General features: G+C 45.2%; 2 protein-coding genes across 27 annotated transcripts; one reads left to right on the top strand and one right to left on the bottom strand.

Annotated features, from left to right (window-relative positions):
* Nucleotides 1-46,108: 46,108 nt before the first annotated feature.
* Nucleotides 46,109-356,738, bottom strand: LOC310888937 (SET-binding protein-like). Of its 20 annotated transcripts, XM_083852587.1 has the most exons (8): nucleotides 342,841-343,436; nucleotides 342,635-342,735; nucleotides 340,245-340,905; nucleotides 301,251-301,334; nucleotides 230,794-230,865; nucleotides 139,893-143,355; nucleotides 54,282-54,449; nucleotides 46,112-48,380 (listed from the first exon to the last, which is right to left on the bottom strand). In XM_083852587.1, the coding sequence occupies exons 3-8, from the start codon at nucleotides 340,734-340,736 to the stop codon at nucleotides 47,824-47,826; spliced, it is 4,836 nt and encodes a 1,611-aa protein (XP_083708713.1). In that variant the 5' UTR covers nucleotides 340,737-340,905; nucleotides 342,635-342,735; nucleotides 342,841-343,436; the 3' UTR covers nucleotides 46,112-47,823. The 20 variants fall into 20 exon arrangements, 19 of the variants coding, with proteins under 19 accessions (XP_083708707.1, XP_083708704.1, XP_083708708.1 ...); XM_083852581.1 differs by lacking the exons at nucleotides 340,245-340,905; nucleotides 342,635-342,735; nucleotides 342,841-343,436 and adding exons at nucleotides 325,715-331,036; nucleotides 331,306-331,405 and having other exon boundaries at nucleotides 46,109-48,380; XM_083852578.1 differs by lacking the exons at nucleotides 340,245-340,905; nucleotides 342,635-342,735; nucleotides 342,841-343,436 and adding exons at nucleotides 315,189-315,465; nucleotides 316,891-322,611 and having other exon boundaries at nucleotides 46,109-48,380.
* Nucleotides 183,130-200,020, top strand: LOC310888940 (uncharacterized protein). Of its 7 annotated transcripts, none has more exons than XM_083852601.1 (3): nucleotides 183,130-195,383; nucleotides 197,227-197,307; nucleotides 198,466-200,020. In XM_083852601.1, exon 1 carries the CDS (start codon nucleotides 186,757-186,759, stop codon nucleotides 188,233-188,235), a length of 1,479 nt encoding a protein of 492 aa, XP_083708727.1. In that variant the 5' UTR covers nucleotides 183,130-186,756; the 3' UTR covers nucleotides 188,236-195,383; nucleotides 197,227-197,307; nucleotides 198,466-200,020. The 7 variants fall into 7 exon arrangements, with proteins under 7 accessions (XP_083708727.1, XP_083708725.1, XP_083708726.1 ...); XM_083852599.1 differs by having other exon boundaries at nucleotides 183,130-194,734; nucleotides 195,271-195,383; nucleotides 197,227-200,020; XM_083852600.1 differs by lacking the exons at nucleotides 197,227-197,307; nucleotides 198,466-200,020 and having other exon boundaries at nucleotides 183,130-188,495; nucleotides 192,630-192,715; nucleotides 194,596-196,791.
* Nucleotides 356,739-576,716: the final 219,978 nt, after the last annotated feature.

Consider the following 576,716-nt stretch of genomic DNA (forward strand, 5'->3'; position numbering starts at 1 on the left):
TGGTGTTTAGCTGCCAGCCGGGTTAAACCACAACATCTAGTTACTATGCCATCCGGGGCAGTATTGTTGGGTATAAAAGTGCAACAATGGTTGCTCAGTATCACACACACACACTTCCTTTCTCTGCAAGCATCATATGTAATGCTATTCTGTCCCAAGCCATTTTGCTGGTGGCATCTAGTTGTTCAGCGATTCCTCTTATCGTATCCCTTGTATAATTTATGAATCTCTGCTGACTATAATAATTATAATTAATCCAATCCACATTCTTATTGATTGTTACCCACCAGAACAGTGACTCAAACCCTGCAGCAATTTGATTCCTGGCTTCCTGTTCATCGGGAACTCCTCTAGGCACCCCAATAGAATCTATGCATGCTCTGTCATCGAATGATACTCCTAAGCTTCTTTTACTTCTTCTGGGTGTTTGTGATGTTTCTCTTTCAAATGCCAGGGCGAAGGGTATAGCTAATTGAACAAGTACACAAGTGCCTCCCCAATTAGATGGTAGGGTGGACCGTAAGATCTTCCCTCCACAGTACCACCAGAGATCTGCCCTGGGGATCTCAAGTCTTGAGCAGTTTCCCATCAAGTCCTCGGTAGCATTCAAGGTCCTCGTGCACAAGGCAAATTCTCCCAGATGCCGAGTAGCACTCACACCCTACCGTGAGAGGCAAGCTGTATGGTTACCTATAGCTGTGGAGAATACAGGGGGAACCCTGATATTGCTATCATGCAAGGAAGGGAACAGCAAAGAGAGAGACTTACAGGCCTCATTTCCCCAGGCAGTCTTTTCTTGGTACAATGCAATCATACATCGCATCCCCTGGGAATCCGTGGTCCACCCCAATGGGAAGGGCACTATCTGGGCAATCAGTCGTCCCGAGGCACAAGCATAGCAATTGCTATGGTTGAGACTCTGGACAGTATATTTGACCCATTCTATCCAGGCATTCACATCCCCATACCCTGTTTCAATCTCAAATGTTTGAACTGCCGCATTTCAAAGAGGGCCTCCTGTTTTCTCTCCTGTTTTCTCCTTGAGTTTCTCCCTTTCTCTGATGGCAATAGAGGATCGTTTCCATTTAGCTATTCTCCATCTGGCTGTTGGATCTCTCCCAGTTATTTGTTCTCTCTGCTCAATTGTCGTTGGGCATTTAAATCTCCACAAGCTAATACCTCACAAGCATCAAACGTGACGGACTGTGGTACATAACCCTCTGTCACATTCACCCATATTTTGATGGGGTATCCCGTCTTACTATTATCTGGTCATGCCTTTTCCAAGTTGCCAATTGACCAAGGCCTTCTCTGAGGCCTACAATCACTAAAAACAAAATTAATAGTTGATTTTTCCCTGTCATTATTTTTAAACCTTAGTTTTCCAAATAATTATCAATACAAAGAATAAGATATATGTACACTACTACTAGAACAAAAACCCCTTGGGAGCACTTTGATTCGCTGTAGGCCAGTCCGTTCTCTCAATCGCAAGTCACACTCATTAGTTACCTGTGAAAATAAAAGGTTAGTTTACAATTGTATGCTCTTATCCCACTCAGAGTCCACTATGAGATTTTTCTCTTCGATTTCAGCTTCCAACAAGTCTTCTGTAGGAACAGCTTCCCAGGTACTAGGGTCGACGGATGCCTTCACTCGAGTATAGTGAGTCCAATCTTTTTCTGCAGTTCCTATGGCTGTTTCAGTGGTTAGTAGTACTTGGAATTGTCCTTCCCATTCAGGCTGGGGTTGATACTTTCCAGGCCCGAATCAGGACCCAATTTCCCACGGTTCCTGAGAGATGACAAAGAAGAGGACAACCCCAGAATACAGTTCTTAAGAAAACTCTCTTGTTTCGAATTGTGGTATCTCATCCCTTCTGCCCAGATAGGGTAATCCGAACAGCATCTCATACGGTGAAATTCCTATATCATTTCTTGGTGCTGTTTGAACCTGTAGGAGTGCTAAAGGTAAGCATTTTACCCAAGGAAGTTGGGTTTCTAACACTAATTTAGTTAATTGCTTCTTTAATGTCTGGTTCATTCGCTTTGCCTTCCCAGAAGAGGAGGGGTGCCAGGGGGTGTGAAAATCCCACTCAATCTCTAAGGCCTGCATTAACCCTTGCAGTACTTGTGAAGTGAAATGACTTCCTTGATCTGAATCAATGTTTTCAGCTATCCCATATCTAGGGACTATTTGCTCCAGTGATACCTTAGCCACCGTGTTTGCAGTGGCAGATACGGAGGGGAAGGCTTACACCCATCCAGTCACGTGGTCAATTAGGACAAACAAGTACTTAAGTCTCCCTGCTTTAGGTAACTCAGTAAAGTCTACCTGTCTACTTTGGAAAGGTCGAATCCCTGGCTCCCGTCCCCCTCTAGGTGAGTTACACATGACCTTTTTAATTGCCTTTTGACATACGGTACATCCTCTGCATATTTGCTTCACTAAAGTGTATATTCCTACACAGACATACTTTCTTAGTACAACATCATACATTGCTTGCACCTCCCAATGACTCTGTTGATGTAAAACGCTTAATATTTGCCTCATTGGTGCTTTATTCAGCATTTCTCTCCCATCAGGGAGTATCCATTTTCCCTCAGACTTCGTGGCTCCTGATTCCTTAAAGAAATCTCTCTTAAAACTTTTTAGTTCTTTCTTAGTTTTCAACAATTCCCTGAATCCTCTCTGGATTTATTCTCCGTTTTCTCTCAGACATTAGATGCCTTAAATACCTGACTTCTCTTTCTACATACTGTAATTTATTTTTCAATACTCCCAAGCCCTGCTTTCCCAGAAAGTTGAATAGCTTGTTAGTAGCTTCTTTCACAACTGTTTTCTCCTGTCCTGACAATAAACGATCATCCACATTTTGTAACAGTACTTCCTCCTCGGGAGGTTGGAATTGCTCCAAAATCTGTTCTAGAACTTTGCCCAAATTAATCGGTGGCCCTGTAAACCCCTGAGGTAAAACTGTCCATATGTATTGTTGCTTCCGCCCCCACTTCAGAGTCTTCCAGTCAGAGGTGAATATATCTTTGCTCTCAGGGCCTAAGAGCACTCCATTAATAACACTGTTATTCCAGTCTAACAATTTACTATTTGAATGCCCAATTTCATCATCAAATCCCTTCCCAACAAGTTCGTCCCTGCCTTGGGTACATACAATAATTGCCCAGTGATCGTTTTATCCCCTAGTCTCAGCTTGGTATCCCCCAAAGGTGGCACTGTTATCCCAGCCCCTTCTACCCCCATCACTTGTTAGGGTTTCATTAGTTAATTTAATCCCTGATACTTTACAGGCCAGTAATGACCTAGCTGCCCCTGTGTATTGTGTTTGATGGCAAGGTTCGGGAGGGGGCTGCAGTGATAGCCCCCACGAGGAGAATCCAGAAACCACCCCGTGGCAGATAATGGACAATTTCATCTGGCCCCAGAGGGGCCCACCGCTGCCCAGAGCCAAGCCATGAGCAACACAGTCCGTGCCTCTGTGAGAGCACATCCACGAAAACAAACAAACAAAAACCTGCTGCTCAACAGCAGGTGGGAGACCGAGGAGCAAGAAACCTCCCCGCAGACACCAAAGTCAGCACAAAAGGAGGGGGTGGAGGTGCTCCAGGCGCCAGAGCTGAAGTCCCCTGCGGCTTGTGGAGACGCCCCTGGTGGAGCAGGCTGCCCCCCCCCCGCCCCCACCCCCCCGCTTTTCGATACTTGGGAAACTGACCAAACACCACAGCAAATATACCAAAACTTCTAGACTGTTACTTAGATAATGCCTACATCCTCTTTCCCTACTCATTCAACTTTCCCAACTCATTCAAAAAAACAGCTCTGTCAAACATTACATACCACACCTTTAACACCTTCAATAACCCTTTTTAACACTTCTTCTTATCTTTCTCCAGCCTGTACTTTCACCAAAGTCTCAGTCATTAGCCTCCTTCTTCCACTCCGGATATTCCTACCTGAAGTGGCCAGCCTGCCCACACTTAAAACATCCCATCAAAGCCTGTCCCTGCTAAGATTCAGGCCGCAACACAGGTAGCCTTCCTTGCCTGCCATTCCTTCATCTCTCTTCCTCTCTTTTCCATCCTGGCCCTGACTCCCCCTGAAGATTTTCTTTCTCTTTCTCCAACCCTCTGCCTCACTACCTGCTACACTGTCAATACCATTAGTTTCACTCTCTGCTTTTCCTTCTCATCTCCCCTCTTAAAACACACGTTCAGAGCCTCCCGCAGGAGGGCCCCCCAGTGACTGTTCACTACATCCCCCCACCTTCTGGAGTATTTTCTGTGTATCTTGCCAGGCTTTAATCACAAAATGAACTTTCAAGAGCCCTTGGGATACCGGGTCCTCAGGATTCATCCCCAGGTACTTTCTCATTCTGACCCCAAGTCTCTCATATGATTTCTGTGTTGCACACAATTATTCTTCCAGCCAGGATCGGCAAGTGGTTATTTCTGCCCTGCCGGTACTACCCCTGGTCCTGGAGGATGAGCTCTTTCCCATTTTTGTATAGCAGCTCTCCTCCTGATCATTCCCATTTCTTTCCCTGTAAACTACATATTTATATACATAATTCCCCCCCCAAGAGTATAGGTTAGGTCCTAGGAAACTCCTAACCTCTCTGCTGGTAAGGAGGGGGGGAAGTTCACTTAAGCGGATACACAGTTAGTGCTAGTGCTGTTAGTATCAGGGAAGGCAAAATTCTCAGTACCTCTTCTACCTTGTTCTAATTCTTGCCAGAGCCTAGAGTAAGCTCTTCTCTAGGGACAGTGTTAATTGCAGTCCCTGTCTCCTTTCCTGGAGCGACTGCTGCTGCCACCGGTGCAATATTAGGATTATAGGGAGCATAACTTGGCTCCTCCTCCAAAAAAAAGGAATCTTATTGTTTACACATAAATTTCAAGCCTGAATTTTCATCAGGCCCGTATTTTGGCCAAAATACTGCTGTTTCCTTAATTGGTTCTTTTGTCCAGACTAATACACAATATTTAACCGTTTTTTTTTTATCATCTCCTCTAATTTTGAGATTATTTTTCCAATTTCTTATCATTCTTCAGGAAGAACTTTCGGTAGGCACTCCCCCAGGGATATCTCCCTGTCCCCTGGAACTCATATTTCCCATTTTTCCTAGCCCTTGTCAGTGTGCTGCTACAGAAATTTCCCTCCTGCAGGGTACCACACACTAACGTTCCGATTCTGGAAAATGGGGGTGTACTGCTAAGCACTTTACCGTGCAAGGGGTACCGCACACCTATGAGTTTACCAGATTCCCTGGTGTACTTCCAAGCACTTCCCCGTGCAAGGATTACTGTACACCAAATTTCCCTGGTGTACTGTCAAGCACTTCCCCGTGCAAGGACTACCGCACACCAAATTTCCCTGGTGTACTGCCAAGCACTTCCCCGTGCAAGGACTACCGCACACCAAATTTCCCTGGTGTACTGCCAAGCACTTCCCCGTGCAAGGACTACCGCACACCAAATTTCCCTGGTGTATTGCCAAGCACTTCCCTGTGCAAGGGCTTACCATACACCAAATTTCCCGACTCTTCCTTTCTCTCCCTTATCTCACGCTTCGTCCGTCTCCGGCTGTGCCCCTCGCGGAGCTACGGAACCACGGATCAGGACTCCACACTCGCTTCGTACAAAAGTACGTCTCAATCACACATCACACATCACACAGAGTCTCACCCGACCCCCAAGGCAATATTTCATATTTCTTACCTTGGTCTGTGCACAGAGTTACCGGATCAATTCTTAAACCCGGAGTGCCTACCTTCTTCCCTTCCCCACTACTTCATGGATCCTGCCTCTTTAATCAGTCTCGGGCCCTCTGTCAGCTCTCCGCAGAACCGCCACCGTCGATGCACAGGACCGCTGAAATCAGCGGGGCATGCCTTCCTGCTGCTGCGGAGGTGGGGCTCCCCAGTAAGTGACTGGATCCCGGACGAGCCCCCAAATTGTGAGAAACACTCCGTAGCCAATAACATAGGCTCAGGTGAGGATCTCAGTGAAGTAGTAATTTATTCGCGATTGCAATGGCAGGCGCCCCACAAGCAGGAGAGCGCCCCTACTAGTTCCAAAACACAGTTTATATACTTTTTGATGACAGGACCCTCCCCTGTTTCCCCACTGGAGTGGGTAATCCAGGTTCACAATCTACCTGATGCTTCACAGACAATGCCTGGCCTTCAGTTGCTGGCCTGTTTCTGAGATGATAATGTTGCATTTTACGAGGTCACCTGCTGAGCTTTCTTATCACTGTAAGCATATCTCAATACCACACTCCTTCCTTCTAAACAATGTAACACTGCAAAAACAACATTTCTATTCCCACAGAAGCAACCGCCGGATGGCTGGAAACATATCCTGTGCCCCATGCCACCGCCCGGAACACTATCCTGGGCCTTGAAAAGCAAATCCTATGGCGACATGGCACCCCAGAGAGAATTGAGTCAGACAACGGGACTCATTTCCGAAACAACCTTATAGACACTTGGGCCAAAGAACATGGTATTGAGTGGGTGTATCACATCCCCTATCATGCACCAGCCTCTGGGAAAATTGAGCGATACAATGGACTGTTAAAGACTACACTGAAAGCAATGGGTGCTGGGACATTCAAAAATTGGGATGCACATTTGGCAAAGGCCACCTGGTTAGTCAATACCAGGGGATCTGCCAACCGAGCTGGACCTGCCCAATCAAACCTGTTACGCACTGTAGAAGGGGATAAAGGTCCTGTAGTACACATAAGAAACATGCTGGGTAAAACAGTCTGGGCTACTCCTGCCTCAGGCAAAGGCAAACCCATTTGTGGGATTGCTTTTGCTCAGGGACCTGTATGCACTTGGTGGGTAATGCAAAAGAATGGGGAGGTCCGGTGTGTACCTCAAGGGGATTTCATACTGGGTGAGAATAGCCCATGAGTTGAATTGTAGTATGTTAATTATTATATAATACTGTATGTCATCCCTACCATGATTGCTATATATCATAGATGAAAATGGTGATTAATTACAAGGTATTGGAAAGAGTGTAACCTGAGCATGACATAAATGGTATGGAATAAGGGGTGGATATCTGTCCTGGTTCCAGTTAGGATAGAGTTAATTTTTCCTCATAGTAGCTGGTAGGGTGCTATGTTTTGGATTAGGATGAGAAGAGTGCTGATAACATGCTGATGTTTTAATTGTTGCAGAGCAGTGTTTACACCAGGCCAAGGACTTTTCGGCTTCTCGCTCTGTCCTGCCAGCGAGCAGGCTGGGGGTGCAGCAGGAGCTGGGAGGGGACAGACCCAGAACAGCTGACCCAAAGTGGCCAAAGGGGTATTCCATACCATCTGACGTCATGCTAAACAATATATAGGGGTGGCTGGCCGGGGTGGGGGGCCGGCTGCTCGGGGATAGGCTGGGCATCGGTCAGCGGATGGTGAGCAATTGCATTGTGCATCACTTGTTTCTTACACATTATTATTATTAATACTATTATCATTATCACTATTATTATTATTGTTATTATTTTATTCCTGTCTTAATAAACTGCCTTTATCTCAACCCACAGGCTTCACTTTCCCGTTTCTCTCCCCCATCCCAGAGAGGGAGGGGGGAGGGTGAGCGAACGGCTGTGTGGTGTTTAGCTGCCAGCCGGGTTAAACCACAACAAGTACAAAATCTTTGACATGGCAAGGGAATCCTGAATTCCTTCTTGGTAGATTTCTAGATGGGGGGGGGATAAAAATGTATTTTTTGCACAGAGTTACATTGTTTAGAGGGAAGGAATGTGGTACTGAGATATGTTTGCAGTGATAAGAAAGCTTAACAGATGACCTTGTAAAATGCAGACAACCAGAATCCTTAGAGCAATTAGGCGGAAATCACTGTGTAAGAAACATTACCACCTCAAAGAGTATAAAAGTCAAAAGAAATTTGACTTATAACAGGCCGGCGACTGAAAGCCATGTATTGTCTGTGAATCACCGGGTAGATAGTGAACCTGGATTACCCAGTCAATGGAAAACAGGGGAGGGTCCCGGTCGTCCAGGAAAAAAGTATATAAACTGTTATGGAACTTGTAGTGTGTTCTGTTATTATATTAACTGTTTTACATCAACAGAGTCATTGGGAATTGAAAGCAATGCGTGATGTTGTGCTAACAAAGCATGTCTGTGTAGGAATATACACTTTAGTGAAGCAAATATGCAGAGGATGTACCGTATGTCAAAAGGCAATTAAAAAGGTCATGTGTAACTCACCTAGAGGGGGACGGGAGCCAGGGATTCGACCTTTCCAAAGTAGACAGGTAGACTTTACTGAGTTACCTAAAGCAGGGAGACTTAAGTACTTGTTTGTCCTAATTGACCACGTGACTGGATGGGTGTAAGCCTTCCCCTCCGTATCTGCCACTGCAAACACGGTGGCTAAGGTATCACTGGAGCAAATAGTCCCTAGATATGGGATAGCTGAAAACATTGATTCAGATCAAGGAAGTCATTTCACTTCACAAGTACTGCAAGGGTTAATGCAGGCCTTAGAGATTGAGTGGGATTTTCACACCCCCTGGCACCCCTCCTCTTCTGGGAAGGCAAAGCGAATGAACCAGACATTAAAGAAGCAATTAACTAAATTAGTGTTAGAAACCCAACTTCCTTGGGTAAAATGCTTACCTTTAGCACTCCTACAGGTTCAAACAGCACCAAGAAATGATATAGGAATTTCACCGTATGAGATGCTGTTCGGATTACCCTATCTGGGCAGAAGGGATGAGATACCACAATTCGAAACAAGAGAGTTTTCTTAAGAACTGTATTCTGGGGTTGTCCTCTTCTTTGTCATCTCTCAGGAACCGTGGGAAATTGGGTCCTGATTCGGGCCTGGAAAGTATCAACCCCAGCCTGAATGGGAAGGACAATTCCAAGTACTACTAACCACTGAAACAGCCATAGGAACTGCAGAAAAAGATTGGACTCACTATACTCGAGTGAAGGCATCCGTCGACCCTAGTACCTGGGAAGCTGTTCCTACAGAAGACTTGTTGGAAGCTGAAATCGAAGAGAAAAATCTCATAGTGGACTCTGAGTGGGATAAGAGCATACAATTGTAAACTAACCTTTTATTTTCACAGGTAACTAATGAGTGTGACTTGCGATTGAGAGAACGGACTGGCCTACAGCGAATCAAAGTGCCCCCAAGGGGTTTTTGTTCTAGTAGTAGTGTACATATATCTTATTCTTTGTATTGATAATTATTTGGAAACCTAAGGTTTAAAAATAATGACAGGGAAAAATCAACTATTAATTTTGTTTTTAGTGATTGTAGGCCTCAGAGAAGGCCTTGGTCAATTGGCAACTTGGAAAAGGCATGACCAGATAATAGTAAGATGGGATACCCCATAAAAATATGGGTGAATGTGACAGAGGGTTATGTACCGCAATCCGTCACGTTTGATGCTTGTGAGGTGTTAGCTTGTGGAGATTTAAATGCCCAACGACAACTGAGCAGAGGGAACAAATAACTGGGAGAGACCCAACAGCCAGATTGAGAATAGCTGTATGGAAGCGATCCTCTATTGCCATCAGAGAAAGGGAGAAACTCAAGGAGAAAACAGGAGAGAAAACAGGAGGCCCTCTTTGAAATGCGGCAGTTCAAACATTTGAGATTGAAACAGGGTATGGGGATGTGAATGCCTGGATAGAATGGGTCAAATATACTGTCCAGAGTCTCAACCATAGCAATTGCTATGCTTGTGCCTCGGGATGACTGATTGCCCAGATAGTGCCCTGCCCATTGGGGTGGACCGAGGACTCCCGAGGGATGCGATGTATGATTGCACTGTACCAAGAAAAGACTGCCTGGGGAAATGAGGCCTGTAAGTCTCTCTCTTTACTATTCCCTTCCTTGCATGATAGCAATATCAGGGCTCCCCCTGTATTCTCCACAGCTATAGGTAACCATACAGCTTGCCTCTCACGGCAGGGTGTGAGTGCTACTCGGCATCTGGGAGAATTTGCCTTGTGCACGAGGACCTTGAATGCTACCGAGGACTTGATGGGAAACTGCTCCAGACTTGAGATCCCCAGGGCAGATCTCTGGTGGTACTGTGGAGGGAAGATCTTACGGTCCATCCTGCCATCTAACTGGGGAGGCACTTGTGCACTTGTTCAATTAGCTATACCCTTCACCCTGGCATTTGAAAGAGAAACATCACAAATACCCAGAAGAAGTAAAAGAAGCTTAGGAGTATCATTCGATGACAGAGCATGCATAGATTCTATTGGGGTGCCTAGAGGAGTTCCCGATGAACATAAAGCCAGGAATGAAATTGCTGCAGGGTTTGAGTCGCTGTTCTGGTGGGTAACAATTAATAAAAATGTGGATTGGATTAATTATATCTATTATAATCAGCAGAGATTCATAAACTATACAAGAGATGCGATAAGAGGAATTGCTGAACAACTAGATGCCACCAGCAAAATGGCTTGGGAAAACAGAATAGCATTAGATATGATTCTTGCGGAGAAAGGTGGTGTGTGCGTGATGCTGGGCAACCGTTGTTGTACTTTTATCCCTAACAATACTGCCCCGGATGGCACAGTAACTAGAGCATTGCAAGGGCTTACCACCCTTGCCAATGAATTGGCAGAAAACTCAGGAGCAGACACTTCCATCACAGGATGGTTGGAATCTTGGTTTGGTAAATGGAAAGGGATGGTAGTGTCCATATTTACATCCTTGATTGTAGTAGCAGGAGTTTTGACAGCCATTGGTTGTTGCATTATCCCCTGTGTAAGGCGACTTGTCCAGCGGTTAATTGAAACTGCACTTTTGAAACAAATGACCATGGATCCACCACCCTACTCAGATAAGATGATGATATTAGAGGAAATGGAAAGCAAAGAAAGTGAAGAAGAGGAAGACATCTACCAAATTACACCTTAGAGAAAAATTTTGCAAAAATCAACAAATTATAAAAAGAGAAAAGGGGGGAATTGTGGGAATGGAAATGTTGTTTTTGCAGTGTTACATTGTATAGAAGGAAGGAATGTGGTATTGAAATATGCTTACAGTGATAAGAAAGCTTAACAGAAAACCTTGTAAAATGCAGACAGCCGGACTCCTTAGAGCAATTAGGTGAAAATCACGGTGTCAAGTCAAATCAGATAAGTGATGAAACATTACCACTTCAAACAGTAAAAAAGTCAAAAGAAATTTGACATTTAACAGGCCAGCAACTGAAGGCCAGGCATTGTCTGTGAAGCATCAGGTAGATTGTGAACCTGGATTACCCACTCCAGTGGGGAAACAGGGGAGGGTCCTGTCATCAAAAAGTATATAAACTGTGTTTTTGGAACTAGTAGGCGCGCTCTCCTGCTTGTGGGGCGCCCGCCATTGCAATCGCGAATAAATTACTACTTCACTGAGATCCTCGCCTGAGCCTAAGTTATTGGCTACGGAGTGTTTCTCACACACTCTTTTGGGGAAACAAAGAAGAACATAGTAACTGGCACCTCCTATACATGTAACGTGCAACTGCAATGTAGTTTACCCAAAACTGAACTTTTAGAGCTTGCCATTGGAGAAATCGTGATTTCCAGAGGCACTAAACATGATGTCCAAAGCAATTTGATTCAAAAAGGAAGCAACGGTTAAGTGCATTGTGCTTGCAAATCCATATAAAGGTCTAAGAGATGTTCATGGCAGGAATCTTCTTGAGAAAAGACCTATCATGGATGAGAGAGGGATATCTATGGTAAAATCCTTGATGCAAGAAAAGCAGGATTTTCATTTGTAGCTGGAGACGGGGTAATGCTCCAGTTAGAACTGGATATAAATTTCTTGGAGAAATTCAATGGAAATGCATCATGCATCATAGTTCGATGAAATGGTGGCAGTATCAAAAGAGTTCATCAGCATCAGCTGGGAGTTCGACATCATGGCTAAAGTTGATTTTTAAATTTAACAAATTCTCTGTCAGGGAAGTACCTTCAGCAGTGTTTTAATTTTCTCTCTAACAATGAGGAAAAAAAAAAAGGTAATCAGCACTCCTGTTTCTCCCAAAAGTTTCTTTTTAAATCTTTACAGAAGTGTATCAGAATGGGATTGGAAGACGCATAAAGCAGCCCTGCGATACTGACTCAAAAGGCACACCTGTCCTTTGCTTCAATGAAAAAAAAAATGATAGTAGCCAATGCGCTGAATTTTCTTAGTACTGGTTTGCATGTTTATGATTACAACAACAATAGTTACTGTAGATGATTTTTGAACTCATTCACATTAACCTACAAAATGAGTTGTCATTACTTCTAATTTACCCATCTAGTCAATCAAGGGAAACCAGCTGATGTGATCTTTTTGGATTTCAGTAAAGCTTTTGACACGGTTTCCCATAGGATCCTACCGGACAAAATGTCCAGCATACAACTAAAAAAAACATCATGCGATGGGTGAGCAATTGGCTGACGGGCAGGGCTCAAAGGGTTGTGGTAAATGGGGCCATATCTGGCTGGCAGACAGTCACTAGCAGGGTCCTCCAAGGCTCCATTTTAGGGCCAGTCCTCTTAAATGTTTTTATAAACAATTTGGATGTAGGACTAGAAGGTGTTTTGAGCAAATTTGCTGACGACACCAAACTTGGAGTTGTAGACTCGGATGAGGGTGGAAAGGCCTTGCAGAGAGATCTGGACAGATTGGAGAGCTGGGAGATCACCAACCGCATGAAGTTTAAGAAGAGCAAGTGCCGGGTCCTGCACCCGGGACCTGCAACCTGGTCCTGCACCAGGCAACCCTGGCTATACGTACAGACTGGGCGACGAGACGCTGGAGAGCAGCCCCGCAGAGAGGGATCTAGGGGTTGTGATTGACAGCAAGTTGAATATGAGCCAGCAGTGTGTCCTGGCAGCCAGGAGGGCCAACCGTATCCTGGGATGCATCAAGCACGGCATCGCTAGTCGGTCGAGGGAAGTGATTGTCCCTCTCTACTCTGCGCTGGTGCGGCCTCACCTTGAGTACTGTGTGCAGTTCTGGGCACCACAGTACAAAAAGGACATAAAACTGTTGGAGAGTGTCCAGAGGAGGGCAACAAAGATGGTGAAGGGCCTAGAGGGGAAGACATATGAGGAGCGGCTGAGGGCACTGGGCCTGTTCAGCCTGGAGAAGAGGAGGCTGAGGGGAGACCTCATCATGGTCTACAGCTTCCTCAAGAGGGAGAGTGAAGGGGCAGGCACCAATCTATTCTCTTCAGTCACCAGTGATAAGACCTGCGGGAACGGTGTCAAGGTGCGACAGGGGAGGTTTAGGCTAGACATCAGGAAGAGGTTCTTCACCGAGAAGGTGGTCGCACACTGGAACAGGCTCCCCAGGGAAGTAGTCACTGCACCAAGCCTGTCTGAATTTAAGAAGAGATTGGACTGTGCACTTAGTCATATGGTCTGAATTTTTGGGTAGACCTGTGTGGTGCCAAGAGTTGGATTTGATGATCATTATGGGTCCCTTCCAGCTCGGGATATTCTATGATTCTATCATTCTATGATTTTCTAGTTGGTTCACTTGGTTAAGTAACTAGAAGTACATGATGAGATGGAAACCACATAGCATACTTGAACTTGTTCTACTGTAAAACTGTTTCGGTTTTTCATACACTGTCTGAGAAATACATAAATCTTTCCTTTCTCTCAAGCTCCCTTAGATGTTTGCTAACCTCTTTTATTGGTATTTTAAAGGATCACTACGGTAGGCCTGCTACATTTCTGAACTCTGATTTTCTATCAGATCTAAATAATTCCAGTGCAATGGACAGCATATATGTACAATATGATCTAGCTATCTGCATAGGGAGCCTGGTGAGATGACCCCAGGCTATACATCTTGAGCTGGCTCTGAAATCAGAAATGATGTAATTATGTATTTAATTATGTCACCTAAGAGACACAATCATGCAGTCTGGCTGTATTGTTGTTATCTAAACTAATATCTCTACAGCAAGGTGGATTTGGGTTGACACTGGCTTTGAGATACTTCAACACTTATCGTTCAGCAAACCTACATATATAACTTGGAAGCTGACTTCAGAGTTGTTTTATTTTTTCCTTAGTTTATATCTAACACTAAACTGAAACTAGGAGGGTCGTGATATAAATATATTCTTATGGCATGCCATTGTTCCCCAGTACTCTTATTTTCACTTCTTACCTTTTATCTACATTTATTCCACAAGTCCAGTCTTACCAACATCTCTTGCCCTTTCTTTCCATTCCTCTTACCAGCTCTAATTATTTGTTTAAATTACTTCTCTTTAATATTTGTGAAATATGCTGCAAAAGAAGAGCAATCAGTTGTTCCCTGTGGCGTAGTGACCACACGGACATCAGGGTTCTTTAAGGTTCCATAACTTCTATTTCTTTATTGAGGGCATAACTTCAACTCTTTTATTGACGACAGGCTCCCTTCTTATACCATTTGCCCCACAGCAGTCCTTCTCCACTAACTATTCATTGGTCAACAACTTTACCCAGCAACCCCAAACACCCAGCAACTTCCATGCCTTAACGGCTGGAGAACAAGCAACCCGAGACAGCAAGGTGTCTCCTGAATCACCCTTCTTTGTTCCTTCTAAACTCTTTACATTCCTGATGGCCTCATCGTTAAGAGCCCGATGTTATCACCAACCATGGGGCTTGTCGACTCCCATGGCGATATTCCCACAGCTCCCTTGCTCTGGCCCACAAGGTGAGTTTAAGCTGCGCAAAGAAAGGTGTTTATCTGCTATAGCTGATGCCCAAATTATCTCATTTGGTTCCTCTCTTCCATTTCTATAAGCAGGTTGGATTGGTAGTAGCATTTTTATAGGCAGAAACATAATGCTATTTGGGGGAATAATTTATGACCTTTGAGAATACTTTCTTCCTTTCTCGTTTTTTGAAGGAAAAAATGAGGGATTGTCCTGGTTTCAGTAAGGATAGAGTTAATTTTCCTCCTAGTAGCTGGTAGGGTGCTATGTTTTATGTTTTTTTATGCTAATAAGTCATGGATAATAGCTGTCATGAGTAAAATTGATCTGCATGGAAGAGTTGGTGTTTCTCATGGAAATAAGTTCACGTCATTCTCTGCTGCTCCAAGTACTGATAGCTCCTCTTTTATGTGTTCTGTTTGTGCTGTGGTATATGTTGTCTGTAAATTTGGTTTAGTTTTCTTGTTTGGTCTTGATCTTTTTTCAGTAACAGTATTTCCTTTGTTTTTAGATTTTTGGGTGCTCAATTTATGCCTTATCTTATTCTAAGTACGTAGCATATATTTTCAATATATGTTTTACGTAAAATATTAGTGTTATTAATATATACTATAGAAAATTCATTTAAAAGTCAGTGATTTTGCTGGTCCTTAAAAGGGAAAATAATTAGCCCCCATTTATTATTAGAGAGGTATTTTGCTAAACCACCAGCAGTAGTACCAATACCACTAGTCTTGATTTCTCCTTAACTCTAGGTACTCTTCAAGTAAAGAGAAAAGTTGGCCTAGGAGATCTATAGAATGGAAAGAAGCTCCTCTGGATGTTGATTTAGAGTCTCAGTGATCTGGATTTTTTATTGTTTTCACTGACTGTAGAAGTCAACTGGTCTACAGCCTCAGTCCAACATCCCCCCCCAAAAGCAGGACAGTCATGCACAGTATTTCACAATCCTGAGCTGCTTTCCAACACAAATAACTCTGACACTTTGCTGCCTTCTACAGTCTAGACATATGCACCCACTGCTGCAATTATTCATTAGTTTCCAGCGGAAAACAGTAACTTTTACAACATAAACCTAATCCGCTACCTAGTTTCTGTCTATAAAGTTTGCTGTTTACACTGTGTAAGACAGAGAGGAAAAAAAAAAAAAAAAAAAAAGACTTGCTGGACCTCTCACATGTGTGAAGCACACTTAAATCCTTGGAAAAGCCCTGAGAAGAGGGAGCACCAGTAAACCAGTACTTCTGCATGGAGGTTTCATCTGCCTTTCATTTTTACAGACATTTTGTTTGTTTGGCCAAGTTCAAAACAGGTTATAAACCCAGATCATTAAATGAGCCCACCCTGATAGCTGTGGGCTGCACATAGACTTCTTCAGTCACACCGTATTTTTCTGCCAGTTTTGTTTGTTATATTTTTGGCTAAGATGAGAAAGCAAGAAGCGTGATGGTTCATAGGAATCATATACTGGGTTTTCATGAGGGGGCCTCCCATCACTTTTTGGACTTAGAAGTAGCTTTTGCTTAAGGTGGAAACTGGATTTAAGGATTAAAACAATCTTCTTAGAGATTCAAGCCTTCTTAACCATGGCAGTAAAAACTGTTCCCTCTGGTGAAGAGAACACACATACATAAACATGCAATCACACATGTATACAAGATAGAAAACAGACACTACAAAGAAATTGAATTTATCTGCCCAAAATCTCACAGAAACGTCACCCTAAAGACCTGCTTTATCCAGAAATACCTTTGGGTGGAACGAACTGACTTATGACAGTGCACTGTGAGCTAATCTGTATATCATAGTTCACATTGCTGGCAATTTATGACTTGACAATCATAAATTCTGCTCAGTCATATCTACTGAGTCCTGTCAATGCATATATATACTTGGGGAGGAAGATTTCAAAGGCTTGTGTGATACAGATAGGAAATATACAGTTCAAATGTAAACCAGGCCAGGTATTAGACAGCCTTGCCCCAAGAATTTCAAAGAGTTTTTGCAAACGAATAGAGATGACTGCAAATTTCTCTGCAAAAATTAATAGCTGTGTCACTTATAACAATTTCATATGTTGGTGTTACACCTGTAACCATTGATTTCAGTTTCTTTTCTAATGTAAAGGGTAATATCAATTTCAGTGAGTAAAAGCTCTCCAAGTCAAGGGATAAGACATTTTCTTGCAGAGTATGTTGATATGTAAGTACTTAGAAAAATATCGTGTAAATGTGCAGTCAAATAGAATATATGAGTCTAGGACATCTTCCTCAGTAGGTAAAAGTGGTGATTATCATTTGATTGTTTCCTATGTAATCAATTTCTTAGAAATAAATAGTTGGGAAGAGAAGGGTAATTTTTTTACAAGCTTGTATGACACTTTTTTTTTTTTTTAATGTTAATGTGTTAATGCAAGAGCCACCAAAAGCAGAAATGAAACAATTTACAATGAGGGTATATCTCTTAACTAGTAGTATTTGCTATCATATTTGCTAGCTCACCTCAGCTATCAGTTGTGGCTAGTTCAGTATGTGTTTTGCCACTGCAGTAAATATTCTTAGCTGTTATTTAAAGAAATGGCCACAGCCTCTGTGTTTGTTTAGATTTTATGGCCCATTTATTGTTTCTCATTTTCCTAGCTGAGGATAATTATTTTTAAATTAATCATACATAAATAGTCTATATCATCTCTAAAACTGAGTATTAAAAAAACATATATAATGGCAAATGTGTGCATGCTGAATTGCAAATCGCATACTCTGATTATTTAGTCATACTGACCTTATGTTAGTTTTTTTGCCTGGTATTTGTTAGATGTGTTGCCATAAAGAAAGAAAAGGTGTGCAAGGTACCTATCCAACATTTTATTTGTCCCTGTAGAAAAGGCCAGTGGAAAAAAACAACAACAACAACAACAAACTGGCAACTTGCCTTGGCATCAACAATCTGTAAATTCCTTTTTTTTTTTTTGGCTCCCTAGGTAATTTAATTTCAGCCAAAATGAGCATTCTCTGTGTTGACAAATAGTCTGGCTGCATTTCTCCAACAAAAGTAGCTTTGTAGGAGATTTGGCCTCATGGAACTCCTGTTTCCAATGAAGTGGCTAGAAGTACAAGAAAAAAAATCTTTATGATTAATTGCCACTTTTTCAGCTATTGGTTCAATTAAGAGCAAGGCAATGGGTAGTTTCACAGCACTGATATAGTTTTCAATAGGTGATTCATAATTCTAGGAAGTCTGAATATGCATTTTTATAGGAAAGATTTTCCTTGGTGAGGACCAAGGAAACAAGGTTTCCTGACTTATTTCTTGGGTCATTTATTAATATATGCATTGCCTTTGTTTCGTAACTGTGCCGTTTCCCTAAAATATCATAGGGTAACAAGCTATATACATAGAGACGTGGATCATATCCAGTTCCTATGCTTTGATCTAATGTCTCAAAGAAGTTGTTAATGTCCACTAAACAGATTCTCTCTTATAAAGTGCCTGATTTCCTGTTTCATTATTATAAGCATAGAATTAAGGGTAAAAAAGTCATCACAAAAAGACTGCATAGTACATTGTCATGCCTTAAACAGAACTAAATCCATTATGTTGTTCATATAGATATTTGCCTAATTTCTTTATGAATACTTTCACAACATCCATAGGTAATATAAATCAACAATAAATCACCTAGTACTATTAGACTTACAAAAAACCTCCTGCAATTTCAGCCCATAATTACTCTTCCCACACCTAGGAAACAGGAACAGCATCTCTTACTCTGTTTCCTCCTCTAAACACAGCATTTTTATGTGTTTGAAAAAGGATATGATGTCTACTAAGGAGTTGGACCAGTCATTGTCCAGTCTTTTTTTTTTTCATAGCTAATGTTTTTCAAAACAGTTGTTACATATATATTTTTTTTGCGGAATCATATCCCATTTCTTCAGGTCATTACATCATTTTTTTACAGAAGAAGCATGAATTCTAAACCTCAGGTAGACACTTCAACCCTCCATTTCTCATTAGCCTCAGATCACTTGCAAGTTTAATATGCATTCCTTTTATTTTATTATTCAGATCAATGTCATAATACTGTGCATACCCATGCAGAACTTCATTCTGTCCTGTTTGTCAATAAATCATTGATAATTTTTGGTTTTGCACTCACATCACTGAAATTTTGTTTGGACTGTATATTCTTAGTAGCCTTAAAAATGTGTCATGTTATTATCAGAAGTACAATCACACCCCATTCCTATGATATCCTAGTGTATCTTAGCTGGTAAGTGTAGGTACAATCTAAGTCTCACACATAGAGACAACCTTTGGAAGATAAGAAATATCCCTTCATTTCATCCAAGAATTTGCATCATGGACACAATTATAGACTGACATGGCTGTTTCAAAGATGTCTTGCATGATTTTTACAGGAACATTTTCCTACTCTCATATAGTGAAATGTATAGCAAAGTTAGCATTAAGATTATGTTTTAACACTCTTTCACTTTGCTGTTGATATATTTATAAAAGCATCTTTTTATTTTCTTTTACTGCTGTAGTGCGTTTACATGGCAAGGTTTTGGTAGCAGGGGGCCATAGGGGTGGCTTCTGTGAGAAGAATCTAGAAGCTGCCCCATGTTAGGTAAGGGCCCCACTGCTGACCAGAGCTGAGCCAATAAGTGATGTTGTTTTGCACCTCTGTGAGAGCATATTTAAGACAGGGAAAAAAAAACGCTGCACCACACACAGCAGCTGGGAGAGTGAGAGGAGTGAGAAACAGCCTTGCAGGCACCAAGGTCAGTGAAGAAGGAGGGGGAGAGGTGCTCCAGGCGCCGGAGCACAAGTCCCCTGTGGCCTGTGGGGAGGACCATGGTGAAGTAGGCTGTCCCCCTGCAGTCCATGCAGTACCACAGTGGAGCAGGGTTCTACGCTGCAGCCCGTGGAGGAGACCACAGTGGAGCAGGTGGACCTGCACCGACGGAGGCTGCGGCCTGTGGAAGACCCCTGCCGGAGCAGATTCTGGGCCGGACCTGTAGCCCATGGAGAGGAGCCCACGCAGGAGCAGGTGACCTGGCAGGAGCTGCTGCTTGTGGGGAATCCAGGTTGGAGCAGTTTGCTCCTGAGGGATGGACCCCATGGTACGGACCCATATCTGGAGCAGTTCTTGAAGAGCTGCTGCCTGTGGGAAGCCCACGCAGGATCAGTTCAGCTAGGACTGCATCCTGTGGGAGGGACCCCACAGTGCAGGGGCAGAGTGACTGAGAAGGAGCGGTGGAGACGGTGCTATAGACTGACCACAGCCCCCATTCTCCCGTTCCCCTGCGCCGCTCAGGGGGAGGAGGTGGAAGAGGGTGGATGGGGGGAAGGTGTTTTTAGTTCTTCTTTGTTTCTCACTTCTCTAGCTTGTCAGTAATAGGCAAGAAATCTTACTATCTCCCTATGCTGAGTCTGTTTTGCCCATTATGATAATTGTTGAGTGATCTCCCTGTCCTTATCTCAAACCTTGAGCTCTTTGTGTCATATTTTCTCCCCGTTCCTCTTTGAGGAGGGGGAGTGAGAGAGCGGTTGTGGTGGAGCTCGGCCGCCCACCCAAGTAAAACCACCACTAGCCAAATTGAATTCCAGCTGGGCTTTGGTCTCCCTGCACAACTTGACAACAATTCCATAGTCCTCCTGTGCTGCCTGCCCTTTCCTTCAGAGTTCATAAGCTCTCTTTTTTCTTCCTGAGTTCCTGAAGAAGCTCTCTGTTTCACCCTAATGTCTATTTTGAATATCTTTAATGATATATGAATGGATGTCTTTCACGAAGCCGCAAAGAACCAAATTTGGGTAAACTGATGGCATGGGGGTGGAGGGTTTGACTGAGAATCACAGAATCACAGAACTGTAGGGGTTGGAAGGGACCTCAAGAGATCATTGGGTCTAACCCCCCTGCCAAAGCAGGCTCCTTAGAGCAGGCTGCCCAGGTAGGCGTCCAGACGGGCCTTGAATATCTCCAGAGAAGGAGACTCCACAACCTCCCTGGGCAGCCTGTTCCAGTGCTCCGTCACCCTCACCGTGAAGAAGTTCTTTTGCATGTTGGTGAGGAACTTCCTGCGATCCATTTTGTGGCCATTACCCCTTGTCCTGCCCCCACAAACCACTGAAAAGAGGTTGGCCAAATCCCACTCTCCCACAGTTAAGATATTTGTAAACATTGATAAGATCCCCTCTCAGTGTTCTCTTATCAAGGCTGAACAGACCCAGGTCTCTCAGCCTTTCTTCATAGGGAAGATGCTCCAGGCCGCATATCATCTTTGTTGCCCTCCACTGGACTCTTTCCAGGAGATCCCTGTCCTTTTTGTACCGGGGAGCCCAGAACTGGACACAGTACTCCAGTTGAGGCCTGACCAGGGCAGAGTAGAGGGGGAGGATCACCTCCCTTGACCTGCTGGCCATGCTCCTTTATTAAAATGACGCCAGGATCCCATTGGCCTTCTTGGCCACCAGGGCACACTGCTGGCTCATGGTCAACCTGTCGTCCACCAGGACCCCCAGGTCCTTCTCCGCAGAGTTCCTCTCCAGCAGGTCATCCCCCAGCCTGTACTGATACATGTGGTTGTTCCTTCCCAGGTGCAGGACTCTACACTTGCTCTTGTTAAACCTCATTTGGTTACTTCCTGTCCAGCTCTCCAGCCTGTCCAGGTCTCGCTGAATGGCAGCACAGCCTTCTGGCGTGTCGGCCACTCCTCCCAGCTTTGTATGATCAGTGTACTTGCTGAGGGTGGACACTATTCCCTCATCAAGGTCATCGATGAAGATGCTGAACAAGACCAGACCCAGCACCGATCCCTGGGGAACACCGCTAGTCACAGGTCTCCAGCTGGACTCCGTGCCGCTGATCACCACCCTCTGAGCTCGGCCAGTCAGCCAGTTCTCAACCCACCTTACTGTCCACTCCTCTATCCCACACTTTCTCAGCTTTGCTATCAGGATGTCGTGGGAGACAGTATCAAAAGCCCTGCTAAAGTCAAGGTAGATGACATCCACTGCTCTCCCCCCATCTACCCAGCTGGTGATGCCATCATAGAAGGCAACAGGGTTGGTCGAGCACGACTTCCCCTTGGTGAATCCATGCTGACTACTCCTCACAACCTTCTCTTCCAGTTGCTTGGAGATGGCATCCAGAACAAGCTGTTCCAACACCTTTCCAGGGACAGAGGTGAGACTGACTGGCCTGTAGTTTCCCGGATCCTCCTTCTTGCCCTTCCTGAAGACCGGAGTGACATTGGCTATCCTCCAGTCTTCGGGCACCTCTCCTGTTCTCCAAGACCTTTCGAAGATGATAGAGAGTGGTTTGGCGATCACCTCTGCCAACTCCCTTAGCACATGCGGATGCATCCCATCGGGGCCCATGGATTTGTGTGCGTTGATCCTACTCAGACACTCCCGAACCACTCCCTCGTCAACCAGGGGGGAGATCTCCACTTCCCAGACTCTTTCTCCTCCCTCCAGGGTCCAGGAGTCCCAGGGGGGAGTCCTTGAAGCAAAGACCGAAGCAAAGAAAGCATTCAGCAACTCTGCCTTCTCAGCATCCCCCGTTGCCAGGACACCCCCCTCGTTCAGCAGGGGACCCACATTATCCCTAGTCTTCCTTTTACTGTTTACGTACTTAATAAAACCCTTCTTATTATCCTTTATCTCTTTTGCAAGCTTCACCTCCAGGTGGGCTTTAGCCTTCCTCATCACGTCCCTGCAGGCCCTGACAACACTCCTATACTCCTCCCAAGAGGACAGGCCCTTTTCCCACATTTCATAGACCTTCCTCTTCCTTTTGATCTTGTTGATGAGCTCCTTGCTCATCCACGCAGGTTTCCTGCCCCCCTTCCCCGATTTCCTACTCTTCGGGATGCACCGATCCTGAGCTTGGAAGAAATGCTGTTTAAATGTTGCCCAGCTCTCACAAGCACCCTTGCCTTCTAGCAATCTAGCCCATGAGATACCCTCAAGCAGGTCCCGGAAGAGGTCGAAGTTGGCTCTCCAAAAGTCCAGGGCAGCAATGCTACTTTTTGCCTTACTTCTTCCACCAAGTTCCATCTTGAACTCCACCATCTCATGGTTGCTGCATCCCAAGCTGCCTCCAACCTTCACATCCCTAACAAGCCCATCCCTGTTGGTAAGAACAAGGTCCAGAAGCACCCCCCGCCTCATCGGCTCCTCCACCACCTGCGTCAGAAAATTATCTTCAACACATTGAAAGAACCGTTTGGACTGTGTGTGCCTGGCCGACTTGCTTTCCCAACAGATATCTAGATAATTGAAGTCCCCCATGAGAACCAGCACCCGTGATCGCGAGGCTACTTCCAGCTGCTTGTAGAAGGCCTCGTCGACCTCCTCCTCCTGATCTGGTGACCTGTAGTACACCCCCACAACAGTGTCCCCCATACCAGCCTACCCCTTAATTCTCACCCACAAGCTCTCCACTCGTTCTTCACCCTCCCCCAGGTGGAGCTGGGTACATTCTACTTGCTCCCTCACATAAAGGGCAACTCCTCCCCCTCGCTTCCCCAGCCTGTCTTCCCTAAAAAGGACATAGCCCTCCATGACAGCGTTCCAGTCATGCGAGCTGTCCCACCACGTCTCTGTGATTGCAATGAGATCGTGGCCTCCAAACCGTACACAGATCTCGAGCTCATCCTGTTTATTTCCCATGCTTCGCACATTAGTATACAGGCATAAAGAAGAAGAACCACAGAGAAATTGAACCACAGAGCAGGAGAGAAGGAAAAAGAGGATAAGAAAGATAAAAGTCGCTAAGCTCAAATGTGAACAGAATTCCTTTGGGAGGAAAAAAAAAAACAACACACAAAGAACACACCAAAAAAAACCTTCTAAAAATGCAATTTGATGGTAATCTGCAAGAGACCTTTTCATGTAACAATGTTTTCTTTTCCATTTTACTTTTATTTATGTTAGAAAGCATAATATAAAAAACCTCTGTTCTTTCAGTCTTTAATGATCCATTTTTATGCATTTGCTGTTTGCCAAAGTAAAGGAAATAAAGATCCTTAAGATCCTTTCTAGCTCAGCAGTGAATATGTGTCCCAACAGGAGGCAGGTTACCACATGTGCCTTGAAGATCTCTGCTGTTTAATTCATCAGAGATTCATAAACTGACCCGGGAGGGAAGGGGGGGATAGTGATAATTAAACAAAAAACAATAAAAAAGAAAAATATTTAAGCTCATCAAGTAGAGAAGTGAAAGCAAAGCATCACATAAGGATCTCATAACACCAAAAACTTAAATGGCAAGATAACAGAGAAGAGGCAACATAGACAAGGATAAAACAATTAGCACGGTGGAGGGGAAAATAAAGATGGTTGATCATGGGTTCTACCTCTGCTCCTACCACTCAGAGAAGAGATACAAGGTTGATTGTGACTTGGTCATTGAAAATATTAGCCTAATACTAATCATTAAAAAAAAATCTTCATATTCTGACCATTTCATGCACTTACATTTGTCCTATCTCAAAAAGACATTAAAACTGTAAAAGATACGGTGGCAAAAAGGATAATCAGATGACGAAATGTATGAACTTATCAGACTATGAAGCATGAAATGACATTGAAGAAACTAATGTTTTAGCTTGGAAAAAAAAGACAACTGAAGGAAGGATATGACAGAGATCTATAAAATTATAAACATAATGGAGAAAGCAAGCATATATGAAACTATTACTTAACATCTTAGTGCTATTTCTCACTATTACTTAAAATTTGAGTGCCCTCTCACAAAACAGAAGATCCAGGAAATGTTTAAAGCCAACACACAAAAAAGAAAACATTATCGAATGATTTGCAGTTTTAAGTATGGAAATCATTGCTACAGGGTTGCAGAAACCCAAGTCATAAAACTGAAACTATTCAGAGACTTTCAGCTTGGTGTTTCCATAGGGGACAGGTCCTTTGGTAGCTATTAAACAAACTGGTCACAATGCTCAAAACGTCCCTTAGTAAGTTGAATGGGTTTGTTTGTTTGTTTGTTTGTTTTGGGGGCGGTCCTACAATTTTTCCTTGTGTGTTTTCAAGAAGGCACTGCTGGATAATCAGTGGTTCCCTCAGTATCCAGATACAGCATGTGGATTTATAAACTGCTTTTCTCAGATTGTACATTTCTTAATACAGTACCTGTTCAGTTTCCAGCAGTAAACTGATTTTTCCAGCAATACAAAATTTCAGAAGAGAGTAAGCAACAGGGAATTCCCAAAGGGTTCTAACTTATGAAACTGTTTTCAGTTTAAACAGGTTTCCTCTAACTAACCCCTTTAATTAGGTACTTGCTTATTTGGGCTGGGGAACCAGAAGTGGCCAAGTCTGTATACCATCACATCTTTCACTTTTGGGATGTTAATACCTATCAGACCTCATCCAAGCTAGTCATCAAGGCAGAGATGTGGAGTTGATTCACTTCTCTGAACAAATCACTGAAAAAAGCTATCTGATGGCAGGAAGCCTAAACAGCATTTTACTTCAGCAAGAATACTGCATGACACCTTAATCACTTCCGAATCCTTCACATTCCTGTTTCCAAGGGAACAATTGTTTACTTCATATGCTTTTCTTGGTTATGGTTTCCTTTTGTTCTGTGCTTTTTCCATGTTATTCTTTGCCTATTCATACAACAATTTCCCTCTCAGCTGCTTTGAGAAGCCTACTCTTGGCCCTTGTCTCCCTGATGGTGGTTGTGTCTGGTTCTCACCTTGGGTGGGTGGTGTGGAGCAGCAGCCATGGCCAGCGAATGATGGCATAAGACTTTTCTTTTACATGCTGTCTGGCTCTTCTATACCTTTGTGTTCGCCTCTGCCACTGAGAAGTCAGTTTAACAGTAAATGAAGCATATTTCTAAAACACCACACATTAGCTGCATAGTTAATGTTGCAAATCCACTTTCATCATACATCTGGAAGAAATCAGTGCTATTAACTTCTTATTTTCCCCAAGCATTAAAATTACACGAGACCAAATTAACATGAAATTCCTCTTCAAAAGACTCTGTAATAAATGAATGAAATAAATAAAATGAAGTTAAAAATTTCCCCTCAACAACATTTTCACTGTTTACAAAGGTCAGTCCTCACCCACAGCATGTATAGGTAATTAACTACTGGAATACCTTGCCTAGAATGAAGGAGATTTTCCTCTGCTTTCAGTTATTTTGTCAAGATTTTGACAGCAGAATTTAGAGCTTGATGTAAGAATTACTGAGTAACCCTCTACAGCCCATGGTCTGCAGGAAGCAGATGAACCCTGTCTTTATGCTTGACCTTGAAATTTATGACCATAGAACAGTTAAAAAAAAATAATTTTTGTCTAGTGCAACTTCTCCATTTTGTTCTGAGGAATTTATTATCCGGAATAAGGATTCTGAAACATTTAGTATGGAGCAGACCACAAACAAGTACATAAATTTCTATACAGGCATACCTTTTGCATCTATACCTTTTGCACTATGAACCTGCTAGCCACTTCTTTCTCTCTCAGTCCCTAGGATGTCTCTGTGCCAAATACTGTGAAAGCTTCCAGCAGCAAATATCATTACAAAGCAGTAGTAAGTGTAGTGTTCCTTACAACAACCTTAGAAATTGGAAACAAGCAGAATACCAATCAGCATTCAATAAGCCACCACTCGATGGAGGAGACATGAGTGCTCCTCAGACATTAGATTTTCACCGACTGCAGTATAGAAAGTTCAAAAATGTCAAACATCATAAGATCATACCTTATGTCCTGGTTCCAGTTAGGACAGAGTTAAGTAGCTCATAGTAGCTGGTAGGGTGCTATGTTTTGGATTAGGATGAGAAGAGCGCTGATAACATGCTGATGTTTTAATTGTTGCAGAGCAGTGTTTACACCAGGCCAAGGACTTTTCGGCTTCTTGCTCTGTCCTGCCAGCGAGCAGGCTGGGGGTGCAGCAGGAGCTGGGAGGGGACAGACCCAGGACAGCTGACCCAAACTGGCCAAAGGGGTATTCCATACCATCTGACGTCATGCTAAACAATATATAGGGGTGGCTGGCCGGGGTGGGGGGGCCGGCTGCTCGGGAATAGGCTGGGCATCGGTCAGCGGGTGGTGAGCAATTGCATTGTGCATCACTTGTTTTCTTACACATTATTATTGTTAATACTATTACCATTATCACTATTATTATTATTATTGTTATTATTATTTTCCTGTCTTAATAAACTGTCTTTATCTCAACTCACAGGCTTCACTTTCCCGTTTCTCTCCCCCATCCCAGAGAGGGAGGGGGGAGGGTGAGCGAACGGCTGTGTGGTGTTTAGCTGCCAGCCGGGTTAAACCACAACAGTCCTTTTGGCGCCCAACGTGGGGCCCGAAGGGTTGAGATATCGACAAATCTGACCAGAGTGTGTTAAACTAAAATTGGTATAAGTATTGGACCTGCTTAATAGTTGCTAGTCACGATATTGATTGTCTTAATCTCCAGTCTGCTGTACCTGTATTCCAAATTGAGTTTTATGGTGCGTTACTTTCTGTATGTGCTCCCTGTTGCACTGTTTATCCTTTCCGGGCCCTGGTTTAAGATTGTTATGGTACTGTGCGGTGTAGCAATGGCTTATGAAATGATGAAATATCTGGTCACGACTTTAACCTGGTATTTGTACTCAGCACTGACGTCGACTCTATACTTTGGAACCCATATCTCAGAAACTATTAGCAATTACACCTATTGCCTGTTTTCGTTAGGGAGCCAATCTGTGAAGGGGACAGGGGAAGACATGTTTCCCTACCTGTTCACTCTCCCTTTCTCCTTCACCACCACCCTCTTATCCCCCGAGCTAGTTACGGTGGCTCTCCGAGATGTTGAATATCCTTGGGATACTCAGACCAGCCTGCTCTTGTTGTTATGTCTCCTGAATGCGCTTCAGATTTTGTGGAGGGTTAAACAACTACTTAGGAATCTCATCCGGAGATCTGTCTTGAGGCGGGATAGTTGCGAGTGGCAGGGAGTGTGGGAGGATATGGGCAGGTTTCTAGAGCAGTGGGCACCTCCAGTGTTTTGGACATTCACCCCTGAACAACTGCAAAATCCTAAAAAGCTGGCAGAATGCTTGAAAAAAAGGTGTCATGACTCTGGCAGTTCCAAAGTGACACAAATCACTGTAGCGTGCTGGGGTCTGGCTTGTGCCTATCGAGCTGCAATTGATGCTACTAGCAACCTAGCTCCAGCTCCTGCAGCCGTTCCAGCTCCAGCTCCTGCAGCCACTCCAGCTCCAGCTCCTGCAGCCGCTCCAGTTCCAGCTCCTGCAGCCGCTCCAGCTCCAGCTCCTGCAGCCGCTCCAGCTCCTGCAGCCGCTCCAGCTCCAGCTCCTGCAGCCGCTCCAGCTCCAGCTCCTGCAGCCACTCCAGCTCCAGCTCCTGCAGCCGCTCCAGCTCCAGCTCCTGCAGCCGCTCCAGCTCCTGCAGCCGCTCCAGCTCCAGCTCCTGCAGCCGCTCCGGCTCCAGCTCCTGCAGCCGCTCCAGCTCCAGCTCCTGCAGCCGTTCCGGCTCCTGCAGCCGCTCCAGCTCCAGCTCCTGCAGCCGCTCCAGCTCCAGCTCCTGCAGCCGTTCCAGTTCCAGCTCCTGCAGCCGCTCCAGCTCCTGCAGCCGCTCCAGCTCCAGCTCCTGCAGCCGCTCCAGCTCCAGCCCCTGCAGCCGCTCCAGCTCCTGCAGCTGCCCCAGCTCGTGCAGCTGCTCCCACTCCTGTGGCTGGGTCAGAGAAACGAGCTGTAGCAGTGCAAGTTGACCCCGCAGAGGGTATTCCAACCCCTGTGGCAGACCCTGTGGCTGGGTCAGAGAAACGAGCTGTAGCAGTGCAAGTTGACCCCGCAGAGGGTATTCCAACCCCTGTGGCAGACCCTGTGTCTGGGTCAGAGAAACGAGCTGTAGCAGTGCAAGTTGCCCCTGTAGACAAGGTGAAAAAATGGTATAGAGGCTCAGGTCGTTTAAAACGCAGACAGTCTTCTGCTAAGTCTGGGCGTAGTGAAGACGAGGCTGGGCCATCAAAGGTGCAAGAGACTGAAGATGAGGATGAGGATGGCGAAAAATCAACAGTAACTACCCGGACTCCATACCAGCCATCAAAGGTGCAGGAGACTGAAGATGAGGATGAGGATGTCGGAAAATCAACAGTAACTACCCGGACTCTACACCGGCCATCAAAGGTGCAGAAGACTGAAGATGAGGATGAGGATGTCGAAAAATCAACAGTAATTACCCGGACAGAAATTACCAGCGTGAGCTACGAGATGTGCGAAAAGATTTTGGTCGCTGTATAGGCGAGCAGCTTGTCACCTGGCTGCTCCGGTGCTGGGACACGGGAGCCAATTATGTGGAATTGGAGGGCAAGGAAGCCAGGCGGCTGGGATCCCTTGCTAGGGACGCATGCATTGACAAAGCAATTGGAGATGGAGCACAATCTCGCAGCCTCTGGAGGCGTCTCCTGTCAGCTGTGAAGGAAAGGTATCCCTTCAAGGAAGAACTTGTATGTTTACCAAGCAAATGGACCACCATGGAGAAGGGAATTCAGTACCTGAGGGAATTGGCCGTACGGGAAGTAATTTATAAGGACCTAGACGACGCACAAACATCCGCAGATCCAGATGCAGTCCGGTGTACACTACCCATGTGGCGGAAGTTTGTACAGAGTGCCCCATCATCATATGCCAACTCATTGGCAATACTAGCCTGGAAAACGGAGGAGAATCCCACAGTGAATGAAGTGACTAAAATACTCCGGCAGTACGAAGGAAATCTCTCCTCTTCCCTAAAGGCCTGTGTCTCAGCTGTGGAGAAACTCTCTGAAGAGGTCCACCAACTTAAAGAGAATTTATCTTCCCCTCCACCTGAACGAACCAGTGTCCACCAGCTAAAAGAGAATGCTTTAGAGAAACTTTCTGAAAAGATCCACCAACTTGAAGAAAGATTATCTTCCCCTTCACCTGAACGAACCAGTGTCCACCAGCTAAAAGAGAATGCTTTGGAGAAACTTTCTGAAAAGATCCACCAACTTGAAGAAAGATTATCTTCCCCTTCACCTGAACGAACCAGTGTCCACCAGCTAAAAGAGAATACCTTGGAGAAACTTTCTGAAAAGATCCACCAACTTGAAGAGAGATTATTTTCCTCCCCACCTGTACAAACCAGTGTCTCAGCTATTAGGGGTAAACGTTCATCTATGCAAGGAAGACAATATGGTGGGCACACACACCGCGCCACCCTGTGGTTTTACCTACGTGACCATGGAGAGGACATGAGAAAATGGGATGGAAAATCTACTGCGACCCTAGAGGCACGGGTACGTGAATTGCAAAGGAAAACAATTGGGAAAAAGGAGTTCTCTGAAAGGTTTGCTGCTCCAACTTCCAGCAGGCAGTCCTTTAAACACAGAAACGAAGATTCTGACCAGGACTAGAGGGGCCCTGCCTCCAGCCAGGGGGAGGAAAGGGACAATCGAGTTTATTGGACTGTGTGGATTCGATGGCCTGGCACGTCAGACGCACAGAAGTATAAGGCTTTGGTAGACACCGGTGCACAATGTACTCTAATGCCATCAAGCTATAAAGGGCCAGAGCCCATCTGTATTTATGGTGTGACGGGGGGATCCCAGCAGTTAACTGTATTGGAGGCTGAAGTAAGTCTAACCGGTAATGAGTGGCAAAAGCACCGTATTGTGACTGGCCCAGATGCTCCGTGCATCCTTGGCATAGACTATCTTAGAAGAGGATATTTCAAGGACCCAAAAGGGTTCCGCTGGGCTTTTGGCATAGCTGCCTTGGAGACAGAGGACATTAAACAGTTGTCTACCTTGCCTGGTCTCTCAGAGGACCCTTCTGTTGTGGGGTTGCTGAGGGTTGAAGAACAGCAAGTGCCGATCGCTACCACAACTGTGCACCGGCGGCAATATCGCACCAACCGAGACTCCCTGAGTCCCATCCATAAGCTAATTCGTCAACTGGAGAGCCAAGGAGTGATCAGCAAGACTCATTCACCTTTTAATAGTCCCATATGGCCAGTGCGAAAGTCTAATGGTGAGTGGAGACTAACAGTGGACTATCGTGGCCTGAACGAAGTCACGCCACCACTGAGTGCTGCAGTGCCGGACATGCTAGAACTCCAGTATGAACTGGAATCAAAGGCAGCCAAGTGGTATGCCACAATTGATATCGCTAATGCATTTTTCTCCATCCCTCTAGCAGCACAGTGCAGGCCACAGTTTGCTTTCACTTGGAGGGGAGTCCAATATACTTGGAATCGGCTGCCCCAGGGGTGGAAACACAGCCCTACCATTTGCCATGGACTGATCCAGTCTGCGCTGGAGCAGGGGGAAGCTCCTGAACACCTGCAGTACATCGATGACATCATTGTGTGGGGTGACACTGCAGAAGAAGTTTTCGAGAAAGGGAAGAAAATAGTCCAAATCCTTCTGAAGGCCGGTTTTGCCATAAAACAGAATAAAGTTAAAGGACCTGCACGAGAGATCCAGTTTTTAGGAATTAAATGGCAAGATGGACGTCGTCAAATCCCAATGGATGTGATCAACAAGATAACAGCTATGTCTCCACCAACTAGCAAAAAAGAAACACAAACTTTCCTAGGTGTCGTGGGGTTTTGGAGAATGCATATTCCAAATTACAGTCTGATTGTAAACCCGCTCTACCAAGTAACCCGTAAGAAGAATGCTTTTGAATGGGGCCCTGAGCAACGACAAGCCTTTGAACAAATTAAGCAGGAAATAGTTCATGCAGTAGCCCTCGGGCCAGTCCGAACAGGACCAGATGTAAAGAATGTGCTCTACACCGCAGCCGGAGAGAATGGTCCCACCTGGAGCCTCTGGCAGAAAGAACCTGGGGAAACTCGAGGTCGACCCCTGGGGTTTTGTAGTCGGGGATACAGAGGATCTGAAGCCCGCTATACTCCAACTGAAAAGGAGATCTTGGCAGCATATGAAGGAGTTCGATCTGCTTCGGAAGAGGTCGGTACTGAAGCGCAGCTCCTCCTGGCACCCCGACTGCCGGTACTAGGCTGGATGTTCAAAAGAAGGGTCCCCTCTACACATCATGCAACTGATGCTACATGGAGCAAGTGGGTTGCACTGATTACTCAGCGGGCTCGAATAGGAAACCCCAGTCGCCCAGGAATCTTGGAAGTGATTATGGACTGGCCAGAAGGCAAATACTTTGGGATATCACCAGAGGAGGAGGTGGTTCGTGCTGAAGAAGCCCCCCTGTACAACAAGCTACCGGAAAATGAGAAGAAATATGCCGTGTTCACTGACGGGTCCTGTCGTATTGTGGGAAAGCATCGGAGATGGAAAGCTGCTGTATGGAGTCCTACACGACGAGTTGCAGAAGCTGCTGAGGGAGAAGGTGAATCGAGTCAGTTTGCAGAAGTGAAAGCCATTCAGCTGGCTTTAGATATTGCTGAACGAGAAAAGTGGCCAGTTCTCTATCTCTATACTGATTCATGGATGGTAGCAAATGCCCTGTGGGGGTGGTTACAGCAATGGAAGCAGAACAACTGGCAGCGCAGGGGCAAGCCCATCTGGGCTGCGGCATTGTGGCAAGATATTGCTGCCCGGGTAGAGAACCTGGTTGTAAAGGTACGCCATGTAGATGCTCATGTGCCCAAGAATCGGGCTACTGAAGAACACCAAAACAACCAGCAGGTGGATCAGGCTGCTAAGATTGAAGTGGCTCAGGTGGACCTGGACTGGCAACATAAAGGTGAATTATTTATAGCCCGATGGGCCCATGACACCTCAGGCCATCAAGGTAGAGATGCAACCTACAGATGGGCTCGTGATCGAGGGGTGGACCTGACCATGGACACTATAGCACAGGTTATTCATGACTGTGAAACATGTGCTGCAATCAAGCAAGCCAAACGGTCAAAACCTCTTTGGTATGGAGGACGATGGCTGAAATATAAATATGGAGAGGCCTGGCAGATTGATTACATCACACTCCCTCAAACCCGCAACGGCAAGCGCCACGTACTTACAATGGTGGAAGCAACCACCGGATGGCTGGAAACATATCCTGTGCCCCATGCCACCGCCCGGAACACTATCCTGGGCCTTGAAAAGCAAGTCTTATGGCGACATGGCACCCCAGAGAGAATTGAGTCAGACAACGGGACTCATTTCCGAAACAACCTTATAGACACTTGGGCCAAAGAACATGGTATTGAGTGGGTGTATCACATCCCCTATCATGCACCAGCCTCTGGAAAAGTTGAACGATACAATGGACTGTTGAAGACTACACTGAAAGCAATGGGTGCTGGGACATTCAAAAATTGGGATACACATTTGGCAAAGGCCACCTGGTTAGTCAATACCAGGGGATCTGCCAACCGAGCTGGACCTGCCCAATCAAACCTGTTACGCACTGTAGAAGGGGATAAAGTTCCTGTAGTGCACGTAAGAAACATGCTGGGTAAAACAGTCTGGGCTACTCCTGCCTCAGGAAAAGGCAAACCCATTCGTGGAATTGCTTTTGCTCAGGGACCTGGATGCACTTGGTGGGTAATGCAAAAGAATGGGGAGGTCCGGTGTGTACCTCAAGGGGATTTGATACTGGGTGAGAATAGCCCATGAGTTGAATTGTAGTATGTTAATTATTATATAATAATGTATGTCATCACTACCATGATTGCTATATATCATAGATGAAAATGGTGATTAATTAGAATGTATTGGACAGAGTGTAACCTGAGCATGACATAAATGGTATGGAATAAGGGGTGGATATCTGTCCTGGTTCCAGTTAGGACAGAGTTAAGTAGCTCATAGTAGCTGGTAGGGTGCTATGTTTTGGATTAGGATGAGAAGAGCGCTGATAACATGCTGATGTTTTAATTGTTGCAGAGCAGTGTTTACACCAGGCCAAGGACTTTTCGGCTTCTTGCTCTGTCCTGCCAGCGAGCAGGCTGGGGGTGCAGCAGGAGCTGGGAGGGGACAGACCCAGGACAGCTGACCCAAACTGGCCAAAGGGGTATTCCATACCATCTGACGTCATGCTAAACAATATATAGGGGTGGCTGGCCGGGGTGGGGGGGCCGGCTGCTCGGGAATAGGCTGGGCATCGGTCAGCGGGTGGTGAGCAATTGCATTGTGCATCACTTGTTTTCTTACACATTATTATTGTTAATACTATTACCATTATCACTATTATTATTATTATTGTTATTATTATTTTCCTGTCTTAATAAACTGTCTTTATCTCAACTCACAGGCTTCACTTTCCCGTTTCTCTCCCCCATCCCAGAGAGGGAGGGGGGAGGGTGAGCGAACGGCTGTGTGGTGTTTAGCTGCCAGCCGGGTTAAACCACAACACCTTAGTTCACCAGTAATTTCAGGGCTGCAAGTTATTTGGTCCATGTATGAAAACATCCAATTGTAGCAGTCAACTGCATTAATCTCTATTAGCTGTGGATTTAACCCATTATCACTGATTTTCAGCCTTCTCCTTAAGTCAGTTAAAGGAAGAGCTTAGATACATGGGAGCATTAAATCCTGCTGCTTCCTGTCCAAAGGAAAGAGTACCAGTCTTTGTTAAGGCTGACCTCTGCTCTGCAATAGCTCAGCTGCCATAGCCCAGTGGCAAAGAAGTGGCTCTGAAGTATGAGAAGCATCAAAGGAAAAAATCATTCATCTCAACCAGAAAACAAACAAACAGCAACAACAAGAATAAAATGCAATGCAAAAAACAATGTCAGATTTCCATCTGGGGAAGCAAAACCATTTTAAAAAAAGGGACTGGATAAGAAATAAAACTTTATCTAATCCTAATGTTGTTAACACTAAACTGTGATCCTGTGACACTGTTCATCAGCTGCTTTCTGAGTTTGTACAACTCCACACTGTGGAAATGAGGCACAAGCTTCCCACTGGCAAAGACCAGCTTCAGGGCCAGTAAGGCACAGAAATGCAGTTTTCCTGTAACCAGATGGAGGTGTGAATATACTGGAGTTTACACTAGCAAGTGCGTTGCGAACATGGCTCAGGAAGTCTATTTAGAAACAGCCATTAATAAAAATAGCTCAGGAAAATAAAACACAGCAATTTGATGCGAACCATGTGCTGGCCCTGGCATGCACTGCTACTCGCCAGTGTGGAGTCCAAGGCTAGAGTTGCCGAACTGTGTGAGGCTCTTCAGCGCTCAGTATGGGGCTCTCACTCAGGTCTGAGCAGTCGGCGCTTCACGGCTGCTGCCTGGAGGAAAACCAGACAATGCAGAGGAAAGATTCAAAGAGACAGCCAGAGACACGCACAGGGGTGGAAGGAGCAATGCTGATGGAGCTGGGTGGAGCAAGGGCAGCAGCAGAATTGCAACGCCCCATCTCCAGGACAAGGGGAGCTGCTCCAGCCCCACTCTCTCCACCGTTGAACCTGTGTTGTGGTTTAACCCGCTGGCAGCTAAACACCACACAGCCGTTCGCTCACCCTCCCCCCTCCCTCTCTGGGATGGGGGAGAGAAACGGGAAAGTGAAGCCTGTGAGTTGAGATAAAGACAGTTTATTGAGACAGGAAAATAATAATAACAATAATAATAATAATAATGTGTATGAAACAAGTGATGCACAATGCAATTGCTTACCACCCGTTGACCGATGTCCAGCCTATCTCTGAGCAGCCGGCCCCCCACCCTGGCCAGCCACCCCTATATATTGTTTAGCATGACGTCAGATGGTATGGAATACCCCTTTGGCCAGTTTGGGTCAGCTGTCCTGGGTCTGTCCCCTCCCAGCTCCTGCTGCACCCCTAGCCTGCTTGCTGGCAGGACAGAGCGAGAAGCTGAAAAGTCCTTGGCTTGGTGTAAACACTGCTCTGCAACAATTAAAACATCAGCATGTTATCAGCGCTCTTCTCATCCTAATCCAAAACATAGCACCCTACCAGCTACTAGGAGGAAAATTAACTCTGTCCTAACTGGAACCAGGACAATATCCATCCATTTATATATAATATTTGTGTGAGTTTGTGTATGCGTATACATACCACATTTACATCTGTAAGTATATGAAAAAAAAAAGAAGAAAAAGAAAAAAAATAAATGTATCAAGTGGGAAGTCAGCTAAAATGTCTTAGTCAGTTTTTTACAGTGAGAGTTTTTGCTGATTATAGAAAACTCCTAGCAGTTGCTGTTTTATAAAAATGCAGTAATTCTGCTCTCATGAGACTGGAGCAAAGGTCTGGTAGGATGAGGAGCTGGTGTTGTGTTTCTGCTAACTTATGAAAACTTCTTCCAGTCTCTGCAATGCTGATTAACTCTGTCCTAACTGGAACCAGGACTTTCCCCTTCAGTGTTTGGATCCATTGTAGACCGAGCAAAAATGTCATGCTTCACCTCCAGTGATTCCCCCACAGCATCCTTGCCCAGTCTATGATCTGAACATTAAAGCAGTCAGACAGGACAGCTACAGTATTTGGGACACCCTTATCGGTGAAGATATAAATAAATGACCGATCCAGAACTACATAGCTAGTATCTTCAGAAACACACCCAGTGTGGATAGGCTTGGGAACTATTTATAGAGAGCTGAAGAAAAAGGTTTTCATTTTATTTTTTGAGGTACTGAAGGATGGGCAGAAACATATGGCTGCAGTAAAGAAGGACAAAGAAACCCTTGTCCTGGTTTAAAGTGACAGATGGAGTCCGAAGTCAGTCACGGACTATGCAAACTCAGTGGACATTGTATATACCATAGATGAAAATGGTGATTAATTAGAATGTATTGGAAAGGGTGTAACCTGAGGATGACATAAATGGTATGGAATAAGGGGTGGATATATGTCCTGTTAATTTTCCTCCTAGTAGCTGGTAGGGTGCTATGTTTTGGATTAGGATGAGAAGAGCGCTGATAACATGCTGATGTTTTAATTGTTGCAGAGCAGTGCTTACACCAAGCCAAGGACTTTTCAGCTTCTCGCTCTGTTCTGCCAGCGGGCAGGCTGGGGGTGCAGCGGGAGCTGGGAGGGGACAGACCCAGGACAGCTGACCCAAACTGGCCAAAGGGGTATTCCATCCCATCTGACGTCATGCTAAACAATATGTAGGGGTGGCTGGCCGGGGTGGGGGGACCGGCTGCTCGGGGATAGGCTGGGCATCGGTCAGCGGGTGGTGAGCAATTGCATTGTGCATCACTTGTTTCATACACATTATTAGTAGTAGTACTATTATCATTATTATTATTATTATTATTTTCCTGTCTTAATAAACTGTCTTTATCTCAACTCACAGGCTTCACTTTCCCGTTTCTCTCCCCCATCCCAGAGAGGGAGGGGGGAGGGTGAGCGAACAGCTGTGTGGTGCTTAGCTGCCGGCCAGGTTAAACCACAACAATCATCTATTTAATTTTAAAGTGTTTAAATCGTATTGATGTCAGTGGGACTAAGCCAAAGGTTAAATGCAAGTTCTTGTTTATATTATGTCTTAAATTTCCAAAAGTGTGTGCTGATGTGATTTTCTAAATTGAGAGGACAGTAATTCAGACCACGGAGAGACTATGCCCTTTTGATTCTCTCTCTTTTTTTTTTCTTTTTTTTTTTTTTCAGGAAGATAAAGCAATGTAATTCTTTGCTGATAGGATCTTGTCCCTCAGGGTCACCCGGGCCCTTCTGGAGATAACATTCTGGTGAACCACCATTTGAAAACAAAGGAAAACAAAAACCTTCTCACAGTATCCTGAGCAAAGGCCTAATAGCTGGCTTCAGGACAAATGCTTCATGTCGATTTTATTCACAGTGTGACAGAAGTCAGCAAGAGCCACATTTTTGAAAATTTGTCTCTAAGAGGCCCTTCCACTATCTCCATGGCTGCTTTTTTAAATATTCAGACCACACAGAGCTATGTATTCTACATCGAAATTGGAGTACCCAACAGCACAGGCCAGCTTGAAGGATTTGGGACTCATTTTCTCAAAGTTTGCCACTTCTTACAAGTGGCATTGCACAATGGCTTGTTCTTGGGCACAAAGCAGCTTGTATCCCCATGAGAAAGTAATTTGCTGAGACTCATTGCAGGTGAAAGTATTTGACCCTCAGATACTTGGGTTAGATGTGGAATCAGCATTAAATTGCCTATGGAAAGCTGTGGGATCAACAGCACATAAATATTATTATATCTTTGAAGTAAATAAAGCTGCCTTTCTTGTCAGACCTTTGTTGTCATTTGCTAATCCTTGACCAGGATTTTGGGAAACTTTTAAGTATCAATATCCAAGCAAAGACAGTTTTATTTCTTGCAATAACAATCTATTTATCTGCACTTTAAAGAGAGGGAATCAAGGACTAATGGTCACTAAGTATGCCCTGATGGTAGCTGTTTAATGAGGATAAATAATGAGTGCTGTGTCAGCTTAAAAAGCAGTAATAAAGTCCCAGTAAGCAAGCCCGTTGCCTCCTCTGTCTTCTCTTGAAAACTCCCTTTTTATGCTCTTTCCATGACCTAAATCTTCATATCCTCCAGCCTCTCCACCTCCCTCCTTCCAATGATTGTCCTTTTGTGTTTCTGTGCTCATTGCTTCCCCTTCAGGTATGCTGCTTTTTTTTTCTCTCTTCCGGAAAACTAAGAAGTGCCTTTCTTTGTCATTATCTTCATTACAGCTCTGCCACATCATCATTTGCTTCCTTCAGAGATCACTTTTCACCCCTTTTCTAATTGTGCTTTTGTATAATGCTCACCTGCAGATGCTCTTCTTGTGCTCTCTTCCTTGCCTTTACCTTGCAGAGGCTTTCACAGTTTGTCCTTTTTTATTAATTCTCTGCTTGAAATACTTGTTCTTTCAGTATATAAAGAGATTATTGGGTGAGGCAACATTAAAAGGTATTTGAGGTCACAAATATTATTGTGGCAAGCTAAATCAGGGAGATGCTGCAGGGAATCTTGTTCCTATTGTGTTGATGACAAAACTTCTATTGATTTAATTGGAGTATTATTTACCAATAACATCTGTTGCGAGTTTAGGAACTGTCAGATATGAGCATGGGTGGGAGTAGAATGGAGAAAGACATTTTCTTGTCTTTACAAAGATACTCAAGGCCAATCAAATAATTATACCTCTCAATTTTCCCTTCTTCTGGAACAGGTTATCTGGAAAATGATGGAGAGATGACAGGGTCCCTGTTCTGAACTTTGCATTGCTGGCTGGGGAGGGATTTTAGAAGGGGATAAATCCCTCCAAGCAAACAGATAGCATAAAAACCACATCTGTTTCAAGCACTACAGAAGAAACACTGTGCTTCCTCCAAGCTTGATTTATGCAGGGCTGATGTACTCCATGATACCTAGGGCTTGGAGAAATTTTTAATAATTTTTTTGAAGCACAGAAGGGTGCCAAGAAGAACTAGATCTCAATACTTAAATATCTTCCTGCTTCATCCTTTTCCCAAGGACTTTCCACTTCTTTTCCCCACTTCTTTCAACCACAGCTCTTATAAAACCATAGTGGTCTGACTACTGCTGCTGCTGAACAACTTTTCGAAACGTTTGATTTTTAGTACATTTTCAATATGACATTTCTTACAGGCAACAAAAAACAGTAGTTTATATTACATCATATTACTAGAGGCACTCCAAAGCCACTTCGGGATGAATAGTTTCCATGAAGAAAATGAAAACAGATCTTTTTCTCTTGCAAACTGCTTTAACACATTTGACATGGATAGTGCTGATCTGCATAAGAGAATGTGAACCACTGGGTCCTGCTCTGTGTTACAGAGAAAGTTAATTGTTGTAATGAAATGACTTACAATGGCACTAACATTCTGTTCAACTGCTTTTACAGCTCCTGTGGTGCTTTCATGCCAGTTGTTCCTGTAGCTCACAGTAAAAATGCATAGATAGTTTGATACACCACACTTCACTGTGATTTCTGTACTTCCTATTAGCTTGGAACCCTCTATGTTACTGCAGTAATGATGCAGTTCATTACTTACTAATAGAAGGCCAAACATATTTTTTAGTTTATCTATGCTTTCCTTTGCTTTCCAGAACTTGCTGGATGATATGTACTTGTGGTGGTTTTACTTGGGTGGGCGGCCGAGCTCCACCACAACCGCTCTCTCACTCCCCCTCCTCAAAGAGGAATGGGGAGAAAATACGATGAAAAGGGCTCAAGGATTGAGATAAGGATGAGGAGATCTCGCAGTAATTATTGTGACGGGCAAAACAGACTCAGCATAGGGAGATAGTAAGATTTATTGCCTATTACTAACAAGCTAGAGAAGTGAGAAACAAAGGAAAGAAACCAAAAGCACCTTCCCCCCATCCACCCTCTTCCACCTCCTCCCCCCGAGTGGCGCAGGGGAACGGGGAATGGGGGTTATGGTCAGTCTATAACGCTTCTTTGCCGCCGCTCCTTCTCGGTCACTCTTGTCCCTTGCGCTGTGGGGTCCCTCCCACAGGATGCAGTCCTTGCTGAACTGATCCGGCGTGGGCTTCCCACAGGCAGCAGCTCTTCAAGAACTGCTCCAGATATGGGTCCGTACCACGGGGTCCATCCCTCAGGAGCAAACTGCTCCAACCTGGATTCCCCACAAGCAGCAGCTCCTGCCGGGTCACCTGCTCCTGCATGGGCTCCTCTCCACGGGCTACAGGTCCAGCCCGGAATCTGCTCCGGCAGGGGTCTTCCACAGGCCGCAGCCTCCGTCGGTGCAGGTCCACCTGCTCCACCGTGGTCTCCTCCACGGGCTGCAACGTGGAACCCTGCTCCACCCTGGTACTCCATGGACTGCAGGGGGACAGCCTACTTCACCACGGTCCTCACCACAGGCCGCAGGGGACTTGTGCTCCGGTGCCTGGAGCACCTCTCCCCCTCCTTCTTCACTGACCTTGGTGCCTGCAAGGCTGTTTCTCACTCCTTTCACTCTCCCAGATGCTGTGTGGTGCAGCATTTCTTTTCCCTGTCTTAAATATGCTCTCACAGAGGCGCAAAACAACATCGCTTATTGGCTCGGCTCCGGTCAGCAGCGGGGCCCTTACCTAACATGGGGCAGCTTCTAGATCCTTCTCACAGAAGCCACCCCTATGGCCCCCTGCTACCAAAACCTTGCCACGTAAACCCACTACAGTACTGAAGAACCTTGCACAGGATCCTGTCATCCATCCCCTCAAAGTCACTGGAAAACTCTACTTTGTAACAGAAGAGTTGTTCTAAAATTATGTGCATGCTCCATATTACAGAATAGCAAATAACGCTGTCATGAGCTCACCCAATTTGCATACAAGCTGCAAGCATCTCCACCAATTAAACTTCCCTTCACACAACGTAAGTTTGACAGATGAGATAGCCATGGAGTCTGGTGGGAAATGACACCATGGGGGAGATCGAGGCTTGTCTCTGCCAGCTGAGGCTGAGGGAAGGTCACCTTGGTCATCCTACTTGTCCTGGAGGACATGAACAACCTCCACTATCAAGAGTGAATTAAGATCATACTTTGACCCTAGGGATACTACTCATGTCCTTATCCATACCTTGCGGGTAGAATGAGAAATTCCTTCCGAAGTTCAAACTCCAATAATATGGAGGATGACCAAAGAAGGTTTGAACAGAGCTTCACTAATTCTGTGAGCAAAGGATGCTCAGAAAAATAAAAGGAGGATAACCAAGAAAGAACATTGTTTCTAATGACAGTTATTTCTGACACACTTGGTGTTTTCATTATTTTTTATTATTTCAGGCAGAGATTAATAATGAAAGTATTAAAGTAAATTGGGAAAGCACTGGACTCAAGCAAAATATAGACATGAGAATAATACTTCAGTAAACAAAAGCAACAACCTACCAAAGCCTGTGATTTTCCTAAGCTTTTTTCCTAAGGTTTTCAATGTTTTTTGTTTGTTTGTTTGTTTGTTTTTCCTCAGAGGAAAGAGGAGACAATACTGGAGTAATTACCAGGGATGAAACAGCCAGGATAAACAGAGAGATCCTAGCAAGAGCCTGATTTTACCTTGAGAAACCCAACAAGGCTGTTGAACAAGGACTCCTTCCAGCCCAGGAGGAGACCAGAGAGGAGTATGGTGCTCTGACACTGTACATGGTGTCAGCAGTCTGGTGAAAAGAAGAGATCAGAGGCATGAACACATGAAAAACTGACAAACGAAGGCCCTCATCCCTTGCCACACACACACAATGACAGAAACCGAACAACGCCCTCTCTCCCAGCAGATGCTCTCCCTGCCTTCTCCATCATCCCTGCAAGGTGATACCATGAAAGCACAGCAGTGCTCACTGGCAGTGGGAGGTAAATCTCAGAAAAGAGCTGGTGGGAGGGGAGATCAGTCCTCAGATACTACAGCAGCAAGCACAAAACTTGACAGTTCACAGATGCTTCTGAGGAAGTCTTACCACAGGCCTTTTACAAAAATGTGGTTACAGAGACCAGTGGCTTATACATCACAGAGCCCAATAAAAACAGTGAGTGAAAATGTCAGTGCTTTTGCAAACTGTTGTCAAATGCTGGGGCTGTGCATATGTTAAAGATACAAAGAAGAGAAAGAAAAAAGACCCATTAAAATGAGATCTTTGGAGCAGCTCTACATGAAGTTGGACATAACCTTGGGGGGAAGCAATAGCTGTATAAGCAGCAGAGGGGTTGTCCTAGTGGTTAGATGAGTTTGTTCCATCAAGACAACCCATCCCAAAAAACTGAAGGGCATACATAACATGAGAGGACACTGTCACCTATCCCACCTGAGCATCACTGCCTTCTCCAGGGAGTGGGATTTGCTTTCCATGCAAAGGTTGATGAGCCACTGGGGAAGGTGGTGGACCCTGGGACTCCTCACCCTGCAGGAGTCTGGAGGCGATGCTCCATTTGCTTCAGGAGTGGGAGTCCCACCTGTGTGGCAGGTACCACTGTACTGGTGGTGCCTGGGGACATGGTTTGGACCATAGATGTTTCTGCTCATTTGGTGATACACACAGCCTCAATGTGGGAAGCTCCCTTTTGTCCATGGGGCCCATGGCACAGTCCATTTTTAACTTTTAAGGATATTCTGGGAAAAAGGAAAGGAAAAAAAAAAGAAGAAGAGAAAAAGAAACAGAACCAAAGCATGTTTTTCTTCATTACCATAAAGAGGGCTTGTGAATGCATGGTATTAGTATCCCAAAAACTATTAAACTCCTTAGTGATGGGAAACAGATGGAAAATAAGACAAAAGAATTCACAACTCATGTTAGACTGAATTGAATTCCTTTAATTTCACAGAATGAATAACATATGAATAGGATTAACTTTTTTTTTCCTTTTTTAATTTTTTTTTTTAGTTAAGTGCTCTATACTGTGCTAACCTGATTTGGTAGCAAAAAGACTGATCTTTGTTTTAGAAAAAAATGTTTAAAAACCAACATCTAAGATCATGAAGGAGCATGACATTAAAGCATGCCAGATGTATCTAAGCCTCAAAGAACATCAAGTCCATATCCATTTTTAAATGTACAAAAATGCTTCATGAATAAAAACTGTTACAAAAAGAACATTTCAAACAATGTACAAGTTTTTTTCTTGCCTTTATATTCAATAAAATACAAATACATTTTTTGCTCTAAAATATGTTTACATACAATCAAAGTAGAACATGCAAATTACACTTTAAAAAAGGCTTTTAAAAACCACTTATGAATACAAACTAAAAATTAGCTAGCACGACTTATAGAACAATCTTGTGCCCCATTCGTTTGATTTTTTTTTAAATACAGTATATACATATTTAACACTTCATGTGCATTTATTATTTAAGAAATAGCTTAAAAAATAAAAAGAAAAGTAAAACAAACCAACATGGGATTGAACTGCTTCCCCATGTTGTCCAATTGGCAGCTCTTTTCATGTTTTTACATTTTTTTCTTTTTCTTTTTTTTCTATGTAGTGGTTTATACAACCTACTCAGGCATCTTAAGCAGATCTCAAATATGTGTCCTTTGTTGAAATGTGCTTCTAATTGTCTCAGAACTGCTGCACCACAGTTTTTGGATGATATGGAAGGAAGAGGCATTGCAAGGGCATGATGTTTGTTTTCTCAATTCAGAAAACCATCTTATTTTTGTTTTTATTTTTTTTCCTGTGATTATTTTTTTCTTTCAGGATACTATTTAAATGCACTTAAGTCCTTAATCAGGGCATGTGAAATTAAGAGTTGGGGAAATCCTTGTGTATGGAACAGTGATTACTGCTTATTCATCGTATTGCTGTAGTGCTTAGAAACCCCAGTGATGAACCAGCACCTCATCAGACCAGACTGCCCAAAAAATGTGAGAACACAAACCTAATATTCTACATGGATGGTCTAAAGCATTGCTGTCAAGTGGAGAGGCATGGGCCATGCTGTAGGATACCGTAGTAGCTGATGATGATGATGATGATGATACTACTATCATTTTTTTTTTCACAGTTACCCAAAAACGTGCAAGGTACTTCACAGAAAATTTAATAATGAAGGGCTCAAGAAACTGACAGTATGAAGTTCTTGGAGACACAAGTGATCATTTATTTGTTTTTCCTCTTTCTCCGCAAATTTGTCCCCTTTCTTTTTACACCTGGCTGAAGAATATAGGACCCATGGAGAGGATGCAAACCTGTGGCCTCACTTCATATGGCTGACAGCCATGTGATTTTGTTTTGTGTTTTTATTGAAGCATGCTAAGACATGTTAATCTGTGACACGATGGACATGTTTGAAAAGTATTTTTGGTCTTAATAAGCAAAAGGGCTTTCGTCCCAGTTTTATACAGTCCTTGGAAATGTGTGGAGAGAATTTAGAGAGTTCCTCAGTAAATCTTCCTAGTGGTAGAGAAAGAAAAAAAAAAATCAGAAAGCTCATTACTGGAATATCGTTGGGTAATAAACTGCAGGAGTGGGATTTTAGCCTTAAGCCCTAAAACTAAATCCTTTATGATCTGCATGTAGTACATCGCCTTATAATATTATTCTGTCAGCAACTTGCTTATCACATTTGTAGACTATGCAATATGCAGAACACAAATTCTGAGTGCCATCTAACAGTATTTTCAGCCTGCTTTCACACAAGTTAACAAGCTAATCTTCCTGCCATCCAGGACTGGCTGCACCAGGCTGGTGTTCGGACAAACAGCCCTGGCAGTACTGCAGTGCTGTGCTCTCCCAGCATCTTCTCACTGAGAAAAACAAACCTTGGGCATCCAGGGTAGAGCCCATCCTAACTGGACAGCTTGCAGTTACCAAGTCTTGAATGCTACCCTTAGTTTTTTAGGACTAAAAGTGCCTTTTTATTTTCTTCGCCATATGCAAAATGCTCAGTGAAGGGTATATGGGGTTGTGCTTTCCAAGTGGAGGCTTTGCCTCTAGCAGCATCTTGGCTAGTACATTTCATAGAATCATAGAATCATTTAGGTGCCCTTACTGGCACTCTGTAAGACCTGATGCATCTTGAAACCTCAACAGGCGTTCAGTGACAGAATCTGGTCCTTTCAGACATTTGTTCCGCTTGCTACATGTTGAAATGTCCTTCAAGGCTAATAAAGAGATCACTGAAGATGAAACTAAGGATAGATGGCTTAGTTTCAGCTTATAGGCTACCTGGAATACAAAACCTTTTTTTTTTTTTCTTGCATTTTAAGAGACGCTTTCAACTACTTGCAGGCCCAAGGGAAAGATGGAAAACCAAAGGTTTCTGAATCAACTAAAACGCCGTCCAATGCTTTTTAAGGAAGAAAGGAGGAGCTGGAGGAGGCATAAGCATTTTTTTTTCCTGCAGGCCTACGGCTTCAGTCGATAACACTGCACTGATTCAAGAGAAATGAAAGGCAAAGCTGGTTGTAACAGAAGCAGCAACCAATCAGTTTATTTCTAAGCTGCATTAATTGGAAAACAAAAAGCACAAATGAGTATGATGAATGATGCAAAAAAAAATCAGAAACAAAATTCTGCGATCCATCTTATCAGTTTTAAGGAGATAGGATCTCAACATTTGTTCCAGCCTTAAAAAAATAAATTAAAAAAAAAACACATAAAAAACCTTCTCCCAGCCCCCCAACCCCAGTCCAAACCCCAAATGCATTCAGTTTTAATAAGCTAAGGTGCTATCACAGAAGAAAAATCTGTCTCTAAGAATAATGAGCTGTATGTTTCCACTGTCCCTTTAACACCATGGTCTTGATATGATTTTTGTAAAAAAGTAACAGAATAAAAATGCTTTCTTTTTTTTTGGTGGGGACTTTTTTCTTTTTTGTTGTCTTTTTTTTTTTTTTTTTACTGTCATGCTATGTCATGGGAATAACAGTTGGCTTATGAATCATTGAATAATTCCACTCCCCACTCCCTTACTGGAATTTTCCCTCCTCCCCCCCCCCCCCCAATTTTAATATCCATCTTGCCATGTCAGGTGTTGGGTGTACTGAAGGACTTTAAAAAGAAATAAAATAAAGTTGAATGTACCTATTTCCCTATTTCAAATTTCAACAACCAACTTTTTTTTATTATTTTTTTATTGCATTGTTACTGCAGTGGAACAGCTTCATGTTCAGTCTTTGAGTTAAACATTTTGATTGGGCTGTGGAAATGGAGCTCAGGTATTTTACCCAATTTAGATCAATGGTTAACGTACAACTCGAATGAGAAATGTACAATTTGAACTGACCATTTAAAGAGACGATTTGTCACACACAGTTTGCATCCATGCAGACTGAGAGCTTTATAATTACATTATGTACAAAAAAAAATTTCTTTTTAGTTTATTAAGGCAACCACAACTTGGAGAACATGTCCAAAGTGGCATTAATACAATTGCAGTGTTGATACCCTTTGAACATTTTATTTTTATTTTCAGATAAGAACACTTATTCCTTTTCTTTTTTAAGAAATAATTGCCAAGAAAGAACCTATTTTCCATAGGGTTTTGTCCTCTATTTTTTTAAAACAATCTACTTTATCTATTTTCTTTAAAAGAACATATCAAGGCATTGCTACCCAATGCAAATAATTTGGATCCTGGGTTTCCCATAATTTCACTGGGAATTGCAGGTGGTAAGAACTGGTAGGGTTGGGCCCTGTCTTTTTACTCTATTTTTTCTGTCCTACTTTTTTCTTTTCACTTTTTATTCTTTTTTTTTTTTTTGGTGATTTTGTCCATGTTTACTGTAACTCTATTCCCCAGAAGTGTCTTGCTGTTCTCTACTCATATGTACCAAGCATCAAAACAACTTGGTTGATGGATGACCCCTTTTTCACATGCCATTGCAAATGCCAAGTTGCTTCATAGAAACATGCTCTTATAACTGAATATCCATGTACACCTTATTTGAAATGCTGTGATATTCCGTCGTTCCTTGGGATAGCACTCAGAATGAGAGTGTGCACATGTAAGGCTCTACTTTTCTATTGTCTATATTGCAGCTAGTTGTAACTAGGCAAGTAAATGAGAAAAAAAAAAAATATATAGTTCTATCAGGAGTCAGGCATTTGGGGTTATGCTGCCCCAAAACCTGGTAGGTATATAAAACTGAAAAAAAAAAAGAAAAATTAAAACAGATTATAACCAAGATCACAGTTGAGAAAATTACACTATTTTTTTGTTCTTTTTTTTTCTCTTTTTTTTTCTTTTTTCTTTTTTTTCCTTATTTTTTACAGTGATTTCTACTATGGTATGGTTACTCTTAGTTTCACCTGGCCCGCCAAACAGAATCAGAGTCGAGCATGCAGCTCTAGTGACAACGTTCAGCTCTCTGTGAGGGCAACCTCCCGCCTTCGGGTACGGTGTGAGCACAGCAATGCCGAGATGCTGATTAGTTTTGGAAACTCTGCAAAGTAGACAGTCTCCCCAACTTTGACACCCCCCACCCCCCTCGCCCCCACCTTTCCAGCCCCTCACCATTTCCCCCTCTTTCCTGAGGGGCCGGGACTGAAGCGATAAAGAGGAAGATGTGAACCCCAGCTGGCACAGCTCTCCATGATGGGTTTCGGTTGCCCGAGGGACAAGTCCAGTGCTGCCGTGGGGGCAAAGCAGACTGCGTGCCTCCAGTCCGCCAGTCCCGGCGTGCCCTGCTACCGGCACCCGACATCCGACGGGGTGTGCTGGCCTTACGGGAGGCCTTTGTTTTCACTTCCTCTGCCTTTCCGGTGCCGCTTCACTTTTACATCCTCCTCCTCCTCCTGCGGGGACTTGCTTTTCCTTTTCCCAACCCGTGGCGTCTGGGGCGGAGGGAGAGAGGGTGGCGGGGGTTGAGGAGGGAGAGGAGGTGGCAGGGGTGGCATCTCTCGAGCCATGTGTATGACAGCCTCGATGGTGGCCATGATCGTGTCTTGGGTGGCTGCTTGCTCCAATATCAACGGATTCAGTGTTGGTCTCTGACTTCTTTTGCTGGGAAGGTCAATGCATTTTTCCAGAATGGGCATTTGGTCTCTGGAGTCTTCATCAAAGGAGAGGGTTTGCTTCCGGGGACGCCCCCTCCGCTTCTTGACGAAGTTATTGCCTGTCTTTGATTGTCTCTGCAGCCGCTTGGCTTTCAGGATCTTGTTCACGTGATCCAGATTCTTCTTTGTGGACAGGATCTTGGTGTAGTTGCACATCTTGCGCACCTCACACTGGATTGCTTCAATTTCACGGCGCTTGAACCTTTTTTTCAGTGGTGGGCTGGCTGTTGGGAGACAAGGACAGAAACAGGGCTGGGTCAAACAACAGTGAATGGAAACCCTCCTTTGTCTGCTTTCAGTATCACGAAGACTAGGGGTTTTCAAGACTGAGAGGCTGAATATGACTACTGAAGAAGCAGTGGCTGTGAGAAAGGACTTTGCATAGACAAGCAATTAAAAAAAATAAAAGAATAATTATTACAGTCCCAGAAGAATTGCTGTTACCTCCTTTTTTACTGTTCTAGATGAAAACACAACTTTGTTAAGTTGTCCTCAGTGATCCATCTCCAGTTCTCTTCTCTTCTAAAGCAGCAAAACTTTCCTACATCAGTGCTTTACTGTGGGTTTGCTTCAGTCTCATTCCTAAGCCTCTAATGGGAGGGAAGAAAGGGCTGCTTAGCATAGGTGTCACATTGGTCCACCGTAACTATTAAACTTTGTATACCCCAAACACATACCCCTGATGTCTTCACATTGGTCTTTAATGCTTGCCATGGATGTCAGATAGTATGAAAAGTGTTTGTTACGGAAAATAGTGGGCACTTGAAAGTTCTGTGGCTCACTTCACCTGTGGTAAATTTGTTAGTCCCACTTGGATTTCTTTACTATCATCTCCGCAGAAACTAGCTGAAACTATCAGTCGTATAATTGACATTAATGGCCCCTGAAGTAAGCTTACTCCTGCCTGGTTCAGATCACTTACTTTAGATCTGAATGAAGTCCAAAGTAGTTAAGTGTCTTGCCAAGGTCACGTTGTGCGTCACTGTCAGAGCTGGAAAGAACCCAGCATTTCTTGGCTCCTGGGCCTTTGCTTAGGACACGAGACCTTGCTTGTTTTTTTTTGTCTTAAATTGTTTCATTGTCCTTTAACAAATGTGGCATTTGTTCAGAGTTCAAGATTTGCACGTGGATTATAAGTAACTATCCCTTTGTGAGTGAAACTGTATTGCAATAACTGGTGCTCCCTTTCACTCCTAACATACCCGTTCTGCGCTGCTGGAAAAGAAATGATTGAGTTTGTGATTTCTTTTTAGTAAAGAATAAAACATCCCACTAAATTAACCTCAGCCCACATCTACTTGCAAACTTAATTTACACCTGACTATCAAGCAGTCATTTGGGTTTGAAATCTTTGAAGTTTCCAAAGTGGCCAAGATTTTGAGAAAAGTTCATTTGGGGGTTATCATTCCCTTCATGGCTAACAGGGCAATCTTTTAGCAGTAGTTTAAAATGAAGTTGCTGTTGTAGCATTTTCTGTAGATAATCAGGAGCTGTCAAGTGGCAGAATCTTCCCTTGCTCACTATGACAGATTTAGCATACAAACATCACTTACAGTCCTCCCCTCTTGGACAACATAAATTATTGGCTCTTATACCACCACGTTGCTTGGATTCAGCAAAGAGCTTGCATAAACAAATCCAAGTTACAATGCAAGAAGTAGAAGTGAGTCATAAACAAAACACAGAAATATGCTCTCTTATAAATAAAGACCTGGATGGCCAACTTCCCAAAGTCTGGTTTTCATTAATTACAAAACAAAATACATTTTCCATATGTAACTCACTCCCCACACAAAAAAAAAAAGAAAAAGAAAACCCACTTACAGTTTGTGGTTCACAAAGGACAAAAGAAAAGAGAAATGCACTCATTTTGGTAGCAAAGGAAAAGAGAAAGGAAAGGAAATGTCCAAACTACTAGGGAAAATCTAATTAGTTGCACAAAATTCCTCTCAAGTAGGTCACCCCTAAAAAGGGTGGGTATAAGAGCCCTAAGCGCAAGTGGCCATGAGCTCTTTCTCAGTCATCTGATCAAAAAAAATAGATCCCTGTCACACAAAGCCATTACTCTGTGGCCTCACTGATGACCAACATATAAAGTCCCAATATTTTCAGTCCTAAGCATTCAAATCTTTTGGGTTTCTCCCAGATTCTGAGAGTAGCTTCAGGTAAGAGGATTTAAGAAATCAAACTCTTTGCACAGCCTTCATATTTGCTGTCCACGTTTTGCCTTTTATCACTATTGCCAGGGCCCATTTTCAAGACTTTTTGAAAACACCTATGTTCAAGATGCATTTTTTTTTCTCCCAGACAGTAAAGTTGAAATTTTTCAGTTGGTGATGGAAATCTTGTAGATGGGAATTTTAGTGAAAATACAGGAAAAATTGCAAGGTCCATGGTGAAATCTGGAGATTTGGCATTACTCTCATCTTTAATTGGAAAGACAGCAAGACAAAGGGCAGGAAATTCATTTGAAAAGAAGAATCTGCAAGATTTTATGTCTCTACTGAGATCTATTAGTATCTGTTATTTCTGCATCTAGTATTAATACCCCATTGCCGTCAATGGAGATCTGCTCCATACAGTCAGGAGAGGATGCATTCCTACTCTTCTATTTTTAAAATGGGAGTTTAATGCCTTTTGAGATGACCATGGACATCCTTCTGATCTCCAGATACTGAATAAGTAGGGTGCAGGTCTCCTGGTGGTCCTGCCAGCCCTGATGGGTGTTTTAGTCACCCAAGACATCCAGGACACCCAGGCTTAGAGATGGAATGGAGCTCAATGGCGTGTAGACAGGGACTGAGTGGAACAAAGGCAGGCATTTGCTTTCTGCCAAACTGCCTAGTTTTCTAAAATCAACTGATACACAGGCAGTTAGTGGCAGATACCTACACTTACATGTAAATCTGTGAGCTGAATACCCAATGTCTTCCTTCATGTTGTTGAGATGACTTTCTTGCCATCCTAAAACTTTGAAAGCTGACAGACCCTTTCCTTTTGGACTGAAACTCATTCTCTCTTAATTAAAAAAAAAAAAAAAAAAAGTTGTTCTGTGCTGGTTTACTGTAGTAATTTTTCTTTCATAAATGCTTTGGGGTGTTTATGACTTTCCCAGGAAACTTGTCTTGTTAGAAGCTACTAATAATGCTTTTGCTTTTCTCCCTAGCAAGCCGCTGAACTTGCATGCTTTAGAAAATATTTGAATTGTGTTACATAGTCTGCCAATAGTCAGAATACACGTCTTGAATAAGTAATATCCTTTCAAGTCAGGCTTTTTAAAGGCGATATTAGGAAACACAATATTATTTTGACTGTTGAGAGTCAGGGACATCTGATTCTACATTTGGAGAAGGGAGGCTATGTGGAAAGGAGTCTGATGGGTCTGCAGGGGGAAGATTTGATGAGATGTGCATATGACAAAATATCAGGGAGATCTGCCAAAATAAACCACCATTGAAGTGAGAGCCATTAGGTGTTACCAACTCATCTGGAAGCTCTTGGTGAGCAATCTTTGATATAAAATATTTTACTATATTGCCATGTGATATACTGCTCTGCTGAAAACCAAAGCTAAGTACTAATCTTTTCCATTTTATCCAGACAGACCCCTGCCCAACCCTGGACCCAAGTTGGTCTGCATTGTTTTTAGGCTTTGTTGTTTTCTTCCTGCACATAATTTACTGTTTGCACATGGAAACTTTGCTCTGGGAGGAAGACTTTCCCCTATCTCTATTAGGTGAAATTCATCTTAAAAGGGATGAAGAGGAGGTTGGGAATAGTAACACAGTGCCTGTGTATGACATAGGAAGAAGGCAATATGTCTCTGAAGAGATGATACAACATGATGGCAACCTCCAGGCGATGGAGTACCAGGAAGAGGACTTTGCTGCTTGGGCATAGTTATCTCCCTTCACCTTTCCAGGCTGCAGGGCCACATGCTGCCTCTGTGAAGCCCTGAAGCTATTGGGCACAGTCTAGCCCAAAGTGATCAGAAGCTAGAAATACTTGATGCAAAAGGCTGGCAGAAGAAGGAAAGTGCCCTGATTTTTCCCTTACTCCATGGGGAGGACCCATTACGGAGGAAATCCTTCTTTCAGAGAGATCACTAGAGAGCGATAGGAGAGAGAAGCAGTTTGGCCTCCCGAGACACAGATAATTCAGATAAGCACCAGCATTTCTGGACTTCTGTCTGAAAATGGATGTCTGAGGCTTTCCACATGCTATCAGAGACAGGCACACTGCAGTGTCCCCTGTAAATACTCTGTCTCAAATGCAGGCTATGAAAACAAACTGCAAAGTTACACATTGCTTCTGCACATTGCTGCTGCTTTCTGTCCAATCAAACTTTTATACTTTTCCTCCATCCCTTCCCTACTTTCCAGAAACAAACAACCTACCTAGCTGCATCAAACAAGCGAGAAGCAGTGTTGGCATTAAAAACAAACAAACAAACAAACACCTTTGCACATTTAAAATAAGGCACACCGAGGCCCTGCATTTCTCCCCTCCCCGTGGTATGCAGATGCAGAGTGGCTCTGTCTCATAGTCAGAGACAAATCAAAATGAGTGCTGGCCAAGCTGGGAAGTCACAGAGGACTGATATAGCTGGAAATAGCTTCTGAGGCAATAAGAGAAATCTCTACCAAAAATATATGTTTCCGAAGGTAGCTTAAAGGAGGCTGAACAACCCACTCCACCACAGTGGTGTTGAACAAGGATATATCAGACGTCTTGGAAGTTCTCCATTTCTCCTCTGACTTTATTCTGGATGGCTTTGGTATGTCTGCAGCACTAAAGATCAATCTTACAGCCTGTCGTTTTGCATCCCTTCAGAGTTGCCTGAGGCCACTTGCAAGAACACGGCACAGAGAAGACTGTTTGCTCAACAGCTGGGCTCAATTTGTTGACTTCATTTGAATGGAGGAATTTTCAAAGAGCTTTCCATTAATTACAGGAAACCCATAGCACTGTCCTATTTTCCCATTAACACAGTTTCTTTCAGTTTTCACTAAATTATTTCAACATCTGGCCTACAGATGAACCGATAATTTAATTAGACTTCTGAAAATGGAAAGAATGAACTATGCAGTTAAGCATACACTTTCATCTTGAAACTGATCATAAAATATTTGAGTGCTTTCATTCTCCATTGCATTAAAAATCTATCCTTAGTTTATATATAGGAAAGTATTAAAGGCTAAACAGAGACTCTTGATTTTTTTTTTACATAAAAAATTATCTTTATAGAGGCCACTTTACAGCATGGTTCCCTTGTTTTCACTATTTATTCAGGAAACTAGAGGAAAATCAAAAAGAGCGCACTGAAACAGCACCTTCAATTGCATAATTAGATATGTTATCATTCCATAACTCAATGATACAAATACCTTTTTGTGAATGTGGAATCAGAGGTTTGACAAGACTAAGAAACTCCTAATAGCTGCATGTAGGGTAATGTACTGTGGGCATTCACTGGAAATTAAGACACAATGCAAGATTAACTTCTCTATCCATGCCCCCCCAAAAGGCATGATGATGACTGAATGACTTGGCTCAATTTTTGACTGTATAAAGCTATCACCTTCCAATCTGATTCCAAATAGAAGCACAAAATATAAGGTGACTGAAAAAAATGCTACTACTGCTTATTTATTCCCATATATTTTAAATTACTGTTCATTGCCCCAGACAATTTCACATTTGCAAGACAGAATATTATGCTAAAATCACTGAAGTATGCAGAAAGAAATATTAGCTTCTCCTTAGCTATTCGCTGTGTATTCAGCATATTCATACTACAGGGATGGGAACATTCAAATAAATGAACAACAGGGCTAAGAAAGCAACCCAAGAGCCTTGCTTCAGAGTCCCCTGTTAGACCATACGGGCTGGTGCTACTTGTATCCTCATTATTGCACAAGTGGTGGTATGTGAATAAAAGAGATTTGATATGCCAAGATATGATGATGATAAGAAAGTGTTAGAAAAAATTGCAGCCTGATTATCACATCAGATATGCATATTTGCAACTACTACTCAAATCAAGAAGTACAAGCACATAGTGTTCAGTGCAGGGAGGAAGAAGGTGAAGAAGAAATAGAGAGAATGGAGAGAAACAACTTTACCTGCTTCAGATGCTGCTGCTGCTGAAGGTAGGAGAGATAATACTGGAGTCGGCGTTGCAATACTGTCAACAGCTGCTGGTTTCCTTCTGGTCATCATGTTACAGGCAGAACTTTCCATTTTACTGTGAAGTGAAGTCTGGTCTGCTTTTAAGGGGGGTCCTACAATTCCTGGGGAAGGAAACAAAATTTGGATGAACATTGACGAATGAATTGAATCAGACTGGGGAATATCTGGAGATGAGTACTCAGCTGCTGTCTTTGCTACAGCAATATATTTTCATATTTCCCTGTACATATGGTCTTGATACTAGCAAGGATCAAGACTTTTATTAATTTCTAATACTTTCGCTTCAGAAGGTGCTATCAGTGATCTCTATAAACAGTGGGAAACCAGAATAATAATTCCACATCGTTACTCTTTCTTCTGCAAGCAAATACACATACGTATACATGTTTAAAGACAGACACGCTTCATATCTCTATTCAGTGAGATTGTCTATTTGTCATTCTCTATGTAGTATATTCTCCACACAGATTTATGTACTTCTCTTCTGTAATGACTTGACTCAATGTGTGTTTCGTCCGAGTAAGGAGCAGGCATCAGGAACAGCTTCAGCATATAATTCCCTGTCTAAAGCACATTACACTTCTACATATTTTTAGGAATCCCCTTACTAATAAAAATCTACCTTACAACTCATCAAAGAGGTGGGAGTTAAAAAAAGAGTACTTTCTCATACATTTTTCTACCAACAGATTCTGATGGCATCAGAGTTACTCATATAGCAATTATAAAATGGAATAAATGAATGGTACAAATATACCAAAGAGGTCAAAAGCTCCAAGAAAATAAAAGCTATGCAAGCAAGGCTGGTAGATTCCTCCCTTAGCAATGTTTCTCAAACTCTCTTACAATTTGAACCCTTTTTTTGTTTGTTTGTTTGTAAATGCATAAAATTTAAACTGCCAGTTCTGAAATCTTACATATTAGATATCTTCCTGACTAATACATCTGAATGTATATTGTTGTGGTTTAACCCGGCCAGCAGCTAAGCACCACATACCCGTTCGCTCACCCTCCCCCTCTTTCTCTGGGATGGGGGAGAGAAACAGGAAAATGGAGCCTGTGGGTTGAGATAGAGACAGTTTACTAAGACAGGGAAAAAAAAATAATGATAATAGTACTACTACTAATAATGTGTATGAAACAAGTGATGCACAATGCAATTGCTCACCACCCGCTGACCGATGCCCAGCCTATTCCCGAGCAGCCGGCCCCCCCACCCCGGCCAGCCACCCCTATATATTGTTTAGCATGACGTCAGATGGGATGGAATACCCCTTTGGCCAGTTTGGGTCAGCTGTTCTGGGTCTGTCCCCTCCCAGCTCCCGCTGCACCCCCAGCCTGCCCGCTGGCAGGACAGAGCGAGAAGCTGAAAAGTCCTTGGCTTGGTGCAAGCACTGCTCTGCAACAATCAAAACATCAGCATGTTATCAGCGCTCTTCTCATCCTAACCCAAAACATAGCACCCTACCAGCTACTAGGAGGAAAATTAACAGGACATACATCCACCCCTTATTCCATACTATTTATGTCATGCTCAGGTTACACCCTTTCCAATACATTCTAATTAATCACCATTTTCATCTATGGTATATACAATGTCCACTGAGTTTGCATAGTCCGTGACTGACTTCGGGCTCCATCTGTCACTGCAGTCTTTCAGGGCAGAAGAGACGGTTTGTGATGTTGGATCGTCAAATGTTGAAGCCCGTTCTCGTTCCATCACATCTCTGTGCTTGTCCATTTCTATCAAAATTCATTCGTTATTATCTGCATGGCTGTTACTGTGATACCATTAATAGGACATTGACATATAGCAATCATGGTAGTGATGACATACAGTATTATATAATAATTAACATACTACAATTCAACTCATGGGCTATTCTCACCCAGTATTAAATCCCCTTGAGGAACACACCGGACCTCCCCATCCTTTTACATTACCCACCAAGTGCATCCAGGTCCCTGAGCAAAAGCAATCCCACGAATGGGTTTGCCTTTTCCTGAGGCAGGAGTAGCCCAGACTGTTTTACCCAGCATGTTTCTTACGTGCACTACAGGAACTTTATCCCCTTCTACAGTGCGTAACAGGTTTGATTGGGCAGGTCCAGCTCGGTTGGCAGATCCCCTAGTATTGACTAACCAGGTGGCCTTTGCCAAATGTGCATCCCAATTTTTGAATGTCCCAGCACCCATTGCTTTCAGTGTAGTCTTCAACAGTCCATTGTATCGCTCAACTTTCCCAGAGGCTGGTGCATGGTGGGGGATGTGATACACCCACTCAATACCATGTTCTTTGGCCCAAGTGTCTATAAGGTTGTTTCGGAAATGAGTCCCATTGTCTGACTCAATTCTCTCTGGGGTGCCATGTCGCCATAGGACTTGCTTTTCAAGGCCCAGGATAGTGTTCCGGGCGGTGGCATGGGGCACAGGATATGTTTCCAGCCATCCGGTGGTTGCTTCCACCATTGTAAGTGCGTGGTGCTTGCCGTTGCGGGTTTGAGGGAGTGTGATGTAATCAATCTGCCAGGCCTCTCCATATTTATATTTCAGCCATCGTCCTCCATACCATAGAGGCTTTGACCGTTTGGCTTCCTTGATTGCAGCACATGTTTCACAATCATGAATAACCTGTGCTATAGTGTTCATGGTCAGGTCCACCCCTCGATCACGAGCCCATCTGTAGGTTGCATCTCTACCTTGATGGCCTGAGGTGTCATGGGCCCATCGGGCTATAAATAATTCACCTTTATGTTGCCAGTCTGGGTCCACCTGAGCCACTTCAGTCTTAGCAGCCTGATCCACCTGCTGGTTGTTTTGATGCTCTTCAGTAGCCCGATTCTTGGGCACATGAGCATCTACGTGGTGTACCTTTACATCCAGTTTCTCTACCCGGGCAGCAATTATCTTGCCACAATGCAGCAGCCCAGATGGGCTTGCCCCTGCGCTGCCAGTTGTTCTGCTTCCATTGCTGTAACCACCCCCACAGGGCATTTGCTACCATCCATGAATCAGTATAGAGATAGAGAACTGGACACTTTTCTCGTTCAGCAATATCTAAAGCCAGCTGGATGGCTTTCACTTCTGCTAACTGACTCGATTCACCTTCTCCCTCAGCAGCTTCTGCAACTCGTCGTGTAGGACTCCATACAGCAGCTTTCCATCTCCGATGCTTCCCCAAAATACGACAGGACCCGTCAGTGAACACGGCATATTTCTTCTCATTTTCCGGTAGCTTGTTGTACAGTGGGGCTTCTTCAGCACGGGCCACCTCCTCCTCTGATGATATCCCAAAGTATTTGCCTTCTGACCAGTCCACAATCACTTCCAGGATTCCTGGGCGACTGGGGTTTCCTATTCGAGCCCGCTGAGTAATCAGTGCAACCCACTTGTTCCATGTAGCATCAGTTGCATGATGTGTAGAGGGGACCCTTCCTTTGAACATCCACCCTAGTACCGGCAGTCGGGGTGCCAGGAGGAGCTGCGCTTCAGTACCGACCTCTTCCGAAGCAGATCGAACTCCTTCATATGCTGCCAATATCTCCTTTTCAGTTGGAGTCTAGCGGGCCTCAGATCCTCTGTATCCCTGACTCCAAAACCCCAGGGGTCGACCTCGAGTTTCCCCAGGTTCTTTCTGCCAGAGGCTCCAGGTGGGACCATTCTCCCTGGCTGCGGTGTAGAGCACATTCTTTACATCTGGTCCTGTTCGGACTGGCCCGAGGGCTACTGCATGAACTATTTCCTGCTTAATTTGTTCAAAGGCTTGTCGTTGCTCAGGGCCCCATTCAAAAGCATTCTTCTTACGGGTTACTTGGTAGAGCGGGTTTACAATCAGACTGTAATTTGGAATGTGCATTCTCCAAAACCCCACGACACCTAGGAAAGTTTGTGTTTCTTTTTTTCTAGTTGGTGGAGACATAGCTGTTATTTTGTTGATCACATCCATTGGGATTTGACGACGTCCATCTTGCCATTTTATTCCTAAAAACTGGATCTCTCATGCAGGTCCTTTAACTTTATTCTGTTTTATGGCAAAACCGGCCTTCAGAAGGATTTGGACTATTTTCTTCCCTTTCTCGAAAACTTCCTCTGCTGTGTCACCCCACACAATGATGTCATCAATGTACTGCAGGTGTTCAGGAGCTTCCCCCTGCTCCAGCGCAGACTGGATCAGTCCATGGCAAATGGTAGGGCTGTGTTTCCACCCCTGGGGCAGCCGATTCCAAGTATATTGGACTCCCCTCCAAGTGAAAGCAAACTGTGGCCTGCACTGTGCTGCTAGAGGGATGGAGAAAAATGCATTAGCGATATCAATTGTGGCGTACCACTTGGCTGCCTTTGATTCCAGTTCATACTGGAGTTCTAGCATGTCCGGCACTGCAGCACTCAGTGGTGGCGTGACTTCGTTCAGGCCACGATAGTCCACTGTTAGTCTCCACTCACCATTAGACTTTCGCACTGGCCATATGGGACTATTAAAAGGTGAATGAGTCTTGCTGATCACTCCTTGGCTCTCCAGTTGACGAATTAGCTTATGGATGGGACTCAGGGAGTCTCGGTTGGTGCGATATTGCCGCCGGTGCACAGTTGTGGTAGCGATCGGCACTTGCTGTTCTTCAACCCTCAGCAACCCCACAACAGAAGGGTCCTCTGAGAGACCAGGCAAGGTAGACAACTGTTTAATGTCCTCTGTCTCCAAGGCAGCTATGCCAAAAGCCCAGCGGAACCCTTTCGGGTCCTTGAAATATCCTCTTCTAAGATAGTCTATGCCAAGGAAGCATGGAGCATGCGGGCCAGTCACAATACGGTGCTTTTGCCACTCATTCCCAGTTAGACTCACTTCAGCCTCCAATACAGTTAACTGCTGGGATCCCCCCGTCACACCATAAATACAGATGGGCTCTGGCCCTTTATAGCTTGATGGCATTACAGTACACTGTGCACCGGTGTCTACTAAAGCCTTATACTTCTGTGCGTCTGACGTGCCAGGCCATCGAATCCACACAGTCCAATAAACTCGATTGTCCCTTTCCTCCCCCTGGCTGGAGGCAGGGCCCCTCTAGTCCTGGTCAGAATCTTCGTTTCTGTGCTTAAAGGACTGCCTGCTGGAAGTTGGAGCAGCAAACTTTTCAGAGAACCCCTTTTTCCCAATTGTTTTCTTTTGCAACTCACGTACCCGTGCCTCTAGGGTCGCAGTAGATTTTCCATCCCATTTTCTCATGTCCTCTCCATGGTCACGTAGGTAAAACCACAGGGCGGCGCGGGGTGTGTGCCCACCATATCGTCTTCCTTGCACGGATGGACGCTTACCCCTGATATCTGAGACACTGGTTTGTACAGGTGGGGAGGAAAATAATCTCTCTTCCAGTTGGTGGACCTCTTCAGAAAGTTTCTCCACAGCCGAGATGCAGGCCTGTAGGAAAGAGGAGAAACTTTCTTCGTACTGCCAGAGTTGTTTAGTCAATTCATCCACTGTGGGTTCCTCATGCTCTTTCCAGGCCATTACTGCCAATGAGCTGGCATATGATGATGGTGCACTCCGTACAAACTCCCTCCACATGGGTCGTGTACACTTGACTTCATCTGGATCTGTGGATATTTGTTCATTATCTAGGTCCCTCAAGGCTCCATTTTAGGGCCAGTCCCCTTCAGTGTCTTTCTAAATGATTTGGATGTAGGACTAGAAGGTGTTTTGAGCAAATTTGCCGACGACACTAAACTTGGAGGAGTTGTGAACTCGGATGAGGGTGGAAAGGCCTTGCAGAGAGATCTGGACAGATTGGACAGCTGGGCGATCACCAACCACATGAAGTTTAACAAAGGCAAGTGTCGGGTCCTGCACCTGGGATGGGGCAACCCTGCCTATACGTACAGACTGGGCGATGAGATGCTGGGGAGCAGCCCCGCAGAGAGGGATCTGGGGGTTGTGGTTGACAGCAAGTTGAATATGAGCCAGCAGTGTGCCCTGGCAGCCAGGAGGGCCAATCGTATCCTGGGGTGCATCAAGCACGGCATTGCTAGTCGGTCGAGGGAGGTGATTGTCCAGCTCTACTCTGCGCTGGTGCGGCCTCACCTCGAGTACTGTGTGCCGTTCTGGGCACCACAGTACAAAAAGGACATTAAGCTGTTGGAGAGTGTCCAGAGGAGGGTGACGAAGATGGTGAAGGGCCTAGAGGGGAAGACATATGAGGAGCGGCTGAGGTCACTGGGCCTGTTCAGCCTGGAGAAGAGGAGGCTGAGGGGGGACCTCATCGCGGTCTACAACTTCCTTGCGAAGGGGAGTGGAGAGGGAGGTGACCTATTCACTGTAAACACCAGTGATAGGACCCGCAGGAATGGTGTTAAGCTGAGGCAGGGGAAGTTTAGGCTGGGCATCAGGAGGTTCTTCACCAAGAGGGTGGTCGCACACTGGAACGGGTTCCCCAGGGAAGTAGTCACTGCACCAAGCCTGTCTGAATTTAAGAAGAGATTGGACTGTGCACTTAGTCACATGGTCAAAACTTTGGGCAGACCTGTGCAGTGCCAAGAGTTGGACTCAATGATCCCTTATGGGTCCCTTCCAACTCGGGATATTCTATGATTCTATGAGGTCCCTATAAATCACCTCCCGCACAGCTAATTCCCTCAGGTACTGGATTCCCTTCTCCATGGTGGTCCACTTGCCTGGTAGACATACAAGTTTTCCTTGAAGGGATACCTTTCCTTCACAGCTGACAGGAGATGCCTCCAAGAGGCTGTAAGGTGGTGCTCCATCTCCAATTGCTTTGTCAATGCCTGCATCTCTAGCAAGGGATCCCAGCCACCTGGCTTCCCTGCCCTCTAATTCCACACAATTGGCTCCGATGTCCCAGCACCGGAGCAGCCAGGTGACAAGCTGCTCACCTATGCAGCGACCAAAATCTTTTCGCACATCTCGTAGCTCATGCTGGTATAGGTTTCGGGTAGTTACTGTTGCTTTTTTGACATCTTTATCTTCATCCTCCTGTTCCTTTGATGGCCCGGCCTCGTCTTCTCCATACCTAGTCTTAGCAGGAGTTTTTCTGCGTTCTAAGCGATCTGACTCTCTAAACCATTTTTTCACCTTGTCTACAGGGGCAACTTGCACTGCTACAGCTCGTTTCTCTGACCCAGCCACAGGGTCTGCCACAGGGGTTGGAATGTCCACTGGGCCCGTCACAGGAGCTGGAATGACTGCTGGGCCCATCACAGGAGCTGGAATGACTGCTGGGCCTGTCACAGGAGCTGAAACAACCGGTGGGCCCAGCACAGGTGTTGGAACAACTGCTGGGCCTGTCACAGGAGTTGGAGTGGCCGCAGAGGCTGGAGTGGCCGCAGGGTCCATTGTAGGGGTCGGAGTGGCTGCAGGGGTTGGAGTGGCCGCAGGGTCTGTCACTAGGTTTATAGTGGCATCGACTGCAGCTCGATAGGCATAGGCCAGACCCCAGCACGCTACAGTGATTTGTGTCACTTTGGAACTGCCAGAGTCCTGGCACCCTTTTTTCAAGCATTCTACCAGTTTTTTAGGATTATGTAGTTGTTCAGGGGAGAATTTCCAAAGCACTGGAGGTGCCCACTGCGCTAGATGCCTGCCCATATCCTCCCACACTCCCTGCCACTCGCAACTATCCCGCCTCAGGACAGATCTCCGGATAAGATTCCTAAGTAGTTGTTTAACCTTAAACAAAACCTGAAGCGCATTCAGGAGACATAACAATAACACCATGCTGGTCTGAGTATCCCAAGGATATTCAGCTATTTTGGAGAACCACCGTAACTAGCTCAGAGGAAAAGAGGGTGGTGAAGGAGAAAGGGAGAGTGAACAGGTAGGAAAAAATAGCTTCCCCTGTCCCCTCCACAGATTGGCTCCCTGACGGCAATAGGTGTAATTGCTAATAGTTTCCGAGATATGGTTTCCAAAGTACAGAGTCGATGACAGTGCTGAGTACAAATACCAGGTTAGAGTCGTGACCAGATATTTCATCATTTCATAAGCCATTGTTACACCGCACAGTACCATAACAATCTTAAACCAGGGCCCGGAAAGGATAAACAGTGCAACAGGGAGCACATACAGAAAGTAACGTGCTATAAAACTCAATTTGGAAAACAGGTACAGCAGACTGATATCAAAGCAATCAACATCGTGACTAGCAACTATTAAGCAGGTCCAATACTTATACCAATTTTAGTTTAACACACTCTGGTCAAATCTGTCGATATCTCAACCCTTCGAGCCCCACATTGGGCGGCAAAAGGACTGTTGTGGTTTAACCCGGCTGGCAGCTAAACACCACACAGCCGTTCGCTCACTCTCCCCCTCCCTCTCTGGGATGGGGGAGAGAAACGGGAAAGTGAAGCCTGTGAGTTGAGATAAAGACAGTTTATTAAGACAGGAAAATAATAATAATAATAATAATAGTACTATTACTAATAATGTGTATGAAACAAGTGATGCACAATACAATTGCTCACCACCCGTTGACCGATGCCCAGCCTATCCCCAAGCAGCCAGCCCCCCCACCCTGGCCAGCCACCCCTATATATTGTTTAGCATGAGGTCAGATAGTATGGAATACCCCTTTGGCCAGTTTGGGTCAGCTGTCCTGGGTCTGTCCCCTCCCAGCTCCTGCTGCACCCCCAGCCTGCTCGCTGGCAGGACAGAGCGAGAAGCCGAAAAGTCCTTGGCTTGGTGCAAGCACTGCTCTGCAACAATTAAAACATCATCATGTTATCAGCACTCTTCCCATCCTAACCCAAAACATAGCACCCTACCAGCTACTAGGAGGAAAATTAACTCTATCCTTACTGAAACCAGGACAATATCCATCCATTTATATATAATATTTGTGTGAGTTTGTGTATGCGTATACATACCACATTTACATCTGTAAGTATATGAAAAAAAAAAGAAGAAAAAGAAAAAAAATAAATGTATCAAGTGGGAAGTCAGCTAAAATGTCTTAGTCAGTTTTTTACAGTGAGAGTTTTTGCTGATTATAGAAAACTCCTAGCAGTTGCTGTTTTATAAAAATGCAGTAATTCTGCTCTCATGAGACTGGAGCAAAGGTCTGGTAGGATGAGGAGCTGGTGTTGTGTTTCTGCTAACTTATGAAATCTTCTTCCAGTCTCTGCAATGCTGGGTGTCAACATTTTCTGGACAGACACTCATTTTTCAAAGAGAGTCTTTAAATCACTTCTTTTTCTAAATCTCAGCCTGTACACGGACCAAAGGGAAAAAAACATTAGATTTTGGCGACTAAATGACATGACAATTCATAAAGTCAGAGAAGTGCTGAGGCCAGAAGGGACCTCTGGAGATCATCTAATCCAATCCCCTTCTTAAGCAGGCTCAGTTACAGCAGTTTGTCCAGGACCATGTCCAGTCAGATTTTGAATATCTCCAAGAATGGAGACTCCACTGCCTCTTTGGGCAAAGATCGACATCAGGTTGGTCAGGCATGAGTTCTGCTCCATAAATCTAAGTTGTCTTATATCCTTCATATGCTTGGAAATGGTTTCCAGGATTATTTGTTCCATCAGCTTCCCAGGGATCAAGATGAGGCTGACCAGCCTGTAGCTCACTGGATGTTTTTTCTTGTACTTATTGGAGTGACACTTTATTTCTTCCAGTCCTCAGGATCCTCTCCTGATTACCACCATCTTTCAAAAACAATTGAGAGTTCCCTCACAATAACACTGGCCAGATCTGTGAGCACCTTTGGGTGTATCCTGTCAGGTCCCATGGAATTATGTATGTTTATTTAACTGTTCCCTAACTTGATCCTCCTCCACCAGGAATAGGATTTCTTTCCTCACAAATCTCAGGGGCCAGGGATTCCTTAAGGCTGCTCTTACCAAGGTGACCAAGAAGACCAAGGTGAAGATGACATTGAGTACCTTGGTCTTTTCCATGTCCTTTGCCACAAGTGTCCCCATTTCATTCAGCTCTGTTCCCACATTTTCCCTAGTCTTCTTTTTTTCTGCTGATGTACCTGCAGAAACATTTTGTGTTGTCCTTCTGCACTCACTAGATTAAACTCCACATAGGCTTTGGCTTTCATGAACCCATCCCTTCATGCTCAGACATTTTCTCTATAGTCCTCCAGATCACCTGTCCCTGTTTTCCCCTCTTTTTTTTTTGCTTCCTTTTCAAGTCTGACATTAGTCAGTAGCTCCTTGCTCATTCATGCAAGTCTCCTGATGCCTTTGCTTGATTTGATGCTCATTGTGGTGGATCATTCTTGAGTTTGGAGGAGGTGATTCTTGAAAATCAACCAGCTCTCCTGGATCTCAGTTTTCTCCAGGGCCATATCCCATGATCTGATAAGATTTCTCCAAGAAGATTGTGGTCCTCCCTTTTGCCTTGTTCCTTCTGTCACACTGAGGTGAACATATGATTTCTCTCTATCTAAGAAAAGCCTTATCTCCTTTCTGATCTGGTGTTCTATAGCAAACACCCACTGCAACATTGTCCACATTTGTCTGCTCATGAATCCTGACCCATAAGCTCTGAACTGGTTCATCACACATCCTTAGGCATTGCTCCATGCCTTGCTGCTGCTTTCTTATATCACCCTGCAACCTTTTATTGACAGCTTGGTCCACCACTTCCTCACTTGATTGTGGGTCACCATTTCTTTTCCCTGACATTTGTAGTTTAAAGCACTCTGCACCAGCTTGACCGGGCTGTTGAAAAATATGCTTTTACTCCATTTACTCAGGCGGACCTCTTCTCTTCTTTGTGGTTCTCTAACCTCAAAGAGGGTCCTATGGTCATGAAAAAACAAATCCCTGTTTCCAACACCAGCTACACAACGAGTTTCTGACATGCAGAATTTGTCCAGTCTTCTTCAAGCACTTTCATCTCACTTGCAGGATTGAGGAGAAAACAACCTGCATCCCCATGGCCTTGATCACAGCCTCCAGAGACACTTACCCATGCCTGACATGCTCCTAGACTCCACAACAGTACTTCTGGTACCCATGTGGAAGAGCAGCAGTATTATCAGTCCAAGGGCTGGACAAGCCTTGGATATCTCTTCACAATGTCCCTGATCCAAGCTCCAGGCAAAGAGAAAACCTCCCTGGACAGCAGGTCAGGTCAGAAGACTAGTGCCTTCATCCTCTGCAGCAGGTGGCAACCACTGCTCTCCTTGGTTGCACCTGGATAGCATCTGGTAGAGCTCCTCACAGAGTTCCCAGAAGTCACCTAATGACCTTGGAAGAAGGTCTCAGAAGATCAAGAAGATCTCGAAGCAGAGCCCAGAAAATGCTGTTCAATCTTCTGTGTCTGTTTGGCTGCCTCTGCTGGCTGCACCCAGCCTCGCCAGGCACCAACTAACATTTCCTTGCATTTGCAGTCAGAGCTGCTATGAGTGTCCCTACCTTTGGCCTTACATGTGAAATGAGAAATATCAGGAAACCTACAGGTGGTCCCAGAAACTGTGGAAGAGATCTCCATCAGACTCAGACACAGAAACAGTGCACTGGTGAGGGGAGGCTGAGAGATGAGGGGCTACAGAGTGGGCAAGTCTGGGAGAGGAGTCCAGATGAAAAACCTGCGGACTTAATGCAGCAGAATGGGTCTTAAAGCAGAAGCAGTCAGGACAGAGAAAGAATCACAGTCAGAGGTCATGGCTTGGTAAAGATATACTGAGGAGTTTTTGCGTACTAAGTCACACATTCTTCCAGAGCCCCGAATCGAGTATTAAGCATCTCAAATTGTATCCATTCAACTTCAATCTCTCTCTGCTCAGCTTCTCTATTGCAAATGAGAACAATAATATACCCGTCATCTCAAGAGCAGTGCTGCAAAAATAAGATTATCGACATTCATGAAACATTCATCTATTCATAGCAAGACTTAGAAATGTGGAATAAATGAGACATGAGGTCACACACTGAATAATGAGAGGAAAATCCAACTACCAAACAGCTGTTCATTAGGTGAGTGCCATACACTGAATAAAGTAATGTCCCATAGAAAAACCGAGGTATTTGACCAGGTAATTATGCCTGTGGGATCCCAAGATTATGGAACTGTGCATATGCAAAACTAAGGTTCCACCACTCCTTAGTGCTTGAGTTTGAGGCTTAACATCATTTTTTCATGAATACAGTTTGTGGGCAAAAGATGTGCATATGTAGATGTATGTATCCATACACGTACACATATGCATGTGCATATGGTACATAATAATGCTAACAACCTCATAAATTCAACATCTAGTTCTAATTAAACTGAAGGGCCTATATAAAGAGCCATATGAAAACATGCAGCTGTAACCTGTTGACCTCTATTGATAAAAAAAAGTCTCTGTGAAGCTGTGCTTCAACATATCAAGGGACAGTCATTCATTTTTCAAAGGTAATCCCTCACAAACTACTTAGCCTCTCAAATCTCTACCTGCACACAGTGTTTGCATTAGGGACCTTTATGGATTCCCACTCCTTGGATGGAGAGGCCGACTTCCTGTTGCCGTGGTTACTTGGATCTTGGTTCAAGGTTAAACTACTCCCAAATCAAAATCAGTGGCAGGCACAGCTTCTAACAGCCAGGTTATTGACTACCCTAGGATGCTTAAAGGTCGAAGACCAAAGTGCTGCTTACTGCCTTTGGGGTGAGTCAATATTTTCAATATTTTTATTCTGTTTCTTCTGAAGAAGACGTTTCTGCTCAATTACCACCTATCTGGGTTTAGCAAGGTCATACAAATCATTGAGGAAAATCCCCCCTCTGCAGAAAAGATATAAATGTAATGAATTACTTCAAAGTCTACGTGGCCTAATTGCAGCTCACTGCTGGTGAATCATGGGTTCAGCCATCTGTCTTTTGTTTTATGCACTTGGTTTCTTCAGCCTGTATCACTCACCTCACTGAAATTCACCTCCAAATTCAGGAATGGGAATAATTTATGGATTTGGAACAGCCAATAAGGAAGAATCATCGTGTTTCTTTCCCAGATACCAAAATGCAAACTGAGAATTGGAGGCACCGTTGGAAAGCCATGTGGTTTCTCACAAGGCTATGATTCATGCTGCAGAATGGGAGGTCTATACCTCAAGCAGACCAACCCACTGACGTGGCATCATCACCTTTCATTGGACAATTTCTTCCCATTTGGGATGCCCTGTTTAGGAGGCCTGACTATGAGATCCCCCCCAATTCAATCTATAATTGAATCAAGCAAAAATAAATCTTCCATAACACCGTCATATATGTCTGTGGGGGGCTCAGTTTAAAATTCACCCCCCTACCTAACACAATAATGGCATGATTATAAATAAATAATGACGATGATCATAAATAAAAGGGTGGACCAGGAGTAGCATTATTCTAGTTCAAGGCAGTCTGGCAGAAAGGCTGTGTATGAGGCAAAACAATACTGATGTAAAACAGGCCCTGTTCTTAAAGATTTATGGGTCCCCTGATACTCTGGATAAAAAAAATGGCATTCTTCATTCAATGGCTAAGCAACTTATGAGCTCTGGCTGATAATTAATACATTAATTTTAAAGGCCTAGTCGTTGTTATTAAGTTGCAAGTTGTTGTTACATTGCAAGTAATGTAGTCTAGCTCTATTGTGCTAGGCTCTGTACAAATGGATTAATTAACCATCCTTGCTTTACTGTTAGATCACGCTCACTCTGCTTATTGCATTCATCTGTTTTCTCTCATTTTCTACTTATATAGAAAGGTTCTTGGCCAATGTCCATCTTTTCTTCTTTTATTTGTGTGCAGAACCTAGTACAATGTGCAGCCAGGCTGGAACTATAAGTGCCAGTTCAAAAGAAATAATAAATATTAATTTGCCATTGGAAAACAGAGAAAATGAGCTGATAAAATTGATCTCTGTGTAGCTTCTGCTAGGGAAGATTTTTCTTTAGAGAGTTCCTTGCATTGAACTTTACACTCCCCACAGATTTCTGGAAATCCAGGGCTGTATTTAAATTGCTTATGCATCTGACTACTGTTATCTGAAAACTCTTAAATTTTTTCTCTCGGTCTCTTTGCACAATGTAGATACACAGTGCAGTTGTACAGGAATGCACATCTAAACAGTAAGTTAGTCATGTTATTTGCATTTTGATAACTGCTCAATTTTGAATAAAGAACCAGAAGAGGCCTCGTATCTGGGTGAATCTTTTCTTAAGGCTGATTTTAAATAAATCAGTCAAAAGTTTGGCATTGCATCATATTCCAGAAGGGAGAACTGAATTACTATGTGATAAATGTAGCTAAGGAAAGTAATTATTCTTCTTAAAGTAATGTTATTACCTTTCTAACTTATGGAATTCATTTTCCTGGCTTCTATTTGACATGTATTATCGTTTAAAAATAACTGTACTTTCAATGTACAGTACTGCTTTATGGCTTCAGGTCCTTTTATCTTCCTTCTTTTTCCACCACCACATTAGAAACTTCAAATTCCACCTCTTCTATGAAGGATTTTCTATTCTACAAGATGTGTTCCCCTGAACAAAACCAAGTTCCTGTAGAATTAAAAAAAAATTTACTCTCATTGCCAACAGGCAAAAATTTAAGACACGGAGACTGCCTTATGTCATTCCAGCTATTTTCTTATTTCTTTATTATTATTTATTTATTATTATTATTTTTTTTTTTTTTAAATCAGGATATCTTTAGAGAAAGAGAGAGGAAGACCAAGAAAGCCATCATTAGATAGATCTTCTGATCTTTATCTGCAGTAGGACAGTCAGAAGAGCTAATGCTATGATGATAGCTTTGAAATCTCTTAGGAATTGGATAAAGAGAAGCGATAGTGATGAACTCCCAGATAATAAACAGAGTGCTTATTTCTGCAGAATGATCAATTTCCAGATGTCCTGAGGCTTGTCTGATACAGCTGATTTGCTCATTCTCCTTCACTTCACTAATAAAGCTCAAGTTCAACATCAGATTAGAGAAGAGCCAGATTTCTTAAAGGGGCAGGGGGATGGCTGGCATCATGGCACGCAAATGGCACACTAATCTCTGCCTCCTCCCATAACCACCAAGCTGTCTTAAACAGCTGCCTTCCTCTGCTGAAATCATACACTTTATCTGCTTTGGGTTAGTACAGTAATACAGACAATTAATTTATCTTGTTAGTGGAAATTTAATGCAATGATCTAAAAGAACTCTTACATATTGTGATAAACTTTAGTGCCTCCAGGGCGCTTCTCTTCCATAGGACTCATTTCACATCCCATCCATTATGTAAATGAGATGTGGAAATAGTTTAGTTCCCCTAATGTATCTGTACACTGATGAATTGCACAAAGTCAGCCCTACTGAAACTAATGAGGTTAAATGCATCTTGCCATTCCTTTCTACTTGGGTGAATCTCTGCACCTGAGTTCAAGAGGCACGGTGCAAGCCTTCCTCTTCACTTCTTTAGGAAGATAATCGTGTTTCCTGCCAGGGTGCATAGTGGCAACTGCTGTCTACCTGAGGCCTCGCGAAGCGTCCCTTAAGCAAGCAGAGCAGCTGCTATTGCTATATGCAGCTGTGGGGTTGTCTGTAGAGGCTTCAACTCATCTTCCAGGTTTGGGAGGTGGGTCCCAGGACTGAGGGAAGCTGCAATGGCATTCAACGTTTGAAAAAGATGTAGCTGTTGTCATTAGTCATGCAAGAACTAAACCCAAGGAGGAAAGGCTAAGAAAGGCTAAGAAAGCCTTATTTTGCTCATCGTCAGGATGAGTCACAAATCCCCTTTGCCCTTCCAGCTAAGAGGATGGCCTGTTTCAAACCTACATTAGGCTTCCTAGGAGACAGAGTCTTGAGCATTGCCCATTGCCTTTTCTGTTTGTTTTTTTTTTTCCTCCCTTCCTCTCATACTTGTACAAAGAATACCTACAAATCCTCCATCTCATTCTCTTCCATCCTCATCTGCAGGTTGCCAGCAGGAAAACAGAGTCAACAGACTGCAGAATAAAGGATGTGCAGCCTTGGTCATGGAAGATGAAGCGATGTGCGCTTGCAAGTTCAGTCCTTCAAGGACTGAACAATGAAAATAGTTTAAATGAAGTTGGTGGAAGTAGTTCTGATGCCAAGAGAGTGCAGGACAGTGGTCCAAGGGGGCTGTGAGTGTGCTCATGCTTGGTCTCCTCCAGGCCCTCTGCATGCCCTTCCCAGCAGCTCAGTCCTTCAAGCAGGGTAGGACTGGGGGCTGAAAACTCTCAGGTTTAAATTCCTCCTGCTCAAAAGGAGAGGCTCAAATATGGCTGGTGCATCCCTGGGCCAGCAGTGTAAGCTCTATACTGGCACCTGGTTGTATTTGAAATACCCTGAGGTATTTGAAACATCCAAGGGTGGCTGGCAGATATGATAAAGGGCTTCAGGCAAGACCTCTGCCCTTCTGCAAGAGCAGCTGGAGGCCAGGCAGGATATCCTAGGCATCTCAAATGACAGTTGACAACTACATATGGGCAAATGAATTGAGCCCTGAGCCTTCATCTTTGCTTGTCCCAAAGGCTCTTGTGGGTAGGGAAATATCTCATCATTGCAAATATCCCCTTGTCACCAATGAAGGGGCAGCACAAACATGCCCTGTCAACTCCTTCCTGAATGGGAAGTAAAATGGCTGCAATGCAAGGCATAAAGGTATGTGTGCTATAAATTAAAAAACATGGCAATTTCCCATGTTTCGTTAGGATGGATTTGTTACCCGGTGAGAAAATTAGATATTTTTTTTTTCTGTCCCATGACAAGGGTCTTTTACTTGACATGGCAAAGAAGAGATTACAATTTTTTTTCTTTCTCTTAGTAAGCAGAGCATTAAAAAATAATCCAACAACCCTGCAGTTCAAAACTGCAGGTGGGAGAAAACCATGGGAACTTACAGGACACAGCTCTGTTATTTCTTGCACATACAGAAGGAATCAATGAAATAAATATAGCCTATCCAGTAGATACAAGTACAAGTCACCCCAAGTGCTTAATTCGCTTCATCTGTCTGAAGCTAGCACATAGCAAAGAGGGCAAAATGTCTCAGACTGATTAGACAACTAAGCTTAACATTTCCTTTCCCTTCTTGTTTATCCATTCTTCATTGTTTATTTAGTGATGCGAAAAGGCTCTGGAAGTCAAACTGTCGAGACAGCTTATACACATGTATCACTTAAATCCAGCTCAGCCTCTCAAAAAAGCCTCTAAAGGCAGCCTAAGTTATGGTTAGGTCTTAAGCCGGGCTCCTCCACAGGAATTTCACTCCTCCCCACAAACATAAGAGCCATTTCACCTAGAGATGTGAATCCTCAGAAATGGGGGGAAAAAAGGCAAAATGTCAATGATGCATCAGTAAAATATCACCATTAATGTAGATTAACTGTTTCAATAAAGAAAAAAAATGTTTAGCAACTGCTGGGCATTTCCAGGGATTGCTGTGCTATTTCTGTATGGCTCTGCGGCTGTTTCTCATTCCAGAGGTTAAAAAAAAAAAAAGTCTTCCATTTTTTTAAATTATCTGGAACCACTTGGCATGTGACTTCTGAAGTGTTTAGCACAGTCTTACAAAAACGTCATGAAAATTTATCAGCCTAGGCCCCAAATCTACTTGCCTGCCTTGTATCATCAGTCATCATGCTAATGAAAATACTAATGACATTTCAATTGTGTTTCAAGAGAAATGAGCTGCTTCAACTGAACAGGAATTAGAAAAAAAAAAAAATTTGCATGAAGAGTATATCACTTTCCCTTTTTATTATTATGAATTAGATGAAGGACTTGGCTTCACCCAAGTCTGGGGTCCCACTGTAGCAGTCACAGTACACATAAAAAGTGAGAAACAGACCACATTGCTAAACAGAGAAAGGTCTCCAAGCTTTCCTCTCCTGGTCTCCAACCCAATTCCCTAGGGCAGCCACCACCTGAGGGTTATTGCTAGGGTGAGTGCAAGCAGAGCATTTCTCTGGGGCATGGGGGCTGGAGAAACAAGGAGGTTCAGCTCCCCAGGTGGGACCACATAGCCTTGTATTGCCAGGAAGGAGACAGAAAGAGACCCCCAGCAGATGAAGGTGTCAGTAGGTGGTGCTGATGCCCAAGGGCTGCAAGCCCTGATTTCACTGCAGCAATGCACCTGGACTGTGTGCAGTATCTGTGCCGTTGCACTATAATTCATCGCTGGAACACATGCTGCCCTATCTCAACACGAGAGCTGTTCTTCCTTCCTGCCATCCCACTTTGTGAGTGTTAAATCAGTGCACAGAAATACCTCCCGGACAAAACTCTTCAGAAAACTTCGGCGAGGAAAGCCTGTAACTTTTGTCTCCCGTATGGAACTGGAAAAAAATATGACTTGTGGCTCGTTCTGTTCAAATGGTCCTTTCTCTTTTAAGCAAACAAACAAATGAACAGCAAATGGCCTATTCCCACCTGGCATTAGTGCAATGGTACGTTTGAGACTTTAAAAATGTAAAAGTCAAACCATTCAAAATGATGGGTCCTGTAGCAAATGTAACATCATCCCAAGGGTACCTATGTAGTGTATGGTATTGCTGCACATGGTATTAACTTTTATGCCTGTTTCTATATGTGCAGTGTGGCTCATTGATAGTTGCTCTGGGAACCACTATGTTTACATAAATTTTAATTTCCTGTATTTTGTTTGTTCTCTTTATCATCTTTCTAAAACAAAATTTTCCTTGTGAATTTTAGTGCTCAACCAATTATCCACAGATGGAGGCGAAGGAGAAATGACATCCTCTGATTTTTCCATGTGGCCCTGGCAATATGCCTCCACGTTGGTTTGGACCCATTAGACGCCATGGAGCTCCAGCAGCGGCACTGTTTCTACTAGAGCGGACTTCTTCTGATAGGTCGTGGTGATTTTGGTCTGTTGTCACCTGGGACCTGGCCAAAACCTTCCTGTTAAGTTCACATGGACCGTATTTACTGTATCATAACTCATTTTCCGGGTTTTGTTTTCCTCTTAAGTGCATGCAGCTTGTGAACTGAATGAATCTGGTGCCAGGCTTCATAGAACCCCACCTGAGTTATATGCCTCCAGATTCTGGTGCGAAAGCCCCTTGCTACCTGCTCTGATAACTAAATCAAGGTGTTTACAATTGCTTGAAATGTATCTTTTGTTCAAGCTCGCAAAACTAGTGCTTCAATCGGACGAGATCTTACCGTACCTTGTTACGAAACATTACTATAAAAGATTGAAACCTTAGAGATGCCAGCTGCACAGAAAAAACCCACAATAGTCCAGCTACGGATTAATGCAGTGATCTTCATGAACAGTTAATTAAAATTCAGTGTTGACAGGACCAAGGCTTGCTACTATTTTTTAGGGAAACAAAGAATAACAGATAAAGCTAAATTATAATAGGTTGGTGCAGCAAATCCAAGAAAAATATGGCAGATCTCAGCATCTGTGATAGGAATCCTACCTCTTCTTGACTAATAAAGTCTTTTGCTAATTTTAACCAGAGCCGAATCTGAAAAACCTGCAGTCGCATGTGACTCAGAGAGCCCCAAGAGAACGGAAGGTGGGGGGGAGATATGTGTGTGTGTATGTCTGTGTGTATAATCTAACAGTGCCCAGAGCTTTTGCGATCCTGGACCATTTAAATCGCACAGACCAGATTCATTAAAAACCCTGGCTACATTCCAGCAGTTAAAATTGAAGCAGCATATTTATTGCATTTTGCTCAAATAAATCTGGAAACGTGTGAATCTCACCCTTAGAGAGATGGGGAGAAGAAGTAAACAATCTCGGGCTCGGGCTTGGGAGCAGGGTATGAGGAAGAACAAAGATGCAGGAGGGTCATTGTCTCAGGGAGCTGCAGGATGCTGGTTGAGTTGGAGGTTTTGGGGAGGCTCCGCTGCCATTTTCTAGCCTGGCCTCAGATCTTCTGTTTAGTTTTCTCTATTTTATTTACACCCATGCCCAGACACACATGCGTATATTTTAAAGAGCTTCTTAGCTTATGCAACTCCACTCTGCTCTTCTCTGCGGTTTTCCAGATGCTGTTCCTGATGCTGGCACCTCACCCCAATTGCAGCTGCATTCATCTGGGATTCAATTACAGCCTGTCTTGCAAAGGCAGATTGTTTTTTTTAAAAGATAACATATTTTGGGAAGGGATTTTTTTTCCTCCCCAAAAGCCATTTTTATTAAGAAAGGAGAAGCGTGACTTGCAGCTTGATCTTGCCAGGTGCTGAATGCCTCCAGACAGGTCCCCAACATCCTCAGTATCGTTTTACTTCATCTCATTTTAGCATACAGCGCCCTGCAGGGGTAGATTCTGCCAGATTAAAGTGCTGGCAGAGCAGGATCCAAGCCTGCTGCTCCCCGGTGAAAGCTTTCTATCACAAACAGCACATCGATAACAGTTTTTTTCATGACTGATTTTGCAAACCGTAATCAGCTTAAAACCGGCAAACCTAATTACTGATATATTTTTTGGCCATCCCTCCCCCACCCCCTGAAAATATTGGGAAGGGAGGGTAGAGAGGCATTATTATCATTATTTCTCCAAGGTATTCTCTGCACCGTGGCCCTTTCTCTTCCTGAGGAAGCCCTCCCTAGGTGATGCTGTGCAGGGAGGAGCCCTGCAGCTTGGCTGGGTGGGATGCAGGAGACATGGAGGTGAAGGGGGAGTCACTGCTGATCCCTGGCTGCTCAGTGTGGCTGCACTACGAGCAAGGCAGCAGGGGAGGGACTTGTTTGCAGACTTCAATGGACTCAGAGAAAAAGGCTTTGGGATTATGAGCCGAGCCTGGGAGCACAAGGGCTGTAGGAAACCTGTATGACAGGTTTTAAGCCTCCAGTCCTTGTTTTCCCTTAACCACATTTTCCTATTCAATTATTGGTTGCACTAATGAACCCCAATTAGCAATGTTATTGCTTCCATCCAGCTTTGGATGGGGCTCAAATAGGCTGAACACAGGATGCAGACACTGTTGCTTCTTGAGAAATCAAACAGAACGAAGCCAGACATCACCTATTTCTGATATTAGGCAACAAAATTAGCAGCCTGACTTTTGGGGATGCCAGTTGCCATGGTGTCTGGTGAAATCTTCAGGAGCAAATGACAGGAGGGACTTTGGCATCCCAGGGAATAAAAAGTGGAGTTTTGTTGACTAATAGCGTGCAGCCCCTTTGGTGAGTGTTGCTCTACACGCTCCCACCCCAGCTTCCCCTATCTGTAATAGGAGCAGAACACTTCTTATCTCAGCTATGGGGCTGGCAAAAGCAGTAAGTAATATGCAGGTGAAAAAAAATTGCTCATTGTAAAGAAACAGTGTTTATTAAATGAAAGCATGCTGAGGCCGTTTGCTCTTTTTGGATCAGACAGGGAGACAATAATAGCCTTATTTATTACTCATGTACAGCTCTAGTTTTCCTCAGTCCTTCTATACATGATTTATCTGCATGCCATCAAATCCGACTGCCCTTTACAGAGACCTACTGAAGCCTGTTAGTTGAAGTGGAAGCAACGCAAAGGAAGAAAACAGATCTGGGAAATACAAGTCTGCATGACTTTGATAGAGGAATGTCTTCGAATTAATAAAAACTGAACAGGTAAGGCAGGCAGAGCAGCAAGGAGAGTGATGCAGGTGTGGTGCAGCAGCAGCCAGCCTCGATACGCATCCTCTGTGCCACTGAAGGGCAGAGTGCTGCTCTTTCACAGGTGTCTCCCTGCCTATTTGACATATTTAGCTGCAGTGGGGAAGCAGTCATGGAGAAACCACGCTGCTCTAAGGGTGGAAGAGGCCCAAGGTGGCTTGCAGCTGGGAGCAGCTCTGCACAGCTTCTCCAAGCTCAGCCGGGGAGACCTTTCTGCCCCAGGAGTGGGCAGCGAGGTGACAGAAAAGCAGGTTGGTTTTGCTTTGCAAAACTTCAGCTCGAGATGTGGGTTTGGGAAACAGCATCCAGCAGCAATTCAGAACGAGCTCCTGTTTCATCTGATTCTGAGAGTTTAGTAAGAGGTTCACATGTGTCTCACAGTGCCTTTGCTCGAGCAGTACAAAACATTTTTATATATAATAATAAATTTGGCTACTCAGAACCCCTGGGAGTGAGAAACATGATCCCTACTTCCTAGTGAATGAAACTAAGCAATCCCATTGATTTTGTATCATGATTTCACTTGAGTTTTAGTGGGGAGGCATGCACTGTATCTAAAGGCAGGTTTTCTGTATTATAACAGTAGAATTTCTATGGACATTTGAGATAAAAACAGAAGGTTTAATTCCCACAATATTTTCCTTTTGTAATTAGTGAATCTGAAGATGCAAAGTGTAATTGAAAGTCTGTTCAGCTGGTCACAGGAGAGCATCCCCACCATAGCAATGGGATGCTGACATGAGATTATAGCACAGACACTGGAGAACAAATGTTGGAATCAGAACATCCACCTGGTCTTTTTTTTTTTTTGTAAAAATAATATTAACCAAAAAAAAGAAAAGAAAAGAAAAAACCCAACCCTAAACCAAAAAAACAGAACACAGGAAACAAGTCCCTGCTTGTGTTGATGGGGAGGAATTTAGGGTAGGTAAGGAAACCTTGTCTAAATATTGGCCCATCTGACTTCTGGAATGTGTTTAATAAAGACATTTTTCATGATGGCACAGTCCAATATCCACTAAAGCCATGACTGGATTTCTATTGACTGCAGTGTACTTTGGATTGGGCCTTAAATTAATAAAATAAAATAAACATCTACATTGTCAGCTTGATGCATGTACATTTAGTTGAAAGGTTTCCATGAAATGGAGAGTTGTGAAGCTAACTCCCCAGGCATGACATCAAAGATGTGGCAGAAGAAGCATATTTATTAAAGCTAAGCAGGACTTCAGAGAGTGCAGTTTAAAAATAAATGCAAGGGTCTCGAAACACAGTGCCACTTCTCTGCTAATTCGCTCCTCCGTCATCACATATATTTTCCTTTAAGGAAAAACAAAATCTCACAGACCACTTGTATGGCATGTTAGTTGCTGTCTGCAAATAGAAACAGGCGTGTTGCAGGCCTCCGAAAAATGCCATTTGTAACTGTAAGGCCAACTGACCCTCAACTGCAGTGGCACTTTGTGGCCCCCACATGAAAACAATCCTCTATTGATTCCCCAGCCTCCAGCTTGAAGCACACTTTGTTTTTGAGAGGCTTCCAGTTGCAGGCAAGACACTGTCATTGCTAATTCTCCCTGCCCCCAGGCTGCTTGGTATTTCTGCTGCTCGCTTGAAGTGTTATCAAAATAATGACCATAATAACCACCACTGCCATGTTTCCCAGGGCAAATTTCAGTGAATCAAAGGCCATCGAGGAAAGCTGCTTAAGCTCTCTGTATTCTCTGTAAGCCCATTACTGTATGCGTGCCACAAACAAATCCCCTTTACAAACTATGGGAAGACAGGGGGGAACCTAAAGATCGCGACTTGAAAAGAATTAAGGAAACACCCTCAAACCATATCTCAGATCTTCATTAGGTCAGCAACAATTTGCATTTCCCTTGCTCAGTTCAAAGACCTTTGCAGTGGCTACAGATGCTCAGGTGGCTCTGGTATGACACTGAAGTGCCGTGGCCCAGGAGGGTGGTGTGTACCTGGAGGATTGTATCCAGTTCTGGGCTCCCCAGCACAAGAGGGACATGGAACTACTGGAGCGAGTCCAGAGGAGGGCTACGAAGATGATCAGAGGACTGGAGCACCTGTTGTACAAGGACAGGCTGAGAGAACAAGGCCTGTTTAGCCTGGAAAAGAGAAGACTGAGGGAAGACCTCATTAATGTGTATAAATATCTGAGGGGAGAGTGTCGAGAGGATGGAGCCGCTCTATTTTCAGTTGTGTCCAGTGACAGGACAAGAGGCAATGGGCACAAACTGAAGCACAGGAGGTTCCGGCTCAGTATGAGGGGGCACTTTTGTACTGTGAGGTGACAGAGCACTGGGACAGGCTGCCCAGAGAAGTTGTGGAGTCTCCTTCTCTGGAGATATTCAAAACCTGCCTGGATGTGTAACGTGCTCTGTGTGACCCTGCTGGGCAGGGGGTTGGACTGGACGATCTTCAGAGGTCCTTTTCAACCTTGGCCATTCGGTGATTCTGTACAACACTACTGCGCCAACAGTGCTGGACAGGCCACGATCGCCATATGGTGGTTTGGAGGTGTGGTGGTTTTACTCAGGTGGGCAGCCAAGTTCCACCATGGCCGCTCTCTCACTCCTCCCTCCTCAAAGAGGAAGGGGGAGAAAATATGACACAAAGAGCTCGAGGTTTGAGATGAGAATGATTTAATTAAAGGGAAAGGGAATGCGGAAAACAAAACAAAACAAAACAACAAACAAACAAACAAAAAAAACAAACAAGGCTGCGCGGAAGCACAGAGAGAAAGGGAAAAAAAAGTTATTCTCTACTTCCCATCAATAAGCGATGTTCGGCCACGTCCTGGGAAGCAGGGCCTCAAAACACATAACGGTTGTTCGGGAGAACAGCCCCCTCCCCCACGAGAGCCCCCCTTTTATTGCTGAGTGTGACATCATGTGTTATGGAATATCCCTTTGGTTGGTTTAGGTCAGCTGCCCTGGCAATGTCCCCTCCCCAACACTTGCCCACCCCAAGACTGCTGGCTCTTGGGGGCTTGGATGGAGTTCTGATGCTGTGCCAGTACTATGCAGCAATAGACACAATACTGGAGTGATACCTGTTCCAGCTACGAGTGCAGAGCACAGCACTGTGTGGGCTGCTGCAGGGAAAGGTGACTCCATCCCAGACAGACCCATCACAGGAGGCCGCAGCGGGCACTACCTGCCAGCCACGGCAGCAACTCATCCAGTCCAAGCAGAAAGGATCTGTGCTTCTGCTGGTACATTTCGGTAGGTTAATATCAACTAACTGAATCCTTACTGTCACTGAATGAGACCTTACTGTGGGTGGAGAATAGCGCATTATTCCAAGGATGTGGCATTGTGGCAACCCGTAGCATTGACTTGGTGCTGGCTCTGGAGAAGATGCAGGATCTACTGAATCTCTACCAATCTGAGTCACAACCCTCACTCCTCAGTGGTGTATTTTCAAGTTAATTGTGGGGCTTCGCTTTACTAAGCATGTGATAAATTAAAGGCATGAAGGGAAAAAAAGAATCTGGGTTTGAGTAGGAGAGTTAATAGGTGAGCACTGAAGGAGAGCGCCTCACAGGCTTGGAGATATTAATTACTGCTTAGGGATTTGCACTTCCTAACTGTTAAATATATCTGATTAGACACAAAGAATGTTTTTGGTAGAACATGGCAGCTCCTACTTTCCCTCAGAAGAAGCACCCAGCAAGCTCACAAGAACTGAGAATAACACATAGAATCATAGAATCATAGAATATCCCGAGTTGGAAGGGACCCATAAAGATCATCGAGTCCAACTCCTGGCACCACACAGGTCTACCCAAAAATTCAGACCATGTGACCAAGTGCACAGTCCAATCTCTTCTTAAATTCAGACAGGCTTGGTGCAATGGCTATGTCCCCAGGGAGCCCGTTCCAGTGCGCGACCACCCTCTCGATGAAGAACCTATTCCTTATGTCTAGCCTAAACCTCCCCTGCCTCAGCTGGACCCCATTCACGCGGGTCCTATCACTGGTCACTAAAGAGAAGAGATCGGTGCCTGCCCCTTCACTCTCCCTCTTGAGGAAGCTGTAGACCACGATGAGGTCTCCCCTCAGCCTCCTCTTTTCCAGGCTGAACAGCCCAAGTGACCTCAGCTGCTCCTCATATGTCTTCCCCTCTAGGCCCTTCACCATCTTTGTTGCCCTCCTCTGGACACTCTCCAACAGTTTTATGCCCTTTTTGTACTGTGGTGCCCAGAACTGCATACAGTACTCGAGGTGAGGCCGCATCAAAGCAGAGTAGAGCGGGATAACTACTTCCCTCGACCGACTAGCGATGCTGTGCTTGATGCACCGCAGGATACGGTTGGTCCTCCTGGCTGCCAGGGCACACTGCTGGCTCATATTCAACTTGCTATCAACCACAACCCCCAGATCCCTCTCTGCGGGGCTGCTCTCCAGCGTCTCATCGCCCAGCCTGTATGTATAGCCAGGGTTGCCCCGTCCCAGGTGCAGGACCCAGCACTTGCTCTTCTTAAACTTCATGCGGTTGGTTATCGCCCAGCTGTCCAATCGGTCCAGATCTCTCTGCAAAGCCTTTCCACCCTCAGCAGAGTCAACAACTCCTCCAAGTTTGGTGTCGTCGGCAAATTTGCTCAAAACACCTTCTAGTCCTACATCCAAATCGTTTATAAAAACAATGAAGAGGACTGGCCCTAAAATGGAGCCTTGGGGGACCCCACTAGTGACCATCCACCATCCTGATGTGGCCCCATTTACCACAACCCTTTGAGCCCTGCCCGTCAGCCAATTGCTCACCCATCGCATGATGTTTTTTTTAGTTGTATGCTGGACATTTTGTCCGGTAGGATCCTATGGGAAACCGTGTCAAAAGCTTTACTGAAATCCAAAAAGATCACATCAGCTGGTTTCCCTTGGTCGACTAGATGGGTGATCTTATCGTAAAAGGAAATCAAGTTAGTCAAACAAGACCTACCCCTCATGAACCCATGTTGGCTGGGACCAATGACTGCACTGGTTTGCTTCAATAACTTCAAGGATAATCTTCTCCATAATTTTACCGGGCACTGATGTGAGACTGACAGGCCTGTAATTGTTAGGGTCTTCCTTCTTGCCCTTCTTGAAAATTGGCACAACATTTGCCAGCTTCCAGTCTACTGGGACCTCTCCAGATTCCCAAGAGAGGTCCCGCGATGACGTCAGCCAGCTCTTTAAGCACCCTGGGATGAATCCCATCCGGACCCATGGACTTGTATGGATCCAGGTGGAGCAGCAAATCCCGCACACGTTCAGGGTCGGCGGGGAGTTTGTCATCCCCACCGTCATGGTCCTCCAGCTCAGGGCACCCTGGGTCCCGACGCCCATCATCAGCGTTGAAGACAGAGGCGAAGAAGGCATTAAACTTCTCTGCTTTGCCTATGTCCTTGTCTGTGAGGTGACCTTCCCCGTCAAGGAGAGGACCTATGTTTTCTTTGGTCCTCTTTTTTCTGTTCACATATCTAAAAAAACCCACCTTTTTATTGTCTCCCACAGACTTGGCCAGCTTCAACTCTAGCTGGGCTTTGGCCACACGAATTTTCTCCCTACAAACACGAACAGCGTCCCTGTATTCCTTCCATGTTGCCTGACCCTGCTTCCAGCAGCCATATGCTTTCTTTTTCTGCCTGAGCTCGAGTAGAAGACCCCTGGTCAGCCAGGCCAGCCTTCTGCCCCGCCTGCTTGACTTCCGATATTTTGGAATTGTCTGATCCTGTGCTTTTAGGAGGCAGTGCTTAAACATGGACCAGCACTGATGGATGCCAACACCTTCAAAGGTAGTTTCCCAGGGGACCTTGCTGACTAGTTCCCTGAGCAGCCTGAAGTCTGCTTTTCCCATATCCAGGGCTGAAGTGTTGGTGGCAGTCTTCCTCCTGTCACCAAAAATTTTAAACTCAACCGCTTCATGGTCACTATGACCAAGAGAGCCACCAATTGCCACGTCTCCCACAAGACCCTCTCTGTTCTCCAGCAACAGATCTAGGAGGACACCTTTCATAGTTGGCTTCCTTAGCACCTGCACCAAGAAGTTATCATCGAGGTGCTTTAGGAACCTCCTGGACCTGCTCGTGTCGGCCGTGTGGTGATCCCAGTTGATGTCTGGCAAGTTGAAGTCCCCCATAAGGACAACGGCAGTTGATCTTGAGGTATCTCTTAGTTCTTCAAAGAATAATTCATTGGTGTCATCATCCTGGCTGGGTGGTCTGTAATAGACTCCCACAACAACATCCCCTTTATTTGTTCATCCCTTAATCCTTACCCAGAGGCTCTCAACTTTGCCATCACCAACTTCAAGTTCAAGTCAACAGCAGGGTTGCTGTGGCTACACACACAGGAATGTCCACAAGATAATGTGCTCATTTGTTTGGGTGAATATTTCTGTATTAATAACAACTGGACAAAGATGTCAAGGGAAGTCCTGGCAGTAATCTGAGCATCCTATTCTGACCAGCATGCAACTAGACCCTGGAAAGACAGAAGCTACATAAACTTGTATCGCCAGCTACTGCCACTTCAACTCTTGTAATTCTGTTATACCATGTTTTTCTTAAAAGTGGAAACTGCTTGAGTCAAGTGATGAATGCATGTCAATTATCTTTAAAAAACAAAGAGTTACTTGCGATGGTTGTGATAAATTAGCGGGTGTTTGTTCATTGTCTGTAAAAGGAATTCAGAGAATCTGCTGAGAAGATAAGGTTTTGCAATTTACGACCTTGTTAAGGGAAAGACTAAGCGAGTAGATAGTGGGGGGGGGGGGTGTTGGATAAACGTCCTTGGTGAAAAAGACTCTGTGAAATACTGTTTGCTGCTTTTGCTTTTGCTACCCTTGAACACAGAACGAACTGCACAGCTTCAGAAGATTCAACAAGTCCTGACAAGCCGAAACTTGGATGCTGACAAGCCGAACTTGGATGCTGACAAACCGAACTTGGATGCTATAAAACGGCGACACTGAAAAGGGAAAGTTGCGTGCCGTGGTGGAGCGGAGACTCCCCAGCCGCCCAGCGCTGTTTTGCTTGTGCCTGCTTACTTAATTAATAAACTATCTTCGATAGACCAGAAAGTTGCGTGGTCTCGCTTATAACAAATTTGGTGCCGTGACTCGGATGAAGGCAAATTGACTGAGGACCCTTTCGGGGGAGGCGCCCCGCCGATTTCGGCGGCCCCTGGAATTGAAAGCCTCACTCGAGCCCTTCACCGACGAACCCTAAAATTAGGCACAAGCAAATAAAACCGGTAACCCCAAGCAATCTTTGTGCACGAAGACCGAATGAAGACTCAGGATTGAGTAAGTATAGGCCGGTGATTCATTCGGTTGGGGTTGGGAATCCTGGAACACGACATACGAGACGTCCAATTGCGGACGAAGTGAGTGTGGACCCCTCGGTAGTGCGGTTCCCACATCCCGCGAGGGACTGGGCCACGAAAAGGGGGAAGCGTTGTGTGTGAGTGTGTGAAGGTGTTCCGGAAGATGGGGCAGAAGAAAAGTAAGCCTTCTGGCCCCATGGGAAGGGAATCCAGTGGTATAGGGATACCCTCCATTCCCTCTGATAGCCCGTTAGGGTTAATGATTAAACATTGGAATGATTCCCCTTCTAGGCAGGGAAAGAACAAGGTTAAAATGATTTATTATAGTATTGAAGTGTGGGGCAATAAGCCCATAAAAGGGGACAGTGTTTTCTGGCCCCCGTTTGGTTCTTTTGAGGATTGGGTATGTCAAGCCTTAAATATTTATGTAAACTCCAAAGAGCCCTCTAACTTGGAGGAAAGCGAGTATGAGCACCTCTGGATAGATTCAGATTTGAGGATGCATTTATACCCTCTAAAAGAAAAAGAAGGGCGGAATAAGAAGAATAAGAAGAGGAGAGACTTAGAAATCCCACCCCCACCCCCACCCTATGTACCACCGCCTGCACCAACGGCCCCTGTCCCTAACGGACTTTGCGAGCCAATAATATCAGACGAATCAGAGGAATCAGAGTCGGATCATGAGATACAAGGGCCAATAACTAGAAGTAGGGCAAGAAATCAAAAGATTGATCTAGGAGGAGGATTGTATCCGTTGCGAGAAATAGCAATGGGAGGACCCCAGCCGGGGATGGGATATGTAGCAGTCCCCCTTAACTCCGGGGATGTTAGAGATTTTAAAAAAGAAATGGGAAGCCTGTTGGAGGACCCACTGGGGGTAGCAGAACGAGTAGATCAATTCCTGGGACCCAATATATATACCTGGGAGGAATTACAGTCCATCCTGGGAATTCTCCTTACATTAGAGGAAAGAGGAATGATTAGGCGTGCCGGTATGCGAATTTGGGATCAGCAGCACCAGCAGGGGCCGGCTGCAGACGTAAAGTGGCCAATGCAGCAGCCCAATTGGAACAACCAAGACCCTATACACCGAGGGCATATGCAAGACTTAAGAACAATCATAATTCAGGGAATACGAGAATCTGTCCCTAGGGGACAGAACATAAATAAAGCTTTCAATGAACAACAAAAAAAGGATGAAACCCCGACAGAATGGTTAGAAAGACTGCGAAAGAACTTGCAGTTATATAGTGGTCTGGATCCTGGAACCCCGGTCGGGGAGGCATTACTCAAAGCTCAGTTTGTAGCAAAATCATGGATAGATATTAGAAAAAAAATAGAGAAGATAGAAGGTTGGCAGGACAGAGGGTTAGATGAACTCCTGAGGGAAGCACAGAAGGTGTATGTTCGTAGAGAAAATGAAAAGGAACGGAAGCAAGTGCGTATGATGGTGGCAGCGGTACGGGAGGGACAGAGAGGAATTGGGTTAAATCGGAGGTTTGGCCTCATGCATGGGAAATTCAGAAAGGAGAAAAAGAATGGCCAAGGACAGAGAAATGTGACCTGTTACTATTGAAACAAAAAGGGTCACATGAAAAGAGAGTGCAGACAGAAGAAGGAAGATGAGAAGATGTTCAAAACTGAATAGGGGTGTCAGGGGCTCTATCTGCTGGGGATCCGAAATAAAAATGAGCCCTTGATAAAACTAAAAGTGGGTCCCCAGCGCGAGGAGGTGGAGTTCCTCGTAGATACAGGGGCTGAAAGATCAACAGTTCAAACCTTACCCACTGGATGTAGGGCCTCTACAGAAAAAGTGCAGGTGATCGGAGCAAAGGGGGAGCCCTTTGGGGTCCCTGTTATAAAGGAAGTAACTATTGAATCTGATTCTAAAGAGGGTAAGGGATCTTTGCTCCTAGTACCGGAGGCCGAATATAATCTGTTAGGTAGGGATTTAATAATAGAGTTAGGAATAGGGTTAGAAGTGATAGGTAAAAGGTTAGAAATTAAGTTGTGCCCGCTTCGAGTAGAAGACGAAGCGAATATTAATCCTGAAGTCTGGTATACCTCAAAAAGCGTAGGGAAATTGAATATAAGACCTTTCAAAGTAACTGTAAAAAACCCAGAAATACCGATTAGGATAAAACAATACCCTCTTTCAGAAGAAGGAAGGAGGGGGCTGAAACCCGAGATCCAAAGATTATTGCAGCAAGGGCTGTTGGAGCCTTGTACGTCTCCTTTTAACACTCCTATCTTACCAGTAAAAAAGAAAGATGGTAAATACAGACTAGTACATGATTTAAGGGAAATTAATAAAAGAACTGTTGCCAGGTTCCCTGTGGTGGCAAACCCGCACACCCTGTTGAGCCACCTACATCCGGACGATCGATGGTATAGTGTGATCGATCTGAAAGATGCATTTTGGGCATGCCCTCTGGACGAGAAATCTAGGGACTATTTTGCTTTCGAATGGGAGGACCCAGACACACATAGAAAACAACAGCTGAGGTGGACAGTTTTGCCTCAGGGTTTTACAGAATCCCCAAACTTGTTCGGGCAAGCCTTGGAGCAAATTTTACAAGAATATAATAGGATACCGGGTACAACAATGATTCAATATGTGGATGATCTGCTAATAGCAGGGAAAGATGAGGATGCCGTGAGGCAAGCTAGCATTAGCCTGCTGAATTTTTTGGGGTCACGGGGATTAAAAGTGTCTAAGTCAAAATTGCAGTTTGTAGAAGAGAAAGTGAAATATTTGGGTCATTTGTTAAATAAAGGGACAAAAGGATTGGATCCTGAAAGGGTTAAAGGAATTCTAGGGATAAAAGCCCCAGCTACTAAAAGGCAGGTACGGCAGTTGTTAGGATTGACCGGATATTGTAGACAATGGATAGAAGATTACAGTGGAAAGGTTAAATTTTTATATAACAAGCTGAATAAGGATGGATTACTCAAATGGACAAAAGAAGATGAGGAGCAATTAGAAAAATTAAAGGAAGAGCTTGTGCATCCGCCAGTTTTAAGCTTCCCAGAGCTAAAGAAACCATTCTTCTTGTTCGTAAATAGTACAGAGGGAACTGCCTACGGCGTGCTTGCCCAAGAGTGGGCAGGCAGTAAAAAACCTGTGGCCTATTTATCTAAATTATTGGACCCCGTTAGTAGGGGTTGGCCCAGCTGCTTGCAGGTAGTGGTGGCAGCTGCCCTATTAGTGGAGGAAGCTCAAAAGATTACATTTGGGGGAGAAATCAGAGTTATATCCCCCCACAATATATGTGGGGTGTTGCAACAGAAAGCTGAAAAATGGATTACAGATGCAAGGCTGCTAAAATATGAAGGAATTTTAATATCTTCACCCGGATTAACATTAGAAACAACCTCAGTACAGAACCCCGCCCAATTCCTTTATGGTGAACCGAGCGAGCAGCCTGAACATAATTGCCTTAGAAATATAGAAGAGCAGGTAAAATTGAGACCTGATTTGGAAGATGTGGAGTTACCCTTAGGGGAACAGATATATGTAGACGGATCCTCGAGGGTAGTTGAAGGGAAAAGAAAATTGGGATATGCATTGGTTAATGGAAAAACATTCCAGGTAATAGAATCAGGCCCTCTGAGCCCGAGCTGGTCAGCACAGGCCTGCGAGCTATATGCAATGCTAAGAGCTCTGAAATTGCTAAAAGATAAAAGTGGAACAATATACACGGATTCTAAATATGCATATGGAATAATCCATACCTTTGGAAAAATATGGGAAGAAAGGGGACTTATTAATTCTCAAGGGAAAGGGCTGGTTCACGAGGAGTTAATTACCCAAGTGCTACAAGCTGTAAGGGAACCAAAAAACATCGCTGTGGTACATGTCAAGGGACATCAGAAGGGAACAAGCCCTCAAATTAGGGGAAACAATTTGGCAGACCAGGAGGCCAAACAGGCAGCACTCCTGTGTGTATATGAGGTGACAAAAAGGGCTGATTGCCCGAGCTGTGGAAAGGGGGAGGATTTGAAGAAATTTCCATGCTATGATTGCTGGAGTGAATGGGGAGTGGATGGGATTGAATGCAATTGCTCTGAGGAAGAGAGCCCGCCTTATAAAAACTGCTACAAGTGCGGGCCGGCTAACTCCCTGTGGTCAAATGAACCCATACCCCTCCCCCTGCTCTGTTTCACTACCACAGAAAAGGACAAGATGACTCAGATGGGGATTCGAGAAAACGATAAAGGGAAATGGGTACTGCCTGATGGACGGGAAGTGTTACCAAAATCAGTAGCTATGAGGGTGCTACGGAGATTTCATGAACAGACGCACTGGGGTACTCAGGCGTTGGTGGATCAATTTGCCACATATTATATGTGTATAGGGATTTATAATATAGCAAAGAGAATCGTAAATGATTGCATAACTTGTCGGAGGGTAAATGCTCAACACATGAAAAAAAGGATCCCGGGAGGAGGACGAGAATTGGCACATCGGCCTTTTGCAAAGATTCAATTGGACTTTACTGAACTTCCAAAAACGGGGAGATATAGATACTTATTGGTTATTGTAGACCATCTCACAAACTTTGTTGAAGCATTCCCTACGGCAAGGGCCACAGCTCAAACCGTGGTAAAGATATTATTAGAAAACATCATACCTAGATACGGGATAATAGAAACAATTGATTCTGATCGGGGACCACACTTTGTGTCAAAAGTATCCCGTGATACCATGAAAGTTTTAGGAATTAAATGGGAATATCACACTCCCTGGCATCCTCAGAGTTCAGGAACGGTAGAACGAATGAATGGAGAAATTAAAAAACAACTTACTAAGCTCATGTTAGAAACAAAGACTTCTTGGATAAAATGCTTGCCGTTAGCCTTGTTAAACATACGTACTAAACCCAGGGCTGACCTGGGAATCTCACCTTTTGAAATGCTATATGGCATGCCTTATGATTTAGAGGTACCTCTTGATCACCCTCGTTTACAAGATGATAAAATCAGGCCCTATCTAATACAGGTAATGAACTGGAGAAGGGAATTACAGAGGAAGGGCTTAATCGCACAGCGCCCTCCGTTGGACCTGGCACTACATAACATACAGCCAGGTGATAAAGTTTTGGTCAAAACATGGAAGGAAGTTTCACTGACACCACAATGGGAAGGTCCCTATGTTGTTTTGCTTACTACAGAAACTGCCGTTCGAACTGCGGAAAAGGGATGGACACACGCCAGTCGTATTAAAGGACCGATCCATGACGAAAAGTGGGAGATTGCTCCGGGAACTGAGGATCTGAAGCTCACCCTGTGACGGACCCGATAAGTATCGTGGGTTAAGGCAAAGGCCCTCCCCTGAAGAACACTACTGCTGCCGAGAAGAACTAAAACCTCGTAGTTGGTCGCAACCCAACTGACGAGCAAGGCAGAGGAGTGAATTAGTGGGGAAAGATGGGTCTCGGTCATTCCTATTGGTATTTGGGGGTCCTCGCAATAATCACCTCCTGCATAGCAACTCAACACCACCCACACCAGCCTTTCCAGTGGAGTCTGATGAGAGCGGAAGACACCACTATGATACAACAAATCATTACGGCTGGTGCCCCCAGTTTTAAGACAGACCTTTGCAAAATAACAACCGTAAAACCGTGCAATAATCGATCAGATTTCTATCTTTGTCCAGGCTCCCATCCAGGAAAAAGTTACTGTAATGCCCCAACTCAGTATTTTTGCGCTTCCTGGGGATGTGAGACTATTGCCTCAGCATGGAATCCAGGTGGGGGAAAAGACAAATATTTAGCTGTCCAATTTGGACCTAAGGGCTGTGTAAACCACAGGGTAACAAGGTGGATACGTGGGGTTCCCCTCGTTAGGGGAAACTGCACGTTTTTATGGATAAATGTAACTAATCCTACGGATCAGGGATGGATTTTTGGAAAAACTTGGGGAATACGATATTATGAGCACGGAAGCGACAGAGGAGGATTTATTCTAATTAAGAAAAATAGGCCACCAGAGGCACCGCGACCCGTGGGGTCCAACCGAAGTTTGGGACCACTTAATACGGTGCCCCGCTTCACACAGTCTAACAAAAGCATAAGTACGATCGAAACAGCACCCCCTTTGGCCCAATTCCCCAGTGTTACCGAGGGAGATATGATTGCCCCTATAAACGGTATGTGGAAAGTCATAAATGCTAGCTTCCAAGTGCTCAATCAAACCAACCTGGATATAACAAGAGGGTGTTGGCTGTGTGTTGATATTAGGCCTCCGTACTACGAAGCAGTAGGGGATATGGGGACCCCTGAATACTCGAACGAAACTAGTCCCTACAAATGTAGCTGGCGACAGGAGATTGGGATAACACTAACTCAGGTCACGGGAAAAGGTAGATGTGTGGGGACAGTCCCAAATGGGAAGAGAAATTTATGTAATATTACTGAAAATGGGCATCAGTCACATAATTGGTTAATTCCTGCGAAGAACACTAGATGGGTATGTTCGTCTTTGGGGATAACACCATGTCTATCCTTAAAATTGTTCAACTCTTCACATGATTTTTGTGTACAGGTAGTAATTATACCTAGGATTCTTTACCATTCTGAGGAGTATATGTACGTTCAACGTGCTATGGCAAAAAACCGCTTCAGGAAGAGAGAGCCTATTACGGCTGTTACTTTAGCCACTCTGATGATTCTGGGGGCTGCAGGAGCCGGAACTGGAATTACCTCTCTGGTAAAACAAAGCCAAGAATTTACCTCTCTACGCATTGCTGTAGATGAGGATTTGGCCCATATCGAGCAATCTATATCAGCTTTAGAGAAATCTGTGCAATCCTTATCTGAAGTAGTACTACAAAATCGTAGGGGATTAGATCTGACTTTTCTACAACAAGGAGGACTGTGTGCAGCCCTAAGAGAGGAGTGTTGTGTATATGCTGATCATACTGGAGTAGTAAGGGACACAATGACTAAATTGAGAGAAGGGCTAGAAAAACGAAAAAGGGAAAATGAAGCCCACCAGAATTGGTATGAATCCTGGTTTAATTACTCACCTTGGCTCACTACACTGCTATCAGCTATAGCAGGACCTTTGTTGCTGCTCATATTTACACTAACTTTTGGACCATGTATATTCAATCAAATAATCGCAATTGTAAAAAAACGATTAGAGGCAGCTCACCTTATGCTTGTGCGTGCGAAATATGAATCTCTTGAACAGGAGGAGGATGACGCAGAAACTTTAATATTGAGCAAACAAGTGCTTCAAAAATTCATCAATGAACAAAATATGTTAGAAAAAGAAAAAGGAGGGATTGTGATAAATTAGCGGGTGTTTGTTCATTGTCTGTAAAAGGAATTCAGAGGATCTGCTGAGAAGATAAGGTTTTGCAATTTACGACCTTGTTAAGGGAAAGACTAAGCGAGTAGATAGTGGGGGGGGGGGTGTTGGATAAACGTCCTTGGTGAAAAAGACTCTGTGAAATACTGTTTGCTGCTTTTGCTTTTGCTACCCTTGAACACAGAACGAACTGCACAGCTTCAGAAGATTCAACAAGTCCTGACAAGCCGAAACTTGGATGCTGACAAGCCGAACTTGGATGCTGACAAACCGAACTTGGATGCTATAAAACGGCGACACTGAAAAGGGAAAGTTGCGTGCCGTGGTGGAGCGGAGACTCCCCAGCCGCCCAGCGCTGTTTTGCTTGTGCCTGCTTACTTAATTAATAAACTATCTTCGATAGACCAGAAAGTTGCGTGGTCTCGCTTATAACAGAGATGAGAGAAAATACTTCCTGCATCTTGACGATAATACATGAAATAACAAGCTGAATCCAATGGAAACTGACTTCTTATTTGTAAATATTAAAAAGAATTGAGTTATTCACCAAATTGCTGGTGCCTGAGACATGATGTTAGAGTGTTTGGCATATAAGTCTTCAGGCAAGGAGATGGGCTTCCCTCTCCTGGCCTATTTTCAGGGTATGATTCATGGATGAAGCCTCAGTGAAATGTTTTACTGACAGCCCCTATAGTCTGCTATAGGAGGGGAACAGCTTGACTGAGCCTGAGGTCTAGACCTTCTTCCCTGGGGTGGGCTCAGGGTATCATCATGCTGGCAAAGGCCAGGAAGGAAAATCCTGCTTTGCTGTAGTTACTCATGGAGGGACGGGGGTAGGAGTTTTACCCTTCACTCAGGAGGAGGCAGAGGTGTTGGGGACAAATTACTGTTAACATTAGTGGGGTAAAGAGATACAGTTGATTGCTCTCATAAACAAGCACGATATAAGCCTCTTACCAAAAATCAGCCTACGAGGGTCAGAAAGTGGAAAAACTGTCAACATGAGGGACCAGACCTTGCTCTAGATGAAATGGTGGCTTTGCTGTTTCAGCTACATGGGCCTATACAAAAGGTACATATGGACTGATTTTCAAGTTTAGCAGCTCAAAAAAAAAAAAAAAAAAAGGACTTACACAGATTTTGGGTGATACATAGGCTAGTCCTCTCCAATGTGACAGTTGCCCCCCCCCTTGAACTAAAATGTAGTTAAAAACTTTTAGGTGAACACCTGACATCTTTCCCCCAGAGACTTCCCAGGGACATTATTCTCCATCCCAGTGTTGTGGTTTAACCCTGCCAGAAGCTAAGCACCACACAGCCATTCGCTCACCCTTTATTAGGACAGAAAAGAAAGGAAAATAATAATAATAATGATAATAGTACTACTAATAATGATGTGTACAAAACAAGTGATGCGATGCACAATGCAATTGCTCACCACCTGCTGACTGATGCCCAGCCTATCCCCGAGCAGTTGGTCCCCCACCCAGGCCAGCCACCCCTATATATTGTTCAGCATGACGTCAGATGGCATGGAATACCCCTTTGGCCAGTTTGGGTCAGCTGTATTGGGTCTGTCCCCTCCCAGCTCCTGCTGCACCCCCAGCCTGCCTGCTTGCAGGACAGTGTGAGAAGCTGAAAAGTCCTTAGCTTAGTGTAAGCACTGATCTGCAGCAATTAAAACATCTGTGTGTGTCCTGGTTCCAGTTAGGACAGAGTTAAGTAGCTCATAGTAGCTGGTAGGGTGCTATGTTTTGGATTAGGATGAGAAGAGCGCTGATAACATGATGATGTTTTAATTGTTGCAGAGCAGTGCTTACACCAAGCCAAGGACTTTTCGGCTTCTCGCTCTGTCCTGCCAGCGAGCAGGCTGGGGGTGCAGCAGGAGCTGGGAGGGGACAGACCCAGGACAGCTGACCCAAACTGGCCAAAGGGGTATTCCATACCATCTGACGTCATGCTAAACAATATATAGGGGTGGCTGGCCGGGGTGGGGGGGCCGGCTGCTCAGAGATAGGCTGGGCATCGGTCAGCGGGTGGTGAGCAATTGCATTGTGCATCACTTGTTTTCTTACACATTATTATTGTTAATACTATTACCATTATCACTATTATTATTATTATTGTTATTATTATTTTCCTGTCTTAATAAACTGTCTTTATCTCAACTCACAGGCTTCACTTTCCCGTTTCTCTCCCCCATCCCAGAGAGGGAGGGGGGAGGGTGAGCGAACGGCTGTGTGGTGTTTAGCTGCCAGCCGGGTTAAACCACAACAGTGTGATATCAACATTATTCTCATCCTAAATCCCAAACACAGCACCATACCAGCTACTAGGAGGACAATTAACTCTATCCTAGCCAAAACCAGGGCACCCAGATTTCAGTTTTCCACTAAAGTCCCACTCCAGGTCTGACCTGGTCTGTACTCAGCTCCAAGGGGAGCAATTACAGAAGCTTTCAGTTCATTTCCCACACGCTGCTGATTTTCACATCCCTGTGCTCTTTTTCCCTATAGGAAATGAGGTAGAGAAGGGAGACTGTGACCAGCCTTACATGCTGCTAGGGATCATCCCGCTTCCTCTGTACAGAAGAGCTGCTTTCCTCTCAGAACAGCTTTCTCACTCCATATCACTGATTCCTGCAATCATTGACTGCTTGTGTCGAATGGATATTTTGCCAAATTTCTGACACTGGATCTCTGCTCGAGACTCAGCTTTTGATGGGCGGATGTCACTGTAATTGAGTGGTGGAATCCTACAGCACTTTTTCCCTGGAAGGATCCCATCTCATCCCTGCAGCTAAAGTGACACAAATTGTACAGTTTATTTATTCTTAAAGCCCAAATTTCAGAGGGGAAGAATGATGAAACTATTAGAAGAAAGATCTTCTTTCCCCCAAATAATTTAGGTTACAGAAAGTGAAATGTAAATATACAAATAAGCACATATATATTTAGGCTTAGAAGCCTTCACATCCTGAACAATCACCACAAAAATTATGCAATACTTTATGTACTAGAACTCCACAGACCATGACAAGTGGGAGGAAAAAACAAGTTATGTTTGAACATTAATATCCATGTTTCTAACCCAAAGCTTATTTTTCCTGCTTGGAGCGATATTTGTCATCTACCTGAAACACTGATCTTTGGGCACTTTCCCTTTAGTGGCCCTTCCATAATTTTTTTTCTTTCTTGAACTATGTTTCCCAAGTTCCCAAACAAGATGACATCAGTTCAGAAACAGGAGGCCTAAGCCCTTGCTACTTTTGGAGAGCAAAGTGTTTTAGCACAGAAGTTGGAGAGGGAAGAAGACAAAAAGCCACAACTGAATGTCCAGGGATCCTGTGGTTATGACTTGTCTGCCTACTAAAAAACACTTCCTCATTTTCTGGTGTGTTCCTTGAAAGCATATCTGCCTGTGTTGTTGGGTCTCGACAGTCCAAGTTTAGGTCAGATATATTAGAAATGGAAAAGCCATATTAGCTCAGCTAGCCCAAGCTTCCAGCTGTCCCAGAATAGGCCAATCCTTTCAGCTTTAAACAACAGGGCTTCCCCAACTTCCCTGGGGGACACTATTTCAAAGTCTGATAGGCTTTCCTTGTATGAGCCTCGCCTGATGCTAGATTAGTTTTGGTTACTGAAGGGGAGGGCTTAAAAACCATCATCTGATGTGGGAAGGACAGTGCTGCGGGTGCTCAGTTTGACAGAAGAGATTTTTCTCAAGCTGCCAAGCATCTGCAGAAGATGGCTTTTAAAGGATCGTCAACCGGGCAAGTAAGATGCTAGGCACTTTTCAGAGGTTATATGTATAAATGGGCATACACATGTACATATATATGTACATCTGATATATAAATTATTGGTTTTTACAAGCCAGTATTGGGGAATAACTTATGCTGAACTGCTTGTCATGTTTTTGAGGGGCCATCTCCCCCGTCCTTCTGCCACAGGTTTGCCACTGCTTACAGGGGTAGATGAACCATCCCTGAAGTAGGACTGAACATGACACTTTGCTGCAAATAAATAAGTTACATAGCCTCTTGTATGTTCTTTAATGTCATGCAATAAGACTTAGCTGTGAGAAGAGCTCTCCACAGCTATGATGAGCACCCTTCCAGGCTGTACATACGTGATGACCTAGATTATCCAACTATTGCCTGTGTATGAGAATAATAGCTTTAATTATAACAGCACAAAATTGTCTCCTCAAGCTGTGCGGCGCTCGCTGCAGTGAAAGCAGACGTGCTTCTGCGATTGGGAAGATGCTGGAGGACACGGGAGGAGCAGGCTGGCTCTGGCACTGCCCCATTCAGAGCAACAGCCTTTTAGGAAAGTGTGCTGAAAACAGTTTAGCAACATTGCTGTGTAGCCCACATTACCACTGCTGTTTGTCTTCCTCTGCAGGCACTTGATGCTGTTGTTCCCTTGTCCTGGCTCCAGCACACATTACTCACTGACCTCTTTTCAGTCTCTGCGGCTCTCTTCATCAACACGAGCTCCATTGGCTTTAAGAAAACTGTCCCCAGTTCCCCCTTCTGGCCTTGACAAAGAAACTGGCAGTAGCTCAGCTCTGTTTTTTACCTGACCTTGATCCAATATGCTACCTTCCCTCCAGAAATTTGCCCCTTGCTACTTGCCTATTAAGTGGCTAATTTATGTTGGGGGCATAATAATAATAAAAAAAAAAAAGAAAAAAGAAAAAAAAATCTCAGCTACTGCCTCCAAACAAACGATATCTTCTTCTGATAGAGACAGGAATAGATGAAATGGTTTGGATATAAATATTAAGTCAGTAGGGTTTTAAATAAAGACATCAGGGCTACATGTAGGCTGAGAGGGAAGGGAGATTAGGGAGACAATACGTGCAGAGCATCCTGACATATTTCATGGGGCTGAGGGCCGGAGCCCATAATTCATCCAGTGCAGCGTGGCAAATGGACCCACCAGCTGACCTGGTCAAGAAGCATTTGCCAAAGGCAGCGCGCGTTGGAGCTGTGTCCTGGTTCCAGTTAGGACAGAGTTAAGTAGCTCATAGTAGCTGGTAGGGTGCTATGTTTTGGATTAGGATGAGAAGAGCGCTGATAACATGCTGATGTTTTAATTGTTGCAGAGCAGTGTTTACACCAGGCCAAGGACTTTTCGGCTTCTTGCTCTGTCCTGCCAGCGAGCAGGCTGGGGGTGCAGCAGGAGCTGGGAGGGGACAGACCCAGGACAGCTGACCCAAACTGGCCAAAGGGGTATTCCATACCATCTGACGTCATGCTAAACAATATATAGGGGTGGCTGGCCGGGGTGGGGGGGCCGGCTGCTCGGGAATAGGCTGGGCATCGGTCAGCGGGTCGTGAGCAATTGCATTGTGCATCACTTGTTTCTTACACATTATTATTGTTAATACTATTACCATTATCACTATTATTATTATTATTGTTATTATTATATTCCTGTCTTAATAAACTGTCTTTATCTCAACTCACAGGCTTCACTTTCCCGTTTCTCTCCCCCATCCCAGAGAGGGAGGGGGGAGGGTGAGCGAACGGCTGTGTGGTGTTTAGCTGCCAGCCGGGTTAAACCACAACAAGCTGCCACCTTGGCACCGCACTGATAGCACCTGCCCAGCAGGAGCCCTAAGGAAATCCCGTGGGGTGGGCACGGCAGCCGCACCCTGCTCGGACAGAGTGGTGGCTTCTTCTCTGGGAAACACATTGGGAAAAGAACACTCCTGATGAAGACTTTGGTAAGACCTGGCTCTGAACCTCAGTGCTGCTGTTTGGGCACAATTTTCTTACTGGTCTTTTTTTCCCATCCCTTTTTCGCGCATGTCTGTGAAAGTTTGTGTGGTTTTGAAACAGATCAAGTAAATCTGCGTGAGCTACACGGGACAGACAGGAGGGAAACATTGTCCTTGGCCCTTGTACAACAGAGAGAAAAATAGGCTGTAGGGAGCAATGTAGACACCTGTGTTCCCTTTCATACATTAGGGATTGACTGAAGGTGAAGTGAAAAGATGGGGGGGGGCAGATTCTCCAAGCAAGCAGGATCTGAGCTCTTGGAGTTGTGCAGCACTGCAGTTTGCTCCTGCCTTGTAGTAAATGTGGATATAACTCCATTAAGCTGACAATAATGTGACACTGCCTGTGGCTGTAATACTATTGCAATTTACATACATCAAAATGGACTGCTACAGTGGCTGCAAACAGACAACATGATAGATGTGGATGTGAGGACAGGTGGATAAATGGGCAGGGAGACAGAGTGACAAATAATATCCTCTAATTTCTAACGAGAAATGAAAACCTTCAGTGGTGGCTTTGCACTCTCTCTTTGAGCTCTCCTCCCAAAGTCCATCCAAAGAAAGTCATCAGATTTCTAATTCCCCACCACCAATGCAGGGGAAATCTGCAATGACGGGAGCTTAGGCAGTTGGCAATGTTATTCTCTGGAAACTATAAAATGATGACCTGTTTTTTCTCAGCTTTCTGCTGATTTCCGCTGACCAGAGACCTACAAAGAAAGAGGCAAGAGCCAGAAGAAAGCCTGAGGCTGCTGCAGATGGCCAGGTCCCTCAGGATCTCCCAGAGACTCCAAATCAGACCAATAAACAGGCTGTGGCACTCAGAAAAGTTCACAGCATCTCCATGTCCAGAGCCATGCGGGTCTTAATACCAAGCCTCGCTGTACTGAGTCTGGCTGGGGTGTTAACTCCCTGATCCCCATCCATGAGTTGGTTCATCAGCTGGAGAGTCAAGGAGTGATCAGCAAGACTTGCTCACCCTTTAATAGTCCCATATGGCCAGTGCGAAAGTCTAATGGTGAGTGGAGGCTGACGGTGGACTATCGTGGCCTGAACGAACTCATGCCACTGCTGAGTGCTGCAGTGCCAGACATGCTAGAACTTCAGTACGAACTAGAGTCAAAGGCAGCCAAGTGGTACTCCACAATTGATATCACTAATGCATTTTTCTCCATCCCTTTGGCAGCAGCATGCAGACCGCAGTTTGCTTCCACTTGGAGGGGCATCCAATACACCTGGAATTGACTGCCCCAGGGGTGGAAACACAGCCCTACCATTTGCCATGGACTGATCCAGTCTGCACTGGAACAAGGGGGAGCTCCTGAACACCTGCAGTACATTGATGACATCCTCGTGTGGGGCAACACAGCAGAAGAAGTTTTTGAGAAAGGGAAGAAAATAATCCAAATTCTCCTGAAAGCTGGTTTTGCCATTAAACAGAGTAAGGTCAAGGGATCTGCACAGGAAATCCAGTTCTTGGGGGTAAAATGGCAGGATGGACGTTGCCACATTCCGATGGATGTGATCAACAAAATAACAGCAATGTATCCGCCAACTAGCAAAAAAGAAACGCAAGCTTTCCTAGGCCTTGTGGGATTCTGGAGAATGCATGTTCCAGGCTATAGTCAGCTTGTGAGTCCTCTGTATCGAGTGACTCAAAAGAGAAACTGTTTCGAGTTGGGCCCCGAGCAACAACAGGCCTTTGAACAAATCAAACAAGAAACAGCTCGTGCAGTAGCCCTTGGGCCCTTGGGCAGTGACAAGCTGCTCACCTATGCAGCGACCAAAATCTTTTCGCACATCTTGTAGCTCACGCTGGTATAGGTTTCAGGTAGTTACTGTTGATTTTTCGACATCCTTATCCTCATCTTCATCCTCCTGCACCTCTGATGGCCCAGCCTCGTCTTCTCTATACCTAGACCTAGCAGAAGACTGTCTGCGTTCTAAACGACCTGAGTCTCTATACCATTTTTTCACCTTGTCTACAGGGGCAACTTGCACTGCTACAGCTCGTTTCTCTGACCCAGCCACAGGACCTGCCACAGGGGTTGGAATACCCTCTGCAAGGGCAACTTGCACTGCTACAGCTCGTTTCTCTGACACAGCCATAGGCCCTGCCACAGGAGTTGGAATACAGGCTGAGCCCATCACAGGGGCTGGAGTGGCTGCAGGAGCTGGAGTGGCTGCAGGGGCTGGAGCGGCTGCGGAAGCTGGAGCGGTTGCAGGGGCTGGAGCGGCTGCAGGATCCATCGTAGGGTTTGGAGTGGCCACTGGGCCTGTCACAGGACTTGGAGTGGCCGCAGGGTCTGTCACTAGGTTGATAGTGGCATCGACTGCAGCTCGATAGGCATAGGCCAGACCCCAGCACGCTACAGTGATTTCTGTCGCTTTGGAACTGCCAGAGTCATGGCGCCCTTTTTTCAAGCATTCTACCATTTTTTTAGGATTATGTAGTTGTTCAGGGGAGAATTTCCAAAGCACTGGAGGTGCCCACTGCGCTAGATGCCTGCCCACATCCTCCCACACTCCCTGCCACTCGCAACTATCCCGCCTCAGGACAGATCTTTGGATGAGATTCCTAAGTAGTTGTTTAACCTTAAACAAAACCTGAAGCTCATTCAGGAGACATAACAATAACACCATGCTGGTCTGAGTATCCCAAGGATATTCAGCTATTTTGGAGAACCACCGTAACTAGCTCAGAGGAAAAGAGGGTGGTGAAGGAGAAAGGGAGAGTGAACAGGTAGGGAAACATGTCTTCCCCTGTCCCCTTCACAGATTGGCTCCCTGACGAAAAAAGGCAATAGATGTAATTGCTAATAGTTTCTGAGATATGGTTTCCAAAGTATAGAGTCGACGTCAGTGCTGAGTACAAATACCAGGTTAGAGTCATGACCAGAAATTTCATCATATCATAAGCCATTGTTACACCGCACAGTACCATAACAACCTTAAACCAGGGCCCGGAAAGGATAAACAGTGCAACAGGGAGCACATACAGAAAGTAACGCGCTATAAAACTCAATTTGGAAAACAGGAACAGCAGACTGGAGATTAAAGCAATCAACATCGTGACTAGCAACTATTAAGCAGGTCCAATACTTATACCAACTTTAGTTTAACACACTCTGGTCAAATGTGTCGATATCTCAACCCTTCGAGCCCCACATTGGGCGGCAAAAGGACTGTTGTGGTTTAACCCGGCTGGCAGCTAAACACCACACAGCCATTCGCTCACTCTCCCCCTCCCTCTCTGGGATGGGGGAGAGAAACGGGAAAGTGAAGCCTGTGAGTTGAGATAAAGACAGTTTATTAAGACAGGAAAATAATAATAACAATAATAAAAAAAAATGGTAATAGTATTAATAATAATAATGTGTAAGAAACAAGTGATGCACAATGCAATTGCTCACCACCTGCTGACCGATGCCCAGCCTATCCCCGAGCAGCCGGCCCCCCACCCCGGCTAGACACTCCTATATATTGTTTAGCATGACGTCAGATGGTATGGAATACCCCTTTGGCCAGTTTGGGTCAGCTGTCCTGGGTCTGTCCCCTCCCAGCTCCTGCTGCACCCCCAGCCTGCCCACTTGCAGGACAGAGCGAGAAGCTGAAAAGTCCTTGGCTTGGTGTAAGCACTGCTCTGCAACAATTAAAACATCAGCATGTTATCAGCACTCTTCCCATCCTAATCCAAAACATAGCACCCTACCAGCTACTAGGAGGAAAATTAACTCTGTCCTAGCTGAAACCAGGACAGGGGGTGGCTGCAGCAATGAAAACAGAGCAACTGGCAGTGCAGAGGTAAACCTTTCTGGGCTGCTACCCTGTGGAAAGATATTGCTGCTCGGGTAGAAAACCTGGATGTAAAAGTACGTCATGTAGATGCCCACATGCCCAAGATCCGTGCCACTGAAGAACATCAGAATAATGCAGAGGTGGATCGAGCTTCAAAGATTGAAGTGGCTCAGGTGGACCTGGACTGGGGACGTAAGGGTGAGCTGTTTGTAGCTCGATGGGCCCATGAAACATCAGGACATCTGGGGAGGGATGCCACATACAGATGGGCTCGTGATCGAGGGGTGGACCTGACCATTGAGGCCATCACACAGGTTACCCATGAGTGTGAGACCTGTGCTGCAATCAAGAGAGCCATGAAGGTAAAATCTCCCTGGAGCAGGGGGAGGTGGCTAGGGTTTCAATATGGTGAGGCCTGGCAAATTGACTATATCGGACCACTCCCACAAACCCGCCAAGGCAAACGGTACATACTCACCATGGTAGAAGCAACTACTGGGTGGCTGGAAACATACCCCGTAAACCATGCCGCGGCCCGAAACACTATCTTGGGCCTAGAAAGGCAAGTGCTGTGGCATCATGGTACACCAGAGAGAATTGAGTCTGACAATGGGAGTCACTTCCAAAACAATTTGGTCACCTCCTGGGCCAAGAGGCATGGTATTGAGTGGGTGTATCACATCCCTTATCACCCACAAGCCTGTGGGAAGGTTGAGAGGTACAATGGGCTGTTAAAGACTATGTTACGAGCATTGGGTGCTGGGACATGGAAACAATGGGACATAAATCTACCAGAAGCCACTTGGCTAGTTAACAATAGGGGGTCTGAAAGCCGTCAGTTGAAGGTAAAATGCCAAAGACAGGCTTTGACTGCATAGGGTTCAAACCACACTGCCATGTTTCAAAGAGCTTTGAAGCAATAAGGATTGAAGCAACAGAAACATTTTGTTGCCCTATAGAGGAGGGGTGGGAGCAGAAAATGGCCGGTGATTATGACTTCACGGTTGACTTGTAGTCAGAATTTTTAACATATCAGGAAACCTCCTGATTTCAGTAAAGTTCTATTGATTAAAGGAGCAACGAATATATCAAAAGTGCAAGCCACCAGTTCATTAAACAGAAGTTGGGTTCATCTAAGCCCTGGTTTCAAAGATAAGCTGCTCTCTCTGCATAACAGAAAGCAAAGACTCCTTTTTATTGAGAGCCTAACACAACTTTATGACAGCACTAAACAGATACAACTGTGTTCTTATTTTATAGAAAAAAGGGTGCCTGCTGAAATAACCACATTACTGGGCAGCTACTGTGTTTCCACAGAGCAGTAAACTCAAAGTTCAGATCAGCGCCACGCCAATAATGAGTCAATAGTAGCCATAGAAGAGCAGAGAGAATCAGGAGAGCAGGTAGACAGATAACGGTAAACTTTTATGGCCCTCTTCATTCAAACATAGGGAAACTGTAATGATTACAGAGAATCACATTAACAGTTAAAGAAGAGAACGGAAATTCTCAAGCTGCTACAGGGGCTTTGCTGCCGCTCAGCTGCTTCCCCGCTCCTGGAGCAAATTGCTCCATCACCATACCTCAGCTTCCCTCCTGCAGCAGGACGCCCCAAAGACAAAGCTCCAATGATGCTTGGCCCCTCCTGTAAGGACTTCCCCTAGCAGAAATGCTGAGCAAGGGCCAGAGAAGCCACCAGCAGTGCTGAGGAGCGGGAGCTGGTACTCCCAGAGAGGCTGCTGCCTCCGCCTTACCTGGTAGGATGTAGAGAAAAGCACCTCCAAAGCTCGGTTCCCCCGTACCAACCAGCCACAACAAAACAGGGAGCACAAAGGTCCATCCAGACTCCAACCCATCCTCTGGCACCGTCACCCACTTCAAAGCCTCTTTAGCACCCATGTTGCCAGCACCCATTCCCCCACAAATGCAGGGGAAGCATACTGCTGGTGTCCCAGCATTTACCCACAAATAGGAACCTAAAGCTTAACCCATCCTCAGCATGGGGGTCCCACTCCTGCCACCTCCCAGGACGCTGCTCAGAGCATGCAGTGAGTTTTGTCCGTGCTTTGCCTGCACTTACTGGTAGGTAGATGTAAGGGTAATGTTGGGTAATGCAAATTCCACCGAATGCACAGACTAAGGAGCACTCACCCCTTCCTCAAACACCTCCATCAGCCCGCACTCAGCTGGCTGGGTCTGGGTTTGGGGGTGGTTTGGGGTTCAAGCCTGCTGGCACAGCGCAGCCTCAGTGCGTGCTGCACTTTAGGCTGGTCAGGGCTTGGTGATGAAATTGCTCATCGCTCACATGTGACTTTCAGCAGAAACACGTGAGACGAATAAATTTGACAGAATCCTCCATCCTCTTACCTGCACCACCTATTCAGGGGTGCTCACATCACACCCCTTCTTTGCGTTCGTGACAGCTGCAAATTTACAGCACTTGGGGGAGGACGACACTGGCTCTGCTCCTCGCTTCCTCTTCCCTGTGCCTGTTGCAATGTGCAGTATTTACCTCATACTCCCCGTATGCAGCAGAGAGCACAGCAGGGCTTGAGATATGCTGCAGCAGCCTACAGGAATGTCTTTTTAATTTAAAAACGTTTGGCAGAGAATGAAGGTTGGATCCTCATCTCTGCCGCTGTAGCATAAAATGGGAGTAACTCCCTTGCAACCAGGGGGATGAGATGAAAACAAGCCTGGGAGACGGGCTGCCTGCCTGATTGATTTATTGCATCAAAATTTAAGCTTTCAAAGCTTTTTTTCTTTTCCCTTCATTTTTGGTTTTATCTGCTTAAAGGGTAGTCACTCCAGACTAAAATAATCATAATAATCATAAAAGGAGTCAAGCTGCTTCTCCCCTAAATGAGTTCATTTTCTTGGATTCCTCTCTTATAGTAGGAGGACTGAAAAAGGGCAGATAAAAGCTGGAGGCTGTGAACAGAGAGGGTAAAGCCACCCACACATTGTAATAACAACCAGTATTTTAAATCTGGCACTACCTTTGGAAACATTTACAGTCTTAAAACATGATTATAAAGATACGAGGATGGGGGGGTGGGGGGAAGAAAGACACACACACTGAAAAGAAAGATGAGTGAAACAACTGTTTAATTTCTTACTGTCATTAATACCAGAGCATTAAATAAAATCTCCCAGATGAATAAAATGACTCTGTTGAGACAAAAACAAAATTCCACTGGACTGGCCCTGGTTTTTGCAAATAGCAATATGTGTATGCAAAGGAATTCCTTGTCCCTGAAAATGTTTACAACTCAGAAATAACTGAAATCAGAAACCAGTCCTTTCCACAAAAAAAGGGCTTTTTGTTTTTTTTGGCATTTGTTTTTTTCCTTCTCTTTCTCCTTCTCTCTCATCCTCTCTCCTTCTGAAAGTAAGGCGCGCTGCAACGTTAAACCATTCTGGCTCACACTGAGGGAAAGGGCAGAGTTGCCTTAGACATGTGCCAACTTTTTCCCCAACAAATTCAACACTAACAAACCTCTCTGTCTATGTCAATTGCAGAGAACAGGGGATGGCAATTCACTTCATTTTTATTATTTTGTGTTTGTCACACAATGACCTCAAAGCATTTTACAGATTTTAGTGAATCAATCCTCAAAGGGCCTCTGCAAGAGAGGAAAGTACCAGCGTTCCCCATCTGCAGTTGTTGCAACCACTTCTTTACAAACCATAATTAGATAGAAGCAATTGTAAGGTATATGAAATAAAAATAAAAATCCAGTGACTCCTTGTTTGTTTTGTTTTCCACAATACAAGGACTGTACAGTCCAAATTCCTGTTATTCTCCTTCCCCTTTCTTCTTGCATGCCATTGGCTTGGTTACCTCTCAGGAGTAAAAAAGTACCTTGGTTCCCTGACTCGTTTGGTCTTCAGACTCTCATCAGGATGTGGCTAGAAGTGCTCATGAGTAACAAAACCAGTGATGACCTTCTGGTGTTTCTGCAGTGGATGTGAGAGCACGTCTACCAGATAATGCCTACCCGGGTCCACATTCTGCTTTAAACACACAGAAGCAGGACAGCCTAACTCATACATTTTGGGGTTTTGGGGTTGCTCAGAGACACACTGTTCATATGCTGGAATAAGGCAACATATTTTATTTTTCATTAAACTTACTTCCTTACCTCTTTAACTTCTTTTCAGGCATATATGTTTTCTATTGAAAGCTTTAATTTATGTATATTTTTTCACATTTTTAATTGGAAGACACTTTCTTTTCAGATAAAGAAACATAACTTTTGGCCTGCAGCAAGCCCTAGGAGATTTTGTGCAGAACCAGTTGCTCCATTTATTAAGCTGCTTAGATATATTCCTAAGAAAGAAACTGTCTGTTTTCAGATTTTTAGAGGCATGCTACAGAAAATAGGGTGCTATGTAACCAAATATTAATTTTTATGTACACTGAAGCTTCCAGTTTGCACAACTAGGAGAGGGGGAGCCTCTTCCAGACTTTTTCTTCTATGTAATTTCCTCTATATTCCTTCTTCTATGTAATTTCCTCAGGTGCTTGAAAATGAATAGCAAAGATGGGCAAATGAAGATGTTTTGTTCTAGTTCTTCCTCAGAAACACCTCAAGTAACTAGAAAGGTAATATCAGCCATATATCTTTCCTCTGCTCCTTGGAGGGAAGCAATAGAAGAAGGCAGGCAATCAAAGCCATTCTTGGAGATGCTTCCCATCACCTTGCTTCTCTGACATCCAGGAACCACCACAGGTTTTTACTGCAGGTAGACTTTAACTGCCTCAAAAGGGAAGTCTCTCAAACCACCGATTGGTTCAGAGAAACAGCAGTATCTGTGCCCTGATCAGCCATCGAGTAGAACAAGGCAAAGGGATGTTGGCACCACTGGATGCAATGCCATGAAGAAGTATTTAATAAAGTCAACACTGTAGAAACAATCATTTATGGACTGAGTTGTCCAGGTATAAGACTATGTCTTCCATCTATGGCAGAAGACAACTTTCCTAGTAGAATTGATCCCTGTCTGATGTACCAAGAACCTGCACGCCGTGCATGTTATGTGTGTTGGCCATTTTACTGATAACACAAGAACAAATACTGCTTTGTGGACTGCCTTCATGAAGCTTTTTACTGTGTCTTGGAAAGTATCTCCATTTGGTGACTATTCTTCAAATCTCAGGAAGAGGCATTTTTCGTATTTTCAGTAACTTTGGACTGCACACTTCTCCACAGTTTCATAATTTACATAGGACATCTTTTTGATCTGGGAAGACTGCAATGATGTTTTGTGATCTTTTTCACAGTAGTCCTTTAAACACTAGTTCAAATGATAATAGTAATTTGGTGAAATCAGTTTGTCTGGAAATGTAGAGGGGGATAAAATGGTTGTTATTTGGGATGTAATGGTGCTAATGATACCCAAAACAGCAGTGGAAAATGTGTGCTAATTTATGACAAAGTCACCGATAGACAGGAATGACCTTCAGATGTAATGACTGTATATTTGAGTACCTACATTTCCCCAGATGCTTGCTCCAAATAACAACAGACATAAAGACAGGGTCAGAATGGGCAGAATAGAAAAAGTAATGTATTTAGCATACAGTCTTGAGGCGTATGTGTGACATTTCAGCCATATCTGATAATGCCCAATCTGATACCCAGCTGAGGTCTCTGCATAGTCTCCTAGATCTGCAAAAATCCCTATCTAATGTCCCTTTAGGTAGTGTTTGCTGCTGAACAGCCTCTTACTGCCTCCAAAATGTGGTACTAGTTAATGTGAACCAAGTTACAATATGTGCTAAAGATTCCAGCGTTGTTACTTATTTAATGAGCTTCGTGGGATTTGAACATGAGGCTCAAAGTAGCAGGGGAAACCTCATAATTAGTTTCAATTAGAAGTTCCTACGCATTACAACTATTTGATAAACTGCAGCGGGAAAAAGAACTAGTGAACAGATACAAATCACTAGCTTTGTTTCATTTGTTATTATACTTATTTTCTTCTTAATTAGTGCTGATTGGCTTATGATCCTAATTAATGCAAAGGAATTTGGAATGGTATACAGTGGTACGGATTAGAAGATGCCAGAGTGTACAACTGCTAAATTATTGCTAATTGTTATTTTTGCGAGGACGGAAGACTAAGTAATGTGCTGCCTAATTAGCATTAAAGATATGGTTTCCATTTCCAAATTAAACGAAGGCAAATGGGATAAAATCATTATGGTTACCAAAAAAAACCCTAATCCTTCTCTCTGAAACTCAATAGTTGTGTTGCCAACAGATTTTTAAAAAGAAATTCAAGAAAAAGTAGATCCCTAATCTGAAGTGGACACTGTTAAAACCTTTTCAGCTGCCACTTGGACATGTTTAATGTTAAATCCATTATGGGGATATATGACTAGCAGCAAGCACTGTACCAATCTTAATTAGGGAAGACTGTATTGATTTTAGTTACAACAGGTGTGCCCAGCCTATAGAATTGCTCTGCTCCAGTGGCTGCAAAGAGCTGGCATCTTCATTTACTCCTTTCAGAGATACGTGGGAAAGTGTCCAACCCTGAAACACCAGAAAACTCAGGCAAAATTCCTGCATTTTATCCTGGCTCTGCCACTGACTCACTGGCTGGCCCTCCTAGTCACTTCACCCCTGCTTCGTCTTCCTCAGAGACAAAGCAAGAGCAATAAATCCATTGGCACTGATAAAGCACTTGTCAATACAGCAAATTTACACTCATTTCACAGGTGCTCTGCAAAAATCACTTAATTCCTTGAATACATAAAATGCTGTGTCAGTGTCACCATAATTATCTCCCTTTAGTTTTTAATCACTCAACATTGGAAACAAGATAAAAAGTCTTGACATTAAGGTTTATGGAAAACTTGTTATGTGAGAAAGGAAAAGCCCAAGGCATCGAAAGGAAGTTCCAAATTCTTTTTTTTCCCCTTACATCAGTTTTGATGCATCTCAAACAATATAAAGTGTAGTGGTTGTTGCAGAACTTTTGTTTGCACTGTGATTTCATTAGAAATAGCCTTTTTATAGCTTTAATGCTTTTTTGTTTGTTTCTTTTTGTGCTGTCCTGTACCTCAATGCCAAGGGAATGGCCACGATGACCTAATAGGTCTTTTCTATCTCTAATTTCCATGATTTGATGAAAATCTATATTCTGCACACTTCTCAGCCCCATATACAAACATTATTCTTGGCCACTAGTCTATGTTTAAGGATGTCATTCACTTCTTGCGGTTTCTAAAGACTGCATTTCTTTATGTAAATATACATGCACATATTTGGTCTATAGTATCACCATGTCAAAAACTTTTTTTGAATGTTAATTTCAAAGCAAAACAAAACAGTATATCTTTAAGTCAGAAAGACTGTAGATATTGGATGTTTTCTGACCAGAAATGTGTATACACATACACACCTATGCTATAATCATAGAAGCATGTATAACAGGATGCTGCCCATGCTTGTCTGAGTTGCTTCGTTCCAATTTGCTTCAGGGCTCAGAGAGTTTGTGCTTCACTGCCAGCAAGGGGCCTTTCATTTACCAGATCACAGAATCACAGAATCACAGAATCACAGAATCACAGAATCACAGAATCACAGAACTGTAAGGGTTGGAAGGGACCTCAAGAGATCATTGGGTCTAACCCCCCTGCCAAAGCAGGCTCCTTAGAGCAGGCTGCCCAGGTAGGCGTCCAGACGGGCCTTGAATATCTCCAGAGAAGGAGACTCCACAACCTCCCTGGGCAGCCTGTTCCAGTGCTCCGTCACCCTCACTGTGAAGAAGTTCTTTTGCATGTTGGTGAGGAACTTCCTGCGATCCATTTTATGGCCATTACCCCTTGTCCTGCCCCCACAAACCACTGAAAAGAGGTTGGCCAAATCCCACTGTCTCCCACAGTTAAGATATTTGTAAACATTGATAAGATCCCCTCTCAGTCTTCTCTTATCAAGGCTGAACAGACCCAGGTCTCTCAGCCTTTCCTCATAGGGGAGATGCTCCAGGCCGCATATCATCTTTGTTGCCCTCCACTAGACTCTTTCCAGGACATCCCTGTCTTTTTTGTACTGGGGAGCCCAGAACTGGACACAGTACTCCAGGTGAGGCCTGACCAGGGCAGAGTAGAGGGGGAGGATCACCTCCCTTGACCTGCTGGTCAATGCAGATAACTCAACATAGCCCTGCAGTATTACTGAATGAGGATGCAGGCTTGTGAGTGAAAGATACATAGGTTTCTGGAGAAAAACGAGCACTGAAGTCTGAGCAATGGGCATTTCCGTGACTAGCCTGCACTTAGGTTGAGATGTAGGTCTGAGGGGACTGAGTCCACTTGGTCTTCATTCTCACTTACATGAAGTCTTTTAAATGATAAAAGAGGCTTAAGGATGCCTTTAGCCCTATTAGAGCTGTATCCTGCCAACAATAAAAAAAAGGGACTTGCTGGAAATGGGAACTCAGCCTTTACTGATGCCACTTACATGCCTTTGTTGGCTTTGTGCTCAAGTTGCTTGCTGAAGCCTTTAAAAGTGTCCATGTTTGTCTGGAATGTTGTTCTCAGTCTTCTGTCACCACCATATTTCAGCCCATGGTGCCCACACTCACACAGCTCCTTCCTTCCAGGAGACTGGCTCTGCCTGCCCTGCCCAGCCACCCATCTCCCTCTCGCACCCACAACATTTACTGCCTGCCATCCCAGCACAGGTGTGTGGCACTGGCAGGTGACACCAGCAATGTGTCTGTCACTAGATACACACGGCTGAGGATCCATGTGGAAAGACAACAGCGTATTGCCCACTGCACGCTTTCTTGGCCATCATCTCCCATTTCAGACATTTTCCCTGAATGAACCACTTTACTGTGCTGCAGAGATAAATCATGTAGCAGCTCCCCTGGCTTTCAGGTTTTGTCTGTCTTCTTGCTGGTGCCATAGGTGAGATCCAGCACATTTTCAATTCCTGTTTAATTGTCATCTTGGCCTGACTACCACTGAGCAACTGCTTTTTTTTTTTTTTTCCCCTTAATGGATTTTGCCATGTTAAAAGTTTTTTTATTGGCTTGTTTGAAGTGTAATCTTCCTGTGAGTGAAATTAGTGGATGTTGTATTATTCATCTCACCTGGAGCAAAAAGAATTCTATATGTTTACCCAGGACCTGATACTAGCACTTATCACTGGAGCATCTGACAGGCATACAATAGAATAGACTGAATAGACTGAACAGACTGAACAGCTACTTATATTTTATCAAACAACGTGATTTTAAAAAATCATGATTTTTAAAAAAAGGTATCATAAAAGTACTCAGTTTTTATAGGGATTGGTTGACCTTGTGTGGAGCAAGTGTTGAGGATTCACTTCACCACTGCGAAACTGGGTGACTGGATCAGCACAGTTTATTATCCTGGTAAATAAAGGGAAGATCTGAACTCAAACCTCTAGACCTGCTGGGTGCTTTGTTTCCTACATTAGCAGCTCTGAAGGAGGCCAGCTGTTCTTGGCAAAGCGTAGAGGCAAAAGAGAAGGACGTGCAATAGGAAGCAGCTTTGGAGATGTACGAGAGGAAGCAGTAAGTCCACCACAGCCTGGCAATTTTAGACCTTTCTGGACTGTCTCCTCCCATTCAATACCCAGCTAAGAGGGTTCATGGAGACAGTAACCAAGAACCACTCCTGTGCTAGAGTAGTTGGGTGAGTGGTTTGGTTGTGCTTTGCAGCAGGTCAGTACGATGATCCTAAAATACTCTTCTGTCTGCAAACCTCAGACCCAGATGCCCTGAAGACAACCCCAGCAGTGAATGTTCAGCTTGATGCATTCTCATAAATAACATCAAGCTTAACTGAAGTTACATGTGTGAACACTGAAACAGCAGGATGCAAGCAATGACATAAACATGAAGTTCTTGATCAGTAGTAATTATTAATATATATTCTCAGAAAGGGACCTGGGCCAGCTGTGACTGAGTCTGTATAGACACATTTACACCTTTCCACCTCCAAGGAAATATAGTAAAACACACAGTGGAAAGACACAAGGGAAGAACCAGTTGATTTCAGACTATCTGATGGCAAACCAACCTCTGCATATCCACTGTCTAGGCAAGAATGCAATATATCCCTTGGAGAAAGGACTTCTGACAAAAGTGTCAGCCCCCCATGAGCACATACTGTCTTAGTCCTTGTGTATGATCAGGAGTAATGCGGCATTTAAGAGAAAAGCTCCAGCAAACCTACTACTGAAAAGAAAGCAGCAATACAATAGTATATACATACACATACACACAGAGGTGATGTATTTAAGAGCCACATCAAAAAAAAAGAAGTAGAAACATGCAGAACATATACCAGTCTTGACTCCTACTGCACAAGGTCCTCAAGATCTACAGAGAGGAAGCGATACAGCAGAAAAAAGTCTCATTTTATTACCATGATTATTGATCCAATGAGTGCTTTTTTTAAAGCAGCACAAGGCCATTTTCCTCATCTTTTGCTGGTAACCAAATACCCCTCCTCCCTCTTACCCTTATTGTTTTCCTGTTATTGGCTTTAAATTAAGACGTCATTTTTTGCAGCCTAACTGGTTAAATGTTGAAACATAAAATGAACGGTGTCAAATCATATCCTCAAAGCTGAAAGGGACAGAGGGCCCAATATGCCGACCAGACCCAACCCAACCCACAGGGAAGTCTGTTGCCTCCCTGGGGCTCGGGTGAGAGACTTCGCTAGGAAAGTCACTCGCCTGGTATGGCCCACCGACTACTACCTACTACTGGTCTTTCAGGCTGGTAATGACGAGGTAGCAACGAGAAGTCTGAGAGCGATCAAAAGGGACTTTAGGGCTTTGGGGCAACTACTTAAAGGATCAGGGGCACAGGTGGTGTTTGCCTCTGTCCTTCCGTTAGGGGGGATCGAAGCTGACAAGCAGACTCGTCACATTAACATGTGGCTTCGGGACTGGTGCAACCAGCAGAACTTTGGGTTTTTCGATCGTGGGAAGGTCTATGCGACACTGGGTCTGCTGGCACCAGATGGGATGCGCCTCTCTCAGAGGGGGATAAGGATTTTTGCTCAGGGGTTGGCGGGGCTGATAGATAGGGCTTTAAATTCGAGTCAAAGGGGGAAAGGGATAAAACCAGGCATGCCGGTGATAAGCTAAGGGATGGTGCGCTAGAATCAGAGGGACTGTGTGCTAGTGAGGTCCTTCGGTCTGCTCCACGAGGTGCTGCATGCAGGGAGGCACATTTGAAGTGCTTCTACACAAATGCGCGCAGTATGAGGAATAAAATGGATGAGCTAGAAGTCTTGGCCCAGTCCCACAGCTACGACATCATTGGCATAAGCAAAACCTGGTAGGATGAGTCCTGTGGCTGGTGTGTCGCAATGGATGGTTACAGGCTCTTCAGGAGGGACAGGCAGGGTAGGCGAGATGGTGGGGTGGGGATGTACATGAAGAAGAGGCTGGACTGTGTGGAAATTCAAGTTGGTGATGGCAAAGTTGAGAGCCTCTGGGTAAGGATTAAGGGATGAACAAATAAAGGGGATGTCATTGTGGGAGTCTATTACAGACCACCCAGCCAGGATGACGACACCGATGAATTATTATTTGCGGAACTAAGAGATGCCTCGAGATCAACTCCCCTTGTCCTTATGGGGGATTTCAACTTGCCAGACATCAACTGGGATCACCACACGGCCGACACGAGCAAGTCCAGGAGGTTCCTAAATCACCTCGATGATAACTTCTTGGTGCAGGTGCTAAGGAAGCCAACTATGAAAGGTGTCCTCCTAGATCTGTTGCTGGAGAACAGAGAGGGTCTTGTGGGAGACGTGGCAATTGGTGGCTCTCTTGGTCATAGTGACCATGAAGCGGTTGAGTTTAGAATTTATGGTGACAGAAGGAAAACTACCACCAACACTTCAGCCCTGGATATGGGGAAAGCAGACTTCAGGCTGCTCAGGGAACTAGTCAGCAAGGTCCCCTGGGAAACTGTTTTTGAAGGCATTGGTGTCCATCAGTGCTGGTCCATCTTTAAGCACTGCCTCCTCAAAGCACGAAGCTGGTGAGCGTCTGGAGAAGTCTTATGAAGAGCGGCTGAGGGAGCTGGGATTGTTCAGCCTGGAGAAGAGGAGGCTCAGGGGGGACCTCATCGCTCTCTACAGGTACCTTAAAGGAGGCTGTAGAGAGGTAGGGATTGGTCTATTCTCCCACGTGCCTGGTGACAGGACGAGGGGGAATGGGCTAAAGTTGCGCCAGGGGAGGTTTAGGTTGGATATTAGGAAAAACTTCTTTACTGAAAGGGTTGTTAGGCATTGGAATGGGCTGCCCAGGGAAGTGGTTGAGTCACCATCCCTGGAGGTCTTTAAGAGACGTTTAGATGTTGAACTTAGTGATATGGTTTAGTGGAGGACTTGTTAGTGTTAGGTCAGAGGTTGGACTAGGTGATCTTGGAGGTCTCTTGCAACCTAGACGATTCTGTGAGGATCAGGCAATTCCAAAATATCGGAAGTCAAGCAGGCGGGGCAGAAGGCTGGCCTGGCTGACCAGGGATCTTCTACTCGAGCTCAGGCAAAAAAAGAAAATGTATGGCTGCTGGAAGGAGGGTCAGGCGACATGGAAGGAATACAGGGACGCTGTTCGTGTTTGTAGGGAGAAAATTCATATGGCCAAAGCCCAATTAGAGTTGAAGCTGGCCAAGTCTGTGGGAGACAATAAAAAGGTGGTTTTTTTTTTTAGATATGTGAACAGAAAAAAGAGGACCAAAGAAAACATAGGTCCTCTCCTTGACGGGGAAGGTCACCTCACAGACAAGGACATAGGCAAAGCAGAGACGTTTAATGCCTTCTTCGCCTCTGTCTTCAACGCTGATGATGGGCGTCGGGACCCAGGGTGCCCTGAGCTGGAGGACCATGACGGTGGGGATGACAAACTCCCCGCCGACCCTGAACGTGTGCGGGATTTGCTGCTCCACCTGGATCCATACAAGTCCATGGGTCCGGATGGGATTCATCCCAGGGTGCTTAAAGAGCTGGCTGACGTCATCGCGGGACCTCTCTTGGGAATCTGGAGAGGTCCCAGTAGACTGGAAGCTGGCAAATGTTGTGCCAATTTTCAAGAAGGGCAAGAAGGAAGACCCTAACAATTACAGGCCTGTCAGTCTCACATCAGTGCCCGGTAAAATTATGGAGAAGATTATCCTTGAAGTTATTGAAGCAAACCAGTGCAGTCATTGGTCCCAGCCAACATGGGTTCATGAGGGGTAGGTCTTGTTTGACTAACTTGATTTCCTTTTACGATAAGATCACCCATCTAGTCGACCAAGGGAAACCAGCTGATGTGATCTTTTTGGATTTCAGTAAAGCTTTTGACACGGTTTCCCATAGGATCCTACCGGACAAAATGTCCAGCATACAACTAAAAAAAACATCATGCGATGGGTGAGCAATTGGCTGACGGGCAGGGCTCAAAGGGTTGTGGTAAATGGGGCCACATCAGGATGGTGGATGGTCACTAGTGGGGTCCCCCAAGGCTCCATTTTAGGGCCAGTCCTCTTCATTGTTTTTATAAACGATTTGGATGTAGGACTAGAAGGTGTTTTGAGCAAATTTGCCGACGACACCAAACTTGGAGGAGTTGTTGACTCTGCTGAGGGTGGAAAGGCTTTGCAGAGAGATCTGGACCGATTGGACAGCTGGGCGATAACCAACCGCATGAAGTTTAAGAAGAGCAAGTGCTGGGTCCTGCACCTGGGACGGGGCAACCCTGGCTATACATACAGTCTGGGCGATGAGACGCTGGAGAGCAGCCCCGCAGAGAGGGATCTGGGGGTTGTGGTTGATAGCAAGCTGAATATGAGCCAGCAGTGTGCCCTGGCAGCCAGGAGGACCAACCGTATCCTGCGGTGCATCAAGCACAGCATCGCTAGTCGGTCGAGGGAAGTAGTTATCCCGCTCTACTCTGCTTTGATGCGGCCTCACCTCGAGTACTGTGTGCAGTTCTGGGCACCACAGTACAAAAAGGGCATAAAACTGTTGGAGAGTGTCCAGAGGAGGGCAACAAAGATGGTGAAGGGCCTAGAGGGGAAGACATATGAGGAGCAGCTGAGGTCACTTGGGCTGTTCAGCCTGGAAAAGAGGAGGCTGAGGGGAGACCTCATCGTGGTCTACAGCTTCCTCAAGAGGGAGAGTGAAGGGGCAGGCACCGATCTCTTCTCTTTAGTGACCAGTGATAGGACCCGCGTGAATGGGGTCCAGCTGAGGCAGGGGAGGTTTAGGCTAGACATAAGGAATAGGTTCTTCACCGAGAGGGTGGTCGCACACTGGAACAGGCTCCCCAGGGAAGCAGTCACTGCACCAAGCCTGTCTGAATTTAAGAAGCGGTTGGACTGTGCACTTAGTCACATGGCCTAAAATTTTGGGTAGACCTGTGTGGTGCCAAGAGTTGGACTCAATGATCCTTATGGGTCCCTTCCAACTCGGGATATTCTATGATTCTATGATAATCCTGCAGATGCTAAATATGGATTACCAAAGCAATTACTGAAAAATCATGACCTTGCTAAAAAGGGATTCTAATGGAGTTCTGCATCACACTGTAGTTAAGGGCTGTTTACTTTTTTAAAACAATTTGCAGCTTAATATGTGGAAACGTGGCCTTATATAAGCTTCATCCATTTCTGAATACAAAATTTTTGGGGGCTGTTGAGAGCTCTCTCCTGATATCTGAGACCACTACAGTGTTTTCGCTATAACTGTCTGCTATTGGACCAACTCTGACTCATATTATGTTCTCATTATATCTCTTTTACTGTTTAAAAAGTTTTGAAATCTATTTCATTCCCAATTTAAGGCCATTTCATACTATATGTTACTCTAGGGCAAAGTGGCTGGTTGCATTAAGGCTTGTATGTTCAAGCCTGCCTACTACACAGACTTTATTTACCACCCTTAAACCCTATCACCAGTGATAATCTAATGAGCAAGAATCTGGCAGTTTTAAAGCACAGTCTCTAAATAATATACATGAATATAGCAATTATGAAACACTGTCCATAGCCTTATTTAATATAGATTTAACATTATTTTCAGTGGCAGTTAAATCTGCGTTAAGCTTTGGCAAGTTCTTTTACTGGCAATTTGATATAACTGTCATTCTCACCAGATATTAGTGGTTTAAGTTCTCTTTTCCATGCCTGAGCTCAGATGGAAAGAGAACATCATCTCTCAGCTTCAGAAATGTATAAAAACCGGAAGGCGACTGGGTAAGTACTCTGAATTTTGCTGACCTTTCTGGCAAGGCAACTCTATTGACAACAAAAGAGAGCTATGAATGTTCCTACAGTAGGCTGTTGCTGTCTTCCTGCCTGAAGTTCATTTTGTCTGGACTAAAGGTTTGGGTTTACTTTGTTTTTTTTTTTTTTTTTTTTCTCCTGATAATAATAATAAAAATTGGTAATTGGGACTTCACTGTATTTTTAGTGGATAAAGTTCTTAAAGATTTGTTCCATACATGAGATGTTATAGCTGCACTTTTTTCTTATCATCTCCACTTAATCTTGAGAAACAGTAAAAACGAATGAGATTAATCCATGCACGATGAAAATAGTTCTTTAGTTCACCTTATAACATTCCTTGGTAAGAGCATTAGCGGATGGACGCACAGGGATTAAACAATTTGATCTGAAGTTTGGTTAAGGTTAACACATTCTACTGTTCCTCCTAGTGACTTGAAGGCAAATGGGATACATTTGCAAGTTTTGAAATCAGATGCCTCGATTATTTTTCCATTTTCTGATAAGGGAAATGTTACTCTACATATGGAGGAGACTGATTACAAAGGTACAAATACTTTGCCCTTATCTAGCATCACTCCACGGATGTAATATTGAAACATGATCCCTCTACATAAGCCTGATAATATCAAAGCAAACAAGAAAGAAATAAGCTGATAAAACCATCCTTCCTGTAACAACAAACGAATTTCATGAATCATACACTTATGAAAAAAAAAGAGCTGTCCTAAGGTATTTATTTTCACACTTGCTGCACTCTCCTACTGCCCACTGGATGCAGTTACATGCTCCTGGTGGGTCGGGTTGGTGGTGCCAGTCCTACCAGAAACCACAATGACAAATGAGCTCTTTGCTCACCATCCGGATTCCCAAGGAGATCTGACACTAATAAGAACCTGCAATACAGACTCTAGAGAGAAATAGGGAAGATTCCAAACTGCCCTCCTTAAGCAAGATCTGTGCTTCTCTCTACACTTTTCCAAAGGCACTGTTCACTTTGAGACCTAAGGAGTTACTGTCACCTCCTACTCTTTTCAGCCTGTGTTCAGTCTCTGCTAAACAGAAGATTCAAATCTAATGAAGTTAAAAAAGCAAAATTAGATTTTTTCCAGCCTGCTGATATATTTCCTCAAAAGAGTTATCTTTTGTGTGTGTGCCTGCTGAGAGAAGAGAAAAGGCTTTTAATTATATCTGAACAGGATTACCCGTCTCTACAGAAGGGCCCTTGACATTTTTTGAAGACTACGCATCTTCTGTTTCACTAGCAATAGCATGTCTATGACAGAAACAGTGTTGCTTTTCTTCATTGGTAAAATGACTCATGCTGCTAATGGCAAAGCCCTCAAAGCTTTCTGTTTAGCAGGATCCTACACAAATACAGATCAATAACTTCAATTTGATTCTCACCAGTCCATCTGTAAAAACAGTATTACTCATACGTCTGCTGTCAACACAATCACTCTCCTCTATCCAAACAATTTTGAATTAGATCTTTCTCCTATTTTTTTTAATAAAAAACTTTGCATATTCAGATTAATCTGAAAAAGTGACTCTTTTTCAAACATCACTCTGCTTCATAATACTTTTGCCCTACCTTCTATGCAGTAAAGAGCAGCTATCACTCAGAAAGTCAATAGCTCTTCCTTTTCTTTTACAAAAAGTGTATGGAGTGACTTTGAATGAATCCTTCACTAATAGTGACCGTAAACTAAATAGTAGATAGATTTTAATATAGAATCTGTGTACTTCTTCTGGATGGTGAGAGCACTCTTTACCGTATTCAAGAAAGGTGTTTAAGGAGAAAAGAACACAGGAAGAATGATGGAAGTTTTGATCTGCAGGGAAACATTACACGAATTACATAATCCCAAGTAAATGATGACTAAAAGTAGACATGATAACAATCTGCAGGTGTTTGATGGAGACAAATATAAAGGAGGAAGAGGTTTTACTTAGGGTCATCCAAAGGGTAAAAGTAGCAGCAATCCAAGATGGACAAGATAAATTAATAGGTTTTCTCCACCTCTAATGACTATGCTTCTATTACATTAAAACAGAGGAAAATCTACAGAGAAATACTGAACCCATTTCTAATCCAGACCTTCTCTGACAGATTAAATAGTACAGTAGATTGCAATTTCTTCTTCTGCAGTCAAATGTTAATTAGATTCCTTGCAGCTGTCTGTATATCCTTCTGAGTTGGCTGATGAGCACATTAACAATGAGAACTGATTCAAGAGTAGAGTGAAACTTCCTTCTGAAGGATAATGACACATTTGAAGCACAGACTGGTCCCATCAAAATACAAAACTGATGAGCATGGAGTGGTTCTGTTGCATATTTTATACCACATGCATTTGGCTTTGCTGCCCTGGTGAAGGCAAGCTCCAAATAACCTGTTATTTGGTTATTATCCCATGGTCCTCAGCTCCTCCACCAATGCAGCTACTGAGCATCAACCCGAGAAACAGAAAGCTAATAGATATTTTTTCTATCTTTTCTAACTAGTCATAGGAAAATCAATCCACTTGACACTTCTAAGCCTTCCTCATTGTCCTGGTTTCAGTAATGATAGAGTTAATTTTCCTCCTAGTAGCTGGTAGGGTGCTATGTGTTGGATTAGGATGAGAAGAGTGCTAATAACATGCTGATGTTTTAATTGTTGCAGAGCAGTGCTTACACTAAGCCAAGGACTTTTCGGCTTCTCGCTCTGTCCTGCCAGCGAGCAGGCTAGGGGTGCAGCAGGAGCTGGGAGGGGACAGACCCAAGACAGCTGACCCAAACTGGCCAAAGGGGTATTCCATACCATCTGATGTCATGCTGAACAATTAATGGGGGGGGCTAGCCGGGGTGGGGGGGCCGGCTGCTCAGAGATAGGCTGGGCATCGGTCAACGGGTGGTAAGAAATTGCATTGTACATCACTTGTTTCATACACATTATTATTATTATTATTATTATTTTCCTGTCTTAATAAACTGTCTTTATCTCAACTCACAGGCTTCACTTTCCCGTTTCTCTCCCCCATCCCGGAGAGGGAGGGGGGAGGGTGAGCGAACAGCTGTGTGGTGTTTAGCTCCCTCAGCCGTTCCAGCTCCCGCAGCCGTTCCAGCTCCTGCAGCCGCTCCAGCTCCTGCAGCCACTCCAGTTCCAGCTCCTGCAGCCGTTCCAGCTCCTGCAGCCGCTCCAGCTCCTGCAGCCGCTCCAGTTCCAGCTCCTGCAGCCGTTCCAACTCCTGCAGCCGTTCCAGCTCCTGCAGCCACTCCAGTTCCAGCTCCTGCAACCGTTCCAACTCCCGCAGCCGCTCCAACCCCTATGATGGGTCCAGCGTGTATTCCAACCCCTGTGGCTGGGTCAGAGAAACGAGCTGTAGCAGTGCAAGTTGCCCCTGCAGAGGGTATTCCAACCCCTGTGGCAGACCCTGTGGCTGGGTCAGAGAAACGAGCTGTAGCAGTGCAAGTTGCCCCTGTAGACAAGGTGAAAAAATGGTATAGAGATTCAGGTCGTTTAGAACGCAGACAGTCTTCTGCTAGGTCTAGGTATAGAGAAGACGAGGGTGGGCCATCAGAGGTGCAGGAGGATGAAGATGAGGATAAGGATGTCGAAAAATCAACAGTAACTACCTGAAACCTATACCAGCGTGAGCTACGAGATGTGTGAAAAGATTTTGGTCGCTGCATAGGTGAGCAGCTTGTCACTTGGCTGCTCTGGTGCTGGGACATCGGAGCCAATTGTGTGGAATTAGAGGGCAGGGAAGCCAGGCGGCTGGGATCCCTTTCTAGAGACGCAGGCATTGACAAAGCAATTGGAGATGGAGCATGATCTCACAGCCTCTGGAGGCATCTCCTGTCAGCTGTGAAGGAAAGGTATCCCTTCAAGGAAGAACTTGTATGTCTACCAGGCAAGTGGACCACCATGGGGAAGGGAATCCAGTACCTGAGGGAATTAGCCATATGGGAGGTGATTTATGAGGACCTAGACAATGGACAAATATCCACAGATCCAGATGAAGTCAAGTGAACACGACCCATGTGGCGGAACTCTGTACGGAGTGCACCATCCTCATATGCCAGCTCATTGGCAATAATGGCCTGGAGAGAGGATGAGGAACCCACAGTGGATGAAGTGGCTAAACAACTCTGGCAGTATGAAGAAAGTCTCTCCTCTTCCCTACAGGCCTGCGTCTTGGCTGTGGAGAAACTTTCTGAAGAGGTCCACCAACTGGAAGAGAGATTATTTTCCTCCCCACCTGTACAAACCAGTGTCTCAGCTATTAGGGGTAAGCGTTCATCTGTGCAAGGAAGACGATATGGTGGGCACACACCCCGCGCCACCCTGTGGTTTTACCTACGTGACCATGGAGAGGACATGAGAAAATGGGATGGAAAATCTACTGCGACCCTAGAGGCACGGGTACGTGAGTTGCAAAAGAAAACAATCGGGAAAAAGGGGTTCTCTGAGAAGCTTGCTGCTCCAACTTCCAGCAGGCAGTTCTTCAGACACAGAAATGAAGCTGCCGGCCGGGTTAAACCACAACACCATATTTGCTCAAAGGGGGTCAGTTATTCTCTACCACTGACACATCGTTAAAACATGCTTAATAAAAGGGGCCACTAACAGGAACTCTTCTCTCTTTGGTTGCTACTTGCACCCAAGTCCCAGTTTCAGGCAATGTAAATGAATAAACTCTGAAATTCATCTTTCATTCTCTTATATTGCTTTCTTCGCTGCTTACAACTCTTTGACTGTGTGTATACCAGTAAATATATGAGCCATAATCCATTTTCTGCCCCTGAAAGTGGGCAGATAAGGTGGCTTGTCTTGCTAGGACTAAATTTCCTACTCCAAAACAGGGCAGCCTTATCTGCATCTTGCCAACTGTAAACAGTCCCTGGCTTATGATGTCCACTGAGTCACACTCAGGTGTTATTTGAGGAGAGCCTGTCTGGCACAGGCCAAAATGTGCCAGGGAGGAGGCTACCAGCAGCTCAGGAAAATCCTCCTGTCCCCATTCCATTCACTGATACAGATGAATGCAAATTGAGCCTTTGAAGCTCAACTCGTTGATTCAACATCATCGAGATCAGCAAGTGTATAGATGTGCACTCTTGTTCACAAGAAAAATACTTTCCCCTGACTCTTATCTTAGGATGCAATGAGTCACCCTCCCTCAGTTGCTTCCTCCCTCCCACAACTATAGGAGGAGCCCCAATGACTGGTTTCTACTGGCTGCCTAGCTTTTGGATGGCTGAAGTGAGACGAAAATACCATGCTAAAGGATTAAGGACTTCCTCCATGTTTAAATCTGAATGGTATTAAAACCAACCTCGATTTTGCAAGGGAATGAAGAATTCCTACTAAGAACATATGCAGTTCAGCTCTTTCCTGTGAAGTTGCCATATGGCAGAGCAGTGATGGGAAGAAGAAAAATATTGACAGTGATGATATATCTTATTACAGAGCATTCGGACCAAATTTTCCTCTCAGTTACACTAGTGAAAATCTGGAGTGAACAGCCCTGACTCGATAGGAAAATCAGATCAGTCAGTGGATATACAAAGCCAATTATGAGAGTGAAACAAAAGCAAACTTGAGAAACATTATGGTATAGTAAAGAAGATGTGGTAGGATGCCAGAAGACAGGAAGTCATTGGACCCAGCACGCTGACTCTTCTTTTGAAAAAATCATACAGTCTACAATAACCACAAGTGATCAGGATCTTGTTTTATGCCTGAACTTGGCAAACGGTATGAAAGCTGCCCAGAAACATCTGTTCTGGCTTCCAAACATTTATATAGCCCTTTGTTAGAGTACCAAAGATGGCATCACATCAATAGAAAAGAAGCATTGCAGAAGAAAGCAGTACAAGTATGCTAGAAGGAAAAGTCCAAGTTTAACACAAGATCTGCAATGTTTTACACACCAATAACTTTCATTTATTCCTTGCTAAACACTTAGATGATCAAAACTTTAAACCATATTTGACAGACAAGACCAGCAAGTGCTTCAAGGAGTGAGACCACAGGAGGCGGTGCATTCCTCTTTCCATATTACTTAGAAATACATTATAGTTACGTTAGCAGCAAAAGCTGCAAAGATAGCACTGTTTGATGACTGCATTACAAAGACATAAAGGCAAATGTGTAGCTGAGAAGGTGTCTGGAAATATTACGGGAAGGACATTTGCTCAGTAGCAATTGAGTATGGTTTACTAGAAACTTACTCTTAAAACCAGCTAGCAAAATAACTATTTTTTGTTTGGGATTCTTTTCTGCTTGTTTAAGATAGCAAAAAAATGTATAGTTTTTTGTTTGTTTGTTTGCTTTTTTTGCCTATATGGCAATATGATGTCATTCATGTAGACTGGAAGTAAAAAACAAAGTCAGTGAAAAAAATATATCAGCAACTTCACACAAAAAAGAGTTAAACTGTAACTTAATAAACTATTTATATTTTTTTCTTGGAGGCCTATAAAGACCGAGGTTTTGCAAAGGAGTTCAAGGGCAAACTATAGCCAACTCAGTGTCCACAGTTTCTTTGGAAGCAGCATGGAACATTTGGCCAGATGAAACAGTGCCAACTATCCAGTACAAAGTCTATACTTTAATTTGCAAAAGCAAAAAGCTGTGATTTATACCTCTGAAAGGAAGAAGAAGAAGAAAAAAATCTAACAGATCTAACAGTACATTCTGTGTAGGTTTATTATTTTGCCAACAGTTTGTGGGTTGGATGATGAGGTACATTCCTGAAGATTAAACATTACCATTTTTTTAAAACAAACAAAACAGCAGGAAAAATCAAAATTCCCCTAAAGCAGAGGCAGTCCTTGTGAAAGTTCAGAGCAGTTGGGGCTTTCCCTTGGCTCCTTTTTTAAAAAAGAAAATTCATCAACCAATAGCGTTAATCAGCTCTGGCTCACAGACAGCATTTTTGCTTCCAGTTGAGGACAATTAGAGGCACAGTGTCAACTGGTCATTTATTAGGTTGTGTAAAGCTTTGTGGATACACATTGTTTTTGTGACATTAAAAATTCTCATGAAAAATAGTGCTGTTACATGCAGACATCCCCTGGTTTCTTCTCCTTTTAAACTCAACAGATTTTCTAGTTCAAGGGAAACTCAGAAGTGTTTTTGAGAAGAAATGCACGCTGAAAGCAAGCAGTATAGCTCCAGGGACAAAATCAACTGGTAAGTGAAAATCAAGAGGGGTAAATGATGAGCTATCAGTCCATTCCTTTGTGCCTGATTGTATCCTTTGTAGCACAGATAAGGGAAAGAGGTCTTTATGTGTAGACAAGTGCTAAGAATGAGAACGTTTAAGAAAATGAACATTTGGTCCTTTATAGTTATTGTGACTATACTGCCATCACATTATTGTCCAACATCATTTCTTCAGCCCTCTTAAACCATCAGAAACCCCTCAATGAATGTCCCTAGTAGGTGATTCACAAACATATTCATGATAGACCCTCAAGAAATCACTCAAAATTTGGCCAGATGTTATGTTTAAAAATGGAATATTGTTTTTCAGAGAAGATTCTTTTTCATTGCCATGACTTCTCCCAGCCACCAAAGGCCTATTCTAAGACTGCAAATTAAAAGTCAAAGTAAATATATCATCATTATGCAATAAAAGAGCCCTGCCAAAAAAAAAAAAAGTACATGAAAACCCAAAGGATGAAACAATATCATTCTGCAGACTGAAAAATATCACTTATTGCTGAAAAAAGTACTCATACGTTGCACATTGTTAGAAAATTCTTCTGGGTTTCTTGGCAGTCAACCTGGAAAATCTCTCTTTAAACTTGCCTTTAAAGCATCTTATATAATACTAGTAAGAACAAGAAAGATCTGGGAAACAAGAAACTACATTTAGGGTAATTCCAGGTACCTGTTGTAATACTACTCACAGTCTTCCAGTCCCTAAAATTTGTGTGGGATTTCAGAGCACCACTACCCAGCTCTCCATCTCCTCCTTAGAAGTAGGTGCACGTTAATGGATAAACATAAAACAAAACAAAAACAAACAAACAAACAAAATTGTGTAAACTTCATCTCCTCTGGCAACACTCAGAGCAGAAGGCAGTGTAAAGGTACATTTTACCTGGTACAAATCAGGATGCATGTTTACTGCAGTCTTAGTCCTGCCCTCAGTTTCGCTCCACTGAGCCTCATATCTTATGAATCATTGCTATTACTCTGGAGCTGGTTTCCATGAGGGCTTTCATCTTTAATGTTTTTGTTCCTAACAGACTGGTCTTATTTCAACTTTCACTTCCTGTGGCAGGATATATTTGAAATATTATAAAGTTAAAAATAAACAAAAAAAAAGGAGATGAGTTTCTGAAGTGTAGATGGTAAGAATATTTACTCTTACACTGGGCGAGAAATGAAGGAATATAAATTTGAATCACAAAGACAAAAGCCAATCTGTTAATCAGGGGGAAGGAGGAAGATGTGCATTCCACAGACCCAGTATGACAGTTTCTTCTTCTATGTGCCTTCTTTTCAATGTTCTTCAGATGGGATGCTAGACAAGGTAGATACAGTATGGCAATTACTATGTTCTTATGAAATGTGGTAATTGAATAAAACACAGAAGTGTAGTACATCAAGTTGACACATGCTTATAGAAATACATGTGGCTTATCAGTCTTTATGGCAACCGGATTTTTCTTGTTTGTGTGAATTTCACAAACCACATTTTAAAAAAATTCCTTGCTCCTCCTTTTCTTTTCTTCTTCTTCTTCCCATCCCCCTGTTCAATTTTGTACTATTTTCTAGGATCTTTTAAACCAAGATTATACCCCACTGGCAAATTTTCCTATAGGAGTGTGATAGTCATCAAGAAAACAATATCATTTGGATGAATTAAGACTCCCTAAGGAACCGCTGTAAGAGCTAGAAAATCTATAAAGTTCTTACTGAAAGGTAATCCAGCTTGTGCTTTGGTCTTTTAGAGTAAAATATTAGGGTTGCTTTAGAGATTTGGAGTATTTCTAGTCAAGGAAAAGGGAGCATCACTGCTTTCTTAGGCTATCAATATATATTTGTGAGGCAACAATAATTCTTCCAGTGAATTTCATGTTCCCATTCAAATGTCTTTACTTGTTTTAAACAAGGCAAGAATTAAAAAATGATACTACACTGACAACTAAAAATAAAGTAGCTTGGCAACTGAGTTAAAATAAGTACTGCTGCTAGCTTGATGTAAATAGGAGGGAAACCATATCCTAAAAATGACTTCTATTGCTTCTGGGCATAGCCACCCAGGGGAAGAAATGGCACCTGCCCTTCTTTAGTCATTTACCGGTTCTGGGGGAAAAAATCTCTGGAGAGCAAATCCCTATCTGTAGAGAAAAGGTCAGTCCTGCTCTATTTCTGTCTTTGGTAACCCTGCATAACTTCGTGGTTGACGCTGCAGTAAGAATTACTGACGCTCATACACGATGCATTAAAGTCTGTTGCAATTAGCTGCTTCTTGCTCTGACACTGACCTTCTGGCATTAGCCCTCCCTGCACCTTGGTTTATCTGCCCATAAAATGAGGGTAAAGATACTGACCTCTCTTGTAAAACCAGTCTGAGATTTACTGCGGAGAAGCACCCTGGACAAGCTAGGTAGAATAACACCCAGTAGCATGTGTACAGCCAGCACAAACTCCACTGTCTTGGCAACTCTGGTTGAGAGATGCAGTCTTATGAGATTCGCTTTTGTCTGAACTTGACTCAGAAAGGCCAGTTTACACGAGATACCATTGGCCACCAGACAGTTTACATCGGTACAATTTTACTTGGCCTTCAAAGCATCTCCTATCCCCTGAATTAGCAATTGCTCTTGGGGGAAACAGTATATCATATCTTTGATGAGGACATAAGACATAAGGATGATAATAAGAGAAGTGATGATGCTTCTTAGTTACACTTACGGCTTGGAAAAAGGAGTATTCTTCTGGCCATGGCCAAAGGTCATTAGTTTGGTCCAATTTAGTGGACCAAAGACAGGGCAATGCCAGGGGGCCAGATGGCAATGCCAGGACCCCTCTTGCACTGTGAGGAGCAAGAGCAGCTGCCCAGTACTCTGTTAAGCACATGAAAAAAGCTGCCCCTGGTGTAGGAGGCCTGATGACAGGGCCATAGCAGCCACCTGGATGGCCATCCAGCCTCCTTCTCCTGAGGCCACCTATTTCTGTTGACTAGCTGAACAGCAGCATCCCTTGGGTGTTCAGTGGCATCACCCAGACTTACACTGTTTTGACGTAAATATTCTCCTTCTCTCTTCTCCCCCTCTCCCCCTCTTAGCCGTGAAGCATCAACCTGTGTTTCACTTACCAGTGAATGCAAAGTGCTTAGCAAGTAAGTTTATAGCATTCTTCATGAAGAATTTACATATAGAGAAAATTAAATTTGACTTGCAATCTAATGAGCTATTTTGTAATTTAATGAAATGGTGTGACCTACCAAGGGACTTGGTCCAAAGAGTTTTGTGTGCTAATCCGATGCTAGGCACACGGGAGGACTTCAGGGATACCAACTTCTCTTGGGTGTCTTGACCACCACTGAAACTGCAGTGCTATAATTAACACCAGTCATGCTAGTGAAATGGAAGACCAAAAGCTACCTGTGGGAGTATAGTGCTCAGGATGAGCACCAGTGCCAGCCAGAACTATCACTAGGGAGTAATTAGGTCTTCTGCAAATCCTAGCAGGACCGTCACATCTCCAGCTACCTTCTGGCACATCGCACTTAAACGCTGAGTGCTGAGTAACTGAGGACTCCAGTATAGATGGGATAACATTGAGAAACAGGGGGAAAAAAGAGAGAGAGAGCAGCACTCTTGGAATGAGAAGCAATGTCTCTTCCTCAGAACATTTTACCCTGTGTAAATATATCAATGCTATTTGCATTTTAAGTAAGCTTCTGCATGATTCACAGTGAATCAGAGGAAGCAGCTGCCCTGCTCTGTGCCCAGGTATGGTGTGAAAGTAAAGCAGAAGTGCCATCTAGTCATAATAATACACTTCATTTATAGACCTCATTTCATTTCCAACATCTCAAAGCCTTTCAAGCATTAATTAATTAAAATCTTGCAACAGCCCTTTGAGTTAAGCAAGGACTATTATATCATTATATTTGTAAGTAAACGTGGAGACCCTGGAGGCTAGATTGAGACTGCCTGCTTTAGGCACTCAATTTAGATGTTGCAACACCTAAAAGAAATAGGTGCTTGGCTCCAGCAGAATGATTCACATCACTTAGGGCAGGTGCCTACGCAAACTACACAAGTAATGCAGGCTTGGATGCCTCTGAAGCAGCACCCAAGCAAAACTCACACGTTTCTCCCCTGACTGGTGGTGAGCTGTGGTGCCTCCATGGGATGACTTGGTGTGGCTGCACACAGCCACGCAGGTGGAGGCACCGGGAAACATTATTTTCAGGGCTGCGGCTGGGTAAGGACTTAATGCAAAGCTCAGCAGTGTGCATGCTTGCCTACGTGGGATTCAAAATGCAAATTCCCCTCTGAAAGGCAAGCACCTGTGCCATGGGGTAAGTGGGAGGAGGAAACACAAGATATTAAAGGTTTGAGCACTAATCTGGAAATTGGAAAAGTAGAGATGCAGGCTGTTCTGCCCGAGGGGGCTCACCCCAGCATCCCCACTTGCCAGGGCAATACCAGGCTACAGGTGGGGCTGGGGTGGTGGCTCTGACCCCTCCTGCCGCAGCCCAACTGCTCAGCAGCCAGATAGGTAAGATGCGGAAGCTAGAGCGTGTCAGCCCAGTGGAAGGGGAGGTCTTTTGCCTGAAAATCTTCTATTTTAGAGCTCTGACAGATGAAAGGCATGAGAACAGCTAGGTCAGGGGACAGGTAGTCCCTCATGTCCCAGGCTTAGCTGGCACTTAAGAATGCCCAGGCATTCCCACACTGCTAAACAGACTTTTTCCTTGTCCCTCTCCTATATCCTGATATCCAGATCCTCAATGCTCTGCACTTGTTAGCTGGCCATTAGGGAGCCTTTTGTTTCATCTGAGAGGAAAGCTGGCCATGGGCAAGAAGACAGTGTGCTCCAGGTACAGTACAGACATGCACTGCACAACCTTGGCTCTCACCTGGTGCAACATTGCAATGCTAGCCTAAAGTCTCCAAACCCCCAGAGTCCCTCTAGTCACTTCCCAGAGTACAAAGGAAGCAGGTGGCTGCAAACAGCCCCCATTCTGGCATCTATTTTAGAGTCAAACAAATAAACAAATCAATAAAACTGAAGAGGGACATTGCCCAGTGGAGATCAGGATCAGCATGGGTTGGTCTGTCCACGCCAAGCACTCCCAGCTCTCAGCTGTGTGAACGCAAGCCAGCCTGTAACAAGCAGACCAGAGGCGAAGACTCTCTTTCTGATTTGGCCCACAAAAACAGTATAAATATGTCCCAAATTTGTCTTGTTGAAGTGTTTCATGCTAGCTGAATGTCACCTAAAACCAGTGGTTTTGGTCGGACTATGACTCAACGAAGTGGGCCCTTTTCGATACCTGGGGAAATATTAGCTCTGCACCATCATGACTCACAGGTCTGACTGCTGGGAGCTACACACCTAGCTGCTTTGAGCTTTCAGCCACTGAACATGTGTGAAACCATATGCTTATGTGCTTAAGGTACTCTTAAGTCTGAAATGCATGGCCCAGATTAATACACATGCTCAGTTTCTCTGGGATGTAAGTGCTACTTCAGATCAAACAGCCATTCCCTGGTACTTAGACACTCCAATTCACTCACGTGTGGACTTCAGTAGACTCATGGATGGTCTCAATCACATCCACTGACTTATTCAGACTCTGCACTCAAGAGTCCTTAATCTGGGCTTGAGCCTGATTTATAATCATTTTTACCTGCTAGGGGTCTCTTTAATCTCAGCAAGACTCTTTCCTGATTAGCAGGAGAGATGGAGAATTTGGGTTAACACATTCTGCTCTACCCACTCCTTAACATAAGAGTGGCTCCTATTAGTGTTTTAGCAGTTGTCCTTTTATGCAAGGACTTGCAGAGCTGACTTGACTAAACTTTTAATGGGTATGCTTCTAGTGTGGGAGGAAACGTTAAGCACTGCTTATTGTTACTTAGAATTACACACTGAAATGCCGTAGCTCTACCCAGAGTTCCCAGGCATCTAGCTACTTGACTATCTACCACAGCACACCGTATCACACCTACGATCTTCCTTACTGCCTAAAGTCATGTCATGATGCACAGTAGGAGCCAAAGAATGCTGGGTGTGCAAAATGCATGCATTGCTTCAGATTGCAGCGAATTCATTTAACAGATCAGGCAACAACCAGTAATTTCAGTGCAGCAGATTTATCTGCTCTTCTTATTTACCAAGATGGTGTCTCGCCAGATCAAACCAATGAAATTGCAACAGATAGCCCAGCGCACCAACAGCAGCCAATATCTGCCAAGCATCGCGGAGAGGCAGCCCATTAAAAAATGTTCTGCCACATGTCTAGCGCTCAGTCTGCCCTGTTGGAAATAGTAAAGTTAAAGTTTTCCAGTGTACTTGGCTGAGTCAGAAGCGCTTTTGGGCAGTCATGCACAGGTGCACGTATTGACTACCCTGCTAGCAGCAACTTTGGCCCCACCGTGCCAAGGGAGATTTGAACAAGTTTCCCACCTCAGCTCCACCCTCAGCTGAGGTGGGAAAATTGGCCAAAGTGGTTTTGAGGTTTTGTTAAGAAGCAAAACAGGAAATGTGCATGAATCCGGAGTTTAACTATTTTTTGAACTTCTTGCTCTCCCAGAGTTGTTTTTTTTTTTTTTAATAGAAAATAAACAAACATCAAAATGACAAATATTCTGCAACTGAACACGTCCCAGGCCTGGGATAAGCCCAAGCATTTATCAGTGCAGACTGGACTTCAGGCAGCGAAGAGATCCTAGAATAGTCCAAGGAATTTTTCTTTTCTTTTTTAAGCAAACCATGCATCTCAAAGTCTGTGTCAACTTACTTAAGTGCTCTTATGCCAAGTAATCAGAGCTGGCACAGAAAACAACACTGCCTGTTGCTCCCTTCCCTGCCTACACTGGAAGCAAGAAAGGCCGAAGATGCAGAGCTGAAATGTCAGCTTGTGCCCTCTGCAGAGACCTCGTACCCTCAGAGGAAGGACCACTGAGGGGCTCCTAAAAAATCAGTGAAAAGGACAACAAGCACATCAGTGGGGTAGAAGCCAGGGTGATCCTTCAGGCAGAGAAAGAGTTAATTTGAGAGCTACAGGCACTGCTCAGTTGATGGCATGGGTGAGTAAAGTCTCCTTTCTCCTGAAGCAAGGAGCACAAGCCTGGCTGTCACAGTGTGCCGAGCCCTACGCGCATTCCTGCTACCAATGCTGAGGGTATCTGCTGCCCTTGCACTGCCCTTGTCCCTTTGGTCCCCAACCAAAGAGACAAGCCAGGCAGCCCAGGAGTGGCAAAGCCTTTCCATCACTGCTGGCCCCAGCATGGGACCTAATGCTAAAATCCTCCAGAATGGGAGCTGCAGGCTGCCCTGCTCCTCTCCTCACTGGCACGCTGCTGATTCACATACCGTGATACCACTGGGAAAAGTCTACCTAGATGCCTCCACCACTGTTTTTAGTGGTGTATAACACCGGATTTGGGTCGCAGTCTGTGATCAGATATGCTGATGTCATTCACAAGCAACCTCACTAAGACCTGCGAGTTACTCATACATAGAATAAACCTTGGCTGTGCTGTATCTTGCCATTGGGATCAGCCAGGCGAGTTCCTCACAGTTTGCTCCTGGTTTATTTAAGCTGCCTGTGTGTGCTGCAGGAGGCATCAGCAATGCTTTAGCTGCTGCTGCAGCATCACTCTGACATCAACACTTTTATTTGATTTTCTGTCACTGTTCTTGCAGATTAAATTTCAACCAGTGACCCATGGCTTGATAGCTCATTAGCAAATCCCTCCAAGCCATCCAGTCCTGCCCTTGCCTGACAGTTAACTCTGCATTGCACACACTCCTGAAGCCTCCTGAAATCAGTGCCACCCCATGCAAAAGTTTGGTCAAGCTAAGTGCTGCTGAAAAAGCCCCTGGGTATTCCTGCCGATCTGCGTGCCTTCTGTGACAGATCACTACTGTTCCTTATTATGAATCCTTGCATCCTAAAACCTCCTCCATGGTCAACACTTTCCTTTCTCACCCTTCCCCTCAGCCCTTTATCTATAGGGGAATTATTCTGATCTCCTTCTTAGTGAAACCTTAAAACAAGGAACTCTTGCTCTTTTCTTGTTTGGTATCATTGCTGCAATACGGTAGGTGAAGACAACTAGGCTAATTCTCTTTCAGCTTTCTTTTGCTGTGATAGATGAATATAAACTCTTGGTAGGTGGTGGGAACAGAAAAGCCTCCCCAGAGCATGCTCAGGAGGTCACGGACCCCAACTCTCACACTTGCAGTTGGGCTGGATGGGATGTAGGTCACCCTGAGTGCATGAGGATCCAACTCACTGCAGATGTCTTGAGCTCAGCTCTTCCTATGCCCAGACTTGTATCACAGTGACAGGCAGGTTAATAGTGAAGATACAGCAATTGCTTCATTTTACTTCCTCCATGGATCTAAACAGACCTCTTGCCTTGTACTTAGATTATCAGTGCCTTCGAGTGGGAAATAATATTTTTTTATAGTGGGTATAGTCCAGAGCTATAACATACTTTTTCTTCTAACTCTTCTTAAGGCTGCAACTTAAACAAGTACCCACTGTCAAAATCCTAGCCTGTCCTCTCCCTCCAGGATAATGAAATCTCTACAGATGCCGAACTGAGGCTGGTTGCAGCAGTTTCTGTGGCACGGGGCAGGTAGAGCCTGGCTGCATGGACTCTGGCCACCAATGGGACGCGGGACGCTTCCCAGCCCCACACCCTCATTTCGCCTCAACAGAAACTTCTCTCCTTTGGGGTTGAAGTCAACTTCACCGACTTCAGTGGAGAGACATTTGATTTATGTGGGTACAAGAAGAGAATCAGGCCTTGATTCTTTATTGTCTTTTAAAGCCAAGAGCCCAGCAGAAGCCAATTGTGTCTGACATGAAGCTGCTGCACACCCAACATAGAATCTGCACAATTCCATAAACCAGCAGTAGTCTAAATAAAAACTTCAAACAAGACATTCTGGCATTGGCCAGAAAGAGTGAAGATAAATAGCTGGGAGCAGCCAAGTTGCAAAGGAAGAACTGCTTGACTGTTGGACAGAGAGCAAAGTGAGAGGCAGAAATTAGGCAGGGTGCTGGGAGGCTTGCAACACTCCCAGAAAGCAAAGGGGTCACAGCATTTAATTTGATGAATTCATCACTGATCCAAAAGACTTTGTACTGAGCCTCAGGCAGCGCAATAAACATACAGTCATTAAGAGAGGAAATAAAAGATTGGTTGGGTGGTAAGTACTCCAGCTCCCTCTCCCACTCCAGCTTCCCTCGTTTCTTCTCTCCTTGGTCAGTGCAAACATTGGAAACAACACAGTAAGAAAGCGGCAGTGTTAAACAACGACAACAAAACCCACTGTATTTCAAATGCCTTGGTCAAAGCACATTTAAGGAAAGCTTTGACTAGTTTTCCCCATCATTCTTGTCTTCCCTTAACAGCCCATTCCTCTAGGAACTGCCGTGGGCAGGATGGAGCAACAGCCACACCACTTTGGCCTCCTCTCCCCAAGACTGGCAGAAAACAATAAGGACATTTCTCCTAAGGGGGCTGGATAGCACTTTTGGAGGTCATTTCAGTAGTTTTGGTTGTACGCACAAGCATCCAGGGGGCCAAACAGATGTTTTTATGAATGTAATTGTATTTACAAATAATGGGATTTTGTAAAGCTCCGATGCTGAGTTTTATGGGCCAGATGGTATAAACACTCACCCTGTAACTGTACAGGGCCTGTCCCTCCCCACCTGACACAGGGGGAGGGAACAACCCCCCACTGGCACTGGGACTGGAAAACTGTTGAAGCTGCCTGAAGCTGTGTAGGGGCCTGGGGTGTCAGAGGAAACCATTGGCAGAAGCCAAGCTGGGAAGAGGAAGGGTGACGAATGCTCCACACGTCCCTGGCAAGTGAAGTTCGCACCTGGCTCTTCTCCCATCCACTTCAAGTACTCACCATGGCTCTCTGCACCAGGATACTGCTTTTATCCCCCTTTTCCAGACAGATGCTGAGGTTTAATCCTGTTTAGATATTTTCTGGAGTCACGTGAGAAAACTACGATACGTAAGATGGGTCTCCAAACATCAGTCCACCTCCGCGTCTGTGCATGCACTGCCACGTGCCACCTAGGTGCCACTGGGTCAAATCTTGCTACTGAAGAAAGGAAGGTGACTTATGCATGTGTTTGAATCGATATTCGATGAAATTTGTTCACTCCCCTAATTCTCCTTTCTCCCCGGTTGTCCCAGTATGTAAAGGTGCATCCATGAGCATCCACACAAGACCCGGTCAGGATAGACATTCATAGTGTGTCTCTGGGATGGTCAAATGAGAAAACTTTAATCAAATACAGTGCTGGACCCATTTCCACTATTCCTGAAATATATTCACTACAGAATAATGAACCAACCCTGTAACTCTGGATCTATAAAAATATTATTAATGGAAAATAATATACAAATATCAGCAAAGTTTGTTTACTAAGGCAGTTGACTACTCTTATTTGTCTGGGTCTTCCCTATACATTCAGAAGAAGAAATAATTTTACTCACTACTGAAAAGTAGTAAAACTTTGGGTGATTAAAGCTTCATGATAATGGCCCAGAAGTGCATATGCTGTTTCTGAAACAACAACAAAACCCTTGTGGTGGCTTTGCCAATATTTCACCATGTTTGTTTTTGCTCATAGCAAGTCCTGTTTTAAATCACAATAACACATTTGACTTCTGAGAGAGGATGACCAGAGATCTATTCTGTGCTGCATGGAAATGGCCCATTCCAGCAGAAAACTGAGCCGTGGAGGGGAGTTTTGTCAAGGAAGAAAGCTCATCTGGATAAATGGCACTCCTCAGCAGCGCGTGGTTATTTATAAGTATGTTTGTACTGACATCAGATTAATGCTGTTCATCCACTTGATTGTCACTTCTCCCCTGTTCCAGTATTCCTCCTACTCTTCCTTTGGAAGGTTTAATCAACCAACGTAAGGCTTTTTAACAGGAACAAGGACACTTTCAAGATAAAGACATTAAAACCAACTTTAAGCAATCACAGCATAGAGTTGTGCATTTACTGAATGTAGTTTGTTATGTATGTACATACACGTGGCACAGCCTCTCTTCCCCCCTCCAGTCTTAGGGCCAAACACTACTCACTGTGTGATGCCCATCCTTCACCTAAAGCTGGTGAATTTCCTTCAGTATTTCCTTCAGACTTAAACCAGCACCATACAGACTAGCTGAGAAGGAAAGGTCAAGTCAGAAGAAATTCATTCACTGCTGGACCTTAGGGGTGGAGTGGGTGGGGGGGGCTTGTAGGAAAGTTAAACATTAACTTGTAAAGCACGTTTGTCATGCTAACTATCCAGCATTCAGAGACTGGTGGTTACCACCTTCCTAATAGCTGCATAGGATTAACTTTATATTCCTGGAAATTTACTGTGCATGTTATCTGTGCTATATCTGATGAAACCCATGTACTTATTAGCTGATCGTTCAGCCATGATGCCTAACATGCAAGCAAGACACCCTTTGTTTGTATACCTTTACCAAGGACAAAGACAGTGGGATCAAGTGCACCTTCAGCAAGTTTGCAGATGACACCAAGCTGAGTGGTGCAGTGATACAACATAAGGAAGGGATGCCATCCAAAGGGACCTGGGAAAGTTTGAGAACTAGGCCCATGTGAACCTAATGAGGTTCAACAAGTGCAAGGTGCCAGCAGTGTGGGCTTGCAGCCCAGAAGGCTGATAATTCCTACTCTTTTCCAAGGCACAAGTTATCGCATTAAGACTGCTCATCATCAGTTCAAGCCTCTTCTTCAGCACCACGTATGAAAGAGAAGCAGACTGACATGCTAGGAAGCTGAGGAATTTGCCATGTGGACCTCTTTCAAACACAGCTCTGCTCTCAGTCTCCCCAGCCCAGCTGTGTCACCAATCTGTGGCCTCTCCCTTGGTCCCTCACCTGGGGCTTTAGCATCAACTGGCGAGCAGATGAAAGGCTCAGCCATCTAGCTGTGCACAGTGCCTCAGGTCATGGAGTGCCAGAGGGGACCCAGTGTGCTGCAAATGCATGAGGTGCACCTCTGGCTGTGCAGAGCAGAGGGAAAGAGTCAACTCCAAGGCTTAGTGCACAACACAGCTGGAAAGATCTCTTTAAGGATGTGCCTGAGTGACAGTACAGGCTGTGGCAGGGCAGGGTCTGAAGCATCTGCTGCATCCTTGCCTACAGGCCTGACCAATGCCACAAAGTAGTCATCTGCAGCAGCCAAATAAACAAGTAGCATTCATTTAGGTACCATTAACCAGTCTTTTTAAATACAGGAAGGTTGGGTGAGCACAAGGAATCTTGAAAAAAAAAATCTGAAAAATGCAGTAGGAAGAAACAAGTCACGGGGAAAGGATGGGAAGGAAGGAGAAGAGTTATTAACCAGTGTTTATGAAAAGGATCTCCAGAGCAATGGTGGAGAAACAGGCAGTGCACCTGCATTTACACTGCACTTTTAACTTCAAGAGGTCCCAAGACATATCAAATGAGCCAGAGCTCACAAGGTCCCCTCTAGAGAATGCCCAGGGACAGCCCAAGCTGGTGCTGTGCAGGGAATGGGACAAGCTTGCTGCAGCCAAGCGAGGTGGTTAGTGGCACTCCCTGCGTGGGACCTGGCCCTCTTGCAGAGATTTCCAGCTCCTCCAGAAAGAAAGTGTAATGGCTTTTCCTAACCTTTCTAGATCACAAAATTATACACAGGCTTTAGGGTTATATGGCAGGGCTATTTGCTACCATATGCATCGCCAATGCATAGCATCAGGGGATGCTGATTTTTACAGAAATGGCTAAGTGCTGTTATAACACAGGTAATAATGACAAAAATAGCAGCAATACAATGACACCTGCACCAGCACACTACAACAAAGCTAACTGCAAAGCCTCAATGCTGAAGAGCACTAAATGGTCCTCTCATAGCTCTTGTCACAGATATCTTTACACAGGGTTTTGCTCCATATTTCATCTCCAACAACATACCATGAAGTTGCAAATGGCATTCCTGAGCATGCCAAAATGCCCATGCAGTACAGATAAACACTGAAATGATGATATAAATCTATTTTCAGCTTTCATCTGAATATTTAGGATGTCTCCTCTTATCTCTGTTACGTATTACTTTTATATTGTGAAACTAATTGTGAAAGATGACAAATATGGGATGGCAGGAACAATCAGGCTACGGAATTGCCTCCTGGGACAGAGCCGTGTTCTCATGGGGTGCCTTTTTTTTTCCCCCCTCCCTTTTACCTTTTATTTTTATGATTAGACAATCACTGTTTAGCCACCTCAGGGAAATGCAAGGTGAATTAGGAGAAAAAAGGCCAAGGTTATAATGGAAAAGTTTAATCCCTCCTCAGTGGAAACCAGTTAATAGCTATGGCTAGACTGAAGTATGGACCTCTGTTGGGAATCCCAGTGAAGGTCAAAGGCAGAGAGGAAAAAAGCTGCATGGAGATCTTAGACAGTCATAAGCAGACAGATGTTCCTAGGCTTTAATGAGCAGTCTTGGCTCCAGGCCTTTCTTGGCAGAGTTGTTTAGTTTTAGTATTTTTCCTTGTAGTGCAAGGTATGGCTCTGGTTATCTGGCTCTGGTTAGTTAACTGCTGATGATTTTTCCATCTAAATAATAGTTTGACAATGAAGAAACCAGTTCATAATCTGTGACATAATGGATGAATGGCATGGAGAATGGTATGCAGTTGTAATCATGAAGAACAAAAAATAAATAAAAATAATAATTCTGGTTTAAATGAGAACCAGTTTTACAAGTTTAAACAGCAAATCTGATGAAGCTCCTATTGCAAGTTCTACCACTCCAGCTTATGTTTTTATTGTCATGGACAATAAACAGAAGGAAAATGACAGGAAATAGACTTTTTCTTGACAAATTATATTTCCAAATCAGCCTGGTGGGGATAATGCCCCTAATTTGGAAACTCTTTTGGGTTCACCAGTGCTGAGAATTTTTTCTTGACAATCTGCTGTGCCTAAATGAAATATGTTAAATTGGGAAAATAGGCTCAGCAAACATCTTCTTCTCGGAAGTGAAAGAGGCTACAAATCCAACTGTTATCAGACTGTGAAATCAGTGACTTTCAGTGGACAACTGCAAAAAAGCCCCATCAAAAATTCTGAAGACTTTTAACCCTTGTTTGCTGTGACACAGCTTCTTTACTGCAATAGCCACCACATCGCTTGCCGGAGAAGCATTTTGTTATTTGACAGGCATGTAGCAACCCTGATGTAGCCAGGGACTGAATTCAGTCTCTTCCTACGTTTCAAAGTATCTAATTTCTGGGTGTCACAACTGGTCTGATATAATGTGATATTGTGAATGGGAATGTTTCCATAGGATAAGCTCTCATTTTAGACTGCTTTTCATTATAATAGCACAGACCCTGGTCTCGGTGAAGGAAATGGAAATGTCTAGGTGACTTAAGTATGAGCAGACCTTGGATCTCAATCAGCTACAAGTCAATAACAAAATTAAGAGCCTCACATTGGCAGGTTATACAAATTCCCTGCTCCCTCTGTGCTCTCTGCTGATTCTCTTTTCTTTTTGGAGGCTACGAATTATGTTTCTTTGAAGCTCTTTTTTAGCACATCAGAATCCCATTCATTGTTGGTTTGTTCAGTAAAGCTCACCCTTTTCCAGAACCAAGTGTGAAATCTGCTTTGTGATAAATATCTGATGGTGCAGGAGCTCTGGGCTTGCTCCCAAGCTAAATTCACTTATAATACAAAACACCTGCCTCTGTGCCATCACGAATGCAGCTCCCTATTGTAAAGTACAATTCAGTCTTTCAGACGAGATTCAGATTCACAGAATCACAGAATCATCTAGGTCAGAAGAGACCTCCAAGATCATCTAGTCCAACCTCTGTCCTAACACTAACAAGACCTCCACTAAACCATATCACTAAGCTCTACATCTAAACGTCTTTTAAAGACCTCCAGGGATGGTGACTCAACCACTTCCCTGGGCAGCCCATTCCAATGCCTAACAACCCTTTCAGTAAAGAAGTTTTTCCTAATATCCAACCTAAACCTCCCCTGGCGCAACTTTAGCCCATTCCCCCTCGTCCTGTCACCAGGCACGTGGGAGAATAGACCAACCCCCACCTCCCTACAGCCTCCTTTAAGGTATCTATAGAGTGCAATAAGGTCGCCCCTGAGCCTCCTCTTCTCCAGGCCGAACAATCCCAGCTCCCTCAGCCGCTCCTCGTAAGACTTGTTCTCCAGACCCCGCACCAGCTTTGTTGCCCTTCTCTGGACTCTCTCGAGCACCTCGATGTCCTTCCTGTAGCGAGGGGCCCAAAACTGAAAACAATACTCAAGGTGCGGCCTCACCAGAGCCAAGTACAGGGGGACAACCACTCCCCTAGTCCTGCTGGCCACACTGCTTCTTATACAAGCCAGGATGCTGTTGGCCTTCTTGGCCACCTGAGCACACTGCTGGCTCATATTCAGCCGACTATAAACTATCAACCAATACTCCCAGGTCCTTCTCGGCCAGGCAGCTTTCCAACCACTCATCTCCCAGCCTGTAGCGCTGCTTGGGGTTGTTACGCCCCAGGTGCAGGACCCGGCACTTGGCCTTGTTGAACTTCATACAGTTGGCCTCAGCCCATCGGTCCAGCCTATCCAGATCCTCCTGCAGAGCCTTCCTGCCCTCGAGCAGATCGACACACGCACCTAACTTGGTGTCGTCTGCAAACTTACTGAGGGTGCACTCGATCCTCTCATCCAGGTCATTGATAAAGATATTAAAGAGGACTGGCCCCAGCACTGAGTCCTGGGGGACTCCACTAGCGACCGGCCTCCAACTGGATTTAACTCCATTCACCATGACTCTTTGGGCCTGGCTACCCAGCCAGTTTTTAACCCAACGAAGCGTACGCCAGTCCAAGCCACGAGCAGCCAGTTTCTTGAGGAGAATGTTGTGGGAAACGGTGTCAAAAGCCTTACTGAAGTCAAGGTAGATCACATCCACAGCCTTTCCCTCATCCACTAAGCGTGTCACTTGGTCATAGAAGGAGATCAGGTTCGTCAAGCAGGACCTGCCTTTCATAAACCCATGCTGACTGGGCCTGATCGCCTGCTTGCCCTGCAAGTGCCGCATGATGACACTCAAGATAATCTGCTCCATGAGCTTCCCTGGCACTGAAGTCAAACTAACAGGCCTCCCCTGATAGCCAGGACTGCCGATAAATGATGGAAAGCGGCTTGGCCAGCTCCTCTGCCAGTTCTCTCAGTACCCTCGGGTGGATCCCATCCAGCCCCATTGACTTGCGTACATCTAAGTGCTGTAGCAGGTTGCCAACCATTTCCTCGTGGATTATGAGGGCTACATTCTGCTCCCCATCCTGTTCCACCAGCTCAGGGTACTGGGTATCTAGAGAACAACTGGTTTTGCCGCTAAAGACTGAGGCAAAGAATTCCTTTCCCCCAACACTGCAGGAGAGGAACAGATGTCCTTAACATCCAAAAGAGCTTCCTCCCTTCCTATATACCCAGCTTGCATTTCCAAGTCATGCGTCCTCAAACTCTTCAGAGTCACAATTGGCTAGGGTTTATTGTTTTGATGACACCAGTCCCTCCCACGGCCACTCGATGCTCAGGATAATTACCTTACACCACACCTGCCAACTGCAAGTGAAAGATTTACACAAGGATTGTACCCAGGGTCTCCATATATTCAGCACTGCCATCACTGTGATGGGTCCCTCTGGATCACCAGCATACCACATCAGGCATGGGACCTTGACCCACAGCTTCCCCCACAACTTGCCCAACCCATCAGCAAATGGCTTTTGTACACTTTGTGGGCCAGAGTGAAGACTGCTCAGTACCATGGCTGTACTCCCAAAGGCTGGGCAATGACCATCACCCCAAGACATCAGATCCCAGTAGGAGGGATGCCTACTTTTCCAACAGGCATTGCAATTGCTACTGTTGCAGAACACAATGGCTAGATTTCTGGAGGATTTTTGGTCCAAGCAAGGATAAATATGCAAAGGCAAGAGAAATATTTATGAAAATTCTGGGTAACAACTCAAATGCTTCTAAAAGGTTTCAGCTTAACACATGACCAAAATGGGATGCGATTGCAAAAAGCCAGAGAAGTTAGTGACTCAAACATAGTTGTTGGAAACAGCAAGTCCCTCTGTTCAGCATTAAAATTAAAATACAGTAAGGTAAAATAGAATAAAACGGAGCTTACCTGAAGAGGACGAAGAATCATAAGTACTTCTGTCCTTCCTATTTGTCCCGAAGGGCTGAATGTCCTTTTCCCTGTAAGTTCCAAACCCTTCAAAGCTTCTTCTTTTATTCCCACTTGCATCATTGTCCCGTTTCTCACTCGAGGAATTCATTTCACCAAACATGTCCAGAGACTCTGATCTTGCATTACTCTCAGTATTACCAGAGTATCTTTTTGTGCAAGACTCAATGGGATCATTGCTCGAGTCACTTTTTTCTTTACTCTGTGTCCACTGCTGGGCATCAGAAAGTAGTAACGTAGACAGTGTATCCACTTCGAAATTACTCTTTGAGCCTTTGTGCCCAGTTTCACAATGCTGGTGCTTCTGCTTCTCCTTATGCTTGCTTTTCTCATTGAGCAAGGACAGATCTTTATCTGAGCCACTTAGCCTTTCATTGATCGCATGGCTGGAGAAGCCAGTGGACTTGCTATCAAAGAGACTGCTCAGATCTTCATGCGTCCCCAATATCCACTCATCCTTAGGCTTGTGCTTATGTTTGTGTTTCCTTTTGTGAAGTCGGCCACTTGAAAGGCTTGTTCCTCCAACCTTTGGAGGAGCCAAAGAGGGCTGCATGTCTCCAAGGCCCATTCCCACAGATGTTTGTAGGTGCACTCCATGTTTTGTTTTATGCTTGGCAGTGGTGGACATTTTCATATGAGAGCTCGCATGGAATTGGGGTGGGGGCACGGTAGGTCTCATAAATGGGGAAGCTGCTCCGAGTGTGTGAGACAGGTACAAAGGAGCTGGATACTGACCATAGTAACCAAGATTCATCATAGGCATTGATGTGTAAGGCATTCCATAGGGTGCATAGTAACTCCCACTGGGAATAGGGTAACCGAACCCTTGTAAAAAAGGCACCTTTGTCATGGTGTCATTGGTTTTGGCAGGTCTACCACGCTTCTTCTTAGATTTCATGTCAGAGGTCCTGCGAAGATAGAGCAATGGGTCATACTGGATATATGGCACAGGATAGTAGTGATCAAAATTAATCCTGAAGATGCTGGGATATGGATTTTCATGATAAAATGTGTAACTTCGATGGGAAATCCTGAACACTTGAAACTTATTGATGAGTTCCTCAAGGTCTGCCAGAAACTGGAGGTCATCTCTATTCTGCAGGCTTTTCCTTTTCCTCTTGTGCTTTGGCTTTTTAATGCTCTCATGAGAGAGAAAGTTATCCACAATTAGATGTTTCTGCCGGTGACCATGCCTGTTCTTTGTGCTGGTGTCGGATGGGATAGCCTCTGGATTGTCCAGGCTGCAGAAATCAAAGGAGTATCTCCGGCGGGATTCTGAGCTTTTCTCGGCTTGGTCAGAAGTGCTGTTGTTGTCTGTACCTATCCCGCTGTCGCTTGGTATGGTTTCCTCGCTGTGAGACTCACTCACTGGCGACAGCGTGACTTCTTTCAGAGAACCTATGTCACAGAGGTGGGAAGGTGAATTAGCCATTAACCTGGGTGGAGACAGCTTCCAAGTTCCACTGAGCATTCCTTTCTGGGTTTTTGTAGGAAGAGCACTGATAGGTTGAAGATTTGGCATAGTTTTTAACTCTGAAAAATTAGTTTCAGTACTTGCAGGGCTAAGGTTGCCATTAGTCCCCACTAACTGTGTCGAAAGCTGATGAATAGCTGCTGGTGACGATGCCACAAGTGATTGCAAGTTGGAAGGCACTGCTGGGTTTTCTGGCTGGCTGGAAACAGGCCTTGAGTGCTTGATGGCTGTCTTAGGTTCTTCTGGTTGAGGCTGCAGCTCTGCTCTTGGCTTCCTGCCCCGTTTTTTACCAATGTAGATAGTCCCCCTCTTGCTGACATTGATTTGCTTCCCTAGCCTGACATCAATGGTTGTTGGCCCAGCACTAGATGGTGGCTGGACTTTTGCTTTCAGAGCTATGCTGCTGGAGCAGGAGGACAAGATCTGATTGAGAATGTTCTTCCTCTTGAGGGTCTTCATCTTGTTAATGGTCTTGATAGTCTTCTTATCCAAGACCCCAAGCTTCCCAACCTTTTTGTGAAACTTGAGTTCACTGATGGACTTGTCCTCTCCTGGGACCATCTGGGCCAACTTGGCCAGATTCCGTCTCCTCTTCCTTTTCTTTGTTCCTGGAAATTCACGATTGATTGGACTCACTGGGCTGGTAGAGGTTCCCTCATGAATGGTTTCAACAGTGAGCAAAGGCTGTTTCTTTGGTCGTCCTCTTTTTTTCTTGACAGGTGTGATCACAGTAAGACTGTCTGTATTGGTATACAGAGGGCTGGATGGTGTGATGGGATAGGCTGAAGGAGGCTCCACCATCAGCTTCTCAGATGCTGTCATGGAGGTCTCCTGAAGGATAGATTTAGGTTTGCTGCAGGTCCATCGCCTCTTAGCTGCAAGTTTGGGGTGCTGGACCTCAGATAATTTGCTAGCTGTGGGAAGATTGGGGGATAGGAGAGTGGATGTCACAGCTACAGATTTTCTGAGTCTGGTGGCACTGTTGGGGGAAGCTTTGTCAGTAAGCACACTGCTGTCAACAGCTACTAAGGGGGACTCATTTTCAATCACTTTCCCCGGCTTTGTGGCTCGAAGATCTTTTTTACTCCCCTCTGACTGAGAACTAGTCCTGTTTGCTACTTCACTACTCATAGCAAGTACAGAAGGCAGGCTTTTCTCCTGGATAGCGTTCTCCATGTAAGATTTTGTAGATTGCCTTTTTTTCCTTTTGTGGCCAGATGTATCTCTTGTCGGAGACTTTATTGGGATAGTAATTCGTACATGACTGGTGTCACTTTCACAACTGCTAGCAGAAGTGGGATTCTGCATTGAGGGTGATGCATCCAACACAGTGTCCATCGAGTAAGACTCCTTTTTTCCTTCCATGCTGTCATGGGATTTGCTATCAAATGCTTTCTGAGCACTCTTCACCCATTCAATGTCTGCAGTTTGGATGGTTTGACTTATCAAGTCCTTTTTGCTGGACTTCTTTGTACTCCCAGCAGGCTGATCGGGGGCCTCCAGCTGCACTCCTCCCTCCTGATTACCAAGAGACAACAGCCCATTGCACTCAGAAGCACTGCTTGGCTGGGCGGCCACACTGATGTTGTTGGGTGATGGGACTGCACTGCAGATGGCAAGCTCTTTGCTGCTGGCCGACAGCTGCCCCCATGTGCTGCTGGCACAGGACTTCTTTGCTTGGGATTTGCTGAAGGAAACTCCTGGCTCTGGAGTGGTGACCTTGGTGGCACTAACTGCTTCTCGACTGGGTTCTGTGTTGATGAAGCAACTTTGAGAAGTGGATACAGTGTCGGAGCTTGCTGACCAGTCAAGATGGTGCTGGTTGCTACTTTTCTGCTGGTGCTTTGATTTTAAGGTGTCACCAGTGAAGTCTTGTTGGAGGCCTGGATCATAGTGCAGAGCAGAATGTTTTTGTGGCCTGTCATATACCTGGAAGGTAGAAGAAAACAAAAATAGGAAAAAAGTTAGTTTATCAGTCCAGTCATAACCACTGGCTGCAGCTCTTTCATTGTACAGTGGATAACAGCTCCTCTAAGCTGAGGTCCTCATAAGGGTTAGCAGCCTTTATAAAACGTTCTTATACTTCAGTCAAATTTGTTTTTAGATTCATGCACTGTAAACAAGTTTTGTTTTCCCATTCTAAAAACAATAGAAATACTTCTATAAATGCTAAATTGCTGAGGAAACATCTTCTATTGATTTTTAATTAAAAAAAAAACCAAACAAGTAAAATATTCCTTTTCAATGGATGAATGGTGTAACTCAGCCTCCTGGTGAGAATCTCTTTTTCCTTAAAAATAATCCCCTGCAGAACTTGATGATCAGAATTAAGCCCATTGTAAACAACAAGAATGCAAAATTATCTAGGAAGTTACAACAAGAGGAAAACCCATGAGTTCACTTCCCCATGAAGCCAAAATCTGCAAAAATTTACTTGCTTTAATTTTCACTTAGAAGTCATCCCCACAAAATCAGTGCTTAAAAGCGAGAAGCATAGCATCAAGTGTGTTGGGTATGCTTGTTAGGTTCAAGATTTGCATTATTCTTTTTCAATTTTAATAATCTGCTATTTGCATTGCTGGTAAGAGATATTTTCAATATGATTTCTAATCCAACAGAAGCCTTTCAAACTGCAGGGGTAACAGTAAAGGCAGAATTACACCGAAAACTTTTATAGAGTAAAAGAAAGTCTGCTTTTCTTCTTGGTAGGCATCCTTCAGATAAAGAAATTATACTTGTTACATCTGTACCTTTTTCTAAAATGTCTTAAAAGAAACAAAGAAACCAACATTTTACTTTCCATAACTGACCTCTTCTAGTCATTCGTTTTCTCCTGTGACATTTAGGTGCTATATTTTCTAAAGTTCTGGACCAAACTGTGCAACTGATTTTGTACACCTAGTACTACAAACAAACTGTTCTTAGCAAACTGTAATGACACCGTTCTGAATTCCAAATAAATGATAAGAGACTTAAAATAAATGCGTAACCAAGGAAAGAACAACAGAAAACAATTGCTTAGCATCTCATGTTCCTGCAAACACGCTGTTACAATTAAGTTTCTATCAGCAGCCCTACATCAGATTCCTGCTTGGGGTGTTTGCCAGAGATTTTGGGGTCAGCATAACAGGGCTCTGAGGTCCTTCAGACTTAGTTTTCTGGGAAATGATGTGTCCCTAGTTTTGGGCAACGCTGGAGGAATTTGAAAGGTGCTAAACAGTTGAAGCCCACAGTACTTTATTTAGTGACCAATAAACATGCATGTTATCATCAAACTGATAATGTGATATCCTTAGTGTGCGTATAAAAATGGGCATGTGGCCTTTCTGGAATAGGCAGCAATGATGAAGCTGTTCTAGTCCGTCATCTGAGGAGTAATCGGGGACTCTTAAATCCTGTGGATAGCTCAGTTGTTGTGCATACGGACCAGGTATGCTTAGGTATAGCAGAGACTTCCAGGAATTGTGGAGTGAGAAAATGAAAGCACGCAGCTGCGGTGGAGCTGCAGATGTCGCAAGCGAGTGATACCTGTTTTTTTCAGCCTGAGAAAAAAGCCGAAAGCATAAACAGACCTCTAGTGGGTTTACGTGGCAAGGTTTTGGTAGCAGGGGGCCATAGGGGTGGCTTCTGTGAGAAGAATCCAGAAGCTGCCCCATGTTAGATAAGGGCCCCACTGCTGACCAGAGCCGGACCAGTAAGTGATGTTGTTTGCGCCTCTGTGAGAGCATATTTAAGACAGGGAAAAACTGCTGCAGTACAGCATCTGGGAGAGAGAGAGGAGTGAGAAACAGCCTTGCAGGCACCATGGTCAGTGAACAAGGAGGGGGAGAGGTGCTCCAGGCACCGGAGCACAAGTCCCCTGCGGCCTGTGGGGAGGACCATGGTGAAGCAGGCTATCCCCCTGCAGCCCATGGAGTACCAGGGTGGAGCAGGGTTCCACGTTGCAGCCCGTGGAGGAGACCACGGTGGAGCAGGTGGACCTGCACCGACGGAGGCTGCGGCCTGTGGAGGACCCCGGCCGGAGCAGATTCCAGGCCAGACCTGTAGCCCGTGGAGAGGAGCCCATGCAGGAGCAGGTGACCTGGCAGGAGCTGCTGCCCGTGGGGGACCCAGGTTGGAGCAGTTCGCTCCTGAGGGATGGACCCCGTGGTACGGACCCATATCTGGAGCAGTTCTTGAAGAGCTGCTGCCTGTGGGAAGCCCACGCAGGATCAGTTCAGGAAGGACTGCATCCTGTGGGAGGGACCCCACAGCACAGGGGACAAGAGTGACCGAGAAGGAGCGGCGGAGACGAGGTGCTAGAGACTGACCACAGCCCCCATTCTCCCGTTCCCCTGCGCCGCTCAGGAGGAGGAGGTGGAAGGGGGCGGATGGGGGGAAGGCGTTTTTGGTTTCTTTCCTTTGTTTCTCACTTCTCTAGCTTGTCAGTAATAGGCAATAAATCTAACTGTCTCCCTACTCTGAGTATATTATGCCTGTTACGATAATTGTTGAGTGATCTCCCCGTCCTTATCTCAACTCTTGAGCCCTTTGTGCCATATTTTCTCCCCCTTCCCCTTTGAAAAGGGGGAGTGAGAGAGCGGCTGTTGTGGAACTCGGCTGCCCAACCGAATAAAACCATCACAAGACCTTGGGGAATGAATCAGTTCATCCTCCTCGCAGTGGCCTTCCACGCATGAGCCACACAGCGTGCAGCGGCCCAGGGCCGCGCGTCTCCTGAAGCACGATGCCAATGTCTGCCTTGGTAAAACACGAGAGAAAATGCAGTCCACCCGCTTCCACATCCTTGGGATGAGGTTTAATAGCTTGCTGTGCCTCACAGAAAACATCCTTTTCCCAATGTATCATGATTTCTGACTTGGAAAAAGCCTGGAAATGGGCAGCCAAGGCCTCTCCTGGCCTGCACCAAGGCAGGGCTAGGCTGCTTCTGCGGAGATCCTGGCCTTGTGGCTGCCATCAAAACAACTCCTTCCCCTCACGTTATTTCCAAAATGCAAAGCTGCAAAACTATATGACCTGAACAGTTTAATTTGTAAAAAGAGAGGCTTACAGCACTGAGTGAAAACATCACACACTGGCAACACCTTGGTCCCTCCGAGCACACTGTACACGCAGAGATCTCTGGTTTAAAAGAAGCAGTACTCTCTGATCTGTTTAAAGGCAGTTAATAAGGGCTCAGAACTGAGAGGCCAGTTGTATATCAGAGATGAGTGCTGATAAATCAGGTGGCTCCTCCAGCCTCATTTCCTTGTCCTGCACATTATAAAATGATGATGCAACTTCCAACATATCCCTAATGATAGCCTTGTCATTACTGCAGCACCACAGACCACCACAACATATATCGTACAACTCATGAGAAAGATATGCCCCTGTCATCAAAGGTGCCAATTCTAGAGGCATTTAACCACATTGATAATCACTCCAATTTCAACAGTGCTTCAAAAAAATAACTAGTCTGCAGGATCAGGGGACTTCATTTCATAAGTGGGATGTCAAAATTACTTATCTGCTGAAGCACATAACAGTCCACCGGGTCTCCCCATGCTACCTCTTCCAGCATAAGGTTTACTCTTTGCTCTCCCCTGCCAGACACATCCATGTCACCCCAAAATAATTCTTCTGCACCATGGTAACCAGAGATCATGCGGCTGCAGCAGGTTGTCTTTCACGGGCTGGAATGAATAGCGGGGATTGTCTACTTAAAAGCATGGGCAATTTGGTTGAAAGTAATGCAGCAAAATCTCTTTTATTCATTGTGTGCCTGTCCTGGTTTCAGTTAGGACAGAGTTAATTTTTCTCCTAGTAGCTGGTAGGGTGCTATGTTTTGGATTAGGATGAGAAGAGCGCTGATAACATGCTGATGTTTTAATTGCTGCAGAGCAGTGCTTGCACCAAGCCAAGGACTTTTCGGCTTCTCGCTCTGTCCTGCCAGCGAGCAGGCTGGGGGTGCAGCAGGAGCTGGGAGGGGACAGACCCAGGACAGCTGACCCAAACTGGCCAAAGGGGTATTCCATCCCATCTGACGTCATGCTAAGCAATATATAGGGGCGGCTGGCCGGGGTGGGGGGCCGGCTGCTCGGGGATAGGCTGGGCATCGGTCAACGGGTGGTGAGCAATTGCATTGTGCATCACTTGTTTCGTACACATAATTATTAGTAGTACTATTACCATTATTATTATTATTATTATTATTATTGTTATTATTATTTTCCTGTCTTAATAAACTGTCTTTATCTCAACTCACAGGCTTCACTTTCCTGTTTCTCTCCCCCATCCCGGAGAGGGGGGGGGGGGTGAGAGAACAACTGTGTGGTGTTTAGCTGCTGGCTGGGTTAAACCACAACAGTCCTTTTTGGCGCCCAACGTGGGGCTCGAAGGGTTGAGATATCGACAGATCTGACCAGAGTGTGTTAAACTAAAATTGGTATAAGTATTAGACCTGCTTAACAGTTGCTAGTCACAATGTTCACTGCCTTAATCTCCAGTCTGCCCTGCCTGTTTTCCAAATTGAGTTTTATAGCACGTTACTTTCTGTATGTGCTCCCTGTCGTGCTGTTTATCCTTTCCGGGCCCTGGTTTAAGATTGTTATGGTACTGTGCGGTGTAACAATGGCTTATGATATGATGAAATTTCTGGTCATGACCCTAAACTGGCATTTGTACTCAGCACTGACGTCAACTCTACACTTTGGAAACCATATCTCAGAAACTATTAGAAATTACACCTCTTGCCTTTTTTCATCAGGGAGCCAATCTGTGGAGGGGACAGGGGAAGCTATTTTTTCCTACCTGTTCACTCTCCCTTTCTCCTTCACCACCCTCTTATCCCCAGAGCTAGTTACGTTAGTTCTCCGAGATGTTGAATATCCTTGGGATACTCAGACCAGCATGGTGTTATTGTTATGTCTCCTGAATGAGCTTCAGGTTTTGTTTAAGGTTAAACAACTACTTAGGAATCTCATCCAAAGATCTGTCCTGAGGCGGGATAGTTGCGAGTGGCAGGGAGTGTGGGAGGATATGGGCAGGTTTCTAGAGCAGTGGGCACCTCCAGTGTTTTGGACATTCACCCCTGAACAACTGCAAAATCCTAAAAAACTGGTAGAATGCTTGAAAAAAGAGCACCATGACTCTGGCAGTTCCAAAGAGACACAAATCACTGTAGCGTGCTGGGGTCTGGCTTGTGCCTATTGAGCTGCAATCGATGCTACTATCAACCTAGTGACAGACTCTGCGGCCACTCCAAGTCCTGTGACAGGCCCAACGGCCACTCCAACCCCTACGATGGATCCTGCAGCCGCTCCAGCCCCTGCAGCCGTTCCGGCTCCCGCAGCCGTTCCGGCTCCCACAGCTGCTCCGGGCCCCTGCAGCCGCCCCGGCCCCTGCAGCCGCTCCAGCTCCTCCAGCCGCTCCAGCCCCTGTGATGGGCCCAGAGTGTATTCAAACCCCTGTGGCAGGCCCTGTGCCTGGGTCAGAGAAACGAGCTGTAGCAGTGCAAGTTGCCCCTGTAGACAAGGTGAAAAAATGGTATAGAGATTCAGGTCGTTTAGAACGCAGACAGTCTTCTGCTAGGTCTAGGTATAGAGAAGACGAGGGTGGGCCATCAGAGGTGCAGGAGGATGAAGATGAGGATGTTGAAAAATCAACAGTAATTACCTGAACCCTATACCAGCGTGAGCTACGAGATGTGTGAAAAGATTTTGGTCGCTGCATAGGTGAGCAGCTTGTCACTTGGCTGCTCTGGTGCTGGGACATCGGAGCCAATTGTGTGGAATTAGAGGGCAGGGAAGCCAGGCGGCTGGGATCCCTTTCTAGAGACGCAGGCATTGACAAAGCAATTGGAGATGGAGCATGATCTCACAGCCTCTGGAGGCATCTCCTGTCAGCTGTGAAGGAAAGGTATCCCTTCAAGGAAGAACTTGTATGTCTACCAGGCAAGTGGACCACCATGGGGAAGGGAATCCAGTACCTGAGGGAATTAGCCATATGGGAGGTGATTTATGAGGACCTAGACAATGGACAAATATCCACAGATCCAGATGAAGTCAAGTGAACACGACCCATGTGGCGGAACTCTGTACGGAGTGCACCATCCTCATATGCCAGCTCATTGGCAATAATGGCCTGGAGAGAGGATGAGGAACCCACAGTGGATGAAGTGGCTAAACAACTCTGGCAGTATGAAGAAAGTCTCTCCTCTTCCCTACAGGCCTGCGTCTTGGCTGTGGAGAAACTTTCTGAAGAGGTCCACCAACTGGAAGAGAGATTATTTTCCTCCCCACCTGTACAAACCAGTGTCTCAGCTATTAGGGGTAAGCGTTCATCTGTGCAAGGAAGACGATATGGTGGGCACACACCCCGCGCCACCCTGTGGTTTTACCTACGTGACCATGGAGAGGACATGAGAAAATGGGATGGAAAATCTACTGCGACCCTAGAGGCACGGGTACGTGAGTTGCAAAAGAAAACAATCGGGAAAAAGGGGTTCTCTGAGAAGCTTGCTGCTCCAACTTCCAGCAGGCAGTTCTTCAGACACAGAAATGAAGCTGCCGGCCGGGTTAAACCACAACACCATATTTGCTCAAAGGGGGTCAGTTATTCTCTACCACTGACACATCGTTAAAACATGCTTAATAAAAGGGGCCACTAACAGGAACTCTTCTCTCTTTGGTTGCTACTTGCACCCAAGTCCCAGTTTCAGGCAATGTAAATGAATAAACTCTGAAATTCATCTTTCATTCTCTTATATTGCTTTCTTCGCTGCTTACAACTCTTTGACTGTGTGTATACCAGTAAATATATGAGCCATAATCCATTTTCTGCCCCTGAAAGTGGGCAGATAAGGTGGCTTGTCTTGCTAGGACTAAATTTCCTACTCCAAAACAGGGCAGCCTTATCTGCATCTTGCCAACTGTAAACAGTCCCTGGCTTATGATGTCCACTGAGTCACACTCAGGTGTTATTTGAGGAGAGCCTGTCTGGCACAGGCCAAAATGTGCCAGGGAGGAGGCTACCAGCAGCTCAGGAAAATCCTCCTGTCCCCATTCCATTCACTGATACAGATGAATGCAAATTGAGCCTTTGAAGCTCAACTCGTTGATTCAACATCATCGAGATCAGCAAGTGTATAGATGTGCACTCTTGTTCACAAGAAAAATACTTTCCCCTGACTCTTATCTTAGGATGCAATGAGTCACCCTCCCTCAGTTGCTTCCTCCCTCCCACAACTATAGGAGGAGCCCCAATGACTGGTTTCTACTGGCTGCCTAGCTTTTGGATGGCTGAAGTGAGACGAAAATACCATGCTAAAGGATTAAGGACTTCCTCCATGTTTAAATCTGAATGGTATTAAAACCAACCTCGATTTTGCAAGGGAATGAAGAATTCCTACTAAGAACATATGCAGTTCAGCTCTTTCCTGTGAAGTTGCCATATGGCAGAGCAGTGATGGGAAGAAGAAAAATATTGACAGTGATGATATATCTTATTACAGAGCATTCGGACCAAATTTTCCTCTCAGTTACACTAGTGAAAATCTGGAGTGAACAGCCCTGACTCGATAGGAAAATCAGATCAGTCAGTGGATATACAAAGCCAATTATGAGAGTGAAACAAAAGCAAACTTGAGAAACATTATGGTATAGTAAAGAAGATGTGGTAGGATGCCAGAAGACAGGAAGTCATTGGACCCAGCACGCTGACTCTTCTTTTGAAAAAATCATACAGTCTACAATAACCACAAGTGATCAGGATCTTGTTTTATGCCTGAACTTGGCAAACGGTATGAAAGCTGCCCAGAAACATCTGTTCTGGCTTCCAAACATTTATATAGCCCTTTGTTAGAGTACCAAAGATGGCATCACATCAATAGAAAAGAAGCATTGCAGAAGAAAGCAGTACAAGTATGCTAGAAGGAAAAGTCCAAGTTTAACACAAGATCTGCAATGTTTTACACACCAATAACTTTCATTTATTCCTTGCTAAACACTTAGATGATCAAAACTTTAAACCATATTTGACAGACAAGACCAGCAAGTGCTTCAAGGAGTGAGACCACAGGAGGCGGTGCATTCCTCTTTCCATACTTAGGAATAAAATGGCAAGATGGATGTCGTCAAATCCCAATGGATGTGATCAACAAAATAACAGCTATGTCTCCACCAACTAGCAAAAAAGAAACACAAACTTTCCTAGGTGTCGTGGGGTTTTGGAGAATGCACATTCCAAATTATAGTCTGATTGTAAACCCGCTCTACCAAGTAACCCGTAAGAAGAATAATTTCGAATGGGGCCCTGAGCAACGACAAGCCTTTGAACAAATTAAGCAGGAAATAGTTCATGCAGTAGCCCTTGGGCCAGTCCGAACAGGACCAGATGTAAAGAATGTGCTCTACACCGCAGCCGGGAAGAATGGTCCCACCTGGAGCCTCTGGCAGAAAGAACCTGGGGAAACTCGAGGTCGACCCCTGGGGTTTTGGAGTCGGGGATACAGAGGATCTGAGGCCCGCTATACTCCAACTGAAAAGGAGATCTTGGCAGCATATGAAGGAGTTCGATCTGCTTCGGAAGTGGTCGGTACTGAAGCGCAGCTCCTCCTGGCACCCCGACTGCCGGTACTAGGCTGGATGTTCAAAGGAAGGGTCCCCTCTACACATCATGCAACTGATGCCACATGGATCAAGTGGGTTGCACTGATTACTCAGCGGGCTCGAATAGGAAACCCCAGTCGCCCAGGAATCTTGGAAGTGATTATGGACTGGCCAGAAGGCAAATACTTTGGGATATCATCAGAGGAGGAGGTGGTCCCTGCTGAAGAAGCCCCACTGTACAACAAGCTACCGAAAAATGAGAAGAAATATGCCTTGTTCACTGATGGGTCCTGTCGTATTGTGGGAAAGCATCGGAGATGGAAAGCTGCTGTATGGAGTCCTACACGACGAGTTGCAGAAGCTGCTGAGGGAGAAGGTGAATCGAGCCAGTTTGCAGAAGTGAAAGCCATCCAGCTGGCTTTAGATATTGCTGAACGAGAAAAGTGGCCAGTTCTCTATCTCTATACTGATTCATGGATGGTAGCAAATGCCCTGTGGGGGTGGTTACAGCAATGGAAGCAGAACAACTGGCAGCGCAGGGGCAAACTCAACTGGGCTGCTGCATTGTGGCAAGATGTTGCTGCCCGGGTAGAGAACCTGGTTGTAAAGGTACGCCATGTAGATGCTCATGTGCCCAAGAATCGGGCTACTGAAGAACGTCAAAACAACCAGCAGGTGGATCAGGCTTCTAAGATTGAAGTGGCTCAGGTGGACCTGGACTGGCAACTTAAAGGTGAATTATTTATAGCTCAATGGGCCCATGACACCTCAGGCCATCAAGGTAGAGATGCAACATACAGATGGGCTCGTGATCGAGGGGTGGACCTGACCATGGACACTATAGCACAGGTTATTCATGATTGTGAAATGCGCTGCAATCAAGCAAGCCAAACGGTCAAAGCCTCTTTGGTATGGAGGACGATGGCTGAAATATAAATATGGAGAGGCCTGGCAGATTGATTACATCACACTCCCTCAAACCCGCAACGGCAAGCACCACGCACTTACAATGGTGGAAGCAACCACCGGATGGCTGGAAACATATCCTGTGCCTCATGCTACTGCCCGGAACACTATCCTGGGCCTTGAAAAGCAAGTCCTATGGCGACATGGCACCCCAGAGAGAATTGAGTCAGACAATGGGACTCATTTCCGAAACAACCTTATAGACACTTGGGCCAAAGAACATGGTATTGAGTGGGTGTATCACATCCCCTATCATGCACCAGCCTCCAGGAAAGTTGAGCGATACAATGGATTGTTAAAGACTACACTGAAAGCAATGGGTGCTGGGACATTCAAAAATTGGGATACACATTTGGCAAAGGCCACCTCGTTAGTCAATACTAGGGGATCTGCCAACCGAGCTGGACCTGCCCAATCAAACCTGTTACGCACTGTAGAAGGGGATAAAGTTCCTGTAGTGCACATAAGAAACATGCTGGGTAAGACAGTCTGGGCTACTCCTGCCTCAGGAAAAGGCAAACCCATTCGTGGGATTGCTTTTCCTCAGGGACCCGGATGCACTTGGTGGGTAATGGACAAGAATGGGGAGGTCCGGTGTGTACCTCAAGGGGATTTAATACTGGGTGAGAATAGCCCATGAGTTGAATTGTAGTATGTTAATTATTATATAATACTGTATGTCATCACTGCCACGATTGCTATATACCACAGATGAAAATGGTGATTAATTAGAATGTACTGGAAAGAGTGTAACCTGAGCATGACATAAATGGTATGGAATAAGGGGTGGATATCTGTCCTGATTCCAGTTAGGACAGAGTTAACTTTCCTCCTAGTAGCTGGTAGGGTGCTATGTTTTGGATTAGGATGAGAAGAGTGCTGATAACATGCTGATGTTTTAATTGTTGCAGAGCAGTGTTTACACCAGGCCAAGGACTTTTCAGCTTCTCGCTCTGTCCTGCCAGCGAGCAGGCTGGGGGTGCAGCAGGAGCTGGGAGGGGACAGACCCAGGACAGCTGACCCAAACTGGCCAAAGGGGTATTCCATACCATCTGACGTCATGCTAAACAATATATAGGGGTGGTTAGCTGCGGTGGGGGGGGCGGCTGCTCAGAGATAGGCTGGGCATTGGTCAACGGGTGGTGAGCAATTGCATTGTGCATCACTTGTTTCGTACACATTAGTAGTAGTAGTACTATTACCATTATTATTACTATTATTATTGTTATTATTATTTTCCTGTCTTAATAAACTGTCTTTATCTCAACTCACAGGCTTCACTTTCCCGTTTCTCTCTCCCATCCCAGAGAGGGAGGGGGGAGGGTGAGCGAACAGCTGTGTGGTGTTTAGGACCGGGTTAAACCACAACAGTTTCTTTCTGGGTTGCTGTCTGATCCCCTTGCTCCTAACATTTAAGCTTCAACTTACCCTGTTCGCTAAGCACCACCCTAAGAGGCAAACAAGCCCCGGTTTAGCGTACCTAACTCCTGCAATGAGCTATCGGAAGATAGCAGAGTTGTCAGTAGGTTAAGAGCGAACAGGGCTCTTCAGAAGCCTGTATCTCAGTGCCTTTCACAGAAATTCATTATTTTATTCACTTGGGAAAATGTAATATACTACAGCTCTATAGGTCTTGACAAGGGGCAGTTGACTTGAACAGTTTCTATGGCAGCAGAACTGAGACCAGCACCAAGAACAGTAGGCTTTTTCAAGAAAACAAAGATTTACCTTTGTTTACTTTTTTGGTTTATAATACCCTAAAAATACTTCAGACTTAGAGTCAGGCACTATTTATAGCTTGCCCTTTTATTAAAATAATATTTTCTTCAGCACCTAGCCATTCTGCACCAGGACCAGCTCCTTTGTCTGTTAGTAGAAGTGTAACTTAACCGTGTAATTTTATTACTTCTCACCAAACTTGGACAATTTTTCTCTTGCCATTCAATTTACAGGAAGTGCTCAGTGGATAATAATCCCGTCTTTCCTTAAAAAAAAAAAAACACAAAAAAACACATATGGAAGCTAACAGTTTTTGTAAAGGAGTTTGAACAACATAACCCAGTACATGCTAAGCTGTAGGCTAAAAAAATAAAGTATGAATCCTCTTATCATTAGTGAAATAGTTTTAGTGACAAGGTCATGAGTTTCATTCCTCAAGTTTAGGCAGTTGTAGGTAGGCCTACAAGCAGGATTCATCCCATTTACCAGCAGTTGAAGCGCACTGGCCAGAGGACAGAGGAGATGGTACTGTGTGCTTTCACCTGCCTTGTCAGACCTGTGCATCCCCACACTTGCAGATACGCTTACTCCTCTTTACAGTTTTATTCTAGCATGCAGCCCTTGCACGCGAAAAGGAGAAGTGTATTATATCAGTCCCCTGACAAATGGCACCCTACTCTGCAAGCAGTACCCAGATACAAAATCCATCCCTGCAAGACGCTTTTAATTTAACTACTAGATGTCTCACTCTGCCTCACCATTCCCTCTAAGCTTCTCTCTAAATTTATATGCTGCTTCCAGCCCCAAGGCAGGATGAGATACCATAATCAGACCAAATACTTAATAAAATAACAATGAAAATTCAAAGTACTCTATAGAAAAAATAAAATAACTGAAAAGAAAAAAATAAATAGAGAAACCCATCACTTGAAAAAAGTCTGGTTGCTTACAGGGTGTGGTATCCTCATCATCCAAATACACCTTTATTCCAGAGGTAACACCCCCCACCAATCAGGAAGTTGGCTTGCAAATCAAAGTTAATACTACCACACACCCTCATTTGTAGATCCATCTATGTAATGGCTCCTCAAGTGTAATTCCCTATTAAGAGGCTTTATTTGGAGAGATAAGGAGCTGGTTCCCATGTCACTAATTGCTGTCTGCTGTGATTTAAAACATCTGCACCATTGTACTCTTCATTTTCATATTCTAATCACCCTGAAACTTGAAAAAGGTACATCATTGATTGTTTCTGTGGGTTAATTAGTACACAGTCTCCTTGTAGAGACAATTTAAAGACAGTCAGAACCTCAATCTGCAAGTTTGTTTTAAAAATTAATAACATTTGAAGCATCTGTGGGGATTGGCATCCACAGTGACACATGAGAGCATGCTCTGAGGACATATCATCCTTTGTTATCTTCTTCATAGACTGGAAATAAAATTAAAAAAAAAAAGAAGAAGAAAAAGAGGAAAGGCTTTCCTAAATGAATAATATCATTCAGAATCAGAGTCTTGGGAAGTGTTTACTTTTATCTCAGGGCCACCACTGCCTCTCCAGCAAGCAAGAATCTCAGTGAAACATTGCTCAATAACTCTCTGTCATCTAGGAACCTGTAAGGCATTTTTGGTAGCAAATTGGGCAACAAGGAGCTGACATCTCATTGGAAATCAGTGGGGTGAGGCTGTGACCGCTTCATTGTGTGCAGGTGTGTGGTCTGCTTGCCACCTGAGTTAGCTGGATGCTGGGACACGAGGTTGTTTCCAAGCTATGCAGAGAAGGGTATTTAGCTCAGGCACAGCACTCTGCTAAGGTAGCTGTACTGTATGCAAACTGGACCTTCCTTGCACTTAGCTAGCTTAGAGCAAAGGTAGGGCTAGCAAAGGTAGGTGGTGTATAGCGAAAGGTCAGATTGAGATTTTTAAGACTGAGAGAATAAATTTGGTTGCACTGAGGGTAAGTTGCAAATGTCACGGGCACCTGCTTTCTGAAAAAAAACAGATGGTGCTTTCATCCTTTACATGGAGTTCTAAAAAACAGGAGGAACTTCAGGTAATTTGTTCCTCTTGAAAAGCTTTCTCTTCAGTTTCTGCTTCCTAGACGTGCATGAAAACATCTTACTGGAAAAGAAAACCCTTTGAGAGGAAGAAAAAACTTGAGATATCCTTCTCCAATGCATGAATAAATAATCCTAGCTCAGTTCATACTTTTACTCAAAACTGAAACTGAGCATTTCCTCCTGTGTCCCAATGGGACAGCTGAAAACCGCTCACTTGAAGCCCATAATTTGAACTCCAGGTTAGAGATATTTCTCGTCTTTTGGTGAATGCAATGAGCCTTTCTGGGGTAGCATTACTCTGTAAATAAAAGATGCTAAGTGTAGGAGACTCCAGGTTCAGGAGAACTTAACTCTGGCCTGATGACTTATCGCTTGAGCAGTCACTGTGATCAACTTATAGCAGGGGTCTGTGATCAAGTCAGGCCAGTTTGTAATAGCAAGTGTCTGAAATGGTTTCAGGAAGTCCTTTAGGTCCTTGGTGATTCTAACCAGTGAGGAGGGATCACAAACTGGCATATGATGCTTGCTAGAAGGGCAAACAGCAGTAGTGTCTTGTAAGAAACTCCACTGAAGCTAGTTCAAAACTGATGCAGGGGTTTTAATTCCGATTGAAATATGAATGGAAAATGTGTCAACAGGCACTAACCTGAAATTCATCATTATCATCTCAAAGAAAGGGGATTTCTCAGAGCAGTGTGTCAAATTCATTGCTCCCAGAGTTCACTCCTTCCCCGAAACCTTGAGCCTTCAACAGTGCAAAGCTCAAACACCACCGCACTCGCAGGAGCGAGGATCATTCAGTAGAAATTGACAGAGAGACAGGAATTAACACAAAGCTGCAGGGGGACTACTTGAGAGCAAGACACAGCATGAAGTAGGAGTGAGTTAATTAAAAGCAAAGCATCACCTGTTTGTGTCCATTCACTGAACACAAACATCACTGACTGTGGTGCAAGTCAGCACAAAACAGGAGCAGCTTCGCTGAAGCTGCCGGGCGTCCTTCCAGATTTGCACTGCCATTGTCACACAGCTCTGTCTTCCCTGAGATATCTGTGTAATCATATCAATACAGAGAAGGTGAAGTCCCGTGGAAATGATGGTCCCATTATTTGCTGCTGTGCCATAGGCACCTTGTTGTTCATGCTGTGGGCATCGTCAAGACAAATGAATAAAAATATCAATAAAACATGATGTTGCAAAGGCTTTTGCATTACGTATCCTTAAGGAAAAGATAAAGCAACGCACAGAGATTACTGAATAGTCCAAAGATGCTCACACAGTTGCAAATCTTATTTTTTCATGCATTCCTGCTAAAGCATCACGATTTGCTAAATAACTTGCAAATTTCACAGTTATTCCAAATTAATTTTGCTACTGCTTTGAACTGGATGATTTGCACACTATTTCAGTCTTCAGCTGCATTTAAGACACTTCCAATTTCCAAACCCAGGGACTGAGGATTTTGGGGGGGGAAATTGCAACAGCATGGTGAATTTATAAAGGTAGGATTTGGATCTGCGGGCTGATCCACTCCTTACTCACGGGATAGGCCCATCTCTACACATATTTTCTTTATCAAATGTTTAAACAACTCTGCTCTTTTCAGGGCTTTGTATTAAGCACCGAGTTTGGGAAAACTCTAAACAGTGGGATTTTTCTGTCATCTCCAACAAAGAGCACATCACCACTGACATAACAATGCCATTTAAATATCGTGTATAAGCATAACACAGTTTGCCACCCCAGTTTAGGCAGAGAGAACAATTGGGAGAACAGCTAAGGTAGACTACAGTGTAACTAATACAGTTTTGGCAAGATAACCCTGGTTTGGTCCTTGCTTGGCCTCATGCCAGTGCAAAGAGTTTTAAGTGAGCATTTCAATTGGACATTATGTCCACAAAGCCAGGGCTCACAGTGCAAAATGCCTTGCTAAGCTGCTTTGCTTTCATTTGTCCAAAAGCCTTGTTTAATGAACTTAATAGCATCAGTGATATAAAGACTTTATTTTTGATATACAAGAAATATATATGTATATATTTTAGATTTTATATATTTATATTTTGATATATAAAATGTGTTTCCATCCCTTCAGAAGTGCCATAGCCACCTACTCATATCTAGTTTTCTACCTCAGCCCGCTCTTCCCTTCAAGCCTTTGAGGGCAATGTATACCTCTACAGTGACTTGGCCAAAATCAAACAGCAGAAGGATCCCAGGATAGATGGTGCCCTGTTGGCCCTGTGGAAACGTGAGCAGTAAGAAGTATTCATCACTGAAAGGTCTGTGGTGGTGTCCAGGACGATAATGCTTCGGCACGTCTCAGCTTACTAAATTGGAAATAAGGATGTGAGCAGCTGTGCACTGTAAGTTTCTGCTATATTTTTTTTAAAGCCTGCAGTGCTTAATTTGCATGGAAAGATTTCTTTTATCCTTCATTTATTATAGGAATTGCAGTTTTACCCTGAATGATTTTTATTTATTTATTTATTTCCAAGCGGGGGGGGAATTATAGATGGCTTTTCCATTGAGGCCAGTGCTTCTTTCCACTAGAAGTTAAATAATTTGATTATAAATTGAGTCCTTAAATGTCAAGGAGATGCTGAATTCACCTGAAAACAGGCATTTAGAGAAGCTCATAAAAGCTGCGAGCTCCAGTCAGTTAGCTCATCATTCTTTTAGCATGCACTTCATTTAGCAGTTACTGACCACCAGATTAATTCTTTCAAAGCATCCTGATTGCAGCTAAGGTCTTGCATGAAGTATTGCATGTGCTACAGCATTAGCACAAAGTCCAGAAATCTGCCAGAACATCTATTTGGCGGAGCTGGGTAAAATCTCATGAAAATTCACAGCAGAGTTCAAATATACCAAAGAAGAGGAGTGTTCTCCCACCTCTGCATCATGGGATGAGTCCTGCACCACCAATGTCGAGACAACATCAGCTCTGCCTTCAGCAAATTCACCCTGAAAAAATGAACTTGATCTGCAGCAAGGTGTGGGTGGCTCATTCCTTCTGGAAAATCTGCCTAAACAGGTCATACAGGACAAATTTCTATCTCCAAGGTTTGAAGAAAGACACCCAGCAGTGCACTGGGATGCCTGAGGCACGGACACACGCTACGAGGATGCCAACATCCCCCTGAAAATCCTCTTGCAAGGCTATAAAAGCAGCAATTTTGGGTGGCATCACCATCACAGGATGTCCTGGCCAAACCTGAGTGCTCTCCTACAAGGACCAATTTTACCATTCCCTGGATTTGGCTCCCCGAGGTGCCTCATCCTTCCAGATCCTTTCACCAACTCCCCCGCTGCACCTGTAGCAAAGATTTTTCCACCAGGGGAAAATCAACCAGGTTAGCACTGTTTCGGAGCAACAAAAAAATAATCATATGACACAAATGTTTTGGTGGCGATGCTAGTTGGGGTGATGATGAGCAACACCATATATTTCGGAGGGCATTGCTGTGCTTTTTCACATCGACACGCATCTCTGCTTTGATGTTCATCTCTCAGCTCTCCTTCTTCCCCTCCCTCCCCAGCTATGGCAAAATCACCTTTACTAATAAACCTTCAGCTTGAATAGCAGGTTTTATTTAGTGTGCTATAAAAACAGTCATTTCTCTGATCATAAAAGGGGCTCAACTGAACCGCATCATTTTGCTGAAGTGACTTTTCTGGTGGAGCGATTCTCCTTTCTAAATGCCACAGTCCCCCACTACCAGTATTTATGTACCAAAACGAAACACAATTTTCTATATTTTATTAAGTGTGAATCTCCAGCAGAAACCCATTTGGGAGCTGAACCGAAGACTTAATTGTCCCTTGATTTTATACTTTCAAGACTTTCTCAGCTGTTTTCACAACAACAGCTCCAGACTAACTACGCTTTATTAAGGTATAGCAGCATTCCTTAAAGGCTCTGGCCAAGCTTAGGTTTGGTTTCTACAAATATAAATCAACAGCAGCACAGACTGAAAAAAAGAGAGGGCAGAGAACAGTGGTCTAGAAAAGAGGCTTGCAAAGCACCCCAAGCATGACTTTGTGCTTAAATGGCCTCCCAAACTTCTCTGGCACCTCCCCTAAGAAATCAGGGATAAAATTCAGCCCATTGAGTCCCCAGCCTTTCATCCAGGAGTTTGAGTGGACAAGTGGAAAGTCTTTTAATGCAGATTCAGCATCCAGAACAGCAAAGCTTGTAGCTCTCGTGACTCAGGGTTTGCCTTATCATAGAATCATAGAATGGCTCGGGTTGGAAGGGACCTTAAAGACCACCCAGCTCCAACCCCCCTGCCATGATCAGGGATGCCACCCACTAGATCAGGTTGCCCAGGGCCTCATCCAGCCTGGCCTTGAACACCTCCAGGGATGGGACATCTACAGCTTCTCTGGGCAGCCTGTGCTAGTGACTCACCACCCTCTGAGCGATGAATTTTCTTCTAACCTCTAATCTAAACCTACCTCCTTTAGTTTAAAACCATTCCCCCTTGTCCTGTCATTATCTGCCTGAGCAACATTATCTTGTGCAGAAGATCTGGGCTGCAGAAACCGTTCAATTCTTGAACCTATAAAAAATGTAGTGATTTCTCTGTACATGCTCTGTTTAGGAGTGGAGCCGTTGAGATTAAACAGAGTAATGGTACGGTACCGCCAGCACTTCAGAGCATTGCTCTTTTAATTGCCCTTGTTCTACTAAATCACCTAAATACATTTCTTCGCTCTATCCATGTTGACGAAGCAGAACCATTCCCAGCCCTGTTATTACTTCCTCTTAAGTGTTGACTGCGTGCTCGAGTTGAGTAACTCTATAAAAATACTGACACCGAAGATACAATCCCCTATCCAAGCATCCTGACGCACAGGGTTAATCAGAGGCAGGCAATATGTGTTTCACACATCAAAATGGCTTTGTCCATTGCTGAGGGAGCAAAGTTATGTCTCTCTTTTTTTTTTTTTCTCTTTTTTTTTTTTTCCAAAACATAGCTTATTCTGAAGGATTGGCACTGGCAGAGTTAGTAGAAGTGTTTCCAAGAGGTAGTGGAGGAGAGAGGGAGATGAGCTAAAGCCCAGGTGATAGTGGTGCTATAAGCATCTGAGATGCACAACAAAGGGACTTAAAATACATGGGGGCAAGAGTGCCACAGAAGATCCTTCAGCTTAGCAGACAGATGCAGGGTTTGAAGCCAAAGCTACCAACACTGAGATGGAAAGATGGCCCACATTTTTAATAGGGAGCATAAATAACCATGAGAACAGCTTATCATAGTAATGGATTCTCGATTACTGAAGTTTCTTGTAAATCAAGGCTGGGTGTTTTTCAAACAGATATGCATTAGTGCTTGACAGTTATTGGACTTGTAACAGGAATACATTTAGGCAAATCCCCTGGTATGAGTCATACAGGAGGTTTGACTAAGCGATCACAATAGCTCTTTCTACCCTTAAAAATCTGTGACCATATATCCTCTATATCCTCCAGTGTTTTGTCTAAGCAAGTGTTAAACAATTCCAGTGATGTGTCTTCAAGCCCTTCCTCTGGGAGGCTATATCCCAGTGTAATAAATCTCACAGCTCAGCGCCTCTTCTGCCTTCCCCTGGAATCATTTCTATCCCTAGACACACCTCAGTTCTGGATTCATCCTCATCCTTGGCACCAAAAAGAATATTTCACATTTTTTAACAATTCATTTCCCTTGCCATATTCCCTGCTACTGTAAAGCGGCGTGTCACAGAATCACAGAATCGTCTAGGTTGGAAGAGACCTCCAAGATCATCTAGTCCAACCTCTGTCCTAACACTAACAAGACCTCCACTAAACCATATCACTAAGCTCTACATCTAAACGTCTTTTAAAGACCTCCAGGGATGGTGACTCAACCACTTCCCTGGGCAGCCCATTCCAATGCCTAACAACCCTTTCAGTAAAGAAGTTTTTCCTAACATCCAACCTAAACCTCCCCTGGCGCAACTTTAGCCCATTCCCCCTCGTCCTGTCACCAGGCACGTGGGAGAATAGACCAACCCCCACCTCCCTACAGCCTCCTTTAAGGTACCTATAGAGAGCGATGAGGTCGCCCCTGAGCCTCCTCTTCTCCAGGCTAAACAAGCCCAGCTCCCTCAGCCGCTCCTCGTAAGACTTGTTCTCCAGACCCCGCACCAGCTTGGTCGCCCTTCTCTGGACTCTCTCGAGCACGTCCATGTCCTTCCTCTAGTGAGGGGCCCAAAACTGAAAACAATACTCGAGGTGCGGCCTCACCAGAGCCGAGTACAGGGGGACAATCACCTCCCTAGTCCTGCTGGCCACACTGCTTCTTATACAAGCCAGGATGCTGTTGGCCTTCTTGGCCACCTGAGCACACTGCTGGCTCATATTCAGCCGACTATCAACCAGTACTCCCAGGTCCGTCTCCGCCAGGCAGCTTTCCAGCCACTCTTCTCCCAGCCTGTAGCTCTGCTTGGGGTTGTTACGCCCCAGGTGCAGGACCCGGCACTTGGCCTTGTTGAACTTCATACAGTTGACCTCAGCCCATCGGTCCAGCCTATCCAGATCCTCCTGCAGAGCCTTCCTGCCCTCGAGCAGATTGACACACACTTAGCTTGGTGTCCGCTGCAAACATTCTGAGGGTGCAATCGATCCCCTCATCCAGATCATCGATAAAGATATTAAAGAGGACTGGCCCCAGCACTGAGCCCTGGGGGACTCCACTAGTGACCGGCCTCCAACTGGATTTAACTCCATTCACCACAGCTCTTTGGGCCCGGCCATCCAGCCAGTTTTTAACCCAACGAAGCATACACCAGTCCAAGCCATGAGCAGCCAGTTTCTTGAGGAGAATGTTGTGGGAAACAGTGTCAAAAGCCTTACTGAAGTCAAGGTAGACCACATCCACAGCCTTCCCCTCATCCACTAAGCGCGTCACTTGGTCATAGAAGGAGATCAGGTTCGTCAAGCAGGACCTGCCTTTCATAAAACCATGCTGACTGGGCCTGATCGCCTGGTTGCCCTGCAAGTGCCGCGTGATGACACTCGAGATAATCTGCTCCATGAGCTTCCCTGGCACTGAGGTCAAACTAACAGGCCTATAGTTCCCCGGGTCTACCCTCCGGCCCTTCTTGTAGATGGGCATCACATTTGCTAGCCGCCAATCGACTGGGACCTCCCCTGATAGCCAGGACTGCCGATAAATGATGGAAAGCGGCTTGGCCAGCTCCTCCGCCAGTTCTCTCAGTACCCTCAGCTGGATCCCATCCGGCCCCATCGACTTGCGCACATCCAAGTGCTGTAGCAGGTCGCCAACCATTTCCTCATGGATAGTGAGGGCCACAATCTGCTCCCCATCCCCTTCCATCAGCTCAGGGTACTGGGTATCCAGAGAACAACCGGTCTTGCCGCTAAACACTGAGGCAAAGAAGGCATTGAGCACCTCAGCCTTTTCCTCATCTCTCATCACTAAGTTTCCCCCCGCATCCAGTAAAGGATGGAGATTCTCCTTAGTCCTCCTTTTTGTGTTGATGTATTTGTAAAAACATTTTCTGTTATCTTTAACGGCAGTAGCCAGATTGAGCTCCAGATGAGCTTTGGCCTTTCTAATTTTGTCCCTGCACAGCCTCGCAACACCCTTATAGTCCTCTTGAGTAGCCCGCCCTCTTTTCCAAAGATTATAAACCCCCCTTTTTCTCCTAAGCTCGAGCCACAACTCTCTGTTCAGCCAGGCCAGTCTAGTTCCACGCCGGCTCGTCTTTGGGCACGTGGGGACAGACTGCTCCTGAGCCATTAAGATTTCCTTCTTGAGGAGTGCCCAGCCTTCCTGGAATCCTCTGCCCTTCAGAACCGCCTCCCAAGGGACTCTGCCAACCAGCGTCCTGAACAGCTCAAAGTCAGCCCTCCGGAAGTCCAAGACAGCAGTTTTACTGATCCCCTTCCTGGCCTCACCAAGAATAGAGAACTGAACCATTTCGTGGTCACTCTGCCCAAGACAGCTCTCGACCACCACATCTCCCACCAGTCCTCCGTTTGTGAACAGAAGGTCTAGCAGGGCACCACCCCTGGTAGGCTCTCTAACCAGCTGTGTCAGAAAGCTATCTTCCACACTCTCCAGAAACCTCCTAGACTGCTTCCTCTGGGCTGTGTTGTGCTTCCAGGATATGTCTGGGAAGTTGAAGTCCCCCACAAGAACAAGCACTGACAATTTCGCAACTTCTGCCAGCTGCCTGTAGAACTCCTCATCTGTCTCCTCATCCTGGTTCGGTGGTCTATAACAGACCCCCACCAGGATGCTTGCCTTGTTGGCCTTCCCTCTGATCCTAACCCATAGGGACTCAACCTTATCATTCCCAGCCTCAAGTTCCTCAACATCAAAACACTCCCTAATATAGAGAGCCACACCACCACCCCTTCTGTGCTGCCTGTCCCTTCTGAAGAGCCTATTGCAGACATTGCAGCACTCCAGTCATGGGAGTGGTCCCACCACATTTCCGTGATGGCAACCAAGTCATAGCCTTCCCACTGCACGATGGCTTCCAGCTCCTCTTGTTTGTTACCCATGCTGCGTGCATTAGTGTAGATGCACTTCAGCTGGGCCATTGCCTGCTCCCCCAGCTTTGCCATTGTTCCCCCTGTTACAGCTCCAACAAGCCTTCTTTCAGCCCCGTCCCCCTTCTTTCCTAGTTTAAAGCCCTCTCAATGAGCCCTGCCAGCTCCTGGGCTAGGATCCGTTTTCCCCTTAGAGATAGGGACCCGTCTGCAGTCACCAGGCCGGGTGCCGAGTAAAGCGCCCCATGGTCAAAAGCCCTAAAATTTCTGTGTTGGCACCAGCCTCTGAGCCACGTGTTAATCAGGTGGGCTTTCCGGGTCCGCTCTGTACCCCTCCCTGCCACTGCAGGGATAGACAAAAACACCACCTGTACTCCCGCTCCATCCACTAACCGTCCCAGTCCCCTAAAGTCCCGTTTGATAGCCTTCAGGCTTCTCTCTTTAATATCATCACTGCCAGCCTGGACTATCAAAAGAGGGTAGTAGTCAGAGGGGCAAACCAGGCTGGGAAGCTTTCTGGCAACATCCCTGACCCTGGCCCCAGGGAGGCAGCAGACCTCCCTATGGGTAGGGTCAGGTTGACAAATAGGGCCCTCTGTTCCCCTGAGAAGGGAGTCGCCTACTACGATCACCCTTCTGTCTTTCTTGGTGGAGGCAGTCTTGAGGCATGGAGTCAGCTTCCTCGCCCTAGGCATCCTCCTGGGTAGACTTTCTACCTCATCCTCACCCACCGGTCTCTCAAGCTCCAGGGCCTCAAATCTGTTGCGTATGCACACCTGGGAAGGTAGGGCCGGTAGGGGGGGGTGTTGCCTGAAAGGTCGAGCAGGGACCTGTCTCCATTCTTCCTCAACTCCTAGGTCCCCTCCCTCTGCCCGACAGCAACAGGGCAGGGGGTCCACCCCCATTTGGGGTGTCTCACCCCAGTACCTCTCCTTCAGGCCCTGCAAGGAGTCGCTCCACCAGTCTATCTCCTGCTCACACTCCCTGATAGCCCTCAACCTCTCCACCTCCTCTTTGAGTTCTGCCACCAGGCAGACCAGGTCATCCACCTGCTTGCACCTCACCCGCACTGTGCCTCTGCCTCCCTCAGATGGCAGCAACAGGCTCAGACAGTCCCTGCATCCAGAGACCTGAACTGCCGCATTATTGAGCAGGCGGTCAGTCTGGGTGGCCACAGACTGTCTAGAGAGAGCGCTTTGCCTGGTGAAGACCACTGCAGCCTAGCTAGCGGTCGACAGCCATTAAAGGTGTTGTTCTTATGGGCAGGGAGAGGAAAACTCTGCCCTCTCCGCCCTCCCTGCTCGCCCTGCCTGTGCGAACTGCCCCACCCCGCCCTCCTGACGCACCACACCCTGTTCGCCGCGCTCCCGGTCGCCCGCGCTCCCTAGGGGCTGCTTTTGAACGGCCGGGGAGGGGGCGCTGCTGGCTCCGCCTACGCCTCGTCCGCCTCCCTCGCGGGGGCTGCCGGGTCCCGGCGGCTCCCTCGAGCGGCCTCGATGTCGGAAAAAAAGCCCTGCCTGTCCTGATCCCCCGCTCCACTGCAGAACGCGTCTGCCCCGGAGCAGATCGCCTTGGCAAGTGACTGTCCCGACGGTACACCAGAGCAGATTTACTAGGAAGGCCCTTTGCATCTCGACAAGCCTGGGGAGATTCTGTTCCCCCCCGAGTGAGGACGGGCAGTGCTGGACTGGACATGGCTCTGCAAGCAGGAGCGAAGCAAACACCTTGCTCTTGATGCACTCAGGCTACCAACATGGCACAGGGAAAGCTGTGGTAATGCCTCCAGTGATTCCTTTGTGCTGGCTGAGCATGGGCATGCGTGGACTTTTGAGAGGCACATAAATTTCAAATATGCCTCCAGATTGACCCTGTCCTCACCAGTAGGGCTGAGCCGAGATTTGGCCCTGAGCCTCAAGAGCAGGCACCAAGCGTGATACCCAGTCTGGATCTAAGTCTCACAGACATCATTAAAACAGCTCAAAATCAAAACATCACGAAGATGAGGAATGCTGGAGTCAATTTTAGGCATCGGCTGCTTTTTTTTCCTTTTCCTTTTCATTTTTTTTTCCTTAATACAGAATAATGTATTGATTTGGCTTAAATTTCTCTGCTGTTCTGTATGCAACATCACAGTCTCAAACAAGAGCCCAAATGCAACCCTTTGAGCTGCTGGAGTTCTCTGCCTGTGTCCAAATGTCACATTCAGTGTGCAGTGGTGTTTTTTGGGGGAAGTGGGAGGACAAAAAAGAGCAAAAGCCAAATCTAAAACCACTGAATGAAAAGGTTGCATACACTGAAGTCGTTGGTACAGGGACTATTCAGTGAATGCTTTAAACATACTTCAGGTCAGAAAAAAGATCTATTTCGCTCAAGATGAAGTATTAACTTATTATTTTCAGTTAGGATTTCTTTTCCTGTTCTTTTTTTTTTTTCTTTTTGTTTGTTCTGTTTTTCACTAGGCAATGCACTTATTCCTGTACATTCTGCCTTTAAGGATTTCTCTCAAGGATTCATGTGTATCTATTTTCTGAAACCAGATAGAAAAACCTTCTGAAATCAGCGCAGATTCATCACCCACCCTGCACACGACCTTATCATCAGTTGCGATGGGTGGCCCCCGTGGAATACTATGGAAAGGGCAAATCTGGAAAATGTGCACTTTAAAGTGCCAGAGACTTTAGATCAGTGTGCAGCGCTTGTAATTTCTGCTGCAGACTGCTCTGCTTGTCATGGATATCTGAGAATTTGTGTTTTCCCTGACTGCAGGTCGTGAGATTTATTACAGTGATTTTTTTTTCTTCTTTTTTTCTTTTTTTTTTCCTCCTGGAATAGGTAAGGCACAATTGATAGTACCAAATTCCTGCATGTATAACATCTCCAGCGATAGAGAGGAGAGAAACAAGGCTTCCTGGCAATCTCTTCCTGACATGTAACATATTTTGGATTTACTTTTACTGATCAAATGTTTATTTAAAGAGAAGACAGTGCTGTATACAAAGACTAGGCTTCAGTAGATGAAGTATAATAACAAAAATTATCCTAAATCCTTTCTGCCCCATCCAGAAACACATTTAGGTTTGTCCTCAGTGGAGACTGACAAGGACTCATGTGGATGGACTGCACCAATGGGTATTAAAAATGAGGTTTCTAGTCTCATCAACATACATGTTCCCATCTGGGAGCAAATATATCCTTGCAAATATATCCAGAATAGGTGATCTTTTCTACTGGCCTGCATGCCCTTCTCTATCAGGAACGGCTGACGGACTCTTTGTAAAAATACTACTTCAGTGAGTAAGAACATTGTATGTTACGGGTGGGAGGGGGGATATAAAGCAATGAATAAATGAGTTACAAAAGTTTATTGCATGTGTTTTCCATTATAGTCTTCAGAATGACAGCCATCACATCATTTGCAGGAAGCAAAAAGACCTTGTTGTTATCTAAAGTTAGGTGCCAAAGAACCTCATGGAAGAAATATGATTATTCTGAGCACTATGGATAGAAATACTGAGGCACAGTGATTTGCCAAATGTCTTTCCACATTCTTCAGAAGAATTTAGTTTTCCTGGCCCTCACTTTTTTCAGCGCCCATGGAGATTCCCAAGACCAAGATCCCAAGTCCATGTTCCCAAGGCACTTCACAATCTAGATGAATGCGACTTCAAATAAACGAACGTCTAGCTGGACAAAGAGAATAAGATGGACCTTCCACTACCAGCATGAGATAAGCAATACTATGTCAATTAAAACTGTAAGAAAAAAAGTAAACTGGAATTCTAGTGCTGGTGTTTCCTGTAGGCTGTGTATTTCTTCTCTGGTTTATAGGCAAATCAGTGGGGAAAGGTTTTTAAATATTGAAAATATATTTAAAAATGCACTTGTGGGGCAAATATGGTCCGTGTGTGTTTGCACTTTTTTATATGTTATCACAAAAATCATGCCCCTCTGGCAAGGAGATGAAGTGCAAACAGATCCTTTGCTATGGGGTCTGTGTGTGTGAGTGTGGGTGGGAAAATTGAAAGGCTCTGAGCTGGCTGCACTGACGCCTTTCTGTCAGGAGTGACCATTGGTATCACAGCCACAACTGCAATCACAGATCTGCAAAGCAGAACAAAAGTGGGGCTGTGCGTCAGTGCAGCACACAGCCTTTCACAGCCAGCCCATGGGGATTCGTGGATGTCTCAGATGTACAGGGCTATCATTTCTACGCTGCAAACATTACCCACGAGCGATGGTTTTTAAGTCCTTTAGCTTTGTGGTGATATTAAAATGGATTATTCCGGCATCTGCAATCACAGCACACGTGCAGTGTTCTACCTGCCTACCTGTGTGCATGTGTCTGTGCATGTGTGTGTGTGTTCGTGGGTGTTTAATTTTAAGATGGACATTTTTCTCAAGGAAACAAACTGCAGGCTGTGGGGAAGATCTCCGGTTGTCCACCTTAGAGGTAATTATACCAGGAAAAGCTATCAGGTCTATCCACTTCTCATCAAGCAAAGGACACAGTCGCAGGCAAGAGGTGACCTCGTGTTTCTGCTGCTCAAACTCCCAGCAACCCACAGCAACTTAAATTAGAACATGTGCAATGTAATTAGATTTCCTTCCCTTGCAGACTTGTCGTACTTCTCCAGTTTGAAAAGGAGGGGACACTTCAGGCAGAGCTCAGCAGATCTGGCTGCTGCTCACTGGGGTTTTACTTAAAGGAAAGAAGGAAAAAGGTTGTGATTAAAGCAAAGCCTTTGTGCTTTCAGCTCCCGTCCTCCAGAAACAGTTTCTAGTTAGGAACACAAATAAATAAATAAATAAATAATGAGAGAAAATGAAATAAAATAAGAAATTTGGGTCAGGATCCAAACCCAGGTTTCCCCCCAGGACTGAGCTGTTTGTTACCAAGGCTATTGCTTGGACCGACCCAGTGAGATGTCAGGTCAGACTTGGGATGACACCCATTAACTTTCTGCAAGAATTGGCTCTCCTCCTGCTCCTCGGGCAGGGCAGGGAACTGCGAGCACGGCTCTGGCCACTGAACCTCAACTGCCACCTGACTGAGCAGCTTGGGTGCCCCACACCACCAGCCAGGCCTCCAGAGAGGCAATAAGCATGCTAAATCACCCCACTGACTATATAGGGCACCTGAGCAGCTAATTCAGGCACCTAAATTAGGCACTGAAAGGGAGGCAGGGTGAATATAGCCCCAATTACGTCGATGCCTTTAACCTCTTTCCTGCTGCTCCACGCCAGGGCTGAACCATGCCTTGACAAAAGCCTTTCTGAAACATTTCTCAACCAGTCAAAGGCACAGAGGCCCAAATTGTTCCTGACAAAGCTTTCAAGATTTCCACCTATCATTAGTATTTTTCATAGGGAACCTTGCAGTTCTTTGAAACTGTGTTTTGAATACCGTCAGCTGTGAACCTTTGGGGGCTGCCTGACGCAATCCCTCCTGCCTGAAGCAGGGGATTTTTCATTCCCCACAGTCAGGCTATATCATTACAAGGTCTTAATTTGAATTGTTCTTGAATGTAAGACTTCTCTTTCCTTTTTGAGGTAAACCATGGAAGAGCAAACAGATAATCTCGGATACACCACAGTCTCTGTGCCTTTTCTCTATTGTTCCCAGGCAAATAAGAGCATTCTGAAAACAAAGAACAAACTTATGCATGTAATTCAGATTTAAACCCAGCCTTCTTCAAAGTTAGCAGAGGCTAACGTTTCCTTGTTCCCTCCCTGCAAATTCCACATTATACAAATGGGCATTTAAAAACAGCAAAATCTGGTACTGGGATTCACATTGGTCGCACCATTCGAATGCCCATGCTTCTAGCTTCTTATTAAAACTTGAATTCAGTCTTTTGAGGTTTGCTCATCAGTAAAATCTTGCATTATGCATATTCTTTTACCGCAGGGCACAGCAGCTGGGCACAGGAAGAATGCAATGGAGCCGAGTGCCCGCTGCCCAAGGAGCAGCAGCGTCTCCTGCTTTGGGCATCCTTTGCTCCTGCTCTTCCTGTAGGTTATTTCCAATAAGGGCACCTCTGGTACATTCGTGGTGCTCCCAGAGAGGCTTCATCCCATCACCACACCTTTAATGAGCAGTGCCTTGCTCAGCCCTCCCAGCCAATGGCTTGCAAGGCTCTGCTTTGGTTAAATGAGGTTTGAGATAGACATTCCCTGCTCTGCCTGGGTTTTTGGTCACCGTTCACCAGGCCTAAGGGTTCAGCAGAGAAAAAAAACACAAAAACTTATCATTATTAGATGTCTAAGCTAGGCACAGGGAGTAGGAGTCTTGCCACCTGCATGGCCTGGGGTTCTCACCCCCATGATGATGGATGAAACCTTGGCCTCTGCTTGGGGTATCCTTTGGAAGGCTTATGTCCCTTCTCTTTCTTTTAATTGTGATTTTTTTTTATTCTTATCACCTCTAGCTATTTTACTGGACACACACCTGCCCGCACAGCTGTGGAAATAAGCATGGTCTAGCTGGCCTAGGAGTTTGGAGATCAACGTTGTGTTATCATGCCTACCATAACTTCAGCGTGCCCTGGTCTTTGAAATGTCCAGAGATAGTCTCCTGTGGTATGATTATAAGGCAAAAATAAAACCTAAATTTGGCAGAGGCTTCTAACTACTAGCATCATATAAATAATCATTTTAGTAAAAAAAAAAAAAAAAAATTCCCAATTCTAGGTCAGAATTTTTCCAATTCAGCACTTCTCTGCAGAAGTGAGGGTATGTGCATTATTTCCTCAAAGGAACACAGGACAAAAAAATAGCAAATTAGAAGAAAAAAGCAGAGGGCGAAACTCAGGAAGTTGTGACCATCTCAGCTCATCACCTCACCTGAAGGCCTTGTGCCATCACAAAACGCACAACTTAGTGAAAAACCCTTCCCAAAAAAACAAGGGGAATGGTGCATCCAACCACTCTGACATGTGATCTAGGCTCCAGCGATGTGATTTCTGCTCCCACCGGGGCAGCAGCCCCAGAACCTGGACGAGACATCCTTCCCTGCAAACCCTAGTGGGTTTGCCCAGCACCAGCAGGCCTGGCCGGTAGACAGGCCACAGATTTTAACCAAAGTATGTGCTGTGCCTACTCGCTTGTTGTGCAAACAGCAAGAGCTACTACAGTAGTGATTTTTGTTGGTGAACTGAAGCCGAGAGCTGATTTCTCCCTTCCAACCAATATATCCCGATGGGAAGCCAGTAAAGTTTGTCCTTTCAGGAGAGCAGGGCTTAATGCAGAGTTAGTGAGGGAGCCTAAGATGCATCAGAGCAGCACAAAACCCTCACTGAAGCACACGAGGGGTCATAGGTGCCTGTTTAAATTTTCTGCCCACACTACAGTAACACGGGCAGCAAACAAAGCCAGGCTGCTGTCTAACAATCTCATCTCAGAACCAGCCATGGTTTGGGGAAAATAACTGCAAAGCAATGGTGTAACTCAAATGAAAACATGAAGGTTACTAGGGATATGAGCCGACTCATGGAGTAATTAAATAACCAACAGGCACACACACCCACACATGCAGCCCTCCTTTACTCAAATCCCTGACAGATGTTTATTGAGAAGTAGGTGTTGACGGTTCATTTGTCTTGGATGGATTTCTTCTGGAATAAACACCAGTGCTTTCAAAACGCCTGATCCCATTTTCTTGTAAAAAAAATAGAAATAAAAAAAACAGGCAGACACTATATACAGAGCGGGTATCATTACTGCTGTGTGCTGGAGAGAGGGGACTCCATGTATGGGAAAGATTGAGCTGCAAGAGTGTTTTGGAAAACGAAGAGTTATTTCGCAATAGGCCATGACATCTCCCTTGGAGAAAACTTGCTCAGATTCTGCAGATTACTTTGCAGATGGAAAAGGGACAATGTCTGATTGCAATATACTCCCAGATAAAGTCAAGTTTGACTTGATCCAGAAACATTCCCTCCCCAGGGGGACCACACTGTGCATTTAAGGCATCTATCTTCCTTTAAGCTGATCTTTATTTTCAAACGCAGGTGTAATTGGTAACGTTGGCGTAGTCTCCCTTGTAAAACCGAGCCCACCAAATGCCAAGAGGCTGAGCAAAACTCCCCCTCGCAGTCACGGCACTGGGCTATCAGCAGCTGAAGAGATGGCTGGCTTTCCACAACACAAATAGGAGGAAAGGGATGAAATGAAAGGAAATTCAGGCTTAATATTAGAACCTGCTGACATCGAAATGTACTAAGTTATAGGGCAGCCTACAAATACAACAGGAAACCTAGTTTTTGAACACATAAGACTAGACAAAATAATAGGGATGGAGAAAATGCTACAGGGAACAGTTGTGCAAAGATAGGAATGAGAGACACTGAAGTGACCTGTCTACATCTTTTCCATTCTTCCTTTCCATGTTTCCACAGTAATCCCAGAGTTTCTGCTGTTTGTAGAATCTTAATGCACATAATCAGAACTAGGCTGCTCTGATACAGGTCTGGCAAAATGTCTTCCAGGATGGTCTCTGATGGTCAAGAAGGGCAAAAGCAAGGATATGTAAAGTTGAACAAGGATGGATTTCAGTAACCACATGGAGCTGCTGGACCAGCACTTCGATGTGCATTCAAGCTCACTTTTACAAGTCTCTGACAGAGATAAGGATTGCACTCCTGACTTTCCTTGCATTAGAAATGCAGGCATGTTAACCCAGGGCATGGTCTATGTCCGCATTACCAAAGCCTGCAGCAAGGATCAATCCTAAAAGGCATCATTAAATAGAAGCACTCCTGTGGTTCTTCTCTCCTGTTCTTTCACTTGGTTTCAAGTGCATTTAAAACTGCTCCTATCCATACACCATGTTCATGCATTAGCAAACCCACCTGAAGATATATCTTATGATGGTATAATTAAAACCTTGCACATAATAAAATTAAATTTCTATATTTCCAGTACAACAGAGATCTACAAAATTTGTACAGAGATATGAAAGCCATGCAAAATCTATCCCGATCCTCTGCACTAAGGACAGCCTGTTTGCACTGATTTCCACACCAGAAAAGGTGTAAGACATTGAAAGATTTGACCAAGGACAGGTATTCAAGGTCTCTGTGGCACACAGGGAGACTGGACTAGGAATTCAGGCCTTCACTTCTATACTTTCTTTTGATAATTTAAAAGAATTGTTGTAGGTATATCTATTCATTATTTGCACAGTGATTATCTGGACACTCAAACAGGAACATATGTGTCTGGCTGCAACAACGGCACCAAAAATGCAGCAAAAAATCTGTCCTAAATTCATTGCATTCAAATAATGAGGGCACAATGGAGAAAAGGGAAGATGCAGAAGCAGAGGAAAGAGGCCGAAATACCACCCAACACAGAAGCCACATCTTCTGACTTCCAAGACAGGTCTGAAACCATTTTGCCAGGGTGGAGGTAGGTTTGCCATGCTCCCTGACTTACTGGTCAAAGCAATCAGGCAAATAACCCATCTCGCACGCGTTTAAACAGGCCTTGCACACTTGCTGCACCAACTCTCCAGGGGCCCTTTAGATACTGCTTTGTACACAGTGCAGGGTGTGCTTTCAGGGGTGTCAAATAAAATGGTTAGTGCCACAGCAAAAGTTTTAAATGATGAAAAAACAGCTCGGGATGCATAAATAATTAAACAGTGTGCATTTAAAACGTGAACCATTAAAAAACAGCTTTTGTAAAAAAAATAAAAAAAGAAAAAAAAGAAGCTGTGGGATGCAAGTTAATCTTTCATAAGGCAGACCTTCAGATGGTTGCTTCTTCACGGACTCTTCACAGCGCTCTGTTTCCTTTTGAACCAAGTGTTCGTACAAAAAAAGCATTTTGACATTCCCCCTAGGATGCTCATCCTCTGTGTTCGGAGAGAGATTTATAAAGATCACAAGGCAGGATTGTGAATATAATGATCCTAGGGATTAGCCTTTCTTCTGAGTATGGTAGGGCAGTCCTTTGGACCTATCTGAAATCAGAGAGGGGTCTCTTGACTGTGAGCCAGTGTACGGCTTTCTTCTCACTACCACTGTCCCTTCCCCACCTTCTCTCATGTGCCTGCAGCACTTTAAATATTTTAAACTTTAAAGCAGTCATATGTTAGCTATTGACCTCCCCATTAAAGGAAAATGGAGGAATCTCCATTAAAAGTCAGTGAACTGTTGCTCCTTGTCAGAGTGGATCTACTACTGGGAAGTGCTGATAAAGTATTGATAAGGAGCATATTTAACCTACTGGAAAATCAAGCCCAAAAGACAAGGAAAAACTCATTGTATTCAAAGGACAAGAAAAACCTCTCAAAAGACAGGTTTGTGATTATGACACTGGATAGGGATTTCAAAGACCTCTTTTTTCCTCTTACTCTCATATCCGCTTTGACTTTGGGCAAGGAACTTGATCATTACTGGCCGACATTTCATATGAGGCCAGCTCCTATTTAGGCATTTCCAAGTGGATTTAATAGGGACTGGGCTTATTCCCTTCCCAGTTAAGATTCCTGCTTTAGGAACATAGTCTCCCAGAGGCATTTCTGTGGTCAGTAAGAGAGAAAGAGAAGTCCTTCCACAGGTGACTGGGCCAATGAAAAATCTAACGTATGTTCTGGAGGTCCATGGACTATGGCTGGAGGATGAAAACACCGTTCTCAGAAGATGCTGAGCCTTTGGAAAATGTTGTCACTCTCTCTAAAAAGGAGAGAAATAATAATCTTTTCTCTTGCTGCAGACCCTTGTGTTGGCTTTAGCCTGCAAACTTCATGGAGCAAGACCTGTCCCATACATTGCCTGCTACAACAGGGGGCTGGTTTGGCTCAGGTCTTCTCAGGCTACCTGAATATAGTGGAGACACACACCATCCACTGTGTTTAAGTGAATCAACTGCTTTCTTCTCTTGCCCCTGAGGAGTAAAGGGAAGGGCAATAACATCACATGAGTAGCTGATACATTATGACCCATACAAGAGCAAAGTTTCTCAGGCATGAGGAACTGCATTAACTTGTCAACATTTCCACACATTTTTATGCATACAAACTTTAAGTAATCCCATTGGTTCATATAACTTATATAATAAGTCTATATAATAAATGATATAAAAACTTGTTGGGAAAAGAAAAAAGAAACACAAAAGCCCTATGACTGGCAAAGATAAGAACCTGAAAGATCTCATAACTCAATGAGTTTGCGAGCATAACCTCAATTCAGCCCATTTGTGCAAACAGATTAGTGGCACAGACTTTAATTACATGGTCACATACTGCTCTTTTATTGAAGGGACCCTGCTTCACTGTGTGCATGTGAGAGGTTTTCATTCCTGTAACTTTATAGCACATAAATCATGAGTGATGAGGCCATGAATCAGTTATGCAAGTCATCCCAAATACGTACTGATGAAACCTGTAAACCACCACCCAACACCCATATTCCAATTATCCACCTATGTTACAGATGAACTATTTTTGTTATATTTCAAACATCTCTGAGGACATTTAGGTCTTTTTCAGTAGCATGAGGATATCTGACCCACCATCCCTATAATGCCATGTGCCTCAGTTAGATCCTTTGTGAAGGGCTCAATAAGGAAAAATATGATATGATGGTCCAGTATTTAGTGCCTTCAATGGTGACCTACAGCAACCTTCTTTATAGAAAAAAAAACACCCTACCATAGTATCTTTAGATACACATTGCATCGAGTGATGAAATGTAGATAGCCCTTTACATGGTGTTACAAAGCCCCTAACTTTGTGATCCATTAAAAAAAAAAAAAGATTTAAAAAGCTCTGTGACAGGTTAATATATTTTTAAAAATCTCATTTGTACAGGGCAGAATGTTGCACATATTGAATTTTACATTTATATGTGTACAAACAGGATGGTCAAGATTTGGAGGGTATTTCTTTCTTTCCTTTTTTTTTTAGTGTTTTATGCTGGTTAAAAGGGTATCTTTCTAGGAATAGCAGATGAAGTAATAAAAAAGCCAAAGACAAGTAGATTTATTGTATTTCATTTCTATTCATCATAGAGACGTATACAAGCTGTTGCAACTGTTGGTGTTATCCCTACTTGTTAGTGCCTTGGAATCCACCACTCACTGGGTCATAAACATCCCATTTGGAAAAGCCTTTTAGGCCATTCCAGCCATCCTTTTGCAATAGGTACAATGGTCCGTACTGAACATTCACAACCATAATTGAGTTTCACCATTGGAAGAGCCATTTTTCCTCTAATTACTATGGAAATAATGCAATGGACCACTAGTTCTTCACCACAAGAGATATTTTAATTTACAATATAATCCAATATAGGCAAAAAGTATATTGTACTTGCTTATTTAGTTCACTGCTAAAATAATTCCAGCCATGAGTATGTTGGGTAGTAAACCCTGCTGCTGACCTAAACTTTCAAACATGAAAAATCTTCCTGTGCTTTAAAGTGAAATTTGAAAATGTATAGGGAACTAATTGCAGCTTTTCTTTGAAGATTATCAATATTTAGAGTAATTTTCTTTAAAAATAAAATTTGTTTTCCTAGGTTTTTACAGGAGAAGGAAATAAGAAACAATGGCTTTGAAGTAATTCATCTCAGAGAAAGAAATTAGATCAGGGTTCATATTTTGCTGTGATTTACATCTTGTGCAACCCCATTACATTTAATGGGACTACTGAAGGTCTGTGTCAACATGGAATGTGACTCTTCATGCCTACATGCCAAGATTCATGGACTAGATTACAGTGGTCAGTGTTTTTAGGATAAGACTTTATCTCCGGGGACTACTGATAGAGACTTTAGTTTTATTTCTTTGGGGATTTGCTTTTCCTTTGTTTGCTTCCTTAGGAATATTTGAGGGGACTATCCAGTCAGTCAGATGCCCGCATTTCACAAATTTTCCTGTCCACAATTATTCTAAAGGGAGTAGCTGCACTCCTGGCATGTATACTGCCATATTCTTGATGGCACCTCACTTTATTATTGATCATATAGAATATGTAGCACTCAGAAGGGACCAGTACTGCCTGCAAGTGAAATGTCAAGGCCAAAGCCAAGACAGGCAGTATTTTATGTGTATGTATGGTGATATTCTCCCGCTTAACTTCTATTTGCTTTCTTGCTTTTTCTTTTTTTTTTTTTTTCATACTGCAGGGACCTGAAGTGAGTATATGTGGGCTTATATATACATTTTTTGGTAAAGATTTATAATATTAAATTACTATCATGGATGAAACAGAGTTGCTATGAGGGTCCTGTGCCGTTGTGTTGCTACACAGTTTTTGATGTTAATGAAACAACAGATTGCATGCATATATGTGAGATGTTACTGAATGAAATGTTTTGGTGCCTTTTGCCATCCCTCAGGAGGGTTGTAAGAGTATTATGAATATTTAATATTTCTATTCAATTTTTTATTAGATTTTGTAGCACTTTGTAAACTACAGGAAGAACTTACTGCTTTGTCCCATGCACTTTTTGAGACTGGGACTATAAGCTGCTATACAGCATTTAGAAACCAACCCAAAGAGAGAAAAACACTATAGCAAAATTACCCCCATTTACTAAACTACTGCAAGCTATATGAATAATTCTGTAGGATATTTCATAACTACAGTTTCTAAGGAGGGCTGGGAGCACATTTCTCACCTGAAATACAACACTCGGGGCCCACTCCCACACAGGAGTTTCCTCTCAGAAGGAAAATGCCATCTATAAAATCACTTGTGTCTTGTGCAGAAACTAATGCATGCAGGAAACAGAGACAGACGTAACTCTCCCACCAGTTTATTCTGTCATGGCTGGAGAACTTTCAGTGGGATATTCCAAAGGAAACTTTCTGGGGTCACCCTGGAGCAGAAGCAATTCCCATTTTATCCTATACCAGCAGCTGCTGGAAGCACGTGGCCTTTCTCTAGGTGTAGCGACTCTGTGGGAGTGGGATGAAATCTAATCTGGGAAACTCTAAATTAAGACATGCCTACACTTGGTGCTTAGCCTATGCTCTTAAATTTGTTTTTGTCCATCTCCAACTGCTATCATGCAAAATCCTATTTTATGAAAGCTTACTTGTACTTTGAGCTTGCAGTCCCTTGCCCAGAAGAGGACATACATTTAAGTATTACCTTTTTGGTGTACCACACCAGAAAACCATGGGTATTGCCTCTCAAGTGGCACTGATACCTCATTGCCTTCACAACAGAGGTAAGATATTGCAGGCGTTATGGAGAGACTGTTTTACTCCCCCAAACTGGAGGTCACCTCATTAAAATCTGCAACAACAGACTACCTTCAACAACAGAATAAATGCAAAAGAACCCTAAACCAAAACCAGAGTCCTGAAGCATTACCACATCCCTTCCCATTTCTAACTGCAAGTGGGTGCTTTTGATCACACCACAGCGTTTATCCACCTCCCTCCTAAATTCGCATAAAAAGATCTTCAAGGCTCAGTTTGAATCTCTTGCTCTCTAATGGGGCAGAGGACCAGTGTTTGCTACTCTGCAGGTTGCTTCACTCATCCTTTATTAATGGTTTGCCTTTCTCCCCTGATACCTCTCAGCATGAACCCAGGAAGCCCAGCAGCTCTGTGACCTTTGCAGAGGCAAAGAGGGGGAAGAGGGAAGAAGAGAATCTGGAGGTGGGTTTGATCCCCACCACAAACACTGACCACACTGTGAAACAACCAGCTGCAAGAAAAGACATAGGTCTGAGAATGGAAAACAAGATATTCTGAAAGCTAGGAGGTGTTGAAGGAGGAAGAGCCACAGCAGCTGATGGGGAGGGAGCTGGGAGTGGGAGGAGGGAACCCTCTGTCACATGCGTTTGGCATATTATTATTTTTCAGTACTCACATTAAGAACAACCAAACCACAAAGTTTCATAACTTGTCATTTAGCTTAGGGGAAGAATTAAAAAAAAAAGTTAAGACAAAAAATAAAAACAACTCTGAACCACAGAGAACTGCAAGGTGACCTTCAAACAGGATCTGGGGTGAGCAACCCATCTCTTGCCTTCAGATGTCATTTCTTAGCTCCCTCTTTTCAAAGGCAGGATGAAAGAATTTCTTGAGACTGCTGCAGGAAGACGAACAGAACAAGGACTTCCTGTTTGTACTTCTGTGTTCCTCTTTTTGAAATAATAACAGTGAAGAGTCTGATCAGAAGTGACTGCCTGGGGGATTTTTTCTTTCAGCACTTAGTGCACTTCTCTCGCTGCTAGTGAAGGATCCACATAAATAAGTGGAGGGTTTGAAGGAAACAGCCAAATTGATTGCACACCCATCAGTTTGCACACAAACACTGCCAAGTGCCTGAAGTACACAATCCAAAAGAAGAGAACAGCACATTGTGTTCTCTTGAACTGGTTTAACTTCTTGCTATCTTAGGCACTCCTTGTAATAATTGCTTACATTTAAGACACAAGAATGATTTTATTTAATTTTTTTTTCACTTAACCTTCCCCTGCAGTTCTATCACAGTTTGAATTCATAGATCTTAGAAATCTCACAGGTGTCAGGATCTGTGATGGCATTTAGGTGGGGAAGTAGAGGTGTAGAAAGATGATGTCATTTGGTCACTATCCACCAGAGGGGATAATCCTGCCATCTCACTCAGACCTCCCAAATTATAGACCCTGCCTTTGCAAATTACTAGCACTTTAAAATATGCACGTGTAAGAAGATATAAACTGTCATGTCTCAGGATATACGCCAAACACTGAGCTGGGCAGTGGATAAGGAGATGTTTTTCTTATGAGCAAATTGTAACTACTATTCTTGTCTACTATGTGGTTTCTTGCACTCTCCTTTAAAGCATCTGGTGTTGGCCACAGTTGGTAATTGAAAGCTCGTAATAAGAAAATAATAAGACTTTGACTGGTGTAATGGCTCCTAGGTTCCAATATTTAATAAATCTCGAGAGTTACAAACCAGCTCATTTACTCAGTATTAGCATCTAGGAAGCTTTCCTAAGTGGAATGAAGGCCAGCTTTTGTTGAATTTGAGCGTTCGTTGGCAGGATCAGAAAAGGGTTTAGATCCTTACATCCTCATTTATAAGCGTTAGCTTTCTAAACATGAGCCCATTCATTTAATGATGGAAGAAAATCATTCATGTTTCCCTGCACAGCTCCCACTGCTGTCCTCCAGCTATAGCAGAGGCTCTGGATATAAGGCACTCAGCTGGCAACCATGATGCAGCGTTAAGCACCTCCTGGACCACAAAAGATGTTCTGCATCTCCCAAAATGGCATTAGCACCTCACAGGGCTTGCTCATCAACACCACCACATGATAAAACCTATTATTATCTCTTAGTAAATTATTCCCACAGTACAGGAGCAAAGATTCACCTCTTTCAGAAAAGCAGTTAGCAGAAAGCATCTCGAGTCATAAACTAGTCTGGTGTGTGTCTCCATGAGGTTGTTGGTATCTCCAAGATAACAACTCCTTCAACTACTTCTTGAAGAGCAGCAGTGATGCTTGCTAAGACACTTTCGTATCCTCAAGAAAACTAACTAACTTCTTCAATTTTGCCTTTAGTGGGAGAAGGGTACAATCTCAGAGAGTTAAAAATGAGAATGATCCTAGTTTAAAACCAAACAAAATTAAGAGACTCTTCAGGAAAGAAAAAAAAAAAAAAGAAGAAGATTTTAGGGGAACAAATATAAAGAGGTTTCTGTATTTCCCTGCACTTCTCATGATCTATCAGACCGTAGTGAGTTCTGGCAAAGTGGGAAAAATAAATGTCACTTCAGAGGTTTCACAGGTCACCCTAAAGGCTTCACTGTTTGTTTCCTGCTGGAGAGACCCCTTAGGTGTTTTCTGTACCTGCGCCGCCAGTGAAGCTGCTGTTGATGTCAGCTGGAGTCAGTCATGAAGGAGAGAAAACTGCACTAAAAAAAGTGAAAACTGGCTCCGCTAAATGTGAAATTTTACAAGAGGAAAGAAAGTGTAAGATCTCAAAGTGAAAAGTTTCTTCCATATCCACAGTTCAGGGCAGTGTACGGTGGTTTTCCCTTGGGCAACCTTTGCACAGAAGTCTCGGTCACAGCAAGATTTGTGCCTCTGTACTGGGTCAGGCTGGGATGTTAACTTTCCCTGCAGCAGCCCATACAGTGCTGTGCTCTGCACTTGTAGCTAGAACAGCGATGGTATCACACCAGTGTTGTGTCTGCTGCTGAGCAGTGCTGGCACAGCATCAGGACTCTCTCTAACCCTCCTAGGGGGTGGGCAAAAATGTGAGAAAAGAAACATCACCAGGGCAGCTGACCTAAACCAACCAAAGGGATATTCCATACCACATGATGTCACACTCAGCAATAAAAGGTGGAAAAAGGAGGAAGAGGGGAGGGGTGGGCTCTCGTTGCGAAAACGTCTGTCCTCCTCCCGAACACCGGCTACGTGCGTTGAGGCCCTGCTTCAAGGACGTGGTCCAGCATCGCTCATTTGTGGGAAGTAGAGAGTAATTTATTTCCTCTGCACTTCCACATAGCCTTTGCTTGTTTTGTTTAGTTTTCCCTTTCCCCCTCCCTTTTCCCCTTTCCCTTTTTTTTCCCCTTTAGTTAAATTGTTAATTGTTTAGTTAAATTGTTTAGTTAAATTGTTTAATTAATAATAATCTTTCCTTAATAATTATTTCTTTTTTCCTTTAATTAAATCATCCTTATCTCAACCCGTGAGTTGTTCTTTCCTTTACTTCTTCCCCTCCTCATCTAAGGAGGGGGAGGGAGAGAGCGGTTGTGGTGTTCAGCTGCCTAGCACGGTAAAACCACCACAGTCCTTTTTGGCACCCAACGTGGGGCTCGAAGGGTTGAGATAACAGTAGAATTGATTAAAACGCTTACAACTAACACACTTACTTGCTAGTCACCATGTTCAGTGTCCTGTTAATGTTGGCTTGTTTGATCATGTGTCATGCAATCCCTGTCATGTTCTCCTTTCTCCTCTATATCCGATCCGAGAATGTGCTACAATCTGTGTTCGTTTTTTTTAATTCGCTGTGCTGCCAAGCACTGGCCCTGAGTTTAATCTGGCATTCAGGCTCTGCACTGTTATCATTTGGGTCTCATGGAAACTATCTTTTAGAGAATATTCAGAATTACACTGCCTTCCTTTCCTCATCTGGAAGTCAGTTTATGAATAATATCAGGAATGGTGCCTCCTCCTTCTTTCACAGTGGGCTAATTACAACAGTTTCTGAGTATTTTGAATATCCATGTGTAACCCATATATTACTATTCCTAATTCTGAATAACGGGTTTCCTCTTCTTTCTAAGATTAGTCGACTGTTTAGAAAGCTTACCCGGGAATCTGTCCCGAAACAGTCTTGTGGCAGGTGGCAAGGTGCGTGGGAGGATATCGGCAGGTACCTGTCACGGGTGTCTCCTTCGATAGTTTTGAACTTCACCCCTGAACAAGTGCAAAATCCTAAAAACCTGATAGAATGTTTGAGAGTCGTATGCCCTGACCCTGATAATGCCGGAGAACGACAGCTTGCAGCATTGTGCTGGGTCCTGGCTTACTCCTATCAAACACTGTTTAACATCATCCAGCACCTTGAAGAGAGGGAGGAAGTCTCTGAATCTGATGACCAGATAACACATGCTGTGACTGACCCAGAGGATCAACCAACTATGGTATCAGTCGCCCCCATAGTCAAGTCAAAACAATGGAAACGGAAGTCAGCTCGTTTAGTAAGGGAAGAAGCCTCTCCTAAGAAGGAGGGAGAAGGGGAGAAGGCAGGCACCTCTAAAGCAGAGCCATCACAAAAACAGCAGGAAGAAGAGATGGAAATCATAAAGGAATCAGAAACCATTCGATCCCTATCCCTGAGTGAGTTGCGAGAAATACAAAAGGATTATGGTCGACACCCAGGTGAACTCATCCTCACCTGGCTGCTTTGATGCTGGGATGCTGGGGCCAATAGCCAACAACTAGAAGGCAATGAAGCCAATACCTGGGATCCCTCTCTAGAGAAAGGGTCATTGACAAAGTAATTGGGAGAGGGACACGGGTTCTCAGCCTCTGGAGGCGACTCCTGGCAGCTGTGAAAGAAAGGTATCCCCATAAGGAAGATATTGTATATCAAGTAGGCAAGTGGGCCACCATGGATAAAGGTCTCCAACATCTGCGGGAATTAGCTGTGCTGGAGATGATTTACAGTGATTTGGACAATGCCCAGACACCTCAAGATCGTGATGAAGTCCAGTGCACAACATCCATGTGGCGTAAATTGGTGCAGAGTGCACCATCATCACATGCCAGTACACTGGCAGGAATTCATTGGGATGAGGGGATGGGACCAACAGTGTATACTATGTCCTGCCAGCTTCAAAAAAATGAAGACAATCTCTCTGTTCCACTACGGGCCTGTGTCTCAGCTGTGAAGAAACTGTCCGAAAGACTTGACCACCTCGTAGAACGAGCATATCCCTCCTCATCCAGACGGAGTGATATTTCAGCCACTAAGAATCAGTATTTTCCTGCTCGAGAGAGAGAGTATCCAAGACGCACACCACGTGGCACCTTGTGGTTTTATCTGCGTGACCACAGGGAAGATATGAGGAAATGGGATGGTGTACCTACTTCAACCCTAGCTGCTCGGGTATGTGAACTGAAAGGAAATACAGCAGAAAGAAGAGGGGCTCCTAAGAAAAATGCTGCTCCAGTTTCTGTTGGGCAGTTCCCCAGAGGCAGTAGAAGAGCTGATGCTATTCTTGACCCCGATGAAGGGACCTCTGCTTCACATTTGCAAGAATTAAGTGGCAGACATTCCAACCAGGACTAGAGGGGCCCTGCCTCTGGCCAGGTAGAGGAGAGGGATAACCGAATTTATTGGACTGTGTGGATCCGATGGCCTGCACATTGGAACCACAAGAATACAAAACTTTAGTGGACACTGACGCACAATGTACCTTAATGCCATCAGGCTACCAAGGGGCAGAACCCATCTGTATCTCTGGAGTGACAGGGGGATCCCAACAATTAACTGTATTGGAAGCTGAAGTGAGTCTAACTGGGAATGAGTGGCAAAAGCATCCCATTGTGACTGGCCCCGAGGCTCCATGCATCCTTGGCATAGACTACCTCAAGAGAGGGTACTTCAAGGATCCAAAAGGGTACCGGTGGGCTTTTGGCATAGCTGCTTTGAGCACAGAGAAGATTCGGCAGCTGTCTACCCTGCCGGGCCTTTCAGAAGACCCTTCCGTTGTAGGATTGCTGAAGGCTGAAGAACAGCAGGTACCAATCGCTACCACAACGGTGCACCGACAGCAATATCACACCAGCCGAGACTCCCTGATTCCCATCCATGAGCTGGTTCATCGGCTGGAGAGCCAAGGAGTGATCAGCAAGACTCGCTCACCCTTTAATAGTCCTATATGGCCAGTGCGAAAGTCTAATGGTGAGTGGAGGCTAACAGTGCACTATCGCGGCCTGAACGAAGTCACACCACTGCTGAGTGCTGCAGTGCCGGACATGCTAGAACTCCAGTACGAACTAGAGTCAAAGGCAGCCAAGTGGTACTCCACAATTGATATTGCTAATGCATTTTTCTCCATCCCTTTGGCAGCAGCATGCAGGCCGCAGTTTGCATTCACTTGGAGGGGCATCCAATACACCTGGAATTGACTGCCCCAGGGGTGGAAACACAGCCCTACCATTTGCCATGGACTGACCCAGTCTGCACTGGAACAAGGGGGAGCTCCTGAACACCTGCAGTACATTGATGACATCCTCGTGTGGGGCAACACAGCAGAAGAAGTTTTTGAGAAAGGGAAGAAAATAATCCAAATTCTCCTGAAAGCTGGTTTTGCCATTAAACAGAGTAAGGTCAAGGGATCTGCACAGGAAATCCAGTTCTTGGGGGTAAAATGGCAGGATGGACGTCGCCACATTCCGATGGATGTGATCAATAAAATAACAGCAATGTCTCCACCAACTAGCAAAAAAGAAACTCAAGCTTTCCTAGGCCTTGTGGAATTCTGGAGAATGCATGTTCCAGGCTATAGTCAGCTTGTGAGTCCTCTGTATCGAGTGACTCGAAAGAGAAACTGTTTCGAGTTGGGCCCCGAGCAACAACAGGCCTTTGAACAAATCAAACAAGAAACAGCTCGTGCAGTAGCCCTTGGTCCTGTCTGTACTGGACCAGCTGTGCAAAACATACTTTACACTGCGGCCGGGGAGCATGGCCTCACCTGGAGCCTCTGGCAGAAAACCCCAGAAGAAACTCGAGGTCGACCTCTGGGTTTCTGGAGCCGGGGCTATCGAGGATCAGAAGCCAATTACACCCCAACTGAAAAAGAGATACTCACGGCATATGAGGGTGTTCGAGCTGCTTCAGAAGTTGTGGGTACAGAAGCACAGCTCCTCTTGGCACCACGGCTACCTGTGTGACATTGGATTTTCAAAGGGAAAATTCCCACTACACACCATGCAACTGATGCTACGTGGAGTAAGTGGATAGCGTTAATTACACAGCGGGCTCGAATGGGAAAGCCTAATCGCCCAGGAATCCTGGAAGAGATCATGGACTGGCCGGAAGGCAGAGATTTCGGAGTGCCGACAGAAGAGGTAACCCGTGCTGAAGAGGAACCAGCATACAATGAGTTGCCAGAAGACAGAAAGCAGTATGTGTTGTTCACTGACGGATCCTGCCGTGTGGTAGGGAGCCATCGGAAATGGAAAGCTGCTGTGTGGAGTCCCACACGACAAGTCGTGGAGGCCATGGAAGGGGAAGGCGAGTCGAGTCAGTATGCAGAAGTAAAAGCCATACAACTGGCCCTAGAAATTGCCGAAAGAGAAAAATGGCCAGTACTGTGTCTCTACACTGATTCATGGATGGTGGCAAATGCTCTGTGGGGGTGGCTGCAGCAATGGAAACAGAGCAACTGGCAGCGCAGAGGTAAACCTGTCTGGGCTGCTACCCTGTGGCAAGATATTGCTGCTCGGGTAGAAAACCTGGCTGTAAAAGTACGTCATGTAGATGACCACATGCCCAAGAGCCGTGCCACTGAAGAACATCAGAATAATGCAGAGGTGGATCGAGCTTCAAAGATTGAAGTGGCTCAGGTGGACCTGGACTGGGGACGTAAGGGTGAGCTGTTTGTAGCTCGATGGGCCCATGAAACATCAGGACATCTGGGGAGGGATGCCACATACAGATGGGCTCGTGATCGAGGGGTGGACCTGACCATTGAGGCCATCACACAGGTTACCCATGAGTGTGAGACCTGTGCTGCAATCAAGAGAGCCATGAAGGTAAAATCTCCCTGGAGCAGGGGGAGGTGGCTAGGGTTTCAATATGGTGAGGCCTGGCAAATTGACTATATCGGACCACTCCCACAAACCCGCCAAGGCAAACGGTACATACTCACCATGGTAGAAGCAACTACTGGGTGGCTGGAAACATACCCCGTAAACCATGCCGTGGCCCGAAACACTATCTTGGGCCTAGAAAGGCAAGTGCTGTGGCATCATGGTACAGCAGAGAGAATTGAGTCTGACAATGGGAGTCATTTCCGAAACAATTTGGTCACCTCCTGGGCCAAGAGGCATGGTATTGAGTGGGTGTATCACATCCCTTATCACCCACAAGCCTGTGGGAAGGTTGAGAGGTACAATGGACTGTTAAAGACTATGTTACGAGCATTGGGTGCTGGGACATGGAAACAATGGGACATAAACCTACCAGAAGCCACTTGGCTAGTTAACAACAGAGGGTCTGACAGCCATGCTGGTCCTGCCGAAACAAAACCCCTACACACGGTGAAAGGAGCTAAAGTCCCCGTAGTGCATGTAGGAAAGTGGATGGGGAAGGCGGTGTGGGTTGCTCCTGCCTCGGGAAAAGGCAAACCCACTTGTCAGATTGTCTTCGCCCAAGGACCAGGGTATACCTGGTGGGTAATGCAAAAGAATGGGGATATCAAGTGCGTGCCTCAAGGAGATTTAACCTTGGGAGAAAACTAATCTGTAATCTAAGTTATATGTTGTAGGAAGACGCTGCAGGATCAACGACAGGTCAACTTCGCAAGGAACCGGGCAAGTGCAACAAGGACTTGAGCTAAGCTGGTGCTGGCGTCCAGACATCCAACTCCGCCTGCTGTGAGTGACCACTTTGGCAGATGAAGACCAAATTGTCAACAGTTCTTATGAACGTTTTCTGAGAAAGACCTGTAGAATGAAAAGACATACCTACCCATCAATCTGTTAAAGGACAAGGAACAACGGTGATGAGAATACTTATATGCTAAAGTATGGGGGACCTGAGAGTGACACAAATGTTATGGAATAAGGGGTGGAGGTTGTACTGGGTCAGGCTGGGATGTTAACTTTCCCTGCAGCAGCCCATAGAGTGCTGTGCTCTGCACTCGTAGCTAAAACAGCAATGGTATCACACCAGTGTTGTGTCTGCTGCTGAGCAGTGCTGGCACAGCATCAGGACTCTCTCTAACCCTCCTAGGGGGTGGGCAAAGAAGTGAGAAAAGAAACATCACCAGGGCAGCTGACCTAAACCAACCAAAGGGATATTCCATACCATATGATGTCACACTCAGCAATAAAAGGTGGAAAAAGGAGGAAGAGGGGAGGGGTGGGCTCTCGTTGCGAAAACGTCTGTCCTCCTCCTGAACACCGGCTACGTGCGTTGAGGCCCTGCTTCAAGGACGTGGTCCAGCATCGCTCATTTGTGGGAAGTAGAGAGTAATTTATTTCCTCTGCACTTCCACATAGCCTTTGCTTGTTTTGTTTAGTTTTCCCTTTCCCCCTCCCTTTTCCCCTTTCCCTTTTTTTTCCCCTTTAGTTAAATTGTTAATTGTTTAGTTAAATTGTTTAGTTAAATTGTTTAATTAATAATAATCTTTCCTTAATAATTATTTCTTTTTTCCTTTAATTAAATCATCCTTATCTCAACCCGTGAGTTGTTCTTTCCTTTACTTCTTCCCCTCCTCATCTAAGGAGGGGGAGGGAGAGAGCGGTTGTGGTGTTCAGCTGCCTAGCACGGTAAAACCACCACAGCCTCCAGGGAAAGCAGCAGGCTAACACTCACCTCAGCCATCGTATTACCACCGGGTCACCCTGGGAGGAGCTGCTACAGACAGAAAATTCAGCGGTGCACATACCATGTCAGCAACAGCTGGATGTGGCAAGAGTGTCGTTTCCCCCATCATCGGAGAGGATCCGATTTCTCTGCAGCAGCAAGTGGGAATGGGAGAATAGCTAAACAGCATCAGGGCAGCCTGCAAACTGCATAGCCGAAAAATCAAAGAGTCACCTAGTAATGGCAATCCTGCCCCTTCCTGTGCCATCTAATTGCACCGTTACTGCTCCACACATCGGGCTGTGCAGGCGCTGTGTTAGATGCAACATATTGCTATCTTTGGGATCAGTGATGCACAGCCCCAGTCTGTGCATGGCTTCTGCAGCGACACATGTTTACACGCCCCCTCTACTTCACAGACCTTCCTGAATTCAAATTTATTCAGACCAGTGAGGTATGCCAGGATCACTCTGCCATTGCTTAGTTGGGCAACTGCAGATGTTGGGCTTTCAAGAGTAACTGTCCAGGAAGGTAATGGGCCAGGAGAAGGTGGCCTGATGACAGGCAGCTGGCAGGGACAGAGACTTGCTGTATGGCCATACATAAGCACTATTCGACCTCTCTGCATTTGTATGAAGAGTGATAAACTCACTCTCCCTTGGCAGTCCTCTATCTTCTCACCAATGCACTACAGAGCTTCTAAACTGGTTTGTGATCCAAGGTCAACCAGCACCACGAACCCAAGCCATCCTGCAGTGGGAACGTGCCTGAAGCATCCAGGTCACATCTTCCTCTCTGCTGTTCACAGAAAGACAACGACAGACTTTGCTGGGCTGAGGAGCCTGCCAGAGGTGCCCACATCTTCCCTGGATGACGAAGGATGTGTAAGGTGGTCATGCCCCTACGTTAAACACAGCCGCTGACATCAGACGTGGGCTGAGCATTGCTCCAAGCAGCTCACAGCGCATGATGACAGGCTTGTCATCTTGAGCGACAGGGCAAGACTCAAGGAATTTGGATACACTATACAGGAGATTGCTATTAACAGGATCCACAAGAGGCACAGGTCTAAACCAAACAACACCAAGTGATGAAGTGAATTTGGAGGAGCACCAGGAAGACTGCAAGACAGGAAGAAATGAAAGATGAAAGTGTTTTTAACACTGTGTCTCCACATGCTCAACACAGATTTTCTCAGAAGTTTTTGCTTTATAAATGCTCTGTGATATATTGTATTTTTTCCAGATCTGTCATTCATTCGATCATTGCTTGCAGGAAAAGGATCGAATTGCTGTGGCAGTTAGATTAATCCTTTAAAAATGGCTCATTTCTCCTTTTATTCTTAAAGGTTAAGGCATGGTAATTCCACTGAAATTGGTGGGACTATATACTATATACTGAGATTGGTGGGACTATATACAGGGTAAATGTCCTGGTTTCAGTTAGGATAGAGTTAATTAAAGTTAAAGGACTGTTGTGGTTTAACCCGGCTGGCAGCCAAACACCACACAGCCGTTCGCTCACCCTCCCCCCTCCTTCTCTGGGATGGGGGAGAGAAACGGGAAAGTGAAGCCAGTGAGTTGAGATAAAGACAGTTTATTAAGACAGGAAAATAATAATAACTAATAAAAATAATAATAATGGCAATAGTACTACTAATAATAATGTGTACAAAACAAGTGATGCACAATGCAATTGCTCACCACCCGTTGACCGATGCCCAGCCTATCCCCGAGCAGCTGGCCCCCCACCCCGGCTAGCCACCCCTATATATTGTTTAGCATGACGTCAGATGGGATGGAATACCCCTTTGGCCAGTTTGGGTCAGCTGTCCTGGGTCTGTCCCCTCCCAGCTCCTGCTGCACCCCCAGCCTGCTCGCTGGCAGGACAGAGCGAGAAGCCGAAAAGTCCTTGGCCTGGTGTAAGCACTGCTCTGCAACAATTAAAACATCAGCATGTTATCAACACTCTTCTCATCCTAATCCAAAACATAGCACCCTACCAGCTACTAAGAGAAAATTAACTCTATCCTAACTGAAACCAGGACAGTAAATAAGAAAAGGATCTGGCCCACCTTTACCCACATCCATGTCCCTAAAGAAAGGGAGTCATGTTCTCAGGTCCTCATCTTAAAATACGAAATGCTTCATCAACATGAGAATAAGACTCAAATAGTAACTAGCTCGTAAATAATGCAAAGTACTACCACCAAACAGGTACTCAGCCCTATAAATTAAGGGCTGCTGTTCCACAGATCCTAGGTGTCCCACAGAGGGACATGTCTTTCCTCAGGCATCTCAAAACGAGATGCCTGAATGTGAATGAGTCACTGTAGGCTTCCTTGATAGTCACTGGAGAGGAACAGGTACCCCAGAGGACAATTTGCCTAGCTCTGAAACAGGCATCCACGTCAAAGGGATTGCTCCCTGGAGATGCCTATTTCTTACTGTTGACTAAAAAGGGAGCCCAGGGTGACCAGTTCAGCCTTAGGCATCTACCTTTAGACATCTGAAGTTGTGTGAATCACACCCATAGAGGGACTAGTAGCTCATCTATCTTTTATATGTCACAGAACAGAGAAACTAAAGGGCAGAGAGAACAAGTAAGTGACTCAGCTCCAGAGCAGAAATGGGAGCCGGTCTGCTCTTTCCTCGTTTATAACAATGTCTTTTAAGCACTGGATTTCAGTTAGGACTCTGCCACCTTTAGTCACATCTTGTTTCTTTTCTACTGCAATGTGACAAACATGGGTTGGAGAGGAAAGCATTTATCTTCAGTACGTGGCTTCCAATAAAACAGGAGCACCTTTTTCTTCTCTTTACACCAAGCCCCAGAGAAAGGGTTTCCAGTCTCTGACTTGGGCTCTGTGGCATTGCAATATGTGTGTGTTGCAATACAAACAAGTCACAATCATCATCTGAAATGATGCAAACCTCAAACAAATCTCTGCATTTGATGGTGAGGGCATTTGCAGAGAGATGTGCACCGATGAGGGCAGTGCACCCAATTCACCAGCAAAAACACAAGGGGCTACACAAATACTAAATGTGTTAGAAACAGCCATTTGACACAAGTGTCTGTTTTCTCTTTATTCTGTTGCTATTATCTGTATTTTCATATATCAGGAGCCTATTGCACCATGCACTGCACAATGAATAACAGAAATGATAGTGCAGTTTCTATTTTTCCTAGTGCTGTATCTACTAAAGCCAAAGTGAAAGAATATCATTGAAAATACCTCCATATAAAAAAAATCCCGCAGATATATATAGATGCTATATGGAGTTTTAATCTTATCACGCAGGTAACATGTTCCTATGATCAGCTTCCAGATACACCTAGAAACAACAGGGTTCCTGCCAACTTTGCGCTTTCAAGATATTTCATAATGGACATTAGCAGGAGACATCTGTAAGTATAAATATCTCTCCTGCTCTTCGTTTTTCTTATCTTTATCTTACAGTACTCTCTTCATCTCATAATTATTGCAGCTGTGTGCTTTGTTTTATCTTTTTGAAACTGCATGCTCCTTAAGGAAGAAGTCGGGAACTTTAACACATCTTGTTATCAGTGTACATGTCTAGGGCAGAGTATGCTGTTGTAAATGGTCTCCACCCACAATTCGGATGATTCAGTGACCCAAGAAATCTGTGATCAGAGTTAGTGTAAGAAGATACAGTTGTACACATACACAAATTTCCAAACACATATTCTTATTATTTTAAAATATGCATATATGTTATTTAGCATGTTTATTTTTTGATGATCTGGCATAAATGGATAGTGAAATTGTTGAGCACCAACAACACACAGCTGGAACTTCATCGAGTTTGCTTTTATACCAATCATGCCACAACCTGACCCTCAAATCCTGTGCAAATTACTTTTTCCAAGCTGTCCAACCAAAACATAGATTTAGAAATGTCCACATACCCTCCCAGAGTGTTTAGCATGCATTAGATGAAGGTCATAATAAAAGTACTAGTTTTATTATTCTACCGTTTCAGCAGATGGTCTAAACTATTAAGAATCAGTTTGAGCCTATTAAGAATATCATTGATTCTATTTCCAGGCAAAATTACAGCAGTTCAACCTCATTACTTACCTGTCAATGTGAGAAGTAGCTGAACCTTCATCCATCACATTCACCTACTTTTCGCCCAGAATTCTTGATCTATTTTGCTGAGATTTCTTTGTTACTAAACTATTTTTTTCCTCCAAGTTCTATGGCAATGCAGGCATCTGTTTCCAATCCTCCTGCTCTCTTCCCTCCCAATATATATAGACATGTATGAAGAATATCTAGTCTTCATCTAGCATATTTTTCCAAGAATCTCGACGTATATCACAAAGGATGAATGTGTCATTAGACCCATTACTTAGATGAGACATCAAAGCTGTGCAGTGATTTTTCTATAGAATTTTAAAAAATGTTGTGATCTCTGAAGATAAATTGAGAAATCAATGCTGACACAGCACAAGCTTCAATTTTGAAATCATATGGGCTCCCAGAATTTCCAGAACTACTGTCAACTCATTTGTCCAGTTGCTTCTCTAGCTTCTTAAGCCAATTGTTTTTAAATAATTTCCAATATTTTTTTTTCTTTTTCTTTCTATATATACTCTTCTAGACTATATATTTTATTTTGTTCAAGGTTTGAGTGGTGCTTCATGCTGCATATTAATTAGCAAAGTCATTAGTTACTTATTCCTGAGTTTTGAAAAACCCAGTTTGATCTTTGGAGGTCTTGTTTTGGAGGCTTTGGAGGCTTGAGATTCAGATACATATTACATACTCACATTTTTTTTTTTTTAAATAAAATTAGCCACAAGCTAGATAACTGCAATTTGACTATAAGCAAGATTTAAAACTTCAAAGGCTATCCAGCTACATTTATTTTATCAATCACGTCTATACTAATCATACCTTAATCACATCTAGCACTGAAATAAGACTATTACCAACATCCATGACTACCATATTTATTCATTCTTCTGGACACATGAGATGTAACCACTAAAGGTACAGGCATTCAACATATCCTTGTGACTATAGCTGTGATATATTTTCTTGCATAAATTTAGAGAGGAAAAGGAAAATTTTGATTGCGATAACTCAATCACATTTGAGGAGAAGTATGTAACACATATCATCTATCTATTTTTATATGACAACATAGAAATAGAGAAAAAAAATGATGCTTTGAATTCACTAAAGAGATGTATTTGCTGATCTCTAATACAACTGCCACTTCAGGGGAATGTGGTGTTTTTTTTTTTTCCCATCACAGAGAATATTTGGAAACACAAGAAGCACCAGTCAATATCTTCAGTTGCTTGATAAGCAGCATTAAACAAGAGAAAGATCAATTCTTTTTCTGCTATGTTCTACTATGAGTGTCTACACAGAAGGCCCATGTTTCAGCCAAGGTAATTAATGATTAATGCAAAGCAGACATGGCTTGTTCAGAGAAAGCGGGGGGGGGGGGGGATGAAACTAAGCACTGCATGAAGGCTTCGTTAAAAAGGAAAAGGCAGAGCGTCATCCTGGAGGGAAATAATAAGTCCGAAGCCTTCCTCTGCACTCCTTGAACTTCCATCTATCCAGCAGGTTGCTCAACCTTTTTCCTACAGTGTTTGATGGTCTACATGGAAGGAAAGACCTTCACCAGGTAGTGATCTGGAGAGAAATTGCCAGTTTATGGTGGTCCGTGGTTCTTCAAATCGCTGAGTCAGCTGGGTTGGAGAGGGCTTTGGGCTTGACCACTTAATCCACTCCCCAAGCTGTGGTTGCAGCCACCCTCACTGTTAGTATCCTTGACACGCTGTGACTGGAGTATAGCATGCACCAGAGGTAGCTCCCAGCTTGACACCTGCTTCTACTGCTTGTAAGATCTTAAGAGCTGTACATGTTTAACTAATATTTACTCTCTTTCAACTTATGGGCTGGATTTTGTCTTTTGTAGCCAGCTGGAGGGGCAGTGCAGCAGTGGAAAGCACAGGAGAAATTTGGGCTGGCTTGGCTTGGGATCCTGATGGGCTGCAGCTTTTGCTGAGGGACTCAAGCTGGCCCCATAAGGTACCTCTTAGAAACAAGAAAGTGATATACTTTAATTTTAGATCTGCTCTCTGTGGTGGCATTCATCCTCTCCTAGTTTCTTTGTGCTTTGTCTAGTGCCTATGGCATCTAATGTCAGCCACTGCACTGAGTAAAAAGCCACCTTGGCTACTCAGTGGGAAGCTGATAAAGCTTCCATCTTCCTGGAAACACTACAAAAAATACCCGATGAAGGGCTGAACTGCTCAGAATTGACCCAGTTGAGATCTACAGCTTGGGCTCTTCACCTAAGGCAAGAAGATTTAAATCATTTTTTCAAAGAACTGAGCAAGGTTGTCCCCTTTGCAAGCTCAGCCAAAGAGATGACACCCCTTCCCCTCTTACACCAGGGCTGCTGTCTAGATCACACAGATGAGCCATGCTGAAGCTCTTTGTCTCTCAATCCACATCTCACACCTCACTGGATAAAGCCCTAAGGCCACCGATGGCTCTTAGCAGCAGACGTTCACCCATCTAGGCTGCTGAAACTGTGCCAGATGAAATCAATGGGATTGGAAGCATTTAAACAGGAATTACTACTGCTCAACCAGCTAAAAACATCCTTTCTCAGACACAGCCCCATCTGCATCCCTTTGCTTGAGCTATAAACAAAGTGCATCAAACGTGTGGTAGCATCAGTCTATGTGCAGGTAGCAGCCTCTGCTCCTTGCCTCCTCAAGGTAAGAGCCATTACAAAAGAAAAAGGAAGAAGTATGGTTTACTGTACATGGTTCTCACAGTTCTGGAAATTATATCACTACCATACCCATCTGACAGGGATGTTCTGAGAAATGGCCACGTGATGAAGAGCTTTGAGATCTCTGTGTTAAAAGGAGACACAGCAATGTTACCACAATTTAATTCATGCATGCATGCACTTCAACCCAGACTAATTCCCTGGGGTCAAAATGAAATAGAGTTTAAATCTAACAAGGGTAGGAACTTGTAACCAATTCCTAGGCTTCTCAAAAAGAATATCAAATGACGTGAAATTCTTAACTGCCCTGAATGAGACAGACATCTGAAAGAGAGTTACTTGTTTCCTATCAGAAAATTGAAATGAAGCTCATTTTTTACCTTCTTTCTGCTACTCCTAGAAAATAAAATTTGTTAAAGTATAAAAATAGACTAAGCTTTACTAAAACCAAGTGTAGTTTTTAAGCACCTACTTGAAAAGGACAAGTTGTTTGCACAACTAATATGATATTAGGAAACTTTAGACATTTCTTTCACAACTGACAAGGAACTGAATGCATTAGACAGGCCTGTTTCACATTAGAAGCCACAAAGGCTCCAAAGTCCATATTCTTTGGATTTTTCTCTGAACTCCATTGTTTGTGGTTAAAAAAAAAAGGGTCTGACCCATTTTAAAAGAAGGAAATCATATTTCTTAGTCTGCAAATGATACTCACTGCTAGCAGAAAAACAACTGGAGCTTAATCCTCCCGAAGAAAGGAAATGTATCAGGTCAAAGTCGCAACACATAATACCCCCAAAAAAGAGGGAAAAAAAATACACCAGGTCCCAGTTGATGGTGCAGAACCACATAGCACTGACAATGGTTACAAATGGCTCTGTCAAGCCCTGCAGAATTACACTCAACAAAGCAGCAAGATTTTTTGGTGTAAGGATAGCATTACTTTTGGGCAAGGCAGAATTGTACCTTTATTCTCATATATCACTTCATGGTGGGAAGTGATGCACACGGTAATAAAAAGCAATAATCTATCTTCAAAGTCCTTTTGAAAGGTCTAACTCATTCCAGTTCCTCAGGGCAAGGCAAGACAAAGCTAAGTATTGCCTTGTGATTGTGTCCATTTCACAGATGGGAAAGATGAGCCAAGAAAGTGAAGGATTAAATCAGGAGGTGGGACGATGACTTCCCTTTTGGATGTTCAGACTGCAGGTACAGTTAATCCTTCTTTTTGCATTTGCATTCAACTCGAGAGTAAACATTTCTGCGCTTTCTACCAATGCAGCACATGAGATCACTACATCTGCAATTCATTGTGCAGCCTGAGTGCACCAATTGGCCTGAACATCAGGGAAATAAGCCCACAAGTTTGGATGAATCTCTGGCTTTTTGCCAAGCACGCAGAGATCTTGTTACTTAGAATAATTACTGAGTTAACCTCTTTGCAGGGAGAAGAGGAAATTACAGGAGCTTTTTTTTTTTTTTTTTTTTTGTCAAGCTTTACCATGAAAACTCAGGACATCCTGGGTCTCTCTCCTGCTCAGATCCTTAGGTTTCCTCTATGTTCCAGCAATTCTCAATGCTAATGGATTTAGCAGTGAGAAAGACACATATCGAAGTAGGGATTTTTTCCTGCTGCTGAAGGAAGGAGAAACAAAGACTTAGCATGACTACAGACAATCTCGTACTGAAGTTGTGGACTGCTCATTTTCCCTTGGAAACTCAAGTTAATCACTTTCTCTTTTCTTGGTATTCCACAATGAGCTGCTCTCTGAGGCACTGACCCTGTTACTACTGACTACCAACCCCAACACTTATCATGATAAGTCTCATTGGTTAAAGCAGCCTTCTAATGGTTTTCACATACACTTTACAGCCTGGCATAATTCACCACTGCCTCATCCCAATGCAAAAGATCAGTGAAAAACTGACATTTTATTTGCATAGTGCATGGGTTTCCTGTAGTGCCAATATTTCTGAGTTGTAGAGCAATAGCCATTAGGACCTCAATTTGTTGGCCAAATTGAGGTTGAGAAATTACCGAAACAGGTCTCTGGTGATCATAGACCAAAGGTAAAGCAAGTCAGTCTTCATCTGCCCTTACTGCCAGTATATTACAGACCACACAATTACCCTGGTTACTCCTTGCATCCTCAAGTCCAGTAAAGTTTAACCAAATCACATATTCTGCAAAACCCTCCTATCATATCACAAGGCAGCAAATCCTCAGGAACCAACTTGGCTTAATCTGTTAAACATTTGCCCCTTTACTGTAATTTGCACTTGTCTGGTTTTAACTTCTGGTCATGCGTTTTGTTCTGTTTTGTCATTGTGGTGGGTACTTTAAATGGGTAATTTCTTTGTATACAGAACTCCACGACTTGCACTTTATTGGATGACACTGAGTTGCCTGGCAAGTCAGTCTTTTTCAGTGCCTGTTGTCATGAAAAAGCAATCTGTCCAGGAGAAGAAATTACAAAAAGGATGTGAAATCATGACAGCTCAGGTAATTTCCTTTCCAGCTATAGCTCTGTTGACATTAACTACAACATTAGCAGCTATGAATTAGGTTTGTCATGTACACTCCATGCAAAGAAGAAAACAAATGGAAAAGGTCAATATTTACTCTCTGTCAGCTTATTTTCTGCAAGTCTATTTTTTACCTAAAGTTCTCCAAAACCATCCCAAACCATTTTGCCAAGGAAACTGCTATTTGCAGATCGGGTGACCACGTTTGCTTAAGCACATTGTAGAGCAAAATTAAAATAAAAAGAAAATAAACAAAAATAATAGAAAACTTCTTTCAACCATTTCTCATCCACTATTTTATTAACCACAATTGTAAGGTTAAAAAAAATACCTATTCCGTTAATCTCTACGGCATCAGGACTCCAAAGCTTACTTTCTACTTAGTCCTGCTAACTTTCAGCACATACTGATGTTGTGTGGCACCATGCAAAGCAGACTGGACTGTGATTTTTTTTTTAAATGGCAACTTGGTCAAATCATGCTTTAGATTATTAACAAATACCGTACCCTAGGATCAGCTCAAACTTTCCGCTATATGCTTGAGGTGACTGAATGATAAACAAAAGATAAGTGGGAAATTTTGATGCTGGCATATGCCATCTGGTTAGCTTTTAGAAGGAGGAAGTGAGAAGATGCATGGTTGACTTGCCAGAGTAGTTGAAAGGAAAAGAAGAGAAAAAAGTACAGTGTTTCAGACTTTACTTTCTTATGTAGATACCTATAATTAGACTTTTACTTGTACAGAGGGGTGCCAAAATAAACAGGACTTACTCTCAGAGCATCCATTAGCTTCTATTTGGGTACTCAGTGTGCTAAGGATCATTGCGAGAAAGTTTACTTTTAAGTGCCTAAAAAGGGTTGAAGTGACTGTCTAGGAAACATTTCTGTCTGATGTCTGATTTGGACATTTCTGGCAAGGCAAAAGCACAAGGATAATGGGATGTCAGAAATTGATTCATTTCCTGGCTAGATCAAATTCCAGACTGATTTAATATAAGTGGCCAAAGCATAGAGAAAGGAACTAATGTGGTACTGTTCATAAGAAATAATGTAATTAAACTTGGGTGAAGGAAATTTAGATGAGACATTGAAAGAAACTAGTAAATGGTAAGGATTGTTGCGTGTTGGTGCAGGTCACCTGAAGGACTCACCACTGCTGGATGTATTTAAGAGCAAAGTAGATGAATGTGCATTGAGTGGTTTGAGGTAGAGTTGCTCCTGCCTTAAGGAGGATGGATGCAGTGACCTCTCCAGCTTGATCTGTTCAGACATCTGTCATAGGTAGCTCTAGAGAGAAAGTGTCCTCTAAAGGTGACCAGCACTGGTACCAGACTGATGGCTCACTCTCCAGATGGCCATATCTTTGTTACTTCTATGACCTTATATTCTTAGTGAGGATAATAAGATAACTTGATTTAGAAGACGAGAGGAGAGGAGAGGAGAGGAGAGGAGAGGAGAGGAGAGGAGAGGAGAGGAGAGGAGAGGAGAGGAGAGGAGAGGAGAGGAGAGGAGAGGAGAGGAGAGGAGAGGAGAGGAGAGGAGAGGAGAGGAGAGGAGAGGAGAGGAGAGGAGAGGAGAGGAGAGGAGGTAATCTTTCCCCTCAACTTTGTGAGAGTTTCTAAATAAAAAGACAGTACAAGACGAGTGAGTATCATCTTTCTCTGTGCGATTATATGGAACCTTTCATGTAAAGATCTCAAAGCACTTTTCAACTGTTAATTAAACCTTGCATGCTCCAGGGATTGAGGGGGATATTATTAATCTGCTCATTTGTAAAATACAAATGGAGCTAACAAGGTGAGGCGCCCTGCCTTAGGCAGTATGGCAGAGCAAGAGCAAAGACAGGCACAACCTTGGGGCCAGGTTTTCTCTAAAGTCAGGAGTTTTACTCCTGCAGGACTGCTGAAAATAGGAAAACACAACATGGGTAACACAGGGAAATCCAATTCCAGATTTGATGCAAAATGGCAAAAAAATCCCATAGCTTCATGATCTTCAAATCCCCTTTGGATCCCTTCCTCTACTAGACCTGCCACTTATGACCATTGTCAGCATTTGCACTGCCCAAAAGAAAAGCCATAATAAAGTGAAGACCTCTGCATAGAGCAATATAGATGGGCAAACGCTCACAGAGCATTGAGGTGGTCATGATGCAGTATTACAGACCTCAGGACACACTGGCTTTTCTAGACACCAGGTGTCTAGAACATAATGAACTCTTAATTAATGGCTAAATAATGATCTCTTACAATTAAGCCATCAGAGGACAGAGAAAAGAATAATGGTAAGTACAATTCCCTGTTTATAGTACGAGTCCCTCCCATTTTTTATGACCTGGACTCTCTTCCTACCCACCTTTCTTGCCCGGGCCTTTACTTTCCTATTTTTCTTGCACAAGAGAAAGAGAAATGCAGTTTTGGTCACAAATAAGCCTTTCTTGGGAAATTAGGAGCATCTCTTTCTGCATTCAGGTTGGGGGGCAGAAAGGGAAGAATAGCTCACCTGAAATTTTAACAGTCAGTGTGGAAATACCCACATATGAACTCCAGGCCCTTGGTTTTTCAGCCACAGCAAAGTTACCCTGCTGGGAAACCCTTGGGCCTGTCCATCTGCCGTACAGTATGGTGAATACCACTACAATGGCACTTTAACAATAACTGTGCTCTTTTGAACCTCCCCATTCAAGTCACTCCATTGATTACTCGGAAGAATGCAGTCTTGTGTTATTTGATAGACACATATACTCTGAGCATTTAAACCCCTCAAATATTTTTCAATAACTTTCTTTAATTAGAAGGAAAACACGTCGAGTGATGCATGCATTGAAGAGCTTCCCCTCATATCTCCTTTTTTTTTTTTCCTGTTTAATGAAGAATTTGAATCATTTTTCAGATTCTTAATCCTATAATCCTGGAAGGAATTTGCTCTCTTCCAAACCCTGGGGGTGGCAGGCTTATGCTTAGTACAGTACACCCCGGAGATCTTTCAGCAGGGTCCTTCCAGAGAAGTCCCAAATACCTGCATTCCTCAGCTATGCTGCTGGAGCTAGAGGTGTGTGGCCAGCAGGTAACCCAGCCCCACCAAAAACACCTTGCTTGAGTGATTCAAGGACTGACATCTTTGTGAGGTGCGGGGACAACACACCGTGGTAACCACAAGGTGTTCAGAGAGGTGAGCTTTGCCAGGAGGAACGGGTGCACGGGACCAACACTTTTATTACCTCTGATGAATTCATTCTTTTGGCGGACACAGAAAGGCAGGGCAGGGCTACCTTGCTAGAGCTGCAGCCTTTCCTCCTGCTGCCTCCCAGTCCCCATTGAGGCTGAGGAACAAAGGACAGGTCTACTCTTCTTGGAAAGGTTGGCCTGAACCTGCTGTCTGCGTGGTCTGCCTGGAACAGGGCTGGGTGCATTTGCAGCATGCGACACTCTCCCCACTGAGCATGGTGTGCTCGCTGCACAACAACTTCAGACTTGTCTAGCTTTGTTCAAAGCAAAAACTTTGTTGCTACAAGAAAATAGCTCTTTGTGCAATGCAACCAAGATCCACGACTCTCCTCCTCCCAGTTTTCCTATGGTACCAAGGAACTCCAGTGACACATGAAGTGAAATTTTTCCACCTTGTCTTTCCTGGCTGTTTCTCAAGGGGTGGCCTGTGAATCTTTAGGGATCCATAAAATGCCAAAAAATGGTGCATGGAACAACTGCAAATGAGTAAAACCACAGTAACCTGTCCCTCGTAATTCCATATGTGCCAGCAAGCAGACAGGGGAAAGAAAAGCTGTAAATACTTTCAAAGTTTTTCAGCATTTTTAGCTGGTTGTAAATCAAACACCTTGGGGCTCCCTTGAACAGAGCAGGTCTTGGCTTACTCGCCAAATGCCGAAGTGTTCTTTCGCTACGAGCAGCAGAGGAACGTTGCTGCAAAAGCATCTGCTAATCCCTCCTCTCCTGTTCTAGGTCATGCTCTTTCGTTTGCTTGCTTTTTCTCATGTTTGTTACTTCACTTAACCACTGTGTTGTACTGGTTAGTTATCTCATCCCATTACACATTTCCATTGTCATTGCATTTTGTGCTAAGAAATGGAAAACCTGCAAAACCTAAAGCGTATCTCTTCAGTGCCTTGCTGAAATGAGAGGCCACCACAAGGCTCAATGGAAACATGGTTGGAGGAGCACATAGGACACATTGATGTTAAGGTGGACACAGCATAGACACGCAGGGCACAGGGGGCTGCCTGCACCTCCTCCGAGGCCCCCATTGAGGGAGCGGAAACTTGAAGGCCAATATTACGCTGCTGGAGCGGCCTGAAAGCCTGGCTTGCTTTCAAAGGTTTGCACATTTTTGTGCAACTCTGACAATCAGTTTTATGACCTGACAATTGACAAACTTACTAACACCTTCATCACAGCTCAGCTGGCAGAAGATGATGAAAAATTATGTCATGCAGTGATGTATGACTGTAGCTTTCCACTGCCATGGTGGACTCCAGTACCTATTTCATACACAAATAGCCCATCTCAGGTTGTTCTTCTACAGGGGCAATGGCTTGGTTGCCTGCCTGGCTGAAGCGCTGTATAATAAGCAGCAGCATAAATTAGAGACTGTCGGTGATGCAAAGTAATTGCCTCGCATATTCCAAAATTATTCACCAATTTTACCAGAAACTTGCATTAAGGACACACAATTTTGCTATTTTCAGGAGAGAGCCGGGTGTAGCTGCCATAAAACTAACTGAAGAATTGCACCTCTAGGAATATTTTGCAGCATATAGAGCAAGCTGCTCATATATGACAGTAGTGGATGGGATACATGTCCTCTCTAGGAGAAAAGTCTCATTAGAGTGAACAGGAATGACAGTTTCTCTCCAGACTTCGCATGTTTGTAGTGCCGCCCTCACCTCGAGCTCGGAAAGAAGCTGGGCAAGTTTAATGAATGAAACCCATTAAAACCCTCAGTGATAGAAGGTTTGCAGAAGAGTGAACCAGGTCTCAGGGATGTTGTCACTTGCTGCAGGTCACACGTCAATTCAGGACTGGAGATAGTGACAAAATTTAGGAAAAGAGCTGAGGGAACCATATATTTTGGGGAAAAAGTCTATGTAAAATAGATCAGGAAGTATATTTTCTCATATTCTAAGGGAAAAGGAAATGTCTGGTTCTTTTCACAGTCTCGTTTATGTTTTCCCACTTCCTCCTCTCTTTTCCATGTTTCTCAGTAGAAAGCATGCCTTTCAAAAAGAAAATTTAAAACATTACCTTGAGAAATAACAGCACTTTGTGTTTTTTTTTTCCAGATTTCTTATCTCCATTTTTTGAGTCAAAATTATTGGGTGACTTTAGTCCCAGTGTATGAACCATTTGCTTGGGCAACACTACTTTTTTTTTACTTTTTTTTCCCCCCACAATTTCTCTTATAAAAGTACAAAAACCTAAATAATAACTGACAGCTCTCCCTAGGAAGCCACATGGCCATGCCTCTCCTCCGTGCTCACTGACTTTGTCCTTGTAATAGTTGTGCTATCAGCCATGCCCCCTGCGCTCGCATGGCACTTCAAAGCACCATAAGGACCATAAAGGCCATAAGGACTATTATCCCCTTTCAAAAGGGAGAAGGAAGTGAAATTCATTGCACAGAGGAATCACTGAGATTGTGGTGGGACAAAACAAACTCTAAAGGAAACGGACCCCCACTGGGGTGGCTCACCTCAAGCAACGCAAACTGAGGGCTTTTTTTTTTTGTAGAAAAAGGAGTTTTTTGCTCAAAGAGCTGCACCCAGCAAAGATAACCTGGGAAGGCAGTGTTGCTGCAGCTGTAATCCCGCTGGGACACACTGGAGCCTTCGGATCATAAGCATGTTGCTTCTGGAGGGTGCTTGAAGCCAAGACGTGGGGGGCACAGAGGGGTCCCACCGCAGTGTCTGCATTTGGAGTCGGTACCGTGCACAGGAGGGAAGAGGAGGGGACAGACCCCACCAAGTCTCTGCTCTCTGCAGCTCACAGATGGGCGAATTAATAAGAAGAAAGGAGTTCAGCTGCCGAAACTGCCCTTCTCCACGCTTGCCATGTTGAAAGACTCCCTATTATAAGATCCCAGGTGTGCTAAATAATAATAAAAATCCTAACCATTCTTATAAACACAGATTATTCTTATTTTTTGTTTAAGACAAAAGCGAGGGAGCTACCAGCAATCCCTCTGTGAGCCCCAGCATCCTCCCTCCCCAGCCAGCAGGACCACTAGGAGCAAAGGAGAGGGAGCAACACACAAGGGTACTGGCAGGGCACAGAAGTCACCATGCCACTGTGATAATCTGGTTAAAGGAGGAGGCCAGGGCATAATTAAATATCCTGGCCTGAAGTCCTAATAGAGCAGCTGGAAGACCTGATGCTCTCCCCATAATAAACTGTAGCTCATTTATTACTGCTTTGCATATGTATCTAGAAATGAGTTCAGCCTGAAGCCCTGGCCCTCCCCACTCTCTATTACCAGGGATACCGACCTTCTGTTTGCAGATTTTTGTTGCAGCTCTGACACTTACTTTTATCTCCATCTGAGAAGCCACAAAAAGGTGCAAGGAGATTTTATCTCATGTTTTACTGCAGAAGCCTCAAAGCCATGCATGGCAAAACCTTCTTATAAAGTCTTTGCAAGGTTGCAAAAAGAAGAGCTAGCCTTTGAGACCACTTTTCTATGGTTTTGCTGCCACATTATCTGTGAAGATGCCTTGAGTTCCCAAGCATCCTTTAGCGATTCAGCAGGATGAGGAGCAACCAGCTGGGACTCACACAGCAACTGGGTGCTGGGCTCCTCAAATTGGAGGAAAACCTCTCTTGGATTCTGTGAGTCTAGCAAGACAGACAGGATTCACTTGCTGTCTACTGATGTATCAGAGATTTAATACCAGGGAGACAAGCAAGCTGTTTAAGCTCATTTGCACACTGTTAGCATGAGAGAAGAGGACATGAATAAATTAAGACTATAACCTGAAAGAAGCAGAGGCGACAAGAAACCAAACTAAGGATGAGGTGGGACTTAATAGATTTGTATTAAGGGGCTTACAGGACACAGGGGATGGATGTGATGAGCCAAGAGACACCATCCAGCTTTACATTGAAATGGGGCCTGATTCAACCTTTGCACAACTCCTGTTTAGAGATGATGATGATAATGGTGCTCAGGATGTTCAGCGCGCCTGGCTCTTGCTGGTGCCCAGAGCTCCATTTTGGCTGTACAGGGAGCCTGGAAGCACAGCTGGGACTTTTTAGATGGGTAATGGTAGGATGATAATTGCACCCTTTGTCATCCTGTTTTCTCCTGCATACATTTCCTCATAGTTCTGGAGTTGAATGGTTTTCCTCATCCTTTGGCACCAGCTATTTTTGGTTCCTCCAGAAGGTGAAATTGAATTTCCCGCTGATGTAAAGCAGGATAGCTCCACTTCGGCCATGGAGCTACGCGACTATAAAATTGTCAGATCAGTCAGACCTTCAGATACAGCAGACATTAACAGCTGAAGTTCATTCAAATACTGTAGCTTCCACTGGGATTATCTCACCCTTTTGTCAGGTTAATCAAAATATGCCTGGCTGCCTTATCTCTGATGCTCAAAGAACACACCATATACTCTTGACCTTTTGCAACATGCAAGAGGTCTATATTTCGCATGCCAGCTATTAATCAGGAAGAATGGGTAAACCTAATGGCTTCCTGCAGTAATGCTATTTTTATAGAGATAAAGAGAAAAACAATCTAATAAAAACACTGTCTTAGAGAACAGCCATCTGCAAAAAAAATATTTTTGCTGGTAAGACGAATCAAGTCTGCCTTGCAGATTTCCATTCCCCCCCCCCCCCCCCCAACTGAACAGAAGCAGCTGCAAGGTAAATAAAGTGCTAATTTTCAGAGGGCTGGAATTTGGAAAGGAGTAGACATTTTTCAGGACTCATTCTTAAGCAGAGGTAATGGCATGCACCTTTAACGTTCGGATGCCAAGCTGTCAGCAAGCGACTTCAACACTGCCTTTCTCTCTCCTCTTTTCTATTTATACATTACACAAAGCTATTTTTTCCTGGGTTTAATTGCACATCAAAGGCCCAACTGAATGGATTGGTTTGGGAGTTTGCTGATAGCAATGCTGGGGAATCCTGCAAATGTAGGTCTAAAATTTCTGTTCTTTCCATTGGTATGTTGGCTAATATGAGGAAAGCTAGTGAAACACTTAGCAAGCAAAAGCACCCTGGTTGTGTCTCTATTATTTGCAGGTTCAAGTTGGACATAAAGAAGATAAAATTATTTACTACATTAACTCCCTCCCTCTAACCCCACACTTCCTACCTAAAGACACAATGACACTGATGACAACGCTCATTTCAGTCTTTCAGAACCAGAGTAGCAGACCTTTGAAGGTATTCATGTGCCTGAGTCCACCAACATGTCCTGGAAAATTGAGTTTAGTCTCCTATTCATTCAGAGATAAGTAAAATGCTTCCATTTCCCAGTTACTTTTAGGCTAAATAACATGTTTTCACGTTTGCTTACCTTGACAAATTTGGATTTAGAAGGACTTTTTCAGGATTACAGGAACACAAAAAATCATGACATTAAAATTGATTGCATTGGATATAGGCATTGGGCTGAATGTGTCCCTGCCTTGGTGAGAGCATGGAAGTACCTACTCCTCTATATTCCGGCCGTAACAGAGATGTGACCACCACGAAGCACCTCAGCTTGCTTAAAACTATTTTCTCAGCACTGAGCCCAACTCTGAGCTTCGTGCACAAGAAAAGTGACTGGACTACCTGCTTCAAAACCTGTGCTGACACTACCGTTTGCAGCGATGTGAAACACAAGAAGAAGATGAAATGGAGCAGTCCTGGCAGTTTCAGATCCTTTCAAAGCCCATGAGAGCAGGAGCAGATCAAACATTTCAGGTACAGAAGAGAAGAAGAACTTTCAGGGGAAACCATCAGCAAAAACCTACAGAATGACATTTCACAGCTGATGTTGGGCAGAGCAGGAACCGGTTGGATAAAACACGCTGTCTGTAAACAAGCACAACTCCAGCCTAAGTTGCACAGCTGTTTTTGACACATTGACTTGATTATTTTTGTCTTCTTCCCCCAGCTTTCCAGCTCATACTGACTTAGCTTCTCTTAGATGAAACCTCTGGCAAAGCTGCTGGTGATTCAAGATCGTTAAAACTCCTTTGAATGTCTCAATGTCAATTACTGCTTATTTATGAAAGAAAAGGAAAAGCAAAACAGACAAACCCAGACTCAGGAAATAACGAATAGACAGATTTCCACATTCATAAATAAAACAACATACTTCCTATAGCTCTTACATAATGTTAAAGGGATGTTTTGCTTTAAAACCAGCACCATTTTAGTAGGTCTTTTTGTTCTACTACTGTTGTGGGAGAGGTGTTTGACAAGTGAATCTTCAGTAATGACAGCCTCAGCATTTATTGACTTTGTTGCAAATACTGAGCTAACTCAGTATTACTGAGCTCAGCAGCACCTGTGAGCATAAACGAAAACAATATGTGACTGGTGCACAGTGCACAAGAATTTATTTAGAATTTAACCCAGAAGAAACCGATGGCCAAGCCTAGGGACGCTTAAATGCTGTTGGAAAACCTTTTCCCTCCCTGGATTGGACATTATCCACCTCTAAGCTTTGCTCCACTGCACACACACAGATGTCTAAGTTACCATAATAATTTATAGCAGTGTACACATTTGTAATAGAGATGGTTTCTGTTCCCTTGCAGACAGGTGACTTTCTGAAGAGCACAGCCATGGGAGCAGATTTGGGGTGAGGAAGAAGAGCTGGAAGACCACTCAGCCCTGGTTGCCACTGCTTCCCTATGCCACTCTGGTCTCTGTGGGCCAGTCCCACGAGGAATGCCTCCAAATAGCTTTAGAGAGCCTATCTGGTTGCAGATATGGAAAACTAATTATATGGAGTCAAGTCTCAATTAAAATAATAATAATAATAATTACAATGTTCCAAACAGTGCCCATCTGGGAATCCCAATTAGCTTCACAAACAGTAATTAATTTAGCTTCTTAACTCTCTGCAAGATAGAGAATTAGCAATGTTCCCATTTCATGGATGGGGATATAAACATGCAGAAATGTCTACAAGGCAGTAGCCGGAGCTAGGCAGCACATCTTCTCGTTGTTCATTCTCTGAATTGGGCAGTCTCCCACCTTATCAGCTGGTATTTCCCCTGTTTTTTTATGCAAAACTGTATTCTGCAGTTTTGGACCAAAGAAGAAGCAAGTCTTCAAAGTCCCCATGGGTTTGACATAAGTAAAGTCTGCAGTGCTCAGCGTGAGACCTGCACTAATACCACTGCTTGTCTTCCCCTTTGCTACGATGGAAAATGTACCCAGAGGGAAACCCACTGGATTTTACTTAGTAACCCAACAGTGAAGTCTCCCTAATGAGACCGATGACAAACTTGCCTTTATTTCCTTTGCTGACCACTACTGTTTTCCATCAGATGTCCCCACAAAAAAGCCAGGTTAGGCAGCAACAGACAGACCTGCCTGGCTGGCCAGCCGGTGCCCACCTCCAACCTCGGATGCAGGGCACGAAGCGATGGGGCTCCACAGGCAGCTCCCCAGTGCAGTGACATAACCTCTCCTTCCCTAAAATAAACACCAAGCCAGCCATAACCACAGAGCCGCCCTGAGCCCTGTGATCCCTTTGGCATTTTAAATCTCCAGATGAATTATGGGATCGCAGCGCACACACGCAAAATTAGGTACGTAATGATCCCGCAGTAGTGCTCAGTAACTTTATACAAGATGGGGTGAGATAAAGAAAAAGGCTAAAGATATTGGGGCCAATCTTAACTGAGCTTGATTTGCCTGCTTTCTGACAAGAAAAATCTTTGGGTATCCCCAAGACATTAAAAATGTTTGGTTTAGTTGAAGGTTAATTGAATATGGTACGAGCTTACTGATGGTTCCACAAATATTCATACATAAGCCATCTTTGAATGGGAGGCTGTCCTGCAGGTAAGACGGGAGGTAGGAGCTGTTCTCATCTATTTTTAACCTGATCACGGAGTAGGTTTGTGACTTGGAAAAAAATATTTTGCAGCTGGTGGCTGTGGCAGCTGTGCTGCAGTGAATGTAAAGTGGATGAAAAATATTACTACTGGATTCTGTAAGGGGAGCTTTCAGACCCACTCGCAGTTTGGAGGACAACATAAACTGCCAGGCAATGGGGAATGAGGTCCACAGCAGTGACACTGCTGGAAAAAGGACCCACATCCCTTCTGAAGCTTACCTCTACTTTAATTTTCCTAGTTTAGGGTTACTAGTTGGGTCACTCACAAACTCCCTTTGCCACATTTCTCTGACGTGAGCCAGTAGCTCATCTGCTTTGTGTCTATTTGTGGCCGGTACGAACTGTGAGGGCTGAAAACATGTCCAGAGGATCTTTTACAACTCCTCCTGACGAGGAGGGTTGTGGGAAGCAGTGTGTGTCACCTGCATGTTTACCATCTGCAAAGCTGAAACCGATAGTAGGGTACAAACAAAGAGAGCTGATAGCCTCACCTCTATCTGATACCTTGTGAATCAGCTCACATTTCTGGGAACTCCTTCACGTCCCCCTGGGGATGGCTGGAAACAAGTCCTGCTGCACCCCAGTGAGGATGGGCTCGCTTTATCTCCCCAGATGCCTGGCACGGAAAGACCAAGGTAAAACCAGGTGCACAACAAAGCCCTGAGTGATCAACCTGCTGTTCATCGGGCTTAAATCCTCCATAGCCTTTGTCTCTGGGGACGGTGCTATTGTGGCTTTGTTCTTTCTCCTTGCTGGTGGTGCTCTCCAGGCACCTGCACGCGGGAGCTGGCTGTGAAGGCAAGCCAAGAGGCACAAGCACAGGCCACCTCCTCTCCTTGTGGCCAGACAAAACCACATGAAGCAACTGGGAGAAAGAATGGTACGCGAAAAATGCACCATCACCAAGGAGCTAGTGATGCAGAGGGAGGAGGAAAATTGCAGGTGAAGATGTTCTGCACCTGGCAGATGAAGGCACCCTTTGGCATCTCAGGCAGGGGGACAGGAGAAAATGTCATCCAGCCCTCCACATCCCTGGCCTGAGTCAGGGAAGGGAATTCAAGCAGCTTCTGAAATCCCTGGTAGGTATCACAGTGGTTCACATCGAACTTGTCAGTTAGGCAGATGCACTCCTTAAATGTCCCTGATTAGCTCTCTTCCCCAATTAGCAGGAGAAGAATCACAACTCTTGTGCAAAGTGGCTATGGAGACACCCATTAATTTCCATGGCCTTGAATATAAACAGTAATGAAAAGCTCTCGCTAACTTTCCAGGGAGACTCACTTCACGTGCAGACATGTGTGTGCTCATGTGCCTTTGCCCTCTGGAGAGACACGAGGTCTCTCCCTGAAACAAGTGACAGCCCCAGAGCCACTGCCCCCAGAAGACTCCAGCTGCCCACTCCCTGACAAGCTGCTTTGCTTCTTGGGAGGATTTTCTGGTTTTTAAAGGTGGTGGCAGAGGGGGGTGAGGAAGGTCATCTCTGCACTCACCAAGTAGCTGGGAACAGCAGCAGCATCTCTTGCTCCCCCAAAAACTCATCACCCCTCAGCGATGCCTGCCCTGGCTGACAACGAACATGGGCAGAAGGACGATTCAGGGCTTTGCCTGGGCCCAGGGGAAAGGAAAAGCATGAGAAAACCAGAGAAAGAAGCGCTGCAAATGAATAGTCAGCATAAACAAAGCCTATCAGACCAGGCAAGAGGCTGAAGGATGGCTGCACTAAACAAATCACGGTGGAATCAGCAATTGGCAAAGTAATTACAGCTGATGGAAAATTTCTGATGCTGCCCATGTTTGCTTTTGAAACACTGCTCAGACATTTAATTTGCTTGGTTCTCATGTAGCCGATTGCTCTTTTTTTTTTCCTTCTGGAGTGCATCAGGTAACTATCTACAGACAGAAACTTTGGGATGCTCTTCCCTGGCTCTGTCCACCTGCCAGAGAGGAGGGGACGCAGCTTTGCACGAACTGAGCAATGGGGGAGAAATGCATGGAAGAAACAAATCTGACATGGGGAGCTGAGTCATTTCAGCTTCTTCTTCACCCCAGTTCCTCCTCAGCTCAGCTCTAGCACTACCAAACAGCTCTAGGCTTGCAGCACCTAAAATGAGGAGGAGCGCCGCAAACATGACGCGCTAACAGGACCGGCTTGGCAGTTGGCGCAGGCAGTTTGCGTGGGGCAGTTCAGGAGGGGCAGGGAGGAGCGCGAGGAGGATCCTTTCCTCCCTTTCCCACCTCCCTTTCTCTTCCCCTCCTCTCCTCGGGGAACTCTGCCTCATTGCACGTAGAATTCACCATGGTGGGCACCCGTCGCAGCGGCCAGTCCGAGGCGGCAACCCAAATGGAGGAGATGCTGCCTCTCTGGACTCATGTGGGCACTCAGGTGGATCCCCTGATGGGGGGAAGTGGCAGTCCAGACAGGTGACTGTTGGGAGCTCCGGATTCTGGAGACCCACCTGGGTCCTGAGGGAGGAGAGGGCTGTCATGGGTGCAGGTGTGCCCTGCTCAAGGAACTCCTCGAGCAGGTGGCTGGGCTGCAGCAAGAAATCAGCAGCCTGAGGGGCTCCTGGGAGTCTCTGAGGGTGACAGATAGGAGGTGTCAACCTGCCCCTGCTGATGCCCAGCAGCCCCCTCCTAAGTCCCTACAAGGGAAAGAAGCTGACCCAGCTGATCACATGCAGGACAGAGGGCTTGACCGCTCACAAGAGAAAAGGGGCTGGATCCTCATCTCAGCTCGAAGCAGAAAGAGACATTTGCCCCCGACACCCACGGTGCCACCAACCCCCACGGTGTCCCTGGGTAATAGATTTGAGGCTCTCAGGCAGGAAAAGGAAGAGGTTGAGGGTCTGGACAGTAGTCCGAACCCGGGAAGCAACCCTGAGAAGCGTGTCAAGACTGGGGGAAGTACTGAGCACAGGGATCGGGGCTGGATGGGGCACTGCATCACAACCAGTGCCACAAAAAAAGGGCGGAGAGTCTTGGTGATCGGAGACTCCTTGCTGAGGCGCACTGAGGCTCCCATTTGTCGCCCAGATAACCTATCCAGAGAGGTGTGCTGTCTTCCTGGGGCACGTGTCAGAGACATTAGGAAGGCTCTGCCACAGCTCATTAAACCGGAGGACTACTGTCCTCTTGTTGTCATTCAGGTTGGATCCCGGGAAGCTGCAACTAGAAAAATGAGGAATATTAAAAAGGACTTTGCATCCCTGGGAAGGATGTTGAAGGGATCGGGGGTGCAGGTAGTGTTCTCCTCTGTCCTCCCGATGGGTGACCGGGACCCAGAGAGAAGGAGGAGAACGGGACAGGTGAATGACTGGCTGAGGGGGTGGTGTCTGGACCAAGGCTTTGGGTATTTTGATCTTGGGCAGTCCTTTGAGAAGCCGGGTATGTGGGCTGCTGATCGACTCCAACTCAGCAAGTGGGGCACAAGTGTGTTGGGGAGCAAGCTCTCTGGGCTGATTACCAGGGCTTTAAACTAGGTCTGACGGGAGAAGGGAGGGGAGCTAAAAGTGACAGAGAAGGGCTGGGAGAAGTTGTCACTGCTGTCACTGTTGAAGATACTAGGGAAAAACCTCTGAGTTGTCCCACAGGATTGTCCGAGGGCTCCTCAGAGAAGGTAATGATCCCGATACCCTGTCCGGAATCTTCTTCTTGCATCCCTCCAGGGGTAACTGCACCTGCTGCTTCCCTAAAGTGCCTGTATACCAATGCGCGAAGCATGAGAAATAAACAGGATGAGCTCGAGATCTGTGTTCAGTCGCAGGGCCACGATCTTGTTGCGATCACAGAGACGTGGTGGGACAGCTCGCATGACTGGAACGCTGTCATGGAGGGCTATGTCCTTTTTAGGAAAGACAGGCTGGGGAAGCGAGGGGGCAGGGTTGCCCTTTCTGTGAGGGAGCAATTGTGTGACGGAGCAGTTATGTGAGGGAGTGTATGCAGCTCCACCTAGGGGAGAGTGAAGGACAAGTGGAGAGCTTGTGGGTGAGAACTAAGGGGCGGGCTGGTATGGGGGGCACTGTTGTGGGGGTGTACTACAGGTCACCAGATCAGGAGGAGGAGGTCGATGAGGCCTTCTACAAGCAGCTGGTAGTAGCCTCATGATCACGGGTGCTGGTTCTCATGGGGGACTTCAATTATCTAGACATCTGTTGGGAAAGCAAGTCGGCCAGGCACGCGCAGTCCAAATGGTTCCTACAATGCGTTGAAGACAATTTCCTGATGCAGGTGGTGGAGGAGCCGAAGAGGTGGGGGGTGCTTCTGGACCTTGTCCTTACCAACAGGGATGGGCTTGTTAGGGATGTGAAGGTTGGGGGCAGCTTGGGATGCAGCGACCATGAGATGGTGGAGTTCAAGATGGTACTTGGTGGAAGAAGTAAGGCAAAAAGTAGGATTGCTACCCTGGACTTCCGGAGAGCCAACTTTGACCTCTTCCGGGACCTGCTTGGGAGTATCTCATGGGCTAGGTTGCTAGAAGGCAAGAGTGCCTGTGAGAGCTGGGCAACATTTAAACAGCACTTCTTCCAAGCTCAGGATTGGTGCATCCCGAAGAGTAGGAAATCGGGGAAGGGGGGGGCAGGAAACCTGCATGGATGAGCAAGGAGCTCATCGATAAGATCAAAAGGAAGAGGAAGGTCTATGAAATGTGGAAAAAGGGCCTGCCCTCTTGGGAGGAGTATAGAAGTGTTGTCAGGGCCTGCAGGGACGCAACGAGGAAGGCTAAAGCCCACCTAGAGATGAGGCTTGCAAAAGAGATAAAAGATAATAAGAAGGGTTTTATTAAGTATGTAAACAGTAAAAGGAAGACTAAGGATAATGTGGGTCCTTTGCTGAACGAGGGGGTGTGTCCTGGTAACGGGAGATGCCGAGAAGGCGGAGATACTGAATGCTTTCTTTGCTTCGGTCTTTGCTTCAAGGACTCCCTCCCGGGACTCCTCGACCCTAGCGGGAGGAGAAAGGGTCTGGGAAATGGAGGGCTTCCACCTGGTTGACGAGGGAGTTGTTCGGGAGTGTCTGAGTAGGATCAACGCACACAAATCCATGGGCCCCGATGGTATGCATCCGCATGTGCTAAGGGAGTTGGCAGAGGTGATCGCCAAACCGCTCTCTATCATCTTTGAAAGGTCTTGGAGAACAGGAGAGGTGCCTGAGGACTGGAGGATAGCCAATGTCACTCCGGTCTTCAGGAAGGGCAAGAAGGAGGATCCGGGAAACTACAGGCCAGTCAGCCTCACCTCCGTCCCTGGAAAGGTGTTGGAACAGCTTGTTCTGGATGCCATCCAATTGGAAGAGAAGAATGTTATGAGGAGTAGTCAGCATGGATTCACCAAGGGGAAGTCGTGCTCGACCAACCCTGTTGCCTTCTATGATGGCATCACCAGCTGGGTAGATGGGGAGAGAGCAGTGGATGTCATCTACCTTGACTTTAGCAGGGCTTTCGATACTGTCTCCCATGACATCCTGATAGCAAAGCTGAGAAAGTGTGGGATAGAGGAGTGGACAGTAAGGTGGGTTGAGAACTGGCTGACTGGCCGAGCTCAGAGGGAGGTGATCGGCGGCACAGAGAGACCTGTGACTAGTGGTGTTCCCCAGGGGTCTGTGCTGGGTCCGGTCTTGTTCAACATCTTCATCGATGACCTTGATGAGGGAATAGTGTCTGCCCTCAGCAAGTACGCCGATGACACAAAGCTGGGAGGAGTGGCCGACACGCCAGAAGGCTGTGCTGCCATTCAGCGAGACCTGGACCGGCTGGAGAGATGGGCAGGAAGAAACCAGATGAAGTTTAAGAAGAGCAAGTGTAGAGTCCTGCACCTGGGAAGGAACAACCGGACGTATCAGTACAGGCTGGGGGATGACCTGCTGGAGAGGAGCTCTGAGGAGAAGGACCTGGGGGTCCTGGTGGACGACAGGTTGACCATGAGCCAGCAGTGTGCCCTCATGGCCAAGAAGGCCAATGGGATCCTGGCGTGCATTAAAAGGAGCGTGGCCAGCAGGTCAAGGGAGGTGATCCTCCCCCTCTACTCTGCCCTGGTCAGGCCTCACCTGGAGTACTGTGTCCGGTTCTGGGCTCCCCGGTACAAAAAGACAGGGATCTTCTGGAAAGAGTCCAGCGGAGGGCCACAAAGATGATACGGGGCCTGAAGCATCTTCCCTGTGAAGAAAGGCTGAGAGACCTAGGTCTCTTCAGCCTTGAGAAAAGAAGACTTAGAGGGGATCTCATTAATGTGTATAAATACCTGAGGTGTGGGAGACAGGGATTTGGCCAACCTCTTTTCAGTGGTTTGTGGGGACAGGACAAGGGGTAATGGCCACAAGATAGAGCACAGGAAGTTCCACACCAACATGAGAAAGAACTTCTTCACAGTGAGGATGACGGAGCACTGGAACAGGCTGCCCAGGGAGGTTGTGGAGTCTCCTTCTCTGGAGATATTCAAGGCCCGTCTGGACGCCTACCTGGGCAGCCTGCTCTAAGGAATCTGCTTTGGCAGGGGGGTTGGACCCAATGATCTTTCGAGGTCCCTTCCAACCCCTTCAATTCTGTGATTCTGTGATTCCGTGAAAATACTGTGAGTTAAATGCAGGGATGAAAATTGCAAGGTTTTACTCACCGTGCAGGTAAATTTACCCTCTCGCAGACACGTGCTCATGTGAGCACCCTCTGGCATATTTCTCGGATTATTTGATCAAAAATTAATAATGGCTGAATGTGTTTGCTCAGGAAATGTATTTCCCTCAACCTGCTAGACCCTTTGGTCCAAGCATCCTCATTGTCTGATTTGAGCCCTTCCAGAGAATCAGCAGCCTCGCAGAGGAGTCAGGCTGGTGTGGGCAGACCACAGTGGGATTTAGCACTAGGAATGCTCCGGCTGCTTCATTCTGCAGGCACGTTGTACAAGCACCATGCTCTAAGCGATGCTGAGGAAGGATGCTCTTGCCCACTTCCCTCCTCTACCCTTTTAGGAGCTGCATAACCACAGGCTGCCTTAATGGGGAAAACCGCAGTGGCAGTTGCTCTGCAGCCACGTGGAAGGACAGCTCCACAGTTACCAGGGAGTCATTTCTGAGTATGCCCGCTCCCTGGAAGCAGCAGGAAGATTTCTGAGCCCACCTGACTGATTCATTCATCGGCTGATTTCACTGGGATACGATGCGTTTAGATTTACAGCTTATTTCCAAGGAGGAGGGAGCCCAGAGAGGCTCATCCGTCATATCCTCCATCACTGCAAATCAAAGGCAGCTCCTCTCTCGGAGACTCCCGATGCTGAAGGGAGAGGGCATTTGGCAGCCTGGTTTGCAGAGATTTCTGGAGCTGCCAGACACCAGCCTTCTTGTCTTCCCTGAAGGAAAAAACAAAACAAAACAAAAAACTCCTTTGAAAATGCTCTGGCGTGAGATGTGAGATGGCCAAAGACGATTTTGAACCACTGCATGGCTGGAAGGACGTGCGGTCCCTCAAAGTCTGCGGTAAGGCCAGCACGGCCATCTGTAGCACAGAAGGGCAATTTAGGAACACCACAGGTTCCTGATCTGGAGACCAGGAAGATGTCTTCAGGATCAAGCCCCTGCTCTGAAGCTTTTAGGACCCCCACAGAAACACAAGGTTGGGGAAAAGGATCCTTTTAAGCAAGTGGGTGCCTTTCCACCCCAAACAGCTGGCTCATTACGGGTGATCTAGTGTCACAATAAGCTTTCATGGGGAATTACAGCGTTTTTCCTCATGCCTTGGTGCCTCCCATGTCACTGCCACCACCAGACCCCAACAAGGGGAGTGAACCCCAACAAGGGGTCTGGTGAATCCCACAAAGCTTCAGGAGGAGAAGACTGAACCCAAGCTGCTTTCAAAGCACATTTGAGACCAGAAGATGACAAAGAGGCAAGTTCAAGGCAGGGAAGATCATCTCTTCCCTTCTCTGTGACAAACAGGACTTACAGAAAATCCCTCCACAAAGCGCCAACAGGTGACGGCCAATTATAAAAATGGAAGAAAACCACAGGTAGCCTCGCACTATTTCTCTACCAAAGTGATTTTTCTCATGCTGTTTTCAATCCTGTGCTTGACTCTGTCAGGGAAGATTATTTGGCTGCAACCCAGGGCCCCAAGAAGCCAATGGGATGATGCCCACTCCTTTTACCCCGCTTTAGTGCAAGATTTTGATTCACACCCTGACTTGAGGCTGTCTACAAGCAGGTAAAGCCTGCTATTGGAGATGCAGTGCACTCCTGGGACAGGATTTAAGAAGATCGGGGTCTCCTCCCAGCAGTGATTTTTGACCTGCTCTGTGGCCACAATGAAGTCACCTCACCGAGTGCTTTTTCAGTTCTCTAAAATGGGTATAGTGTCCCGCTCTGCCTCGTGAAACCCTGAGATTTATGTGCGAAAAGCATGACATAAAAACTAAGTATTGTCACATAAAGCAAGATGAAGATATAAAAAGAAGCCAAGGTAATGTGGGTGCCATTAAAATCCTGACACTGAGTGCTAGAAGTGGCTTAAATTTGCTGTGGTCCTCCTGCTGTTCCCTTTTATTAAGCACGGGGAAATATTGACTTGCAGATAAACATTGTGATGTGGTAAATGTCCAGAATTTAATGGAGTCATTATAATCGTTGAAAATGTAGCTTTCATTACTTTATGAATGCTTTATTCATATATATTAAAAAATAATAATCCAGAAAGAATGTTTTCCCTATGCAATTGCCAAGTAAGAGGGTAAACAACTTCTGCTAATGTACCTTCATCTCCTCTCCAAGGCTGTCTCTCCTGCAGAGGAAAGGCTCTCATTACACAGCCTCCAGCCCTCTTCCAAACCTCTCCCAGCGCGATGCAGACAGCCCCGTAACAGCTGGCCACAGCTGGCTGCGTCGAGAGGCACCCAAAAGCCTTTTCCCACTGCTGCCTGCCTGCCCATACATCCACTTCCATCTTAAACTTTTAATGTCATGCAGTCTTTGGGCCAGGAACAATCTCACATTTGCTTTTTGATGCTCTGACTGTGGCAGGGATTTTAATGGACTACCACAATATCGTCTTCTTAGCTGTGGACATGCTGCTGATTAAAGGGGTCACATTGGTAGTGAGAAGATATATGATGTCTATTTGTTCACAGGAAGGATGCACTGTGAGTTCAAGTTTCTCCCTCCAGCCCCAGCCTCGTGGTGCTTTGATCCCAACCACCTTCAAGAATAAAAGGGGAATTTAGCTCTTAAATGTGATTCGGTTACCAGTGTCTCAGTTAACACCATCCATAAAAACATCAGTTTCTTTTTTCCACAGGACTAGGCTGAGACCACAGAGTTGAAATAGGAGTAGTGTGAAGAAAAAAAAAAAGAAAAAAAAAAAGTATCTTTTTAGCTAAAAAGGGCCAATCGTTATCTATGTAAATAAATGAGGGGCTATTGAGTTATAATAACACACTGTTTTGATGCTCATTCATGAAGAGGGATGAGGAGATAATGTTTTGAGGCTTCAAAAAGCATGTTTATTTTTTTGAAATTAGGGAATTACACAACGTGGTGCTTCAGGACCATGAACACCTGCTGACAGTATGATTGCAAAACAGGACATTCTTGAGGCTGCAAGAAAATGGACACAAAAAAGAGAATCCTGTTATCAAGCAAAATATCTGAAGACTGTGGTCTAGCATGTGTTTCTTCTCTGACTTTTAAAAGCGTCACATCCTCAAATTCAAACAAGCAGATGGCTGCCAGAAATGCTCTGAAACCAGCAAGCTGCTTGTGTTGGACACATCATTTTGGTGTCTTGGCCTCTTGACTCACACATTGATTTTTATTTCATTTGGTTTTGATCCAAGGCAATTGGAGAGGATTTTAAAGTCACCGATGACCTCTGAACTTCAATGATGGCATTTTGGGGCATTTTATCTACAAGAGGAGATAAGGGCAGAAATGGCCACTCATTCACCTTCCAATGAAAAAAAGATATAATGACATCATTTGTGGTTTCAGTTTCAACAACTGAAGCAAGCTGCTGAGGCTGTATAGAGAAGAGGCGATGCTGCTGGAAGAGAAAAAATGTTTTGAAGAGTGTGCAGCGATGGCATTGCCTCTTTTTTTATTATTTTTGACAGCACACAGCCACAGCTGATGACGACCTCCTCTCTGACTCCATGTATTGCACAGTAGCAGTCATGAGCTGTAAGTCACACCACTTCCAGCTGGCTGAGGGTCTGAATTGCTGTTTCTTCCCTATCTGAACAAGTGCAGAAATTTAATTTTTGATATGAAAATGGGTTTTAGGAAACTCCAGTAGATGGAGAGCATTGCATTGTGTCTCATCTGCAGCTCAGACTGCTCTGAGAACACCAAACCTGACCTTGATTCCTCCCAGAAAGATAAAATATGCATCTCTTGCTCCTCACATAAACTTCCCAAGGCACTGTCTTGAGCCTCATCTCCCAGGTGCTAAATAGCTTGCCGTACAGGAGATAACCTGAAGCTCTTGGATGGAGGATAAGGCTGATAACTTGGGAACAAGGGGACCTCTGATGACGTGGTAAATGTCACCCGCAAGACAGAACCAAGCAGGCAACGTAAAAAAAACTCGAGCTGGACGTCCTGTGGTGCACATACCTCCTCCAGAGGGGAGGAAGATGGCCACCAGTTGTGATGTCCCCCCACATTGCTTCCTGCTTCTCAGGCCTCCCAGGGACAGCTGAGCAGAGGAAGCCGCGTTAGCAGAGTCACCGAGACTTGGACAGGTCCATGTTGGGGCCAGGTGGCTGCTGCTGCTCCTGACGTAGGGTGGGCTCCTCCTGCTCTCATTAGCTGATTCCTCAGGAGAATTACGGCTTGGTGGAGCCATACCCCTCTTCCAAATGCCTACATCTCCTTGCTGAGCCTCACTGAGGTTATGCCCTGCTCACATCTGGGTTTCTCCTTCCCCAGCACTCCTGTAGTTCACGCAGAGCTCCTCATGAAGAAATGCTATCAGTATCAAAATGCAGTTCCTGCTTAAATAAAAGGGACTAGAACAATATTATTCCTGTGTGGGGATCACCGTGCCAACTAATTTTGGTGGCATACAGATAAAATACTGATTTAATTTATCTGGATCTAGTAAAATCTGGAAAGAGCTTATAGGAAATGATGCTTCTGTCTTAAGTTAATGAAATTCTGGTCTGGTTCTAGGAAGACTGACAATCATAAAATCAATCTGCCAAACTTTCATTCACGACTGCATTGTGAAGCTGCTAGAGATAGGGCATGGCGCACCAAACCCGCAGGGGTGTGTGTGAGCGCAGGCGGCAGCGCAGAGCACCGCTTCTCCTTCCTCCCAGCCGATACCAGGGCCGATGCCTCTGGATTTTGCCAACAGCTGCTTTGCTGCACCCAACATCCACAGAAGGCTGAAATGAAACCCCATGCACCATATCTGCAGGTCGTGTGTGCTGACACGCTCGTGCTCACATTCGTGTTAGCTATTAGGCACGGAAGGAGGGAGCAGCTGTCACGATTTTCAACCTGGCTGCTCTGCAAACAAAAACCAAGGGTGCTAGCAAGTAATGACTGCAGAGGTTGATGCCTTGATTTCTGCTGCGTGGATCGATATTAACAGTAATATTATATTTCCAGGGCATACTCAACTGACAGAACTATTGATTATTTGGTATGTAGCGGTGCATTGATACTTGATAGCAAACTGGGACACTGAAACAGTAAATGTGGAGCTGTTAACAAGCAACACAGGGCACTGGGTTTCAGTAATACAGCTGGGATATCACTTTCTTTGTCTAAAAAGGAATATCTTTAACATGTCAAAAAAAATAATTTTCTTATCTGACTTGCTGAAACACTTGGGGAAAATATGTTCGTTGCTGACACCTGCAGATTAAGGTCACGTTTCCAAATAAGTGCCAGATTCAATCAATAACTTCATCCCCACTGTGACCAAACACTTGAGGTATCATAGAATCATAGAATCATAGAATATCCCGAGCTGGAAGGGACCCATAAGGATCATCAAGTCCAACTTCTGGCACCGCACAGGTCTGCCAAAAAGTTTAGACCATGTGACTAAGTGCACAGTTCAATCTCTTCTTAAATTCAGACAGGCTTGGTGCAGTGACCACTTCCCTGGGGAGCCTGTTCCAGTGTGCGACCACCCTCTCGGTGAAGAACCTCTTCCTGATGTCCAGCCTAAACTTCCCCTGCCTCGGCTTCACACCATTCCCATGGGTCCTGTTACCGGTGATAACAGAGAATAGGTCCTGTATGGATCCAGGTGGAGCAGCAAATCCCGCACACATTCAGGGTCGGTTGGGAGTTGGTCATTCCCACCGTCATGGTCCTCCAGCTCAGGGTACCCTGGGTCCCGACGCCCATCATCAGCGTTGAAGACAGAGGCGAAGAAGGCATTAAACGTCTCTGCTTTGCCTATGTCCTTGTCTGTGAGGAGACCCTCCCCATCTAGTAGCGGACCTATGTTTTCTTTGGTTCTCCTTTTTCTGTTCACATATCTAAAAAAACCTTTTTTATTGTCTCCCACAGACATGGCCAGCTTCAACTCTAGCTGGGCTTTGGCCACACGAATTTTCTCCCTACAAACACGAACAGCATCCCTGTATTCCTTCCTCGTCACCTGACCCTCCTTCCAGCAGCCGTACACTTTCTTTTTTCGCCTTAGCTCCAGTAGAAGATCCCTGGTCAGCCAGGCCGGCTTTCTGCCCCGCTTGCCTGACTTCCGATATTTTGGAATCGCCTGATCTTGAGCTTTTAGGAGGCAGTGCTTAAAGATGGACCAGCACAGATGGACACCAATGCCTTCAAAAGCAGTTTCCCAGGGGACCTTGCTGACTAATTCCCTGAGCAGCCTGAAGTCTGCTTTCCCCACATCCAGGGCTGAAGTTTTGGTGGCTGTTTTCCTTCTGTCACCATAAATTCTAAACTCAACCACTTCATGGTCACTGGGACTGAGACGGCCGCCAATTGCCACGTCTCCCACAAGACCCTCTCTGTTCTCCAGCAACAGATCAAGGAGGGCGCCTTTCCTAGTTGGCTCACTTAGCACCTGCACCAAGAAGTTATCATCGAGGTTCTTTATGAACCTCCTGGACTTGCTCGTGTCGGCCGTGTGGTGATCCCAGTTGACGTCTGGCAAGTTAAAATCCCCCATTAAGACGAGGGGAGTCGATCTCGAGGCATCTCTTAGTTCTGCAAAGAATAATTCATCAGCGTTGTCGCCCTGGCCAGGTGGTCTGTAATAGACTCCCACAATGACATCCCCTTTATTTGTTCGTCCCTTAATCCTTACCCAGAGGCTCTCAACTTTGCCATCGCCAGCTTCAAGTTCCACACAGTCCAGCCCATGCTTCACATACATCACCACCCCGCCACCTCGCCTACCCTGCCTGTCCCTCCTGAAGAGCCTGTAACCATCTATTGCAACACACCAGCCACAGGACTCATCCTACCAGGTTTCGCTTATGCCAATGATGTCGTAGCTGTGGGACTGGGCCAAGACTTCCAGCTCATCCATTTTATTCCTCATACTGCGTGCATTTGTGTAGAAGCACTTCAAATGCGCCTCCCTATACGCAGCACCTTGTGTAGCCGACCAAAGGACCTCACTAGCACACAGTCCCTCTGATTCTAGCACACCATCCCTTAGCTCATCACCGGCATGCCTGGTTTTATCCCCTTCCCCCTTCGACTCTAGTTTAAAGCCCTATCTATCAGCCCTGCCAACCCCTGAGCAAAAATCCTTATCCCTCTCTGAGAGAGGCACATCCCATCTGGTGCCAGCAGGCCCGGGGTCACATAAACCTTCCCGTGATCGAAAAACACGAAATTCTGCCAGTTGCACCAGTCCCGAAGCCACGTGTTAATATGACGAGTCTGCTTGTCAGCTTCGATCCCCCCTATCGGAAGGACAGAGGCAAACACCACCTGTGCCCCTGATCCTTTAAGTAGTCGCCCCAAAGCCCTAAAGTCCCTTTTGATCGCTCTCGGACTTCTCGTTGCTACCTCGTCATTACCAGCCTGAAAGACCAGTAGCGGGTAGTAGTCGGTGGGCCGTACCAGGTGAGTGACTTTCCTAGCGAAGTCTGTCACTCGAGCCCCAGGGAGGCAACAGACTTCCCTGTGGGTAGGTCCGGTCGGCATATTGGGCCCTCTGTCCCTTTCAAAAGGGAGTCCCCCACGACAATAACCCTTCTTTCTTTTTTGAGAGCTGATATAGCAATGTGGGGGGTAGGGGACCTTGCCTTAGGCACCCTCTCCAACCGGGACAGGTTTTTGCCTGCTTCATTGTTCTGGTTGTCATGTTCTAGAGCTTCGCACCTGTTATATAAGGGTAGATGGGAAGGTGAGGTGGGCAGGGACAGGGCTCGCCTACCGCCCCGAATAGGAACCTGCCTCCATTCCCCCGCTTGGCTTAGGTCCCCTCCTGCTGCCTGGCGGGATGAGGGAACTTTTGTCTTCTGCGTAGCAGGAGACATTTGTGCTATGGCAGGCTCATGAGTCTGTCTCAGAGAGGGTAGAGTACACCTCCACCAGTCAGTTTCCCTCTCTCACTCCCTGAAGCTCCTGAGCCTGCTCACCTCCTCCCGAAGCTCAGCTACCTGGCTGAGCAGCTCTTCAATCTGGGCACACCTCCCACAGGCATACCCCTCGCTGCTGCTGTCGGATACCGACAGAAGACTCGGGCACACCCTGCAGCCCAAGACCTGGACGGCTGTATGTTTCCCCGAGCCCTCCGTCTGAGTAGCCACATCGGTGACTGCGGCTGGAGAGGCCGCAAGAGATGCGGAGGCCATGGTTTTCTGCCTGGCTGATACCATGGCCAGGTTCCTCGCAGGCAGGTTACAGGTACCGAAGGGAAAGACCGCTGCAAAAGACCGGCGAGGGGCCCTCCCTGCTCGCCCTGCCTGTGCGAACTGCCCCACCCCGCCCTCCTGACGCACCACACCCTGTTCGCCGCGCTCCCGGTCGCCCGCGCTCCCTAGGGGCTGCTTTTGAACGGCCGGGGAGGGGGCGCTGCTGGCTCCGCCTACGCCTCGTCCGCCTCCCTCGCGGGGGCTGCCGGGTCCTGGCGGCTCCCTCGAGCGGCCTCGATGTCGGAAAAAAAGCCCTGCCTGTCCTGATCCCCCGCTCCACTGCAGAACGCGTCTGCCCCGGAGCAGATCGCCTTGGCAAGTGTTCTTGAAGGGAAAATGTTTTGTTCGATATGTTTAAACAAAACATTTCCATTTATTGTATCAGACCATCTTGTGAATGAACAGATTTCAATGAAAGAAAAGATAATGACACATTATACTCTGGTTGCAGTAGTCAAGCCAAAGTTATTTCTTCATCTAGGTTTCTGGTTCAGTGTGAAAAAATCCATCCATATGTTTGTATAGCTTGAAACAGAACTTTCTTTATCAAACAAAGAGTTTTATACTTAAAAGACATAACGCCATATCCTTCCATGAGCTATTTTATTATATCTAAGCCAACTGGCAATGAGCTTTTTGTCTAAGACAATTGTCTACTATGGACACATTTAACTATCAGCCACCAAACCATTAAAATGAAATTATACAGAACACCAGTCTCGTGGCTGGAACCTATTGAAAAAGGAGCCTCCACATGGTGAAGGAGAAGGAAACTTCCTGTGAAGGAAAATGGCCCTTGATGTTTCAGGAAAGAAAACTCAATGACTTAAAACTTCTCTGAGCTCAGAGAGACAGCAGGACATGCGCCTGTACTATAGCCTTTATGGGGCCAGTATGGACTTTTCTCCTCTGTCAGCGTGTTGAGCCCTGTAGGCTCAGCAGCCTCAGCCTCTGCCTACAGTTTGGAGAGGTCAGGACCACAGGAGGCTGAATCAGCCCCTGATGGTGGCTCCCTTCTCTCTCCTGCTGCTGACAAATGGAGTTTAGGATGATGGAGTCCACTTTCTCAGTTGGGTCTGAGCCTCTTCAGCCACTAGCAAGTTAAATGTGCCCAGAAAGATTCCTAGACACCGCAGCCAGCTGGCACACAACAGTTCATATCTCTGGTCACAGCCATGTCTTAGCTTCCTTAACACAGCAGCTAAATGCAAACAGCTCACTGGGATGAGCCCTGATCCATGCTTAGGAATGATTTAAGAGTTTGCTAGTTGTCATGGACCAAAAGCATGCCAAGGTCTAGTAGTTTGAGTATACCCACATATATTCATTCCCGTGCCCAGCAACATTCCCAGACGCCACTTCGTTTGCTTAAGACAGATGCAGCCTAAGGCACTGGTATGACATAAATGTCCTTCTTCCCCTTCTCCTGCCCAAGATCACCACTTTCCAGTAAGGTGAAGGGAGGTGTATGGCTCTAAATTTGGTTATAACAATAACCTTTGTTGGTTCATGATACCACTCCTACTCAGTGAGATACTAGAGATCACTGGTATCTAATAATTGTAAGGAACCAGATGTTCTATGTTTAAAATGCCAAATGCCAAATACACAGGCAGCTTAACTCCAGAAACAAACCGCTGTCCTCTTTTTCTCATCCCACACCACTGTCATCTGCCTGGCACTACATCTTCAACGCTTGTCGCTTTAAATCGCATGCCCCCAACAAAGCATCCCACCTCCAGATGTTACCATATGCTTTAACCGTACTACTCTGGAGGACCGTAAGATGTTCTCTATGAGCTTCTGTGCTGACCTGAAGCCCAGTGAGCCTGTTTCCATGGGTCCCTCTGAGCTACGAGAAGCTGAACACAAGAGCTCGCCTTGAGAAGAACTGAGTATATCGGGACAGGGGCCATCTGGCAGAAGACCCAGTGGCACTAAGCCAATCCCACACCAAGAGAGAAGATCTTGGTACGGTGTGACCCAAGCCTGGACAAGCTCCTGCTCCTCACAGGAACCCAAGCACTAGAAGGTGGAAGCATTTCATACCTACACCTTCATCACCACGCACACCACAAAGCCTTCTTGGTGGCAAGGTTTCCAAGCTACCAGCAGAAGCTGCTACTCTCAGATGGGTGCCTTTCCGAGGAACCCACCTCTTCGAACAGCTTTGCTTGCGGTGCTCTAGAACTCATCGATGTATTTATTGTATTATGTCCATATATTTATATGTATTATTGTCCATGTATACTTGTCCAGCTGTATTTCAGCAGCAGCACTTTTTTGGTGTTGCACCCACCTTCTGCAACGCCCATAGGAAAGGTGGTAGAGAGTGGTGTCAGGCAGCTGGTGCCTCCTCGCAGTTCCTGCTTGGACACCTCTGCAGCCCTGGCAGCTGCGGTTCAAAGCCCAATGTGGGCTCACAGTATCCATGTTTCGCTGCGGCTCCCTGACTCGGGGAGCTATAATGCCAGGAGGATGGTGGATGAGTTAATGCCAGCAGATAATGCCTTATGATCCTATGATCTAGTGCTAAAGGCAGGAGGAGTGGGAAGCCCAGCAGGCACCTGATTGAAGAGGCTGGGGGAGATAAGAGGAGACGGTGTCCTGCTGTGCATTTCCTCCACCTCCATAACCTTCTCATTTTCAAAGAGTTTCCTTAGGGCTGTGGCAGCTATTGTTCTCCAGACCTGGTGCCTCAGCATCCCCACTACGCTGAGAGTAGCTCAAGATTCTTGCGCTGCCAGCCCTTCTCCCTCCCTTTGGGGAAACGAGCAGATCGTTCAGCTCAAGAAGAAACAACACTTGCACAACTCAGACATCCCCACTCTAGCATGTGCAGGGCTATGCTGCAGACTCCATAACCAGCAGGGGCTACCTGTGCACGACTCACGTAGACCAGAAAACATTCGGACTTCACCAGCGCCTGTCCTTCCTCACCAGAAGTGGCCTTGGCAGCCAGATCAAACTTGGGCACAACCATTCCCGATGTGCAGAGTCAGCAGGGAATGAGCATTCTTCTTCATGCGCAATTATCCAGGACGCTGAATATTAATATTGGCCATTAAGATAAAAAGAAGGCTAATTTAAACTTACCACAAAGTTTAAGGAGAAATCCTGAGCAGGAAGTAGGCAAGACTGATGTAAAAGTTATTCTCATTTGTCTCTGGTTCCATGAAAATAAAAACACTAGCAGGGCTATACATTTTTAAAACCTACATTTTTTTTCTAAATAGGGTTGAAATAGGTTTAAGCATTGCTGTTATTATCTCAGAAATGACAGGGAGACATTTCCATGTGAATGCTTCCCTTCAGTGTCAGATATCCGTATTCACAATGTGCATCCCTTGGATTTGGGGACTGCAGCTCCTTGCAGTCCAAGGACTCAGGGTCCATTTTGTGTAGATTTTTCTGCCAAAATGGGGTTATTAGTGACAGCAAATGTTGCAACGCCACCCACGCTTGATAGAAACAGGAGGGTAGGAGAATATTAGGGAGAAACTGTAAGCTGTAATATCCAACTGGAGTTGGCAAACTCGAGTGTGTTTGGATCACCTGTTCCAATATTTCACTCCCCTGTTTTCAAATTATGGTCCTGGCCCCGGTGATTAAACACTTGAATATAACAAAGAAGGATATTCACAGGAAGGGTCTCACGATAAAAAGGCTATTCCTGGCCCTCTTTCCATCACATCATAATCTGTCCACTAATATGGCTTGAGATCTCAGCTGATCAAAAGGTCATAAGATGTTACCGCTAAGTATCTCTCTGTCTGTTCAGCCAAAGGCATTTTTACTCCTTACAGCAGGCAGGGAAATGCAATAGCAAAGCCTCAAATCTGTTTGTATAATAGATGAAGTCTTTGCTATGTGGTATTTATCTTCCTTCAGGGAGTGACACCTGATAAATGAATCTCGAGTTGCCAGTAAATTTAAATAAAACAAAGGCAAATCATATCCCTGCACGCTGTCAATACATAGCTGCAGAGAACACAAGTTCCCACTGTCCCACCATTTCCTCTGCTACAAAAGCTATAAAGCACAGACCATCTTCAACTCCTGCCATGACCAAGGGAGCCCAGCTCTCTGAGAACATAAAGAAGAGCATGGTGACAACACAGGAGGGACTGAAAAATACATCACTCATTTAGACTAACGAAATGCTATAAACTGTCACATTGCTTTTTTAAGTTAGCAAAAAGCAAAAGCCAAAGAGAGAGGTTGTTAGCATATCAACGGGAGTAATGAAGTGAAAATGAGGGGGATTCTACTAAGTGGTGGGATGTCTCTCCCAGTGAAAAACACTAGGGTGAGCAATTTTCTATACGTCCTGGGATAGAGAAAACACCGAGAGACTTCCCACCGTGGCACTGGCCAGTCGGTCACAGCCGCAGTGCCGCATGCAGGTGGCAGCGGGTCCGTCAGTCCCTTGTTGAGCCCATCCCTGGATGCTGTCCATCACCTCCAGCCCGCGCCGCAGACGGCAGCCGCTCCTCTGGCCATCCGCGGCCAAGCGGCTTGACACGGGCAGAACCACAGATCGGTGCCCGAAACAGCGCGGAGAGAAGGTGCCACTGCCAAGCACCGCCTGCCACCCGGAACCCTTGTCTGGCAGGTTTGCAGAGCTCGGGGGGGGGGGGGGGGGGGGGGGGGGGGGAGTGCTGCAGTTGGAAAAAGCACTGCCTTGTGTCTCCCGCACACGTGAAGAGTTGTCACAGCCGCGTTAAAATGCTGTGCTCCCCAGACTGTCTGCCTATCCCTGCTCTCCAGATGCAGAGCTTTACACCCCGATGGACAGACAGTGCCTTTAACTGCAACTGGCAGTCATTTTGCTCCTCTCTGTGCTTTCAAACCTGAGAGCCATCAAAGATTAGCTGAAAAGTCATGACTACTTTTCCCTAAGAAGCTGCACTGGTAATAGGCTTCAGGAAAAATCCTCCTAAATGCAAGTGATAAGCGTAGACTGTGTGAAGGATGACAGGTCTGATTATAATTATCACTATAAGGGGACCAACACTAACCTCCCTTCTGGAAGGCAACGGCAGTTGTTGGAAGGGAACATGCAACTGAATTATCATAAACAAAATCATTGCACATGGAACTGACTTACACCGGGAAATGAAATAAGATCCTGATGAGGCGAGGAGAGCAGAGCAGAGCAGAGCAGAGAAGAAGACAACACTTTGAGCAGTCATTAAAGTTCATCCCTATGGAAAATGGCACTCCATCATATGCTTAAGTTTTGCTAACTTCAGGATGATGAGAGTAATAGAATGAAGGATGGGGTGGAGTCATGCATGTAAGAGGAGTTTGGAAATAAAGGATATCTTCTGAAACTATATTTAATGAACACACTTGGCAAAATTATGTGAGCAGAGGGCCCCAGAATGTGTGTTGTTCCAGACTGAGCTGAATATTCAAAACTAGGACAAAACTCAAGCAGCCTTGAACCAACCTTTCCCCCTTGATAACATCCTAGAAGGAAGAAATCCAAACAGAACCAGCTTAGAGCTCTTTAAATGGGACCTGTACATGGGCTGAAAAAACAAGGACATTAGTCCTCATCAGGTTTTTAGGAGCCCTAGTTATGGTGGATAGTATGCCTTCGAGATCAGCCTGTCCTAACCTTCCTCGTGCTTTCTCTGACAGCATTACATTTTTCACAGGCTGTGTGTGGGTTGTTTGGCTGTTTCTCGTTCTATTTCCATTGGAAACTGGGAAATAGAAAAACTTGGCCGATCTGGAATAAGGGTAGCAGTACAGTCTCTTTTCTTTCTGAACAAAGGGAAATAGATATTATCTTCTTAATAGTGGGCTCTAACTGCAGAGGAGATGAAGAAGAGAGCCTCAGAGTCAAAGGCAGTTCGAGGAGTTTCATTCTCATTATATCTCAATGGAGTGAAGCAAATAAATTGCACAAGGAGACATACGGAAGCTCACTATGCAAATGGCCTATTTAAGGCTCTTACTTCCTAATTAGGTCCTGGTGTCAGGAGGCTGGTAACAATTATTCACATGTAGATCATTTGGATACAATACAAACTGTTCTAAAACCCAAACCACCATAATGGAATGCATTAAAAAGAAGCCCTATTTAGCTTGATCTTTTTAGGCTCTTTCACTTAGCACTTGGAATATCAGTTCCTGTGCTACACACATCCTACATTTCATGTCTAACGCTTCGATAACGGGTTTGGAAGGGGAAAAGGAAGCAAGAAAACCCTTCACAGCCACAACCCCTTGCTCTTACCTTGTTCACAGATTTCGTCACTGGACTCTGCACAGGGAACCCACACTCTCTTCCCAAAGTCTTCATCTGGCTCTGTGGCATTTCCCAGAGCAAAGAGAAAAGAGAGAATCTTCACTGTGGGCATGACCGTGTGGAAAATGGTCAAAAGTATCCAAAGTTTTGCTCTTTTCCAATTCATTACATCTTTCTGTGTGCCCACCACCCCCTGAGCACATGGTGCTGGGGTTCACCCCCGGCTGCCTCATCCCTGCTCGGTTCTGGAAGGTCCCCCAGGCTTCTCCTTAACCCATGCAGATGGGCAGATTTCTCCTCTGGGTAGCCCAGGGAAACACAGCGGCAACGTGGGGCCATCTCAGCTTTGCCTTGCAGCTACGGGGTGCGTCCCAAGCCGTGATGGCTGGGAGCGGAGCCACGGATCCCTAGGACAGCCCGCTTTGGGGAGGCTTGGGAAGAGCAGGACGGTGTCCCATGATGCCAACCCATCTGCTTTGTTTAAGAGTTAAAGCAGGGAGCCAAAGCCAATGATTACCACATTGCAAAACCATTTAAAACAGGATAAGTGGCTGTGATTCAACATCATGACTGTGGCAAACCCACTCTGCCCTGTGCTTCCACGGTTCCGGTACAAAAATGAGATCTTCCCTTCTCCCCCTCACGCCTCCTCTCCCCTCTTTGTCTACCTCTCAAGCCCTTCACACGAAGGTGAAATATTTCACATTTTCACCTGTGGTAATGCAGACCAGAGAGCGTTTGCTTTGCTTTTCACTGATTTTGCCCAAGGCACCCTTTTAAGTGGCAGCCTGTGCAAAGATAATAGGTGGCACAATTCTCTGTAACTGGAATCAGCAACAAATCAGCCATCTGCCACTCCAGGGGTCTGAGATTAATCCAGCTACTGGACCATGACTGCAAAGCATTTGCACATTTAGATTACGGAAATGCGAGGCTACCAGTCCAAAAAAAATAAGACTGGGAGTGGGGAAGGTGTGGGGAGAAGGGGTGCAAGACAGCCTTGGAAGAGTCCTCTGGATTAACCCTTCCAGATGCAAGGCATCTCATAACAACTCCAAGCAAGCAAAGTTTCAGTATAAAGTGTTATAAGGAAAAGAGGTTTGAAGTAAGCAACTGGAGATTCATGAGATATGTTTCAGGGAAATACATCCAGAGACACCTCTGATACAGGGAGGAATAAAGACTAAGACATTCAGCTGCATTGTCACTGCATTGCAACACTCAGTGGGAGGCTATGGCCAGATGGTTTACCTGGACCATTTGGTAGTAGAAACATTTCTGCCCCAAGATGGACAAGCTCCCTTACGAAAGTTCCCTTACTCCAGAGCACTGTCAAGACACTGAAGAAATAGAAGAAATCTGTGTTCTGAAATATAAAGCTTTAGGAAGGTCTCTTCATTTGCTGTCCTCAGTTTACCTTCCCGAATAACACGCAATACAATGTTACTTTCTGCACATGGTCTACATTAATGTTTTGTCCATACATTTGAGATCCTGTCAATAAATCTGTTAGGTAATTGTTATTTGTTAAGTGGAGTATTAAGAGGTGTAACTGGGTAGGAAATACAAGCTGTTGCACATCTAGAAGTGTAAGCCATACTTTGTGCAGGTGCATAAGGCTTAGGAAAGCTGCCAGGGTCTCCTTTGCTCAATTTGATGTGGGCTTTAATCCTCACTGCTGCCATTTGCTTTTGCAGGTTGGCATCCCATGGTGAGGGATCTCAGGTTAAAAAGAGGGGGCTGTGACCAGAGAAAGAGGAAAGAGGAAAGAGGAAAGAGGAAAGAGGAAAGAGGAAAGAGCACCAGCCAGAACCATCAGCAAGGGAAATTCAGGCAAGATCTGCATAGTATGTACCCTTGGTGAGGAAGGTAGCTTAACTACAAGGCTCATGTCATTGAGTCTGAAGAGGCAACTGAAAAGCAAACAGCAAGCCCATGTCTGCATACCCAAACACTTATTTTCATGTGTGTACTTTATTCACTAAGACCAGGTGGGATCTGGTGGAAGGTATGCTGACTTGCCACGTTTTTTTCACCCACTCCAATGCTTCCTGGCCAAGCACTGCAAACCCCTCACTTGTGCCAAAGAGCAAAGAGCAAGAAGAGGCAACGGCATCTCCTTTGCTCGAGACCAGGCTGCAGCAACCAAGGTCAGCCAAGGTCAAAGCACAGCTGGGAGGAAGAATGGAGAGAGACCCATCACTGCAGAAGTCCTGCTCCCTACAGCACCGGTGAGTGTCGCCCCAGAAATGAGTGCCCATCCTAGCAGTGTTAGTTTGGGACTGAGCCTGGAGAAGAGGAGCATGAGGAGAGCGGGCTGGATAACAACTTTAAGTCACACCACGTTCCCCTCCATTTATCACACTGTTTCCAAAAGGCATTATCTGAGCAGAATCAGGTGCTCCAAAACCAAGCTTACGTGTCCAAAAACAAATGTGAGGTTTGAAGTGGTTTGGATAAGTATTAGGGCAGGATTTTCAGGTGAGGGAGAGGTCACGGGGATCATCCCACACCTGGGACCATGAACTGGGCCAAGCTAACCACCCCCAAGCTCCTGAGATGTGGCAAACTAATGAGCCTCTGCCCATGCTTTGGAAAATCCTCCTTGAACTTGACCTTCTGGCTGTGTCAGTGATGCAGCTGCTGGTAAAACAGGATCTGGACCTGTTTTCAAACCCGAAGGCAGGGGTTTCTCTTTCCCCAGTCTCCGATTTCTGCAAAGCCAACCTGAAACGTCAGATCCAAATCCCAGCATGAGCCAGAAAGAAATGTACGGTGGGAAGACAGATCTTTGTGTTCAGTTTCAAATACTGGGCTCCTGCAAGAATGCTCATGCTGGTAACAATTTTAAAATGGTTAAAAAATATTAAAAAAAACAACATCCCTCCCAAAAAATGCTATTTGCATGTACCTTTCCCTAACTTGTGAATGAAGGGAAGAGGGGAGCCAGAGGGCAAAACGTTTTCTTTCAGACAAAAGTCACAGCAAAACTCCAGCCCGGCCCCTGTGAATCAACCAACCTTACAAATTGCTGTCAAAGTTTCAGCCCCATATGATTATTACTTTTTTTTTTTTCTGCCCAGGCAGACTTGCAGGAAGGGTTTTTTGCACCAGAAACCCCTCAATAGCATGAAGCGGGGGCCCAGCAGAGCCAGGCGCCTGCATCAGGCAGCCTGGAAGCTGCCTCGTCCCTTGGCAAATGAGAAGCACCGGGGAGCAGCGACGCAGGCGATGCTGCACCTTGCATAGCTTCGCATGTCCTACAAGTAACCTTGCAACATGATACAGAGCAGCGAGAGCAGCCTTATGGGTACTGCGAGAGGAGGAGGACAGTGAGGAGGAGGGGAAGGAGTGGCAACAGGAAAACAATCAGAAAACTCCCGGGGAATCAAGTCTTCTCTTCCTTGCTAGGAAAAATACATGAAAATTAAAAATCCCTCTACATAGGGATTGCAGGAGAGGTGGGCAGGAGGGGATTCATTCCTCGTTCTCGGTTACCCACTTATAATCCTGTACTCAAGAGCTTGATAATGCACACACCCAGGCTGGAAATGAAGGGAAATCCCAGCATTTCTGCCCGGTACTTGCCATGCTGTGCCCAGGGGCAGTGCTGCTGGGGGTGCCGGGGACTGCCCAGCTCCCTGCCACCCCCCTGCTGTACCTGGACCTGTGCAAAGCCAAGGACAAGGATCCCTAAATCCTGCTGAGGGTGGACAGGGAAGGAAGAGAGTCGCGTTTAAAAGGAAAAGGAGGAAAGAGAAGGCTCCTGAAGCTGGCTGGTAGCCCCGCGCCACAGCCATTCTCATTCCCGGCACGTTTTGCCGCTCTCAAGAGCAGCCCTGCTTGGAAATATTAGTGCGGCATAGAGCACTGGTTTCGAGTCACTGCAGCTCCTTCTTGGCACTGGTTCAGCTTTTTGTCTTTTCTCCTCTGAGCGCCCAGCGGAGGGAGGAGGAGAGAAAGGACGAAAACAAGGCGCTCTGCTCTGTCGCCGCCTGCCTCCCCAGGCCCCCCTGGCATCACCCCGCATCCCCAGCCCGCTCCCAACCGGCCCCACTCAGCAAACCAAAACCTATTCCCACAGCAGCCAGTTAGTAGCCCCCTTCCCCCTTTCTGCCACCCTTTTCATCGCTCTCTCCTTTGTACTCTAAATTTTTCCAGCCAAGTGTTGCAACCTTCCCCCCCCCCCTTTCTCCTCCACCCCAGCCCTACCACCTCTTCCATTGGAAAAAAAAATAAACAGTCGTGCCATGCTTGCCAATGCCCTGGCATCTCTTCACAGCTGCAACAGCAGCTTCCCTGTGCACCCCCAGCCCCCCTGGGTGTCTGTGAGCCAGCGGGACCCCGGGCGCTCACGTGCACACCTACATTCGCATCAGTGGACATTCTCCGTCTGCATCCCTCAACATCGCTTTAAATACAAATTTCCTGAAAGCCCGCCTTTGGCAGCCGAATCCCTCCTCATGCTCACAGGGCGGGTGAGAAACAAAGACGGCATAGGAAGGGAGGGAGGGTGTATTTTTTTAAGCAACCCAAACATGGCACAGAGCTCTTCCACTAACTTCTTCCCAGCCTGCTATCCTGGTAACCAGCTGCTGGTTCCAGCCTGGCACCAGCTTCAATTTGTTTTTCTCTGCTCTTAACCCCCCTCCTCCCAAATATTTATCTCCCCCCCCCTTTTTTTTTCTCTTTCTTTTTTAATTCTTTTTCCCTCTTAGCGTGCCCACTGGAGGGGCTCCCTCCCGCTCCCACCCACAAATCCGAAGCAGCACGCGTGGAAGAAGCAGCAACAGGAGTGAAACATGATGCAACACTCAATGGACCAAGAGGGAGGGGGGAGAAAACCCCATATGTACAAACAACATATGTATGCTCTTCTCCAAGGAAGAAAGAGGGAGGGAGAGATGCCCTGAAAGCAGGCAGAGAAACCCTCACACGTGCCAGGATGAGAAAGTGCCGGTCCCTCTCCATGGGGGAGGTTTGGTTGGGGGAGAAAAATGTGTTTTCCCCATGGGAAAGGTCCCAAGAGAGCCAACTTTTAGCCAGCAACGTGACTCCAGTTAAACCAGAGTTTGAAACACATGATAGGGATAATGTGGTGTAAAGGCACCTTGTCTGGTGCCTGGAGGAACAAGAGATTTAGGGAGAAAAATCACAGTAATGATGTTACTGATGCTGCAGGGAGGGGAGAAGATGCACTGAGGATTTCAGCACAGCAAAAGCAATGGCATGAGCACATCAAGCTGCAAGCCAGGCTGGAGACCCGGAGCAGAGTCTCCCACGTGCCCAGTGACAGGACAAGGGGAAATGGGCTAAAGTTGCGCCAGGGGAGGTTTAGGTTGGATATTAGGAAAAACTTCTTTACTGAAAGGGTTGTTAGGCATTGGAATGGGCTGCCCAGGGAAGTGGTTGAGTCACCATCCCTGGAGGTCTTTAAAAGATGTTTAGATGTAGAGCTTAGTGGTATGGTTTAGTGGAGGACTTGTTAGTGTTAGGTCAGAGGTTGGACTAGATGATCTTGGAGGTCTCTTCCGACCTAGATGATTCTGTGATTCTGTGATTCAGGGTACGGCCCCGTGAGCAGTCAGTGATGTTGGGGGGCTTTTGATGAGCTTGGCTGGGCTCCCTTGTCCACTGAGGCACATCAGAAATGGCTCCTTGGAAGCTGGGGTGCACACTTAGAGCCCGTCCCCATGCCCTTAGGAGCATCTCCACCACTGGGCCATGTCCCCTGCACAGGGTCGTTGGAGCTTTCTCCAGCATGGCTGGTGTTTGCTGGGTTGGATGGAGCGCTGCCCAAATAAGGCCACCAAATGCCGCCTTCTGAGCTGTGGCTTCGCTGTCTGAGGCCTTTGCACAAGGATATCACCCAGCACTGGCAATAGCTCATCCCAACATCTACTTCCAAACAGAGCTATCGTCAATCTAAGTCCTCTGCCAGCAAACTCACTGGATGATTTTCTCTCTCTGCTATTCCTTGGGCTTAGGGTGGGTGTCTGCCTTTCCCTCTGGCTCTGAGGACCCGGTGCTGGTGTCTGGCAAGGCAGATGAGTCCCTCATGTGCCTCCATGGTGAAGGAGACCCTGGAACCTCAGTCAGAGGCCACCACAGAGAAGCATCCCTGCCTGGAGGTATCTGTAGCTCGTTGAAGGGACTCCCAAACAGAGGCACTTTCCGATCCTTTGAGTGGAAAGACACTATAAATAAAAGATATTACAGACTAACAAGTTCTCAGCTGCAAACTGGAGTGGGAAAGAATATTTTAGCATCTTCTTTCTAGGCACATTAACTATTGGCAGACATGATAATTCGGGTCTTCAGAGCTGAAAACTTCACACGGCATGCAGCATGTCGAGTCCACACACTCCATCTCCAGTTTCAACAGCTCTAAAATCTACACTGACCTACGTTACACACTCCGTGCACAGATAGCATCCAAATACTGTGTCACTTTGGGGGTTAAGACAGTAAACATACACTCTGTGGTGATCTTTTCCAGGATAAACTGGGGGCCATTGCTGCTGTAAGCTCACAGTAGACGGTGTCTAAGCATTTTTATTAACTGGCTTCTGATGTTTTCCTTCCCAGAGTGAGCAAGCACTTTGTATCAATCTGGCTTGCTTTAGTGCAGTGACCCAGTGCTGTGCTCTGCTGCGGAAAGTTCAGGTCCCAGCTGCGGAGCTAAACTCTTGCTGACACTGTGCTGATTTCTCTGCCTCTGTCACTCATGCTGCCAGGGAGAGGGGGATGTTGTTTTTTCCAGGCTGAGAAAGAGAAAAAAAAAAATCCTGCAAAATGCAGAGATGAGACAAAGGAGAAGGGGGAGAAAGCGACACTGACGTGTGCTGTTAGGTTGAGGACAGGAAATCCTTCGGACATCATGGGGCACTTCATTGCTGTCCTGGTTTCAGCTAGGATGGAGTTAATTTTCCTCCTAGTAGCTGGTAGGGTGCTATGTTTTGGATTTAGGATGAGAATAATGTTGATATCACACTGATGTTTTAATAGTTGCAGAGCAGTGCTTACACCAGGCCAAGGACTTTTCAGCTTCTCGCTCTGTCCTGCCAGCGAGCAGGCTGGGGGTGCAGCAGGAGCTGGGAGGGGACAGACCCAGGACAGCTGACCCAAACTGGCCAAAGGGGTATTCCATACCATCTGACGTCATGCTAAACAATATATAGGGGTGGCTGGCCGGGGTGGGGGGGCCGGCTGCTCGGGGATAGGCTGGGCATCAGTCAGTGAGTGGTGAGCAATTGCATTGTGCATCACTTGTTTCGTACACATTATTAATAGTACTATTATCATTATTATTATTATTTTCCCTTCTTTTCTGTCCTAATAAACTGTCTCTATCTCAACCCACAGGCTTCATTTTCTTGATTCTCTCCCCCATCCCAGAGAGGGAGGGGGGAGGGTGAGTGAACGGCTGTGTGGTGTTTAGCTGCCAGCCGGGTTAAACCACAACAATTGCTTTCTTCTTTCTCCTGCCAAGGCGATGATCTCGCTGGAGAGGCAATGAAAATGTTACGGGCAAGGAAAAGCATCCACTTTTAGGATGCCTTGAAGAACTTTTGTGCGTGTGCAAGCGCACGGGTGGGGGGGGGAGACATGCATGGGGGGGGGGAATCACTATTAGCGATGGGTGAACTACAAAAGGTTCGGTGGTTTGTTTTGGATAAGGATCCCCACATGAAGATGCTTATCTAAAGCCCTCAGGCTTCAGAGCAGGACTGGAAATGTCTTAAGAACAGACCTTTCTTGAATGATTTCTAGTATCTCTCAGACCAGTCGCTCATGCCAAAAATACAATGAAAACAGCTTTTTTTTTTTTTTCCTTCTTTTATGCAGTGTTTTGACTCTTCTGCTTCTGGTTCCAAGCAAAACCAAAAACTGCAAAGTCTTTGACTTTGGTTGAACTGCACTTATTTAATTTCAGGCCATCCTGGTTCTCATGACTGCACACAAATGAGGGAAATAAGGAAAAATGATCCTGTGATTCCATGGAAAACTTTAAGGAATAGAAGACTGCCTGAAAGCTGGCAATAAAACAAGCTGGCTTCCCTAAGAGAACTACAAGCCTTGGTTTCCCTGAAGTAGAGTACTTACTTATCTGTAAACTGGCTATTCTGGCCACAGATAACGTTCAAGATTATAGCATTCCCAATTCAAATGTGCCTGTTAGCCTTGTGTGGTTATTAGTCTGTAAATACTATTGAATCAATAAACAAAATAAGGACTTTGAAGAGTCTTATTTCCCCAACCAATCTCAAAACTCATCAGATCTGCAGTGGCCGTAATTTGACAGAGAAGGAAGAAAGAAAACAGTTTGAACATGATACGGTGCTCTCCAGTTTTCTTAAATCAGAGTGTAATTGAGGTAAAATAGCCCAGGGATGGTGCTGTTGGGATGAAAGCCGTATGTTTTGCTTAAGCCCTCTCGTTGTTGCAGGGCTGGTTTTAATCTTTGGCTGGATTTACATCAGGATATCTCAACTAATGTTGCTCAATGTGTAAGGCAGATCAGAATCAGGCCAATGTGCTTTTAAGGATGTTGCCAGCTATCCTATGTCCCTGGACTATTCACTCTGGGAAGGATAAAAGCACACCCATTCACTGCATGTATAGCAAAGAATGAACGTCTACTGAAGACCAGGTGATGTTCTTGCTAAATGGTTTCTTGTAGTCTTTTTCTTTTTCTGTCTTTCCTATTATTTATTAATTACTCAAGCCATGGTTTTCAGCCAAGTGGTTTGGAGACCAAGACTCGGGTCTTTAGATTATACAAATCAGGATAACAATCCAAGTCAGCAGAAATGGACAAAGTCAGAGGAGATGTGACCAACAGTTTATACCACGCAGCCTTCCAAAGCAGAGGCTTGGCCTTCCATTCAGCACAGTGCATACCATCTGAGTATCTTCTCACTGCAGTTTTGGCACTTCTTGTGGGCGACCAAGAGAGACAGGGGAGGCCCAAGTTCCCATTCATGTGGATCGGGAGCAGCTCTGTTACATGCTGCGTGCTGATCTCTTTGCAAAATCCATTCATCACGTCCTGCTAAGAGTGGCAGGATGTTGATCGTTTTTTGTCAAAGGTTGGCTCCTCTTTCGCTTCTTAGTTTAGCTGGTGGGAGGAAGGGATGGGTTTAACTTTTGTCTTGAAGGAAAGAAAGTAAAAAAATCTGGACCCTCTCAAGAGTTGAGAAATCCGGCCCTAAGCTTTTTTGAAAAAGTGACCCAATCTGTCTAGTCATTACCCTTTTCTCTGCCTGTTACTAACACAGAGACTGATATTTCCTTGTAGGAAACGTTGGCGAGGGATCAGGGTTCCCATTCACTCGTGCTGTTTACTGCTCTCATGAGACCCCAGGGTTCAGCGACAATTGAGCAGACCGCTCTGTAGGTGCACAGTTTATGCACCAAAATGGGCTGTAAATCAGAGCAGAGGAAGAAAGGGCTGTAACAGTGCTTGTTTGTAGAAGCGACCACTGGAAAGGGATGCTGACCATGTTCCTTTTACAGATCTGATCTCCTAAACCTGCCCTTCCTCACTCTGTTCCCGAGGGATTGGGTCCCAGGTTGGAAATCTAAGGAGCATACCAATAATTTGCTAGAGATTACACACATGGTGTCCCTGATCTCCATTACTGGTTTTCAAAAACAGGAATTCTCATACCCTTTTGGACAGATGGCCGGTCCTATTACTTCTTATGTTAGATTTCCCATTGAGGCTGAAAGCAAATCCACATTCAAGATGAAAGTAAACAACCTGCAAATTCAAAAGGCATTAACTCTAACTGCCAAAGCTTTTGCTGCGTATGCCACAGATGTCAAATAGACAGTTTCCCACAGCACTGAGCCTAGACACATAGCTAAGTTACACAGCAAAACCTTCCACCCAGACTGAAAACCCATCCTGTGCAAAACTCACTCCCCTTGCTGGCATTCTAGGGCTGGAGCCTCAGCTGGAGCGAATTAATGGCATTGCCCTGATTAGAATAGAGCGATGCCAATTTATACCAGATGAGGATTTCACCCTTTGGAGGATGACTGGGAAATGGCTACCCACTACTATTTATTTACTTTTTTTAACACTGTGAAAAAATAAAATAAAAGGTGTATTTTAAAGAGTGAAGAGCACTAACTAAGGGTCTCCCTTTCCATGTCCTTATTTTCTAAAGGAACCTATCACAGACCTTGGTCCTACGGGATCAGGCTTTACAGAAAAATGCATACAAATAACAAAATATATATAAATACAAACAACAGAAGTTACACAACTTATTTTGATTCCTGATGCCTCCCAAAATGCCAACAAAAAGTTAACTGGGAACCCAAGCACGACATTGCTGTGGTATTGCAGGAAACTCAGAAAGGGGAAAGGACTGAATAAGCCGGTCTCTGTTGTTCCCTGCCAGAGCTGAATGAAGAGGACAAAAACCATGAAACCAAACCAGATAAACAAAAAAACCCTACCCATATGCTCTGAAATGCTCTGAACATTAGTACATTAGTATCATGGTGTGCTTCTCAGCTGTAAAGATGTGCAAAATTGTTTTTCTGATGCATTTTGCTGTAAAGCCTGAACAGAATCACCGATGTCATGTTCTGCAAACCAGAATTCATTCCATTTACATCAGTGCAACCTCATGGTGTAAATTCAGGAAAGGTCACCCAAATTAGGCCTATGATTTATTCTTTAGCATAGGAGGCCTGATTCTCAGACTCAGATGTGCCTTGATTTTCCCCAAAGTAAACTGGAGGTCAAATATTGCACCAATAGAAACGACTGGAGATTTTTAAGATGATGGCAATGGGAAGTCAGACCGCTAAACTGTTTAACTTAAAGACACTAAACTGATGCATCTCATCACAAATTTCATGTCTTCCTTCCTCCAGCCATCCTTGTTTTCCCTTTAGTAGTTAGTGTAAGCTGGCAATTAGTAATACTTTGCCTGTTTATAGAACTTTCCATCTGAGGATCTAGAAACACTTTGTAAACACTAATGAACTAAGCTTCTTAGCACCCCCTGCGAGACCGATACTGCTATCTCCCTCGTGCAGATCAGGGAAGAGGTGCAGCTTTGCCGCAGGTTGGAGCCGGGCAGTGGCAGAGCTGGGAACAGGCTCTGGACCCCGACCCACCGCTTCCCTGCGCTTTCAGCTCAAATACACAGCTCAAATACACACGTCCTTGGGTGTGGGGACGTGTCTGGCAATTTGCAAAGCTGGTAATTATCTCTTGGGTCTGCCGGTGTGCACTGCTTTGTGGCAGGCTGGAAACCCAGAGGGTTGAGCTTGTCCCCATGCAGAGGACTTCAGTCCCGCTTGCTCACTGACAGAAACAGAACAGAGATGCCATCCATTTTCACTCGAAATAACCACTCACAAATAAGATCCTCTACAAAATATGATTTCCCTCTGAAAAGGAGGGAAAATTGGGAATGCGCTTGTCTTGACTCATTTTTTAATAATATCACCAATCCTGGACAAAACAACACAAAGGTCCATGAGGGGTCCTTTAGTTTTATTTGCCTTTTTAATCGTCCTTATCTTTTTCTCGTGTAGAGGAAAGGTAAAATGTTCAATCCTGCTCACGAGTCACAATGACAAAGAGAACTTAAGAGCTCTTTAAAGTAAACCTGAAGGTTTTGCTTCTAAAACTACAAGGAATGCTTAGATCCTAGGCAAGCCTTAGGGCAAGATAGGCATTGACCACACAAGTTTTTGCTGTTGTTGTTGATTTTTTTTTTCCAAAGCACAGTCTCATTGATTTAAGAACAGCTAATGTCTTGTACCTATTTGAAGCATATTTCCACATAGCTTTCTCCAACTGCATGGCAATCAGACAATTTCCATGATGATTCTTCTGTCTAAAAATACACATCTCCCCTTCTCTTCAATTTATCACTGAGCCAGTCAGCCTGTTTATTGTTGAAGTTTTGCCCATTTAATAGTGCACTTAGGAAAGCTTAATACAAACATCAACCAATTCAACACTGTCACAAAAAGAAAAGCCTTAGAAATCATTCATCTAAGCAGGAGTCAAGAGCAAGAGTCTCTTATTTAGAGATGAGTCAATAAGAAACAATGTTATGGAAGCTATTCTAAGCAGAACAGATTTAAAAATAAATAATCTTTTCTTCACAGAGAGAAACTGAGGAGAATAACAAATAAACTGTTGGGTTTGCTTTCAAAATTTGCTGGTGAACTTAAATCCCAGAAATGGGGCACTGCAGAAGAGACAGGCATTTGACATATTCAGAGATTTGTGAACTGTTAGCAGATGATTGCTATTTGCCTAAAAATACGTATTTGAAATTCCTGTCTAAATACTTTACTTGATCTCTTCCCAGTTCATGAGCTATTAAATATCTGTTCGACACAGTGGCGATGTTTGTCTCCTGAACAGAGGGACATTACAATCCCTAGAAGCAGGTTTCCAGCGGGAATATTAAAGGCACTATTCAGGAATATTCTACAGAATTCGCAGCCTCCACAAACACTCCGGCCCAAAAACATGTTTGCTGGAATATATGTCAAGAGTAAACACGACGGGATGGTGGGAGAAAGTGTACAAAGTCCAATCAAGGTTATAAAAACCCAGCAGCTAATGAATATTGTGGAAAATGTCTTACGTTATTTCCTCAGCTGCAGATGCTAATTAGGAAAGCCTATAAAGCTAAAACTCTTTTGCTGTCTACCTCCTCGTCTGCTCCAGAACTGAAAGCCACTTCCACGGGTCTCTTTATAACACTCATCCCCTTTACATCTGCTTTAAATAAAGTTGCTGCCTGATTATTTTATTCTCATTCAAGCTCCAGATTTGGGAGGAAAAGCAAGATTTACCTCTCGACTCATCTATTAAAAATAGAGGTCTAAAAAGCAGACACCTTCATCCAAGCCAACCACCAGAGACTCCCTATAGGGTTTTCTCTCCTCCTAACACTGATGATGCCTGAAATAGGTAGATCTCACTGGAGTTACCTATTTCACTCCACTGGCTAGGCAGGGAGCTCACCTTCCCAGCTGGATGCCAGGTGGCACGGGCACCTGCCACCATAGAGGTCCACGCCAGCAGAGTTGTACATGTTCACCCCCATATAATTTCAATTTTGAATACTCTTCTTTAATAAGTACTGTTCTGGGCAATTTTATGACAACACCAAACACATTTTCCCCCAAACTCCATTCCAAACACCAATGTGTTTTAAAAAAACAGGGAGAAAGGCTGGCACAAATCAAAGGGAAGAATGGTGTTAACATTAACAGCCACCAGACGAGGAGCACTTTGCACTATAAATAAAATACCATTGCTCAGCTGCTCTAGGACCTAAGTTCTGAAGTCACTGAGTTGCACAGCTGTAGCTCAAGGGAGGATTTCAGTTCATGCTGAATGCTGTGTTTGATCACTGGTACATCACCCAAAGGTTCACAGTAGAACAGATGATGGGACACAGAAAAGCTCTTCTTCCTACCACTGCCAAGGAAGTTGCTGCTTGCTGACTGACAGCTCCCCAGCCAGCTTATGTGCATCTAATTACCGAGCCGCAACCCAAATCAAAATGCCCCGTTGCAGCTGGTGTCTCACTTAATCCATTCATAACACAAGCTAATTAGCATTGATGGTTTTGGGCAAGTTTATTCCAAATGTGGTCAAGTCCCAGGCTTTCAGCTTAGTTGCTAGGACCCATTGAGGATCCTGGGAGAGGCTGTATTTCTGCCCAGAAGGTATTTTCTGGTCTGCTGATGGAGAGGCTTAGGTGTGGGGTCAGGGGAAGATGCTGCACTTGGCTGTGATGAACACCGGCTACAAGCGCTGCTGCTGAGCTGCTCTTGCTGCTGTGCCCTACCATCCTCTTCCATACGGAGGAGTCCATAATCAAGTCACTTCGTAGTTTTCCTCCTGTCTGAATTTATATATTGTGATTGAGAAAAAAAAAATAAAAAAAAATAACTTGGAAAATGGGAGAAGTGAAGGAACAACTCTGTATTTTATATTATTCTTTGAGAGCAGAGCTGAGAAGACAGTTACCAGAGCTTTGCATTTCCTTTTCAACCTATGGGATTAGAAGATGAGAGCAGGTGCTGATGGGAATTTTGCCCATGGCAGAAAATCAGGGTCCTAAATCTTCCCTGCTGGAAATTACAACTCCCCCAGCAATGACCTATAATGGCCGCACTTGGAAATTGGTGATATAAGGAATTGTCACTTGGCAGAAAACCTACTTTACACTCCTTCAGCGCGCCACAATTTCAGTTTAATTTGTAACAGGATGCAAGTGTAAATGAACTGACAACAGAGCTATCAGCTATTCTGTTGGTAACAATTGGAGCAATAGTTTCGATTTGACTAGACACAGCTGTCCACTGCATGTAACAACCTTTAGCCAGATCCTTGGTGAAATTCAGTTCTCTCCATGTCTGACTCTGTCCGTGGGGACTTGTGTAGCGGAGCTGCCAGAATGTGGTGGTTTTACTCGGGTAGGCAGCCGAGTTCCACCACAGCTGCTCTCTCACTCCCCCTTCCTCTTTGAGGAGGGGGAGAAAATACGACACAAAGGGCTCAAGGGTTGAGATAAGGACAAGGAGATCACACAGTAATTATCGTGACCGGAAAAACAGACTCGGCATAGGGAGATAGTAAGATTTATTGCTCATTACTAACAAGCTAGAGAAGTGAGAAACAAAGGAAAGAAACCAAAAGCACCTTCCCCCCCATCCACCCTCTTCCACCTCCTCCCCCCGGGCAGCGCAGGGGAATGGGGAATGGGGGTTATGGTCAGTCTATAACGCTTCTTCGCCGCCGCTCCTTCTCGGTCACTCTCGTCCCCTGTGCTGTGGGGTCCCTCCCACGGGATGCAGTCCTTGCTGAACTGATCCTGCGTGGGCTTCCCACAGGCAGCAGCTCTTCAAGAACTGCTCCAGATATGGGTCCATACCACGGGGTCCATCCTTCAGGAGCAAACTGCTCCAACCTGGATCCCCCACGGGCAGCAGCTCCTGCCAGGTCACCTGCTCCTGCGTGGGCTCCTCTCCACAGGCTACAGGTCCGGCCCGGAATCTGCTCCGGCCGGGGTCTTCCATAGGCCGCAGCCTCCGTCGGTGCAGGTCCACCTGCTCCACCGTGGTCTCCTCCACCGGCTACAGCATGGAACCCTGCTCCACCGTAGTAGTTCATGGTGTACCGTGGTACTCCATGCAGGGTGATACTCCATGCAGGGGGACAGCCTGCTTCACCACGGTCCTCACCACAGGCCGCAGGGGACTTCTGCTCCGGCGCCTGGAGCACCTCTCCCCCTCCTTCTTCACTGACCTTGGTGCCTGCAAGGCTGTTCCTCACTCCTCTCACTCTCCCAGCTGCTGTGTGTGGCGCAGCATTTTTTTTCCCTGTCTTAAATATGCTCTCACAGAGGTGCAAAACAACATCACTTATTGGCTCAGCTCTGGTCAGCAGTGGGGCCCTTACCAAACATGGGGCAGCTTCTAGATTCCTCTCACAGAAGCCACCCCTATGTCCCCCTGCTACCAAAACCTTGCCATGTAAACCCACCACACAGAATAATCAGCACATTGCTTAATGACAGGCACTCCAACGAGCAACACGATTGTGCATTGTCAGAAATGGAGCCCCCAGCTCTGGGGAGGGAGTCTCCTGGCTATTCAGAAGGAAATAAAGCACTTCTAGATGGGAAAATGCAGCGGCGCACAGCCACTGGCACTACACGAGCATCACCGACGTACTCAGCTCTGTGTGCACGCATGTAAACATAGAGTTTGCTCGTGTGTTTGTCAACCAAAATGCGTTTTGATTAGATTCAGCTCTAAAAAGGGCTAGGTTCTGCTGCTGAGGTGCGCTGCACTGCAAAATGTAATCTGCATTTCTCTACGTCTAAACACGCTGTCCTGGTTCCAGTTAGGACAGAGTTAATTTTCCTCCTAGTAGCTGGTAGGGTGCTATGTTTTGGATTAGGATGAGAAGAGTGTTGATAACACTCCGATGTTTTAATTGCTGCAGGGCAGTGCTTACACCAAGCCAAGGACTTTTCGGCTTCTCGCTCTGTCCTGCCAGCGAGCAGGCTGGGGGTGCAGCAGGAGCTGGGAGGGGACAGACCCAGGACAGCTGACCCAAACTGGCCAAAGGGGTATTCCATACCATCTGACGTCATGCTAAACAATATATAGGGGTGGCTGGCCGGGGTGGGGGGGCCGGCTGCTCGGGAATAGGCTGGGCATCGGTCAGCGGGTGGTGAGCAATTGCATTGTGCATCACTTGTTTCTTACACATTATTATTAGTAATACTATTATTATTATTATTAGCAATACTATTATTATTATTATTGTTGTTATTTTTCCTGTCTTAATAAACTGTCTTTATCTCAACTCACAGGCTTCACTTTCCCGTTTCTCTCCCCCATCCCAGAGAGGGAGGGGGGAGGGTGAGCAAACGGCTGCGTGGTGCTTAGCTGCCGGCCAGGTTAAACCACAACACACGCTTACATCCCATACGGTGATGCTTACATGGCCATCCAGATGTATGTTATCTAACGTGTGTATAGATATACATACTTCCTGTGTGTTTATTACATTGATCACTGCAATAAGAAAGATGTTTGGACTGCAAGCAACAGGAAAAATAGAAATTTTCCAGCTTTACAGCTATTATTTGTGAAAACTTCTTTCTGTTTGACTGGGTGTCTCTCTGGCAGTGACGCTGCATGATGAACAGGGACAACAAGCCAATCAACCCGGCTTCCTCATTTCCAGCTGGCCAATTCAGCAGCCCAAGAGCTTTGCTCTTTATCTTCTGCCCTGAAATTAATTTGGGTCCAAAAGTGCTGACATCCTTTCCTGCATCAGGGATCACTGGAGAGATGCAGTCCTTTGGCTCGCAGTGCTACAATGGCTGCTGGTGGGAGACTGTGAGGGGTTAGACCCTGATGAGAGGGGAGGATGCCATGGAGATGGGTTTTCTCTCCTTTTAGCAACTGGGAGCGGGTGTGCCCTTCTCCACAGCAGTGCCACAAGGGGCACACGTGGGCCAGGTGTTGGTGATGTGGATGTGGTGAGGTGAGGCCGAGCCAGCCCTCCTCCTGTCCTCCTCCCTTGGCCAAGCTGCTACACCTGCCCCGTGAGACCCCGGGGAGTTCTCCATGCAGCCTTTGCTATTTTTGCTTTGGCAGCAACGTGGGCCCAGATCTGTAGAAGATTCGTGTTCAGTTATTATTCTGAGCCGCTGCCAGCATTTTCCTGAAAAACATAAGTGAGAAATGGGGAACGGGAATCTTGAACAGCTCATAACTCAGCCAGAACGGAGGGGAGTTTCATGGGAGAAGGGAAAGGCATGTCTACAGCTGCAGAGCTTTTGTTCCTGCCAAAATTCAAAGGCTCCTTTTCAAACAATGGAGATATTACAGCTTTGTTTAAAAAATAAAAAAATAAAAACGTCATGAGAACCTTTAATAATGGAAAACATTAGGAACGTAAAAACACTTGTCTTCATAGGCAAGAAAACAAGGTGGTCTCCCAAACTGGGAAAGTTTAAATAACCCACACATGAGAGTCACTGCCACTGCCCTGCCATACACACCCTACTAACTGCTCCTGCAGTTTATTCAGGAGAAGGACAAATAACACTGACACTTTCTGTTTCTCCCCAAGTAAATTCATCTCATAGCTCTGCGCACAGTTTGGCTCAGTTCTCACCATGTTGCTTCTTCCTCCCCATCCCTGTACGATAACTCTGACACCCAGACATGGCCCTGAGTCGCTCCTCTCTGGCTCCCTCCTTCACCTCCCTGTCACTGTGTGCTGCTGGTTTGCCCTCTTCAGTGTCCACATTTGTACTCTCCCTTATCGCTTTTCCTTCACTCCCCTCACTCTGGTTTTCTGTTTTTCACCCATAACTTTGGATGCGTCCATATACCTGCAGAAACGTGCACAGCTAACATACTTTTTTATTCTCTCCACGCTCTCCAAATGTCTGAATAATTCAGCAGCCAATATTTTAGGCTGGCTGCTTGGTATCAACAGTCTAATAGTATCACCTCTTCAGCTAGCTCAGAAGAATATAGCACCTTGCTGCGAACTTGTATGAAGCACCACCAGAGTGTCACGCAAGGGCAAGCTCAGCATAGCTTGTCTGAGTGCTTGGCAGAGATGTTATTCCTGCTCCTGAATGCCTACTTCTTTCTGCTAGCTAAAGTCAAGACAGTCTTGGTTCAAAGTCCTCAATTAGTAATGCAGAAGTAAGGCAAATGGAGACATCCATAAGATATCCATCCTGGTTTCTAGCAAGAAGGCAACATGCAGACAACTGAAAACATGTATTTTCTTCCATATATGCAAAATTCTAATTTCCTTATTTGATAACCATGTATTTTCCCCTCTTCAACTAAACCCAAAGAGGTAAAACAGAAAATAACCAGAAACTGAAAAATAACTAAATGTTAAGGGAAAATAAATAAAACTCCTCATGAACAATCTCTCTTTTTGTATTCTGCTATCAATTCCGTTTATGAAGCTGAAAATATTGTACTTCTGTAGGACCGACTAAAACAACAAACATATAGAGCAAATAGAAAGTCCCTCAGCAACTCAGAAAATGCATTTTCTACAGTCCTGAGAACAAAAACATTAAACTGATCCTTAGATAAATAAGTCCTTCCTAGAACAGGTTGTTGGAACAAGCTAAATAATACTAAAACTGGAAGGTATTTACCATCACGCTGAGATGGGTGGGCATTCCCCCAACACTCCTGCCAATCTCAGTGGCCTAACCCCCCCCCCCAGAAAGTCCATGAATGTGCAACCATACAGAGCACTGTGTGCAAAGCAAAAAAAGGATTCTCAAAAACATGATAAATGTGGCAATCCCGAAGCTGGGTTATGTAGGCAGGTGTTGCTGGCCCCCGTCACTACAGCAGAGGTAACAAGAAGGGAAAAGTAATGCTATTTTTCTGAATAAATAAATAGCAGGAGGAGCAGAGGAAGGATACAGCTCTGCTGCAGTGAGAGCAAATAAGCCCTTCCCTGGTGATGTGGCATAGGTAGCTCTGCTCCTCTCTGGCCACCCGTCTCCAGCAGGGCTGCTCTCCGCCATCATACAGCCCCTTCCTTCAGCCCTGACTCGGACTCCTCAGTTAGGGAAAGGATTCGTGGCCACTGTGACAGCCGGGCTGCCTGGGGTAGGCAGGGAACAGGAGGAAGCCTCCCTACTCTTCTTGTTCACTGAAAGCACACGCCTCCAGCTACCGTCTTTCAGGAATGCCTCTTCCATCCTTGAAAGCTGGGAAACCTGCACTTGTTTAGGGTACTGAGCGAACTGGCGGAGGAGCTGGCCGAGCCGCTTTCCATCATTTATCGGCAGTCCTGGCTATCGGGGGAGGTCCCAGTTGACTGGCGGCTAGCCAATGTGACGCCCATCTATAAGAAGGGCCAGAGGGCAGACCCGGGGAACTATAGGCCTGTTAGTTTGACCTCAGTGCCAGGAAAGCTCATGGAGCAGATTATCTTGAGGGTCATCACGCGGCACTTGCAGGGCAAGCAGGCGATCAGGCCCAGTCAACATGGGTTTATGAAAGGCAGGTCCTGCTTGACGAACCTGATCTCCTTCTATGACCAAGTGACGCGCTTGGTGGATGAGGGGAAGGCTGTGGATGTGGTCTACCTTGACCTCAGTAAGGCTTTTGACACAGTTCCCCACAACATTCTCCTCAAGAAACTGGATGCTCATGGCTTGGACTGGCGTACGCTTCGCTGGGTTAGAAACTGGCTGGATAGCCGGGCCCAGAGAGTTGTGGTGAATGGAGTCAAATCTGGTTGGAGGCCGGTCACTAGTGGAGTCCCCCAGGGCTCAGTGCTGGGGCCAGTCCTCTTTAATATCTTTATCGATGATCTGGATGAGGGCGTCCAGTGCACCCTCAGTAAGTTTGCAGAGGACACCAAGCTAAGTGCGTGTGTCGATCTGCTCGAGGGCAGGAAGGCTCTGCAGGAGGATCTGGATAGGCTGGAGCGATGGGCTGAGGTCAACTGTATGAAGTTCAACAAGGCCAAGTGCCGGGTCCTGCACCTGGGGCGCAACAACCCCAAGCAGAGCTACAGGCTGGGAGATGAGTGGCTGGAAAGCTGCCTGGCAGAGAGGGACCTGGGAGTATTGGTTGATAGTCGGCTGAATATGAGCCAGCAGTGTGCCCAGGTGGCCAAGAAGGCCAACAGCATCCTGGCCTGTATAAGAAGCAGTGTGGCCAGCAGGTCTAGGGAAGTGATTGTGCCCCTGTACTCGGCTCTGGTGAGGCCGCACCTTGAGTACTGTGTTCAGTTTTGGGCCCCTCGCTACAGGAAGGACATGGACGTGCTCGAGCGAGTCCAGAGAAGGGCGACCAAGCTGGTGAGGGGTCTGGAGAACAAGTCTTACGAGGAGCGGCTGAGGGAGCTGGGCTTGTTCAGCCTGGAGAAGAGGAGGCTCAGGGGCGACCTTATCGCTCTCTACAGTTACCTTAAAGGAGGCTGTAGAGAGGTGGGGGTTGGTCTGTTCTCCTACGTGCCTGGTGACAGGACGAGGGGGAATGGGCGAAAGTTGCGACAGGGGAGTTTTAGGTTGGATGTTAGGAAGTACTTCTTTACCGAAAGGGTTATTAAGCATTGGAACGGGCTGCCCAGGGAGGTGGTGGAGTCACCATCCCTGGAGGTCTTTAAAAGACGTTTAGATGTAGAGCTTAGCGATATGGTTTAGTGGAGTACTTAGTGTTAGGTCAGAGGTTGGACTCGATGATCTTGAGGTCTCTTCCAACCTAGAAATCTGTGTGTGTGTGTTTGCTCACAAACAGGGAACTCTTCCAGCAGCCTCACAGCCTGCAGATTTTGATTGCATTAATTTGTCCCGAAGCGGGTTTTCCTCTTGAGCCTGGAGTAGAAGGCAATTAAGACCCACTCCCCCCCCCCCCCCATTAGATTAAAACAAATTAAATGGCAGCAGTAGGACAGCCTTGCCTGGGATAGGGATTTTTGGAGAAGCAGGGCTTTCTCTCTCCTCCTAATGGGAAGCTGGCTGCGTTACCTTGCTCAGTGGAGCTTGGATCGTCTGTAACAGGTGCCCTACGTGTTAGTCCACAGCACTGAAAATCCCACTGCCACTTCCCAGGCGCAGGAACCCAACTGCAAATCAAGGTGAAGAAACACGCTTTCTGCCCAGCCACTTCCATTACAGCTAATGCACACCATGCTGGGAATTGACTGAAAACAGCACCATGTACAGAAAAGCTCCTCTTTAACCAGCACATGATACCATGTTAAGGAGCCAAAAGCCACCAGTGCTCTTCCGAGCCCACTCTCCTCCTTGCTGGTGAGGGATGGGAGAGAAGAAGCCTCTGGGTAGCCTTTCAGATGCCACGTCCTCCTGCCATGAAGCCTCACTGTCTCGGCGAGACAGTCACAGCTGAGCAGGTGGGATGAGGAATTTCTGGGAAACTAGCAATAGGCAACTCTGTCAGATCAGTAAGAGCACCAAAGGCACTTCATATTTGAGCTACTCTTTGTAGAGGGTTAGAAGAAAGAAATAATTCACCTCTTCCACCACCATTTTCTGTTGTGTTCTCTATAATTCCAACTAGATATTGAACTGAAGGTCCTTTATCTCATCCTCTTCCCTGCCCGAGTCTCCAGTCCTGCCCAGGTTGAAGATCATGGTGATACTTCAACCCAAACCCATCATGCAGCTTCCAAATACTTTATGTGTTACCTGGAAATTAGGCTCAGTTCTCACAGCAGCAGCTTAGCCTGCTTCAACTGGAGACTGGAGAAAATCCTCTGGGAATGCCTATTGCTCCAGAAGCACCGTGCTAAGCCAAGGAAGCACATTTAGGACCAGCCCCCAGCAGAGCCTTTACCCCAGCGGTGTCGCCGATGTCTGCACTGCTGCTGGACTTCACCCTTGGGGAAGCCTCCACGGTAGGGGAATGCTGTTCCTCTGTTCCCACTGCAACTTTAAAGCAAGAGATGGAAAAGTGAAAACAACAACAACAACAAAAGATTCTCCTTCTAATTGAAAACACAGTACGAGCTTAATGGTCTTTGAATTGTGTGTGTGTTTTGTGGGGGAAGGGGGAGGAACGGATCGCTGTAACCAACAACATCCCAAAGGACTATAAATCAAACAGCATACAGCTGTTGGTATCAAATATAACTCCTTTCGCACTACATCAAAAAGCTTTAATTAATAACTAATTTATTCAAGTGGAAAAAAAAAATCCCTTGCACCAAATAATTGTATTATAACTTGGGGACTAGTCTGTGTATTTTCCCCCTCTCTAAAGCATGACAGGAGAGGAAATTGAGCCTTTAGAGAACAGCTAAGCAGAAAAATGGATCAAAGATTCAGAGGGCTTGTTGATTGGCTTTTCGAGTCAGAAGAGACCAAATCAGCCCATTTAATGAAAAAAAAACCACGTGGCAAAGTCTGTTTGCTCTAGGACCTAATTTTAATAAAACTGCATGTAAAGATAAATGGCAGCAGCCCCAGCCAGGCATGGTGCAGAGAGGTGCTGCACAAACCTCCCTGCGCAGCGGTGTCCAACCCGCTCCATGCCCCACATGTGCCAGCCGCAGACGGGTCCCGTGGCACAGGCTGCGGAGCGGGCTTTGAGCAGCGCAGTGCTCTCTGTGCAGCGCCAAATCTTGGCTGCCATCTCCAACAGTGCTTGCTTGGGATCCAAACCAGACCTGGACGCAACACGTGAAAGGCAGGGCTGCTGCTGTCCCACTGCCTTGGGCCACCTCCTCACCTGCTGCAAGCAGAAGACAAGAATGGGAGGGATGGGATGCTCCTTTGGGATGCTCCTTTTTTTATATATTCATCCAGAGTACTGTGCTAGTGATGACTACCTAATCTCTGGTGGGGTAAGGTAAGTGCCATTAGCCTGCTCTAATGGCTAATGAAACCGAAGCCAAGTAGTTTACTGGTTGTCTTTGGGGTCCCATCAGGCATGTTTTACTGTTCCTCTGAGTGCACTGAAGTTCCCCATTAATGCTGCCATTGATTACAGTGTACAGTCTTCGGGGCAGGGACTGTGAGTTTATTTTCATTTGCTTAATGAAAAGCACTCTGCCTTTTAATTCCTTTGGCTTCGCTTGCCTAGGCACTGGGTGGGAGCCCCGAAGGCAGCACAGAGGGGTGCAGGCATGGACCAGCTGAGGCTGATGGAGAAGACCTGGGGCTGCGGCTTCAAAGCTTTTCTCTGAGCTCAGCCCCTTCTCCATGGCCGTGCCTGGGTGGCAGAGGTCCTCTGCTGTGCGCAGTGCTCCTCTGAAGCCTCTGCAAGGACGTGCAAAGCCTGATCAGGTCGGGAGATGAACGATTTTCAGTAGAAAGGGTCACAAAGAAAGTGTTGGGTTTGCTGCTGTGAGCACCAAACCAACAGTGCAACGCATAAACACTGTCCATCTCAGAGGACATCAATAAAAAATGTCAGACTGGTAAACTGGTTATTTGAAGTGTAAGATTTAATCGTTGGGTACAGCATTTGTCCACGCGTATCCAGCATCGCGTCGCGGGAATGTCTTGAAAGGCAGGCAAGATTTGTTTTGCCCGATGTTGTGATAGCTTTATCCTGTTTGACCTCAAAACTAATAATAATGTTCAATAAAATCATGATAATTTATAAAGAACACTCCAAAAAAGATTAAGTGCTTAAAAAGTGATTAGCTTAAATCTTTTAACTGTTTCAAACATACAGGTATATGCTAAAATGCCTTTGCTGTACAGATTTGGGAGGTAACTTTCACAAGTGACATTCAAACTTCTAAATCACGACCTAAAAGCTTTTGCACTTGTAAAACTCTGAAAAAGATCTGTATTGGTGCTACAGGCAGATGCTATTAAGTCCTTGCTTGATTAGTTTAATTTGATAGCCCATACCCCTGAACATCAAGTCCATGAGCAGAATAGCTGCCAACACAAAACTAAGTATCCCAGTCCTCATCTCCCTGCAATCAATAATTATGCCATTAAAGACTTGAACATGCTAGATACATTCCCCAGCACAGTTCCCAGCCATTCATATGGATCAACACTGGTTGCTTAAGAGAAGGAAGTGGATTGATGGTCAGACACCCACCTGGGCTCATGTCCTGACTCTCCCAGTGACTACAAACACGAACAACACTTCTTCATTTGAACTTCTTCATTTGTTTCATAGTTAAAACGAAGACATTCATCTCCCTGTGAAATTCAGTGGGCTGCGATGCTCAGGTTCCTTTAGGCATTACAAATTATGAAAAAATTATAATTTTCCAAGAACAATCTTCCTACTTGCTTCCATCAAGAGCAAAATAAATGAATTCTGGCAAAAAAAAACTGCTGCAAGTGGAAAGCGTGTACATTGTCTAAGGACTGCACGGCAGAGCTGGGAGATTGTGGTCAAGAGTTTAAGGATGATGCTGTGCTGCTCTTAGCTGGAGGCTGGCTGGGGTCACTGGCGAGCCGTTGCCCTCTCCCCCAGTATCAATGAGAAAGGCCATGAAGACATCTCCAAAAAATTATTGCCCCTCACAGGCAGGAGCTGGGGTGCTGGGGGAGGCTGGGGAAGTTTCCCAAGCCAGCAATATCGATAACGTATTGCAATGTGGGTATGATTTAATCACACTTTGAAAAGAGGAGATAAATGCCTTGTAGAGCAGATGGAGCTTTCCACTACTGTGTGTCTTCTCATGGCCTCAGGGAGGTTTCTCTGCACAGAGCCCTCTCCTGCCAGTGGAGGTTGTCCCAAGGAGATGCCCACGAGATGCAGAGAGGAGGGCACGTTTCAAGCTGGAGAGGCTCTAAACATGGCAGCATCCTTCATTTCTTCATCACCCTTTTGTGTTTCCCGCCCTCCTTCCATTTCCTGTTTGCTTCCACTTCTTACCTTTCTTACCCCCAAACAACAAAAGCTCAATGGTATTGCAAATGCATCTCTCCGTTTAAAATCTGAGCCAAGAAGGCAGTGTGTCACCCATATTTATGAGCTCTAAATGGCTTTTATCAAAGTGAGGTTGCACTAAATTACCCCCAAGCTGTCATAAATACAAATGACTCGACATAGTCTGCAACAAGCCTTTGGGGGAAAATTGTATGATCTGCTGTTACAGTTACAGTATATCACAGAGCAAGCTCATATATTTCCACTGGCAAGGTAAGATGATCCTTCAAAGGACATTAATAGGTGAAAGGGAGGCATGAGAAATAGTGAATCAAGCGGTGTGTGCCCGTGTGTGTGCATGCACCTCAGAGCTAACCCCAGGTTCCTCTCCTGGACCAAAGAAGTCCTTGAGGCTTGGGTTGGGAGGTTTTCTCTGTCTATCCAAGTGCATCATGGAAGCTGCTAGCCATGGGAGGACGATCCAGGGGTACATTTTAAAAGATCCATGTGAAGGCATGAAAGTTATTAAGATATGAACCAGAGCGATCCAGACTCCAAAGACTGGACTACTTCTAAGCAAATTAGAGGAGCCATTCCTCCATCTCAGCTGGTGAAGCTCAGGACTGTAGCAAAGTCTACCACAGGATAAAAGGAAATCCTTATAAAGGGGGCATGAACTGAGCAGTAGAGAAAATCAGCATGAGCTCCTGAGAAAACAAGCACTAATTAGTTTTCTTCATTAACCTCTCTTCTATATATTAAGTGCTCTTTATACGTGCACATGTGCAGACACAAACACAGAAACACACACATACATACGTAAAAGAGGAGGAATCCTGATCAGATACCACGTAATCCATGTAGGCAGTGGCAGTAATTTGTAGGAGCATCCAGAGGAGGAGTTTACGCCAGTCCATCGTGCACAGTTCCCAGTTGGCTCCCTGCGGACAGCCTTGCACAATTTGACATGAGTGTGTAGGCTTGCATTCAACAGCCCTTCCTACAGTCACGCTATGCTGTTGCATCAGATTACATACAAAATAAGTCAAATCCAATGAGCATTGTTTCATTTTTTTATATCTGGGATGAAGACAGTGTCTGCTTGGCATTACAATGATAAGTCAGTTTGGTTTTGCTATCTTTAATGTAATAGAGGCAATATGCCAATTTCAGCAGTCCAGGTCGGATGTGGGCATTTATAATGGTACCCTTCTTGGAGAATGAGGTCTCTAACATTAAATTATGTATTTTAATTAAAAGCTGAACTTAGAGAGCTTGAGCTACTAAACTTGATTTTCAACATCCATGAGCCTGGTGGGAAGCAAGTGGCCAGCGCTGGCATTTTCCACTGTTGAGCTGTTCACAATCATCCTGCTCAGAAAAACCTGCTCACTTCAGAGCTGAAAAGACAGCCCAATGAAGATGCACACCTGTGCGATTTACCAAAAGCACACCAAAGAGGAGGATAGGAGTAAAGCAGCCAGAAATCCTGTGCTGAACTCCTTCTGCCGCAATGTTTCCCCCAGGTGGATCGTCTCACACAGGCGTCGAGGGAAAGACAGGCTGCTCTGAAGCTGGGGGACAGGGGTTATCAGCTGTGTCCTGCCTGCTGGGAAGCCTGCAGTCAAACGGGAAAAGCCCAAGAAGTGTGTGAGCTAAACACACTGCCTGAACTAGCTCACTGTGTTTCAGAAAGGAACTTCACTATCTTCCACAGCTGGTCTCCTGGCACAAGTTAGCACTGCTCAGCTTCATGGGTACAGAGGGAAAAAAAGACACAAGGCGTTCTTGCAACACAATGAGGTGGTGGCAGGCTGACCTGTGCTGACAGGTCAAGCACAAGGCTCACCATCTGAGCAATAGCACCTGGAAGACATCCAGCCATCTGTCCGATGTGATTAAAAGCAAAATATGAAATGCTTCAGAAGAGGGAGAAATGGGATAGCAGGTCTGGGTTGCATAACATCATGCTTTTGTGTAACCAGTCTAAACAGAGTGTGTGAGTCAACCAGATGTTTTTCATTTCAGTGTGCAGCACAGCTGAGCAAACCAGAAACCAACAAGCGCCAAACACAATGGTGGCTTTGCCAGCACTGTTGTAATAGAAGCTTGACAAAGGACACTGTCAGCCCCAGTCTCTGTGCAGGCAGGTCAGCCTCCTGGCTGCTTAAATAAGCTGGCCCACTCTTTACGCTCAATACCTAAGCTAAGTATCAGTAGTAGCTAGTAAACATGGGGTTAGGGCTCAGCTCTTGAGCCAGTCATCATCGGGAAAAGAGCTAGCAGCGATGCGTATAAAATTTGATCCCTTCCTTCTGGGAATGGGCCAACATATTTATTTAGATAGAGCTGAATACCAACTTTGCGAAACAAAAGCATCCCATCTGAATATGTGGAAAGAAAATTGATCATATGCCCTCCTTTATAATTATAGCTCCATTCTGGTTTGGAAACACTCACCTCTGGTCAAGGACCGGTATCCTCCACCTCCAACAGAGGAGGTACGTTTGGTCAATGCTCTGATGGGGTGACCAAATTTCAGTGCTAGGGGCCACTCAATCCCACATAGGCATTGCATAGAGCTGTAGATGAATTCATAAACCTTAGACAGATGCAATCTGGGTCTCTACTCCCTTCCACACACACAATAATGTACTTAGTGGCTTGACTCACTGACCACCCTGGCACCATACAAACAACACACTGGGCAAGCTAGCATGGCCTCGGGACACTAACCAGTTGTCTTTGTCTTAAACTTATGTAGATAAGAATTAGTCACCATGCAGAAGCTGCACTGCTCTTACTACATGGATAGAATTATAGCAGGGTAAACAGGCTTCTAGAGTGCAGTTATGTGAGAATGGGAAAAAATATCTTTACAGGCATCCTAATTAGCAGAACTGTGCACAAGCCAGATATTACATGACTTACTGTAGTTATACTACATTGATAAAAGCGGGGAGTGCTGCCCTGGCACAAAATGTGTACTGGTCTATATAGACCAGCCCTCCAAGCAGTACCTGTGAAAAACACTACTGTGTGCTTTAAAAGTTTGACATCAGATGGCTAAAAGAAGTGAATTTTTAAAGATAAGGTGCCTTTTCCGAATGCTCTCCTCATTCTTCCCACTTATATTTATAATATTGAGAAAAATATAAAGCCAGGGCTGTACAAAAGGGACGTAGCCAGAAAGCCTGGAGGCTGAAATCCTCTTCCAGGTCCATAGCAGGTGGCACAGCACAGCTGGGCAAGCAACAGCAAGGTGCTTACCAACTTCCCACTTCAATAGCTCCAATATCAAGGGAGCAGGTCTTTTCTCATGTCCATTCAAAATAGAAGCAAACCCAAATTTTAAAATCTTGTTCATTGGGAGTGAGGCAGCAGGGGGAACCAGAGTCTGAGTCTCCCTTTTACACAGACTGACAAGCACAGCACCAAGGAGGGATGCTCCGTTAATAACCCTGATGTGCATATCCCTGTGTTCTAATACAAATTGTCCCCCACCAACCTGATTTTCATAGTCGCAGAATCATGATTTTACCCACAAAAATAATAAAACTGGAAAAACCTGATAGAACAATCTTCATAACCTCTATGGAAGTGAAGCTAACGGTCCTAAAAGCTCCCTTGTGATGATGGTTAGGAGAAATGGAGGACAGATTTGCCTTGGGGGAACAGTTTGAGTTGGAACTTTTCAGAGCCTCAGCCTTCATCCTCTTAAGTCTTTTACCTGTTCCTTTGACTCACAGGTCTCCCAGGTTTTCTAGTCCAGCTCTTGGACTCGATTGGCCATAACTGTCCCAGTTTGCTAGGAACAGAAGCAGCATTTCCTACAGCTATTCCAGTTTACAACACTTAAAAGACATACTTTTGGCCTTCTTAAATATTATCCACCAACATCTGGCCAATGTCTGGCTTATCTGGATCTGCACATCCAATGTGCTTCTCCTGATAAAGATTCCCATTAGCACCATAACTGGTGATTTGTTTTTAAAGTTTGGATTTTTTATTTTGAAGCTCAACTGCATTTCAGTGGTGCAAAACATGAACTGATTTGAACGCCTAATTGAATCTTTTGTTACCAAACAAGGGTTGTTATGCTGAAGATGAATGAAACAACTGAATCAGTACACCTGTGCAAGCCTCAGCAGAGGTTAGATGCAGTCAAAACAACTATTGTCTTCCACTACTTCTTTTTAGGCCACTGCATCCCAATGCAAAATAATGATAATGATTATTACAGACTTGAACCCGCTTTGTTCACCTTTCCTTTTCAAGATTAGCTCCTTCCAGCTTAGTTTAGGGGTTAGAGCAACTTACTCAGGAAAGAATTAAACCAGTGTTTGTTCCATGCAATCAAAATGTTATATTTTAAACTGCTCTGGGTATACCTCTGTTTATTTGTTTCTTGAGATGGGAGGAAGGATACCCTCCATTTCCAGCAGACTGATTTAACTATGCTTTGTAGCAACAAAAAATATTTTTAGTTACTGTGAGTGAGTGACGATGACAACGATTACAACAAATGGACCAAACATACTTTTGGGTCTTCTTCTCACTAAAATCTCAGGAGAAAATTTCTAACTTTAAGCAGGCTTGTAGTAGCCACTGCCTTTAAAAAAGACAACTTGAAACTTGCAGGGAAACTTTGGTAGCAGACGACTGAGGCATTTTTTGGACCAAAAGACAATGTGATGAAGAGTGAGGTGATTAAACACTGAGTGGAGCCATCACAGCTGATTAAACTTCAGTTTTGGATCTAGCCAGAATCAGCCTCCAGATAATGTGGACTTTCAGTGAGTTAATCAGTCAGCACATTTGCCAAAGACGTATCATTTAAGAAATCTGTGTATTGTACTGGCATAAATGGATGTCCTTGCTATTACGTGAAAGGAGGAAAGTTCATCCATAGAAACGCTGCAAGAACCTGCTTCAAGTGTGATTCACTTTCAGGTAAGCTTCAAGAAACTGAACTCATAACCAGAGCCACTGGGTTTGGGAAAGACATTCACAGAGGCACCTTGTGGAGATTTACCTGAGGTGCATAAGATGCTACACAGGCCCTTTAGCAAATTCAGAGTAATTCACAGATGCATAGCTCTTAAGGCCAGCAGAGACTGAGAGGATGAATCAAACTTCTTTGGCTGAAGGGAGCGTGAGGAAGGGGTTACTGCTACCCGTATCCAGCTGCTGCTTCTCTCTTCTGAACAAGGCTTGCTGCTGGCCCAATTTTGCTGGTGGCCTTGTCGTCTGAATGAGTCCTAGCCCACATCTGTATTCCAGCAGGGATAGGGATCAATTGGATGAGGAGCCTAACTGAAAGAGCCGAGGGACTGACATCCTGAAACCACGGGGGCTGAGAAGCCGCAGGAACAAGCCATCCAGAGAGTGACCTGTACATCCCAGGTCTGTTGCAGACAGAGCAGTTTATCTGACCTTTTGTCTGGGTTATTCAAGCTGACCACACAATTTTGCCCATATACACTCTGAATCATGCTCAGAAATTGCCTGCCTCAATGAATCTTTCAGAGGGTCACGCAACCTTGCCTGGAGACGTGAGATGGAAAGAGCCCACAATGAGTTTTGCTCAAACAATTGTCTCGCCCTCGCTGTTCAAAACGTGTTTACCAGCCCTGATGCACCCTGCCTGGTTACAACTTCCATCCGCTCGGGTACCTGCCTCTTCGGGGCAATACAGAGGAAGATTCAGGAGATGACAAGCTGCCTGGCGCAGCCCAACGGAGAGGCCTCGCTGCTATGCGATAAGGAGCCAGTGGTTGAAATGTATGGCAGGAGAAAGAAGCAAAAAGACAAGCACACACACACACACACACGGTGCCGTTAAGGTCTCCCCCCACAGACCTCCTTTGTCTGCCTGGCTGCAATGGCCCCCCATAGCCCACGCTCCCCTCCGTCCTCCAGACCCCTCCTCTCGCCCCATTCATTCTTCCAGAATTTATCCCGCTTCTTTAACTCAGCATGTGTCTGGGCAGATGTCCAAAAAACCTCCCTCCGGCAACAGGGGGGAGGAAATTCCTCCGATTCAGCTCAGGCTCTCTGCCCCCCCTCCGCTCTCCGCCTTCGCTCTCCCTCTTTTTCTTGCTCCCTCTTCTCTTTTAACACTCTGAGCGTTAAACTCAGTTTAAAAGTTTAACACTCTGAGTGTTGAGATAACGCTCGCCTCACCTCGCCACTGCCTTCTTGAGTCCTTTCTGCACAGCATCTGCAGCCCCGTAGGGAAAGCAGCTCTCCTAGACAGTGGGATGCTGGGGACCCCCTTTGGTTCTTTTCACAACTTAAATAAATAAAAGGGAAGGGGAGGGAAGGGCAGGGGAGTCTGCAAAGGGTTGAAGGGGGGGGGGAGGGATCGGCTAGCAAAAGCCCTTGATTAGGACAGGTCCAAACCAAACAATATGATGAGATGGAGAAGCCCTGAGGAAGTTAGAGAAGACTGGGTGAAAAGGTGAAAAGGAAGGGCTGTTACCCCCATTTAAGAGGAGTTTGGAGAAGAACCAACTTTTGAAGACAAGGATTAATGTTATCAAACTTAGACATCCAAATGTCTGCTGGTCCCAGGCTCCATCTATAGCCACCAAAGCACCATCTCCAGAGAGCTGTCTAGGAAAGACCTGGAGTGACTGTCTCAGATGTGACATGACTTGGGGATACGCAAGGCCATGCCATTTGAATCCAGCCAGCACCACCCAGAAAGTCTCTGGCAGGGCTGAGATTTCGGTCCACGCATCTTATCCCCTAGGCCAGCACAGGGAGGAAAAAAAATCTCCTCCTCTCAGCAATGCTACCTGTCTTCTCAGGAACAGAAAATTGTTCTTTCAAAACAGGAAAAACAGATAGCATAAACACTTCATATTTTATTAATCAAGATACTGAGTTTTGAGGCTCTGCCTGAAAATGAAAGGGAAGTTTCCATGACATGATAACTCAAAGTAACATAAACAAGTCACTGGCATTTAAAAGAAGTTACATTTAAACCTTAATAAGATGAAAACAAAACAGAATAATCTGCAAAATGATTTTATTTATTTATTTATTTATTTTTAAATTGAGGCAAAAGACCATCATGTCAATACTACCTTGGAAAACTCTGTGTTGAATATTTATTCCTTCTTAGCTCTTTAAACTCTCAGGGGCCCTGCAGTAAGTGATCTCCCTCTCCTGGGCCTGGAGGACACTTGACGTTTCTGGGTAAGTATCAATCTATCTGCTGCAAGCTGCTGACTACCTCATCAGGGTCCGGGGGAGATAAGTCCTCATTTATTTATTTGAAACAACTATCAAGTGCTACTGGGAGATTTCAGATGTATTTCCTTGTCAGATGCGTCCATACTCAAGGTCTCCTAATGCAAAGCTGGTAATTACCAGAGGTGAAATATCCAACACTAACACCCAGGCCACCAGCCCGGCACACACCCGGCATCACCAAATGACACATCCCAGGAAAATAATAGCAATAATAAACCATTTTTCAAATAAATTTCCCAACAGAAGGCTTGCTTCCCTTGGAGGTAAGTGCTGATGTTGTCCCACAAATCCAACATGACCTTCACAAGTAATTCATTGGTACCTGAAGCCCGACCATGCAACGACTAGCAAACTCAACTGTTTTGAGAGAAAACAGTAGGCCCCTGATTTCTGAGTTCCCCAAAGATCACTCAGGAGCCTGAGGCTAGCCTTGGTGAGGACATTATCTTCAAGTTCCTGAAAATATCCAAGATGCAGAACTGCTTGTGTCCCGTCTCAAAACGCAGCATGGCATCAACTGACAATCACTTGATCTTTTTTCCCCTCTGCATTTGTTATATGGCACTTGTTGATTTCATACCACAAAACACGAGGTAAGAGCATGCCAAGGAGAGGAATTCATCCCTGAGTGGGTGACTGCTGAATGGTGACTCCACGTGTTGTGCTGGGAGAGGGGGAGCATCCCCAATCCGTGGTATCTGTCAAAGTTCTCTTGTTCTCCTGCAGACAGGCACTGTTTCAGGGACTGAGCCTGGCTACCCCTGCAATAAAACCCAGCCAATTCAGTGTTTTCTTGGATGACAGAGACGTGGCCTGAGCCTTGTGCACAGGTCTGGGAGAGGTGTCTGCTTTTTAACCAAGCATGCAGATCAGTCCTCATCCTTGACTTAGGTTCAGATGCAAATTCACCCGAAGTATCACTTGAGATCAGCCCTCTGTCCCCTGGCTGATGCCATCTCTCCTGCACAACACACCCCATCCCGTTAGGACTGTCATGGTCACCCAAATCCCGTTGCCATTGCTCTGCTCCACACACATGGGGCAGGAGGAGCTGCCCGAGCCTGCAGCCACCATGCTAGGGGATGCTCTGCAGGGACAGCTGGCAGAGTTTCAAAAATGTATAGGGCTTCATTAGCCTCCAATTGTGCCAAAGGTGAGGGGCATCACCCCTGTGATTAAGTGCTGTTCTTTGAGGATGCAGCTTTCTTATTTCGGTATCCCAAGAGCAAACCTGAGTACCACGCTCTGTCAATGGTGTATATGTGTAAGGGCTTCTTTGAGCCACTGGTGAATGAAGGTGGAGAAGTGACTGTAAACACCCTGGGGTCAGTTCTCCTTCCTCTCCTTGTGCTCCAGTCATACGTACAATCTTTCTTTGTGTTTAGGAGCCAAAATTTCTGATTTTTTAACTTGTTGGAATCATCGGAATCACCCCCAGGAAAAAAAAAAAGGGGGGGGAACAGGATGTAAGGATGTATTTATCAAAATCTATGCCCATAAAAATGACTTCAAGCTTTGCTGTGAATGGACCCAGTAGGTTTTAAACCATTTTGCAACCACTAGTGGCTAAGGAGCCATAATGTCAGTCTCATTTGTCATGGGTGCAGGGAGTAATAAATGGCCATTACCAATGATTTGTTTATGATTCCACAGAGAATGCAAAACAGAAAAAAGAGGGGGCAGTGGGAGGTATAGGCATTTCTTCCCATTTATTGAGTTGCTTGAGATACTTTTGAACAAAACATAATTGGTCATTGATATGTGGCAGCAGAGCTGTGAAGCAAAGGAAAGCCAAGATAGTAGTGTGTTGGAAGGTGGGTTAACATGACAAGAGCATGATGAGGCAGAAAGGGAACTATAACAAACATGGAAGGCAGAAAATCTTAATAATTAGTAGCATGGCATCATCTGTAGGCCTTGCTCTGCTATGCCAAGAGATGAGATTCCAAGCCTCTTAAACTTCATGCCTTTGGCTTCTGGTTGCATGCATGGTATGAGATACACTAAAATGAATATGAATATCCACAGCTATATCTTTATTTATATCCGTATCTATATCTACAACAACTTCTGTATTTATCAATACCTATATATATCTATATCTACATCTATTTTAGGACCCTGATTTTCATCTAAAAGTTCTCAGAAGGCAAACAGAAAACGTCTGCCTGAAGGACGGCACAGAAAGTTAGAAGAAAAAATGTGATAAAAAGAGACAGATGAAAGATTATGCATCCCTGCATCATCCTCTTCCAAACCAGCTTCTAAATAACTGTTTATGACCAAAGTTGGTCTGTGTCCCACTGGCCCCGAGTTCAGCGAAAGCTCCTGGTTTTCCCCATGTAACATATGAATTTAACCTGAAGGGCAACATTATCATTTGACCCACAAGAGAGGAAGCCCCAAAGATCATCAATTCCCTTAAATTGGAGGCCCAGCCAGTCCTTTAATGCGTCCCCATCAGCTCGAAATAAGACTTACAGTTTGGTAGGTCAAAGTGAAAAGGGGAGGATGGGGAGGGGGAAAAAAAAAGACAGACTGATTGCAACAGCAATAAAAAAAAAAAAGAGGAAACACTCCTCGGTGAAAGCAAAGCATTGTCAAAAATATATGTATATGGGGAGGAGCAATTTTACAACCTCCTGTAACCCAGTGGTCCTGAGGTATTGCCTTTCACCATCTACCCAGGAACAGGCCTCCGAGAGGTTGTAAAAACACCATATATTATTCCCAGAGACCGAGGCATTGTCTGGAGGGGTTCTTGTGCTGATGCTTTTTCTGCACTAAGAGGCGTTGCTCTCGGTGTGGGCTGCCCATGCGCACGCGGCAAAGCCTTGGATGTGGTGTCCCGTCCAGATGGGAGGAAAACGGGGTGCCTGTCCCCCTCCATCTCTTGCTCCAGGGACTCTGCAGAGTCCCCTCACCACTCACAGGGAACCCACAGCTGCAGCAGGTCCTGTCTGCCCCATCAGAGATGGAGGCAGAGATGCACTGGGAGGTAATGTGCATCCCTCCCACTCCATCACCCCACTCTCTGTCCACATTGGCTTTGCCAGACTTGTTTATCCTCTCCCCATATATCCCATATATGCCTCGCTGCTCTTTGATCACTTCTTTTTCTCCCCATTAATTCTCTGCAGTGAATTTCTCTTTTTTTTTTTTTTTGCCATCCATGCAAGTAATTGCAAGTGATTCATTTCCTGCTTTTCTTTTTTTTTTTTCTTTCTTTCTTTCTGAGGGACCAGTGGGTGCTGCAGAAACCCAACCAGAGCAAGGTGGCACTGACATCCTCACCTACTGCCTATCTCCAGGGCTGCTGTCCTTCTGCTCCTCAAGCACCATAGGGTGCTACCAAACAGTTTTTATGGCCATAAATGTCGCATTTCTGTTTTTTATCCACCACCATACCATAAGAGTGAGGGGTTTGGATATAACATTTGGTTTTGGGTCAAGGCCAAAGCAGGATACGTGGATTTACCTGCACTCCCTGTTCCTCCTGTTTGATTGGCATTTCAGGTTCATCTTTACAGGCATATTTTTCCCCTAGTTTTCATGCCCACAGGCCTGGGTATTGTGCATACCCGTCATACCATCCACACCCCTCAGTGTCTCCATTTTAAGGAGTTTGCTTCCTTCCAGAGCAGGACACAACCCTGAACAGCCTGGTGGAAGAAGCCAGGCATAGCTGCCATGGGTGGCTGCCCCATTTCCCACCTCCTGTTTGGTCCTACTTCTCCCTTTTTCTTCCCCCAAAGGCATTTTTGCAGCACAACGGTTGTCCCTGCAGGTGCAGTGCCTACACCCCTACTTCTCGAAAACTTGGTGGCAACCAAAGGCACTTGGCATTTTGGGGTCTGTGCTGGTGTCCAGGTGCCTCCTGCAGTGCTGGTCCCCAGGTGACTTAAGCCACCTAGTACCTCGAGACAGCAGTGGGGGTAAGGGGGGGACCTGCCTCCTTCAAGTCCTGTTTACACGGTAATGAATATCTCTTAGCCAAATCTATTGCAATAAGTATTACATTATCAAACAGGACCTTGGCACTCCACCAGGCACTCAAGTGTGACTGAGCGTCCAGACCCTTGCTATAAGGAGATGGGTGAAATTTACAGCCTGGCCTCCTTGGCCGGGTCTTTGGAGAACAAAGAGCTGCTCCCCACTGCCCCACAGCACGGGCACTGCTTCTTGTCTGCCCTCATAATGGCCAGAAGTCCCTGGGCAGAAGAAAGCTGAGCACAGCTCTGGAGAACCCCAACCACACAGCACGAACTGACCGCGGGTGCAGGATGGAGGAAAAGGAGGGCTGGGAAGGGGCTGAGGGAGACAGAAGTGGCCAAACGTCATGGTGATGGAGAGGGATGCCCTGCCAGCGCCCCCCGGCTCCCTTTGGTGGCTGGTTAGTCATTATTTGTCAAGAAGGGGAGCAAAAGGGCTCCCACAATCCCACAGTCCTGTTTCCCAAATATAAAAGGGTATTTTGAGGTGCAAGGAGGGTCAGCGAGAGCCCCCTTCCACTGGCAGCAGCGGGAACTTCTCCTCCAGCGAGCACAAAGCACTTCGCGTGCAGAGCTTTTGCCAGGGCATCAGGGAGAGCATCTGTGCGCTTCAGATGCCCTTTTCCAGCTAGGGGGCTAAAAATATCTCTGAAGTCATGTTGTTTCCAAAGTGCTGGGGATCTGGATGCAATTCAGGGGAGCAGGGCTCCAACAAGGTGCATGAAACAGCAAGCAGGATTGCTTTCCCTTCCCCAGGGAACTGCAGCAAAGGGAGCAGCCTCATACAGCCCAGCCTGGAGCAGATGATCTGATGCCCTTCCTTTATGATATAACCTCTGTGGTACTGTATCTCATGCATCTCAAGAAGCACTCAAGGTACAACTCCAGCAACTTGATTCTCTCTGCTCTGCACAAAGTCTGTCTTAAGCGTGAGCTTCATTTATTTGCTTGGGCAGCAGCTTTTGTCTTCTTCTTGTCTCAGAAGTATTACCCGGTACAACACTCGTGCCACTTAATCCTAAGTTTCTTCTCTCTTCTGAGCCCTTTTTCCACATCACTTCTTAAGACATCCTAATGTAAGAATACTTGATATAATTACTTCAAAGCATCCAGCACGGATTCAGCCGGATTAGCAGAACTGCTATCAGTGAGCGATCTAGGCATTGAAACAGATTTGTAAAGTATGACCAAATAATTGATTTATCAATGCATTCAGTATCTTTAAAATTCAAGCAGGATATAAACACAGCAGCCAACAAGCTACTTGTGAGCTATCTGCTCTGACCTTGATTATCTATGACAAATGATCATGTAAAACCAGAGAGCTTTCTCCTTCCTCTCTTCCTGAAGCTCTTTGTACACAAACCAGCACCTACAGACATTTTATGTATCACCACCTACGTATGCTTATGATCTGCATTTCCCCAGAGACCAACCATTTCCTCCTTTTCACCTATACAAAATACTCAGTTCCAAACCATTTCAAAACCAGAAGAGGATAATTGCTGAGCTAAAATTCAGAATTCATTAGGATGTCTGGAAATCCTTTCTCCAGCTCCTCCTGCCTAGCCCAGCTCTATGAGAGGATGGTGACTGGGAACCATTCCCAGAAGCTGAAACAAATCAAATGGGGAAAAACAAACAAACAAATGACCTGGGACAGTTGAAATGTAGTATAATTTGTCTCAAGGAACTCCTTCTGTTCCCTAAAAGAATTAAATCCCAAGACACTGAAGTCCTTTCCCCTGTAATTTTCCAGCTCGAACCATAGTGAACGAAGCATGGGGAGGCAATCAAAGGGATAATAGAGCGCACTAAATATAAGTATAAGCATCTACTCTTCCATCCCAGAGGGGAAAAAAAAAAGAGAGAAAAAAAAAAGAAACCTCCTCAAAGGAAACTATAAATGCCCAATAAAATGAAAAAGAGAGGATTTTATGGGCCCAATTACATAACTGTGGAGCCAAGTGCATGCAAGTCACCCATTTCCAAACACACAAAACCCCATCTGCCAGCGAAATCCAGCTGTTTACTGATATGCTGTCTGCTGTTTGGCCTTTCCTGGACTGTCCACTTGTTAAACTCTGTAAAGTACTATTATGATTTCACACCACCCAGTAGTTTCCTCTGTAACCCACAGCTACGGTATAGAAATGTTGCATGTGCTGAAATATCCAAGCAAATCTTTTTACTGTATATAGTCATATGGAATTGTTTGAACATGATCCTACTCCTACAAGAGAAGACACACTATATATCTGATAGCACAGAGAGGCAATATGACAGTATTACTATGATTATTATATATCGCGTTCATTTCCTTTCTTATCATTGACAAGATCACAAAATTACAAGTTAGTTTATTGATGCTGTCATTGGATCCAGCATATCAGGATACGATCCCAACAATCCCCCACAAAATGGAAACACAGATCTCGATTTAGGGAAATGCTTTCCAGCTTGGGCTCATCTCTGAAACTTCTGTGTCTAATTAGGCATCCTTGATATATAATTGCAGGTCCGCCAGCACTATAAGAGGGGCTGGGTTGCTTTCAGCTACAGCAGCAGCCCCTTGCTTCTAGGGAAGCCCACCTAAGGGCTGGGCATCCACCTCTGGAGGTGCCCCCAGGCAAGGACAATTTTGGGGAAAGCGGGAATTGTCTCCCACCAGTGTGCCAAGTTAAACACTTTCCAAGTCAGATGGCCACTGCCTGTGATCACTCATCTCCCATTTTAGCTAACAGAGTGATACACAGCCCCTGGTGCCTACCAGAGGGCATTCAGCTTAGAAAACACTAATGCATCAAAACATCCGCAGCCTATGTGAATGGCAATATACATTTTTAATTTGAATAATATGCAGTGTTTACCATAATTAGACAGCGCATTAACATGATTAAACCAGCACCGTGGATCAGAGTGGCACAGCACCCGACTCGAGCCTGGAGCCCTGGCTGTCGAGAGCCGCGTGTTGTGCCTGGCCACAGAGCTCCTGCCTCCCTGCCCTTTTGCAGTGCGAGTTTGAAGCTGTCATTGCAGGGGGCAAAATTTTCCTTGACAAGCAAACAAATCCATTAACATGTTAAAAGGCTTTGCACGGACGTGGGGAAAATATTAAGCACGCCAACACAAGAGCTCAGTTAGGAGGATCATTTTTATTCCAAGATAACAAAATGCCCGAGTTGTGTGCCAGGAGAGCAGGCAGTGGGCTTTTACCTATCCTGAAAGGCAGGAATGGCATTGATTTCCAATAGCAGTTAAAATAACAGAAATAGGAATCAGCAGAAATCTCTGCTATTTATAGCTGCTAGCCTGTTGATCTCTAACTTTAGCATCCACTGAATGGCCGCAATTACATTGCTCTGTGTGATCGCTTTGTGCACATCCTCCCCGTACTCCAAATCACATCCCGCGCTCCTGCTCGGCTCTGGGAGCTTTGCCATCAACTTCCATCAGGCCAGAACTTCACCCTTGCTTCATTCAGCCAGCAGAAATCCTGGCACCAGGCTTTCTCTGGAGAAAGTCAAACGTGGGAAGTGGAAATGATGGCAAACAAACACAAAGGCTGTGTACCCACAGCCCACACATCTCCAAGTGGGAACACAATGCTGCAGAGAGTTTTGGTGGGGAGGGTCGCTGTGGTTATTTAATTCCGAGCACTGAATGAATGCTAGCATCGATAGCTTTAAAAAGACAGCAACTGGGCACATAGGAAAGAAAAAAACATACTGAAACATACTGAAAAAAAGTAGAAGTGGACCATGATTCACAATCTCTTCCTTTTCATGCTTTCACTCACAATATTTGGTTTCTCCCTGTGCATCAGACAAGTGCCCTTGCTTTTATTCATGAAGAAATTCAGCAACAAGAGCTATTCCAAAACAGAGCAGCTGCAGAACATTAAGGGTGCTCTAACCATTAAGGGGCATCTGGAACATCTCAAAATTAGTATTACATCAGGCCACAGGCCACAGATATTTCCATAGAGTGGGCACACCAGCTCACTCCAGCTCTAGATATGTCCCAGAAGGATGTCCGGTGCTGAGGACTGGGAAAGCCCTGGTGAACTGCAAAGGTTTTGCAGTTGTCAGTGAATGATTTTCAGTACATAATCTGCAAAGCAACCCACAAGAAAACAGTAAGAACATAATTTTTACTAATGCTTTTCTTATTACACAGCTGCCTAAAGGCACTGAAACGTCCTTTTGAGCAAGGTGCAATAAAGATTTGCAGAGCATCTTACAGCGCGGACTTTGAAAGGCTGGAGTAGGCATGAGGAAGGGCTGAGATGCAGCATGTAAGTAGGATGAACACCACGATAGCTGTAAATCTTACACTATTCCCTGATGTCTTGGTCCCATTCAGCCTAGTTTAACACTGGGGTTATCTGAGAAAGGGATCAGTGGGAAGAGAAGACAAAGAGAAGATGAAGCAAAGGAGAACAGTCAGAACTGAACCACAAGAGCATCCTGGTGACATCAGCATCACTTAGGGGCCCCTGTTCAAGCCCCTTCCTGTCTCCTTTTCTTACAGCATGGGTTTTAGCCAGCTCTTTGCTCTGTTTTTCTTTCCAAATGTGTACATGGCCTGGTGCCAGGGGAGTTGGGGTGAAAGGATACAGGAGAGGAAAAAAGAAAAAGTTTGTGTGTGGTGCTGGGAATAGTGGAGGGTGTAACTAGGAGCTTTATACCCAGTCATCGCTGTGGTGAAGGGTGTTGATGCAAGTTAAGAAGTATCTGTTAGATAATCTTGCCCAAGGGTTAGGTTTGGGAAGAGGAAGAAAAGAGCAGGATATTCAGTAGTGTCCTGCTCCCACAGCCAGGCGACACGGGAGCTCTGCTGTTTCCTTCTGTAGTAGCAATGCCGAGCACTTCTGAAAATGTCACTCCACGGGTACAGAAAAAAAACCTTAGAAGGCTGGAAAAAAAATCCTCAGTGATTTTTTTCTGCCTTAAACCTTCTCTGGCAATTCCTAAAAACCCAAATGTAATCCTTTCACTGAAATTCAAGGGAATACGGGAGCTGAGCTCCGCTGGTCTCTTTTGAAGCCCTTTGATAATAGGATGTTAAGAGCAACATTAGAGAGATGGGGAAAGAAATACAGATCACAGGATAAGCACAACTTCTGCAAGGAAAGGACTCTTTGTAATACTTTCTCATGTCTCAGGACACCTGACAAAAGTAAGCAAAAATCACTCTGTATCTAGTAACAAATTCAAACTTTTCACCTCGTTTCCTCCAATTCCATGTATAACTTGTGTTTTCCCTGCTTCCAGGAGGAAGAATAGGTCCAATCTAGAGGTTATCAGTGTCCTCCCACAAAATATGGGGCTGGGGCATGTGAGGGTTGGTCCTGATGGGGCTCAGGTTTGCAAGAGCCAAATGATTTCAGCAGGAGGTGAAGATGTTCAGTACCCTATGTCTGATACCTGTTGGTGCTTTCAGGCCTCAGAGGACTTGCTGACGGGTCACAGTGCTGAAAGGTCCCCCCGGCACAGCATGGAGAGGCACAGGGCTCGCTCTCCCCAGCAGCCTGAATACAGGATCCCAGCAGGGCTTCCCACAGCCTGCCTTCAGCTCCTGGAAGAGGAGGAAAGCTGCATTTTGCCTCTGAACCGAACAGCTCAAACTCCACGTTTGGTGGTTCAAAGCGTGCCTCGCCACAGCTGACTGAGCAGATCTGAAAACTCCCAGGTCAAGCTGCGAAGCGGCTTCACTTGGAGGCTCAGCTGGAGGTCCAAGCTGGCAGCAGGGTGGTGGGTGGCATAGTGCCTTGCATGGACAAGCTCCCAGTCCTGCTCTGTGGCGCTGAAATAACACTGAGAGTAACACCACTGGAGGAGCACCACATCTCCCTGCTCTTATAAAAGCCAGCAGAGAGAGGTGAGATGTCCCCAACAGGACCAGCCGGGGCACTGGGACTTGGAACCATCAATTCCCACTGTCGGTGCTGAATCAGTTTCCAAGAGACGATGTCCCTCCCGATCCTGCCCTCCCTGAGGCATGGTGCAACACCATTGCTTAATGATTGGCTCGGGTCTGCACTGCATTTGCATCCCAGTTTGATTTGAGACACACTAGGATATATATTTCATATTTGTCCCCCAGAGCCCTGAAGTATAGATCATTTTTAGAGTGGCTAAGAGTTGTGACCTGTCTCCTGGACTATAAATCTAAGAGGACAATGTACTCATTCTGCATTACTCCTCATACTCTGAACCAAAAATGATTGTCCAAAGACTGAAGGGGAAGGGAATGTGCACTTTACTCTGTAAGCAATGAGAAGCGGGTGTCAAAAATACCTAATCTGTAATGCTCAAAGCATCATGAAAGGGCTGGAAACTAGAAAACACCAAATGGAATAACACGGACAGTCCTTTCCTACACAGCCATGGTTTGTTTGGTTATGTGCTCAGTGAATGTGGAAGGATGAGAAGTAAGAGAGAAAGCGAAGGTAAAATATTCTAAATCTATTACAGATGACAAAGAAGAAAGCAAACAGAGAACTAGTACTGGGACCATTCTCTGCCTTGTGATGCTGGAGGACTCATTATGACCTCAAAATCTTTAAATGGACATTTTTCATAAAAAAAATATTGTTTCCTCTTAACCACTGCACATATGACTAGATGACATTCCATAGCTTGTGTTCTGGAGAAAGGTAGCATTGAAAAAGGAAGAAGGTCTGCCTTAATGGTTTGTGCATACATAAATCATTTGGGACACCGCACAGGTCCTGGCTCTGCACATTTGCTAAAGACTAGACTGAAATCCACAGAAGCACACAGCTACAAGGGGATATGCACTCTCCTTTCTCCCAAAGAATCACAAATATGGTGCGTTTGGACTATCAAGTCTGCTTCACTTCAAAACTGTCACTTCCAATGATACAAGAGCCTTGGGCTTTCCTTCCCAGGGAGGAAAATAAAAGGCTGTCTGAACTTCTGGGCACCTTGGGCATTGCCTTTGGCATCCTCGCGGCTTGCCAAGTCTTCAGAGTTCCTTAACGTCTCTGCACTGAGATGCACTGTAACCCTGCTACACTTCTCGGCAGAGCCTGTCAGGATGAGCACATCCCTTTCAACACTAGTGCTCTCCTGGCTTAAAGATAGCAGTCAAGGCTGGGAAGAGGAAGGAAAAAAAAAAAAAAGATTCAAATCCAATTACCTTGGAAGGCTTCATCCTCTTTCAGAACAATAACAAGAACAGGCTCCATTCTGTGCGGAGCTCTCACAAAATGCTTGTCCAGCCCTGGAGAACTGAGAAAAAGTCTCAGAGGTGACTGCTCCTTCTCCATGAAAGTGAGAAGAGGGACGGACCCTCCTGTTGAGGACACAGACAACAAGGCGCACGTGGACCATCTCTTTTTGGTCCAGGCTGGAAAGGGACCTCTGAAGAACGCTGCTGGAAATGCAAATTTTGTCTTCAAAAGCATGGCTCTGGTGGGGTGAGCAGCAATACACACTGGTACTTTGGGTAGCAGCTGTGCTTTGGTCCCCTCTTTTTCACCATGACCTCCGCAGATGGCTTCTGTGCAGATCTCTCCAGGTGTCCACGCTCCTGATTTTTCTCCTTTGCTTGTATGCAACTTGGAGGGAAAGCAGCTAAAACGCATCCTTCCTTCTCCTGTCTCAAACTTTAAACTGCACGTAAGAAACTTTAAAGGACTGAGGGAGAGGAAGGGTCAATGGAGAAGACCAGCAGCAAAATACCTGAAGTACTGATATGCCTCCCAGCAATCAGCCCCTCACTGGGTATAAATCAGCACACCACCACTGAGCTGGGGGCAGCTACGTCGACAGGCACTGGCAGAAGACCTGTGTCCAGACCAGCCCCACATCTCCCATGGGCTGGATCCACAGCCCACGGAGGCCGGTGGCAGGATTTCTGCTAGCGGAGATGCTTGCAAGGGGACAGGAGGGCAAAAGAGCACGAGAGAGCTCCCTGACCTAAAAGGAGCAAAAGCAGAGTCCAGCATCTGTCTGTTGAGCAGCACATTCTGTCCTGGCTGTCAGACGCAGCCCTGTGTACATTGCTGTCCAATCTATATTTAGTCCCTGATATAACTAAAGTCAGTAGTATCCCATTAGGGCAGCTGGTACCAACTCCTGAATAGGCTTTCCTATGTGAGCTCCACCTATGCATGTCAAAAATGTGGACATATACAGCTACAAAACCTCCACGTGTTTATATACAAAGAGGAACAGTTTTGAATAGAAAATATATGGCTGTTAGCATAGCTGAATGGTCTGCTATATAACACCAAGGCATTTTTAAAGGAGACGTTGATTCTTCTTGTCCAAGGGTGAGTTTAAAGGCCTTAAGCTTCACTGCAAGGAAATACTGGCCTTTCTCTTTTTAGGGTATGTTTCTGCACTGGAGCATTCCTTATCTCTGTTGCTGGTGGCAGTCAGTGGAGGGTTTTGTAGAATTTTCTGGGAAGAAAGACGTGCGTAGAAAAAAGAAGAATCACATTGCAAATATGACACTTAAGCCTGTAAGAAGTATACGTCTTGTGTTTCGTATTGCTTAATGACTTTCACAATGCACCACATGAATATTCCTATTTGATTGATTGCTTTTCCAAAGTAAAAATCCAAAATAGCAAAAATACTTTAAAGCTAACAAACAAACGGAGTCTTTTACTAGAAACAGGCTTCAAGAAATGTTCAGGTTTACACCTGGAGTTAGCATTGCCTGTATTCAGTCCCCTGACCTCTACTGCATGTGCTAGAAGGGCACAGAGAGCTTCTGTTAGCATTTCTGGATAAATACAAACGTTTCTTCCAATGGTAAGGTGCATTCAGAAACACAAAACGATGACTCAGAAGTCTGTACACATTGCCATTTAGACCGGTGATTAATGCCAAGCCAACCAGCTAAAGCCTATTACCAACTGATAGCTATCTAATGGTTTTAAAGGATGTTTCTTAATTTCTAAATATAAAAATTAAAATCAAACACTGTAAAGGATGCAAATTAGCCAGGCTTTGGTTCATTCAGAGAGCTCAGGAGTTTAATGGCAAAGTTTCCTTAACCATGCGGTGCTGAACATGAACAGCAGGATGGATGAAGTGACAGCCACGTGTACCCCCTGCAACCATGTATGACACCGCAGTGCTGCGGCACAGCAGGTCACGCTTGGTTTTGAACACCATCAATGAGCTGCAGAAACAGTCTCATCTCTACAGGCCCAAAGCTCACCTGGGGCAGTGGCTGGTGGAACAGCACCCTGTGGAAGCCAGGCTGAAATCAAGCACTACCTAAACATCACAGGTCACACTGAAAGCCCCAGAATTCATCTCCCAAAAGTGCTGGTTGCTCTTTACAAAGAGATGGAGACAAAACACTCGCAAGCATTGCTCTTTGAGACTTGTTTGAGACTTGCACCTGGGTAAGGAGGCACCAGAGGGGCTTGCCTTTCCCTCTACCCCCATGACCCCAAGGAGCACAGATATGATGGAGAAAAGCCATCTCCAGTGATGATACCTGCCTGTGCTTCTCCATACCTGGGATGAGCAGTTTCCTGCCCTCCCAGGAACAGCACAGAAGTCATCACTTCACACTGCTGTTTCCTCAAGAGCCATGCCACCAGCCATCTGATCCATGGACAAGTCTCCTGGGGATGCAGAATAACTCCACATGACCCACCTGAGGGCTCAGAGGATGGGGTGATGCTGGAAACCCTTGGCATGAAACTGCAAGGTGCAGATTATCTCAGCTAGATCAGCTCAGAAAACCAAATCAATTCAAACTCCTCAAAATGATTCTTTAGAAATTCATTAGCATGGAGAAAACCCCTTGTGATGCAGATATTCTCTGGGGAAAGAGATCAGCCTTAAAACAGAGAAAAACTGTATTTTTTTCTGGCAGACCATTTGTGTTTTGGTTTTTTTTTTTGTTTGTTTGTTTGGTTGTTTTTTTTTTTTCCAAAAAGGATGTTTGGAGATGTGGAAATTCTGGGAAATATATCTCACTGTGTAATGGCACTGACCAAAATTTGACAAAGAAAAAGGAGTATCTTTTCTAATCCTTTTAGAAGTCCACAATTTTCAGGTTTAAAAATTCAGGGGCAAAGCAGGTGCTTATGGTGATGGTTGCAGTAGAAGAACAATACAACAGAAGAGAAACTATTTTCTTTATTCAGGTAAGAGCCTCATTAAAAATCAATAGGCCTAATTTATCCCTGATAACATTCTGTTGAAGTCTGTACGTTTATCCTAGGGATTAATTTAGCCTAATAGGTCTTCATGCACAAACAACATAGGCAAGGTTTGCTTCTTGGAAGTTACAGCATAGCAAATGCTACTACAGGACTTGATCCTAGCACTTGCAGAGACAGAGTGGGATGAAGCATCTGATAGGCTCAAGGCCCTTGAATTATCTCCAAACAGAGCTTGTGGTGGGTAAATGTTTTATGGCCAATCATATGCCACTATGAAACAACTTTTTTATTGATGCTGCTAATCATAAAATGAAAGCATGGATCAATTCATATATTTTAGAAGAAAAAAGAGACATGAGATCTTCCATCCCGTGTGGACCCTGGCAAAAGTGAATCATCCTGACCTGTGGTGACCCTTGCAAGGGTCTTTCTCCACTCCCAGGAAATGAACAACATTCGCCTTGCAAGACTCTGCTCTTGGAAAAAAACAATACATTGTGAAGAAGACTATCTGAGCACTAAAGAGCCTGGTCTCACTGCGAATACGTGACAGTGAATTAGTGGCCCTCAGGTGTCAGCATACAGGCCAGCGAATTAAATTAAGCTCTTTGCTTCTGTTCTAATGTAACAGAACTAATGCAGTCATGGCTCAGCACTGCAGCTTTTTAAATGTGGGCACTGCTGCCACAGGGAAGGGAACCTGGTTTCCATCCCCCGGGGACACCGGCTGGAGTCAGCGAGCCACCCCAAGCAAGTGACATAATGTCTGAAGACCCGGGCAGGAAGATGACTAGGCAGTAGAGGCAGCTTCAGTTCCAGTCTCAATGCCATTAGGAGGGAAATCAAGCCCAGTGGCTTTTAAACACAGTCTGAAGAAGCATCATGCTAGGAGTCCAAAAAAATCCCCAACAACACCAACAAAATCCCAACTGGGCAGCAGTAACCCTTTCGCTTTCATTTCCCCAGGCAGCAAAAGGCAGTGCTCAGTGTCTGGATAAGGCATGGGAAAAAAACTTCTGTAGACTGAGGTTGCCTTGAGGACAAAAAAAAGGAGCACTTGACTTTGGAAAATCAAGACAAGCCCTAGAGAACTGCTAGGGGCAGCACCATGGAAACATTTGTCTTAAAGGAAAAAAAAAAAAAAAAACAAGGGAAAAAAAACAGTGTTTCTGAAGACGTGGTGTTCCCATACATTTTGTACTTCTCTGACTGTATCTTTCACTTCCCTGCACCCACCCTTCCCATCACCCTGGCTGCACAGTAGCAAACGGGGTAAATATTAACCATGATAGGAAATGATTAATGAATTTTCAATTGCAATCAGATTGCATAATGCAAACAGCTGGAGAGTAAGGAAAAGTACTGGCTGCTGTGACTATGTTATTATAGTGGGGAGAAGCTGAAGGCAGAAAGTAAATTAGAAGGCTGGTAGGTCTGCAACGGAACTGAAAGGGATCCCACGATACGCCAGGCACCTCTTTGTAGAGAGGGGCATAAATACTCATGCAAAACTCCGTGCTTGATTTGCATGAACAGTTAAGATGGCACATATAAAATCCCTTTTTGCCCATGCAAATGAAAGGGTAGAAGTGCTATCAGCGACTGCTCATGCAAAGCCAGGCTGTATCTGCACTCGCCTGAAGAGAAGTAGAAGCGGGGCTTCCAGGGCTCCATCCACATTCATCACCGATGTCTCCAGTGGGTTAACAAATAAATAAACGCTCTGAAACTTTCTTGTGAGGTAGTTGAGGTATTTTTGCTAGTAACAGTCAAGCCTCATAATCTAAAGAGCTGTCCTAACAAGTTCCTCCAAGGGTCAGCTGAAGCAAAGTGGTGATAAGGTCAATATATTCAAAAGGGCTTGCCTAAAATATCCACCAAAGCCCATAATAATCAAGACAAACACTAATTTGGATGACTCCATTGGGTGTAACTACACGGCTTGAAACGTTCATGTCTGAAAACATCGGCCTTACCAACTGCTCATGGTTAAAGAGCAGGTAAGGAGCAGACGCGTGCTGGTTTCCAGACCTAGCCACTAAAAACAAGGCATGAAAAAAGGCTGAAAAAAGAGAGTTTGCAGGTCCGACTCCTTGAGGGGGGCTGGGGAAGGGCTGGGACTGATGCTGAAGGCAATCGGAGAAGCATGGAAACCCATCTGCATTGAGGTGTTTCCAGCCGGCGCTGTAAAAAGGATTGGCTCTACCTGGCCTTTCTTGCTGCCTCTGGGAACACGAGCACGCCAGTAGCTCAGCCCCTGACTTCTTTTACATTCGGACATAGATGACATTGAGTGGTGTATCTCTAACAGCTCTTGCTTTTCTAGTTAAGCATTAATGTTTAACGAGATCAGCCTGCAGTTGCTTGTTAGTGTGCAGTGCTCCAGCTAATTAATATATCACTGGGAGAGCTGGCCTGCGAAAGAAGAGCAAGCAAATGCATTCCAGAGGCATTTCTCAGCCTTCAGAAGAAAATAAAAATAAGAAAATATGGGCAAAAGGTTCTTCAGAGCGGGGGAAAAAAAAGAGTCGAGTCGTCTGACTGTGCAGAAATGCTCAGCTGACTTTCCATGAAGAGGCTGTCTCTCACTATGCAAACATCCTCCCGATAAAAGATGGTGACGGAGAGGCAGCTCGAGTGGCACGAAAGCACAGCGGTCCTACAGTCACACACGTCTTCCAAGCATGAAGAAACAACCCAACCACCTTCTCCCCCGTCCCTGCTGCCTCCTCTTGCTGGCTCTCCTCCTGCTACAGAGGTCACCAGAAGATCGGGGAAACCTCAAATTTCCCCGCGATTTTTCAATTTATTGTTCCTACACTCCCACTGCCTGTGTCAAGTGATATTTTGCCAGCCTTGCTGCTGCAGATAAAATCTTTAAAACACAACTCCAGTCTTTTTTAGCATTTCAGAAGCCAGCAAGCAACCTGAAAGACCTTTCTGTTTTCCATCAGTTCAAACTTCAGCCTGATTTTTAAACCAATTAAGTAGTTTTGGAGCCACTGAATGAAAACATTTTAAAAACCCAGTGTCTTTACTACTGCACATAGCATTGTAGAGCTTAGTATTCATTTCTTACAGCTATTTTAGAACATAAAAATATGTTCAAAAATATAATCGTCTCATTTTATGGGAAAAAGCAGTCACAGGGTGTAACCCCCCTATTTGTATGTAATGCAAAAGAGTAGGTGGGACCATCAGAATCAGCATAAAAGTTTTTGTAGTTTCATTTTCGACCTCCAGTCTTGGGAGTGCTGTCAGGAGGCAGAGGAATGGGCCAATAAACCTCACACAGAATTGCAAAGAGGATCCATATTTTACAAGGCAAGTGTGCTGGAGCGGCCAACATGGAAGTGCGAGTTCCTTGGTGGTGAATCACACCCACTTTAAGATTAAAGATCATACCTATACGTGAGCCACTATCAGCACAGTTATCATTGGAATTGCTAATACTGCTAAAGTCAAAACATTTGAAGACTGTGGGCCCAGCTCCTTAAAAACACTGAATTAGCTTCAACATGGTACAAAAGAGATCCTATGTATGTGCCTTCTGAGCTTCAAGTTTACAATTTCAGTCCCATCACTCACTGATGCTGCTGCAGACACTTAAAGGAAAAAAAGAGGAATAAAAAAGAAAACACAGCACACTTCACATCATATCACTCTTAAAAATCAGAAGAGCTGGCTATGTCAGTCCCAAAGCAAAACTTAGCTCATGCAAACCAGCTGTCCTTCCACTCCTGGATCCAGCTAAATGCTAAGTGGATAACATAGGTAGGAGGTAAAGGTTCAAATGTTGATCCTCGAGCAAACTGAAATGAATTGGCAAAGTTGGGAACCTTGGCATGGCAAGACTGAAAGCTTTTCATTGCTGCATACTGAGTCTGTGGAGACTAAATGAAAACTGTTCTCCACCACCTTTTTCATTACTGGGTAAATGACAGCTGATGCAGAAGGACAGGTTGCTACTGTTGCCTGAGATGAAGCGAAGAAGGGAAGTGAGAGAGGAAGAAAAGTGCACTGTACAATAGGGAACAGCTGAGAATGATGCTTTAGAGGTAAATGGGACTCTCCAGTATGAGATGTGATCTTTCTTTAAGCTATGCTGTGAGCATCCTTGTCATAACAGCAAATACAATATTGGGAGAAGGAAATTCTAACTGGAGAGAAAGCACTCATTAAAAAATTCAAGACCAACTTTGCTATTTAAGAGAATGATCTAAATTAATTTGTCTTTAGTCTTACATCTTACAGTCACACTCATGTAGACATGTAAACATATCCAGATGTAGATGCAAACTTTATTTTCAATAGTTTTACAGCCTGAATTATTGGAATAACTATAATCTGTCGCCAGAATTGCATGTCTCCTGGCACCAGTTTCTGACATTAAAAAGTTACACCACCCCCGTTTTCAGATGAGAGAACTGAGTGAGAGACAAGCTCCAGGGTGACCTGGCAAGGCAGGAGATTAAGAAAGCTCCCACATGATTTTCAGTGGGCCAGGAAAGACTTGATGTAAGCAGGGAACAATCTGTCTAATAATCTTGGGCAGATGAGGTAAAATGAAAATGAGCATGAAATAAATTATGTCATTACTATTAAGGAAGAAACTTAAGGGCCCTAGTTAAGCTGAGATGCCACTGTAGTAGGTCTTGAAGAAACACAGGAGATGAGTATTGGAGGAGCTGAAGACTTAGAAACAGTAATTTACCTCTCTCTAACTCCCAGAATTATGTGTTAGCAGGTGGTGTGCACACAGCATCAGAGAGCACATCACGGCTGAAGTCGAAGCACAAGCAATGCAATACTGATTGGCTGCTATTCAGCCACTGAACATCTCCGGAATCATCAGACCTACCCATGGGGCTAGGGATTCACTTCTCTGGCAAATAATTGTTAATGAATTGCCAACATCTGACAAAAGACAAATGGGCAATTCACTCTCCAAGAAAATTCATCTGAAAGCCTGTTCTCCTCATTACACAAAAGCTCTGGAAAAGAAAGGGAAACCTAAATGCATATCTAGCAGTACTTCACTGAGACCTGGGACAGTCTGTGAAATCCACAACACAGGAAGGCAAAGCCTTCATCTCCACTGACATACTCATGTTGCAGCTCGTTTGATGCCTTCCCCACATGTTCATTTTCTCTCTGTGATCTTTCTGTTCGTGGAAAGGCAGCTTCATCTCAGAGCTTCCTGTCCCTTTTAAGGGCTGGTAGATGCTGGTGCAATCAGAATGGCTTGGGCACAGTATGGTGTGATGGTTTTACTCGGGTGGGCGGCCGAGCTCCACCACAACTGCTCTCTCACTCCCCCTCCTCAAAGAGGAATTAGGGAGAAAATACGATGAAAAGGACTCAAGAGTTGAGATAAGGACAAGGAGATCACACAGTAATTATCACGATGGGCAAAACAGACTCAGCATAGGGAGATAGTAAGATTTATTACCTATTACTAACAAGCTAGAGAAGTGAGAAACAAAGGAAAGAAACCAAAAGCACCTTCCCCCCCATCCACCCTCTTCCACCTCCTCCCCCCGGGCAGCGCAGGGGAATGGGGAATGGGGGTTATGGTCAGTCTATAGCGCTTCTTCGCCGCCGCTCCTTCTCGGTCACTCTCGTCCCCTGTGCTGTGGGGTCCCTCCCACGGGATGCAGTCCTTGCTGAACTGATCCTGCGTGGGCTTCCCACAGGCAGCAGCTCTTCAAGAACTGCTCCAGATATGGGTCCGTACCACGGGGTCTATCCCTCAGGAGCAAACTGCTCCAACCTGAATCCCCCACGGGCAGCAGCTCCTGCCAGGTCACCTGCTCCTGCGTGGGCTCCTCTCCACAGGCTGCAGGTCCGGCCCGGAATCTGCTCCGGCAGGGGTCTTCCATAGGCCGCAGCCTCCGTCGGTGCAGGTCCACCTGCTCCACCGTGGTCTCCTCCACGGGCTGCAGCGTAGAACCCTACTCCACCATGGTATTCCATGGGCTGCAGGGGGACAGCCTGCTTCACCATGGTCCTCACCACAGGCCGCAGGGGACTTCTGCTCCGGTGCCTGGAGCACCTCTCCCCCTCCTTCTTCACTGACCTTGGTGCCTGCAAGGCTGTTCCTCACTCCTCTCACTCTCCCAGCTGCTGTGTGTGGTGCAGAGTTTTTTTTCCCTGTCTTAAATATGCTCTCACAGAGGTGCAAAACAACATCACTTATTGGCTCAGCTCTGGTCAGGAGTGGGGCCCTTACCAAACATGGGGCAGCTTCTAGATTCTTCTCACAGAAGCCACCCCTATGTCCCCCTGCTACCAAAACCTTGCCACATAAACTCACTACATATGGATTAAACAAAACAAGAAGAAAAAGTCGGAATCACCTCCCCAAACGATAAAGAGCAGCGTGGTTTTAGCGATACACTGAAAACCACCCTCCTCTGGCATGAACGTGGTGAGAGGCAGACATGCAGCCAAGGAACCTTGAGCCCAGCCCAACCAATGGCATCGGGGACTTCTCCTGGGAAGTGACAGGCAATTCGGCTATAAGCAAGGTCATCAGCTTCATCTAAACACTTTCTTTGAAATATATCTGCAGGGAAATAAAAACAGGATGGCCAATGCTTCAAGACTAAATACTCTGACATATCCTGCAATACCCTTTGCGCTCTCTTTTTGACTCCAGGAAAAGCCGGGAAGCTGAGTAGCAGCCCCATTTCCGCTCCCTTTTCACCTCCCCTCAAGAAAAGCAACTTTTAACCTTATTATTTATATTACCCCTGCATCTGTACTGAGGCACCGCGCAAACACGCGATTGGAGGGAAGGACCTGCCCCGAGGAGCAAGTGTCAGACCAGGAGCTGAACCATCCTGCTGCACCCCACGAGGCAGCACAGGGCCAGCTCCCCCCAGCCTCAGCGTGGTGACCCCAAACCCTTCCTGCGGGGACCCCAAGTGCCACACACCCATCTCCCTACACCCCACAGTGCCAGTCATCCATCTTGCTGCCCATCAAGGGAGGTCAAGCATGGAAGAGGTGAGCGCATCCCCTGGCCACATCCCGTTCTGCTGGGGTAGATGCAATTAGCTGGAGTCATTAGAGCAGCTTCTGTGCCTTCGTTAGAGCCATTCCCCCTCCACCAAAGCCTGTCCTGGGGATGGGGACACGCTCTGCTCCATCAGGGTCTTAGCAAGGGCAGCTGGCGCTCAGTAAAATAAAGACCAATTCCAACCCGAGCAGTGTATTTAATAATAATTATTATTTTATCTTTTTATCTCTCCCCCAGTTTCTCCCTTTATAGGTATCTCTGCTGTCCTGGAGGGGCCCACAGGCTGCAAACCTTTCATTCATCTGCAGCTAGAAAGCAACAAGATATTTTCTTCCTCTTTTCTCAGCTTTAATGAAAGCCTTTAAACACAAATGGCTGGAGATTCACACCTTGCATCCTGAGGATATCTGAATTCACTAAAAGCTCTTAGGTTTCCTGTCACCCAGTGAACATAAAGCCCACAAACAACCACTACCCCCTTGGAAACTATGAAAACACAGAAAGAGCTAAAACTAGCATTGCAGACCTTTGGCTGATAGGTTGGATAACACACGCATATGCACGCACGCACACCCCTACCTTGCTCGCGAGGCAGACCCTACCCCGTAATGTGTAATCCAAGCACAGCAGCTGCCTATACCACTAATCTAAGGAAAGGTTCAAAGGAAGGTATGTATCCAGCGTTTGCTTTGAAATGCTCTATAAAGACAGTGTGCTTTTTTTTCCCCCCTCCTTACTGTTGCTTTTCCCATAATTTTCCATGCCCTTTCATATTTATGTCACTAGGAGACTCAAACAGGGTTACCTTTGTTATTAAAGATCACTTATACAGTCCTCTTTTTGAGCGATTAAGGAGGAGGGAAGGTATGGTTTGTTCGGGGCAGGGAGTTGCTTACATATTGCTCAGCAGTGAAATATAGTTGCAGCTGCAACTTAGGAAGGCTAGCGACGATTTTGAAGGAGGAAGAGATGAACCTTTTGATACTTCAAGCTCAAAAGCAACCTAAAAAATGGAATCACGCAATGGGAAAAAAATAAAAACCTACACTTTTTCCTTTAATGCAATTTTAAGATTAGTGCTCTGCCCAGCAATCCTCCCCACTGACACTGCCCCACTGTGAGACAGCATTGGTCAAAAACTTCCAAAGCTAACAGCCCCGCAGCAACTATGCTGGTGAAAGCGAGGCAGAGCATGGCTTTCCTGTGCTTAGTTTCTTTGTGAAAGGGGAAGGAAAATAGCAATCTTTATAATTCACGTATTGATATCAAAATATTTAACATCTCAACCCCAAGAAGAATATAGTAAATTCCCAGGAATTACTCTGTGAATTTGCCTCAAAAGGATTCCTTCTCCTACCGTTATTATATTTTTGGTGGTAGATTATTTTCCTAATAGGATTAACATTAACCTCTTGGTTTCTGTGTAAATGGGTGAGTTCACCTTGCCATAAACTGTTTCGTCTGGAACAGAGGAAAGAGATTTAAATTCTTGAAGTTTTTGTTTTGTGTGGTTTTGTGTGGCTTTTTTTTGTTTGTTTGTTTTGTTTTTTTAAGTCTCCTGATGGGTTATTCTTCCCCATAAATAGAGGGATTCATATTGACATCCCTCCTGACAGAAACATTCTTGAGAAGGGCTGTTCTAGATCCAACCAAAATTCAAGGAAAAGGTCTTGAAAGACCTCAATAGGCCACAAACTCGTGCCTTGATATATAAAAAAAGCATACTTGGGGCTCAGCACTGCTTGCATAGGCTGACCAGACCCCCCCCCCCCGCTCTTTTCCTTTTGGGGGTGTTGCCTTTTGTGCCCCAATGCCCCCAGAAACGGCTTCATTTCCACACCAACATAAAGGCAGAAGAGTCCTTCAGGATAAAAGCTAAGCTAAGAAAAGCAACTTATTCCATCAAGTCAAAGTGCAGCTCTTCCAGAGGAGGAAAGCCATTTGCATGCCATTTGGGTGCATGGGCAGAGATGCCTCTAGTCCTCTCCCATCCCTGCCTCCCGCTCCAGAGTGAACTTGGGGATGAAGAGGAGGTTAAATTACACTCCAGGCGCGTTGCTGCTCTGCGCCATCAGAATAAACCTGGTAGCACTTTGAAGTCTGTAAACTGATTCCTAGGTAACTGCTTCGACTTTCTCCCCTCCCCATGCCCCAAATAGTTTTTCAGTTGATGTTCTGGCGCAGAGCTAGTCTGAGAAAGGATCAGAAACTCGAAGCTACTGACAGTAGTGACAGGAGTGTCTCAGTGTGACAGCTGATTGAGCCCGTTTTGCCTTTCACTGACAAACTCAATTGCTCCAGTAAATCGAGTGAAAGTCAATAAAGGCAGCTCCTCCTCGGCCTTGTGTGTGTGCCCCCTCCTCCAGCCCTTGTGGGGTCCCCCATGGTTGCAGCCCCTTCCAGGACCCAGCCAAGGACTCCATCAACACCTGTGATGGGATCAGGACCTGGGCAGCTCCACAGGGGCACCATGGGCAGCAATACAGCACTCACCTGCTCAAAAGCTTTCTTGCTTATACCTCTGCCCCTGCACCGCCTTCCTTTTTTTTTCTTTTTTTTTTTTTTTTGATCAGAGACATGAAAAAATCCTAATAGAGACTTGCAAGTCTGCCTAAAAGCCTCAGCCCAGGCAGCATTCAGGGTGCAGGAGCACCCATGGCCAGCTGGCTCCCAGCAGTGCCCATGGGGCAGTGCTCTTTGGAGATAAGAAAAGGAAACGTGGGTCTGTCTCTCTGGTGCAAATCAGCTTTAAAAGCAGGCTGAGGGGCAAAAAAAGTGAAGCTAGTCAGAGAAAAGATCAGGCCCATTGCAGATGGCAACCTTGTGCTGGCAGTGAGCGCCAGGCAATTAAGTCAGTGACTTAACAGGCTTTTTCCATACTCTAATTGCGAAGCAGGCATCTCCCCCTCAGCCCAGGGTATCTGTGGCTCAAAGCAAGCAAACCCCAAAGCAGACCGAGCAACGGGCACAGAGAACCTGAAGCTGTGCAGAAAACGGTGCAGGGATAAGGGCCGCATGGTGAGGAACATATGCAGGTTACTGTTTGCAAATGGAAATGAAATAGGTTGCCATTACCAATAATAAAGTGTGAGGTTGGTGTGGTTTCTGTCTGTCAGATTTCAGCATGGTTTATTTTTATAGAGGCAGCTTCCTCGTGCAAAGTGTTGGCAAACATGCTGCTGGCAGGGAGGCGGGAGGGGGGAGCGGGAAGGACGGGGGCTGCTTGCGGAGGGTGCAGGAGCCTTCCCCACCTGCTGGGATGCAGCAGCAAGCGGCGGAGATGGAGCTCCAGGAGAGGAAAGTGAAGTTTCTTTGAGACAAATGGCCAAGCTATTAATTTTGTTGACAAGACGAGCAAGAGAAGATGCAGGAGTGGAGGGAGGGGAAAAGAAAGTGCTGAGCAGGTTATCAGGTGCTGAGAGGGCAAGGGTTAAAGACGGCAAGCTGAAAGCCCTGCAGATGAAATTGGCTCTCTGCCCTGTGGAATCACATAAAAGTAACTGCAGGCACCCCGTCAAAGCATATTCCCCCATCCCCAAATTCCTGGAGCACATCGAGCATTGCCTCCACTCACCCTACCCAGCAAGCAGCTGAGGATACAAAAGCCACACTGTCCCGCCTGCCTCAAAAGAAACAAACTTAAACATTACAACACCTCCACCCCAACGCCATGCTCCGATGCCAGGATCAACACTTCGATGGGCTGCCAGCCCTGCCTGCTCCCACCACCGCTCCCTGGTGGCTCAGCACCTCGGAGCCGAAGCATCCCACAGGCTTCCCTCCCTCCTGGCCCTGCGGGGACACGTGCTCCCCACCAAATGACCTCATCTGGACCAGATTGAGCCTCCCGAGTCAAAATAAATACAGCACGTTGGAACTGGCAGTGATTTTCAAAGGTTTAAGTTGGGTCCCTCTCAATTTTCACTCAGCACTTTATCCATTTTGTCTGCTACAAAATGGGAGCATTTTATATTCCCAGCTCTGATACATATTTTATGAACCTTCAGAATAGCTGCCTCCTGTGCAGTTAATATTTCAGTTCCAAAGTTAACTGGTTAAAACATGTATTAACAGATTGGGCATAGGAGGAAAAAAAAAAAAGGCAGGTGAGAAATTGTGGAGGAAGAAAAATAGCAGCAATGTTTGGAATGGCTCTGCAGCCAAGAAGGCAAACCTGGTCTTCTTAATGGGACCACCCAAGTGGGAGAGACCTTAAGCTCTTACGTATGCTACGTTCACTGCAGCATAATTCAAAGTCCAGAGGGGAGTTAGAGAAGTAGTGGTGGTGTTTAATAAGGACATAGCAGATGAGAGAAAGTACTGGGTTCCCAGCAAAGTTCGTTCCTGAACTTGCCAGCAGAATATCATGTGTTCTCAAGTCCAGCTCAATAAAGATGGAAGCAGGGAGACGGTGCTGCTGGAACAAGCTGTCGCTGCCTCGGCTTGCCAGAAGTCAACTGCTGTGCATCAGCTTCTGCTTATACTGCTGCGGGAGTTTTCTGGAGGTGAGTAATGCCACCTCCTCTAAGGCCACCTAACAGAATAGCATTTGACCCTGGGGTATTTTTTCCAACAACAACAACAGCCTATACAGGAAGCCCTTCTCATTTCCAAGCCCATTAGTAAATTCAACACCAATCCTTTATGTGTTACGAAAAGTTCAGCTGGGTTGGCTGAGTCAGGTCTGAGGTTCATTTCCAGGTCACAATTAAAAATACTGCTGTTTGAGGAAACTGCATTTGTGATGCTGCATGTGCCATGAGAATACAAAGCGAGAAGTAATAAACGAAAGAGAAATTTAGGAAGCCACCTAAAAGAGAAGTGGATGGAGATACAACACATCACCTAACGATCGCAGAGCTGGGTTTTTAGATTACCGTCCCCATTGCTTTCTTCAGCCTAGCTGAAACACAGCCATCAGCAAAAGCCTGTTGTTAGACTAGCGATGGCATCTAGGAGGACAGAGCAGTAATTGTGTGCAGGATTGGCTCTATCAGTATCCTTTCACTCTGGGATTACATTGCTTGTATTCTAGCCTCTAGGAAAGCGGATGATTGATGTATAACAGCAGAGGAGAGAGGAGGGGAACAAACGGGAGGGGGAGAACACAGTAGAATCTGGTGCCCAACATAAAGCATTTAAGCCCTAAACTTCTGTGGAGATATGATCCTACCCTGCAGTGTTGTTATTTTCTTGCCACGGAACTAAAAAGGAGGACTTTTCCTGGTATCACTGCAGGCCACAGAGGATAAATCCAAATGACAGGGCTTAAATTATGAATATGGGGAATTAGAGATGAAAAGCAAAGCAGCTTATAATGACTCTCCCATTTTCTCTTTGGAATACAAGCTTCAGTATTGATTTTGAAATGCCTTGTCTTCATCCTAGCAGCTTTTTGAAAATGAAGTTTGAGAGTTCTGTCACACTGCAGCCTCTTCAGCATGATTTGACAATAATAAAAAGAGAATATAAAAGTTTCTGCGGGCTGTTATTCATCAGGAATCATTCCCTTGTCTTCCAAGTACAACCACTGACCTCTAGGGAGAGTGTTGAGAGAGAGATTTCAACCGACCTCATGTGAACATAGCTATGGTTCAACTCAGAGCCTCCGCTCCCTAGTACCTGTATCCAAATGGAGACTTTTAACACCACCTCAACATCATGTTTTCCTATGGCTGCTCCATAGCAGGTAAATGATCAGACAGCCCAGGGCACGTTGAGAAGGCTGTTCGGTTGGGACAGTTAATTTTATCACCTTTCCTGACCCCAACTTTTGGGGTCAGGCAAGCATTTCCCACTCAGTTCCAAAATACTTTGAGCTCTTTATAAAGAGCTTGGCATCGACTACCAAAATATTCACAACGGGTATCCTTCGTGGGACAAAAAACGAGGCCTTGTCCCACATAGCTTGTCCCTTGCTCGGTATCAGTGTCTCGTAGGTAGAAGCTAACCCATTGCAACAACAGAGTGAAATAACTTCCCTGACAAACAACTCACATCCTCAAGCAGATAAGACTAAGAGGGAAAAGTAAGGTGAAATAACTTAGCTAAGTTTGTAGAACAGATCAGCGTTGGAGAATGAGAGCCGATTTCCTGGTCGCATACACCAATACTCAGCTGCCAGACTGTTGTGGTTTAACCCGGCTGGCAGCTAAACACCACACAGCCGTTCGCTCACCCTCCCCCCTCCCTCTCTGGGATGGGGGAGAGAAACGGGAAAGTGAAGCCTGTGAGTTGAGATAAAGACAGTTTATTAAGACAGGAATATAATAATAACAATAATAAAAATAATAATGATAATAGTATTAATAATAATAATGTGTAAGAAACAAGTGATGCACAATGCAATTGCTCACCACCCGCTGACCGATGCCCAGCCTATTCCCGAGCAGCCGGCCCCCCACCCCGGCCAGCCACCCCTATATATTGTTTAGCATGACCTCAGATGGTATGGAATACCCCTTTGGCCAGTTTGGGTCAGCTGTCCTGGGTCTGTCCCCTCCCAGCTCCTGCTGCACCCCCAGCCTGCTCGCTGGCAGGACAGAGCGAGAAGCCGAAAAGTCCTTGGCTTGGTGCAAGCACTGCTCTGCAGCAATTAAAACATCAGCATGTTATCAGCGCTCTTCTCATCCTAATCCAAAACATAGCACCCTACCAGCTACTATGAGGGAAAATTAACTCTGTCCTAACTGGAACCAGGACACAGACTGATTCAGCTGCCCTCCAAAAATACTAAACTACTTGTGGAAGGACAGTGTGGTTTCCTGTGGTTTTTCATTTTCCTCTCCTTTTCCCAATAAAAGCAAATCCATGATCATTCCTGCATGTAAAATGCAGTTGCTAAAATGGTTTTGCACTTAACAGCCTCCAGTTGTAGACTAAACTGATGACACTTAAAGTGTGCCCATGAGCCACAGCAGAACAATCTAATTACACTGCTCTAGCAATGTCGTCTTGGTTTTGAGGGTTTATATAGCCCAGTTGTGAATACATTCTCCAAGCTGAAACCAGTTGCAGTGGAATTTACTCATACAGCGAATCATATGGCTTTTTCCCCCTTGTACTTCGGATCAGATTTGTTTCTGGTTCTTCTAAAGATACAACACTAAAAAAGAAGAATAAGACATCCCTCTGTTCTGATGCTATTAGGAACCATGCTATATTTCAAGCTGGTGCTAACCTATCTCAGGTAAGGCCTATGTCACTGTAATATCTGAGTACTCAGTCTTTAACGTAAAGGGTTCCTGTCCTGCTTTCCCTGCTTTACAAAGAGAGCTGAGGTCTGGAGGGAATTAAATCATGTCTATCTGTGGTAGATGATGGGACTGGAGCAGCATCTCTGAAGGGTAAGCTGACTCAATAGACACCGAACCACTTCTCCCACCTGCTGTAAAAAACGTTCAAAGTATAGCTTGAGTGATTTCTCCCCTGCACAAGAGATTTTTTTCTTCTTCTACTGTAGTGGGTTTACGTGGCAAGGTTTTGGTAGCAGGGGGCCATAGGGGTGACTTCTGTGAGAAGAATCTAGAAGCTGCCCCATGTTTGGTAAGGGCCGCACTAGTCATCAGAGCTGAGCCAATAAGTGATGGTGTTTTGCGCCTCTGTGAGAGCATATTTAAGACAGGGGAAAAAAAACGCTGCTGGGAGAGTGAGAGGACTGAGGAACAGCCTTGCAGGCACCAAGGTCAGTGAAGATGAAGGGGGAGAGGTGCTCCAGGCACCGGAGCACAAGTCCCCTGCGGCCTGTGGTGAGGACCATGGTGAAGCAGGCTGTCCCCCTGCAGCCCATGGAGCAGGGTTCCACGCTGCAACCCATGGAGGAGACCACGGTGGAGCAGGTGGACCTGCACTGATGGAGGCTGTGGCCTGTAGAAGACCCCTGCCGGAGCAGATTCCGGGCCGGACCTGTAGCCCGTGGAGAGGAGCCCACGCAGGAGCAGGTGACCTGGCAGGAGCTGCTGCCCGTGGGGGATCCAGGTTGGAGCAGTTTGCTCCTGAGGGATAGACCCCGTGGTACGGACCCATATCTGGAGCAGTTCTTGAAGAGCTGCTGCCTGTGGGCAGCCCACGCAGGATCAGTTCAGCAAGGACTGCATCCTGTGGGAGGGACCCCACAGCACAGGGGACGAGAGTGACTGAGAAGGAGCGGCAGCGAAGAAGCGCTATAGACTGACCATAACCCCCATTCCCCCATTCCCCTGCGCTGCCCGGGGGGAGGAGGTGGAAGAGGGTGGATGGGGGGGAAGGTGCTTTTGGTTTCTTTCCTTTGTTTCTCACTTCTCTAGCTTGTTAGTAATAGGCAATAAATCTTACTATCTCCCTATGCTGAGTCTGTTTTGCCCATCGTGATAATTACTGTGTGATCTCCTTGTCCTTATCTCAACTCTTGAGTCTTTTTCATCGTATTTTCTCCCCGTTCCTCTTTGAGGAGGGGGTGTGAGAGAGCGGTTGTGGTGGAGCTCGGCCGCCCACCCGAGTAAAACCACCCCATCTACGAAGACCGCTTTGGTTATAGCTTTATTTGACAGTTTTCTGAGTGGCTTCTAGAAGGTATTGTTTTCAAAACTGCTTTTGACCTACATAATGAAACTTTAAACCCAAGTTGTATATATACACCTTAGGCTGCTGCTGTCTCTCGCCAATCCAGATGTGTACGCTCAAACAAGAAACTCACTAAATGGGATATAACAAAAAGTAGAAGGACATAACAAACAAAAGGCTGTTTAGATGGAGCAACACAAAGAATGTTTCTATCAGTATGGTCAACTCAATAGCAGAATGGGCTCCCATGAGAAAATCTGGAATAGCCCTCACATGAGATGCTAGAAAACTCAAGTGAACAAGTTTTGTGCGAATAACTGATGTCAGGACTGGATATTTGCTGAATGCAGAACCACCATACTAGATACAATTTCAGAGAGGTGATCTGCTGAGATTTAGGACCTCAGTTTCATCTTGTCTTGACATTGAATCTGGTACAATGAGAGTAAAAAGGGGGGTGCAAACTGCCACCATTCTGCTCGGGTAGCATTTTGCACCCACACCACAATGAGCGTGAAGTGCTCCACAAAGCTGCCAGCATAATGCCCTAAGCAATGAGCAGGTCTTTCTCTCCATCTGCCACCCTCCGCGAAGCCTTTGCACTTTCCTTGCACCTCAGCCTCACAGCTCTCAGCAGCTCTGTGCAGGCCGTTCAGCTTGCATGAACCTCCAAGGAGATGAGATATGGATTCACATGGCAGCTGTCATCCTAAAGGTGGCTGACTGACACTGACCCTGCCATGGTGTCTTCACACGTTGGCATCCACTAAGGGGAAATGGAAACAAAATGGAGTGGGAAAGGCAGTAAATGCAAGCAGGGTGACAGAGAGTGATGTGGAAAGATAGTCCTGAGTCAACTGTAATCAAACGGATCGGCCCAAACCTTCACTTGCACCTTCTTCCAATTCACCTGCCTGTGTTCCCTGCCCTGATTGCATCTCCTCTTAGCTTCTACCAGGAGGGATGGGACCACTTGGAGAGGTTCAGCAGTGCAGCCTCTCACTTCCAACTCTCTCTATCTCCATCCGTACAGAGAGATCAATGAAGGCAACAAAACAGTTATTAATGCTCCCTTGGATTGCAAGCCTGAAATTACATGGAGACAGCGTTTTCTTTGGCGGCTTTAGTTCTCTTTTAGCACACTCCATGTTTGTGTTTGACAAGTATAAACGACCCTTTCACATTTCAGGATTTGAGTCTGATGATAGCAATTGATAACACTAATTTTTTCACATGTGAAGCACTTTCCATTCAGAGGGCTTTCAAATTGCTTTTCAGAACTGCATAGCTTCCCTTCAGCCACCACTGAACCGCCCCTACCTCCGAGCTGGAACAAAGGACCCATCAATGCAAGGTGGCAGTACACAGCAATTGAAGGCAGGAAGCAAAGAATAATGTATCCCACCGAAGGCGCAGGGTCAGGTCAAGTTGGCAAACACATTTCTTGAATTAGAACCTGGACAAAACCTCAGCGCCAGGACTCTCATACTCCAGCTCAGGCAGGAAAGTGCCATGGGGTCAGTACTCACTAGAGAAGGTCAGAGCCCTAAGTTTTACATCTCGAGCAGGGGCTGGACACTGTGTTAGAGCATGCATTCAGAACTGCCTCAGAAGGAAAAAAAGCAATTTGCTGTCTGCCATTTCTGAAGCCTTTCTTGCAAAAGGGCACTACGCGTTTTTTGGTCCTCCCCCCTCCTTTCCTGTAGAAAGGAAAGGCTCTATTGAACTTCAGGCTACACTGTGCTACGCTTTACAGGAAGCCCAACCCAGTTTGAAATGAACATGAACTGTAAGAGAAGACCATGAAGTAGAAAACTCTTGAACTAAGTACAAGACTATTCATAAAGTGAGTGAGAAAAGGAAATAGGTGATTATAAAAGGTCATTAGAAATGTCAGCTTACCAATGGCATTGTATGGAGGGAGGTATAACCCGCTGCAACACAAGCCTATTACGGCTGAACTTGTAAAGGACACCCATAACCTCTTTTGTTCAGAGGCTGACATTTAGGAAGTTTCTTTTATAACACTATCCCTTCAAAACCTACATAAATTTGAAGAATGGGGATTTAACCATCCAACTTCCATTTCACAACTACTTTCACTCCACACAACAGATGAATGAAAGCAAAAAACTTCCACAGCCACCAGGAATGCAGGTGCTTAGCACTAGATCCAGCGATTACCAAAGCGCAACTGCTCTGGAAATCTAGAAGGTCCAGAGAAATCAGAGGTGGTGAGTCTCTCATTCAAATACCTCTCGTTTCAGGTCAGATGCCACTAAGAGGAAGAAATTATCAGTTAAAAAAATATATCTGAGTAAATTTTCTCCAGCATTTTGGTTCACCGAGTGGGCCTGTTTCCTCCCTACAGCACGGCCAGTAACAAGAGAATTGTGATGGGTGAATGGAAAAGCAAAGTCAGCCCACCTGGCTGAGACCAACACTCACATCATTAGGGGTAAGAAGACCTAATCCAGTGGCAGGAACAAGATGCAGTGATTATGTCAGTATTTTGGAAAGTAAAAGACTAATGGTGGGATGAGTGTAATGACAGAGCTACGAGTATTACTTCTGATAATTGCATTTTAACCAGTGCCAAAATGGATGTGTTAATCAGTGATATAATGTGGAAGTTGCCTGAGATCTCAAAGGATTGGATGATCTTGGAAAGTTTCCTATAGTCCTAGGTTCCTTATAGGATCACCTAGCCTGCTTCATTCAATAAATGAAATATTTTTAAGGGTGCTTTACTGCCCAGACACCTCAGACAATTAATGTCCTCTCTCTTTGTATTTTACTTCGTTTTTTTTTTTTCTTCTTTTTATAACCCATGCAGAATCCAATGATTTTTCAAGCAGAGATTAAATCTCTGACATTAACTCAGAGCAGGAGATACAGGCTTACCTTCACTCCCCCAGTTCTCTCCTTCTTTCTTCCACCTGTGTATTTCCAACTGTTAGCCAATGCTTTCATTTATTTTTATTGCTCTTATTCCTTTTAGTGGAGAGAAACATTAACCATGGGGGTGTGATCCAGACTTGCTCGGATGGAGCGTGGCGGTGGGAGCCTTTGCACTCCCTCGTTTCGTGCTTCAGCGCATTTCTTGCTGACAAGTGGATGAATGCAAGGCAGAGCCACTGAAGCTAAGGCAGATTCCCCAAACCTGGTCTCAGCCCTCTGCTACACCCTCAGCAGACTTGGCAGCGCCATCTGCCAAAGGAACTTAGCTCCAACACAGTTTAGGCCAGGCCAGTTAGCTATTTAAAGAGGTAGGTTTATTTATGTACTTTTTACCCTCCTTTCCTCCCCTTGAGCTTCCCCTCCCCCGTTTTTTAAGATGGGAAATTACCAGTAGCCCTGAGCACGTAAAATTTGACAGCAGTTTACCAGATAATTTTGCATTGGACCCTTTGTCTTTGCTGTTACTTTAATTCTTCAATAAATTCCTTCAGCCATTAAACAATGTTACTCCCACAACAACTTTGGCAGAGATCAAAAGAGTGTGGCAGGTTTGCTCCAAGTTCCTACTGCTACCCTCCAGGTACCAAAGAGCTAGACAGACAAAGAATGTTCTTTCCCTGCTCTCTTCTAAAGGGTTTTGTCCTGGATTTAAGAAGTAAGACGAATTTGGGGGTGTGGGGGTTGGGAAGATGATTAGTTTCAATACAATATTTCAATCATTGTCCTTTTACTGAAATTCTGATGACAGCCACTCACAGCAGTGCCTTACCTTACTAAAAAGAACTTGTAGTGCTAGGAAAGCCAGAATAAACATGAATTAAATTACTGTCGTATATCTGACAGAGCAGATCTCTGGTGTCACGAGCAGTAAGGATGGATATATGTATCTGAACTTCTCACAGCTTTGCGTCCAACATGAACCTGACCACACACCTCAACAGCGCACTGTTTCTTCAAAGAATCCAGAAATCCTCAAAAAGGTGGCTGTTTTGTGGACTGTTTGGGATGAGCAGCGTCCCAGAGCTGAAACCTGCTGCGGCCACTAGTTTAGACATTAAAATCTTATCCTTGGTAATAGACCGCAAGGATCTGGCCTCCACATGCTTTAGGTTGCGCTGAGATCTACCCAAATTCAAAACCAAAAACAACAACAAAAATCAGAGCAGGCAAATAAAATAAAATAAAAAAACACCAGAGAGATTATTTCATCCCCAGCACTGAATTCAACCTTTGGAAGGAGGTAAACTCTCAGGAAGCTTTGAAGGAAAGGAGGACACTCAGATGAGGCAAAGAAGCCCCCAGGGAAAGCTGCCTATTTCATTTCTGGAGTGTGGGCCGGATGCAGCTATTTTTGATTTTGAACTGAGTTCCTCTGCCCCCTGCCAGCAGTCCTGAGCCCCGTGCTGGTGCAGTGAGAACAGAGGCCCAACCATCCCCTAACAGACATTACTTCTTAATACAGAACAGCATTTGGGCAAGAGATGTGGTTACTGTCAGAGGGGTCACGATTAATAATGATTAATCTGATCCTTGCCAACACGAACTGGATCCATCATTCACTAAATAATTATTTTGCAGCATGGATACTGTTTCCAGAGGAGACATGCATTTGTCATATTAAAACCAAAAACACACACACAGAAAGACAAGGAGGACCCAAGCTTTCAGTAACACTTGAACTCACACAAGCCACCAGAAAAGTTAAGCAAAAAAGAAAAAAAAAAAAAAATCAAAGGATAAGAGCAGTTAAACACTGATGAGCTGCCTACAATTTGGGAGAAGCAGGGAAAAATAAATAAAAGTAAACCCCACAAAGGCAAAGCTGCATGTGTTGAGAATATGGAGCTCTTTGCTACTTCTGGTTCTCAGCCTTGTGTGTACCCTTAATACACATGCTATTTGTCATCCCACACAGTTTTCCCTGTTCTTAAATGATGTTTTGCTTTCCTTAGAAAGTACAGAAGTGACACAGCCAAAATCATTCCCCAGGAACCATTTTTCCTGCTTTATGTTAATATACTGTTTAGCACAAAGAAAAGCTAGTCCAGGATTGCCATTCTTATGCAACAACACACCTCAAATAATAAGCAACAGTATAATAATTTATGGGGAGGCATAAATTACTGGGACTAATAATCACTCTGAAGAGCATATATGAACCTTACAATTACAGTAGGATGTCTGTGGTGCAGAGACTTGGTTCTGGGCCTTGGAGCATGGATGAATTTCACTCCCACAAAACACACAGACAACTGGAAGCGGTGCCAATGGCAGCCAAGGACACGGGGGGTTTGCTGCCAAGAGGTAGCCTTATTTTGGGACTTCTCTCAGTCATCCCACTCCACCAACCCAATGCTTCATCAAGACCATCCACGGCACAGAAGGAAGATGGAGGATGGGAATCCAGTGCTTTAGTGTGCTCAGCTGTATTCCCTTGGAGGTTACCAAAGGTTTTGTGGTAATTATATTACACTGCTTAGCTTTTCACCTCTGCTTGTAGGGTTTCATTTGGACTGGGAGGCCATGCAACTTAGTGTGGGAGTGTGGCCATGGGGGTCGAAAAGCCCCATGGTTGGTGATAACATCAGACTCTTAACGATGAGGCCATCAGGAATGTAAAGAGTTGAGAGGGAACAAAGAAGGGTGATTCAGGTGACACCTTCTTGTCTGGGGTGGCTAGTTCTCCAGCCATTAAGACATGGAAGTTGCTGGGTGTTTGCTGTTGCCGGGCAAAGTTGTTGACCAATGAATAGTTAGTGGAAAGGTACTGCTGTGGGGCGAATGGTACAAGAAGGGAGCCTGTCCTCAATAAGGAAGATGAAGTTATGCCCTCGATAAGAGAGAGTTGAAGTTATGTCATCAATAAAGTAGTAGCAATTACTGACCCTAAAAGAACCCTGGTGTCTATGTCATCATTATGCCACAACTTAGACCACTGGTCCCTCTCCTGCTCTGGTGAAAATCCAACTTGAGAGCTGAGCTCCTTGTGACTGTTGGGAAATCCCAACCCCATGTGAGCCTGTTTGGGCTTCTGCCCTCTGCGATGACAGGGTCGGGATATACTCACTGGTGACTGGCACCCTGGAAACCACCATACAGATAGGTGCTTTTGGATGTCAGGCCCAGGGATGCAGACCCCAAGTCAAGGAGTTTAAGGTGTCTTACCTTCCAGAGGCACATTGGAGAAATAGCAGTAAATGAAATCATCAGCAATAGAACTCTCCAAAGCTTCAGCCAGAATGTAGGTGGCTAGTCCCAATCCTTTATATAGCTCATGGTATAAAAACCACACACCTGTTTATGTTTACATTCAAGAAAATGAAAATTAAGTTGCATTTTCACATAAAGTTGCAATGGCCTTAAGAGAAAACACAAAGCAAGACAAAAAAAAAAAGAGTAATAAAGAAAAGAAAAAGATCCCATCAACAATTATGAAGGTAAATCTTTAAAATCTGAGACTGTGGGAAGGGAGGGAAAGACCTCAGCAAACAAAACTAAATCCAGTGTAGTGTTTTTCCCCTTCACAAAGTGAAACAATCTGTTCCTAAAATAAGGCTTCCTTGATTTTCTGGCAATTAGTGCCCTGAAAGATTAGCCTACAATCGTCAGCAAGTGTTTGCCTTTCCCAGCCAATGTCACCATAGAAGTCTGTGTTTACCTACAAGGCCCAGGGGATAATTTATAAGCTGAGCTGAGGTCCCACATTCACAGACAAATGTTCCACGCTGCCACCCACCCTCCTGTACAAACTTCCTCCCCATCCACACACCTCCTGTCCCCTAAAGTCCTGGCAGCATTCTGCCAGAGCCATGACAGATGCACTTTGCAGCCTCTGCATCAAGCGTTTGCTCAATAGTTTATGCTGATGTAGCAAAAAAAAAAAAAGTTACTAAAGTTACTGAGGTGGACAACACGTCATTAAGCATCTGAAGTTAGATTTCAGAAATTAACCAAATGCAAAGAAGAATTCATTACTGTCCCACAAAACATTTATGAGGCTGAGATTATTTCTCCCTTCAAAAAACTATTGTATGCTCTATAATTAAATTATTGTGGTCAATGAGGTCCTATGCTCAGGATTTGTTAGAGACGGTGTTTTGTAAACCTCTCCTGCAATCAAGATGTTCCCTTCTCATTTTTAATCTCCACTGCAAGAGGTTTGAAACTAATCTAGCCCTGTTGTAAATCAAGAGTGATTCAACCAGTGTACATCAGAATGCAAAAGAGTAAAATTGGTGAAAGTGTTTCATTTCTAAATTAATTTTCTTCTTATGTATTAGAACTTCAACATGAGAATATTAAGCTTGTATTTGTGAGAGTGAGAAGCTATGCTTTAAAGAAAACTCATATGAATCCTTGTCTCGATGGTGAACTGATAGTATGGCGCATGACAATGAATTCATTATTTAAAAATACTACTAAAAAAAAAAAGACTCAGTCTTCCAAAGCATTTATAAGTGTGTCCAGCATTCCTCACAAAACAGCCCACCACAGGATAGACAGATCAATTCTCAGATCTTCTTAGGTATTAACAAAACGAGGCTCAGGAACACCATTATTAATTAGGGTTGAAGAACATGCATGTTGAAAATGAAACATTTTCCCTCATAACAGCTCAGCCTTTTTCCCACTGACAAATTATCTGAAGCTCCTGGGGCTTTGTGGACACCGAATTTGCTTCAGGTCTATACCTGGTCACAGTTGTTCACAAGCTGCACCAGAGACCCCACCACCAGTTACCTGATATTTGAGATCAGCTGCTTCCCTCTACCACACTGAATATTGGATGACAGTATTTATAAAATGCTTCTGCTCAAACCACTTTTTGTATCATCTTCGGAACAAATGATCTCTGGATTCAAACCTCTCTTTAGTTACAAAGCCAGAAGGCAATAGCCACCAAAAACTTTGACTGGGACAAAACTCAGCTGGCCTGAAGACATGCAAACCAGTCAGAAGAGCCCATCAGTTGGCTGTCATCCAGAGCGCAGCCCACCTCGCTTCCAATGGCTGGTCCCTGCAAGTTGCCCCACTGACATCAATTAGACCAATTTTAGAATAAGGGGCCAAGTAATGAATATTGAAACCTAGCCATCAGTTTTCAGTTTGTGAACAAGTTTTTACATGTCTATCGTGAATAACCTCAATAAGGAATGTTCTTTTGATGGTGTCACTTTGGAACAAAAGCATGCAACAAATGGCACGTTTCTCTAGCACGTTCTCTGTAACAATCACACATCCAGGCAGCTACAGTTTGAGACCAAAGGTTGCGTGCATTTAGCCAGCAAGGAAGTGCAACAGTGTTTAAGAAAGGCATTGCCTGGAGTGTATCATTATAAAGAAATAGAATTCATGAATAAACAAACCAGATGGGAATAAGTCAGACTAGGGCATTCACAGCTCCTAGTGCAATGAAACCCTGATCTTGCTCAAAAGTTTTTTCCTACAAATAACAAATGCAAAAACATTAACGTCGTATCATTGTCAACCATGCCAGAGATTCCATTTGCATCCAGAAACCCCAATATGCAATAGCACAGTTCAAATCAATCAAATATTAACATATTCTTTTATTCTCTACTAGTTAAAGTACAGATTGACTGACCTGATCCGAGTCTTTCACTTGAGCATTTTTCCCTTTTCTGCAACCACAACTCATGAGCAGTTTCACATCTCTGATGACTTTTCCCTACAAGAGAGAAGGCAAGAAAAATATCACCGCAATCTGAACAACCGAAGAACAAGATGCTTTATGATGAAAAGCATGGCAAGAAAGGGCATTAGGGAAATCTGCAGACTCATCCTGCACTGCTGGGAGATCCCCTTCCATGAAACAGTAGCTCCCAAGCTGCTAAGGAGACTTCCCCAATCACTGCATCAGGGAAGTCACACAGGGGCAGAAGGAAACCAAGGTGTGTAGAAGAACGTAGTGGGAATATGCACAAACCAGGCTGAAAAGGAACAGGTTATTTTAGCCCAATGTTATGTATGTTATCATAAACATACATGAACAGGAACAAATCAATCATGTTCAGGAAGCACAACTGCCAAACTGGAATGGCTTGAGGCAAAGCTCATATACCAGCATTCATGTTCCTCAGACAGTGCTAATTTGCTTCTAGTGTAGCTAGATTTGGCAAAATGAAGACCTACAGGTATAATTTACCCACATTTGGGCAACTGGTCCATATAACCACCAGCAAATACTTGCCATGAATTCAACAACCCACCCGCAACATTTCCATCTGCATCCACAACATCCGTACTGTGCTTTGTCCAGGAGAGATCTCCAGAGAAACAGAATCCCCTAAGCCTCCCTTTGCCTACAGCCAGCAGTTTGGGAAATAAGCGGAGTCCAGCCAACTCCTTTTCACTGCCAACCCATCAGGTTGATTGAGCACGGTCTGAGCAGCGGGGTCCTCACGATACCCTGGTTCTTTTCTAGTGATCATTTGGATCACTTTAGATCTTCACCAAAGGTTTTTTGGGGCTTATCAGGACCTGATAAAACTTGATAAATCCCCATGGCAGAAAGGGGCTGGGATTCTAGGTTTGGACACAATGCCGCTTGAGCTCAAACAATAACACAGCCAATTGAGTCCCCATAAACCCATCATATTTACACACTTTCTCACAGACATGCACCAAGACATCACCTTCCCCCCCCCCCCCCAACTTTTGCTGTCTGCAGCTGAAAAATAAACACTCTCAGCATCTGCTGGGCAACAGAGGGAGAATCGCAAGATTTCATCAGGATGAATTTATATGGAAAAGAAGACCACAACATTAAAGTGGTTAATGAGTTTAGCCAAGTGGAAGCGTTCTGCCCTAAATGATGAGGAAGGGAAAGGGCATGATTAGAAGAAATTGCAGCCATTGCTCAAAGTCAGGGCACAGCAGAGAGCTGACCCTCAGTGGCAGGAATTACAAACAGGCAGATAAACTTCAGGACACCTTGGGAGGGCCAGGTGTGGTGGGGTCTCTCACTCAGTGACCTCAGTATCCCATAAGCTCCAGGAAGACCAGATGATATGCAAAAGTTATCCTTCCTCCTCTTCCCAAAAAATACGACACAGAAAAGGCTGTGCCTACTCCTTCGGTGATTCAGTACGAAGCATCTCAAATTCTAAAAGTGTTCTCAAGAAAGAAACAAAGTAAAATTTAAAGCAATTGTATTAAATTATTACATTAGAAATGGGAAGCCAAGGTACAGGGAGAGACTCTTTTGTCTAAGCAAAGGAGCCTTTTTAGACACCTGGAGTATCTGAGACAAGTTAGAGACTTGTTAGAGACAACAGGACCTAAGGGAGACCCACACTTTTCCTGAAAGACAGCTGATAGATGGGCAGGATACCTCAGGGTGCCTACAGCAAAGCACATACCTGTGTTTAGGCACTGGATCCATACATCACTAGCTGTTAGTCACCTTGTCCTAGTACCCACTGCAAAGTCACTACACAGGAAAAGATTCTCTAGCCCTTTTTATAACATAACACAAAGAAAAAGTCCCATTTTTAGACCCTTCTCTGGCTCCTGGGATACACACCCATCCAGCCCAATTTCATGGCAAACCAATGTTTTTCTATAAGGTTGGAAGTATCACCAGCTTTATTTAACAGAGAGAAATTGCAAGATGCTGATCACAATCACTTAGACAATCAAGACCTTAGGGGGAATATTAACCCAAAACTTGACAGTGCGTTTAGATTTATTTTTTTTTCCTTGACAATACAAGAATGCAGGGGCTTTTCCAGTCCCTAAAAAAGCAATCAAAAACCACCACGCTGGCTGAATAATCCCATCTCCTTCCCCATCTGCAGATGCACCTCTCTTAATGGGCATCACCTGAGTTAGTTACTACCTCCACCTTTTTAGGAAAGCCTTTTATGAACAGATGCTTAATTTGGGGATAGGTGCCTAACGTTAGGCAACTAAGTTGAAAGGCAACAACAACAACAAAAAAAGCATATGGACATTTGCAGCCAGTCACAACTCCATTTAAGAGCAGATGGAGGCCTTGTCATTCAGGGGTTTCCTCGCATACACCAGACAGTTCAGTGGGGATCGGGAAAGGGGCTTCTGTTTGGATGCTTCTGTCTGGAACCAGATTAGAAGAAATCATGCTTTCTGCAGCACGCGCCTTGTGTTACATCAAACATGCATATGCAACTTCAGCTTTTATTCAGCAGTCTGAAACAGAGCCCTCCAGGGTGCTAAGGGTCAGCGAGTTTTTGTTTATTTGTGTATTATTTTATAGTTTCTAGTGCACAAGGAGTTTGTTAAGAAATTAAAACACCTCACTGGGGCTATCCTGCTGTGGTTGTTGCCTCCTAATATATCCCTCCCTGCTCTGTCCAGCAGCACAGCCCTGCGCTCCTGATGCTTGCAGGGGAGGGAAAAGAGCTTCATCTCACCAGGTGCTACAGACATTTGCTCTTAATTTATGGAGCATCATTCCCATGTTCCACGGCCTTTTAATAACAGGACTGGGGAGGAGCACAATGATCTTGAAAGCTCACAGATGTATTGTTACTCCGTGTTCCTCTGCTGCTTGCTCTTAATGCGATGCTGTGGCTTAGAAGCAGGTAGGCACAATGATTTCTAGAGGAGGAGCTCGCTTTGGCTTCTGCTGGCTCCCACTTTTTAATCAGACATCCCCTTCTCAAGGCAAGGAGCAAAAAGACTGATGGGTGAGCACAGAAGAGGAGAGCACACGGGTCCTGTCATACCCCATATGTGATAGCCCTGCCATGGGGAGACCTGCTGGCTTCACCATCCTCCTCGCACCACGGGCTCCAACAGTTAGCCAAAGTTTGCAGGGGAAAAAAAGGGGGGGGGGGAAATAATAATAATAATAATAGGGTTAATTATCTCAGTGTCACGAATGACAGGAACTGATCTGTCACCAGTTTTAACAGCCTGTGGTCAAGACACACCGAACTGCATCACCCAGAAGTGAAACGAGGGCCAGTCACAACTCGTTTCATACCAGCGGCCCCGGAGCGCACACAGCTCCCCAGCGCTGCCAGCCTCATTTAAAGGAGTCAGACACAATGAGCTTGGTTTCACTTGGTGGCAAGCACCCAGCTCACATGCTCCAAGCCCCACAACACGAGCACCCAAAGCCGACCCTTCTGAGAGGTGACAAAGTCACACAAAGCAGGTTTTACACATCCCAAGGTTCAGCAAGCTGCATTAGGGTTGTCCTCCCACTCTCCCAAGTCTGTGACCAGACGGGTGGGCCCAGATCAGCAGCACCATGTCACTCGCCTTGCAGCCACCAGCAAGCCTGCCTGGGCTTTACAACTATCGGGACTCTACCTACTTGGTTCACGTCAGATTTCGCTGCATTTGAGCAATGGCCACTGAAAATACTGGCAACAGCCTCACTCCCAAGGCACTAGTGCAGCCCTTCTCTTGCACCTCCAAAGACCTCTGAGCAACAAAGCTGCAAATCCTTCCAGAAGGAGGACGGTGCCAGCAGCCACCAAGGTCCGGCGCACACAGCATCACTTTTAAATGCCCACAGCTCTGCTCCTGCCTCACCAGCCAGGGCCAGGCACACACACAGCCATGCCTCACGCTTCCCTGGAATGACATGGGGTTGGGGCTTCTCCATCTCTCCAGCTTTGCAATGCCCTCAGAACATCCCTCAGATGAAAACAGGATGTACAGCAAGGGTCACTGAGACTTGGGCCCTGGAAACCTGTGGAAGGACAAAGCTTCCAACGTGGGCTTTCTTTTTATCCTCCTGCTGCAACAGCCTTGCTCTTTGCAGAGAAGCACTTTTCTGAGAGCTCTTGGTAGAGATGTGCTCAGCAGCACTTCACAGCCTCTGTGCTGTTTTTCTTCTCCTGCCTTGCGCCACCAACACATCTTTCCCATGATACCCACGTGCCCACAACGATTGTCATGCCTGCTCAGGGATGACAAGTATGTAAGGGAGGTGACACCATCCTTCTGACTCCTTCCCCATCCATCCAAATATCCCAGCATTTTCAGCCCAGGAGAGAGCTTTTGTGGCCACCTGTTGTGGTTTAACCCGGCTGGCAGCTAAACACCACACAGCCGTTCGCTCACCCTCCCCCCTCCCTCTCTGGGATGGGGGAGAGAAACGGGAAAGTGAAGCCTGTGAGTTGAGATAAAGACAGTTTATTAAGACAGGAAAAATAACAACAATAATAATAATAATAGTATTACTAATAATAATGTGTACGAAACAAGTGATGCACAATGCAATTGCTCACCACCCGTTGACCGATGCCCAGCCTATCCCCAAGCAGCCGGCCCCCCCACCCCGGCTAGCCACCCCTATATATTAGAATCATAGAATCATAGAATATCCTGAGTTGGAAGGGACCCTTAAGGATCATCAAGTCCAACTCTTGATACCGCACAGGTCTACCCAAAAGTTTAGACCATGTGACTAAGTGCACAGTCCAATCTCTTCTTAAATTCAGACAGGCTTGGTGCAGTGACCACTTCCCTGGGGAGCCTGTTCCAGTGTGCAACCACCCTCTCTGTGTTTCAGAGCATTGTTCAGCATGACGTCAGATGGTATGGAATACCCCTTTGGCCAGTTTGGGTCAGCTGTCCTGGGTCTGTCCCCTCCCAGCTCCTGCTGTACCCCCAGCCTCCTCACTGGCAGGACAGAGTGAGAAGCTGAAAAGTCCTTGGCTTGGTGTAAGCACTGCTCTGCAACAATTAAAACATCAGCATGTTATCAGCGCTCTTCTCACCCTAATCCAAAACATAGCACCCTACCAGCTACTATGAGGGAAAATTAACTCTGTCCTAACTGAAACCAGGACACCACCTTTGCTGTCACCCTGCACAAGGTAGGGCATGCAATGCATCCTGCGGTGGTGCTGCTGAGCTTCATAGCTATTTATAAATTGAAATCACTGCTGTTTTGCACTGCTTTTGCCTATTAAGTAACAAGCCCTGGGGGACATGGCAATTTTATTTTTTCTAGAGCCATAGTTCACTCTTTAACCAAGAAGAAAATGCATATAGCACCACAATGGTGAACCCTTAAAAAAAAAAAAGCAGTGCATAAGTGCATAATGCAATGCATAAGTGACATTGAAAAGAACAACATATTCAGCGTTTAAGGTTTTTATGCTGTTCTGTAAGTGTGATGAAAAGTCTTGAGGAAACCATGCCCAAGAGCCCACAGAGGAACGCAGTAGAGTGGGAGAGCAAAAGTGGGGAACAGAGGGAAATGGGAACTGAATCCAATGTGGAGGCAAGCAGCAGTACAACAGACAGCTGGTGTTTGGGTGGTGGTAAATCACCCTGAAATGAGCCTCTTCCCTCAGCTCAATGAGGCCTAAACGACAAAGGAAGGCACAGCTTGCAGCCGGACAGCCTGCTAGCCAACCACAGACACACGTGACAGCTTCATTCAGGAGCCTGGAGTCAATACAAAAGCTTCGAAATCAATCTGACATCCCGTGACCTCAAACAACGCACCAAATCTTCTCAGAATTGGAGTCCCAAATGAGGGGGAGCAGCATTCAAGGGAGATCAAACCGCAGGGCTGGCACTGAAAGGGACTAAAAAGGAGAAGAATGTTCCTAGTTTATTAATGGTGGGGTCTGGCCGGCTGCATCCCAGCCGCCATAGGTTACATTCATTAAAGGGCAGCGCTTTGCACATATTATGCAGAAACCAGCCAGTATGTGTGCCTGTATGTGCGAGCGTGCCCCTCACTTTCGAGAGATCAAGATGTGCCTTTCTGCTTAGCACTGTTGTCTTCATCATGAATTCCTCCTGTGTGAACCACAAACATGGTTTTTTCCCACTTGAGCAACTGTATGGACACAGACGCACGCACGCCCTCGCACATATGTACGCTCGCGCTCAGCCTTGAGCCTGAAAAGCATAAAAGAACACAGGCAGGCTCTTTCCCAGGAAAAAAAAAAAAGTCTGGCCTTTCCCATCTGAGTAATCCCCCTTCCCTCCTGGCCATGCTTTCAGCTCTCACACACAATCTACTACAAAAGGCTGAAGAATTACAGATGGTTGCCACTGCGGACAGAGTTGATTGCTCCATAAACACTTGCACGCACTTAGGAGCCGTAAAGGACCTGGTCCCACATCACAGCAAAGCCCCAAAGTACAGAAATAGATAAAAGAAGGACCTCAGTCCCATGAGCTGCCCCCTCTGGAAGGCATTGGCCCCTCTAGGGTAATTTCACCTGCAACATCTGTCTCGCAGCACCACATACAACCGGCACCCTTGCCCCATGCATGTGGCACCAGCAACAAAAAGGCCAAGCAAATCCTTTTTATCAGCTTCCCTTTGAAGGCAGGTGGAGATGTAGAATATAGACACAGACACAAAAAGAGAAAAGGATAAATACCATTTGCAAAAATACTGTTTGGATTTCCCTGTCCTAATTATCTTCTTTTCAGCTGCCACATATTTGAAAGAGTCAGACCTTGCAAGTTTTCTCCTCCTCAGCTGCAGAGCCCAAGACAGAGCACTTGCATTAGGAGGTCAGACTTGAAAAACACTCCTTTTTTGTGCTGAAATGGGAGTAGATGAAGAGAAAGGGCTGAATTTTTCAAAGCTGTCTATGGATTTTGATGCATATTTCCCATGTGTTTTCACTGAAGAAGTGTCGAAGTCCAATCAATTTTGCTTTTAAAGTGTCACACTGATCTCATTGAGAATAGATACGGTTGTAGGAGCTAGTAATCTCTATCAGATCTGAAGAAACTTAGGTGTACAGAAACTGAAAACAATAAACATTCCCTAGGACCTGATTTCAACAGATTTTTTTCCTCAAAAGATGGAGAACTTAGTACTAAGGCTCCACAAAAAACAACAACAACAACAAAAAAAACACTAAGACAAGATGAGGTGATATTCAAACCCCTTCAAACCCCATGCAGGAAGACCGGAGAGGTCCCCACCTGTTTTAACAGCAAAACAAAAAGCCTCTCCATTATCACTCATATAAAGAGGAAAACTGCAGCCAGCTTGGGCAGGTACTGTGCTGGGTCCAGCTGGGATGGAGTTAACTTTCCCCGCAGCAGCCCACACAGTGCTGTGCTCTGCACTTGTAGCTGGAACAGCACTGGTATCACTCCAGTGTTGTGTCTATTGCTGCACAATGCTGGCACATTGCTGCCAGGGCAGCTGACCTAAACCGACCACAGGGATATTCCATACCATATGGTGTCACACTCATCAATAAAAGGTGGGGAAGGGGAAGGGGGGGCGGCTCTCGTGGTGGAAGTGTCTGTCCTCCTGAACAACCGCTACGCGTATTGAGGCCCTGCTTCCCAAGACATGGCCAAACATCGCTCATTGATGAGAAGTAGAGAGTAACTGCTTTTTTTTCTCCTCTGTGCTTCTGCACAGCCTTTGCTATTTTTTTTCCTCTTTCTTTTTTTTTTTTCCCCCCCTCTCCCTTTTCCCTTTAATTAAATCATCCTTATCTCAAACCTTGGGCTCTCTGTATCATATTTTCTCCCCCTTCCTCTTTGAGGAGGGGGAGTGAGAGAGCGGCCGTGGTGGAACTCGGCTGCCCACCTGAGTGAAACCACCACAGGTGCCCAAAGATGTGGTAGTTGAGAGGCCGGAAATGATGGAGGGCTGCAGCAATTTGTAGCAATGCCAAAGGAACAGAGTCTGCAGGGATCAGATGGTGAAAGATTCAAGGTTAAGTTTGATGGTGGGAAAATGCTGAAGTCTTTCATTTTCAAATGTGTTTTTCTTCTCATTGAAATAGCCCTTTTGGTTTCAGCTATCCAGTGAGCGCAAATATAAATTCTTCAAATTCAGGTAAGCCAAGCTCTTATTTGGATGATTTCTTTTTGTCTTCCCTACCTACTTTAAACTCTGCTATTTGAATAATTTAACAATCTATCTTAAATATTTCACTAATAAATCATAGGCTGGTGTTTCTATTCATGTTACAACTAATCAGTGGAGGAATGCCTAAGCTAGAAGTTAAAATTCTGCTCCACCAATTTGGCAATGCTTAATCATTTCTCTGCAGACTCTCCAGTGAATAAAAACTTCTCTGCAGAACTGATGTCATATAAAAAGTTCTTTGTGCAGACGTGGAGCACAACCATGGTCCAGGGCTGTCTGTATTCTGCCAACAGGGCTTGATATTTCCAGACCTAATTGGTTTGTAGAGGTTTCCAACCCCACCAAGGGCGAGCATGGAGCTCACAGCTGAATCCCATCCATGGGCATGCAGAGCCAGGGTCCCACTCCACCACTCAGGATGTTGACAGGACAGTTTTCAGAGATGGAAGCAGGTACCAAGGAACCCCAAACTTCACTGAACATCAACAGGAATAAAACTTGGAGTTCCCAAACACATTTGGCAACTACATCTCAATGCGCTTTTGATGCAAAATTAACACATTTATAAAAACTAAGAAAAATCAACCACCCTCAGCCCATCTCCAAAACTCACAATTCATCAAAATGAAGCCAGTAAGCCTCACACAAACACAATTTAGTTCAATTAAGTCTAATTTTGTCCCTAAATCACTAAGATACATTCAGGGCAAGGCCCACTGTGGTGTCCCTCAGCAAAACCCAAAGTGCATGACCTGTGTGAACAGACAGCAAGAAGTTCATAGCTAACATTTTGAATTCCAAAAGTAAAACAGGAGTAAACAAACACCAAAAGAGAAGGGAAAGTGAACAACTGTAAAATACATCACTACTAAGCTGCCTTTCATTTTGTTTTGTGTCAATTTACTTGGTTTTGTAACAAAACCTACAGAGCAATGCCTTTTCCCCCAAAGAAGTCCACAGTGATCTGCCATCAGCAATGTATGAGCACGATGCACCTGCAGATGCATGCACACTCCTGCATGCCTACACAAACAGATGCACAAAGAAAAACCACCATGGGCAATGTGATTCCTCTCCTGCAGCTGGGAGGACTTCTCCCTGTCCCACCTCCCAGCAGCAGTGAGCTTGCCTGCGGGAGGGCAGTGAGGTGGAAATCGGACCCACCTCCTCCTCCTCGTTTAAGGACAGACATCTCCATCTTTCCTCCCTGTCTGCAGCTGAAAAGACTTCCTAGACAAGCTAACACAGAAACAGCTAATTTACGGCTTTGTATCAGGAATGTGGCCAGGGCTTCAAGTCCTCTGCACCCCAACTCCCTCAGCTGGGCTGCTTCATCCCCAAAAGGGTCACCCCTTCCACCTGCTCCTCCCCTCCTACTCCTCCTCTCCTGCTTTTATAATTCATCTCCCTGCAAGCGACTTCCCAACAGGAGCTGAAATTAAACAGGCTGCCCATATGCCACGGCTCACTTGTTGTCTGTTCCCCTCGCTGCCATCTGGCCTATTTGCTCAGCCGGGGGGGGGGGGGGGGGAGGGGGGAGGAGGAAAAAAAAATAACGTGTAGGGGGGGAAGAAGAAGAGGGATAAAGCCAGACACAATGAGGACAAGGAGGGAGGTGATGATACTGTCTCTCACATCTGCTCCTTGGCCAGACTCCCAGATAGATCAGTAATGGAGAGCAGCAGAACCAGCGACAATTAACCCAAACACACTCCTGTTTATTTAACCTGTTCAGAGGGATCAGCTCGTGTGCTGCTCCCCTGGCAAGGAGGCACCGCGCTCCAGCAAGGAGCTTCCCACTGAGAAACCCCAGCCAGAGGAGGCAAATGGAGAGCTTCTCTCCAGACCCAGGCTGGAGAAGAAGAAAAAATACAAAAAAAAACCACCTGCAGAATACAATTGTGCTGAGGCTTTCCTTAACTCTCCAAATCACTTTTTTTTTTTCTTTCAATACATCAACACAAGCAGATAAGCAAGGATGTAACTGGGTGTGGGGGGAGTTGCAGGTCTGCCCTGGTTTTGATACATACCAGTATCAAAATCAGAAGAAAAAAGAGATACCAAAAAAGAAAAATCAAAATGATCCTGAAACACCCAGTTATTTCTGCATTGCTTTCATTGCTTTCCTAAACACGCACAAGTTTCAAACCTTACAAATTGTTGAGTGCAGAGATTATTTTAGAAGGAAAAAGTAAAGAGGGAAGCTCAAGAAACTGCATGGCCAACCATCAAAGATTTGTGCCAGGCTGGGGAGAAAGCAAAGCTGTGGGAATAGCAGAAATTTCATGTTTTCCAAGCAGAAATGACAACCTCGAGATTAAAAAGGACAAAATTTAACTCAGAAAATAATTTAAAAAAATGAAAACTGCAAAGCTATTTTCTGAAAAGGGAGTAAGAAAACTGCATTTTCAACCCCTTTTACTGCTATTTTTTCTTAATTTGCAATGACACATTGCTTACACTTGAAAAGGCTGGTGCATGTGGTGATAAGGAATTTAATTGCATTCCAGTCCTTTTACCCAGTTGCATGTATATTTACCTACAAGAAACAGAAGCAGAATTCAGCTTGTGTTTGTCTGCAGAGTGCAAACTGCGGGTAGTAGAGAAGCGTGTGTGCAAAAACATGTGCCTCTCACTGAGATAGGTATCAAAAGCCATATGCTTGGTTCATCTAAAGGCAGGCACCACTGAGCCATGAGATGATGATAATTACCATTATTGCTCCATGAGATCATGGTGGGGAAACCCCTCCGGGGAGAGGCAGCTGGGGAGGAAGAGCAGACCTCCTCTTCCTGAGGCAGCAGGGTTTGCGTGCAGGCACAGAGAAGCCCCAGGTGCTTCCCAGAAGGAAAGGTGTCACTGCAGAAACCATCAGGGAAAGAGCCCTTCCATTAGCAGCGTGCCTACACCTGAGTCCTCCACAGAGGAGGAGAGATGCTCCTGCCTGCTGATGGTACCTTCTGATTCATGCTTACATTTTCACATTGCAGCCTGACTCTACAGCTGAGCAGGGTGATTTTTTTCCATCTGTGATCATTCCTCTGCCTGCAACTATTGAACAAAAAGAGCCTGTCTTAGGCTGCTCATTTTTCTACTTCATCTGCACATGTATGTAGGTAACATGCATAGTGTGGCACCAGGTGCTCCAAAGCAAAGGCTACATTGATTTTTCCAGCAATTGCGTTTGTGGTTCCTACTAATACAAAATGATTCTTTCCTCATCCAAGAAGCCTACTTGCAGCTTTTAAAAAGGAAAAGATGTTTTGTGAATGCAAAATGCTTTGTGATAGTGGAAATAGAAAGCAGAAGATTGCCTAAAACTGAAACACAGCAACGTTTCCGTCTTTAACACTGCTGCAGCCACTCCACAGCAGGGCCTTCAGCTTTGGGAACCAATCCGTTAAAAGCAGCGGCAACAACAGTCAGAGAAGTCCTCTCCCACCCCAGAGACAAATTCCGCTGCAGGTTTCGGCTGACATCACCAGCTGATCCACATGCTGCTCCTGTGGTTTATGACCTCACCACGAAGCACCTCTGTGGACTCATTCCCTTGTACCTTAATGCATCCTCTACCTAATTGCTTCCACAGTGTGGCTGCAACAGAAATTCCTCCTACAGCTGAACATTCGTATTCCCAAGAGTTGGCACCTGCCACCAGGTCAAGTTCCAAAGTCTTTACATTTGATTTTACTATAGAGTGGGAAGATGTTTCAGTGAACAGAAAAGCGCACGGAGCCAGCAATTAATCTGATTCCTCCACTGGATTTTCTTTTAAACAAAAGGGGACTTGCCAAAGATCATCTCACATTATTCTGTGAAAACAGCATGGAAGGAAAGGAGAATGGTGTCAAGCACAATCTGTCCAATATACCATTAAATCAGAATTCCCCAGTTAATAACAACAGTGAACTGAAATGTTCATGAACTGGTGTGTCTGGCTGGCCAAGGAAGCCCAACCACATGGCCAGTACATTGCATGAAAGATGTGAGAGCAGCCTGAAGAACCGAGTCCCTCTGCCCTGTGAGTCCCACCTGACTGCCACCATGCCCCCAGGCACTGGGGCTTGGCAGCAGCACTCACCTGAGCCAGCAGATCTCATTTTACTCCCTTAGGCAGTTTGAAGGCCCTTTGTCCTACCTCAAATCCTTGTAACAGCTGCTCCAGCATCCAGTTTGGAAATTCAGAGGGAAAAATAAATAAACAAGGCTTTGAGTTGCAGTAGGCTGCAAATCCAACGTGAGAAGTGGCCAGCCAGGACCTGAGCCTCTATTCCAGCAGTGAACGGCAAGAAAAGCCACAGGACTTTTGCCTCATATCTCTACAAGAGCCAGACCTAAAACTACCAGAATTAGGGCAGTTATAGGCAAGTCAGTGGCAAGTGCGCACAGAAGGCCAGCAGTCAGCCTAGCTTGTGGCAACAGAGACCAATCACGGCTAAAAGTCCCTGAATCCCTGGGGGGGGTGGGGGGCAGCCATTATGGTTAGGCCTGCCCCTTGGGCCTGCCCCAGGCTTCAAAGGCCCGAGTCAAACCCACCAGAGGAATCCAAACCCTTATAAATCTTCTGTTTGGACTGGGTTTCCAGTGCTGTTGGTTAAAAAAAATAAAAAAAATACCCTATGCTCACTCAGATCTAGCCAAAAAAAAAAAAAGCCACTTTATTTTCATATGAAATTTCTGAAAGCAATGTAGATTTTCCTGTGGATGTCCGATGCCTGAAAAATGCTCTGATTTCTGCACTTTTCATTTTTTGTAAAAAAAAATTCTACTTTTTTTGGGAAGACAGGGATGACAGATGACTTCTTTCATTCAAAGTCTGGGGGAGATCTTCCCAACCGAACTTCAAACTTTTCCTTTCCTTCAATTGCCGCGCCCATGTTACTTCACTCTATTTTTAATGTGTGATATTCACCTACACTCTTCCATCATATTTGCCTCACATGTAACAAATACCACGGGGGGAGGATAAAGCATATTTACAATTTCTAAAATATCCCAAATAAACGTCCTGTAGGAAACAGGAATGGATAAGCCACTACTCTAGCTGCAAAAAGCTACAGAAATGGGCAAAGCAACTGAATTAATATCACAGTACATATCCCTTACTGTAAAACACCATCCCTCCTTTTGGCCCCAGATGTTAGAAACTCTACTTCTTTGAACTGTTATCACCTGTTCCTCCCACCCACCCACTCATTTGAAAAGATAAAAATCGAGGTCTGAGCTGCTGAGTCAGGTTACAAACACCCAAACAAGACGTTTACCCAAACTTGTTTTTGGTCACTTCTTTACTGAAACTCCATATCATGGGTCTGGCAGAAGAATTTGTTAACCTCCTCCTAAGAAATGAACCACTGAGAACCAGAAACCATGTAGAACAAAGGGAAAAAACTAAGATTTCCTGTGTGAACTGGGTGAGTTTTAAAACTTCTGGTCAGAAGCTGGTTCTTCTCAACACAAAATCCTGAGTGACTGGGTAAAAGACCCTGGATAATAGCACCTGCCTGTAAATTGTGAAATTTAAGCTTTTTGAAACAACAATATACTGTACAAATAGCCTCTGGAAACTCAGGTTAAAGCTCTGAGCCTCACTTTCCCCTGAGACTGATTTCCAGAGTGGTCTGGCTCTCCACACAAAAAACTCTAAGAAAAGATATTGATATTATGGGTGTCATTTTAGAAACCAAAACCTTTGATGGGGAGCAGACTTACCATTCCCCTGAGGAAGGCTCTTCTGTTTCTGCTGCATGAAGTACAGTTCTCCACACCGGGTTTAGCTCGAGCTTCATATCGTCACAGCTGAAGGCACCCCAGCAAAGCTCAGACTTTCCATTTGTCTTGGGCTTCTTCAAGTCTCCTTTTTAGTTTCAATTTGTATTTCCTGTTTCCCTCCCCCCCCCTTCTTTTATTTTGGGTCCTCAAATTCAAACAAAAACCAAAAGCATCGCTGACTCAAGATCCTTTGGTCCGCTCTAGTTTCTAGTCAAAACTAGAGAAATACAAACAAAATGAAACAAGACATCACTTCAGTGTTCAAAGTGATTGTAGATCTTAGAAACTACCTCCTTTTTCATAGAAGATGACCTGTGCTGTCATATCCCTGATTTGCAGAGAAGGAAATCAAAACAGGAACTTTAATGGCTTAATATTTTCAATTTAAGCACAAAACCCATATGTTTTTGGTTTTATGGTTTGCATACTGGATGCACATGGACTTTGAGATCCCTTTGGAGTTTAAGATCCACACCTTCATGCAAATATAATGCAGCGTGCACAAAAAAAAAAAAGCTGTTTTTTTTGTTGTTAGCTAATTTTGATTGACTTTTCATCTTCCTGCTCATTTTTTTTCCCCTGCTCTTTAGCAATTGCAACTAGAGATATTAAAGCTCTCTTGCTCCCTACTCCATGAGGAGCACAGAGGAGTGCTCACATTTCTCCTAATTTCAGCACCTAGGAATTATTCCCTGTATCCTGCAATTTTGACCTCTTTTCCTTTCAGTGCCACTTGCACTCAGAAAGCAAAATTCAGTCCCAGGAGAATATACAGGATGTTTTCACAGGACAACACTTTCAGCACTTTGTTTTGGGACTGAAAAAGCAGGCAAGACAATCACCTGCTAGAGTGAGCTCTTTGGACGAGGCAAACAAGTATCACTTTGTTCTCACTTGTGCAACCCGGGCAGCAACCAAGAGGGGTACAGGAAGGTGAAGACAGACCCACGATTTAAAGGCAAGAGGATGGCTGGGTAACTGAATGAGCTGGGGTTTCACTTTCAGCTCTTGTTGATACAGAGATTTATATAAAGAGAGGCTTTTTAGTGCCTCAGTTTCTCTACCATGAGGTGGTGAACATGCTGCCTACTCCCATCACAAGGCTCCTAATAAAGGACTCCCAAAACAAGACACAGGACTGCAATGCTGAACATCCAACACTCCAGCCACTTTGTGGCTGTGCAAGCTGGAAATGTTCCTTGACTTGTCCCGGGAGCAGCAATATTACTCCAACCAGGTCATCCACACTCCAGGTGTAAGGCAAAGCCAGTAGAAGGGAATCAGACCTCAGCATACCCCCATTTGAAGATGATCCATAAAGCAAGGAAAGCTTTCTTTCCATTTGCTTAACAACAGACAAGTTTTGGACCTGTTGATGAATATTAACATCTGTAACCAAGCCCATACTGACTATAAAAAAAAAGCTTACGAATTTCTCTTGGGTATCTTTAAGGAGCATAAGCCTTTGAGGGACCAAATGCAACATAACTTGCTGGCCACAAATAGGATACAGCCCTGCCAAAATCTTCCTCAGCTGCAGCTTGTATTAGCAGCTATGGCATTTTCAAAAAAAATAAATTTAAAAGCCCATCTCTGAGTTTTATGGCATAAGTATATAGAAAGAAATGTAAACTCTGCTGACCCTCATGCTGCTTTTTGGCTCAAAGAACTTCTTTCTACATCTTTCCCTTCTGCTCATCTCCTTAACTAACCACAGATTTCTAAGTAAAAGCTAAGTAAAAGGAAATTATGTTAATTGAAACCTTCTCAGGACATCATCAGGTTTAGCAGGAGCATTTGGGTAATGGTGAGGCAGAAGGCTTAGGGCAGAGGGGATGAGTGATTAAATCGCCCCTTGGAGAAAGATGTCAGGGTGTGAAATGCCAATGGGGTACCTTTGGTCAAATCAGGCCACACCTGGATAGAATTCCTTTCTCCCAAGTGCCACCAAAGCCTCCCATGTCTGAGAGCAAGCAAGAGAGACTGCAGTGCTGAGCTGAAGCAGGAGTTGGTGCAGCTGATCTGTGACGCACCAAACAAAATTTCTCTCTTCGCTTGTACTCAGTTTCCTGCTGCAGAGCAACGTGCTGGCTGTGCCACGCTTTCACAATGACTATGATGACTGTGCCCATGTGCAGGCATCATGCAAGCACTGCTACAGGGTCCCTCACCACTAGTGGCAAAAAGCAAGTGAGTGCATCTCCATCAGCACCAGCTTTGACTTTATGACTGTATAAGCAACAGCTGAAACTGATGCCACCAGCCTTACCAACACGAGAAACAGAACTGAGGGGTACAGTCACCATGAAGTCCCTTTGCTTCAACCTTGGGCTACCCCTGAGGACAAACGCTGCTCCCAATCCCTTTCTGCCTGGGTAATCTCATTTCATATTGAGAAAGTTATTGAAGAATGTTTCATTTTTCTGACTTGAATAATGTCTACATGGAATGGATGTATTCAAGGGTTAAATGATTGTCATGTTTTACTGACACAATTAGATCTCATCCACATTGTGGTGGTGGTTTTACTCAGGTGGGCAGCCGAGTTCCACCACAACCGCTCCCTCACTCCCCTCTCCTCAAAGAGGAAGGGGGAGAAAATACAACACAAAGAGCTCAAAGTCTGAGATCAGAATGCTTTAATTAAAGGGAAAGGGAATGGGGAGAAGAAAATAAAAACAAAAAGAGCAAGGCCACGCGGAAGCACAGAAAGAAAGGAAAAAAAAAGTTATTCTTTACTTCCCATCAACGAGCAATGTTCAGCCACGTCCTGGGAAGCAGGGCCTCAAAACACATAATGGGGTTGTTTGGGAGGACAACCTCCTCCCCCACAAGAGCCCCCCTTTTTATTGCTGAGTGTGACATCATGTGTTATGGAATATCCCTTTGGTTGGTTTAGGTCAGCTGCCCTGGTGATCTCTCCTCCCCATCTCACTTGCCCCCCCCCCAGCCTGCTGGCTCTTGGGAGCTTGGAGGGAGGGGTAGTGGGTTTACGTGGCAAGGTTTTGGTAGCAGGGGGACATAGGGGTGGCTTCTTTGAGAAGAATCTAGAAGCTGCCCCATGTTAGGTAAGGGCCCCACTGCTGACCAGAACTGAGCCAATAAGTGATGTTGTTTGGCACCTCTGTGAGAGCATATTTAAGACAGGGAAAAAAAAAATGCTGCGCCACACACAGCAGCTGGGAAAGTGAGAGGAGTGAGAAACAGCCTTGCAGGCGCCAAGGTCAGTGAAGAAGGAGGGGGAGAGGTGCTCCAGGCGCCGGAGCACAAGTCCCCTGCGGCCTGTGGTGAGGACCATGGTGAAGCAGGCTGTCCCCCTGCAGCCCATGGAGTACCACAGTGGAGCAGGGTTCCACGCTGCAGCCTGTGGAGGAGACCACAGTGGAGCAGGTGGACCTGCACTGATGGAGGCTGCGGCCTATGGAAGACCCCTGCCGGAGCAGGCCCCGGGCCGGAGCTGCAGCCCGTGGAGAGGAGCCCACGCAGGAGCAGGTGACCTGGCAGGAGCTGCTGCCTGTGGGGGATCCAGGTTGGAGCAGTTTGCTCCTGAGGGATGGACCCCGTGGTACGGACCCATATCTGGAGCAGTTCTTGAAGAGCTGCTGCCTGTGGGCAGCTCACGCAGGATCAGTTCAGCAAGGACTGCATCCTGTGGGAGGGACCCCACAGCACAGGGGACGAGAGTAACTGAGAAGGAGCGGCGGCAAAGAAGCGTTATAGACTGACCATAACCCCCATTCCCCGTTCCCCTGCGCCACTCGGGGGGAGGAGGTGGAAGAGGGTGCTTTTGGTTTCTTTCCTTTGTTTCTCACTTCTCTAGCTTGTTAGTAATAGGTAATAAATCTTACTATCTCCCTATGCTGAGTCTGTTTTGCCCGTCACGATAATTACTGTGCGATCTCCTCGTCCTTATCTCAACCCCTGAGCCCTTTTCATCGTATTTTCTCCCTAATTCCTCTTTGAGGAGGGGGAGTGAGAGAGCAGTTGTGGTGGAGCTCGGCCGCCCACCCAAGTAAAACCACCACAGGAGTCCTGATGCAGTGCCAGTACTATGCAGCAATAGACACAACACTGGAGTTATATCAGTGCTGTTCCAGCTACGAGTGCAGAGCACAGCACTGTGTGGGCTGCTGCAGGGAAAGGTGACTCCATCCCAGACAGACCCAGCACAATTGTGCACTGAAATAACTCGTTTACTTTCTGACCAACAGATGATAGCCAGATCCTCAACAACACCCAGATTTTTTCATGCAGACACCTCTAATACCAATATTGTAAGCAGTACAAACCATGCAAAAAGCTAGACTTACAAAGCACGTCTTCTGTGACAGCAAATTATAATCAGAAAGGGGTCAAATTCTCCTAGGGAGACCTTTTGAGTTCACAGTAGCAGTATTTTGACATTGCAATCACATAGGAAAAATGACCAAGCAAACTGCAAGCATCGGGCTCCAGGGATTTCCATAAGCATAAGCAAAAAGTTTCTGGAAACAGGTTCAGCTGGAGTAGTGTTTCGACAAGTGTCCTCCCCTCCTCTCCCTCCTGTATGGACCAGCTGACTGACTTTCCCAGAGTCTCGTTTTGCAGTCTGACTGAATACCACTCAAAATATTTTCTCAATTAGAGTAGAAAACAGGAATTTGCCACTTGTCTGCCTCTATTCTGTTGCCTGTCAGCATTCAGCAAATATTTCAGTCACAGGCCTTTGCATGCTGCTAGCCCCACTCATTTGGCCTTTGGCCCTTCCCTAGGCTAATCCATCAGCCTTTACCTTCAAATCTTTACAGCCAAGGGCTGACTGTGGGACAGACTTGCAGGGAGGGGAGGATGAAAGGAAGGATAACTTATGACAGGCTCCAATACTGCAATTGGGGAGGGGGGGAGAGGGTGCAAACCTCTGACCATGCTCCTTGAAGAATTCAACCCCCTTTACGTACTGGCAGCTGGGATTTGTGCTTCCACATCTAGAAGGTGATGAGAATAATTAACATATTTTAAAAAAGGGGGGGGGAGCCTCCTTTATCTCGTCCCTCCTCCGCACGGCCCACAGCATCCCAAGGCAGGTATCCAATAATCTCCAGAGCCTTTGCTCTGCTTTTCCCACCTCGACCGCTCTTCTCCCCATCTCGTGTGTCACCGAGATTAATAGCTAACAATCCTGCTGTCAAAAGCGCATGTGATGAAAATAATGCCCAGAGCACAGCCTGTCAGCCTCAAAAGCGCCTGCTCAACTTTGACAGCAAAGCTGCGGACAGCCCGGACAGCCCAGAAAGCCCATGCCGGCCCTGCTGCCCCCCCCAAGCATCCTGCACCGCTCTCCTGGGGCCGTACCCAGCTGCCCACTCTATGAGAAACCGCTGACCCTTCCATCACATGGGTGCTTTAATTGTTCACATCAGTATTTTGTTTCTCCCTACTGTAAACAGTTTGCTGTCTTATCTGTCTTTCATATGTAATTAATTGTGTTGTCTCTCGGCTCATTAGAAACAAGCCCCTCTCTTCTCCTCCCCCAGCCAAGTCAGTGTGCATTATTTAGGTTAAATCATGTTTAAGTAACTACATAAATAGTAGGTCTAGCTTGCCTTTTGTCTAGGCTGCGGCTGTAGCTTGGCTCTGTTCTCAGCGTGCCAGACCAGGAAAGCCCTTATCGCTGGAAGCGCCCCAAAGGGAAGCCCTGCCGGGGACTGCGAGCGCAGCACAGGGGAAGGCAGTACCATCCGCCCACCAAAAAGAAGGCTGGGGCAGTGGGTAGCAAGAGTGAGCTGCCAAACTTTATAAGGCAGACATACAAGTCAGTGCCACAGAGCAAAATCCTGCAAAATCCAGTGAAATGCGCTTCAAATGACATCACACATCTTGGGTCACCTGCTACCATACCATCCATGCAGACCTCTCGCGTAGCTAGCACTGAAACTCAGATGTGATGCAACTGGCAGACTTCTAAGTTTTTACTCAATTAAAAATGAAATGAGACTGTCTGAAGTGGGTTCCCTCCATGCACTGGTTAACAGAAAATAATTGAGGATGTGGGTATACAGGTTCAAGCAACCTAAAACCCAACATGAATCATCACCCTGAACTCAAAACCTGAACTGAACTGTCTTACAGGGTCAGGGTAGTTCAGCTAAGCCTGAGAAGTTCACTTGTTCACATTTCTGCACTTCCTAGGCCAAAACTTAAAATCCTTGTAGAGGATCTTCCTGTGCAAAAACATACTAATATCAGCTGATGTAAAGATTTAAGGATTTAAATATCTGCTTCTAGCTAGGAATAACCACTGACAGAACGAGCATGGGAAAGCTCATTTCCATGAGATTTCCAGCTTAGTTGAAGTGATTTAATCATCTGGATGAGCTTCAGGTGAATCACCTGAATTTTTAAGTACTGATTCCAGCCAAGACCTCCCATCTTCTTTGTGTATGCACATCCTCACCGATAGACCAGGGCTAGCCAAGTGCTTTAACTGACTGGACCAGGTTCAGTTTTGCTGGATTGCCTGCACAAAGGTTGTGAAGGGCTTCGGTGAAGGTTTCCATATGAAAAGCTCTGCAGACATATCCAACTGTATTATATTAAGCTAAATGACTGCTTGAGAAAACTGCTTATACCAGGAATGCAAGGCAATGAAGTTCTCTCTTCCCAGCACAATCTGGGCACAGACGATAGTAGAACAAAAGCCTTCCACACTGCCTAAGACCAACAAATCTCACCAGTGACATGGGAAGACCACCACGAAGAGTCAGGGCATAGTTCAGTTTTCCAGTCTATCTACAACCGGCCCTCTCCACCAAAAGGGCTTAAAGACCACAGAGGTCATAAGCACATGTCATGCAAGTCACTAAAGTTGTTTTTGTCAAAGACCCTCAAACTAAACTTTCTGCCTGGGCTTGATGCAGCTGCCAATCTACCAGGAAAAAGTGCTGCTATTGAGCTGAACCCACCAAAACAGCAGCCTTGCTTTCCATCCCTACCCAACTTGCCCTACCAATGCAGCTTCAGGAAGAGGCAGCCCCCCCCCCCCTCGCAACTTTTTTCAAGTATAGGGAGACAGTAAGAAGATACCCACAGTTTAGTATGTCAGAAACACACGTAGCTTTCAGAGGATGCTGTATTATTAATATATGCTTTTTAAAAAACGTTCTCAAGAAGGAAGGGGGAAAGGAAGGAAGAAAAACATACACAAGTACGGAGGGAGGGAAAACAGACAACAATCTGAGACTTTCAATGGGAATGTCCAAAAATAACACAAACAGGATCTCCCCTGCCATCTGCTCCAATCCTCTCTGAATGGCTTTCAAAGCAAAAAGCCTTACCAAAACCTGACAAAGCACCAAGCATCAGTTTTAACGGAATACCAATATAGTGTCCCCCCCTCCTCCTCCCCCCCTTCCCTCTACATATACACACACCTTCCACACCCCTCCAGTTGCCAAATAAGTGACACCATGCAAAAAAATTTGCTTCAGTTACGAAGCTGAATAAACAAGGAATAATTTTGCAAGTGTTCCCATATGTCCCTGCTTACAATGGACACTAATAAGATCTGCCATAACTAATTCATTCTTTCACACCATTACCCTATTCTCTATCTTAAAAAATTAAATTCTGCCTATCCCATGTCCATTTTTCTACAACTTTCACACAGTTGAAACACAAGCATTTCAGTAGCAGAGCCCACCCATCACATAGCAGACACTTGCAACTTAGTTTAGGCCCCCCCCCCCGGAAGGTTTAAAGGCACATTTTACTGAAGCTAAAGAAATAGGAAAAGTGTTGGTTACTTTTTCTTTAGTATTTTGTTCCCATTAAAAAAAAAAAAAAAAACAGTTTAATGAAACTGATGGGGAATCAGAAGGCATAGGAGAGCTATTTCAACAGCAAAGTTGGTGTGCTAGTACACCAAGTAGAAAGTCTCTACTCCAAAGGCAATGTGCTAGTGCATATAAAGAAAAAAGGGATAATCATTAGCTGGAAAAGACAGCAACTCCCCTATGCTTCACCTTGGCCTGATTGCACAAAGCAAACGCAAAGCAAACACAGCAGCAACACCCAAGGAATTGACGCAGCCTCCACCCCGGGGCTCCGGATTTAGTCTGTTGCAGACACCAACTGCATACAGGCGAGATCTCCAAAGTGTAGAAATCATTTTTATTGTCTGTTGTGTTGTTTTGTTTAAAAAATGTTTGAATTCACACTTCTCCATTTCACTTTGTTCCCTCTGCTATTGAGATTTCTGTGTACCAGAAGCACACCTTTATCAGGGGCTGAACAAGAATGTTTTATTGTTATTTATTTAAAACCAAAAAGAATAATAAAAAACATCCGAGGTCTAAATTATTTGAACAAACAAAAGAGCTTTCCCTCCCTCCCTCCCCCCCCACTACCAACACCCCTCCCCAGTGCCAGATCTGCCCCTCCTCCTCCAGCACACAAATGGCCTCACACCAGACAGGATGGAGGGAGGGAAATTACACTTCTTTATTAACAAGGGGCCACGGCAGAGAAGGGGGGGGGCACGGCGCACCCAGCGGCTGCGGGCTCCTTCCCACTACCCAAAACGGGGAGCAGAGGTTGTGGGTAATCTGCTGGGAAGGGGCTCGCGTGGCAGAAGCTTTCGGCCACCTGCCAGCCCTCCCCTTGTCCCCAGGATGCAGCCCCTCCCCATGACACCCTATTTCAGAGGGAGGACCCTCGGGGCACCCACCCAGTTGGTCCTTGTGGCCCCATCGCTGGGGAGAGCTGGGCAGTGGTGGGAACCTGATGGATGCACCAAGCCACAGGGGTCGGCACATGAAATTGGAGCAGCAGAAGGTGGAATGGCGCTGCTGCAGCCCTGGGCAAGACACCTCTCTCTACCTCAGTTTTCCACTCGCAAAATGGAACACACACTTATGTAGACACTGAAAACCTATGCTGTTTGGCAATGTTCAGACATGATGGTTGTAGGGCACTACCATCCATCATCCAACTCCTTTCTCCCTATCTCTATGGATGTTTTTTAGCTGTTGTTATTATAGGAAAGATAGGAGGATATTTTTGATAAAAAGCAGCAGTCAAGATCATTTTTTCCCCTTCTTCTCCCCTTTCAGCCTCAGAACACCCTTTATGTTCACCCTTCAAAGCTGTGGCATCATACCTACTGATAAACATCCTTTCTGAGCTTCTCAGGCCTCTGATTTACCCATCACTACTGATTTTCACTCATTACACCTTCCTGGTGCTGCCTACATGGCTGTTTACATCTGGCGGAGCCCAAATCCTCCTTTCTCCTTACCTCACTGTTTAAATTCCTCTCCCACCGGGCTGCCAGCTTTTCCTTGGGAACAAAGCATAGCCCCAGTGAGCAAACATTTCTATCCATCTGTGTCAGCAGCCACAAGAGAAACTGCTCCCCTTACTTGCAAAGCCCCCCCATAATTTTATCCCAGACCTCACAACACACTCGACATCCTTTCCGACTCCTTCCTCATGCTCAAAAACTAGCTGTGCTTCGGTTGCTTTGGCCAGTCTTTGGGTTTATTTGTTTATGGAGCTTTATGCTACCCATGCTCCTTATTGGAGCTGTTTAGTGAGCATGCTATCTGGATTTTCACGTCGTACATAAAAGTCACTTTTATACCTGTTACTTCCCCCCCCCCCCCCCCCCCAGTCAATCGCTCAGGCTCTCTCAGTCTGTCCCTATAACACCTCTTAGCTGCACAACATGACCTGAAAGGCAGGTAGCGCATTTGTATTGTTAGCAACTACATGGTCCCAGGTACTTGCAATTTACTAAGAGACTGGGCTTAAAATAGTGATTACCCAAACAAAGTGCAAGGACCATAGGCAGGCAGCAAAGCTGCAGGAGAGCAAAAGCACAGGGGACTGGAAGGGGAGCATAAAGCACTTGTGCTTTTTCTAACCAAAGATTAACACAGGTTTTAAACAAGGGGACTCCCTTCCCAGCTGACAGCAGCAGCTGCAGCTTCTGACTTGCTTGCAGAGTGGCAGGGAATTGAATCAAAGACAAAAGAAGAAAGAGGACAACCCTTACTTGGGGAGTAGGAAACACAATATGAGCTATTCTAAAACCCCTGCAAACAGTGGCTTGGTTTTAGGTCAGGCTCTCCTTCCCCCTTCTGTCCTGTTACCCTCCCCTCCTCTTGGAACAAAGGGAAATTGGGATTTTTCAAAATTCTTCTGAAAGCCAACCCGGCAGATGGTTCTTTCCATGCTGGGAAGGGAACAAAAAGAAAAACCTGCCAAGATACACATCACTGCGTTGTGACAAAGATAGGCATGGTGGATGGCCTCTGACCCAGGGATTTCACGGAGGCCTATTAAACCATGTGGCCAAGATGGACTGAGTCAACTTGTATCTCCAGCACACAGCTGCCATACCCCACAGGCTCATGTGGAGTTTTATTAGCTGAAGCCAGGCTAGATAAACAGAAAAATAACAGGGTGTTTTTAGATTTCCATCCCACCTTTTCAGCACTTCATGATGGTCCCACACACCAATGTTTTAGCAGGTGGAAGTGAAGTTCAGCAGCCAAATTCACAATAAAATAGTAAAAGGCTTATTTAGACAGTAATTAGCATCTGTGCTACTTCCTCATTTTGCTGCAAAGAGATTCACAACTCAAAACCTGTGCAAAATCTTATGTACACATCAGCAACAGGAACACCTGCAGATGCAAAAAAAACAAAAACAAGGGTAAGTCACTCTCTTGCACTCGGGCTGAGGACTTGGCTGTCCATCACAAGCTAACCTCCCATTTCTTTGAAACCTTCTCTGCCTTCTAGGTGACATCAACAGCTAAATTCCCATTATTTTAAATGGTGACCCAATCAGAACCAAGGGCTCCTCATCCAAGCACCCAAGCCTTGCGTTGCCTCCAAGGATGAAGCATGACTTTGTCACGTGCCACATCTGCCAACCAAAGCATGGGGAGCAGTAAAGGACATGCTGCCCTCCCATGGAGCTGCCCCACGCCTCCCAAATTCCCATGAAGCATGTTGGCAATTGCTGTCCCTGAGTGACTAATAACAGCTCCTGCCCGTGCCCCGAGTCAGTGACCTAAGGACAGATCAATCCCCCCCATCACACTCTTCTTCTTGTGACTGTTTTGCCATAGTCACAGAAGGAAACAGGCTCCCCCCTCCTTCAAATCAGGAATGTAGTTACAAATAATGCAATGGAATTAAGATGAGAGAAAATGCTGGAGGGAATTCATCCTAATGATTACATGAATTATTGAAGGAAAGTATTCCAGGAAAAGTGAGAGGCTGTCTTTGGAAAGAGTCAGCTGAGCACTGGGGAAAGCAGTGTCAGCAAACAGGCAAGACATTAATTATCCCCATTTAACCTGCACATACATGGGCTATAAGTAGTAAAGCACATCATCAATTCAGTAGCAGCAGTTCCCTTAGAAGATGAGGCAAAACAAGTGCCTTCAAGCTCCCTGCTAATACACCCTACACAGGATACCGATTTAGGGATTTTCCCTACAGATGAAAAGATTTTGGTAGGAGGCAGAAATGACAGCTGATCAAGCCTCTGATAGTGTTGCTGCTCCCCAGTGGGAAAATATCTGCTTCAGGTCTATTTTTATTAGCCTTAAGAGTGAGTTTTTAGTAAGTTACCCACCTGGAAATACATCAAGTGAAGCTACCTGAGCCAGGACAATATTTTAGCGTATACTGGGATGCAAGGAAGACTAACAACAAGTAAGTTTAGGACTTAGTGTTGACTCTGCATCAAAAGTATGAGGAAACCATTTCTCACATATCCTCCTTGGAAGTGTTTGCCAAGCGTGTTACAGAAGCATCTCTGCACAGAAGCACGTGGTTGGGAACAAGCAGCATTGCCCCCACAGTAAAGCAAGAGCATGATCGTTGGTGACACATCTAAGCATCCACTGCTTGGCCCTCTCCTCATCAGACAGAGCCGAGCAGCCATCAAGGAGAGCTGGCTGTGGCCTCTGGCATGGCTGCTTGTGCCACCACATTCCTCCCAGGAGCATTGGGCAAGGGAAAATTACCCGCAAACCCCCTTGGGGCTGATTCTCATCTTTCAGTGTGTGGATCAAGAGCGGCTCACACAAAGCTACAAGGCTGTGAAGCACTGAAATTCCTCAGTGAACCACCCAGGTTTACAGTGATGGAGTTGCTGTAACACCGATATCAATAAAAGATACCATCTCTCTCTAAAAACCTCGCCACCCAGGTGAGACAGAGAGCCATGAGAAACTGATGAGAAGATAAGGAATATTTACTGGAGGACTTGTTTACTCTTACCACATTTTAGGGTTGAGAGACCAGAAATAACCATTAAGAGCATCTAGATTGACTGACTGCAGACAGGCCCCAAAATTTCAATCCCCCCATTTCCACACCAAGCCCTAACTCTTCTTTGTGATAAATTTTTATCATTAAGCTACCAAAGATGCAGAGAGTTAATTTTGAAACAAATTCCCCATGTCAGTGACAAGATGACGACTGGCTCCCAGAAGCCAGCACTCCAAGATCAGACCACCATCTGGGAGACTCAGTTGTGTTATGGCTAAGCAACCGCAGTACAATGAAGAAGGGCTAAATGTTACCCCAGCCTGTGACAGATTCCTTGACTGAGTCATTAATCTGATTAGTCTCTCACATACTGTACTAAGAGACAAGATGCTTTTATTTCTCCTGCTTTAATTTTCACAGAGTTTGTGGGCTTCTTGCAGGAGGACAGTCTCTTCTGCTGCCTTTGTACAGGGCCCACCATAGTAGACTGATTTACAAGAGGAATACGATGCATCATCTTGAAACAAGCCTGGCAGAGACACACTTAGCTCTGCAAATGCAGCTGCAATTGACTGTTCATCTTGAATGACCACATCCTCATCTTCAGCAACTCTGGCTTCCACAAAGCCATAGTCCAGGCCACATCTTAAATAGGCAACCTCATTTCTGTAGTAAGACACCCACCCCAGCCCTTCTGCTGGCCCTTTCTACAAGCTCATAGCTCTGGGGGTTGGTTTTGGGTGATATTACCCCAAAACAGCAGAACTTCTCCCAGGTCGAGCAGCCTACTCAAAAGCGATATTCTGCTACTGGAGTGCACACCAGAGCTTGAGAATCCCTATCCTGACAGCAACCGCCTGCAGCCCAGAGTCCAAATATAATCACAATGTACAAATAGCACTCCGTGTCCTGAGATGAAGGAAACAAGTGCCAATGGTCTAATTCACATTAGAGGTCATGGTAAGAAATGGAAAATAATGCTCTTATGAAAATACAGCTAACTGGACTTGTCCTCCGGGGTCACATATCAAATGGAATCATTTTTAAGTCTCAAGAGTTGGAAAAGTCTCAGAGTTAAAAGAAAAAAAAACAATGCGTGTTTACTCTGGATATTTTTAGACTGGTTTCCTAAGAAAACAAGTCCAATGTGATCACACTGTTTTTGTGTATGCAAATGGACACAGACTCCTTGGCCTGACTATATGACCCTCTCCTCAATGTTTTTAGGGTATTTTGACCAATTTTGATCAAGTTTAACAAAAATCTTTAAGATATAATATTCCAAGAAGTTTTGTTCAAATTATCTGGACAGAAGAAAAGGACCTCTGAGGGGCTCCCGAAGAGGGAATAGCCAATAAGTTCACTCATCATTAGACACCATAGAAGCCACAGAAAAGGAACGTGGTTAGAAACCAGCTTTCACTAATTTCAATGCTCACAGTAGAGAAAAAAAAAAAGCTGAGAGCATCAAGTGAAGCCCCTCTTCTCCATTCAAATGGACTCAAGATGAGCCCATCATGCAGTCCCACTGACCATGCAGGGGGACATGGGCAGCGAGAAGCCCAGCTGGGAATGAAGCATGTGAAGGATTAGACCTGACCTGAGGGTGAATAGCTGGGTGTGCATGTGTGTGAAAAAGAGAGTAAAGATGACAAAAGCTGGAGGTAAATCAGAAGGTATTTGTGGTCAGGCATGCCTGGAAGGAGAGGAGGGGAGCACTGCATGCAAAAGGAGATGCTGGAGGAACATGAATGAATGCATGAAGGCCTGACACTCCTGTGCATCCCCAAACCTCAGCAAATGAAGACACAAGCAGCACAGAGATTCACTGCTCTGGATGCATGTGCCAGTATGTCACTTCTCCAGCACATCTCTTTTAGCCTGGAGGCCCTGGTGCTCTCAGAACACAACCAGCTTGCACTGACTTGGCCAGGCCTTTATGAGGCTGCTGGGAGCAGCACCCATCCAGTCCTGCAGTTCAGCATGGGGGGAGCACGGGACCTCCAGCTGCCCTTCTTTGGTTCTTGTTCCTTCCCCCCTAAAGCCCTGCAGCATCTCCTCAGTCCCCAAACCAGCAGAGGGGACATTTTTGTCATGGTTTGAAGAGAGAGGCACAGCACAAGGGAACAAGGAAATGTCACAGAGGGCCAGCAAAACCCTCCCGTGGGAGGGACTGCTACAAAACAAAACTGGTCCTTGACAGAGACAGCCTCCACAAGCCATGGTCATGTGGCAGCTAATCAAATACAGCAACTCTTCCTCATTTGGCACTCTGTGTTAGGCGGTAAAAGTCGCTCAGATTTCCCCAACCCATCCCTTTGCTGCCAGATGCATGCTTCTTAAAGAAATACTTGGCTACATGCAAAAAGAGTCACAATTCTTTGGGAACAGACAGACAGTGAAGGATAGGGATCGGCTGGCTCAGGCAGAACACCAAGTTGGAAGAAAAATTCTGCTTTATTACTGTCACAAGATATGAATGACATGATGTGAGGTGGACACTGCTTCAACAGGCTTTGGAGAAGGACTAGTGAGAGCTGGGATCCAGCACTCCCACACTTCACAGTGAGGGCTGAACCATCTTCGTGTGGGACTAGCCTCCCCTATTTGACTACACAAAGGCCCAAGAAGACTCAGTTCCTAACCCAGGCATCTCAGGAATCTTCAAGGACCGAGATGAACCTGAGTGGTTTTCAGCTCACGGTGAAAGAGGCCTCCTAAACTCTGAAGTTTCTGCTAAGAAATTCATTCCTACTCTCTTTTGGGGAAGGAGCCTGGGGTGGTTGTGGTGGGAGGGCACCAAATCACAGTTGTTTCATTTGTGCCTTCAACAGCATGGTAGAAAGAAGCTGGCCAAAAAGAAACCTGGGATCAAAGAGCTGAGTTTGTGTAACTCTGCACCCCAATGCTTGTATAGAAAGATTAAAAACCACCAGGTGCTTCATGCCTGTTAGAGCAGCTCTGAAGTGGTCTCTCCCCTGCTCAAAAGCCAGTTTCCCCTAAACACAACTCACAGAAGACTTCCCCACTGTGCTGGCATTTCTGGGGCTCTCCTACTAGCCCATGACCAGGGCAGAGGCTGAGATCCACACCCCTACTCCTCACCTCCCACTGCTGCTGTGCACCTCAGAGACCTGCCACCAGCATCATTTAGAGCAGCCTCAAGGTTTCCCTACGCAAGGGTGGGAACCAACCCAGCACAGAAATACAAAGGGGCTTCATCCCTTGGAAAACAAAGAAAAAAAAGCCATAAAATCAAATCCTAGCACTTCAAGCAGATGCACAAGTGCCTTCTCCTCCATGCTAAGCCCTTTGCAGCGCAGGGAGCAAGTACTTACACCAACTCCCCAAGCCACATTCAGTTTGCAATAGGAAGAGCTGACTCATGCAGGGATGCCCTTAGCAAAGGGAAAATAACCATGCACTTTGAGCAATTGGATGATCATGCACACAAGTCACCGGGGAGAGGAACACAGCACAGGGGTTATCCGGCAAGAGATGCAGATGCACACAAGAACCTGGAGGGAAAGTGCAATGTGCAGTCAGCAATGCAAAGAAGGGGAATGAAGCAGGGGTGGAAGTGGTCATGATCTTATGGAAGAAGGAGGGGCACAAAGGGGGAAAAAAAAAACACAACACAAGAGGCCTCAAGGAGGGGGAGCTGGAGGAGAAAGTTGCCTGTGTGAGGCTAAGCAGAGGAAAGGAAGAGGATGAATAGAATTTCAAGGGAAAAGAATTTCAAGGGAAAAGGTGCTAGAACTGCTTCCTGTGGAGAAAATGCATATACCTGCAGGCACGCAACTGGGGGGATTGCAAGAAAATGCCGAGGCGACCGGCTCCGGGGCAGACGCGTGCTGCAGCGGAGCGCGGGATCGGGACAGGCAGGGCTATTTTTCGGGCATCGAGCCTACGTGAGGGAGCCGCCAGGCACCGGCAGCCTTCGTGAGGGAGGCGGACGAGGCGTAGGCGGAGCCAGCAGCGTCAGCGACAGCTCCTCCCCCCGGCCGTTCAAAGGCAGCCCTTAGGGAGCGCGAGCGACCAGGAGCGCGGCGACCAGGGCCGGCAAACAGGGAGTGACGTGGCAGTTAGCGAGGCAGTTAGCGCGGGCAGGAAGGGCGGAGCGCTCACACCCGCCCATAGGGACAACTCCTCCAACGGCACTCTCCCGTCAGCTGGGCTGCAATGGTCTCCACCAGGCACGGTGCTTTCTCTAGGAAGTCAGTGCACACCCAGACCGACTGCCCGTCCAAACACGCGGCAGTTCAGGTCTCCGGATGCGGGGAGTGTCTGAGCCTCTTGCTGCCATCGGCGGGAGGCAGAGAGACTGCTTGCGTGAGGTGCGAGCAGGTGGACGACCTGGTCCGCATGGTGGCGGAGCTCAAGGAGGAGGTGCAGAGGCTGAGGGATATCAGGGAGTGCGAGCGGGAGATAGACTGGTGGAGCGACTCCCTGCAGGACCGGAGGGAGAGGGACCAGGGTGAGACGCTCCAAAGGGGGGTGGACCCCCTGCCCTGTCGCCATCGGGCAGAGGGAGGGGACCTGCGAGTTGAGGAGGAATGGAGACAGGTCCCTGCTCGACCTCGCAGGAGATGCCCTCCCCTTCCGGTGCCGCCTTCCCAGGTGCCCTTGAACAATAGGTTTGAGGCCCTGGGGCTCGAGAGACCCGTGGGTGAGGATGAGGTAGGAAGCCTACCCAGGAGGATGCCTGAGGTGAGGAAGTTGACTCCACGCCTCAGGACTGCCTCCACCAAGAAAGAAAGAAGGGTGATTGTTGTGGGCGACTCCCTCCTCAGGGGAACGGAGGGCCCTATTTGTCGGCCTGACCCCACACATAGGGAAGTCTGCTGCCTCCCTGGGGCCAGGGTCAGAGACATTACCAGGAAGCTTCCAAACCTGGTTCGCCCCTCTGACTATTACCCACTTTTGATAGTCCAGGCTGGCAGTGACGATGTTGAAAAGAGAAGCCTCAAGGCTATCAAACAGGACTATAGGGGGCTGGGACGATTGGTGGAGGGAGCGGGAGTGCAGGTGGTGTTTTCGTCCATCCCTACGGGGGAAGGGAGAGGCACGGAGAGGACACGGAAAGCTCGCGTGGTTAATAGGTGGCTCAGAGGCTGGTGCCAACACAGAAATTTTGGGTTTTTTCACCATGGGGAGCTTTACTCGGCACCCGGCCTGATGGCCCCAGACGGGTCCCTATCTCCAAGGGGAAAACGGATCCTAGGCCAGGAGCTGGCGGGGCTCATAGAGAGAGCTTTAAACTAGGTAAGAAGGGGGACGGGGCTCAAACAAGGCTTGTTGGAGCTGTGCCAGGGTGAACAATGGCTAGGCCAGGGAAGAAGGCGATGGCCCAGCTGAAGTGCATCTACACTAATGCACGCAGCATGGGTAACAAACAGGAGGAGCTGGAAGCCATTGTGCAGCAGGCAGGCTATGACTTGGTTGCCATCATGGAGACGTGGTGGGACCACTCTCATGACTGGAGTGCTGCAATGCCTGGCTATCGGCTCTTCAGGAGGGACAGGCAGAACAGAGGGGGTGGTGGCGTGGCTCTCTACATTAGAGAATCTTTTGATGTTGTGGAACTCCAGGCTGGGAATGATAAGGTTGAATCCCTGTGGGTTAGAATCTGCGGGAAGGCCGGCAAGGCTAGCTTCCTGGTCGGGGTCTGTTATAGACCGCCGAACCAGGATGAGGAGACTGATGAGGAGTTTTATAGGCAACTGACAGAAGTTGCAAAATTGTCGGTGCTTGTCCTCGTGGGGGACTTCAACTTCCCGGACATATCCTGGAAACACAACACGGCACAGAGAAAGCAGTCTAGGAGGTTTCTGGAGAGCGTGGGAGATAGCTTCCTGACGCAGCTGGTCAGTGAACCTACCAGGGGTGGTGCCCCGCTAGACCTTCTCTTCACAAACAGAGAAGGACTGGTGGGAGATGTGGTGGTCGGAAACTGTCTTGGGCAGAGTGATCACGAAATGGTAGAGTTCTCTATTCTTGGCGAGGCCAGGAAGGGGACCAGTAAAACTGCTGTATTGGACTTCCGGAGGGCTGACTTTGAGCTGCTCAGGACGCTGGTTGGCAGAGTCCCTTGGGAGGCGGTTCTGAAGGGCAGAGGAGTCCAGGAAGGCTGGGCACTCCTCAAGAAGGAAATCGTGATGGCACAGGAGCGGTCCGTCCCCACGTGTCCAAAGACGAGCCAGCGTGGAAGAAGACCGGCCTGGCTCAACAGAGAGTTGCGGCTTGTGCTTAGCAGAAAAAAGAGGGTTTATAATCTTTGGAAAAAAGGGCGGGCCACTGAGGAGGACTACAAGGATGTAGCGAGGCTGTGCAGGGAGAAAATTAGAAAGGCCAAAGCTCATCTGGAGCTCAATCTGGCTACTGCCTTTAAAGACAACAAAAAATCCTTTTACAAATATATCAACGCGAAACGGAGGACTAAGGAGAATCTCCATCCTTTACTGGATGCGAGGGGAAACCTAGTTACTAAGGATGAGGAAAAGGCTGAGGTGCTTAATGCCTTCTTTGCCTCAGTCTTTAGGGGCAATACCGGTTGTTCTCTGGATACCCAGTGCCTTGAGCTGGTGGAAGGGGATGGGGAGCAGGATGTGGCCTTCGCTATCCATGAGGAAATGGTTGGCGACCTGCTACGGAGCTTGGATGTGCGCAAGTCGATGGGGCTGGATGGGATGCACCCGAGGGTACTGAAAGAACTGGCGGAGGAGCTGGCCGAGCCGCTTTCCATCATTTATTGGCAGTCCTGGCTATCGGGGGAGGTCCCAGTTGACTGGCGGCTAGCCAATGTGACGCCCATCTACAAGAAGGGCCAGAGGGCAGACCCGGGGAACTATAGGCCTGTCAGTTTGACCTCAGTGCCAGGAAAGCTCATGGAGCAGATTATCTTGAGGGTCATCACGGGGCACTTGCAGGGCAAGCAGGCGATCAGGCCCAGTCAACATGGGTTTATGAAAGGCAGGTCCTGCTTGACGAACCTGATCTCCTTCTATGACCAAGTGACGCGCTTGGTGGATGAGGGAAAGGCTGTGGATGTGGTTTACCTTGACCTCAGTAAGGCTTTTGACACAGTTCCCCACAACATTCTCCTCAAGAAACTGGCTGCTCGGGGCTTGGACTGGCGTACGCTTCGCTGGGTTAGAAACTGGCTGGATAGCCGGGCCCAGAGAGTTGTGGTGAATGGAGTCAAATCTGGTTGGAGGCTGGTCACTAGTGGTGTCCCCCAGGGCTTGGTACTGGGGCTGGTCCTCTTCAATATCTTTATCGATGATCTGGATGAGGGGATCGAGTGCACCCCCAGTAAGTTTGCAGAGGACACCAAGCTAAGTGCGTGTGTCGATCTGCTCGAGGGCAGGAAGGCTCTGCAGGAGGATCTGGATAGGCTGGAGCGATGGGCTGAGGTCAACTGTATGAAGTTCAACAAGGCCAAGTGCCGGGTCCTGCACCTGGGGCGCAACAACCCCAAGCAGAGCTACAGGCTGGGAGATGAGTGGCTGGAAAGCTGCCTGGCAGAGAGGGACCTGGGAGTATTGGTTGATAGTCAGCTGAATATGAGCCAGCAGTGTGCCCAGGTGGCCAAGAAGGCCAACAACATCCTGGCCTGCATAAGAAGCAGTGTGGCCAGCAGGTCTAGGGAAGTGATTGTGCCCCTGTACTCGGCTCTGGTGAGGCCGCACCTTGAGTACTGTGTTCAGTTTTGGGCCCCTCGCTACAGGAAGGACATGGACGTGCTCGAGAGAGTCCAGAGAAGGGCGACCAAGCTGGTGAGGGGTCTGGAGAACAAGTCTTATGAGGAGCAGCTGAGGGAGCTGGGCTTGTTCAGCCTGGAGAAGAGGAGGCTCAGGGGCGACCTTATCGCTCTCTACAGTTACCTTAAAGGAGGCTGTAGAGAGGTGAGGGTTGGTCTGTTCTCCTACATGCCTGGTGACAGGACAAGGGGGAATGGGCGAAAGTTGCAACAGGGGAGTTTTAGGTGGGATGTTAGGAAGTACTTCTTTACCGAAAGGGTTATTAAGCATTGGAACGGGCTGCCCAGGGAGGTGGTGGAGTCACCATCCCTGGAGGTCTTTAAAAGACGTTTAGATGTAGAGCTTAGCGATATGGTTTAGTGGAGTACTTAGTGTTAGGTCGGAGGTTGGACTCGATGATCTTGAGGTCTCTTCCAACCTAGAAATCTGTGATACTGTGAAAATCCAAGGACAGAGCTTCTTCTAACTGCCCACAAGGAAGCTTTACTTCCAACTGACTTGCTGCCACTTGTTTCTCAGCAACGAAATACATTCACCCATCCCAAGCTCTCCAAAAATAAAGTTCAATAATAAATGAGTTAACATCCCCTGAAGCAGGACATTGCACATATGATGGAAGCTCCAAAGAAACTTTATCAGGTTATGTTTAAAGAAAGGAGTGAGGTATGAGGGTGGGAAATGAAGTGTTTGCAGACACAGAAAACTAGACAGGGTAGCAAATGAAGGGGGGGGGGGGGATAAAAACAAAACCCAGGAACCACTACTCATCTGGGGCTTGTTAAACACTACATGACAAGCAGGGAATGCTGATGGATTGCTTCTTTGCATTTGGTGCCACGCTTTCAGTGGCGTTCCAAACTGACAGCATGTTTGCCCTTATCCAAAGGAAAAGGTACTTCTAGGGATGCCAAGGGCTCTGGGCTTGAGCAACCCTGCTGCAGGCAGGAAGAAAGCAGCACCAAGAGCAGTGCCTGCAGGGCTCACAGCAGGCAGGCAGGTTATCCTTTGGGCTCTTGGCTTCCCCCTCACCAGAATGAAACAGAGCCTTTTGCCAGTCTAGAAGCAGCCATGGTTCAGCCCACTCCATCCCCAGGTGCAGAACAGTTGAAATAAGAGCAAACACTTGCAAACACCTCCACGCTTTGCAATCACTGCACAAGCAACGGCACGGACAGCCCAAGCTGCAATTCACCCACCGAGCAGCCCTGGAAGAGGGGTAGGAAGCTACCTTTGCTCTTATCTTCAAGAGGGGAAAGCTGATGTGAAACTTAGCAAGGCCACAATGTAAAAACCAAGAGTTCTTGGGTTGCAGCCAAGCCTTGAAAACAGCGGAGCAGAGGCTCCCAGCACTGGAGCTCTCCCATCCCGCTCAGGACCAGGGCAACTACACCCAGCCCCATCCTCTCCTCAAGCACCTCCCCTCCCGTTCACCATCATGTAACATCCCCAGGGCAATTGCTCACACGGAAAAGCAACGTAAGTATATTAAAAGATGTAAACGTACATTAAATAGTGTAGCGGCTAGAATCAAAGGAGGGGAAAAAAAAAAATCAGGCCCCAGCACATGAGCAGCGCAGCTCTGCAGAGCCCCCTTCTAGTCATCACTGCACCCCATACCACAGTTTTAGAAATCAGGCTCTGGCCCCTATTGCCTAATTAGCAGAACAGTGCAAAGCTTCGGAACAGGCGTATCTTCTTCCTCCTTAAGTGGCCACTGAATAAATACTATATCCCCAATTCACAGCCCCTTTTTACATTGCTGACATTACCAGTCCTTTGCGTACCCACACGCTGTTACTTAAATTGCTTGCATGTTTTCATTACTTGCCCTCTGCGCTGTGTGTATTGAAACTCCTGCAAGAATGCTGAAGCGGTGTTTCAAAGCACTGGGGACTACTGGAGATGTGGCTGAAATTATTATGCAAGCTTAAGTGATTTTTCAAGTCCTAGTAGAGTTTGCTCCTCCTTACAGAGGACAGTTTCACTGTAGAACAAGCCATCCCCAAGACATGAGCATGGTCGTTGGAGAGCTGAGTGTAATCCAAGCTGCATCCCATCCATAAGCAAGGAGATAAACTCAAATAATGACACTGTGCCCATGTACAAGGGAAATATATACATAGGGCCAAACTCTCATGGCAAAAATCCAGAGGACAGTAGAACAATGGCAGCTGCATACCTGCCCCACCAGTTTAAGTGTGTTGTCCCCTGCTGCTGCTAAGTAGTTGGGTTTTTTGACTTTTTTTTTTTCCCTGGAGTTTGTGTTGATTAAAGCAACAGGCAAACAGCCTAACTCTGGAGGAGCACACGTGACTGCAAGATCAAAACCACCAGAATCATTTAAATGTGACAATTACATTGTAACCACTATCGCAGCTTTCAGCATTTCTGCAAGTATCTGCAGAAGCTACCTGCACGCTCCTCTCTCAGGAAAGCCCACAGATGGGCATTTCGAGTTGCAACTTGCTGCTTCCTCTGAACTCTATCTTCACAAAAAAATCTCTGTAACTGCCACGAGACACACAGCAGCCATTAGAGCAGTCACGCTGCCAGTGCTTGAGCCCTTCTCCAACCAATTTCCAGCTTGCCTCCCGTACAGTGCCTTCCACCACCCCTTGATGCAAGATGCTGATCCTATAACCCAAGCGCTAAGAGCCAACTGCATGCAAAATCCTGTCTGGCTACAGGGGTACAGGATGCTCACCACCCCAGGAATGCTGGGTACAGGTCTCTAGGCATCAAACCCCTCAAGATCACAGCTCCGTGGTCCTCCAAATCCCTTCTGGGGACTCCTCTGCCACATTGCCTCCAGCCCGCCCAGCCCCAGCTCAGCAGCTGCCATGCGGCAGCCGTTGGGTGTTATGCTAATCGATTCACTGGTGCAGTGGGCCTCTCCCCATCTGCTCAGAGGATCCACCTGCTGTGTTTTCTCTATTTTTATTTTTTAAATGGTCAGATTAGGCCAGTGCTGCCCCAAGCGCTCCCAGCCTGAGAGCATAGCACGAGCCAGCTCGGACCTCACAGCACAAGCACGGGCTGGATGCAACCACACGTGGACTGTGATCCACCTCTTTCCAACTCCTTATCTTTCAGCAATTAAAGTCTCACCCTAAACATCACCACACTACCCCCCCCCCCCCCCCCGTTTCATTACGGCTAGCTTTATTTATTTAACCTTTTTGAATAGCCACATCAAAGAATGAACATGCCTTCCACAGCCATCTAACTGAGGAATACACAGAAATGAAAGGTCTGATTTCTAAGCACCCATGTTCTTCACAGTCCATGCGCAGTACGCAGTGGTTAGCAAGTCTTTTTTCTCCCTGCTTGGCCATAGAGGGATTGCTTGCAACACCTTTGCTGTTTCTGAGCGGAGTCTCGCACAACCACTGTTTCCCTTGAGGCTGCTGCAAGTATTCAGGGGGGATAAGGAAATAGAAATAAGACACTGCTCAGTGCTAAGAATGCAGCCCATCCTTCTCAGTAGGTGGGAAAAATCTACTCCCGGTGTATTACTGGACCAAAACTCCACTGTGCTATTTTTGATGTGCAAGGAGTATGCCATTTACCAGGGTTCTAAGAAAAATTCCCCTTGATTTCTCCCCCACACAAGTTCAGCTTCCAAGCCAAGTACCCTCAGTGAGTAACGTTAACCTCCCTGGGCTCTGCCTCACATCAGTGGGAAATGTTGCTGCTTCAGAAAGCAATTTAGAGTTGTCAACAGACTTTTGGTAAAGGTCAGCCTGTGAAGGACACTGTCTCCTGAGAGGGCCACTGGCAAGTAGCCTCCTCCAGGCTTAAAGTAGCCCTTTGAGCACCCATCGTGGGTATGAGGTACAGGAGAAGTGGGGACCTTCTGTACAGCAAGGGATCAAAGTTACATTGAACAGCGAGGCCAAGTCATCCCCTGAGCTCTAGATTGGTGCAAGCCTATATCCCAGATCCATTTGTCCAGGTTTTAGAGATATTTGAGTCTTTCATCAGACATGGACTCCTGTCTGAACTCATCACAAAGTCTACATGTTGCTTAAGAGACGGAAGTGAAGTATTTGTATTGTGATAAAGCCTCAACATGACCAAGGCTCCTTTGTCTGATTCCTAGGACAAAAAGCACTCCTACACCCAAAATAACATGAGTAGTCACAAGGTTTCATCCCCCCACCCACCCTCAGTGCTGCCTCAGAATTTAATTTCTTTTAAAATCTAAGTATAGGGCACATTACTGAAAATTAAACCAACAAGAAAACAAAAAGCGTTCTCCTGAAATCATCTCATATAAAGAAAATCTTTTCTTTATACCGTTCCCCTTCTTGACTGAATCACACACACACACACACACCAAAAAGAAGAAAAATATAATTTTTACCCTAGCTTAAGCTACCAAAGAATTCTCTCCAGAAGAATATTTCAAGAAAATGATAAGCATCTGGAAGAATGAGACTTATAATGGAAGTATTTTCTGAAGCATAACTATAGTGTTGCTAGCACAATGCTGTAATCAAGAATAATGGAGCCATTCGCTTGGTATACAGGAATGGATTCAATTGTTCTCTATGCACATACCTATATTTTAAAAATGTAATTGAAAGCTTTAACCAAGCTTTTAACAATAAAAGCTTGAAAGCCAAAAGGCTCAAGCATTAGTGCTCAGACACAAAGCAGTTTAGAAGTGGGCTCCTTCATTTATCATTCATGTAAAGATGAATCTTAAATCTCAATTATGCACAAAAAGAGAAGAGGCTCGGCTGAACTTTTGATCCCTTCTGAACTGGTACACCTGAAGGACAGCTCAAGATCACCTTTGCAGCTCTTGCAGCACCACAGGATGATACCAGCATGGTTTTGTCTCCTCTGTAGCCAAACAAGGTCTCATAAATTGCCTGAAGGTTGTGTCTCAGACACAAAGCACCCTCTCCCTCTGCCATCTGGTTCAAGGGGAAATACAGGAAAGCATAGGACTTACCTTCTTTTTGGAGCGTGCTCTGTCCTCCTCCTTCGCTGCTTTGCTATTTTTCCCAGCTCTGGAAAGCTTCTGCTCCCCAGACTGCTTGATGGTGATTTTGATCTCAGGAGGGCAAATATAGTTCTCCAAGTTCTTTGGGGGCTTCTTAGCTCTCTTGGTGGTCTGGATCTTCAGTTTTAAACTCCCCTCTGTGAAGTTAGCTTCCTTGATGGAAAACTCTTGCTCTTCCAGCCCATCTCCTGCCACCCATTTCTCGCTGTCTGCATTGGAAGTGGAATCCACATCTCTCCCATAACCCAGCTCATCCTCTTCTTCGGGGTCTATCTGCTTTCTGCTCACCAGGATCCCTTTCCCTGAGCCCGCCGTGGGCAGCATCGTCTCTCCTGCACAGCCAGAGGCAGGTGGAGGCTTTGCGGAGGTGACAGTGGCCAGCAGAAAATCCACCTCGCCTCCCCTTTGCCGGGAGCTGCCCAAAGTCTCCCTGGGCTCCATAGCAGTACCGCAATGCACTGGAGTTTTATCAGAGGGAAGGAGAGCGCAGGAGGGGAAGGGGAGAGAAAGGGCAGGTAGGATCCCAGGGAACAAATTGCAGCTGTCCACCAAGTTCAACGTCCCAGTCGCCCAGAGGCTGCAAGGAGCTCAGAAGAGATCAAATCTGCCACTGTCAAAAGAAAGAAGAAAAAAGGAAGTTAGCACAAGCATATGTATTGAATGCAAGTGTGGAAATGACTGAAACACAGAACGGTTGGGCTTCCCCTGCAACATTTCAAGGGCATTCCCTGATGCAAAGCGGGAACCAGCATTTCTGAGGGCCGGGTCTGGTACCCTAGAACAGCCAAGCTGAGGAACTATAGCCATGTGCATCACTAAACTGATAAAAATGGATGATTAAGAACACCTCTTATTTCAGAGTGTACCCTGTCATTGTTCTTTTTTTTTTTTTTAAGAAAAAAATAGAGAGAGGCAGATACTTGCCTCGGGTTAAACAACAACCCAGTGATCAGAGCACAGAAAACACAGTGTTGCCCTACGAGCGAGGCAGAAGAGCTTCAAACTCCCTATCTCCCCACTTTGCAGGCAAGAGAGACGCACTCAGCTGCCGGCTGTTGCATGGGGCACTCTGCTTCGGATGAATTATTCAATACTCTCCAGGCCAGGCACACGCTGTCTGGAGCCTGAGATGCTCCCTGGGATGCTGCACATTGTAGGAGGCTCCACCTGGGTCCCTTTCAGGGCATGTCAGGGACCTAAGTACTGAGAGTGATGGAGGAAAGATAAATTCAATAAGTCAATATTTTCCTCGTGCCCTTGTGTACCACTGCTCTGTAGCAAAGGCTTGGGCCAACTGAGGCAGGAACTGTGCTCTCACCCTTTCCAATGTGATCTTTCTTTGAAGCACCACAGATCAAATCCCTCTGGCTGAGAGCACTCAGCTTATAGAGTCTTGGCAAAAGTTAGTGGGAGACACTGGGAATATTCAGCTGAGGCAAAAGATATGCCACCCAGGGGCATAAAGAGACTAAACCAAATACCAAGCATTTCGTTCGGAGAAAAAAAAAAAAAATTACACTGGGAGCATTCTTGAAGGTGTGGAAGGTTTTTTTGTACTCTGTCCTTAAAACCCCCTAAGTAATCCCCTACCTCTCTACCCACCATGGCAAGCCACTTTAGGCTAAAAGTTAGCAGAAGGATATCTCAGAGAGAAATTTGCTGCTACTTCACTACCCTGAAACAGCTCCCTGGTGGGTCAGAAGAATATCCCTTCTAACATAGGGAAAAGGAAACAAGAAGGCACTGCCAGGAGTCAGTGCTGGGGGCACAGACCTACTCTCACAGCAGCAGCTCCCTACTAGATAAGCTCTGCTACACTGACAAACCCCACCCCTTAACCAACTGCAGGCAAGATCTGAGAACAACCAGGGATTTCCCAGGCCATTTCTAGTAGCAATAAACTGTAAAGGAGAAATAAAGAACTTGCTACCTATCACCAAATCATAACATATGCTTAAGATGCACATCTGGCAATAGGGAAGAGGCTCATTTCCCAGAGCTGCTGTCACTCTGGCCTCATTTAAGGTGATCTTGAAGAACTAACAGAGCCACAGTCTCTCACGTGCCTGCCCTGACTCACCCTGTGGTCAGCAAGTCTCTCACTTTTACCACCAATGAAAGGATGATAATGCCTACCTTGTTCAGACGCATTGTAGGGTGGGTTAGTTAATGCCCCTACACAGTTCTGAACCTAAGTGTTTACCATGTGGTACTCGCTAATTACTAACACAATTAGTACATTAAAGCCACCCAGTTGCAAGGAGCTGCTCCACCTAATTGACCGACCTTGCACCTTGCCTATCCTTTGTGCCTATGGAAGTGACAGGAGTCAGGGTTACCTTCCTCTTCCAACCGGTCCAATCAAAAAAAAGGCCATCCTATTTATGTGCCAGTTCACATTGCTAATCTCCTTGGAGATGGACACAATGTACACACGCTCCTGTGCTGCAACACAAACACAAGGTGGTAAAAGCTCAGCCGTGCAGCATTCCAGGGAGTTACTGCTCTGGTATGCACAAACGTACAATGGACACTCTGTGCTGACCTCTGCCCACAGGCTTTTAACCTCTCTCGATGCTGGTAAAAAAGAGCAGGCTTCTCACAGGGAGCATCTGCCTCAGCAGGATTCAGCCACCAAGGGTGTAGAGAAAGGACCACGGGCTATGGCATAAAGAACAAATCCTCTTGTGACCTTATGTCAAATGGGACATGAGATAAAGCTCCTGACTCTGTGCGCAAAACACCCTTCCCAGCTCAGTGTTTTATGGAGGCCTCATCCAAAGCCAGGCTCCTACCCCAAGGGGTCTCAGCACCTCAGGGTCAGTAGAAACCAGCAACATCTGAATAAAGGCACCACATTACACCAGCGTCAGATAGGTTCACACTAAAGCCAGCTTTAAAGTCCTGCTTTAAAATACTGGCCTCCTGTCATGCCAAGAGCCAGCAAATGATGATATCACCAGACCCACAGGTAACAACAAAGAACCCTGCACTCAAACACTACACTGAATTAACCGGGTCATTGTTTTAGGTATCTCCTTACTCTCCTTCAGGGTTAATAGTTAAATGACTCAGGTTCAGGGACACTATACTCATCTTTCTTGTTTGGGCAGGCTACAAGCGCTTTGACTAATTAGGCAATCTTACTTCAGGCTCCTGAAGAAGTAACCTCCTGGGCAAAGTCCCGACCTCCCCTTTCCTCAGCTTGGGGCATGCTGCAGCTCTGTAGGAGGAGTTATTCAGCCCTGTGCTTTCAACTGCAGTAGCAATAGCTTTTTTCTAGCACCTCCCCCAAAAGATACAGGGGGCTGAGCTTCAGAACTGGGGAAAATCAATCCCCAAACTGCCCCTGCTGAAGTCACTGGGAAAACCTCAGGTTCTGATTCAGCTGCAGTCTCCTGGGCTTCTCTTCCTCATGTCCTGTATCTCCCCAGCTCTGGGCTGGCCTACAAGCATAAGTACTAAGGGGGAAGGCAACAAACACTTGTCTGCCAGCTAAAGCAGAAATGCTGCTGGAGAAGTGCAGACCTGGAAATAAGAATGCTGATTTTTTTCAAGCTTCCTAGCTCTATTTTAAACACCTAAGAGATGGGGGCTGCCGAGGCTTTTAAATACCTACCCAAACTGCCCTCTCCCTGGCTCACAAGCATCAATTCCTGTTCAATAAGCAACTGCAGAGGTACTTCACCAACCAAATTAAGATCCCAGAGAAAAGTGTTACTACTAGCAGGCTTCCTGCAGTCAAGTTAAATTTGAGGAGGATAATTCACAGGTGAATGACAAATTTCACAGAAGTTGGCAGTAGCTCTTAATTAGGGAGAAATTCATGCTTCCTCTGATAAGTACTGAGAAATAATCAAATGCCCGTGTGCTCAGCCTAGCTGCTCATATGTCTCTTATCAGCACCTCTGGGCACCTCAAACATGCTCCTAGAGGCAAAGGCCTGAAGGAGAAGACCTCCCTTAAGGTCATACTAGATGCCTGCCATTAAGGGCTCCAAATACACTCCTTTCTCCTGCCTCAGGCAACTGCTCACACTTGTAAGTATTCAGATATCAGGGCCGTTAAGTGATTAAACTGAAAATTTGCTAAGGATAAAAACAAAAAGTGAGAGCCCACTGCCTTGCTGGAAGTTGGGGGGGGGGGGGGGGGAGAAAGCCACCTGTTTGGGATTTTCCATGAAATGAAAGCAGGCATAATACTTGGTACAGCTTTTGCCTTGTGCCCAGTAACAATTGTGTTTGTAATAAGCAAACAGAAGTACAGAGGCACCACTGCTTAGGCAAACACAAGCAAGTCAGGTTCAGCTGCCCAGCCTTTGTGCTGCTGCTCTGGTTGATTTGCTCAAACACATGAGCACCAGCAGAGAGCTCAGAGCAATTTTAAAAGATGTTGCCCAGATCCCAGAGTACACTAATCTCAGGTATGACTGTAGCTACAGAGATTACTTTTGTTCTAGCTATAGAGTCCAAAATGCCTTGCAAAGAAAATGAAAAAAAAAATAAAAATCTATTGAACAGGTTCCATTCAAACAAGGGGAAACCGAGGCACAAGTCTGAGAGCATCATACCAAAAGTGAAGTGGAGCCCCACATCTGTCATGTTGTCTTGGGCTCTCATATTCTGTCATGCAAAATACAGTTACAAAAATCCCTAATCTAATATCAGAAATCCTGGAAGCCTCTTTATGCACCATCATTTTAAAACCATTCACCACAAAGCACTGGAGACTATACAGCAATATTTAATTATGACATATCACCTTTCACTCCAAAGACTCATGGGTTGCTTCCTCGATTATATATGCCACTGCTGAAACGCAGCTGCCTCTGGGGCAGAGGTCAGCGGACAACCCACATTACACCCAAGGGTAATGTGTAAAAAAGAGGATGGGGACAACTTGTGAGTCATAAAGCCAGCATGGTGCAGGCAGGTGACACAGTCTGATGTGGTACAAAGCCTGCTGGGATAAAATTAAGCCACCGCAATTTATTTATTTATTCATTCATTTATTTAGCAGATTTGAACCAGGCAAATGAGTTTATACAGGATCATTATCATGCACCAGCAGCATGTTTAATCTGCTGCTCAGAGCCTTGGGGCTAGATTTATTGCATCTTTGAACCTCAGCCTTAGTTACTTCCTGCGCCCCTGATACTCTGCAAGAGCAACCCAGCTTTGGCAGGGAGCTGGAGAAATGACTGTGGCAGCTATTTTCCATCCACACTGTAGATCCCACAGAAAACACCCTCTCTCTTGCACCTGCCTCATGTAAGTCTGTACAGAAACAAGGCGGAAAGACTTCCCCTTCAAGAAGAAAAAAAAACAACAACAATCTCTTATCAAAAAATTGGAGATGGTCTGGTGATGTTCAAATCCCAACCAAGCACAGCCCTGAGCATCCTGTCCTAGGTGACCCTGCGCTGAGCAGCACAGTAGACTGGACAATCTCCAAAGGTCTTTCCAACCTCAGCCATTCTGTGCTTCCATGATATATTTTTTGCCCTTCATCTCCAACACTGGGCAAATTGGACTCATTACTGCATAACAATTTTAAATACACTGCTAAAACTCCCATCTATATGATAAGCTATCCATCTATGGAAATAGACATGCATAAAATGTATGTGGATATACACCAGATACTGTACGAGATTCTCAACTTATAGGGATAATTGTGTTCAGAATGACCATATGTGAAGGCCTGTAATCCACAGATTATCTACAAAGCCAACTAACTAACTAGGGCATGTGATTCATTAATGGGGCGAGTTGATGCAGAGGGGGTTACACAGAAGAAAGGTGACTGCTCTCCATGCAGTCCCCTGCTCTCCATAGCATCCGCTGCTTTTGTTCCAGTCCTTCCACCTCTGCCTCTGATTTCTCGTTGGTTATGTGAGGGTTATTTCTGAAAGGGTGCAAGCTATCTCAGGTGTGGTCTATCCACATGAAAATAAGGTGCAAAGATTAATGACAGCTACCAGAACAGCAGCAGAAATATAATCTTCACTCATTTCCTTTGGATTGCCCTGAGTCTAAATGCTACCAGCCCTCTGCACCTCCACCAGCACGAACGAATAAAACTGACTGATGGTTCTGTTTCAGTGTGTCCAAACCCAGGAAAGGGAGCCAGGAAAAGCCACACTGGAGGGGAAAAGACAAGATAATCTGAAGATTTCTCACAGCCAGATGAGGCTGCAAGCATCTCTCCTCAAGATAAAGAGAGAGAAATAAATGAGAGCCCAAGCATATCCATAATTACAGAGGTATGTAAGTGTGCACATTACACATGTGTATCTGTCTTCTCAACATAGAGACATTAAGAGTAGATTATGGAATCATATTTGACTCCATAACTAGGTTTGAGACTCCGTAATTAGATCAGATAGTCACCTTTCTATGTAAGTAACTAACTATCGTGCCACGCTGAAGGGAGGGCCAACTGAATGATTAAACAACTGACACAGCCATAAATCATGAGGCCCATAAAAGCAATACTGCCCAAGGTACAACTGTGGCAACAGCCAGCGTAGCAAAGCACCCATCTGCGGTAGGAGGAGAGATGCCCATCATGTTGCTCAAGGACTTTTACAAGCTCCTGCCTAAGAACCGTGCCAAGGTTTTATAAATCTACTCACTCACAACCTAGAGCTACATCTGGGTGTGAGGGAAGGGAGTGTGGTCATCAGGCCTGTAAACACCTCCTGCTGCTCACTGCTGGTCCCTGAAGGACAAACCTCATCCCACTTCTGCCCTCTGAGGCCAACGCTGCTGCACAGCTGCTGTAAAGCTGGGCTCAATTCACTGGATTTACACCTCTGAATCAAGGGATAGTGATGTCAGAGAGCATGTCATTTTTACCCATCACCCTTATTAAGATTAGGCCTCCAGGACACTAAAAAGCAGAATGAAATGCCAACTGCGCTCCAGCTCATTACAACACAAAGAGCCAAGCCAGGAGATTTGCCTACATGGGGTCAACACCAGGTTGCTGAGCCTCCAGACTACGCACTATCACTCTCGGCATGATGTATATCCCAAGGTAGCTCTCGAGATTAACCAGCAGAATATCCTGAGCACTCTGCTGGGTGCAGCAGTGTGTGCTGCTAAAAGGACAAAGCTTATTCCATTAACAAGAGCCATAAAACTTGTTGAGAAAAAGTGGCGACATGCACGAGAAGGGGACTTCAGGTGCTATCTCCGTTCTACCCAGCTCTTGCCAAGTGCACCATCCTGGAGGCAGTGGAAGCCACTCCAAGCTACAAATTGAAACTTTTATGGGTATTTAGGGAAAGGATATTAGCACAGAGACCAGCCACAGAAAGCAAAACCCTGTACAATTCCATCATCTGTGTTACCAAACTTTCCTAGATTGCTTCTGCTCTTGGAAAGTTGCCATCAGACACAGTAGCTTCCTTCTAACACCATCGTGGTAGGGCAGTAATCTCTCCTTCTCCCTCTGCTCTCTGAAATGTGTTGAAAATGATTCCTCTATATAAATCATTAACAAAAGCTTTGTTTTTATTTACTGCCGGTATCACGGGACTCCTTCCTCTTCTGTTTTTTCCCCTCCTCCATTATTTCATTTTCGCTTGCACAAGTGCCAAATACACCAGCTTTCCCTCCCTTCAGGAAAAACAAAGAAATAAATAAAATGAAACAACACATCTGATAGGGGATGCACCAGATCTTGGCTCAGCATCCATTCCTCAGATCTGTAAGTGATGGCACAAGGAGGACCAAAAAGGCTTTGGTCCAGGATCTATCCTGTGCCCAGTCTAGAGGCTGTACAAACAACACATCCCATGTTACCCAATTCTGCATGCTTCAGATGAGGCTAGGAATAAGGAAGGTTGGATTTTGTCCATGGATGCTTGCACTGTGGGTTTCTGTGATAAGTAAGAAGTGGTATCTTGCTTGGTGCTGTAAAATGTACCAAGAATCCCCAGCATCAAGAGGGGAGTGTGGGAAAACAGAGCACATAAAGGGCATGCAAGAGGAAGAGCAATAATTTGGGGTATTTAGAGGAGGGCACTGAGACTGCTTCCTTTCCTTACAGAACATATCAGTCCTTTGGCTTTGAGGGAAGAGGATGTCTGGGCCAGGAAAACAAGAAAGTCCCTTAGAGCCTCATGAACTGCAGGAGGCAAACACAGAGCAGGACACAAGTGGACGTGGCTAGATGTGCACAAGGCAAAGAGCAGCCCACAGTGCCAGGACAGAGGAGTCAAGAGGCGTAAACGTTAGACAGAGTGTGCCAGTGGAAGACCCGAAGACAGGAATAAAGGCAAGATAGCTGGCAGTTGCTGTGGGCAAAGGAAAGGAGTAGCCTCTATTGAGGTTGAAGAGGAAACAGTTACAGAAGTGCTGGGAGAAGTTGAGTCAGAGGGGAGATAAGAGCCTGCTGAGTACCTGCACGCCCCAAAGGCCTCTCCAGCTGAACTACTTCATTGTGCTCTTTGAGAGGTGTTGCACACGTCTGGGTCTGGCTCCATCCAAGGAGGCAAACAGGCAGGAAGCACTCAAATCCCCATCTGAGCAGGGACAGGACTTTGGGTCGTTACTCCCTTGTAACACCACAGACTTCAGGAAGATATTAAGGGTCAGGATGGGGTCAGAATTTGGGGGTCAGCTCAGTTCTGGGTGCCCACTCTCTCCACTAATGACCTACAGGTCCCCGTGCTCCCAGTCCAAGTCCTTCACTTAGGACTCTCGGGGCCTGAAGGGAGGCATCCCTACCACTGCACTCTCCTGTGGCAGAGGGGTGCCAGGAGACAGATGCAGGTTTGCATAGGGTCCCAGTCCCCACCTTGGGCTATGCTGCAGCTAATTGTTATTGTAATATTATATTATTTTTTGTTAGAGGTTTTCCTTTAGGCCCTGGAAGGTCTGAGCAAGGCCTTAACAAAATATTCTGGCCTGAAAGCCATGTGTGAAAGTTAGGATGTTTTAAGAGCAGATGTGTCTTCAACTCTGATAAAAGGATGGAGGAGCAGGATCAGTGTTTCTGTGACTACCTCAATGACACAAAATTGGGATCTAATGTAAACCAGCACTTATAGCAAGTGACATTTATGGCACTTATCCAGCAGGATTTGTAAGGAAGGTGCCTCACTGTTAAAGCCAACAGACTAAAAGATCTTGATTGACTTTAGGATGTCCACAATGACACTTTTAAATTGTCATAGCTTCAGAAGCCATGACCTTCATTTTTTTTGTTACCCTCACACACTAAAAGAAGACAGGGGCCTTCAACAAGCCCTATGTTTATATCCATTTATCAGCTCAAAGTGCAGCAGGTTAGACTGTTGCCATGTTTAAAAGCGTATGGTTAGAATAATTTAAAAGAGAAAAGTGTTTCCCCTTCTTCACTTTTTCTGAATAAACTGGAAAAAAGAAAAAAAAAAGGAACAACTGACAGCTGGAGGGAATTTATTCAACTTTTCAGGAAGAAAATTGCCATCAAGCAAAGAGAAAGTATGACATTTTTCAGCCCGTTAGGTGAAGGTTTATGGAAGTTACAAGGACGTGAATATATGGGTTAATATTTTAAATTGTTTTGCAACCTTGGGAATAATGGGCATGTATAATAACACTTTGCCCAGATGCCTGTTATAATACTTTGCATATATACAATCCTGTTCAAACACTTACTAAACTCCCCTAGTTAAGCTTCACGTCTCTGATCCCTTCTGAAAAAGAACTGAAGAATTCAGCAGAGAATTATTTCCCTGTACAAAATACTATTGAATCCACACTATAGAGCTCCATAGGAAGGTTTTAGAGAAAAAGGAAAAAAAAAAAGAAAAAAGAAAAAAAAGAAAAAAAGGAAAAGGAAAAGGAAAAAAGAAACTACAGGAAGGATTTCCTTTTCTAGCAAAATAATAGAATTTCAGAGGTGTTTCCAGTGGAAACCCCATTGCATTCTCCAAAGCTAAAAATTTAGCAAGACTCAAGGAGAGGTGGGTACGGATCACAGCATCACTCCAGAACACGCTGGGTCTGGAAACACACAGGGAAGTTAGGCCAGTGTCCAAGTCTTAGAAATCACATCAGTAGGATACTCAGGATACGTGGATTCGTATGGAGGAAAGACATGCTTATAACACCTTGTAGCTTGACCTCTGGTTTGAGTATCATCATTTTCTCCCTTCCACCTTAAAACCAGCTTCCCCATTTGCTAAAATACTGGGACAGGAACAGAATGATTCATTGTATACATATGTAGCTCTCAGTTTTAAAGGTTAAGGCTAACAAAAATTTCAAAGTAACATAAAACCTCAGGCTTCCGATCTTTAACCCATCTCTAATTTTGAGGTATTCAAGTGAGTCCTGGGTTACCCCACGCCCGACTACCACACATTCTTCTGAACAGCTTTCCCAAGCACTATTACAGGAGATACTGTACTAGAGTAGAGGAAACTGCTCTCATTCACTGCCGCATTCATACGGTCCTTAACCACTCAGGACCGCACAGCAATGGGAACAGCATCCCACTACTTTGGAGAAAGTGAGAGGCTGACTAAGGGTCTCCCCAGCCACAGCGTTTAGCCTCAACCCCAGTACCCCTCTCCACCAGGCATTTCCATCCCAGTATCTGACAGACTGCAGAGCAGAGCATTTGCCCACCCCATGCTCCTGTATTCACCAGGGCAGGTCAGGGCCTCCCCACCACCTTTTGACCTCAGGTTTGTACAGAAATTGGTCACCTCCTGCATGGCTTTTCCACACACTGAGCTTGCTTTCAGAAAAGTACATCAGACTCGTGAGCCCTGCATGGGGAAGACAACTCAGGCTCATCCTCATTACTTGCACAAGCCCTTGTTTCCACACAAGACCCCTGTGCTGGATGCACACGTACAAGAGCCCCACCACTGTCACTGCTATTAAACAAGAGTATCTGGTTCGTGAGCAACACCAGTGACTGAGTACTTCTCTGGTGTCTTCCTGTTTTGTCACCTGTGCTTCAGCCCCATCACTTTCCCCTTCATATCTCAAGTCAACAGGGTCATCGTCACACACTGACAACAGCACACGGGTTCAGAGGACAGGCAACTAGTCAAAGATCATAGAGATACAGAGGTCTGGGACCTTGCAAAGTTCCCCAGCTGGGAAGTAAACTAGAGACAGAAAGATCAAAACCAAACCTGGATCAAGTCCTTTCTGTCTCCGAGGTGTCTGAGGTCCAGAGTTTCAATTTGGCCTTTTGTAGAGAGAGTTGACTAATCTGAGAACTCTTTGAAATGCTCAGTTTCATAAAAGACAACAAAAGCCTAAATGAAATAATGTCAGAAGATTGCTTTTCATATCCAGCTGCCCCACAGCTTACAGTAAAAGCTCATCATTGTGTTTGGACAATCTGTGCTGCAAAGTAAATCCATCTCCAAAAGGGAAAAATAGCCCCGAACTCTGCTCACTCTCAAGAGCTGATAAACAGAAATCACCACCCCCTACTTCCTTCACACATTTCCCCAGCTCTGAAGGACAAGACGTCAAATTCTCCGACTGCTTTTATTCAGTTTAAGGAATGATGTAGCCTTCCTTTTTCAGCCCCAACTATGTATTCCCCTCGCCTTGCTCTCCCTACCAGTTAAACATGACCGCAGAACCCAGGGGGCTATGGGGGGAGCTGCGCTTGTTCACAGCACCTGATTGCTGAGCAGGTCTGAAGGTGCAATGAACTTTTGAAGCCACATCAAGTGAAGCTTTTACATGGGAGAAGGAGAAAGAAGCCATCTCTAAGGGTTTGAGAACATCTCAAAAGCAACTGTGCTAACAACACACACTTGCAATGTGATTTCATATCAGAAGGCAAAGCAATCCCAACCTTGAAAGTTTGGAAATCATTTTCAGATCTGACAGTCCCCCCCAGGCTAAAACCTGGAGTTGAGGGGTTTTAAAGCCTATCTTTAATCAAGATGACAATTTCCTACAAGGATGAGTCATTTCATTTCCTCAACAATAATAACAGGAAAGGAAACTTCTTTTTTTTCAAGTTGAAAAGAGAGAAAGTAACAAGAGCAGAACCTATAACAGCGGCAAAACCAGTCCCAGTAGAAACCACAAGCCCTGCACCAAAACATTGGGAACCTTCTCTGCTGAAGTTGTCCCACAGATTCCCGCCTTTCTTGCTAGGCTTTGGACTAGCTCTAAACCTTGGATTGCCGATGCCCTAAAATCGCCTGGATTTCCCAGCAACAAGTCAGCTGAGGCTAGGTTTTGCAGTGGATTTCATCTGACCACCCATTTCTTCTCCGTGCATAACCTTGCGGCACTTCTCCCCTTGTCAAACGCATGTTTAATTGCAGCACTTAAATGCTCAAAACCCAGCATGCTCACATGTTATGGTAGGCAAAAATGACAGGCTGAACTTTCTGAACGTGGCTTAAATCCGTGCATCACAGAGCACATTTTGGCAGGCATTAATGCTTCTTTTCAACATCGTTGCAGACACACAGGTAACAGATACTCCAGAGATAGGTAGTTAAGGGGCAGCAAGAAAGACGCCTGGGCATATGGTTAAACAAATCAGTCATCAGTTCACTGTGAGAGCTTTCATTTCCAGCACAGCAATCTGTTGGATCCCAGAACTGTTTTTACGTGGTTCATTAGACAATAGCTTTTCTTGCTACTAGTTGGGTCAAGAGTCAAAATTGCTGTGTAATTGCAAGTCTCCAAGCACAAGGCAAGAGTTTTTCAGTCCTGGAGGGTGTTGTCCAAAGGGGAAAGAAAACAGAAGGGAAAGATTATGTGTGAGCAATTGAGCCCTACTGAGAGGGCAAAAAAAGTCACTGAAACTGGGATTAGCCAAATCTTGTAATGGAAAACAAGTCTCCTGTTGGTAAGCTGGCACTTACACCTAAGAGACGTGTGCTGGGGAAAGGAGCTCAAAGGATGGGTTCAAAACAGACCAGAAGAGGAGATTAAGCAGCATCTGAAGCCAAAAAATGATGGTCAGACCTTTTCAAGCATTTAACTTCTTGAGTTAATTAAGCATGTGGCCATAGCAGTTATTAAAGAACAGTTCCCAACTTAATCAAAGTACATTATTGAAAATGATACTGAGAAACCTCAGTAGAGAAACCCAGCAAGTATCAAGTCAAGCTAAATAGCTCAGTTACGATTATTAATAATAAATCATGGCCACTGTTTCTTTTATTTGCCAACAACTAGCATAGCTTATGGATCTGCACTAACCTAACACACTATTTTATTGCATTTCAGAGAGTGCATCCTCCTAAAATGATAATGTGTTAATAATCTATGCTGGGCTTTTTGACAGGAACCAAAGAGCTCAAACAACTTGAAATAATATCAGCAAAAAATTATTTATTCCCCATCCCTAGTTGCAGAGAAAACAGAGGTTTTCTTGGCTCAGTTACTTCTCAATAGATTTCTGGTTTCAATTAAAACTTTGAGTCTGAGAAGTTAAATAAAAAAAAAAAAAAAGCCAATAAGAGATGGAAGAGTTGTCTCTATTCACTGTGTGTTTCTGCTTCCCCCCCTCTGCTTTTACATAACCCTTCCAAGCTAAGAGCAGAGGCTAAAGCACAACTACATTGTTTGGAGGATTTTTCTCCTTTCGGCTAAAAAGCAAATGGCCAAAAATGAATTAAAAAAACATTAAAAAAAAAAACATGGGTGTCTCCCTTCACGCAGAAGGCTGGCGTGGGGGTTTGCACCCCGAGGTGTTTTCCCCCTGTGTTTCTGCAGGTTTGGGGCAATGCTCCCCAATCGTCCCGGCCTGAGGCAGGCAGGTCGGGGGCTGCTGCCGCTTGGGGCCATGGCCCCCAACAGTCCTGTTCCCACAGAGAGCCGCTGTCGCTGCCGAGGGCTGGTGATATGCTCCCTGGCAGTGGAGGGCTGGCAGCTCAGCGCCTCGCACACCTGACAGACGGACATTTCAGGCAGAGCCCCAACACCTCAGCCCCAGCAGCAGCCCGGGGTGGGGGCACCCCGTTGTGTCACACCCCCCGGCATCGCCCCGGGGACCCAGAGGGGCCGGGGGACCCTATCCTCCCCAGCCCCGGGGCCACTGCCGGTGGCGAGGTGCCCTTGGAGCATCAGGCCCAAGATTATCAGCGGTGTTTATTGGAAGCGGAAACGAATCGGAAATCCTTCTTTCAGTGGCCTTTGTAGGGACAGGAATACGCGCAGGCAGTGGCAAGCTGCGCCAAACACAGCGGGGCGGATGGTGCTGGGGTGCTGCACGAACACACGGACACTCACACTCACCGAATCCCACACTCACCCACACACTCACTTGCACACCGCACCCTGTGAGCAGGGCAGGAGGCAGCCACTGCTTCGCCTCAGAGACCTGATTTCCCCATGTCCATGGTGCGGGGGGACTGTGAGAAGGGGTGTGAGTGTGTGTGTCTGTGAGTGTGTGAGAGAGCGTGTGTATGTGAGGGAGTGTGTGTGAGAGCATGTGTGTGCATTTGTGTACATGTGGATGTGCATGTGAGTGTGAGTGCATGTGTGTGAGGGTAGAGTGTGAGAGCGTGTGTACGTGAGTGTGTGTGTGCATGCAGTTGTGCATGTGGGTATGTGCATGCATGCAAGTGTGTGTACACAAGTGTGTGTGCAAGTATGTGTGAGTGCATGTTTCTGTGTGTGCATGTGAGCATGTGTACATGTATAAGTGTGTGTATATGAGTGTGTGCCTCTGTGTGTGCATGTACGCATGAGTGTGCACGCATGTGTGTGTGAAAGAGCGTCTGTGTGTGTGTGTGATGTGTGTGTGCCCAGGACTGGGCAGGGAGCCTTGCACCAGGGCTAGAGCTGACAACAGCTGCCCTCAGCTGCAGCCTGGGTTGTGCCCCCCCCGGCACACACACACACGCACAAACATACACACAGACAGACATACACACACACACACGGACACACACTCTCCCCCCCACACACACATTTACACACACTCACACTTGCATACTCGCTCGCACACACACTCATGCACACACACATTCACACACGCACTCACCCCCCCCACACCCACTCACAGTCACACACTCATACCCATACACGCAAACACACACATACACTCATACTCATATAAACTCACACAAATACTTGCAAACATAGACACACACACTCACACGCTTGCACACTCACACCCCCCACATTCACACACTCACCCCCCCAGCTCCTCACCACCCCCCCCCCCGAGCTCACTGGGGGCCAACCGGGGGCCCCGGGACGGCGCGCAGGGACTAATCCCCCCCAATTAACAACACACCTCGGTCCGGCAACGAGCGGGGGATCCCACACCTCTAAACACCCCCAGCCCCGCTCCTGCCGCGTCCTTCCCAATGTCAGAGGGGTAGCGGCGCCCCCCCCAGCGGGCAGCGCCGAGCCCTGGGGGGGGGGGGTGCACGCCCACCCTCATGCCCACCCGCTCACACTCACGCACGGATCCCAAAAAGGTTACAGAGTTGCTCTCTAGCTCCACTTAACCTGCAATTTACGAAGCCGGGGGGACTCTTCCCCCCTGCTTTCCCCACGCAGAGCTGCCACCTCCCCGCGGCCCCGCTGGGGGAACACATACAGGCTAGCAAATTTGGGGGGGGGAGGGGAGGTAAAAGGGGGCGACACGTTATGCAAGCTCCTAAAAAAATTGCAACCCCTTCCCAGCAGCACGCTCATACCCCACCCCCCACCCCCCCAAAACGCGCCCATGCAACCCCCGGCAGCCACAAAGCATGGGGAGGGAAGGGATCGGGGGTAGAGGGCTCGCAGGCATCCCAGCCCCCCCATAAATAAAGCCCTTTCCGCGCCATTGCGAAGTCACAACATGAAAATAAAAGGAGACGACATTAACTTTTGCATGCGGAGAGGAAAAAGGCGGGGGGGGGGGGGGGTGAAAGAAGCGAGTGGATGAGACCCTCCCGCAATCCGGATCAGCAAGACAGAGCTTTCCTCGATGCCTCCCGGTTTTTGTCGCCTTTTTTTTTTTTTTTTTTTTTTTTTTTTTACTAACCCACATCCCCCCAAAAAACGGCAGCGGGGGCTTCTTAGCAGCTTCCTCTTCTTCTTCTTTCTTCCTCCTCCTTCTCTCTCGGCTTTCCCCCCTTCTTGTCTCTTCTCTTTTAGATCCCGGTTTCGAGCCCTCGCCACAGCCCCCAAAGGTGCTTTTGCTTGTGTTGCGGCAAACCCATGGCGGTGTTCATCTGTCAGATTAGGGGAGCGCACGGCCGCGCAGCACACGCAGAGCGCAGAGGGAGGAGGGCGGGGGGAGGAGGGAAGGCACCCGGGGAGAGGGAGATGGACGGACAGACAGCCGGCTGGAGAGCTCGCTAGACAAATGATAGATAGATAAATAGAGCGAGGGAGAGCGAGAAAGGGGGGAAAATGGCGTCTTGGAAGCCGGAATCCTGGAGTAAATCAAATTAACACGCAACACCCAGAGAGCAGTCCTGGCTAAATTTAGCAGGATCCAAAATAAAATGGAAAGGAAAAGGGGGGTGGGAAGGGGGAGAAGGAGGAGGGGGGGGTGAAAGTTAGGAGGAGGAGGGGAAGGAGGCAAAAAAAAAAAAGGAGAGCAAAAATAAAAAATAAAAAAAAATAATGCACTGGATAAAATCCTGGATTTGAAATCGATGGAGCTTGTCTCTGTCTCTCTCGCTTTTCCTTTTCTTTTCCTTTTTTTTTTTTTGAGTGGGGGCTTTTTTTTTTTTTTTTTCTGCCTGTTTGTTGTTGCCGGTTGTTTTGGGGCCTCTTGCAGGGGGACGCGGGGAGGGGAAGCGTTTTCGCTTTTGCTTTTTTCCCGGCGAGGAGTTGAAAAAAAAAAAAAAAGAGAGAGAAAAAAAACGAGAAAAAGGCTTCTTTTTTTTTTTTTTTTTTTTTTTTTTGGCGGCGAGGAAGCTGTTCCCTTTATTCCTGCTCTCTTTTCCAGAGCGGGCCCGGGTGCTGGTGCCGGAGGGCCGCACTGCCCCGCGCTGGGCCGGGGGAGGGCAAAGGAGAGGCGGGGGGAATCCCCTCCAACACCCCGGGTCTTTAATGGGCGCACACCGGTCCCCACCTCCCGGCTCGGCAAGGGGGTGTTTTTTGGGGCCGCTTTTTACTCCCCGCTGATTTTTTTTTCCCTTTCTCTGTCTTGTATTTTGTCTTTGGGTCTGGGTTCCCCCCTCCCTCCCTCTCCTTCCCTGCGGGGGGCAGTGATTTGTTTAAGCAGATCTGGGGGCTGCTGGCTTCGGCTCTCTTTCCCCGGTTTCTGTCGCTCCCGGAGTCCTGCAGCACTGCCGGGGGGGGGGGGGGGCGGGAATAAATGGCACACAAACACACACGCTCACACTCGGTGTGGCTGCAATGCTCAGCCCTGGGTTAATGTACTCAACAGTGCCACTACCTGACACAACAGCATCACTGATGGGGGCAGGGGAGAAAAGGCAGAGAAGGTGAGAGACTGGGCTCAGAGCTGCTCAGCCCACCCCAAAGTCTCCCCCCCCCTCCCCCCTGCACATACCCTTGTGACACCGCAGCCCCTGCGGGCTCTTGCCCTGGGCAGGAGATTTTTAGGGTCCACTGACTACTGCTCAGACCTGACGTGGGGCTGGAGGAGGCAAGCAAAGACCTCGACAGCTTTGTGAAGGTGAGGATGAAACCTCCCCCTGTATTAATCAGTAGTTGTGCCCAAAATGTGCCCTGGGCCAGGGGATGCGAAGGCAGAAGCCGTGCAAAATCCAAACCCTTGGATTTTTGCTTTCCTAGCCTTTCTCTTCCAGCAGTCTGGATGCCACTGCGGTTTGGGCTGCCAGCTTGGCAAACCGTTACTCACAGGTGTAAATTGTTGGCTTGCCCGACTAATCATGAGGGTGACAAGGAGGAACCTCCAGAAAAGGAAGGGTTGTGGGATGGAGCCGTGCAAGTGTACTTACAGGTGGAGGTGACGTTGGGAGGACCCTGCATGGGTCCCTCTGCACATTTGATCCCTGGCAGTGATGGTGCTGCTGCCTCCCAGCCCCAGAGAGTTTCAGGAGGCTCAAAGCACACAGAGTTTCTCCCCTTTGCTCTGGTACAAACGGTAACCACAGGCCGTCATCCGAGTGACCTGAATTCAGGGCCTGGTGCAAGGACTACCTGGGTTGACCCTCACCAGCCATGAAGGCAAATTCATATGCCACAGCCCCTTAAATGTGCTGCAAGTCCTTCTACATGTCCTTCAACATGTCCTTCTACAACATAGGTCCCAGTGTAGCTCCAGCTGGGTAGGAGGGCTCCGTATGGTCCAGGAGATGCCAGCATATACCTCACCACCCCTCAGGAGACTCAACTAAATGGATAAGTATGTGCCCTTAGCCCCACTGTGCTTTCTGGGAAAATGCTTTCTGGAAAAATCTCATAGATAAAAACCACCCTGAGCCATTTTTCCCTTTAGATCTCTCCATATGACTCACCTCTGCCATGCTGCCTGCAAATCCCAAACTGATGAGGTTGGTTAGAGGCAACAGGCTGTGTCCGTCCTTCTCCTGTGGTCCTGTCCTCCCGCTTCTCTCCACCAACAGCAGAACACAAATAAATAAATCAATAAAATACACAAAAAACTATGACCAACAGATCAGCCCCACTTCCATCCCAAACAAATATGCAACCCAAAAACTTTTGAATCGGAAACGTCACACTGAAAATGTTGACATTTCTGATTGAAGCCAAACAAGAATTGTCATTTCAAATCAGCACTTTGACATGGAGTGGAGGCTTGTTTGTTTAAATCAAATCACCCAACTGGAGCTACGTTTTGTCATTTTCTGTCTGAACACAATGAAGAGAAATAGTTTCAATGTTTCCTGGCAGAGCTGAGAGTGACATTTTCCTTATTTCTTTTTCCTGAAGAATTTTTTTCCTGAAGAATTTTAGTTTCGAAAACGTTTGGCAGGTAAATCTTCTGCACTGACCATTATCTTCCTCCTTGGAAGAAGCCAACACACAAGATTAGGAAATAATTGGCTTGATTGAATTAATGCAGAAAATCAAACTCTGGACCAAAATACTCCAACAAGAAAAAGAACAACAACATCAATTTTGATTTTCCTTTGTTAGAAAATTCTGTTTTGTTTATATTTAAGAAGTTTTGGATAAAAAAAAACTCTTGAACCTTTGCTCTTTTTATCTTGTTTTTCTTTTCTTCTTGAGACTATACATATACATATGCATTTAAGCAGCCCCATTTAAATAATTTCAAACTGAGAAGTTCAATTTGGAAAGCAATCTAGATAATGACTTATTTAATGATCACTTGCTTTGAAGACATGGGGGAGTCTAAAACTAAAATGAAAAAAAAAAAAGCTTCAAAACCGTTACAGGAACTTTTTGATTGATCCAAAGTTATTTTTAGGTCTGTGTTACATATGACTTGCAAACACCAAAATATCACACCTAATTACCTGTAGACCACAAACTCTGAGAAAACCCATCGGACTAAATTTTGTAACCAGAAAAAGAGCCATTCCTTCAAGTGATCACTCTGTATGATGTGTGAGCATAAATTGTTATGCACACAGGGTTGACTTCAAAGGATTTCTTACCTATAGTTTTGTCTTCTAGATCTAGAACATTCTGCTTTTTAAAAAAATCTCTCCCTCCAATTCTGCAGTGTGTCAGGGAGTTAGTACAATCTGAGTGGTTAATCTGCAGAAGGAAATTTACTTTTCTTTGTTCTTTTCACTTAAAAAACAGCATGGCATTCATAAAGTCGGTTTGGTTCCTGCAGTGGACCTGAGATGCATTTCCTATTTGTGTCTGATATGCAGATGTTTTATAATGAAGGCCATAAGCCTGTTATTTTTATATAAATAGTATATTGAGTTAAATATGTATACAAGCCTTTCTAGGTTCAAGGTATGAATTAATGTTAGGCAGAATTGTTGGGTGACATGTAAATTAATGTAAAAGAAAAAAGGTATCTTGCAAGGCCCCAGTAAAACACTGGCAGTGCTTTATGTGCTTCAAAAATGAAAACAAATGATTAAAAAACACTATTTACAATTTGTTTAACTGCTTAAAGCAGACTATTTTGTTTATGTGTTTTAGCTTTTTAGCTCTCTAGTGCACTTCTGAATTTTACATAGAAGATATCTATCTACCTATCTATACACACATCGACTCTTAGACATACGCTGGTTAGCAATTCATTGGATCTCATTGCAACACAAGAGATGAGAGATTATACTCCAAGACAGTTGAAAATAGGGGGAAATGTAAATGTATTTTCCATTTTCTGTTCAAGAATTGGAAAATCAGCTGTTTGAACAATTGGTCAAAAAATAGAAATAACAGTGATTTTAAAAGTTGCCCTTTTATTTTGCAAATCCCTCAGACGTGGTATTGAGTTTCAACATTGTTGCGTGAATAAAGACAAGCAAGAATCAAAATTCAAGGGTTGGAAACCAAGCGCAAAGCTAATTTTAGTAGATATAAATACACTCTTTGGTTGTTTCTCCACTAGTATATTTACTCCCCAGCATCCCAAACCATTACTCTTGTCGAATATTTTGATAATTGAGTATTGTTATTCTTATCTCAGCATCTCTTTGATAGGGACAAAGACTATGCCATGCTCATTACTATCCGAAAACAAAAGAAAAAGATTTTGTCTTCTATTTCTCAACCAGGACAATTAGAAGAAGACCTTGGTAGCTTAGTAACATTGTATTACAGCATGGGGGATGACCACATGGGAGGCTCAGGTTCAAGTCCAGACTTTCTTATCTACCAGATCTTTCCACAGCTGCCTTCCCATTACCAAGCCAGTGACTAAACATTTCTCTGTAATCAGGCAGCACACAAAAGTTGCGGGGCTCAGTGATGCAGCATTTGCTGACACACCAGCAGAAGACCAGGATCTGCCCTTTGCACAGGCTGCTCAGACTTGCGAGTCCTTTTGAAAACCTTTGAATGTTTGCCTCCTGTAGCTCTTTCAACATCCATCGGTTTGTTACTACTCTTCCAATTGTGATTATATTTCGCAGTCTTTCCAGAGCAAACAAGTAACTCTGACCTTGTAAGTGCATGAAATTCTTTCCCTCATAAATAACTTCAAAGAAACTAATTACTAATAAGCATCAAAACCCACCCTGGATTCTCATGTGCATCGTTGATCTAATATGCTGTGGATTTCAATCACAGTTTTCATGCTGATTACAATTTTGCATATTATATATAGAGAGACTTGTATATATATATATACATATGTATATGTATATATTTAAGGCTTTATAAACTAATATAGAAGCAGGAACATGAATAAGAAACAACACATTAGCAAAAATGTTACATCAGTCAATGAAGCCGGGTCTGGCAGGAGGTAATTTAAAGCTACATAATTTAGGATGGGAAGTGAATGGAAATACTGGGTCTGTTTGGGAATTCTATGTATAAAGAATTATTTAATCTAACTCTAAAAGAAAGTCATAAAAGGAACTGATAACTAGAAGTTGAAATCAGAGAGAAGATCACATTGCTATGAAGATGTACGTAGTTCATAGTGATTAATCATTCCAGAAATTTAGTAGGAGGATTGGTAAAAATCACTATCTCATGACATTTTCAGGTTGGAGACTGGATGACTTTCTAGAAGATATTTTTTAGCCAGGCAAAAGTAATTGGGTTCAGGACAAGAGCAGACATAAAATGAGTTAAGAACTGCCTAACTGACAATTCCCTGAAAGTAATTGTCAATGCAGAATTATTGTTGAAGAGGAGTGTTACTAGAGTTTTCCCCTATGCTATTCATCAGTGATCTGGAAATAAATATAAAACCACTCCTGATGACATTTGTAGAAGACATTATGGTTGGCAAAATAGCAAAGAATAAGATTCCAGGGTGGCCTGGTGAAAAAAGCTGCACCGCCTGGCTCAGGCAAACAAAATGCATTTTAATGCAATAAGGTGCTAGTTCTGCTTCTTGGGAACTCAGACAAAAGCCCTGTAACGTGACCAACTTCAGCCTGGACAAACACCACAGTGCCAGCTCAGAGCTGGACCGTCAAATCCCAAAGTGCTGATATGATCCTTGGCTCTGCAGCCAGGTGACTTGCGGTGTATGGCACTGGTAAGGGTGAACCTGAGAGGCTGTTTATGGGTCTGACAGCCACATTTCAAAACATATGGTGACAAAATTGGAGAGGGTACAGAAAAGAGCCACAAAAATGATTGAGGGCTGGAGAAAATGATTTGCAGGGCAAGCAGTGAAGAATTATGTTTAGCTATCAGAAATAGTTTTGATTTTGGGGAGAAAATGACTTGTAGGGGAGGAAATTACAAAGTAACAAAGGACTAGAGATAGGCACCTAATTTCTCAGGGGAGCTGGCCTGGGACACTTTCTCCCTTCAGCATTTCCTACAAAATGTTTTAAGTGACCCCTACCCACTGTAAATCCAACTAATCCCTAAGTCTGTCTAGGAACTGTAATGGAAAGACCTCAGTTAAAGCTTTGAGGTCCACTTTGTGGCTAGGTGTTTTATTTCCCCAGAGTAATTCTGGATTTGCCCAGGGATTCCTTTCTGGAAACAAAGGTTTATCTGAATGAATTAAATTATTCTTTAGCCTAAACCAAGGTGAAACACTGATATCCCTGAGAGGCTGGAGACAGACTAGATGACCTAGATGGTCCTTCCTGGCTTGACAGTCTTTGAAAATAAATTTGCATAACAATCATGTAAATGTCTGTCCAACTTTGTCTGACAGCAATGTGTGCATAGCCCAGCTCTCACAAAAAGTCCTATATAATTCTGATCAAATCCTACTACTCCTAGTTGAAAATATCAGGCTGAAGAAACACCACCATAAGGTGAGTACAAATCATGACTTTTCCTAAGAAATTATGGAATGAGTGTAACTGGAAGTTTTTGCTTTGACTACCTGTGGTAAGGAAGATTGCTCCAATCCAAGATGGACTTGGCAGAGAAAGTGACAGTGTCACCTTCATGGCAAGATTCCTGTGGTAATGTGTGATATGACTTACATTTCCAGCCTATCCAAGTCAGAGCAGATACCTGAACCTCTTCTTCTAGATAAGTGCTCCACATGTGACACAGTTGGCTATTCTTGGATGGGTCTGCCATTGCATTTGGTGGGACTGATCAGTTAGGCATGAATAACATTAATTGGATCAGGGATAATTGATTGTCTTTGCCCATGGATGTCCACAGGAAAGGACAATTTTAATTAATTTATTTTTTTCTTCTGAAAAAAAAAAAAAACACAGAATAGACTCAGTTTTATTAAAGTATGAACTGCACTCCCCTTACCACCTCCCCAAAAAAACTGTGCCATCAAACTTTAGAGAATATGAAAACATCTTCCTCCTTTGCTCTGTGTGATTTTATTGGTCCAGTCACAAACAGGGAACTGTGGTGGTTTCACTCAGGTGGGCAGCCGAGTTCCACCACAGTCGCTCTCTCACTCCCCCTCCTCAAAGAGGAAGGGGGAGAAAATATGACACAGAGAGCTCAAGATTTGAGATAAGGATAATGTAATTAAAGGGAAAAGGGAGAGGGGGAAAAAAACGAAAGAGGAAAAAAAAAAAGCAAAGGCTGTTCAGAAGCACAGAGAGGAGAAAAAAAAAAAAAAAAGCAGTTACTCTCTACCTCCCATCAAGGAGCGATGTTCGGTCACATCCTAGAAAGCAGGGCCTCAATAAGCGTAGCGGTTGTTTGGGAGGACAGACGCTTCCACCATGAGAGCCGCCCCCGCCCCCCCTTCCCCTTTTCCACTTTTTATTGCTGAGTGTGACATCATATGGTATGGAATATCCCTTTGGTCGGTTTAGGTCAGCTGCCCTGGTGATGTCCCCTCCCCATCACTTGCCCACCCCCAGCCTGCTGGCTCTTGGGGGCTTGGAGGGAGTCCTGATGTGGTGCCAGTGTTGTGCAGCAATAGACACAACACTGGAGTGATACTAGTGCTGTCCTAGCTACAAGTGCAGAGCACAGCACTGTATGGGCTGCTGCGGGGAAAGTTAACTCCATCCCAGCTGGACCCAGCACAGGAACACAGACCTGAGATAATGTCAGCAATCGGAGGATGCATTACACAGTTTAGCTGAGACTGGATTCGAAACCATTTGTAGGAAAAAATGAGTGTGCTCACATGGAGGAACCTGGTCATGGTATCAACCAGGCAGAAAACCATGGCCTCCGCATCTCTTGCGGCCTCTCCAGCCGCAGTCACTGATGTGGCTACTCAGACGGAGGGCTTGGGGAAACACGCAGCCATCTCGGTCTTGGGCTGCAGGGTGTGCCCGAGTCTTCTGTCGGTATCTGACAGCAGCAGTGGTGGGTATGCCTGTGGGAGGTGTGCCCAGATTGAAGAGCTGCTCAGCCAGGTAGCTGAGCTTCGGGAGGAGGTGAGCAGGCTCAGGAGCATCAGGGAGTCAGAGAGGGAAACTGACTGGTGGAGGTGTACTCTACCCTCTCTGAGACAGACTCATGAGCCTGCCATATCACAAATGTCTCCAGCTACGCAGAAGACAAAAGTTCCCTCATCCCACCAGGCAGTAGGAGGAGACCTAGGCCAAGGGGGGGAATGGAGGCAGGTTCCTGTTCGGGGCGGTAGGCGAGCCCTGTCCCTGCCCACCTCACCTTCCCATCTACCCTTATATAACATGTATGAGGGTCTAGAACACGACAGTCAGAACAACGAAGTAGATGAATGCCCATCCCAGTTGGAGAGGGTGCCTAAGGCAAGGCAACCTATCCCCCGCATTGCTACATCATCTGTCAAAAAAGAAAGAAGGGTTATTGTCATGGGGGACTCCCTTTTGAAAGGGACAGAGGGCCCAATATGCCGACCGGACCCTACCCACAGGGAAGTCTGTTGCCTCCCTGGGGCTCGGGTGAGAGATTTCGCTAAGAAAGTCACTCGCCTGGTACGGCCCACCGGCTACTACCCGCTACTGGTCTTTCAGGCTGGTAATGATGAGGTAGCAACGAGAAGTCCGAGAGCGATCAAAAGGGACTTTAGGGCTTTGGGGCGACTACTTAAAGGATCAGGGGCACAGGTTGTGTTTGCCTCTGTCCTTCCGATAGGGGGGATCGATGCTGACAAACAGACTCGTCACATTAACATGTGGCTTCGGGACTGGTGCAACCAGCAGAACTTTGGGTTTTTCGATCACGGGAAGGTCTACGCGACACCAGGCCTGCTGGCACCAGATGGGATGCGCCTCTCTCAGAGAGGGGTGAGGATTTTTGCTCAGGGGTTGGCAGGGCTGATAGATAGGGCTTTAAACTAGAGTCGAAGGGGGAAGGGGATAAAACCAGGCACGCCGGTGATGAGCTAAGGGATGGTGTGCTAGAATCAGAGGGACTGTGTCCTAGTGAGGTCCTTTGGTCGGCTACACAAGGTGCTGCGTATAGGGAGGCGCATTTGAAGTGCTTCTACACAAATGCGCGCAGTATGAGGAATAAAATGGATGAGCTGGAAGTCTTGGCCCAGTCCCACAGCTACGACATCATCGGCATAAGCGAAACCTGGTGGGATGAGTCCTGTGACTGGTGTGTTGCAATAGATGGTTACAGGCTCTTCAGGAGGGACAGGCAGGGTAGGCGAGGTGGCCGGGGTGGCAATGTATGTGAAGCATGGGCTGGACTGTGTGGAACTTGAAGCTGGCGATGGCAAAGTTGAGAGCCTCTGGGTAAGGATTAAGGGACGAACAAATAAAGGGGATGTCATTGTGGGAGTCTATTACAGACCACCTGGCCAGGGCGACAACGCTGATGAATTATTCTTTGCAGAACTAAGAGATGCCTCGAGATCGATTCCCCTTGCCCTAATGGGGGATTTCAACTTGCCAGACATCAACTGGGATCACCACACGGCCGACACGAGCAAGTCCAGGAGGTTCATAAAGCACCTAGATGATAACTTCTTGGTGCAGGTGCTAAGTGAGCCAACTAGGAAAGGCGCCCTCCTTGATCTGTTGCTGGAGAACAGAGAGGGTCTTGTGGGAGACGTGGCAATTGGCGGCCGTCTCGGTCATAGTGACCATGAAGTGGTTGAGTTTAGAATTTATGGTGACAGAAGGAAGACTGCCACCAACACTTCAGCCCTGGATATGGGGAAAGCAGACTTCAGGCTGCTCAGGGAACTAGTCAGCAAGGTCCCCTGGGAAACTGCTTTTGAAGGCATTGGCGTCCATCAGTGCTGGTCCATCTTTAAGCACGGCCTCCTAAAAGCACAAGATCAGGCGATTCCAAAATATCGGAAGTCAGGCAAGCGGGGCAGAAGGCCGGCCTGGCTGATCAGGGATCTTCTACTGGAGATTAGGCGAAAAAAGAAAGTGTACGGCTGCTGGAAGGAGGGTCAGGTGACGAGGAAGGAATACAGGGATGCTGTTCGTGTTTGTAGGGAGAAAATTCGTGTGGCCAAAGCCCAACTAGAGTTGAAGCTGGCCATGTCTGTGGGAGACAATAAAAAAGGTTTTTTTTAAATATGTGAACAGAAAAAGGAGAACCAAAGAAAACATAGGTCTGCTACTAGATGGGGAGGGTCTCCTCACAGACAAGGACATAGGCAAAGCAGAGACGTTTAATGCCTTCTTCGCCTCTGTCTTCAATGCTGATGATGGGCTTCGGGACCCAGGGTACCCTGAGCTGGAGGACCATGACGGTGGGAATGACCAACTCCCAACCGACCCTGAATGTGTGCAGGATTTGCTGCTCCACCTGGATCCATACAAGTCCATGGGTCCGGATGGGATTCATCCCAGGGTGCTTAAAGATCTGGCTGGGACCTCTCTCAATTATTTTTCAACGATCTTGGGAATCTGGAGAGGTCCCATTGGACTGGAAGCTGGCAAATGTTGTGCCAATTTTCAAGAAGGGTAAGAAAGAAGACCCTAGCAATTACAGGCCTGTCAGTCTCACGTCAGTGCCTGGTAAAATTATGGAGAGGATGATCCTTGAAGTTCCTGAAGCACACCTGGGGGACAACGCAGTCATTGGTCCCAGCCAACATGGGTTCATGAGGGGTAGGTCCTGCCTAACAAATTTGATTTCCTTTTATGATAAGATCACCCATCTAGTCGATCAAGGGAAACCAGCTGATGTGATCTTTTTGGATTTCAGTAAAGCTTTTGACATGGTTTCCCATAGGATCCTACTGGACAAAATGTCCAGCATACAGCTAAACAAAAACATCATGCGATGGGTGAGCAATTGGCTGACGGGCAGGGCTCAAAGGGTTGTGGTAAATGGGGCCACATCAGGATGGTGGATGGTCACTAGTGGGGTCCCTGAAGGCTCCATTTTAGGGCCAGTCCTCTTCTATGTTTTTATAAATGATTTGGATGTAGGACTAGAAGGTGTTTTGAGCAAATTTGCCGATGACACCAAACTTGGAGGAGTTGTGGACGGATGAGGGTGGAACGGCCTTGCAGAGAGATCTGGACAGATTGGAGGGCTGGGCGATCACCAACCACATGAAGTTTAAGAAGATCAAGTGCCGGGTCCTGCACCTGGGACGGGGCAACACTGGCTATACGTACAGTCTGGGCGATGAGATGCTGGGGAGCAGCCCCGCAGAGAGGGATCTGGGGGTTGTGGTTGACAGCAAGTTGAATATGAGCCAGCAGTGTGCCCTGGCAGCCAGGAGGGCCAACCTTATCCTGGGGTGCATCAAGCACGGCATTGCTAGTCGGTCGAGGGAAGTGATTGTCCCGCTCTACTCTGCGCTGGTGCGGCCTCACCTCGAGTACTGTGTGCAGTTCTGGGCACCACGGTACAAAAAGGACATTAAACTGTTGGAGAGTGTCCAGAGGAGGGCGACGAAGATGGTGAAGGGCCTAGAGGGTAAGACGTATGAGGAGCGGCTGAAGTCACTGGGCCTGTTCAGCCTGGAGAAGAGGAGGCTGAGGGGGGACCTCATCGCAGTCTACAATTTCCTCGCAAGAGGGAGTGGAGAGGCAGATGACCTGTTCTCTGTTATCACCAGTGACACGACCCGTGGGAACGGTGTGAAGCCGAGGCAGGGGAAGTTTAGGCTGGACATCAGGAAGAGGTTCTTCACCGAGAGGGTGGTTGCACACTGGAACAGGCTCCCCAGGGAAGCAGTCACTGCACCAAGCCTGTCTGAATTTAAGAAGAGATTGGACTGTGCACTTAGTCACATGGTCTAAACTTTTGGGCAGACCTGTGCGGTGCCAGGAGTTGGACTTGATGATCCTTATGGGTCCCTTCCAACTCGGGATATTCTATGATTCTATGATTCTATGATTCTATGCTATTAGTGTTCTGTGAAGTCTCTCAGGCAAAGTCGGCAATGGATAACATCCAGTTCTCGCTATCCATTGACCTTCTTTATCTGAAATGTAAGTCATTTTATCTGTTCCATTCCTTCCAGGACTTCACAAAACTTGACGCACGGGTGCTTTATGTGTTGTTTTATGTGTAATTATTTACCTTTGTTGTGGGACACCTGACACTTTTGAAGATGGAAACATGAGAATCAAGGTGTACTACATTTCAGCGTGAAGTTCTATCTGAATAATAGTGTGCAAACATAAGTAATACGTCGGGGTGTTTTGTCACCTCACATGGGCTCATCAGCTCATGTGAGATGAGAACGGGATCCTGCAAGGCCGGGGTGCAAAGTTCAGTAAGAATCACTGATGTTAAACCTCTGTCACCTGCGTTGGGTCTCATCCAAGGATAGCACCTCTCCCAGCCCAGCAGCTGTTGGCATTAGGCTGGTCCATGTGCCTGTGGGATGCTCGAGTCTATACCTCAGTAAGTAGTAGCACCCTCAGCAGAGAGCAGATTATATTTTTGAATGCCAGGGCTATAGCACAGCCTCAGGATATCTAATTCTGCGTTCTCTTCCCTCCCTGTTGGTTATCATTCCCTGATGGCAGCCAGCCTTGGATGATGAGCCCCCAACTCACCTGGAGCATCAATACTCTAAACCCGAGGGAGAACTGGGCAAAAATGCTTGGGCCACAGAACCGAGGGCTGATTGATTCCCCGTGCTCTGGGGAATGCGTGGTGCAAATTTTAATCCACACCAAAGTAATTTATCAATGTTTTCTTATCGCGGAGTTTCCTTATCAGCAAGCTGGCTGGAAAAACTCAAAACTACCGTGAGCTTGGTACGTGGGGAGTGTGGGTAGGTTTTGCTCCACTGCTGTCGTACTCCCTCCCCTCTTGCACCTCAGCATCTTTTTTCCTGCCCCCTTTCCTACAGACCTCTTAATTTTTCAGTTTTCGGTGGTTTTGGTTTAATAAACATGAAGCATTGCCCCCTGCCGGCAGGTCGCACACCTGGCTGCCGGCGCAGGGACGGATGTCTGTGCATCTGTCTGCAAGGGTTCCTGCGGCGTTTCGCCTCAAAAGAGCTCACAGATTTGCTGCTCCATGTTTAGGTTTTGGAAAAGAAAGGACAGGAAAGTCAGAAAGAAATCAGCAGCACCAAAAGCATTGCATGTGCTTGTAGAATTTAGTAAATAAATAAGGTTTTGTGTTATTTTCCCCCCTTTTTTTCTTTTGGTTTTGATTTAAAATATTAACTGATGAAGCATTTCTTACTCCAGCTGCACAGCACTGTGCTCACACAGCAGCATCTGTGACTGAGACAGACTCGCACAGTCCCCTTGTTCATTGGGAGTGAAATGACGGCTAACAGCAGGGGTTGTAAAACATCACCGAGAATAAAAAGTTATTTAAGAACAGGATGCAGCTACCTTTGGTGCTTGCTCACCCCTTGATTATAGCAGGATCTGAGCAGCTAATGGTTTCATACAAAATCATTTATACTCACAGTCTGCAGGACATGAGGGGACTGCATTTCAGACAAGGAGGGGAGACATAAAAACAATGAAAATTATTTACATCGGATCACAGTGTGAGCCTTGGGCAGAAGGGCTTGAATTCACGTCTCATGCCCTAGGCTCTTCTGTCCTAGCCCACAGATAAGATTTCCTCGCTCCAGAGTTTATGCCACCTCTGTCCAGTTTAAGCTGCAAGGAGTTTAAGTAGCAGGATACGTTTTGAACTTTTTTCACTTTGACAAAACTCTGCATCTCAAATAAATTATATAACATAGAGCAGAAAACTTCTAGTGAGAGCAAGCTAAAAATACAAGATTTTTTTCCTTTTTTTTTTCTCTATCACAGCTCCTGTTCCCAAACTACACTTGCCTTGCTCAGAGTCTTAGAAAGCTGACACAGAACAAATTGTCCTATGTAAATTGCAAGTTTCCCTTCTGATTGACACCAATCCACAAAGATGGACTAATTCCAGAGGAAGTCAAGCAAAGACTGTGTCATAACTATTAACCCAATTTTAAAGATGTTCCAAATTGCTGCTGAGTTGCCAGCGTGTACTTTATATAACGGCTGTCCTGGTTCTAGTTAGGACAGAGTTAATTTTCCTCCTAGTAGCTGGTAGGGTGCTATGTTTTGGATTAGGATGAGAAGAGCGCTGATAACATGCTGATGTTTTAATTGTTGCAGAGCAGTGCTTACGCTAAGCCAAGGACTTTTCAGCTTCTCGCTCTGTCCTGCCAGCGAGCAGGCTAGGGGTGCAGCAGGAGCTGGGAGGGGACAGACCCAGGACAGCTGACCCAAACTGGCCAAAGGGGTATTCCATACCATCTGACGTCATGCTAAACAATATATAGGGGGGGCTAGCCGGGGTGGGGGGGGCCGGCTGCTCGGGGATAGGCTGGGCATCGGTCAGCGGGTGGTGAGCAATTGCATTGTGCATCACTTGTTTCGTACACATTAGTAGTAGTAGTACTATTATTATTATAGTTATTATTATTTTCCTGTCTTAATAAACTGTCTTTATCTCAACTCACAGGCTTCACTTTCCCGTTTCTCTCCCCCATCCCAGAGAGGGAGGGGGGAGGGTGAGCGAATGCCTGTGTGGTGTTTCGCTGCTGGCTGGGTTAAAGCACTACAGTCCTTTTTGGCGCACAACATGGGGCACGAAGGGTTGAGATAATGACAGCTCTGACCAGAGTGTGTTAAACTAAAATTGGTATAAGTATTAGACCTGCTTAATAGTTGCTAGTCACGATGTTGATTGCCTTAATCTCAAGTCTGCTGTGCCTGTTTTCCAAATTGAGTTTTATAGCACGTTACTTTCTGTATGTGCTCCCTGTCGCGCTGTTTATCCTTTCCGGGCCCTGGTTTAAGATTGTTACGGTACTGTGCGGTGTAACAATGGCTTATGAAATGATGAGATTTCTGGTCATGACTCTAACCTGGTATTTGTACTCAGCACTGTCGTCGACTCTATACTTTGGAAACCATATCTCAGAAACTAGTAACAATTACACCTATTGCCTTTTTTTGTCATGGAGCCAGCCTGTGGAGGGGACAGGGGAAGATATTTTTTCCTACCTGTTCACTCCCCCTTTCTCCTTCACCACCCTCTTATCCTCCGAGCTAGTTATGATAATTCTCCAAGATGCTGAATATCCTTGGGATGCTCAGGTTTTGTTTAAGGTTAAACAACTACTTAGGAATCTCATCCGGAGAGCTGTCTTGAGGCGGGATAGTTGCGAGTGGCAGGGAGTGTGGGAGGATTTGGGCGGGTTTCTAGAGCAGTGGGCACCTCCAGTGTTTTGGACATTCACCCCTGAACAACTGCAAAATCCTAAAAAACTGGTAGAATGCTTGAAAAAAGGGTGCCATGACTCTGGCAGTTCCAAAGCGACAGAAATCACGGTAGCGTGCTGGGGTCTGGCCTATGCCTATCGAGCTGCAATCGATGCTACTATCAACCTAGTGACAGACTCTGCAGCCACTCCAAGTCCTGTGACAGGCCCAACGGCCACTCCAACCCCTACGATGGACCCTGCAGCCTCTCCAGCGCCTGCAACCGCTCCAGCCCCTGCAGCCGCTCCAGCTACCGCAGCCGCTCCAGCTCTCGCAGCTGCTCCAGCTCCTGCAGCCCCTCCAGCTCCCACAGCCTCTCCAGTCCCTGCAGCGATTCCAGACCCTGCAGCCGTTCCAGGCCCTGCAGCCTCTCCAGCCCCTGCAACTGCTCCAGTTCCAGCTCCTGCAGCCACTCCAGCTCCTGCAGCCGCTCCAGTTCCAACCCCTCCAGCCACTCCAGCTCTTGTGGCTGGGTCAGAGAAATGAGCTGCAGCAGTGCAAGTTGCCCCTGTAGACAAGGTGAAAAAATGGTATAGAGATTCAGGTCGTTTAGAACGCAGACAGTCTTCTGCTAGGTCTAGGTGTAGAGAAGACGAGGCTGGGCCATCAAATGTGCAGGAGGATGAAGATGAGGATGTCGAAAAATCAACAGTAATTAACCGAACCCTATACCAGCGTGAGCTACGAGATGTGCGAAAAGATTTTGGTCGCTGCATAGGTGAGCAGCTTGTCACCTGGCTGCTCCGGTGCTGGGATACCGGAGCCAATTGTGTGGAATTAGAGGGCAGGGAAGCCAGGCGGCTGGGATCCCTTGCTAGAGACGCAGGCATTGACAAAGCAAATGGAGATGGAGCACGATCTCGCAGCCTCTGGAGGCGTCTCCTGTCAGCTGTGAAGGAAAGGTATCCCTTCAAGGAAAACTTGTATGTCTACCAGGCAAGTGGACCACCATGGAGAAGGGAATCCAGTACCTGAGGGAATTAGCCATATGGGAGGTGATTTATAGGGACCTAGACAACGGACAAATATCCACAGATCCAGATGAAGTCAAGTGAACACGACCCATGTGGCGGAAGTTTGTACGGAGTGCACCATCCTCATATGCCATCTCATTGGCAATAATGGCCTGGAAAGAGGATGAGGAACCCACAGTGGATGAAGTGGCTAAACAACTCTGGCAGTATGAACAACTCAGGCTTTAGTAGACACCGGTGCACAATGTACTCTAATGCCATCAAGCTATAAAGGGCCAGAGCCCATCGGTATTTATGGGGTGAAGGGGGGATCCCAGCAGTTAGCTGTATTGGAGGCTGAAGTGAGTCTAACCGGAAATGAGTGGCAAAAGCACCGTATTGTGACTGGCCCAGATGCTCCGTGCATCCTTGGCATAGACTATCTTAGAAGAGGATATTTCAAGGACCCAAAAGGGTTCCGCTGGGCCTTTGGCATAGCTGCCTTAGAGACAGAGGACATTAAACAGTTGTCTACCTTGCCCGGTCTCTCAGAGGACCCTTCTGTTGTGGGGTTGCTGAGGGTTGAAGAACAGCAAGTGCCGATCGCTACCACAACTGTGCACCGGCGGCAATATCGCACCAACCGAGACTCCCTGATTCCCATCCATAAGCTAATTCGTCAACTGGAGAGCCAAGGAGTGATCAGCAAGACTCATTCACCTTTTAATAGTCCCATATGGCCAGTGCGAAAGTCTAATGGTGAGCGGAGACTAACAGTGGACTATCGTGGCCTGAACGGTCACACCACCACTGAGTGCTGCAGTGCCGGACATGCTAGAACTCCAGTATGAACTGGAATCAAAGGTAGCCAAGTGGTATGCCACAATTGATATCGCTAATGCATTTTTCTCCATCCCTCTAGCAGCACAGTGCAGGCCACAGTTTGCTTTCACTTGGAGGGGAGTCCAATATACTTGGAATCGGCTGCCCCAGGGGTGGAAACACAGCCCTACCATTTGCCATGGACTGATCCAGTCTGCGCTGGAGCAGGGGGAAGCTCCTGAACACCTGCAGTACATCGATGACATCATTGTGTGGGGTGACACAGCAGAGGAAGTTTTCGAGAAAGGGAAGAAAATAGTCCAAATCCTTCTGAAGGCCGGTTTTGCCATAAAACAGAATAAAGTTAAAGGACCTGCACGAGAGATCCAGTTTTTAGGAATAAAATGGCAAGATGGACGTCGTCAAATCCCAATGGATGTGATCAACAAAATAACAGCTGTCTCCACCAGCTAGCAAAAAAGAAATAGAAACTTTCCTAGGTGTCGTGGGGTTTTGGAGAATGCATATTCCAAATTACAGTCTGATTGTAAACCCGCTCTACCAAGTAACCCGTAAGAAGAATGCTTTTGAATGGGGCCCTGAGCAATGACAAGCCTTTGAACAAATTAAGCAGGAAATAGTTCATGCAGTAGCCCTCGGTCCAGTCCGAACAGGACCAGATGTAAAGAATGTGCTCTACACTGCAGCCGGGGAGAATGGTCCCACCTGGAGCCTCTGGCAGAAAGAACCTGGGGAAACTCGAGGTCGACCCCTGGGGTTTTGGAGTCGGGGATACAGAGGATCTGAGGCCCGCTAGACTCCAACTGAAAAGGAGATCTTGGCAGCATATGAAGGAGTTCGATCTGCTTCGGAAGTGGTCGGTACTGAAGCGCAGCTCCTCCTGGCACCCCGACTGCCGGTACTAGGGTGGATGTTCAAAGGAAGGGTCCTCTCTACACATCATGCAACTGATGCTACATGGAGCAAGTGGGTTGCACTGATTACTCAGCGGGCTCGAATAGGAAACCCCAGTCGCCCAGGAATCTTGGAAGTGATTATGGGCTGGCCAGAAGGCAAATACTTTGGGATATCACCAGAGGAGGAGGTGGCCCGTGCTGAAGAAGCCCCACTGTACAACAAGCTACCAGAAAATGAGAAGAAATATGCCCTGTTCACTGATGGGTCCTGTCGTATTGTGGAAAAGCATCGGAGGTGGAATGCTGCTGTATGGAGTCCTACACGACGAGTTGCAGAAGCTGCTGAGGGAGAAGGTGAATTGAGTCAGTTAGCACAAGTGAAAGCCATCCAGCTGGCTTTAGATATTGCTGAACGAGAAAAGTGTCCAGTTCTCTATCTCTATATTGATTCATGGATGGTAGCAAATGCCCTGTGGGGGTGGTTACAGCAATGGAAGCAGAACAACTGGCAGCGCAGAGGCAAACCCATCTGGGCTGCTGCATTGTGGCAAGATGTTGCTGCCCGGGTAGAGAACCTGGTTGTAAAGGTACGCCAAGTAGATGCTCATGTGCCCAAGAATCGGGCTACTGAAGAACGTCAAAACAACCAGCAGGTGGATCAGGCTGCTAAGACTGAAGTGGCTCAGGTGGACCTGGACTGGCAACATAAAGGTGAATTATTTATAGCCCGATGGGCCCATGACACCTCGGGCCATCAAGGTAGAGATGCAACATACAGATGGGCTCGTGATCGAGGGGTGGACCTGACCATGGACACTATAGCACAGGTTATTCATGATTGTGAAACATGTGCTGCAATCAAGCAAGCCAAACGGTCAAAGCCTCTTTGGTATGGAGGACGATGGCTGAAATATAAATATGGAGAGGCCTGGCAAATTGATTACATCACACTCCCTCAAACCCGCAGTGGCAAGCGCCACGTACTTACAATGGTGGAAGCAACCACCGGATGGCTGGAAACATATCCTGTGCCCCATGCCACCGCCCGGAACACTATCCTGGGCCTTGAAAAGCAAGTCCTATGGCGACATGGCACCCCAGAGAGAATTGAGTCAGACAACGGGACTCATTTCCGAAACAACCTTATAGACACTTGGGCCAAAGAACATGGTATTGAGTGGGTGTATCACATATCCCCTATCATGCACCAGCCTCCGGGAAAGTTGAACGATATAATGGACTGTTGAAGACTACACTGAAAGCAATGGGTGCTGGGGCATTCAAAAATTGGGATACACATTTGGCAAAGGCCACCTGGTTAGTCAACACTAGGGGATCTGCCAACCGAGCTGGACCTGCCCAATCAAACCTGTTACGCACTGTAGAAGGGGATAAAGTTCCTGTAGTGCACGTAAGAAACATGCTAGGTAAAACAGTCTGGGCTACTCCTGCCTCAGGAAAAGGCAAACCCATTCGTGGAATTGCTTTTGCTCAGGGACCTGGATGCACTTGGTGGGTAATGCAAAAGAATGGGGAGGTCCGGTGTGTACCTCAAGGGGATTTAATACTGGGTGAGAATAGCCCATGAGTTGAATTGTAGTATGTTAATTATTATATAATACTGTATGTCATCATTGCCACGATTGTTATATACCACAGAGGAAAATGGTGATTAATTAGAATGTACTGGAAAGAGTGTAACCTGAGCATGAAATAAATGGTATGGAATAAGGGGTGGATATATGTTCTGGTTTCAGTTAGGACAGAGTTAATTTTCCTCCTAGTAGCTGGTAGGGTGCTATGTTTTGGATTAGGATGAGAAGAGCGCTGATAACATGCTGATGTTTTAATTGTTGCAGAGCAGTGTTTACACCAGGCCAAGGACTTTTCGGCTTCTCGCTCTGTCCTGCCAGCGGGCAGGCTGGGGGTGCAGCAGGAGCTGGGAGGGGACAGACCCAGGACTGCTGACCCAAACTGGCCAAAGGGGTATTCCATCCGATCTGACATCATGCTAAACAATATATAGGGGTGGCTAGCCAGGGTGGGGGGGCTGGCTGCTCAGGGATAGGCTGGGCATCGGTCAGCGGGTGGTGAGCAATTGCATTGTGCATCACTTGTTTTGTACACACTATTAGTAGTAGTACTATTATTATTATTGTTTTTAGTTTTTTTTTTCCTGTCTTAATAAACTGTCTCTATCTCAGCTCACAGGCTTCACTTTACCGTTTCCCTCCCCCGTCCCAGAGAGGGAGGGGGGAGGGTGAGCGAACGGCTGTGTGGTGTTTGGCTGCCGGCCGGGTTAAACCACAATAACAGCGCACGTAAATGCAAAGTGCAGGAGCCAGCCAGAATACACATGAGCGGGACATAGCCGGTTGCAGGCTGTATATGTGCACTCGACAGATCCCGTCTTCTTGATTTTGCTCCCCTGGCTATTGCAGTCTGTGTGGCAGAGGGACAGCCATGAAGTCCTCCTTTTGGAGACTTTGATCTTGGAGACATGCAATGGGCAGTCAAGCATATGACTAGTTACATTCTTTCAGCCTGTTTTGGGTGCTGTTGTCCTTAAACCAAAACAAGTCACTAAGGGAGCAAGGACAATTATTTCTGAGATTTGTGTAAGGGAAAGCCAGAGGGAATATGGGCTGCTGGATAATTGGTATTGTCACAAGCCTGATTTGATTGTGCCACTCCTTACCGCAGAGCCGTGACTGAGTTTATCAAGGTCTTCCTTTGCAAATGATGATAAACCTAATAGCTGCCCACAGCTTAATATTTTTTCTTGCACTACATATGTTCACTTTTGGTCCTTAGATTATTTTTTCTTCCGTCTCCATCTGTTCTTTTGCCTTTGAGGTACTTTAGTTACCATGGAAATGACAACATCATCTGGATTGGTGGAGCTTAGTGCAGTGTAAAGTTGGTTTCCTATATAAAGTCATTTGCAAGGTACAGGGATGGCTGACAAAAATGCAGCATTTTATGTGATAGCTTTTCATACTTCAGGTATGCAACAGGGGTGTATCTATGTGTGCTTGTGAGTGCACAAGGCACGATGTGCATGTTCCAGGAGTGGGCACTTATATCATTTTTGCTCTGCCAGATGAAATCTTTCACTTGAGTCTTTCATGCCTGATTTCTTACAACCTCTGCTTGAAAGTTGGCCTTTATATGCGAAGGTCCTATTGTAAGACACTTTTTGAGTCCTATGATTGTCAGATGGGTCAGGCAAGGTGGAAAACATGTTCCTTGGAGATGTGCATCTTTTGTCACCATTTCCATGAAGAAGAATAGGAGGAGTTAATTTAGTGGGAGGCTATCACATGGGCTTTGTTGTCTGGGTATGTGTGTGGTATTGTCTACTTGGTCTCCGGAACCTGTCTCGTGCCTTCAACAAGTCTGCATGACAAATGATCCATGATCAATGCAATCCTAAGATAAGATCACTCATAACAATTGTACATGGACACGACACTTTTCATCTCAACAAATCTGGCAAATCCAGGGCAGAGCCCTTGTTTATACCAAATCAAACCTTACTTCAGGAGTGACCCCATGAATTTTAACACAGTCCCAGAAGCTGTTGTCCACTATTAGCCCCTGTAGCACCTGGCAATATTAATTTCACAGCCTCGTGGAGATGAAGGTATTTTAGATGAATAATGACTTTATTTTTTTACTTTTGGCAAAGGATGTTTTAAAAAAAGGACAGATATATCAAAAAGATGAGACCTTGGCCTATGAATCTTAATATTAAGGCCTGTATGGTCTCCAGAATGCTTTTAGGTTAGTTCATATATTCAGTGGATGTCTCTTAAAGAACCTAAAGTGCTCTGTGCTTGTCTAATCAGGTATGTGGATAGGGCCAGGGTATAAGTCACATAAAATGTTTTAATGCTGTTCCCACTGGGACCAAAGGAACTAACAAGAGCTAATTTGTCAGAGCACATGCAAACATGGGTTCCTGACGCAGAGTGTATCTGGTTGGCTGGGAGAACATTCAGTCCTTTGAAAGTTTGGTGAGGAGAGGGTGAGGCTCCCACAAAACGACAGGGGAGTCCCACACAGAGCCCACGGAGTTTGCTGAAGACAGGAGTCTAAGGTCAAGTCCTTAGAAGTTCTATCCTAAGTGTATTTTGTCACGTGTTTAGAATGATAGTATTTGTTTATTTCTATTACAATTATTTTTAGGTGCCTTAACTCCAGCTGCAGCTGTTTCTTACCACAACAGTCCTTTCAAGAAACAACCTCCCCAGCAACACTGGAAAACTTTCCCATGGAAAAAAAAGAAACTATAACAACAACAAAAACAAAATCCAGCAAACCAAGCAGCCAACAGTAGAAATCTTCCTCAAAGTCACATTCCAGCAATAAATAGGTTCACAAATCTCAAAAAGCCCAGGAAAATGCTGCTTGGGTTTTTGCAGCAATTCAAGTCCAAAACTCCATGGCCAGGAACACCTCAGCAATCGCCCATGATTTCTTTTTTGTGCCTTGGTTGCAGAAAGCTGGGGAATTCGCATGTCAGACACTGAACTGGGTAAAACACGAGCAATTGCACCAGTGAACTCCAGAGCAAAGAGCACGGCCTGTTATAACCTGTGCCAAGAGCTCCTATCTGGGCAGAGACTTTGATTCATGAAATGAGCACAGAAGGAAGCCTGTAACAGGCAGTGAGGACCTGGGGGGAAAAAAACTCATCTCAGCCCTCTTAGAGATGGGGATGTCTGAAGCGACACCTCCGTGAAGGCTGCCGGCAGCTGGGGATGCTTCCAGCGTCGTGGTGTCACGCTCTCGGCCCAACAAACTGCCTCATAAGCTGGCAGCTGCTCCCAACATCAGTTCTGCTCCAGAGTGGTTTCCGTGCAATCTCTGTGTGGAGCACACTTGAGTCATAGAAAAACAGGGCTCAGAGGGACTGGGAGAGGTCACCACTGTCACCGCTGCCACCCACTGACAGGGCCAGTGCAGCAAGCACCCGATCTAAGAGGACAGCTTTGAAACCTCTTGGGCAGACACAGGCAGGAGCAAACAAGCAAACAAACAGACAAAAACCCTTTTCTGCTATAATATGGCCAGCTAAGAGCAAGTGGAAATTTAGCAGTGGATGCCCTCTAGGTATCTTACTGGTGCATTTCAATCCTTTTGGTTGCTCAGCCTTCTTTCTGGTTAAACTTAAAGCTGCATTTGATGGGGCTACTACTATCCTCCATCATTTTTCATAGGGGTCCATTTTTCCAAAATCTCTTTAGTAAGTCACAGAATCTGCTGTTGGGTCCATTGTCAGGATGGCTGGCCACCACTTGTGGCTTTCATATATGGCAGTTCTCCTTAGGAGGCCATAAGAATACACGATCTGCATTCTTCAGTCACAGGGTGACTGAAATTAGTCCATGTGAAGACCTGAGAGCCTTCATTCTGATCTCCAGCTGAAGCCACAGAATATCCTTAATTTCATAACAGCTCTTCCCCTCACACTTTATAAGAGGTATTTTACAGCCCAGACATACCAAGAAGAAAAGTAAGACTTGATTCTTTTTTCTGATTTAGACCTTTATAAGGGTACATACCATAAAAACTTCAAACCTAGGGAGTTTTTCTTTAATGTATCTGGTTTTAATGAACTATTTGCATTCTACATTGGGATTACAGTATTTTATTTGAGTTTATACAGTTTTATACAGTTTTTTTTTGTTGTTGTTTGTTTTTTTTTTTTGTTTACTTTTCCCCACATACTGACACACTGGAAAAATACATTTTTGGTTGAATTCCATGTGCTTCTTTTTGTTATAATTTATTATTCTTAGATAAATATGGTCATTAGAGAATGGGAAAATAAGAGATTTTGACTTGAAAACATAAACCTTTCTGACTGAAGTTTTTTGGTGAATTACACGCTTGATTGCAAACTGGAGTGGAAGGACTCCTGGATGGGCTTCATGTATTCAGGGCTGCTTCACCTCTGCAGGAAGTGGGGAGAAGGGGTTTGTTCCCTGCACATTGTTTTCTTATTCGTCATCAAATGCCCAGAGTTACAGTAATCCATCCTGGAAGTGACAAACATATGATACCATGTAGCCTGATTCTGTGGGAGGAAGGGTGGAATTTCCTATGAGTGCAGATGCGTCAAGAAAAAGGACATTTTTTAAGCCTGGACACTCTTCCTGGCTGTCCCAGGTTAGTGATGAATTGATCAGGATTTCAAGGCTTTGCACCTTTTCATTAGACTTTGCTAGTCATTCCTATTGTTTTTATTGTGAGTATTTCTCTATTGATTGCAAAGGCACCATTGTGGTTTTGAAATGTGGTGGAAATCATTTCCACATATGGCAGACCAGGGTTTTTTAATCTTCAATTTACTAATTAGCTCTTTGCTACATCTGTTGCTTGTTCCCTTGTTTCTCACAATCCCATATCTGTCAGAATATGCTCTGACCTTTAGTCATAGAAAGAAAAAAATCTTCATTTACAATGAAAACGTGCACTTGTTTGCTGAAAGCCATTGGTATAGCAGCCATCCTGTTAAGGGCAGGTTATAAAGGTAGAACGAACATTGTTATTTCTTGATCTGGTATGTGCTGGGCAGTCCAGCCTCCAGGTTATCTTACATCCTATATGGCTTATCCATAACTGTGATGCAAAAACTTGTGTGCTTGACTTCTTCAACAGTAGTTCACAGTCCAGAGGCATCAGATGATTTCCAAGCCATGTACCAATATCTCCTCTCCTTCCTCACACCCCTCTTCTTCTGTCTCTTGCTGCCTGCATTTTTCACCCAGCCTGTCACCCTGATGGGAGCAATAGCACAGCTGGTGGGAGAACTCAGCCTCTCTGTGCAGAGCTGTTGGAATTAATTTTGGCGTCAAGGATGTGACTCAACATCCAAGGCCAAGACCTCTTGAAAAAGCAAGAAGAGATTTTGGAGCAGAAGCAAAGATGGGGTAATAACCCCAATCCACAGGTGTTGAATAATTTGCTGTTGCTAAATTCACATCATGGGAAAAGCCTGCTGAAACTCTTTTTGCCCCCCATGCTGCTTGTTCATGTGCTTGTGAGACTAAAGTGGTCCTTGGTTGCCTGGTACTTTACAGCTGTGCACCCTGTGATGCAGCTAACCCCACGTCTCCTCCTGAGGCACAGCTGACATGCTTTGGGCAGCACCTTTCACACATGGACTGGGCCAAGGCTTTCTGGTGGGGATGGAAAGGGTTTATTGCATAAAACAGAATAGTGTTTTTCACATACTACCACCAACTTTGTGCAGCTCTGTAAACAGCTTGTCCCCTTTCATGATAGACACTGAAGCTGCCTCAGGCTCAGGCAGGGGTCATCATGAGAAGCAGAATAGTGCAGTGCAAGTTGGAAACATTTGCAAAGCTTGCCCTTCACATCACCCAGGAGACCAGTTACCCATGAGTACCTCATTTTTTGGTTTGAATTCTGGATACTTCTTCTGGCTTGTCATTTCTTCCAATGCCTTGCATCCATTTTCTAGCCTTACTTTATCTGCTTTTCTTGTCCTTTTAAACTTACTCTTGGTCTCACAGGAGCACCTTCAGTACATAAAACACAATAAAGGCACTTTATCTAGTCTGAAATTTTCACCCTGGAACTTTGGTTGTTTTTCTAGAGAGAAGTACCTTGTTTCCCATACCCAATGGTAACTTTATACTCAACAGATAGAGCTGGTAAGAAAATACATTTCCTGTCCAGCAAGAAATTCTGATGTCTCAAATTTGCTCAGATTCAAAATTAAGCTTATAGAAAACTGTATTTTCAAAATTTCTCATGAAATTAAAATTCTGGAAAAAAGCCAGCACACATATAACAGCCCAAAATAACCAAAGGATTTTTATAGGCAGATTTCAGACTCTGTACGTTGTAAATGTGGTGTGACAGGGGTTCGGATTCAGTTACCCACATATGGATTTCTAATGCCCTTTGAAATGTTGGGGAGTGTCTGGGGTATCTCCAGGGTCCTGGAGAGTATGGTGCAGGACGTCTACCCTTTTAGAACAGCACATAGAAAGCTGGTAGGATTCTTCAGGTCATCTCCAGATGACAATGAACTAGGCACAAGTAGTGAAACTGAGCTCTGACATTGTGCACACATCATTTTGGGGGACTTTGTTTGTGAGCTCAGTCCTACCTCTGCTTCTTTGCTGAAGTTTGATCTAATGAATCTCTCTCAAAATATCAGCACTGTGCTCACTTCAGCATGTGTGTCCATGTCTGAGAGGTGGTCCATTAAATATCCTGCATAGTGGTGTTTCCAGACCAGGGAACAAGGATGTAGACCTGTGAAGCTTGCTTGAGTGCTCAGTGCAAGTCTCGGAGTGTATATTTGGGTGCAGATCTTTGCTTAAATTAGAGCTCGTGTATCTGACTGTGTAGGCATTCCTTGTAACATTACTAATAATGAAAACTCTTGTGTCACAACAGAAAATTTTAATTTATATCATGTTTCCCAAAACTTTGCAAACTTTGGGCCATACAGGCATCCTTAGTGCTGAATATATGCACTGTGATATCAGTATAAATAACTAGGAAAAAAAGAGGTACATAAAAAAGAGTAGAGCAGATTAAAATAAATTGGGTTACAGATGCTGGACTCACTTTTATTCACAGTCCAGCTCATCACTAACACTGCTTTGGTAGAGCTCCCCATCCCCCTTTTGACCTTCTCTTTTAGTCCAAGCTGGTGACCCTGGGTGATCCAGCTCACTTTATACCTTGGCCTAATTACAGCCAGATGAGCAGGGGGTGGAATATGATAACCGTCCACATCTTTATCATAGATGAAAACAGGCCGAGTAATCATTTAGGGTGGCTGGAGTAGGTAAGGCTGGGAGTAATGAGATGGAAAGTTTAGATTGAATATCAAGATAAAATTACCCACAATACATTATTTTAGGCAAGGGGACATATTAAGCCTCAATTAGTGGCAGTATGATCTAATAGCACCACAGCTACTGACAGCATTATGGTTTCCTGGCCTATTAAATCATCTTTTAAAGAAAGCGATGGAAGGCTGAACTGGACAAACCACTGGTAACTGTAATATAAGGACTAATCTCATGATGGAGCCAGAGTGGAAGAAATAGGCAATTTCCACGTGTCTTATGAGAAGACATTTTACCAGGTAATGATATCCACCAAGCTCTGTGCCTGTGCAAAGATCTTTGATGTCATTTTCAAGACTGCCTAAGCATCTTAGGAGCCCTAATTCTCTTTTTCAAAATCAGCATGGTAATTTAGGCATATAAAACCTACTGTATCACCAAGTGAGAATTAGATTGATAAAGCTCCTAAAGCTCCCTCTCTTAAAAGTCATTGGGTATCACACATGTGTAGACACATATTAATATTTTTGTATTTTTGTGGAGTATTGCAAGCAGACACAGGCTTGCTCTGCCTGGTTTTTTTTGTGTGTGTTTTTTTTGTGTGTTTTGTTTTGTTTTGTTTTTACAACAGAGGACTGTACAGAGGACAGTTAGAGGACTAACAGAAAGCTTGGTGCAGGATAAATTAGGCCCTTATGCATTTTTTGGCACATGGTAAAGGGTCTTACCTGCGATTTATAGTGCAAGCAAACCCTAAACCATGCTGAAACTAGAATGGAGACTCCTTAAGTAGCACATTGTGGTATGTTTCTTTCTGAATGTGTGTTCTGATGATACATGTACTACATGAATCAATGTATGTCACCGCCAAATGTGATATATCTTCGATGTAGAAACAAGTTAGCGGCAGATGAGCATCCAGCTCTGAATCTTCATGTCACTGCCACAAACCTCAATGCTATAGAAATCCAAAGCGTCAAAGGTATTATTGCAATTTGCATAAGTAGAAAACACAGTGATTAAAAGTTATCAAAGAAAGCTATTGCTCATTTGCCAGCTCCACAAGCAGATTCCAGTGATGTCTTTCCAGCTCCTTCATAATAATCTCCATAAGTTCTTGCTAAGAGCTGCATTGAAGTAACCTATCATTGACTCTGTCTTTAACCAATTCAGCTCAAAGAGATGCGCCAGCTGCGATCACTTGGAGTCAGAGCTGCTGTGTTGTGAGGCATCGCTGCAGCTGCAGGCAAAATGTACAGTTTGGGAGATCTGCCAAACCCAGAAGTCATGGAAAAAGCAGAGCTGTACCACCCATAGCACCCTACCATTGCTGCAGGAGATACATCACCCTGGGAGAGGAGAGCTCACTCTCCAGCACATTTTGCGTGTGATGAACAGGGGCACTATGAAGGAAGATGCTCCATGTCCAAATGGCACGTTGTCTTCTTGTCTTATGGTTTCTGCTGGCCTCTGGTGTGAAAGCAGGGTGGGGAAGAGGCTGTGAAAACCAGCATGGGTCACACCTCTTGGTAGATCTGGAAAGCCTGATGTTTTCTTGTTGGGTAGGTCCTCATCTGACTCAATTTTCCCAATTTGTGAAGCTGAGTGCCACAAAATCAAGGAGGTGTTATAAAGCTCCCTCAGGCAAGGTGATGTCATTTCCAGCCTACATGTGCTTTGGAGGATAGAAAATGTCATTATCAGTCAAATATGACCTTTCAAGGTAGAAAATGAGAATAAAACACAATCAGTCTTTCTCATGGCCATGTTTCTTTACCCTGGAAAGCCTCTCCTGACACACATGTTCTCAGGTGGCTGGATTCCTCTCTCCCACACTCAAGATTTTTTTTTTTCGCCTAATCTCCCAGTGCAAGTGTTTAATGTAGACCAGTTTACCACAACTGTAAATTGGTGTGATTTTACTGAAATTTACGGAACTGAAACCTAAATGCATTTTTTTTTCTACCAAACAAAACTCAGAAAGAGGGGGTAGCCAGAATGGCTCTGTGGACTGTGAGTCTTACAAGTGGACAAGTGTCTGTGCTTCACTCAGACACTTGTCCACTTTCTCCATTTCATTACCCTTCTTCTAATGGTTGATATCAGAGTGTTACACACAAACACCCCTCTGACAAGGTTGTCTCAAACATTTGGGATTCTTGGAAACTTCATCCTATCGACAGCTAGTGCGTTCTTGGGGCTAAGTGTGATAATTATATTTTCTTCTGTGGAGCCAATTAGAGGCTGATAACATTATCACAATTATCAGATTAAACTTTTGTTGGCTGTCCTTTAGAATTACTTCCAGTCCTCTTCAGATGCTAAAAAGCATGAGGCTGTGCAACAATGGTAGCTGTGCTGAGAGCTTCCTTGGTCCTGTTATTGCAGAGACTGGGTGCCAAATGGGTCAGGTCTTCTCTGAGGAGGAAACCTGGATCAGTTTGGAAGCAAATGGGTAGACGAAAAAGGCTTGGGTGTTATCAGCTCACCCCAAAAAAATCATGGACTATTCTCAAGTGTTCATGGAGTGTGGTTCAAGTTTAGTTTCAAGCCACTTTTATTGTGACACACCAGTGTCAAACCTCATCCACAGGACAACTTGATTAGACTAAGGATTCTGGCTCAGTATAGTCAAAATCCTGAACTTAATTTAGTTTGTTATATTGTTAACCTCTAAGCCCATTATGCCTAGAAGCATTTAAGTCTTCATATACTAAGTGAATTGCAAGAGAGAAAAAAAAAAAAAAAGAAAGTGTCTGAGACCTCTCAATGTGAGTGAATCTAAGTGGTTTTCTCCATATAACTGTGATGGGACATAAGTCCCTTGGAGTTTGGAAAGTCATGTGGTCAGACTTGCACCCAGATCTTGGAGCCTGACAAACTTATCTGGGTTCCATGGTGGCAGCACCCCCGCTTTTATATTTAAACACATGTAGGTAAACCCATTTTTTTCCCAGATAAAACATGGGGGCACAGAGAGCTAGATAACCTCTCCTGGATTTGTCCATATCCAATAGCAAATCTGTGACAGAAACAGAAAATAATCCACGGAGGCTTTCTTCTTATCTGTCATTCATCTTTCTGCTATCAGCCCAGGATTCTGAAGATCCAAGCATTGCATGCAATCAACTGCCTCTCTTTCCAGTTAAAAAAACACAGTCACCCTGAGTTCATTCAGAGCAGGGCTAAAGCTTGGTGGGGTAATGCAGCCCAATTTTTCAGTACCTCATGTTTTGTCTTGGAGAGTGACATCATGTGGAGCTGCACACCAGCCCAGAGCAAGACCCTGATGAGCTCTTTGGTGAACCCAGCCCTGCGCTGGGTTTGCAGCGCAGCCTGAAAGAACCTGGCTTCTGCTCTCATCCTCAGTGCTTCCCACACCTCCCATGTTAACTCTGGCAACATGTACCTTCAGTGCCCAAATCTTGTAAAACCTAAAGGTAGTCCCAAACCACATCACTTGGTTTTGGATGAAGATTTGTATTTCCAAGCATGTCTGAATCCAGGATTTCTATTTAGCTTGCCATAGATATGAAGTCACCCTAGAACTGTGCATCTAGAAAACATTTTCTGGTCATTCAGGAGAGGTTTTGAATTCATAGGTAGATCCACTTCTGTAGCGAGCAGAAGCATTGATATTCCAGTATTTCAGTGGGTTTTCTAGGTCTTACTAGAGCACTAATAGGAACGAGGCCCCATTTTGCTCAGAGTTAAAACTGGTATTTGACCCAAAATGTTAAACAGTCCGAACAGGGGAAAAAATGCTCTTACATTACAGATAGGCTTGCTAACTTTTTTAAGGTTAGAAGTCAATCTACCTCAAAACTGAGAGCAGAACCTATAATCCAATGTTTCATTAAGAGGGTGGAACATGTTAATAGAATAGAGGATATTGTCTGTTGGCAAATGCTATGAATCAATTTATTTTATGCCTGGGTACATGTTCATGTGAAATTGAGCTAACTTTCCTCTCTGTCAAATATAATACATATAGTTCTGGCAACACCTGTTTTGTTTCACTTGCTAGAGCTGTGGGACTCTAGACTCAATAAGGTCTTTCCAATTCAAAAAATAAAAGCTCCCAGGAAAGCTAGCCAGGAGCCCCTGTTTTTACAATAGATTGCTTGGCTTGTTGCATTCCATTCAGCCAAACATTTTTTTAATAGAATTTGAGAGCACTGTGTGAATACCAAGTACATGAATTAGCAGCTTCCCCTGGACGCATCCTTCTAGGAGCTCTTATTTGATTTGATCTTATCTCGGGTAAATAAAAGTAACAAAGTGGAAATGGCCTTTGACTCACTAATTAATCACTTGCTTCTGTTAACTATTCCTACATCAATGTTATTAAGCAGCAGCATCTGAGGGTAAATAGGCAACCACATAAAGAGGCTTAAGTGCCATCTGTCCTTACTTTGCTGAGGTTCTTTTGCCCTTTGGAGTTGATCTCTTGGTCTTAATGCCTTTTTTTTTTTCCCAAGGAAGAGATTTGTGCGCAATATGATTAAAATGCACAGCTGGCCAATTCTGCCCTAGCGCTGCAGCTGTTTGAAAGCGCTCAGCAATTGCAAGCAAGTGTGGTTACAGATGCACTGTTTATCTCTTGGTGATCAGAGTAATGAAGACAGCAATTTCTGTCACATGCAGAGCAGTGGTGATTAGCAATAGTTAATGTACGTGTGGAATATTAGCAGGCATGTATTTACTCATATAGTCCTGATGAGGTCTTGTACTGAATACTCCATCCAAGAACAAGCCTGGAGGATATCTACCTAGTGGTACCCTTTCTGTTGGATCAGTTAGAGACATGGATCTGTCTCATTCATCACTCTCTTCTTATGCTGTACATTTTATCCTACACAAGCAATCAGATATATTTTCCACCCAGATGTCATTTTAAGTGGAAGAAAACAACAAAGGAAGATTTATTTCACTGATCCATCTCCAGGATGTGGGTGAATTGTTGCAGCCAGTGAGTTGAAGGACAGAGAACCTAGTCACTGATACTTGAAAATGCTTGTGTAAGATGATTGTACCCTCATTCACATCTCTAGTTGCATCTTACTCCCTAAAATACAATCTTTATATGGCTAGATGGATGCTTGTTTTTATGAGGTGGCCTGACACCAGTCTCACACTTCTGGTTTCTAGTTAATGTGTAAGGTCAGTTTTTGGGCAACCCACTACAGTATTGCTAGTAATAACAAGCATAGTCTGTGCTGGTACAGGTGTAAAGAGTAAATTAGGCTATGTTCAAGACAGCAGAGCATGAGTTTCAAAGGTCAGTGGGATGAGCAGGATTTCTTGTTTTGTAATGCCCATAACTTCATCTCTACAATGTTCTTTGTGCAGGTTTTCAACAAATAGCAGCCCAGGCACTCAAAATCATCATCTACTTCTTCTAACCCCATACGCTGGAGTTCTCTGATGGATGTATTTTCAGATTCTTGCTAAATGTGCTCCATGCTTAAAAATGCTGCAGCACAATCTGATGCTGTAGTTGCATCTCAAATTACCTGTGTGAGCAATTCTCCCAGCTGATTTAGACACCTTCTAAATGAGTATCTGCCATATGAACAATTAAAAAAAAAAGACACAATTGTATGTGCAATATATCCTGGGAAACGCTAGTCATAAGTACTGTGTAGATGGTGTTAATATTTATTAATACTAAAACAGAGTTGGACAAGATTCTGACAACCTTCATATCTGTTGCTGCAGGGGGGATTTGCAGCATGTGGCAATTTCCAGGGCTATGGGCCCTGTGGTGGTTTTACCGTGCTAGGCAGCTGAACACCACCACAACTGCTCTCTCACTCCTCCTCCTTAGAAGAGGAGGGGAAGAAATAAAGGAAAGAACAACTCACGGGTTGAGATAAGGATGATTTAATTAAAGGGAAAAAATAATTATTAAGGAAAGATTATTATTAATTAAACAATTTAACTAAAGGGAAAAAAGGGAAGGGGGAAAAGGGAGGGGGAAAGGGGAAAACAAAACAAAACAAGTAAAGGCTGTGTGGAAGTGCAGAGGAAAGGAATTACTCTCTACTTCCCACAAATGAGCGATGCTGGACCACGTCCTTGAAGCAGGGCCTCAACGCACATAGCCGGTGTTTGGGAGGACAGACGTTTTCACAACGAGAGCCCACTCCTCCCCTCTTCCTCCTTTTTCCACCTTTTATTGCTGAGTGTGACATCATATGGTATGGAATATCCCTTTGGTTGGTTTAGGTCAGCTGTCCTGGAGATGTTCCTTTCTCACTTTTTGCCCACCCCCTAGGAGGGTTAGAGAGAGTCCTGATGCTGTGCCAGCACTGCTCAGCAGCAGACACAACACTGGTGTGATACCGTTGCTGTTCTAGCTACAAGTGCAGAGCACAGCACTGTATGGGCTGCTGCAGGGAAAGTTAACATCCCAGCCCAACCCAGTACAGGCCCGTATCTTTTGAGATTAAACTGGACCCATGGATTGTAAGGGTCCAGCCATCATAAACCGTTGTTGTTCTCAATGATTTTTATATCCTTTAGGCTGGATTATTGTTGAGCGGATCACTGTTAAGTACCCAAAGTCCTTACAAAAGTATAACCCCTGTTGTTTCTTTGCCACAAGGTATCTGCGGGTGGACTGTTTACAATTCAAGTACTTGCCATGCAGAAGTGAAAGGTAGTAAGAGTGGTGGAATTTCAGAGACTGGTAAAATGACCTTTGAATAAAAAGTGCTTAAATTAGTAGAGTTGCAGTAATGTAACTGAGGTTACAGCCAGTCTACCATGGCAGGGTCCGTCCCTCTGCCTTGATGCATCAGAGAGCAGAACCTGGCCTAGAGCCTGTAATCGCTTTGAAAAATCTGTTAGGTGCTTTGGGATCTGGAAGTGAAAGGTGCTATGTAAATGTCAGTCATCATTTGCTGGAGCACTACATCCAGGCTGAGAAGCACAGCCTGCCAGAGACACTTCAGCAGGGTGTTAGGAGTGATCTTCTTGCGAAACATATTGCACTAGATATATGGATGTTTGTTGAGCATAATCATATAATTCTGGTTACTATAAATCAACTGGCACACTTTCCTTTATCTCCCTATTTTATCTAATTTTCTCTCAAGTTTTCTTTATTATTTAAATAAATCAAACCAAATAGCCATGTACCAAGCTGTTTATTTATACGTGTTGTGGTTTAACCCGGCTGGCAGCTAAACACCACACAGCCGTTCGCTCACCCTCCCCCCTCCCTCTCTGGGATGGGGGAGAGAAACGGGAAAGTGAAGCCGGTGAGTTGAGATAAAGACAGTTTATTAAGACAGGAATATAATAATATAAGGAATATAAGGAATATAATAATAACAATAATAATAATAATAGTGATAATGATAATAGTATTAACAATAATAATGTGTAAGAAAACCAGTGATGCACAATGCAATTGCTCACCACCCGCTGACCGATGCCCAGCCTATTCCCGAGCAGCCGGCCCCCCCACCCCGGCCAGCCACCCCTATATATTGTTTAGCATGACGTCAGATGGTATGGAATACCCCTTTGGCCAGTTTGGGTCAGCTGTCCTGGGTCTGTCCCCTTCCAGCTCCTGCTGCACCCCCAGCCTGCTCGCTGGCAGGACAGAGCGAGAAGCCGAAAAGTCCTTGGCCTGGTGTAAACACTGCCCTGCAACAATTAAAACATCAGCATGTTATCAGCGCTCTTCTCATCCTAATCCAAAACATAGCACCCTACCAGCTACTATGAGCTACTTAACTCTGTCCTAACTGGAACCAGGACAGATATCCACCCCTTATTCCATACCATTTATGTCATGCTCAGGTTACACTCTGTCCAATACATTCTAATTAATCACCATTTTCATCTATGATATATAGCAATCATGGTAGTGATGACATACAGTATTATATAATAATTAACATACTACAATTCAACTCATGGGCTATTCTCACCCAGTATCAAATCCCCTTGAGGTACACACCGGACCTCCCCATTCTTTTGCATTACCCACCAAGTGCATCCAGGTCCCTGAGCAAAAGCAATTCCACGAATGGGTTTGCCTTTTCCTGAGGCAGGAGTAGCCCAGACTGTTTTACCCAGCATGTTTCTTACGTGCACTACAGGAACTTTATCCCCTTCTACAGTGCGTAACAGGTTTGATTGGGCAGGTCCAGCTCGGTTGGCAGATCCCCTGGTATTGACTAACCAGGTGGCCTTTGCCAAATGTGTATCCCAATTTTTGAATGCCCCAGCACCCATTGCTTTCAGTGTAGTCTTCAACAGTCCATTGTATCGTTCAACTTTTCCAGAGGCTGGTGCATGATAGGGGATGTGATACACCCACTCAATACCTTGTTCTTTGGCCCAAGTGTCTATAAGGTTGTTTCGGAAATGAGTCCCGTTGTCTGACTCAATTCTCTCTGGGGTGCCATGTCGCCATAAGACTTGCTTTTCAAGGCCCAGGATAGTGTTCCGGGCGGTGGCATGGGGCACAGGATATGTTTCCAGCCATCCGGTGGTTGCTTCCACCATTGTAAGTACGTGGCGCTTGCCGTTGCGGGTTTGAGGGAGTGTGATGTAATCAATCTGCCAGGCCTCTCCATATTTATATTTCAGCCATCGTCCTCCATACCAAAGAGGTTTTGACCGTTTGGCTTGCTTGATTGCAGCACATGTTTCACAGTCATGAATAACCTGTGCTATAGTGTCCATGGTCAGGTCCACCCCTCGATCACGAGCCCATCTGTAGGTTGCATCTCTACCTTGATGGCCTGAGGTGTCATGGGCCCATCGGGCTATAAATAATTCACCTTTATGTTGCCAGTCCAGGTCCACCTGAGCCACTTCAATCTTAGAAGCCTGATCCACCTGCTGGTTGTTTTGATGTTCTTCAGTAGCCCGATTCTTGGGCACATGAGCATCTACATGGCGTACCTTTACAACCAGGTTCTCTACCCGGGCAGCAATATCTTGCCACAATGCCGCAGCCCAGATGGGCTTGCCCCTGCGCTGCCAGTTGTTCTGCTTCCATTGCTGTAACCACCCCCACAGGGCATTTGCTACCATCCATGAATCAGTATAGAGATGGAGAACTGGCCACTTTTCTCGTTCAGCAATATCTAAAGCCAGCTGAATGGCTTTCACTTCTGCAAACTGACTCGATTCACCTTCTCCCTCAGCAGCTTCTGCAACTCGTCGTGTAGGACTCCATACAGCAGCTTTCCATCTCCGATGCTTTCCGACAATACGACAGGACCCGTCAGTGAACAAGGCATATTTCTTCTCATTTTCCGGTAGCTTGTTGTACAGTGGGGCTTCTTCAGCACGAACCACCTCCTCCTCTGGTGATATCCCAAAGTATTTGCCTTCTGGCCAGTCCATAATCACCTCCAAGATTCCTGGGCGACTGGGGTTTCCTATTCGAGCCCGCTGAGTAATCAGTGCAACCCACTTGCTCCATGTAGCATCAGTTGCATGATGTGTAGAGGGGACCCTTCCTTTGAACATCCACCCTAGTACCGGCAGTCGGGGTGCCAGGAGGAGCTGCGCTTCAGTACCGACCACTTCCGAAGCAGATCGAACTCCTTCATATGCTGCCAATATCTCCTTTTCAGTTGGAGTATAGCAGGCCTCAGATCCTCTGTATCCCCAACTCCAAAACCCCAGGGGTCGACCTCGAGTTTCCCCAGGTTCTTTCTGCCAGAGGCTCCAGGTGGGACCATTCTCCCCGGCTGCAGTGTAGAGCACATTCTTTACATCTGGTCCTGTTCGGACTGGACCGAGGGCTACTGCATGAACTATTTCCTGCTTAATTTGTTCAAAGGCTTGTCGTTGCTCAGGGCCCCATTCAAAAGCATTCTTCTTACGGGTTACTTGGTAGAGCGGGTTTACAATCAGACTGTAATTTGGAATATGCATTCTCCAAAACCCCACGACACCTAGGAAAGTTTCTATTTCTTTTTTGCTAGCTGGTGGAGACATAGCTGTTATTTTGTTGATCACATCCATTGGGATTTGACGACGTCCATCTTGCCATTTTATTCCTAAAAACTGGATCTCTCGTGCAGGTCCTTTAACTTTATTCTGTTTTATGGCAAAACCGGCCTTCAGAAAGATTTGGACTATTTTCTTCCCTTTCTCGAAAACTTCTTCTGCAGTGTCACCCCACACAATGATGTCATCGATGTACTGCAGGTGTTCAGGAGCTTCCCCCTGCTCCAGCGCAGACTGGATCAGTCCATGGCAAATGGTAGGGCTGTGTTTCCACCCCTGGGGCAGCCGATTCCAAGTATATTGGACTCCCCTCCAAGTGAAAGCAAACTGTGGCCTGCACTGTGCTGCTAGAGGGATGGAGAAAAATGCATTAGCGATATCAGTTGTGGCATACCACTTGGCTGCCTTTGATTCCAGTTCATACTGGAGTTCTAGCATGTCCGGCACTGCAGCACTCAGTGGTGGCGTGACTTCGTTCAGGCCACGATAGTCCACTGTTAGTCTCCACTCACCATTAGACTTTTGCACTGGCCATATAGGACTATTAAAAGGTGAATGAGTCTTGCTGATCACTCCTTGGCTCTCCAGTTGACGAATTAGCTTATGGATGGGACTCAGGGAGTCTCGGTTGGTGCGATATTGCCGCCGGTGCACAGTTGTGGTAGCGATTGGCACTTGCTGTTCTTCAACCCTCAGCAACCCCACAACAGAAGGGTCCTCTGAGAGACCAGGCAAGGTAGACAACTGTTTAATGTCCTCTGTCTCCAAGGCAGCTATGCCAAAGGCCCACCGGAACCCTTTTGGGTCCTTGAAATATCCTCTTCTAAGATAGTCTATGCCAAGGATGCACGGAGCATCTGGGCCAGTCACAATACGGTGCTTTTGCCACTCATTACCGGTTAGACTCACTTCAGCCTCCAATACAGTTAACTGCTGGGATCCCCCGTCACACCATAAATACAGATGGGCTCTGGCCCTTTATAGCTTGATGGCATTAGAGTACATTGTGCACCGGTGTCTACCAAAGCCTTATACTTCTGTGCGTCTGACGTGCCAGGCCATCGAATCCACACAGTCCAATAAACTCGATTGTCCCTTTCCTCCCCCTGGCTGGAGGCAGGGCCCCTCTAGTCCTGGTCAGAATCTTCGTTTCTGTGTTTAAAGGACTGCCTGCTGGAAGTTGGAGCAGCAAACTTTTCAGAGAACTCCTTTTTCCCACTTGTTTTCCTTTGCAATTCACGTACCCGTGCCTCTAGGGTCGCAGTAGATTTTCCATCCCATTTTGTCATGTCCTCTCCATGGTCACGTAGGTAAAACAACAGGGTGGCGCGGGGTGTGTGCCCACCATATTGTCTTCCTTGCATAGATGAACGTTTACCCCTAATAGCTGAGACACTGGTTTGTACAGGTGGGGAGGAAAATAATCTCTCTTCAAGTTGGTAGATCTTTTCAGAAAGTTTCTCCAAAGCATTCTCTTTTAGCTGGTGGACACTGGTTCGTTCAGGTGGAGGGGAAGATAAATTCTCTTTAAGTTGGTGGACCTCTTCAGAGAGTTTCTCCACAGCTGAGACACAGGCCTGTAGGGAAGAGGAGCGATTTCCTTCGTACTGCTGGAGTAATTTAGCCACGTCATTCACTGGGGGATTCTGCTCCGCTTTCCAGGTTAGTATTGCCAATGAGATGGCATATGATGATGGTGCACTCCGTACAAACTTCCGCCACATGGGTAGTGTACACCGGACTGCATCTGGATCTGCGGATGTTTGTGCGTCGTCTAGGTCCTTATAAATGACTTCCTGTACGGCCAATTCCCTCAGGTACTGAATTCCCTTCTCCATGGTGGTCCATTTGCCTGGTAGACATACAAGTTCTTCCTTGAAGGGATACCTTTCCTGCACAGCTGACAGGAGACGCCTCCAGAGGCTGCGAGATCGTGCTCCATCTCCAATTGCTTTGTCAATGCATGCGTCCCTAGCAAGGGATCCCAGCCGCCTGGCTTCCTTGCCCTCTAATTCCACATAATTGGCTCCGGTGTCCCAGCACCGGAGCAGCCAGGTGACAAGCTGCTCACCTATACAGAGACCAAAATCTTTTCGCACATCTCGTAGCTCACGCTGGTATAGAGTCCGGGTAGTTACTGTTGATATTTCGACATCCTCATCCTCATCTTCAGTCTCCTGCACCTTTGATGGCCCAGCCTCGTCTTCACTATGCCCAGACTTAGCAGAAGACTGTCTGCGTTCTAAACGACCTGAGCCTCTATACCATTTTTTCACCTTGTCTACAGGGGCAACTTGCACTGCTACAGCTCATTTCTCTGACCCAGACACAGGAGTGGGAACAGCTGCAGGAGCTGGAGCTGCTGCAGGGGCTGGAGTGGCTGCGGGAGCTGGAGCTGGAGCGGCTGCAGGAGCTGGAGTGGCTGCAGGAGCTGGAGCTGGAGCAGCTGCAGGGGCTGGAGCGGCTGCAGGGGCTGGAGCGGCTGCAGGAGCTGGAGCTGGAGCGGCTGCAGGAGCTGGAACTGGAGCAGCTGCAGGAGCTGGAGCTGGAGCGGCTGCAGGAGCTGGAGCTGGAGCAGCTGCAGGAGCTGGGGCGGCTGCAGGAGCTGGAGCTGGAGCGGCTGCAGGAGCTGGAGCTGGAGCAGCTGCAGGAGCTGGAACTGGAGCGGCTGCAGAAGCGGGAGCTAGGTTGCTAGTAGCATCAATTGCAGCTCGATAGGCACATGCCAGACCCCAGCACGCTACAGTGATTTGTGTCACTTTGGAACTGCCAGAGTCATGACACCTTTTTTTCAAGCATTCTGCCAGCTTTTTAGGATTTTGCAGTTGTTCAGGGGTGAATGTCCAAAACACTGGAGGTGACCACTGCTCTAGAAACCTGCCCATATCCTCCCACACTCCCTGCCACTCGCAACTATCCCGCCTCAAGACAGATCTCCGGATGAGATTCCTAAGTAGTTGTTTAACCCTCAACAAAACCTGAAGCGCATTCAGGAGACATAACAACAAGAGCAGGCTGGTCTGAGTATCCCAAGGATATTCAACATCTCGGAGAACCACCGTAACTAGCTCGGGGGATAAGAGGGTGGTGGTGAAGGAGAAAGGGAGAGTGAACAGGTAGGGAAACATGTCTTCCCCTGTCCCCTTCACAGATTGGCTCCCTAACGAAAACAGGCAATAGGTGTAATTGCTAATAGTTTCCGAGATATGGTTTCCAAAGTATAGAGTCGACGTCAGTGCTGAGTACAAATACCAGGTTAAAGTCGTGACCAGATATTTCATCATTTCATAAGCCATTGTTACACTGCACAGTACCATAACAATCTTAAACCAGGGCCCGGAAAGGATAAACAGTGCAACAGGGAGCACATACAGAAAGTAACGTGCTATAAAACTCAATTTGGAAAACAGGAACAGCAGACTGGAGATTAAGGCAATCAACATCGTGACTAGCAACTATTAAGCAGGTCCAATACTTATACCAATTTTAGTTTAACACACTCTGGTCAAATTTGTCGATATCTCAACCCTTCGTGCCCCACGTTGGGCGCCAAAAGGGCTGTTGTGGTTTAACCCGGCTGGCAGCTAAACACCACAGAGCCGTTTGCTCACCCTCCCCCCTCCCTCTCTGGGATGGGGGAGAGAAACAGGAAAGTGAAGCCGGAGAGTTGAGATAGAGACAGTTTATTAAGACAGGAATATAATAATAACAATAATAATAATAATAGTGATAATGATAATAGTATTAATAATAATAATGTGTAAGAAAACAAGTGATGTACAATGGAATTGCTTACCACCCGCTGACCGATGCCCAGCCTATCCCCGAGCAGCCGGCCCCCCCCACCCCAGCCAGCCACCCCTATATATTGTTTAGCATGACGTCAGATGGTATGGAATACCCCTTTGGCCAGTTTGGGTCAGCTGTCCTGGGTCTGTCCCCTCCCAGCTCCTGCTGCACCCCCAGCCTGCTCGCTGGCAGGACAGAGCGAGAAGCCGAAAAGTCCTTGGCCTGGTGTAAACACTGCTCTGCAACAATTAAAACATCAGCATGTTATCAGCACTCTTCTCATCCTAATCCAAAACATAGCACCCTACCAGCTACTAGGAGGAAAATTAACTCTGTCCTAACTGGAACCAGGACAATAATAAAAAGTGGTATTGAAGATTATTTTGCAGGGTGTTTGAGGAAACGTCTTGCTGGGGATATTCCTTTTTTGGAATACCTGGAAGGGAAAATATGGGACTGAGAGAAACCAGCTATGAAAAGGAAAAAGTTATGAACTTCAAAAGTCATCAGAAAGGATGAAGCTGGGAATGTGAAGTTTCAAAAACAGGTATTTGGGTATTATCTTATGGCTTTTGCAAAGGTCTGTAAACAAAGAACTCATTTTTATTTATTTATCTATTTTAAAATGTGTGCCTAACTAAACATTGTGTTAAAGATATCAGCTAAGGTATTGCTGATCATTGTGCAGGATGGGAAGCTATAAACGGAATGAAATTTTGCTTTTGCACATTCTGCACGTTAAATAAGTAATAATATTTCACATCAGTTCAATACTCAAGTTTCTCAAAGAACTTCACACAGTAACTGTAGGACAAAAAAAAATAAAAATCCATGCAAGTCCCTGTATACTACTAAGGTGGCACGAAAATGGCCCATATTGCACAGACCTCAAGCAAACACTATGTTTGTGTAAAAGGTCTGAATAACGTGTGGAAATCTTACCTGAAAAATGTTTAAGCTGTTACTGTCTTTCAACCCGCTGGGAGCCAAGGTTATCAACCCCCTAGCAGAAAGAGCAGAATGGTGAGTATGTCCACAGCTCACTTAAACAACTCAGTGGCCCCTTTAAGAGATCATGAACACACAAGCAAAGAAAGAAGAAACAATAAATCCTTTCCTTTTTCAGTATGAGGATGCCAAACCAGCCTACTCATCTGGCTGCCAGGAAGAGACTTTGCCTCTTATCGCCTCAGTTCTCTTCTAGGCTTTGCCAACAATTTGTTGTTATTTGCAAAGATTATAAGTGGTACCATTTCTGACCTCCCATTAGCTTATATTTGAATAAAAATCCCTCTATTTTTGTTAACTTTCCCGATATATTTAAGATGTTCCGTAGCTAGAGGATGATGGAGAACCTTTTTCAAAAAGCTGTGATAAATCCTGGAAAAGATCACAGTATCACAGATTTCTAGGTTGGAAGAGACCTCGAGATCATCGAGTCCAACCTCTGACCTAACACTAAGTACTCCACTAAACCATATCGCTAAGCTCTACATCTAAACGTCTTTTAAAGACCTCCAGGGATGGTGACTCCACCACCTCCCTGGGCAGCCCGTTCCAATGCTTAATAACCCTTTCGGTGAAGAAGTACTTCCTAACATCCAACCTAAAACTCCCCTGTCGCAACTTTCGCCCATTCCCCCTCGTCCTGTCACCAGGCACGTAGGAGAACAGACCAACCCCCACCTCTCTACAGCCTCCTTTAAGGTAACTGTAGAGAGCGATAAGGTCACCCCTGAGCCTCCTCTTCTCCAGGCTGAACAAGCCCAGCTCCCTCAGCCGCTCCTCGTAAGACTTGTTCTCCAGACCCCTCACCAGCTTGGTCGCCCTTCTCTGGACTCGCTCGAGCACGTCCATGTCCTTCCTGTAGCGAGGGGCCCAAAACTGAACACAGTACTCAAGGTGCGGCCTCACCAGAGCCGAGTACAGGGGCACAATCACTTCCCTAGACCTGCTGGCCACACTGCTTCTTATACAGGCCAGGATGCTGTTGGCCTTCTTGGCCACCTGGGCACACTGCTGGCTCATATTCAGCCGACTATCAACCAATACTCCCAGGTCCTTCTCGGCCAGGCAGCTTTCCAGCCACTCATCTCCCAGCCTGTAGCTCTGCTTGGGGTTGTTGCGCCCCAGGTGCAGGACCCGGCACTTGGCCTTGTTGAACTTCATACAGTTGACCTCAGCCCATCGCTCCAGCCTATCCAGATCCTCCTGCAGAGCCTTCCTGCCCTCGAGCAGATCGACACACGCACTTAGCTTGGTGTCATCTGCAAACTTACTGAGGGTGCACTGGACGCCCTCATCCAGATCATCGATAAAGATATTAAAGAGGACCGGCCCCAGTACCGAGCCCTGGGGGACTCCACTAGTAACCGGCCTCCAACCAGATTTGACTCCATTCACCACAAAGATAGATTACAGTAAATTCAAGATGTCAGTAAAGTTTGATTTGGAGTGTGGTTTACTTATGGTTATCCATGATCAAGAGTGGTGATTTGTGTCCAAAATGCAGAGAAGGCCTTCAGGACTTGGGAAGGAACTGGGGGAGCTCTCAGAAAGAGGAACTGCTGAACGAGCAGAGATAAAATCTCATGGGATTACTCAGCCCAATAAAAACAAAGGTGGCAGGGAAATGACTGCAGTCTCTAAGGAGCAAAGAAAGAAAACTGAAAGGACAACAGTTACACAGGATGTGTTATGAGCTAATCACATATAAAACTTTGCTGGAAACAATAGCAACTACAGATGAAAAAAGAGCTAAAGAGTACCCTCTAACAGGAGAAAGATGGACAGAAATTATCTTTGCTTTAAGTAGGACCCTCACATCCTCTTAGTTAGTTGGCACCAAGTCCATCAGTTGCTATTGCTTTAAGTGCTACTTTAAAGGCTACTGTTAATGTTGTATATCATTAAGCTAAACTTAGTAGAGTAGTAGAGAACCAGAACTTAAAGTTTCCATGTGGGACTAATTCTGAACTCATGTGCAAATGACCTGTAAGTTTTAATTTATAAGTCCTTGTGCTCTCTCTCATTTTTTTTTAATTCATTACAACAGCAAGTTAGTCCCTTTTATACTTAATCACATGGCCTTGGCAGACAACAATAACCATGTTTTCTTTTAAAATCTGGGAAAACTTGTTTTCTTTTTTTTCCATCAGAGATGCAATGTATATCTTCTTTGCTCTGTGTACATATGTATGTGTTCAAATAGAGGATTTGAGCAGCCCAGAAGGCCAGACTCTCACTTATTTTCAAGGAGGCTTACAATCTTGCTGCAGGTGCACCTGTTGTAGGTGACAATAGGGTAGGGAGCATGACAAGGCAGCCTCACAGGTCAAGTCTTCACTGCTCTTGTGCATGCAGTCACAGAAACAACTTTGCTGGCCATATATAATGAGTGTTATAGTTTACTATACCAAGGAGGTTCTCAGGGGAATACACTTCTGTCCCAAGAGGAAGTTCTCCTCATTGACAGGTGCTTGTTCTCATGCTGGCTGCTGTTGTTGAGCTTGGACTGGAATGAGAGCACAAAAAATTATTTAGTTCCCCTCAAAACTGGATCATATGACAAGACCTGTATGGAAATAGGTCTATAAACAATGTACAATTCTAAGCAGCCAGCCGTAAAAAGTAATTAAAGAAGTAGTCTAAATCACAACAAAGTACACAGAATTTTAAAAAGCCTGTCTAAGCATATTGCTGTATTTTAGCTAAGTCATTCACAACCACTTGTCATTTTTTTTAACTACACATTAAAACTTGCCTTTACAGAGTAATACATATAAACATAGAGTTGAAATCCATTCCCTAAAAATTCATCATTTTCAACTTTTTGATACAATGAGAAGAGACTGAAAAAGACTGCGCTGCAACTTGACTTTTTATCCAAGCAAATCTTTCACCAGACACTGGGGCTTCAGGATGAAGGATAATCCTTTGCTCCTCTGTGAAAGCAGCCTCTGAAATGGTCTCTAAGTTTTCCAAGCTCTGCCTTCCACCATCTCTTGGACATACAGCTGCCATGCAGGTAGCCAGTGAGCTTAGAAATTAAGAAAGCCAGTGGTGTATTGAGGCTTCTTATGTGCTTCAGTGGTGCTTGCTGGGGCTCTTCTGATAGTAATGGAGGTGAGTCTTACCTTGAGAATTGCCACAGGGCCATGCACAGATGGTAGCTGGACTACTGGTAGATGTTGGTTCAAGCAATAAATTATCCTTTCATTTAGTAATACCACACTGTCTCTTATGAGTGAATAACTCATGGGCTGGCTTCAGCTACTGTGATTAACAAAGCTGTAAGCTGTAAACTTGTATTTAGCAAATTTCTGTAAGCATCCATAGCTCTGAGGAGATCCAAAAAGATGATGTATTTTCACCTCCTGCATGTGATTATCCTTGCTTTTGTTAATATTTTTGGTTAAGCTGGCTCCAATTTCACATCATTTTGTTTTAACTCACTGTACACTTTTTAACCACACATAGATGTCCTTTCAACCTACTGATGCACTATCTGCTCTGGCCACGTTGGGGTTAATCTAGGCTGTTTTGATCAGACCGTACTTGCCATAAAGCCTCCCCCAAACTTTGCAGACATGGAACTGATATTTTTACAGTCAATGCTGAGTCTCTGCTGGTTGTAATCCACAGCAATGTACCTGGATGCAATTGTGCTTGGATAACTAAACCTGACTGATGTGTCTCACTTAGTGGGGACTCCATTTGTTTCATTGTAAAGATTAGAAAGTGATTCAGCATTCATGAGAAAATGTGGCAATAAAAGGTTAGCTGAACAGTGCTAGGAATGGAGCCATATTGGGAGCAACTGAAGAAGGAAATGGTCTGGATTTATTGTCTGCATTAAAGATATTGTGGGTCCCATGGATACCAGGAGCGTCATGGAGACACAGCTAATAGGATTTTTATTGGATTATTGTCGGGCTGTTGCACCTGCTTCTGAAGGGGACAATGCAGTTGGATTTCTGGCACAAGCCTTGAACAAGGAAGCAGAAAGGGGCTGGAAGCTCCAGTATTAATTTTTAAGGAAAATTTCACAATTGCCTGAAAGCTATTTCAAGCAAGTCAGAAGCCATTGGGTACCCCTTCTACCCCTATACAAATGCTCATGTATGGAAAATATATTGTTGAAATGAGTGAAGACACCAAGGACCTAACTTACAAGTCTCTACTCTCCACAGTCCAGATCTAGGTTAGATTTTATATGAAATGACTTGAAGGGAGGTCACTCTTTCTTTCTTTTTTTTTTTCCTTTTTTAAAAAAATGTGATTTTGATTACTGTCCTATTTCTGTTTTCTCAAGGTAACCTTTAGCAATCCATTTTGTCTCTCATTTCCCCTGTCCCCAGTGTGTTCGATAACAATACTTTCTTCTTCTGTAGCCTGCTTCAAAGCTCCTTTACCCATGTCTGTAAGTATTACAAGATTTTGTTAAAGGTTCAGTGTGGGTGGCCTTTGTGCCACATTTCAACCCATGCATATCTGACACACAGTTTGCCTCTGCTTCACATTCAGCAAACTATTTCCCAACTCCTTGTTTTCTTTTATTTATTCAAAGCAATGAGGATATATTTTTATCTAACAGAGATCTAATCTGAGGGGGGAAAAAGAGGGGGTATCCATCACTACTTAATTTTCTTTTTCATCACTGAATATCAAAGAAACTTGGAAGTTTTCTAAAGCTAAACACATCTAGTGTGGATTTAAGGGTGTTTTATTAGATTATAAGTAGGTTTGGATAAATAATTTGTAACAAATGATCTCATGATTGTATCTCATTTCTTTCTTCAGGAGTTACTTGCAAAGGAAGCCAAATTATTCCATCCAGGATCTAATTCTAAGCTTTCTGTAGCTAATGGAAGGAAACAAATGATTTCTGGATTAGGACACAAAATACTCTTTTTTTCTTTTTAAATAATATTCATCTTGTAATTCATTCACCAGAACACTCACCTAAAATCATCTAGTCTCAGAGAAGGTGTACTTTAATATATAAAGATGGCAATGTGCTCTCGCAGCCCAGAAAGCCAAACATATCCTGGGCTACACCAAAAGCAGTGTGGCCAGCAGGGCGAGGGAGGGATTCTTTCCCTCTACTCTGCCCTTGTGAGACCCCACCTGAAGCCCTGTGTTCAGCTCTGGGCCCCCAGCACAAGAAGGACATGGAAGTATTAGAACGAGTCCAGAGAACAGACACGAGGATTATCAGAGGGCTGGAGCACCTGTCCTGCGGGGGCAGGCTGAGAAAGTTTGAGTTGTTCAGCCTGGAGAAGAGAACACTCCAGGGAGACCTTACAGAGGCCTTCCAGTACCTAAAAAGGGTCTACAGAAAAGCTGGGGAGGGACTCTTTGTCAGGAGGTGGAGTGCCAGGACCAGGGGGAATGGCTTTTAAGTAGAAAACCAAAATTGTGAATCTCTGAAGTCTTTAACCTCTGCATGAATAATGAACTCTCATTTACAGTTAATACTATCATCAAGGATTAGTCAGTGGCTTCTCCACATCTTTATTTTACTCCTTCCTTCTCTTTTTATTCTTTTTCATCAGCGATGCTGCTTACTTGCCTACAAACTAGTCTTTAAATCTAACAATTCAGGTAACTACAAGGGTATTTATAGCTAACTTCCTAATCTCACAAACTCCCTAATCTTTCCTCTTTCATTGAACCATTTACTGTCTCATCTCTCTGTTGTCTTTTTTTTTTTTTTTTGGTAGTCTTCTGGTCCATCATATCCATCATATTCTGCTCACTTTCTAGTAATCACTTCTCCAGATGCTATGTTTCTTTTTGATTTTTTTTTCTATTGTTTCATGTTGTTTCATTCATTACTAGATCAGTGATCAACCTAGTCTGGTATGCTGTGCTTCCAGAATAACTAATTCCTGATTCTAATAATGAATTTAAAGAAAGCCTACAGATGACAGGGAAATCATGTGGTTTAAACCATGTTTTGTGTTGAAAGAGGTGACTTCAATTGTGACCAGTCCCTCATCATCAAGAAATACACCATTATCGATAGTGTATATATTATGTATATACATAATGTAATACATATAAGAGCTTAAATTAAGTGAAAAGATGTTAGAATAATTTGCCTAGACAATAAATGTTTTCCAAAATCCTGAATACATTTTAACTTTGGTTTCTCATTGAATAACGAAACCTCTCTATAATACTGCTAATTCAGGATAAACCAAGTCATTATTGAAATCTATACTGGTACACTGCTAAAGTTTTCCCTGATGTGATATTGGCCAGTGTCAAAAACCAGTCCCAAGCACTTTCTCTGAAGAATTTGGGAATTAAAATATTCCGGGTCAGTTCTTAAAAGGGAGCTGATGGTGTCCCTAGTTTTGGAAGGTAAAAGAGCTTAAAATAAGGGCGTAGGCTCTTCATGGCATCTTCTCTCCTTCCCAGAACATAGTTCTGACTGCTTTCTATTACAGTAAAAATCACAAACCACTTACTGTGTTTTCATATAGAGTGGAGCTACCTTCACACAAACACTTGGCTTTCTCCACTTCTGCGAGCCACCTAGCAACATTACTATTCCTTTGTAATGGCTAGCAATAATAATAGCTAAAAAATATCCCATCTACTTTATAATTTTGGCTTGTCTTAATCCTTGTGGATTAGGCTACATCTTATTTAAGATATATTTCAGAAGTACCCTTTTGCACCTGAAGAATTATGGTGAATAAAATGTAACAGAAATGCTTCAGATGAGAAAGTGCCTACATTGAAATGCTTTCAAGGAATATAAACTACCATCTCAGTTACACACTTGCTTTGATGACATTTTTATCTACACGCACTATAGGTGTGTATTTACATTCTAGCAACAGATTTTTATAATTAATAAAAGTGAGGAAATAATTAATCTCAGCATAAGGTAGGTCAAATAATTGTCTTCTGCAGCTACCTTGTGAATATAAAGGTAGCCTAAAATTAGTAGCTCAGAGATCTAATTCTGAGATGTTTAAACTTAGGTAAGGCAAATTATAACTTAACATTTCTGTATCTCAGTTCTTCCACCTTGAAAATGCAGAGAATCTGAAATCTGCGCTCATTATCTCACTAACATGCACGTAATATTTAAGGGGCAAGCTTGTAGATGTGATGGTAGAAAGCATTTCAGAGTTAATTAGCTAAGCAAGAAATCTGTTCCCAGTTTTCTGGAGGAAAAGGAAAGGTTGATTAGGTAAAAGGAGGAGGGCAAGGTAGTGAGTTATCCTGCATGTGATCTATCTGTTTAGGATATGAGATGATAGGGATATGGTCTGTGCATTTTAATGTGCTACCTACCTCATTCAAAGCAGAACAAACAGAAAAGTTGGACACATTTAGACTGGAAATGTTGAAATATATTTGTAATTGCTCAATTAGATAGTTCTGGGACAAGATCTACTCACTCCTCATGGAGCTCCTTTACCCCTGAGGATGTGTTTGCTAAGGTTAGCACTGGTGTAGATATAGATACCTTTACTTCACTTCATCACTAAAGTGCACACACCCTCTGCCTCCAGGCACTTGCTGATGGTAGGTAGTACTAGGATAAGCTGCAAAGGGGAAGACAGAGATTTATATCGCAATAATGAAAACATGGCTCAGAAGACTTGAGAAAAGAGGGATTGCTGGTACTTCATGCAGTGACCTAGCTCTGATTGTGTGTGAAGTTAGTGCCTGTAAAATCTGCCAGTTTAATATCTCTAGAGAATAGTTAGATTTACTTATTAGCCATTCTGGAACCTCCTACATCTTGCCAAAATGTCAGCTCTGGTCAGGGACAGGAGATCACAAACTAAAAAAACAATATTAGAGACATATTCACTGTGAACAACACAATCAAAATATTGATATAAACATGGTTAAAAATATAAATAAAAGTTCATTTTTGATTAAAACTTTTCTCCAGCTCTCCGTTTTGTTAACTGAAGGTTAAAGTTTTGACCATTCATTCTTGTAATTCCACATATACATAATAAAGCTACTACTAAAAAGCACTGACTCATAATACTCACTAATATTGCTCCTGAGAGAATAGTAGGGTCATTAAAAAACCACAGTCATCATGTCTATGGTTCTCTATGGCATCAACCCAAGTTTTGTAAAAGAGTGTTCCTCCCACAGGGGCTGTGAGCTCATTCAGATTTCTACCGGTTTCCAGGATCAAAACCATGAGTTCAAAGGATTTGTCTTGACAATTGGCTGCCAATTCCAGCACTCCTATTCCTAGGTAAGAACGGCCAAATGTCTCACTGCTCTCAGATGCAATGCAGGATATGCTTCCAGAGTCAATACTAATAATGCCCCCTAAAAGACAGAAAAGCAAGGAAAAAAAAAACACCAACAACACAAAACAAACAAAAAAAAACAAAAACAAACAACTCTACATACATGGGATCAATTCATTTCATCTAATTTGGACAAGTTTATAGGGCAGTTCATTCCATCCCAGGAAGATTCTCTGTGAGATGATTGTGTACCTGTTAGAGTGAGTCCAGAGGAGGGCTGCAAAGGTGATCAGAGGGCTGGAGCACCTCTCCTATGAAGAAAGGCTGAGAAAGATGGGGCTGTTCAGCCTGGAGAACAGAAGGCTCCAGGGAGACTTCATTGCAGCCTTTCAGTACTTAAAGGCGTCTTATAAAAAGGATGGAGAGGGACTCTTTACTTGGGTAGATAGTGGTAGGACAAGGGGGAATGGTCTTAAACTAAAAAAGGGTAGATTTAGATTAGACATTAGGAAGAAATTCTTCACTGTAAGGGTAGTGAGGCACTGGAACAGGTTGCCCAGAGAAGTTGTGGATGCCCCATCCCTGGAGGTGTTCAAGGCCAGGTTTGATGGAGCCTTGGCCAACCTGATCTAGTGGGTGGCATCCCTGCCCAGAGCAGGGGGGTTGGAACTAGATTATCTTTAAGGTTCCTTCCAACACAAGACATTCTATTATTCTATGAGATTTTGTGTGTATTTTTTTTCAGTGAAGGAAAGATCCTTTGCAGAAGGATCCTACGTGTCAAACTGAATTAGACAACTAGGTCCTGAATCCAGAGGTAGGTAAGATGAATGCCAGCCTATAAGAAATACTCCATATAGTTAATGGGATAGTGTATCGGGTTTATGTAGCAAGGTTTTGGTGGAAGTAGGGCTTGCAGGGGTGCCCTCTGTGAGCAGAGCCCAGCAGCTGCCCCACATCAGATCAGAGCCAGCTCCAGCCAGCTCCAAAAGGGACCCATTGCTGGCTAGAGCTGAGCCAATGATCGATGTTGGTTGTGCCTTTGGGAGAGCAGGTTTAAGAAAGGTGAAAAAAAACCCTGCTGTACCACAGCAGCTGGGAGAGAGGAGTGAGAAAATGTGAGAGGACCAGCCCTGCAGCCCCCAAGGTCAGTGAAACCCTGCCCCCAAGGAGGGCAGGAAGTGCTCCAGGCACTGTGTTCCCCTGCGGCCTGTGCAGAGGCCCCTGGTGGAGCAGGCTGTCCCCCTGCAGCCCATGGGTCCCATGGTGGAGCAGATCTCCACGCTGCAGCCCATGGAGGAGCCCCCAGTGGAGCAGGTGGATGTGGCCTGGAGGAGGCTGTGGCCCATGGAGAGCCCCTGCAGGAGCAGGCCCCGGGCTGGAGCTGCAGCCCGTGGAGAGGAGCCCATGCAGGAGCAGGGGGTCCGGAGGGAGCTGCCACCCGTGGGGGACCCGTGCTGGAGCAGTTTGCTCCTGGGGGATGGACCCCGTGGTATGGAGCCATGTTGGAGCAGTTCTTGAAGAGCTGCTGCCTGTGGGCAGCCCCCGCAGGATTAGTTTGGGAAGGATGGCATCCTGTGGGAGGGATCCCATGTGGAGCAAGGGCAGAGAGTGACCCTGAAGGAGCGTTGGAGATGAAGTGTTAGGGATTGACCGCAGCCCGCATTTCCCATTCCCCTTATACCATCCTGCTGAGTCAGCCAGTAAACTAGCTGGCCAGTGGTGACTGGTAGCATTTTTCAAATCCTATGAGTAATTCACAAGATAATGAACTGCCACAAGTAACAAACATCTCAGTTTTACCTGGCATGATGAACTGAATCCAGACGGGGGTGCAATGAAGACGAGGTGGATTTGAACTAGTAGTTAAAAAGTAATAATAATAATAATAATAATAATAATAAATATCTTTGACATTATCAGACATGAAGATTCAGTTAACAGTATATTTCTAAAAAAGTCAAAATTACGTTAAGAAATCTCATACTGAATTTTGATTTGCTAAAAGATTAGAAAAGGTTTGTGAACCCTTCAGCAAATATAAGCAAAGTATCTACAGAGCTTCACTAAAATTTCAAGGTAGACTGTGCCTTGAGAACATAGGTCATGGACATATCTAACGTGGGCTGACATGTAGATATACTTTGCAAAACATTAGTCTTTTCAAATTTGTTGTGTGAGAAATTCACAACTCTTTCTGTAGCTGTATTACTTTTAGTATAATTGAGATGGTTTACACCTGTATTTTAAATGGCATGCCTTGTTCACAGACACTACAAAAGACAACCAACTGATAAAATATAGAGACATATGGAAATGACATTATAAGGATCAAAACAAAAAATATATATTTTATGTAAGATTTGAGTAAACCTCTGAACTTTCAGTCACATCAAATTAAAACTGCTTAGCAGCTTCTGTGAAATTTACTTATTCTCTGTGCATGATTAAAATAAGTTCATGTAACTATGCATTTTATTAAAATGTTATCACTGATCCAATGTGTAGTCAAAAATACGAGAGTTTCTTTGTACATTCAATGACAGTTTAAACGATTACTATTTAAAAGTCAAATAGAAGATTTTTCAACTATCTTATTTTGGTCTTAAGGACAGAAAAACACTATCTTGTATTATGAAGGAAAAAAAAGGGAATTGCTCGATTCAAGGAAATATTAGGTCTGATGATGCAATTTTTACTTCTCTGAAATCAACCCTTAAATTTAAGAGATCTCTGAGTTGACAAAAGGTCAGTTGTATATTTTCTTCCACTGATCACAAAATATTGGAGTTCAAAATAACGTTCCTGTTGAAAAGTGTTTCTTGAACTTCAGAGTAATATCTGTCATATATGTTACTTTATTGGAGATGTCACTTGTTCATTGAACATTTTCATAAATAGTACCAAAACCATGGAAGTGACTGAATACTTCATGAGATCATTTGTTGAGCAAAAGCTCGGATTTTGTCAACTGATGTATTTATGGAATGCTGTAAAATAAGCTCTACAATTAAGTTTTATTGTTGAGTAATAGAAAACAAAGAAAGAAGTCTGTTTTATTAATTTTTTTTTCTTAACATCAGTGCGAACATGAACTGACTGAATCTTAAGTTTAAAAAGGTTTGGTTAACTTTTCCTTCCTCCTTACCTCACCATTATTTTTCACTTCACTCTGTTTTCTTGTTTCAGTAAAGACTAAAAGTATACACACAGATAAACTTTGTAAAAACCTTTCAGAATGCATATTCCCATAGAAAACATAGGTCTTTCAGACCTATTTTGAAAAATCAAAAAGCTTGGGTAGATATCATGTTTCTTCCATACCAGTCTTTTGCCAGATATTCATTTATTCTCCTATCTCCTGCTTGTGTGTAGAAGAAATAGAAAGAACTATTAGAAAGGTTATTCTCTATCGCCACATACTGATTTCTGCTCAGATGATCTCATTTCTTTCCACCTTCAATTTAAATAGTGGATAGGAGCATGGTTTTGCACCCATGTATTTATGAATGCATGTATGTTTGCAAACACACATTGCAAGATGTGCTTTGACAGTCTCCTGCTAAGGCTTTTCCCAGATTAAGGAATCATAAGCAGCTTTGGACTGCTTGACCCTGCTGGTTCATCATTTATGATGCTCAAAACATGTACATGGCCAATTTGAGTTTATCTAAATATTTAAGAAGAAACTCTTCAATTAAAGATCATACTAAGTGACACTGACAGTAACTCTCTTACCAATTTGGCATGGCTAAATCACCATCAGATGCTGGGAGGAGTGTCCTCCACTTCATAAAACAAATCAGAGAGCATTGTATTTGGTACAGCTTTTTCTCAGAGCTCATTTTTCATAACCTTGAAAGGAAAATGTGTAGCCCATCAAATGTTCCAGCAAGATTTCACTGCAGAGTTTTGCTTGGGATGTAATTTCCAAATGCCTCAGGTTCAATGGAAAGAAAATATATTTATATATAAAAAGGAATGATAACGAGTTTTTTCAGTATCAATCACACAGAACACTTTATCATTTTAGTAAATGATGCTGTATAATCTTTATGTCACATCAAACACTGAAGCGATAAATTCACTAGGGGATATTTACAAGGGTATCTAAGCTGAATTGAGATGTCTTCTAGTCCTTTTTCTAAATTGTCACATTTACTGCCTGCTGTAGAAAAGGAAAGCCACCAATTGATTTCTAATTCTGCAAACCCCAGGGTGTAAATGTGATTAGCGGTAATTGGAGAAGTTCAGCAACTGTTAATTTCTTCTCTCCTTGTTGTTTTTTCCTATTTAAAATATTAAAGAAACACATATGTAGGCCAAAACTGACTCCGATGTAGCTGAACAAAGGATACATATTTAATCAGAGCTGTGGGACCCTGATGCAGTTGTCTGAAACAAATGTGACATGTGCTTCCTCTCAAAAAAAGTAAGGCAGCTAATAAACAGAATCCGTATTTTGTTGTAATGTTCATTGTCTACATGATGTCGAGTTTAATGGCATTACACTATGTAAAAAAGCCAGAAGTACGCTGCTAAATTTCTCTTTCCCAGTTGGCTGTCCCTGAGGAGATTATAATGCCTTGTTTGGCTTTGTTTGTTGCATACATAAGTGTGCACATGTTCCTAAGTTTTAAGTTGTAAAGGAAGGCGGCAAGAAGAGACATTAACCCCTGCATAGCTGAGTATCTCCTTAAAAAGAAGCAGTTTTATAGAAACATCAAATAATTATGAAAAAAAAAAAGAATTTTCTCTCTATTTGCATATCTTATTTTTTTCTAGGCAGGGATCTCTCCCATTCATAGGTACAAAGGTCTCTTATACTGTTAGCAAGGAAATGGCTCTTATATTTCAGCCCTAGAAAGGAAGCTACATTTACTTTTACTCCTTAGCACTATTTATTTATTTATTTGTTTGTTTGTTGACCTAGCAGCAGGAAGGCCATGTATACCAGAACAGTATGCAGTCCTACTCAAAATGTTTTGAGCATCTCAGGAAGCCAGCTGGAACCTCAGTTAGGTTAACAAGGATAGCTCACTCTTAGTTGGCTAAAGCAAAGTTAGGTGGATCATCTCTCTAACACTTTTGAAGAAAGAATATCTGGAAATGTTTGATAAAGAATTCACTAAGTTAATACAGATGTTACGATTAAAAAAGGCACAATGATGCTCTGTGGAACAATTCTTCATAGAAATATCTTGAGGGCACCTTTCCATTTGAGTAGCAGTGGGGCTATAGGGGGTTTGTCACTTCGAAAACCAAAGACAGAAGTAGAGACAGGTGCCTCATCCCGTATTTAAAGGCTAGAATATCGCCCAAGGTAGGCATATACATGGTTTGAGTTTGCAAACTTCTAACTACAACATGAAAAGATCACAGATGTTAGAGATACACCCCAAAACAGCTCTCCTGGAAAGGCGTGAAAATGTTGGAAACAGGAGCCTCAACAGAGCCAGCTAGCCCTGAGCTACAGAGCTCACCCTAGAGAGTTACCATTATCTCACTACTCTTTCTACCAGCCAGGGAGCCCCAAAACTTCAATTTACCAGTCTCAAAGGAGATTGGTTGTAAAGTAAAACCCTTTGCAACAATCCCAATGATTATTTCTTAACAGGTTTCATTCCTATAGGAAGAGCAGTGAACCGAAAGGCTTTCTATAACTCACCACTCACATTAGCTGATGATTAAGAGATTCAGGAAATTAGAGTTCTGGGTGTTCAAATGCAGAAGTACTGCTCTCAAAGAGAACCTTCCAGTTTGGAAATATCTAAGGTTGACCCAGTAATTAACACCTTTACAAGCAGAGTAACACACAGTAATGCTTATGTCTACCTGATGCTTATTTTACACTTGAAGAAGAGAGCAGAGGAAGTTTGTGAGAAAGAGCACAGGTGCCACCTTGAGCTCAGACAGGGTGGCCATATGAAGACCCAGCTGACACATGAAGGGACAGCCCAGAGAAAATAGCTCTCCATCACATTGTTAGATGGAATAGATATCTCCAGATTCTGGTTCTGTCATTTCTCGATATTTTAAAATTTTAGTTTGTCATTTACTCTGCATTTCTTTCACTGGAAAATACAGTTTTGAATTCTTTTGGAAAGAGAGGTCAAAAGGTTCGTTTTCTCTTTGCTCACTTGAGAGTAATGAAGGCCATAAGGATTCCAAGTATCACGAGGAGAAAGAATCTTTTGTTTTTCTGTATTATGAAATGCATTTGATACTGCTGGTCTATCTTTTGGCAATTCAACTTTGAATTTAAAATAGTCAGCTAGAGTTAAATCTATAAATCTATAATATATCAATATAACATTACTAATGTAATAACATTATTATGCGTTTGTCATATTTATATAGATTGTTTTATTTAAATTATTTAATATACTGTTTATACATACATGCACTATATAAACACATGCACACATACATATTTGCAACATTTTCCACAAAACAAATACTGAGCTTGGGAACTAAATAGCTACAGGTGGGACCGCTTTCCCTTCTATACCAAAATCCAATGTGCATTGCTATTTATTTAATGAATACTTTTAGGACACTTTAAAGTGTAATAAGGTATTTTTTTCCTTCTGTTTCCTCTCAATTACATCCCAGATACTGAGAGGCACCATCATACTGAAAGTTAGAAACTGGAAACATGCCCCCTTGATGTTTTGTTATGTGTTATGAAGATGGAGTTGTCCAAGAGCTTTGTTTCCTCTTCTAGCAGCTGTTAAAAGAGATTTTGGATGGAATATTTTGCTGCAATGACAGTTTACACAGCACTATTCTGCACATGGCACACCTGAACTTGGGTTTCAGAGGAGCATTTCAGATACTGCTGGACACTTCATTCCCTGGTTGTGGCGGTTTTACTCGGGTGGGCGGCCGAGCTCCACCACAACTGCTCTCTCACTCCCCCTCCTCAAAGAGGAACGGGGAGAAAATACGATGAAAAGGGCTCAAGGGTTGAGATAAGGACGAGGAGATCACACAGTAATTATCGTGACGGGCAAAACACACTCAACATAGGGAGACAGTAAGATTTACTGCCTATTACTAACAAGCTAGAGAAGTGAGAAACAAAGGAAAGAAATCAAAAACGCCTTCCCCCCCATCCACCCTCTTCCACCTCCTCCCCCCGAGCGGCGCAGGGGAACGGGGGAATGGGGGTTATGGTCAGTCTATAACGCTTCTTCGCCGCCGCTCCTTCTCGGTCACTCTCGTCCCCTGTGCTGTGGGGTCCCTCCCACGGGATGCAGTCCTTGCTGAACTGATCCGGCATGGGCTTCCCACAGGCAGCAGCTCTTCAAGAACTGCTCCAGATATGGGTCTGTACTACGGGGTCCATCCCTCAGGAGCAAACTGCTCCAACCTGAATCCCCCACGGGCAGCAGCTCCTGCCAGGTCACCTGCTCCTGCATGATCTCCTCTCCACGGGCTACAGGTCCGGCCCGGAATCTGCTCCAGCAGGGGTCTTCCACAGGCCGCAGCCTCCATCAGTGCAGGCCCACCTGCTCCACTGTGGTCTCCTCCATGGGCTGCAGCGTGGAACCCTGCTCCACCGTGGTACTCCATGGGCTGCAGGGGGACAGCCTGCTTGTTGTGGTTTAACCCGGCTGGCAGCTAAACACCACACAGCCGTTCGCTCACCCTCCCCCCTCCCTCTCTGGGATGGGGGAGAGAAACGGGAAAGTGAAGCCAGTGAGTTGAGATAAAGACAGTTTATTAAGACAGGAATATAATAATAACAATAATAGTAATAATAGTGATAATGATAATAGTATTAATAATAATAATGTGTAAGAAAACAAGTGATGCACAATGCAATTGCTCACCACCCACTGACCGATGCCCAGCCTATCCCCGAGCAGCCGGCCCCCCACCCCGGCCAGCCACCCCTATATATTGTTTAGCATGACGTCAGATGGTATGGAATACCCCTTTGGCCAGTTTGGGTCAGCTGTCCTGGGTCTGTCCCCTCCCAGCTCCTGCTGCACCCCCAGCCTGCTCGCTGGCAGGACAGAGCGAGAAGCCGAAAAGTCCTTGGCCTGGTGTAAACACTGCTCTGCAACAATTAAAACATCAGCATGTTATCAGCGCTCTTCTCATCCTAATCCAAAACATAGCACCCTACCAGCTACTATGAGGGAAAATTAACTCTGTCCTAACTGGAACCAGGACACTGCTTCACCATGGTCCTCACCACAGGCCGCAGGGGACTTGTGCTCCGGTGCCTGGAGCACCTCTCCCCCTCCTTCTTCACTGACCTTGGCGCCTGCAAGGCTGTTCCTCACTCCTCTCACTCTCCCAGATGCTGTGTGGCGCAGCGTTTTTTTTTCTCTATCTTATATATGCTCTCACAGAGAGCTTTTGGTCTCCACAGCTTTTGGTTTCTTTCCTTTGTTTCTCACTTCTCTAGCTTGTTAGTAATAGGCAATAAATCTTACTGTCTCCCTATGCTGAGTCTGTTTTGCCCGTCACAATAATTACTGCATGATCTCCTCGTCCTTATCTCAACCCTTGAGCCCTTTTCATCGTATTTTCTCCCCGTTCCTCTTTGAGGAGGGGGAGTGAGAAAGCGGTTGTGATGGAGCTTGGCCACCCACCCGAGTAAAACCACCACACTGGTGTACACTGTTCCTTAGACCCCCAAATACTTACACCATGCACAAACCCATCTGTGACATGAGCTAGCTTTCAGCAATATTCCTGTCTGCTGACAGCAGAATGACTGTCTTTATGTTTAAGCAAAGCTGGTAAAGGTCCTTGCTCTGCAGTTTTCAGATTAATAAATATGTTCTTTACCTCTCTCTGAACAAAGCTACTACAGATTTCCTCCCAGAAATACCTGCTGGAAGAAGAGCTACCTTTCTAACCACACCTCACAAAAAAGTAGCTACAAAGGTAGGGAAATAGACACCACAGGACCTCCATACATACAATGAAAAAAATAGTGTCTTCAGAGCATGAGTCAAAACATAGGACTCCACAGATCTTTCTCTCTCCTCTGTGATTCATGAAGGAAGCATAAGAGAAAGAGAGGTCAGACTCAGCTGACTGGAGTCTCAGATGCCTAAGCCACCTGTCTGCATTACCCTCTGGGTTTATCCCTCCTACATTACTCTGGTACTTGGAAGAGGGATTGTCGATATAATCAGAAAATCATAGAATCATAGAATCATAGAATATCCTGAGTTGGAAGGGACCCTTAAGGATCATCAAGTCCAACTCTTGATACCGCACAGGTCTACCCAAAAGTTCAGACCATGTGACTAAGTGCACAGTCCAATCTCTTCTTAAATTCAGACAGGCTCGGTGCAGTGACCACTTCCCTGGGGAGCCTGTTCCAGTGTGCAACCACCCTCTCTGTGAAGAACCCCCTCCTGATGTCGAGCCTAAATTTCCCCTGCCTCAGCTTAACCCCGTTCCCGCGGGTCCTGTCACTGGTGTTAATGGAGAAAAGGTCTCCTGCCTCTCGACACCCCCTTACGAGGAAGTTGTAGACTGTGATGAGGTCTCCCCTCAGCCTCCTCTTCTCCAGGCTGAACAGGCCCAGTGACCTCAGCCGTTCCTCGTACGTCTTCCCCTCCAGGCCTTTCACCATCTTCGTAGCCCTCCTCTGGACACTCTCCAACAGTTTCATGTCCTGTTTATACTGTGGTGCCCAGAACTGCACACAGTACTCGAGGTGAGGCCGCACCAGCGCAGAGTAGAGCGGGACAATCACCTCCCTTGACCTACTAGCGATGCCGTGCTTGATGCACCCCAGGACACGGTCATTATACATCTCATGAAATATACACCTAGCTCTGGCTGCATGAAAAAAATGTCATCTCTGGGGCAACACATTTAGATGTGAAAACCTGCACAGCAGACACCCTGAGGTGGCAGAGAGGAATCTTACCAAGTTTGTGTATCCCAGATATCTTTTTTTTTCTTTTTTTTCCCCCAGAGTAAAGCCCATTGATATGAATTTTGTTTAAACTTCACTAAATTAAAATAAATAAATAAATAGGAAAACAAACCCATTCACTTTTCAAATTTATCCTTTTCAAGTTTTAGTAGAAGAAAAAAGTGAGAAAGGCAGAGTAAATGGGAAGCATTTTTCACAAAAGAGCATGAAAGAAAGAACAGCTAAACTCCTTTGACCAGGACAAAAACATACTTCTTCACTGGATTCTGTATTAACAAAGTGAATAAAGCTTAATGAAGTTATAATAAGTCCTACACTTTGTAGAATAGTACCCAGATGGAAAATATATAGACGTCACATGAAATGATGGCCTTGTTACATTCCCAAGAAAAACTCATTGCTAAATAGTTTCCGGAGTCAGAGCTTTGAATTTATCTTCTGTCTCCTTTTATGTATCCCTCTCTCCTCGTTCCCATATCTGACATTAGTGATTATGTACAACTTCATAAGTTCAAGTAGAGCTTCACTCAGTTCTCTGTCTCCTCCTATTGTGTCTCCTTTCAGGGAATGCTCTTACTAAGCCTTTTTACCACGTTAACCTTCAGTTTGTTTGGGGGCTCACAGGGAGTCATTTTTCTTCTTGGTAACAGAAAGGGTATTTCTAAAGAGAAAGCATGAAAGAAAATGTAGTTAATAAAGATGCTGAGAGCTATTCATACCTGAATGAGTCGTTGATATGTCTCTACAGCAAAACAAAAGAAGTCAAGGAGCAATTTCTGGTCCAGAGGCTATATGACAGCGACGGGTTCACATCCATATTGCTGCTCAGAAATAGGTCTCTGTCTTGCAGAATTGCCTTGGAGAAAGTTAATTGCTGTGGTCCAAAGGAGAGCTAAAAGGCAGCTATCAATTTGGGCAGCTTTAGTTCTCATGCTCTGTTTTTGGTATATTTCATGGTAAAGAGGAACCCCGTGTCTCTTTCTCAAGGCAGCTGTGAAACCAGAAAGAATTGCAAGAATTTTTAAACCTGCATTACAGTCAGATGAACAACACTTACTTACAATATCATCCACTGATTTAATCACAATATGTCTGAAAAAATCTCTTTCTCCATGTGTTATTGATTTATTGTAATTTCTGCTTCTAAGCTGCTGTTTAGATATCATGGAGATAGGTACCACATAGTCTCCTATACAAATAAGTTTAGAAAACTTTGCAGTTTTTCAAACATTTGGTTCATATTTTTGTTCTGAATGTTCACAAAAATGTTGGGCTTCAAAGCCAGTAGGAAAAAAAATGTTCAGCCACAAAGAAAGTTTTGGTGGAAAATAAATGTAGTGCCTTTTATACAAGATTAGCAAGATGAGAGGAAACTTTTACTTTAGAACTCTTCATATCCTGTTATAACTAGTCTGTGTCTTTATTTCTCAATTTGCTTATTTTCTCTCTTCTTGCAGTCTGCTCCATCCACATTTTCTCCCTAGAACAACCGTCAAATTGCATTTACAGCTAATTTGCTATGCTCAGAAATGCAATTTGGATTAAGTGAGGCTGCCTCTTTCTGAAAAGAGAGGGCTCTCACTGCTGCTTTTTTTTACCTGGCATACATCTAACCCTGCTCCTCCAGAATGGCAAGTATGATAAATGTGTCAAAAACATTCCACATCAAAACCATGTGATATGAGTTGTTATTTTGACTTCTCTTGACACCTCCTGTTCTCTCTCACCCAGATGTTTCCATGAAGTAGCTCAAAACTTTTTATTTTTTTTCCTGAGAGTAGAAACAGGCATTTCTGTTCCTAGTGAAACTCAAAGTCCTTCCTTCCTCTATTACTGTATGTGTGGGTGTGAAGGTGGGGGCCTGTTTTCATGCAGGAAACAGAAGTGCCAAAATACCATGAAAAAATATTTTTGTCTTGTTTTTCCTCCCTCAGAAAGAGAAGGAAACAATGAAGCTAGTGAAAAAGAAACTAAAGGTTTGTTCAGTCTGGACACAGCTTCACCTCTGATCAGATGTGCAGAGACATTATTTAAGCTAATTTCTTGTTATCAAATCTGTTTCAGCAGTTTTTTTCACCAAATCTAAGATATCAGGTATATAAAGCAGCTCAGCCCAGCTGGATCACTAAGACTAGGGGTCGAACAGCATTAACAACTGCACAAATGCTTACATGTTTTTTTCCAGTGCTACTGAAAATTTTGGCAAGTCTCACCAGGCTGGGATATATCAGAATTCCAGCACTTTGATTTGGGTCTAAGCAATGCACCTTGTTTTCTTGCAGTATTTGACTATTAATTCACCTGCTTTCTTCCCATCTGATTGAGGGGAAGCTAGTTCTGCTCAGGGCATATTATTCTGTGGTTTCTGACTTTCTGCCTGTCTGTTTCTCTGCAGCAGCTGGCAGGAAAGCATGCAGCAAAGGCACTTAGTGCACCCAGGGAGAGTGAAGCATGTGTTTACATCTCTTCCTGAGTCAGGGTCAGAGTGGAGGTGCTGGACTAGATCATTTGTTTTATTCTGGATTCTTAACATCAGGAGCTGAATTTAGCTTCTCCTCCAAGAAGTGTTTTAGTGTCAGCTTGAATTCAAGGGTAAAATTCTGGTCATACATAACATCATCCACAATATTTGAATTATTAGTAAGATGAAAATTCTTGAGGTTTCTTCTGACTCTCTTTCCTCATTCTTTTCCTTTTAATGTGCTGCTTTAATAGCAGGATGAATGTATGTTGTGCATTTTGGTTTACACATGGTTATGCCATTAAGCACCTGGATTTGAAGTAGTTTCTTCCCTGAGGATTTAAATAAATGCATTGCCCCAGTTTCAGGATCCAGGTTACTACAAGTTAGCCATGTGCCACACAGAGGAATATGAGCTCAGAGAACACTGTAGCTGTTTGTACTGCAAATGTAGCCCTCTTGCTGGTTATAATAAAAGAAATCACCTTGTATTTCTTTAACGACAAAGTCTCCCTGTGTATTAATCTGGTTCTACATGACAATACACCTTGTCAGAGAAGCCAGACAAATGTGAAAACACACACGGACCCTTTCACCAGACAACAGGTTCAAAGTGATCAAACATTAGGCCTACGTGGCATTCAGTTTTAAATTCTAGTTTGCTTTAAGTTATGCACGGATTGAAGTGTTTAAAGGAGTGTGGATTAAACTTGCATGCACACTCCAAGAAATCCTGCCTGTGGTTTCTTGCATTGGTAACTGGTGGTATCTCAGACACACCTCCGTGTTTAGGAGTGACCTCAGGCTGGAAGATGAGATGAAATTTTAGCTGCTGACATATTGATTTGGCTTTAAAAACAACAGTAAAGCAAACAGCAGAAATGTATAGCCAGAGACAAATATTTACAAGGGAAGAGAGTCCCCTTCATTCCCTTTCCCATCCCTCTGGCCTTGGAAAAGCCCTGCAGCCCAGGCTCTGTCAGCAAGTCCATCACTGCCTTCTGACTGTCAGAGCGCACTTGTGGGAAATTTTCAAGCCATGATTGTTTGGTTTTCCTCTTCCTGCTTGACTTGTATCTTTAAATAATATGGTTACTTCACAATAGCTTGTTTTTTGACTGGGACACAGGGCATATTTTTCTAGCAGATTAAAAAAAAACAAAACTTCCCACAATTTGCCTTATGTTATTTCCCCTTTTGAAGGGAGAGCTGATAAATTCGGGGTAATATGTAATAGATGCTTTCCTGTTTTTACTTACTGCTCTGTCAGGCATGTCAGCCAGAAATTTATTAGCTCATTTTGTGGCTGTAATGTTTAAACAAGAGACGGTAAGCAATACACTTACCCTATAGAGCAAATGTGAATAACAGAGTACTTATGCTATGTCCTGCTCCAAAGCCAGGCACTGGGGAGGGAAGCTAGGTCTTTTCCACACCAATAGTCCTTAATCTATATGCCTATCTTCATTTTAAATATTTATTCTCTCAATTCTCCTCTGTGCTGTTCTCACCTTCTGACTAATTGGGATACCAGTGGACAGGGGGTAGAAATTACGGTTGGTCTTAACTTCAGCCATCTGAAAGTGAGTTGCCCACTCTGAGCAGTCACTGAAGTTTCCTTTGTAACAAATGGAGTGAAGAGATCTCCATGAGCTGTTCTGCCACATTTATTTCTGGATGGGGTAGATTATCCTCTAGATCTACTTACTTCTTTGTTGCATTTAGGGAAAGACTAAATTAAAAAGATTAAATACCCACAAGTGAAAAGATTACCCACAAGTGAAAAGATTAAATACCCACAAGTGAAGTGGCAAAAGTCAAGGGGGTGAATGACTCACTTCACAATGGCCATGGGGAGAAGAAGAGTCTGAGGAAAAAACAAGGAACCGAGGCTGTCTGCCAAGTTACCCCAGCAGTGCTCCTGACACTCACACATCCTTCCTCTACCTCCTTATGGTACTTATGGTACTGTTCATATCAGTGTCAGACGTATATATTACTTTCACCTGCCTGAGACTGACTCTGCCTGAGGACTCAGTGCCACAGTCCCTCTGCCATTCAATGAAGATTATACTTGTCTGAAGTGAAATCAGATCTACTGAGGGTTTGAGGTTTGCTTGTTTTGTTTATTTATTTGTCCGGAACCCAAATTATTATTATTTTTTTATATAAAAGGAGGCACACAGGGTATGTGTCATACAAAATGCTGGTCAGGGACTGAAAGGACACTACAGATCTTTCCACTGTGGTAAACCAGCTTCTGAATGCTGTAAAAGCCTAGAAAAGAGTTAGGGAGATGACTGATAGGTGGCAGTAAATGTGCCATGCTGAGCTGAGTCATTAAAAACCTTACAGGAGTCAAAGGTACTTGAGTTAAATTTTCCCCTTTTATCCAAAAATGTTAGTGTCCCCTTATACTTCACAGCAGCCACCAAAATGCTTCCTTATATGGAGTTTCTCAGTCATTTCAGATGGCTGCTGCACACAGCAGACAGGAGGGTCCTGCAGAGCAGCTGGGCAGTGGCACTGGTGTCCTGTCAGACTCACACCTGCTGGAGCAGTGTCAGTGTAAACACAAACCTGGACAGAACAACAGCCAGCTGGATGGGGACTGAAGAGGCAATGTGCTGGGCACACTGAACTCAGGTGTTCACAGAGAACACCTCTTCTCTTTGCTACACAACACCCACCTAGGGCTTTTGAGCCTACACAATGCATGGAAACCTATTTCATTCTACTAATTTTGCAGTCCAATATTGTGTCATACTAACATAAATTATCAAAGACATTCCTAGAGAACAACCAAGTACAATCACACACCATCAACTGCACTGCACTCAAGAATTTTGTGGCACTTTTGAAAGAAGATGGTACAAAGAAAAGCAAAATCATATTGGCTGAACTGATTCAAATCAAAGACCTCTTGTGATCGGTCTCCTTACTTCAACACTGGATGGTAGCAAATGATAAGGAGAAACATAAAAAGAATATCACCAGAGGATCTTCAAAGTGATCTTGGTGTATCCAAGGTTTTATTTTTGGATCAGATAAATCAGCATCAGCATCCAACAGTCATGGTAGGAACTGGGCAAGAGGTATTCCCTCGATCCCTGTTCTAAATCAAAATCAGCTCAAACATTTTACCAGAAACTTTTGTTGAGATTCCGGGAGAAAAAGAGAGTCTACATCCACTGGAAGAAGGGACAGGCTACTTGGGGCGACTACAAGGAAGTTGCTAAGGTATGCTGAGAGGAAGTTAGAAAGGCAAAAGCCCAGCTTTAACTCAGATTGGCCACTGCAGTAAAAGAGAACAATAAATCCTTTTACAAATATATTAACAGCAAGAGAAGAACCAAGGAAAATTTCCATCCTTTACTTGATACAGCAGGGAATGTGATCACTGAGGATAAGGATAAGGCTGAGGTCCTCAACACCTTCTTTACATCTGTCTTTAATAGTCAGATCAGTTATCCTCAGGGTACTTTACTCCCTGACCTGCACGTCCCCTGTGATTCAGGTAGAGAATCCCCCCTGTGATCCAGGAAGAGACAGTTAGAGACCTGCTCCTCCATCTGGAATGTCACAAGTCCATGGGACCAGACGAGCTCCACCCTAGGGTGCTGAGGGAGCCAGCAGAGGTGATCGCCAAGCCGCTTTCCACCATCTATCAGCGTTCCTGGTTATGTGGAGAGGTCCCAGAAGATTGGAGGCTTGCCGATGTGACTCCCATCTACAAGAAGGGCCATAAGGAGGACCCGGGGAACTACAGGCCTGTCAGCCTGACCTCGGTTCCAGGGAAAGTTATGGAGCAAATCATCTTGGGTGAGATCACACGGCACTTGCGTGGCATCCAGGGGTTCAGGCCCAGCCAGCACTGGTTCACAAAAGGCGGGTCGTGCTTGTGAAAACTCATCTCCTTCTATGATCGTGTGACCAGACTGGTAGATGAGGGAAAGGCTGCTGATGTAGTCTACTTAGACTTCAGCAAAGCCTTTGACATGGTCTCCCACAGTATTCTCCTGGGGAAACTGGATGCCTGTGGCATGGACAGATATACTCTTCTCTGGGTAAAGAACTGGCTGGAGGGCCATGCCCAGCGAGTAGTGGTTAATGGAGTTAAGTCCAGCTGGCGTCCCATTACAAGTGGTGTCCCCCAGGGGTCGGTACTGGGGCCTATCTTGTTTAATATCTTTACTGATGACCTAGATGAGGGAATTGAGTGTACCCTCAGTAAGTCTGCAGATGACACCAAGTTGGGAGGTAGTGTCGATCTGCCTGAGGTGGCCCTTCAGAGGGATCTGGATAGACTGGACTGCTGGGCTGAGGTGAATGGGATGAGGTTTAACGAGGCCAAGTGCCGGGTCCTGCACTTTGGCCACAATAACCCCATGCAACGCTATAGGCTTGGGGCAGAGTGGCTAGAAGACTGTGAAGAGGAAAGGGACCTGGGAGTGCTGATCGATGCTCGGCTGAACATGAGCCGGCAGTGTGCTCAGGTGGCCACGAAGGCCAGTGGCATCCTGGCCTGTATTAGAGATAGTGTAGCCAGCAGGACCAGGGAGGTGATTGTCACCCTGTACTCTGTTCTGATGAGGCCGCACCTCGAGTACTGTGTTCAGTTTTGGGACCCTCACTACAAGAAGGACATCGAGGCCCTGGAGCGTGTCCAGAGAAGGGCAACAAAACTGGTGAGGGGTCTGGAACACAAGTCTTATGAGGAGTGGCTGAGGGAACTGGGATTGTTTAGTATGGAGAAGAGGAGGCTCAGGGGAGACCTCATTGCACTCTACAACTTCCTGAAGGGAAGTTGTGATGAGGAGGGGGTTGGCCTCTTCTCTCAGATAACTAATGATAGGACTCGAGGAAATGGCCACAAGTTGCACCTGGGGAGATTTAGATTATATATCAGGAAAAACTTTTTCTCTCAAAGAGTGGTCAGGCGCTGGAACGGCCTGCCCAGGGAGGTGGTGGAGTCACCATCCCTCGCGGTGTTCAAGAAGCGCCTGGAGAAGGTGCTATGAGATATGATTTAGTAGCTTAGGGGGTAGTATTGGTGATAGGAGGACGGTTGGACTAGATGATCTTGTAGGTCCTTTCCAACCTTGTGTTTCTATGATAATTCTATGATCTGCCTTCTCATAGCATCAAACTCATTTGGAAACTAAGGCCTTTTTCTTGCACCGCATCCCTATGTGCACATCCAGCCTAAAGATTATTTTGTTCAACAGGTACAACTGTTCTAAGTTCCATCAATTTAAGCACTTCACTCCTTCCACTTTGTTGACTGCAGATCCCACCAGGTATTAGCTATGAATGAACCTGCAAAAGTGTGACAAATGTTTGTCTTTTTTTTTTTTTCAGAAACTTCTTGGAAATCCAGATGATGTCATTTGCTTCAGCATTTTCCACAGGCAATGGCTACTATATTTCCTGTGCCATAACTATACTATGGGAGTGGCCAGGAAGTAATTTCTATTAGATTTTCTCAATTGGTGAATTCCAACTCTGAAAAAGAAATCATCTCCAGACCATTTTATAATCTAAACAGACATTTGTAGGAAAAAATGAATATCTCTTTATCCTGGAAGGATGCAAGGAAATGGAAACACAGTTTTGCAGCATTAGAGAAGAAAGGACCTCTGCAGTTCTGCTATAATAAACTTCAAAGTACGTTAGAATTTACTTTCCATCCATATACCCAGACATGAAGTCTATACATTCTGTCACTACACACATAAAATGAAAACACTTTCCAATCCAAAGCAGGAAAGGGCTCTACTCCTTGTTCAGCAATTAAGAGGTTCAGTTATGGAAGCATTTTACATTCTTCAATTTGAAAAGATCAGAGTTCCTTGTGGTGCCTGACTTTATTAAATCCATATTAAAAGGACAAGGCTTACAGAAACAGTGAAGTCATACATCCGAATGGAATGTCACCATAATCCATTTCTATCACGTATTTTCCAAATTACAGCTCTTCTTGTAGATTGAAGGTTGTATTATTTTCTTTAGTTGACAGAAAAGAACTTCTACCAATTTTCCACCAGCAGTTCCTAAATCACTATAAACTTAAAGCTTACCTAAAACTTTGTGAATATACACTTTTTCAGTTTAGGGGCCAATAGAAAAACAACACCAAAAAAAAAACACTTTCTTTTTAACTAAATAAAATGTTTAACCTCACCCACACTATACAATTTTATTTTCTTTTTCATTTGTTTAATAGTAATATGCCATTTTGAAACAAAAGCATTAAAAATGTTTTGAAATTAATAAATGTTTTATGCAGAAATTTAGCACTTTCCAAACTGAACTACTAATTTTAAAACAGTAGAATTTATCATGAAGATGGAACCAGGCTCTTTATGGAGATGCATGATGAATGGATATTAGACAATGATCATAAACTAAAACAAGGAAGAGTCTGCCTTGTTATAAATAAAATAATTCTCAGTAGGAGAGCTGTCAGACATTGAAAAAGGTTGCTCAGAAAGTTTATGCAATCTCAGTTCTTGGAGGTTTTCAAGATCAGACTGAACAAAGCCCTGATGAACCGGTCTAACTTAAAGGTTGACCCTACTTTGAGCAGGAACTAGAGGTCTCCTGAGGTTCTTTCCATCCTAAAAGATACTGTGATTCCATTAATGTGGTGAAAGCAAATAATTTTGATTAACCATGATTTGCCTTGCTTAAGAAATAAATGCGTTCAACCAAGGACATATCATTTAAAGATAGTCAGCTATGCACCTATGACTTTAACCTGAATTACAACAAGGAACATTGCAATGAATTTGCTAGGTGGTGACAGCTCAGCAGGAGATATTATGTCAGAATTGTTAGGACTGAATTTGCTACTCTAACTTTTCTTTTGTTCCATAATTCATGTCTTCAGGAACCTTCAGGCAATATTTAAGTGAGAACAGGTTACATATGCTCAAGGCTTAGGTTCTCCTTCCAGGAAAGGAATGTTTTTTTTAGGTAGTTGCACTGGACTATATGAGAGCTTTAACAGTGAATAGTGTTTTCTTGATGTGGTTAAATCTGGCAAAAGCAAGTGAATGTAGACACCCCCCCCCCCTTTTTTTAAAAATAAATTATAATAAATCTGTACTCTTTTTTTTTTATTTGTTTTGGTACTTGTTACAATTACAATTGTAATTGTTCTCAAGAACAATTTCTGGACCATTGTCCTTCCTTCACATATTTCTACTAAAAAATATTGGAGAACATTGTTTTTTAACTGCACAGGAATGGAGCAGCCTGAATGGTCATCTGAAAGCCTCAATGTCTACATTATCAGTTTTGGCTACTGAGTCAAAAACAAAAAGTTAGATAATTCATATCTGATGAAGAACATTCCCCAGTGCAGGAGTGGGGACCTCAACTTCTCACTGACTCTGCTGACTCTTGAGTGGTACCAGCAGGTTCTGCTCTGACCTTATTACAGGATAAGACAACTATGCCCTGATGGTTTCCTTCTCTTTGTCATTTTTAATACAATCATTTGGAAAATTATAACACTTTCAAGACTTCGATTCCAGTAAGGAAACAAAAAACCCTTCATTTGACTTTTTGAAGAATTCATTCCCTACTTTTGGCCAAGAGTAATTAGTCTGCTGGCAAAATCTAGAGGAAGTAGGCCATCTGTTGCAATCTAGGTGGCTACTCACAGTTTGGCACTTTCTTCTTCCATATAACAGAGCATTTTTCAGAGATCCCCAAGACAGTGTTGACCAAATTAATTGGGGAACCAGCAAGTCGAGCTATGGTAATGCAAGGCTATGTTAGACATACTAAGATAAGGGTCTTTTCAAACACTCATGAATATAAAGAGTTTTCTAGGCTCTACACAGCACTTAGTGCCACTGTATGGGTGCCATGGTTCTTATCAGTGCTGATTTGGGGAGCACTTTCCACCATGTGGAGTTTTCTTAAATGTTAGGCCTTGTAGAGTGAGCATGAGGTATTTGCTGCTTCTTGTGTATCTCCCTTGTAGTACTTCGTACATGTTGTCTCTGTTGTGTGCTTAGACTACAGTGGTTCATTAGAGGAAGCTCTAAGACTATTTGGTTGTTACCTACTTTTTATTTGTATTGGAGTTGATGAATACTTTGGTGCAAAACAACAACAAGAAGAACATAAGAAAGTCACGGCTGGTGGAATCTATCAGCCAAAGAGCTAGGAAAAACATGTAGCCAAAGAGATATTAGAGGAGTAGGGGGTTACTTTACATTACAATGATGCTTTTCCTTTACTTCCTGCAGTGCAATATGGCTGGATGAGTCATGACAGCAACGAGGACTAAATTTAGGGCATGTTTGAAATAATGACCCTTCACTGCCTACACTAAATGGACTCTTTTTTTTTTTTAACACTAAAATGTTGCTGATTCAAACTGTGAAAGGACAGAGACTTTAACTTAGTTCAGCTCAGATCTTTTGGCCTGATGCAGGATCACTGGGGTGATATCTTGACATTCAGGAGGTAACCATCTATTGATGTCCTTTGGCTGTAAAGTTTTAGAAGCCATACGATTTAAAACAGCAGTTAGGGTTTTCTTCTCTCTTCTGAGGCATTCACTCATGAATCACACCACACCAAAGTCCTGAGACATTCCTTAGTGCAAAATTATATGGAAAGGAAAGAAAACACATTAAGCATTACTTGCAAGATGGTCAACTAAATAAATGTTAGGTGTCCACATAGAAAAATGTTGTATCAGTCACACATCCCAATGTATTCCTGTAACTGTAAATTAATTATTATGGAGAATAATTGCAGTGATAGCGTTGGTTACAGTTCTCATCACTGCGATTTCATTAGCTAGCATGCATTCATTAATGATGCTAGCTGTTAACGTAGCATATACCAGCTATTGGAGATCTCAGGGGGATGATCTGCACATAAATCACAGGGAAAATTTCAGATGATTTTCTTTTACACTCTCTTGCATCCTCATGAACCTACTTTTGTGATGAAGGAGCCCAAAGTCACATTTTAATGATGGGGAGTTATACCTAGCAGCCAAGTATCTGTGGAGCTGGAAAGACCAGAAAAAAGCTGTCAGGAAAAGCTGGCGTTTGGCAAATGATGTCAGCTACTAAGCATCTTACAAGGCATATGATCAGAGTTCCCTGACTATGTGCCAATGACTCCTGAAAAAGACCAGCTGTTGGCCATGAAAAGGAGAATGGCTCCTGGAATGTTGACTGAGAGCTAAATACTGCAGCAGTCTTGGGAGATATTGGCCTTGGAGCCTTGTATTTGCTAGAGCACCTGCAGAACATCATCAAAAAGAAAGAAGAAAAAAAAAAGAGGAAAAAAAAGAATATTGAAAAAGGTTGTTAGGACTTGCCTGGGGCTTGGGGTGTGTGAAATATCTTCCAGAATGGATCACTCTGATAATGAAACTAGAATCCGATTAAAGCTCACAGCAGAGAGGAGAGGCAGCTCTATCAGCTCACAGCTGTGGCTGAGCCTGGGAGAAAGGAGGGCTCTGCCTTAACATCCACCCAGGGAGAATGCAATGCAGGGAACATCGCACACTGGAAGAATTAAAAGGAACCGCTAAAGTGGTAAGCGGGGGAATGCACCTGGCAAGACCCACATGGAATGATGTCAAAGCACATACCAGCATATACTCTGTGGCAGGTCCAGTGCCCTTCCAACTGGGAGCCCACAGAACAGAAAACAAAGGAAAAAGGGTGTTCATGGGCATGATTGTCTGTGGGGGGAGGGAGAAACATGGAACCAGGTGATTTCTTTGTAACAGTTGACATAAAATATTAAATGAGAAGTCGATGGAATAAAATTGTGATGATGTTAATGCAGAATACTTAGGGAAAGTGGCAAGAAGAAAACTTTGAAAGTGAACATAGCCTACATTTCTTAAGGGAAGAAAACAAACAAATAAACAAACATATGCCTTTTTGGAAAGTGAGTGGGCCAGGACCAAAGAAGTCCTGAGGAAAAGGACACTTGATCTTTTCTTCTTTCTTTTCTTTTCTTTTCTTTTCTTTTCTTTTCTTTTCTTTTCTTTTCTTTTCTTTTCTTTTCTTTTCTTTTCTTTTCTTTTCTTTTCTTTTCTTTTCTTTTCTTTTCTTTTCTTTTCTTTTCTTTTCTCTTTTCTTTTCTTTTCTCTTTTCTTTTCTTTTCTTTTCTCTTTTCTTTTCTTTTCTCTTCTCTTCTCTTCTCTTCTCTTCTCTTCTCTTCTCTTCTCTTCTCTTCTCTCTATATCTTCTGAGAAGTCTTTGATCCTCTTTGGTCTCATTCAGATTTCATTCACGTACACTTTACTAAGCTGTAAACTGATCAGTGTAACTGTACTCTGTGGGCAAATCCCTCAGCTAGTCTAAATTAGAGTGTGCATACCACTAGGTTTCACTGGGTCTGTACTCTGCATAACTGAGGAAAACCTAACAGGCTTGAAGATTCAGGATTCAGTATCTTTTGTGATAAGTAAAGAAGGTTAAATTCTAAAATGAGTGATTCAGAGAAATCTTAGGATGGTTTTCAACATACTTAGTTCTTCTAGAAGCTGGAAGTTTACGGAAATAAGCAGAAAGTTTGAGAGACCCCAAAAGTAGCTGTCACAGAACCTAGTTCATTTGGAGTAAAGTTCAGATTGATCCAGATAGGAATTGTCTTGGAAATTTGGAAGAAAATGTTTTACTCTCTGTTGTGGTTTAACCCGGCTGGCAGCTAAGCACCACATAGCCATTCTCTCACCCTCCCCCCTCCCTCTCTGGGATGGGGGAAGAGAATCAGGAAAATGAAGCCTGTGGGTTGAGATAGAGACAGTTTATTAGGACAGAAAAAAAAAATAATGATAACAGTACTACTGCTAAGAATGTATACGAAACAAGTGATGCACAATGCAATTGCTCACCACTCGCTGACCGATGCCCAACATATCCCCGAGCAGCCGGCCCCCCCACCCCGGCCAGCCACCCCTATATATTGTTTAGCATGACGTCAGATGGTATGGAATACCCCTTTGGCCAGTTTGGGTCAGCTGTTCTGGGTCTGTCCCCTCCCAGCTCCTGCTGCACCCCCAGCCTGCCCGCTGGTAGGGCAGTGTGAGAAGCTGAAAAGTCCTTGTCTTAGTGTAAGCACTGCTCTGCAACAATTAAAACATCAGTGTGTTATCAACATTCTTCTCACCCTAATCCGAAACATAGCACCCTACCAGCTACTAGGAGGAAAATTAACTCTATCCTAGCTGAAACCAGGACACTCTCATATGACATAAAACTAGTCCAATGATGGATGGTGGCAGGAACAACCTTCTGGGAAAGGCAATTTAATTTCAAAAGAAGCTTGCCCCAGACAGCTGTAGAAAAAGGCCTCCCTTTTCCTCTCTCCACCCTACCTAGGAACTTTATACAGTTGAGAAGAAATCTAAACAATTGGATGGAGATTTGGCTTGGAATGTTGGGAGCTGGCATGGCCCTGCTCCCTCCGTAACTGCAGTGGTTTATGATAGTTAAAGCTAGTTTCTCTAGGAAATAAAAAATAATAAAAAAATTAAAATAAAAGACAAAATGTGGAAGTGCATGAATCATACATTCCAAGCAGTAAAAACATAAAATTATAGAAATTAGACTATATGATTTTCCTGTCCCTCCCCCACTTCGCCTCCATTCCCTGACTTAAAACATTGAGAAGAAAGCTGCAGAGAAGTTAGACCAGGGGTTAAATGAGTCAAGAATGGAACGTCGTAGCTGATCTGAGAGCTGCAGGCAAAACAAACGGTGAACTGCAAATGAAATAACTATAGTTACAGCAACATGTGTGTGTGTGGGGGGGAACAAAACAAAATATACTGTAAGGGTCACAAAGGATCTATCTAAATTTAGTGTCCCTTATTCTGTTCTGAGCTGTGTCTCATATCATGAAGTGCTATTTGGATCTCATACATACATTGCAAGACAGTCTTCCATTTTCCAGTGGAAGCAGACAAAACAGCAAGGTGGAGAGGAGAAATGAAAACCAAGAAGGCATCTGTGGCTCATCACAATTCATGTGGAAAAACTGGCATGGATCCCTACGAGGCAGGACAATTCAGTTTGGAGAATACAGATCCCTGGTTAGAGATCAACGAATTGACCGGTGTAGTCTCCATGCACAGAGTGCTCTAACTTCCCAGAAATATACATCACCAAGAAAACTACACAAACGTAATCATTTTTACATTTTCCTCCCTGCATATGGGTTATTCTAGTTTATGTATCAGCCAGTCAGGGTTAAAATTGCATGAAACCCAAAAGAAACAGCGATTATAGGGATGGTTATTAGCTCTGTTTTAACCATTTGTAGCCTTAGATTTTGGAGGACTTTTTTTGCCACAGCTGATGACATTTAGGTCTGAAAGATGTTGTGAAATGAAACAAAGCCAAGCACAGCCAATGCAGAAAAGGGCAAGCAGTATTTTGCTCATTTTGCTTTCAGTATTGCTTTTCCTATTTGGAAAAATCTGCACGCCAAGCTCAGTGAAAACCTATCTCCAGTTGGCACAAACCACTACAGCTTCGCTGAAATGAATGAAATTTACACCTGCTGTGGATCTAGCTCAGTGAACAGAAACCTTTGAAACCTTAAACTCACTAGGAAAGTGGGCAAAGCAATGTAGCATTATTGTCAAGCCCCTCTGATGGTGGGTGCATATGTGCTCTTACAGAGGTCAGTAACACCCGTTTCCCATAGAGGAAAGGCAAGCGGGCTTGACAAAGCAGCTCTGATGAAGGGAAGCTGCCAAAAGCTGCCAAGTCTGGGAAGAAGATGTGAAATAGCCATCAACGTGTTAATGGTGTTTCTTTAGAAACAAATCCATGAGAAAGGGCAAATTTTAGATTTTCCATGTTTGCTTGCCACTTGCGGAACTCAGTCTAAATCCTTGTGCTATGTAATGGAGAGGTTTCATTCAATTAGAGAGTTGATGATGTTCCTATCAGCTCTTCACTTCATGAAATCAAAATGGCTGTGGAGGCTGATTTTGACTAAATCCCAGAAGAACTGGTTCAAAGTGCCAAATATGGGACCTGGTGAAGGGGGAAATTTTAAAGAGTCCAAACAGTCTAATAAAGGAGAGTGGGCTTGAATCCAGTGGCTTGTCGCCAGCCCTAGCACTGCTGTGCTGCATGATTTTGGGATAACCCCCTCTCCTTTCCATGCCTTACTTCTGTGCTTCCACTTTTAATCATGCCTTCTATAATTGTCCCTCTTTCCAAAGGACTTTGAGGTCTAATGAAATGCAAAAAGTAAAATTGTCCTGTCTGCTCCTGCTCAAGAACTTTGAGACTTCAGACAAAACAAAACAAAAACCAAAATACAGAGTTTTATAATTAAATTTATAGTCTAAAACCTAATTTTAAGGTCGAGCTAATTTTAGTTGAGCTACCCTGGGGTTTTACATCAGTACTTCAAATCATCCATTTAATGATACTTTTCATAAGCCATTCTGTCTATATTTTTTTAAAGGCAGAACAAAGTCTTGTCAGAGAGATTTGGGTAATCTGTAAATTAAGGATATCTACACCCAAAGTAACTGCCAGCATCTGGAACAATCTGATGAACCCAAGGTTCATCTTCCTGTTCTGGGCCAAATTAAACATGAAAGTTCAGTGACCCATCCCAGCATGTATGATGACAGCCTATCAGGGCAACTGCCTACAGTGCCTGGGTTTTGAGTTCTCACATGACTCAAAGCAAAAGGTAATAACTGGTCACATTTTTGGTCGAAAACTGAAATCAGGAAGCGGATGAGAAATAGTGGTCTATGCTCTGTGGTGGAGTATGACTTTTAATAGTTCCCCTGGGAGAATCTGAATGTCTCTGGGAGGATGATGGCACATACTAAAGAAAACATCCCTGGAACATCTGGGAACACAAGTCTCATTTTTGTCCCTATGGCAGGGATCTCATTTTGGCACCTCTAAATACCCTTTTTTTCTCTCAGTTTCTATCTGTCTTTTGGGGGGAAAGTCACTAAAATGGCAGGGAATGTGAATATACTACACTAAATAAAGTTAATGTGTTTGAAGCTTAAATGAGCCTTTTATTTTCCGCCCACTCATTCTTACTGCAATTGCTGAAACAACCAGCCTTACTTTGCTGTCAGTGGTAACTGCTGATGGCAGGATGAAGCAGAGGTCCCAATCACATTTTTCTTGAACAGAGTACACTGGTGTGACACGGCTTGGACAAACCTACCAGTAGGGATGTAATCTGTAGACCAGTAAAACTCTTTTGTTCTTGTTTTGTTGGAAAGACTGATGCAGATAAAATATCAAAACATCAATAATTCTTCCGTTTTAAAAAGAAACTTGTTATAATTCTTTGATCAGTGGCTAGTCAGAACAGTGCTGTGTATATGTATGTCTCCTTCTGACAAACAATTTCCTATGCCAATGTTATAGTCCTCTGATACAAACATTAAATCTAAATTAGTGTACTAAATGTGTTAAACTGCATGCAACTGTCAGCTAATCTCACATTTATCTCACATACCTGATATAATTCCACTCACATCTTCAACAGAATCCCTGTTGCATTACACTTTTAGTATAGGGAATAAATGTATTTTATACAATGCATTATAAAAATTCTTACAACTACATACATATAACTGGATCTGAATATACCACAGGTGCAGTGATTATACTCAGAATGATCAATTGAGATTACCTGGGAATTCTGATGTGGGTCAACAATTTCTGCCTGTATCTAAGACTACATGCTCCACTCAGAGCATGAATTGATTGATGGGAAAGTGTATAGCTATAGAAACCTCCACTTATGGATACCTGATGTAACAGCAGATAACCTAAAGTCTCTGTCCAATGCAGCAAAGAGAAACTGTTGCATACAACTATAGTTGCAAAATTATATGGCTTAGTTATTAGAAATATGAATACTGCCATTACTTTGACTGCCAGGAAATTATTCAAAGTAACACCAAGCTACAGTGACAGCCAAAGGCCAAACAAGAACTAATTTATGTAACTATTAATTTGATTTACACTGTGCCAAAACTTAGTTTGACAGAACTGTATGGAAGGATTAGGAAGGTAGTTTTACCATCATTCATAAGTTAGAAAGCATGGAAGAGGTAAAATATTTATCCAAATTCATATGGAAAATCTATTTATTTATGCTTTCAATTAAAACAAAACACAATTTACCATAGCTTAACCAAAAAGGGCATCTCAGTTTTCCAGGCATTTGTCTTCCAGTAGCAAAGGGATCCAAATCACAGCTTCTAAATGAGTAGTGGGAAGACATATTCATGGGGATGGTGCCAGTAGATACTTTCAGCTTGCCTCTGTTGTTAACCATGGCACAGACTTCCCAAGCAAAAAATGTGGATACTCCCTTCCTTATAAAAAATTAACACTAAGTGACTGAGTGCTGAAAAGGCTTTGGAGAACTGACATAGATCTTCTCTCTCTCCCCCTTCTTTTCTTTCTCTGTTCCCAAAGGAACCTTGGTAATGAGTCCTTCCTGGGCCTTTTTCAAAGGAGGACTTTTCCAGTTTGAGAGCTGCTACTACACTAAGGGCAAAACTACTAGCCTAGCTGATACAGTCTTTTGCATGATTTATGGACAGTCCAACTTACAGCAGTACAGCTCTTCCTCTGACCTTCACCTGTACTTGAGGAGTTCCTCTGAGGATGTTGGAAGTTGCAGAGGTTACTGTCACAGCACAAAAGTCTCCTGTGGAGAGAACAGAGGGAACAACACTAATAATTCTGCTTCTGAAATGTCACCTCTCCATTTCACAGCAATGTGCTCATATTTCAGAGAACCCCTTCTTGAATATTACTTTTTCTATGACCCAGTTAATCACTGAGTGATAGAGGTGGAAAGCAGAGCTTTCATATAGCTGTGTGAATTGGACCCCTTTCCTTACCAAGGCACAGTTAGGAGAGTTTCATTCAGTCATGACACCACTGTTCTTTTGTTTGCTAAGAAAAAGTTTGCCTGACCCACTCTGGACCCTGTGACTACTAAATTTCAAGATGACAAAGCAGTCTAAACTCAATTTCTCCATTTGGTGATTTAAAAAGTTCTAAAGTATTTTCCAAATGACAGCAACACACAATGTGCCATTAATCACAGCTGACAAGTTCTCCTGAACAGCCCCTGACTGATCCTGATGTTGTCAAACTCTTTTTCTTTTGATGTCTCTCTGATTGGCATCTCTCTTTAGTGCTTTTGTGACCTTTCTGCTGTATTGATCCACACAAATCACAGGGAAGTGAGCACTTTCATGAGAGGGCAAAGTTGATAAGACCAGGTCAAATGGTTACTGGGACCTCTGTGCACCACTATTTTAGTGATTGATTAGTGGGAGTGTGGAGAAAGAGCCAAGGACATCAAAATTAGGAATTGATAAGTTCTCAGTTATGAGGTTCTTATAGTCTCTTTTTATGGCTTCTATGAAGTTCCTTATCTTCTTGGTTTGATTAGTAATGAGAATAGACTTTGTCTTGCACACAGATCATTTTTAACAACAGTTTTATTGAAAAATCTGGTAACTGCATACAATGAGCTTAATGGAGGTAGCTCAGTGGAGGCAGGAGCTGGCATTAGAAATCACCTGTACTTCAGTAATAGCCTTCACATGCTGGGTGATCCCAGGTGGTAAGGATCTCCTCACAGCAGGGAAGCTGAGCATTGTTGGGGGCAGGGCTGTGCGTGGATGCCCAGCTTCTAGGTATCTCATAGCACACAGAGGCAGAACTGCTAGGCAGTGAATAGTCTCCAGCACAAAACTTCATAAGATCCACACGTGCACAAAGCACTTAGTAAATTACTGAAATCTGCAGAAAAACTGATAACATCCACTAGGCACACGTGCACTGGAAAGTGGGAGTATGTAGTAGAGTGAGACTAGAAGAGGGCTGGCTGGAGCTGAATGCACAAAATCCCCAAGCAAAAGGAAACACACCACAGAGTTGTCACACCACAGAAAAGTCTTGCTTTAATCTGTTTTCCTCCTTTCCTCTTCATGCATCACTCTAGAAGGCATGCTGTTCAGAAGGATATATTAAGCAGGGAGAACAGGCTAGATGAGAAATAATTTGCGGGCTGCGAGGTAAGAAATAGATGCTAAAGGGATTTCTATAGGTACTGTAAACTAATCAGGACTGAGACAGGAGGGCTCTGGAAGATTGAAAGGATTTCTATAGGTATTGTGAACTAATCAGGACAGGACTGAGACAGGAGGGCTCTGGAAGATAAGGGATTTCTATAGGTATTGTGAACTAATCAGGACAGGACTGAGACAATGGAAATGATTTCCTGGAACTCACTGTAATAAAGACCACCCTTTCGGGGAGAGGTTATGAATATGTACAGGCGATCCCTTACCTGGATAACCCCTTCTGTATAAATACAAGATGAACTACTGTGGTGGGTGCGCACGATTGTGGTGGGACTACCCCCCCCCCATGCTGCCCAGCGCTGAATAAACATACCTACTTTACAATCTTACTGATTGTGGAGTCTGTTTTCCGCAAGTCAATTTGGCAAGCCAGGCAGGAGACACTCTGCTTGGCTGTGGGATCGGCTGCGGAGCGGACGCCCCTAGGCGTGCCCCGGGTATTTTCCTCGGAGGAGCCTCCACTCCCAGCCGCTCACCACGGGAACAGACAAGGACCTCCTGAAGCTGCGGACAAATGGTATGTTTAACAAAGGGGGGCAGTAAGTCGTAGGGGACACCTGCGCTTGGCCGGGGCCGCCGGTAAACCGCACAGAGACGTCTGGCGTACGGCATAGTTCCCGTAAGGGAGGAAGGTACCCTACAGACTGACTGATAGAGCGGTCAGGGGGATTTGCTGACCGATGGAGCGGCCGCTAGCGATCTTGGGAGTAGATCGAGCAAATCCGAGGTTACCGCTGAGTCCCAGTATTGGGAACCAGGACAAACTTGCTCATGACTGTAAAAGAAGCAGGAGAAGGGTAAGCGGGCCTCTCACAGTTGTTACAAGGTTATCTAGGTAATATTTTGCAGCTGCTGGAGGGATATTAACTGGAGTGGTAATACCGTATGTCTTATTTGTAAACGTCTGGGTATCTTGTGTTGAAAATATTTGTGTAAGTGTATGTGTTTGAGACAAAGTATTGTATGTGTTTGAGACAAAGTATTGTTGTGAAGTGAGTGAGTCCTCAAGGAACTTGGCCAGAGACGATACAAACAAGTTTGGTTATTGTTCTAAGTGATATATCCTTGTACTATGAATCAGAAGTGTAAGGGGCCTCTTTGTGTGATTGCGTGATTGTGTTGTGTGAGTGAGATGCAGCATCACTGCAAAGCAAGTGATCCGCGGTTCCGTATTCTCCACGAGGGGAACAGCCGGAGATGAACGAAGCGCATGACAGATTGAAAAGGAAGTGCTGTTTTATCTAGGTGTTGATTGATAGTGTCCAATATATGGGCCCAGTGGTGTATCTTGTAATCCTATTTTGTTCTTAAACATTTTGACTGTGACAAAAAGGAAGGCGGGAGCATTATCTAAGTAACAGTTTAGAAGTTTTGATATATTCGTGTATATTGGTGTATATTGGTGTTTGGTCATCTAAGGGGGGGGCCTGACTGATCATCAAAGTGGTAGAATGGAGAGAGTCACTTCTTTGGTGGTTTGGGCTTGAGTCCCAGGAAAAAGGGAGGAGAACGAATTTATGAATTTATTTAGGAGGAGTGTTAAAAAAAAAAAGGAAATCAAGGAAATGGGTAATGCTCAGAACAAAGGCATTTTAAAGAAAAGCCCTATTGGGTGCATATTGGCACACTGGAAGGATATTGTCGGAACTGGGAGCACAGAAAGCAAGAGAACTCTCATTAAGTATTGCAATCAATGGTGGCCACTATATAAGCTTGAGGATGGGGCTAAATGGCCACTCTATGGATCAATCGACTATAACACTATCCTGCAATTAATGTTGTTTTTGAGGAGAGAAGGAAAATGGGATGAAGTGTCGTATGCAGATATGTTTTTCACCCTCCGAAATCATCCAGAGTGGCAAAGGGACTGTGGAATCGTGCCACCACAGGACCCTATGGTACTTGCCCTTGAGCGAGAAAATAATAAAGAACTTAAAGGTAATTTGAAGCGGTGCTGTTCGGCATGTAGCATTGGACAAAGATGTACTAAAATAAAGTCCGCCAGGCATCAGAACAAGATCTAACTGATTTTCTTAAGCCTCCTTCTCGATCGCAGGAACAGGATGCGGACTCGGATGGAACCTCCACTCCCCCAGATAGCCCTGTATCCTCCCGTACCAGGAAAGTCGGCTCTAACAGTCTTACAAGCACCTCTCCGGGAGGTGGTAGGGTCGGATGGTGGGACGAAGCTAATTAAGGTACCATTTTCCACCACCGATTTAGAAGCATGGAGAAGGGTTGCTGAGGATTACAGAAATGATCCGGTAAGTGTAGCCAAACATTTTCAGTTTATTATAAAACAGCATAATCCTGACTGGAGTGATGTGCAGTTATTATTAGACTACATGACTGAGACAGAGAAGCAACTAATTTTAAAAACTGCAGGAGATTTGGCTGAGAAACATTATGCAGCTACTGGAGGGGACGTTAAGGAATATTTTCCCCTTCGGGATCCAAAATGGAATGCAAATAGATCTGCAGATATGGAGAGGTTACAGGCATATCAGGGGTGGACATCAAAAGGAATGGAGAGAGCCATTCCCAAAACCATAAATAGGTCAGCACTATACGCAATCAAACAAGGTCCCTCTGAGTCACCATCCGAATTCTTAGATCGACTAAAGGATGTGATGTGCCGTAACACACCACTGGATCCTGGGTCAGAGGTAGGAATATAACAGTTAGTCTCTTTGTTTTTGGGACAGTCTACAAGTGATATTAGGCGCAAGCTTCAGAGGCTGCATCCCACAGAAAGCAGAAACCTGGAAGTATTGCTAGATGAGTGTAGTGGTTTAACCCGGCCAGCAGCTAAACACCCCACAGCTGTTCGCTCACCCTCCCCCCTCCCTCTCTGGGATGGGGGAGAGAAACGGGAAAGTGAAGCCTGTGAGTTGAGATAAAGACAGTTTATTAAGACAGGAAAATAATAATAACAATAATAATAATAATGATAATATTACTAATAATAATGTGTACGAAACAAGTGATGCACAATGCAATTGCTCACCACCCGCTGACCGATGCCCAGCCTATCCCCGAGCAGCCGGCCCCCCCACCCCGGCCAGCCACCCCTATGTATTGTTTAGCATGATGTCAGATGGGATGGAATACCCCTTTGGCCAGTTTGGGTCAGCTGTCCTGAGTCTGTCCCCTCCCAGCTCCTGCTGCACCCCTAAACTGCTCGCTGGCAGGACAGAGCGAGAAGCTGAAAAGTCCTTGGCTTGGTGTAAGCACTGCTCTGCAACAATTAAAACATCAGCATGTTATCAGCGCTCTTCTCATCCTAATCCAAAACATAGCACCCTACCAGCTACTAGGAGGAAAATTAACTCTGTCCTAACTGGAACCAGGACATATATCCACCCCTTATTCCATACTATTTATGTCATGCTCAGGTTACACCCTTTCCAATACATTCTAATTAATCACCATTTTCATCTATGATATATAGCAGTCATGGTAGTGATGACATACAGTATTATATAATAATTAACATACTACAATTCAACTCATGGGCTATTCTCACCCAGTATTAAATCCCCTTGAGGTACACACCGGACCTCCCCATTCTTTTGCATTACCCACCAAGTGCATCCAGGTCCCTGAGCAAAAGCAATTCCACGAATGGGTTTGCCTTTTCCTGAGGCAGGAGTAGCCCAGACTGTTTTACCTAGCATATTTCTTATGTGCACTACAGGAACATTATCCCCTTCTACAGTGCGTAACAGGATTGATTGGGCAGGTCCAGCTCGGTTGGCAGATCCCCTAGTATTGACTAACGAGGTGGCCTTTGCCAAATGTGTATCCCAATTTTTGAATGTCCCAGAACCCATTGCTTTGAGTGTAGTCTTCAACAGTCCACTGTATCGTTCAACTTTCCCGGAGGCTGGTGCATGATAGGGGATGTGATACACCCACTCAATACCATGTTCTTTGGCCCAAGTGTCTATAAGGTTGTTTCGGAAATGAGTCCCATTGTCTGACTCAATTCTCTCTGGGGTGCCATGTCGCCATAGGACTTGCTTTTCAAGGCCCAGGATAGTGTTCCGGGCGGTGGCATGGGGCACAGGATATGTTTCCAGCCATCCGGTGGTTGCTTCCACCATTGTAAGTATGTGGCGCTTGCCGTTGCGGGTTTGAGGGAGTGTGATGTAATCAATCTGCCAGGCCTCTCCATATTTATATTTCAGCCATCGTCCTCCATACCAAAGAGGCTTTGACTGTTTGGCTTGCTTGATTGCAGCACGTTTCACAATCATGAATAACTTGTGCTATAGTGTCCATGGTCAGGTCCACCCCTCGATCACGAGCCCATCTGTATGTCGCATCTCTACCTTGATGGCCTGAGGTGTCATGGGCCCATCGGGCTATAAATAATTCACCCTTATGTTGCCAGTCCAGGTCCACCTGAGCCACTTCAGTCTTAGCAGCCTGATCCACCTGCTGGTTGTTTTGATCTTCTTCAGTAGCCCGATTCTTGGGCACATGAGAATCTACATGGCGTACCTTTACAACCAGGTTCTCTACCCGGGCAGCAATATCTTGCCACAATGCAGCAGCCCAGATGGGTTTGCCTCTGCGCTGCCAGTTGTTCTGCTTCCATTGCTGTAACCACCCCCACAGGGCATTTGCTACCATCCATGAATCAGTATAGAGAGAGAGAACTGGCCACTTTTCTCGTTCAGCAATATCTAAAGCCAGCTGAATGGCTTTCACTTCTGCAAACTGACTCGATTCACCTTCTCCCTCAGCAGCTTCTGCAACTCATCGTGTAGGACTCCATACAGCAGCTTTCCACCTCTGATGCTTTTCCACAATACGACAGGACCCATCAGTGAACAAGGCATATTTCTTCTCATTTTCCGGTAGCTTGTTGTACAGTGGGGCTTCTTCAGCACGAACCACCTCCTCCTCTGATGATATCCCAAAGTATTTGCCTTCTGGCCAGTCCATAATCACCTCCAAGATTCCTGGGCGACTGGGGTTTCCTATTCGAGCCCGCTGAGTAATCAGTGCAACCCACTTGCTCCATGTAGCATCAGTTGCATGATGTGTAGAGGGGACCCTTCCTTTGAACATCCACCCTAGTACCGGCAGTCGGGGTGCCAGGAGGAGCTGCGCTTCAGTACCGACCTCTTCCGAAGCAGATCGAACTCCTTCATATGCTGCCAAGATCTCCTTTTCAGTTGGAGTATAGCGGGCTTCAGATCCTCTGTATCCCCAACTCCAAAACCCCAGGGGTCGACCTCGAGTTTCCCCAGGTTCTTTCTGCCAGAGGCTCCAGGTGGGACCATTCTCCCCGGCTGCGGTGTAGAGCACATTCTTTACATCTGGTCCTGTTCGGACTGGACCGAGGGCTACTGCATGAACTATTTCCTGCTTAATTTGTTCAAAGGCTTGTTGTTGCTCAGGGCCCCATTCAAAAGCATTCTTCTTACGGATTATTTGGTAGAGCGGGTTTACAGTCAGACTGTAATTTGGAATGTGCATTCTCCAAAACCCCATGACACCTAGGAAAGTTTGTGTTTCTTTTTTGCTAGTTGGTGGAGACATAGCTGTTATTTTGTTGATCACATCCATTGGGATTTGACGACGTCCATCTTGCCATTTTATTCCTAAAAACTGGATCTCTCGTGCAGGTCCTTTAATTTTATTTTGTTTTATGGCAAAACCGGCCTTCAGAAGGATTTGGACTATTTTCTTCCCTTTCTCGAAAACTTCCTCTGCAGTGTCACCCCACACAATGATGTCATCGATGTACTGCAGGTGTTCAGGAGCTTCCCCCTGCTCCAGCGCAGACTGGATCAGTCCATGGCAAATGGTAGGGCTGTGTTTCCACCCCTGGGGCAGCCGATTCCAAGTATATTGGACTCCCCTCCAAGTGAAAGCAAACTGTGGCCTGCACTGTGCTGCTAGAGGGATGGAGAAAAATGCATTAGCGATATCAATTGTGGCATACCACTTGGCTGCCTTTGATTCCAGTTCATACTGGAGTTCTAGCATGTCCGGCACTGCAGCACTCAGTGGTGGCGTGACTTCGTTCAGGCCACGATAGTCCACTGTTAGTCTCCACTCATCATTAGAATTTCGCACTGGCCATATGGGACTATTAAAAGGTGAATGTGTCTTGCTGATCACTCCTTGGCTCTCCAGTTGACGAATTAGCTTATGGATGGGACTCAGGGAGTCTCGGTTGGTGCGATATTGCCGCCGGTGCACAGTTGTGGTAGCGATCGGCACTTGCTGTTCTTCAACCCTCAGCAACCCCACAACAGAAGGGTCCTCTGAGAGACCAGGCAAGGTAGACAACTGTTTAATGTCCTCTGTCTCTAAGGCAGCTATGCCAAAGGCCCACCGGAACCCTTTTGGGTCCTTGAAATATCCTCTTCTAAGATAGTCTATGCCAAGGATGCACGGAGCATCTGGGCCAGTCACAATACGGTGCTTTTGCCACTCATTCCCGGTTAGACTCACTTCAGCCTCCAATACAGTTAACTGCTGGGATCCCCCGTCACACCATAAATACAGATGGGCTCTGGCCCTTTATAGCTTGATGGCATTAGAGTACATTGTGCACCGGTGTCTACCAAAGCCTTATACTTCTGTGCGTCTGACGTGCCAGGCCATCGAATCCACACAGTCCAATAAACTCGATTGTCCCTTTCCTCCCCCTGGCTGGAGGCAGGGCCCCTCTAGTCCTGGTCAGAATCTTCGTTTCTGTGCTTAAAGGACTGCCTGCTGGAAGTTGGAGCAGCAAACTTTTCAGAGAACCCCTTTTTCCCAGTTGTTTTCTTTTGCAACTCACGTACCCGTGCCTTTAGGGTCGCAGTAGATTTTCCATCCCATTTTCTCATGTCCTCTCCATGGTCATGTAGGTAAAACCACAGGGTGGCGCGGGGTGTGTGCCCACCATATTGTCTTCCTTGCACGGATGAACGTTTACCCCTAATAGCTGAGACACTTTTTTGTACAGGTGGGGAGGAAAATAAACTGTCTTCAAGTTGATGGACCTCTTCAGAGAGTTTCTCCACAGCCGAGACACAGGACTGTAGGGAAGAGGAGAGACTTCCTTTGTACTGCCGGAGTTGTTTAGCCAATTCATCCACTGTGGGTTCCTCATCCTCTTTCCAGGCCATTATTGCCAATGAGCTGGCATATGATGATGGTGCACTCCGTACAAACTTCCGCCACATGGGTCGTGTACACTTGACTTCATCTGGATCTGTGGATATTTGTGCGTCGTCTAGGTCCTTATAAATTACCTCCAATATGGCTAATTCCCTCAGGTACTGAATTCCCTTCTCCACAGTGGTCCACTTGCCTGGTAGACATACAAGTTCTTCCTTGAAGGGATACCTTTCATTCACAGCTGACAGGAGACGCCTCCAGAGGCTGTGAGATTGTGCTCCATCTCCAATTGCTTTGTCAATGCATGCGTCCCTAGCAAGGGATCCCAGCCGCCTGGCTTCCCTTCCCTCTAATTCGACACAATTGGCTCCGGTGTCCCAGCACCGGAGCAGCCAGGTGACAAGCTGCTCACCTATGCAGCGACCAAAATCTTTTCGCACATCTCGTAGCTCACGTTGGTATAGGGTTCAGGTAGTTACTGTTGATTTTTCGACATCCCCATCCTCATCTTCATCCTCCTGCCCATTTGATGGCCCAGCCTCGTCTTCTCTATACCTAGACCTAGCAGAAGACTGTCTGCGTTCTAAACGACCTGAGTCTCTATACCATTTTTTCACCTTGTCTACAGGGGCAACTTGCACTGCTACAGCTCGTTTCTCTGACCCAGCCACAGGAGTGGGAGCGGCTGCAGGAGCTGGAACTGGAACAGCTGCAGGAGCTGGAGCGGCTGCAGGAGCTGGAACTGGAGCGGCTGCAGGAGCTGGAGCGGCTGCAGGAGCTGGAACTAGAACAGCTGCAGGAGCTGGAACTGGAGCTGCTGCAGGAGCTGGAGCAGCTGCAGGAGCTGGAACTGGAGTGGCTGCAGGAGCTGGAGTGGCTGCAGGAGCTGGAACTGGAACAGCTGCAGGAGCTGGAACTGGAACAGCTGCAGGAGCTGGAACTGGAGCAGCTGCAGGAGCTGGAGCGGCTGCGGGAGTTGGATCGGCTGCAGGGTCTGTCACTAGGTTGATAGTAGCATCGATTGCAGCTCGATAGGCATAGGCCAAACCCCAGCATGCTACAGTGATTTGTGTCACTTTGGAACTGCCAGAGTCATGACACCTTTTTTTCAAGCATTCTGCCAGCTTTTTAGGATTTTGCAGTTGTTCAGGGGTGAATGTCCAAAACACTGGAGGTGACCACTGCTCTAGAAACCTGCCCATATCCTCCCACACTCCCTGCCACTCGCAACTATCCCGCCTCAAGACAGATCTCCGGATGAGATTCCTAAGTAGTTGTTTAATCTTAAACAAAACCTGAAGCGCATTCAGGAGAAATAACAACAAGAACATGCTGGTCTGAGTATCCCAAGGATATTCAACATCTTGGAGAACTATCCTAACTAGCTTGGGGGATAATAGGGTGGTGAAGGAGAAAGGGAGAGTGAACAGGTAGGAAAAAATATCTTCCCCTGTCCCCTCCACAGACTGGCTCCATGACAAAAAAAGGCAATAGGTGTAATTGCTAATAGTTTTCGAGATATGATTTCCAAAGTATAGAGTCGACGACAGTGCTGAGTACAAATACCAGGTTAGAGTCATGACCAGAAATCTCATCATTTCATAAGCCATTGTTACACCCCACAGTACCATAACAATCTTAAACCAGGGCCCGGAAAGGATAAACAGCGCGACAGGGAGCACATACAGAAAGTAACATGCTAGAAAACCCAATGTGGAAAACAGGCACAGCAGACTGGAGATTAAGGCAATCAACATCGTGACTAGCAACTATTAAGCAGGTCCAATACTTATACCAATTTTAGTTTAACACACTCTGGTCAAATCTGTCGATATCTCAACCCTTCGTGCCCCACATTGGGCGCCAAAAGGACTGTTGTGGTTTAACCCGTCCGGCAGCTAAACACCACACAGCCGTTTGCTCACCCTCCCCCCTCCCTCTCTGGGATGGGGGAGAGAAACGGGAAAGTGAAGCCTGTGAGTTGAGATAAAGACAGTTTATTAAGACAGGAAAATAATAATAACAATAATAATAATAATAATAATAATATTACTAATAATAATGTGTACGAAACAAGTGATGCACAATGCAATTGCTCACCACCCGCTGACCGATGCCCAGCCTATCCCCGAGCAGCCGGCCCCCCCACCCCGGCCAGCCACCCCTATATATTGTTTATCATGATGTCAGATGGGATGGAATACCCCTTTGGCCAGTTTGGGTCAGCTGTCCTGAGTCTGTCCCCTCCCAGCTCCTGCTGCACCCCTAGCCTGCTCGCTGGCAGGACAGAGCGTGAAGCTGAAAAGTCCTTGGCTTAGTGTAAACACTGCTCTGCAACAATTAAAACATCAGCACGTTATCAGCGCTCTTCTCATCCTAATCCAAAACATAGCACCCTACCAGCTACTAGGAGGAAAATTAACTCTGTCCTAACTGAAACCAGGACAATGAGGCATGGAGAGTGTTCAGAAATAGAGGATTATAGACGAGGACAAAGAAGGGTGGTGGCGGTTGTTAGAGAGGATGAAGAGAGGAAACCTAGACAGGGACTGTTTTGATTAGGCAGGGACCAGTGTGCGATATGCAAAAGATTTTGCCGCTGGAAAAATGAATGCCCAGAAAAATGGAAATGCAAGGAGAAGGGACAAAACGACCAGAAAGGAAGAACAGTGGCTCATGTGAAGGAAGACTGAGGGGGACCTGGGGAATCCACACTAGCGGATCCACTGGTTATAATGAAGCTAGGGAAGAAGCAAGAGGAGGTAGAATTTTTGGTTGACACAGGGGCAACGTATTCAGTCTTAAACCAAGCCTTGATGCCCCTGGGAAATGATTATATCATGGTAAAAGGGGCAACTGGCCAAAGTGAGAAGGCATATTTTTGTGAACCTTTGAGATATAAATTGGGAAAACAATGGGGCATCCACAGATTTCTGTACATGCCCAACTCCATGAAAGCACTGTTGGGGAGAGATTTATTGGAACGATTGGGTGAAACAATTACATTTGAAAAAGGAGAGATTAGTCTGGAGGTAAATGATCAGCAGTATATCCAAAAAATGAATTTATCTTTAGCAAGTGTTCCTACAGAAGGAAGAATCAGCGAAGAAATTTCGAACCAGGTATATCCCGGGGTATGGGCCACCGATGTCCCAGGGAAAGCAAAAAACGCTCCACCTGTCAAGGTCAAACTTAAGGAAGGACGACAGTCAATAAGAATCAAACAGTATCCCCTGAGGAAGGAAGATAAGGAAGGAATTCAACTGTTAATAGAAAAATTTCTACAGCTGGGGTTACTAAAGGAATGTGCACAACCACAGTAGCTAAGTTTCCTTTAAGGCCTGTAATTGCATCAAGGTCAGGGTAAAGCATAGCATTATCAATCCAAACTGCTGATTTTGTGATTCTCCAGCTGTCCACATGCAGTTCACTCAGGATTCCTATGAACACAAAAGGAAATAAGATATGCTCAGTTGAATTCAACCAGCAGGGTTAGAAAGAGGGTGAAATAACAATCTTTGACTTCCCATGTGTAGGGATATTTGGAAGCAGTTAGCACCGTTGCTACTGTTAGATGCACAGAAGGCTTTCACTATCTCTGCCATGTTTGGAACTGCAGCAGTCAAAGGTGTGATGTTAGCATTTAACTGTCTGTAATCCACTGTAAAATGCCATTGCCTGGTTGGTTTCTTTACTGGCCACGCTGGCGAATTATAAGGTGAATGGGTCCTTTTAATAATGCCTCTTTCTTCCAATTCTGTTACCACCCCGTCAATCCCCATAAGTGTTGCTGCTGGCAATGGATATTGCCTAACATTAGTGATTTTTGCGAGGGGTAAAGGTATAGATGTTTGTAACAGACTCATTCTCACTGTGCCTGAATCCCTTTGATGCGTCGCAAAACTCCACACAGTTCCATCAGGGAGTTTCCACATATGACCACGCAGTATGTCAAATCCTAAAATATTAGTATATGCGGCACCGACTAATACTTCTACCCTGGTTAATTTTTGTTCCTCTGGCAGCCAGAGTGAAATTTTTGCAGTGGGGCATTGTTTTTCCACACCATCGATTCCCATGAATTTAACCCTGTGTTGACCAGGTGTTATGCTCAGGGTTTGTGCTGTCTCATGTGTAATTACTGACATTTGGGCCCCGGTGTCAATAAGAAAATTTACCAATATTTTTCGGGGTCCAGCGGGAATGGCAATGATAGGGTCAGAGTGTTCATTAGAGAGCCATTGAATTGCTAATAACCGTCAAGCAGGGTGGCTCACTGCCCTCCCCGGGGACAGGAGTTTTTTTGCTGAGCTTTTGCCTCCTCAATTGGGCTCAGTGCAGAAGTTGCAGTTTCCGTATGGGTTGGCGGTTTTCCGGTTAGGCAATTCTCCCCAGCTGGAATATTTTTCTTACCCAGAAATTGGACTAATGTATGGAGGTCCTCCAAGGAGGCACCACGCAAGATTGGATGGGGTACACCCAAAGCTAGGGCCTTACGCCACAACTCACCCCGTTCCCTATTAGGTTTGAACCTCTCTTTGAATTTGGGGTATCTGGGATTTTGAGTGTGGATTTGGCGGACTCGCCGAGAGTGGTCTTGGGACTTAATACTGGATGAACTAATCCAGCCCATTCGGCATCCATACTTATCTATGTCTCGTAAAAATTCACTCCAGGCGGGAATGGGGGAGTTCAGATTTCGCCTACAACCATGATCACCATCCCTACGAGCAGCTAGTATGCAATCCTGGGTATTTTCTACAAACATCTTAAGACAATCAGGGAGTCCACGGATGAGAGGGGTTAATCGAACTGGGTCAACAGGAGCTAACATCAGGGATTTCCTGAATTCATCTCTTTCATATATCGTCTGAATGCAGGCTGCTTTCTGTACTGCTACAGCCAGGTCAGAATAGCTTGTGGCTCTAATTTCCAGCGTTTCCCCTCTCTCCTGGGGATCTATACCGCCTGCCCAGTACACCGCCCGTGCAGTTATAGAGTAATTATGGTCTCCTGGTGTGGTGGTTAAAAATACTCCAGGTCCCCAAAAGCCTCCTGCCTCTTCCTCACTCCACGTAATTCGATCTCCTCCTTCAAGAGAAACTCGCCGCACATAATCAACTTCCGATTCTCCTGAATGCCTTGAGAACTTTTTCTGTATTTTAACAACTCTGCTAGTGACCATGGAATCGTTCGCACAGTAGTGTGGATTTCATCATCATCATCAACAGTAGTCTCAATTTTAACCAAAGGTCTCAAGGAAATCGATTGGGGTTCAGAATCAGCAATCTCTTTGACATCATCATCACTGTCAAACCAAAAATCACCATTCCAGCTTTCAGGGTCTGCACTATGCATCAATCTACGAACCTGCTTAACAGGAGCAGAAGGCTGTACTTTATTTAACAGGTGATTAAACCTCTCCAGTATTTAAGATGATTATTCTCACTCACTGGTTCCAGTCCTGGTTCCAGTTAGGACAGAGTTAAGTAGCTCATAGTAGCTGGTAGGGTGCTATGTTTTGGATTAGGATGAGAAGAGCGCTGATAACATGCTGATGTTTTAATTGTTGCAGAGCAGTGTTTACACCAGGCCAAGGACTTTTCGGCTTCTTGCTCTGTCCTGCCAGCGAGCAGGCTGGGGGTGCAGCAGGAGCTGGGAGGGGACAGACCCAGGACAGCTGACCCAAACTGGCCAAAGGGGTATTCCATACCATCTGACGTCATGCTAAACAATATATAGGGGTGGCTGGCCGGGGTGGGGGGGCGGCTGCTCGGGAATAGGCTGGGCATCGGTCAGCGGGTGGTGAGCAATTGCATTGTGCATCACTTGTTTTCTTACACATTATTATTGTTAATACTATTACCATTATCACTATTATTATTATTATTGTTATTATTATTTTCCTGTCTTAATAAACTGTCTTTATCTCAACTCACAGGCTTCACTTTCCCGTTTCTCTCCCCCATCCCAGAGAGGGAGGGGGGAGGGTGAGCGAACGGCTGTGTGGTGTTTAGCTGCCAGCCGGGTTAAACCACAACACAGGAGCAGAAGGCTGTACTTTATTTAACAGGTGATTAAACCTCTCCAGTATTTAAGATGATTATTCTCACTCACAAGTTTGTTATTCTCATTCAAAAGTTTATCCATTCTGATTTCTAATGTTTTCCCATCTCCCTTTCAAAGGCCAATGATGACTCCAACACCTCATTCTCTGATTTCAAAGCTGTATATTCAACATCAGAAATCAGTTTGGGAGCAGCAGTTTCCTTAGCTCCTTGCTGAGCACAAGACAAACAGGCATCTAACACAGCACAAATTGCACCTTTACCCTTTCGTTGTCCGATCTTTTGTGAAGCCTGACACTGCTCAATGCGCTCTACCACTTTCTCTTGATTTTTCCAAAATTTTTGGGCCCACTCCTTCCCCACCTGGGAAGGGGACACATCTGCATTTTTGCAGAAGTTTATCCATGGCAATCCTGCTGACTACACCAATTTCTCTGCCGCGTTAAGGGGTGTAGCCGATTAACCGTTACGGGTCCCATCAGATTCAGGGTACTGAACTATCACAATCACAGATTCACCAATAACACATTAACCAATATGGGTCTGGTCGGATTCAGACCACTGAACTATCACAGTCACGAATTCACCAGCAACGTAACAAGCCCTCACTCTAGTTGCGTTCAGTGAGAACTATCACAGCTAGGAACAATGCAGTTAGGTGCAATTTATTACAGCAATAGGTACACAGATTCTTTGGATTGCCGGCAATAATTTACTGTCTGCAAAAGCAAGCTAGCATGCATGAAATACACAGGTGCGCAGCCTGGAAATTAACACGTTAAAAGGCACAAAGACTCTATAGAGATTTCTACGTTTCCACGGAGACACACAGTATAAACAAGTGTTCAAATCTCACCCAAAGGCATCCCAATGGGGTGGAAAGAGAGGCTCAGCCCGTCGACTGATCCCAGGAGTCAGGAGGTCCTCGTGATGGTATATTCCCTCATGATGGTATCTCCCCTGATGATGGTATCTTCTCTGACATCCCCCTCTCTCTTAGGCCAATTTATATTATTTTCTATCTTTTAGGTGAAGCTTGAGTGACTCTAGTCAAGCATATCTTATGATTGGTGAAATTTTTTCCCCTCTCTGTTTAAAGGTATAGGCTCCAAGGAATTCAGAGCTCAGTGAGGGGTGGTCGCACCTTGGAGGCGGGTAGCTTTTGGGATGGAGGTGTGTTTTGGTATTATAGTGATATTATAATGAGCAAAAGTACACTAGAGTACAGCATTTGTCAAAACATGACAGGTTGTTGGCTCAGGGTAGCAAAAGTGCAGCTTATCAGTCTCGGTGTGCACACGAACAGTCGAGTCCCCACCTGGTCACAGAGCCTAGCCGTGGTGTCTCCACTCCACTCTACGCTCCGTACTGTTCCTTAGAGTCAGCACACTAGGTTCCCCCAGTGCGATAGTATCTAAGGTTGGAAGCCTAGGGAATGCTCAGGTAATGCAGCTACACCCTACCCTGAAAGCCTCTTCAATGCTGTACATTTTCTTTAAAATGTGAATATTAGTTTTATTTTCCTAGTTACTTTAGACAATTACAACACACTGGCACAAGGAAAATTCAAGACATGACCTTTTGGGACAGCAGCAGAAGTGACAGGCATCTACAGTGATCTGCAAGATCAGACACACATCTGATTATCTTAGGTGCAATGCAGTGTTAACTTGGCTGTATTGCTTCCAGTTACGGTTTAGCGAAGGGATCCACTCATTCAAATATATATATTTCACTGCCATTTTATGGCAACAACAGAACTAAGTATTCTTCTTAATTCCTGTCTGGATATTAACTTTCTTTCAAACCAGAAATTATTTTTAAATGCATGGCTCAAATTAATAGCAAATTTAAAGCTTCATAAGAAGCAGAATAAACAAACTTTGTCGTCTTTTATTCCTTTTGTTCACCTGTTCAGGACACTCATCACTTCAGACATTTTTTATTGAATCCTGTTTACAGCTAAACAAAAACATCATACGATGGGTGAGAAATTGGCTGACGGGCAGGGCTCAAAGAGTTGTGGTAAATGGGGCCGCATCACACTGGCGGACAGTCAGAAGGCAGAAGTTGCGAAATCGTCAGCGCTTGTTCTCGTGGGGGACTTCAACTTCCCAGACATATCCTGGAAGCACAACACAGCCCAGAGAAAGCAGTCTAAGAGGTTTCTGGAGAGTGTGGAAGATAGCTTCCTGACGCAGCTGGTTAGAGAGCCTACCAGGGGAGGTGCCCCGCTAGACCTTCTGTTCACAAACAGTGACGGACTGGTGGGCGCTATAAAGCAGTCCCTTGGGAGCGCCGCGACCCAGGAGCGCCGCAGAGAGCACTTGCTAACAGGACCAGCTTGGCTGTTAGCACAGACAGGACGCGCTAACAGGACCAGCTTGGCAGTTAGCTCAAACAGGACGCTGTAACAGGACTGGTTGGCAGTTAGCGCAGGCAGTTTGCGTGGGGCAGTTCAGGCGGGGCACGGAGGGGTGCGCAAGGATCCTCTCCTCCCTTACCCACCTCCCTTTCTCTTCCCCTCCTCTCCTTGGAGAACTCTGCCTCGTTGCACCTAGAATTCACCATGGTGGGCACCCGTCGCAGCGGCCGGGCCGAGGTGGGAACCCAAACTGAGGAGATACCGCCTCTCTGGGCTCATGTGGGCACTCAGGTGGATCCCCTGAGGGGTGAAGTGGCAGTCCAGACAGGTGACTGCGGGGAGCTCCGGATTCTGGAGGCCCACCTGGGATCTGAGGGAGGAGAGGGCTGTCATGGGTGCAGGTGTGCCCTGCTCAAGGAACTCCTCGAGCAGGTGGCTGGGCTGCAGCGAGAAATAGGCAGCCTGAGGAGCTCCTGGGAGTCTCTGAGGGTGACAGATAGGTGGTGTGGCTCTCTATATTAGAGAGTGTTTTGATGTTGAGGAACTTGAGGCTGGGAATGATAAGGTTGAGTCTCTATGGGTTAGGATCAGAGGGAAGGCCAACAAGGCAAGCATCCTGGTGGGGGTCTGTTATAGACCACCGAACCAGGATGAGGAGACGGATGAGGAGTTCTACAGGCAGCTGGCAGAAGCCGCGAAATCGTCAGCGCTTGTTCTCGTGGGGGACTTCAACTTCCCAGACATATCCTGGAAGCACAACACAGCCCAGAGAAAGCAGTCTAGGAGGTTTCTGGAGAGCGTGGAAGATAGCTTCCTGATGCAGCTGGTTAGAGAGCCTACCAGGGAAGGTGTCCCGCTAGACCTTCTGTTCACAAACAGTGACGGAATGGTGGGAGATGTGGTGGTCGAGAGCTGTCTTGGGCAGAGTGACCACGAAATGGTAGAATTCTCTATTCTTGGCGAAGTCAGGAAGGGGACCAGTAAAACCGCTGTATTGGACTTCTGGAGGGCTGACTTTGAGCTGTTCAGGACACTGGTTGGCAGAGTCCCTTGGGAGGAGGTTCTGAAGGGCAAAGGAGTCCAGGAAGGCTGGGCACTCCTCAAGAAGGAAATCTTAATGGCTCAGGAGCGGTCTGTCCCCACATGCCCAAAGACGAGCCGGCGCGGAAGACCGGCCTGGCTGAACAGAGAGTTGTGGCTCGAGCTTAGGAGAAAAAGGAGGGTTTATAATCTTTGGAAAAGAGGGCGGGCTACTCAAGAGGACTATAAGGATGTTGCGAGGCTGTGCAGGGACATAATTAGAAAGGCCAATGCTCATCTGGAGCTCAGTCTGGCTACTGCCATTAAAGGTAACAAAAAGAGTTCTTACAAATACATCAACACAAAAAGGAGGACTAAGGAGAATCCCCATCCTTTACTGGATGCGGGGGGAAACTTAGTGACGAGAGATGAGGAAAAGGCTGAGGTGCTTAATGCCTTCTTTGCCTCAGTCTTTAGCGGCAAGACAAGTTGTTCTCTGGATACCCAGTACTCTGAGTTGGTGGAAGGGGATGGGGAGCAGAATGTGGCCCTCACTATCCACGAGGAAATGCTTGGCGACCTGCTACAGCACTTGGATGTACGCACGTTGATGGGGCCAGATGGGATCCACCCGAGGGTACTGAGCGAACTGGCGGAGGAGCTGGCCAAGCCACTTTCCATCATTTATCGGCAGTCCTGGCTATCAGGGGAGGTCCCAGTCGACTGGCGGCTAGCAAATGTGACACCCATCTACAAGAAGGGCCGGAGCGTAGACCCGGGGAACTATAGGCCTGCTAGTTTGACCTCAGTGCCAGAGAAGCTCATGGAGCAGATTGTCTTGAGTGTCATCACGCGGCATTTACAGGGCAACCAGGCGATCAGGCCCAGTCAGCATGGGTTTATGAAAGGCAGGTCCTGCTTGACGAACCTGATCTTCTTCTATGACAAAGTGACACACTTAGTGGATGAGGGAAAGGCTGTGGATGTGATCTACCTTGACTTCAGTAAGGCTTTTGACACCGTACCCCACAGAATTCTCCTCTAAAAACTGGCTTCTCATGGCTTGGACTGGCGTACGCTTCGTTGGGTTAAAAACTGGCTGGATAGCCGGGCCCAAAGAGTTGTGGTGAATGGAGCCAAATCCAGTTGGAGGCCGGTCACTAGTGGAGTCCCCCAGGGCTCAGTGCTGGGGCCAGTCCTCTTCAATATCTTTATCGATGACCTGGATGAGGGGATCGAGTGCACCCTCAGTAAGTTTGCAGATGACACCAAGTTAGGTGCATGTGTCAATCTGCTCGAGGGCTGGAAAGCTCTGCAGGAGGATCTGGATAGTCTGGAGCGATGGGCTGAGGTCAACTGTATGAAGTTCAACAAGGCCAAGTGCCGGGTCCTACATCTGGGGCGCAACAACCCCAAGCAGCGCTGCAGGCTGGGAGATGAGTGGTTGGAAAGCTGCCTGGCCGAGAAGGACCTCGGAATACTGGTTGATAGTTAGCTGAATATGAGCCAGCAGTGTGCTCAGGTGGCCAAGAAGGCCAACAGCATCCTGGCTTGTATCAGAAGCCGTGTGGCCAGCAGGTCTAGGGAAGCGATTGTCCCCCTGTACTCGGCTCTGGTGAGGCCGCACCTCGAGTGCTGTGTTCAGTTTTGGGCCCCTCACTACAAGAAGGACATGGAGGTCCTCTTTAATATCTTTATCGATGATCTGGATGAGGGCGTCCAGTGCACCCTCAGTAAGTTTGCAGATGACACCAAGCTAAGTGCGTGTGTCGATCTGCTCGAGGGCAGGAAGGCTCTGCAGGAGGATCTGGATAGGCTGGAGCGATGGGCTGAGGTCAACTGTATGAAGTTCAACAAGGCCAATTGCCGGGTCCTGCACCTGGGGTGCAACAACCCCAAGCAGAGCTACAGGCTGGGAGATGAGTGGCTGGAAAGCTGCCTGGCCGAGAAGGACCTGGGAGTATTGGTTGATAGTCGGCTGAATATGAGCCAGCAGTGTGCCCAGGTGGCCAAGAAGGCCAACAGCATCCTGGCTTGTATCAGAAACAGTGTGGCCAGCAGGTCTAGGGAAGTGATTGTGCCCCTGTACTCGGCTCTGGTGAGGCCGCACCTTGAGTACTGTGTTCAGTTTTGGGCCCCTCGCTACAAGAAGGACATGGACGTGCTCGAGCAAGTCCAGAGAAGGGCGACCAAGCTGGTGAGGGGTCTGGAGAACAAGTCTTACGAGGAGCGGCTGAGGGAGCTGGGCTTGTTCAGCCTGGAGAAGAGGAGGCTCAGGGGTGACCTTATCGCTCTCTACAGTTACCTTAAAGGAGGCTGTAGAGAGGTGGGGGTTGGTCTGTTCTCCTACGTGCCTGGTGACAGGACGAGGGGGAATGGGCGAAAGTTGTGACAGGGGAGTTTTAGGTTGGATGTTAGGAAGTACTTCTTTACCGAAAGGGTTATTAAGCATTGGAACGGGCTGCCCAGGGAGGTGGTGGAGTCACCATCCCTGGAGGTCTTTAAAAGACGTTTAGATGTTGAACTTAGTGATATGGTTTAGTGTAGGACTTGTTAGTGTTAGGTCAGAGGTTGGACTAGGTGATCTTGGAGGTCTCTTCCAACCTAGACGATTTCGTGATTCTGTGATTCTGTGACTAGTGGGGTCCCCCAAGGCTCCGTTTTAGGGCCAGTCCTCTTCAATGTTTTTATAAACGATTTGGATGTAGGACTAGAAGGAGTTTTGAGCAAATTTGCTGATGACAGTAAACTTGGAGGAGTTGTAGGCTCTGCTGAGGGTGGAAAGGCCTTTCAGAGAGATCTGGACAGATTGGAGACCTGGGCGATCACCAATGTAGTTTAGCAAGAGCAAGTACTGGGTCCTGCACCTGGGAAGGGGCAACCCTGGCTATACATAGACTGCGCAACAAGATGCTGGAGAGCAGCTCCGCAGAGAGGGATCTGGGGGTTGTGGTTGATAGCAAGTTGAATATGAGCCAGCAGTGTGCCCTGGCAGCCAGGAGGGCCAACCGTATCCTGGGGTGCATCAAGCGCGGCATTGCTAGCTGGTTGAGGGAGGTATTTGTCCCGCTCTGCTCTGCGCTGGTACGGCCTCACCTCGAGTACTGTGTGCAGTTCTGGGCACCACAGTACAAAAACTACTGGAGAGTGTCCAGAGAAGGGCTACAAAGATGGCGAAGGGCCTAGAGGGGAAGACGTATGAGGAGTGGCTGAGGTCATTAGGCCTGTTCAGCTTGAAAAAGAGGAGTCTGAGGGGAGACCTCATCACGGTCTACAGCTTCATCAAGAGGGGGAGTGGAGGGGCAGGCATCGATCTATTCTCTTTAGTGGCAAGCGATAGAACCCATGGGAACGGGGTCAAGCTGGGACAGGGGATGTTCAGGCTGGATATCAGGAAGAGGTTCTTCACTGAGAGGGCTGTCGCACAATGGAACAGGCTCCCCAGGGACATAGTCATGGCACCAAGTCTGCTGGAGTTCAAGAAGCATTTGGACTGTGCACTTAGTCATATAGACTGAATTTTTGGGTAGACCTGTGTGGAGCCAGGAGTTGAACTCGATGAACTGAAGCGGGCTACTTTTATTTTAACTCTGAAGGAGGACTTGTGTGACTATAAAGTGGTTCACTTTTTCTTGACTATATAAATTACTCAGACAAAAATATAATTTATTTTTGTATATCTTGCTTCTGTTATTTTACATGGTGATGTTAGTCAGATGTTTACTGAAAGAGTCACAGAATCACGGAATTGAAGGGGTTGGAAGGGACCTCGAGAGATCATCGGGTCCAACCCCCCTGCCAAAGCAGGTTCCTTAGAGCAGGCTGCCCAGGTAGGCATCCAGACGGGCCATGAATATCTCCAGAGAAGGAGACTCAACAACCTCCCTGGGTAGCCTGTTCCAGTGCTCCGTCACCCTCACCGTGAAGAATCACAGAATCACAGAATCGTCTAGGTTGGAAGAGACCTCCAAGATCATCTAGTCCAACCTCTGTCCTAACACTAACAAGACCTCCACTAAACCATATCACTAAGCTCAACATCTAAACATCTTTTAAAGACCTCCAGGGATGGTGACTCAACCACCTCCCTGGGCAGTCAATTCCAATGCCTAACAACCCTTTCGGTAAAGAAGTTCTTCCTAATATCCAACCTAAACCTCCCCTGGCGCAACTTTAGCCCATTCCCCCTCGTCCTGTCACCAGGCACGTGGGAGAACAGACCAACCCCCACCTCACTACAGCCTCCTTTAAGGTACCTATAGAGAGCAATGAGGTCTCCCCTGAGCCTCCTCTTCTCCAGGCTAAACAAGCCCAGCCCCCTCAGCCGCTCCTCGTAAGACTTGTTCTCCAGACCCCTCACCAGCTTGGTCGCCCTTCTCTGGACTTGCTCGAGCACGTCCATGTCCTTCTTGTAGCGAGGGGCCCAAAACTGAACACAGTACTCAAGGTGCGGCCTCACCAGAGCCGAGTACAGGGGGACAATCGCTTCCCTAGACCTGCTGGCCACACTGCTTCTGATACAAGCCAGGATGCTGTTGGCCTTCTTGGCCACCTGAGCACACTGCTGGCTCATATTCAGCCGACTATCAACCAGTACTCCCAGGTCCTTCTCGGCCAGGCAGCTTTCCAGCCACTCATCTCCCAGCCTGCAGCGCTGCTTGGGGTTGTTACGCCCCAGGTGCAGGACCCGGCACTTGGCCTTGTTGAACTTCATACAGTTGACCTCAGCCCATCGCTCCAGACTATCCAGATCCTCCTGCAGAGCTTTCCAGCCCTCGAGCAGATTGACACATGCACCTAACTTGGTGTCATCTGCAAACTTACTGAGGGTGCACTCGATCCCCTCATCCAGGTCATCGATAAAGATATTGAAGAGGACTGGCCCCAGCACTGAGCCCTGGGGGACTCCACTAGTGACCGGCCTCCAACTGGATTTGGCTCCATTCACCACAACTCTTTGGGCCCAGCTATCCAGCCAGTTTTTAACCCAACGAAGCGTACGCCAGTCCAAGCCACGAGCAGCCAGTTTTTAGAGGAGAATTCTGTGGGGTACGGTGTCAAAAGCCTTACTGAAGTCAAGGTAGACCACATCCACAGCCTTTCCGTCATCCACCAAGCGCGTCACTTGGTCATAGAAGGAGATCAGGTTCGTCAAGCAGGACCTGCCTTTCATAAACCCATGCTGACTGGGCCTGATCGCCTGGTTGCCCTTCAAGTGCCACATGATGACACTCAAGATAATCTGCTCCATGAGCTTCCCTGGCACTGACGTCAAACTAACAGGCCTATAGTTCCCCGGGTCTACCCTCCGACCCTTCTTGTAGATGGGCGTCACGTTTGCTAGCCGCCAGTCGACTGGGACCTCCCCTGATAGCCAGGACTGCCGATAAATGATGGAAAGCGGCTTGGCCAGCTCCTCTACCAGTTCACTCAGTACCCTCGGGTGGATCCCATTGGGTTCCATCGACTTGCGTACATCCAAGTGCTGTAGCAGGTCGCCAACCATTTCCTCGTGGATAGTGAGGGCCACATCCTGCTCCCCATCCCCTTCCACCAGCTCAGAGTACTGGGTATCCAGAGAACAACTTGTCTTGCCGCTAAAGACTGAGGCAAAGAAGGCATTAAGCACCTCAGCCTTTTCCTCATCCCTTGTAACTAAGTTTCCCCCCGCATCCAGTAAAGGATGGAGATTCTGCTTTGTCCTCCTTTTTGTGCTGATGTATTTGTAAGAACTCTTTTTGTTACCTTTAATGGCAGTAGCCAGACTGAGCTCCAGATGAGCTTTGGCCTTTCCAATTTTGTCCCTGCACAGCCTCGCAACATCCTTATAGTCCTCTTGAGTAGCCCGCCCTCTTTTCCAAAGATTATAAACCCTCCTTTTTCTCCTAAGCTCGAGCCACAACTCTCTGTTCAGCCAGGCCAGTCTAGTTCAGCGTCGGCTCGTCTTTGGGCACATGGGGACAGACCGCTCCTGAGCCATTAAGATTTCCTTCTTGAAGAGTGCCCAGCCTTCCTGGACTCCTCTGCCCTTCAGAACCACCTCCCAAGGGACTCTGCCAACCAGTGTCCTGAACAGCTCAAAGTCAGCCCTCCGGAATCCAAGACAGCTGTTTTACTGGTCCCCTTCCTGACTTCGCCAAGAATAGAGAATTCTACCATTTCGTGGTCACTCTGCCCAAGACAGCTCCCGACCACCACATCTCCCACTATTCCGTCACTGTTTGTGAACAGAAGGTCTAGCGGGGCACCTCCCCTGGTAGGCTCTCTAACCAGCTGCGTCAGGAAGCTATCTTCCACACTCTACAGAAACCTCCTAGACTGCTTTCTCTGGGCTGTGTTGTGCTTCCAGGATATGTCTGGGAAGTTGAAGTCCCCCACGAGAACAAGCGCTGACGATTTCGTGGCTTCTGCCAGCTGCCTGTAGAACTCCTCATCCGTCTCCTCATCCTGGTTCGGTGGTCTATAACAGACCCCCACCAGGATGCTTGCCTTGTTGGCCTTCCCTCTGATCCTAACCCATAGAGACTCAACCTTATCATTCCCAGCCTCAAGTTCCTCAACATCAAAACACTCTCTAATATAGAGAGCCACGCCACCTATCTGTCACCCTCAGAGACTCCCAGGAGCCCCTCAGGCTGCCTATTTCTCGCTGCAGCCCAGCCACCTGCTCGAGGAGTTCCTTGAGCAGGGCACACCTGCACCCATGACAGCCCTCTCCTCCCTCAGGACCCAGGTGGGCCTCCAGAATCCGGAGCTCCCCGCAGTCACCTGTCTGGACTGCCACTTCACCCCTCAGGGGATCCACCTGAGTGCCCACATGAGCCCAGAGAGGCGGTATCTCCTCAGTTTGGGTTCCCACCTCGGCCCGGCCGCTGCGACGGGTGCCCACCATGGTGAATTCTAGGTGCAACGAGGCAGAGTTCTCCAAGGAGAGGAGGGGAAGAGAAAGGGAGGTGGGTAAGGGAGGAGAGGATCCTTGCGCACCCCTCCGTGCCCCGCCTGAACTGCCCCACGCAAACTGCCTGCACTAACTGCCAACCAGTCCTGTTACAGCGTCCTGTTTGCGCTAACTGCCAAGCCGGTCCTGTTAGCGCGTCCTGTCTGTGCTAACAGCCAAGCTGGTCCTGTTAGCAAGTGCTCTCTGCGGCGCTCCTGGGTCGCGGCGCTCCCAAGGGACTGCTTTATAGCGCAAGGGGGTGGGCTGCTGTCACCACTGCCTCGGCCGTCAGCACGTCAGTGCCTGCGGCAGCACAAGCAAAGCTCCTCCCTTCCCCTGCTGGGGGGCGGGGCTGCAGCTCTGACCAAATGGACCTGTACAACGTTACGGGGGGGTTTAGGGGTTGACTCCGGTCGTCTCCCTGCCAGGATCCCTCCCTGCAGCCAATCTGCACGAGAGGTCCTAGTTAAAATGGCGGAAATGACGAGCCTGGCAGGCTTTTTAAAAAGACACCGTTGTCACCCCTTGCTCCGCCCTCGGCACGTCAGCGCCCGCGGGGGCACAAGCACAGCTCCTGCCTGCTCAGGGCAGAGGGCCGGAGCTACGGCTCTCACCAAATGGATCTGTGCCATGTTATTGGGGGCGTTTAGGGGTTGGCTGTGTTCTTCTCTCTGCCAGGAGCCCTTGCTGCAGCTGATCCACGCGAGGTCCTCATGTAAATGGCAGAAATGACGACCCTTGTGGGATTTTAAAGCCACAGTTGTCACCCCTGGCGCCGCCCTCAGCACGTCAGTGCCCGCGGCGGCACAAGCACAGCTCCTGCCTGCTCAGGGCAGGGGGGGCGCATCTGCGGCTCTGACCAAACAGCTCTGTGCCGCATTATTGGGGGCATTTAGGGGTTGGCTTTGTTCGCCTCTGTGCCAGGAGCCCGCCGTGCAGCTGATCCGCGCGAGGTCCTTATCAAAATGGTGGAATTGACGAGCCTGGAGGGCTTTTTAAAGCCACCGTTGTCACCCCTGGCTCTGCCCTCAGCACGTCAGCGCCCGCGGCGGCACAAGCACAGCTCCTGCCTGCTCGGGGTGGGGAGGCGGGGGAGGGCACGGGGCTGTGGCTCTGAGCAAACGGCTATGTGTCAGGTTATTGGGGGCTTTTAGGGGTTGGTTCCGTTCGTCTCCCTGCCAGGAGCCATCACTGCAGCCGATCCGCAGAAGGTCCTTTTTAAAATGGCGGAAATGACGAGCCTGGTGGGCTTTTTAAACCCACCGTTGTCAGCCCTGGCTCCGCCCTCAGCACGTCAGAAGCCACGGGTGGCACAAGCACAGCTCCTGCCTGTTCGGGGTGGGGGGGTGGGCTGCGGTTCTGATCAAAGGGCTCTGTGCCGTGTTATTGAGGGGGCTTAGGGGGTGGCTCTGTTTTTCTCCCTGCCAGGAGCCCATTCTGCAGCTGATCCGCGCGAGGTCCTCGTTCAAAATGCCAAAATGAGGAGCCTGGCGGGCTTTTTAAAGACACCTTTGTCACTCTTGGCTCTGCCCTCAGCACGTCAGCGTCCGTGGCGGCACAAGCACAGGTGCTGCCTACTCAGGGCAGGTGGGCGGGGCTGCGGCTCTGACCAAACGACTCTGTGCCCTGTTAGTGGGGGCTTGTAGGGGTTGGCTCCCTTCATCTCTCTGCCAGGAGCCCTCTCTGCAGTTGATCCACGCTATGTCCTAGTTAAAAATGGCGGTAGTAACGAGCCTGGAGGGCTTTTTAAAGCCACCGTTGTCACCCCTGGCTCCTCCCTCAGGAATCAGCACCCACGGGGGCACAAGCACAGCTCCTGCCTGCTCGGGACGGGAGGGCGCGGCCGTGGCTCTGGGCAAAAGATCTGTGCCGCATTATTGGGGGTGTTTAGGGGTTGGTTCCGGTCATCTCCCTCCCAGGAGCCCTCGCTGCAGCCGATCCGCCCGAGGTCCTCGTTTAAATGGCGGAAATGACGAGCCTAACAGGCATTTAAATCCACCCTTGTCACCCCTGGCTCCACCCTCAGCACGTCAGCGCCCACGGGGGCACAAGCACAGATCCTGCCTGCTCCTGGCTGGGGTGCCGGGGCTGTGGCTCTGACCAAACGGTTCTGTGCCTTGTTATTGGGGGTGTTTAGGGGTTGGCTCGGTTTGTCTCCCTGCCAGGAGCCCTCGCTGCAGCTGATCCGCACGAGGTCCTCGTTCAAAATGCCGGAAATGAAGAGCCTAGCAGGCTTTTCAAAGCCACCGTTGTCACCCCTGGCTCTGCCCTCAGCACATCAGCGTCCTTGGCAGCAATATCACAGTTCCTGCCTGCTGCAGGGGGCAGGGTGGAGGGGCTGCGGTTCTGACGAAACGGCTCTGTGCCGCGTTATTGGGGGCGATTAGGGGTTGGCTCGGTTCGTTTCTCTGCCAGGAGATCTCGCTGCAGCTGATCCATCAGAGGTCCTCGATAAAATGGTGGAAATGAGGGGCCAGGCGGGCTTTTTAAAGCCACTGTTGTCTCCCCTGGCTTCACCCTCAGCACGTCAGCGCCCATGGTTACACAAGCACAGCTCCTGCCTGCTCGGGGCAGGGGTCGGGGCTACAGCTCTGACCAAACAGGTCTGTGCCTTGTTACTGGGGGTGTTTAAGGGTTGGCTCTCTTCGTCACCCTGCCAGGAGCCCTCGCTGCAGCCGATCCACCTGAGGTCCTCATTAAAATGGCAGAAATGACGGGCCAGGCGGGCTTTTTAAAGCCACTGTTATCACACCTGACTCCGCCCTTCACACGTCAGCGCCTGCGGAGGCACAAGCACAGCTCCTGCCTCCTGGGGCGGGGGGGGACGGGGCTGCGGCTCTGACCAAAAGGCTCTGTGCCACATTATTGGGGGAGTTTATGGGTTGGCTCTGTTTGTCTCCCTGCCAGGAGCCCTCACTGCAGCCCATCCGCGCAAGGTCCTCCTTAAAATGGCGGAATTGACGAGCCTGGTGGGCTCTTTAAAGCCACCGTTGTCACCCCTGGCTCGGCTCTAAGCACGTCAGCGCCCGCGGCGGCAAAAGCACAGCTCCTGCCTCCTGGGGCGGGGGGGCAGGGCTGCGGCTCTGACCAAAAGTCTCTGTGCCACATTATTGGGGGAGTTTATGGGTTGGCTCTGTTCGTCTCCCTGCCAGGAGCCCTCACTGCAGCCGATCCACTCGAGGTCCTCCTTAAAATGATGGAAATGACGAGCCTGGTGGGCTTTTCAAAGCCACCGTTGTCACCCCTGGCTCGGCCCTCAGCACGTCAGTGCGTGCGGCGGCAGAAGCACAGCTCATGCCAGCTTCGAGAGGGGGGCCGTGGCTGCGGCTCTTAGCAAATGGCTCCGTGCCACGTTATTGGGGGGGTTAGGGGTTGGTTCCGTTCGTCTCCCTGCCAGGAGCCCTCGCTGCAGCTGATCCTCGCGAGGTCCTCGCTTAAATGATAGAAATGACTAACCGGGTGGGCTTTTTAAAGCCACCGTTGTCACCCCTGGCTCCGCCCTTGTTAGCGTAGCAACCACATAACCACCAAGTGATTATATGAAGGTGCTTTATTCAGCTCTGGAAGCCGGGGCAGGTGCCCAAATCTGGCTTCGAGTCCCGTTACTTCCCAGCCATTATTTATACATTCAACATTACGTAAGGCATACATATTCATTACAGGTGGTAACATCAGCCTCGCATTCCATTCTAATTAGCTCCCCTCCCCTTTGCACATGCGTGGTGCTCTCTGGTGGTCGTCCAGGTGGTCGTCCAGATGAAGTAAGGAGTCTTCCTCTCCGCTAAACTTTTCACCTTTCTCACTCGACGCATGCTCCCTCCGCTCCTTGGTTCTGCTTCAACTCATTTCAGCATTTCCAGGCCCTTATCCAAGGTCAGGTTGTACCTGTTCCCTCCCAAGGCTCCCCTTCAAAGATTCATTTGACTGTTCAGTATACTCCCTAAGTTTCCCAGTATACATAGATTAATTGATAATATACTCCCTAAACTTCCCAGTACACATAGATTAATTGATAATGTAAGTACATTTGGCAATGCTTAATTATACTTTATGACCCATCACCTAAGAGACATTAATAAAACATCTATTCGATTCTCCCTAACACTAACACCCTCAGCATGTCAGAGCCCGCGATGGCACAAGCACAGCTCCTGTCTGAAGGGGGATGGGGGTTAATGGGGGGGCTGGTCAGCGACTCTGACCCTACAGCTCTGTGCCGCATTATTGGGGGTGTTTAGGGGTTGACTACGTTCATCTCCGTGCCAGGAGCCCTTGCTGATGCCGATGCGGGTGAGGATCTTTGTAAAATGGCGGAAATGATGAGCCTGGTGGGCTTTTTAAAGCCACCGTTGTCACCCCTGGCTCCTCCCTCAGCACGTCAGCGCCAGCAACGGCACAAGCACAACTCCTGCCTTCTCAGGGAGGGGGCCGGGGCTGCAGCTCTGAAGAAACGGATCTGTGCCGCATTATTGGTTGTCTTTAGGGGTTGGCTCCGTTTGTCTCCCTGTCAGGAGCCCTGTCTGCAGCCAATCATCGTGAGGTCCTCGTTAAAATGATGGAAATGACGAGCCTGGTGGCCTTTTTAAAGACACTGTTCTCCCCTGGCTCCGCCCTCAGCACGTCAGCGCCCACGGCGGCACAAGCACAGCTCCTTCCTTCCCCAGAGTGGGGCCGTGCCTGCGGCTCTGACCAAACAGCTCTGTGCCGCGTTATTGGGGGGGTTTAGGGGTTGGTTCAGTAGTTTCCCTGCCAAGTGCCCTCACTGCAGCCGATCCTCACGAGGTCCTTGTTTAAATGGCAGAAATGACGACCCTGGCGGGCTTTTTAAAGCCACCGTTGTCACCCCTGGCTCAGCCCTCAGCATGTCCGTGCCCGCGGAGGCACAAGCACAGCTCCTAACTGCTCAAGGGAGTCGGCTGGGGCTGCGGCTCTGACCAAACAGCTCTGTGCCACGTTACTGGGGTGGTTTAGGGGTTGGCTCCGTTCGTCTCCCTGCCAGGAGCCCTCGCTGCAGCCTATCCACGTTAGGTCTTCGTTAAAATGGCAGAAATTACGAAAATGGCAGGCTCTTCAAAGCCACTGTTTTCTCCCCTGGCTCCGCCCTCAGCATGTCAGCACCCGCGGAGGCAAAAGCACCGCTCCTGCCTGCTCGGGGGAGGGGCCTGGGGCTGCGGCTCTGACCAAACAGCTCTGTGTCGCGTTATTGGGCGGACTGAGTGGTTGGCTCCGTTCGTCTCCCTGCTAGGAGCCCTCTCTAAAGCCGATCATCGTGAGGTCCTCGTTAAAATGATGGAAATGATGACCCTGGTGGGCTTTTTAAAGCCACTGTTGTCACCTCTGGCTGCGCTCTGAGCATGTCAATGACCGCGGCGGCACAAGCACAGCTCCTGCCTGTTCCTGGGAGGGGGCTGGGGCTGCGGCTCTGACCAAATGGTCTGTACCACGTTACTGGGGGGGTTTAGGGGTTGGCTCCGTTCATCTCCCTGCCAGGAGCCCTTGCTGCAGCCGATCCTCACAAGGTCCTTGTTTAAATGGCAGAAATGACGAGCCTGGTGGGATTTTTAAAGCCACTGTTGTCGCCCCTGGCTCCGCCCTCATCATGTAAGTGCCCGTGGTGGCACAAGCACAGCTCCTGCCTAATGGGGGGTGGGGATTAATGGGGGGTGGGGATTAATGGGGGTGTCTGGTCTGCGACTCTGTGCCGTATTATTGGGGGCATTTAGGGGTTGGCTACATTCAACTTCCTCCCAGGAGCCCTCGCTGCAGCCGATGCCCGTGAGGATCTTTTTAAAATGGCGGAAATGGTGAGCCTGGAGGGCTTTTTAAAGCCACCGTTGTCACCTCAGGCTCCGCCCTAGGCAGGTCAGTGCCCGAGGCGGCACAAGCACAGCTCCTGCCTGCTCCTGGGAGGGGGCTGCGCCTGCGGCTCTGACCAAACAGCACTGTGCCGCGTTAGTGGAGGGGTTTAGGGGTTGGCTGTGTTCTTCTCCCTGCCAGGAGCCCTCGCTGCAGCCGATCCAGACGAGGTCCTCGTTTAAATGGCAGAAATGACGAGCCTGGTGGGCTTTTTAAAGCCACTGTTGTCTCCCCTGGCTCCGCACTCAGCATGTCAGCACCCGCGGCAGCACAAGCACAGCACCTGCCTTCCCTTGGGGGGGGGCCGTGCCTGCGGCTCTGACCAAACAGCTCTGTGCCACGTTATTGTGGGGGTTTAGGGGTTGGTTCAGTAGTTTCCCTGCCAAGTGCCCTCGCTGTAGCCGATCCTCACGAGGTCCTCGTTTAAATGGCAGAAATGACGAGCCTGGTGGGCTTTTTAAAGCCACTGTTGTCTCCCCTGGCTCCGCCCTCAGCACGTCAGCACCCGCGGCAGCACAAGCAAAGCTCCTGCCTGCTCGGGAGGGGGCCGGGCCTGCGGCTCTGACCAAACAGCTCTGTGCCACGTTATTGGGGGGGTTTAGGGGTTGGTTCAGTAGTTTCCCTGCCAAGTGCCCTCGCTGTAGCCGATCCTCACGAGGTCCTTGTTTAAATGGCAGAAATGACGACCCTGGCGGGCTTTTTAAAGCCACTGTTGTCGTCCCTGGCTACGCCCTCAGCATGTCCGTGCCCGCGGTGGCACAAGCACAGCTCCTTCCTTATGGGGGGTGGGGGTTAATGGGGGTGTCTGGTCTGCGACTATGACCATACGGCTCCGTGCCGCATTATTGGGGGTGTTTAGGGGTTGGCTACGTTCATCTCCCTGCCAGGAGCCCTCGCTGCAGCCGATGCGCATGAGAATGTTTTTAAAGTGGCGGAAATGACGAGCCTGGTGGGCTTTTTAAAGCCACCGTTGTCACCCCTGGCTCCGCCCTCAGCATGTCAACGACCGCGGTGGCACAAGTAGCTCCTCCCTTCCCGGGTGGGGGGCGGGGCTGCGGCTCTGACCAAAGGGCTCTGTGCCGCATTAATAGGGGGGTTTAGGGGTTGGCTCCGTTCGTCTCCCTGCCGGGAGCCCTCGCTGCAGCCGATCCAGGCGAGGTCCTTGTTTAAATGGCAGAAATGACAAGCCTGGTGGGCTTTTTAAAGCCACTGTTGTCACCCCTGGCTCCGCCCTCAGCACTTCAGCCCCCGCAGCGGCACAAGCACAGCTCCTGCCTGCTCGGGAGGGAGCTGTGCCTGCGGCTCTGACCAAACAGCTCTGTGCCACGTTTTTGGGGGCGTTTAGGGGTTGGCTCCGTTCGTCTCCCTGCCAGGAGCCCTCGCTGCAGCCCATCCACGCGAGGTCCGCGTTAAAATGGCGGAAATGACGAGCCTGGTGGGATTTTCAAAGCCACCGTTGTCACCTCTGGCTCCGCCCTCTGCAGGTCAGCGCCTGAGGTGGCACAAGCACAGCTCCTGCCTGCTCGGGAGGGGGCAGTGCCTGCGGCTCTGACCAAACAGCTCTGTGCCGCGTTATTGGGGGGGTTTAGGGGTTGGCTGTGTTCGTCTCCCTGCCAGGAGCCCTCGCTGCAGCCGATCCAGGCGAGGTCCTCGTTTAAATTTTGGAAATGACGAGCCTGGTGGGCTTTTTAAAGCCACCGTTGTCACCCCTGTCTCCGCCCTCAGCACGTCAGCACCCGCGGAGTCACAAGCACAGCTCCTGCCTGCTCGTGAGAGGGGGCTGGGGCTGCGGCTCTGACCAAACAGCTCTGTGCCACGTTACTGGGGGTGTTTAGGGGTTGCTTCAGTAGTTTCCCTGCCAAGTGCCCTCGCTGCAGCCGATGCGTGTGAGGTTCTTCTTTAAATGGCAGAAATTACGTGCCTGGTGGGCTTTTTAAAGCCACTGTTGTCTCCCCTGGCTCCGCCCTCAGCATGTCAGCACCCGTGGTGGCACAAGCACAGCTCCTGCCTGCTTGGGGAGGACGCCTGGTCTGCGGCTCTGACCAAACAGCTCACTGCCGCGTTATTGGGCGGGTTGAGGGGTTGGCTGTGTTCTTCTCCCTGCCGGGAGCCCTCGCTGCAGCCGATGAACGTGAGGTTCTTGTTAAAATGGCGAAATGACGAGCCTGGAGGGCTTCTTAAACCCACCGTTGTCACCCCTGGCTCCACCCTCAGCACGTCAGCGCCCATGGTGGCACAAGCATAGCTCCTGCCTGCTCATGGGTGGGGGCTGGGGCTGTGGCACTGATCAAAGGGTTCTGTGCCGCATTACTGGGGGTTTTAGGGGTTGCTTCAGTAGTTTCCCTGCCAAGTGCCCTCGCTGCAGCTGATGCGTGTGAGGTTCTTGTTTAAATGGCAGAAATGACGACCCTGGCGGGCTTTTTAAAGCCACTGTTGTCGTCCCTGGCTACGCCCTCAGCATGTCCGTGCCCGTGGTGGCACAAGCACAGCTCCTTCCTTATGGGGGGTGGGGGTTAATGGGGGTGTCTGGTCTGCGACTATGACCATACGGCTCTGTGCCGCATTATTGCGGGGGTTTAGGGGTTGGCTACGTTCATCTCCCTGCCAGGAGCCCTCGCTGCAGCTGATGCGCATGAGAATGTTTTTAAAATGGTGGAAATGATGAGCCTGGTGGGCTTTTTAAAGTCACCGTTGTCACCCCTGGCTCCGCCCTCAGCACGTCAGCGCCCGAGGTGGCACAAGCACAGCTCCTGCCTGCTCGGGAGGGGGCTGTGCCTCCGGCTCTGACCAAACAGCTCTTTGCCGCGTTACTGGAGGGTGTTAGGGGTTGGCTGTGTTCTTCTCCCTGCCAGGAGCCCTCGCTGCAGCCGATCCAGCCGAAGTCCTCGTTTAAATGGCGGAAATGACGACCCTGGTGGGCTTTTTAAAGCCACTGTTGTCATCCCCGGCTCCGCCCTCAGCATGTCAGCGCCCGTGGCGACACAAGCACAGCCCCTATCTTCCCCAGGGCGGGTGCAGGGCTGCAGCTCTGACCAAACGGCTCTGTGCCGCGTTACTGGGGTGGTTTAGGGGTTGGCTCCGTTTGTCTCCCTGCCAGGAGCCCTCGCTGCAGCCTATCCGCGTTAGGTCTTCGTTTAAATGGCAGAAATTACAAAAATGGCAGGCTCTTCAAAGCCCCTGTTTTCTCCCCTGGCTCCGCCCTCAGCATGTCAGCACCCGCGGAGGCACAAGCACCGCTCCTGCCTGCTCGGGGGAGGGGCCTGGGGCTGTGGCTCTGACCAAACAGCTCTGTGCCACGTTTTTGGGGGCGTTTAGGGGTTGGCTCCGTTCGTCTCCCTGCCAGGACCCCTCTCTAAAGCCGATCATCGTGAGGTCCTTGTTAAAATTAAGGAAATGACGAGCCTGGTGGGCTTTTTAAAGCCACCGTTGTCACCCCTGGCTCCGTCCTGAGCACGTCAGTGCCCGCAGTGGCACAAGCACAGCTCCTGCCTGCTCGGGAGGGGACTGGGGCCTGCGGCTCTGACCAAACAGCTCTGTGCCGCGTTATTGGGGGGGTTTAGGGGTTGGTTCAGTAGTTTCCCTGCCAAGTGCCCTCACTGCAGCCGATCCTCACGAGGTCCTTGTTTAAATGGCAGAAATGATGACCCTGGCGGACTTTTTAAAGCCACCGTTGTCACCCCTGGCTCAGCCCTCAGCATGTCAGCGCCCGCAGAGGCACAAGCACAGCTCCTCCCTTCCCGGGTGGGGGCCGGGGCTGTGGCTCTGACGAAAGGATTCTGTGCCGCATTATTGGGGGGGTTTAGGGGTTGGCTCCGTTCTTCTCCCTGCCAGGAGCCCTCGCTGCAGCCGATCCAGACGAGGTCCTCATTTAAATGGCAGAAATGGCGAGCCTGGCGGGCTTTTTAAACCCACCGCTGTCACCCCTGGCTCCGCCCTCAGCATGTCAGCACCCGTGGCGACACAAGCACAGCCCCTATCTTCCCCAGGGCGGGTGCAGGGCTGCGGCTCTGACCAAACGGCTCTGTGCCGCGTTACTGGGGTGGTTTAGGCGTTGGCTCCGTTCGTCTCCCTGCCAGGAGCCCTTGCTGCAGCCTATCCGCGTTAGGTCTTCGTTTAAATGGCAGAAATTACAAAAATGACAGGCTCTTCAAAGCCACCGTTGTCTCCCCTGGCTCCGCCCTTAGCACGTCAGCGCCAGCGTCGGCCAAGCACAGGTCCTGCCTGCTCGGGGGAGGGGCCGGGCCTGCGGCTCTGACCAAACAGCTCTGTGCCGGATTACTGGGTGTGTTTAGGGGATGGTTCAGTAGTTTCCCTGCCAAGTGCCCTCGCTGCAGTCAATCCGCGCGAGGTCCTTGTTTAAATGGCGGAAATGACAAGCCTGGCGGGCTTTTTAAAGCCACCGTTTTCACCCCTGGCTTAGCCCTCAGAATGTCCACGCCCGCGGCAGCACAACCACAGCTCCTGCCTGCTCGGGGGCAGGGGTTGTGCCGGGGCTGCGGCTCTGACCAAACGTCTCTGTGCCGCGTTATTGGGGGTTTTAGGGGTTGGCTCCGTTCGTCTCCACGCCAGGAGCCCTCGCTGCAACCGATGCGTGTGAGGTTCTAGTTAAAATGACAGTAATGACGACCCTGGTGGGCTTTGTAAAGCCACCGTTGTCACCCCTGGCTGCGCCCTCAGCATGTCAGCGCCTGCGGAGGCACAAGCACAGCTCCTGCCTGCTCGTGGGAGGAGGCTGGGGCTGCGGCTCTGACCAAACGGCTCTGTGCCGCGTTACTGGGGGGGCTTAGGGGTTGGCTCCATACTTCTCCCTGCCAGGAGCCCTCTCTGCAGCCAATCATCGTGAGGGCCTCGTTAAAATGGCGGAAATGATGAGCCTGGTGGGCTTTTTAAAGCCACCGTTGTCACCCCTGGCTCCGCCCTCAGCACGTCAGCGCCAGTGACGGCACAAGCACAACTCCTGCCTTCTCAGGGAGGGGGCCGGGGCTGCGGCTCTGACCAAACGGCTGTGTGCCACATTATTGCTTGTCTTTAGGGGTTGGATCCGTTCGTCTCCCTGCCAGGAGCCCTTGCTGCAGCCGATCCACGAGAGGTCCGAGTTAAAATGGCGGAAATGACGATCCTGGTGGGATTTTCAAAGCCACCGTTGTCACCTCTGGCTCCGCCTTCTGCAGGTCAGCGCCCGAAGCGGCACAAGCACAACTCCTGCCTTCTCAGGGAGGGGGCTGGGTCTGCGGCTCTGACTAAACGGCTCTGTGCAGCATTATTGGGGTTTTTAGGGGTTTGTTCCATTCGTCTCCCTGCCAGGACCCTCGCTGCAGCCGATGCACGTGAGGTTCTTGTTAAAATGACGGAAATGACGACACTGGTGGGCTTTTTATAGCCACCGTTGTCACCTCTGGCTCCGCCCTCAGCATGTCAACGACTGGGGCAGCACAAGGACAGCTCCTGCCTGCTCCTGGGAGGGGGCTGGGGCTGCGGCTCTGACCAAACAGTCTGTACCACGTTACTGGGGGGCTTTAGGGATTGGATGTGTTATTCTCCCTGCCAGGAGCCCTCGCTTCAGCCGATCTGCGCGAGGTCCTCGTTTAAATGGCAGAAATGACGTGCCTGGTGGGCTTTTTAAAGCCACCGTTGTCACCCCTGGCTCCGCCCTAAGCACTTCAGCGCCCACAGAGGCACAAGGACAGCTCCTGCCTGCTCCTGGGAGGGGGCTGCGCCTGCGGCTCTGACCAAACAGTCTGTACCACGTTACTGGGGGGGTTTAGGGGTTGGCTCCGTTCGTCTCCCTGCGAGGACACTCGCTGCAGCCAATCCACGTGAGGTCTTTGTTAAAATTAAGGAAATGACGAGCCTGGTGGGCTTTTTAAAGCCACCGTTGTCACCTCTGGGTCCGCTCTCAGCATGTCAACGACTGCGGCGCCACAAGCACACCTCCTGCCTGCTCCTGGGAGGGGGCTGGGGCTGCGGCTCTCACCACACAGTCTGTACCACGTTATTGGGGGGGTTTAGGGGTTGGCTGTGTTCTTCTCCCTGCCAGGAGCCCTCGCTGCAGCCGATCCAGGCGAGGTCCTCGTTTAAATGGTGGAAATGACGAGCCTGGATTGCTTTTTAAACCCACCGTTGTCACCCCTGGCTCCGCCCTCAGCACGTCAGTGCCCGCGAAGGCACAAGCACAGCTCCTGCCTTCTGCGGAAGGGCCTGGGGCTGCGGCTCTGACTAAACGGCTCTGTGCCGCATTATTGGGGGTTTTAGGGGTTGGCTCCGTTCGTCTCCCTGCCAGGAGCCCTTGCTGCAGCCGATCCAGACGAGGTCCGCGTTAATATGGAGGAAATGACGAGCCTGGTGGGCTTTTCAAAGCCACCGTTGTCACCTCTGGCTCCGCCTACTGCAGGTCAGCACCCGCAGCGGCACAAGCAGAGCTCCTGCCTGATCGGGAGGGGGCTGTGTCTGCGGCTCTGACCAAACAGCTCTGTGCCACGTTATTAGGGGGGTTTAGGGTTTGGTTCAGTAGTTTCCCTTCCAAGTGCCCTCGCTGCAGCCGATCCTCACGAGGTCCTCGTTTAAATGGTGGAAATGACGAGCCTGGATTGCTTTTTAAACCCACCGTTGTCACCTCTGGCTCTGCCCTCAGCATGTCAGCGCCCGCGGAGGCACAAGCACAGCTCCTTCCTGCTCGTGGGAGGGGGCTGCGGCTGCGGCTCTGACCAAACGGCTCTGTGCCACATTACTGGGGGGTTTAGGGGCTGGCTCCGTTCGTCTCCCTGCCAGGAGCCCTCGCTGCAGCCGATCCGCGCGAGGTCCTCATTTAAATGTCGTAAATGATGAGCCTGGTGGGCTTTTTAAAGCCACCGTTGTCTCCCCTGGCTCCGCCGTCAGCAGGTCAGCGCCCGAGGCAGCACAAGCACAGCTCCTGCCTGCTCGGGGGAGGGGCCTGGGGCTGCGGCTTTGACCAAACAGCTCTGTGCCACATTACTTGGGGGGTTTAGGGGTTGACTCCGTTCGTCTCCCTGCCAGGAGCCCTCGCTGCAGCCAATCCAGGCGAGGTCCTCGTTAAAATGGCGGAAATGACGAGCCTGGTGGGCTTTTTAAAGCCACTGTTGTCGCCCCTGGTTCCGCCCTCAGCATGTCAGTGCCCGTGGTGGCACAAGCACAACTCCTGCCTGAAAGGGGGTGGGGGTTAATGGGGGGGGGGGCTGGTCTGCGACTCTGACCGTACGGCTCTGTGCCGCATTATTGGGTGTGTTTAGGGGTTGGCTCCGTTCGTCTCCCTGCCAGGAGCCCTTGCTGCAGCCGATTCCCGCGAGGTCCGCGTTAAAATGGCGGAAATGACGAGCCTGGTGGGCTTTTCAAAGCCACCGTTGTCACCTCTGGCTCCGCCTTCTGCAGGTCAGCGCCCGCAGCGGCACAAGCAGAGCTCCTGCCTGCTCGTGGGAGGGAGCTGTGCCTGCGGCTCTGACCAAACCGCTCTGTGCCACGTTATTGGGGGGGTTTAGGGATTGGCTCAGTAGTTTCCCTACAAGGAGCCCTCGCTGCAGCCGATCCAGCCGAGGTCCTCGTTTAAATGGTGGAAATGACGAGCCCGGCGGGCTTTTTCAAGCCACCGTTGTCACCCCTGGCTTCACCCTCAGCATGTCAGCGCCCGCAGCGGCACAAGCAGAGCTCCTGCCTGCTCGTGGGAGGGAGCTGTGCCTGCGGCTCTGACCAAACCGCTCTGTGCCGCGTTATTATGGGGGGGGGTTTAGGGTTTGGCTCCGTTCGTCTCCCTGTCAGGAGCCCTCTCTTCAGCTGATCCGCACGAGGTCCTCGTTTAAATGGCAAACATGACGAGCCTGGCGGGCTTTTTCAAGCCACCGCTGTCACCCCTGGCTTCACCCTCAGCATGTCAGCGCCCGCGGAGGCACAAGCAGAGCATCTGCCTGCTCAGGGGAGGGGACTGGGGCTGTGGCTCTGACCAAAGAGCTCTGTGCCGCGTTACTGGGGGAATTTAGCGGTTGTCTCCCTTCGTCTCCCTGTCAGGAGCCCTCACTGCAGCCGATCCGCACGATGTCATAGTTAGAAGTTGCGGAATTGACGAGCCTGGCAGGCTTTTTAAAGCCACTGTTGTCACCCCTGGCTCCGCCCTTAGCATGTCCGTGCCCGCGGTGGCACAAGCACAGCTCCTGCCTGCTTAGGCAGGACGCCGGGTCTGCGGCTCTGACCAAAGAGCTCCGTGCCGCGTTATTGGGGGGTTGAGGGGTTGGCTGTGTTCTTCTCCCTGCCAGGAGCCCTCGCTGCAGCCGATGCGTGTGAGGTTCTAGTTAAAATGACAGAAATGACGAAGCTGGTGGGCTTTTTAAAGCGTCTGTTGTCACCCCTGGCTCCGCCCTTAGCATGTCAGCGCCCGCGGCGGCACAAGCACAGCTCCTTCCTTCCCGGGGGGGGGGGGGGGGGGCGTTCCTGCGGCTCTCACTAAACAGCTCTGTGCCGCATTATTGGGGGGGGTTAGGGTTTGGCTCCGTTCGTCTCCCTGCCAGGAGCCCTCGCTGCAGCCAATCCGCGTGAGGTCCTTGTTAAAATTAAGGAAATGACGAGCCTGGTGGGCTTTTTAAAGCCACCGTTGTTACCCCTGGCTCCGCCCTAAGCACTTCAGCGCCCGTGGCAGCACAAGCACAACTCCTGCCTGCTCGGGAGGGGGCCAGGCCTGCGGCTCTGACCAAACAGCTCTGTGCCACGTTATTGCGGGGGTTTAGGCTTTGGTTCAGTAGTTTCCCTGCCAAGTGCCCTCGCTGCAGCTGATCCTCACGAGGTCCTTGTTTAAATGGCAGAAATTATGACCCTGGCGGGCTTTTTAAAGCCACCGTTGTCACCCCTGGCTCAGCCCTTAGCATGTCCGTGCCCGCGGTGGCACAAGCACAGCTCCTGCCTGCTTGGGGAGGACGCCGGGTCTGCGGCTCTGACCAAACAGCTCCGTGCCGCGTTATTGGGGGGTTGAGGGGTTGGCTGCGTTCTTCTCCCTGCCAGGAGCCCTCGCTGCAGCCGATGCATGTGAGGTTCTAGTTAAAATGACAGAAATGACGAAGCTGGTGGGCTTTTTAAAGCGTCTGTTGTCACCCCTGGCCCCACCCTCAGCAAATCAGCGCCCGCAGCGGTACAAGCACAGCTCCTGCCTTTTCATGGGAGGGTGCCGTGGCTGTGGCTCTGACCAAACAGCTCTGTACCACGTTACTGGGGGGGTTTAGGGGTTGGCTGTGTTCTTCTCCCTGCCAGGAGCCCTCGCTGCAGCCCATCCGCACGAGGTCCGCATTAAAAATCGATGTTTATTGAAATGGTCAATAGACTTAAATTAACAAGTATGTTTAAATCCCAGAAAATATTACCTCCCTGTGTGCAGATGAATTTTGTCATTTTCCTTTTATATATTTTAACAAATTTCAAAGGGCTTGCATTTGAATATCAAATCAAACCTTCAAATATGTTGCTTCTACCACTGGTTAGCAGTAAATAGCTCAAAGAAAGGGGCAAAACAACCTTGGTTTGACTCATACATCTGAGTTCTCCCAGGGACAGGAAAGTTGGCATCAGTACTTGAACAGCATGATGGTTCCATGATTTTTTAACTTGATATTAAGTAGTAATTAACACTCTTTCATACTCTCTTTTCAGTTTGCAAAGTCTAAATTCTAGAGGAAACTCTCTTTCTGGAACTGGTCCTTAGACTCAGTTGCACTGGGTGCACAGCAAGAATCCACAACAGGCGTTGTTGCAGGTGGCTGAACGTCTTGCCTACCTTTATACATCTCCCAGTTGCATTTCTCCCCCCATTTTCCTCCTCTTTCACTTCTAGCTTTCTAATCCAGCTTCAGGTGTTCTTCATCCTCCTTGAGAATCAGCTGTAGGGCAAGGCACTAACAGCATTTTTAAGTATACTTTGTTTCCCTTTTTTCCAAGTTGGTAGATTTCACATTATGATTGCAAATGCAGTGTGCCTTCAGACCCATTATATGGAGATTTCCATAAAATTTTATCTAAGAACTGCTGCTTTAAATGAAAATTTAAAGATTATTGCATTTCTAATCTGGTGGCACAGGTCATGAGGACAAGAGACAGTAGGCGTAAACTGAAACAAGAGAGGTATAGACAGAATATCCTATAAGTTTATGCACTTTTTCTTCTAGATGCAACTTCTCAATGTTTCATTTCATTTCCATTTCCCTAAGTCTTTCTGTACATAAGATAGTCATAATTATGGGCCTCATTTCACACTTGTTGGGATCTCTCGGGGTAAAATAAATCAGGTATGATTATACAACCACATGCAATGAAAGGGAGAGACAAGGCAGGGAATCACAGTAGCACTTTCTATGCAAGTGTCAAAGCATGTCTTTGGTTTTAGACTGCTCCTAATATTTCTGCTTCCCATCAGGAAGGTTTCTACTGCTGAATGGGCAGAGCTATGTGATGATTTAGAGTTTCTTACAAAAACTTTGTCAAAACCTTTGCAAAGCTTATGTTACATGGGCTTGTGCCTCTCAAGACACAAGCTTGTGTAAACATAGAAATAAATCTGAAGTTAAAACCAAATGAATTTGAAATTAGATACAAGAAACACACACATACACATCTGTACATATCCCACACAGTTTGTGTTCAACAAAGTGGTAGCTGAAAGAGATGTCTCTCTATGTTGGAATGCCTTCAAAAGATATCTTAAGATATCTTAACTGAATAAGATTTATTGGGTTCTTCAATGTATGAAGAAATGTGTCTGTAATTCTGTAGCTTGTATTACATATGACTGACTATGCAACTTAATGGTCAAACTGCCTCTTGAAATTGTATGGTTTTTGCCCATTATGGGGTACAAGTTTGGAATTGTTGTATTTTCCCAAACTTAACAGAACAATTCTTAGTGAAATATCCAAACTAGGGCAGCAAAAGGTTATGAAAAATCAACAGACCTGGCCACAGAATTGCACCAACAAAAAATTGAAACCAGATGGTATTTTCCCCTTTCTTCTTATCTTTCTGAAAGTTTTAAATGGAAAGATAAATCTGTGGACTGCATCCAGGGAAGAGTTATGGAAGACAATCTTTAACTTAGGCTCATAGCCTGAAAGGGACTTGGCACAGTGACACAAATGCTCTCACGCTTATTTTTTAATCATGGACAACACGGTTGCTGTTTTTGTGCTGATGTTGAAGTTCACAGTCTTGTGAAGACAGCAGTGATTCAAAAAGTGGCTAACCAGGCTTTTAAATTCTTTTGAACTTGATAGGTTTCAAACCTACTTGAAGACAGCACACTAATCAACAGCATTCAAACGTTGCTGGCCAGGGACTCTGGTCCTTGAAGTCACTAAAATCTCTTTTTATTTATTTATTTCTGTTGTTTTATTCTTTAAAAAAATAATAATAATAAAATCTGCAGTGATAACTGAAGGTTGCAAATAGACGGAGAAGATGAGTAAGATGGAGACTGATTACAGCCCACCAGTGAAGGCATAGCTCCCAGGGAAGTCTTGGATGCTGAAAGCAATTTGTTTATTTTGCACTAAGGAACCATTAGATAGAAAAGATGAAATATGAAACTGAGATCTGGAAATACTACTGCTAGTATAGTATATCAAGAATGATATAGCATATTGTCTAACATGTGATGATACCTACATTGCAGTGCTTTTCATCAGTTTTAGGGTTTGGTAGCTTCTACTTGATATATCAAGTAGATTTTATTTTACAATATTTTTACAGTATACTGTAAAAAATCAGAGGGTTCAGTAACCAGTCCTTTCCTACTTCCTGTCTATGCAAATAAGTCCCCTGTGCTATGTTTGGAGAAAATAATCAGTCTTCAGACTATTTTCCCCTGACAAAATTGTACAGTTTTGCTCATCTTCGAAACATATGAATTTGATTTTCCCTGATTAGATGGGAAAGTTTCTTCAAGTTATTTAAACTTAGTATGACAATATGACACTCCCGCTCCTTTCTGCCATCAAAACAGGAATGAAGATGTTAGTTTGGGGAGCAATCAGGCAATCTAAATTAGTCATATCCAAAAGTTTTGAGTTAAAACAGTTTTTCAAATTAATTTGTAGCTGGATTACAACAGGCTCAACCCATGTCTGTCTAATGAAGCTCCTGCTGAAAATCTCAGCTGGAAATTCAGGGAATCAAGTCTACCTATCATCTCAAAGTCATGATTATTTCATAAGCAATGCTCAATGTTCAGTCAAGTCTTTAACTCATTCTTCAATTGACCATAGTTTAACCATACAGGCATCTTTTAGAAGAACTTACGCTGAACATACTTGAAGAAGCTAAATCCATTAGCAGAACAAACAGAACAAACGTCTGTGTCCTGACACCACAATAAGGTATATTTTAAATATTCACAAAGGATACAGGTGCAGATTTCTCATCACATATTGGAGCACATCCAAAGCCTCTAGGAAGAATATTAATAACCCCTTCTCTTGCATTTCTGTTGGAGGAATAAATTAGTTTGTTTGCTGTCTTTTCCCTATCTATTATACATCTGAGTGGTTATACTTTGTTTTTGAAAGTGCACATGGAAAGATATGCATTAACAAGGTAACTGTACACAGTAGAGCATATGGGCACCCTATACTAAGCGTCTTGAGCTGATGTAAACAGCTATACACTTGTACGTGTATGCTCTTTGCTACTTTCACCCTTTCCCCATACTGCTTTACGCACTGAGAACCATCAAATGAAATTGGTTGGAAGATACAGCCAACCCATTCAATTTTATGTGGTAAATGGAGTGAAATGAGAACACAATATAAAGAAAGATTAAAAGTGTTAAAGGAAGGGGAAACTGGAAATGGAAGTATGGGATGTTGGTGAGGACCCTAAGCAATGTGAGAGACTGCAGCTCCAATGAAGAAAACAGAAGTGGGAATGGAGAAACCGTTAAATCTGTCAGGAAACGCAGAAAAAGGTCACTTCTTTTTGAACTGTGCCCTTAACGATTTTATTTACTGTAGTATATCTATGGGCATGTAAAAGCATGGGTTGTGTGTTAGCCTTTTGCCTTTTGATTTCCACTTCTACTGAGTCATGAAAGAGACTTGGATGATTAATCTTGTAGAAGCATAATTTATGGTATATGCACATTCCCAAACACCTTCTAGAGTTCAGTGAACAGGTCAATTAATAACACCTATTACCCCTTAAAAGTGGGTTAATCATCTATAGGGGATAATACTATACATATTTCAAACTGTAATAACTTAACGTGATGCTCTAACAAGGTTCATTTTCTATCATGACATCTACTATAAATGTTTCCCATGTAATATATATAACATGACTTGACTTTTGAAAATCTTATAGACTACTATTATTTCCTGTGGTGTAATAACCACACGAACACCAGGGTAAGTTTAAGGATCAATAACTTCAACAACTTTATTGAGGACAGGCTCCCTTCTTATACCATTAGCTCTACAAGCGGTACTTTCCCACTAGCTATTCACTGGTTAACAACTTTGCCCAGCAACAGCAAACATTTAGCAACTTCCATATCTTAACGGCTGGAGAACAAGCAGTTTGAGACAGCAAGGCATCTCATGAATCACCACTTCTTTGTTCCTTCTAACTTGTTTACATTCCTCATGGCTTCATCATCACCAGTCCAATGTTATCACCAACCATGGGGCTTGTCGACCCCTATGGCGATACTCTCACAATCTCCTAGGATACATATTAAAAAAGAGACTAGAACACATGTAAAAAATATCAAAAGAATGTCATTTAAGCTGGCTGTCCTGGTTCCAGTTAGGACAGAGGCAACAAAGAATGGACTGTTCTCTGCAGAGCTACTGCATGTGCAGTGACAAGTTTTTTCTTGGTGATGGTGTCATTTTCTGAGGGAATGTGTTTATTTATTTATTTATTGTCTTTGTCTACAATCAAATCCTGTGCAAAACCAGCATTAGTCTGAAGTCACAAGCAGACAAACCCACAGGCAGACGCAGACTAAAGAACCCACACAGCCACAAAAATAATTGTTCATGCAGAATGGGAAACATGAGATAAAATGCAATTTCCTCATAATATGGCTTTATATCCATTTTTTGCTTACTGGGAAAACTTCTCCAGATGCACATCTTGCTTCTGGCAAGGGGGAAAGTGTGATTTTTTTTTTTCTTTCCCATAGACTTCACTACAGCACAGAAGGAATAATACAGGGCACAATCTGCAATAACAGGCAGCTGCTAGTGTTTCATTTTACTGGGATTTAAAGCTTCTGTAAAGCTGACAGCAGAGGTGAAAGGCTTTTAATGGAGCAGGTAGTTTACTCCTGCCAACTGGTGGCTGCTGTTAACACAAAGTCCATCTTCTGCACTTGGCTCTGGATGTCTGTGGGTGAAAGCCAGGAGAACCATAGGGCAAGATGAAGCTGGGGGTGGCAGAGGAGAAGAAGCACATGCACTAAAAAATCTAGAGAGGTCCAAAAAACTCAGCCCTCCATAACATGAAGAAGTTATTTCCAAATAAACTCCATTTTAGTATATTAGCATAATGTTTATAGCACAGTTGATGCTTTTGGCCTGCCAATCTTCTTCCTCCTGCACACATCTCTTCCCTTATGCTCCTGCACAGCAACTGCAAGCTTCTTCCTGAGGGAAGTTTGTCATGAGTAGAGCTGGGGAGGCAACATGGCCGACAAAGCAGCCCTACCCTTGCTTCCCACCCAAGTCCCTGACAATGCCACAACTATAGGACCAGCTTTGCTCAACATCAGCAGATGGCATTGTATAAAGATCTATAGGTCTCATCCTGTCCTTCAGCTTTCTGCATCCAAGCAATAACAACGGTGTCCTTTCTCACCAGTAAGAGCTGAAATAAATTTAGAGGATGCTTAGGACAAAGAAGAATCTTGAGGACAACTAATTCTGAGGGTGAGAGGAGAGGACAGTCACAGGGCTGGAAAAAAAACACAGGACTGTGGTGATGTGTTCAGGGCTGAGTAAGTTAGTCCATAGCCATGAGACCATCCCTCACTGCTCCCTTGGGTTACAGCCCGATCCCAAACTCATACTTGGAGTAGCTGGTACATGCCTCCACCTCATACTTCCCCACTAGGTTCGAACCTCACCAGTTATTACAAGGACACTGAGCAGGTAGACATAAGTTCCAGTTTAGGCTACACGAATATTAAATAGGGAATTATTTCTTCTCTAGCAAACACACTGTCCAGAATTCAGAAGAGAAAAGGGATAGGAAGCCAAGCTATCTTCTGTCATCAAATGTATGCAAAATGAGCTAAGGATTTTTGTACCTTCCAGATACAACATGTGAGGCCAGCCCTTCAATGTCTTTGTGTTTGTACATAATGGTGTTTTGGTAATTAAAGATGTTTTCTTTCCTTGAGCAATTTTTCATTCAGCAGAACTAATTGTACCAGTGTGATTCTGCTCCCAGACTCCCATTAGCCCTGTACAGGCTCCCTCCAGTCCCTACAGTCCTTCAGCCTCCAGCCAAAACCTGGCAGCTCTGAATTCTACTAGATGTGTTTCCCCCAGACTGATTTTCAGACAGGCTTTATTAATTTTAATTAAAATGCTGCCATCTTGCTCAGTGCTTGGTACTTGGAGTATGAGTAAGCAGCAAAACATAACTCAGCCTTTGCAAAGTGGAATGTGAAGTTAAATCTGATGCCCTGTGATGATGGTGCTAATAAAATAAATGTCTGGTCATTTATTTAATGTATTAGAGTCTATTTCTTTGATTTGATTATTGTTTACTTAAGATCTCTTCTCTGAAAATATTACCATGGGCTGATTTTGCTGAAGGAAATAGTCCAATGGAAATTAGTGGCACAATCATGCTTACTCAAAAAAAAAAAAAAAAAAGGGGAGGGGGGCAAACATCATACTAAAACATAAAAAAATCAGTACCTTCCCCTGCCACTTTTAAATGGCAAAGATCTTCAGTCATGATACTGTCCTGGTTTCAGTTAGGACAGAGTTAATTTTCCCTCATAGTAGCTGGTAGGGTGCTATGTTTTGGATTAGGATGAGAAGAGTGCTGATAACATGCTGATGTTTTAATTGTTGCAGAGCAGTGTTTACACCAAGCCAAGGACTTTTCGGCTTCTCGCTCTGTCCTGCCAGCGAGCAGGCTGGGGGTGCAGCAGGAGCTGGGAGGGGACAGACCCAGGACAGCTGTCCCAAACTGGCCAAAGGGGTATTCCATCCCATCTGACGTCATGCTAAACAATATATAGGAGTGGCTGGCCGGGGTGGCGGGCCGGCTGCTCGGGGATAGGCTGGGCATCGGTCAGCGGGTGGTGAGCAATTGCATTGTGCATCACTTGTTTAGTACACATTATTATTAGTAATACTATTATTATTATTATTATTATTATTTTCCTGTCTTAATAAACTGTCTTTATCTCAACAAACAGGTTTCACTTTCCCGTTTCTCCCCCCATCGCAGAGAGGGAGGGGGGAGGGTGAGCGAACGGCTGTGTGGTGTTTAGCTGCCAGCCGGGTTAAACCACAACAGATACGGTCAGCATTGTGAGGCCTGAAACCTCTAATGAATCATGGACCAAAAAGAGATATTTACGAAGAGAGCAATAGAAATTGACTGAAGTAGAAAGCATGACCCATCAGAAAAGACTGATGCACATGGGGATGTCAGTTCACAGATGAAATGACAAGAAAGAATTATGAGAACTTGAAAACGTGAATAAAAGCAGTTGGAAACAGGACAGGAACAAGCCATTTTCCATGCCTGTGTGGGATAGGACAGTCAGCCTGGTTCTGGGTTGTAGCAAAGAAGATATGACTCAGAGAAGAGAAATATGGTTCCAGCTGTTAGGGCAATGAACACAGAGGGGACTGTGGGCCTCCATCACTGAAGGTTGTTATGAACTGCTTAGACAGATAGTTGTATTGAATGGTTTAGGAATAATTCTACCTAACTAAATAACCTCCTGACACTCCCTCCAGCCCATCAGTGCCGCGTGATGACACGCAAGATAATCTGCTCCATGAGCTTCCCTGGCACTGAGGTCAAGCTAACAGGCCTATAGTTCCCCGGGTCTACCCTCCGACCCTTCTTGTAGATGGGCGTCACATTTGCTAGCCGCCAGTCGACTGGGACCTCCCCTGATAGCCAGGACTGCCGATAAATGATGGAAAGCAGCTTGGCCAGCTCCTCCGCCGGTTCGCTCAGTACCCTCGGGTGGATCCCATCCGGCCCCATCGACTTGCGTACATCCAAGTGTTGTAGCAGGTCGCCAACCATTTCCACATGGATAGTGAGGGCCACATCCTGCTCCCCATCCCCTTCCACCAGCTCAGGGTACTGGGTATCCAGAGAACAACTGGTCTTGCCGCTAAACACTGAGGCAAAGAAGGCATTAAGCACCTCAGCCTTTTCCTCATCTTTTGTCACTAAGTCTCCCCCCACATCCAGTAAAGGATGGAGATTCTCCTTAGTCCTCCTTTTTGTGTTGATATATTTGTAAAAACGTTTTTTGTTATCTTTAACGGCAGTAGCCAGATTGAGCTCCAGATGAGCTTTGGCCTTTCTAATTTTGTCCCTGCACAGCCTCGCTACATCCTTATAGTCCTCCTGAGTAGCCCGCCCCCTTTTCCAAAGATTATAAACCCTCCTTTTTCTCCTAAGCTCGAGCCACAACTCTCTGTTCAGCCAGGCAGGTCTAGTTCCGCGTCGGCTCGTCTTTGGGCACGTGGGGACAGACCGCTCCAGAGCCATTAAGATTTCCTTCTTAAGGAGTGCCCAGCCTTCCTGGACTCCTCTGTCCTTCAGAACCTGTTCCCAAGGGACTCTGCCAACCAGTGTCCTGAACAGCTCAAAGTCAGCCCTCTGGAAGTCCAATACAGTGGTTTTACTGGTCCCCTTCCTGACTTCGCCAAGAATAGAGAACTGAACCATTTCGTGGTCACTCTGCCCAAGACAGCTCTCGACCACCACATCTCCCACCAGTCCGTCACTGTTTGTGAACAGAAGGTCTAGCGGGGCACCTCCCCTGGTAGGCTCTCTAACCAGCTGCGTCAGGAAGCTATCTTCCACGCTCTCCAGAAACCTCTTAGACTGCTTTCTCTGGGCTGTGTTGTGCTTCCAGGATATGTCTGGGAAGTTGAAGTCCCCCACGAGAACAAGCGCTGACGATTTCGCGGCTTCTGCCAGCTGCCTGTAGAACTCCTCATCAGTCTCCTCATCCTGGTTCGGTGGTCTATAACAGACCCCCACCAGGATGCTTGCCTTGTTGGCCTTCCCGCTGATCCTAACCCATAGGGACTCAACCTTATCATTCCCAGCCTCAAGTTCCTCAACATCTAAACACTCCCTAATATAGAGAGCCACACCACCACCCCTTCTGTGCTGCCTGTCCCTTCTGAAGAGCCTATAGCCAGCCATTGCAGCACTCCAGTCATGAGAGTGGTCCCACCACGTTTCCGTGATGGCAACCAAGTCATAGCCTTCCCACTGCACGATGGCTTCCAGCTCCTCCTGTTTGTTACCCATGCTGCGTGCATTAGTGTAGATGCACTTCAGCTGGGCCATTGCCTTCTTCCCCTGCTTTGCCATTGTTCACCCTGGCACAGCTCCAACAAGCCTTCTTTCAGCCCCGTCCCCCTTCTTTCCTAGTTTAAAGCCCTCTCAATGATCCCTGGTAGCTCCTGGGGTAGGATCCGTTTTCCCCTTAGAGATAGGGACCCGTCTGCGGCCATCAGGCCGGGTGCCGAGTAAAGCGCCCCATGGTCAAAAAACCTAAAATTTCTGTGTTGGCACCAGCCTCTGAGCCACGTGTTAATCAGGTGGGCTTTCCGTGTCCTCTCGGTACCCCTCCCTGCTACTGCAGGGATAGACGAAAACACCACCTGTACTCCCGCTCCATCCACTAACCGTCCCAGTCCCCTAAAGTCCCATTTGATAGCCTTCAGGCTTCTCTCATCAATATCATCACTGCCAGCCTGGACTATCAAAAGAGGGTAGTAGTCAGAGGGGCGAACCAGGTTGGGAAGCTCCCTGGCAACATCCCTGACCCTGGCCCCAGGGAGGCAGCAGACCTCCCTACGGGTAGAGTCAGGTCGACAAATAGGGCCCTCTGTTCCCCTGAGAAGGGAGTCGCCTACTACGATCACCCTTCTGTCTTTCTTGGTGGAGGCAGTCTTGAGGCGTGGAGTCGGTTTCCTCGCCCTAGGCATCCTCCTGGGTAGACTTTCTACCTCGTCCTGACCCACCGGTCTCTCAAGCTCCAGGGCCTCAAATCTGTTGCGTATGGACACCTGGGAAGGTGGGGCCGGTAGGGGGGGGGGTGTTGCCTGAAAGTTCGAGCAGGAACCTGTCTCCATTCTTCCTCAACTCCTAGGTCCCCTCCCTCTGCCCGACAGGGCAGGGGGTCCACCCCCATTTGGGGTGTCTCACCCCGGTACCTCTCCTTCAGGCCCTGCAGGGAGTCACTCCACCAGTCTATCTCCCGCTCACACTCCCTAATAGCCCTCAACCTCTCCACCTCCTCTTTGAGTTCTGCCACCAGGCAGACCAGGTCATCCACCTGCTTGCACCTCACCCGCACTGTGCCTCTGCCTCCCTCAGATGGCAGCAACAGGCTCAGACAGTCCCTGCATCCAGAGACCTGAACTGCCGCATTATTGAGCAGGCGGTCAGTCTGGGTGGCCACAGACTGTCTAGAGAGAGCGCTCTTCCTGGTGAAGACCATCGCAGCCTGGCTAGCAGTCGACAGCCGTTAAAGATGTTGTTCTTATGGGCGGGGGGAAACTCTGCCCTCTCCGCCCTCCCTGCTTGCCCTGCCTGCGGGAACTGCCGCGCAAACTGCCGCGCCCCGCCCTTCTGATGCACCACGCCCTGTTTGCCCGCCCTGTTCGCCGCGCTCCTGGTCGCTCGCACTCCCTAGGGGCTGCTTTTGAACGGCCGGGGAGGGGGCGCTGCTGGCTCCGCCTACGCCTCGTCCGCCTCCCTCGCGAGGGCTGCCGGGTCCTGGCGGCTCCCTCGAGCGGCCTCGATGTCGGAAAAAAAGCCCTGCCTGTCCTGATCCCCCGCTCCACTGCAGAACGCGTCTGCCCCGGAGCCGATCGCCTCGGCAAGGCGTGTGTTTCTTCCACACAGTTCTGGATTTTGATAAAGCATTCTGGAAGACATAGCTCAGATCCTTCAAACTGTCAATTTAAAACCTTTAACACTAGGTTTGCAAAGAGCTCCATCTCTTGATCTCAAGAAGTCATCTTGATGACAGAGGCAACAGTCACTATGTGTGAAATGCTGGAGAAAACATGAGGGCTTGATCCAGTTGCCCACACAGAGACATTTAATGGTATTTTATTTTCTGTCTGTATCCTGGTTGGCTTCCAGCTGTCAAACCAAAAGGGGGAAGACTACCCATAGTTTCTCTATCATATTTGTGAGCTCTGAAAACATTTTATGAACTGTCTAAGGTATCTTAAGTGTCATTATAAAACTAAACAGTGGGCAGCTGAGTAAAGCCCAGAGCAAATGCCTCTTCTGTGCTCATGTGTTATGATTATATCATCCTTGTGATCATGAGGATGTCTGTTACCCCCAGGAAGTTCTGAACATAGCTGTTTACATTCAAGCTGGAAGCACTAATTTATTGCAAAAAAAACCCCTCCTACATACCTTGTATTCACAAGGGATTGAACTGACTCAGAGACTCAACCTGTTTCCTGTGTAGGAAATTTAAACTGTTGACTTCGATGACACTACTTGATGGTCTTCTGTTGTTGTCCCATGGGTCAAAACAGGTCAAAAAAGAAACCTATAACGTAGATACTTTCCTTACCTTAATTTGTTTGTAGTATAAAAACTGATTATTGCTGTTAGGGGTCTCAGTGCCTGAACTCCTAGTTGCACTGAACACTGGCTGAGGTAAGAGGCACATAGAGGTAATGTGGATCGGGGTCACGAAACACATTTGTGGGAGAACTGAGGATTCTAAAAATTTTCTTTCTTCTTAGTCCGTTTAGGCCATGGACCATACTCTCTCTGCGGGTAACAGTGTTTCCATTAAAGAGTCACTGAAAGTATTGAAAGCAATTTTCATGTGCAGTATTTCTTTGTTGCAGGAATAGAAAGAAGGAAAAAAAAAACCTATAAATAAATAAATAAATAAATACATACATACATAAATAAAAAGTCCTCACCTTCCAGCTAATCTTTACAATACCATTTTAGCATTTTATAGTGTATAAACGACACCTTGATGTTATTGCTCTGCCAGAAGGCTGATTATGACAGAAGGCAATAATAGGCCACACATGTGCCAAAGTCCAACTGCTACTTCAGGCTTGTTTTTTATAGAAGGACACATTTTCACATTCTTCTTTATTGACTTCCCCTATACCCCTCTCTCTATGTGCTGTTAAAGAAATGCCAACATAAAACTGGCTAAAAATAAAGGCAGTTGAGGCATATTTTGTATGTTATTGTAGGATAAATAAAGCTGTCTAAAGAAAGTATGCTATTAACCATGAATCATGGGGGAAGCACGGTTCTTACTTGACTAGTGTTGGAAGGTATAAAACATTCTTTAAAACAACAACTCTAACCCTATTTTAGGAACTATTTATATAGGATTTTATTTTCAGGTACTTCCAGAAAACAGTAACTACCCGGACTCTATACCAGCGTGAGCTACGAGATGTGCGAAAAGATTTTGGTTGCTGTATAGGTGAGCAGCTTGTCACCTGGCTGCTCCGGTGCTGGGACACGGGAGCCAATTATGTGGAATTAGAGGGCAAGGAAGCCAGGCGGCTGGGATCCCTTGCTAGGGACGCATGCATTGACAAAGCAATTGGAGATGGAGCACGACCTCGCAGCCTCTGGAGGCGTCTCCTGTCAGCTGTGCAGGAAAGGTCCTGGTTCCAGTTAGGACAGAGTTAATTTTCCCTCATAGTAGCTGGTAGGGTGCTATGTTTTGGATTAGGATGAGAAGAGCGCTGATAACATGCTGATGTTTTAATTGTTGCAGAGCAGTGTTTACACCAGGCCAAGGACTTTTCGGCTTCTCGCTCTGTCCTGCCAGCGAGCAGGCTGGGGGTGCAGCAGGAGCTGGGAGGGGACAGACCCAGGACAGCTGACCCAAACTGGCCAAAGGGGTATTCCATACCATCTGACGTCATGCTAAACAATATATAGGGGTGGCTGGCCGGGGTGGGGGGGCCGGCTGCTCGGGAATAGGCTGGGCATCGGTCAGCGGGTGGTGAGCAATTCCATTGTGCATCACTTGTTTTCTTACACATTATTATTGTTAATACTATTATCATTATCACTATTATTATTATTATTGTTATTATTATATTCCTGTCTTAATAAACTGTCTTTATCTCAACTCACCGGCTTCACTTTCCCGTTTCTCTCCCCCATCCCAGAGAGGGAGGGGGGAGGGTGAGCGAACGGCTGTGTGGTGTTTAGCTGCCAGCCGGGTTAAACCACAACAGTAATAAATTCAGTATAAAAGAAAATTGATGTTAGAACCTAGTCCTAGAGTTTCTGAAAAAAAATCTCAATTTTTTATAAACTGTTTTCTGAGTCTCCATTTGTCTCCCTTTGTCATTCCTGTCTGTTGCTTTCTTTCTTCTCATTAATAATATGACCCCTCTACTGGAACTTCAGCCGTCCAACCAGACTCATACAAGCAGGTAAGAAGCAACAATTTACGTACATGTAATTGTGAACAGGGGTAAAGAGAGAAAAGTAGATTCAGAAATTCAAATATGAAAAGGACATTACAATTGATACAATTAATACCTTTTATTAATTTCAAAAGAACTCACTGGTTGGTTTTGTCACACTGAGCATTAATGACACCATAGGAGCAGAGACTGAGATGGTTCTGTGAAGATGGGGTCAGACTGAGGATTTCTGCTAAGTTACAATACTGTGTAAATGCAGCTGTCTTGCTTTTCAAGCTTGCCCAAATTTAGGAGCTGCTTGGCTTCTTTCACTAAAGTGAACTATTAAATCATGGTAGCATGATCTTATTAACATTCCCAGTGGGTGAATAATTCAGAGGGAATTGTAGAGACTCATGAGGTGGGCTTCAACAGCAGATTTAGAAAAATAAATGGAAACGATTGAAATTTATGTGCTAAATAGATGCCTAAGCTGTCAGAACTGATGGAGATCTAGCCAGTTGAGTCACCTGAGCTTAGAGAATGATTCAGATCACACTGGACACCAATGCAAAGGAGTCTTGTCCCTAGTGGCTAGTCAATGGTCCTGTGGGCTGCACAGATCTCTGGGGGTCATCCTAATTGATCACACAGACAGGCATTTTGTGTCATTTCAGATACTCTTGAATATCTTGCATGACGTCCAAATGGCACTCCAGAAAAGAAGGGGTGTATGAACATAATCTGAAATATTTACCCATCCCTTGCAGATATCTAGAATACAGTAAGGCATATCAAATAGTACTAAAAACCTATATTTAACCAACTGTATAAAGCCACCTGCAACTTATGGAAAAGACATAGACCTTACGGTTAGGTATCTGTACAAGTATGTACTAAAACTTAGTTTTCTGATTTTGGACCTAAATTCCACTCCTCGTGTGTGAGCTTAGCTGGGGGTGAAAAGATGTCACTAATCCAGACAATAAATCCTGTTGCACAAAGGTACCTCTGCATGGAACCAGGAACCAGATATTGGGGTACTGATAAAATAAAAGAATATCAGGACAATTACCAGTCATAGGCATAAGATGTCAAGATGGAGCTTAAAAAAACTATTTATTAATTCAATTTTCACAGTGTTTGTGTCCTTTCCAGCTCAGGGTGGTAGGGGATGTACTGAGCCCCATCACATATCTGTACCTCTTCAGATCAAGACCATGATCCCAATATAAGCAGCCACCACAGAGATGGCTGCCTTGAAATAGTACTTGATTTTTACAGCACTTTGAGAACTTTTAGAAGAAAAGCTCCAATAAACTGAGACAAGCAGAAGCCTGTTTGAATCATTTTAAAGAATAATTATAATTGTTATCTCATTAAATAAAATTATAATCCACAATTTTACTCTTCTATAGAAATACTGAGAAATAACTATTTCCTCCAAATGAGGTGCTTTATTCAAAATCTGCCATGCTGCTTCAGCGTGAGTCTTTAACTGTCTTTGATATGAGCACTTAGAAAGTTGCTTTTATTGCGTGTCTTAGCAAGTACTTTTTTGTTCAAAAGGTTATTGTTGTTAAAATGTATTGCTCAAATTTTCTTGACAGGCATCCCAAAATAAATGCACATGATCAGAGACATGAAGAAGTAGTTAAAAATTTGTGCTTCTAAAGCACTCATAATTACATTAAAACACAGTAATCATATTCTTAAAGGAAAATTTGCAGATATTAGATGCAGTATAATAACAAGAGTACATACATAAACATTGACTATCTCTTCATTTAGCTTACGGTCTTCAGAAAAGGCTGTTATAAAGTTTTGGCAATAACCTCCCCTCCACCAACCTCCCACTTCTTTTTTTATTTGTTTTTGTTAAGCTCAGCTCTTTCCTGAAAAATCTCCTTTAGATGCAAAATTGCAATGTGCACACATAAAACAAATACAAAGGGACGAGGAAATAGAAATCTTCACGCATATTGGAGGTGCATTTTTTTTTTCTTGTTGCCAGTTTGTACAAATTCATTGAGCATCACATAAAATACAAGGTTGTTTTTGTTTGTTTGTATTTAGAAGCTAACCTCCAGGAAGGTAATTTTGATAGAAAATAGCAAAATACAAGTCTTCTATTATTGGCTGTGGAATCATAGAATCATAGAATCATAGAATATCCCGAGTTGGAAGGGACCCATAAGGATCATCAAGTCCAACTCCTGGCACCGCACAGGTCTACCCAAAAGTTTAGACCATGTGACTAAGTGCACAGTCCAATCGCTTCTTAAATTCAGACAGGCTTGGTGCAGTGACTACTTCCCTGGGGAGCCTGTTCCAGTGTGCGACCACCCTCTCGGTGATGAACCTCTTCCTGATGTCCAGCCTAAACCTCCCCTGCATCAGCTTAACACCGTTCCCGTGGGTCCTGTCACTGGTGATTAAGGAGAATAGGTCGGCACCTGTCCCTCCACTCCCCCTCACGAGGAAGTTGTAGACTGCGATGAGGTCCCCCCTCAGCCTCCTCTTCTCCAGGCTGAACAGGCCCAGTGACCTCAGCCGCTCCTCATACTTCTTCCCCTCTAGGCCCTTCACCATCTTCGTCGCCCTCCTCTGGACACTCTCCAACAGTTTTACATCCTTTTTGTACTGTGGTGCCCAGAACTGCACACAGTACTCGAGGTGAGGCCGCACCAGCGCAGAGTAGAGCGGGACAATTACTTCCCTCGACCGACTAGTGATGCCGTGCTTGATGCACCCCAGGATGTGGTCGGCCCTCCTGGCTGCCAGGGCACACTGCTGGCTCATATTCAACTTGCTGTCAACCACAACCCCCAGATCCCTCTCTGCGGGGCTGCTCTCCAGCGTCTCGTCGCCCAGTCTGTACGTATAGCCAGGGTTACCCCGTCCCAGGTGCAGGACCCGGCATTTGCTGTTATTAAACTTCATGCGGTTGGTGATCGCCCAGCTCTCCAATCTCTCCAGATCTCTCTGAATACAAAACTAAGATCTGCAACAGCCATAAAACCAAACAGCAATGAAGCAAAAATTAAGTTTAAAATCATGTGATTTTTGAAAACCTGTGGCTGTTAGTAGCTTCACATGTTGAGTGTGGGAGTGTGGCCATGGGGGTCGACAAGCCCCATGGTTGGTGATAACATCGGACTCTTAACGATGAGGCCATCAGGAATGTGAAGAGTTTAGAGGGAACAAAGAAGGGTGATTCAGGAGACGCCTTGCTGTCTCGGACTGCTTGTTCTCCAGCCATTAAGGCATGGAAGTTGCTGGGTGTTTGCTGTTGCCGGGCAAAGTTGTTGACCAATGAAGAGTTAGTGGAAAAGTACTGCTGTAGAGCGAATGGTATAAGAAGGGAGCCTGTCCTCAATATGGGGATGCAACATGGATAATGAAGTTATGCCTTCAATATGAGATTAGGCCCTCAGTTAGAGAGATATGAAGTCATGTCTTCAATAAAAGAAGTAGCAGTTACTGATCCTAAAAGAACCCTGGTGTCCGAGTGGTCGTTTCGCAACAGTTGAGGAATGACAAAGAGTTCTCAGATGAAAGCGATGTTTTTTTAGTGACTATGGGGTCAGTTTAGGCTGACTGCTGCAGTTGCTTGTCTTAGTGCTGGTGTCATAATCTACCTTGGTATGGTACTCCTTACCTAAATTTGATTGTCTGAGTATTAGAAATGCAAGTCTGAGCCAGTCACTCCAGGCTCTGTTTGAAGTGAATTGAGAGAAATTGGCACACACAGAGGGTGACTCGTGCATTACATCTTACAAGATGTAATGAATTGCTTTCTGAACATGCCTACTTTCCTCCACAGAATGTAAATGGACCTGAGGGATCTACTCACTGCATCTAAACACTTAACTTGTAACAGCCTAAGTAAAAGCAGACAAGTCTTGCCTATCATATCTGAGTTCAAGAGAGTGATGAACAGTACAGGCTGCCTCCTGCTCACCCCTGCCAAAACCTTGCTGTCGATCCAGCTAATAGAGTGAAGCAGTCTTACTGCCCAGGTTGACATCTGTGGTAGGATTTTACTGCCCTTGCTTCTCAGCATTATTCTTCTAAGTTTATGTGGTTCCAGTGAAATTTTTATGAGGAATCTGATTTTGCCGAATTTCTCATTTTTTTTTCCTCTGGGAAGCGGAAGCAAGTTTTATTTCCTTTCATTTGCATACATTTTCATATGTGTGTTCTTTATGTCTGTATTGAAATCACAGTAGATGAGGAGGATTAAAAGGTTCATTTGTAATTTGGCTTAACATTTGAAATGAATCTACCTGAAGGGTGCAGTAGTGTGGATAGAACATATCTCTCTTGCTGCATGGCAGCAACTCCTGCAACACATAACTGCAGTGCATTAGTGGAGCCTTGTAGCACAATGTGGGAATTATACTCTATTTTAGCTGCCAAACCCACTGTGAAGCAAGTTAGGCAAAGGTTAGAAAAAGCACACCCATTATGAGGCACTGTGTAAAGACATCACTCACAGACAGAACCAATAGGGACTAATTTGGCATTTCCAAAGCTTTTTTGTAATATTTGTTGCAAGAATGTCATATTTTGTAGTTTCTATCGGTAAAAATCATCTTGGCATTTCCCATGAAGTGTTCATTCTAACTTTTCACTAGGTTTATTAGTGAGACAGTTCTGGAATATGCCATTCAACATAAGGTAAACAGTACTAATTTATAGCAAGTTAAAAATTATCTGTATGCAATGGTAACCATTAATGCATTTCTGGCCTTTGAAAAATTAGTGATAGCGAAGTGTTTTTACAAGCCCTGTCATGATGCATAAACTTGATGAATAACAACTCTTTTTCAGAAAGAGACTTCTGTCTGTCCAGATAAAGATGGAGGTGAAATGAAAGTATTTCCAAGTGTCCAACTTGTATAAATTGTAATAAAATATGTCAGAGGTGGGAATAACAATCAGATCCTTCTAAATTCTGTTTATGAGACAGCAGCATCCCTCTGTACCTCTATTGCAATATATTTGTGACCACTTCTGAAGCTTCCAACAGCCCTAGCCACCAAGAGGAGCATCGACAAAATCGACAGCAGACAAAGAGGGAAACAAATACGTCAATGACAGTTTTCATATGACATATGAAAGCTTAATCATGAAGATTCTTTTTTATTTTATTTATTTTTATTTAAAATAAAATTACTCCTCTTCAGTTTTAGCCATCTAAATGCTAGGTACCTAGTCTAAACTCATCTGTTCCCCTCCATTGTCAGTGTACAGAGAGAGAGATAGACCTCTCAGACCCTTATGGTAAATTAAATTCATTCCTAGATGTGTCTGTTTCTCCCCTTTGATAACAGAGGTTGATCAACCTGTCAGTGGCTTAGCCTAGAGCCCTAACATTTAAATGGTTAGCATTACAGCAGGTGAATATATTCCAAAACACTTAGGCCAAGTTAAACAAGTCTGAGATTTTGATTAATTCAAGTACTAACACACTTAAAAATATTTACTCACCATGTGATTGTGTACTAGTATATGTTATTATGGAGCAAGTAAGTGAAATCTATGCATAGATTAGTTTTGGAGTACCCTTAAAACTGTCATCTGCTTTACAATGGGTGACAAAGTTTTTGGGCGTTTTTCCACCAAGAAGCAGATGTGTATTTATGGGGAGATTCCTGACTGAATAGTAGACTGAAACTCTTAGGACAGACAAAACTCTTTTGCTGTGATTCACAACCTTCCTGATTTCATGCAAACTAGAAAAACAAAGCAAGCAAGCAAGCAAGCAAATTAACAAACAATAACAACAAAAACAAACAAACAAAAAAAAAAGCAAGTAGTTTCCTGATGTTTTAGTGTTTCACCAAGCATTCCTGATTTCACAGAAGAAGCAAATAGGAAAATAAATGTTCTTGATAATTGAGGATTTTAGATTTCTAGTCATGTTATAAATTTCCATCCACACTATAAAACTATTGGTATATCAACAAAAAATGACATTAGAATTTTGGCTGAAATACATACCTGTGGAGGTACTTACCAAATCCCCCAGAAATACACTGCAGAGAATAGTTCTGCATTGGCAAGTTGGAGGGATTGGATGACTTAATACTTCGTATATGTTATTCTCTGATAGAAGAAATTATATACACAGCTTTGTATGCTTACAGAGAATTTTCTGTGCAGTAACTAATGACATTGTTGACTATTCACCCAAAATGATGAATCAAGTTGAGCACAGCTATATCAACTTTTATTTTTTCATCCTTTAGTGCTCTTTCTTTTTCACTTAACAGACTTCCTTAGAGCAACATCCTTTACATTGCTTTTATGGGAGGTTTACAGTAGCAATAAGGACCATCTCTGAAAAATAAAGAACACCACTGGATTGCCCATCTACTGAAATCTTTTATAAACTAAGTAGCTAATAATGGATGCCTACATGAGCTAATGTGTTGGTTTTGTTTGTTTGTTTGATTTGCAACTATTTAGATGAGGAATAAAACAAGTGCTTTATTATGGAAAGAGGGAATAAAAAGTCAAGTAGGCAGTAAAAAAAAAAAGAATGAAAATCTCTCAACTCTCATATACATATACACCACAGTCTCTTTGTCAAAGAAGGGTAATGAGGATGATTACAAGAATGGAAGAGCTTTAATATGAGAGCCTAAATAGACTAGACTAGGACTTCCCTTCTTCAAAAGGAGGTCATTGAGCAGGGGATATTATTTTTTTTTATGATTCATTATCTATACATACTTCTTCTGGTTCAACAGCAATAAGCTTTTTGTAAGGAGTTAAACATTTATAAAGGTAGGCCCCCAAGCCAATGGTAAGGTGTTTTGTTTTGCTTGTGGAACACACATTTATGACACAAATCACTCTTCCTTGACTAAAGAATGGGGTCTAATAAGAGAATAATAAAATAATTTGATTCATGTCTTTTTTGAGATCATATGAATGTTCTTTCTTGATTCATACTTACTGGCCCTATTAGTGCAGAGTATCTCATGAACTGAAAATTTGTACCCAGTCTTAATATTTACTCTTTTTCAATATGGTACTGTTTAGATATTGTCTTACTCAAAATAAAACCTAAAAGTTTAGGTGTCTCTGAAGGACAAGTCAGCACACCTACTGGTGAGAGAAGGAACCAAGAAGGTTACTTAAGGTTACATTCCTAACTTTTGTATGTTTTAAATTGAAAAATATTACTTCCATCCGAACAGTACGCTTTCAGAAGATTTTCTTCCAAGATGTATACGAGCATATAGCCCACTAACTTTTTATAAAGTAAGGTCCTTACAGAGATACTAGATACTGCATTGTGTTGTGTGACAGTGTAATCCACATCATGACTCTATTCTGTTTATTATCTGACATTTTTCCTCGGCAATGTGTATTTAGACACCTTATACTTTCATTGAAGTGGAATCAGAGATTTCCACTACGTTTAGAATCATTTATGAAATTTGGTCCAAAGATTCAAGTTAGTGGAAAAATTCATTTCCCTCAGCTCTCCTAAATGAACAAAAAATAAACAAACAAATAAAAGGAAGATCTCTTGATTTTTGTCATTTTTGTTACTATATTCCTGTCTTAATAAACTGTCTTTATCTCAACTCACAGGCTTCACTTTCCCGTTTCTCTCCCCCATCCCAGAGAGGGAGGGGGGAGGGTGAGCGAACGGCTGTGTGGTGTTTAGCTGCCAGCCGGGTTAAACCACAACAGTCATGTTCTACACAAAGAGTCTTTAATGTGTTATCTATCCTACCTTGCTGAGAAAAGGTATAGTAATTTGGACTGCAGTTTAAGCAGTTCTCTTAAAAGAGCCTCTGTGGAATCAGAAGTGTTGTGGTTTAACCTGGCCAGCAGCTAAGCACCACACAGCTGTTTGCTCACCCTCCCCTCTCCCTCTCTGGGATGGGGGAAGAGAACCAGGAAAATGAAGCCTGTGGGTTGAGATAGAGACAGTTTATTAAGACAGGAAAATAACAATAATAATAATAACAATAATAATAATGATAATAGTATTAATAATAATAATGTGTACGAAGCAAGTGATGCACAATGCAATTGCTCACCACCCGCTGACCGATGCCCAGCCTATCCCCGAGCAGCCGGCCCCCCCACCCCGGCCAGCCACCCCTATATATTGTTTAGCATGGCGTCAGATGGTATGGAATACCCCTTTGGCCAGTTTGGGTCAGCTGTCCTGGGTCTGTCCCCTCCCAGCTCCTGCTGCACCCCCAGCCTGCTCGCTGGCAGGACAGAGCGAGAAGCTGAAAAGTCCTTGGCTTGGTGTAAGCACTGCCCTGCAACAATTAAAACATCAGCATGTTATCAGCACTCTTCTCATCCTAATCCAAAACATAGCACCCTACCAGCTACTAGGAGGAAAATTAACTCTGTCCTAACTGGAACCAGGACAGTGCCAAACGCTGATCTTTTGCTTTCTGCTAGATGTAATGCATCTGCTTCTCTTTATCAGGTTTAATCCTATTTGGCATTAGCTGTGCAGTAAAAAATGCTGTGGAAGTTGGAAATAAAAAGGGGAAGAATGTGGGAAGGCGCTGAACAGAAGTAGAAACAGAGATGCCACATGGTTAAGACACTTGGTCCTGGAGCAGCTGGATAGCACAATGTCATGGGACTCAGCCGTGGTGAGAAAGGCCTTTCCTCCTTAACCAGCTTGCATCAGGCAGCAATGCAAGGATAGATCCACAACTAACTGTCAGAAATCTTACTGGATGGGCTTGGTGTCATGTGTCTCAGTTTCCATGCCTACTTTTCTCACTGACTCCAGTGTATAATCAGTGCAGAAAAATATCTCTCAGTGCTGTCTGACAAACCCAAGGAGGGTTAGTCCAGAAGAAGAAATAAAGTACAGTTCCTGTTCCACTTTCCTTCTTTTATGCTTAAGGCTACCTCTACTATATATCACCTCCCAATCAATCTAGAGAGGCTCAGGCTTTGTTCAGGCTCTTGTTCCAAGGCATTACCAGACAGAGACACTCAGGTGCTGCTGGATGGCCAGCCAGAATTAGGGGGTCTCACCTCCAACACAAGTCAGAAGTGTCTCATCTTGCCCTCATCCAGCTGAAGGAATCTCAGAATACCCAAGAGGGACACCAAGATGGGAAATAAATAAAATAAAATATCAAACCCTTCTTTTTTCCCCATATTAGAACTGAATTACATCAATCACTCAAATTCTTTGTTAAACCTAAGCCAGTACTGAATGGACTCAAAACCAAATTGAATCCCCTTGCCACGACCACCAGGCAATGGTCTTGAAAAGGTCTGTGATTCTGCCATGTTGGAAGACACGGTGTTATTGCTGTTAGTCACTCACAGCACACCAAGGCTGTGTGTTGTAGCTTCTCTCTCAGCAAGTGTCATGTACCTCATTATACAGAAACACCCAGGTCTTTCTGATGCTGCACTAAATATATATTCAGTTGTGCAAATGGCTGAAAGGCTGTGACCTTCTTCAGTCCTTAAACTCCATTTCCCACTCTACTTATTTTTGTTCTGGGATCTGAGCTCAACAACTCAGTTTTTCTTAAATTCCTTAAACTAAGCACACAGAGATTGCGTTGGCACTACTGGGAACACAAATATTGGTTGGATTCTGACAGAGGACCAAGAAAAAGTCACCTGAAATCTCTTCCTGATGGAGTCTGTGGTCTCCAGGGATGCCTCGTAACACAGGCTTTTTTTTTTTTTTTTTTTTTTTTAAAGAGGAATGCTTTCTAACTACTTCAGGTTTAGCAGATTTTGAGTGGTGTGGGTTGGAGCCAAACCAAAACAGTTTCAGTCACAGATGAGCTGGAACTGAAGTAAAACATTGGTTCAATGGCCTTCCCTCCAGGTGCATTGAAATCAAACCTGTATAACTGTAAAAGCAGAAAGAAGAATGAATGAGGGAGCAGGAGTTTGGATTTCAATTTGCCTGTCTAATTTGTAACGATTCTTTTATTTATGTTCAATGACATTAATAGGCTCAAGTGCCTGATATATTTAGAGCTCTTTGTCATCTGGGTCAAAACTTTCTGTGTAACTTCAATGTATGGACACCAGTTTGGACTCATACTTATCAGGCAGCACAACAGTTTTATCTTTAAGCTTTAACAACAACAGGAAATTTAGTTAATTGATGACTCCTTGAGATCTCCTCTTTCCCTTCCTGTGTTTGAGTTTCAGGGATCAGTCACACCTTCGGTATCTTCAGTAGTTACTGGTGGTAAACCAATCTAGATCTCATCCTGAGAACAATCCAAATTACACCAAGTACCTCAGAGAAGAAATAGGGATGAATGAACCTGCTCTGATGGCCTCCAGCAAAGTATTTGTTGTACAAAAGGAAAATGCCAAGTTAGGGGTTGGCAGGAAATAGGAAAGCCAGGATCCAACAAGAAGATAGAAGTAAATTTCCAAAAGTTGCAAGAAACTTATTTTTATTTTTATTTTTGTTTTGTTTTTATTTTTATTTTTATTTTTATTTTTATTTTTATTTTTATTTTTATTTTTATTTTTATTTTTATTTTTATTTTTATTTTTATTTTTATTTTTATTTTTATTCTACTAATATAAGAAGAATATGAAAGTGTCTTTAACTTTTCAGAGGTTACTTTCAGAAGCTAACTAAAACTTTGTCAGTGTTTATTGCAAATTAACTTTTTTGCCCACTGTACACAATTCACTATCACCTGAATCCCCAATTGCCTTGATAATTTATGCTTGCTCTGGAGTTGGTGACTTTCAAGCCCTAGTCTGTCTTCAAAGGTCTGATCTCTCCTATCATCTCTGTGACAGAGTCAGTGGGGACAAGTCACTTCACTGACATACATTTCAGTTTCCCTGTCTGAAAGATGTAAATGACAATAATGGCAACCTCAGTAAATTGCTCTGAGATCTACAGATGAAAATTGCTATATGACAGCTCAGTGACATTGTATGTAACAGTTTTGCTGGTAACAGCTTTCTGAGTCTGTGACACACAGTGAAAACCACTGTGATGTCTTTCCTGTCAGGAAAGTGCTTTTCAGGCCTGATTCTCTTTCCACTGAATTTCCTGGTCATTGGGTATGACCTCCTGATGGTGACAGGGCTTTCTGAAAGCCCAGCTCTTTGCTTCAGAGCTCTGCAGCAACTTCATGTTCAGGGATGATGCCCACAAATAAAATTTCAGGGTAGTTCATGTTCTCTCACGCTGGCCTTCCATGAGAAAACAGCAGCGTGAGTTTCTGGAGGGAAGGATATTTTCTTTAGTCCATAATCATATATTATCTACTATAGTGAGATCATTTGAGATCATGAACTATCACCGGAACTGATAAAGGCCACAGTAATATCCAGAGTAATAATAAAGTCTATAACTTTAAAGGGAAATCCTACCCATCTTAATTCCTTCTGCTAATTCTATTAAACAGACAGATGAGGAAGTTGCAACCCACCCTGTGACTTTTTAAATTTGATATGTGTTAATATTTATGTGCAATCACCATAATCAATTTTCATGCATGCAATAACTCACAGTGGGTCATCCTAGAACAGTGGGGCCTCACTCAGAGCCTCAGACACCCCAGACATGAGATATGCTTCCAATGAGAGAAAGTGAAACCTCTTCCACATATTCTGAGGAGTTGCAGCTCTGGCTCTTCACACTTCTATTTTTTTTTTCTAATGCAGTTTGTTCTTATTATCATTTTTTAAATAATTGCATCTGTACTGTGGACTTTTCCTCTTCATTAAGCCTTCTCTGACATTATCCAGGGACAGACAACTGAGAAAATCCACAGAGGATGATTACAAATAACTAATATATTCTGTCAGGGTCTTTCTTCTGTCTGTCATGCCCTTTATAGCCTCTGTTTACTCTCTGCATGTCTTTATTTATCCCTTCACATGACTAGGTCTTGTCTTGAAGGGCCTGTTGAACTTGTCAGTTTTACAAGTTAATGAAGAACATAAATACTTCTTTCTCTTCTTTTTGTTTTTCCTTTTTTTTTTTGCCTCCCACCTTTATCAAATATACACCCTTTTTGCATTAAAATTGAAGAGCTCTGTACTGTTCTTTATTTGTACAAGGTTAGTCCTCTTTTCCTAATTTTAGTTTTGATTCAGAATCCATTGAAGAGCATGAGAAGACAACTAAATGCCATCGAGGTCAGTAGATATTCATACCCTGTAAACTGCAGATTGTAGCAACCTGTATAACTCAATGTATCAATACTTGATTTCCCTTTTGTCACTTTCAGACCTCTGTATTTTACTTGACATCATTACCTATACAATTTCATTGCAATAGCTGAATACCTTTAGGAGTTGCATGGCATAGCACTTACGAGGTTTAAAGATTTCCTCTTCCACTGCAGAAAATGTTAATTACACTGAGGCTGTGCTTTGCCAGCACTGATTAATACAAAAGCTGAAACTGTAGCTTAACATTTTGGCTATGTGCATGTAGTCTGATTCATGACACCCCTTCAAGTACCTGCCCTCCAGCATTCCTCGTTCCTTCCTGAAGCTCCATAAACATTGTTACAACAGTTTGAAAACACCAGAGTTTTGTTTTACTGCTATGAAGTAAAAGCTTTGCAACTAGAAGGAGATTTTAGAGGTTCTATGCATGTTACAAGAAGCTCCACCCAATTCAGTCATATTTGAGATTGCAACCCCAGTTCCCTGGCTTGCATGAACCTGCAGATGTGTATCTATTTACTCTGGTTTGCAGAAAACAAAACAGCAAGCTTTCAACATTTGCAGCTCTAGAATTAAAAGATTTTAAGAAAACTAATCATTTCTTTGTTATTTTAGTAACTGATAATCATTTTCTAAACAAGAGACCAAAGGAAATGGCAGGAAGGAAAATGGAAGAGTGTTGAGATCTCTTAACTTGATGCTCAAAGTGTAGCTGACAGTTTTTCAGCTCTGAAATATAGAAACCCTTGAAGCAAATGGAGTGGCAAAAAACAACAGCATCACTTCTGACTTAAATGACTGTCAGAATCCATACCCTAGTGGTATGGATCTTATAACTGTTATTATTGTTATTTGTTCAGTAACTGTTACCTAACTATCACCATAGCTATACTCCCAACTCCAAGGACAAACATTATCACACCATTTGTCCCTGTGACACTTTCATGGATTTTATCTTTTCTTGTTGTTTAACTTACATTTTCTTCAGTCCAGTATTTTTGAAATACCTGCCACAAAGTCAGATTCAATTATACCTGTTTAACTCCTTAAGTGTTTTTATAGGTTCCTAATATTATGTATCTAAATTTCTTTGTATTCACCATCCAGATTCACCACCTGTTAAACCTCATCTCACCAGTGAACTAGGAAAGTATTGCGTGTTTTGAGAAAGAGGCTAGTAATGTACCTTATTTCACAGTGCAAATTAAAATGGCATGAAGAATCAGGAAATTTGGCAACAGTGTCTTTGCTTACCCTGTGAGACCATTCTTTGGGAAAAGGTGTGTAAAGTGAAATAGCTCCATGAAATAAGAACACAGACTAAATTGGCTGGGGTTAACAGTTAGGAAAAAGCAGGACATAGAAAGGACAAGTCAGTATGCAAATGCTCATAAAACTTAGCGGAATCAGGTACCTAACTCTCACTTTAACTTTTGTAAATATTCCTCCAAACTTCTGTATAGTGTAAGCAGCAGCATGTCAGATAGCTTGGACACATCAGATTCAGGATAATGCCAACTGAGCAATTACAGCATTTCAGTATCATAAACCTGGGGTAGAATATAGGTCTTCTGAGTTCATTACAGGATGTAACACTGATGTTTCCACTACACAAGTCATAGTTTCTCCATTCACACCTAAAACAGTGAAAGAATAAGAAAAAAATAAGGCTGCAGAAGTAAAGGGATGCTGTGGACAGAGAAGGCATATGGGCTGTTGAGGACTCCTTTATGATTAACGATTACTGGACAGAGCCAAAACCTGAAATGACCAGACAGACCAGTGTCCAGTAAGTGACAGACCATATAATTACCAAATTACAGAGTATAAAACTCACTGACTGCTTTCAATTATAATGTGAAAGGGCAACTTCACAGTTGTGCCACTTAGTAGTGCTGGGGAAAGGCAAAGGAAAATGTGTTAAAGGCCTAATGAGGTGTGTGGGTGGAAGTTACTGCCATAGTTTACGGCTGTTCAGGTTGTTAGTTCCTACAATGTGTCACTATTCAAGAGGGAAGGAGAGGGAGGCAGAGATGGGAGGATTTGTGGGGGAAGGCAGTTTCTCACTGGGCTCACAGAAATAAGTGCAAGTAGAGATTTGCTTTCCTTTGCTTCTTCCTGAACAGATCTGACAACATATTTTAAAACAGACATTTAAGACTACCAGACAGTTTCAGTAATTGATTCAGCATTTTTACAATCCAGGAGACATACTTGTTTATTTTAGCAGTCTGGGGAATTGTTCCCCCGAAGCCCTTAAAAAAAGAGATAGGGCCCACAGTATATCATTAGGAACAGACAGCACAGAGGGAGTACTACATACAGTGCTAGGAAAAAAAAAAAAAAAACCAAACCAAAGACAAAATGTCAGCTGTGTCCTTTCCCAGTCTGGTCAAATTCTGTCCATGAAGCAGGGAACTCATAAAACTGTCCCTTTGTGTGCTCCTACCTTCAGAAGGTATCTCCTGCTATGTGGTGGCTCGGGGACTTATAGAAACAGGGCTGCAATACCAAATGAGACCCCATGTTCAACAAGGTCACACTACTCACACGCTATCCAGATGCACTCAGACTATATAACCTCTTCCTCTTGCATGACCCTGCACATTCTTCACTTCAGTGCAGACCGAAACACCTTGTCACACATACCTGACTACACAGCTGAGAGGCAGTGAATGAAGTGCAATGTTGTACTGGGTCTGGCTGGGATGTTAACTTTCCCTGCAGCAGCCCATACAGTGCTGTGCTCTGCACTTGTAGCTAGAACAGCAGTGGTATCACACCAGTGTTGTGTCTGCTGCTGAGCAGTGCTGGCACAGCATCAAGACTCTCTCTAACCCTCCTAGGGGGTGGGCAAAAAGTGAGAAAGGAACATCTCCAGGACAGCTGACCTAAACCAACCAAAGGGATATTCCATACCATGTGATGTCACACTCACCAATAAAAGGTGGAAAAAGGAGGAAGAGGGGAGGGGTGGGCTCTCGTTGTGAAAACGTCTGTCCTCCCGAACACCGGCTATGTGCGTTGAGGCCCTGCTTCAAGGACGTGGTCAAGCATCGCTCATTTGTGGGAAGTAGAGAGTAATTCCTTTCCTCTGCACTTCCACACAGTCTTACAAGGGGAGAGGGTGAACGCAGTCCCCCACTACCACAAATTACTTGTTTTGTTTTGTTTTCCCTTTCCCCCTCCCTTTTCCCCTTTCCTTTTTTTCCCTTTAAATTGTTTAATTAATAATATTCTTTCCTTAATAATTATTTTTCCCCTTTAATTAAATTATCCTTATCTCAACCCGTGAGTTGTTCTTTCCTTTACTTCTTCCCCTCCTCATCTAAGGAGGGGGAGTGAGAGAGTGGTTGTGGTGTTCAGCTGCCTAGCACGGTAAAACCACCAAAAATGTTTGTCTCATTTCACGGTCCTTTCAGCTCCTTACATTAATTTAAAAGAGAGATTACCTCCTGAGTGGATTCACTGCTTTTTCTAAGAGACTTTTGCAGCTTATTCTGTAGGAAAAGGGAGTTCTCCACACTGCCTGTGCACCTACCTCTCGAGGGTAGGAGCCTTATTCTGTGCAAGGAGACTGCACGTTCTGTAGAAAAATAGTAATAAATATCTCTTTGCTGTTCTGTGATGACACTGCAGAATCAGTCCTTGGAGATCCCAGACAGACTATTCAGAACCACATGGTCCTTCCAGGACTGACGTACTGGCAAGGCTCTAAATCCTGCATTATTACGTATCTGGCAATAATATGGAATGCCAGCTGGGAAAAGGCACATTAATTTTTCCTGTTGTTTTCTCTTACTTTTCCAGAAAAGTAACACCATGTAATTCCATAACTGTGTTTTGGATGGGAGAGAGTGTCATTCTTTTATTTTTGGGCAGAAGTATTACAGAACTTCTGCTTATTGGGAAATGCCACATACTGGTTTGTTTCTGGTTTGGACTTAAAATAATAAAGTTTCTGCGAGATGAGTATTCAAGGGAGGAAAGTATTGAAATAACACATGCTTCTCAAAGACCAAGACAAGAAGGTGAACAGTCAGTGCTAGAGCCAAGAAAAGAAGTAGGTACCCTGCAAAGAACTTAGGTGACATTCAAATACAATAGTAATTCAAAAAACTCTATCACAGCCATCATACAACATCTATTGCTGACTGTCTCCTTGCTCTTACGATCCTTCCAGCCCACACTGACCCCAAGGGAATAACTCAGGTTTCTAAAGGGAAATCCAGGCGTTAGACCTTCCCTTCCCCTACACCACCAAAAAAACAGGATCCAGAAGCATTCTCAAATCAGTGTTAACTGTCAGGAGCTGAGCCCTGGGAAGTGCAATTATGGTCACTTTTCTTTGTGGGAGATATGAGAGTGCTCCTTGTGTGCACTGTAGACAAGGATTGCAGCACTGACCTCTCAGCTCCTCTACCAGATTAGAACGTTTCCACCACTTTACAACAAGGTCTCTTAAACACATGGGTATAGAATCTTCTATAGTTGGAAACCTCTAGATCTCTTGTTTTCTACTACACAGGGAAAAGCACAAAATTCACTGGATTCCAAATACCTCACAAGATTTCTCACCCAGGGAGGCTCCAGGGGCCAGTGCCTGCTTCAAGAACACTTATTTCATTGTGTCATGTGACTACTGAATTTCCAATGTATTAAAAATTCCCCCACCTCCAGAGAGTGCCTAAATCACTGCAGCAGCTAATTAGACTCTTATTTAGTCTTTCTGCAGTGGAACAGCTCCCAGTCCTTCCCATGAGCTGTAGGAGGAACCGTTGTATAACACAGAGTTCAGGAGTCCAGAAAAAATGCTAACCCTGCATCTGCCAAGGCCTTTTCTGTGCCTTTCCATCAATCAAGGATACTTTTTATTTCTCTTGAATAGGAAAAAAACACACACCTGTTTCCCTAATTACTGTATTATCTGAATATTCCTTCTCATGTTCAGTGTCACAGCTTCATTCCTACACAGAGAAGAGATTTTTTGATCTTAAAAAATGAGATTTTCTGTTGACAATAAGCATGTTAATACAAGCTTTCCCTGCTTGTATTATTTCACAGCATGTTATGGCACATCATTTTGTGCACTACAGCTATTGGTATGCCATGTTGTAACACCAGGAAAGGTACTGGAACAGCTGTTTATACATCAAGAAATCATGTCAAAACAAAACCACTAAGTGAAAAAGAAAGCTAAAGTGAATTATAGAAGTTCTGTTAGGTTATGTTTTTACTTGTTTGTTTGTTTGTTTTCTCCAGGTTATTGTTTTCCTCATGGAAAACTCTTACACACAGATAGGCATGAAATGTCTCTTATTCTTGCTTTGATGATATACCTGCTTCTGACAGAAAACTATTATAAAACAATAATACAAGGTTCTCTCAGCGTAAGAAGCTCATGTCAAGCAAGAGGGCTTGATCCTGTACCGAGACCCTGAGCAAGAAGCAGGAAACCTACACCAATGCCAGCTGCAGCCCACTGGTTTCTCTGGAAATCAGCCTGGAGGCAAATGGGAAAAATAACAACTCACAGGATAGTTGCTAAATATAATCTGGAGAAGTGAATGACTTAAGGGAAATGTTTTGCCTATGGAATAAATCCTTCAGATATAGCTGAATTTGTGTTGTTTTTAGACCTCAATGAAGCCTGAGACTTTTGTTTGTCTTGGATTTGGTGACAGAGGTTAGCTAGACATTTCTTCTACTTGCCATGACATACAGGGGTCTGGGAACTGTTTCTTCTCCTGAGGAGAGCGTGCTTTGCAAATAGATTTACGGTAAGTCACACTTTCAGTTAAAGCAACTGTGTAAGACTTTCATTTTTTCCCCCCTCATTTGACTAACCTCCTTAAAGTACAGGACATTGTAATTGTTAACTCTGAAGCCATGGAGGTGGTCCCATGCCACATATTTTGCCTCTTCAATTGCTTACATGTATGTTCTGAGAACAGAGAGGAGACTTCCAGTTGTCTAAACATCCTGAAGAAGCATATGCTCTGTTTTGCAGTGTTTTCAGCATAGGTGAGAATTTTAAAGGGCTGAAATAATATAATTAAAGGGCTGAAAAGGCAAAACCCATTACAGATGTGAAGGAATGATGTTATCATGAGACTTGAATCACACAGGGGCAGCGTTATAGGTCACTCTTTCCCCAGTCTTTTTTTTTTTTCCTTTTGTAAATACTGTAATGCCTGATGGAAGCTGGTGTAGGGAATGGACGTGACTCTTCTGTCCTGAAAACTGTTTTACTGGATAAAGGAATAAAATTTTCATAAGGGAGTGTCTTCAAGAGAAATTTTTCGGACACTTTGAACCACATCAAACCTCTATATTTTGTTTTCCACAAGGAACGAAAGCAGCTGCATGCATGAGTTACTCTGCTGTGACTATTGCTTCCACTAGAAATTCTCCTGTTCAGTGTTTCAAAGGGCCTGAATATGGCAATACTCCACACTGGAACTTCACAGAAGAATGTCAATACTTTCCTCAAACCAGATATCCACCAGAAAAGTGATCAGATAATACTTTTTCATCTCTCTTACCAAAATTTCTGAAGGCTCACTTTGACAATGGAGGAATATATCATGATGTTCACCTTCTACCATCTATTGTTCTTCAGTCTAATAGTCCTTGCAATTTCCTCACTACTGAAACACACAGCTCAGATGCCATAAATGGTGTCACATGGAAGAGGAAATCATGCCATAGTTATGGATGTGGAGGACAGGCTTTTCCCAGATCACAAGCCAGAACAAGAACTGGGGCTTGACATTTGAAACAAGTCCTGGATGTCAAAGAGTCTCAAATGTTGAGCTTTCTAAAGTTAGGGAAAATATTGCCTATTTAAGTCTGTTTACCTTCCTCTTACAGATGAAAATTGTATGTGTGCCTTAAAGACAGGCTATTATCTGTTTTAAGCCACAGATAATAAGATTGTCTAAAAAGCACATATGCAAACTCCACTGCGGTATTAATTCTTCTTAAACTCAGAGGCAGAGCATATTCTTTCCAAAACAAAAAGCTTCTTTTTTTTTTTTTTTTTTTTGTGAGGCATCCACACTTCTGTGCCTTTAACACATGCAGTGCACTAGTAGTCAAATATTTTGGCCCCAGTGTGCCAGGGCAAGTTCTAGTAGTCCTGCCAAAAGAGATAAAATTATCTTTACCACTTTCTCCATATTTATATAGCTATGATAAAGCAAAAGATCCTCAAGGCAATGTTTTTGCAAAATGCTATTTCTACCATAGACAAAAGAGAATTTACATCTATTTTCTGTTTCTCATTGGTGTAGGAGAAAATTAAACAGTTCTTTCTTGACCTATATGTAACATGGCTTTAGATACATGGGAAATGATAAACTCTGTCCATAAGAGAAATTTAGACAGAAGGAATTGTAATGTGGTTTTTTTTTCCTCGTATACAACTTCTTCTAATGGCTCTCAAGAATACATGGTCTAAAATGTGGGTATATCTAGATTCATTGCTGCATACAGCTGAAGCAGTGCCTAGTTCATACTTAATTATTTTGGTGGGATGCAATTTTAATTTCATTTGTGACATAAAAATTAGACTTGGAAAAGCCTCATTATGTTATTCAGACACCCTTTTATTACAAGCAAGAAAAGAAAGGAACCAAAACAAACTACATGTATTTTCCACAGGAAGCAAAGAACAGTCCAAAAGGCAGCAAGCCTGCCAGAAAAGACTCAAAATACTTGAAACAAAATAAAGATAAAACGAAAGGGGAAAATTCATTTAAAGACGTTCACCAATTAGTTTCTAAGAAGTCTAGCATTCTCCTTGAGCATACCTACAACATGATTAAAAGGAATGGTAAATACAAACCACTGCACTGAGGGTGGGCTTAGAGAAAATGCATTTGAACAATGCTTATGTCAAAGAATATGTTAAAAAACAACGTTTGTTTGTTTGTTTGTTTCAAGAATATGTTTAGAACTGAAACTATAAAAAAAAGAGGAAGATCTTAAAGGTATTAGGCCTAGACATGGGAAAACTAGTCTGTTTCCGTTTCTGTTAAACATACCCTTTGAGTTTGTGGTTGAAGAATTAACTCTCACTATACCTCACTTTCCCACATTATAAGTAGATAATTTTGTTTTTAACATCTGGCTTTTAAGAATATGGACTCTGAGTCATTTGTAGTAATATATGTTGTTTATGCTGCAACTGTACAGTGTCAGGGACACTGAGGAAGCTAAGCATGGCTATTGAATCTATGTGCTACCAAGCTGAAAGTAAAATATATGTTCAAATTTCCCAAGTCCAAATCTGTATTATCAATATAGAACATTCTGCTTCCTAAGGCAATGTATCACTTCTACAGTCATCAACACACTGCTTTTGAGCTATCATCCTCAGGAGAAAAGATTGCCTCTGTGCTTGCTGGGATTTTTTACAGTTTTCAGATAAATTTATCAGGAGTACTATCAACAATTCTGTAAAAGGTCCAGCAAAGATGAAAAATAAATAAATAAAAATCTTAAAATTTCTGAATCTGACAAATTTGAAATAATGTCATCACCTTCTACAAATATACACTTGTTCTAAATAAGCTGTGTTTGTTTCACACAGCTCTTCAGCATATTAGCATTTCTTATGGTGTTTGCATATTTGCATAGATACTCCCCATCCTTTCTAAGAAAGAGATCCCACCAGCACTGTCTGGTCTGCTGAAAAGATGCATCGTACAATGGAAACACCTACCCCTCTTTCACTTCCAGGCAGAAATCCAGCTCCTAATAAACACTGGGCTCCTTTTGGGGGTGCGATTTCTCTACCTTTCTGCGTTCTCTTTTCCACAAATTCTCACTTCCAAGAACACAATGGAAAATGAAGTGGATGAGTAAGATGACAAACAGAGCAAACACTCAGTCATGCTTGAGATCCTCATCTCTCCCTAGCTCAGTGGTTTCTAGCATCCTTCCTTTCTGCACAGTTTCAACAGGGGACAGTGATCACCCCCTCTAGCCAGTACCAAAGGCTTTTAGGTAGTTCTCCTGGGGTAAAGGAACGGACAGTCTGGGATGAAACACTAATCTACTCCTCTGCTTGGGATCTTTGACATTAATACAAAGGAGGGCTGTTCTCACCACCTTCTTGCGTCCGGGGCAGACGCGTTCTGCAGCGGAGCGGGGGATCAGGACAGGCGGGGCTTTTTTTCCGGCATCGAGGCCACTCGAGGGAGCCGCCAGGACCCGGCAGCCCTCGCGAGGGAGGCTGACGAGGCGTAGGCGGAGCCAGCAGCGCCCCCTCCCCGGCCGTTCAAAAGCAGCCCCTAGGGAGCGCGGCGAACAGGGTGTGGTGCATCAGAAGGGCGTGGCGTGGCAGTACTCCCAGGCAGGGCAGAAAGTTCCCCCCCCCCGCCCATACGAACAACTCCTCTAACGGCTGTTGACCGCTAGCTGGGCTGCAATGGTCTACGCCAGGCAGACTGCTCACTCTAGAAAGTCTGTAACCACCCAGACTGACTCCCTGCTCAAAAATGCGGCAGTTCAGGTCTCTGGATGCAGGGACTGTCTGAGCCTGTTGCTGCCAACTGAGGGAGGCAGAGGGACTGTGTGTGTGAGGTGCAAGCAGGTGGATGGCCTGGTGTCAGAGCTCAGGGAGGAGGTGGAGAGGTTGAGGGCTATCAGGGAGTGTGAGCAGGAGATAGACTGGTGGAGCGACTCCTTGCAGGGCCTGAAGGAGAGGTACCGGGGTGAGACACCCCAAATGGGGGTGGACCCCCTGCCCTGTCGGGCAGAGGGAGGGGACATAGGAGTTGAGGAAGAATGGAGACAGGTCCCTGCTCGACCTTTCAGGCAACACCCCCCCCCTACCGGCCCCACCTTCCCAGGTGTCCATACGTAACAGATTTGAGGCCCTGGAGCTTGAGAGACCGGTGGGTGAAGATGAGGTAGAAAGTCTACCCAGGAGGATGCCTAGGGCGAGGAGGTCAACTCCACGCCTCAAGACTGCCTCCACCAAGAAAGACAGAAGGGTGATCGTAGTAGGCGACTCCCTTCTCAGGGGAACAGGGGGCCCTATTTGTCGACCTGACTCTACCCGAAGGGAAATCTGCTGCCTCCCTGGGGCCGGGGTCAGGGATATTGCCAGGGAGCTTCCCAGCCTGGTTCGCCCCTCTGACTACTACCCTCTTTTGATAGTCCAGGCTGGCAGTGATGATATTAAAGAGAGAAGCCTGAAGGCTATCAAATGGGACTTTAGGGGACTGGGACGGTTAGTGGATGGAGCGGGAGTACAGGTGGTGTTTTCGTCTATCCCTGCAGTGGCAGGGAGGGGTACAGAGTGGACACGGAAAGCCCACCTGATTAACACGTGGCTCAGAGGCTGGTGCCAACACAGAAATTTTAGGGTTTTTTTGACCATGGGGCGCTTTACTTGGCACCCGGCCTGATGGCTGCAGACAGGTCCCTATCTCTAAGGGGAAAACGGATCCTAGCCCAGGAGCTGGCAGGGCTCGTTGAGAGGGCTTTAAACTAGGAAAGAAGGGGGACGGGGCTGAAAGAAGGCTTGTTGGAACTGTGCCAGGGGGAACAATGGCAAGGCAAGGGGAGAAGGCAATGGCCCAGCTGAAGTGCATCTACACTAAAGCATGCAGCATGGGTAACAAACAGGAGGAGCTGGAAGCCATCGTGCAGCGGGAAGGCTATGACTTGGTTGCCATCACGGAAACGTGGTGGGACCACTCATGACTGGAGTGCTGCAATGGCTGGCTATAGGCTCTTCAGAAGGGACAGGCAGCACAGAAGGGGTGGTGGTGTGGCTCTCTATATTAGGGAGTGTTTAGATGTTGGGGAACTTGAGGCTGGGAATGATAAGGTTGAGTCCCTATGGGTTAGGATCAGCGGGAAGGCCAACAAGGCAAGCATCCTGGTGGGGGTCTGTTATAGACCACCGAACCAGGATGAGGAGACTGATGAGGAGTTCTACAGGCAGCTGGCAGAAGCCGCGAAATCGTCGGCTCTTGTCCTCGTGGGGGACTTCAACTTCCCAGACATATCCTGGAAGCACAACACAGCCCAGAGAAAGCAGTCTAGGAGGTTTCTGGAGAGCGTGGGAGATAGCTTCCTGACGCAGCTGGTTAGAGAGCCTACCAGGGGAGGTGCCCCGCTAGACCTTCTGTTCACAGTGACGGACTGGTGGGAGATGTGGTGGTCGGGAGCTGTCTTGGGCAGAGTGACCACGAAATGGTTCAGTTCTCTATTCTTGGCGAAGTCAGGAAGGGGACCAGTAAAACCACTGTATTGGACTTCCAGAGGGCTGACTTTGAGCTGTTCAGGACACTGGTTGGCAGAGTCCCTTGGGAGGAGGTTCTGAAGGGCAAAGGAGTCCAGGAAGGCTGGGCACTCTTCAGGAAGGAAATCTTAATGGCTCTGGAGCGGTCTGTCCCCACGGGCCCAAAGACGAGCCGGCGCGGAAGAAGACCGGCCTGGCTGAACAGAGAGTTGTGGTTCAAGCTTAGGAGAAGAAAGAGGGTTTATAATCTTTGGAGAAGAGGGCGGGCCACTCAGGAGGACTATAAGGATGTTGCGAGGCTGTGCAGGGACACAATTAGAAGGGCCAAAGCTCATCTGGAGCTCAATCTGGCTACTGCTGTTAAAGGTAACAAAAAGAGTTCTTACAAATACATCAACACAAAAAGGAGGACTAAGGAGAATCTCCATCCTTTACTGGATGCGGGGGGAAACTTAGTGACAAGAGATGAGGAAAAAGCTGAGGTGCTTAATGCCTTCTTTGCCTCAGTCTTTAGCAGCAAGACCAGTTGTTCTCTGGATACCCAGTACCCTGAGCTGGTGGAAGGGGATGGGGAGCAGGATGTGGCCCTCACTATCCACGAGGAAATGGTTGGCGACCTGCTACAGCACTTGGATGTACGCACATCGATGGGGCCAGATGGGATCCACCCGAGGGTACTGAGAGAACTGGCGGAGGAGCTGGCCAAGCCGCTTTCCATCATTTATCGGCAGTCCTGGCTATCAGGGGAGGTCCCAGTCGACTGGCGGCTAGCAAATGGGACGCCCATCTACAAGAAGGGCCGGAGGGTAGACCCGGGGAACTATAGGCCTGTTAGTTTGACCTCAGTGCCTGAGAAGCTCATGGAGCAGATTATCTTGAGTGTCATCACGGGGCACTTGCAGGGCAACCAGGCGATCAGGCCCAGTCAGCATGGGTTTATGAAAGGTAGGTCCTGCTTGACGAACCTGATCTCCTTCTATGACCAAGTGACGCGCTTGGTGGATGAGGGAAAGGCTGTGGATGTGGTCTACCTTGACTTCAGTAAGGCTTTTGACACCGTTTCCCACAACATTCTCCTCAAGAAACTGGCTGCTCGTGGCTTGGACTGGCGTACGCTTTGCTGGGTTAAAAACTGACTGGATAGCCAGGCCCAAAGAGTTGTGGTGAATGGATGTAAATCCAGTTGGAGGCCAGTCACTAGTGGAGTCCCCCAGGGCTCAGTGCTGGGGCCAGTCCTCTTCAATATCTTTATCGATGATCTGCATGAGGGGATTGAGTGCACCCTCAGTAAGTTTGCAGATGACACCAAGTTAGGTGCGTGTGTCGATCTGCTCGAGGGTTGGAAGGCTCTGCAGGAGGATCTGGATAGGCTGGACCGATGGGCTGAGGTCAACTGTATGAAGTTCAACAAGGCCAAGTGACGGGTCCTACATCTGGGGCACAACAACCCCAAGCAGCGCTACAGGCTGGGAGATGAGTGGTTGGAAAGCTGCCTGGCCGAGAAGGACCTGGGAGTACTGGTTGATAGTCGGCTGAATATGAGCCAGCAGTGTGCTCAGGTGGCCAAGAAGGCCAACAGCATCCTGGCCTGTATAAGAAGCAGTGTGGCCAGCAGGTCTAGGGAAGTGATTGTCCCCCTGTACTCAGCTCTGGTGAGGCCGCACCTCGAGTGCTGTGTTCAGTTTTGGGCCCCTCGCTACAAGAAGGACGTCGAGGTGCGCGAGAGAGTCCAGAGAAGGGCGACGAGGCTGGTGAGGGGTCTGGAGAACAAGTCTTACGAGGAGCGGCTGAGGGAGCTGGGCTTGTTCAGCCTGGAGAAGAGGAGGCTCAGGGGCGACCTCATCGCTCTCTACAGTTACCTTAAAGGAGGCTGTAGCGAGGTGGGGGTTGGTCTATTCTCCCACGTGCCTGGTGACAGGACGAGGGGGAATGGGCTAAAGTTGTGTCAGGGGAGGTTTAGGTTGGATATTAGGAAGAACTTCTTTACTGAAAGGGTTGTTAGGCATTGGAATTGACTGCCCAGGGAAGTGGTTGAGTCACCATCCCTGGAGGTCTTTAAGAGACGTTTAGATGTTGAGCTTAGTGATATGGTTTAGTGGAGGACTTGTTAGTGTTAGGTCAGAGGTTGGACTAGGTGATCTTGGAGGTCTCTTCCAACTTAGACGATTCTGTGATTCTCTACCAGTCCTGTTCTAAAAGAAAAGCCCTATCCTCGCTCAGGTCTTTGGAAGAGATGTGAGCACCTGACGAATAAGCCTGAGCTCTGAACCCAGAGCAAAGGGAGACACTAATCTGCGAGCCTGAGCCAGGCATCTGCACCCTGCACCCAACCCAGTACTGGCACCAAGTGGGGGTGCTCCCCTGTCCCTGACTGCAGCCATTGTACTGAAGGACCTAAACCTCCTAGGCACCATGTGGGCAACGCATGGCCATGATGTAAATGCTCTGTGTGGTTGCATGATACTCATGTTAATTTATGGTCTGAATTGCAGGGTCAGTATTGCATCTCTCCTTCCAGTAAATCTGTGCATAAGGTCTATTTCCAGGTTTTAAACCTTTCTCTAGGTGTCCTGGGGCTGAAATATGAGTCTTGCATAGCATCAGGTGTCTAATTCTACAAAATGGGAATTACGTTTCTAACACACTACAAAGCCATTGAAAATGTTGTCCTTGGGTTTTGATTTATACATGAGATCTATTTGCAAATGCTGGCAATGTATTTACACTTGAATTACATTCTTCTTCGTGAGTTGTGCTATTTGAGCTGCCTAAGTTTCTCTCTTCTTTTTTTTTTTAATAAATCTGTTTTATTGAAATGAGGATAACAATCAAGATCATGAAATACAAAGGGAGATTCTAAAGATGTTTGAAAGTGATCTATTGCTAATGATATGAGGTAAATAAACTTTTACAGAAGTGCTTTCACTCAGACATTAATTATTGATATCTGCTGTGTGCAAGGTGAAAAAAACAGATGTGATAAACAATGCAACAACTGTGACAAAGAAGAATTTTATTGTTTGTTATTTTATTTTTTATTATTTCCCCATTTATAGAAACACTGAATACAGAGCAGCCCCCATCTATGAACTTCAGAATAAATCAATCTGAAAAATAATTAAAAGAATTTAATCTTCTGCAATATTTTCTGAAACAATCTTTAGAAAACTGAGCTGAAACTGCAACCAACATACATTTCCAATTTAGAAAATAAGTGGATGGAGAAGTATCCTTGGGGTATGAATCAGGTATCAACTGACAGTTAAAATGTAGAAACCTGATTTAGGCTCAAGGCTGCATTCCTGAACACTGCAAACAGGTAAATAGAAAGAAGTCAGGTCTTTGCCTGAACATCCACTCCCCCTTCCTCTTTAACGTGAGGTTAAGAGGATATCTGCTGAAGGTGGGCGTAGAATCTAAAATATATTAAAGGAAGCATATTTCCATACAGTCCTCTGAAATCAGTGACAGTAATTCCCTGGTCTATTATTAAAGCCAAGAATTCCAGAGGATTACAAAGGGGCTAGCATGTATCTAGAGAAAATATTCAGAGTTCTGGAAGGGTTGAAGCTCTCGTGCTCCTTGGTGTGCACCAACTTTTAACCACTGAGAATCAATAAGAAACTTTCCCTGCCCTCTGAGCAGATTTTGCTTTAATTGCAAGGTCTCTGGTCTTTCAGAGCAGGTGGCCCCAACCCCCTCTGGATGATCATACAGCTGCTGCTTCTGCTGTTCTTCAGTTTTATCGTCCTTGGAGAAGAAATTGTTTTCTTGATGAGCTTCAGCCTTTTAGAACTGCATGTATAAAAATGCTTGACTATAATATGCTCTTCTTTACTACAGGAATTACACAGGCAAATAATCAGCTGGAGCACTAACGAGGTATTTGCATGCATAATTAGATCACTTGCATGCACAGTTTCATAAGCAGCTTGAACCTGAGCCTGACAACTCTGAAGCACCAGGTAATGCCATTCGGGTTGAATTCCTCAGGACTGGTATCAGCTGTGATGTATAAGAAATGTTTGTTCATTATTTTTCATGGCTATATTAAGAAGGGAACAAAAGGAGTTGTTCAAGCGGCGGTAAAAACCTTGAGACATCCTGCCTGTTGATGTCTCGGATATACGGTTGAGAGAACTTTGTGTAAACAGTACAATTGCCAACCCGATAACCCACCGCCCTATCTTAAGAAAAACTAATATGACCAAATAAGGAGGAGAAATGCTGCAAACTAAGCAGAGGAAGACTACTGCCTTCATCTGCGCGACCACCAGAGGGACAGAGACGACCCCCTAGCAACAATCGATGCAGCCGCAGTACTAGAAAGGGGCCACGTAACCCCGGAAGAACCTGATGATAAAAGGGGACTGCGAAAGGGGGAGGGCGCGCGCCGTTTGGAGGAGCATGGACTCCCCGGCCGCCCAGCGCTGTTTTGCTTGCTGATCGCTTACTCAATAAACTAATTCTTTCTGGCTAAAAGAGTAATTTATAACAAATTTGGTGCCGTGACTCGGATAGAGGCAATTTGATCAGGAAACCTATCGAGGGGGGCGCCCCGCCGATTTCGGCGGCCTTTGCCGGGACTATTCCCGTTCGAACCCTTTACCGGCGAACCCTAAATTTCATGCAGCAAGCAAATAAAGCCGGCAAAACCCCTAGGTAATCTTTGTGCACAAAGGCCGAACGAAGACCCACGGGGTGGATAAGTATAGGCCGGTGATCCGTTCGGTTGGGGCTGATGATCCCGGAGTGCGTCTGTGTGAGACGTCCAATTGCGGACGAAGTGAGTGCGGACCCCTCAGTAGTGCGGTTCCCACATCCCGTGAGGGACTGGGCCACGACCGGGGGAAGCGGCTGCTTGTGTGTGTGAAAGGCGCTCCGGAAGATGGGACAGAAGAAGAGTAAGCCTTCTGGTCCCATGGGTGGGGTAATGCCTAGTGTTAGGTTGCCCCCTATTCCCCCAGATAGTCCGCTGGGGTTAATGATTAAGAACTGGAGTGATTCCCCTTCTAGGCGGGGAAAGGATAAAGTAAAAATGATTCATTATTGTGTTGAAGTTTGGGGAGGTAGGCAAATTATTGGCCCATATTTGGGTCGTTTGAAGACTGGGTTTGCCAAGCCTTAAACATTTATGTAAATGCAAAGGAACCTTTTTGTTTAGAGGAGAGCGAATATGCGAGCCTTTGGATTGGCTCAGAGAATCGAGTTAATCTGTACCCTCTGTACCCTTTAAAAGAAAAAGGAGGGACAAAATTACAAATTGTGGAGCAAGAGATAAAGTACCTGGGTCACCAGTTAAGTAAGGGGACTAAGAAGTTAGACCCAGGCAGAATCAGTGGAATATTGGCTTTAGCGTCCCTGCGAACTAAAAGGCAGGTACGGCAATTACTAGGATTAATAGGCTATTGTAGACAATGAATAGAGGATTATAGTGGAAAGGTAAAATTTCTCTATGAAAAACTGACTAGAGACGGGTTGCTGAAATGGACTCGGGAAGATGAGGAACGACTGAACAAGTTAAAGGAGGAACTAGTACGCCCCCCAGTGTTAAGCTTACCAGATTTAAGGAGGCCGTTGTGTTTTTTTTTTTGTGAACAGTGCAGAAGGCACCGCATACAGAGTGCTGGCCCAGGAATGGGCAGGGAGTAAAAAACCTGTGGCCTATTTGTCTAAATTATTGGATCCGGTTAGCCGGGGTTGGCCAAACTGTTTGCAGGTAGTGGTAGCTGCTGCCTTGTTAGTGGAAGAAGCACAGAAGATCACTTTTGCGGGGGAAATCAAAGTAATATCTCTACACAATATATGCGGGGTACTGCAACAGAAGGCAGAGAAATGGATCACTGACGCCAGATTATTAAAATACGAAGGAATTTTGATTTCCTCTCCAAAATTAACATTAGAAACAACCTCCCTACAGAACCCTGCTCAATTTCTTTATGGGGAACCAAATGAGTCCTTAGGACATGATTGCCTCCGAAATATAGAAGAACAAACGAAATTGAGACCTGATCTAGAGGAGGTGGAATTACCCATCGGTGAACAGATATATGTGGATGGTTCCTCGAAAGTAGTCGAGGGAAAGCGAAAATCAGGATACGCGTTAGTAAACGGGAAAACATTTGAGATAGTGGAATCTGGACCTTTGAGCCCTAGCTGGTCTGCCCAAGCTTTCGAGCTGTATGCCATATTGCGGGCCCTAAAATTGTTGAAAAATAAAAGTGGTACAATATATACAGATTCAAAATATGCTTATGGGGTAGTACATACATTTGGTAAAATATGGGAAGAAAGGGGGCTCACCAATTCACAAGGAAAGGGTTTAATACATCAGGAATTGATTACCCAGGTTTTACAAGCTATCAGAGAGCCCAAAGAAATTGCCGTAGTACATATAAAAGGGCATCAAAAAGGCCTCACCCCTCAGGTTAGGGGTAATAATCTAGCGGATCAGGAGGCAAAAAGGGCAGCATTAATGAGTATAAGAATTATAAGAATGAGGGAAGATTGCCCAGACTGTGGGAAATACTTAATACTTATACTTAATACTTAATATATAATAATATAATAATTAATAATATAATAATATATAATAATACTTAATATAATACTTAATACTGTGGGAAAGACTTAAAGGAATTTCCATGTTATGATTGCTGGAAGGATTTTGGTTTTGATGCCATACAATGTAGTTGCTCGTTCTGGGAAAAGGAGGAAGGGAAAAATCCGCATTGCTACTTGCACAGGCCCATATATACATTGCTCTGCTTTACGCAGCCAGAAAAGGATAAAATGGCTCAAATGGGTATAAAAGAGACAGATGAGGGTAAATGGGTATTGCCCGATGGACGGGAGATGCTCCCTAAGTCTGCAGCTTTGAGAGTGCTACGGAGGTTTCATGAAAACACTCATTGGGGAGCTCAAGCCCTAGTGGATCAATTTGCTACAAAGTATATATGTATTGGAATATACAATGTAGCAAAACGAGTTGTGAATGATTGCCTTGTCTGTAGGAGAGTGAACGCCCAGCATATGAGAAAAAGAGTGTTAGGAGGTCGAGAATTGGCACACCGACCTTTTGCCAAAATCCAGCTGGATTTCACAGAGCTTCCAAAAGTAGGAAGGTACAAATACTTATTAGTGATTGTAGACCATCTCATGCACTTTGTCGAAGCTTTCCCAACAACGAGGACAACGGCCCATGCCGTGGTGAAAATACTATTAGAAAATATTATCCTGAGATACGGGATTATAGAAACAATTGATTCTGACCGAGGTCCGCACTTTGTATCGAAAGTGTCCCAAGAAACTATGAAAGCTTTGGGGACAGATTGGGAATATCAGACTCCGTGGCACCCTCAAAGCTCTGGAAAGGTGGAACGAATGAATGGTGAAATTAAAAAGCAACTAACAAAGCTTATGATAGAGACAAAAACCTCCTGGGTGAAATGTTTACCGCTTGCACTATTGAATATCCGGACACAGCCCCGAGCCGATGTCGGAATCTCACCTTTTGAAATGCTGTATGGTATGCCTTATGATTTAGAGATGCCATCTGATCACCCCCAGGTACAGGATATCCAATTAAAACCTTATTTAATACAGCTTATGAACCGACGGAGGGAGTTGCAAGCGAAAGGCTTGGTGGCTAGATATAGCAATCCATAGGATACAACCTGGAGATAGGGTTCTAATTAAGACATGGAAAGAAACGTCTTTAACACCGCGGTGGGAAGGCCCCTATGTTGTTTTACTTACCACAGAGACGGCTATCCGGACGGCTGAGAAGGGGTGAACGCATGCCAGTCGCGTGAAAGGACCGATCCAGAAAAGCGAATGGGAAGCGGTCGCAGGCCCTGATGACTTAAAGCTCACGTTGAAACGAACTCGATAAGTATGGTCTAACTGTCTATGTATCGTAAAAAAAGGGGGAGAGGAGACCCTGTTTGATCAGAAAAAGGTCGCGGTTACCCGAGAAACTCCCCTGAAGAACACTGCTGCTGCCGAGAAGAACCTGCACCTTGTAGTTCGCTGCAACCGAACTGACAAGCGAGGCAGAGAGTGAAACGGTGGGGAATTACGTGGCCAGGTAAAGAACTCCGGAAAACGGGCCCTAGCCATTTTTTTGCGATACATAGTAATGGGTACGATTGTTTTCACTGTTCCTGGGTCTGCGCACCCTCACAAACCTTTTAAATGGAGCCTGATTAGATGGGAAGATCACCATGTTGTTCAGCAGATAACTACTGCTAGGGGACTGATAGGGGAGGCATCATCTATATAAAGAAGGAAGAGACTAAGAGTCCCCAACGGGTGGGACCAAATCAGGAACTGTCGGGGAGTGTTTTGAGGATTCAGCCTACACCAGCTTTTAGAATGCTAACTCCTAATAGCCCTAAACCACTGGAGGTTGCTAATAAATCAGTAAACCCGGAGTACGGGATTAGAAATGAAGGGGTGACCAGGAATAACATATGGAGAATCATGAATGCTAGTTATCAGTTGTTGAATCAAACAAATCCAGACGTGCCTAGACCTTGCTGGTTATGTCTTGATATAAGGCCCCCATATTACGACGCCATTGGGGATCTGGGAGAGACCACTCGTTCAAACGAAACCGATCCCCCACAATGCAATTGGGGAAGGGATGTAGGAATAATATTAATGGAAATAACTGGGAATGGCAGGTGCGTAGGCACGGTCCCTGGTGAGAAGTTCCATCTATGCAATATTACAGAAAATGTTACACAATTAGACAAAGAAAAATGGTTAATACCAGCAGATAACACTAGATGGGTCTGTTCATCGACGGGTGTTACTCCTTGCTTATCACTCAAACTCTTTAATGTGTCTCAAGATTTCTGTATACAGGTAATAATTGTACCAAGAATTCTGTACCATTCTGAAGAGTGCTGTGTATATGCAGACCACACTGGAGTAGTGAGGGATACAATGATGAAACTCAGAGAAGGATTGGAAAAGAGAAAACGAGAGAATGAAGCCAGGCAGAATTGGTACGAATCTTGGTTTAATTATTCACCTTGGCTTACAACTTTGCTGTCAACAATAGCAGGACCCTTGTTGTTATTAAGTGTTAGGGCTAACCTTTGGACCATGTATTTTCAACCGAGTAATCGCGATTGTAAAAAGCCGTTTAGAGGCAGCGCATTTGATGCTTATCCGTGCTAAATATGAGCCTGTAACTATGGATGAGGATGCAGAAACTTTAATGGTCAGTAGTCAGGCATACCGGGAATTAATGAACAAAATAACTAGCTAAAAGAAAAAGGAGGGATTGTGATGTATAAGAAATGTTTGTTCATTATTTTTCATGGCTATATTAAGAAGGGAACAAAAGGAGTTGTTCAAGCGGCAGTAAAAACCTTGAGACATCCTGCCTGTTGATGTCTCGGATATACGGTTGAGAGAACTTTGTGTAAACAGTACAATTGCCAACCCGATAACCCACCGCCCTATCTTAAGAAAAACTAATATGACCAAATAAGGAGGAGAAATGCTGCAAACTAAGCAGAGGAAGACTACTGCCTTCATCTGCGCGACCACCAGAGGGACAGAGACGACCCCCTAGCAACAATCGATGCAGCCGCAGTACTAGAAAGGGGCCACGTAACCCCGGAAGAACCTGATGATAAAAGGGGACTGCGAAAGGGGGAGGGCGCGCGCCGTTTGGAGGAGCATGGACTCCCCGGCTGCCCAGCGCTGTTTTGCTTGCTGATCGCTTACTCAATAAACTAATTCTTTCTGGCTAAAAGAGTAATTTATAACATCAGCTCTTCTGTGTTTCTGGAGATAAGATCGATCTCTGCACATCTTTTGAAAGATCAATACAGACACAAAGCTGTATTCAAGCTGACTTCCAGCTACATGCCTGTATCTGGTGCTTTCCTCTGATGGGGTCTGGGAGACTCCTAAATCAGGGGCATCAATTAAACCTTTGAATTCTCAGATGTGCCTGTATTCTCCTCTAAGACTAGGGGTTAAAGCGGGCATTAAACTGTCTGACTGTGGCCTTTTAAAGTGTAACCTTTAGTGTAATGCCCTGATATAGAGTGAACATATGTTCTGTCTACTTTTCTTTCCTGCTAACGCTTCCCATAAAGGATTCACTCTCTGTAGGAAAGCTTGCACTTCAATGCAATGCTAAGTTTTCCGGTGCGTCTTTCTGGGAACTGACCCTTTTCATTTGGAAACAGCCTTTTAACAGCTTCTTCACAAACAGCTATGGTATCTGCTCAATTTATTTATTTTAGACATTCTTTATATTTGTTTCCCCATCCCTTTTTCCTTCTGATTTCTTAAGAAATGGCACAAATTGGCTCAGTGAAGTGATGCAGCCTACTGTGCATCATTAGTGTTAGGACTGAACACTTAACTGTCCCACTAACTTGGGACAGGTAAATGACTGGCTGAGGGGGTGGTATCTGGACCAAGGCTTTGGGTATTTTGATCTTGGGCAGTCCTTTGAGAAGCCGGGTATGTGGGCTGCTTAGGGACTCCGGCTCAGCAAGTGGGGCACAAGTATATTGGGGAGCAAGCTCTCTGGACTTATTACCAGGGCTTTAAACTAGGTTTGACGGGGGAAGGGAGGGGAGCTAAAAGTGACAGAGAAGGGCTGGGGGGAGTTGTCACTGCTGACACTGATGAAGATAGTAGGGAAAAACCTCTGAGTTGTCCAATAGGATTGTCCGAGGGCTCCTCAGAGAAGGTAATATTCCCAATACCCTGTCTGGAATCTTCTTCTTGCATCCCTCTAGGGGTAACTGAGCCTGCCGCTTCCCTAAAGTGCCTGTATACCAATGTGAAAAGCATGGGAAATAAACAGGATGAGCTCGAGATCTGTGTACGGTTTGGAGGCCACGATCTCATTGCAATCACAGAGACGTGGTGGGACAGCTCGCATGACTGGAATGCTGTCATGGAGGGCCATGTTCTTTTTAGGAAAGACAGGCTGGGGAAGCGAGGGCGAGGAGTTGCCCTTTATGTGAGGGAGCAATTAGAATGTACCCAGCTCCACCTGGGGGAGGGTGAAGAACAAGTGGAGAGCTTGTGGGTGAGAATTAAGGGGTGGGCTGGTATGGGGGACACTGTTGTGGGGGTGTACTACAGGTCACCAGATCAGGAGGAGGAGGTCGATGAGGCCTTCTACAAGCATCTGGAAGTAGCCTCACGATCCCGGGTGCTGGTTCTCATGGGGGACTTCAATTATCTAAATATCTGTTAGGAAAGCAAGTCAGCCAGGCACACACAGTCCAAATGGTTCTTTCAATGTGTTGAAGATAATTTTCTGACGCAGGTGGTGGAGGAGCCGAAGAGGCGGGGGGTGCTTCTGGACCTTGTTCTTACCAACAGGGATAGGCTTGTTAGGGATGTGAAGGTTGGAGGCAGCTTGGGATGCAGCAACCATGAGATGGTGGAGTTCAAGATGGAACTTGGGGGAAGAAGTAAGGCAAAAAGTAGTATTGCTACCCTGGACTTTTGGAGAGCCAACTTCGACCTCTTCCGGGACCTGCTTGGGGGTATCTCATGGGCTAGATTGCTAGAAGGCAAGGGTGCTTGTGAGAGCTGGGCAACATTTAAACAGCACTTCTTCCAAGCTCAGGATCGGTGCATCCCGAAGAGTCGGAAATCGGGGAAGGGGGGCAGGAGACCTGCGTAGATGAGCAAGGAGCTCATCAACAAGATCGAAAGGAAGAGGAAGGTCTATGAAATGTGGAAAAAGGGCCTGCCCTCTTGGGAGGAGTATAGAAGTGTTGTGAGGGCCTGCAGGGACGCGATGAGGAAGGCTAAAGCCCACCTGGAGGTGAAGCTTGCAAAAGAGATAAAGGATAATAAGAAGGGTTTTATTAAGTATGTAAACAGTAAAGGGAAGTCTAGGGATAATGCGGGTCCCTTGCTGAACGAGGAGGATGTCCTGGCAACGGGGGAAGCTGAGAAGGTGGAGATACTGAATGCCTTCTTTGCTTCAGTCTTTGCTTCAGAGACTCCCCCCTGGGACTCCTGGACCCTGAAGGGAGGAGAAAGAGTCTGGGAAGTGGAGATCTCCCCCCTGGTTGACGAGGGAGTGGTTCGGGAGCGTCTGAGTGGGATCAACGCACACAAATCCATGGGTCCCGATGGGATGCATCCGTGTGTGCTGAGGGAGTTAGCGGAGGTGATCGCTGAACCACTCTATCATCTTTGAAAGGTCCTGGGGAACAGGAGAGGTGCCTGAGGACTGGAGGATAGCCAATGTCACTCCGGTCTTCAAGAAGGGCAAGAAGGAGGATCCGGGAAACTACAGGCCAGTCAGTCTCACCTCTGTCCCTGGAAAGGTGTTGGAACAGCTTGTTCTGGATGCCATCTCCAAGCAACTGGAAGAGAAGAAGGTTATGAGGAGTAGTCAGCATGGATTCACCAAGGGGAAATTGTACTCAACCAACCTCGTTGCCTTCTATGATGGCATCACCAGCTGGGCAGATGGGGGGAGAGCAGTGGATGTCATCTACCTTGACTTTAGCAAGGCTTTTGATACTGTCTCCACGACTTCCTGCTAGCTAAGCTGAGAAAGTGTGGGATAGACGAGTGGACAGTAAGGTGGGTTGAGAACTGGCTGACTGGCCGAGCTCAGAGGGTGACTAGCGGCGTTCCCCAGGGGTCGGTGCTGGGTCCGGTCTTGTTCAACACCTTCATTGACGACCTTGATGAGGGAATAGTGTCCACCCTCAGCAAGTATGCCGATTGTGATAAATTAGCGGGTGTTTGTTCATTGTCTTTAAAAGGAATTCAGAGAATCTGCTGAGAAGATAAGGTTTTGCAATTTACGACCTTGTTAAGGGGGAAGACTAAGCAAGTAGATAGTGGGGAGGGGGTGTTGGATAAACATCCTTGGTAAAACAAAGACTCTGTGAAATACTGTTTCCCGCTTCACTACCCTCCCCCTTGAACACGAGCACAACGCATGATCATTGAAAGAAAAACAACGACCCCCAACAACGAACTGCGCAGCTTCAGAAGGTTCAACAAGTCCTGACAAGCTGAAACTTGGATGCTATAAAACGGCGACACTGAAAAGGGAAAGTTGCGTGCTGTGGTGGAGCGGAGACTCCCCAGCCGCCCGGCGCTGTTTTGCTTGTGCCTGCTTACTTAATTAATAAAATATTTCTGATAGACCAAGAAATTTGTATGGTCTCACTTATAACACCGATGACGCAAAGCTGGGAGGAGTGGCCGACACGCCAGAAGGCTGTGCTGCCATTCAGCGAGACCTGGACAGAATAAGTGTAGAGTCCTGCACCTGGGAAGGAACACCTGCTGGAGAGGAGCTCTGAGGAGAAGGACCTGGGGGTCCTGGTGGACAACAGGTTGGCCATGAGCCAGCAGTGTGCCCTCATGGCCAAGAGGGCCAATGGGATCCTGGCATGCATTAAAAGGAGCGTGGCCAGCAGGTCAAGGGAGGTGATCCTCCCCCTCTACCCTGCCCTGGTCAGGCCTCACCTGGAGTACTGTGTCCGGTTCTGGGCTCCCCAGTACAAAAAAGACAGGGATCTCCTGGAAAGAGTCCAGCAGAGGGCCACAAAGATGATAGGGGGCCTGGAGCATCTTCCCTGTGAAGAAAGGCTGAGAGACCTGGGTCTGTTCAGCCTTGAGAAAAGAAGACCGAGGGGGGATCTTATTAATGTTTACAAATACCTTAAATGTGGGAGACAGAGGGATTTGGCCAACCTCTTTTCAGTGGTTTGTGGGGACAGGACAAGCTGTAATGGCCACAAAATGGATCAAAGGAAGTTCCACACCAACATGAGAAAGAACTTCTTCACAGTGAGGGTGATGGAGCACTGGAACAGGCTGCCCAGGGAGGTTGTTGAGTCTCTTCTGGAGATATTCAAGGCCTGTCTGGACGCCTACCTGGGCAACCTGCTCTAGGGAACCTGCTTTGGCAGGGGGGTTGTGTTAGCGTAGCAACCACATAACCACCAAGTGATTATATGAAGGTGCTTTATTCAGCGCTGGAAGCCGGGGCAGGTGCCCAAATCTGGCTTCAAGTCCCGTTACTTCCCAGCCATTATTTATACATACAATATTGCGTCAGGTATACATATTCATTACAGGTTGCAACATCAGCCTCGCTTTTCATTCTAATTAGCTCCCCTCCCCTTTGCACATGCGTGGCGCACTCTGGTGGTCGTCCAGGTGGTCGTCCAGATGAAGTAAGGAGTCTTCCTCTCCGCTAAACTCTTTCACCTTTCTCACTCGACGCATGCTCCCTCCGCTCCTTGGTTCTGCTTCAACTCATTTCATCATCTCCAGGCCCTTATCCAAGGTCAGGTTGTACCTATTCCCTCCCAGGGTTCCCCTTCAACGATTCCTTTAAATGTTCAATGTACTCCCTAGGTTTCCAGTATACATAGATTACTTGATAATGTAAGTACATTTAATAATATTTAATTATACCGTATGATCCATCACCTGAGAAACATTAATAGAACATCCATTCGATTCTCCCCAACACTAACATTTCCCCCCTTTGAAAATACTTCACTCATACCAAGAGCAAGTATTTTCATTACTATTAAAACACAATTATATACATCCTGTTTACCGGTAACATGCATATTCGGGTTCGGTTCAGGAGACTCATAAGGTTTTCCATACATGATTTCATAGGGACTTACTGACATCCCACTTCTTGGCTTTATTCTAATTCTTAGCAAAGCTATCGGTAAGGCCTGTGGCCACTGTATCTTAGCCTCCTGACAGATTTTGCTTAATTGTCCTTTTAAAGTTTGGTTCATCCTCTCTACTTGACCACTAGATTGAGGCCTCCATGGGGTATGTAAGTTCCAGGTAATTCCTAGAAACCTACTAACCTCTTTAACCACATTGGCAATGAAATGTGGTCCCCTGTCTGAAGAAATACCCAATGGTACACCAAATCTAGGGACTATTTCCCATAGTAACCATTTTACCGTTTCTTTAGCTTGGTTGGTTCGACAGGGAAGGGCCTCTGGCCATCCTGAAAAAGTATCAACCCCTACCAATAGGTATTTATAACCTCTTGCTTTAGGCAGTTCCACGAAATCTATTTGCCGGTAATCTCCAGGCTCTATTCCAGCTCTAGTTCTCCCCATCTCAGCATGTTTCCTTGCTACCGGGTTATTCTTTAAGCAAAGCTCACATTTTGACATTACTGACTTTGCCATTGTTAACATGTGTACCGAGATGACACCTCGTTTCAAATAGGTCACCATTGCTTCTGCACCCCAGTGACATTCATTATGTTATATTTGTAAGATTTCTCGCATTACTATAGGAGGCACTATAAGTTGTCCTGTCGCAGTCACATACCATCCGTCAGGATTCTTCTGGGCCTTCATCAAATTTGCAAGTCTCTCGTCTTCTGCTGAATACTTTGGGTTTTTAGGTAATTTGAAACAAGAGAGGCCTACCTTCGATGGAATTAGAGCCATTACTTTCCGTACTTCACGCGCGACCTTCCGGGCCGTCAAATCTGCCAATCTGTTACCTTCTGCAATCTCTGACATCCCTCCTTGATGAGCTTTACAATGCATTATGGCCACCTGTTGGGGTTTCTGTACAGCTGTTATTAATTTCAATATTTCTTCCTGATATTTTATATTAGTCCCTTATGAGGATAGCATTCCCCTTTCTTTCCATAATGCCCCATGTACGTGGACTACCCCGAATGCATATTTTGAATCTGTCCAAATATTCACATTCTTACCCTCGCTTAGTTCCAGGGCCCGCGTCAGGGCGACTATTTCTGCTCGTTGGGCTGAAGTCCCCGGAGGTAGGGAATTTGCCTCAATCACTACCTTTGATGTAGTTACCGTGTATCCTGCATAACGAGTCCCATTTTCCACAAAGCTGCTTCCATCCGTGAAAAGTTCCCAATCCGGTCTCCCCAGAGGCTGATCCTTTAAGTCTGTTCTGCTGGCATAGGTATATTCGATGATCTCCACGCAATCATGACTGAGGTCTCCTTCCTCCGTAGTTGTTCCTAGAAACACTGCTGGGTTCAATAGGTTAGTAGTTCTTAAGATTACATCATCTTGCTCAGTTAATATAGCTTGATATTTCATCATTCGGCTGGGCGATAGCCAATGGCCCCCCTTTTGCTCCAATACCGTAGTCACCATATGTGGCACGAACACTTCAATTTGTTTCCCTAATGTGAGCTTCCTGGCTTCCTGTATTAAAAGGACTGTGGCTGCCACGGCCCTTAAACACGAGGGCCATCCGGCGCTTACCGCATCCAATTGTTTAGAAAAATACCCCACAGGTCTTTTCCAGCTCCCAAGTCGCTGGGTCAGTACTCCTAATGCCAATCGTTGTCTCTCATGCACAAACAGCTGAAAGTCCTTTGATAAGTCCGGCAAGCCCAAGGCAGGCGCCTTCATCAGGGCTTCTTTTAATTTCTTAAAGGCCTCTTGTTGTGGCTTTCCCCAGGTAAATGTACAGGCCTTTTGGGTTTCATAGAGGGGCTTTGCTATGAGTCCATAGTCCATTACCCACAGTCTACACCACCCGGCCATACCTAGGAAAGCCCGTAGTTCATGCAGATTTCGCGGCTCGGGGATTTCACAAATAGCTTGTATTCGGTTAACTCCCAATTTTCTTTGTCCTTGAGAAATTTCACATCCCAAATAAATTACTGTTGTGCACGCGATTTGTGCCTTTTGTTTAGAAACCTTATACCCATTTAGTCCCAATTGATTCAAAATATCAATAGTCACCTGAATACATTCCGACTCTCCTTCGGTAGCTATTAATATATCGTCCGCATATTGTAGCAGCAAGTATCGGTCCTTTGGTACCTGGATCTGTTCTTGGTTAATCCAGTCTTCTATTTCTTTAGCTAGTTGACTGCCGAAGAGGGTCGGGCTATTCTTGAATCCTTGAGGCAACCTTGTCCAGGTTAGTTGCATCTTTCGTCCGTTCCGTGGATTTTCCCATTCAAAAGCAAAAAGCTTTCTACTTTCCTTGTCAATGGGTATGCAGAAGAAGGCGTCTTTTAAATCAATTACCGTAAACCACTTATATTTCTCTTTTACAGATGTTAACAATGTATAAGGATTAGCCACCACTGGGTGAATATCTTTTGTTATTTCGTTTATTGCCCTAAGGTCCTGCACTAGCCTGTATTCCCCATTAGGTTTCTTTACTGGGAAAATTGGGGTATTATATTCAGATTTGCATTCCTCCAGAATGTGGTAGCTAAGAAATTTATCTATAATCTTTACTATCCCTAGCCTAGCTTCTAGCTTCAACGGGTACTGTTTAATCCGTACCGGTCGGGCCCCTTCCTTAAGTTCAATTTTTACTGGCTGGGCTAGTTTTGATTTTCCAGGCCATTTCCAACAGCCTATCCAAATTTCTCAAATCTGCACCTTCTAACTTTTGCAATTTCTTCCTAATATCCTCTTGGGCTTGTCCCAAGAAAATGAGTGCTAATTGAGCTTTAGCTTGCTCAGTCTCTACGTCTAAATCTGTATATTTCTTAGCAGTTTCTTTCAATCTCTCTAAAAAGGCGGAAGGTGATTCCGCTTTTTCTTGCCTGACATTATACAATTTTGACCAATTTATGGTCCGGGGCATGGCATTCTGTACCCCGATTTGTACCCAATCTTGATATCTCTTCAGCCTCCTTATTCCATCCCCTGAGTTATAATCCCATTGGGGATCCTCGGTGGGGAAGTTTTGATCTAGATTTCCAAGCACTAATCCATTACGTATATCTTCTCGGGCTCTCTCTCTGGCTGCCCGTAATACCATGTCCTTTTCTGTTGAATCCATCAAAGTATCCAGGATCACCTGGAGATCATCCCAATCGGGATTTTGGGTTTTAATTGTCATTTTCATTATCCTAGCTACTTTATCTGGGTTTTCCCTGTAGGTGCCGGCTGCTTACTTCCATATCATTAAATCCCCAGCTGAAAAAAAGGCACCTTAACATATACCGGTCCTTCTGTCCCCACTCCTTGCCTGAGGGGAGCGATTATTTTCCCTCCCTGTTCATTTATAGTTTCTCCTGCCCTTCGCTGTTGCCGGGTCCTATGTGACACGGGGAGACTAAAATCGGGGATTCTCCATCACTACTGCTATCTTCCTTTTCTCTTTTCCCTCCCTGTCCTGGCTCTTCCGGCGGAGCCAACGGCGCAACTTCCAGATCAATATTTCCATTATTATATTATTATATTATATTATTATATTATTATATACATTATTATATTATTATATTATATTATTTCCCATAATACTTATTATTCTCTATTGCCTGATGCTGTATACAGCGTCTCTCCTTAGTACATGCACAACAACGTTCCTCAGTTGAAACCTCAAGCACCATTATTCCACAAGCATGCTGCCATTCAGGCTTTCGGCGCAAATAAAAGAATAATTCCACATACGGCAGTTCATCATATTTTCCTTCCCGCTTACAAAATAGCATCAATTGTAAAATTGTATTATATTGCAATGTCCCATTCTCAGGCCAAGTTTCTTGGTCCTCTAGTTTATACTGTGGCCACCAAATGTTACAATAATCAATCAGCTTTCCTTTCCGCATTTCTTGACCAAAACCTCCCTCTTTCCAGTGTGCTAGCAAACACCCCAGCGGGGATGTCCGCGGGATAGGTACATCTTTTCCCAGAATTTCTTTAATCTTTTTCATTTTGAGCTTATGATACGGACCCAAAAGCTGCCGGAGCAGCAACACACTCTCCCGAAAGCTGCCGGAGCAGCAACACACTCTCCCGAAAGCTGCCGGAGCAGCAACACACTCTCCCGAAAGCTGCCGGAGCAGCAACACACTCTCCCGAAAGCTGCCGGAGCAGCAACACACTCTCCCGAAAGCTGCCGGAGCAGCAACACACTCTCCCGAAAGCTGCCGGAGCAGCAACACACTCTCTCGAAAGCTGCCGGAGCAGCAACACACTCTCCCGAAAGCTGCCGGAGCAGCAACACACTCTCCCGAAAGCTGCCGGAGCAGCAACACACTCTCCCGAAAGCTGCAGCAACACACTCTCCCGAAAGCTGCAGCAACACACTCTCCCGAAAGCTGCAGCAACAACACACTCTCCCGAAAGCTGCAGCAACACACTCTCCCGAAAGCTGCAGCAACACACTCTCCCGAAAGCTGCAGCAACAACACACTCTCCCGAAAGCTGCTGGAGCAACAACACACTCTCCCGAAAGCTGCAGCAACAACACACTCTCCCGAAAGCTGCCGGAGCAGCAACAGCACACTTTCCAGAAGCTGCCGGAGCAGCAGTGTGCTTTCCCAAAAGCTGCCGGAGCAGCAGCGTGCTTTTCGCTAAAAAGCTGCCGGAGCAGCAGCAGCACGCTTTCTACATACCAATAATACCTGGTGCTGACCCTTCAGCACAAACCAATACAGTTACCAATGCCGAACCTGCAGAGCTTTCGCTCTGTCTAACGGACGGCGCCTAGGCTTACCCCGGGAGCTCCCTGCCCAACCGAGCGTGGCTTTCGCCGCGTCTGACCGGCAGGCTTTCCCAACCAAATCGGTACCGAATACCCAAAGTTGAAAGCACCTTTGCTTACCACTCCAGTGGTACGTCGTGAGCAGCGGAGGTCGGTCGTGGTCGACTGCTCCCCGAGAATCCCTCGGTGCCGGCTGGAGCGAAACCGAGACACGATCCGCCTCAGCAGTGCCCACGCTGTCCCATCTGGGTCGCCAAAATGTTAGCGTAGCAACCACATAACCACCAAGTGATTATATGAAGGTGCTTTATTCAGCGCTGGAAGCCGGGGCAGGTGCCCAAATCTGGCTTCAAGTCCCGTTACTTCCCAGCCATTATTTATACATACAATATTGCGTCAGGTATACATATTCATTACAGGTTGCAACATCAGCCTCGCTTTTCATTCTAATTAGCTCCCCTCCCCTTTGCACATGCGTGGCGCACTCTGGTGGTCGTCCAGGTGGTCGTCCAGATGAAGTAAGGAGTCTTCCTCTCCGCTAAACTCTTTCACCTTTCTCACTCGACGCATGCTCCCTCCGCTCCTTGGTTCTGCTTCAACTCATTTCATCATCTCCAGGCCCTTATCCAAGGTCAGGTTGTACCTATTCCCTCCCAGGGTTCCCCTTCAACGATTCCTTTAAATGTTCAATGTACTCCCTAGGTTTCCAGTATACATAGATTACTTGATAATGTAAGTACATTTAATAATATTTAATTATACCGTATGATCCATCACCTGAGAAACATTAATCGAACATCCATTCGATTCTCCCCAACACTAACAGTTGGACCCAATGATCTCTTGAGGTCCCTTCCAACCCCTACAATTCTGTGATTCTGTGAAAAGGAAATCAGGAAATCTTGATTTTCTTCCAGGGCTTCTGTGTGTTGTCAGTCATTTTGCTTCCCCTTGCCTTGATTTCTAGCAGTGAAATGGATGCTGTTATTTCATTTTTAAAGCACTTTTGAGATATCCTCATGAAAAGTGTTCTGTAAGAATTATGTAATATTTATGTTTGCATCTGCGAGCACTTAATGGTATAAAATGCAAGTTAGCTGTGCATTGTGCTTGGAAAAAAGTCCTTCTTTGCAGTTATCTCTTGCATTAGGAAAACAAAGGAAGTGATTAACCACACTAGTGCCATTGATTTGATAATGTGCTCTGATGCCTCCTTTACTTGATGAGCTGAACTGTCCTCTTAATCTTTCATTTGTTTTTATATGCAAACTGTAATTATTGATCTAAGAATCTGTGTTGAACCTTTAGAGGCCTGATACAAAATATTCTGTGGTTAATTAGTAAAAAGATTTCAAAGATCTGAGAAGGTTTTGGATAAACCTTCTCCTCTCCCTCTCCCTCCCTTTCCCTTTCCCCTAATTAAATTATCTAAATGGAAACATATATACTGGAGAATAGAGGATGACTTTGGGGACAACATTTGGACTAGGCAGCATCCTTACACTTCACTTTCCATCCATTATTGGAAAGCATTTTAAGAGGATTAAGAATTTCTTCTTGTAGATTAACAGGCACTGCAACATAAACAAGAGAGGTCTATTTCTGTATATCACATTCAAAAAAAAACTTATAAATGCCAGGTATTATTTCTTTTTTTTTTTTTAACTAAAGTGTTCAAACACATCTTAAATGGCTAAATCATTTCTGAACTTTTTCTTAATTTTGAATTTTTCTTAAAATGTATTAATCCAGTCTACACCCCCTCCAAATCCCTACAAATAAGCCTTCTAACTATGATTTTTGGAACTCTATTAGAATAATAACTTGAAATGGTTGAATTCGACATAAATGCACATTTTCAGTGACAAATATGCTTATTTTCTTTGCTAGTATTTATTAACACCTGCCAGGTTTGGTCAGTTTCATTGCATTTCCCCGTATTCCAAAGCCACAGTGGCATTTCTGCTCAGTTTCAGAAGCTGAAATGCATATGACGTATATATTATTGGGGATAAAATTTATGGATGTAGATGGAAAAATGCACACTCACTGCAATTTTATATATAAAATCAGTAGTCTGATAGAATTTATTATTTATTAAAAATATATAGGAATTTTCAATAGAGATGATATTAAAGGTGTATATGCTCTTTATATCAGAAAGTGATAGCAAAGAGCCTGTGAAGGAGATGAAAGGCTGTCCCAATGTCTCAGTGTGTTTCTTTTGTATGGGTATGTTTTCAGGTTCTTAATAACACCTCACTTTTAGAGCTAACCTGGATATGACTCTTGTATTCTTGGGTTTAGCATACTGTAACCTAATCCTCTTCAAGGGCCCCTTTCCTGTTTTATTGCCTTTCTTCAATGAAGAAATAGGTCTTAGTAACTTGAACACGTATCAGTATTTCCCAGCCATTCCCTAAGCTGGTAGCTTTCCTCTCCTTGAGAAACATCTCATGATTTCAGCCTCTGAAATGTTCTGCAGACTTTTCCTTTGACCCTTTCTGATCTCCTGGCTTCTCCAAGGTCTCTTCTGTGTCATATTTTAGAAACTTTAGGAATCTTTGAAGTCTTGTTCTACTTCTTATATATATATATAATTTTTTCTGCTCTTCTTATCAAAGAAACATGCAGTCAAGTGGCTGTTCATGTGATCCTTTAGTTGCTTGATTTTTACAAGCATGTTCAACTCCCCAGTTTGTAAGCTAAATGATCTCATGACTAAGAAACCAAAGTCCATGCTTTCTCTTAAACATTATGTTAGCTCACAGATATTTCCAGGATGCTGCCTTATAATTTAATAGTGTCAAATGGGGATCAGAACTTGACTCCTGGGCTTTTTAAAACATCCTTTTAACATCTTTTTAAACCATTTTTCATAATGCCATTAGACTGTGGATACCTTAGACTCCAAGCAGGGAATCTCTAATTACCAAGAGAAGATAGATAATTCTGTGCAAACGTGGAAATGTGTGGTGAGTGACACATAAATAATCCAATTCTAGGTATAAAACGGTATTATTTTTTCTTCCCAGTTAAGAAGCTGTGCTGGCCATGGAGCTGGCCTAATTTTCACCCCTCTTTTTGTCTGCCAACTTATTAAACCTTGTAGACTATTACTGTTTGGTGGTGGTGATAGTTTGGTTTTGTCGTTTGTTTTCACAAGCCACTGAGCTTTCTTGTATTTAGCAGAGGCCATTTGTAAGGTTAGTACATGCTTTATCTGCCTTTCAGCAAGCATCTCACTTATGCTGATTGTCTTGTACCAGCTGCAGACAAGGTGGCAAGTACTCTGCAGGTCAGTTCATCCTGCATCTCCATCAATTACAGAAAACACCAGATGGTTTATATTGATATGGCTGGTAAAATTTAGATGGCAAGGGGATATATCAGCTGAACACAGGTTAGATTCAACTCTTGTGTAAATTTAAGAGGGGGATAGGCCTGAGGATTGGGGAGCAAGAGTGACCAGAACCACTTTTGAACTCAGGCAGAAAACTGCTACTTGCTATCTACACCCAGCAGTGATCTTTGTTCATTTTGGGCACTCACCCCATGTAAATATATATACATTCAGATGTCTATAATATGTATTCACAATTTAAGACAATTTTTTTTACAGCTTTGACACCTGCAAATAGAAATTATAAGATTTTCAAAGTCAGAAAAGTCAGAGTCAGAAAGAAAAGAGATACCAGGAGTTATGCCAGGAGTTTATTCTTTGGAGGAAGACTGAATGGACACAGGCAAATATAAAGTAAAGTAAAACAAATAGTTGATTTGCAGAAATCAGGCTCTATAACCTTGGAATAGTTATAAAGCAGGTATGTTTATTCGGCACTGCACACACACACCAGGCACAAGGGGGATAGCTCCACCTAACTTGCTCACCAACGGTTACTGGCAGTGTGCTTATATTAGTGGGACAAAAACATATTAATTTAATTTCCCATAAGTCTCTTGCATATTCATCAGGTCTCCGAAGAATCATTAACGTAGGTTCCCATCTCTATTTGTATGTGTACTGGAGTCCTTGGGTGGTCCTCCCGCATACTCTGGTGGTCTTTTGTTAAAGGCCAGAAGTCTTCCTCACCGCTAATCTTCTGGCCTTTCCTGTCTTTGACAGACTTCAGCAGTCAAGCCATGTGGGAGTGTGGCCATGGGGGTCGACAAGCCCCATGGTTGGTGATAACATCGGACTCTTAACGATGAGGCCATCAGGAATGTGAAGAGTTTAGAGGGAACAAAGAAGGGTGATTCAGGAGACGCCTTGCCGTCTTGGGTTGCTTGTTCTCCAGCCCTTAAGGCATGGAAGTTGCTGGGTGTTTGCTGTTGCCGGGCAAAGTTGTTGACCAATGAAGAGTTAGTGGAAAAGTACTGCTGTGGAGCGAATGGTATAAGAAGGGAGCCTGTCCTCAATATGGGGATGCAACAAGAATAATGAAGTTATGTCCTCAATATGAGAGCTGAAGTTAGGCCCTCAGTAAGAGAGAGCTGATGTTATGTCACCAATAAAGAAGTAGCAGTTACTGATCCTAAAAGAACCCCGGTGTCCGTGTAGTCCTTTCGCAACAGTTGAGGAATGACAAAGAGTTCTCAGATGAAAGCAGTGGTCATTACGCCACAAATCCAGTTCTTGCTGGTGCCATTGTCTGTGCATACAGCCTTTTGTTCCTTTATCTTTGGGCCATTAACATACAATTGTGCTAGCTAAGACCTAGGAATCAACATCCTTTATCTTGTTCCCTGTCTCATGGGCAGGATTGCATTTCAACAGAAAATGTAATTAAAAATCTGATAAGTTAAAGTTAGAACTTGACTTGTTAAGAGGAGAATTTGTTTTTATGGATTTGTTAAGAGAAGGCAAGAGAGTGAGAACAGAGGCAGTTTACAGGTATGGACATAAACATCCACATCAAAAGTGAAGCGAGGGAACAAATTTAAGAAGCGAGATCAAGTTGGAAAGAGCGTATGCATGGCAAAGGAAATGGGCTCTAAACAGTGATTGTTGCTAAGGAACTGAATTTTCATACCTGTGTCAGGCTACCTAATTCACATAGACCTTTTTTATGTATTACATCTGAATCAATTTCTCATTACTTTTTCTCACAAAATGAGATGAACACGTGAAATGCTTATTTTGACTGGAAGCTACCTGAGTTTGTTTTAAAGGTGTTTTGTTTTTGTTATTTCTTTATTTATTTATTTTCACCTTCCTTCTTTTCCCTTTGTCTCTTTTTTTTTTTAATACAATACCTTCGCTTGAGCGTAACTGACATGTAAAAAATGTCAGTATGTGAATGAGGAATCCATAGGGGAGTCATATTCTATAGAATACTTTCTCTTATTGCCAACTTTTATGTAGGACATAGTTTTGAAATAAAAATGCTCTCTTGTCGAAGCTATCACTGGTAACCATAGCCTGTTAAAGAAGGCAAGCATCCATCAGATAAATCTCTAAGTCTTTATGAGCAAAGGATTGAAAACACAAAGACTGCACCTCATGGACATTTTTTTCAGTTGGTTGATACATTTCCTACAGCTAATGACACGCGAAAGGAGAAATTGATGTTCTTGGTTAAAAAGAGTTTGGAAAGTTAAACCAGAATTTTCAAGCAGCATTACCTATACTTAAATTTGTGTCTTGGCTTCCAATTAAGAACTTTAATTTTCTGTGATCAGTGCAATACAAGCGATGTTAGGGAACCACAGAATTTGTCAAATGGGTATCGTTATCAATGTTGTGTAAATTTTATGCATAATACAGTTTCTGGCTTAGTAGGTAGATGTGCTTCTTGCTCATATCTTACACCTTCTAGTATATATAGTAGCTATTTTCTCTACTGACTGTCTCTGAAAAAATCATACAATTTATTTAGAGGTAGAGTTTTGCAGTTATCACCATTAAAAAATCATGAGTTCTCAGAATTCTGGAGTTTGATTAAAATATCAAAAGATATTTTCTTCTTTTATATGGGTTTTGGGATTAGAAGTTGTTAAAACATTTATGATCTATTCTAAATCCTCTTTCCACAAATACAAAAACACTTCCCTTCCCTTCCCTTCCCTTCCCTTCCCTTCCCTTCCCTTCCCTTCCCTTCCCTTCCCTTCCCTTCCCTTCCCTTCCCTTCCCTTCCCTTCCCTTCCCTTCCCTTCCCTTCCCTTCCCTTCCCTTCCCTTCCCTTCCCTTCCCTTCCCTTCTCTTCCCTCCTATGCCCATGCCCGTATGATTCCCGCAGAACCTCTCACACCATCCCACAATTTCTGTAGCTCAGACTTTTAAAGTATCAGTAGCTCTGAAATTCACTCATGGGCAGATGACATGATCAAGCCCTCTCCAGGTGTTAATGTAGCATATAATTCAATGTGGTTGCTGTGTCGTTTGGATTCTCAATTATGAGGTTTCTAAACCAGTGGTCAAGACTTCTTTTTAGGCAACAAGCAAAAATGTTTGGAAACATGCTTTACTCTATGTGACATAATTAACTAAGAGCAACTGTAACCAAAGTCAAAAAAAGAAATTATATTTCAAGTTGTTCACAATTTCTTAACTGCGGATTCTTCTGCAAGAATATTATCATATAAAAATATGTGGTAGAATGTTTCAATCACCCAGATGTCTGCTGGGAAAGCTACACGGAAGGCAGTAAGCAATCCAGGAGACTCCTGGAGTGTATTTGTTAGCGTAGCAACCACATAACCACCAAGTGATTATATGAAGGTGCTTTATTCAGCGCTGGAAGCCGGGGCAGGTGCCCAAATCTGGCTTCAAGTCCCGTTACTTCCCAGCTATTATTTATACATTCAACATTACGTAAGGTATACATATTCATTACAGGTTGCAACATCAGCCTCGCATTCCATTCTAATTAGCCCCCCTCCCCTTTGCACATGCGTGGCGCACTCTGGTGGTCGTCCAGGTGGTCGTCCAGATGAAGTAAGGAGTCTTCCTCTCCGCTAAACTTTTCACCTTTCTCACTCGACGCATGCTCCCTCCGCTCCTTGGTTCTGCTTCAACTCATTTCAGTATTTCCAGGCCCTTATCCAAGGTCAGGTTGTACCTGTTCCCTCCCAGGGTTCCCCTTCAACGATTCATTTGAATGTTCAGTGTACTCCCTAAGTTTCCAGTATACATAGATTAATTGATAATGTAAGTACATTTGGCAATGCTTAATTATACTGTATGACCCATCACCTAAGAGACATTAGTAAAACATCCATTCGATTCTCCCCAACACTAACATTTCCCCCCTTTGAAAATACTTCACTCATACCAAGAGCAAGTATTTTCATTACTATTAAAACATAATTATATACATCCTGTGTACCGGTAACATGCATATTCGGGTTCGGTTCAGGAGACTCATAAGGTTTTCCATACACGATTTCATAGGGACTTACTGACATCCCACTTCTTGGCTTTATTCTAATTCTTAGCAAGGCTATTGGTAAGGCCTGTGGCCACTGTATCTTAGCTTCCTGACAGATTTTGCTTAATTGTCCTTTTAATGTTTGGTTCATCCTCTCTACCTGACCACTAGATTGAGGCCTCCATGGGGTATGTAAGTTCCAGGTAATTCCCAGTAACCTACTAACCTCCTTAACCACATTGGCAATGAAATGTGGTCCCCTGTCTGAAGAGATACCCAACGGTACACCAAATCTAGGGACTATTTCCCGTAGTAACCATTTTACCGTTTCCTTTGCTTGGTTGGTGCGACAGGGAAGGGCCTCCGGCCATCCTGAAAAAGTATCAACCCCTACCAATAGGTATTTATAACCTCTTGCTTTAGGCAGTTCCACGAAGTCTATTTGCCAGTAATCTCCAGGCTCTATTCCAGCTCTAGTTCTTCCCATCTCAGCATGTTTCCTTGCTACCGGATTATTCTTTAAGCAAAGCTCACATTTTGACATTACTGACTTTGCCATTGTTAACATGTGTACCGAGATGACACCTCGTTTCAAATAGGTCACCATTGCTCCTGCACCCCAGTGACATTCATTATGGTTTTTTTGTAAGATTTCTCGCATTACTATAGGAGGCACTATGAGTTGTCCTGTCGTAGTCACATACCATCCGTCAGGATTCTTCTGGGCCTTCATCAAGTTTGCAAGTCTCTCGTCTTCTGCTGAATACTTTGGGTCTTTAGGTAATTTAAAACAAGAGAGGCCTACCTTTGATGGAATTAGAGCCATTACTTTCCATACTTCACGCGCAACCTTCCGGGCCGTCAAATCTGCCAGTCTGTTACCTTCTGCAATCTCTGACACCCCTCCTTGATGAGCTTTACAATGCATTATGGCCACCTGTTGGGGTTTCTGTACAGCTGTTATTAATTTCAATATTTCTTCCTGGTATTTTATATTAGTCCCTTGTGAGGATAGCATTCCCCTTTCTTTCCATAATGCCCCATGTACATGAACTACCCCAAATGCATATTTTGAATCTGTCCAAATATTCACGTTCTTACCCTCGCTTAGTTCCAGGGCTCGTGTCAGGGCGACTATTTCTGCTCGTTGGGCTGAACTTCCCGGAGGTAGGGAATTTGCCTCAATCACTACCTTTGATGTAGTTACCGCGTATCCTGCTGTTGTGGTTTAACCCGGCTGGCAGCTAAACACCACACAGCCGTTCGCTCACCCTCCCCCCTCCCTCTCTGGGATGGGGGAGAGAAACGGGAAAGTGAAGCCGGTGAGTTGAGATAAAGACAGTTTATTAAGACAGGAATATAATAATATAAGGAATATAAGGAATATAATAATAACAATAATAATAATAATAGTGATAATGATAATAGTACTAACAATAATAATGTGTAAGAAAACAAGTGATGCACAATGCAATTGCTCACCACCCGCTGACCGATGCCCAGCCTATTCCCGAGCAGCCGGCCCCCCCACCCCGGCCAGCCACCCCTATATATTGTTTAGCATGACGTCAGATGGTATGGAATACCCCTTTGGCCAGTTTGGGTCAGCTGTCCTGGGTCTGTCCCCTCCCAGCTCCTGCTGCACCCCCAGCCTGCTCGCTGGCAGGACAGAGCGAGAAGTTGAAAAGTCCTTGGCCTGGTGTAAACACTGCTCTGCAACAATTAAAACATCAGCATGTTATCAGCGCTCTTCTCATCCTAATCCAAAACATAGCACCCTACCAGCTACTATGAGCTACTTAACTCTGTCCTAACTGGAACCAGGACACCTGCATAACGAGTCCCATTTTCCACAAAGCTGCTTCCATCCGTGAAAAGTTCCCAATCCGGTCTCCCCAGAGGCTGATCCTTTAAGTCTGTTCTGCTGGCATAGGTATGTTCGATGATCTCCACGCAATCATGACTGAGGTCTCCTTCCTCCGTAGTTGTTCCTAGAAACACTGCTGGGTTCAATAAGCTAGTAGTTCTTAAGATTACATCATCTTGCTCAGTTAGTATAGCTTGACATTTCATCATTCGGCTGGGCGATAGCCAATGGCCCCCCTTTTGCTCCAATACCGTAGTCACCATATGTGGCACGAACACCTCAATTCGTTTCCCTAATGTGAGCTTCCTGGCTTCCTGTATTAAAAGGACTGTGGCTGCCACGGCCCTTAAACACGAGGGCCATCCAGCGCTTACCGCATCCAATTGTTTAGAAAAATACCCCACAGGTCTTTTCCAGCTCCCAAGTCGCTGGGTCAGTACTCCTAATGCCAATCGTTGTCTCTCATGCACAAACAGCTGGAAGTCCTTTGATAAGTCCGGCAAGCCCAAGGCAGGCGCCTTTATCAGGGCTTCCTTTAATTTCTTAAAGGCCTCTTGTTGTGGCTTTCCCCAGGTAAATGTACAGGCCTTTTGGGTTTCGTAGAGGGGCTTTGCTATGAGTCCATAGTCCATTACCCACAGTCTGCACCACCCGACCATACCTAGGAAAGCCCGTACTTCATGCAAATTTCGCGGCTCGGGGATTTCACAAATAGCTTGTATTCGGTTAACTCCCAATTTTCTTTGTCCTTGAGAAATTTCACATCCCAAATAAATTACTGTTGTGCACGCGATTTGTGCCTTTTGTTTAGAAACCTTGTACCCATTTAGTCCCAATTGATTCAAAATATCAATAGTTACCTGAATACATTCTGACTCTCCTTCGGTAGCTATTAATATATCGTCCACATATTGTAACAGCAGGTATCGATCCTTTGGTACCTGAATCTGCCCTTGGTTAATCCAATCTTCTATTTCTTTAGCTAGTTGACCGCCGAAGAGGGTCGGGCTATTCTTGAATCCTTGAGGCAATCTTGTCCAGGTCAGTTGCATCTTTCGTCCGTTCCGTGGATTTTCCCATTCAAAAGCAAAGAGTTTTCTACTTTCCTTGTCAATGGGTATGCAGAAGAAGGCATCTTTTAAATCAATTACCGTAAATCACTTATATTTCTCTTTTACAGATGTTAACAATGTATAAGGATTAGCCACCACTGGGTGAATATCTTTTGTTATTTCGTTTATTGCCCTAAGGTCCTGCACTAGCCTGTATTCCCCATTAGGCTTCTTTACTGGGAAAATTGGGGTATTATATTCAGATTTGCATTCCTCCAGAATGTGGTAGCTAAGAAATTTATCTATAATCTTTACTATTCCTAGCCTAGCTTCTAACTTCAACGGGTACTGTTTAATCCGTACCGGTCGGGCCCCTTCCTTAAGTTCAATTTTTACTGGCTGGGCTACTTTTGATTTTCCGGGCACGTCCGTTTCCCAAATCGTAGGCATTACTGCATTTTCTACCTCTTTTGGTATATGAGGAACAGCCTTCTCTTTAGTCATTAATATTTGTCCCACTTTTGATTCCGGGATTCTCATAATCAATTCTCCATCTTCAAACGTTATGGTAGCGTTTAGTTTAGTTAACAAATCCCATCCCAAAAGAGGAATAGGGCATTCTGGTACATATAAAAATTCATGCGTAATTTCTTTACCTCCAAACCGTAAATCAAGGGGTTGTAAGAACGGCCGTATTTCCTCCTTCCCGGTGGCACCTACAATAGTAGTTTTACTTTCCCCTATTTTACCACTTAATCTATTGAGTACTGAATATGTGGCCCCTGTATCAATTAAAAAATTTTACTTCCTTATTTCCTATTTGAATTTTTACTAAGGGCTCTTTAGTTTCTGCTACCGGATCTCCTAGTCAGCTACTATATTCCCCCAGAACCATCGCCTTAGCTGCTTCTTGGTTTCGGAACGAATTTCCCCCACCAACGATCAGCTGTCCACGGAGAGGGCACTCGTTTTTCCAATGACCCTCCCCCTAACAATGGGCACATTGGTTAAGACCCAGCCGGTTTCCCCCTGAGCTCGGGTAGCCTCTCCCTGTTCCTCTACCTCGACCATTAATATTTCCTCTTCCCCTGCCCCTTAATCCTGCATGTTCTCTCCCTTGAATTACTGCTAATAAGTTCTTTTGTTGCCTTTTTGTCGTTTCCTTTTCTCTGTTATTATACACTTTCCAGGCTATTTCCAACAGCCTATCCAAATTTCTCAAATCTGCACCTTCCAACTTTTGCAATTTCTTCCTAATATCCTCTTGGGCTTGTCCCAGGAAAATGAGTGCCAATTGAGCTTTAGCTTGCTCAGTCTCTACGTCTAAATCTGTATATTTCTTAGCAGTTTCTTTCAATCTCTCTAAAAAGGCGGAAGGTGATTCCGCTTTTTCTTGCTTGACATTATACAATTTTGACCAATTTATGGTCCGGGGCATGGCATTCTGTACCCCGACTTGTACCCAATCTTGATATCTCTTCAGCCTCCTTATTCCATCCCCTGTGTTATAATCCCATTGGGGATCCTCAGTGGGGAAGTTTTGATCTAGATTTCCAAGCACTAATCCATTTCGTATATCTTCTCGGGCTCTCTCTCTGGCTGCCCACAATACCATGTCTTTTTCTGTCGAGTCCATCAAAGTATCCAGGATCACCTGGAGATCATCCCAATCGGGATTTTAGGTTTTAATTATCATTTTCATTACCCTGGCTACTTTATCTGGGTTTTCCCTGTAGGTGCCGGCTGCTTGTTTCCATATCATTAAGTCCCCAGCTGAAAAAGGCACCTTAACATATACCAGTCCTTCTGTCCCCACTCCTTGCCTGAGGGGAGCGATTATTTTCCCTCTCTGTTCATTTATAGTTTCTCCTGCCCTTCGCTGTTGCCGGGTCCTATGTGACACAGGGGAGACTAAAGTCGGGGATTCTCCATCACTACTGCTATCTTCCTTTTCTCTTTTCCCTCCCTGTCCTGGCTCTTCCCGGCGGAGCCGACGGCGCAACTTCCAAATCAATATTTCCATTATTCATTTCCCCATAATACTTATTATTCTCTATTGCCTGATGCTGTATACAGCGTCCCTCCTTAGTACATGCACAACAATGTTCCTCAGTTGAAACTTCAAGCACCATTATTCCACAAGCATGCTGCCATTCAGGCTTTCGGCGCAAATAAAAGAATAATTCCACATATGGCAGTTCATCATATTTTCCTTCCCGCTTACAAAATAGCATTAATTGTAAAATTGTATTATATTGCAATGTTCCATTCTCAGGCCAAGTTTCTTGGTCCTCTAGTTTATACTGTGGCCACCAAATATTACAATAATCAATCAGCTTTCCTTTCCGCATTTCTTGACCAAAACCTCCCTCTTTCCAATGTGCTAGCAAACACCCCAGTGGGGATGTCCGCGGGATAGGTACATCTTTTCCCAGAATTCCTTTGATCTTTTTCATTTTGAGCTTATGATACAAACCCAAAAGCTGCCGGAGCAGCAGCACACTCCCCCAGAAGCTGCCGGAGCAGCAGCACGCTCTCCCAGAAGCTGCCGGAGCAGCAGCGTGCTTACCACATACCAATAATACCAGGTGCTGACCCTTCAGCACAAACCAATACAATTACCAATACCAAACCACCAATGCCGAACCTGCAGAGCTTTCGCTCTGTCTAACGGACGGCGCCTAGGCTTACCCCGGGAGCTCCCTGCCCAACCGAGCGTGGCTTTCGCCGCGTCTGACCGGCAGGCTTTCCCAACCAAATCGGTACCGAATACCCAAAGTTGAAAGCACCTTTGCTTACTGCTCCAGTGGTACGTCGTGAGCAGCGGAGGTCGGTCGTGGTCGACTACTCCCCGAGAATCCCTCGGTGCCGGCTGGAGCGAAACCGAGACACGATCCGCCTCAGCAGTGCCCACGCCGTCCCATCTGGGTCGCCAAAATGTTAGCGTAGCAACCACATAACCACCAAGTGATTATATGAAGGTGCTTTATTCAGCGCTGGAAGCCGGAGCAGGTGCCCAAATCTGGCTTCAAGTCCCGTTACTTCCCAGCCATTATTTATACATTCAACATTACGTAAGGTATACATATTCATTACAGGTTGCAACATCAGCCTCGCATTCCATTCTAATTAGCTCCCCTCCCCTTTGCACATGCGTGGCGCACTCTGGTGGTCGTCCAGGTGGTCGTCCAGATGAAGTAAGGAGTCTTCCTCTCCACTAAACTTTTCACCTTTCTCACTCGACGCATGCTCCCTCCGCTCCTTGGTTCTGCTTCAACTCATTTCAGCATTTCCAGGCCCTTATCCAAGGTCAGGTTGTACCTGTTCCCTCCCAGGGTTCCCTTTCAACGATTCATTTGAATGTTCAGTGTACTCCCTAAGTTTCCAGTGTACATAGATTAATTGATAATGTAAGTACATTTGGCAATGCTTAATTATACTGTATGACCCATCACCTAAGAGACATTAGTAAAACATCCATTCGATTCTCCCCAACACTAACATACTGAGGACAACTTCCTCATCCAGTGTCCTGGTATCAGTTAGGACAGACTTAATTTTCTCCTAGTAGCTGGTAGGGTGCTATCTTTTGAATTAGGATGAGAAGAGTGCTGATAACATGATGATGTTTTAATTGTTGCAGAGCAGTGCTTACACCAAGCCAAGGACTTTTCAGCTTCTCGCTCTGTCCTGCCAGCGAGCAAGCTAGGGGTGCAGCAGGAGCTGTGAGGGAACAGACCCAGGACAGCTGACCCAAACTGGCCAAAGGGGTATTCCGTACCATCTGACATCATGCTAAACAATTAATATGGGGGGGCTGGCCGGGGTGGGGGGACCGGCTGCTCGGGGATAGGCTGGGCATCGGTCAGCGGGTGGTGAGCAATTGCATTGTGCATCACTCGTTTCGTACACATTATTATTAGTAATACTATTATCATTACTATTATTATTGTTATTATTATTTTCCTGTCTTAATAAACTGTCTTTATCTCAACTCACAGGCTTCACTTTCCCGTTTCTCTCTCCCATCCCAGAGAGGGAGGGGGGAGGGTGAGCGAACGGCTGTGTGGTGTTAAGCTGCCAGCCGGGTTAAACCACAACAGTCCTTTTGGCGCCCAATGTGGGGCACGAAGGGTTGAGATATCGACATATTTGACCAGAGTGTGTTAAACTAAAATTGGTATAAGTATTGGACCTGCTTAATAGTTGCTAGTCACGATGTTGATTGCCTTAATATCAAGTCTGCTGTGCCTGTTTTCCACATTGAGTTTTATAGCACGTTACTTTCTGTATGTGCTCCCTGTCGCGCTGTTTATCCTTTCCGGGCCCTGGTTTAAGATTGTTACGGTACTGTGTGGTGTAACAATGGCTTATGAAATGATGAGATTTCTGGTCATGACTCTAACCTGGTATTTGTACTCAGCACTGTCGTCGACTCTATACTTTGGAAACCATATCTCGGAAACTATTAGCAATTACACCTACTGCCTTTTTTTGTCAGGGAGCCAATCTGTGGAGGGGACAGGGGAAGATATTTTTTCCTACCTGTTCACTCTCCCTTTCTCCTTCACCACCCTCTTATCCTCCAAGCTAGTTACGGTGGTTCTCCAAGATGTTGAATATCCTTGGGATACTCAGACCAGCATGTTCTTGTTGTTATGTCTCCTGAATGCGCTTCAGGTTTTGTTTAAGGTTAAACAACTACTTAGGAATCTCATCCGGAGATCTGTCTTGAGGCGGGATAGTTGCGAGTTGCAGGGAGTGTGGGAGGATTTGGGTGGGTTTCTAGAGCAGTGGGCACCTCCAGTGTTTTGGACATTCACCCCTGAACAACTGCAAAATCCTAAAAAACTGGTAGAATGCTTGAAAAAAGGGTGTCACGACTCTGGCAGTTCCAAAGAGACACAAATCACTGTAGTGTGCGGGGGTCTGGCCTATGCCTATCGAGCTGTAATTGATGCTACTATCAACCTAGTGACAGGCCGAATGGCCGCTCCAGCCCCTGCAGCCACTCCATCTCCCGCAGCCGCTCCAGCTCCTGTAGCTGGCTCAGTGAAATGAGCTGTAGCAGTGCAAGTTGCCCCTGTAGACAAGGTGAAAAAATGGTATAGAGATTCAGGTCGTTTAGAACGCAGCCAGTCTTCTGCTAGGTCTAGGTATAGAGAAGACGAGGCTGGGCCATCAGAGATGCAGGAGGATGAAGATGAGGATGTTGAAAAATCAACAGTAACTACCCGAACCCTATACCAGCGTGAGCTATGAGATGTGCGAAAAGATTTTGGTTGCTGTAGAGGTGAGCAGCTTGTCACCTGGCTGCTCTGGTGCTGGGACACCGGAGCCAATTGTGTGGAATTAGAGGGCAGGGAAGCCAGGCGGCTGGGATCCCTTGCTAGAGATGCAGGCATTGACAAAGCAATTGGAGATGGAGCACGATCCCACAGCCTCTGGAGGCGTCTCCTGTCAGCTGTGAAGGAAAGGTATCCCTTCAAGGAAGAACTTGTATGTCTACCAGGCAAGTGGACCACCATGGAGAAGGGAATTCAGTACCTGAGGGAATTAGCCATACGGGAGGTGATTTATAGGGACCTAGACAACGGACAAATATCCACAGATCCAGATGAAGTCAAATGAACACGACCCACGTGGAGGAAGTTTGTACGGAGTGCACCATCATCATATACCAGCTCACTGGCAATAATGGCCTGGAAAGAAGATGAGGAACCCACAGTGGATGAAGTGGCTGAACAACTCCGGCAGTAGGAAGAAAGTCTCTCCTCTTACCTACAGGCCTGCGTCTTGGCTGTGGAGAAACTTTCTGAAAGCGTCCATCAACTAAAAGAGAATACTTTGGAGAAACTTTCTGAAGAGTTCCACCAACTTAAAGAGAGTTTATTTTCCTCCCCACCTGTATAAACCAGTGTCTCAGCTATTGGGGTAAGCATGTTTAGCTGCCAGCCGGCTTAAACCACAACATCCAGGTATTAGACAAACCAGCCAGAGAAGTGTTTCTGGACCTGGTGCTCATCAGTGTGGATGACCTCATTAAAGAAGTTAAGATCGGAGGCAGTCTGGGTTGCAGTAACCATGCCCTGGTTGAGTTTGTGATCTCGAGGGATGTGGGCCTGGTAAAGAGCAAAATCATGACCCTCAACTTTAGAAGAGCAAACTTCCAGTTATTCAAAGAATTAGTGGATGAGATCCTGTGGGACACTGTCCTTAGGGAAAGAAGATCTGATTAGAGCTGGCAACTCTTTAAGGATATTTTTCTTAGAGCGCAAGAGCTCTCCATCCCCATGTGCAATAAATCAAGCAGGGAAGGCAGGAAACCGACATGGCTGAGCAATGACCTTCTGGTCAAACTTAGGCAAAAGAAGGAACTGCATAGGTATTGGAAACAGGGCCGTGTGCCCTGGAAGGAGTACAGAAATGCTGTTGGGATGTTCAGGGATGGGATCAGGAAAGCCAAGGCACTGACAGAGCTAAACTTGGCAAGGGACGCAAAAAATAACAAGAAGGGATTCTACAGGTACATTGGCCAGAAAAGAAAGACTAAGGAGAGCATACCACCTCTGAAAAATGTAGATGGAGGACTGGTAACAACAGACATGGAGAAGGCTGAGGTACTTAACAACTTCTTTGCCTCAGTCTTCACTGGCAGTCAGGCTTCCCACATCTCTCAAGTCTTCGAACCTCTAGGCGGGGGCTGGGGGAGCAGAGTCCCTCCCACTGTAAGTGAAGAGCAGGTTTGGGACCTCCTGATGCAACTGAACAGCTACAAGTCTATGGGGCCTGATGACATCCATCCCAGGGTTCTGAGGGAATTGGCTGATGTAGCTGCCAAGCCACCCTCCATCATATTTGAAAAGTCATGGCAGTCAGGTGAAGTCCCCGGTGACTGGAGAAAGGGAAACATCACTCCCATTTTTAAAAAGGGTAGGAAGTAAGACCCGGAGAACTATAGACTGGTGAGCCTCACCTCTGTGCCTGGCAAGATCATGGAACAGATCCTCCTGGAAGCAATGTTAAGGCACATGCAAGACCAGGAGGTGATCCGAGACAGCTAGCATGGCTTCACCAAGGGCAAATCATTCCTGACCAATCTGGTGGCCTTCTATGATGGAGTGACAGCATCATCAGTTGACAAAGGAAGACCAAATGATGTCATCTACCTGGACTTCTGCAAGGCTTTTGACATGGTCCCACATGACATCCTGATTTCTAAATTGGAGAGATATGGATTTGAAGGGTGGACCATTTGGTGGATAAGGAATTGGCTTGAAGGTCGCACCCAGAGAGCAGTGGTCAATGGCTCTATGTCCAGATGGAGGCCGGTGACAAACGGTGTCCCTCAGGGGTCTGTCTTGGGACCGGTGCTTTTCAATATCTTCATCAATGACCTAGATGATGGGACTGAGTGCACCCTCAGCAAGTTTGCAGATGACACCAAGCTGAGTGGTGCAGTCGATACAACAGAAGGAAAGGATGCCACCCAAAGGGACTTGGATAAGCTTGAGAAGTGGGCCCACGTGAACCAAATAAGGTTCAACAAGTCCAAGTGCAGGGTGCTGAACCTGGGATTGGGCAATCCCAGGCATGAGTACAGACTGGGAGAAGAACCTATTGAGAGCAGCCCTACGGAGAGGGATTTGGGGGTTCTGATAGATGAGAAGCTGGACATGAGCCAGCAGTGTGTGCTTGCAGCCCAGAAGGCCAACCGTATCTTGGGCTGCATCAAGAGAGGTGTGGCCAGCAGGTCAAGGGAGGTAATTGTCCCCCTCTACTCTGCCCTTGTGAGGCCCCACTTGGAGTACTGCGTCCAGGTCTGGGGTCCCGAGTACAAGAAAGATGTGGACCTGTTTTATAACACGTCCGGAGGAGGGCCACAAAGATGATCAGAGGGCTGGAGCACCTCTCCTATGAAGAAAGGCTGAGAGAGCTGGGGATGTTCAGTCTGGAGAAGAGAAGGCTCCGGGGAGACCTCATTGCAGCCTTTCAATACTTAAAGGGGGCCTACAGGAAAGCTGAAATCAACAGAACATTTTCCAGGGTACTATCTCTGCTTTTGAAAAGAGACCATTAATAACATGCTTACAGTAAAAGCAGCTGCTTGTTCAAAGTGCATTCAAGGGTGAGCTAAAAGGGTGTCTCTCTCTCTACACAGCCTCCCCGGAGAGAGAGTTTGCAAAGATTTCAAAACCTGACCTCAGACTATGGACAAAATCCTTTCCTCGGCATTTTAAATATTCTTATCTAATATTAGACTGTGAAGCCAAGGCTGAAATGCCTTCTAATATTTTGCTCCTTATGAAAGGCAATGTTGGTCAGTGAATGAGCTATTGGTCTGAAAACTGCTTTACAGATAAAACACTGCAGGATGTATTTGTATCTCTGAGGACAGTGGGTGCCATACTAAAGCAAATTCATATGGCCCTCAACAGTGATGGGCAGCACTGCGGTGCATATACTTCTGCTGAAACAGGGCTGGATCAGTGCAGGCAGAAAATCAGAGTATCTTGAGACAAACCCAAGTTAAAGGTTGGGATAGGACCAAATCTGAGATCATCACCTACCTTGCTTCTGATGTTATTTCATGATGTGCTGAAGGGTATGCAACACTCTAGCATACATCAACAGTCAACAACAATGAAGTTAATCTAAGAGATTAACTCTAAAACCTAAGAGTTGTGGTTTTTTTTTTCTTCACAAATTGGCACTCTGTGTAATTTTATAATCTCTTGTGCCCGCTTTGTTTAGACAATTGAATGAAAACTATAGGTTTTCAGGAACACAAAGACAAAATATTGGACATGCCTATAAGGGAAACAAACATACCACAGGGCAGATGGTCAAACTCATACTAAGTTACTCATTATAATTTAGTTACTGTCTCCTCTATGATAACAATATAGTCAGCCTATCACCTTCCAATGGGTGAATGCTATTATCTTTATTACTGCTAATTAAGCTAGCTCTGTCCAAACCTCAAGATCCCATTTCCAGAATTTCAGTAAGTCGAGAAGATTCAGTATCATTGACTGAAGTCTAGATTCATTTCAGTCATTAAGGTCCCTAACAGCCATTTCTAAATTAAGATCCCAGTTGTCACTGGTCTCTTTCAGAGTCATTGCAGAGTGACAGAGGCCTACAAAGAACAATTTGAATCTTAAGTTGATTAGGAACAGACCAAATTCTATGTTCTGTAGGTCTTTGATCAGAGAGGCCTGGAGGGAATATTAGACTGAGGAGTTACAGCTGCTCCTTTCTGCCTTAGACTGCTTGCTTCTACAGTCACATTGTAGGAAGAAACTGGTCTGGGTCAAAAAACCTCAATACTGCAAACAACAATAACACAATAATAAAAAATCCTGTTTCAGAATCAGAGGAAGAAAGCTCAGTTTCCTGTTCCATCTCACATACAGACACTGTCAATAGCTGAACTGAATCAATGGAGGAATAAGCAATGTGGGAAAGACATGGTTGTTTCTGTCTCTGATCTGACTCCTTCATTGTGAAACCTCAGCATAAAACAAGCAGGCTGTTCCAAAACATACACTATAATGGCATATATTACTTTAAAACCAGAGACCATCACTGTCACATTTAGTAAATCTTTAATTCCTTTTTTTCCTGATCTCAGGCCTGCCATCTACAGTTCTGTGGATTTTGTAGTTTACATCAACAACTTTGGTAGCATCGTTTATAGCAATGGATTCATGTGGGCACTCAGGATGCCAGATCTCATTGATTATTATATCTCTGAGTTTGTGTTCTAAGGAGATACTACTCATATAATCTGCTGGGTTGATAGATGAGGAGATGGCATTATTGCGACGGGCTGTCCACAGCCCCTTTTCATCATAGTTATAGCTACGGACTAGCAGGAGCCCCTCTGGAAATGAATGTTGGAAATCATAATGGCACTTTGCACAGCGCAATATTATTTAGAGAAATAGTATTCAAGACATAAAATAAGGTGCTCCTGTAAAAAGAAATAAACAACTGGAAACTTTAATATGATGGTTTCAATAAGGATCCTTATTGTTTTCAATAAGAATCCAGATGGTACTTTTATATTCTAGATTTTACCTCCACTTGCTCCAATTTTACCCAAAGATCAATATATGTTCATTTCAAAGAGAGAGATTACTACAGTGATTAAAAACTCTTTTGTTATGTGTAAGCAGAAGAAGTAGTTATTAATACCAAGAAGTACCCCTATTACATGAGGGGAAATGGAGACATTGAACTATTGAATGGCTATTTAAAGAAGAGGTGTCCATAACATCAGACTAAAATCTCCCTTTCCCAGCTACTTGTTAAATACCCTCACAATGTCTGATTTTCAAGTGAATTTATACACTGAGGAATCCTGAAAATTTGGACACCCTTTTTGGTGAATGAACAGGATTTGAATTTGATCAAAAAAAACCCCGTTGACATCTATCAGGGTTTGTTTTTCATTCATGTCAGAGATTTTTCAATACATCCCTTACATTACACCCACTAATCACTCAGCTGCTGTTGTAGATGGTAAATGCACACACCAATCATATGGGCAAAATAACCATTTTGTACATGTAATATAAGTCCTGTCAAATTAGGCTGTACACCAGAGCTGGCAAGATTTCTATTGGGAGGTCAATTTTGATTATGTGGCCAATTTTGATTATGTGGATTTTGAGTGTGGCCTGAGCTGTGATTTAGATGTTGAAGTGTCTTGAAGGGGACTGTGCGTGAAGTATCTTGAAGGGGACTTGGGATCGTAGTGGATTTAACCAATTTGGTTGACATTCTTGGGGTGAAAAGCATTTAAGCTCACAGTGCATTGCCACGGTTTCTTCCCATGCTGACAAAATAAACAAGCAGGTTGGGGGGGGGGGGGGGTCTGCCACCCTTCAGCAGACCTTCTACAGAGCAGAGAATACCAGAAAAGTAGGTTTTCTGGTGTGGGAGTGTGGCCATGGGGGTCGACAAGCCCCATGGTTGGTGATAACATCGGACTCTTAACGATGAGGCCATCAGGAATGTAAAGAGTTGAGAGGGAACAAAGAAGGGTGATTCAGGAGACGCCTTGCTGTCTCGGACTGCTTGTTCTCCAGCCATTAAGGCATGGAAGTTGCTGGGTGTTTGCTGTTGCCGGGCAAAGTTGTTGACCAATGAAGAGTTAGTGGAAAAGTACTGCTGTGGAGCGAATGGTATAAGAAGGGAGCCTGTCCTCAATATGGGGATGCAACAAGAATAATGGAGTTATGTCTTCAATATGAGAGCTGAAGTTAGGCCCTCAGTAAGAGAGAGCTGATGTTATGGCTACTCTAATATTTTCTTCAAATACGCTTGTATTAGGAAACTGGCTGAAAAAAAATTAAATTCAATAACAAAATTCACTGAATGGTGAAGAAAAATAAGTCCATCAATTCATGAAAAAAAAAGCAAACTTGAAAACGGGGCTATAATATAAAAACAAAACTGTTTAAATGGTCAGAACATTTTTTTTTTAATGTAATCGTTCAGTTCCTCATGTAACACTGAGGCTGCCTATAAACAAATCCAATCCTAGATTGGTGTGATTCAAAACAAAATTTGTAACAGCTGTTGTGTGAATAGCACTATTCTGAGATTTGAGTTCCTAAACTGATTACAGGCGAACATCTGGAAAATTGAATTGAATCAAAATCTACTAAAAATTGCTGTGTCTGTTAGTTTGTTGTGTTCACTTCAGGAAATGAGCAATTTTATCATAATTTAAGGAATTTCATTGCATGTTTGGTGGCATATACATTGAAAGAATGAAGCAATTTGTATTCCTTTGCTATGGAGAAGCCATTTCTTACAAAAGGGGAAACTGTACCACTTGTATCTCCAGATATCACCATGACATCCTTCTCACAGAGTTTGGGCAACCAAATGAAACCCCAGACCTTTGCTTACTGAAACACAAACTTATTTATGTACATAAAAACACTTTCATTTAGACTTTTAACTTGTGAACTGAATCTTGCCTTTGAAGTTAAGATGAGCTGAAGCCTACCAAATATGCATAGGATTGACTGATACTCAAATGTGAGCACAAGTTCTGTACGTTGTGGATGAAGGAAAAAGCAAAACAAAGCAACCTTTTGAAAAAAATCCAAGGACTTGATTTTGTGGATTTTTTTTTTTATCTTTTAGATTTATAAATGTATAAATATTGAACCCAAAAGTTCATTTCAACCATTAGAAAACATGTACAGAATGACCTGTCTAAGATTGCTTGATAGCTTTATTTTTTCACTTTTAGAAGGAAAAAAAGCTGTAAAATTATCAGGCGTTTATAGTATTCATCAGTGTCACTTTCTTTTTTTCCTTTTTTTTCCCCCCCAGTGGAAAAAAAAAAAAAGAAATAAAAAGCACTGAGGCAGAAAATGCCACCCAGGTTTAGTTACAGCTGTAGCTGAAAGTAAGAAGTTAGATTCTGGGGAAAAGAATTAAACATTTTTAGCTTGGCTTTTTATATTTTCTTAATATCCTCATAAATATTCTGTAAACACTTCAAAATTAAATACTACATTATACCTGATATGAGGAGAACCTACCAGTATTATTGTCAAAGAACTTTATTTTTCAGTAAAAAGTTAGAAATTTAAACTCAGGGTATTTCACTGTTAAGTAAAAAGTTGCAATCTTGTTTTCTAGAAATTATTTTATATTTGAACCTATTGACTATTACAAAGATATTCAATATTTGGAAAACATAATTTGGGACCTCTCTAGAAGATTCAGTGTTATGTAAATTGTCTTAAATTTTGCACAGAAAGATGCTTCCTATCATTTTGTTGTATTTTTGAGGTAGACATACATCCCAAATAGAGAAAAAAGTGGTAAAATGATAGGCAGAATCACATCAGTGTAGTCCCTCATAGGTGTGAAACTAAATGGGATGAATTCAAAGTGATACGTTCAGTGGCAGCACAACACCTTGAGTGCTTTAAATGATGTACAATTATGAGAATTGCTGCACATAACAATAGGACATTTTGTCTCATTTAACATGGGGAAAGTGAGAAAAGTGCAAAAGAAAAGTAAGAAAGAAAGGAGACAGAAAAAAAGAAAGAAAATGAAAGAAAAAAGAAAAGAGAAAAAAGAAAAAAGAAAAAGAAAGAAAGAAAGAAAGAAAGAAAGAAAGAAAGAAAAAGAAAGAAAGAAAGAAAGAAAGAAAGAAAGAAAGAAAGAAAGAAAGAAAGAAAGAAAGAAAGAAAGAAAGAAAGAAAAAGAAAGAAAGAAAGAGAAAAGAAGGAAAAGAAAATGTCAGCCCTTGCTATTACAGCTTTAGCTTAGATGACAGAAATAAAATGCTGGCCCGAAGATCTACATGGAGTCATTCAAACAGCTTAATAGCACAGGGAATAAATCACTATTATTATTATGAAACAGGAGACAGAGTTCTTTGGACCTGGAACTGTGCAGCTCAGCTCCAACTGCTGTTCAACATTCAGAACTACCAACTTCATTTCCTCCCGACACATTATAAATAACACATCTACCCAACATAAAAGCATTTTTATAATAGCAGGAAAGGAACTGCAGTGAGTGTGATTATCATGAACTAATAACACCCCGCAGAAGATATGCAGCACAGATTGGAGATGACCTGAAAATGAGTCTATGGTTCACGTGGCTGGTACTGTAATCTGACCAGACAGTGTCCCATTTTGACGATGCTATCCCAAACTGCTATCAGGTTTTAATATTCTTTCCCCTTTCCATAGTAATTTACACAGAAGGAGTCCATTTACCATTGTGGGTTTCCTCTTTATGTGATGACTTCCAGCACAAGAGCTAAAACAAATGCTGCGTTTTAATTCATGGCGCTGTTAGCTCTGTTCAAACACCAGCTCACACTGCCTGTAGTTTTTTCACAGCATCACACGTCTCAAGGAAACAGAAGAGAAGCTCAGCTGGTCTCTTTTTAGCGCCTCTAGTGACACTCAAGCTTTGCAGAGGTGATGACTATACCCTCTAATGGGAAAGGAGTTGTTTGGTAGTTAAAATATACAGCTGGATATTAGCCAAATAGGATTCGTTTCATACATTTGCATAGACTTGTATGAACAGTAACTCCATGCTTCACTTGGGTTGTGTTGTGGTTTAACCCGGCCGGCAGCTAAACACCACACAGCTGTTCGCTCACCCTCCCCCCTCCCTCTCTGGGATGGGGGAGAGAAACGGGAAAGTGAAGCCGGTGAGCTGAGATAAAGACAGTTTATTAACACAGGAATATAATAATAATAATAATAATGATAATAGTACTACTACTAATAATAGTGTGTATGAAACAAGTGATGCACAATGCAATTGCTCACCACCCGCTGACCGATGCCCAGCCTATCCCTGAGCAGCCGGCCCCCCCACCCCGGCCAGCCCCCCCTATATATTGTTTAGCATGACGTCAGATGGTATGGAATACCCCTTTGGCCAGTTTGGGTCAGCTGTCCTGGGTCTGTCCCCTCCCAGCTCCTGCTGCACCCCCAGCCTGCTCGCTGGCAGGACAGAGCGAGAAGCCGAAAAGTCCTTGGCCTGGTGTAAACACTGCTCTGCAACAATTAAAACATCAGCATGTTATCAGCGCTCTTCTCATCCTAATCCAAAACATAGCACCCTACCAGCTACTATGAGGGAAAATTAACTCTGTCCTAACTGAAACCAGGACAGGTTGTCAGTGAAGTAGATTCCTTCTTACTATGTTCTTGAACATGACTTTGTTCTTGCATGTGTATTCCAAGGGACCCCAGCACACATCTCAGTACTGATGAATGAATATCTGCTCAAAGGGAAACTGCTCTGGGCATTTACTCCATGAGATGCTTCTTTGTGGAGGGATGTCTCTCTGGAGACATTTGTGAGTGCTCTGAAACAATGAAAAATCAACGCAACAGCCTCACATATGGTATCATTGGGCGGAAATGAATGGGAACACAGAAACAATAATTTAATAAAAGCACACCCCTCAATTACAGCCTCACATAATTTTAACAGTGTGTCAAAGTCACATGAACTGCGTAATCTTCTGAGATTGGGGAAAAAAAGCCAAAAAGGTTATATTTCTATGGTTGAAGCACCCTTTAACTGTACTCACTTGCAATGTAGCAGTTGAAGTGACATCACTACAGGATTAGGAACAAGTCTCATCCCTGCAAATGACTTGATCTCCTCTATGATGGGTATTTGATGACCACAAAATAGCTGCAGTGATCCAGAGCACTCTCCTGTGACAGGAGCTTTTAATCTTTAGTTGAGTCTTGGTATCCCTATTCCCAATGAATGCTTCTTGACAGGGCTATGCTCCAAGAAAGCTTGGGCAGCTCTGGCTAATCTTACAGTTTTCAGTCTGGAAATCAGCCTTTTATGGGGTTTTGTCAGATTTTTGGGACTGCTTCTATAATCTTGGGATTACAGATCTAAAATCATGCTAAATCAGCAGATAGCAGTCACAGACAAAAGACTAGCCACATCTTGATGGAAAAAAAGTCAGATCTGTGCTTTGATCCTCCTTAGCCCTGTTATGTAGGAGCAGTGAAGAACAGGGCAATAATGGTCTGTTTGCTCCTAATAATCTTGGTAGGACTCCATGAAAAAAAATTGTTTTATTTGGCAGTTGAATTAAAAACTGAAAAAAGGGACTAAGTTGACCAGAAATATATATTTTTTTCATTTTTCAAATCTGGTTTAAACTTTTTTCCCACTTGAATTAGGAAATTTCATTTTTGATTCAGACAGTTGGTTTGAATAACCTGAAGTGCCTGCTAATCTAATTTTCCTAAAGTTTATGATTTTTGTTATTTTGATACCATTCAAAAAATGAAGGGGCAGATTAAAAAAGAGGATATTTGCATTGTACCCATCTTCACACATTGTAAGTATTTTAAAGCTGTTGTACTAGGAAAAGTTTTAGTGTATATCAGAAGGATAAAGAGCTCTTAATCCTTTTTGTTGATGCACACATTGGAGGGACTATTCTAATATTCATCGAACAAATTAATTTTCTTGGAAAGATGGAAAAAAGTCAGGCAATGTAGAATTATATAAGAAGTATGATGTAAGATAAGAAATAAGTAGGAGGGAAAGAAGGTGAAATTATTTTTTTTAAGGAGTAAGGTGCAAGCCAATCCCAAACTTACTGCAGTGGGAACAGATTGTCTGTCCCTGATGGAAGGAAGCAAAGGAAGCACCTGTATGCAAATGAGTATGTTCATTTACGCAAATTTTATTTACAATTGGTCAGAGGATTTTTGCTGGCCCAGATGATTTACATGAGGAGAAAAACAGCAGGACCTGGGCTACAATTAATATAGTAGTCAGACCTTTTTCTTTCCAGAACAGGGATGGAAGAGCTACAACACTGCACTAGAACAAATGCTTCTCAGGGCATTGTTCCTGACAGTAGATACAACAGATACCCCAGAGAGTGTAAGAACAGCCTAGGGGTGAGGGAAAAGGGCATCATGATCCCCTGGGACAACTTTCCACTTTCCAGCAGTAGGTAGTATAGGCACTGCTGAGCTGTCGACTGCAGATGGGCTGCTGTGCTTAATAGCTGCTAGATCCATGGACTTCCATGGATGTCTAATTTCTTCTTTGAACTCATGCATAATTTTTGACTGCTGGAAAATTCTGTGGCAATGAGATTCAGAATTCAACGTGCAACATAAAAAATAAAAAAAAATGCAACTTTTAAATTTTATGTCTGATTATTTCCTTGGGTACCTTGCAGATATTGTACAGGGAAAAACTGAATTATTATCCATCCTTACTTTCTCTGCACCATTCCTGATTCCATTGATCTCTTTTATATCCCTCATAGCCATTTATTTTAATTTTATAGAAGGTGTTTTATGCCTTTGATTATCTTTGTCCCTACTTCTTCTGGTTCTACTATAGTCTTTCTGAGATAGTGTATTCAGAATTTAACACGATATTCAAGACACATGAATGAAGTACAATTATACTGCCCATTTGGAGCTATCACTAGATATGGAGAGTTAGAGTTATTTTTCCCCATGTGTGTTACTTTGAATTAGTAGAAATTAAATTTTCTCAGCCATTTTATTATCCAGTCATATAGTACTGAAAGTGAATCCTGTGGCACTTTGCAGTCAGTATTAGATTTTACTACCTTGAATAATTTTTAGCACCTTCAAATGTCGTTCTCTTGTCAGATTGCATGTGGATACCATGAAGAACAGCAGTCACAGTGGTGCTCACAGAGATACTAGCTTTTAACTTCCCTTTACTGCAAAAATAAATGACATGATTCCACTATTTGCCTCTTTATCACTTAACCAACCTTAAGGCGAGAACTTCTCTGTACCAGTCAGACCAGGACAACGTGCTCCTTGCAGGAGCAGCTTGTAGGAAATGATTGTGTCTGCTCTGTGGAGCAGTGCTTTTCTTCACCGTATGCTCCTGCATGGGGAGAACTGCAGGTCTTCCTGATACAGGGGGAGATGAGGCCTCCACCAGCCCACAGCTGCCCACTGTTGCCCACAGCTACCCACTGCTGCCCACAGCTGCCTATTTTGCCGTAGTGCCGAATGCCTGGGGCAGCACTGCCCTCTCGTGTCTGCTCCACACCAAACCCACACATGATGAAGACAGCAGGAAAGCGGTGTGTGTCCTCCATAAAAGTCAGGGAAGAGGCAGGTTCAAGGATATAATAAGGATATAATATCTGTCGCAGAGCAGGAGAAATTTTGCATCACCCACAGCTAGGTCTGCTGGTGCATGCCTGGAGTCCAACTGCCCCTGGATTAGGAGGAATGGTGGAGAGGTTTGCTAAGGTGGACAGCTATCCTTTCTTCATCCCATATCATGGGATGAAATTAGTTGCACATGTATGTACGCTAGCTAATGTATGGGAGATAGGATGACCTCCCTCAAATACCTGTAAATGTGTTGAAATTGGACACAAATTACTTATCTCTGAAAAGTTTCTGAAGCTGCAATGCTTTGCATTGAATCATAGAATATTCCGAGTTGGAAGGGACCCACACAGATCACTGAGTCCAATGCCTGGATCCATGCAGGACTACCATAAAACTAAACCATCTAAGAGTGTTGTCTAAATGCTTCTTGAAATCCAGGAGACTTGGCGCTGTGACCACTTCCCTGGGTAACTGAAAAAGATCAGGCTGGACTTGATACCTTGAAATGAAATCAGTTACATGAGGATGAATTTCTAGTTTGATATTTTTCAAGTCTTCCAGCTGGAAGACACATTTTCATGTGTTATGGCAGCAAGTACAGGTACTTAATATAATACTGGTTTCATATAAGAGCTGCAGACAACTCTAAGTTGTCTGAAGGAGCTTTATCTGGTCTGTAGGATTAGGCACTTGAGTTGGTTAAGAGAAGATCCTGCTCATTAGCCCATTTGCAGGAGATCCAGAGAGCACAGTCAGCTTGATTCAGAAGGGCTGTCAATAGAGAAGTCTCTTCCTCAGTCTCAGTGTAAGCTGATTGCCATAGAATCATAGAATCATAGAATCATAGAATATCCCGAGTTGGAAGGGACCCATAAGGATCATCAAGTCCAACTCCTGGCACCGCACAGGTCTACCCAAAAGTTTAGACCATGTGACTAAGTGCACAGTCCAATCGCTTCTTAAATTCAGACAGGCTTGGTGCAGTGACTACTTCCCTGGGGAGCCTGTTCCAGTGTGCGACCACCCTCTCGGTGAAGAACCTCTTCCTGATGTCTAGCCTAAACCTCCCCTGCCTCAGCTTGACACCATTCCCTTGGGTCCTATCACTGGTGATTAAGGAGACTAGGTCGGCACCTGTCCCTCCACTCCCTGTCGTGAGGAAGTTGTAGACTGAGATGAGGTCCCCCCTCAGCCTCCTCTTCTCCAGGCTGAACAGGCCAAGTGACCTCAGCCGCTCCTCATACCTCTTCCCCTCTAGGCCCTTCACCATCTGGACACTCTCCAACAGTTTTTCGTCCTTTTTGTACTGTGGTGCCTAGAACTGCACACAGTACTCGAGGTGAGGCCGCACCAGCGCAGAGTAGAGCGGGACAATCACTTCCCTCGACTGACTAGTGATGCCATGCTTGATAAGCACCCCAGGATATGGTCGGCCCTCCTGGCTGCCAGGGCACACTGCTGGCTCATGTTCAACTTGCTGTCAACCACAACCCCCAGATCCCTCTCTGCGGGGCTGCTCTCCAGCGTCTCGTTGCCCAGTCTGTACGTATAGCCAGGGTTACCCCGTCCCACTGAAGAAATCAGGCACTGCTTTAAAACCTGTCAGAATGAAGGATTTGGAAGTCAATTTTTTATTTAAGGTCCCTTCACATTATAGCTATTTTTTCCTTTATGGTCACCAAACAGTCGAGGTAGGATTGTCTCCACATATACCTCAAGGCAGTGTAGAGCTGAGTTCAACCCAAATATGTGTTCAGGAGCAAATAGCTACAGAAAGGGGACTTTTCTCTCATTTATTTGTCATAGATTGCCCCATATAGTCCTTTCACATCGGCTTAACAGCTTTATCACTATACAGCTCATTAGTTCTTACTATTTCTTAACTGAGCAGCTGGATAAAACGTTTAATTTATGCCCATCTTAGGACTGAAATATATTCTCTATAAAACTTTAAAAAGAAAAAAAATATATATAAAAAATGTTCCCTCCAGCATAACCGTCACTAACAAATAATGAACTTGTTTATCATTCCTATTTTAAGTCTGATACTTCAGGCATTTCAAAGTCCTTTTCAGACTATTATCTACTGCCCTTCAAACCCTTCATGTTGTTATCCTCTCTTTTATATCAGTAATAGACTTTAAGACTCATAGTAATGGATGCAAATATATTACTGTTTTAGGGCAATAAAATTGTTCTTTAGCAGTTAATTGTGCTCTTTGAAACAGTGAAAAACATTTTAAATTAGCAGTTGGAGAAAACTAGGACATGAGCACAGACACGATATAAGACTGCAGCAATTTATTGGCTGTTACCTAATGGAAAAGTTAGTTCATTAATGCTTAAGTCAGTTGTTGATTATTAAAGGTTGCAATATAAAGTTTGACTTTAAAAATAAATAAATAAATAAATTATTTTCTAGAAACTGTGTTGAGAATTATTCAGAAGTTTTAAAGAAAGAGGAAGATAAAATGTGTGTGTGTGTGTGTGATTGAGAATGCCATTTCCCTGGAAATTTAGCAAGTATTTTTTCCTGTTTCCCAGGAATCCTGCTCTGTAGTAATGTTTCAGCCCCGGTTCTGGGAAGCACCTGAGAAAGTGCTTATCTCTAAGTAAATATACAGATAAGCTAAAGGAACTATCCAGCTCCTTAGAGAAAAATAGTTTATCCATTAGGATAATAGTGCCAGTCATAAAGCTGGATTCAGACCTGCTATATGCTGGGGAACTGAGGGGTGACCGATGCAAAGATATTTAAATCCACACTGCTTAACAGAGCACAGCACCCTCCAAGCTAGCATTATTCTGAGCTGATGTGCCCATGGAAAGACAATGCCATGCAGGAGTTCTACTGCAGGGCTGGAAGCAACACTGTGGCATTAGGATGGTGCTGTGCTCAGCTTGCAGGCAGGCTTGGCAGTGATTCAGGTCTCTCTGTACTGTGCTTCATTGCACCATGCAAATCTACAGCCCCAGATCCTCCAAAGAACTGAAGCCAGTGGGAATTAGAAACTTGCTCTAAATGTGTTTAAGATCCCTCCTGTAAATCAGGGATAATAAATAGAACTTTCAACTTCATGATGGCAAGAATAAATACATTAAAACTTGGGAGCTACTAAGTTACTATCACACTGAGGTTTATTTACTTCTGTTTCTTTGATGGATGGATGAACTTAATGGATGAACACTATTGTGCCCCCCTTGTTGGTCTTTCAGTTTGTTCCCTCACTCTACAAAAGCAGTCATTTATCTTCCTGTGTGCTCAGACTTAACTCTGCGCAACAACACATCTATTCTGTGTATATTTTCATTTGAAATGTTGCTTTCAGTGAAAAATGTGGTTTTTATCAAGACAGACTTTCTACAGGAATAAAATATTTTATTTAAATAGTATTTTTATTGAAAACACTGCCCTCTGTTTGGCTCTGTTTGGGAGAGAAGATATGTACTGGCTGACCAAACCTCTCCAAAAGCCTTTAGTGGCTAAACATCTAAGAAAATTAAGCTTTGCAGGTTTGGGCTTTTCTTTACTTCAAACACAGTGAGGTGTTCATGGGAAAGGACCATCCAACCTATTCAGACAGGTTGTCATTATCCAAGTAATAGGGTTTGACATAATATAGACGATAGAAAAAAATATGCATTAAAAACATTAGTACCTCTAAACCCAGGATGGTTTCCACAAACACAGGTACAGCTTCTCTCCACAGATTCAAGAGGCAAGTGTGGCCAGCACATATGTTTTGTTTGGGAAATGCATTGGGCAGCACTGTTGCTTTAGAAACATGGAAAGAAGAAATTCACAAGAAGTTCTGCATGGACCCAACCCATGCACAGAAAGAACAATGCTTGAGCATATAAATCATGTTAAACCTATAAAGTTACTATGGCCTTGTCTGCACCAAGCTTCCCAGAAACAAGTATTTAAAGTGAATCATGCAAAGACACTCTGGTTCTGCATGGGGCCAGCTTGTGTCCTCCATGCTAACTAACTTGGGCTCTGAGCACCATGAAAAGGTGATAATTTGGTCTTGAAACAACCTTGGATATACTTTCATGTACTGCCATGCAGCCAGAAACCTGATAGACAGTTGGCTGTCACAGTCTTTGTCAGACTTGAGGTGGCTCTGAAAGTGGGATTCATCTCACTCAGTGTTAGATGTCTATACTACAGACATCTATGTCTTGATTAGTCACCCTTGTCTCCCTTTATAGTATTTGGAAAGAAACAAGCATGATTCACCTCACGCTAAAACAGACATCTCAAATTTGGATGAATCATACCTCTACAGTGTCAGTTTTGCTCAGGCAGCGAGGGGAAATGATGGAAACACAGAGCTGCTGTCAGGAAACAGACTAGAGCTTGAGAGCTACAGATTGGCAGAACCTCACGAGAGGGGTCACTGTCAGACATACAGGTAAACAGAGACAAAAAGCATATAAACTACTTATTTATCGTCATGCAGCAACTGAGTCAGAAAGCCAGGAACCAGATCATTACCTCTCAGTCAGGAATAAAGACAGTCTCTGGTCTTGGTTTCAGCATTCATGGTAAAACTAGGGGGCTTAATCAAAAAATTGTGTGTATTTGCTTCCTCTCCAAGACAATTCACTGTGTGCTACGTGTCTACAACATCACATCATTAACTGAGCTAAATGAGATGCAGATGACTTTATAGGCTTTAGTGATCAACCTTAGCCCCACTTCTTATTTGTTTATTATTTTTTTTCTTTTTGGTGATTTACCAAAAGCAGTGAAGCCCAGTGTTACCAGAGTCCTATAGCTCCATTGACCCAGGCAAGTTACTTCATCTCTCCATGCACAGATTTTACAATCTCAAAAAACAAGATAACAGTTCTCTATTACTTTTTGCACAGCAATATGACAATAAAAGTTTTAGAAGAGAAAGGTGCTATCTAATACTATACTGCAGCTGGTCCTTCTCCCTAGATAGTGACAAGGAGAAGTTTTGTCCCATCCATGAGAAAACTTTTATGTAATTATATGTGGATGTTTACGAACTTCATGTTTTTGGGCAGCACTTGCTTCTGACCTCTGCAGTGTCTGCAAGAAGCTTGGAGAATTCTGTGGTCTAAAATAAAGAAAACCTATGTGTAATGAAAAAGCATCTAAATGTGGCATTCTTGTAAAGCTTGAAACATGAGCAGTTAGTCAGGGATACATAATGCAATGCCCTCATTTTCTCAAACTGGAGCTCTTTTAAGCTTGAATCCCCTGCCTTTGCTGTTGACATTCAAATTGACTTTTTGCATTTCATAATGGTAGTTCCTGTCTTGCTTTCCACTTTATCTGCCAAACCCACTGCTGGGTCTTTCTGAGATGCACAAGAGTCAGGGATAAAGCTGACTGAAAATGCATCACTTATTTCAGTCATTTTGCTAAAGTACACCCCAGTACCAGCAAAGCAAGACAGGAAATTATTAGAATTGGACTGCTGTCATCAATTGCTTTCTCATCAATGGCTCAATTTTCTGACAAGCCCCAGTTCTTCTTAGATTACAGCCATTAAAACAATAATAATAATAATAATAATAATAATGCAGTCCAGTAAGCACTCAGAGAAAAACAAGGCAACCTCCCAGTTGTTTGGACAGGAAAGTGCCATGTTATTGTCAGTGAAGGCTGTCATCTACAAGCAACCTACAGAAGTGCCCCCAACCCACTGCTCCCAAGCTACAGTACTTCCAGGGGCTCTTGTCTGCATGTTCTTCAGTGTCCTCGTGTCTGCAGGATTGGTATGATTTATCTGCTTTCAAAATTCATTCCTGTCTGTTGGAGGAAGAATTAGACACTAGAAAGGAACTTACATGAAATGCAAGTCATGGGGGAGGAAAGGCTGCACTTTCACTCCCTGAGCTCCAGTCCTGAAGGTACAACTTTCTACTTTATGGCTTCTAGCAAATTTTGTTGTTATGAAGAAACACCAGTTGGCATTCCAGTCCCTGGCTTTGTGCATCTACCAGCCTGCCCTACAACAGGAGTTCTTCAGGCACAAAACATTCCCTCTTGTGCAGCTGGAAAGTGTCTAGCCTGCATAGCTCTGCAACAAATAAGTAGGTAGATTTGGGAGCAGAAACCACACATATTTTGTTTTTACAGATGAACCAGGGCAAATTGTATTGTCAACACCACCAGACTGTATCCTGATAATCCCATTGACCTCAGCAGAGTGTAACTGAGAAGAAAATTCAGCCTCAGTGCATATCCCTTATGGTTTACCATGGTACATAATCATTGCTGTTTGTTATTTCTGTTGCAGTAGAACCCACAGGATCAAATAAAGATCGGGATCCCCACTGTGCTAGGTGCAATGCAAACATATAAGCAGTCACGGTGCCTGCACTAAAGAGCTTACAGCCATGTCTCTTAGGAGAACATTTCTTAGTCTAATAGACTTTTTTATTAAGAACTGTTAATTATTTAATTCAGCCTAATTTTTTTCTTTGCTCAGTTTCTTCTGATTTTCCTGCTTAACCCCCCTAGACCATCTGTAATAATTCTTCTTCCTTTGTAGTACTGACAGCTTTCTACACCATGCAAGCAATTATTATTCCCCCTTTTGCTTCTTGATAGTCTCATCAGACACTTCTCCCTCAGCCACTTTCTGCTTTTCAAACATTTTTGTTGAAAACAAGCATTTGTCTTCATATTTTTCATTGCAACATCATCTTTAGATCATTATCATTCCAGCATGGCTGGGTGGTACTACAGTTGTGCTTCCTCCCTGGGCCATGAAGTGACGTTTCCTTGCAGGACTCCCCAGAAGCACAATCACACTCTCTGTTGTTTCCTTTCCTTGTCTTTTAATACCAGAGAAATGGCTCACTGTCACCTCACAGGTTTCCTTCACTGTTATTGCAACCTAAATATCACATCTTCCATTTACTGAATGTCTGTTTCAGACTACCTCTTTGAGCACCTCTCTCCAGAGGCATTAGATGATGTTTTTTTTTCCACTGTTCCAGACTGAATCTCATTTCACAGTTTCCTGCTCATATTTCTGAAGTCTCCAGGTCCCTTTGTGTAACTTCTTCATCTTTTCTGTAATTTGCACACAGAAATCTCAGCAGACCTTACCCAGAAGCCTGTCTCTGTGGCTTCCAGAGGCAAAGTGTATCCCTTACAGTGCATCTGTATCTTCAAAAGATTGCAGGCTTGTAGTAGAAGGTTTGGCTCCTGTAACTCTCATGTAACTGTAACCGCAATGTTCTTCTCAATGGCTGGCACTGATCTCCACTCCATTGGTTTACTGCCAGCACTGATCCTGCTGTAAGGGTATTTTTCAGAAAGGCAGTAAATGCAATGCGCAGGTTTCTTTTTCTTATGTCACATTCAGTGTTGAAATAGCAGTCGCACTAGCCTATGAGCAAGTTAATATCCTGTTCATCTAAAGGTCCCCATAAATATTTCTCAGAGAAAGAAATTTCTCTAAATTCAAGTGCTTTCTGGTCCCACATTTTGTTAGACTGGAGCAGAGTAGAATAGGAATGATGCTTGTTTTAATATTGGCTCAAACTGCCTCCCTGATTTGCCCTGTTAGGAAAAAACAAGGTGATACTATTTCATATGACAACGTTTGAAGTTAAGACAAGGACATGAAACAGTAATGATGTTATTAAGTGGGAGATACTGTAACTAACCATCATTAATACTGAGTCATTTAATGCCAAAATTCATTTGCTAGTTTGTTTGTTGTTGTATTTTAGCTATTTCTTCTGAACCATCAAAAACTTCAGGGAGGAATAACTTTGGGAAAAATAATCTTCTCCTCAGGACTCAGAGTTTTCATGAAGTTACCTCAGTTTAAGTGAACATCACTCTATAATTTTAAGTTGGCACCTAAGCAGAAATGTCATCCTATGTACAGACCTTAACACCAGCAAATTTAAAATTCTTCAGCTGCAATTAACCCCTTCCCTTATGTGGAAAATCAAATTACCTCCTATCTGCTGCAGTGTAACAGCATGGACACAGACTGTGTCTCAACCAACGTGTGGTAATATTTAAGATATAGTAATTTAATCATGAGTTTCATCTCTCAGATATTCTTGGCTTCCAAAATGGCATAAACAAATAGCAGGAAAAAAAAAAAGTTCCTGCTGTTAGGCAGGAAAATTTGTTATAGTGTATAGAAGAAGTAAGAAATTATGGCAAGGTATTTTCTCCTGCTTTATAAGACTGATAGAAAAGCAGAAAAGCACAAAGCGGTGACTGCAAGTAAGTCCCACCTTGAGTAACTTCAAATATTTAATGGATGGCTATGAAAGTATGAAAGTTCACTACATTCTCCTTCCTGTCACTAGGGGCAAATGGGCATGTAATAGTGCAGTTGTGCCATCTGTCGACAACTGTCTTAGGTCAAGAAGAAGCAAACTTTAGAAATTCTTGTCTTTCTTTTCTGATTTTAAATGGTATTCACACAAGAATGTGTGATAGATATCTACATGTAATCAGAATAATCCTATTCATGGTTTCTACAAACTGAAACAGACTTGGAAGAATCACTTAGTGGATGGACATGATTTTCATTTCAAGTTACTGGAGTTAAACTAGTTTATATTTTTGAAATTACTGGTCAGCAGTGTGTAGCTTCTTTGGTCCTTGGGTAAGATAATATAACTTCTTTCTTCTGTGGTAGATTAATCAGTTCTGTATGTCATAAAAGTAGTTTGTAATGATCAAAATAAGCATTAGAAATAGTGCTTAGTAATAGCATGTATTCTGTTATCTCCAGACTCTTATAACCTATATTGTGTTAGGAACAGTTTTGAACAATTCACTTCAAGAAAGCTATGGTCAGGGTACAGAGAATTCATAAAGTATAAATAAGAAGGGAGGTCAAAAGGGGTATAGCAAAATGACCTAAACAGAAAGATTGAATGAATTCAGGGTGTTAGTCTAGAGAAGATAGCCTGGGGTGTTGCTGATAGCAATCTACACTTTTGCAACAGATTGCTGCTGAGGAAGAGGGAACAATCTGTTCTTGATTGTTCCTGCTGTTTCTGGCAGGTAGAGCAATAGTTAATTTCAGCAAGAAGAATTTAAAATATTCATTAAGGAAAATTGTATCAATTAAGATAGCAAAGAAGTGGAAGAGATGGTCTCAGAAATTTTGGTGTTTCCCATACTAAAAATCTTTAAGTGGGTTCTCAGACCACAGGGATGATGTATGTATATTGATCTAATTTTGGATCAGGAAAAGGGATGAAATTACCACTTGAAGTAACCTATAGCCATATGATGTTACTGGTAAGTATTCTAATATAATAATAATCTTATAAAAATCAAGACCTTTTCCACAGTAATACAGTGTATATTGTGAATAACACTACAGAATCTGTCCAAAAGTTAACTGACTGAACATATATCCATCTCTGGGCATTGTTCTCAAATCACAAGTATCTTCATATTAGTTGCATTTTCATGTAAAGCCACACACATCAGGCCTGACAATCTTTTTTGCCAAAACATTTATTCTGAGAATTTTTAACTTCCTTTCTGATCTAGAATATCCTTTGATACAGTAGATATTACTAGTTTTTGTATTAAAGGAAATGCAAAAATTTTTGTAAATACCCTCTCATCCTATCCAAAGATGCAGTCCTCCTTGTCCTGGCCCAGCACCACCACATTTCCATCAGCCTGTTTCTTTTGAAGATGAAATCTGAAAGGGAGAAAAAGTGTGCTGGTAGCCGAGGAGCTGACACAGAGAAATTGAACCAACGGATCCCCTGACAAGTTGTTTCAGGTTCAAAGTCAATCAGATATTTTCCAGTCAAATAAGATTCTTAGTCCCTGTGTACAGCCAATCAAATTGCCTTTCTTTCTTTTTTTCCTTCTGCCTCAGCTTTAAACAGCATGTTTATGGATACTGCGCTGGCCCTTTCTACAAGAAAACTCTGGGGAAGAGTGTCCTTCATTACAATGTCTCAGGCTCATTTGTTTTGTCAACAAACTGGAGTGTTTTTGAAGCTGCTGTGGGAACCACAGGGAAGATGCTACAAACACAATAATGTATTATCTGGAGAAGCATTTAAAGATAGCGAGGAAGTCAGATGTCACTGGGACATGATGCTACTTGTTTCTATGGTGAGGGTGAGCAAAGGGAAATAATCCAAGAAAAACACTCAGGTACACTACTTCCCTCCCTTTCACTATTATCTGCATCAGTTATACCAAGATATGATTTAAAATAATTGTTTAAACTTTATGTTTTAAAATGGCTTATGTTTTAAAATGGCTTACTGCTGACAAATAGTGTCACATTCTTACTGTCTGTCTGCCTGCATTTCTAAAGCCTGTATTTGTGCAATCTCTATTTTGGCACCTGCATATTGACAGTAATGGAGGGTGATAGTTATCTGCAGAGAATGAGGAGGCAGTATGATATTCCCCTTGTCTTGCAAGCCCAGGTAGGTCATATTTGAAATAGACTGGTCACCTTTGGGTGAGGGGGAAGAGGGTGTACCACAGCCTTTCTATATTTGGCCTCTTTCCTGATCCTCCCTATTTTTCACAATTTATATCTCATTAATGGGCATAATCAGGTAAAGAATGTAGCACAAAACACAGGCATGTTGTGCCTCCTAGCATCTATCTTTTGGTATGAGTTTTTTTGAGCAGTGATGATGCTTTCTTATTTACACTGGGCTTTACAACACCTCTGTCACTTTACAGATGTGAGTATTCAGAATAATGCTTTTTTTTATATTTACAATAATATCTGAACTTCAGCCCCAGAAACACTGCCTGAAAGAGAAGTCTAAAGACAGAAATAATCTTTGCGAAATCACACTTTTTTTTTGTTTTTTGCTTTTCATAAGTAACACAGAGTTTTCTTGTTCTTGAATCATATCGCAGATAGTGTTCTGTGAGTCCAGTACTTTTCTTTAGCTTGCACTATATAACGAAGGACAAACTATTCAAATTACCAACCACACAATTTTTGATGATGCCCAAGCTAGTATAATTCTCAATGTTGACTCTTACTTGTTAATGTTGGTGTAGCAGAGAAAAAAGGAATGATGAGAGGATCATTCTATGGTTTTGCCCAGGAGTAAAACCGTATTTCTTTATATACCTTGAAAAAATAAAATCACACAGCAATGGATACTATTCAGTCCAGACACTTACACAAAAGCAATGCAAATCATCCTGGCTTGGAAGCTGGATGCCCCAAACAATCATGTTCACTTGTTTTCATTCACTATTTTTACAAAGTACAATTTTACTTCTGTTATTTATAATGTTCCTTAGCCCTGAACCAAAGTAAATTACTGCAGTGTGTTGTGCTCTCTCCATATTACTTTAGAAAATTCCAGTAAGGACAAAATTTAAAAAATTGTAGTTGCTACTTCACAACTTCTTGCTCCTGGTCCCAGTTTGCATAACAACATCTTAAAGATCAATACCCACATCAAGAGCAAAAATTTCTTGTTGGGTCTTAGATTTCCTCTGTTCTTAACAGTTACTTAGAAATGCGTATATTTTTATAAAACAGAAATTAACAGGATTTATTTATTTGTTTGTTTTTGTCTGAACTGGTGAGAAAACAACTTGGATAAATACATATTTTTCTGACTGAGACTGCATGATGAACCAGAAGAAGACAAGATAAGACTGGTCTGGACAGAATGGAAATCAGATGAGCACCAAAAAGTTTGTTGGCTTCCCAGCTGCACAGCCATTTCAATCTTGTATTAATTAAATCTTTGTGAACCTCAGAGAAAAAAAAAAAAAAAGAAGTTTTTAAGCCAGGTTTGTGGATTTTCAGCATGCTGCTGATTCAGTCCAGCCTTTTCACACAGCTATGAAAAATGTAAATACCTTGCAATGTCTATGTAGAAAAGCTGTGTAGAAAATTTATGAATAAATAGTATTTGCTGTGATAAATTAGCGGGTGTTTGAACAATAGCGGGTATGAGGGTGCTACGGAGATTTCATGAACAGACGCACTGGGGTACTCAGGCGTTGGTGGATCAATTTGCCACATATTATATGTGTATAGGGATTTATAATATAGCAAAGAGGATCGTAAATGATTGCATAACTTGTCGGAGGGTAAATGCTCAACACATGAGAAAAAGGGTCCCGGGAGGAGGACGAGAATTGGCACATCGACCTTTTGCAAAGATTCAATTAGATTTTACTGAACTTCCAAAAACGGGGCGATATAGATACTTATTAGTTATTGTAGACCACCTCACAAACTTTGTTGAAGCATTCCCTACGGCAAGGGCCACAGCTCAAACCGTGGTAAAGATATTATTAGAAAGCATCATACCCAGATACGGGGTAATAGAAGCAATTGACTCTGATCGAGGCCCACACTTTGTGTCAAAGGTATCCCGAGACACGATGAAGTCGGCTGAGAAGGGGTGAACGCATGCCAGTCGCGTGAAAGGACCGATCCAGAAAAGCGAATGGGAAGCGGTCGCAGGCCCTGATGACTTAAAGCTCACGTTGAAACGAACTCGATAAGTATGGTCTAACTGTCTATGTATCGTAAAAAAAAAAAAGGAGGAAAGGGGACCCTGTTTGATCAGAAAAAGGTCGCGGTTACCTGAGAAACTCCCCTGAAGAACACTGCTGCTGCCAAGAAGAACTTGCACCTTGTAGTTCGCTGCAACCGAACTGACAAGCGAGGCAGAGAGTGAAACGGTGGGGAATTACGTGGCCAGGTAAAGAACTCTGGAAAATGGGCCCTAGCCATTTTTTTTTGCGATACATAGTAATGGGTACGATTGTTTACACTGTTCCTGGGTCTGCGCACCCTCACAAACCTTTTAAATGGAGCCTGATTAGATGGGAAGATCACCATGTTGTTCAGCAGATAACTACTGCTGGGGGACTGATAGGGAAGGCATCATCTATATAAAGAAGGAAGAGACTAAGAGTCCCGAACGGGTGGGACCAAATCAGGAACTGTCGGGGAGTGTTTTGAGGATTCAGCCTACACAAGCTTTTAGAATGCTAACTCCTAATAGCCCTAAACCACTGGAGGTTGCTAATAAATCAGTAAACCCGGAGTATGGGATTAGAAATGAAGGGGTGACCGGGAATAACATATGGAGAATCATGAATGCTAGTTATCAGTTGTTGAATCAACCAAATCCAGACGTGCCTAGACCTTGCTGGTTATGTCTTGATATAAGGCCCTCATATTACGACGCCATTGGGGATCTGGGAGAAACCACCCGTTCAAACAAAACCGATCCCCCACAATGCAATTGGGGAAGGGATGTAGGAATAACGTTAACGGAAGTAACTGGGAATGGCAGGTGCGTAGGCACGGTCCCTGGTGAGAAGTTCCATCTATGCAATATTACAGAAAATGTTACACAATTAGACAAAGAAAAATGGTTAATACCAGCAGATAACACCAGATGGGTATGTTCGTCTCTGGGGGTAACTCCATGCTTATCTTTGAAATTGTTCAACTTGTCTCATGATTTTTGTGTACAGGTAGTAATTATACCTAGGATTCTTTACCATTCTGAGGAGTATATGTACATCCAACATGCTATGGCAAAAAAAACACTTAAGGAAGAGAGAGCCTATTACGGCTGTCACTTTAGCCACTCTGATGATTCTGGGGGCTGCAGGAGCCGGAACTGAAATTACCTTTCTGGTAAAACAAAGCCAAGAATTCACCTCTCTACGCATTGCTGTAGATGAGGATTTGGCCCGTATCGAGCAATCTATATCAGCTTTAGAGAAATCTGTACGACAAAATCGTAGGGGATTAGATCTGATTTTTCTACAACAAGGAGGATTGTGTGCAGCCCTACGAGAGGAGTGTTGCGTATATGCAGATCATACTGGAGTAGTAAGGGATACAATGACTAAATTGAGAGAAGGGCTAGAAAAACGAAAAATAGAAAATGAAGCCCACCAGAATTGGTATGAATCCTGGTTTAATTACTCACTTTGGCTCACTACACTGCTATCAACTATAGCAGGACCTTTGTTGCTGCTCATATTAACACTAACTTTTGTACCATGTATATTCAATCGAATAATCGCGATTGTAAAAAAAACCGATTAGAGGCAGCTCACCTTATGCTTGTGCGTGCGAAATATGAATCTCTTGAACAGGAGGAGGATGACGCAGAAACTTTAATATTGAGCAAACAAGTGCTTCAAAAATTCATCAATGAACAAAATATGTTAGAAAAAGAAAAAGGAGGGATTGTGATAAATTAGCGGGTGTTTGTTCATTGTCTTTAAAAGGAATTCAGAGGCTCTGCTGAGAAGATAAGGTTTTGCAATTTACGACCTTGTTAAGGGGGAAGACTAAGCAAGTAGATAGTGGGGAGGGGGTGTTGGATAAACATCCTTGGTAAAACAAAGACTCTGTGAAATACTGTTTCCCGCTTCACTACCCTCCCCCTTGAACACGAGCACAACGCATGATCATTGAAAGAAAAACAACGACCCCCAACAACGAACTGCGCAGCTTCAGAAGGTCCAACAAGTCCTGACAAACTGAAACTTGGATGCTATAAAACGGCGACACTGAAAAGGGAAAGTTGCGTGCTGTGGTGGAGCGGAGACTCCCCAGCCGCCCAGCGCTGTTTTGCTTGTGCCTGCTTACTTAATTAATAAAATATTTCTGATAGACCAAGAAATTTGTATGGTCTCACTTATAACATTTGCCACGCCCTGGAAAACATAGAATTAATTTCACACAAATCAAAGGTTAGTGTTCTGTACTACTCAGGGTGATGGGAATGATGGACTTCTATAATTTAAAAAACATGTAAAGTAAGTCGGCAAGAACTGAGGCCAGATTTGTCATTGTTTCAATACTATATATTCATTTAAACTCATGACTAAAATTCCCATTGGATTTGTACTTGGTTATTGATACAATCCTTATCAATGCTAGGACACTGTAGGAGTTAGCCTTTCTTGACTTATTTATGTACTCTAAATATAGCAGTCTGTTGCGGTTTCACCCAGCTGGCAGCTAAACACCACACAGCAGTTTGCTCACCCTCCCCCTTCCCTCTCTGGAATGGGGGAGAGAAACAGGAAAGTGAAGCCTGTGAGTTGAGAAAAAGACAGTTTATTAAGACAGGAAAATAATAATAATAATAGTACTACTAATAATAATGTGTACGTAAACAGTGATGCACAATGCATTTGCTCAATGTGGGAATAAAAAAGTTGTTTTTGCACAGAGTTACATTGTTTAAAGGTAAGGAATGGGGTACTGAGATATGCTTGCAGTGATAAGAAAGCTTAACAGACAACCTTGTAAAATGCAGACAACCAGACTCCTTAGAGCAATTAGGTGACGATCACGGTGCCAAGTCAAGTCAGATAAGTGAAGAAACATTACCACTTCAAACAGTAAAAAAGTCAAAAGAAATTTGAAATTTAACAGGCCGGCAACTGAAGGCCATGTATTGTCTGTGAAGCATCGGGTAGGTTGTGAACCTGGATTACCCAGTCAATGGGGAAACAGGGGAGGGTCCCGGTCATGGAGAAAGAAAGTATATAAACTGTACTGTGTGACTAGTAGATGCGCTCCTGCTTGTGGGACGCCCGCCACTGCAATCGCAAATAAAATTGCTACTTCACTGAGATCCTCGCCTGAGCCTATGTTATTGGCTACAGAGTGTTTCTCACAATTTGGGGGCTCGTCCGGGATCCAGTCACCTACTGGGGAGCCCCACCGCCGCAGCAGCAGGAAGGCATGCCCCGCTGATTTCAGCGGTCCTGTGCATCGATGGTGGTGGTTCTGCAGAGAGCTGACAGAGGACCCGAGACTGATTAAAGAGGCAGGATCCATGAAGCAGTGGGGAAGGGAAGAAGGTAGGCACTCCGGGTTTAAGAATTGATCCGGTAACTCTGTGCACAGACCAAGGTAAGAAATATTAAGTATTGCCTTGGGGGTCGGGTGTGACGTGTGATTGAGACTTACTTTTATACAAAGCGAGTGTGGAATCCTGATCCGCGGTTCCGTAGCTCCGCGAGAGGCGTGGCCGGAGACGGACGAAGCGTGAGAAAAGAGAGAGAAAGGAAGAGTCTCGGGAAATTTGGTGTACGGTAATCCCTTGCACGGGGAAGTGCTTGGCAGTACACCCCCATTTTCCAGAATCGGAACGTTAGTGTGTGGTACCCTGCAGGAGGTAAATTTCTGTAGCAGCACACTGACAAGGGCTAGGAAAAATGGGAAATATGAGTTCCAGGGGACAGGGAGATATCCCTGGGGGAGTGCCTACCGACAGTTCTTCCTGAAGAATGATAAGAAATTGGAAAAATAATCTCAAAATTAGAGGAAATGATAAAAGAAGAAAATGGTTAAATATTGTGTATCAGTCTGGAGAAAAGAACCAATTAAGGAAACGGCAGTATTTTGGCCAAAATACGGGTCTGATGAAAATTCAGGCTTTAAATTTATATGTAAACAACAAGATTCCTTTTTCGGAGAAGGAGCCAAGTTATGCTCCCTATAATCCTAATATTGCACCGGTGGCAGCAGCAGTTGCTCCAGGAAGGGAGACAGGGACTGCAATTAACACTGTCCCTAGAGAAGGAGCGTACTCTAGGCTCTGGCAAGAATTAAAACAAGGTAGAAGAGGTACTGAGAATTTTGCCTTCCCTGATACTAACAGTACTAGCACTAACTGTGTATCCTCTTAAGTGAACTTCCCCCTCTCCTTACCAGCATAGAGGTTAGGAGTTTCCTAGGACCTAATTTATACTCTTGGGGGGGGGAATTATGTATATAAATATGTTTACAGGGGAAGAAATGGGAATGATCAGGAGGAGAGCTGCTATACAAGAATGGGAAGGAGCTCATCCTCCAGGACCGGGGGTAATACCGGCAGAGCAGGGGTGCCCACTTGCCGATCCTGGCTGGAGTGGTGATAGTGCGCAGCACAGGGATCATGTGGGAGACTTGGGGTCAGAATGAGAAAGTACTCGGGGATGAATCCCGAGGACCCGGTATCCCAAGGGCTCTTGAAAATTCATTTTGTGATTAAAGCCTGGCAAGATACACAGAAAAAGCTCCAGAAGGTGGGGGGATGTAGTGAACAGTCACTGGGGGGGGCCCTCCTGTGGGAGGCCCTGAAGGTGTATGTCAGGAGGAGAGATGAGAAGGAAAAGCAGAGAGCGAAACTAATGGTATTGACAGTGTAGCAGGTAGTCAGTGTAGCAGGTAGTGAGGCAGAGGGTTGGAGAAAGAGGAAGAAAATTTTCAGGGGGAGTCAGGGCCAGGATGAAAAGGAGAGGAAGAGAGATATAGGAATGGCAGGAATATCCGGAGTGGAAGAAGGAGGAGAGAAGAAAAATGGGACTGATATGTTGTTTCAGCATCCTGGAGGGAGAAAGTTATGGAATTAAGTTGGACAATGACTGGGTCTTTGGTGAAAGTACAGGCTGGTGAAAGATAAAAAGAAGTGTTAAAAAGGGTTACTGAAGGTGTTAAAGGTGTGGTATGTAGTGTTTGACAGAGCTGTTTGAAGTTGAATGAGCAGGGAAAGAGGATGTAGACATTATCTAAGTAACAGTCTAGAAGTTTTGGTATATTTGCTGTGGTGTTTGGTCAGTTTCCCAAGTATCAGGGAGATCCGGGGAGGGCCGGGGGGGGGGGGGGGGGGGGGGCGGGGAGGGTCAGCCTGCTCCACCAGGGGCCTCTCCACAGGCCGCAGGGGGGCTTCGGCTCTGGCGCCTGGAGCGCCTCCTCCCCCTCCTTCTGTGCTGACTTTGGTGTCTGCGGGGAGGTTTCTCGCTCCTTGCTCTCCCAGCTGCTGTTAAACAGCAGGTTTTTGTTTGTTTGTTTGT

Source organism: Anser anser (assembly GCF_964211835.1).
Source record: "Anser anser genome assembly, contig: SUPER_W_unloc_6, whole genome shotgun sequence".
NCBI lineage: Eukaryota > Metazoa > Chordata > Aves > Anseriformes > Anatidae > Anser > Anser anser.

Coding starts and splice junctions, on each gene's coding strand:
- LOC310888940 (XM_083852598.1), top strand. CDS start 186,757: ATGGGAAAGCCTAATCGCCCAGGAATCCTGGAAGAGATCATGGACTGG.
- LOC310888937 (XM_083852576.1), bottom strand. CDS start 340,736: ATGGAGCCCAGGGAGACTTTGGGCAGCTCCCGGCAAAGGGGAGGCGAG. Junction 301,335..340,244: donor GAGCACGCTCCAAAAAGAAG/GTAAGTCCTATG, acceptor TCTCTCTTGTAG/GGAAAAGTCATCAGAGATGT. Junction 230,866..301,250: donor AAGTGAAAGACTCGGATCAG/GTCAGTCAATCT, acceptor GAAATGCCACAG/AGCCAGATGAAGACTTTGGG.